The 499,195-nt window shown below is 36.2% G+C and overlaps 1 protein-coding gene across 1 annotated transcript; it reads left to right on the forward strand.

Annotated features, from left to right (window-relative positions):
- Positions 1-200,992: 200,992 nt before the first annotated feature.
- Positions 200,993-486,868, forward strand: LOC145682081 (gamma-aminobutyric acid receptor subunit alpha-6-like). Its single transcript, XM_081753678.1, has 10 exons — positions 200,993-201,063; positions 218,105-218,343; positions 232,507-232,574; positions 234,724-234,944; positions 358,422-358,504; positions 376,036-376,170; positions 378,672-378,824; positions 442,268-442,428; positions 445,673-445,807; positions 486,265-486,868. Exons 1-10 carry the CDS (start codon positions 200,993-200,995, stop codon positions 486,586-486,588), a joined length of 1,590 nt encoding a protein of 529 aa, XP_081609804.1. The 3' UTR covers positions 486,589-486,868.
- Positions 486,869-499,195: the final 12,327 nt, after the last annotated feature.

A 499,195-nucleotide genomic window follows, 5' to 3' on the forward strand; every position in this document is an offset into this window, starting at 1 on the left:
CTTGCATTCGGTATATTCCTGGTTTAAAACCGGATACGAACTCTGGATATATCGAGAAAGTCTTCGTGTGTGTGTCGGGAACGGTGTCGGAAAGTGTGTTTTGTATAAATAGTAAATTTATAAATACCTTTAATGAAAAATAAACATGTCAGAACGGAAGCAAATCCAGTATCCGCATTGCCGTATTCAAAGGACATGCGTTCTCACAAGGAACATAAATGAACGTGTCGTCCAGACATCTGAATCAAACCTAGTCCATTCGATAAATATAACAAAAATATGCTCATGCACTAAAAGTTAGGTGCCATGGACAATGGAATAAGTCTCTGGAGTCCATTAATCCTGTTAGCATAAAAAAATTGTAGACTCGCAGTGAAAAAGATATTGCATCAACACTGTCCATAGGAAAGTCCTGCTTTATAGTTCATTCTCTTCAGCATGAAATAGTTCTCTAGAGGTGCTATGTATTGGCGCCCATAACGTATTTAGAACGGGAAATTGGGGAAAGTTCCCTCCAAAAATACCTCCAATCGAACTTGCCCCTTCTGGAGTGGTCCCAGATAAAAGCACACAATCCAAATGTATCTTGAAAAATACTACAAGGGTTAGAAATGACTGTATCAAGTTTCGTTTTTATAGACAGAATACATATGAAGGGAAAGGTTGTATACCAATACGCTATGTATATACAAAACAGATACGATGACTTGACCTATAAAGAGAACACAATATAAAAAGTATAAACACAATACTATTTATTGAGATATCAAGAATTGTACTGTACAACGTTGGCTTTTGGAAGGTTGTGCACTGCGAGCCATGCATATGCTGTTTTGTCATAGGTGTCCAAACTCACGAGCTCGGGCTCGCGAGCCCACTCGTGCTCAGCTGGGCTCGGGCTCAATAATTGAGCGCGAGCCTCAATTATATAAGTGATCCGGAATCCGAGTGAGAGTGAGGCCAGTCAAGAGAAGTAAGTGCGAGCGCGAGCCCAGTTTGATGAATTCATTGCGAGCCCGAGTGAGGGCGAGTCCAGTTGAGAGAACTAATCACTAGCGCGACTTCAGTCGAGAGAAGTGAAAGCGAGTTCGAGTGAACACGAGCCCATTTAGGATTAGTAAGCGGAAGCGCGACTGAGCGCGAGCCCACTCGAGAGAATTGTGTGCGAGCCCGTATGAGAGCGAGTTCAGTTTGGGGAAGTGATCGCAATCCCAGTTGAGAGAAGTGACCGCGAGCTCGGGCCCGGTTGAGGAAAGTGTGTGCAAGCTCCAGTGAGTGCGAGCACAGTTGAAAGAAGTGTGCTCGAGCGCAAGCGTCCCTAGCGCAAAATGTTCATCTATAATTTTTGTCCACGCTGTATTTGCATGCGCTATTTTTGTCCTTGCGCGGTTTTTGTTGATGCGCTCCTTTTGTTTCTATATCTATTTAACTAGGAATAGTACCTGTCAATTATGCAACCTGAAACACAGTAAAGACATTTGGGTGTTCAAACATAAGCTGACTTCTGCTTAACTTTTTTGACTTTTGCTGTAATTGTTCCTGATTCATCTTTCCTAAGGATGTCTATAAAAATTGTAAACAGTCTGTGGAAGTTGACTTTTAAGACAGAGTAAGAGTAATTCAGAGTAAGACTTGTACAAATCGTATTTTTTTAAAGCACCTAAGTCCACTGAATGTCACATCAGCTGTGCTGCAAACAAGTATAACTGACAACTTTCTCAATAGTATGAATGTTTTCATTACAATGCAAAAGAGGGTAAAATGTCATATGAAACAACAATTATAGATTATACTTTATTAAATGAAAAATTGAAAAAATGTAAATGGAATCAGATAATACAGAGTAATTTTGTTAATAATGCAACTTCGAATTTCATCCAAATGATGAAAAATTGTATAAGTAATTCACGTATTAATAAAAATAAAAAAGTAGTAAATATCTGAAAATAAAACCATGAACAACAGGAGGATTAGTCAACTCTATAAGAGAAAGAGATAGATTAAGTCGTTCAGTTATAAAGAAAACGATTTAGAATTTAAGGAATATTACAGAAGGTATAGAAATAAACTTACACAATTAATAAAAGAAGTTAAAAACGACTACTTTAGAAAACAAATTATACAATATAATAATAATGATAGTAAATTATGGAAGTTAATAACAGATATTACAGATAAAAACGACACAAAGTACGTAGTAACAAATGAACTAAACACTAAAAATGGTCTAGTAACGTATGAACGTGATCCAATGTTAATAGTTGAAAATTTTAATGAGCATTTTCCCAGTGTTGGCAAACAATAGTTAACAAAGAGATTGATGATAAAATAAATTTTAATTTGAATTACCAAACTAAAGTAGTAAACTATATTTTTCACTCCAATCGCTTAACAGGAAATTGAACGCTTCATAAATGAATTATCACCAAAAACAACATCTCGTGTAGATGGATTATCAGCAAGTGTATTGAAACATACGAAATTAAATATATTAAAACCTTTGCAGTATATCTTTAAGCTGAGTTTAGAAACAGGTGTATTTCCTGATGATTTTAAGGCTGCTGTAATGAAACCTCTACATATAAAAGGCTCAAAGCCTGATCCTTGTAACTATAGACTTATATCAATCCTCAGTAATGGTGCTAAAATGTTAGAACAATGTATAAAGAGAAAATTACTTAATTTTCTTGAACAAAATAAATTCTTTTCTTCAAATCAATATGGATTTCAAAAAGGTAAAAGTAGATCAGATGAGGTGTACAATTTAACGGAGATTCTTTGTAAAAATGTTGATAAAGCTAATATAGCAATTGCAATTTTCCTAGACGTAGCTAAAGCATTCAATACAATATCATACACAATTCTCTTAAATAAACCAGAAAGATGTGGAATAAGAGGTATTCCGTTTTCTTCGTTTAGCAGTTATTTGAAATACAGAAAACAGGCCGTCCAAATAGGTGATTTTCAAAGCAATGATTCATATGTAAAACAAGGAGTCCCACAAGGAACTGTGTTAGATCCAATATTATTTTTAATTTCTATAAATGATTTGTGTGATTTAAAAATGGACGGGCATATACAATCATTTGCTGATGATACCTCTCTTATATTTACTGGTAAAACATGGACAGATGTATTCAAGAAAACTGAAGCAGAAATGAAGAAACTGAAACAATGGCTTGATAATCATCAGTTAGTATTACCTAGGTAAGTGCTGAAAAAAACAGGTATATAACTGGTTTTCGCCAACTGTAACAGAACGGCCGGAAAACATGCCACTAAAATTGCATTATTGTGAAAATACTAAAAAAATGTAACTGTAGTCCTCTTATTAGTGAAACTAAAGTAAAACACTAAGGTATTTTTATTGATAAGCATCTAAAATGGTGTTCTCACATTACACATATTGCCACAACATTAAGAACATTATTATATAAATTTGTTCAATTATGAAACATTGTAAGCATAAAAATATTACGTACTGTATATTAAGCTCTTGTAAGTAGTATACTAACATATGGTATATTAATTTGGGGTGCTGCTTACCCTACTCATTTAAAACCTTTGATTATTCAGCAAAATAATATTGTAAGAATTTATTTAAAAAGAGACTTGAAAGTAGACTAGATAGAATATATGACCAATTTTAAGTGTTAACACTTTCAAAATTATATTTGCGGAAGGTATTAATATATGTTAGAAAGGATAGTAACAAATGAGACGTAATAGAACATATGTATATAACCAGAAATGTGACAAACAAAAATTTAGAAATTAAAGCAACGAGTAAATCTATAACTCAATATCAAACATATTACAGAGCTCCGAAAACTTATAACGAACTCCCACTCCGAATCAAAGATGAAAGTAATTTCAAAGCATTTAAAAAAATTAATTTTACAGTGGTTAAAAGAATCAAAAAGTATTTAAAAAAACTATTGTTAGCTAAAAATAAGAATTATAAACCTCATATATTACAGTAAGGAAGTAAATAAATAAAACATCAGAATCATTCTCACACACACTCACTTGCTTATGTGAGCCATTTTATATCTTTTCTTTATTTTTTGCATAAGAAATAAAAAAATTCGCAATATAGAAATAAGTTCATTGAATTAAACTGCCCGACACCGTAAGATAGACATGACTTTTGAAAGTCCAAAGTTCTGTCATCTATAAATATCGGGTACCTTAAACTCTGTTAATAAAGATAATATAGGAATTCCGATTTCCTTTGGAGAAGTATTAGCGCTTACAAGTAGGAAATTTGACTTGCTAATTTCAGTAGCAGTTAATTTTTCCTTATACTCTTATTTTATTCCATTAATATTTCGTATATTGTTATTTTTTATAAATTAGTATTTTATGTATTTTTATGTATATTCTTTAATATATTGGATGCATCCAATACAAACATTTTTTCTTTAAATAAAAAATAAAAGTGTTCTCAACCTAATTCCTATCTTGACCCACTCCTGTGAGTGTAAGCCCGAGTGACTACGAGCCCAGTTGAGAGAGGTGAGTGCGAGCCCAAGTGACCGCGAGCGCGAGTGATTGCGAAAACAGTCGAGGGAAGTGGTCGGAAGCGCGAGCCCAATTGATGCAAGTGAGCGCGAGCCTCGTTGAATGTGGGCTCGAGCGCGAGCGACCCTAGTGCAAAATGTTCACCTAGGTTTTTGTCCAAGGGCTGTTTTCGCTCACAGGGTATTTGAATGCGCTGTTTTTATCTTGCGCGGTTTTTATTCATGCGTTGTTTTTGTACAAGCGGTATTTGCATGCGCTGTATTTGTCCACGCGGTATTTGAATGCGCTGATTTTATCTTGCGTGGTTTTTATTCATGTGTTGTTTTTGTACAAGCGGTATTTGCATGCGCTGTATTTGTCCACGCGGTATTTGAATGCGCTGATTTTGTCCTTGCGCGGTTTTTGTCCATGCGCTGTTTTTGTCCCTATATCTATTTAACTGGGAAGAGTGCCTGTCAATTATTGCAACCTGAAACATAGCAAAGACATTTGAGTTGTCAAATTTAAGGGACTTCTGTTGTAATTTTTTCTGACTCATGTTCTGTAAGGATGTCTATAAAAATCATAAACAGTCTGCGGTAGTGGTTCTCAACCTAATTCATATCTTGACCCGTTCGTGTGACTGCAAACCCAAGTGACCGCGAGCGCGAGTGATTGCGAGAACAGTTGAAGGAAGTGGTCGGAAGCGCGAGCCTAATTGTGGTAAGTGATCGCAAGCGCGATTGAGCGTGAGCCCAGTTGGAAGAAGTGAGCTCGAGTGCGAGCAAGCCTAGTGCAAAATGTTCATCTATGGTTTTTATCCATCAGTTGTTTTGCTCACGCGGTATTTGCATGCACTGTTTTTGTCCTTGCGCTTTTTTTCATGGGCTGTTTTTGTCCACGTGGTACTTGCATTCGCTGTTTTTGTCCTTGCGCGGTTTTGTCCATGCGCTGTTTTTGTCCAAGCACTGTTTTAACTGGATACCAAACAAATATCTTACCTTAAGACTTCGCGTTTTTGTAACCCTCTCTCTTTGCACTGAAGTGCTTGTTGCCGATTGCAGTCTTCGGATCGAAGTCCTTAAGTAAAGGGCCATTGATGGAAATTGTCAGCAAATCATGCAGTGTGTCAGTCTTTAGTGAATTACTGTAGGCAGTCTATGTTGAGACTGTTGAAGCCTCTCTCACATGAAGCTGTACTACAGGTAAAACTGAAGAAAATGTGATAATTGGAAACAAATTCAAGAATCTCGTAATAACATTTTCACTCTAAATCTTTTTCTGTCTGATTCTACGTCACTGAAGAAAACAAAAGTTTATATTTTCCCCACTCTGCTAAGAAAAAAACACTTTTTCACTGTATAAATTTGGTTGTACATTTTCGCATTCTTGATTAACTTTCGTCTTATACTCTCGATCTCGTGCCAATGAGTTAATGCTGAAACGATTTCTACTAAACACTGGTCGCCACCTCTAAAATTTCTAGTCAGCAATGGCGATCTCGTGACCGGAAATTTTGCGCCTTCTAACCCATGATTAAATGGGCGTTTATTCATGTATCTCTGTTGCTAACGAATAAACTACAGAGGCACGAAGTATATATTTATGTTTGTGTATCTTGGTATAGTGAGATCCTGCGATCACTACAGGCTTCAATCATGTATTACCCATTATGCCAAACGTTGAATAGAAGTGATCAATACCAATTGCAAATTGTGGAGCTGAGAGAGGATTCTGCAAACTAGCCCTTATCAAAAACGAATTACTTGCTACAATGCAAGGACTACATATATATATATATATATATATATATATATATATATATATATATATATATATATATATATATATATATATATATTGTTACCCCGGGCATCCAGATGGGTTAATCCGGCTCTGGTTCTCCTTCACATTTACAGTAATTGCAGCATCATTATGTTGCAATTAAAGCGCGTTTGCGCCATTTTCAATTCAAAATCATGACCCTCACTCCCAAAAGTCTTACGGGCTCAACCTGCGCCCTAAAACCTTTCTATATGAATCCAGTGATTTTAGAATTTTAGGTCCCTGAACTTTGGAGACTTGAAACTGGCTTCGTCAATGAAATCCTCCAAAACTTACAATGAGTTACAAACTTTTGCAATGATGCGATCATTATTGTCAGACTGAGTAATAACCCAATGTACGGGTAATTGTCATATCTGGCCATTCTTTTGCACATGTACATTATGGTGTACTACTAATGACCGCCCTCTCTAGAACAAAAAGAAGTTAAATCCTGTTTTCGTCATATGGAGGTGTTCTATAGAATGTATTCACTCATCTGAATGTGATATAACATAAATAAGAGTTGATACTTAGATGTTATGAACAAAAATGCCAACTCTCCTGCTAGCTCTATCGCACAGTTCAAGTGTTGCATTCTGGTTGATTCTGTGTGTGCGTTCTTTAGGCGGCAACTGTAGAATATGCGACGCTCAGCAAGAACTCTTGTTCACTAGACTAACACTAGAGTGTGTATTCCGTAGATCGTTATTTAGCGATATGTTAACCCATTGGTGTGTGAAATTTCCTAGAGGTAATTTTCGTGTACAGTTAATTATTTTAGGTTAAGTTTACAACACTTTAAACATCTCTAACGGATTCTCCCTGAAATTTTTATTGCAATGACTGAGAGATGCCATCCGAAAAATCGGATCACGTGTATCCGATCCTCACTTTTCTAAGATCAGAAAGCCCACTTAAGTTGCTTTCGTTGTACCAGAAAGCAAAAATAGTAGCCATCAAATCAGTGCATATTTTAAGATTTTTCACTAGGCGACATTAGAACTTAAGAACAGCTTCCATCATGATTAGAACTATCAAATCACGGTCTTCGTCAGGCCCCGTTACATGCTAACATTTTGTGTCATACATTCAAATCGCATCGCCTAGAAAGAACATCTGAACAGTAAATGTCACATTTAGTTCCACACTTTCTGTAATATATTTTATAAAGTATCAGTGACATTTTCCCTAATGTATCGTTTAATCTTTATTTGGTAATGGCTTAATCATTTAATGGTTACTGACGTATTAAAACCTTAGAACCTCTAAGTTCCATATTTTTATCTACGAACTTGACTAGTTTTGTATGAAATCCAACGAGAATGAAATTCAGAATATTCAAAAGGAAATAATGAAACACTAGTATAGTAGAAACAAAACTACAGTAACTTAAAAATAATCAACTAGGTAATGAAATATTAGCATTAGAATGCGTTAACACATATTTGACCGAGAGTGAGAAAAATATTAGAAGATCCAAGGATGGATCTTCAACTTAGTGGAAGACAAAACAACCATCTAAATCAGGGCTGTTCAATAGGCGGTCCGCCTCTCGTAGAAGAAATTCTGTGTGGCTCACAAACGCCCCAATGATTTATCATTTAATATAATATTACAACCACTGACGCAAAACGGCTAACAAACAATGGGTTACAGAGCAGATGTTGCAGAAAATCAAGGAAAGGAAGACATGGAAACAGGTTGATAGAGAAGAGAGCAGAAAGATATACAGAAAGTTAAATAGTGAATTACGGAGACAAACAGACAGAGCGAGGGAAGAGTTTTACAGAAGAAAATGCGAGGACATAGAAGAATTAGAAAGAGTAAATGTAAAAATAGGAAATATGAGGAAATGTACAAAGAGATGAAATCTATGGAATTTCGGAGGAAACAAAGGGGTCTTACGATGGCAATAGAAAATAAGAATGGGAAGGTAGTCACCGAGAGAAATGAGGCCAAAGGAAGATGGAAAGAATACGTTGAAGACTTTAGTAGTAGGGAGTAGATGAGAGTAGGGATAGACCGTGTAGCCTAAGTGTTAAAGTAGAAAATGAAGTAGGCGAGAATGATGAAAGATTTAGTATTCTTCGGGGTGAGTGGAAAAGGTTATATTCGAGATTAGGAATGGAAAGGCAACCGGGATAGATAATATACCAATCAAATTCGTTAGAAATATAGGAGAAATGGAAAGAAAGAATTGTTCCGACTATGCAATGAAATACACGAAACAGGAGGGTGGCCGAAATACTTCCTGAAGACTATCACGATACTGATGGCTAAGAAATCGAACCCAAACAGATGTGAGGATTATAGGACTATTAGTGTCATATCTCATGCAGCTAAAATTTTGCTTCGAATACTGAACAGAATGTTATTTGGAAAAACAAATGAAGAAGTTGAGGAGGAGCAGTTTGGGTTTAGAAGGGGTCAGGGCTCAAGCGATGGTATTGGATTATTAACGGCGATCGGTGAAAGACTTTTAGAAAAAGGAAAGAGTTCAGGAGGAAGGAGATCAATGTTGTATTTATTGATCTAGAAAGGGCTTTTGACCGTGTAAATTGCGAATTGTTGTTGGGAGTTCTAAAGAAGATAGGATTGGAATGGAAAGATCGAAGACTCATAAGAAACTTATACATGAACCAACAAGTAAGTGTTAGGATAGGGGAAGAATTGATGGATGAGAGCGCAATGTGAAAGAGAGTTCGATAAGGATGCTGCCTCTCGCCAACACTATTTAATGTCTATCTAAAAGAGATAGTGAAAAAGAGTTTACATTATGATGACGGCATTTCGGAAGGAGGTAGAATGATATTAGATGCATAAGATTTGCAGACGATATGGTGTTTGTCGCAGAATCTGAAAAGGAAATCAATAAAATGTTTGAAAAGCTGAGGATGGACTTTGAAGAATATGGGATGAAAATAAATGTTAGAAAGACAAAGGCCATGGTGATTGGAACTAAGAGGTCTGTGTCAAATAAAAAAGTGGGAGAGGAGAATATAGAACAAGTGAATAGTTTTCGTTATCTGGGTAGTATGCTTAGTAATGACATGAAGTGCGAACGTTAAATAAAAGCAAGGATAGGAATGGCGAAATAAGCGTATAGGAGAGAAAAGTCTGTTTTTTGGGACCTAGATTAAAGAGTTGAGAAAAATACTCACAAAATGCTTCGTGTGGAATGTTGTACTGTATGGGCGGAAACGTGGTCATTACGTAAAAATGGTGAAAAACGACTGGAAGACTTCGAAATGTGGGTGTGGACAAGAATGGAAAGAATTAGTTGGATCGAGCGGAAAACGAATGAGAGGGTGTTGGAAATGGTGGGGAGAAAAGAAGACTTTAGATATTGTTAAGAAGAGGAAGAGAAGCTGATTGGGACATTGTCTAAGAAGAAATTGTATAATGATTGACGTCCTAGATGGTATAGTGGTAGGAAAGATAAGGGGGGTCGAAGGAGACTAGAATTGATGGATGATATGAAAACACAAAGATCATACGTAAAGACGAAGAGGTTAGGAGTATCGTGGAGCATGGAAGTTTCTCAGCTGCTGCAAGTGACCTGCCATTAAGGGCAGAATACCCTGATGATGATGATGATAATGATGATGATGATAATAATATTACATTTTATTGAGACTTACTTATTACTTTTGTTGAAGAGTTCAACGACTTGCCTCCCTCCATATTTCCGGTAAACATGGTTATTGCTCTCGGGATTATTGTAATCGGACAGTTACAAAATTTTGAATTCACTCTTTGATATATCAGATACACATAGTTTTGCATTTTCCATAGGAAAATATACAAAACCTTTTGCGTGTAACACAGATGTGACACGTATGAAGCAGAATTAAAGCAAGCAAATTCAGAAATAGATGCAGAGACTTAAGTAAAATAAACATTATATTTGAATTTAACACATGTACTGATGCATATTATAAACTAATGAATATATCTAATTTCTTTTATTCATAGTAAATAGTGAACAAATACGTGTAACTTTGAGAACTTCTGTGCAGATATCAGAACAACTTCACTTACTAGGGATGATTCCATACCGGGACCAAGTACCTCGGAAAAATCTATATATCGTCTGAAAGCTCTTGCCACGAGAAGTATGAAACCGTTTTCAAATCACGGGCAAACCTACAATCTGACCCAAAGGATCTCTTTGTTAGTGTTTGTGACCCTATGTATGGCATATTCGACAAAAGTAAAAATGAATGTTACGATATATTGCGTGGAATCGTCTGAGCCCATCGTGTTCCTTTTTGGCTCATTGCTAGAACGTGATTCAGGGAAGAGTTTGATATCACTTTACACCCCGAGGTACCCATTTGGTCAGTGTTGCCAACAATACAATGTGGCAGAAGGTTTCTGTACCACTAGATATATATCCGTGGAACGTTTCATAAAGATCATTCGTCACTTGAGAAAATATATTATGGACGTATTCCTCTCCCAAGGACCCCGCTTTGTCAGTGTTGCCAACCAAGTGTAAAAATGAGTAGTTGTAAAACAGGTTCCGTACGATGAAACGTTTGTTCACCATGCTTGGCAGAAACATCACACTACACTATAGCAAAAAGCTGTTGAGCGTGACCGTCTCCCAACCATTATAGATTTTCAGTTTGCCAATTAGCGTAAACGTCACAATGTTTAAAACGACGTGCCTGCCATTGAACGAATATATAACAAATGTGACAGATACAGCATTGGACAATGGAAAACAGTGTGAGTGTCCCCGTCTTCCAATCACCCCAATGTGGCAGTATTGCCAACCAATGCGAATATTCAATATTTTCGCATGAAGTCTACAGCATTAGCGGATATAATTAAACAGTGGCCCATACTAGGTTTGTAGTATATTAGTGTGAACCCACAAGCACATGTTGTCAGTTATGTCCACCAATGAGGTGGACTTCATGCGAAAATCTTGAATGTTCCATTTGGTTGGCAACAGTCACACATTGGGTTGCTTGGGAGACTGGGACATGCACACTGTTTTCCATTGTCCAATGCTGCTCTGTAACATTTGTTATGCATTCGTCCAATGGCACGCACGCCCTTTTCAACATTGTGATGTTGACACTTATTGGCCCGTCCATAATATATTTTTTCTCAAGTGACGAATGATCTTTATGAAACGTCCCACGGATATACATCTAGTGGTACAGAAACATTCTGCCACATCGTATTGTTGGCAACACTGACCAAATGGGTACGTCAGGGTGCAAAGTGATATTATCAAATTCTTTCCCGAATCACGTTCTAGCAATAAGCCAAAATGGAACACAATGGGCTCAGACGATTTCGCGTAATGTATTGTAACATTCATTTTTACTTTTGTCGAATATGCCATACATAGTCACAAACACTAACAAACTAACCCCTTATAGGGTCAGATTGTGGGTTTGCTCGTAAATTGAAAATGGTTTCGTACTTCTTGTGGCAAGACTTTCAGACGATGTATAGTTTTTTTTTTTAGGTACTTGGTCTCGGTATGGAACCATCCCTAGTTATTAATTGCAAAATGAGTTTATGTTGACTAAAATCGGATTTTGACGATATATTTAATTTTCTGTATGCAAATTGATGCTTTTTGTTATTCTACACCATGTTATTAATCGTTTCTGCACTAAAAGTGAGTTAGTGATCACGCACTTGATCGGCAAAGTATATTATACGTCACCACTCCGCGCTCCGTTGTGATTCAACAGAGCAGAGTTTATTTTCATATTACAGCGACAGATTCTAGAAGTGCAAAAGTTATCACTATAAATTTAGCGATATTGAATCTAGTCAGCGAATTGCAGTGAGGTCATTGGATGTGGTCATTTACTACTATACATGAAGACATTTAAAGAACACATTTAATAAAATATAGGGTACCCTAAAGCATTAATATGACATACAGAATCATAGCAACATATCAATCTAACAGTTACGCAACAGACAGCAAATATTAATCCAATGTTCTCGGGATTGCTGCCAGAGTAGGTGTTGCTGTGCTGAGCTTTCGTTACCATACAGCGGCAACATCTTCAGAGCTATGTGAAGATGTTGCCGCTGTATGGTAACGAAAGCTCAGCACAGCAACACCTACTCTGGCAGCAATCCCGAGAACATTGGATTAATAGTAGACGCCAGCAAAGTTTCAAGATCATATAGACAGCAAATATATTTGGAACATCAGAATTCACGATAATGTTCCACAAATCATTAAATGCAAAAGTATTGAACTCTTTGACTTTGAAAAATCACAATCAAAATCTTAATAATTAGCTTTAGAACCAAGATAGCAATCAGTTAAAGTAGGATAGACACTACCACACGAAAGATAATGGTAACTTTCGCACTAGATGCTCCTATTTTTTAAAAGATTTTGATAAATTTATGGGTTTTGTATAACTCCAGACCTGGAAGTTTTTGCCTTCTGTCTTTAGTTTGTAAACATTTTGCCACAGCAGGCCTAGGATAAAAAAAAATATAAAAAATGCTGTTCCGGCACCATATGAGCAATACGCATTCTTGAATTTAGAGCTTCCCTTAAATAACTGGAATGCTTACTTGTATTCAATATTGTACGAACTGATACTACTCTCTCGGGCTCAGCGCTATGAAGAGGCCAAAAAAATATGAGTGTGCACCAATTTCGAAAATACAGAGTGGAGTCTGGACACATTTAAATAGTGATATAATTTTGCCATGGAGTTACTCAATTTCAAAGGAACAATAGCAAATAAACTTACAATATCGCCTGTCAAAGAGGAAACTGCACTTTTTCCAAATAATTTTTTAACTTGGACGGGTGCTGCTTGAACTACTTCATTAACGCTTCTTGCCTCGATAAATGCATTTATTGAATTCGGGATGCCTTGTTGCCCGTCATGAAGTCTTTCGGAAATAAATTCTTTGCAACTCAATACCATTGTTCTCCTTATTGTGGATTAGCATCTCTTATGGTGACAAGGGAATAGCACGTCTTTGAGGAAGAGCTTCCAAGCCAAAGTGGGGATTGGTCATCTTCTTCATCACTTAAAGCATTATCGTTATTGAGAATCATTCCTCTAGTACACCAATGTAAGGTCCTTGTTCCGTTAAACTAAGACGTTGTATGATAGTTTTTTTTTTTTTAAAAAAAGCTCTATGTTTAGCATGGTTATAACTGATTTTTGACATTCTTTTTGAAGCGTTTCAAGATATCTCAATAAGTGCATCAAGAGACAAGTGAGGTTCTTATTGATCACCATCTTTTCAAAGACGCAGGAATCCTCTGGCAGTAGTTTTTTCTACTCTTGTTGCTTCTGCATTTTCAGTGATAGATGTTCAGTGCTTTTGCACACATGGTACATTATTCCAAATAGCTTGATTCAACTTAATTAAGTGTTCGACAAAACGCACCTCGAAATAAGCAGGAAAACGCACAATTGAAACATTTGTTTCCTTCCCGATTTTCTCAAGCTCTTCAAAACGAAGAGCAGATCCTCGATAGTAAATAGATACTGACTCAATATTACTTTACCAGATTTTCATTTCTGATATTGTTGATTCCAAATCAATTAGAACCAAATCCGTCCGGTGGGTAATGCACCATACACAAAGAATATTCTAATAGAGATATTCTTTCATTCGAACCCATTAGTCTACTTTTTTTCGCCTTTATTAACCTTCACAATATCAGTAGTCAAGCCTATGTTTTTCTTTGGCTATATTCTCAATGTTTAAGTACTGCAAACACAACTGAATCTAGAAGTCCTTCTGCATCTCGTGTGTTGGTTTTGCTTTCTCCTAGGAACACTGCGGTTACTTCTAGATTCTCGGATAAAAATCGAGCCTTGATAAACTTATCACTCTTATGTGTAATTGTACATACTTTTTTTTTGCCAAAAAAAGAAGTAACTGAAAATTTTCTCAAAGATGCAGTCGATTTGGCCCCACTATGGTTGTTCACTGGGCGACATTAGGCGACATGGCTCTTCACTAGGCGACACTTTAATCGCCTAGTTATACCTTATTTTATGCACTGCATCAAATGTTATGGAAAACTACAAAAATAATAAATTCATTCTAAATAGTGTTTTTTCTAAGTTGGAAATGAGTTCAATCGTTTTGTAGAATTTCAAAAGAGTAGAACAAACAAAAACCTTCTCGGATATTAAAATGTGTATGCATTTTTGATTCCTGTTCTCAAAAAGAGCGACTAACTAGATCAACAAACTCATCTCGTTGCATGAGAATTGTTAGGCAAAACCCTGAAGAAAATTTTAGAACTAGTCTAATGCTCGAACTTTTAGTGGAGTTATCAATGTAGAAAAGTTGGTTCAGCTATTCAACAAATAATATCCCTACAACAGTGGTTCCTAACCTTGGGACATACCCCTTGGGAGATCGTAAGCTACTGACAGAAACAAATTGTGAAATTACGAACAAATACCATTAGTAGTAATAGTGTATAGTTTAGCTTTAGTATACTTTACAATCTCACTATTAACATTTTACTTTTCCTATTTCTATTCAAGATACCTGTGTATTTAAATATTTAATAAATACAATTCATGAATTGGTGATAAAACGGTTCTTCTTCTTCTTCTTCTTATAATAATAATAATAATAATAATAATAATAATAATAATAATAATAATAATAATAATAATAATAATAATAATAGTAATAGTAAAGATTTAAAAATTCAATGTTTCATCTGAAATTTCAGATAGGAACAGACAAAAAGCATATATAACCAACGAACGGAAGGTAGAAGGGGCGTGAAGTATGGAGAGTGTATGTAGGGAGCACCAGAATGAGAACACTGAAACAGAAAATTGGAGACATACGAGTAACTTTCTTTTACGGTAAAGTGAATTAATTGAAACAAGAAGTAGTGAACGTTGAGTTCATCATGTCATTCTTTCATAAACATTGGAATGACACTTGTTACCCAAGAATGAACTATTTTTGCTTTTGCTTTCTTTCTTTCTTTTCGTTCCTTTTCTATTTTTTCTCTTTTCTTTCTTTTTTTCTTTTTTTAAAGAAAGTGTCTTTTGATTTAACTTAACTACACGGTTTACTCCGTGCCTTGATATTGGTTTAAAAATTAGAAAACAGTTACGTTAGCATTTATACGAACTTCTTAAAGGCTGAGGCTCACTTGTACAGCACTTGAAAGAAAGCAAAGCTTCCAAAGCAGAAAAAGTGTCCCGAAGAGGTATTCGCTCTCCAGTAGACCCTCTCCACGTTTATGAGTTCTTCCTAAGCGTTCGTCGATTGTTCAAAGTTAGCCTGAAGAGGACTGATATTCGAGTGCTGTTCGGAACGATCAAATATACGAGATAGATGTAATAGAAAAGGAGGCCAAGGCAAGACTGACTTAATGAACAAATTTAACCATTTACTGAGAAAGTAACTTGATATATGCGATAGTGTTGATCACTGGAAATGCTCAGTCTAACATCACTTAACATTTCAAAAGAACACGAAAGGATTTTTCAAATGAGTATTTCTGGAATTCTATTTATTGCAAATAAGTAATTCAAACACTTACTTTTCGTTAAAAACGTATAGTTTGTATGTGTTAATATAATGCATCTCACTAGTATTAACATGTTAAGTTTTATTGGAATTATTACATCTTCTTCTCCTTCAATTAATTATTCATATTCCACCAAATTGGTTTCAGTTTTGTCTCACTTGCGTTTACCATCCACTTCTTTAGCTTACAACAGTGTGTTCATTCCAAAAAGTTTATTGATCATCACTTTCTATACCAATGACCAAACACTATAGTTAATGAGTAATTTGGAATCAGTTACCAAATATTTATACTAAATAATGAAGTTGTCAATGATTTAATACATTGAGTGAACAATCTTAATCAATTTTTAACTTTCTTGAGTCATAACTTAAATGGTATGATTATTTTGCATAAAATCTATTATTGCATATTGTTATTATTATTATTATTGAATATTGCATAAAATCTAATTTAGATAATCAACTGTAACTTACATAAAATCAGTTCGAAAGTTAAAATAATTTTATGGTTAAGTTTGCATGGGATACAGACACGTTTTCAATTAAAATAATTTTGTTTGAAATATTATATTATAACATTTGAAGTGTTTCCATAAATCTTAATGTCTTTAATTATCTGACTTTTATTGCTATATGTGGACTTTTCAGCTAATATAGTTTTATAGTGAGATTCTAAAGTCTAATTCTTTAATATATTGTTCTACAATAATTTACTAATCTTTAGGTGTCATAAATAAAATCGTCTATTACATTAGTTTCAGGAGAATGGATTTCTCAGTTACTATCCTCAAATGGCTCCGATTTACTTATATTTCCTTTTACGAGTGTACAGGTGGAGCAGTACACTACTACTAGGACTATTATCCTTACGTTGTATAAGGATTCTTCAACGGAAACACAACATAAATCACAAACAACTAAATCTGCAGAACAGAACGGAAGAGATTTACTCAGATCAAAATCCATTTTTCTAATGGATAATTGCAGTTATTGATCTAAATTTGTAATGTATGCTGTATTCAACCTAGAACTGAATAAAATAGTATCATGTGTGGAACACTAAACGTTTACCACTTCAAAAATATAGGGAAAATATTTTCTCAAATATCACGAATTATGATATTGGTTACCGTACTACATAAACATAATATTTTCCCTAAACATAGTATTTAATGGTTATTTCTTTACAATATTTTATCTTATGTATAGAACTTAAATTTTTCATATAGTTTGACTCCTATACAAAGACAAAGGTTACGTATCAAATAAAGTTAGTTTGTTATTTTCATGCGTTCATTCCTTATTGCGTAAATGTGGTCTATTGTTGGTCTCAGATTGTATGTAATTGAATGAATCAGAATTTGTTCAAATTCCTTATCCATTAAATAGAGCCCAAGTTAAATAGAATAATGAATTCTTAAACCAGAGGAAGAAAACAGAAAGGATATTTAACTAAATCACTTAAGTTTCCCTTATAATATCAAGCTCAAGGGAGGAAGGTACAACACTCTAGGACAAAATGAAACATGACTATTTGCTTATGTATACATGCTGTAGCGAAAGTATGTTGCCATATGCCAACTTTGTTATGAGTACAGATACAAAAAAAAGTAAAGAGAGCTAAATTGCTAGAAATTATAGATTTTTAATCTGAACTGTTCGAAATTTTAAAATAGAACAAACAGTTTTGAGTTTACACTGGTAGTTGTCCTAATGCTAAATGATTGAACGGAAACCACGGAAATTTATGCCATAGGGAAGAATCAAGAATATTATAAAAGGTCTATGTAATCGTTAGCATCGTAGGGAGTAGGACGACGATAGTTGGAATGAATTCATAAGTTGAAAATTCGTTCGAAACAAGTATTGATGATTCCGTGGAAAACAATGCAGTTATTGCTACATACAACTGTAATTACTACTTCTTCGTATGCACTACTACTAATAATATAATTTTAACATTAAAATCTCGTACCCTTACTAGGGTATAACAGAGCTTCTTCGTGGCTAAGGTGTTAGTGTACGCGCCTTTTGCGTAAAAGAGCCAGGTTCGATTCCTGACGGAAATTCACGTGGTTCGGATTCCACATCAGTCAGTAGGTCCACACCTCATATAAACTCGCTGCTGAAAGGGACGTTAAACTCAAAATCAACTCAATCATTACTAGTGTATTTACTATCTCGTATTGGAATGCCGCCAAGCTAGAAATAGTGTACTTAAGTACAAAGTACGCATTCTCCAATTATCATGTTTGAAACTTAAAAGACTCCTACTTTATGATTTTATGTCCTTTTTATTGGTTGTCCCTACAGGATCTAGTGTTATTACCCTACTTGTTTGTAAGTATGCCATACTTTCCCTGTCTGTCACAACTTCGGAATTTTGAGAACGGTTATAGATAGAAGCATGTGGTTTCCGACGCTTCGCTTCCCATCGAAAAGTATGCTTATCAGGTAAATTTTAGACCACTGATTTCAAGATGTCAATTTCAGTCATAGCTCAATAATATTATTTGTTAACAATTTCTGAAGAGACCGCTTGAATTTGAATGAATACAAACTCAAATTATTAGCTTGTCATATCTTGGGCATTGGAACACGCTCGAGAATTAAAATGTCAGCACTGACTTTTGTAACCAAGGCAGTAGAGCATCTGACTGCAACGCTGGGGACCTTGTTTCGATATCCGGGGCATTTAGAGACGAGTAAGGTTTCCATCGTGTCCACGCGTAGAGACACTGGGACCTATTCACCCTTGAGATAATGTGTATATCTAGTAGTGTGAAAACTGATATTAAAATGTTATAACAAACACGCATAAGCTTTTTTTTCTAGCATAGCAAAACATTAAACGTAACTCATTAAATGTTGGGGATTACAAATTATCACCTTTTGTGTCGTCGTATTCCTATTCGTTTTCACGTTCGAGCGACGAAAGAAGAAATTGTAGTGATAGCGATAAAAATCGAATTCGAGATTTCAATGAATTCGAGATGAGTTTCACGCCCCCACATATCGAAAAAATGATTTTGATGTCTGTCCATCTGTTCGTTTGTCGGTTAGTCACACTTTTACATGCATTCAAAAGAGACCATACTGTTCGATGTATCTAGACCGAATTCTAAACATGAAGTTTTTATAACACTTTATCGTTTCGAATTTTATATCCCCCGACACCTACAAATAAGGGTAGTTCACTGAAGGTTGAAAATTGAAAATAATTAAATTGTCTCAAAAACAGCTGTAAAGATTTTGCTTATTTTTTACAAATATATATTTTATTAATAACCCTTCACTGTAGTATGAATCATTGCTCTGAGAAAATAAATAAGGTATAATTTACTGTATGGGATGAGTTTTTTCGAACATTTTTCTCAACCACATTTCATAAATAAATGTATCATTAATAACCTAACAATATGACACAACTCGTTCGTCCTGCAAATATATTCAGAAGGGGTAGTTTACTCTTAGTTTACTCTTCTCCGACGATTTTCCCATTAACGCCTGACGCAATTTTGTTCATATTTCGTAAATAAATGTTACATAAATAACCTAACGATATGGTATAATTCCGTCATCTTAAAAAGCTTGAAGTGGTATATTACTTTTCGGAGTAAGTTTTACTCTACGATTTTGTCGAGAACGGCTTAGGCAATTTTGTTCGTATTTCATAAATAGCATAACTTGCTTGTCCTGAAAAGATATACAAGGAATATTTTATTCTTGGGGATGACTTTTGTGACCATTTTCTCATAAAGTACCCAGACGCTCTTGCTCATAGTTCACATACAATTATTTCCTTAATAATTCTTATATATGGCATAAGTTATTTCTAACAGAAATATGACCAATGGTTACTTTACTTTTGGATGTAAGTTGCCTCGAACAGTTTTCCAAAACACATTATTTTATTCGCATTTCTCAAATAAATGTCTCAGTAATAGCTGCAGCTTAACACGAGTCAGTTTAAGAAATTCGAGCGAGAAAATTCAGTGCGTTTCATCCATATCCATTCTTAAATATATTTTTAAATATTACACCTAATCACAATTTTCCTAATAAAATCGAAACTTCTTTTTAAATGTGCCTTGTTGTGGCCAAATGGTTCAAGTGCAATGGTTCTGGATTTCATTCCCGGTGAGAGCTAGTGTGTTTTTATCCAACGTTTAAGTATAGGTAATAAGTAGGTGCAAAGAGAAAAGTGTTTAAACAAGCCTAACCAAACTAATGAATAATAGAAAGAAATAATACAATATTAAGAAATTATAGAAGAAACGTTGTTAATATTAGATATTTGCGTGTGAAATGTCCAACCGATGACTGTCAACTCCAAAGGTAAGAAAGTAAAACATCCAATACCAGGTTAATCAGTGGTCTCTAAGTAAAGCTATCCTACTAGGAAATGATAGAGATACCAAAAAATGTTGTAATCGCTGGGAGACATGTTAGAAGAATACAGTGGGCGGGAGAGTTTAATACTGCAACGCACGAATAGTCTGCACCTTCGTTGAGTATTGAAGTGCGTAGGCATATATAGATTTGCATTGAGATGAACATTAATACATAATATCTGTTGAACATTACGGGGGGCTTGCGGACAGGTTTGCAGTGCATTTCACGGGGTTCGATATTGTAACGATTCTAGCGAACTCCTGAGCCTTCCAAACTGTATACTATAAGTTAAATTCGTGCTTAATTAAGCTATTTGTTTAAATTTAACACTGTTAACCGTTATCATCTGCGCACAACGTGCAACAATCCGCCGGTAATTCTTTATTTTTGTCCTTTGTTTTAGCACCATAAATGTGTTTGTTCATAACTTTCTTTGTCTATGGTTTTGCATATATGTAGCGTGGACATTAAATTTTCACTTTTATGCAATATGAATCCAATTACTAACATTCTTATAGAACGAACACAAGAAACTTGGAATATAGAGTTTCTGTATGGCAAAACATACGCGAGGCGCTGCACGGGAGAGCTGTGTGCACACATATGACAGTCAAATTCCTAAGAAATTTATAATAATAATAATAATAATAATAATAATAATAATAATAATAATAATAATAATAATAATAATAATAATAATAATAAACAGAAAATGAAACAGTTATTTACATAATTTATTTATTTAAGCATGTAAGTGCAATGGACTTAAGTTATTTCTCTCTCTCTCTCTTTGAAAGCAACAACCATTAGGGTGCCAAGACATAGAAAAGGACTTGTGGCACTCACGGCTATAGGGTGGTGTGTGGTTGGCACATCGGGTTCCTTCGTTGTTAGCTTTTTGGGGATTTTATGGTACAATTTGTACCATACTGGTGTTTCATGGTACATTGCGTTATAACTCTTCTATTTGAGCTTTTTCGTACGTTTTTTTTCTTTTTTTGTTTTTCAAGTCCAGAGGCATTGTAGAAGACCTTACGTATGGTTTCACACCTTCCTGTGTCCAGACATAAAAGATGATGACGTCATAATTTTAAAATATATATTTACTCTTATGAAGCCTATGTTCATTATTTTCTGGCGGGCTTATTTTTGCACGGAGAAGATTGAAATTTTGCACAAACATTCAGTACACCGAGTAGTATTTACCAGATTTTTTCAGATTTCTGCGTTAAAACAGGGGGGATCCAAGGGGCAAAGAGTTGAAAAAAGGGATATTTTACCCCAAAAATCCCGTTTTTCGGGATTTTCCCGCCTCAGATACATGATGTAGACATGTAAATGGTACCGCCTGAAAGGCAGTTCTATTCTGAAGAAAATGATGTGCAAACCATGATCCTAGGATAATTAGAGATGTTTCAGGGAAGTTTTACAAAATATCCTTCTGTGTACGAGAATATGGTACATTGTCGGTATATATATATATATATTTGGCGGGCTTACTTTTGCACCTAGATGATTGAAATTGTCCATAAACATTCAACCCATCTAGTAGTATTTATCAGATTTTCTGATCTCTTCGTTAAAACGGGGGGTCCAGAGGGCTAAAAGTTGAAAAAAGGGATAATAGACAAAAAAAAAAAACGTTTTTCGGGATTTTCCCGCCTTACATACATGATGGAGACACGAGAGTCATACTGTCTGAAAGGCAGTTGTATTCTGAAGAGAATGATGGGCAAAACATAATCCTAGGGTAATTAGAGATGCCTCAGGGAATTTTTATCAAAATATACTTCTGTATAGGGGAATATCGGACATTTTCTTTACTTTTTGGCGGCCTAATTTTTGCACCTATAAGATTGAAATTGTGCACAAACATTCAGTCCACCGAATAGTATTTACCAGATTGTTTTAGATTTCTGCGTTGAAACAGGGGGTCCAGAGGGGCTAAAAGTTGAAAAAAGGGATATTTAGACCAAAAAATCCTTTTTTCGGGATTTTCCCGCGTTAGGTATACAATGATCACACTTGAGTCGTACCGTCTGAAAGGCAGTTCTATTCTGAAGAGAATGATGGGCGAAACATGACCCTAGGGTAATTAGGGATGTCTCAGAAATTTTTTTAACTGAGACCATGGTCTTTTGCAGTAATTTGGGGCATTGTGGGGATTCTTGATAAAATTTCTCCCGCCCTTAGTATTCAAGAGAGAAACTTGAAATTTGTCACACACATTCAGTCTACCAAGTACTATTTATCAGATTTTTTGAGATCTCTACGTTCACACAGGGCCGCTCCAGTAGGGCCCAAAGTGTGAAACGAAATTTTCCCTCCGAAATTTTTCTTTGACATCAATTTTCCCTCTTCTAGTATGTGATATGGGCATGGAAGTGATACAATTTGAAAGCCAGCTTCATTTTGAAGAGAATGAGGTATGAACCATGATCCTAGGATAAATAGTGACGATGCAGTAGCTGCTTGACTGAAAATCTAAAAAATACCCCAAAAGCCTCCAGTCCCAGCTTTCTAGACCAGATGCATTTATACCCGGTAGAGGATACAAGAAAATGTACTTTTCTATTACTATTAAAGTAAATAATTACACTCATTCTCTCAATGTGATACTTGATTGTTTAACTGTATACAGACAGCTGATTTGTGGAAGAATCGTTGATAATAATAAATAAAATAACACGACAAATCCGAAAGGGTAAATAATAGGTAAAAGTTTGCGCCACACTGTTCATTTTGCTGGCCACGCCAGCGTGCCGTGTTATCCGGTTGTAACACACTGGAATATAGTGTATGGCTTTCTAATTTTTCCCAACTATGTTAACTGCTTCAATTGAAATGAATGTATAATAAATAATAAGAGAGTAAATTTAGTCTTCTTACCCGTCGATTTAGAAATAAGGTTCGCTAGAATTGTATATATAAATAATAATAATACTCAGAATTTTATAGAGTAGTTTGTTTTATTCGAAATGCCATACTTCCTGCAACTGTTTGGGTTGGAATTATTTGAAATCAAATCTTTAAGTTTTACGGCCCACGGTTATACCGGCTAGGTTAAAGGAGACGGTGAGGATGAAAAATGAATGAAATGTTGGAGTGAAAAATGTGGGAGAAAACGGGAGAGCCCCGAGAAAACCCATGCACATGGTGTTTGTCCACCACAAAATTCACTTGGTGCGAGCTGGGGTCGAATCAAGGATCCCATGAACCGAAGGTGAACGCTTTATCACTGAGCCACCGCGGGCCCTCTGAAATTATTTATAGGAGAGAGTGACTACTTTATGAAAACTTGATAACGAACACATTTGTTTAAAAATACCAGTTTTTTGTGAAATATTGCTTAATATTCAGGAAAACCTAAGTCAATAAAATACTACTACTACTACTACTACTACTACTACTACTACTACTACTACTAATAATAATAATAATAATAATAATAATAATAATAATAATAATAATAATAATAATCTTAAATTAAAAACTAGTTTAGTGGTATTGGCACAATTCCACTAGTGCGTTGGCACAATTCCACTAATTAAAAAGAATTTGTTTACTTCTCATGTAAGTGTAGAAGGACTTAATCCCTGTTGCTTTCAATATACGAAGAAAGTGTCCACTGTCAAATGGTATGCTACATAAAATGCCCTATGCAACATAATGTAGTATAGAGTCATCATTTCTAGGTTGTCTAAAAAACACTTGTTTTAGCAAGAAAGGAAGAAAATAGAAAATGCTCAGTTTTAGCCTAGTAGAAAGTTTACAGATTTAAGGGAAAATGCACAGAGTTGTTGGATATTAAATGTAGTTCCGATTAATGGAGTAAGACACCGTAAATAGTTTATTGTTTGAAATATACTCGGAATGACAAAGCCATTACCTATGGAAATATCAAAAGAGATATGTTAATGGTGTTAGTTGCAAACTGTTGTAGAAATGAAAAATTTAAGGAAATCTCTAAAACTCTGAAATCACAGATCCAAATTGACTGACTGTTAAGTAAAACTGCTAAATCTGACTAAAGCAAAGAAGAAAAGGTACTAACGACCTGTGTTAGAGTTTCAGACATATCATTCTCATATCAAAACTATGATAAACATAAATTATGAAAAAAGGTAAATTTACAGTTCTGGAATACCAACAAATGATTTTGCTAGATGTAAATTTTGGGGAACCTTTTTTATAAGGCTTTAGATTTATTTATTGGTTTGTTTTTTTATTAGCTTCCCCATGCCGCAAACGTCGTCAACACCTAGTGGCCCACTTGCCGGTAAATGGCGATCGTCGATATAGCGACGCGTTGAAGGAATTCCGCTAGTGTGCCACTAGTGGCAGTAATTGGTCAAGTCGAAGCAGATATCTAGAATCGCAGGTACTGGAGTTACCACCGCGTAACAGCGAGGACTTCATTTTGATCCGCGCTCCTTTGATTTGTCACGGATTATCGCAAAGGGACCAAGACGAACTATCTCCAGTCATGTGCATGCGGTTATTATTATATATTATTTTTCCCTGACGAGTTGTTATTATAAGCACAATACTTGAGCTCCGGGGGTCAAGAGTAACTCCTTCCTTTACATCATGAAGTGAAAAATCTTGAGATGGGTGCGTATAATTGTATAAATTTAGATGACAACTGTCGCCCATCACTAGCAAGTGAATATGGGAGAACTATGAAAAAAGTAAATAGACGCTTGCCATTTTACTATAAAATTACAAGGCGAGTGCATTTCATCTGATTCCAAACAGTTATCGTCAAACATACACGGTTAAAGGAGCACTCTGATTAGAAGTATTAAAAAGACTTCAACAATTAATCACTCTACAAGCTGTGTCTTTATAATCACCTCGGTGGCGAATTCGCAAGAACACGCAACTAGTAAACCTAAGGTTCATGGTTCGCGCCCAGCTCAGAGCACTTTTTCAAAAATTTTTAAAAACGTTTTTAGACACCTTAATGCAAACAAATTACGCATATAGCGACTTAACGTATTTTAGGGGAATAATTTTGTGGTTCGTTGGCGTTCCGTCACTTCTCTGCCGCTGGTGATATAATTTTCAAAACGGAAGTGGGACCATCGCCGATCGTCGCTGCGGGACCGCTAATTTTTGGGGATGTCGCTAGTTGCCTATCGGTGGTGCACCGACACTTGCGGCATGGAGTTGTCCCCTCACAAGTGAGGCAGATTGCAATCGACCAAGAGTGTTTTGGAAAATGAGGAACATCTTCCGACTTCGACTTCTGAATAATCCGTTTAGGATCAAGTCGAATCAAGGCTGCCCCCACGGGAAGGTAGAACAAGTGGGGCAATCGTTCCAAGCACTACGCTCGAGAGTCTCCGTCTCATTCAAAACTTAGACTCTTCAGGAAAAGTAACAAGTTTATTACTTGTAATTTATTCTTTGAGTCAAAGTATTTTGCAATAAACCATCGTTTTGTAAGATATTTTTACGGTCGTATACTATTAATTTCGAAAATTGTACTCATAATGTAATTTCCCATCATGGATTTGAAAAAAAAAATCAAAGTTCGAACAAAGAAAGATCTTTGTTCCACATGTCTCTTCATGTTTGATATGGAAGTCTCATCTTCATTGTTGACCCTTAATTTATTTTAGTCCTAGGCACAGCGGCGTAGCGAGCATTACAAGATTGGGGGGGGGGGATGAAACTTGAATTGCCAAGTCTTGATTTTAAAAATGCCAAGTTTTGATATATATATATATATATATCAAGTGTTTCGAAAATCTTAGTCTCACTTTTACCAACCCCGCGGAAAACTCCACAGCAACCTTATTTTCATATTCGCCCCATTCCGTGCCCCATCTGAGATACGAATACGAACAGCCCCCTGTTCCGAGTGAAATTTCACACCTCAACTCAGAATCACTATCATCTCCCACGATGCACAACTGTTAATTTGACAACTTATGGCTAGTTTTGATAGTCTGCACCAGTCAGTCCTCACCAGAAATGCGGAGAGTTCTTTTCTCTTCTGTCCTCCAGTCTCCTCCCACTTCGATTTCATAATTTCGCACTCTGATGAAAATTATTAAATACCGGCAAGAAAAATACTAATATATAACCTCCCTTTTAGGCGCCCCTCCAACCACAAGCCCGGGGCACGTGCCTCGCTTGCTCCCCCATGAGCTACGTAACTAACATACAATGATTACGTAATGCTTTGACTTATAAATACTATAAAGAAAGGAAGAATTGCAATTTTTGTTTTACTTTCCGAAAGAACCAACTACGTGATTAAAAATAAAGTAGGAAAGGCAACACATTTATATGAAAATGAAGTGAAACACACACCGGTCTATGCTTTCACCCAGCAGACGTATTGTTTGGCCCCCCAAAATGTGACTTTTGGAATCATGCACTTAGGTTCATAGCGGAAGAGACAGAACAACTTGACTCATCCATTGTAGCTTTCGTCCATCGAACATTTCCAGAAACCTATTGTGCCTTCCTGTGCCGTGGGATGGAAAATCAGCAGCCGGGGCGAAAGTATACGACGGCGTCCTCGTACATATGAGTTAGGGCGACAGATCATCCGCGAAGCGCCACCATGGTTGGCGCGAAGCGTAAGAAAATTTTCAAAAATAAACCCTGCTTTTCCTTGATTTTGAAGACCTTTTATTACTTTTTTCCTTCCATTTTATATATGTGCACATATATTTTCCTAACATGAGTAACATTATAGGACCATTTCCTACAGCAGAAAGAGGATTTAAGTACATACTAGTTGTATTCCACATAATTTTTCCTGTCTCTCTTTTTCTTTCATTCTCTTTTTTCATTTTACTCCCCAATTTTGCGCCCCCTTTCTTCGGAGCCCGGAGCTATCGCCCCCCGTTATGCAAGGCACTGATGATAGCATTTCCAAAACACACTTTTGTTCAGTTCTCAATACTCGAAAAGCCCTGTAAATAGAAAGTCTTACTGCAAAACAGAACTGAAATAAGCTATTCTTGTCCTCTATATTAATATGATCACCTTTTGTTTCAAAGCGAAAGGTTTATTCACACACAAAGCATACACGGTTACACAATACAAAATATATTCACTCTCGTATCAAAATATACTTCCCTTTGACACTTTACAATTAGAAAGAAACTCTTAAATTTGTCAAATTCACATACTATACATAGTAAAAGGTTTATACTAATAAACCTGCCATGTTTTCTTCATGGGAATACGGGACATCTTAGATCCCCTTCCCCCAAAAAACTTTCCAACAAAATCCAATAAACTGTACCTCTAGTTATGAATAACAGTATAATAGGCCGCGGTGGCTCAGTGGTATAGCGTTCATTTCTGGTGCATGGTGTCCTTGGTTCGATCCCAGCTCACTTCCAGTGAGCTTTGTAGTGGAAAAACACCGTGTGCGTCTCGGGGTCCTCCCGTTTCCTCCCACTGTCTTCATTTCATTAATTTCTCATCATCACCATCTCCTTTAGCCTAGCCGACATTTATTTTTTCAACAATATAATAGGCGGAAGTTCCCTAAGCTGCAGCCACTTTTCTCTCGTCGTTCCCTGCAATTAACTTTACGGACTGAAGATGTTTACAATCCAACTACTATAAAAAAATGCCTTAAAAACTTAAGATAATGTCTTATAAAAATGCTTTACAGAAAAACAATATGCAAACGATTCAAATCAGTGATACAATCTACATTCAATATTCTTCGCGCGTTTAGCAATATTTATTTACATGGTAGTATTTGCCAAAATTATGTTTGTCAGTTTAATCTGATGAAAAGTTGATTTTTCTCCTTGTGGCGTGTATAATTGTCAGGACCAGATTTACATATTTCTAAGCCCTGGAACAAGCACAATTCTGTGCCCATAGCATCTCAAAGATATTATAATTCTTGTTACTTTATTTAATGTCTCTCTGAAGAAACAGTCACTCGTCTTTCCTGTGCTTGTACCTGTAGAAACACTCAAAGCCATCTTACCTTTTTTTTATGTTGGAGAGTGTCCGAGTTTCCACCAGGTACAATGGAAAAAGCATTGTTGCGAATTTCTCTCGCTATCAAGTCGGACAGGGTATTGTGATAACTTGATCAAAACTGTTACATGCTACACTTTATCGTTCATTCACATTATCCCAGCCACTTCATTACTTTTCGAATAAGCTTATAGGAGAAATGGGATTGAATTAAAATATGGGACATTTGTCTGTCCCGAATAAATTTATTGGGAAGCGGTATTCTCGGGCCCAAATTCGGGACTGTCCCGTTTTATACGGAACAAATGGTAGGCTTAGTACTAACCAGTCACTGACTAGTTCTTGTTTTATTAATATCAATTCTTCCAGTCACTACCTGTTGCCTTGTATACGCTCTTTTATCAAATGCTTTTGCGCCCAATGCTCTACTTGCCACCGAAACGGCTCTTCTGTCTGTCTTTGCATGCCAACTCTATTCCGCTTTTGTCAGTGGTACAATTTCCGATTTTCATTAAAGATTCTTCAAAATGTTTACGAATACCAAATGAACAAAGGTGAAGTGTAATCATTTGCAACAAGTAAAGAAGCTATAAACGAATAAATCAATTTATTTCAAGATAGGTAACTACACAAAATTTATGCCAAGTCTATAAAAGAACTGATAATGTTTTACAGCAACTGGCTACCTAAGAAAATGTTAAACCGAATAAGTCAATTGAACAAAACGGCATTCTTCAAATTGCCAACTATGTATTTTAATTTGCCAACTTGTCAAGCGATTGGTAACTTTGGGGGGGGGAGGCTCCCCCCCTTTACCCCCCCTTAACGACGCCCCTGCCTAGGCAACGCGAATCGACGGGATGGTTCTAAGTTAAGACATTCATTTAAGTGGTTAAGTAATCAGAAAATTCCTGCTGTTATTACACTAAACACAATAGATCTTGAAGAAAAAAAAGCATTTTGCTTACCAGGGAGAGAGAGTAAATCATCTGCTTAAGGTGATCTGGTACCCCTAGCAACCTTGAAAGTTAGTCCATTTAAAAAGCATTGCAAAGTTTTTCACTATTTTCTTCTTTATTATTAAAGTTACAAACGTCAAAATTTGAACAAACCTAGAGGAGACACATATCTATGCCCTGTGTGTTTTAGATTTTGAAAAAAACACAGTAAGGAAACTTTTATCTTCAACTTTGAAAACATGGCAACAGTAAGACCTGAACTCCCTGCGACGGTATAGTTTTTCCTTTCCGCCCGAGTCGAGCGGCAAGTTCAGTTCTCTGCCTCGCTCAAGTTGTTCCAATCAGGTGACTCATAAACAGCGGTACAACCGAAACCTTCTTTTCTCATCTCTCTCCCACTCTCTTTTTTTCTTTCTTTTTATTCTGCGAATTCCTGGAAGGGTAGTTGTCATTGTCAGCTTACCATTTCCGCAAAATAACATAGTATAGATGTCAGTTTGTGATCTTTGGGAAAGATTATAGAAAAAATATTGTTGGAATCAATCTAGGACAAAATTACCCTTTGAAAGCGAGGTCAAAACCCTCTCTTCAGAAATAATTGAAAGATATTTACATGAATAATTTTTGAGGGAAATATGATCAAGTGAAATGGCATGTGGGCAAAATTCCTGGGGCCTGCTTTTTTAAAAATCACTTTCGTTCTTTGCTGCCTGTCCACATGGCCACTTCTATACTATCCCCTAGAACTTTTTTTTTAATTTTTCATGCACCTGTCCGGTGACAATACAATATTGTATAAATTACCATATACTCATGTGTAATGTCTATATCTCCCTTTTCCTGGGAGCGGAGAAGGAAAAAAATATAGATCCATGTAATGTTCACACTAGCATTTCCTAATTTTAGATTTTTTTTCTAATAAATGAAGTTCGCAAGGCGCCTGAAGGCTGTGAGATTCTACCTGGGTATCATGTGCATAGATACACCCTTCAAATTCGTATGAAATATCTTGTGCAAACTTTCATTGTGAGTTCGAACAGAAGAGAACCAAGTTTGATAAAGCTGGGTAACGGCTCACGAAACATTTTATGTTCTTGTAAGTAAATGATGTTGGCTTATTTTAAAATTGAGCATGATTAGGGATGCGCACGAGACAAGATTTGTGGTTGTATCGTCTCGAAAATTTGCTGTAAAAGTGATGTCTTGACTCGAAAAATGTATATTTCTCTATTGGAAAAGCCGTGTCTCGACTTGTCTCGTGCGCATACCTAAGCATGATTTAGTAGTAAATTTATTTTGCATTATACAAATTTGTTTAAATTATGTAATATCTGTGAAAACCTTGTTGACCAGGCTCGCAACCAGCCACTGAAGTTTGGGGAGCATAAATATGCTAGGGGGGCAATCGTAACAATTCTGGGTCTCCGTATCAATGTCATAGGATGCATTGTGGTTTGAGGGGCTAAAAGTTTAGGAAGGGAGCAGGCCCCTAACCCCCGTCGTAGTTGCACAACTATGTAAGTAGATTCCTCAGTACCGGTACTTTATTTCACAAAATAAACACCACTACTTTATTTCGCAAAAAAAATTCTTCACTACGTTATATAAAAATTGGATAACTCGACGGGTCAGTGTGCGAATTGAATATTTTTCCCAGGGCGGATGAATTTCACTCATATACGCACCCAGCCATCACACACGTAAGAGTGGGGAAAAGTTATTCCTGTCTGGAATGAAAATTTTCTCTTGCAGGGGGATAAAAATCTCTCAGAGGAGAAATACCTGGCATCCCCTCGTCAATTAGCACACTAGGACGGGCCTCTCACAATTTATAAGGAAATCGACGCAAAAGGCTGTAAAATGACATTTTTCATACCTTTTCTTTTCACATGACATATTTTCGACTCCAGACGACACAGGGACGGATCCAGGATGGATTCCTGAGGGATGGGATAGCGGTGAGTTGTAACACTGCTACTTAGGGTTACTTTAGTTTTTATTATGTACAGACTTGAACTTTTGCATCATTGGTGCTTGTGCCATTGGAGGTGGCGAACGACCCTTCCCTCAGGATCCGCCATAAGATACACAAGAATGTTTTCCACTTATGTTTGAAGGCATACGCGTAGCCAGAAATATTCGTTAGTCGGGTTTAAATATAGAGCCCCTAATAATAATAATAATAATAATAATAATAATAATAATAATAATAATAATAATAATAATAATAATAATAATAATAATAATAATAATAATAATAATAATATCCGCTTAGTATTGTGTTTCGTAGAACAGATTTAGACTTCTTCCTCTGACACTGTCCGTCTCCATATAAACATTTCCCACCCCCGCCCCCACATCTTTAGATTCCAATCAGTCTCGGTGGTCCGTCTCTCTGTTTATTGTTAATTTCACTGGAATGCATTTCTTTATAGTCTTCAATCTTTGCATAAAATTAACAGTTCTCACCTAAAAGATGTGTGGTGTAGTGTGCGACGCAATACTTCCCTGTGGGAAACCCTGGAAATGTACGTATTGCAATCGGGCATCTCACCTGAGTCTCCCGTTTAATCAGTAAGTACGCTGGGAATTGTATTTTGTTAGGTGTTCAAAACCCAAGAGGGAGAGCATTTAGAATAGTGATACATATTTTTACAGAAACGCAAAGGAAGCAATATATTTTGTTACGTTCAGGAATGTGTGTAAAGAAAGTTTGGTTGGTGTTACGGGGTGTTTATGGGGTTGGGAAAGATTTTAAACAAAGAAACTTCATTTCCTAGCCTTCTCTGGATTACAGGGGTGCCCACAGTCAGGTTTTGGGGCACAGGTTGCACCTATGATATTTATTTATTTATTTATTTATTTTTATTTATTTATTTTTTTTTTTTTTTGAGGAGGAAATAATTTGTCATTGAAAGTGGAACAATCGAATTTTAATTATACCACAATGATGCTTTTATGAATACGAGTGGCGTATTTAAAAATTTGTTTCGGGAAGGGGTATGCACAATACGAGAATAAGCACTTATATTTTTCCTTTTAGGTGCCGACAAATTTTTAATGAAGTTGTGAATATAACAAATTTATTTCGGGGGGGGGGGGGGGAGGTTGAGCTCGATAGCCACCGACTGATGAACACTAAGTATGAAGGAGAACTTAGCATGAATAACATTTTTAAATAAGGAATTGGCATAATAAAGAATGGTAAATTTGGGGGGAGGACAGTAAATGGGAAGAATGGTAACCTTCAGGGGAAAATAGGGACCTCTGCCTGTGTGTGTATATTCTCTACTCATTTACATTTTCTAAACATTGTGATGTGTCGTCGTACGTATATGTAAGCCCCTTCTCCATACAGGAAGATTGTTGTTGATCCAAGATAAAAGCTAAAATCTTATAATTTCAATAGATATGAAAGGAGGGATTACAACCTGTACCAACACATCTTAAAGTACGCCACTGTTTGAAAGTATTTCTTTACTAATGTACATACTTTCCAAGAGCTCAGTTTGATGTGTTAGGTCCTATATATCGTTTCTAGCTATTTATCATTTTTAGAAAATATTTTTTCTGCATTTAGATGCTTATCTCTCTCTCTCTCTCTCTCTCTCTCTCTCTCTCTCTCTCTCTCTATATATATATATATATATATATATATATATATATATATATATATATATATATATATATATATATATATATATATATATATATATATATACATACAGTGTGCGAATTAGATAACCTATATTGGGGGGGATAAAATTAGGCCAAAGGACATAGTCTGAAGGTTCAAATTTCAAAATGAGACAATAAATGCCTTACCCCCCATATATATATATATATATATATATATATATATATATATATATGTTTGTGTGTGTGTGTGTGTGTGTGTGTGTGTGACATCTGTAATAAATAAGAGATTTATTAATTTAATAAATCTACCGACAATAACTATGCACATATATATTGTCTGACATACACACACCCCACTAAACCTTTCTGAACGTGTTTTAATGTTGTACTCACTCTTGTCCCCGTAGCTCTCTCAGGTTTATTTAGTTAATAATTCGGCTGGAGCGATAGCCATGATCACAAGCATATGTTAATTTTTCCACTCATATTGAAAGCTTCCACTTTGCATTAATACATACAGGTTGCGAAAAGAAACCTACTTCAGTCTTGTGAAAACCACTAAAATTATCAGTTAAACCGGACATTTTTTTTTTTTTAAGAAAATCTAGATATTAGCCTATCAAATAAGAAATTGATTGTTGCTGGTCCCGATTTCTCACATCAAGGTCAAACCGAAGGTCAAATATTTAAAATCTCTCAATTCAAATTTCGAGCTTGTGCTTCTACTTCCCGCTAAAGCTGTGCTCATCACGACTTTTTTTTCTCGAAATATCGATTCCGTGATGGGCACAGAAAGTCAAGACTTAAAAATTACTTTACTGTTAGGTTGAAGATGAGTTGATTCACTATGGGCTACGTTATTCAAATAAAGTAAAACATTACACTGAAGTTTTTCAGACAACACTAGTTGCGTGGACAGCAAACTGTACAGCGAAAAGATGGAAAAATGAAGGGATAACTTTAAAAAAAAAACCGCTCCAGTTGAAATGCTTATACAGACACGGACAATGACACGGAGAACCAGTCGTATTAACAAATGCTGAAACAAATCTTGAATTATTCGCTTATCCACCTAAAAATCACCTTCATTAACATGTCTGCTCACTAGGAGCGTATCCCCCAGCGTGTACGTTAACATATACTTACGAGAGAGTACCTATATCTCAGATTTTGAGTACAGTTTCAAAAGTTCATTTCCGTAAACTGTAAAAGCAGTGATTACTGTGCTAATTATCACAAATTAAATGCAATTTTTGAGTTGCATACACAAAACCTACTAGGGAATGAAGACCATGTGCTAACAAAGAGTACACTGGAAAATGAAATAACATGTTATAGGCCTAACAAAAATTAAAATAAGATGATAATCGATACAAATATAGAGGATGAATATGACATGTCCGAACTTCGCCAAGTATGGTAGAAGAAGCTATTTGTTTACTTCTTCTTGGGCAACCGCCAAGAACATTTATAAATCTATATGTGGCTTTGTTATACGCAATTAGTACATTCAAATTCACAAACGATGACGAACTGAAGGGTACGAAGGTACAGTTGCAAGTAACAACCGTAGTCATAATAATATAGTTCTAGTAAACAACGTTGAAAATAGTGGGTAATTAGGTGGTAAGTAGAAATGACCAAAACTGAACAGTTTACATCGATCATTTCGAAATACAGCTAGAAGATTAAATTTACAAGAAATAACAAAAATCAGTGAAATTTGGAGTTGAGGGGGAAAGCGAGCATCCCCGGTGGGGATACTTCATCTGACTTCTTTGGGGGGGGGAACAAAATGTGATTGAGGGGGAAAATCCCCCTCATCCCCCCCGGTAATTCGCACCCAGTATATATATATATATATATATATATATATATATATATATATATATATATATATATATATATATATATATATATATATTACTTCTATCTGTTTACCTGTTTATCAACCGTTCGATTTATCTTTCATTCAACATTCAAATACTGCATTGAAATAAAGCTACATAGAAACGGAAGAAATAACCACAGAAATATGAAACACAATAGCACTTCTTTCTTCTCTTTTCTTATGTTTCTGAAGCCGAAAGTCGTGCGATATGTTTCCTCGGTCGGCAGGAATATCTCGCTTTCCGTAGTCTTTTCACGGCACAGACATTTGTACTGCTATCCCTCCTGCTGATGCTGTCACTCATAAAGTTATTATCCTTCGATATTCACATTTCAAGCAACCACGACTCGAAGGACAGGCAGAAAGACGACCGTTAAACGCGGACAGGGAGGTTCACACAGGAGTCAATAGACATTTCAACAAAAGGAGACACCAACTCAAAATTTGAGTGGGAGGGTTACATCTGCGTTGCCAAGTTTTTAAAATCAAACATGGAAGCTTTTTTACTGTGTTTTTTTCAAAATCTAAAACACACAAGACATAGATATGTGTCTCCTCTAGGTTTGTTCAAATTTTGACATTTGTAACTTTAATAACAAAGAAGAAAATAGTGAAAAACTTTGCAATGCTTTTTAAATGGACTAACTTTCAAGGTTGCTAGGGGTACCAGATCACCTTAAGTTTGGTTAAGTAGGAAGAAAGCAAGGGCGACGATCCTGGGGGCGGGTGGGCCTGTCCCCCCCCAAAGCTCCTGTGGGCCACCTTTGTATTTATGAATATACTATAATTTGCATAATTTGAGTGCAATTTGTCTTAAAATCCTCATATATATATCTTCTGCATTTGAATGCCCCCTCCAAATTTATAGAGAAATCGGCGCCCTTGGAAGAAGGTCTAGTGAAATGAATAAAAATGTGATAACGTAATACTTGAACAATTCTATCTAGTGGAGGAAAGTAGATTAGTATTCAACACTTCTTTCAATTTTAAGCATTTCAAAGATTCTCGTAATTTAGTAGCGTCCCGGATTTGCATTTTTGAAATATGGAAACTCTATCTATATCTTAACTTAAGAATCGGTTTCGGACCATGCACTTAAGCCGCTTTCCCACAAGAGGCACATGGGAGTTTTTCTTTCGATTTCCTTAGGGATATTGCGAATGGTATGACTTTTAAAACTGTTTAGAAAAGAATACACATCGACACAATAAGATGATAATCTGATACCTAGGAAATATATTGAATTGTTTTTAATTTGTTCTCACGCTGCCAAAACAGTACTTATGCTTTTTTTAATTCCAGCCTTTTAATATAAGCATTTCACTCTATTTTCTGTTCTAGGACAATACAATTCTAGTTCATGTATATGCTAGCTTTGGAAATACAGTAGAGTTTCGCTTATCCGACATAAACAGGCAGGCAGAACGCCGGATAATATGGATGTGTTAAGAAAAGACCCATTAAAAGTAAAACATATTATATAATTTTACATATTACGTATCTAATAATCATGTTTTATAACAAATAAATGCATTGCACTGAATCAGGGACGTATCGAGCGTGAGGGCCTGATGGCTGTCTCTCTCCGAAAATCAAGCACTTTTTAATAAACTTGCTTTTACCCTTTTGAGGTTCGTTTATATTAGTTTACTTGGAGTCAGTGTCCAAACTTTGGGCAATGTGCTGTTGTCTTGTTATAATTCTAAGAACATATCATAATGCCATTATACCAGGTGGAATTAAAGAACAGTTTTAAATAGGATTAACATTTCGTTTCCGTTCTGTTTAGAACGATAGACTCAATGTCTTCTTGCTATTTTTGTTATGTGATATACGTAGCAGACAGTTTTCTTTAGCTACATTTCTCTCGAAGATATGTTTCATTTTGTTTGTGCTATAATGCAGTTTCCAAAGTAAACCGGTTTATAAATGAAAAGTAGGAAAAAGTTTAAGAGAAATACAGAACTGTTACATTATTATTATTATTACTATTATTACTACTACTACTACTATTATTATTATTATTATTATTATTATTATTATTATTATTATTATTATTATTATTATTATTATTATTTATATTTTTAAAACATTAGAATTACGTGCTTACGTGGATTCGTGTTGGGCCCCGTCCGAATAGAAAACCTGGATACGTGTCTGCGCTGAATGATAGACATATGAGTCAAGGTGTAGACCAGCGCGCTAGGCGATATACTCCAAAGCATGAAAAATAGATAAAGACCACAACTTGCAGTTCTTCTTGTCGATTGGTGCTACCTGCAATGATATGTCGGATCATAAGGTAAGTGGAACAAAGGAAGGTCGGATAAGCGAGACCATGGTGTATTGGTGCTTCACGCACCTAAACCTGTAAAATGTTTGTATAAACAATTATCTTTCACTCCCTAGCTAAATTTGTGGGCATGATCACACACCTTGCCTTATAAAGTATAGTCTTATAAAGAAAAAAAATTTTTTTAGCTAAAAGCTAAAGAGAGGCAAACTTCAATAATTTACTTTAGTTTTTTTTTAAATAATAGCAAACTAGTCCATTTCATCACGATAAATCACGTTTGGTACTAAGATGTTTTTTTTTTGTCCGTATGTATCCTTCACACTTTGTTGGAGACAAAATTGTTCTTTTACCAAGAAAACAGGATGGGAGAAGTTATACAACAGCATGAACTGAAAACAATAGCTATTACCAATAGCACTTTAATTCTGGATAAATACTGTACGTCATTACAGCAAACTATTGATAAGTTATGTCCTTATTATATTGCTTCGGTTCTTATAAACATGAAAATTATAATGTTTTTTTAAAAAGAAAATAAGATGAAATGTGATGGGATGGGATTCGATCTAGTGTCAAAATAGTTTAAGAACTACTAATCCACCACGTACCCACCTAACCACGGAAAGTACCTTTTGCTTGTTATCTTTTTCTTAACAAATAAATGCTAATAGCGCATTCACTTCCAAAACAAAGACAGAAGATTTCCTCTTTGTTTCTATATTTCCGTACGACATCTTGATTACAGAAACTAATTTATGTTTGGCAGACAATCTACACACTAGGTTTTATTTTAGCCAATAAATGCAACATTTTACTCCACTATCCAGTTCCTTGATCCAACTCTTCGACTCCCCTACTAAATTTCCTCCGCAATCGTGTTCTGCTACTGAAAAGATCCCTAGAAATCATGATTGCCAGTATACACAAAACCGAGCATAATTTTTATTTTTTGCTTATATTTTTATTATTTTATTATATTTTTTGGAAATATCTCCTTAGATGGATTGCTTTCTATTATCTCCACATACTAATAACTGAATTTTACCCATAAACGTAAGGAAAATGGAATAAATGCGAAAAATCGTTAATAATAGTATACGCACAATTTTTATTGCGCATGGGAGTACATAGAAGTTCCTTAGTTGCGGCAAGTGAACTCCTGTGGTACGGATTCCATGTTAAGCGGTAGAGTCACGTCTTATGTAGTCTCGCTGCTGCAAGGAAAGCTAAACTCTAATCCAACCAAAGGAGGCACGGTGGCTCAGTGGTAGAGCACTTACCTCTGACACATGGGGTCTCCAGTTGAATCCCTGACAAAGTAAGTTTGTGGTGGACAACATCGTGCTCGTGAGTTTTCTACTCTCGTTTCCTCCAATTTCTCATTCCAACAATTCTTCCATCATCAGTCACTTGCGTTAATCATCGTCTCTCTTAGCGTAACAGGCATCAAGGGACGTTAAAGATTTCATTTTTTAATTCAACAAACTAAAGTGCCTTAATCTTTGCCGTTCATATTTTATCATTTAAGAAACGCACAGAAACTGAAAAAAGTGCACTGTTTCTCAATAATAATACATTCATTATCTCTTTGTTTATAAATATGAAAAATGAAATCTTTGATTTTTACGTCCCATGATTATGCCAGCTAGGCTAAAGGAGACGCTGAGAATGAGAAATGAATGAAACTGATGGAATGAAGAAAGTGGGAGGAAACAGGAGAACCCCGAGGAAACCCACGTACACGGTGTTTGTCTACCAGAAAGTTAGCTTGGCACGAGCTGAGAACGAACCAGCGACCCAATGCACCGAAGGTGAACTGTTTGTTTATAGAGTAACGTTACTTTTCAGCACTAAGACTATGCGAGATACGAATCAGTTTCACATGAGATAGGAAGTACATGCAGTATCGAACCCAAACTTATAGAATGAAAAGGCAGTACAACTAGGTGATGAAAAACCTTGAATATATTCCATACAGTTTCATAAATTCGGATACTTTAAAATAGCTTTCATTAGATTTCAGATTCTTTTAGTTAGAAACATAATGCAGTCTGCCAAAATGTATGAAGAGATATAGTGAAACATTTCAATTGTTTTGTCGATCAAATTATAAATTATATGATTATCCGCTTATTTAAGTTAAGTTTGGAAGATATAGGCATTGTGTAGAAAAAATATACATTGAATAAAATAAACGGAACATAATGAAGTAAAGAATACCAAGTAAAAGTATCAGCATTGCAATGTATTCGTTCGTTGTTCTTTTTCCTAAGGAATAGAACTACACTTATATATATATATATATATATATATATATATATATATATATATATATATATATATATATATATATATATATATATATATATATATATATATATATGATATAAAATGTATCCAACATTACATAGGAATGTGAATACATTAGAAAACACATAAACTATCTGTTACTTTTTTTAAATTGCAATTCCGTAACACAAAAGCCCAACTACAAGTCTAATTTTCAGCAGTCAACACCTTTATAGTTCTGTGAGTTCCTCATATTTCTTCCTAAATGAAGATGGGAATGTTTCATTTTCTGCACCATAACTCATTTAAAGGGCATATAATTTTAGCTACATAACTGTAGTGGGGCAGTATCCGTCATTAACACGTTATGACGGACAAGCATTATATGGTCACTGAATCCCATAAACTTCTATGTGTGATTCTATTACAAATCTACACTTCATTTACTTTCTGTCTCATCCCTCTCATTTATACAAGCAATGTAACTGATCCGCTTTTGCCTGATTTACAAATTTAACAAATAATGTCCTCTCACTAACCATAACCAATCTCTATTCCTATTGATGAGCTATTTTTGTAACAAGAAATATTTTTATGAAACAGAAAGAGGTCACAAGCATATGGATATTCACAACTATTGCACAATAGGACATTCAAAGTGTCATGTCTGAATGGAAAAACTGTTCTTTTTATAAAGGTAACCAAGAAAGTTCTGTCGCTTTTTTAACCAGCACCTTCGAACATCGATATGTCACCTAAGACGTGCCTGGAAGATCAAAAATATCCCTCGTCAGCATGGACGACCTTCTTCCAACGTTCTGGAAGGCCATGGATTCCATCGCGGAAGAATTTGGTTGGCCGTGAAGCGAAGAAGGTATCAAATGCATTTTGCATCTCTACTAGGGATTTGAACTGGCCTTCTCTAAGGTGATTGTCGCAGGAATGGAACAGGTGATAGTCGGACGGTGCAATGTCCGGAGAGTATGCCGGATGCAATATTATTTCCCATCCAAGATGTAGAATGGTGTAACGGGTCATCCTAGCCAAGTGGCGCTTAGTGTTGTCCTTTGCGATTGAAAAGTACTGGCTCTAGAGGTTTGAGCTTCTCTTGAACACGGCTCAACTGCTGACAATACACATTTGATCTGACCAGCTAGTAGCACCTCCCGATGCACGATGCCGTGAACAGTCCACCAAACACACAGTAGGACGTTCTTCTGGTGCAGTGCTGGTTTCGGCTGTTATGGAACCGGTTCATGGGATGTTAACCAATGATGACGGAGCCGTGTAGCTTCGTACAGAACCCACTTCCCATCACATGTGAACACCCTGTCCACAAATGGCTCCTTCCTCAGGCGAGACAGCAAAGAAACACAGGTGTCTGCTCGCGTTGCCTTCTGGCCCAGAGTAAAATCATGTGATACCCACCGACCAAACTTGTAGTGCTTCCCAAGTTGATGGAGGTGCTGCTAAATGGTTTCTTCACCCACACTGAATTGTAGTCTCAGTTCCTCCCATGTCTGCCCACCGTTCACCTCAATTGCTGCCTGAACATCTTCATTTTTTACATTATTAGTCATCCGGTACGTGGTGCGTCTTCGAGTGTTTCGTCACCATCCTTAAACTTGTTAAGCTACCGATACACTGTCCGCTTAGTCACGACACCCTCAGCAAAGGCCTGGCATATATTTCGCTCCGCTGCAGCGGTGTTTGACTTCAGTTTGAACTCGTACAGCATACACGCCGTTATGGCGCTCTGTGGAGATCTCATGTTCACTCTGTCCTTACTCACGTTAAGGTGTAACTGAACTGTTGGATATACCCACACTAAGAACGGACCTTCACCTTATCTTCATTTGCATTCAACTCGCGGTGTGAGAGCCAATTGCACACAGATCTCCACAAAAAGCGACAGAACTTTCTTGGTTACCTTTATAGTAACATTGAAAGCCAAATCTATAATATACTAAATTTAGAAGACAAGGTTTACAGAATAGCGCGTTCCTTCGATCTCGAGGTACGAATGTTATTATTTTTCTTCCAATAAAAGCTTTCTTTAACTAATATATTTACATTTTAATGCATAGATTGTCATACTCGTAACCTAATATCATAATAATCTTTCCTAACCTTTTTATATAGAATAATTTTGGGTAATATGGGCAGAAAAATAAAATCTAAAATTTCTTTAAAATATTAAATTATAATTTGACAACAAATATTACAGAAACGTATTTTGATACCTTGTCTATAGTATCATGAAGGTTGCTCTCAAAAATATTTGAATGGTTGTCGAGAAAACTAAAAATACTAACCTTAGTGCAGTTGTCCATATTTAACAAAATGTATGTGTAATATTGGCAAATTTTATGGATAAAATGAGCAGGTGCTTCTCATTACTAATTAATTCTTCATCAGAAACTAAGACGAAAACATAATAATAATTGAAATATTACTAAATACTTAACACATAACACATACGAGCTTTGAAATAACACTAGTGAATATGTAACAGCATTAAAAAGGAAATACACTATTACATTGCACCATTAGTTACTTAAAACTACAATGTTTGACATGGAAATAGAATATGATAATTTTTTATATAAATGGCATTATAAAAGTAAGATATATTTTTTGCCCATGTTCCAGCTCATTCTCTACTAGAGACCTGCACGGGCCGAATTTTTCGGCCCGAGCCCAATCCAGCCTGAACGTAGCTAAGCCCCGCCCAGCCCGATAAATTTTGGCGATTTTCGGCCCGAGCCCGGCCCGGCCCGATAAGTTTTTTAAAATTCTTGGCCCAAGCCCGGCCCGATAAATTTTCTAAAAAATTAGTTCGAGCCCCAATCTTTCTCAAAATTTAGTACTAAATTTGGCCTAACCCTCAGAAACATTTTCTAAACTCTTGTTCACAACCTGACGCTTGCCTTCCGAATGGTGTCATTGCCTCCTAGAACTTTGCCTGTCAACGAGAGAACAAAAACACCATTCCCTGTAACAAAAATCTAACTTAATTGATTTTTAGCATAAAGTGAAGATGGCAATATTGTTTGGCGATAGGCAAAACATTCCCACCCCTTCTTGTTATATTTTGAGTTCAGTGAAGGTCAAGGTCAGAGCTCCATTTACCGCATAATGCCTGCAATCCTCTATAGTGAAAGTGGAGCCGCTAAGCAACACAAACTGTAAATAGCTAGTGCATTCTTTGTAACATTTTTCACGGACACACTTCTTCAACGTTTGGCTTTATTCCAATTATCGTTTAACGAAAGTCAATAATTATTAAAGAATTGCAATTGATCGGCACCAGCCCGGCCCGACCTGAAGAGAAATCAGTGTCGGACAGCCCAAGCCCGGCCCGACCCAAAGAAATAACAGTGTCGGCCCGCCCAAGCCCGGCCCGGCCCAAAGAAATAGCAGAGTCGGCCCGCCCAAGCCCGGCCCGTGCAGGTCTCTATTCCCTACGTGAGCATTATCTATTTGGATTACAAAGGCTAAATTCCTATTGTCGGGAACCTGTTGATTGCTTTTTCTTTGTCATTTTTGCCACGCTTGTGACAATATGTCATAAAACTCAAGTTAAGTGATAGGCTAACCATTATGATCACGGATTTAAATATTTGGCGCAATTTGTAATAGTATTTCTTCGGTGTCCTTAAGAGAAATTTGACAGTTGGATGAGCCAATTATTTGAAGTCAGATTGAGACGCACTTTAATGCAGAAAGTAATTTCTGTACTCACATTTTTTACATTCCATTTTATGATTTTTTTTTTGTATAACATCGAGTGTCTGAAAAAGAAGGTACCCTTTTCAAAAATACATTCATGGACCCTGATGAAATATTGGAATCCTTTATATACCATAAGCAACATAATATATCAAAGTTCTTTTACCTACCTTACAAAGATTCAATACGAACGCCTTTCGTGACAAGGAAAATATCTATTCAATAATCCATTTCTTCCCATGTTCCTACCAAAATATCTATTATAACAGCAGCAAAGCCTTCTGAGATCTGTTCTCGCAATCTATAACCAATAAAACGTTCAATGCAAATAACTACAATCAGTTACCTTTGTCCTCCAAAATAACACGATATAATAGCATAATCGTTGTGCTCATTTGCATCCAGCTATTAACTAGTCCACACAATGTTATCAGCTAACAAATTCAGTTATAGAATTATCCTAGTATGAGTAATGCTATGAAAACCTTAGACCTGCCCATATTACTCAACTCACCCAAAATATTTCGGACCGTATTCAGAGTGTTATTGCTGGTGATTAGCGTCATACTAAGGTTTTGACTAACGATTCAATCATGCAGTAGTCAAACCCTTAGTATGACAGTAATTGCAAGAATGAACGACTCTGAATAAGGCTGTTCATATTTTATTTTTCATAGTCAAACAAAGCATGTATGCTTTCAGAAATATATATATATATATATATATATATATATATATATATATATATATATATATATATATATATATATATATATATATATATATATATATATTCGAAACTTTATATTCAAAGAAGAAGAAATCTTTCTGCACGCCATTTAATACTAATCAACACCTTACTAAATTTGAGAAATTGTCATATACAGAATAAGGCAATCTAAAAGACATCCCACTTCGTTAGAAACAGAAGTGGCGGCTACAAGATTTTCAAAGCCTGTTCCAAAATGGCACCTGTTCTTGATCTTCCTTTTGTTGTAACTCTGAGGAGTGTAATTTGTGATTGTATTATTGTATATCAAGAAAATATATGAAATCATTTTTCAAATTTACAAGAACGTAGTACCATTAAAGATGTGTGGATTGTTACTGGAATAGCAACGTTTTAAAGATGATTTCAAATATGAAGTAGTTTCAATCAGGGTTGTTTTGTTTAAAACAAAATGTTTAAAGCAAATAATTAAAATTTGTTTTAAACAATTGATTTTGTTTAAAACAAATTTTATATACATTTTAAACAGCCCCCTCTAAATTATTTTTTGCTCCCTCTAAAAAAACACGCTGAAAGATAATTTTCAAACTGAGACAAAACCAGTGAAATTCTTGCCATTATAATTACCAAATTACATTCAACTTTGCGAATTCTACTCATTTATGTGTAAAATTATGTTTCCTAGCTACATGCATCAAACATCGTCAACTGCCTTTACCCATTTCAAGAATTTGAAACCATGTCATGTTATTGCAACCACGAGAAGCATACAAGAATACCAGGTGCACTTCCAAATAACAGTATCATAGTCCACAACGTTGGCTGTGAATATAAATTAACTTTAATGTCCATCTTATTTTGGAAGGTAGAAAATTGAGTACAAACGTTCAATAAAACATATACTTCTATTTTGTACTGATATAATCTAAAGTTGCTGTAATATAATTTTGTTCTAATGTTTAAAAGATAAATACTTTAATTTTAATTAATGTGAAACAAAGCACCTCGCAAAGAACTCGTATTAAACACACAAAAAAACAAAAACTTACGTTCGAATATACATATTTTAAGTTTCTCTATTAATAAATGCAAGTGCTTTGGTCTCAGTATTTTTATCCCACCATTCTTAGGAGTTAATACAAACAAAAAGCTGATGTAAAGGCTTACGAGAAATTAATAATTTGTAAAACAATATTACAAGATAACCCTTATCGTTGGTCTAGTGAATAGCGCGCGTGTGTTTGAATGTGATCTCGGGGTTTGATACCCACGGAATTCTTGAAATCGAGATCAATGTGGTGGTTCGTATTTCACTTTAAAGTGCAATATAGCGTTTTTTATAGCCTCGGTTCTGAAAAATAGATGCTAAATTTTAACAAACAAAGAAGTTGGCCTTTCACAAAATGAAAATGTGAAGGAAAATAGTATTCTTTTATTTAGATAGAAACATAAATAAATTTTAATGAACATCTAATGATGTCATTATACAATAAAAGTTAATTGGAGCGTTTTGTTGTGACGAAAATGTCTATGTCAAAATATTTTGTTTTCTGCAAATGGAACAATCCTGATTAATGGGACGTGTGCTCACTTTAACATTCAGTTAATTAGCTTTTGTTTAGTGTAAATGCGACGTACAATGACGTTCCTCATCTACGTTTACCATAGCACTATTTTTTCCCAAGCACCTCAATTGTATTGCATCGCAGTTTTTTTTTAAATCTTTGTATGTTAATGATCAGTGTTCTTAATCTTGTATTTGTGTACTGTAATATTGTCAATACAGGATATTATGTATAAAAGAAACTATAGCTGTTACAGATTCTGTAAATAATAAATAAGTATGCAATTTTATGGTATTGTGTCCTGTCTTAATCATTGCTCCCTCAGTATTCACTTCTGCCCCTGGCTACGGGCCGGAGTGCTTCTCATTCAAAAGGCTATTTTCTTCCCATGTGAATGTTTTGATTTCTTGTGGCTACAGCAGATCAATGTGGTGATCTACAATTTATTTTGCCTCTTTTTTTCCTTGTTTTTAATATTTCTTGTATTGTTTAAATGCTTATCAGTTAACTTGCGAGAAAGTATCGTAGTCGAAGGTTAGACTACTTATAGAACTGATATTAAAAAATAAATAAAATAATTATCATGGCAACAAGTTTTTGTGTTGTATTCAGAAAACAAAGGGTTCTTTGCTAAGTGGTGCTTGTGAAATATCGCAGGCATTAGTTGACACAGTAGGCCTACATGTTGGTTCTCAGTTTCCATACATACTTTAGAGAAAGAAAGAATCCGAAATGAAAGACAGAAAAACTACGTGACAAGGTGCAATCTAGAGTTTCATATGATTGCCGCTGGAGAGGGGCGTCCGTTTAGAGGTCATCCGCCCCCTTCCCTGAATTTCAGACGTTGGTAGCGTAATGCAGATTTCCTGAGCAAAGTCCACAGAAAAAAAATGAAGCCCTTATACCGAACAAATACGGACTTTGATCACCATATTTATTAACCGTAAGGAACTATAGGTATATTTTGCTAAATTGCTCTCTTGTATATTTTTTGGCCTAAGATTCCAAAGGTTTTACTACATTCGAGTTTCGGGCCTACTTAAAATTCTGAAAATTGGGCCTAAGCAACTTTCCAGTTTTGATCATCTATATTTCATCCGTATTTATTCGGTGTAAGGACCCCAAACTTGTTCTGTTAGACTTTGCTTATCAAAAGGTTTCTAAAACTGCCTTACTGTCCCCAAAAATCTGAGATTCATGGTAGGCTGCCCTCTTGCCCCCACTGACGCCCCTGTCTAGTGGCAGTCATATGAAACTATCCCACGCCCTTTCATGTGAATTTGGTTTCATTTATTTCGGACTCTTGAATCCGAAGATATTAAGGTTTGAAATAGAATTCATTTGCTGAGCAAAACTAAGCCTTATTGAAAATGGACTTGGATCCATTGTGCTCTGGACGCCCCAAATATTATTTTTCTTCAATAAATTATTGGCTTGAAAAAAATCCAACCAATTACATGGGTTTGCAGAAAATATTCTAAAGTTAACACAGCGTGAAGTGTGCTTCAAATACTACATTTCGAAAATGTATTATTTTAAAATAATTTTATTAGCATTAGTTTCTAAAATAGTAATCAAATTTTGCAACTGAAATCTCACCTGCCTCCCTGAAACGTGAGTTTAGCCTCTAAGGGCATAACTAGGAAACGTTCAGAAACAGTAACCCCCAAAAAGACTTGTCTCAGGGCTAAATAACCGCACAAGCGTATTTCTGGTAAAATGCTAGCCTTAAAACATGTAAAATGACTCCATTTGATTCTGAAAATTCGAATTGCAATCAAAGATGGCCACAATGATACTTGCCATCGCACCATCTGATGTATCAGACCACTTTCAAGTTTCATTATTCTCCCTCAACCCGTTCTCAACACACAAGGGTGCTTAGGACTTTTATTTCATTTTGTGTATCGATAGACTGTGTGAAATCTCCATAGTAAATAGATTTTAAAATCTATCAAAAAAGCTTATTACAACCAAGTAAGTAATGAGAGTTACTGGCAAGAGGGTGTAATAAAAAGGGGTCGTGATACAAAATAAGCTGAGTAGTTGTGGGAAAACTAGTAAACACTCATGAATATTCATGAGTGTTTACTTTTCTGACATTTTAGCACTTCGTAATACACACTCGGTTGACAGTGTGAAAAATGGATACACCTTTTTTCCGCATACTAATGACACATAATGTATGCAGGTGCAGCCGGAGGTAACATGACATATAATAAATGGTTTCCGGTCAAAAGAAATGTTAATTGGACAAGCAGAATACAGAAAAAACCTTTTCGGAAATAAAATATGCAGATCACACACGTAGAACAAGGTAATTCATTAATATGCAGCACATGTAACGTGACAGCTGCTGGAGAATTTTCTAGAAATTTGGATCGTTGGTATGAGTGAAAGAAAGCACTAGAAGCTTCCAGATCTTTTTTCTAAGCTTATTATTGTTGGAATAGGGGAAAGAACACACTCGAACCTTCTGGAAAGATTTAAGGGCATATAAATACTGATGCATTTGCATGATGTGTACATTTAGAAAGAAGAGGGCACCAAGAACATCAAGTGTTAACTTTGCGAAGAAGATATTTTACTACTAGGAGAGACTGAAGATTGGTAAGTACTAACGTTGTAGTTTTCTTGTATTATACTTGTTCATTTTTATATGGGAAAGGGACATATTGTAATTGTTTGGAGTATAAGGGGACGGAACTGTTTGGTTTTATCGGGAATTGATTGCGGATTTTCCGGTATTGAAAAAATGATATGACTCGGTGTACTTTTATGGAATTATAACTTGACTAAGATATAGTATAATGTAATATGTAGGGAAGCAACATTAATGATTGCACCGGGAATCGAATGAGTATTCTCCCATTTGGAGAACCGTACGCTAAATTGTATGCTTGCAGTGTGAACTTATTACTTATACATAGCTATGAATTGTGTAAGATATAACACGAAGTCAACAGAATGCGCTCCCGGGAATCGAACCAGGGCTTGTCCACGTGAAAAGCCGTACGATAAACATTTTGCTTAGCAGATATTGTTACTTATATGTAGCTATGAATTGTGTAAGATATAACTGGTATTTAGAAAGTATATGGGAAGTTTTATTGAGTAGGGAGCCATGATACTGCCGGAACTCGAACCAGGGCTATCCCACGTGGAGAACCGTACGCTTGCTTGCACTGTAGACCTTTTTCAGTTATAAATGGTATATTTTACAATCTTATATTGGATAGGTAGTTAACAGAATGCGCCCCGGGAATCGAACCATTGCTCTCTTACATGCAAAGCCAATATGGTTGAGAACGTTAGTGTTACGTTGAATATTATATTTTGTAATTAGAAAAGTCGTAATACGGTAACTAAATGCATTTTTTTCTTTTCTGTTTTAGGTGCTGAAGCAAATAAGTGATAGAATCGAGAAAAAAGCAGAGAGCACGAAAGACGTGGATTTCAATTGGATTATCACTTAAACTGAGATACACTATTATTCGGTAAGTATTATTATTATTATTATTATTATTATTATTATTATTATTATTATTATTATTATTATTATTATTATTATTATTATTATTTTCAAAATTTTGTTTGTTTTCAGGTTTTTTAGTCATTGTATACATATATTGATTGCACTTTTTTTGTCTTGTATTTTACAGAAAAAATGGAGTTTTACTTTGAGGAATTTAACGTGATTGATGAAACCATTTTCCAGGGAAGACTGAGAGGCTTGGATAGTGCTGAACGTGTTTTACAGACTTGGCAACAAGTAGTGGACCTGCAAGCAGCAGGGTATGTTGGATCGTCTGAAATTGTAAGTGATCTACTATCGCTTTTGTACCTATATTATAAAAATAATCAATATATCATTCTGAATAATGTTCGCTCAGCAGCGGATATTATAGAGCTTTTTGACCACGGATTTTTCCGTGAAGATCGACTGTATGATGCGGCATTTATGTCATATTTAAATTATATGGCCTCTGAGAAGGGGCAGTTAGAGCGAGTGAGTGATAAAAGTGTATCCGCGTTCTTTTCATTTACGGGAAATCGAGAAAATGTTCAATCAGAACATAATGATGATGATGACTTATTACATATTGATTGGGCACTATTAAATGAAATTAATTTGGATGAACCAGTAGAAATTCAAAATTCCGAAACTGACTTTACAGAGATGTTGTGGCAAAAATTACAAGAAATTGAGGAAGAAAATGCGCGTGTTGATCGTCTGAATAATGCACATTATTCAGAAGATATGCGACCCACAACTTCTCAGCACCCTCCATTGCGAGGGTATGGAGGAAATGAAAGAGAGTGTAATATGTTTGAAATTGTGGGGAGAAATGTGAGAGAGTACCCGCGTTTCAATATGAAAGGGGTGGAAATTATTGTAAAACCAACGGTGCAACATATAATTACAAATCCCATGGATTATATTACATCCATGATGGATTATGCGCTTTCTACCGTTCTGAGGGATACACGTCCCCACGATTTTGTCGGTTTAAGAATAAATTCCGACCGAGATCTTCTGAATAAAGAAGTGTTTGTTCCATGGCGAAAACGACAAAATTTGAATACCGATGTGGTTCTTAGAACGGTGGAGAACGTATTAAATAGCAATGAATCATTTCTTTTAGGAAATCAATTAGAATTCCGGTTTGATATCGTTGATGGATTACACGGACAGGGTATATCTAAACGCGCAGCGGTAAGAAAGTATGCAGAAATGAGTATTTTTCTCAAGGATCATGTGGTGGCCACAAAGGCTAGTGATTTTCTTTGTCTGCCAAAATCCATAGTATATTGGATTACGAAACATGAAGAGAGTAAGCAGACTTTATACACTATGACCCTGCCTACACGCAAAACCTGGGAAAATAAAGCACAACAATTGTGTAACGATGCGAAAATGTACGTTGAACGGAAACAGGGATTTGATTTAGAAGATGTAGTTGCTTTTCAAAATTATTTAGTGAAAAAGAATTATCAAATTGTAGTATATGAATTACCGGAAAATTCCAGAACACCTGTGGTACGCTACCCAGGAATAAATGCAGAGAAAAAGATATTTATTCTGTATCAGAGAGGGGATACTGTGGGCCATTTCCAGCCCATTAAGAATATTACTTCCTTTATGGGTAAGAAGAAGTTTTGCTTTTCGTGCTTGGAAGGATTTAGATCAGATCGTAGTGCTCACCAATGTCAGATGAGATGTTCGTACTGTGAACATTTTCATGGTAAAGAAACTACCGCGAAATTGGTACATTGTACACAATGTAATAGAAACTTTGCTGAAGGCATTTGCTTTAATAACCATTTAACACTAAATAAAGTAAAGAAATCCACATGTGATTACGTGAAATTGTGTAACACATGTGGTGTAATTTATGATGTGAGAAAAAGAAAATCAGCTCATGTATGCGGCGATTACTATTGTAGTCTTTGTAAAGTGCACGTAACTGTTGGCCATCGATGTTTCGTTCAAAAGTGTAAACTAAAACGCACTGAACGGTTTTTGTACATTATATTTGATGTGGAAACCATGCTATTAGCACCAAATGAGAAAGGTGAACGGGAGCATGCTGTAAATTTATGTTGTTGTTTGAATGTATGTTTCCACTGCATAAATACAGGAGTAGATAGCTTGTGTTTCAAGTGCGGAGATAAAATATCCGGGAACCGTATGTTTTCGTTCACAACCATGGAGGCGTTTACTGAACATGTGCTTATGGAAAGACCAGAGTATCAGATCATTGTGGCACTTGCTCACAATAATTCGCGATATGATGGTCTATTTTGTGTTCGCACACTTATTGAGAAACAAAAAATAACTCCACATGTTCTTATGCACGGTCAAAAGATATTTCAAATTAGTATTAGTAATCGTTTTTATTTCCGGGACACTTTTCTTTATCTTGGTGTAAAATTATCCAAATTACCGAAAACCTTAGGATTGAATGTTGAATTGAGAAAAGGAGATTTTCCATATCTCTTTAATACAGAGGAACATCAAAATTATGTTGGAGAATGGCCGGCATTGCATTATTATGACCCAGACTCACGTAGTACGGCAGACCGGGCAGAACTTATGCTGTGGCATGAAGAGCGAGTACGGAATGGTGATATTTTTGATTTTCAGAAAGAATTGATGGAGTACTGCCGGAACGATGTGCGTATATTGGCGGAGGCAGTAATTAAATTTACCTCCATGATTGAAGAGAAAACAAATGGTATTCAATGTTTTATTTCCAGCACAACAATCGCTAGTCTAGCAATGTTGACGTACCGGTGTCATCACCTGATTGAAAACACAATTCCAGTTATTCCTCCAAACGGGTTCCAACTTACTCAACAACAGAGTATTAAAGCATTAAAATGGTTGAAGTATATGGAACACGTAACAAAGAGATCTATTGTTACTTCGAATAATGCGTTGGAGGAACGGTTTGGCAGATATAAAGTCGATGGTTTTGACGCTAAAACAAACACTATATATCAGTTTATGGGATGTTACTGGCATTCCTGTAGAAGCTGCTACAAAGATAATAGAAATAGCATTTTATGCAAAGAAAATGGTGCGTACAATACTTTTGAAAAGAGATACGAACAAACAGTGCACTGCCGCAACTATTTGAAAAAATTAGGTTATAATTTAATAGAAATTTGGGAATGTGAATGGGATGCAATGGTAAAACGTGATAAACATATACAGAAGATCCTCGAACAACGGTGCAAACATATTCGTGATCCTCTCATTCCGAAATCTGCCTATCAAGGAGGTAGAACAGAAAATTTTAAGTTATATGTAGATTGTGCAGAGGACGAATACGTAGTTTACGTAGATGTCACCTCGCTTTATCCCGCAACAATGTGTAAACGAGGCATGCCTGTGAATGTACCTAAAGTACACAATGGCCCCAATTTCCCCAATGTGCGAAACATTCATGGACTTGTAAAATGCAGTGTTCTTCCACCCTCCGATTTATATTTTCCAATCCTCCCTTATGTTACGGGAGGAAGATTAATCTTTGGATTGTGTAAATCGTGCATGGATGAACAAAATGATGATGAATGTACGCACATAGATCTTGAACGTATCATTACAGGTACGTTTTGTACCCCCGAACTGCACAAAGCATTAGACAATGGGTATGAGCTAATTGAAATTCATGAAATATGGGAGTTTGATTTATTAGTCCCGGAAAAAGATGTTTGTGAAGGATTATTTGGGTCATATGTGAAATCCTTTTTACAAATGAAACAAGAAGCTTCAGGCTTTCCTGCAGAATGCAGTACAAAAGAAGAGCAGGAAAAGTACATTCAAGAATATTTCAGGCATGAGGGGATACAGTTAAATTATGAGAACATAGAATATAATCCAGGCCTGCGCAGTACAGCGAAACTGTTTTTGAATTCGCTGTACGGGAAATGGGGACAAAGAACAGACCTTTCACAGTGCACAATGGTTGATACAGCAGAGGATTTTTTAAAAATTTTAACAGATCCTAAATATGAAATTCAAGCTGTAACACCAGTTGGTGAAACTCATTTAATTGTTCAATATAAAGACTGTGAGAGTGAAAATATCCCATTAGCATTTTCAAATGTTGTGCTGGCAGCATTTATAACCTCATGGGCACGACTGTGGCTGTATGATCTACTAACAAGTGTTGGAGAACAGAATGTAATCTATTGCGATACGGACAGTATCATGTTTATACAAAGAAAAGATGAGCAACTCCCATTAAAATTAAGTTCGTATTTGGGTGGGTTAACAAATAAAGTTCCCGAAGGTTGGGAAATACGTAAAGTAATAGCATTAGGTGCAAAGAATTACGCCTACGCTTTACGCAATGCTAGTGGGGAAATGAAATATGTCTATAAAATACGTGGAATAACATTAAATCACAGAACAAGTGATAAAATTAATTTTGATAGTTTTTATGATTTAGTGACGGGGAATCGGGAGGCAACTGTAATCGAAATGCCATCCAAAATTGTTCGGAAACCAGATTTGCGCATCTTTTCTCGAAGAGAACTAAAGACACACCAAATGGTGACCAGTAAACGCAGACGAATAGACACTGACATTGTGACTGACGTACCAAAAAGTGTTACTGTTCCGTATGGCTATAGATCTCATAAATGATTGGCCAGAGACTCGTTTTTTGGGGAATAAAAAGCAGAGTTTCTATCACATTGTGTCATTTGCAACAAAGATGTTACGTTTTAAACATCCGTGCACTATTCTCATAGCCGGCCCTTCCCGTGCTGGTAAAACTCACTTTGTGAATCGATTAATCAAAGAAAGAAATGATATGTTTAATGTTTCCTTTAAAGAAATTTATGGTGTTATGGAGCAGTTATACCAAACTTGGACGTTGATGCAAAAATACGTTTTCTGGAAGGAATCCCCGATATAAATACTTTTGATATAAGTGAAAATTCATTACTCATATTAGATGATTTAATGTCAGAAACAAATGACGATGTGGCCAAATTATTTACCAAGTACGCTCACCACAAGAAATTAACCGTAATATTTATTGTTCAAAATTTATTTCCAAAAAACCGGCATGCTCGAGATATTAGTTTAAATGCACATTATATAGTGGTATTTAAGAATCCACGTGATAAGTTACAAATTGAATATTTAGCAAGACAAATTATGCCTCGTGAAAGCAAACAACTCGTGAATGTCTTTGAGGAAATTACACAAAAACCACACACGTATTTATTGTTTGACCTTACACAACAAACACATGATGCCCTACGACTGAGAACAAATATATTTCCCGGAGAAATAATGCATGTGTACAGTAGTGTTAAAAACGCGGCCACACCGTTTTATGTTTAGTTGGCATCAAGATGTTGAAGGTAAAACATCATTACAATACGCTCTGCACGCTTGCGAAATGCAAGCCATCCGATCGGAAAGTTATTCTTCAAAACGCACCGGGTGATTTGATTCGTACCATATCACAAGTAGCAAAAAATACTATAAAAGGAAATATCCCCATATCATTAATTCAGAAGCAAAGGCTCCGTAGACATAAGAAGATCTTACGTGCTCTCTCCTCAAAACTTTCTCTTAAAAAGAAAAAGAAATTATTACTACAGAAAGGTGGTGCATTACTTCCATTAATTCTCGGGCCACTCATTGGTGCCTTAGCCTCAACAATTTTTGGAAGATAACATGTCGGAATTACGTAAAATGCTATTAGTTCCAGAAAATGCACTTCATAGAATACAATCTAATTTAAAGACGCATGAAGCACATCAATCAAGACTAGATAAAGATATGAGCGAAATCTTACATCGTACAGATTTGAGTAGAGAACAAAAATGGAAATTGTATCAGCAAGTATTACATCAATATTTACATTATAAATCGAGTCCCACACCGGAAAATCCTATTGCCCTACCCATTGTTGACTCAGAAAATGCAAGTAGTCGTACAGATAGTGGTATTTTAACTCTTGTACCCGATATATTACAATCAGTACCAAAAACACTTCGAAGGAAAACGGATTTATTACTTAAACAACTCATTAATTCACAGAAAATCTCGTGGGATCAAACAGGTACAGTAACTATCGATGGAAATATCATTCCCGGTTCCAATATTATCGATTTAGTAAATGATGTCGTTCGTACACGAAAATATTCAACACAACCAGTAGGATTACAGCCATTTAAAACGTTATTGGATGATATTAATGTTCCTCGGGAATTTATTAGTTCACGTACACCAGAACCGCCTTCACCTGCTTTTACAACCCCGAAAGTGACTGGCAGTAAAATTCGAAAACGGCATTCTTCTTCGACTGCAGTATCACCCGCAATTGCAGCTAACGTATTTCGGTATTGGAAAGAATATAAAATGTAAATAAGAAATGACAAAATTATCAAAAATCTATTACAAGTATTCAGATCCTGCATCTTTATCCAGTGTTAGTACATTAGAACGTAAAACAAAATTATCCCGAGAGAAAATTAAAAAATGGTTAGCATCACAAGATGCATATACAATGCACGCTCCAATACGAAAAACATTTCCACGGAAACAATATTATGTTAGTGGTCCTAATGAAACATTACAATGCGATTTGGCGGACATGCAAAATATTGCAAAGTATAATGACGGATATCGCTATATTTTATGTGCAATTGACATTTTTTCGCGGTACTTGTATTGCATTCCTGTAAAAACAAAGAAAGGGCCTGAAATGGCTAATGCAATAACTTCAATTTTAAATCAAGTGCCATTACTGGTTCACGTACAAACTGACTTAGGGTCAGAATTTTATAATCGCCATGTAAAGAAAGTGTTTAAAGATTTTGGGATTAATCATTATAGTATACATTCGGAAATGAAATGTGTGTTAGTAGAAAGAGTAATTCGTACCATTAAAAGTAAAATATATCGTTATTTTACTGCAGAAAATACGTATCGGTACATTGATGTGTTGGATCAAATTGTACACAATTATAATCATAGTTATCATTCAACTATTAAAATGGCACCCGCAGAAGTAAATGATTCAAATATCAATCAAGTGTGGAATACGCTGTACGGAAAGACTGTACATAAGAAGAAATTAACTTGTAAATTTCAAGCAGGAGATTATGTTCGTATTACTAAATATAAACATAAGCTTGAAAAAGGATATTTGCCAAATTGGTCTCGAGAAATATTTCTTGTTGATAAATGTATAAAATCAAATCCTGTAACTTATAAATTAAAAGACTGGAATGGTGATGAAATTAAAGGAATATTTTATGCTGAAGAATTACAAAAAATATTTCTAAGCTCAAACAAGACCTATTTAATTGAAAAAGTTCTTCAACGTAAGAAGGGGTGGGTTTTCGTAAAATGGTTAGGTTACCCAGAAAGTATGAATTCGTGGATTCGAGTATCTAGTATTCAGTCTGCATAATGAATTCGTCATTGAAACACGGTTTTTACGTGACGTTACCTTCCAATGCAAGTAGTACACTTTTTGATAATACAACATCCTCATTTCGAGTAAAACTTGCAAGGGCCATAGATTTAACGGACGGAGAGTGGGTTGTGGGCTTAACACAAATTAATATACCGTGGAGTTTTTATAATGTTGGTCCAGGTGAACAAATTACAATCGATACATTTATTGATGGTGAATATATTCGATATCCTGTTAAAGTAACAGAGGGATATTATGCATCCATTAAAGCCATCTTAAATCTAATTCCCGAAAAAGTACGTATAATAAAATATAATTATTTTAAGAATCAAGTGTATATTCAACATTCCTTCCGGTCACGTGATCGGTGTATTCTAGACATAACAAAAGGTTTACAACATATACTCGGTTTTATGAATGAAAATTCAAATTTTTATAATTCAGTGGTGTATATAAAAGATCAACATAGGGAACAATTTCTGGCTCCTCAGGGAAAATATCCCTGTAACCTTGATTATAATATTCCAACAGAAGTTAACGTATGTGTGGATATTGTAAAACAACAAGAAGAAATTGGACCTTTACTTCGTAAAATTAGTATATTTTACGAGCGGTATGGACGAATCAAAAATATTTTATTTCATAACCCGCAGTACGTGAAAGTTGAAAAGAAATATTTTGATACGATAGAAGTAAACTTAAAAGATGAACTCGGTATAAACTTACCATTTCGTTTTGGAACTTCGAACTTGACACTTCACTTTAAACGAAAATGATTTCTGAAAGCATTGAAGACAGCTTCTACATTACACTGGTTTCAAATGCAAGTACAGACGTTTATCCTAAAAATAGTCCAACCCATTTCATTAATAATTTGAAAAATACTGTACGTTTAACAGATACGGATTGGTGTGTCGGATTAAGTGAAATACATATTCCTTTAACGTGTCATAATGTCACCGAAGATGAAAATATCGTTTGGTACAAATTAGAAGGTCATGAAATTATGAAAAGTAAAATTACTCCTGGATATTATGCAAACATTGAACACATACTGGAAGAATTAAATAAAGTTTCAGAATTTATACGATTTAACGCTTCCAATATTATTCATGTTACTTCTGAACCAAACGTTGAATTTATAACACTTTCACCTACTTTGGCTATACAACTAGGTTTTCATGAAAAAAATGATCTCATTATTCAAAAACAGGGATTTAAACAACCATACTTAGATATTGGATATCCTTTTCAAATTTTTGTGTATACTGATCTTATTGAATATCAATTGGTGGGAGATACGCAAGCTCCCTTACTACGTATTGCAACTGTTGGCAATATGACTTATGGAAAAGTTCAAACGTTACGATATCAAGATATTCACTATATACCACTCTCTAAATTTTGCTTTAACAGTGTTGAAATACTACTAAAGGACCATTGAAATACTACTAAAGGAAATTTACCATTTCGTTCCGGGACATTGACAGTGACACTTCATTTTAAACGTTCTCCTGGAAAATGAAAAAGCAACATACGTATTATCAGCGGGGACGTGGCCTTCCCTTCTTTTCAGGTCCAGTTTATCAACGGGGTCATGGGATTGGTAGTTTCTTTAAAGGTTTATTTCGTTTTGCATTGCCTTTATTAAAACAAGGTGCCAAAGCTGTAGGCCGGCAAGCGTTACAAACAGGAATACAAGTTGCAGGTGATGTACTAGAAGACCGTCCATTTAAAGAATCCGTTCGTGCTCGCGTAGAAGAAGCTGGAGAAACATTAAAAACTAAAGCTGCAAATAAACTTAGTCAGTTGTTAACCGGTAGTGGTAAGAGACGTCCACGAAAACGTAAGGCTCCTGCTATTGTACAATTCGGTCCTCCGGTCAAACGTAATCGAAAATATTCCGGTGATATATTTAGTTAATCATGGCTTTACTCAGTGGAAGTAGTCCTGAATGTTGTACAAGTGAACTTGATTTGTTTACTATTCCAATGACTCAAACTGCTATTGAATCATCTTCCACTGTTGAATATCGTCCGGTTTCTACTTTATCGTCAGAAGGACCAATTGAATTTGTTGTACCTGGTGAAACTGGTGATTTTATTCACACTGCATATTTGTATCTCTATGTAAAATGTAAAATTACAAAAAACGATAATACAAATTTAGTTGCGGCGGATATTGTTGCACCTGTAAATAATTTTCTTCATTCGTTATTTAGTCAAGTTGATGTTTTATTAAACGATAAATTAATTAGTTCATCATCTGGTTCATATCCGTACCGTGCTTATATCGAAACATTATTAAATTATGGTAGTGATGCCGCTCGAACCCATTTAACTGGGGGATTATGGTATAAAGATACTGCAAACCAATTTAATGTATTAGGTAATGCAAATACTGGATTTACAAATCGTGCCCAGTATGTTAGAAATAGTGCATCATTCGATATGTATAGCCGTATCCATGCTGATATTGCCGGTGTGGGATGTATGCTTCCTAATAAAGTAAGCTTACGTGTAAAATTACATCGTACAAAAGATACGTTTTGTTTAATGTCTGCTGAAAATACAGCATATAAAGTCAAACTTGAAGACGTAACACTTCACGTGCGGCGTCTAGATATTGCTGCCGACTTAGCTATGCAAATCAATGCTGGCATGGAACACATTCCGGCCAGCATACCTCTTACTCGTGTTGAAACTCGTACCTATACCATTCCCGCAGAAGTAAGTTCATATAATCTCGATAATTCATTTTTGGGTAAAGTACCAAAAGGTGTTGTTATAGGTTTTGTATCAAACGCTGCATTTAATGGTCAACCACATGTAAATCCTTTTGAATTTCAACATTTTAACGTTAACAAACTGCAATTACAAGTTGGTTCAAAATCATTTCCACCGACACCCCTCACTCCTAATTTTGAAAATGGATTATATGTTCAAACATATTCCACTCTGTTTTCCGGTACCGGTATATATTATCAAGATCATTCACATACAATTTCCCGTGAAGAATTTCGACATGGATACACTTTGTACCCGTTCATTCTATCTCCAACAGGGACATTAGATGATTCTACGTGGGATGTCATACGTGATTCCCCTGTCAATTTAAAATTATCATTTTCTCAACCTCTACAAAATTCCATTACATGTATTGTGTACGCTCAATTTGACTCTCTCATTCAAATCGATAAAGACAGGAATGTATATACTGATCATACAATGTAAAATTTCGTCATTTGAGTGCCATGAGGGTTATTGTTCACTTCTCCGCGTTCAACGATAATGATGATCATATTATTATTAAGGAACTTGCAATTGTAAATCCTGATATCCCCTTTGTACAAAGCTGGATTTTTAAACCACCATATCCATTACATGAATTACGTGTGCCGCTCATACTTTCGAATAAACATCTAGTACAACATGATTATGGTATTGACTGGTACAATGGCGATGTAGATTACTCATTGTTACCTACTATATTGAAACAATATTGTGCTAATACCTGTACCTTGTATACTTATGGTAAAACACGTCAGGACTATTTGCAGCAATTATTGGAACGGACTGTTGTGAATTTAGAAGATTTACAGTGCCCAAAAGCGTCTTCCTTGGGATTTCATGTTTACTCTTGTGCTTATTTAAAACATAGATTTGGACAATTTAAGTGTTGTGTGCGTGAAGCTTTATTATATGCCGAATACTTAAAAGTCTATGGTTATGTTTTATACGTAAATCCAAATAGTGCAACGTATGTTCCATCCAAAATAAAACAAGAGGAGGAAAGTAAGGATGAAATAGACTAATAAACATGCATAGTGATCAATTATTACAAGTGTTACTAAAGGACTGCATTACCGGTGCAAATGTGACTGGAATTTATCCCATTGATCGTTTACCTATACTTGTTCAACACCCTGTAGGACTGATTATTAATTCGGACAAGTCTGATTTACCTGGTAGCCATTGGGTAGCGATCTATATCAATAACAATAAACATGGATACTATTTTGATTCTCTGGCACAGGGTGTGCCTAAACTAATTCAACAGTTCCTACAAAGGAATTGTAAACTCTATTTTGTAAATACTGTACAAGTTCAAGATAATCATTCTATCATGTGTGGATATTTTGTATTATATTTTCTGTATTATATGATACGTGGTGTTTCATTTGACAAATGTATTGCAATGTTTAATCATAAAAAATTAAAAAATAATGATAAGCTTGTCAAAAAACATGTAGAAAACATAATGAAAAAGAAAAAAAGTAGATGTTTGTAGATTTTTAGAAATAAATAAATACCAATTTTTTAAACTTTTATATTTTTATTTCTCCATAAAATATATCTTCCTTACAATAATTTTAAGATTACAATGAAAACATTAAACTTGCTATGCCCTTAGTAAGGGTTGTGGATCGCTCATTTTTCCACCAATAATTCAATTGTTGTGCATTTCGATATGCACATGCCGATTTTGATTCTACTTGCTTATGAAATGAACAAATTTCATTACAAACGGTACCTTGTAATTCTGCTAATGGTGGACAACCTTTTCTTTCCAGATCCACAACGTTTGCTAACGCAAAGATTTTCTTTATCCAAATGGATTTTTCCCCACCTTTACAAAGGAAAGTTGCATCTGATGCACAAAAATCATACATAATATTCCGAATATGTGATACGAGATAGCCAGTCTTACTAGACCATGACAAGCCATGCAAGTGGTTTGTAAGCCAATCGATTTGTTTTTGGCAACCTATTGGTAAATCGTTAAATTCACATGGTACTTTTACTAAACAATGAAAATTTAAAGTATCATCACACGCAGTAAGACAAAATTCACGTATCACAAATTCATTCGGGGAAATCTTAAATCCCTGTATGTCTACAATATACATTTTATGGCAAACTGAAATTTCACACGAACGTTCCATGACAACTGGAATAAGTTGTCCAATAAATTCAGTATTTTTAAACATTCACCAGTTTTTAACATAAAGTTTGTGATTGAAATTTCACGATGCCGTTCATGAAAAATTTCAAAGAGTTCTACTAAAGTCTTATCATTCAACAAGTGCTTTTCAAGAAAAGTTCCAGGATTATGCTGCATACCACTTATTCCATTTGAGCGTAAGTATACACTTATCGTTTCTAACACACAATTTTCACTAATGTTTTGTCCACAATTCTCACTATCACAATACATGATTACTAATAAAAGGAAATCAAACAATACACAATTTACCATATGTCCACGTATTTCCCATAATCTTTTTCTAGTAAAATTTTTAATAGAATGGGTCTATATTCAAAGTCCCACACAAGATCTCGGAAACGTTCAATGAAATTCCATATCATCGCAAAAGGCTGTCCATGCTTTTTTCTGTAAATTGATAATAATTCTTCACGAACTTCAAATTTCGTTACAGCATCTATAGCTTTCCGTTCAAGAGATTCCGTATCCAACACCAAACAATCATGTGTCCATTGACTGCCGTCTCCGAACCCGCAAGCAAAACAAATACATATATCGTCTGGTTTCCAGTATATTATACAGTCTTTTATACAATCCAATGATGTACGTTCCACAGTACACTCACATGGCAAATTCAAAAATTCTTCCAACTCCCAATTCTCCACCGGGGAATTACTCACTGTTGGTGAAGGTGTAGGGGGATATTCTTCTATTTCGTTTTCAACATCAAGTAACGGGAAAACTTCTGTTTCCAGTGGCGGAGGTTGCGGGCTCACCACCGGTTGGGATAAAAATTCTGTTCCCGGTAATACATCCAAGTTGGCCGGGGTAACTTCTGTTTCCAGTGGCGGAAGTTGCGGGTTCACCACCGGTTGGGATAAAACTTCTGTTCCCGGTAATACATCCACTTTAGACGGCGTAACTTCTGTTTCCAATGGCGGAAAGTGCGGGCTCACCACCGGTTGGGATAAAACCTCTGTCCCCGGCAAAGATGATGATTCTGCGAGATCACTTTCACCTCCTGTACTAAAATTCAAAGGTTTCATTGAATCCATGCTTTAAAACCAATCTATAACTCCTTTTCACTAAAAACACCGGCTATTTAATATGCTTCGTCCATCACGTGATATCCCATACCAACCATCACAATTTCTAGAAAATTCTCCTGCAGCTGTCGCGTTACATGTGTTGAATATTAATGAATTACCTTGTTCTACGTGTGTGATCTGCATATTTTATTTCCGAAAAGGTTTTTTCTGTATTCTGCTTGTCCAATTAACATTTCTTTTGACCGGAAACCATTTATTATATGTCATGTTACCTCCGGCTGCACCTGCATACATTATGTGTCATTAGTATGCGGAAAAAAAGGGTGTATCCATTTTTCACACTGTCAACCGAGTGTGTATTACGAAGTGCTAAAATGTCAGAAAAGTAAACACTCATGAATATTCATGAGTGTTTACTAGTTTTCCCACAACTACTAAGCTGAGAATTACTAATCTATACTGAAATATTCTGTACCCAACACAGTGTAGTCTTAACCAGGATAAAATAAATGAAAAAGTTGGTTGCAACCAGTGGTGCCATTCAGCCGGTTTCGACCGGTTCGCTAGAATCGGTTATTAAATATTTCGAGTTTGCAGAATCGTTTGTGATAAGACATAATAGTAAATTTTACCCAGTTATACCCAGGAACAGTAAATTTTAACAAAAGGGACACTTTAGTTTAACTATCTTTGTTTTAAAAAAATCTCACAGCTAAAGGGTTAAACAAATGATTCCGTAGAACAAAGTATAAGCAGTTTATTTCTTAATCTCAAATGCTCAAATATCAAGTGCGATCACATGAGTGCAGTGACGAGGGTGATTTATGTATATTTGAAACCATACATATTATCAACACTTGCTGATCCATTGCTATATTAAGGTCTCTCCAATACTTTTTGACAACCATATATGTTGGGTAATTTCTTTCCTAGATATTTGCACTGGTACCTAATTTCGACACACCATCTTGTTTAGAATGTTGTGTAGGTCACTTCTTGTCAATGCAGTCTCCAGTAAAAAAAATACTTTTGTTTACCTTGCACGGTTTGTTTCCTTTGAGAGTTATATCTATTTATCTACCTATCCAACTACTCTCTCTCTCTCTCTCTCTCTCTCTATATATATATATATATATATATATATATATATATATATATATATATATATATATATATACAGGGTGGTAGGAAACTCCACCGACAAAATTCAGGAGGTGATTCCCGACACCGAAACAAGAAAAAAAGGCCTTTTGCACTTTTCTCTAGGACACGCCGTGAAATCAGTGCACAAAGGATTCCCCAAAGAAGCGTAGGGACTCCCGGATAAACTGTCAGGTAAAGATACGTCAAAATAGGCGTGAATGGATAGGTTTCCCACCTAGTAACCATGTCGAGATCTCAAACAGTGACGAATTGACGGACGCGTCATATTAGGTATGAGTGGTTGCATAACCACCAGGTACTGATGGTGACCAACAATGAAGTTGTGGATATGAAGTGTGGGTGAACACACTTCGGGAGGTAACTACACAACTGGAAACAAGGAAACAAGTCATGAACAGAAGTCGAAAGAGGCGGCGTGTTCCAGCAGGAACCGAACAAAAGATTGCCCACACACCGTGGGTAAAGTAGAATATCTCCCGAACGAATTGAGATAGTGACGTCGGTCCACAAAATGAGAAAGAAAATCATACTCAAGGGAACTGTTGGTGCAAACTGAATAAAGTAGATGGAACTGCGCAATGGGAGTTGATACAGGAAGAAGGAGATTCCGCAAAGCAGACATGGTAGGGGCAGTGAAAAATGAAACAGATGTATGTACTATGACGTGATACGTATGGCTTACGTACGAACTGTGGGGTGAGAGCTGTAGAAATGGGGATTCCCCATTGCAGCGTCGGGGACCAATTTAACCCTCGAGTAGTCGCGCCGCGGTCAAAAGCACCGCAGGGAAATTATTTTCGATCATGTGTCCATTCTGTTTGTCCAACAAACTTCTCCATCTAGCTAATCTTCCCCCTCACCTTCCCGAACATTCCTGCTCAATCACTCCGTTATCCGTTGTTTAGTTTAACTACTAGTGATTGTTTAGTGATTATGCAGTGCTTTCCACCGCGCGCGACTAACCGTGTAATGTTTTTTCTCAGTGTTTCGCTCTGCACGTGACCTTTGCTTTGAGATATTTTAAGCTTTATAAACATAAATATTATTTTAGTTTACGGAAAAGAGGTCGACAGAGTTAACAAACTGATACCAAGTATGAAAAAAGAAAAAATTAAGAATGAACAGCTTAAAATAACGGAGGACAATGTTAGGAATGGACTAATTAGATAAATCAGCCGAGATGATCTCGTGGAAACTTTGTCTGAGGAATGAAGATCTTAAACCCAGAAATAACCAGTGATTCCCCAAATTTCGTCAGAGCAGGAGACGACGAAATAAGCGACGACGAAGTGTAGAACAGTGTAAATTTGAAAATAACCTAAAATAATTCAATGTAGTGCTGTATAGGTGAAATTCCAAAATAACAGGACCGTAAAATAATTGAATGTAAATTTGATTTGATTTCAATTTAGCGCCCTTTTCAGCATCAAGACTATGTAAAACGTGGACCTACTGCTTAACGAAGGATCCGAACCACATGAGGTCCCACCGTGAATCGAAGCCGGAAGTCCCACGGCAAAGGCGTGTATGCTAAGCACTTAGTTACGAGTGAGCTCTAATTCAATGTAAAATGCGCTGTGAAGCATTGTTTTAATGTTGTTTATATAGTATATTTTTAACTAATTTACTATTGGGTTTCTAATTTTGGAGGAACCAGAGTTGACAAAAGCAAAATCTCACCATCAGATTTAGAATTTTCAATAAAACCAATGCGTAGCTATCTATCTAAAGAAATATGTAACGAAAAAAAATCATTTTATTCCAAATGAGAAATAAAAAAAAGATATTAACAAATTGTAGGTTTCTCTAATAGTTATTACTGTAAAACTTATTATAATAATAAAAATGTTATTCCCTCTTAATCAGAAAATATACAAAATTACGTTTGTAATACAGAAAAACGTTTCAAACGATATTTGCAACGCATTATGTTTGTGCGGTCCTTTAGACCGCGCGCGACTACTCGCGTTACTTTTTCAGCGCGACTTCTCGAGGGTTAAGGAAACATCGCTGGACATGGGTGTTGGTGCAGCGGTTCCGCAAAAATCAGGGTACGCAAACATTGCAGGGCCGAGAATCGCTATAGGCTCTACCGAGTAGGCAACTGAGGCATAGAAGACATGGACAAAAGTAAGCATGCGTACAGGCAAATATGGACTGTATTTTCAAGGATGATACACTACAGCTTGTACTGATGTCCGTGATGAATAAGTATCACAAAGAATGACACTAAAGGGTTTACAGAAGTCTTACCTGTGGCAACACTAAAGAAGATGCTCAAAATGACGTCCACCACTCTGAACATAGGCATTCAGACGTCGTCGCACAGATCGGCGCACACGTCGAAACGTGTCTGGTTCTTCCCGCAAAGCGTCACAAGCGGCTCGGGCGCGTTGTTCCAACGTTTGGATATCAGGTACCGGAGTAGCATAAACAACAGTTTTGAGATGCCCCCCCATAAATAGAAATCCAGAGGGTTAGAATCCTGCGACCGGGCTGGCCATGACATAGGACCACCACGGCGATCCACTTGCCCGGGAAAACAGTGTTCAAATGATCACGCCGGGGCGACAGAAATGAGCCGGGGCACCATCGTGCATAAACCACATACGTTGTCATAAGACCAACGGCACATCCTCCAGAAGTGTAGGAAGTATCTCGCGCAAGAAGTTCAAATAGATAGGCCCAGTGAGTCGTTGTGGAAGAACAACTGGCCCAATGAGATGGTCACCCAGAATCCCTACCCAAACGTTGATACGAAACTGGTGCTGGTGGCGGGCCTGTACTATTCCATGTGGATTATCCACAGACCACAGATGACTATTATGAAAATTCTGGATACCATCCCTTCCAAATTAGGCTTCATCTGTGAACAAAATGGAGGAGAGAAAACCGACAGTTGTTGCCACCAAATGGAGAACCTGATTACAAAAGTCCAGCCTGGGAGGAAAATCCCCTGACGATAGACCCTGTTACCGTTGCAGATGATAGGGGTAAAAATTGTTGGCATGAAGGATCGACGACACCCTCTTATGACTGACATTATGCTGACGGACTAGGTCCCTGGAACTTACACTCGGGTCATCGAGTACATGTCGTAAAATACTTTCTTTGGCATGCACAGTGCATTCCTCACGTGGTCTTTCCGTGTCATACATGGCAGGGTGAAACGTTCCGGTCTCACACAAACAACGAAACAGCGTTGCAAATGTTGTATGATGCGGTTGGCGTCTATTGGGATATCGATCGCTGTATAATCGGGCTGCCTGAATACTGTTTCCATGTGCTTCTCCATACACAAAAATCATCTCGGCCTGTTCCTGATTGGTGTAATGGGCCATTGTCACAACACACTACACTATGAACGTGATTCACAACACACAACGTAATAGTTGCTCACTTCAACTTCACGGATGACTTTGACAGACAAGGTAGGTCTGCTCAATGGTGATATCTTGTTTGTTGGTTGTGCACTCAGTGTTTCTTCAGTGCTTAACTCCTTGTGCATCGGAATGACCTGGACTCGCAACTTGGGGTTCTCTCGAGGCAAATCCACGAAGTACCTATGTAGTGTGGTTTAGCCGTATGGTAGCTATGGCCCTCTGTTTGTCACCGTGCAATGTTCCCGAAAATAGTCAATGTTTTGCTGTCAGCAGTGTTCGAATAAACGAGGGGGTGCAGGGGAAATCACCCTCACGCAAAAGCTTATCCCCGGTTTATATCATGAAAATAACATAGTATCCCTGGCAGGAATCACTAATACCATTGCATTGTTAGTTACCATCAGTACCTGGTGGTTATGGATCTTCACCACAGCGAAATGAAACTACCGCTAATTTTAAAGTTTTCTTATAACATCTTGAAAACAAATAACATTATTGGAAAAACAAAAGCATAGTGCACTAGATAATATTCTGCATGTGATACCGTTATCACAAGTCACCTATCTTCTTTGGGTGTGCCGCTATTTACAATACCCGCAAAAATGCTAAATCTTTCGGCAGTTGCAAATGGAAAGCAAATAAGTGAGTTATGATGACGGTATCACATGCAGAATCATAATATCTAGCGCACTATGTTTTTGTTTTCCCAGTATTTGTATTTATTTTGAACATATTACGGAAAAACTATAGAATTAGCGGTAGTTTAATTTTCGCTGTGTGAAGACCCTTATACAACCACGCATAGCGAATATGACGTGTCTACCATTTCGTCTCTGTTTGAGATCTCGGCATAATACAACTAATTATGGTTACCAGGTGGGAAATCTATCCATTCACACCTATTTTGACGTATCTTTACCTGACAGTTTATCCGGGAGTCCCTACGCTTTTTTTGAGAATTCCTTGTGAACTGATTTCACGATTGCGACATACCCATCTTTGAATAGAGCAGGTTTCGTTCCTTTGAGGTGAACATGCCGCCTTGCCTCTATATTTCGAAATAGAGGAGATATAGCGCTCTAAAGTGAACTTGTCCCGTTTTCGGCATCATGTAGCTCCGAAACTGTGTGTCCTAGAGAAAAGTGCAAAAGGAATTTTTTTCTTATTTCAGTGTCGGGAATCACCTCCCGAATTTTGTCGGTGGAGTTTCCTACCACCCTGTATACATATATATATATATATATGTACATATAATATATATATATATATATATATATATATATATATATATATATATATATATATATATATATATACAGGGTGCGGCACGTAAAACCGGCCCGTCGTAATATTCTGGTATATTGTGTTTTTGGCAACAATTAAATAATCTACCTTCCTACCAAGAGATGGCGTGTCGAGGTCGGGTCGACTTACGTGACCTGCAGCAGTCACGTGCAGCCGCAGCCAGTGAAACTTGTCGAAACCAGTTGAGAAAAAGACCTCGTTGTGTTAAGCCGGGTGAATGTCAGTGTGTGATAATGCCGTATTCGATACCCGAGCGTGTTGGCATTGTTGAAGGGTTCATTCTCACTGGATCTTTTGTGAAAACAAAGAATTTGTTTGGGGAGAAATTTCCAGGACGTTCTGTGCCAGCAAAAAGCACCATTCAGGAATTGATTGAAAAATGGCGGCGTACAGGATCGGTTCAAAATTTCCCAGGAACAGACGACCATCTGTCTGCACACCTGAATTAAAGATGCAGGTGGAGGAGATAATGACAAGAAGTCCTCGAAAGTCAACCAGGAGATTGAGTCAACAGGTTCATGCGAGTGAGAGAACTTGCAGACGTGTTTTAAGGGGACTGAAGTTAAAACCGTACCGGATAAGTGTTGTGCAAGAACTGAAGGAGCCTGACCTGCAGAAGAGGGTGCATTTCTGTTAATGGCTGTTGAGCAATGTTGCCAGTGGTTTCTTGGATCCACTAATGCTCATCATGAGTGACGAGGCGTGGTTCCACCTGTCTAGGCACGTAAATTCCCAAAACAACCGGTATTGGTCGACAGAAAATCCACACGCAATCCACCAGGTACCCTTGCATGATGAGAAGATTGGTGTTTGGTGTGCCATTTCCGCCACACGCGTTATTGGGCCCATATTCTTTGAGACGACAGTGAACAGTGACGTGTATATGGGAATCCTGGAGGAGTTTTATACATACTTGACCGAAGAGGAGCGTCAGTTATGTTACTTTCAGCAGGACGGTGCAACATGCCACACATCAGCTGCATCATTGTCCCTTGTGCATGAGATGTTTACACCAGAGAGGACAATCAGCAAAGGCTTGTGGCCTCCTCGGTCACCAGACTTGTCCACGTGTGACTTTTACTTATGGGGACTGTTAAAGGGAAGAGTATACGAAGCAAATCCACACACAATTGAAGAACTCAAGACTAGGATCCAGGATGTCACCAATAGCATTACAACACAAGAACTGACAAGGGTATATATGAATCTCCTCAATCGTGCTCACATGTGTGTTGAAGTGGGCGGAGGACACTTTCAGCACCTGCTGTGAAGGTGAGTAGTCATATTCAATACATTACATTTCATTCTATGTGTTCACTTTACGTGCCGCACCCTGTATATACATACATAAATATATATATATATATATATATATATATATATATATATATATATATATATATATATATATATATATATAATGGTATGTATGTATATATAAAGAACCGGTTGTTGTTTAAAAATTAGAATAACATCACTGGTTGCTAGTAAAGGGCAAGAAATTTTAACAAATAAGTTACTACACGATTTTGAAATATATGTTGAAAATCATGTTTCAAATTGTTCAAAGTGTTTTAAACATTGTTTTTTCGTGTGTGTTTTAAAACATGTTTAAAACATTTTAAACATCTTTTTCATGTTTTAAACACGTGTTTTGTTCTTTTTTAAATGTTTTTCAACCCTGGTTTCAATTGAGGTTCAGTAAATATTTTTAGTATTAAATAACAGTTCCCTATTATACCTTACATACTTGTATTTTTATCAATTAATGATATTGCTTGGCTGATTTCCACTGAAATGCTAATATTTAGCATTATATTTATTTACTATACTCTCTTACCTTGAATTCTCCTAATTTGTTTGGATAAACCTGCAGAAAAGTCGTGACTGGCCCTTTTCGATCTAAACTGTAGATAACATAGCCAATAAATAGGGAAGTTGGCATCACGCGTTAGTCAAACTCATAATACCATGTTTATCACATGTGTAAATGTTTCTAAAGACAATCGCTACTTTTATTTTTCTAGCTCAATTCTCAGAGCAACTAGCTGGTAGTGCGAAAGTATTGTGTTGATTTCCAAAGACAACAGATCGTGTGAATGAGTGGCTGCATGGCCTCTGAGTCTTCTGGGAGGGTATCTATGACATTTCCGATATTGGTTATAGTTATATCGAGATAATTAAGCAGTGCAAGACGAAAACCTTTCATGTGTCAAAGAAGAGCAGCGACGCAGAGTTGAATCGGCGAAAACGTGCAGCGTATCTGTTGCTGGAACCAGTCAAAGTGGACAGAGAACAGATCGAAAGTTTAAGTGTCCCTCTGCTGTTGTGCGGAAAATGAGCTCTCTGGTGCGACGTGAAAGCACGGTAACACAAACAGCGATTGCACAGACAGTGCGATGTTTCCCTACAACTATAAGTCGCATCATAGGCCAAGATTTACAACTCGTGCAGAAGCACAAGGCTCAAGTTCATAAGTTGCACGCTTTTCATCTCCAGGAGAGGAAGACCAACAGCCAGAAGCTCTACGAACGCCATCTGGTTGGTGACCGTCTAAAGTATGTAATGCCACTGGATGAAACATGGATGTATCTGTTGGAATGCTTGGAAGTATGGATGCATCTACTACCGTCCACGTGATTCCAGAGATCGATCTGGCTGGGTACGTGAATGTACTGAAAGTTTTCCAGTCGGGTTCATGGTTGCTGATGGTTACTGGTATAACGGCAAACTTCCATTGCGCAGAGTGGGCAAAAAAGGTTAAAATCAATGCTGCCTATTACCAGAAGAACATTTTGAAGCAACTTTTTACAGAAATGATATTCCTTCTCTCCATGGCAGCAACATATCTCGTGTTGTCATCCACCAAGACAAGGCATCCAGTCATACGTCAAAGTCAACGCAGGCATACTTTTATCGGATGACACGTGAAACGGCCATTCATGCAATCCCTGTACCCTTAAGGAATCCGATGGTACAATTTGTACCATACGGGTGTTTCATGGTACATTGCGTTATAACTCTTTTATTTGAGCTTTTTCATCCGGTTTTTTTTTTCGTTTTTCAATTCCAGAGGCATTGTAGAAGACCTTACGTATGGTTTCACACCTTCCTGCGTCCAGACATAGGAGGTGATGACGTCATAATTTTAGAATATTTCTCTTATTAAGCTTGTGTTCATTATTTTTTGGCGAGCTTATTTTTGCACGTAGAAGATTGAAATTTTACACAAACATTCAGTCCACCGAGTAGTATTTACCAGATTTTTTCAGATTTCTGCGTTAAAACAGGGGGAATCCAGAGGGGCAAAGAGTTGAGAAAAGGGATATTTTTACCAAAAAATCCCTTTCTTCGGGATTTTCCTGCCTTAGATACATGATGGAAACACGTGAGTCGTACCGTCTGAAAGGCAGTTCTATTCTGAAGAGAATGATGGGCGAAACAAGACCCTAGGGTAATTAGGGATGTCTCAGGGAATTTTTATCAAAATATACTTCGTATAGGGGAATATGGGACATTGCCGGTATATTTTTTTCTTTGGCGGGCTTACTTTTGCACCTAGAAGATTGAAATTATGCATAAACATTCAGCCCACCTAGCAGTATTTCAGATTTTTTCAGATCTCTGCGTTAAAACAGGGGCAAAATTTGGGGCAAAATTTGAAAAAAGGGATATTTAGACCAAAAATCCCTTTCTTCGGGATTTTCCCTCCTTAAATATATGATGGAGACACGTGAGTCGTACCGTCTGAAAGGCAGTTCTATTCTGAAGAGAATGATGATCGAAACATGACCCTAGGGTAATTAGGGATGTCTCAGAAATTTTTTACCTGAGATCATGGTCTTTTGCGGTAATTTGGGGCATTGCGGGGATTCTTGATAAAATTTCTCCCGCCCTTAGTATTCAAGATAGAAACTTGAAATTTGGCACACACATTGAGTCACTATTTATCAGATTTTTTTTAGATCTCTTCGTTCTCACGGGGCCGCTCCAGAGGGGCCGAAATATGAAAAAAAATTCCCTCCGAAATTTTCCCTTTGACATCAATTTTCCCTCTTCTGGTATATGATATGGGCATGCAAATGATACCATTTGAAAACTAGCTTCATTCTGAAGAGAATGAGGTATGAACCATGATCCTAGGATAAATAGTGACGATGCAGTAGCTACTTGACTGAAAGTCTTTAAAAAAATACCCCAAAAACCCCGGATCCCTTAAGGGTTAAATCCTCCGATGGCTCTCCTATGGATTTTTGTGGGTTTCCGTTGTCGAAATGGACCTTGAAAATAAGACGCCCCTGCATAAATGAGAGTCTTTCAAAAGCTTGTCACGCGGAATGTGATCGTTGAAACCAAAGTGTTTTGTAACTCCGTCTTCTGCAATGGAAACTCTGCTGTAGGGCCATTGTTGCAAGACAGGGGTATCACTGGTATACTATCTCTTTTAGCGTTACGGTTTTTCTTAAGGTGAGATGAGTTCAAACATGGTTACCATGGTCCTGAAACGACCTTCTGTAGACGCCCTATGTCAGTTTGCACGACATCCTGTTTTGTATTGTATTTCTTGTAATACTACACTTCTTCCATGCCATAGTTTATTTTATCTAATTGTAACATGTATACGTTCCTCATTCCTCTCGTTACCTCTACTACTATTCTTGGTATCAGACTTCATTTTGTCCAGATCACCATTTTTGATTATAATCGGCCAGATATTGTTCAACAAGTAAGACAAAACATTTTCATGATTGTTTTCAATACCTACATCTTTTGCATAAAATTCAGTTCAATAACGTGTATATAGAGAAAAGGCTGTGATATTCAGCTAGACTTTATCCTCTTCCTGAACTTTATGTTAAAAATATGAGTCCTTATTTTTATAGATTACCTCTCAGCACACCTTTTTATGTTTGAAACGTACAGACTTGTCAGTAGTAGCGGGATCAGATATAGGGCAACAATTTTGTTAAGCCTTTAACTCGTCATATGTAGACTGAATGTTATAAAATATCCAACATTTATTTCCCACCAATGATCACCTTTATACAGTAAGCCAAATACCTGACCCACATTGTACAACCTATGGCCATATTGACACTATAGAACATCAATACTCTTCGTGTTCGGTGATTCGACCAGCCTGGGATTAGTTGCTACAGTTCTTGGGATGTATGTGTCATAAACCAACTACTTTTTTTTTTCGTCCAGATTATAATCTTCCTTGATTTTCATTGGTATCCATCCACAAAATATAACACAGTATAGCCTTTGATCGCAGGTACAATGACGTACATGTACAGTTATTTCACTGTGCTAGACACTAGTTCTTATATGTACTTCGATATTCTCCAACGTTCCTGATGGAAATTGTATACATCGTCAGTAGAACAGCGTCTATTTAGCAATTATTTTTTCTGTTCCTATATTTTCTCTGCCTGGGAATATGATACATCAGGTATTCTGAGTCATCATTCGTCACTGTCCTGGGAGGTTGTTATAACTGTACTCTACATTCTCAATATAAGGTAGTACAAATTATTGTTCTAGTTGTTGTAATTTAGTTTTCGTCGTGCAATGGAAACTAGAGATGCAAAAAAGCCTGCTTTTCTGAATCGATGGTTTTTTGCACATAAAAAGCCGGCGTTTTTGGGAAAAAAACATGAATTTTGGAAATTTTGGCTTTTTTCATTTTCATGATTTTTCTACCTAAATATCTTTCTTATAGTATATTCTATAGTTAGATAAGAATTCAATGACCTAAATGCCATATTTCGCTCTAAAATTCACCAGCAAGATGGATGGAGCACATGTTTTACGAATTAAAGCTAACGTGAAGAATGTAGTATTTGAGGGCAATTTTAGAGGCTATTTAACTTTATTTTAACTTTTGAGTTATCGACATTTATTTCTTCTCGGGATCATTTCAGTTTGTCATCCGTGTTTCATTTCTAAGAGCTTAGTACTCTAGTTTCTAGCGCAAAAGTTAAACTTACGTTTTTCTATATATCCGTCAAAGCATACGTTTTTCAATATATCCGTCAAACCGTACTTCCACATTTCTGTTATACTGTAGCTGTGCAATGCTTTAGCAATAATTTTCCGGATACAACCTTGAATACTAATTTATACAAATAATATGTAGCGGATTTAGAAAAGTACTTTGGGAGGGATTTCTCTGATTGTTTCGTTTTCTAAAATGTCCTAATTTTATTTGGGAGGAGCTTGAAGTTTATGAGTACAGGCATAACTAATATTTCGTTCCGTTTATATATTTAGCGATAATCTTCCGGATACAACCTCATTGAAGATCATTTTATACTGAGAATCAGTGGCGGATTTAGAAAAGTATTTTGGGAGGGGGTTTTCTTACTAATGTTTAGTTTTTCTAAACATTCGTAATTTTTATTTGACGGGAGTTTAAAGTTTATGAGTAAAGGTATGACTAATAGATATTTCGTTTGTTTTATACATTCCGTAATTTTGAGAAACAGACTTCAGTCCGAAAGACCGCCCCCCTAACCTTCGCAAAACCGTCACTGCTGGTAATTAGTAATAATAACGATTTAAAAACAACAAGAAAGGAAGTCGGCCAACTCACAGGACACGCACTATTTCTACTTCACAGATGGAATGAAGAAAAGCTTTGTCAGAATGGTCGAATGCTGAGTTGAATCCCGGACTTGCCGATAGAAGCGCAAAAGCTCCACTCAGTCATGTTTGTTGTGCAGTTGTATTTATCTTAAGTTAAATATATTCCGTAGTCCTTTTTTGGGTGGTAATGGGGTGAGGAGAGTTCCATAATGATATGAAGGGTGTGAGCCAAGAACATGATAACTAACAAACTTTCAATTGCTGAGTTATGCAGCACCAGATAGACAGCAACGCATACCGCTTCGTTTAATCCTTCATGTATAGTCTTATGTGAAAAATTAGCTTTCTGACTTTCAAAATGGATTGTGCAGCAGAAAATCTCTAATTTCTTAAAATAGTAAAATTGTAGGTTACCATGTTCTTGCCTCATACCCTTCATATGTTGAATCCCTCTTGTTAAAAATTCAGAAAACTTAAGGACTGAGTAAACCGTGATGGTGGTTATATAAAACTGTAGAATTTCAAGAATATACAAAAGCATAAGCTCTAGACGTGCAGCCTTTAAGTGTATCATATAAATCTAAGTATTTTTCTTATGTTTTATTTTAATTTTATTTTGTTCCAAAAAGAGGGTATGGAATATTTTGAAAAATACTGCGTAGAATTTTGCGAGTTATTTGTGTATTTTTTTAAAAAATAAGTATTTACTTTTAGGGTTGGCTGGTTTACACCAGCTGTTTTTTCTCTTTTTTTAAATAAGCATCTGGTTTAAAAAAATAAAATAAAAAGAACGAAAAATCCGAATCGTGTAAACTTCATGGTGACGTTTCCACATATCAAACCATCTGCATTAGTTTTATTTCCTTTTCACCTTTTAATCAAGGTGTCTTATGTTCAATTCTCGGTCAAACCACAATTCTTCTTTCATGCGTAAGTAGCGCTTCGGATGTCACTTTAAGCGAAAGTCTTCTTCTTGATAACCTCGGTATTACATAAGGATGTTAAGCCTGAACATACGAAACGAAACCAAATTGTATATTTCTGCATGCCTGAATGCCTGTTGTTTTATAAAGAAGCCAAGGTTACTTAAATATATTGATAGAAATCGGGAAAATTTATCGATTGCCTACGTAGCTTCCAACATTAGCTTAGATTGGACTTTCAATGATATGTACGTACTAAATTTGTAATTTAATACCTACGTTTTAGCGTACTGATTATGATATGTTGACCTTTAAATTTTACATGCAAAGCAATAACAGAATTTTTCCGTTATTGTTTTACATTTAGAGTAATGACGGGATTTTCCCGATGGTTAGGGCGGGAGTTTCCCAATTTAAAAAATTTACTGACCGGAGTTCTTTAAGCTTATGTGACCTCTTCCAGCATAACCCCATTGTTTTATAATAACACCAAGGCGAAACAAACTTATTTCTGTCAATATGTAATATAAATACATAAAGCAAAATATCTAAACCCAAAAAAGCCTGGTTTAAACCAATAAAAAACCTAGTTTAAACTCCCCTCAAAAAACGGTTTTTTGGCATTTTCAAAAACAACCACAGTTCTTACTAACCCTGCTTACTTTTGTATGTAGGAGGTTAAAAAAATCTTATTATATACATTCGTTAATCCTTTGGAATTCATAATGTAAATATTTTGAGAAGTAAAACTGTTTGAAATATCTTTTCGAAATTCATGGTTTATTTTCGAGGTTTTATATTATTATCGACATCAACCACTAATTAAATGACTTTTTGTGTTATAGGGAAGCGAAACAAAATCTGGTTTATCAATTTAAAGCAGAATTTTGAAAAAAGCCCAAAATTTCCCAAGCAAAAAAAGAGAAGCAGAAAAAACCGAGTTTTTTTCCCAAAAAAGCCGGTTTTTTTCCGAGCCCTTGCATCTCTAATGGAAACTAATTAAAAGTAGACAGCTCACTTCTGGTGCATGGAATCCTGGTTCGGTTCCAGCTCTCGTAATTGAGATACGTGTTGTACAAACACCGCACACGTTTCCACAGTACATTTCAGAATTTCGTTCAATATAATTATTAAGATCTCTTAGCCTTCGTGCATAATCTTGGAACGTTAAACAAAAACGAAACCAGCGTTATAAACGGATAGAATATAAAGTTTTCCGAATGCGATTGTCACTGTTTAGAATGCATATAACATAATTTTAATTATATTGTGTTAGTATCAATCCTGTTGTTTTTATATTGTACCAGTACTGTAGTTACATAATCCTTTATCTACCGTTGTTCCTTTTTAGGAACGTTAATATTTGTTTTATATTTTAATGATTAATGACAATGAATGTATGCATCATTATTGTGTTGGTAGATTGTTTAGGTTTAGAATTAGTTTATTACCACATGTATCTATTACTTGTTACCATTTGAAGTGAAGAATTTCAACTTGCAACTGGGTTTTATTAGTTCTAACTATGTGAGGGAAGTGCAATATAGGCCTACCTTCAAATCAAAAGAAATTGCACTATAAATTATGAGTATTTTTTTACCTTCGGTAAACCTAAGTGTTAAATGTGCTTTTCCCCAATGCCCTATTTGTGGGACATTGGCATATTATGACTGCAACTGACATAACATGCATAAAGTGTTTTAGCTAATAGGAAGTGCTAAAGTTAACAAAATAGGACGAACGTAAGCCCTGAAAAATAAAAATTGCTGTTTCGACGTTGCATAATCGCACTTGTCTTCAAAGGGTCAATTAACCGAAAATATTTTGTGCATAATTTTGACTGGTAGTGGTTTAACATCACTGTCTTCCGCCCTCACTTTCTTTAGGTGTATATAAGGAGAATGCAATATAACTTGCTTCAAATCAACCATTGCATATCAAATTTTACCCACTCGGAGATTATGGGAGGAATTTAAGGGAAAACAGGTATTCAGAATACTATTTCGTGTAAGATTGCTTTCAGAAACGTTATTTGGTAGCCACAAAGTTCAACTATATTTCATATTGCTATACAGCTTTAAACTCTTGAGATAAATTATCTAAGTTAGTACCTACTATCGAAACAACATTGTATCTGTACAATTATACCTCGATACAAATACACGATATGCTATTACATTTAGTAGATAAAAATAATACATTTTAGGTTATGCTACCAGAGAAAAACAGAATATCCTTCAACATATGATGTAAATATTGTATACACAAACTTGACTTCTGAATAATTCCGATTTCAGCACTTGAAATGAATATATTATGCATGAGGTTCGTTTCGTAAGACACAATACGTCAAAATACGTACATGATCAAGGTGACCAGAATTTTCACTTGCGAAAACGGGACGCATACGAATCGGCTATGGGGGGGGGGGATATTTGACTTCCAGATTGCATTTTGGGACTCAGCAGTGTTCTCAATTTACAAAATACACAAGTAAGAGTGATAACACACCGTTTCTAACTTTACGTGTACCACACAACAAATAATGGTTCCCGATTGGAAGTTCTACCCAACAATCCTTCACTCAGAATTCCCACTCAATTCCTACTTGAACCACGAACACTCAATTCCCATTTGAAAATCCAGAAGTTCTAGACACGGCTGAACCTTCCCAATGAGTGTTGGTACGGAAGAGAGTAGAATTTGCATTGATGATTTATATTTTGAATAATAATTACGGGACACCTAGGTCATTTATACTTAAAAACGGGACATTTAGGCGTTCCGTTCGAGAATCAGAAAAAAAAGGGACATCTTGTGACATAATTTTTAGGCAATTCACAGCCGTTAGAAAATAGAACTTATATGGTCGGTTATTATTTTCAATATTCTAAATAAGCAAGCGAAAGTAACCGTATATACTTGTACATAATAAAGAGTGTACATTCATAACCATGGCTCTTTTATTGTTCCGTGTTTTTCTTAAACTTCTAGATCAGCTTCACGCTAGCTCTTGTGAGCCGCTCATATGAATCTGTAGTGTGAAGGCATTGAATACTTCTGAGCTGCTCAAAAGATCGTGATACCAAAATAGCAGCCATGTTAGAGTCAGAAGAAGCTGCAGCTTAACTTAGCGATAAAGTGCAAGTAAAAAATAAAAGAAGATACAGAACAATGTAAATTCATCCCATAAATCGATCAAGACTGGAAGAATGTTTATTTTACAGTAAAACAAACGTTTCGTTTTGCCTAAGTACGGTTTTATTTTGTAGTACAACTCATATACAGGGTGTTTCAAAACAACACCGACAACGTTTGGGAGGTGATTCCTGACACCAAAGTAAGACGAAAAGTATAGACCAACCTGGCTGCACAAATTCTCCCTTTCGGAGTTATAGGCTGCCGAAAACATGAAAAAATGAACTTTAAAGGTCCATAGCTCCAAAACTATGGGACCTACCGTAGTTGGGTTAAGACTTTACTTAGGAACTAATATGTACTCTATCCAAAAATACATCAAGTAAAAAGGAAAAGAACATATAGAACAATGTAGATTCATCCCATAAATCGATCAAGACTGGAAGAATGTTCATTTTACAGTAAAACAAACGTTTCATTTTGCGTGAGTACGGTTTTATTTTGTAGTACAACTCATATACAAGGTGATTCAAAACAACACCGACAACGTTTGGGAGGTGATTCCTGATACCAAAATAAGACGAAAAGGATAGACCAACCTGGGTGCACATATGCTTCCTTTCAGAGTTATTGGCTGCCGAAAACATTAAAAATGAACTTTAAAGGTCCATAGCTCCAAAACTACGGGACCTACCATAGTTTGGTCAAGACTTTACTTAGGAACTAATATGTGCTCTATCCAAAATACATGTTTCAGAATCCTAGTTCAACATCAGAATCCTACATGTTCAGAATCGGGTACTCACGCAACAATTTTTGTACAGGTACTTTTGTTACGGATATAGAAACTTAACTCACTAACTACCTCTATAAAAAATGTTGCGGAATTACTGCAGGATTCTGAATCAGCATGTATTTTTGGATAAAACACATATTAGTTCCTTAGTAAAGTCTTGACCCGACTACGTTAGGCCCCATAGTTTTGGAGCTATGGACCTTTAAAGTTCATTTTGTCACGTTTTCGGCAGCCCATAACTCCGAAAGGAAGCATTTGTGCACCCAGATTGATTTATACTTTTTGTCTTATCTTGGTGTCAGGAATCACCTCTTAAACGTTGTCAGAGTTGTTTGAAACACCCTGTATAAATATATGACTGCTACTCACTACTATAAGTATACGTTGTTTTTCACTATTTGTAATCATTTAAATGCACATATTTCAGAATACTTGTTATTTGTTTCACAGCCATTCACTAGGCCTATAATAACATGGCGTCCTCTTGCATTATATTTGTAACAAGCATTGATAAACAAGTCTGGCAACGGAACTGTTATCATAGCAACCGTACTATTGTCCTTAACAACTTTAGCTGTAGAGTGTGAGCGGAAATCGCTCACTCTCATTGGAATCTGAAATAACTAGTTTTCTCATCCCTAAATCATACCAAAGAGACGAGGAAGTGAAACAACGAGTCAACAAACATTGATATCTGACTGAAAATAAAACATATACAAAATAAGATTATTCATGACATTATATCAATTTCTTCTTTTTCAATTGTGTAGCAAGTGTATACGTTAAAGCATTTTTGCACTACATATTAAATAAAATAAACAACGTAAATGCAGTTCATTGCAACAGTCTGTTTCCTAAACTGAGAACAGATGAAAGAAAAATTTTCAATTACTTAAGGATATCTATATCTTCGTTTAACGAACTGCATAATAGTATAAAATGGGTACATTTCATGGGAGTAACACCAAAAGGGAGAAAATTTCCAATACCAAATACATGTACACTTTTCTTTATTGCAACTGACATAACACGTGGGAAGGGCTCTCGTAAGACTGCGTGTTATTTTCTTCCTCGCCAGCAGCCCGCTCGAGCCGGCTACGGAGGGGTGATCGTAGCAGTTCAGAGTCGCTGCTCACTTGTCCCGAAGCACCTGTGTGAAGGCGTACATTTAAGACAATGTAAAGCTAGCAGCTGTAGCTCACGTAAGCGGCACGCAGGATCTAGTGTGAAGGCATACTTACAGTGTTTCAACTTTGTCCACAGTTCTTCCGACCTTGATTTAAATAATTTCCTGACTCATTCAATGAAATTTTGCAAGTAAACGGAAGTCGGGTGATAATATGATATTCCATTGTTACTTTTATATATTTCTAAATATTTGCTTAGTTTAAACACCAATTTAATAGAATTATTCCCTAGTAAATATACATCTTATTCCGTTATGCAACCAAAATGCTCCAGTGATGTATGTCTAGTATAATATCCATGAGATCTTCCTAAATTACATTTCAGATTGTAAAAGTACGATAGACTTTAAGAAATTTTAAATGTGGAAACATCTTTTGCAGGAAGCAAAACATATTTGACGTTATGGAAAGTCGGTCTGAATCGTAATTAGTGCTATACTAAAGAGTTCAATTGACATATGTTTCTTGCAGTAGTCAGACTTTTAGCATGACGCTAATCATACGTCAAAACGACTCTGCATACGGCCCGATATGATTAAACAATTGAAACTAATGCTTTTATAAATGCATGTGAAAGAAGGTCCTTTTAAAGGTAAAATAATGAAATAGTTTTGATTATAAAGCATTAGGCGCGATTGATTATAACGAATTATAGCGAACTACTCAGAGCGCGTAATGTAGTTTTACCCTATTTCTTCGTTTTATTCCAGAAAAGAAAATGAAAAATGTAGAAAAAAGAAAACAAAGAATTTCTTGTTATTTGTAAATCTTTTCTCAAGTAGACCACAGTGTTGAAAGTTACGGTCTCTCGACAAGTATATAGGAAAGAAAACAAACAAAATTCCACAACGGTGTATTTAATTAGGATTAAAAAGTAGAAAAGAAAATAAAACAAAATATGGTTTAATATATGATTTCTTTAAAAGCAAACTAACGAACAAAATGAAACAAATTGTATTAAATAGTCATTCTATTTTCAAGAAAATTAGCTCTCAAACTTCTGTTGTCTCGTAAGTTCTTAAGTTGGCAGATATGCAATATTTTTAAATCGCTCTGCATTATGTTAACAGTATATCTGCAATGTGCAATACAACAAATTATTATTATTAACGTTTCAGAATTACCTCCAATTACAGGCACTCTGTTCATGTGCTCTTGCATTTCTATGTCGAGACACTTCATAATTGTTTATTTTCTATTCAAGTCCTCCGGCAGTAGTTATAGAAGAGATTTGGAGTTTAAAAGCGGGACTTGAACTACTGCAATATGTTCGATCCTCTTTACCGAGAATCGAATCCAGGACTTCATCCTACAGAAAACATGCACAAGTCATTGGACCAGCGATGAAGCAAAAGCATCTCATGAGGTCAACTAAATCACGGCCCACACAGCAAGGAATATTTTCTCAACCAAAAGAAAATATTTTCTCAACTAAAAGAAAATATTTTCCTTGGTTTCCAAAAGGTTTTCCTTCTCTGGAGATTTCCATGCTGGTTTCCCTAATGTATTCCGAATATTTCCGGAAAATATTTTCTCAATAATGTTTAGAAAACACTTTAGAAATTACCGAAAGTACATTTTGAGAATGTTAACCGGAAAGTATATCCAGGAAAATATTCACAAAATGTATTAGAAATATTTTATTGGATGTAATCTAATATGTTTTCACTGTTGAGAAGGAAAATATTTTCGAAATGATAATAAAAATGTTTTTAATATATGATATGGGAAACAATGAAAGGAAATATATTCCATATATTTGAAAAATGTTTTCTAATAGGTTATTTGCAATATTTTCTATTTTTACAAGAAAACATATTGAACATGTATTTTTAAAACGTTTAGAATGTTTTAAAAATAAATTCTTTCGTAATATAAGAAATATTTTTCAGAAATGTTTTAAAAAGGTTTACTTAATTTTAACAAACGTATTTTGGTAACTTCTGTTATAACTTAAACGGAATATTTTCGTACAATATTTTAGTCTTATTTCCAGAATATTTTATCGAATTTTGAATATAAAACTTTAAAACAGGGAAAAGAAAACATATTAAAAATGAATAGAAAATGTTTTCCGTTGCTTTAGAAAATATTTTGTTTTTTTAGTGAACAACATTTTCTGATATATTTTAGAAATATTTTTACATTGTTTTCAGAAAATACTCTTCCGTTACTGGAGAAAATATATTCTTTGTTATATCTGAGAAATATTCCAAATATTTACCGGAAATATTTTTTAAAAATGTTTGGAAAACATTTTATGAAGTACAATAAGTATATTTTTAGAACGTTAGAAGGAAAATAATCTAAGGAAAATTTTCACAAATTCTACTATTGTGTTGAATGTAATGTAATATGTTTTCAATGTTGAGAGAGAAAATGTTTTCAAAGTAATACTGAAAATGTTTTACATACATGATATTAAAAAAATAGGAAATATATTCCATAGATTTTACAAATGTTGTCCAACGTGTTACTTGCAATCTTTTCTATTGTTACGAGAAAACGTATGTAATATAATTTTAAAAATGTTTCGAATATTTTAAAAATAAATTCGTTCGTAATATGAGAAATATTTTCCAGAAATATTTTTAAAACACCTATTAATTTTGTATGGAAATGTTTTTGTTACCTTCTCCTGTAACTTAACCCTAGGAAGTCCAAGAATGTTTTTTGTCTCAAGTAGGTCCAAGGAGAGGCTCCTCGAACCCACAGTATAACATACTATAATTCACATAATGCCATCTAACAACAAATAAATATAGAATAAGCATTCAGAACTTACTCGTGGCTGATATGTTGTTTTCCAACATAAGAACACAATCCTTGTTAAATACAAACGAAAAAATCTAAGTTCAGGAAATATACTTGTAGAAAATATGTCACATGGAAGTCCAAGGAGGGGGTTCGATGAGCCCACTACTTAGAAATAATTTTTAATTTACAAGTTACTAAATAATAACGCACATTAATGATGTGGATTTATCAAAGAAGTAATAATAGACAACAAATAAAATTCTCAATATTTTAATAAAGACTTACGACGGAGTTTTTTCAAGAAATACAAACGAGTGGGTTCGAGAAGCCCCCTCCCTTGGACTTCCTAGGGTTAAATAAATTATTTTCATACAGTATTTTAGAATTATTTTCAGAATGTTTTATCTAATGTTTAATTAAAAAAGTCAAAACAGATATTAAAAATGAATAGAAACTGTTTACTATCATGTTTATGAAATATAGTTTGTGCTTTTAGCTGATAGTATTTTATTATATATCAAAGAAATACTTTTACATTATTCTCATAATATATGATTCAGTTACAATATAAGTACATATTCCTTGTTATACCTAAAATGAATTTTACCGGAAATGTTTCTGAAACATTTTTCTAATTTAAATATGTTGTAAATTATACATGCATACGTACATACACACACACACACACACACACACACATATATATATATATATATATATATATATATATATATATATATATATATATATATATAAAGAGAGAGAGAGAAAGAGAGAGAGAGGAAAAGTTACCAATATCAGCCACCTATCCCTAATCCGGCGCCCCAGTCTCTAGCGTCTCTGTGAAAAGTAAACAGCCAAGTGTTGTGCTGGGCACATTACTTACTCCGATTAAGAAAGGGCGCTGATATTAGAAAGTAATCCTACATAGTTTGGAGGCTGAGAATCAGTAGGCATTGTGATTTGAGTGACTTGCAAGTTTTGGTAGTGTCAGAGAAATCTGAAGTTTCACGATAAATGAGTATGAGTAGGCAAAATTTTCATTATAGTAGTTAATTAAGGAACTACAAAGTAAGTAAATACGTGTGTAGTAATGCATTATAAGCTTTAATTGCGAAACTATTACGTTTGTTTCCGCTATGTGCTGAAAACCTAATCCGGCATCCCTTTTGGAGTCCTAAACCGGCACCCTCTTTAATGGCATATATGTCATTAGCTTCTAATGACATATATGTGTCATATGACATATATGACATATATAAAGATTAGAAGATATATGCCTATAGCTTCTAATCTTTATAGGCTATAGTCCTATATAAAATGAAATAGAGTTGCTCGAGTTCTGAGGAAGTTTTTCATTGTTGCAGCGCCGAAAAGAAGCTGCCTTAGTTAGGGAAACGGAAAGAAAACCACGCACTATAATCACAATTGGCCAAAAGAAAATATGACTGAGGCCATAACTGCTGTGAAATCGAAGGAAATGTGATGAAAGAACGCTCAGTATCTCAGAATTCAGCTATCTTTTCAACACTTGAAATTCTCATTGAATACACTGCTTCACCAGAAAATGATGTTTCATGTATGTTCTGTTCAGACAATGATGAAATGTGAGTTATGCGTCTTATGTGTTCAGACTGGGCACATGTTGAATGTATTGGAGCTGACAAAGACGATTACATATGTGACGTTTACCGATGATTGTGATTGGTGCTTTTTGTTTATTTGTTTATTGAACAGTTTTCATAATTATATTGAACGTTTACGCAAGAAGCGCATACATACAATGAAAATAAAAATGTTTATATTTCTTCAACATTTTTATGTTTTATCAGTCAAATTATTTATATTTTCTGAAATAAAGTCATGGTATGTCATTATCTGGTCATATTTAATTTTCTTCAGTTTATTTGGTAATTTTTAGGTAACTTACTGCTAGTAATATACGAGGATGCTGATTTAGGCTATCTTTTTTCAGACTCATGAATTTGATAGGTTTCAGAAAAACCTTTATAGCTTCAACCACGTTAGGCTGATCAACTTTCTATTGCCAACTGAACATAAGAAACTTGTTTAACTTTTTATATTGAATACTTAAAAATGACAAATTCTAATTCTATCAATTATAGGACTGAAAAACAAACTGGGGTGCCGGATTTGGCTACTTTCCTCTATATATATTAGTGCACTGCACGGTTCGGGCTCAGGCGGTCCAGCTCTGCTGTTTCCTTAGCCCGGGATGGACTAGGGTGGGCCGGCGCTTCAAGTAGGGCTGGGTTCGGGCGATTATTTGTAGTTCTTTAATAATTATTGACTCTAGTTAAATGATAATTGCAATAAAACTAACGAGGAGTGAAAGGTATTACAAAAAATGCAACGTTTACAGTTTGTATTGCTTAGCGGCTCAACTTTTTCTATATAGAGAATTAATTGTTCACTCTAGTGACCGGCCGGGCTTGGGCGAGTTGGCTCCACTATTAATTTGGGCCGGGCCGGGCTTGGGACAAAAATTTCCAAAATTTTCCGAGCCTGCATGGGGCTGGGTTGGGCCTAGCTACATTCGAGCCGGATTAGGCTCGGGCCGAAAAATTCGGCTCTTGCAGATCTCTAATGTATATATGGGTGCACTGTTCACAGCGTTTGGGAGGTGAATCTACTCATCGAAACATGAAAAACTGTTTATGAACATGTGGTCAAAAGCAGGGATGCCACATTTAGTAATTTCGTACTAGATTTAGTGATTTGCCATTGAACTAGTGATCTAGTACGTACTTCGGGTAAATCTGCACATTCTAGTGATTTTTGGCGTTTCCTTTCTGATGCAGACAAATGGCAAGGAAATGGTTCTTAAAATAATAGGAAGAAGTATATCGCAGTTCGAACGAATATAGAAACTTCCAATTATTCTTTTTTTCCCCCTCTGACTGAATGAAACCCCTGCTGTTAACGACCTTTAATAAACAGTATCTATCTTTGGTCCGCTACCTCCTTTTGTTAGCAGATATGCGATAGACTAAAATTGTAGTTTTTATTTTAAGAAAGTAAAAAAATCCCTTAATTATACGGTACATTTACGTTTTATCACGCACACAGGCACAGTCTTTACTTGCTTCCCAATGAATTTGAGGAACAAAAATAAATAAAAGGAAAGTACCAAAAAATAGAGTCAATACAGACATTTTCATCTGTAACACATTTGTTGAGAACTATAGTTGGATGTCACGTGCAAGTCCTCTAAACATGTTCCATCCTTTAATTTTATCCGTATAACAATTCCTGATTTCAGGAAAAATTCCGTTAACGATGTCATATGAAGTTCTAGACTCTTGTACTTTATGTATGTGAGACCAGACCACATGAGAAACCAAGAGACAATACTAACAGGTTTTCTTCCAGGATCAAAGTCTAAGTGTGAATGTGCTGAACTGGGACTTTAATTGCGTCCCTTGTACAAAAATAACAAGTAATCCCAATGTTTATTTATTTTAGTCCTTGGGGGGAGGAGGAGATGGAATCTAACCCTCGGAAGGATTTCTGAAAATAAAAACAAAAAACAAAAAAAAAAAAACTGGATTCTAACTGCCACTGTTTGTTATATTACACAAAATATGGTTGTGGTGATATGTGCGTTTTCGTCAGGGCTTTCATTTTGCAGGAAAGGAGGATAATAATACCTGGAGAATATATTCTATTATCAGAGTATTGAAGGTGATTGCATTTCCTCCATTCTAACTTGGCCAAGCTAGGTACATTATATATAAGGATTAACATAGCCTAAAAAGCTTTTTCCATGGCAGTTTTATGCTGTACCCATTAGGGTGAAGTGAAAAATTGAAGTTTGCACATCGGTATTCTAATAGTGCGGGATTGTTGCTCCTTAGTAAGTATTTTAAAAATCAATATTTATTTTTGTTGAAATCTATTATCTTTGGGTGCCACCAGCATGGTTAACCCTTTCCTTCCGCAAAATTTTTCGAATTTTAAGTTGGCGAGCAAGGAGGCTAGAGGAATGGTTGGTAACCTGCCAAATAATTGTCTTATAAACTTGAACTAAAAAGAAATGAAATGGAGAGTATGAGTTTTTATTCTGCCAAAGAATTTTACAATACGTAGAGTGAAAATATTTCAAATTTTCGTGCTACAAATACAAGGACTGCTACAAATACTGGCAGAAAGGGTGGAATAATACGACGTTTACAAGAGACTTTCAGAGACTTTTGCAATGGTTGGTTTGTCTGCTGCACGTAAATGAGCTCCCTTTAAGACATTTGCTAGAATCAATTGATGATAAGACAACAGGCCTCATGCATTTTCTGGACAGATTGGAAGATCATTATTAAATTGTGAAAACCAACAAGTTGTGGAATAAGGTGTAATTGAGAACCATCTTTCAGCTTTCGAGAATTATAATGATCTCAGTGCGGATCAGAAATATTTGTATGAGATTTGCAGGGCTGTTTCAAATGGACATTTTCCTGATTCTTTTGCAAAACGCTATCCAGGAAACATTTTGCACGTCAGGTGGGTTCCTACAGCAAACAGAATTATTCGATTGTATGTAGCTAAACCAAACCCTTCAGAAGAATTAAAAGTGTTCTTTCAGTATGTTGTAAAAATGTATGCGCCAGTTTGGTTCAGCATAAAACAGAAACGTTTTCGCACAGATGGATCAAGACATTTCTTCAAAATAATTCAGTTATCGCGCTTCCTTCCTGAGCAGTACATGGCTGTCGTTGATCCTTTACTTCAAAGAAATGGATATTTTGCACAACCTGAAAACATTCTCTTCTCTATGACGACAGATGAGAAGAAACATATCAGAGAACTGGACTTAAGACGAGTCCTTAAGGCAAAAACCTCGCAAATGCCTGGAATAAGAAATTACGACATTCCATTACTCAATTTTGAAGCTGAAGACTACACAGAAGTCATGAACTGGACAGATTTGGCTATAACTTGCCCCCTCCCCTCCACACTTATTATGGATCTCACTGCTGCGAATATTCATAGTCATTCAAGGTGATACCACAAATATTGAAATTCCGAATATTCCATGCCTTAGCCAAGCTGTAGAACGACGTGTAAAATTGGTGACGGAAGCATCGTCTTGTGTTTGTGGTGTAAGTGCACGAGATGTATACATAAGAGCAAGACTCGAGTCCCGAAGACGTATGCCTGTCTTCAACACAAAGTCAGAGTTTTCTACAGTGTAATGTATGTTGACATGTATCTCCACATATTATTTTGATATTAAGTTTTCCTAGCTCATTTTCAAGAATAGAAAGTAATGTATTTTGTCATGTTTTCACATATTATTTGTATATTAAGATTTCCTAGATTATTTTCAAACTAAGATCAGAAATGTTCATGTCATTACATTATTTTTCTTATATTTGCAATTAATCTAAAAATTGTGTGAAGATCTATTGTAACATACACTACACACTAAAACCTAAATCTTATATTTGTACTGAGTGGTGTATTTTTGTCATCTTTTTTTCACATATCATATTATAAAGCTTTCTTAGCTTATATTCAAACAGACAAGAATGAAAAATCGCCTCACTAATTTCTCTAATATTATTAATATATTTATCAATGATGCCCGTAGTCGAATATATACGTAGGGTAATACAGACAACACATAAATCTGTCCAATTTTACGTACAAGGTAGTGTTCTTTTTTATGTTTGTTCACATATGTTTATAAAGATTTTCCAACTGATTTTCAAACTAAGATAAGAAACAAAAAAAGTTGATGTTATGAAACTTGTGTAATATTTGTAATAATTATAAAGATGTTGTATTCGAATATAGCATATATGTAAGATACTTAGTTTCATTTTTCCATTCAAGTATAATGTAAAAAATGTAAGTACGTTACAACTAACTTTTCGAGCCCTCTATATCTATAACACTAAAAAAAAAAAACTGACTCAGAGGAGTGAGGTTTGTGTGATACAATATTGTTGTATAACAACTTTTCCGAATAGAAAAAAATGCCTCATTACACAATACTGTTAAAAATACATATTTCAGCCAAATTTCAAGTCCGTATAGTACCCAAAGGAAATGACTCAGGAGACTAATATTTCTGTGGCACAGTACTCTAATGGTAAGGCAACTTTTTCTCCTTATTAGAAAAAATAATACAGAAAAAAAAATGTCTCTTTTACCAATATGGATAAAAATATTGGATTACAGCCAAATCTCAAGTCCCATGTGGCACCCAAAGGAATTAATTAACGAGACTAATATTTTTGTGATACAGTACTCTAATGGTAAGGCAACTTTTCCGCCCTATTAGAAAAATTAATTAAAAAAAAATTTTTTTTTTTGACCACTATTTCACTCCACCAATGCTTCTTACTTCTCGGTCTACGGGACTCTGTATTCCGAAATTTTCGACGGCTCCCAAGTAAGAACATAAGTGTACCAAAGGCATAGCCTGAAAAGCCTTTATATGTGTGCGCATTTGAGACATGGGTCTACAGTTTAAAGTGGTATAACAACTACATGAGCTCCCAGCGGAAATCGAACCATGGTCTCCCGTGCTCAAGGCGTATATGCTAACCATACAAACGCGAACAAATTCACAAACACACACACATATATATATATATTGTTGAGTTGATATTGAGTTTATCGTCCTTTTTAGCAGCGAGGCGTGGACCTACTGATTAACGTGGAATCCGAACTAAATGAGCTCCCGCTGGGAATCGAACCCGGCCCAAATAGCACACTTATGTCATAACAACGTCAAATGTTGGTCCTTAAATTCCAAAAGACGTCCAGCGAAGAAATATGGCGTCATTTGTTACGTTAAATAATGGTAACAAATATAACGGAGATACGACATGTGGACGTCTTTTAGGCCGCGCCTCTATTACTTCCGAATGCGATTGCGAATGCGAATTTCCCAGCACGTGTAAATAAATTAGACAGGCCTCGACTAGTTCCGACCAGCAAATTGCGAAAAGCGATGAAAAGATGCGAATGATCCCAACCTTGAAATTTGTCTTGGAAATACCTTGTGTCGGATGCTGGGACTTATTTGTCGACAGCCACCATCTACATTCTCTCCCTCCATCTTACGATTTCCAGAGTATCGCTGGTACCCGCAGACCAAACTAAATGCGATTAATTGGTTGAATGGACATTATATATACTATATGTTACAATATCCTACTAAGTTGCCATATTTGGATTTTATTTGGTACTTACAAACCCGGAGATTGCATTTGTTTAATGAAACTACTCAAATAGAGACAAAAAAGTTTGCAAATTTCTTACGCATCTTGCTTGTCCAACAATAATGTAGTATTTTTATTTTTCTCTCTGAAGTGATTTACTTCTCCTGATTTGCTGTGTTGTACACTTTACTATTAACATTCGTGTGAAATAAAAAAAAATGGTAGAGCGTTCACCTCCGGTGCTTGGGGTCCTTGGTTCGATCCCAGCTCGCGCCGTGTAGACTTTGTGGTGGACAAACACCGTGCTCGTGGGTTTTCTAAGGGTTCTCCCGTTTCCTCCCACTTTCTTCATTCCACCATTTCACTCATTTCTCATAATCACCGTCTCCTTTAGCCTAGCCCTGGGACGTAAAACTCCAATATTTAATTTCATTTTTTTTCTTTGTTTCCACATGGTTCTTCAATAGGGTACAGGTTTCCAGAAGAGAATAAGAGAACTGAATATAGTGTTTTGTGACTATCGATAACGTGCTACGAGTTGTGAGTGCACCAACACCTATTGGAGCATCTGAAATGGTTGCATGCTATTAGCGAAGAAGACACTAAGCAAGCAAATAATTACTTCAGTGTGGAAAAAATCAGTGAAACTTTGTTTCCGAAAACCATTTTAAGTAAGTTTAAAATTTGTTTCGTAATCGCAATTTTCATCTCAGGTTACACCGGTTTAAGAAAACGGAGGAGGAGTAGGGGGAGGCTCATCATATTGTTTCAGAGAGCCTTTTTGATCACAATAATAAAAAGTAGCCAGGAAAAACTTTTATCCTTTATTTAATGAATGTGAACCACAAACATCATCAAATTGTTGCACTTTCATTGTTTTCAGTGTTGCCAACGGTGATATTAAAGTTAATGAAACTTAGCTAACTTCAAGAGGCTGTAGTTCATTCATGAAACATTGGTCGAGAATGCTATTTGGTGTGTTTATTATTCATGTAAAGTTGAACAATTTGACAACATTCCAGGATTTTAAATTATGGTGATATCGAAAAAGGTGATTTTTGAAAATTTGACGGTTTCTCGAATTTTTTGCGACAAAACGGTTGCTCACAGAAGCAATACAATTTTTTTTTGAGAAGCGGGTAACTAGGTCTTACCAACCGTAAAATAGAATTTTAAAATTCGAACCGCAAGTGCTCGAAAAAATCGCAAACTTTGACTTTTCAGATAAACTGACGTTCATTTGTTAATTAGTGTACCAACAGATATGCATGCGCAAACCAAACTATAATAAAATATATTTTATTTATATCCCTATGTACACTCATGTCCAAAATGATTGTCGCATATCTATAACTGTCTCCTTGTAAGAATATAATTTGATAATGATTTTGCAGGGTACTGTTGATACTGATACTATATGTATAATTGGGAAATGTATATTCGTAGTAAATTTCAGAGGAAAAGAATTACAAACACGAAAATTAGAATGTGTAAAACAAAATGTTGCTAAATGGACAAGAAAGCTTTATTGTTCTTATTTACTGCTCTTTTGACATGAAATTTGCCACATACATGTCTTTCCCGAATATACACATACTAACATTATAAGAAATACCGGACGAATTCGTTATCAAATTATATTCCTAAAACAACATATTTATAGACATGCGACAATAATTTTGGTCACGAGTGTACACAGCACAACAAGAATTATAACTATCTGTCTCCATAGCTGAATGGTGAGGCTACGAAGTTTATGATTTTCCATGTCCTCTAAAATTCGTAAATTGTACTTCCCGTTTTGATGGCCCATTACTTGGCGGGAAAATCTTTTCCGACAACACAAAAATACGGGTCATTGAAAAAACATGTCTAGTTGCTATAAAAAAAAGTTTCAAAAATATCTGAGATGGTGATGGTACTTTTTTTTTGGCTGATTTGAAATGGAAGGCATCAAACACTTATGTTATTTATATGTTGATTCAGTTTGCAATAGCAATCTACGTGTAACTATATATCGGAACCTTACATCTATTATAATATTTATCATAGGTAGAAATACGTAATACGTAATGCACAGTACTCCGTAACGAAGCTATTATAAACTCAAGGCATTATGTAAAGTGATGATGCAGAATCACCGGAGTGAAGTAAAGCTATATTAGATGTAAGGCATAGTTGTATGCGATATAAAATTTTTGCAATACCCTCGGTTACGTGCATATCCACCGTCGCTGACATGCCCGCTCCATACGGAATGACAGTGTGAATATAAGTAATTACTGTCAGTGCACACTGCACAGCATATTGAAATGAATCTTGAGTAGCAGTGAAAGCATTGTATGTGTTAGTGGGGTTAAGTTCCAAAGTTGGTCGTCCGTATCTAGTAAAATTTTGAAAATTTACCGGCAAGAAATAAATTTGCTTGTTCGTGTGCTTCATAATGTATAAGGAAAGCGAAAGTTGTGTTTATTTTCTTATATAAACGGTTTTAAACATGGAACTATTTGGCAAGCGGAGGGAACTACTTGGCGCAAGGTTACTTCATGGTAGGATTATGGGAATGTAATGAGCATTTGTTTTTGAAAACATTGCTGGTGCTAATCAGGAAAAGCCATTAAAAGTAAGTAAAAGTCATCTCTTAATAAACCTAAAAATAAATTGTAGGGAATGTGGTAAGCAAATAACTATAAAGAAACGTGGAGAAAGTTATATTGTTTACTGTAACGGTAAGTGACATAACGAATATTCTTTGGAAAACTTTTCTAACGGCGTATAAAATATTTCTACAACGTTTTAAAGTATATTGCGAAAATATTTTCAGTATTATTTGGAAAATGTTTTCAACAACATATGGAATATATTTCCTTAAGGGAAGTAGGATACATTTTCTGAAGGAAAATGATGGTACGTTTTAGAAACGTTTTGAAAATATTTCATTGCTGTGTGGGGGGAAAGCACCAGGAATACCTGATTCTTCGTACTTAGAAAAATAATTGTTCAAACCCACCCAAAATTTGATGCAATCTATCAAAAGTGAGCTAATATGACTGCTTTTTTAAGGGCTTTTTATGAGCCTTAGAGAAATCTAATAACCACGATAGTGTTGTAATAGAATATTTCGTGTACTCAGATTAGTTAAATTCAATGTTTGTATTCAATTAAATTTAGTGTTTATGTATTTGTTACAGTTCTTATGCTTCCCTACTTTCTCATGTTAGTGTAATGTGACAGTATTACTATTACTTTGAAAAAGTCTCCTGTCCCCTCCACATACCATATCAACAATTCCCCTATCACACATTCTGCTAGTCATAACGATCTTGGTATCATCTTTGATTCAAAACTCACCTTCTCTGACCACATCTCCTCAATACTAAAGAATTCAATGCGCATGTTGGGACTTCTTTATCGATTCACCGAACTACGCACTGTTTCTTCATTAGCAACTTTTTATAAGACTTTAATAGCGCCCAAGATCTAATACTGCACTCCCATATGGGCCATGGCAGCACCTACACATCTCTCCAAACTTGATTCTGTTCTCAATTTCTTCATCGCTATAGTCCGTTTTCGTGTTCCTGCACTTCGAATATTATCTAAGAAGGAGCTCTTGCGACATCTTAATATTCAGACTCCTGAAGTACGCAGAATTATCTCTGACCTGAAATATCTACATAAAATAGTTAATGGAAGCTTAAGATCGGAAATATTACTTCAGGAACTATCCTTACGTGTCCCTTCCCGCATCACCCGGAATACCCACCTATTCCATCTTGCCCGTCCTAGGTTGCTGTTATACAGAAGTCTCTTTTTTATAGAATACCAAACTGTTATAATCAAGTAACAACTGATGTGGACATTTTTTCGAGCTACCCAGTGTTTGAAAGAGCAATTAAACGAGCTTTGACGGAATAGTTTAACTTTTACACTCTTTTTTCTATGTTGTTGTTATTGTTGTCTTGTTTTTTTTCTTTCTTTTGTTAGCATGTCCCTGTGTAAAATGGCAAAGTTATGCTGTATCTGGGAATTTATTCAATAAATAAATAAATAAATAAGTCTATTGAGGTCTACTGCGAATCCTTTCTAAATAATACTCAAGGAAACAATATTTTTTATTTCATAATTCGTCAGCTATTTATTTATTTATTTTGTTTTTGTAAAATCAGCTTTAACATTTCGATGGTAGTACGTATTTTAGTTTTAATTACTGATAATAGTTAACTTTGGCTGACTTCTTTCTTCGCTATCTTTTACATTCCTTCAAATGTAAATGTAATACAGTAGTTTTCAACCGCTCAACAAAATACGTGATTACAACTTCTCTAACACTCACTTGTAGGAAAAGCTACATTGCAAACTTAATTAAAAATGTAAATAAATATTAACGAATACATATTTTAAATTAATCAACATATCACCACACAACATGCTTTCATTTTGAGATACGTTGAGAGAGTCATGTCTTAGTGTATCATGTCAAATACTATCTTCGAGTTGAAGTAATTTACTTAAAAACTAAAAAGAAAGGAGTACATTAATGTGCTTTCTTCAAAAGCGTTATACCGAACGCACGTTACTGCAAGTAACAATACGCGTTTTCTGATTTTTCATGATCTGAAGTAGAACCTTGAAATTGAAAATTTAGTTCCGAGATTTCCATCAGGATTACACAACACAGAAGGTAAGACTTAACCTTTCTGGCAACAGCACTATTTTCATTAGATATTCACTTTTATTACAAATAATTACTTAGCTTGAGCAGAACAGCGTACCCAAAAGAAAAATCGGTTTATATATTTTTTTAAAATAGACTTGAAACTAAACCGAAATGTATTGTTATCTGGGTGGATTTGTTTGATTTTTTCATCCTTATATTGGAAAGCTAACTTTCATTTTCTTATTAGTGTACCTTTATTATAAGAAGTTGAGATAAAAAGACGCAGATAACGAAATGAGAGAGTGAATTATATTCCGTTATATTCTACTTTTTGTTGCTAAAGAAACTCAATTATTCATTCTGTTTAAAGCTGGCATTACGGGAAATTAATCAGCAACAATTGTCCACACTGCACGTTCAAATTCTCTTTCGAACGTCTGGAGACCGCAGTTTCCCAGTTCCTCTTTTCTTCTGTACTTCACAAAGAACTGTCTCATTACTTTCGAAGTCCTCTTGTAAACGTTACGAGGTGATGGAAAACATATAAACAATGACGAAAGCAAACTGAGAGTGTATGTAAGTGTTATTTAAAGAAAACTTCTGGTGTCTTTAGTATTTATAGGGAAGGAAAAAAGGATTTTAGGATTTAGATTTCTGGTTTTCGGCATCTATGGCCATTTAGCGCGTCACGTATGACGTCCCTCGGCGAGCACACTATCCGGGGAAAGGGAAGGAAGAAAGGATTGGAGAATTCAGGAAGCGGCATGGAACCTGTAAGTTAGGTACTACCCCGGCATTTGCCTGGTGTGAGTAAGGAAAACCCAGAAAAACCTCATTCAGAATGGCTGGCCTTAAAAAGCTTTTTTATACTTTTTCGACCGAGTGCCCCCACCGGGAAAGGAACCCGGGACCTCTCGCAGTGAAGGCGACAGCGTTAGCGACTGCGCTATGCGGGGACACGGAAGAAAAAAGGAATCACAACTTTATAATACTGTAAATATATTTGACCCTATATATCTCAACTAATAATAATAATGCTCAATGTTTGGAGGCTCACGTCATCTTGTGACTTGCAAATAGTGACGCCACTGACGTAAAGGCTCATTTTATCACACAAAGTATCTACGATGATAGACAATTACATATATATAGTTATATCTATGTATCTATTTATCTATCTATCTATCTATCTATCTATCTATCTATCTATATATATATATATATATATATATATATATATATATATATATATATATATATCTTAGCAAGACCGAGATATTTTTCTTCTCTGAAGATTGAAATTTCCAGTGTACTAAATCAGTTCGAATAGAGAAAGGAGATAACATCGTTAACTTACCATAATGTACCAGATTCTGTATAATGTCAATCAAATGTAGATTAACGCAGTAGTATTAAAACAAAAGTCACTCTTAAAAGGGGAGTAACGATATGGTGTATTAACATTATAACTGTGTTTCATTGTATTCTTTTAAGTGTGGCTTAATCGCCTATAGCTTGTCATTTGTACTATTGAATGCGAAGCATTACATTTTTATCGTTGATATTTATGTAACCCTGTTAAATTCGGTTTAATACTTATTCATTTCTTCACATATAAATGTTTCTTTCCTTTATTCTATTACTTAATGACAACGTCAATATTTTTTCAATTTGTTCGTTATGAGTATTTCCTTTCTTTTTCTTTCAAGTAATTTCAGCTGAGGCATTCAATGCAGTCCAACTGAAGCTGTGTGTGTAAAGAAAGCAAAGCACTCTTAACTAACTTCGAAGTATCATCAAGCTATACTAGCGAAAAACTTCTCCATGTATTACGAGCAGGAAGTTCATCATATTCTTGAAGATGAGCCTCAGCGAATCAGTGCTTAAAATCTCGTCAACAGTTTTATCTACCTGAACATCACATCAATCTCATGTGTTGTGACATCAACTTCGAAATACAACCTATGTTCTGTGGCGTAAAAGAGGAATATTCTGTTAGAAAGCACATTTGAAGCGGATTTTTATGCAGAAAAAGAGAAAATTATGATGCTATATCTCAGACTTCATATCACGTTAGATTATGTTCTTAAGAGAAAACTAAAAATAAATACTCTGAGAAAATATTACAGTATTAATGTATATTTTCTCCCCTTCTCAAATGATATAAAATAATTTCTAAATTATGTAGGTCAATCAAAGAAAACTAGACCTATTTTATATTAAACTAGCTGAAATACTCATTCTTTGCATAGGGGTTGTATTTGGTAGTCAACGCCTGTGGGGTATCACCATTCATCTCAGTGACAGCGAAAACTATGGATTTGAGACTAATATCAGTCATTTTGGATTATTTTTACATGTCTCGGAACCCCTCCCCCCGGCAGGTGATACCCGGTCCCCATACAATGGTAGCTGAATTTGAAATTCAGCGCTAATGGAAGTGTCAGCATTGATCTCAGAGACTGCGAAAACTATGAATTCGACACAAATATTGGTCATTTTCTACCACTTTTACATGTTCCGGTAAACGCCCCCACCCTGCGATCCTCCTTGAAGTTAAAAAAAAAAGACTTGCGCCTGGACGTTTGGTCTGGGACCTGGATCAAGGTACCCGTGACCCAAATCTGGTAAGTCTCGGTGAACTCGTCTGGTCCGCAGGCAGCACACAGACAGACAAACAAACTCTTTATTTTATTTATATTAAATAACTCGAAAAGGTTAAAAAAAACTGTAAAACACTTTAATCTGTGTAAAAAAAAACTATTATAAATTATAGCCTATACAGTGAAGATTTGATAATAATGAGGCATGTATAGGTAGTTTCTGAAACGAGTTGAGAACAGATTTATACACAACGAGAAGAGATTGTACTTTACGAGGACGAGCCTGGACAGTATGAAAAAAAGAATATAAACAATTGAAAAGCTTCCAAATATGGGCATCTTATAAATAGCTAACCAAAACGATCATAAATCATGAGGAATCATTAGGCTTGAATAGGATATGTTGTACATAATTGAACGAAAAGAAAAGTGACTAGTATAGTAACTGAGTTAATGGGAGCGAATAACGTGAAGAATTTCAACGTAAGGCCAAGGAAGTTTGTTTCAAATGCAGAACATGATGATTGTAAGTGGTAACAAATTGCATTCGAGAGGGAATGTGTATATAATACGCCCTAGAGAAGAAGAGAACTCGAAGAAAGCGTGGTTCAGAAAGAAAATAAGGAGAAATAATATATGTTCGTTGCCATGTTGGCAAATGCTTTTATTATTTGTTTGTTCAGAATTTTAAATTCAACACTATGATTAGCTTATTAAAAACGTCCGAAGATGTAACATATACTAGTGGATAGATATCTTTAACTGGGTAAAATAGTATGTTTGAATGTAAAATCTCATGTGTAGTTTTCTAGAATATCAAGGAATACGAAATCATCCCTCATGGATGAGAGTCGTCACATGGCCTGATCACGTTGTATGACGTCCTGGGAGTCAATTATCTTTTGATTTTGGTAGAGGACCTTCGCCCAACTTCCTAAATCTCGACAGGGGTCTACCACCTTAAATCATGGATACGAGCGGGGTATGTAACTCGGTAAGTTTAGAAGGGGGCGCGGTGGCTCAGTGGTAGAGCGTTCACCTCCGGTGCTTGGGGTCCCTGGTTCGATCCTAGCTCGCGCCGTGTAGACTTTGTGGTGGACAAACACCGTGCTCGTGGGCTTTCTCGGGGTTCTCCCGTTTCCTCCCACTTTCTTCATTTCACCATTTCTCTCATTATCACCGTCTCTTTTAGCCTAACCGGCATAACCGTGGGACTTACAGATTTCATTTCATTTCATTTTCGGTAAGTTTAGGTGGTCCATCTCGTTCCTTCCATGGATAAAAATTGCCAAATATTCAAATTTCGGAGAGCTTTGACCTAATTCTTTATCCTGTTTCATGAGGCTTTATTACCTTATATGGTTACACGCATAAGTACACAGGTCCATTTACTTTCGTAAGAAATCGGCACATTGATACACCACTTTCAAAATTCGAAAGTGGTACATTTGAATTTAACAATTGTCAAAAAATAAAATTTGGTAAATATTCTCCGACTCGAGTGTAATTGTAAATTTCGGTGATTCTATTTATCACCTTCTGTGTGTCAAAAATTGCCAAATTATTTTGATTCCATGTGTTCACCATGTGGTTGGTTGTTGACTTAATTTTTCTTCTTTCATGATGCTTTATTATGTTATATGGATATATGATTGAGTATGGTAGTCTACTCTTTTCTATACGGCAAGGTTATATTGATGCTGTCTTCTAAAAATTTGGGAAGGTATGTTGGATTATGCCTGAAACTTGGAAATTTGGTAAATATTTAGTAGGACACTAATATATATGACAATTTCTCTCTTTTGACAATTTCTAAATTTAAAAGGTGGTCCAATATATTGTTCCCAATTCATAACAGGAAAGCACCAATGCAAGAGAATTAAATTCTGTATTCATCTATATAAGCATGTAATACTACAAATCCTGATTAAAGGGAATACAATACGTCAAAAACTTCAATTTTTTGAATTTTTGACAATTTGTTACCCATGACAGGGAACAAGCAAGATCACCCAAATTTACAATATATTGCTTGTTCCCTGTCATGGGTAACAAATTGTCAAAAATTCAAAAAATTGAAGTTTTTGACGTATTGTATTCCCTTTAATCAGGATTTGTAGTATTACATGCTTATATAGATGAATACAGAATTTAATTCTCTTGCATTGGTGCTTTCCTGTTAAGAATTGGGAACAATATATTGGACCACCTTTTAAATTTAGAAATTGTCAAAAGATATATGTTGGTAAATGTTCTCTATGACCCGAATATATATATTTCTATTATTTTAGTCGGTTCTGCTTATCTATTTTCATGGAAATAAAATTATCAGAAATTTATCGTCGAAACTAATACTGTATATATAAAGGTAATTTTAAATTTTGATGGGAAAATTGAACTAGTATGAAGTTTGAGTTGATTTTGAGTTTAACCTCCCTTTTCAACTGCGAGGCTATATGAGACGTGGACCTACTGATTAACGTGGAATCCGAACCACATGAGCTCCCGCCGGGAATTGAACCCGATTCTCCCGCGCCAAAGGCGCGTACGCTAGCCGCTTAGCCACGGAGGAGCTCTAGTATGAAGTTTGAATGAGGGCTTTGTAATACATGACCGCATGAACAATTACAATCTCATTTTCTTTCATTGGACGTTAGTACCTTGAGAACTCTCCTTAAATTTCAGGAGCAATACATTTTCCCCACCCTTAAATTACATTTTCAAACTCTCTTCAATGAATGTAAATTTTCAATTTGAAAAATTTGAACCAAGATGTTCAAACCAAAATTTAAAACTGTGTTCAACTTTTTTGCAAACAAAAGAATTCGAATTAAAATATCCAAACTAAAGATTTTCTAACTATGAATTTTCGTTCTTAAAATGTTCTTTTAAAAGTGCTCAAATTGAGAATTCTGAACCCAAAATTTCCAAAATTGAAATACAAAAATCAAATAGTGACAGATAAAATTAATAAAAAATGTTGAAACCTTCTTAAAAACTTTAAACAAAGATTAGAAAGTGATCCGTCAACAAAATCACATCAAATAATAACTGATCAGCCAATCAAATTGCAACAAGAATAATTTCAATCATGACTTTAGACTGTGAGTTATGAATAAAGTTCAAACTGTGAAATGGCTATTGTTGCATAACAATAGGATCTAGTAATTAAATTTTTATTGTGCATTAATTGCTTTCCAGCAATAACTTTAGACTATGAGCCGTAACTGCAATTCTACACTGTAAAAAATGAGGTGTTGAAACAACACAAAATGACTACCACTTTAGCGTGTTACTTGTGTGTTAATTCAACACCTAGCACATCGACTTCCGAGCATATGAAAAATAACCCAGTACTACCTAAGAGAATTTGCACTGGTATTTATCGTTTAATATAAGCAAATCATTTTAAAATATATTTGGCACTTATGCGAAGTGACGAATAATGTTCTATGTTTCCTGTAATCGGTCACAATAATATTGTTGTAAGCCTACACAGGCAACAGTTCTGCCCTCTTCTGTTCGCACGTGCTAAGACACAAGAATAACAGATAAAGAAAACAGATAGAAGCACTGCTATCTGTGTAAGTGTTGTCAATGATGCACAGGTCTACAACAATATTATTCTGACCGATTACAGAAAACATAGAATGTTATTAGTTACTTGCTGTAAATGCGAAATATATTTCGCAACCCTTTGCTCATACCAAGCAATAAGAAACAAGGCAAATATTCACAGCCAGTAACGAGGTATTTCTGATATTCTCTAAAGGCGATGTGGTTGGTGTTGAATTGAATACACAAGTAACACGCTAAAGTGGTAATCATTTTGTGTTGTTTCAACACATCATTTTTTGTTGTGTAAGGTTCAAACATCTTAAAACAGTGATCTAAAGATTTTAAGCAAATTTCTGAATACTTTTAAAACTTTTAAGCAAAAATTTTGCAAACATTTAAAAATAAATGAGGATTTGAAGGTGACTAGCCAATCAGGTTGTATCCTCATCGCCAAAAGTGCCTTTATATCGCCGTGACGGGTATGTGACCGCGCAGTATTCTAAGGAAGGAATGGTTGCAAAAGAATTTGCGATTAATTTTGAAGAGTTTTTATTTTGACTAGGGAAAAAAAACTTAGGTATAGGGAGTAAATGTACAGATTTGAAGCATCAGTGCAGTGTCATATCTGAAAAGATTCGTATTCTTCGTTTTTCAATTTATTGCCTTATATGTTAAGTTAAATACAACAACATCTGTCACTGATAGCGTAAATATCTTACTTTTAAAATTGCCTCTGTAGCCTATTTGTCCAAACATTAAATTAGAGAGAGAGAAAGAAAGAGATACGACATCTGTAAGATTTATGTAATTCAGTAAGGGACTATAGAGACCGACTGAGCTAATTACTGCTACCAGCGTTTATAAATCTCCAGGAATTTACTACAACATGTTCGCAGGACACTTTTCTAAGTCCTAAATCTTTGCGTGAATTATTTCATTCCCCTCACTGTAATTATTTGAGAATGGAAACTGATTACATTGACGTGAGTATGTTTTGCTATCGTAAAGCAAGGGCCGTAATAAATGTAAATAAGGTTTTTATTAATATATAAAACACAGAAGTATTTATTCCGTGTATAGAAGAATGTAATACAGTAAAAAAGCAACATCATAATCATTAACATCCGCAGGATTTTTTCCAACGGGGAAGGACGAAAGACCGATATAGGGTTTTTCGTTTTCTTACCTATATATATTAAGTTAAAAGTCATAACATTTATAATGATAGCTTATATCGTCTTTCGCTGGTGTAGCCTATTAGTAGAACATTCATCTCCAGACATGATGTCGAGAGAATAGCAAGAAAGAGATATGAACAGTGGTGTAAGTAATTTTACTGCGCCCTGGATCGATCGATCATCAATTTATTCATACTTCCCAAGGCCCCCTGCCCCAGACATTCCACCTGCTGCCTTATATATATGGTTCCATGTCAGAAGGGCCAGACAAAGGGCAAAGACAGAAAGGAACGAGTCAAAAGGGCCCTGCGTCAAACAGGAAAGGGTAGGAAGTGTCCCGCTAGAAAAGGGCCCGAATCAAAACGGCCCCACGTCAAAAGGCCACCGATCAAATATCTCCGCAACAAAAAAGCCCGAGTCAAAAGGACTCGAATCAAAACGGCCATCAAAAAAGGGCCCGAGTGAAAAGGGTCGTCGCTAGAAAAGGGGCCAAGTCAAGCGGCCCCGCTCCAAAAAAAAGCACGGGTCAAAATGCCTCAGCAACCAAAAGAGCCCGAGTCAAAAGGCGCGAATCAAAACGCCTCTCATCAAAAGGGCCTGATTCAAAAGATCTCCGCAACGAAAGGGCCCGAGAATCGTTTATTAACACAATACAAAAATTTGCGACTTAGACAGCGATAATGAACGTAACAATTACTATGACTGTGCATTTTTACGTTACGTTACTATACTCAGAATTTTTGCGAAAACTGGTACGGAATGACAACCAACGTCAGTAACAGAGGCAACTCTTGAGGGAAGTGACATTGGTAAAAATTAACATTTTACGAATGCAATCAATGAGAAAGTAACTGCGCAAATGTATTATGGAATTTCATTTACGGTGGAAAACATTAATGTTCTCAAAAGTTCAAACCAAACACATCAACCACTTTTTGTTCATTGTTATACATATTTTGATTATTATTATTATTATTATTATTATTATTATTATTATTATTATTATTATTATTATTATTATTATTAATAATAATAATAATAATAATAATAATAATAATAATAATAATAATAATAATAATAATAATAATATGCAAGGTCAGTAGTAGCCTAAGCCTTCAAACCAGTATACGCCACTGCTCGAAAGTATGAACTCTACATTAACATCGGTCGTCTTTCGATCATTTTATGTTACTCCCTCCAACTCTCCCAAGGTCTGCAGGGGTGTCTTACCCCTTACCCCAAAGCATGAAAAGCAAACAATATTTTCGCATACACAGCCAGGGGCAGAGAGGGAGTGGCACAGAACGGACACAGCTGGCTGTATAGTTGCAGGAGTCCCATGGGCAAGGGCGCCCACCAGGGGGGCAAGGTGGGACGCTCGACCCTCCTAGAGGAAATTGTACTTCAGAATATCGAAAATCCAATATAATTTTTACACTAGTTACGGTAAAATTTGAAACTATTTTTGAAACGTCGCTTATACTTGCCCCTCCTTATAAAGCACAACATGGGCGCTCTTGCCCATGGGTAATTATAGTTGCCCTCTTGTTTCAAGGTGTTCAATAAAGGCGTACCTATCAAGGTCAGTTCTAGCAGTTGAACACGGAGTTGACTGTTAGAAAACAACATCAGCATACAACTAATCCCTTGTGTTTACTTTTCACGAATATTTTTCACTTTCATGTGTACAGGTTACGTATTGTGTAGATTTAAATGACACGATGTGTCAAGTGTATATTCCCTAAAAGATATGAATACTCAAAAGGTAAAAACATGTAGCTATTTTTGATTACCTTTTATTATTAGCCAGTGGAAGTGTGTATGTTTGTTTCAACATCCTTCTTGTAGTTTGCTTAGGATTCACTTTCCCTTTTTAGTTGAGCTTTGACTGTGAATACCACTGCGACAAGTCGTGGTTCTTACGATAGTGGCGTGTTTTTGCCCGGAGAAATTACGGAAATAATAAATAATGTAGACTTCGATGCTTTTGAAACGGACCATGAATGTAGTTTGTAGGAATACTCTAGCATCAATCTATGTGACCCATATACCCATTTTCAAAGCCTTGCTGCTGAACGGGACATTGAACTCAAAATATAAACTCAACACATACCTCTTTCTATTTTAAAATATTGTGTGGTATACAATATGCAGAAATCAAGATGGCTGTCATGGTGTATACTTAATCATTTAACGCAGTTTATACACTAATGCCAAATTGTAACATTTGCTTTTCTTCCGTCTATGTGTCTCTTTGTTACTGCCGTATTTTTCTATTAGATACATATGTCAAACATAGAGCAATCTGTCTCAAACAAATGATGTGTCAAAAATGAGTTTACATTCTCATTTGTGGGAATATTCAAGCCTAAGTTGAAGTGTAAAATCATAATCTTTTACATTAAGTCAATATTGTGCGATATGCAATATGGCGGGATTCAATATGCCTTCCACGGTGACCATACTTCAAATCAATGCAGTTTTTTGAATAATATCATTTGCAACATTTATTTTACCTCCGTTCACGAATGTCAATATTATTGTTCTGTTCCAGTACTTTTCATTAACCCTGTATACAGATTCACATATGTCTTCTCACAGCAAAATTAAACTAATCTTTTGTACAGAATATCTTTCATAACATACTTTGATCCAAGGGTAGAAATGTAATTTTAGGAGAGGGGAAAGTCAACAATAGATAAAGTTTGATTGGGCTTTGTCACGAGAATACAAACTCAGGAAGACGGGAGTCAGGTGCGGACTAGCCAGGGCCGTTAGGCCACAATTGCGGCCTAGGCCCTGTTAGAAAAAATAATGAAACAATAAAGAAAGAAAGAGAAAGAGAGGAAAGCTAAAACATAAGAATGTTAAATAATTCGATAGATCACTGGTATTATGCTGCCAACACACACTCCTCTTCCATCCTTCCATCAATCAGTAAGTTATCTTTTTTAATTGGGTCGTTTTGTTACTGCATTTGTGGCTAGGTCTATCTTTCCCTATGGTCTTTTATTATCAGAAACTGTCATTTAGTTAGTACCTGGGGCCTTGGGCCCTTCTTTCAATATATTGGACAGTTGGAGCCTTCTTACATTACATTGAGCAGTTGGGACCTGGGCCCTTTATTCATTATATTGGGCTGTTGGGGCTCTTATTTCATTTCATTGTGCGCTTGGGGTCCTAGGCTCTTTATTCATCATATTGAGCTGTTGGAACCTGGGACCTTTTTCATTATGTTGGGCAGTTGGGGCTCTTTCATCGTTGAAGACTGGGTCCCTGTTTGTAGCTGAGTCCATATTTAACCACAGGCTGATTTGTCCTTTATGGATGTTAATACATCTTGTAGTTCTATATTTGATAACTCAAAAATTAAAAAACAGCTTATTTTTAAAAAATATTTTCTATAAAAAAAGTTTACAAAATTACAGGAGAAAACAGTGGAAGACGCCAAGAAAGCATTTTCAGCATAATGGTTGATTCTATCCAAGATGTTTCAGTGCTTAGTCTGCTGGCAATAGTAATTCTCTACGTTATAAACGGTCAAGTATTTGAGCGGCTGTTAGTAGTTGTCGCAAACAGTGTCACTACAAGACAAGTAAGTTATAATAAAATCAAAAGAGTACTTTGTGCCAACAATGTTTTGATGTCCGATATTGTAAGCTGCTCTTTTGATGGAGGTGCTAACTTGAGTGGATGTTAAAAAGAAGTTAAAGCATTACTGGAGAAGGATAATCCTGAAATCGTTTACACCCAATGTATGTCTCATGCTCTTAATTTGGTTATGACAAATTCGACTGAGTAGATCCATGAAGCTGCAAACTTATTTGGTGTGGTTGAAACAAGTGCCGTGTTCTGTCGGAATACAACAAAAGAAAGGATAATTGGAAGAAAATGATTGATGCAAGCCACGATGGACATGACAAACTACGAATAGTTCAAGAAGTTGGTGCAACACGATGGTGGAGCATAAACAAGGCACTGAATGCAGTAGTCGACACTAACAAGTTTCTCTACGAAACATGAAGCTAAAACGAAGACTACTCTATCATCATCAAGATTTCTTTCATTTTTATTGTTCCTCAATCATGTACAGGACAGGAGTTTAATGCGAAATCAAAATTTGAAGCTAAACTTTCCTGAATAAATGGACAGAATTTAACACTGTAATGATGTGCTTTGTGTTTCAGGACTTGTTTACAGAAATTGAGCCTGTTTCCAAATACCTGCAGTCTAACGGATTGGACTACCTTACGGCCTGTAGACTTTTAGACAATTTAAAGCAACAGCTTCAGAAGAAAATAGAGACAAAAGATATCAGTTTAATACTTTACGAAAATACAAAAATATTTTGTGTGAAAATAAATCAACAGCTTGCGCAATCTGATGTAGAGAGAGCAATGGAAAAAGACTTTCTGCCCAGAAGAATCTTAAAGAAGAAAATGTCAGGAGCGCTTGCGGCAGATGAACTGGAAAATAACTTAAATATGAGAAGATTATATATTGAGAATAAAAAACTTCAACAAAAATTCTGAATACTGCTGTTACATGTGTCAGTGATAGATTTCAGCAGCCAAAATAACTCTAAATGCTGGATTTCATGCACTTTTGGGAAATGTAGAGTAATGGCGTGTCTGCAGTAGCTTTTAGTGTTCTTGTGAAGAAACTAAATATAAAGCAGGAGGAAATATACAAAGAGCTACAGCAGTTCTCTGTCGTGTATTACACTCTGTCACAAAACATTCTGGTTTTTGATAATTTTAAATCCGTAGAAGAAGAAGATGATGATTAGGCATCTGAGTATGCTATGGGAGATGGAACAGCTTTGAATGGGATTCACGGCAAGAGTGATAATGATGCTGCAAACACCTTGTAAAAAATTGTTTGTCATGTGCAGTGAAAATTTATGCTGGTTAAGCTGAAAGAGACGGTGGTAATGAGAAATTAATGAAATGGTAGAATGAATAAAGTGGAATGTAACGGGAGAACGCCGAGAAAACCCACGAGCACAGTGTGTTAAATTTAGTGTCTGTGGACGAAGTTATTCAGAAACTCTGCAATGCATAATCTGAACTGAAAAGAACCTTAACTTTTTAAACTTATTAGTTGTTTAGTATTTCAGCAGTGTTTTTCATTTTCAGTAAACCTTTCGTGTTCATTACACAGTCAAAAGTTATTATTAGTTGTTTTGTGTTACAATTTTCAGTAAGCTGTCCTGTTCATTCCGTAGTAAAAAGTTATTGGCTATTGAAACAGTTATTTGTTTAGTGTTTCAGCTACTATACAGTGTCTCATAAGGCCCATGACATACGGTAGCTCTCTTATTATCAGAGTTACAACAAAATGTAGGAGGTGAAACTGTCTCCAAATATGATGTTTTCAATCTAAAGTGAAAGAATTTTTCAAATCGGACAAGCCGTTTGGCCTGTACACTCTATATGCACCCAATTTTACATGAAAATGCAACTTGAACCCAAGACATAAATGAATGAAGTTACTGTCTATTAAAAGTATTACAATTGAAGACGATTTCTTCTCTTACATTTTGTTGTAACTGTGATGTATCAGGTGACTTTTTAGAAACCCCGTTTGGCAATACAATAATAATTATAAAATAGTCTCTTGATAGTTTATGTTTCTGGAAATCCTGTGCTTGCTGTGACATCAAATTTCCAATGACCAATGATAAATCATAGATTGCAAAAACTATCAAGTAACAACGGATTTACAACAGCATAACGCTATGGCTCATAGCAGATGTTTATTATGCGCAGTGGCGCAACCAGGATTTTATTCTGGAGGAGCCAAGAATATCCAGTAGAGCACTCTGCAAACGACGTGCTGCACCATTTGCTATGGACAAAATTGAAAGTTTGATTTCTCCTTATGACAAGCAATTTTGTTATCCTTATTATTAACATGCTAAAAAGATTCAAATGGAGATTCCAATTCACAAATTCCCTATTATTAACGGTTACAAGTTTTAAAATTTGCGCTATAATTATTATTTTGTACATCTTTATTTTTGCATAAAATGACGCGCTCTTTACTAACATTTTTTGCTTTAAGAAATTAATGTGTGGGTTTTCACTGGGTATTTTTCCTTTCAAACAGTGCTTTGACTTAAATCAATATTCATTTATGCAATGATCTATTTTGAAATTTCATCAAAATTTGTCTGCAGCGCTTCTGTATAAGTTAAACCAGGCTTGTTTCAGGAGGGCCTCGGCCCCCGAGCTCACAGCTGATTGCGCCACTGATTTACGCTATTTTAGAAATTGGTGTTATAGTCTGAGGGCCCTCCGTGGTAACCGCGGCCTAGTCCCTAATACACCCATTCCGCCTATGACGAGAGTGCAAGCAAACTTTCATGGAGAACGACTTAACCGATAGCAATTGTTGCAAAACAATCAACAAGCAAACAAAACTAATAACATCATTCAAATTTTCTATCTGTTACTCATAACCACAGACACATTTCCTTCTTTTGCACAAACACTTCAACTTACTAAGGAGACACAATCCCCTTGTGCATGCCTGATCTCCACTCTTGTTCTGATCTCAAGCTTCTTACCCGTAGAATCATATTTACCTGGCCTTTTTGTAGCGGGGCATTTCTGACTTGTGCCTTATTGAGGAGGTGCCCTTTTGACTCGGGTCTAGTTGACGCCTCGCCGTTTGGACCCATGCTCTTTTCTAGCGGTGCCTCTTTCAACCAGGGCCCGTTTGACGCAGTTCCCTGTTGACTCGGACCCTGTTGTCGCAGAACCCTTTTGACCCGGCCCCCTTGACGCAGCGCCCTTATGACTCAGGTCCTTTTGTCGCGGAAATCTTTGACCCGGGTTCTTTTACCGCAGGGCCCTTATGACTCGGGCCCTTTTGTCGCGGAGACCTTTTATTTCTGCCCTTTCGACGCGGAGCTGTTTTGACTCGGGTATTTTGTAACGGGCCCATTTTGGACCAGGGACCATTTGACGCATTGCCTTTTGACTCGGGTGCTTTTGTCGTGGTACCCGTTTGAGATGAGCCGTTTTTAGGGTCGTTTTGATTCGGACCATTTTTACTCAGGCCCTTTTGTTGCGAAGATCTTTTGACAAGGGCCCTTTTGATGCAGGTCTCTTTTGACCCGGAGTCGTTTGAAGCAGGTCTCCTTTGACTCGGGCTCTTTTGTCTTGGGACTCTTTTGACCTGGCTCTTTTGAAGAAGGTCGTTTTGATTCGGGAATTTGATTCAGATCCTTTTGTTGTGGAGACCATTCACCCCGGGCTCTTTTGACGCAGGGCCGTTTGACTCCGTTCCCTTTGTAGTGAGGCCCCTTTTTGACCCAGGCCCATTTTGACTCAGGCCTTTTTGTTGTGGAGATCTTTTGACCCGGGCTCTTTTGACGAAGGGTTCTTTTGACCTGGGGACATTTGAAGCAGATCTCTTTTGACTCGGGCTGTTTTGTCGTTGGACGCTTTTGACCTGAGCCTTTTGAAGAGGGTCGTTTTGATTCAGAAATTTGACTCAGAACTTTTTGTTGTGGAGACCTTTTCACCTGGGACCTTTTGACCCAGGGCTGTTTGACTCAGGCCTTTTTGTAGCGGGCCCTCTTATTGACTCGGGAACGTTTGACGCAGGGCCCTTTGACTCGGGTCCTTTTGGCATGGTACCCTTTTGACACGAGCCCTTTTTATGAGGGTCGTTTGATTCGGCCCCTATTGACTCAGTCCCTTTTTCGCTGAGAACTTTTGACCCGGGGTCGTTTGAAGCATTTTCCTTTTGACTCGGGCTCTTTTGTCGTGGGACCCTTTTGACCTGGCTCTTTTGAAGAGGGAAGTTTTGATTCTAGCCCTTTTGTTGCGGAGTGGTTTGACCCGAGCTTTTTGCCGCGGGTCCGTTTTGACACGGACCCTTTGTAGTGGGGTCACTTTGACTTATCCTTTCTGTTGCGGAGACCTTTCGAACCGGGCCCTTTGAACGTGGTGCTATTCTGACTCGGGCCCTTTTGTAGCGAGAACAATATGACTTGGGCCCGATTGAAGCAGAGCTCCTTGCCTCGGACCCTTTTGTCGCGGGACTCTTTTGACTGAGGCCGTTTTGATTAGGGGCGTTTTTATTTATCCTTTTTTGACTTGTGTCATTTTGTAGCGAGCCCCTTTTGACCCGGGACCGTTTGACGCAGGTCTCTTGCTACTCGAGCTATTTTGTCCTGGCACCCTTTTAACACGAGTCCTTTTGATAAGAAGCGTTTTGACTCGTGCCATTTTTTGCGGAGACCATTTGAACCGGGCCCTTTGACGCGGGCCGTTTCACTCCTGGCCTTTTGTAGCGCGTTCCCTTTTTTACACGAGCCCGTTTAACGTAGGGTCTTTTGATTCGGCTCCTTTTGTCGTGTGATCCTTTTCACCCGGTCTCTTTTTATGAAGGTAGTTTTGATTCGGCTTCTTTTGACTCGAGTCCTTTAACTGCGGAGACCTTCTAACACGGTCCCTTTTAACGCAGGGCTGTTTAACTTGGACCATTTTGTAGCGGGGCCCCTTTATGACCTGTGCCCGTTTGACACTGGGTTTTATGACTCGGGTCCTTTCTTCATGGGACCCTTTTGACCCAGGACCTTTGGATTAGAGGTGTTTTGATTCGACCCCTTTTGATTCAGGTCCTTTTGTTGCGTTGACTTTTTGACCCGGTTGCTTTTGACGCAGAGACGTTTAACTTGGGTCCTTTTGTAGAAGGGCACCTTTTTGATCTCGGGTTCGTTTGACGCAGGGCGTTTTGACTCGGCTCCTTTTGTCGTTTTGCCCTTTTGATCCGTACCCTTTTTGAGGGGTGTTTTGATCCGGGCCCTTTTATTGCGGAGACCTTTCGGTCCGGGCCTTTTGACACGATGCCGTTTTGACTGGAGCCTTTTTTAAGCGGCCCCCATTTTGACCCGGTCTAGTTTGAGGCAGGTCACTTTTTACTTGGGCCCTTTTGTCATGGGACTCTTTTGACCCGGCGCTTTTGATGAGGGTCATTTTAATTCGGGTCCTTTTGACTTCTGCCCTTTTGTTCCGGAGATCTTTTCACTCAAGCCCTTTAGTTGCTGAACCGTTTTGGTGTGGCCCTTTTGTAGCGGGGTCCCTTTTGATTCGGTCCATTTTGAGGCGGGGTCCCTTTCAACACAAGCCCGTTTGACGCAGTTCCGTTTTGTCGCGGGCCGTTTTGACTCGGGCCTTTCTGTCTTTGCCCTTTTGTTTGGCTTTTCTGACATGGAATCATATCCCAGACAGCATGTTTGCTTGCCGCAAGCTTGCCTATCGCTTTTATTTGATTTTATTTCGCTTTGGCTTATACACAAAAGCTTATTTCTGCTTAGCGCAAGCCGTAGTGCGGGCAACCCACGCTTCGCTTGCGAGACGCTTTTCTTTAGATTGAAGTAAAAAGCCAGCGCGCGTTCGATTTTCAGTTGTTCTCAAAATCCACGTGACGCTGACCTCCTTACTTTCTGCGATAAGGTAGTGTTCGCGTTGTTAGTGTCTTGTTAGCATTCAGCTTGAATATAGGACAAACTTAATTATTTTTTTAATTGTTCCGTCTAGTACTCTAGTACTCTAGTCCCACGTACCTATAATATCGCTCTTTATTTCCTCATATTTCGGTAACTATGAGGCATAACGAATTGTAGTATTTATGTATAAAGCATAAATGTGAACATAGATGGCAGCAGATTTGAGCCTACTTATTTCGCGAAAGAATACAGAACTGTTGCATATATTTTAATATAAACTTCAAGTTTAACTTAAAGTTTACTATAAACTTTATCTGAACGCTGTGTTTAAAGTATAAACATTTTTCTGCGTTTTTATATAAAAAGGTAGAAATTTCAAGTACTCGCGGCTAATATAGCAACATGTTAGATATTTGCAAGAAGCAACGGCGCGTTGCGTGACCATATTCTAACTCAAATCATGCACGCAGCCAAACTGTTATTTAATCTACAACTACATGCAACGTATTCCGGACCAACAGTGCATTTCCAAATCCAACCACTTGAAGTTTATGTTTGATATGGACAACTCTACCTACGGACTTATATTCACTTTCATTATGAGTTACAATTTACTTTTCCTTAACATACGATCACTGTTGACGCACCAACTGCTCTTTACACAGCTCCTCAAGGAGGAACAAATTGCCGCATTCGCTCTTAATGAAACTTACCTTGCACCATATTTAACATGCTATATACCGAAGTATAATTTACTTCGACACGACGCTCCAACTGGACCACGTCTCTACGGAGGCACAGCTATTGGCATTCGGCAAATTCTTCCTTATCGTGCAGTTACTGTTCCACCTGCTCTTCACCTTCCTGAACATAACATCACGACAATTTATTTTAGAGGCAAAACAGTTACCTTTATTACTATTTACTATCGTCCAGGCAGAGTTATCAGCTATGATTTCTTCCGCTATATTGATACCAACTTCCGGCATTACATTATCATGGCCGACCTCAATTTTCATAGCCGTTCCCAACGTGACAAAGACAACTTTCTCGATTTTGTTCGGAATGAAACACGAGCTGAATTTCATACTTTACCGAAACCTACACGTCCTATCAGTCGCACTACTCCTGACGTAGTCATAACTTCATCTTCACTATCTCAGTATATTCACATATCTGTACTTGACTCCATAGGTAGCGACCATGTCCCCATCAAAGTCGAACTTCATTGTTCTCCCAACACTCAGCCGAAGCCTCCTCCTCAGAAGGTCTACTGCTATCAAAAGGCAAATTGGGAACAATATCGCACCGAATTAGACACTGCCGTAACTACGCTCACAATGCCTAGTACGCAATACGAACTCGATCGAACAATCACTGGACTTACTACAGCCCTTCAAGACGCAGCACAACGTTCCATTCCAACAATCGAAGTTCAGCTACACAAACCTAAGTTACCTCCGCAATATTTACCATTTATTTCAGCATCCCGGAGAGCTTTCCGTGAATATCTCGCTACGGGTAACCTTGAAGCGCTTCGGCTTCATCGCCAGTACCTAAGGATCACGCATAATTATATCGTTGCGTTCAAGAGACGCCACTGGATTCAAACTTGCAACACACTAGCTAATGAAACACATCCTACCAAATATTGGCGCAAATTCCATCAATTAACAGGTAGAGTTTCTCGTACGCCTTACCCCATTGTTCATAATCATCAAGCAGTCCTCACGGATGCAGAAAAGGCTAATATTTTTGCTTCCTATTTTCAAGATATCTTTACACCTCTACCCGGTTGGCATACACCAGATCGCTTGCAATCAACTATAAACCGCCATACCGATGCAACTTCTCCTTTCTTTCGTCCGTCTGCTGATCATGATTTAGAACCAAACAATCCTCTAACCAGGCCGATTCAACCCGAAACTATTAGCAATACACTTAAAGGTAAACGGAATACTGCACCAGGATTTGACTCTGTTACATATGTACTCATCAGACAAGCGCCTCATTCTTTTCTACTCTTTCTTAGCACCATTTATACATTTATTCTGCGCACTGGATATATTCCACTCGACTGGAAATACTCAAAAGTGCTTCTCTTTCCTAAACCAAAGAAACCTCCATCAGAAGTCACATCCTATCGCCCTATTCACCTCACTAGTTGTCTATGCAAAATCTTGGAAAGAATCCTTGTCCGTCGCATGCACGACCATCTTCACTCACATAATCTTCTTCCAATACACCAAGCTGGATTTCGACCAAATTTTAGTACTCAAGATCAATTATTCCGTCTCACCACAGCTATTTACAATCAATACAATACAGGTTTTCCTTCTTGCCTTGTAACATTTGATTTGGAAAAGGCTTTTGACAAAGTTTGGCACCCTGGCTTACTATATAAACTTCGTAACTATCTCCTGCCAACTTCATACATCCGCTTCATACACTCCTTCTTAATAGGACGACTAGCTTACATCTCAATCAATGGAACGCTATCTCATCCTATCTTGCTGCAATCAGGTGTACCACAAGGCTCATCATTGTCTCCTTTATTATACTTACTGTACGTCGCTGATCTTGTTATTCCTAATAACACCACAATATTTCAGTTTGCTGACGACACTGCTTTTTTCACATCTGGCCGCACCGTACAATCACTTAATAAAACCATGCAAGTAGCCATTGATTCATTTGTGCGATGGTGTCATGTTTGGAGGTTAAATGTTAACTCTTCCAAAACACAAACCATAGTTTTCTTACCACGTCGACGCCGTTCACGAGTGCATCGAAACCCGAATCTACTTCGCCTTCAGGTTGATCTTACGCCTATTCCAGTTTCAAGTACTATTACGTATCTCGGTGTCATTTTTGACACTCATCTTACCTGGACTCCACACCTCACCAAACTCATAGGTCAAGCGCAAAATCGACTTAATCTTCTCAAAAGATTAGTGGGCACAACCTGGGGATTAAGGGCACGTACCGTTCTCAATACCTATAAAACCTTCATGCGGAGTACATTAACCTACGGACATACAGCCTGGGCATCTGCGCCATTAAAATTCTATCAAAAACTTGCTATACTAGAACGCCATGCTATACGCCTAGCATACCGCATAAGCCTACCGCATCCAACACGTTTACTTTATGAGATGATCGATTTTCCGCCATTATTAACGCATCTTGAACAACTTCGTATACGTTACATCAGCAAACGTATGGCACAGCCCCATCCTATGATACTTGATATACTCCGCTACGACCGTGACAACGATGCACCACCAACTTTCATTGACACCCCTCTCCAACACTTCATGACATTATATCATTTACAGTTAGATGATGACATCTTGGACCCCGAAATCTATACAATCTACCGACCGCACGAACTTTCATCTCACATCTATCCATCATATGCACAGTAATACCTATTAACAAGGGCCTCCTTCGTCTTCATCAGTTCCTGAATCGCCCCAGGAACAGAAGATAACCTCATTCGTCTGAACTAACATAACCTTGTGATGTGACGTCCAAAGCACTGCATTTCATCCATTCATTACAGTTGTTCATTATATTACTGCAGCCCTCAACTTTCTTTCCTCTTAATTAGTGTTTATGTAATAAATGCCAATATTGCCTTCTTGCCATTAACCTATTAATATTTGTGTTATATATATGTTTTTTCTCTCCTGGAATCATTTCAATCCATGTATGTTTAATATTAATGTGATGAATAAAGAAATAATAAACCTGGCAACCCTTAGACCACCTACATTTACATAGAGACAATTGATCTACATTACAGCACTTACCCGAAGAAAGGGCACAACCCTTTAAACGGGACGACGAACAAAAAAAACGCGTTGCGTGCACCTAGAGAATCTCGTCGAGAGGTGGCACGATCTCAAAAACGCACCAAACCAGCTAGCACCTCCCAATCTTCTGATGGCTCTCCACCTAGGGATCGCGAGCGCTCTCGCTCCCCCTCCAAACCTTCCTATACTGAGGCCCTCAAGAGTCCTCCTAAGTCAAAACCTACTGCATCTGATTCTTCATCTGTTGCCAGCACTTCCATCGACCAACCTATGGATGCTACTAATGCCACGCCTGCACAAACTACCATACTTTTTACCCAGATACATCCAGCTCTCCATAATATTAAATCCTTTTATATGAAACTGCTTCGCTACTGTACTCGCCTGGATTTACAGCAACTCATTAAAACCCAGAATGGTATTATCCTTAAAACTGCAAACCCCAATCTCTATCAACATCTGATCTACAAAGTTGGACCAGCCATATTCGGCACCAATACCAAAATTCAGCTTTTACAGTCGCCTGGCTTAAAAACACCACCACCACCCAAACGTGTTCCTTTACTATCTGTAGTCATTCGCGGGGTTGATCCTAGTATTACTGAACAGGAATTGCTGGAAGAACTCAAAGCCGATAACATCCATCCGAGTCGTGCAATTCGCATTAAGAACGCCGAAGGTCCTACATACATGGTGAGACTGCTTACAGATAACCAAGCGCTTATCGATGATCCTCTTCAAAATGGTGTCTTTATCTATCGTTGTCACCATCGCGTCGAGGCCTCTCGCACGCCACCTCCTCTCTCACGGCGTTGCGAAAATTGCTTAACCTATAACACCCATATGACCACTCAATGCACTCTTCCACCTAAATGTGCACACTGCAAGGGCCCACACAAGATTAAAAACTGCACACTTCTCCAACAACCTCCGGTATGCAATACCTGTGATGGTGACCATCCCACCTACTCTTACAAATGCCAAACCAAACCGAAACCCCTGCCAGATAAACCTGAGACAGTCGTGCCGCTCCGACTCCACGCTTCTTCCACTCCTGTCAATACTTCAACTGGCACCCAAACATCCTTACTTCCTCCTCCTACAGTTGAGAATATCTTACAATTTATCACGTTAGTCTTGCAAAATGCCTTCCCGTTCCAAAGAGAAGCCATCTTAACACATGCAACAAAAGCTGTCTACGACATCTTTAATATCCATATGGCAGCCACTTATTCTGGCCTCTACTCTCACTTTCATTTCCATTCTGAATCTACTCCTTCTGTTCCAGATGGCGGGGAACAAACATAAGAAGGTAGTCAAACTCCTATTTTCCAATATCCGCTCGCTCAAGACAAACAGAGTTTTACTTGAAACCATGGCATCCTCACTCAGTGTCGACTGTGTTGCGCTAAATGAATCTTTCTTGAAAACTACTGATCGGTACTACTTTCCACAATATCACCTCTTACGATGTGATCTCCCTAACAACATTGCTCGTGGTGGAGCCGCTATTGCCATTAGGCACTCCCTACCCCGTCGTCTTGTCATCCCGCCATTTTCTGAGCAATATTCTGAACACGTTATCAGTACCGTCTATTTTCCAGCTCTTACTCTGACCTTAGCAACCATCTATGTACGATCTACTCAACCGTTGCCATACCGGTTTCTCACTTACTTGGACGTCAACTTTAAATCATACGTTGTTCTTGCGGACCTCAATTATCACTCACGCACTGCGGCGCAAAAGCAGCGTTTCCAGGACTTCCTTCAAACTACCCATAGTTCTTGTATTCCTCTGCCACACCACACTCGGCCTGCGAGTCATACCACCCCTGACGTGGTTATAGTTAGTAACAACCTACTGCCCAAATCTTCTGTGGAGGTACTTAGCTCTGTCGGCAGTGATCATCTCCCGGTACTACTTACAATAACTCCATCTAACATCCAATCCAGGGAACCACCAGCCTCCCCTGCGACCTACAATTTCGCCAAGGCTGACTGGGAGAAATATCGAACGTACATCACGGAGAACTTGGCTTCTATTCCTACCGACGTCTCGTCTCTAGCTGACATTGACCATGTCTCCACATCTCTTAGTACCCTCATTGCCGGCGCTACTGAACACGCAGTTCCTAAACGCACCTTACACTCGCATCGCCCGAGCCTCCCACATCATGCAGTTACTCTACTTCACCGGTCTCATACCTTTCTGACTGAATACAGGCGAACTCACGATCGACACTTTCTGCTACTCCATCGGCAGTTGCAACGCATGGTCCAACACTACATCATAGCCCGGAAACGCCTCGACTGGCGAAATTCTTGCAATGAGTTGCGCAATGAAACCAATGCCACTAAATTCTGGCACTTGTTTAAACGGCTCCCATACCAACGCCGAGGTTCCCACTATCCTATTCTGGTCGATGGCAACGTTCCTACCACGGATTCTGAAAAAGCGGCCGCCTTTGCTACTTACTTTGAGGATGTCTTCACACCACATAATGCTCCATTATTTTACCATCCATCTCACCGCCGTATTACCACTTTGGGCAATCCTGAGCGAGTGTTATTTACACCAGCAATAGACCATAAACTTGATCACACTAATCCTTTGACAGCACCAATAACCAGGCTGAGATAGTCAATGTGCTTCATCGACGCCGCAGTACAGCTCCTGGTGCCGACACTATTACATACAACAAAATTCGGCAAGCCGGAGAGGCCTTCCATCATGTTCTCGCCCAGTTGTACACAACTATTCTAACAACTGGCTACTTTCCTCCTCTCTGGAAGCACGCCAAAATTGTGGTTTTTCTGAAACCGCAAAAAGATCCTACAAATATCGGCTGCTATCGCCCAATCAGTCTCACCAACGTCTTCAGTAAGACCATGGAGCGTATAGTGGTCACACGCCTTCATCCCTATTTAGAAACCGAACATCATCTGCCCACAACGCAAGCCGGCTTCCGACCATCCTTCAGCACCACGGATCAACTGCTAAAGCTCTCGAGCCTCCTGACTAATCACTTCAATAAAAGACTACCTTCTGTCCTCATCTCATTTGACATTGAGCGAGCATTCGATACGGTATGGCATCAAGGTCTTCTTTTTAAACTCCTACATCTTCTTCCTCTACCGTACGTCCGCCTCATAGCAAATTTCCTCCATCAACGCCCAGCTTTTATACAAATCAACCAGGCTCAGTCTCACCAATTTGTTCTTCGTGCTGGGGTGCCACAAGGTTCCGTGCTCTCCCCCTTACTCTATATCTTATATGTTGCAGATATGCCACAACCTCGGCCGCCCATCCATGCATTCCAATTTGCTGACGACACAGCGTATCTCGCCTTGTGCTCTTCTGTGGATCGTATTAACACTACTCTCCAACCAGCAATCGATCAGTTGGTCACCTGGTGTCTCAAGTGGAAACTCAAACTGAACCCCGCCAAAACCCAAATGGCCTTATTCGCCCGTAACCGCAACAAATTTTGTCCGACACGAAATCCTGAGCGTCTCCATCTTACGCTTCTCGATTCACCGTTGACCTTGTCCAACAGTGTGAAATATCTCGGCGTCATTTTTGATAAACATCTTACCTGGAGAGCCCAACTTTCTCAGTTACAAACTAAAATTCGACGCCGAATAAATTTGTTGCGAAGCCTCTGCGGCACCAACTGGGGTCTCAACACCAGGCTCCTTCTCCATACGTATAAGGTCTTTGTCCGCCCAGCTGTTACCCATGGTCATATTGCTTGGTTGTCTGCTCCACAGCACTTCTACAGCAAATTGCAAGTCCTGGAACGTCATGCTCTGCGCACCGCTTATTTCTTACCGGCAAATACTCCTACTCGGGAGGTCTATCGGCACACCACCATACCCACGCTTTTACACCATCTTTATCGTCTTCGCACTCGCTATATACAGAGCCGTATAGCTGAGGCACATCCAATTCTCGGTGCTTTGCTCGATCAGACTCCTACACGACCACGGCATGCCTATCCACCAGTCGACCATCTACTTGCACTGCATGAACTTGACCAGGCCACGGCAACTTATAACCCACGTCGTCGCATCTATGAAAGCCATCTGCATATCTATCGTCCATAATCTCTCTTACTCTACACTTCATCTACAACATCTAACAATATAACGATGATCGTACATCACCACAATCAATAGCTTCCTGTATCCCATCTATAATCAGGCGCTTCTAACAATTCTGTTTTTTCTCCTGGCCCCGGAGAAGGCGTTACCTTCTGTGGCCCGCCCAGTTTCGACTGGGAATGAAATTGCAGTTAAAAAAGAAAAAAGCGTTGCGTGTCACAACTAAACCGTAACAATTATGCTTATTTTGATGTTTTGCAGAAGCGGATGGGAGACTTGGGTGTTTTCATGGTTGTGCATGTGCTTCAATAATTGGGGAGGTGAGGGGACAATATATTGTAGCATAGATTTAGTCAGACGGTTAAATTATACTGATTTCATACTGTTTTATGTAAATTCGCTTAGTGCAAGATTCCATATAACTTCTTTGGCGTGTGTTTCGCTTGCAATAAGCTTAATAAAACTTGCCATTGATGAGAATACGCTTATACTTGGCTTGCGTTTGAGATAATTTGACTTGTGTTTAACTTGTGAAGACAAGCTTGCCCCAAGCCTTGCCCAGATGTAACTAACTAGCTTGCCACAAGCTTAAAGCAAGCTAATTGGCTTGCATAGTATAGCTTGCGGCAAGCTAATTTACCTTGCAATAGCAAGTTTGTGGCAACTTGCAGCAAGTTTAAATTGCTGTCTGGGATATATAATGCAGCAGGTGAAATGTCTGGGGCAGGGGCGGGTATTAGTAAATCGGTAGTCGATCGATCCAGAGCGCAGGAAAATTAGTTACGCCATTGTTCATATCTCTTTCTTTCTATTCTCTCGACATCATGTTTGGAGATGAATGTTCTGGCTAATAGGCTACAGCGGCGAAAGACGATATACACTATCAATTATAAATGTTATGACTTTTATCTTAATATATATAGGTCTCTCTCGGTCTTTAGTCCCCCCCCCCCTCGCCGTTGGAAAAATCCTGCGGGCGTTAATGATTATGCTTAATTAATATATTATATTGCTCTATACACGGAATAGATACTTCTTTGTTTTATAAAGGAATAAGAACTTTATCTATATTTTTACTGTCCTTGTTTTACGACAGCGAAACATATTCACGTTCAGCGTAATCAGTTTCCATTCTCAAATAATTAAAGTAAGGGGAATGAAATAATTCACTCACAGATTTAAGACTTAGAAAAGTGTCCTGCGAACATGTCATAGTAAATTCCTGAAGAGTTAAAAGAGCTAGTAGCAGTTGTTAGCAGTTATTAACTTATTTCATAGCAGTCATTAACTTATCAACTTATTTCATATCGCGACTCCCTTTTATTATACCTTCTTGCCAGTGACTTTCATAAGTACTTTCTTGGTTGTAATAAGCTTTTAGGTAAAATCTACCAACTATAGAAATTTCACATCCTGCACTTATTTAACGTAATATGCATCACTGAATATGTTATTCGGAGCTTGACTTGTTAATATTCCCACACTGCATGATGCACAATATAATGTTAAGATCTTAAATTTATGAGCAGGGATCGGGAAATTAACTCTCCTGCTCCCTCGTTCTATCAACGCCCTTGTCTAGCGGTTGTTCTATGTAACTCTTCCCAACACTCTTTCATGTTACTCTTGTTTCATTGATTTCGGACTCTTGGCTACAAAGATACTATGTTTGCTGAGCAAAATGACACCTCTTGAAAATGGACTTGGATCCCTTGTGCTCTGAATGCCCCATATCTAAAAATATTTTAAAAAAAGAAACACTAAGTTGGAGTCAAATTTATCCTGCAAACCAAGTTTGTTTGGAAAACGAAAATTTTGTTTGTTTAGTTTGATTGATTACAGTTTTGCATTAGAAGCAAGGTTATATGAGACAGAACTTATTGTTTAAAGTGGGATCACAACCACCTATTTTGAAATTTTACGTCGGATCGCAGTCAAAATCTTTACAACAAATCCGGACGACTCGTGCCTCTACCATCAAACTTTAATGTTAAAAGACGTAAATTGCGCCCTGTAGCAACATACATATAGATAGAGACGAATAAATGTAGATCAAGTCGTCCCAGGAGCCTCGCTAACGTTAGGCAATAAAGTGACAATAAGTATCACCCTTTAAGGAGTAGTTGCACCGGTGACTGGTATACATTGCGCTTTCTCGCCTGGTCCCTTCAATACAAACTATGATAGGGTGTAAAGTTTTTAAGAATATTTAGAAGGGAAGTGGGGAGGGGATCAAAATAAAATATTTTATAATATAATGAGAAAGGAATCGGTGGTACAAAATTAATTCTTATCTGAAGTTCCTGGTTGCATTTCAATCATATCACTGACGGTATAATCATCAGAAGAGTTTTCGGATCAACACTTCTACCATCTGTTTGGGTTTCTAGTGTTTCCACAGCACTGTACTTTTCATATTCTTTAAACTGAAACAACTCTTTCTTTCCTACACGTTTCGCAACGAGCTCCTATGATCGTTTTCTCATTTGATAGAGTTTGAGTTACTTTAATAAATTTGCTCCAAATGATATCCTTTTTTCTTTCCGTAAAACTCATGTTAAACGATTCCAACTTGTACGGAGACTAAGAACCAAGATATATTGTATCAACTAATGCCTGTGATGTTTAAAATTAGCAAAGAACTCTCTCTCTGTTTTTGAACACAACACTTGTTTCCATGATAATTCTTTTATGTATTTTTAATGTCATTTCGTTAAGTAGTCCAACCTGCGACTACGACACTTTCCCATAAGTTGATTAATAAGCACGTAAAGAATATAATAAACGCTAAAAACAAGTGAAAAAAGAGATAATATGAATTGTAGATCATCACATTCACCTATTGTAGCAACGAGAAATCAAAATATTCACGCGGGGAGAAAATAGCCTTCTGAATGGGGAGCACGTTTTGACAATTTTCCTTCTCGCAGATATTTTTACAAAAACAAAATAAAATAAAAATTGAAGTTTTAATAAATTGTTTTAAGCAACTCTGGAATGAAATTCAAAGTGCGAAATTCTTGTTGTTGCACATCAATGGATTTTAATAATTAAAATATCATTACTCTCCTATCGGTTTGTTAATTGGTTATAAGTTTTAATACCTTAAATTTAGATTTTCTAGCTAGAAGTTAATTAAAGGCAGTAGTCAATCAAGTTGAGCAATAGATAAATTCCCATGAATGACTTTGGACTACAATCCTTAAAGTACAAAGTGGCATCGTGAATTATATGTAGGGATCAACCAATCGGATTGCACCAATAACGTTAGACCATGAGTTGTCCTGAAATTTCAAAGTGTTAACGTGACATGTTACGTTAACATCCTTAAATTAAAATTGGGAGTTTTTACCCATGAATAAACACAGGTTAGATTATCCGGATTAAAAATTTATTAAGAAACTATATATATATATATATATATATATATATATATAGGGGATGGACGAAAAACTAAAAACACTTGATACAGTACATGTAAGTTTTTCCCTCCACTGTGTAACACGTATTGCGGTTGCCTATCTTTTTCTGTTTTCAAAGTGTCATGTGGACCTTTTTCATCTGTCTTCCGTCAGCACCAACCAGTTCACCTGAGAGTGTCGTGGTGTGAAAGTGGTGCGGTAAAATGGGCGACCTGACAAACTTCCAAAGAGGCATGATCGTTGGTGCCCGTCTGATTGGAGCTTCAGTGACAACAATGGCGAACATTGTGGGGGTCTCGAAAGGCACTGTGTCCAATGTCACGAGGGCATATACCATTCATGGGTAAACGACGTCTGCAAAGCACAACAGTAGTCGAAAGACAATCCTGTCAGATAGGAACCGGAGGGCATTAAAACGGATTGTAGCACCTAAAAAGAAGACCATTGCAATGAAAATTACGTCTGAACTCAGTTCTGGCCTACAGAACCAGGTTTCATCGAAAACAGTGCGACGGGAACTTCATAAAATGAAAATTCCTGACAGGGCCGCTATCGCTAAACCCCTGGTCACAGCAGTAAATGCGAAGAGGCGTATCCAGTGGTGCAAGGACAATAAGGTGCGGGCTCATGAGCAGTGGAATCACGTAATGTGGTCCGATGAATCGACTTGCACCTTGTTTCCAACAACCGGTAGTGTTTACGTATGGAGAACACCGTCGCAGGCCTATGATACAGGCTGTCTGCTCCTAACTGTAAAGCATGTGGGTGGTTCTGTTACAGTATGGGCAGTGATATCGTGGATTTCTGCAGGTGCCAACATAGTCCTGTATGGAATGATGAATGCTAAAGCATATGAGGCCATTTTAGGGGACCAGGTTCTACCCATGGCCCAAATACTGCTCCCTGATGGTGAAGGCATCTACCAAGATGATTTGGCATCCTGTCACGCTGCAAAAACGGTGAAATAATGGTTTGAGGTGCATGACCAGGAGCTATCACACCTCCCCTGGGTCCCACAATCACCAGATCTGAACATCATTGAGCCATTGTGGTCTGAGTTAGAAAGGCATGTTCGGTCTCAATACCCTCCACCAGCATCTCTTAAGGAACTGGAGCATGTTTTGGAGGAACAATGGCACAAAATTCCACACACCACGATTCAGGAGCTGTATACGTCAATTCCACGTTGGATCCAAGCTGTTTTGGGCGCAAAAGGAGCCCCACACCATACTAAGTATGATTTTCATACTTTTGTAAACGTTTTAGATTTTTTGTCTAACCCCTGTATATATACGAGGCTGAGTCAAAAATTGTCTACACTTTTGTCATAACGTTTCTTACATTGCGCACTTTGTCTTCTGTCCTCGCATATTTTGTTGTTATACTGTTGTGGTAATGCTGTGAAAGTGTAATCTTCATTTCTCCGTTTTTCTTCCTTCTGTTGCTGATATATCATGGCTGCTCCATTAGAAATATACGCCAAAGAGGAACAACGAGCAGTGATCCTATTCCTCTGGAGGCCCGTCCCCTGAAGAAATCAAGACAAATAGAAAAGTGAAGCCTTTTGTAACGTTCAAGGAACATAAAAGCAACATCATGCTGATAAGAAGAAACTCCCATGAGGGGGGTTTTAACCGGGTTACGTGGGGTAACTACAAAATTTCAAATAGCAACTTCTATTGTGTGGTACCTCGTTTGAAAGATAATAACGTTCAGAGACCAGTTCTGGAAACTGCATGTCGCTAGGGTATCCCAAGCCAACATTGTAGCCATCCAAATTGGACGGTCGAAGTACGTTCCACGAATAACACTAAGGCCCGTCTCCTGAAGAAACCAAGTCAAATAGAAACACGAAATCTTTGGTCCGAATTGTACGGTCGAAGTACGTTCCAGTATAACACTTAGGCCCGTCTCCTGAACAAACCAAGGCAAATAGAAACACGAAATATTTGATAACCTTCAAGGGACATAAAAGACAACATCATGCTGATAAGGAGAATCCCCCATGAGCGGGTTCAAGGGAGTTACCGGGGGTAACTATAGAAGTTTAAACAGCAACCTCCATCGCGTGGTACCTCGTTTAAAAGGTAATCACATGTAGAGAACATACGTGTCGACAACCAACTCATAAGTCTAACGTAGGCCTAGTTCGTAACGAACGTTCAAAACACGTACCACACGTTTAGCAATGTAACAGTATTACAAATAAAAAAATGCAAAGTGAGCTGAAACCGATAGAAAAGAGAGTTCATAATATTAACGAAAGAATAACCCTCCGAGGCTCAAACCCCGGACCGCACGTGTACTGAACGCACGCGCTTCCACTGCACTAGTTTCCCGTGGTGGCACTTTTGCGTTGGAAACACGTACTTGAGTAAAGTCACTCTGTTTACTTGTGCATCACTATCAGTTATAGTTTTCCGTCCATTATAACCCGGAGCAGTAGGTTCGAAGGCCATACACTTGTGTTTGAGCTGGTGCGTTTGATCCTTTACTTTTCAGACATAATGTGGCCTTTGAACAGAGGATTGAAATTGTGTTACTCTTTGGTGCTACGAATCGTTCATACTGTGCAACAGCACGGTTGTTCAATGAACAAAACATGCACAACCCGATTAGTTTTTCTTCTGAACGCCATTTATTAATCAACTTCTTTACGATAGGCAGTTTGGCCAGTGCCCTAAACCCTCAAAATCCTAGTGTTGCCACGGAGGAGACACAGATACAAGTGTTGCCGGAGCTGACAGTGCATCCTCAACAGTCCATAACAACGTTGGCTCAAACGTGTGGTATGTCAAGCACAACGACACACCGAATCTTAAAAAGAAACATATCTGCCATTCATACAAACTAGGTATGGTCCAGTAGTGAAGTGAATATGATCCCGATATGGGCATCGAGTTTTCTCAGCAGATGTGTGAGGCTTTGGTTCTTGGGATCATTGTGCTGACAAACGTGTGTTTCAGCGAGGAGAATACGTTTTACTTCAATTGCAAGATACACAAGCATAACGGCCGATAGAGTTGTGACACAAATCCTCATGTACTTCGTTAAGTCAACACGCAACCCCACAGCTGCTGAATGTCTGGGCAGGTATCTTCAGTAATCACATAATCGGGCTCCTGCTCATGGATGGAAATTTAACAGGTAAGAAGTAACTGGCGATGCTACAAGACTTGATTGTACCGTTGATTTGTGTAGAAAGTGGGAGAGAATCTGCAAGAATTTGAAGAGATTCCGCCTGTTTTTCAGCATGAATGCTGTCCTACCCAGTTTCACTGCCTTGTATGTGACTATTTAGACGATGTCTTTCGGAGTAGATGGATTGGTGGTCGCTGCACCATTGAATCGCCAGCGTATTCCACCCGACATTTTTCTCTGCGGTTATTTGAAGACTGTGGAGTTCCGCACAGAGTCCAACAACATTGCGGAGTTGCGCCAAAGTATAGTTGATGCTTGTCATTCCATACCGGTAATGACTTATCCGCGTTCCGTGTTCGACCGGAGTTGCTCCAACGTTTACATTACTGCCAGGATATGGGCGGTGCACACTTCGAGTATCTCCTGCATTAATATGGTATTTCTCAAACGATATAATGTTTCTTTCTGCTTACAGCTTTGCAATGTTTCTTCTACTGTACTTTACGGATGGCCGCCATGTTGGATAACGGATAGGCTAGTGACACGCAGTTTCCAGAACTGCTCTCTATACGTGATTACCTTTCAAACGAGGTTGAAATGTTGTAGTTATCCTCTTAACCCTCTTAGGCCCCTCGTGGGGAATTCTCCTTATCAGCATAATGTCTTTTATGTCCCTTGAAGGTTACGAAAGATGTCGTGATTCTATTTGCCTTGGTTTTGTCAGGATGTTTCAGTTTTATGTATAAATAGGATGTTAATGAACTATACCGACAAACTGTAAGAGGTGATTTCTCACATCAAAATAAGAGAAAAGGTTCATATGGACCTATGCCGAAAAGTGCATAGTTTCAGAGCTAGGGCTGTCCAAAATGGCGAAAAAGCTGAATTTCAATAGGCCCTATTTCGAATTCCACAAACTATGGATGGTGGTTTTTATCAGTGTGAAGGAGGTCACGCATTCACAATCCAAACGTACATATTTCATCAATTGTCAATTGATGTCATGGACAATATTGTCCGTAGATGTGAATAACAACACCACGATTAGTGTTCAAAATGTGCAGCAGATCTCCTTATAACCAAAGTTAAGTCATGCCTGGATCTTCATTACCGTGTATGTCCTTAGTATCGAGAAAAATACCACTTAGATGCGAAGCTGGAAAATGAAGAGTTTCATAACGAGCAACACCAAGATACCAAAGAACGGAAGCCACATGCGAAGAACATCCGAGAACACGAGCTCCACTGGGCATTTGTAGTACCATCCAAAAATAGCGTCAACTCCTGATTTTTCTGGATCATATTCAATGAAAAGTGTGTACTGCAAACTCTGTACATGTCGAGATTGACTTTTAAACCTCAGGATGTGTGATATGCAAATGGAACAGTGAAAAACTACCATCAGATGTCATGTGCTCCTCTGCATATGCGTGAGCATTTTGGATTTGATAAATTCCAAGCGTGATTTTGAATAAGTCTTCTGTCAATCGAAGGAAGTCAGTAATTGACGATCCGCCACACGGTTCCCAAATCTTTGCTGAGCCTTTGTCAATATCACCGGATGTCTAGTTTCTTTTGTAGTTCGTTTGTTTATCGAGAACGTAATAAGATTTCAATACTTTCGTCAGACATTTCTAGTGCATCGTTGGTCAATGGAAGCGCAAACTTATTCTCTAAGGCACCTGCAACGAGTAAACACTCGCGTAAGTAGGGAAGAGCCGCAATTGGAACCCTATCCCTAAACATCTTGTACTTCATTTTGAGATGGCCATTTTTCGCTTCTACACACCACCTGCCCTTTGTGACAATACAGGATTGGTTTGCAGCCAGGCAGTCATGCTGTTTCTTTCCCTTTTCTAAAAGACAAGGCATTTTCGCAATGATCCCCGCCTCCTCGAACACCGTCATGAAATCTCGGAATCCCCTATCAACGAAAATGCAGCCCCCTGGTTGTAAGAGCTGGTTTAAACCGTTTGCTGTGTCGGCGAATATAGAGTTTGTAATACTAGCATCATTATTTACACCAACAAATGGACCAACAATGTCGACAAAGTACCAGCTGGGTGTAATGATCATCATGGGTTTCACTAACGGACGTCCTTTTTGCACACTGTACAGACGCCTTTGCAGAGTGTAGTTCGTCGATGTTTTGGTGTAAATGTATGTTCCGTCAAAGACTAGAACCAGCTTCTCATCCCCTACCCCATAAAGTTTACGGGCCCAAGCTGGAACCTTGCTCAAAAGAAACGAACGAGATAAATGCTTTGAACCCAATACGGACGGTACAAACTGGCTCACCAAAGCCTCTCTGACTGATTTCAATGCATTTGATACACTTCCATGGCGTGGATATTCAAATATTGCTCCCAGAAAGTCATTACAAAGATCATGCCTAAGTTTCATTAACAACATGCCCAGTCTGGTTTCAACGCTTGTAACACTGCTGTTATGTAAGGTGTCACAGAATCTGCATAGCACAGTCAACTGTTCATTGTTCAATCCCGTGAACACTACTAACTGTTCTTCAGGAAATTCTGCGAGGTTTACCTTCATGTGCACAGGCACAGTTGAAGTATCTTCAACGTTGAGATCCGATCCCTGTCTACCCATTTTTGGTTGTTTCTGCACAATTCTCATATAAGAACTTTATCTAGCATGTTGTACATACTGCTCCCAGCATGTAACTAACCGCTTGTAAGAACTCACTTCTACACACCGGGCGGTTTCTTTGCCTTCTAACCATAGTTTGTACACGGAACATTGCCGATGTTTATTCGTGCTTCCACCGGAAGCCATTTGTCACACACACGTCACCAAATTGTTTTGAAATGAATAATATGGCTTTTGCATTACACGTTTCCACACTGACGAAACCTACCAGAAAATAACAAAAATAGTACACAACAACAAAGTTCGCATAAATGTCACGAGAAACAGAACACCAAAAGTCACTGGACAAAAGAATGCAGGAATTGCAACTTCTTGCAGGCACAATGAAGTAGGCACAACACACGAATCGATCACTTCCTACTTGCAGTCACTAAAGACGATTAAGCTACTACAGAAATCAATACCAAAATGACGCTTCTACTGTACTTCCCTCGATAGAGGCAGCCTCGCTACAGACAGATAGCGAATATGAAGCAAATGTTTGCATATACACAACCTCAAACATCCGGATCGGTCAAACAGAACATAATGCCACCGACGTTTTCAATTATTATTTGCGCCTTACCCTGCTGTACATCATAATATGACAATGGTCTTATTTGTCAGAATATGTCCCCGGTGGATGAATAGATAAGCTGTTCGCCTTGTAATCAAGGGATCACAGGTTCGATTCCCGTTGGGGACAGAGGATGTCCGGATCCCTTGTTCACCTGTAGGTTCCATCCTTCGAACGTCGTCATCTCATGGCAGGCAATGGCAAATCATCGTGGGTTCACCTTGCCCAGGGATCTTCGGGTCACAGCCCTGCCTTCGGGAGGAATACCACATCATCTTGATCTGCATTTCGGAGGCGCTGATGTTACGTAATCCAATTCCCAGCCACCAAATACTCTCCTGTACAATCTATTAAACTAGCAGATGGTGCCCAATTTTAACATCCTGCATCAGCCAAAGGAAACATAACACCACTTTCGTTTCTACCTATTATTTGTCCCGTACTCTGATGCACATCATATGTGCAAATCATTGATCTCAGAATTGTGGATGGTACCTACAAAAAATACGAATATAACATGTACTCTCCCATATACTCCATTATAAACATTTGCGGTATTTTGGCCCTACCTTCTTGAAATCGTTATCAGTCTCGTCAAAATATTTCTTCCTGAGGAGTTACCTTTATATCTATAGGCATACAGCAAAAAAGCGAGGCACATAGAACTTTTATTTTTGACGAGAACTTACACAGGGTCTTTTCATAATAATTGATCAGTAACACTACAGGCGTTTCTATTATCAAGATGCAAATCTATAATGTGTGGCTTGGTGTTTGGCGCCCGTATGGAGCCACTTCATTGGTCCCACAGATAATTTGTATACAGCTTTGTTTTTGTACCATATGTCACTTTAGACATGACCTTACTTAGGTGTGGTTATCCGGTTTGGTTGGTTACCTGTTCCAAAAGTAGCAATATTGTGGTACTTACGTACTCTAAAGGGAATAAAAGCTTAAAAAGTTTGAAATATTTCGCTACTTTTGGAATGGAAGGGTGGCCGCGGCGGCTCAATGGTAGGGCATTCACCTTTAGTGCATAGGATCCTTGGTTCCATCCCAGTTCGCACGCAAACTGAGTTTTGTCGTGGGCAAACACCGTGTGTCGTGGTTCTCCACTTTACTCTCAGTTTCTTCAATGCAACATTTCATTCATTTCTCACCACCTCAGTGTCCTTTTGCTTAGCCTGCATAACCATGAGAACTTAAATATTTCAATGTATTTAATTTCTGACCGGAGTTTCCAGTAACGTCATAGGATTACTAACTTTAAGTACAATAGCAAAATATGATTATTTGTTGTAAATAACGTTAGTATTAGATACCATTTAAAGCTATTAAGGGGCTAATAACGTTATTTAGTGTGTTTTTTAGATACTACGGTGACCACGAAAAGAGATAGGGTGCCTTCCATTTCAATTCAGGCAGAGTATGTACCATCACCATCTCAGATGTTGTTGAAACTTTTTTATAGCAACTAGACATATTTCAAACAGACAAATATTTTTTTTTTTTTTGTCGAAAAAATTTTTTCCGCCAAGTAATGGGCCATCAAAGACGGGGAGTACAATTTATGAATTGTAGAAGACATGGAAAATGGTCAACTTCGGAGCCTCACCATTCGGCTATGAAGACAGATAGAGTTATAATTCTTGTTGTGATATATACATAGGGATATAAATAAACTATATTTTATTATAGTTTGGTTTGCGCATGCGTATCTTTTTGTACATAAATTAACAAATGAACGTCAATTTATCTGAAAAGTCGAAGTTTGCGAATTTTTTTCGAGCACTTTCAGTTTGAATTTTGAAATTCTGTTTTCACGGTTGGCAAGACGTAGCTACCCGCTTTCCGAAAAAAATTTGTATCGCTTCTGTGTGTAACCGTTTTGTCTCAAAAAATTCGAGAAATTGTAAAATTTTCTAAAATCGCCATTTTTGGGCGCCATTTTCTCGAAAACACCATCTTTTAAAATTCTGAAATTTTGTCAGATGGTTTAGCTTTACATGAACAATAAGCACACCAAATACCATTCTCGACCAATGCTTCATGATTTAACTGCAGCCTTTTAAAGTTAGCGAAGTTTCGTTAACTTTGATGTCACAGTTAGCAACACTGGGAACAATAAAAGTGCAATGATTTGATGATGTTTGTGGTTCACATTCATTAAATGAAGAATAAAAGGTTTTCTTGACTGTTTTTTTTTTATTATTTTGATCAAGAAGGCTCTCTGAAATAGGAAAATGAGCCTCCCCCTACTCCTCCGGTTTCTTAAACCGAAATAATCTGAGGTGGAAATTACGATTACGAAACATACAAATTTTAAGTTTACTTGAAATGGCCATCCAATAAATTCTGATGATCTACTAAAAGCCTGAACTATTACCTCAGTGATGATTTGGAATGCTCTAGACCAGCGTTTCCCAACCGGTGTGCCGCGGTACACTGGTGTGCCGTGAATTTGGCGCTGGTGTGCCGCGAGGAATCGAAACAGAATTATTAATTTTATAGCAATCAAATTGCAAATGTAGGGGAAAATTTATATTTGTATTTCACATTACTATGAACCTCTACTATGAATCTACAATTTTAAGTTTCATACCGGGTTACTGTTCTGTACATTTCTCATGTTGAAAAAAAGTATTTGTTATCATTGTTATAACCATTATTGCTTCTTTACTGCTGCAGACTATTTCGTAACTTGAAAATTTAAAATATCATCCAGTCCTTTCGAAAAATTACCTACATTTGTGTTTTAAAAGTAGAAGAGATGTGTTTGTTCGATCATTATTTAGTGATCTTACTTCTTAGTGAAAGGTTGGATACAGTTTTTAAAGAGAAAGAGTATTTTTTAAAAGGGGTCCAATATTTCATTGCAATTGTTTCTATTTTTAAATTAGAATGAAAAATAAGCATAATGATTTACCACGGGGAAAAAAACAGTGATAGAGCTTTCTTCTCTGTGAGAAGGAGATCAATAATCACAGAAAAAATACCACTGTGTTTTATATTTACAGTGTGCCGCGAGAATCCAAGTAACACCCGTAGTGTGCCGCAAGTTGTAAAAAAGGTTGGGAAACGCTGCTCTAGACAAAGTCTCAATTAAGTGCGATGTCATTACAGTGATCGAAAAAGGACAAAAAGTTTAAAAAATCTAAACGTTTTCTTACGCGTTCCAAAGAAATTTACTGACTTTTTAAACAGAACAATCCCAACATAAGAATGGGTCACTCGGAATTTTACAGTATTCGACTAAAGTGGGTCAGTCCGCGACCTACGAGGTAAGTGTGTATATATATGTGTGTGTGTATTGTACAAATTTTAAGTTAGCTGCTACTGCGTTGCTACAAATCAAAGGTGCAGCATGTATTGAAGCTGTCATGAGTGACCTATTTCCTTTAGTACTATGATCCGTAGAAAATGACACCTGTCTTCTTCAAAAATGTGGTGAATGTCCTGGAGAGGAAGGAATAAGCGTGGAGTCTTTAATTATTGATCCTGATGAAAATGAAAATGTTACGTATGTCACATGGGGAAACAATAATTTCGTTAAAAAACTGTGCCACTTCCTGTTTTCGTATCGTACATTGCTGGTTTAACTGTAAGAATTGTAATTCATGACTACATCAAGAAAATCTCAAAGAGAATTAATTGCTACCGAAACGCAACGTATAAAATTGCAAGATACAAATTCTATTTTACTTCATGTGGACTTCGCTGAAAACTGGACTGTTATTCTGCAAAGTGAAATTCAGAGTTATCACCGGAATATGAAACAACTGACAGTTTTGTTGTAATAAAAGACGATAAAACACATGATTCGGCTCATGTACTCATAGCCATAGACAAGATTCTAAAAATACTCGAAGAAAAGCGAAAATATATTTTATAGAAAAAGGTTTGAATACGAGAAAATCAGTGTCTATAATTTCCCAAACCATGTCAGTGATTTCTGATGGTGCTGCATCCCACTTTAAAAATCGCTTTCAGATGTTCGAGATGCAGACAGGTTCGATAAAGCAGTGGTTTTGCAGTGAAACCGGCCAATCTAGGGTTTCTACGACGGTATGAAGGGGGGGAGGTGTAAAGAATGTGGCAACGCGGCATAACCTTAGGCAAATACAGATACACAGCATTAAAACCGCAGAAGAAAAAAACGAAATGAAATCTTTAAGGTTTACGTCCCACGATTATGCCGGTTAGGGCAAATGAGACGGTGATTTTGAGAAATGAATGAAATGGTGGAATGCAGAAAGTGGGAGGAAACGAGATAACCCCGAGAAAACCCACGAGCACAGTGTTTGTCCACCACAAAGCCCACACGGCACGATCTGGGATCGAACCAGGGACTCCAAGCACCGGAGGTGAACGCTCTACCACTTTTTTTTTATTGCAACTTAATGTCAGTACAAGTCAATAAACAAACTAAGGAAGGTAATACAAATGGGCAGATACAAGAAAAGGTACATTATGCAGATAGAACACTAAAAAAAATTGCAAACAACCTATTGCGCATAGCAAAAGGAATTTGGTTTAGCTGAGCATATAAAAACATAATATAGGTAGTATGAACAAGTTTCTGAGATTCTACGAACAAGTATAAAACAGTGTTGCCAATCAACCAATTAACAGCTTGATATTTTGTTCTCGGAAAAAAATTAAAGTCGGGAAAAAGTATAAAGTCTGTTGAAATAGCCGTGGGGGTAGTGCGGCACATGTGGGCCATTTAGCGACAGAACTGAGGCCACACCACTGTTGCTTCACCACATTCGGTAAGACGATGTGCAATAGTGTCCTTGACATTGCAAGAAGCACAAAGGTCAGAGTCACTAAATCCAAGTGAATGTCGTCGGGATACAGTATAAACAATTTGATGCACCACAATAAACCATACGGATTTTGCACGATAAGTTAAATAAGGAGCATGTAGAACACGCCAGATACGTTGCCAATTATGATGGGGATGCTGAGTAACAATGGTAGGAACAAGAGTACAAGGTTGTCGAAGTACCGAATACAGTCTTTTAACAGTGGGCACTTCGTCTAAATCATGATTTAACAATCGATAACAAATCTCATACAAAACCGGTTTCAGATATGTATATTGAGGCGGGAGGTGTCCAAGATAGAAAGGTGCTTTTAATGGAACACGGTGTAATAAGTTCATGAGAAGCTGAGTGGTAGGATGATCAGGATGCTCGTGGAGTAAACGTAAACATCGTTGGAGAAATAGGGCTTGGTCTGTAATTCGACATCTTTCAATTTTAATCCACCTAGTTGGAAATCGTTGCACAAGATTTGGTAGGAAACACGAAAAATCATAGGTTTCCACAAAAAATTACCCACAATTTTCTTAATTTTTGCAAGATGACAGTTAGAAAAAGGCAGGACTTGGGAAATGTAATATAATTGAGATAATCCATACAAACGCACAAATTCTAAGCGAGATAAAAGGCTAAGGTTCCAAAATCGATGTTGGTCAAGAACATAAGTTAGCCGATTCACTGTAAGGCCAACATTATTAGTAATAATGTCCACCACACTGGAACTGAAAGTCACTCCCAAGATTTTAACTGACTGTTGTAACTGACCAATGGAAGTAGTAGTAATAGTGGTTGACTTACCCAGAGGCATAACGTACGTTTTATTAGGGTTAAGCGTGGCTCCGGATACTGATTCGTAGAGCCGTATGTGCTGTAGTAAAACGGCGAAGTCAGAGTGACCAGTCGTGAAACATGTTACATCGTCCATAAATGAGTAAACTCGCACAGAAGTGTTACATATAGTGACACCATGAAGGGCATGTTGGACATTATATAGAAATGGCCCTAAACTAAGAATAAAAAGTTGACTGCTCAAGGGACCGCCCTGTTGGATGCCATTAGTAATGCGGAAGGCAGAACTGAGATATCCATTAATTTTGAGTTTGATTGTCCAATTACAATATAACAGCTTAATCCAATTACAGAAATCATCGCCAAATCCATAGGCTTGAAGACAAGAAAATAAGTATGTATGGTTCACTCGATCAAAAGCATTGGAATAGTCCAAGGCAACTAAGGCCGCAGCACATTGGTCAATATCTTGATGGTAGGTGATGACGTCACGTATAGCAGCAAGAATATCTTGAGCACGTTTATGTGGTAGACCACCATGTTGAAGAGGCCCAACAAGTTGGGCAAGAACGGTTTATAATCGGGCACTAATACATCGAGTAATTATTTTATAATCGCAGGTGAGTAAAGATATAGGTCTATAGTCCGCCACTGTACGAGGATGAGTCTTCTTCGGAATTCACACAATGACAGCAGTCCGAGAAGATTCTCCCAAAATGCCTACTTGCAGTACATAATTCACCCATTCAGTAAGCATGGGTCCCATTAAATGAAAAAATATCTTGTATAACTCTATATCTAGTCCATCTATGCCAGGCGTTTTAGAATTCTGGGCTGTGAGGACGGCTTGCTTCACTTCCTCCTGAGAAAATGGTTGAGTGAGCGCTTGTCGTTGTTCCACTGTTAATCTATGCGGCAGATGGGCAAAGTAGTCAATGGGAGGTGCTGTGACGACATCCTGCATATTGAATAATAGTTGGTAGTGTCGAAGGATGATAGTTAGTATATCAGAAAACTTAGTGGCGGATTCTCCATGTTCATGAGTAATATTTTCAATAAGTTGAGACCTAGAGCGCTGACGCTCGCGCAATACTTGATATACAGACACACACTCATCGGAATCCATGGATAGAGTTTTACTCCGAATATGAATTCCCACTCGTTGACGACGATGGATTTGTAATAGTTTTGCCTTCATCTCTTTAATGGATGCTATTCGTTTGTCCCCTTGAAGAGCCAGAGTATATAAATTGTGGAGGACACCATAATAAAAATTGTACATTTGATCAAAACCCTGCACCTTATCTTTGCAATAGGAAATAGACATATAACGAATCGTGCGTTTAACATTGTATTCCCAATAGTCAACAATAGTTTTACGAGGAGAACGCCGCTGAACGAGGCGATGCCAGGTATCGGTAAACTCTTGCACATATAGTTGATCCACTAGAATAGATGTATTGAGATACCAGAGACCTCTCCCTCTCGGTATTTTTTAACATTTAACATAATACTTAAATGTGGGACAAAATGATCAGAAGCACAAGTGGGAGAAATTTGCATATCAAGTAGCCCGCGAAGCAAAGGTTGAGAAACAAAAACCAATCTATTCTGGACGAGCTTGTATGCGTAAAAAAAGTAAAACCTGGGGAATCCGGATGTAACGTAAGCCAACAGTCTTTTAACCCAAGGCCTGTTACCAACCTATGTAGAGTAGCACAATAATTGTAGCCCGGAATTTGCTGTGATTGATGTATGACACAGTTAAAATCACCCCCAATGATAAGATCAGCATAATTTCCGGCACATTCCGGAGCAACCACTGTGTCGAAAAATTCGTTGCGGGCAGCCCTTTGATTATTCCCCGAAGGGGAATACAAGTTCAAAATTTTGACACCTCCTATCATACCACTAATTAAGCGACCAGATGGATGGTAAAAAATATTGTCAAACTAGTAATAACAGGGAATAATGCTTGTGAATCCGATGTTCGTAAAGAGGGGAAAAGTTGCACATCTTGTATGTTAGGAACACCTGGTTCAAGTTCGGTCATCTCCACAGCTTCTGATGCGGCAGGGGAGGGACGAGACGCAGTAGAGCTTGAATACTGAGGAGTTTGGGGTAGAGGTCCTACGAACAACTCAGTCATCTGTAAAGTACCAGACGAATGTCGGGCAGGTAGATTACGGGGTTGGCGTTTATTACAATTACTATATACGTGGGAACTGTTGCCACAGTAGAAGCAAGTAGGGGGCTGACCAGGATACATGACTGTAGCACGATAACCTTGAAATGTCACTTTAGACGGAATATGCTTTTTTAGAGTCATATACACAACACGAACTCGATTAGACACTGGAAATTGTAATTTATCAGACCATTGTTCATTTATTACTTTAGAAATAGTTCCATAAGGACTTAATGTTGCTTGAATCACTTCGAGACTAAGTTCAATGGGCAACTCTAAAACCCGCACTCGTGTGACATCTTCACTTGCACTGGAAATATGGACGAAACTTTCTGCTCCAGTGGAGTGAGTAAAAATCAACTTCTCAGGTGTTGTACGCAAAAAATTATCATAAGTACTAGGGGCACTGAACTTAACATAAAGACAATAATGTTCGTTGTGCAATTGAATGGCTTCAACTTGGTCCAAGCTGAGCTTTACTTTCTCGGCAAGCCAAGTATGAACCTCAAGTGGCGTCGGTCGTAAATGGCGTAAACTCTTATCAAACTCAAATTTGACGGTATTTTTACGTATTGTATTCATATTGCACTAATAAACCAAAACACCAACAGAAACTAAACGTTTAGCAAATAGCTCGCTAAACAAACAAAACACTATAGTAATATACTCGCAGAGCACTTCCACACGTCCGCGCAGTAAGACGGCTAGCACTCGAATCTCCACCACTGAGCCACCGCGCCCCCACTAAAACAGCAGAAAAATTCGAGAGTATAGTGCAAGTACAAACTCCGGGTATTGCTCTCGTTTTGTCGCCTGGAACTGAATTCGACGACTTCCGGAAGAAAAAAGGGAAAGTATGGGACCGGTAACTGGTATTCAACGAAGTCATCTTCGGCTTTCGGAAAATGGCGAAGTTTTTATGTCAGTAACGGGTCATCATGAACTTACTTCATGCTTCCCCCAAAATCGAACTTCTGCAATTCAAAGTGTAGATTTAAGAAATCTGCAAAAAAGGAAATTTTGTTACATACATATATGTATAGTAACCGGTGGTGCGTAGCAGAAATATGAATAAATCATGAATTACGTGAAGTTGAAGTGCTGGTTATGCTTCCACATGGACCTTCAGCAATTGCGACTATCGACAATGTGCTACGCAGGGGCGGATCCAGGACGGACTTCTGGAACGGGGGGGAGGTTCTAATACTGTTACTTAGAGCTACTTTTAAGAGCTCCAAACTCTGAGATCGGTTTTATTTATATATAAAATAAAAAAAGTTTCTTCCCCCTAGATACACTCCTGAACGAGTTGTGAGTGAGCCAACACCTATTGGAGCACCTGCACGGTTACATGCTATTAGCGAGGAAGACACCAACCAAGCAAATGATTGGTCCATGTAAAAAACGAAAAATAAAAAAATAAAAAAAATCAGTGAAATTTTGTTTCCGAAGACCATTTTAAGTAAGTGAACTTGAAATTTGTGCGTTTCGAATCGTAATATCCATCTCAGATTATTTCGGTCTAAGAAAACGGAGGAGTATGGGGAGGCTCATTTTACTATTTCAGAGAGCCTTCTTGATCAAAATAATAAAAAAACAGTCAAGAAAACCTTTTATTCTTCATTTAATGAATGTGAACCACAAACATCATCAAATCATTGCACTTTTATTGTTCCCAGTGTTGCTAACTGTGACATCAAAGTTAACGAAACTTCGCTAACTTTAAAAGGCTGCAGTTAAATCATGAAGCATTGGTCGAGAATGGTATTTGGTGTGTTTATTATTCATGTAAAGTTGAACCATTTAACAAAATTTCAGAATTTTAAAAGATGGTGTTTTCGAGAAAATGGCGCCCAAAAATGGCGATTTTTGAAACTTTTACAATTTCTCGAATTTTTTGAGACAAAACGGTTACACACAGAAGAGATACATTTTCTTTTCGGAAAGTGGGTAGCTACGTCTTACCAACCGTGAAAGCAGAATTTTAAATTTCGAACCGGAAGTGCTCGAAAAAAATTCGCAAACTTCGACTTTTCAGATAAATTGAGGTTTATTTGTTAATTTATGTACAAAAAGATACGCATGCGGAAACCAAACCATAATAAAATATAGTTTATTTATATCCCTATGTACATACCACAACAAGAATTATAACTCTACCTGTCTTCATAGCCGAATGGTGAGGCTCCGAAGTTGACCATTTTCCATGTCCTATACAATTCATAAATTGTACTCCCTGTCTTTGATGGCCCATTACTTGGCGGGAAACTTTTTTTCGAAAAAACAAAAAAATATGTGTCTCTTAAAAACATGTCTAGTTGCTATTAAAAATTCAACAATATCTGAGATGGTGATGGTACAATTTTATATTTTTTTGCCTGAGTTGAAATGGAAGGCACCATAGTCATTTTAAATTAATTATATTTAGTTACTATCCATACTTGCTTACAACCCAACACTGAATCCGAACCGCATGAGATTCAATTAAGTATTAAATAGATCTCTATATCACCAAACACCACATATCGTAGATAAATGAAGGAAGACTAAAATCTTCAAGATAGATTTGAAAAATGTTTATAATAAACATTTAAGCTACTATTACTTAATTTAAGCTATTATTACTTAATATACTGTTCAGATTGAGATAAAGGTCACCCATGAGCCCTTCAGTACGTGAGGTCGAATATAATCGCCAGAAGTTCCAAGCCTATGGGATGATGCTCTCAACAGCCTTACTTAGATTGTTCCCTTCTTTCGTCTCAGCTTACGATTGACCAAAGGATACACTCGTAAGAAAACCTCTAGAAACTCCACTGTCTTTAATTGTCAGGTTTCTGTTTGGAACTGTGGCTGTTGAGGGTCGCAAAGGAGAATGAGTTTCTTTAATCAGATGGCGGTGTATCTTATATTATATAACTGGGTGGTGCAGCAAAATCGTTACAGTAAATACCTTTCGTGACCTCACACCTATAATTAGACAGCGCTACTTTGCAGACTCGAATGTCAACTGCGAGGATGTAATAGAAGAAGGAAGGTCATATCTCCACCTTTGGCCACTGAAGACGATATTTAATACCATTAGTTTTATTTAAATTTATACATGTGATCATAAACAGGTAATTCGTACATTGATGTACAGTAAAAACTAAAGTAGTTGAACTCCTGGTTTCTGTAATTCCATTAGTTCGGGTCCAGCACTTTTGCTGCAATCACAAATACCTAGAGAAATAAAACACAATTTACATGCAACTTTTCAAGCAATTGGTAAACCTATAGAATACTGAATCAGGCCCTTACGGTGCAATTGATGAACCATAAAATTTGTCCTCTTTAAGACTGATCTTCTTGTTTCGAGTGTGTTGTACAATGAGTACTATATATCACAAACATTATAATCTGTCGTATATAAAATTTACTATTTCACTACATACTGCTTCCGAAAAGAAAGAAAACTACACTGATCATACATGAGTTAGAAAAGTGTTGAAATAAACTAAAAATATAAAACATGGAACAATTTAAGGAAATAAGTTGAAGGAATTAAGTGTTTTGCTTTATGGTCCTACACTAAATTTCTATCATTCTTATTCTTCCAATATATATATCCATGCTTCAAGGTTAATTTCAATCCATACTCAGTGTGATATTGTGATAACCAAGAGCATCTCCTGTCTTGTAATTGATATATATATCCTTCTCTACAGGAGATGCTCTTGGTTATCACAATATCACACTGAGTATGGATTGAAATTGACCTTGAAGCATGTTAAAAGAAATTTTTCCTACCAGGACTCGAACCCGGGTATTCAGCTTGGTAACAACATTTTGAACTCTTTTTATTTATTTATTTATTTATTTATTTATTATTATTGTGATTACGTTACATATTATTTCAAAATATAACATTAAGTTACATATTTTATTAAAATTTGTAGTAACAGTAAATGTAGAGTAGAGAAAATTAACTGAAACTTTATACTTAGGTATATCAATTATAAGGCGTGTTCATACAAGACGTAGTTGTGGATGGCCAGTGTGAAAGGACACTGATATTCCCAAGTTATGTAAATCAGATAGTATAATTATTACTAATTAATATTCAAAATTTTAAATTAATGTCGGTAGAGCAAAGAATAGGAACTGTAACTTCCAAATACATATTCATATTTAATAATTTGACATTTAAACTGATAGAATTCTGATGGAGTTTAATTTTGACTAATCTCGTTAAGCTGAAAAAATCTAATTTTAGTCTCAGAGTCTTTTCATGTGCTTTACTTCTTGCAAAGGAATGCCGAACATACTATACACAAGCTATCAGAAAAGATAAGGACAAAATTATAAACTGCTAATACCTCTGCACGTCCTGCTGCCTGAAAAGCAAGGAACATATTCAAATTATGTATCTCATACCTTATTATCTCCTCAGTGTAGACAGATGTGCATCCAAACTCGTTTTGATAAAATTTTAATGAAGCATCAAGCAAAACTTTACAGATTCACAAGCACTGAATTTTATAGAAGAGACACACGGAATAAACAGGCGCAAAATAATTTTATAAATGGTATAAATTTTGCTTTTTGTTTCCGGAAACTAATAAATAATTAGTTTTTGCACAAAATTATAATACTGAAATTCATCTTACTCCCTCGAAGGTCTTGGTCTTTCCAAAGAAGGCTACCACGTTCGTGTCCACTGTAAAACTTGCCTCCTCCAATTGTCAATCCAACTCTTAAACTCTTCTTTAATAAACTCCAATTGGATTTACGCACTAACTAATAAATAAGAAGGTTGATAACGGTTCTGTTAACTTAACGGATTGGCTTCGATAGTCATTAGTAATCGTCTTTGTGAATGAAACACCACATACTCTAACTTTACTGAACTAAATGTGAAGTAAATTGATATTTTGCCGAATCAACAAGTTGATTTTTTATCTGCCAGACATTACATCTTAATATCAAGGTACCATATTCCGAAAGCATAGTTTTGGAATTACTGCTAAAGTTTCAACTTAATTAAAATACTGTAAAATTCTGTCAGGTTGCCACTCATTCTAGCTTTGGAACTTCTTGTATAAAATAAGAGACAAATTCTGACCAAAGCATATATTAACTAATAAATAATAGCGTTACAGTTTCGGCAAATTAACTTTGCCTTCATCAGACACATTACGAAATACAATTTCTAAGATTACAGCTTGTATACTTCTTAAAGTGAGAGGAGGTATTCCATGAACCAATCATATTCTTCCTTTCCTTTAACAATTTTAAATTAATACAAATGTAACTTTTAATGATCAACTTTCACTTAAGAGCTAAACTTTTAATTGGCACACCTGTGTATGAGTAACTTTCACTTTTGAAAAACATAAACTTTTAATTGTCTATCCGTTGTTCATCCGTTGTTTCTTAAGGCGTAGTGTGGCTGGAAAAGGAGAAAAGAAGCATTATAAGAAAATGGAAAGAGGCAGAATGGATAAGAAAGGAAGGAAGCGAGAAACTTATGAATTGGAATAGCGGACTAAATATACATGATGTATGGAGAAAGATATTGGATAAAACAGAGAAGAAAGAAGAGGTTAAAACAGGTGTGTTGAACAACGGATAGACATTAAAAGTTTATGTTTTTCAAAAGTGAAAGTTACTAGTAAAGTTGACTAGGATTCCTTTGATTATGAATGTCATTTAAAGTAAATGTTGATGGGCGTTAGATTGGACGGTTAAAGAATGAATTCCCTGTGACAACTCCACATAGTTCCTCTTCTGTGTGAGGTCCTGAGCCTTTTCCAATTCGTAGAGTCGATTCTGCAACTGCTGGACCGTTTGAAAAGATCCCAATGGTATCTTCTGCAAAAAATTTCTTTGTAAGCCCAATGAAAGAAAATGGATGTTCTGTGTATTTACAAACCATCCCTGCTGTATATTTACAAACATCCAAAAATTATGAAAAGGATGAGCTCGCATCGAGTTACCTATCATTTTTATGACGGGCTGAAGAGACAAAAGGGGTTATCACCACTGGCGACAGGATGTCTAAAACACAACTATAAACCTATTTTTACTTATACTGGCTACTGGCTCTAATTTACGTTGTTCTATTAATCAAGATTGACAGCACACAAGAGCAAACTTCAGGCTTGTTGCTGATATCTGATACATTATATATACATTTTGCTTACATTTACAGGTTATTAATTTTGTTGTTAATATGGCTTGTAACTCAGAAAACAACTGTTAGAAGAACGACTGCTCTTAACATATGTCCCTGTCAGTCATTGAGCTCTGACGCCCCAAATTCAAAACTAAACTACCTGATACATTCTCTTGCATAGAGCCTGTAAATGAACGTTTAGATGTATAATACTTCTAATTCATAGAAATATAATTGATTATTATATGAATACAAACGATATACAAAGATCATGCAAAAATAATAAACACAATCTGACATACACATTAAATAATAAGTAACACAATTTTTTGCACTCTGTGCTACGAAAGAGACTACACGCGGATGATGATTATTTCAGTTGCAACTAATAGTTTCTACCCCTACTCAGTGCAAGAAGAAGCAAACAGATATTGATCGAAATAAACTTTGTGGTTTCGTAATAAAAATGAAACATAATTTGCATAGATGAAACTGAACGTTAGTAGAATTTCAATATATTTTCAGGTAAACATGATAATGATAGGAGATGACTGAAGCTTTCACTGGCTATGGGAGTGAAAGAAGCTCAAAGGAATAGTGCTTATTGAATCGTTCGAACCGAACAAAAGAGGGAAAACCAAAATTCTAGGTTAGAAGGCGGCCGGCGGAGATGTTAGACGCGTATCTCGTAGATAGTGCTAAAAACGGGCAAGTAAATTTTATTTCACACCATTTGTTTCCTGTGTTTTCACAGCAAGCTACGAAAAATTCGAGACCTACGAATACAAAAAGTCTCGATGTCACTGAGAACATGTAAACTATCGTTTCAAACGATTGCTGGATTTTGAATTTCACAATACCCCTCTCTATCATAGGACAAGTAAACTGAAACATCATCATTCTTTTTCATTTCTAGATAGATACGCTGCTATCCGCAACTTGTGTGGTTGTCTTCGGCGTGTTCTGAAATATATTTTTATATACGGAAATGCATCTTCTGTTTATAGGAAAATTTCGCTGTATCAAAAGTCGAAGAAAAGAACATTTATGACTTTTAATAGCTATTAACTAGATTTGAAATGAATTCACAATGATAATAATAAAATTAATAAAATTTAACATATATAAATGTATCACCAAATTCAAGCTTCCCCTTTCATTATGCAAACAAATATACGAAATATATTTGCAAAAAAATAATATGCAAGATAAGAAATAATATGTAACTATTTTTTTTAACTAAGTTTGACACGCTTTTTGTGCGCTCCGTGAATTCCGTTTAATTTGGGAATATATTTGGTGTTGGTGGGGAGTGACTTAGGTTTTTGCAACATGTAGTATGATGTGCTCGAGTTTCAAGAGTGAGTCTTCTCACGGACGTTGGTGAGCGCAGCGGAGGTGTTTGGTGATTGAGCTGTCATCCTATAATCTATTCAAATGGTATTACCTTAGGTGAGGGATTGGGTGACATTGAAGTGAACCAAAGAAAAATGAAGTGAAATCTTCCTTGGATGAGTGAGATTCCTTTCAGTTTTTATTTAATATCAGATATATTGAAATGAGAAGTTCGTTATTTCAGTTAATTTCGTTAAAATTGGATATTTGATTTGTTAATAATAACAATACTATTTAGATTGAGCTTTATAACGAGTGCAAGAAAGCAATTTTAATAATGAAAACTACGAAATAATGAAAATGGAGAAAAATATTTCAACGAAAATCCTTCCACAATCTCAGAAAGGCCTGGACCCAAATGATTACGAATATTTTGATTTCTCTCACTGTAACAAAACATTTCCTACAAGAAAGGGTTTAAATATACACAAATCGAGGAAGCATTCTACAGAGGAGCTAATAATAATTAGAACGATTTCTCTGAAGAATTAACACTATCACAATCTAATACATGGATAATAAAGAGAATACCTAGAGGAGCTAGAAGCGCTGTAGCAAACAAACTTGCTTCAACCATCGTTGATTGTGTAGACCAAAACGATCTCAGCACTTGGAAGAAACTCTTCATTTTCGCTTTCTATCACCTTAAAATTCCAAAAAAGCGTGCTACAACTTCAATCACAAACATTATCAAAAATAACCTCAATGATTCACATGCGCCCGAAACACCTCCTGTTACAGCCAAAAGGCTGAAACCTAAGTTTGATTTGGCTAAAAGGATAATATCTAAAATATCAGACTTTGATACAAGAGGTGCTGTAAGATTATTAACTTCAGATGATACGTTGGCACCTTCCAATGAAGCAACATTTCACTGCCTGGTGAACAAGCACCCGGCTCCATCTAGAGCCCTTGAAATGCCGAACCCCGCATCTAATCAAGATACATCTGTATACGTAAATGAAGAAGTGGTTCAGAAAGCCATCAATAACTTTGCGTCCGGCTCAGCGTCTGGGATAGATGGGATTTCCCCTCAACATCTAAAAGACTTAATTTCGAGATCTTCCTGTGAAGCAGGATCTTTTCTTTTGAGTCAGATCACGAAATTGATGAATCTCATCCTTAACGGAAGAATAAATCAAGAGGTGTGTCCATACCTGTTTGGAGCTAACCTCTGCGCCCTAAAGAAGAAGGACGGGGGAATGAGACCAATTGCAATCGGCAGTGTTTTCAGACGTTTGACATCAAAGTTAGTAGTGTCCTCAGTCTACAATCAATGTTCTCATTATCTACAGCCTCATCAACTGGGATTTGCAACACCAAAAGGCAGTGAAGCTATCGTTCACGCCACTCGAACATTTATACATGCTAAAAAATTCGAACAAGGTCATTCTAAAAATAGATTATAAAAATGTCTTTAACTCAGTTGAACGTGACATTATTTTAAAGGATGTTAAACAAATTATTCCTCAATATTATCCATATTTTTAGCAAAGCTATGCAAATCCATCAACTTTATTTTACAAACAAAGGAAAATATCCTCATGTGTAGGAGTTCAGCAAGGCGATCCAGCTGGCCCGATGCTATTTAGTCTAGCAATACATCCAATTGCCCTTTCTCTTTCTTCAGAGCTAAATGTCTTCTACCTTGATGACGGAACTCTTGGAGGATTACCACAAACCGTGTTGGAAGATATAAAGAAGTTGATTACAAATTCAGAGAAAATAGGTCTACAAATAAACCCACAAAAATGTGAACTTTTCTTCAATTCAAAAAAAAGACCCTAAAATTGTATCTGAATTTTCAAACATATTACTCGGAATACGAATAGTGAAAAATAATGAGATCTTATTGCTGGGTTCACCACTACACGAAGAAGGAATCGAATACCATTTCTAGAAACACCTGAATGATCTCAAAAGAATATCTTTCCGATTAGAAAGTTTAGCAGCCCACATTGCTTTCTTTTTGTTCAAAAATTGCTTTTGCATTCCTAAACAAACCTACTTTCTCCGAACAGTTCCAACATGGGTCAATCCCTCCAGACTTCTTCAAATGGATCACAAACTGAAGAAAGCGTTACAATCAACAATAAATTTTAATATCAACGAAACGCAATAGACTCAAGCTAGCCATCCCGTCCGAGTCGGTGGTTTAGGCATAAGAAAGGCTTCAGATCTATGCCTTCCTGCCTTCATTTCCTCTTGCCACGGAGCGTTGCCACTCGTTTCCAAAATTATAAAGTATCCAGTTGACGAAGTGGGAATAAGCCACTTGGCAGAGGCTTTGGAAATTTGGAAAGGCATTTACGATGGAAAAACCCCGGTTTTAAAAGAGTCACAGAAACAATGGGATCAAATTATTCTAAATGAGGTAATCGAACACGAAATAGTCGCTGAAAACAACATTGAAAGTGCACGCATCAAAGCTTTAAGAGAGAAGGAGTCAGGAGCATGGCTACAGTCAACCCCATCTATAAACATAGGAACATTCTTGGATGACAACTTTTTCCAAATCTGCATAGGTTTTCGCTTAGGCCTGAATATCTGCCATGAATTTATTTGCACCTGCAACAACAAGATGGACAAGAAAGGTCTTCGTGCTTTGAGCTGCAACAAAAGTGGAGGAAGATTTGCACGTCATAGCGAATTAAACAACATAATCAAAAGAACTCTTGCAAGCATCGACTTTTCGAGTATATTAGAACCTCCAGGAATGTTCAGGAACGATGGTAAGCGACAAGACGGAATAACATTAATTCCGTGGAAAAAGGGTCTAAGATTAGTCTGGGATGTCACATGTGTGGATACGTTTGCTCCATCTTATCTACAATCCACAAGTATAAAAGCAGGGAGTGCAGCGGAAGCGGCTTGTTCACGCAAACACTCAAAATACTCAAGACCTAAAGAAGACCATCATTTTATAGCCTTTGCTACCGAAACAACAGGTGTCTTCAGCAAAGAAGCAATTTATTTTTTGAAGGAACTAGGAGCAAGTCTGACAGCAAAAACAGGAGACCCGAGAAGCAATCAATTTTTACTGCAACGTATAAGCATAGCCAGTGGCGTATTTACGATTTTGTTTCGGGAGGGGCTTTGCTAACTTTCGGGGGGGGGGGGGCTTTGCCTGGAAATGTGACAATTCTGCAAGATATTTCATTTACTTTACTATGCTTAGTAAGATTTCGGTGGGGGCTTAAGCCCGGAAGCCACCCCCCTAAATACGCCACTGAGCATAGCCATACAAAAAGGCAATGCTGTCAGTATTTTGAGTTCCTTCCCTTCTTCCCATAAACATGAAGAAATTTTTTACCTAACATAGAACACTTTAACCAGGCATAAGGAGAACCCGCGTCAAATTAGGTTAATAATTATTGTAAAAACTGGAATCGACTTGAAAATGTTACATGTCTTCTGATTATAATATGTAATATTATAATATGCAAATCTAGCAAACAATCTTATAATAAATATTGAGAGATATGCCTGATGCATAGTTCAGATAATTTGCAGAGATTTTTTTCTTCGTCGTAGAAATTTATAACATCGTACACATCGTACCCAGAGGAAATTCATGTAATGTGATTTGTTTGAGGAGAACTAGCGACATAATAAATTCAATTTTATTAGCAGTTCCTTAGAAAACAGAATTTTTCTTCTTTTTAGGATAAAAAAACTCGAAATCACAGAACAAGATCCTTTGAACAGTAACAAAAGAATTCGAATGTCTGAGTAATTTTGATATTTAAAAATTTCTTGAAAGTGAAAATACAATATGTAAGGAAGTATCCTACTGAAAAATCTTCCTTACATTAGTTATTTATATAGGACATCATCTCACCCCAAAATTATTGGGCACTTTCTGTAGGACTACAATAATTAAAATTGGCTTCATTTTATCCTTCCGGGAGTAACCTGCAGGAAAATTAAAAAAAAAACTGAATATTTTTTAGTTATAAGAGAGTCTAAAGGGGAAATGAAAAATCTTCATGTTATTTAAATGGACGTTTTCTTGGATACAAAATCTTATCTTATAGGTAGCTGTAATACGAAAAGAAACTTGAAATTTGGTAGAATTGTGTGTTGAATACACCATAGGTCGGGCAAACGCAGGGGGTCTATGGTCAAAAACCCCGGATGGCAAAATTCAGGAAAAGTTAGCAAATGAACGAAATTCACTCTTGATGGAAAGGCTGATACGTAAGACATGTGAGGCCGTAGGCCGAACAAATGCTGGAGGCTGTGAGCGTAGCCCCAGCTAGCCAATGGCTAGTATTGTTATAAAATTAAAGATAAACTTCTGATCAAATTAAAAATATTCTGACCAAAAAGCCATAATCATAAAGGTAATCATTTTCTTTTTAGGTAATATATGGAATATAATTGTTGGCCCCTATTAGTTGTGCTATTCTATAAACGGCTTATAAGTTTACTATAGAGAAGTTTGCTTCAAGATAACAAGTAATGATCCGCACATACTTTCTCGTAAGTGGGTGACAACGGATGGATCCTTGCGTACGCTTTCAGACTGCATTTGTCTGAGATGGCATTTCTTATCTCGTACAAGCAACTTTCAGCTGATATGCTACGAGAACATTTTGTGATCCGGGTGTTCATTTCATAACGAGAAGATGAATAACTCTAACAGATGGCATTAGTTAGCAAGAATACTTGCGCTGAATGCTACGGGGTGGTTAGATTACCTGCTTAGGTTTGCTAGATAGTCCTTGCTACGCTTCTTAAAAAATAATTCTCATAAATGGAGCCTAAGAGAACATCCAACATCAAAATAACTTTAAACTTAAAAATGTACGGTATAGTGTGAAAGTCTAATATAGAATAAAATAATGATCAAGGAACTGAATTTATTAGAATATTCAGAATAATTCATGAATAATACAGGACGCAGCAAAACAAACATTTCTGAAATCAATCATTATTTATTTATTTGTTCTACAACATGATGAAACATAAGAAATGTACTCAAGTAGATATCAGCCAAATGTTACTGAGCACTTGTAAATTGAAGAGGAATCGCGCCGGTACATCATGTGTTCAAAATGTTGGCCATTATATAGCACACATTCCTCGTAGCGGTCCTGTTGATCAACGAATATGTTAGCGAATATGGGTTTGTGGAATGACAAAACAATTGATTGAATCTTTTCTCCTGACTCCTGTATAGTGGTAGGGGGTTATCTGTTAAAAAAAGTACTTCCTTCAGCACTCCCCATATATAGCCGTCTGCTAGTGTGAACTCAACCTAATGGGATGTGTAAAATCCGTTTGACGTAAAATCTAATGATGTCTAAGCTTTTATGAGCAGAATGACCAGTGACTGCCTTGCAGTATCGGCAGTAGCTCCGACTTGCTGTAACTATTGTTACTGTAACGACAGATTTTTATTGAGGCAAAAACCGCGAAAACCATGCGAGAATGTGTCAATAATCAACTGTTGATTGATGTAGCAATCAAGGTACACATGACTTTCATCACTGAAACATATATTACTGTTGAAATCTTCATCTTCATGTGCCATAAGTCTAGAGCAATACAGTAGACGTGGATGCTTATCCCTTTCCGTGAGATGCTTCCCCGTACCATATGATTGCGCATCAACTGCACACTACGCTAACATCCACACATCCACACACATCCACACACAACTAAGCAGGTATGAGGCGCTTACAGCTCATACTACATTGCACCCGCAAATTCTGTACTACATTCCGTACACAAATTCCATTACTGTTTGTTTTGCCGCATACTGTATTACAGGCGTTTCCATGGTCAATATCCAAATCTGTTAGGTATAGTTCGGGGTTTGTCGCCAATATGAAACCACTTCAAGAGTCCGTATATATTTCGTATACTGATTTAGTCTTTGCAGCATATGCTACTTTAAACATGACTGTTTGTGTTTGGTTACCTGCTTGTGTTTCTCTACTTGCTTAGGTTTGGTTTCCTGGCCCAAAAGTGTGGTAGTGTTTGGTTACCTGGCCGACATATCTTACGTATTGTAATCAAAGTGGAATGACTTAAACCAAGTTGACCCAAATACTAAGTATGTTCAAGAATTTATTTTAATTTGTTGAAACATATCATCGCTTCGTACATACAAAATTGGAAATATTTTTTTAGAAATTACTCTTTTTAGCCCTGCAGTCAGAAGTTTGGAAAGCGAATAAAAGCGTGGCCACATTCTTTAATGACTAAATTATATGCCGAATTTCTTTTATGCAGCGCGAGAGGCTCGTGTGTTATTTCATTTTTAGCGTACACTTTTAATCCTCGTTTTCCCCATTAAGATGTTCAGTTTGATTAAAGTAGCATGATAAAAGCCCACACGAGCCAAGTGTTCAAAGATTAAGTTCATACTTGTGAATCGTTGTGATAAGACAGACAACGTCGCTGTACCTCTTGTACGTGTATTGAGATTTTTTTTAAAAAAAAACTTGCCGTCTATTCCTCTGAAAATCAGAATTTTGTAAAACGAAGGAGCATGTGCTCATTTATCGTTTTGATTTTTGTGTGAGGAACTCGTGAGATACTCTCCTTTTTGGCATAAATTAGAAACTCAATCCCGTGCCTTTTATTTAACGTAACATAATAAAACCGATGCGTAAAAAGTGCTATTCATTTCAAATAGTTCATTTCAAATAGTTTTCTTATGGTGATAAGACAGGAAATCTCGATACAATTAAAAAATATAGGAATTGCCACTCTTTCCCTTTTTAAAGTGAAATTAAAAAAGAAAAACTTTGAGGCATGTGCCCACTTATTTCTAGTTTTGAGTTTGATCTCCCTTTTGAGGGATTCCTGAATAGAAATGCAAGGACTCCAAAATTTTTCCGGGTATATGTGCTTTCCTCAGAATGTATTAGTTAAGACTTACATGTTAGTGGAACAAAATTATCATTTAGATTTTATGCAGAAACTAAAATTTCCTTTAAAATTTCAACTTGTTTCCACCTAACAATATGTTGTACAGTATGTAGAAGGTTACGCAGAAGAAATGTATCTATACTGAAGTTATTAGAATTAAAGCGAGATAAGGCTAGAAACGCTATATCGAAATTTCCTGCTTGAATGATATTGACACATTCTAGAGAAAGTAAAAATAAATTCTTTAAATAATAAATTTCTACTAGTGCCAAATAAACATCATACCCAAAATGGTAATTTATGACTAATTTTGCAAACAGAACTTACATTAGGCTTTATTAGGATAGCTAGGTCTCGCTAGAAAATGTGGAAACATAACAACAACAACAAAATGTAACCAGAATTCTATCCCACAATAATTATAGGTTTTTATCTGTTTCTTCGTTTATATTTTTTTTCTTGTCTGACTTGATTATGAAAAAATATATAAGGAACTTGAAATTATGAAAACTATATAATGAATTTTATGATATAACTTTAAGTATGTTTCGTAATATGACAACCGTGATGTAAATTTTATATAATTTTCACAAACCAGTCGTAGAAATTGTGTCTTCTTCTCCCACTTAAAAGCAGAATTTTCGGAACCAATACAACATGTATCCACTTGTTTTTAGTAAGTTCATATACCAAGTTTCATCTCCCTTATATGCGGAGTAGGGATATTTTGAGTTTGGCATACATTGTATCCATTCTCAAATTCCCTTTAGAATACGCCCTTTAATGAAACCATTGGTCAAGTATAATATCATTGGTCAAGAAAAGTGCTAACTATATTCAAAATTCATTTCAAATAGTTGAGCCTCATCTTGTGATGATGTAATAGATAATATCGATTTGAATGTAACATTAGAAATTCTCCCCTTTCAAACGGAATTTTCGACAATGCATTGATCATTTTCCACTTACTTTTAATGAGGTGCTTGTATACTTAGTTTCACCTCCTAACGACCAGCTCTTAAAATACTATAGTACTTTAACATATTTTTTTAAATCTCTCTCTTTTTTAGAATATAAATTTTAATAAAGATGGAATCATAAATACCTAGTTTAAGGTATGGACAAGTGTTCAATAAGATTTGCTTCCCACCCTGAATATTTTATTAATCGATGTACGTATATAATTTTACCCTCAAACAAAGGCTAGAACCTTTTGCTTTCCAAGAAGTCCTGAGTTACCAACATAGTCCGCACCGTCGTCGATGTTCTTGGGCCAACGGAGTACTCATTCAGGGAGTGAGCGCAACAGCGGTCTAACCCATATTTCTAAAAATGGAGAAACAAGTTAAACACATGTGGTATATATATATACAACAATATATACAATGTATGACACATTCAACCACTTGTGGTTGCTTTTGGTATTTTGTACAAGAAAAAAACACATGTGTTTAAGTTTAACCTGATTTTTCTCCATCCTGAAAAAAAATGTGGGTTAGACCACTGTTGCGCTCATCCCCTCAATTGTTAAATGCCTTCGGAGAAGAAATAGGTCTGTAACAAACGACACCAAGAACGCAATGTCTTGATGATTGTTGTGCCGCATGCGAAACGCTCTGTTGTGATCCTTCGGCTTTGGAAACAGGCAGAATTCACAAGAGACCAGGCCAAAGCTGTAAGGTTGTACAGCAAAACATCCTTGATATAGGCCTACTTCTGTCTGTCCTTCCCTCAAATTACAGAATAATGAGTTCAAATTTTAGTGATAATTCCTTCACGTTGTAGTTTTAGTTTTAAGAGTATAAGAAATTATTTATCACCCCACACAGAAACAGACGTTATATATATGGGTGTCTGGTGTAATAGAGAAACCACCCTAAAACTTGCCCACCCTAATTTTCATTCAGTCCCCCTAAATTTCGAGGCTGGCTACTTGTCTGAGGACGATCAGAGGATCGGCATGTAATAACATTGCCATGATGCTAAACATTTATTACAAAACATTGTTAAACCTTCACTTATGAGTGCAATACGATCCGTCTCAAAATTATTTACTCAATCAATGCATTATCTCTGAGTTTCTAATGGACTGTGACGAACAATAGCTATCTTCTGAAACGGTTGATCACGAGCGATGAAAAGTTGATAATCTGCGACAACCATGTGCGGAAAGGATCATGGTCGAAGGGTGTCTTCCTGTTTCGCCTATTCTGTTCCGCCTACTAGCCTCCCAGCAATATTTATCAAGATTTCTATGTTATCAAGATTGTAGGCGAAACAGGAAGTCCTGGTTTGCCTATTCCCGTTTCTCCTACTGGTAGGATGAATGGATATTTTGAGTTTAGGATTCTTCTTGGGAACTTTATTTTTAATTTGAACTCAGTCAGGGCTATTTCGTAAAAATAACTTAATATTTTTAAAAATGCATCAATAGTCGCGATTTAAACAACTACAGGACGAACAAAAAAGGGGAGAAGTAAATGTACGTACTTTCACGTTTACCAAAAATCATCCTAGCTAGTTAAAGAAATACTCCACACTGATTGGCGTTTCATTGGGTAAAGAACAAATCAGAATATCAGAATATGTCTACCTTTGAGTCGAAACTTTTAATGACCCACCGGGAATATAACGTGTGTGCTAGTCTTGTGTTGAATTTCGTGTGTGTCATATAATTAGAAGAATAGAATATTTTTCATTGTCATTAAACAACGAATGTTGTAATAGACAGGTCAATAATATACAAAATCAGATTGTCATAACTGACATTTTTATTCGAATTCACTAAATATTATAAATAACATTATTTACAAGAAATGTTTTATCTTGGTTTTCAAAATCGGCATTACACATCCTTCGAATGTACACTCATGTCCAAAATCATTGTCGCATATCTATAACTGTCTTCTTGTAAAAATATAATTTGATAATTTATTTTTCCTTATTTGACTTATCAGCCAAAATCATTTGCCATAGAATTAGAGAATCTCTAACACATTTTCTATCCCCACACCAACTGGGAGTTTGCGTCTCACATGGAGCAGAAGCAGCAGTCCACGCTCCTCGTATGTACTACTCTTTTCCACACCAGCAGGAGAAAGTTTTTTTGAAAATAGACTTCAGAAACGCATTTAACGAGTTGAATCGTGACTCTATGCTCATACAGGTAAAAAACAGTTTTCTATCAATTTATCGATACGTACATCAGTGCTACTCGCAACCGAGCAACTTATACTTAGGAAATGAAATAATCCTCTCTTAACGTGGCGTACAACAAGGCGACCCTCTTGGCCCTGGTTTGTTCGCACGAACTTTACAATCCATCGTTAGTAGTATAAATACAGAACTGAACATATGGTATTTGGATGACAGGACTATAGCTGGAGACAAGGATACAGTACTAGAGACAATAGAAATGATCCGTAGACGGGCTAAGGAGATCGGATTGCAAATGAATTTCTCCAAATGTGAGGTCAGCTTTCTCGGAGTTTCCAATGAGCAGTCTAATAACCTCTTCAAGCTGTTTGACGAAGCCGCGACTGGGATTCAAAGAATTTCGACAGATGACGCCAGCTTATTAGGAGCAGCATTATCTAATGAGGCAAGACGAACAATATTAAAAGTCAAAATTTCTAAATTAGAATTCTTCTTTACACGTCTTTCCTTGATTTCAGCTCACTCTGCCTTTTACCTACTACGTGCCTCATTGTCCATGCCAAGGCTGCTATACTTTCTTCGCTGTGCTCCTTCTTGGCGGGATGTTGATCTACTGGAATGCTATGACAACACCTTGAAAACCGGTCTAGAATCTATCCTGAATTGTTCACTCAACAATACCTCTTGGTTGCAGGCGTCCCTTCCTGTTAACCACGGAGGTCTCGGCATTCGTCGCGCCATGGATCTGGCTATTTCATCCTTTCTGTCTTCATTCTATGGCGCTAAGCCATTGATCGAGACCATTCTCCAACAAGATCTTAGCCTAGTATCGGATTCGGATGTCAACGATAGCATTGCTAAGTGGTCATCTATAGTGGGATCAAATCCCCCTGACTTTGATAAGAGAGAACTACAATCCTCTTGTGACGATCCTCTTATAAATCATCACTTTTCAGCTCTACTTTAGTCATCCGATAACCCAGAAGATAAGGCCAGACTTCTAGCTACATCATCTCCAGAAGCAGGAGCTTGGCTCAATGCTATCCCGTCACCTTCTTTAGGATTACATCTTCTCAATGACAGTTTTCGAATTGCCAGTGCACTGCGTTTGGGAGCAGATGTTTGCGAGCAACACAGATGTCCTGCCTGTAGAAGTGTCGTAGACAAGAAGGCCTTCATGGACTCTCCTGTGCCAATAGTGCGGGCAGACATTCACGCCACTCAAGCGTCAACGACATTATCATGAGGGCACTAATTTCAGCAGGCGTTCCTTTTATATGTGAACCGTTGGGATGCAGTCGTGCAGACGGCAAGAGGCCAGATAGTATGACCCTAATACCGTGGAAGAAAGGAAAAGCACTTCTATGGGATTTTACTTGTTCCGACACATTCGCCCCTTCAAATCTGCATTCTTCCTAAGCACAAGCTGGCAACGTAGCTGCTCGCCGGGAAACAGAAAAGTGCAGGAAGTATAGCAATTTACTCGACAAATATCATTTTGTCGCTATAGCTGTCGAATCGGGTGGTTCATGGGGTCCCGAAGGACTTAACTTTATAAAAGAAGTTGGTCACCGCATTTATTTTCGTCAGGAGACACTAGAGCAACCTCTTTTCTACTGCAACGCATCAGTATGGCAGTATAAAGAGGAAACGTTGCATCAGTTTTGGGAACGCTATCCTCTGGTAAGGAACTGGAGGAGATCTTTTGTCTGTGATCTCGGCGAAGGTTTGAGGATGCTGTTGCGAGGCTTATCACAATAACGTGTATTAGTGGATAATTATATTTTGATATTCTGTAAAATATAAATTGTGCACTGTTCAAGGGATGTAATCTTTTATAGTTTTGCCACCGGACTTAATGCACAGTGGGTTCTGTGCGTAAAATTGTTCATGTCTGGTTCCTTATTTTTTGCTGTTTTTTCTTACTGTTTTACCGTAAACTATAATATTTTTCAAAATTTAATAAATTTGATAATGCTTTTGCAGGGTAATTTTAATATTGATACTATGTATAATCGAGAAATGTGTATTTGTGGTAAATTTCATAGGAAAAAAATATAAATACGAAAATTAGAATGAATAAAACAAAATGTTGCTAAAATCGACAAGAAAGTTTTATTTCCCTTTTATTGTTCTTATTTACTGCTCTTTTGACATGATATTTGCCACATACATGTTTTTGCCGATTACATGCATACAAACATTATAAGAAATACCTGGCGAATTCGTTATCAAATTATATTCCTACAACAACATATTTAGACATGCAACAATAATTTTGGACATCAGTGTACAGTATATTAGTAAAATATTATACACTTTCAACCGGTATATTTATTGCTTCTTTGGATTGTATTACCCTAACATCTGGGGTATTTAAATCATATTTACATCTTGTATTCTCTGAGTGAACAATAATCAATACCATCCTGATTATCTCTAATGTGCATAAGACATCTAAAAATGTACAAAGAAGGAACTGTCATGATCTGAATTTCCTTAAAGAATGCTCTACATGATATAGCTTTCTTCTGCCATTGGAACACAATTTCAGCACTCTATAAATTACCCAATGATAATAAACCATAATGTAAATATCAATGAAAGAAAACATAATACGCTGTAAAATGCACAGTTTCAGTAACTGTTGTCCTTAGTTTGCGAACTAGAAACAATGTTCTAGATAGTCTTTTACATAATTTTTCAATATGTACACTCATGTCCAAAATTATTGTCGCATGTCTATAAATATGATGTAGGAATATACATTGATAACGAATTTGCCCGGTATTTCTGAGAATGATAGTATATAATAATTGACAAAGACATGTACGTGGAAAATTTCATGTCAAAAGAGCAGTAAATAAGAACAATAAAATGAAAATAAAGCTTTTTGTCCATTTCGCAACATTTTGTTTTACTCACTCTAATTTTCGTATTTATATTTTTTAGCTATGATATTTACCACAGATATAAATAGTATACGGTTATACACATAGTGTCAGTATTAAAAGTACCCTGCAAAATCATTACCAAATTATATTCCTACAAGAAGACAGTTATAGAGATGGGACAATCATTTTGGACATGAGTGTACATTCCATTTTAACTTTGGATCTAGATAGATTCCCAGAAATTTTACAGAATGATATGCATCTACATCCGTCACGTGAATACCAAGATAAAAATGAATGGTTTCTGTCTTAGATTCATTGATATAAAGTTTGTTATACTTTAACCATATTGATGGCATTTCTAACGTTTCGTTATTTTAAACTCCCATTAAGGTCTTATCTGTAATTCGAAGTCTTGTGTCGTCAGCATATAAAAGAGATTTACAAAGTAGAAAACCTGGGAAGTCATTTACATTGATAAGGAAAGTTAATAGGTCCTAACACACTCCCCTGAGGCACCCCTGATGCTACATTCAAAAAACTTGACCTTCATTTGCAATACGGACAGCCTGTCGTCTATTACTAAGATAGGGGTTCATTAATGACAACTCGATTCCCCTAATCCCATGATAATATAACTTTGCAAGCCATAAATCGTGTATCGAAAGCTTTGCACAGATCTGGCAGTGTTTCACACAGATATAAATTCCTTTCAAAATTGTCTAATATGTGCTACTATATTTTCCAGAGCCTTAGTCGTGGAAAACCCCGGTCTGAATCCAAATTGCGAAGTTTAGTCGTTTCTAGATAGTTTAATAATTAATTTTTAATATATTACTCATAAACTTTGGAAATAACACTGTTCTGCACGGATTTCCTCCCTGTGATAGAAATAGTAGTTTCTAACGTTTTCAAGGATACTGAATACAAATATGACAGACAAGTTGCCCCATTACCCACCAATTTGCAAGAAAAGTACGTTTCAGGATATCTCTATTTCAACCAGTTTTTAGGGGGACTCAAATATTGTCAATAGATGGCGCTGCACATTAAAGTTGAAATTGTTTCGTTTTATTCCATCTCATATCTTGAGGAATGAAAGTTTGCATTTCGTTTAAAATAATGCATTTCGCAGTGAAACTTACGCACTGCAGTTTTGTAAAACTACTGAAAAGATAAGATAAATAAGAGTAATTTTAGTATCCCTTGCTGATTCCTTATATAAGGGATTTATATAAGGGATATTGCAAATTTTATTATTGTTAATGTGAACGATCAGAATTGGTGGAGTGAGTGAGTGTTCTGTTTCTTAATTTCAATCATGTCTCGTGCGTGTTGTAACAAACAAAACAGTTTTTGTTATATCTGTGGCAAATGTACTCTTAAAACTCAACGAAAGCCATTGTAACCAGTCGTGAAGAAGGCATATTAGCTTTACTTTAGCTGTAAAGTGAGTGATCAGGACAAAGTTTGGTCACCTAAAATTAGCTGTCGTTCCCATTCAAGGACCTTGTTAGGCTGGTTAAAGGGTACGCATAAAGCAATGCCTTTTGCTGTTCCTATGGTATGAAGGGAAACCCGCAATCATCTGGACTACTGTTAATTTTGTTTAGTGAACGCAAGTGGTTTTTCTGGTATATCAAAGAAGAAAATTGAAGTACCGAAACAGACCTTTAGAGCTAAGACCTGTCCCTGACGACGACACGATGCTTGTGACAGTGTCTCCAGAACAGCACACAGTGGACTCAGAGGTAGAAGTAAAAGATGTTGGCGAAGAGGAGGAAGACGATGATGATGATGACTTTCCTTTACCCGACACTTCAACACCACACCTGATAACACAAGCTGAGTTGAACAACCTAGTTCGGGACTTGGATCTTCCTAAAACGAAGGCGCAACTGCTCGGTTGAAGACTTCAACAATGGAACCTTCTGGAAAATGGGGTAAAAGTGTCACAGTACAGAAAGAGGGAACCGGCCATTGCAAAGTGCTATGAAATGGAATACCAATTGCCTACGAATTTCACATGAAGCAGACACATGACATTCAGAGAATGATGCAAAAATGTTATGATAAACATCAGTGGAGCATATGTGCGAATCTAAAAGTTGTGGCGTTATTGACAGGATTACAAACGGGCTACACAAAATTTTGTTGTTTCATTTGCGAATGCAAGAGTAGTAGTACGCATATTTATGTTCTAGCGAACTTTTCCCCTCCCAGTACTTTAGCCAATGCTATTTGGCACAGAAAGTTAGCACAAAGCATTTACAGATGGAATTTTATTATCTGACCCTTTACACACACAAAAGGAGTAGTGCTCTGTCCATAGGCTTTTATGACATATACAACCATAAAATATTTAGATCTAAAAACTTATAACTAAAACTACATTTTCAATGAAAAAAGGAGCGAAACCTGTGCACAGGTGGACCTGAGAGGACTTACGTCTCTCTCTTATTTGTGTGTTTGGTTTTGCTTTTTGGCTGCCTCTTAGGCTCCTTTTTTCGTTTGTTTCTGTTTCTGTTGCTTCTGCTTGCATTGTCGCTCTGTTGGGCCTCCGTTTTGCTCTCCCGACTAGCGTTAGTCTCCATTCACATCAACTCCCTCTGATTTGTTGGCTTGTAGATGAGAGAGTGAAAATCCTTCTTCCTTGAAGGCAATTCGAACCTGCGACGTTGACCACTCCGATAACTACTCACAGCTGGCCAGACTATGAGCGAGCACGCTCGGCTAATACGCACTTAAAGAAATCGAGTGAAAATCAGTCCTTATATATGAACAAATACGTCTATAAACAACGACATCTATTAGCAAAGTGATAAACTAAATATATGTAACGACATCAATTAGCAAAGTGATAAACTAAATTATATGTAACGCCATCTATAGAGTAAGTGAGTAACTGCTTGAATATGTTCATCTAGCCGGCAAATTCAAAACGAAATATATGAAAATTACGGATATCTTAACTCCTATAAAAGATAAAGGGCTTATATCTAATTTTTGGCAATTAGTCGTTGGTTGGCCCGTAAATGTTGCCAACCTTTAAAATTAAAATCACTAAGTCTAGTAATAAATTCAATTCTGAGTTTGCAACACTGTAAAATCATAAAAACAAGATATTTAAAAATAAAAAATACTAGCATAATCAACATAAAATTTTAAGACTTTTGAAAGAATAACAGTTTCCCGAAAACTCAAAGATAAACCCGTAAAAAAATCCCGAAAGTTTGATTGTTATCATCATCATCATCATAGGTATTCTGCCTTTATTGGCAGGTCACTTGCCGCAGCTGAGAAGCTTCCATGCTCCACGATCCTCCGCTAACCTTTTCGTCTTCGCGTATGATCTTTCTGTTTTAATATCATCCATTAATTGTAGTCTCTTTCGCCTCCTCCCTCTCTTTCCCGCCACCATACCCTCTAGGACGTCCCTCATGATACAATCTCTTCTTAGGCAATGTCCCAACCAGTTTCTCTTCCTCTTTCTAATAATATCTAAAAGTGTTCTTTTCTCACCCACCATTTCTAACACTCTCTCATTCGTTTTCCGCTCTACCCAACTAATTCTTCCCATTCTTCTCCACACCCACATTTCGAAGGCTTCCAGTCGACTTTCGTCACCCTTACGCAATGTCCACGTTTCCGCCCCATACAGCACAACACTCCACACGAAGCATTTTATGAGTCTTTTTCTCAACTCTTTGTTCAAGGTCCCACAAAACAGACTTTTCTTTCTTTTAAAGGCTTCTTTCGCCATTCCTATCCTTGCTTTTATTTCACGTTCGCATTTCATGTCATTACTAAGAACACTACCCAGGTATCGAAAACTATTCACTTGTTCTATTTTCTCCCCTCCTACTTTTATATTTGACGCAGACCCCTTCGTTCCAATCACCATGGCTTTTGTCTTTCTAACATTTATTTTCATCCCATATTCTTCAAAGCCCCTTCTCATTTTTTCTAACATTTTATTGATTTTCTTTTCAGATTCTGCAACAAGGGCCATATCGTCTGCAAATCTTATGCATCTAATCATTCTACCTCCTACCGAAATGCCATCATCATCATGTAGGCTCTTTTTCACTATCTCTTCTAGATACACATAAAACAGTGTTGGCGAGAGGCAGCATCCTTGTTATAACCGCCAAATATTCATCAATTTGGAAATTAAAACGAAAATCAATAGAGAAACAACTTTACTATCTTTGGAAGGTGTTGTAGGCTGCATAACTTTAAGGAGATTATTACAAAAACTCAAATAATTCTCTTATTTATATATTGATCTTTAAAATTCCAATGACATTTAAAAGTATTGCTTTTCCTTATGCGTTGTATTTGTCTAAAGATCTCAGTTTTTATAGCTTTATATACATAAAATCACTTAAAACATGCTTAAAATTACAAGTTTGGATACTGGTAATGAAATCTTCTGCTAACTTCGTTTTCTATGGGAAACAATGATTTCTTGAACTCAGTCCATTGATCATAGTTCGAGCTGAATAAACAATCATTGACTTCGAATAGTTGTTCTGTTTCATTTTGTACATTTTTCACAATTACATTCAAATTATTAGTATGAATAAATTTCTTTTGAAGTTCCATACTAACTACTCAATTTATTATTTAAAAAATATTTTTTATTTCATTTTTTACTTTTTAGATTCATTTTTGAAGAGAGCTTCCTTGTGGCTAAGCAGTTAGCGTACGCGCCTTTGGCGTGGGAGACCCGGGTTCGATTCCGGGCGGGAGCTCATGTGGTTTGGATTCCACGTTAATCCGTAGGTCCACGTCTCATATAACCTCGCTGCTGAAAGGGACGCTAAACTAAAATCAACTCATTTTTGAAGAACAGTTGGTATATTTTATAACCATTAGAAAGATATTTCATTCCATAATACCTCACAGTTTCTTAGTTTTCATCTTTTCTAAAACTTAATCAGTATCTTCATTATATCTCTGTTTTTAATAAGATTTTGTATTTTTCATCTAAATGTACTAATACTCTTTCACCAGTGTATTTTGTTGGTACCAATTCTCATAAAGTCATTTCGTATGATTTTCCTTTTTCCAGATCTTGCACTTTAACAAGTCTTAAGACGTTAATATTGTTTTTCTTGTTTAATTGTAATGCCATTCCCAATTTATTGTACAAAAAAAAATTAAAAGTGTATTCATTTTTTAATGATCTTAGTTCATTCAATATACGGGTAATTCCATTAACAATATCTTTTGGATGTTTGTCTGTTAATTCTCCACTCATAACTTTAATAACATTAAGCTCATCTTTAAACAATTTGATTCACCATAATTTTTTAATATTTTTTCTTCGAAGCTATATTAAATCGTGTTGATCGACAAGCGATTACTGCAGAAGCTGATGCGAATGCTGTTGTAATAGTCGAATATACTGTAACAGGAATAAATATATTAATAAACCATGTAGAGCCTGATAGTAGAATTGAGAACGTAATAAAAGTGATATATGCATATTTTATTATTTTTAACTTCCTTTTTGTTTTTTGTTAATAATTTCTCAAGATTCAATATAGTATTCTCAATTAACGCAATTAGATTCTCTCGTGGAATGTTATCTGGAATATTCATTTTTATTAAATAAGTTTTTATATCATAAAAACACTTACAAAATAAACAAATCTAATAAACGTATAATTGATTTATATCTTCTCAATTTTTTTCTATCTGCGCATCATATTCAAAGTTCTTCTTACCAATCATAACAACATAACAAATCGTTTCATCTGGTACATCACTTTCAAAATTAACTGTCAATTTCAAATTAGTTCTATCACTTACAGTTACTGATTTATGCTTGCTTGTGGTAATTACAAACATTGGCCTATTTTCTAAAAACTCTTTAGGATAATAATACATCTCAGTGTTTCCAATTGTAGCTCTCTTATATATCGTATACATTTCGTAAGCTTTGAGATATTTATGTTTTTAGAAACCTGAGTTCAAAGACTCTAAAGGAAAATATGCATTTCTATAATTACGAAAATGGATATTGTGGACTTTACAATAATCAAAATAGCCTGAATCTCTTTCTTAATTATCATTCCTATCACTTTGGAAAAATGCAATCACGAAATTAGGCAGATCAAGTTCACTTGAGTTAAATTGTGTGGTTAGATCGAATTTTAAATATTTGCCTCTGTCTTCAACAAACATTGATATATGTTGTAGGATATATGAATCTTACCTTCTTTTAAAATGTTGGATCTTAGCAAGGTAGCATAATTAGGTTCATAATTAACAATAGGCATTATCAACTCCATATTTGTAATCTTAACTTTTCCTGGATGTGGTTGATCATTCTCATATGTTTTATTCTGCTGTTTCGTTTTCCAAATAGCAAATGCAATATCATAAGAACTACTTCTTTTAAATGTATATTTCAATCCACCTTTCCATATAATATCTTTAAAATCTGAACAAAATCCTGGCAAAAGTCTTAGAAAAAAACACTATTTCTTTATCTGTTCTTCGCCATGTATTTTTTTCCCATCCACATTCATCATAATTATTTGCTTCTGGTTTTGAAATCGTACATGTGTTTACAGCTGTTGAAGTTAAATCTGGATAATCTATAATAACCAATATTTGTCCATGCTTACTAACATGTATTTCAGAAAACAGATGTGGGAAGAAGTTATTAATAAGTCTAATATTTTGACCAGTAGTATATTCGCCATCAGCATTTCTACCTCTAATTTCAAAAGTTACATAAATATCAGCACGATAAGGATGAGGAAACCATTCTCCAACATCTATATCAATCTCAATAGATCTGTTTGGTTTATTTAAATTTTCGATTGCTTTTGATTAGGTTTAAAGGATTGTAATCCATATGACTATTTTATCCATATTTATTATAAAGATAAAATATTTTTATCGTTTTATGAATTACACTCATAAAAGAATTTAAATATAACTTCTCCAAATATCCTTATTTCTATTCACCTGACTAGTGATTTCTGAAAAATTATATCCATCTGTAAACATTTTTAATACTATTTGGTCTAGGAATTAATTCGTGCGGGTGGACAAGAGATGGCGCAACGAACGGAGCGTCCCACAGTTCCGTGTATCCACACATGTGTTGCAAACCCCTGTCATCGCGTATCGTTCGTAGTATAGGGCAGTGGATTAAAGCGTCAACAACACCAGTTTGTAGTTAAGTGAACATGGCGCAATTTGTGCCTGATAAAGTGTTTTTGCGGGGTGTCCTGCTGCATTACTTTAACATGCAGAAAAGTGCGACTGAAAGTCATTGTATTTTGGTGGAAGTGTATGGTGACCATGCTCTAGCTGAGCGAACGTGTCAGAAGTGGTTTGCACGGTTTAGAAGTGGTGATTTCGGCTTGGCAGACCAAGAGCGAGCTGGACAGCCAAAAAAATTTCAAGACGAAGAATTGACAGCATTGCTCGAGCAGGATTCGTGTCAAACGCAGGAACAACTTGCAGCAGCATTAGGCGTTGATCAAACAACAGTCTCCAAACGCTTGAAAGCCATGGGAATGATTCAAAAGATGTCACATTGGGTTCCACATGAATTGAAAGACAGAGACGTTGAAAGACGAAAAACCATTTGCGAATTGCTGCTTCAACGACAGAGCAGAAAGGGGTTTCTGCATCGAATTATTACGGGTGATGAGAAGTGGATCCATTACGAGAACCCTAAACGAAAAAAGGCCTGGGTGAAACCAGGTGAACCAGGTCCATCACAACCAAAACGAGATATTCACTGTGCAAAGGTTATGCTGTGCATATGGTGGGATATGAAAGGTGTGGTGTACTATGAGCTGCTGCAACCGGGTGAAACTATGAATGGAGAACGTTATCGACGACAATTAATGCGTTTGAAGCAAGCTCTGGCCAGAACACGACCAGAATGGGAGAACAGACGTGATAAACTTATTGTTCAACATGATAACGCTCGCCCACATGTCGCAAAACCGGTGAAAACCTATTTAGAAAATGTCGGATGGGAAGTTTTACCCCACCCGCCGTATTCACCAGACGTTGCTCCTTCGGACTACTACTTGTTCGATTGCATGAACAACGATTTGATTGGACAGCGGTTTACTTCTTCAGAAGATATCGCAACATTGGTCTCTGACTGGATCGCTTCCAAGGATGAGGACTTCTTTCGCCACGGAATCCGTACATTGCCTGACAGATGGGCGAAAGTGGTGGCTAGCGATGGACAATATTTTTCTTAAGGTATTTATGTATTTTGTGTTTGTACTACAGCTTCAATGTGTGCGTACCAACCGCACGAATTAATTCCTAGACCAAATACAATACATAAATACCCACAGATTACCTTGCTAAAATGTTGTATACGATTGCTATTGTACTCTATATTATAACCAAGATGTTTTACTAGTGTTTTTGATGGATTATCTTGGAATGATTCAAACACATACTTTCTATTTCCTTCTTTGCAATAACAAATCAAATGGGTTCATATATTTTCAGACGAATCAAAATTGACCATATCACACTTATTGTTTTTTGGCTCTTTAGATAATTCATCACTCATAAATACACCTCTAAAGTTTCTTATCTTAAGTTGTTTAACAAGATGAATTAGATCCATGTTAGTTAAACGTTTTAATTTCTTGTTTTTTTATTCTTTAGGGCTTTACGTTTTTTGGAAGTTCACCACCTTGTTTTTCTTCCATTGCTAAGTTATGTCCCTTTTGTTTTTCCAATTCATTTTTATTCTTTTTTGTATCTTAATATAAAATAGCAGCTGCACCTTTTGCAGCAGAACCAAGAGCACCTATTAAAGCTAAAATGATTGGAATTGTAAATACAAAACCTCCATAATGAACTTTATTATTATTTGTCTTTATTTCTTTGTTTATTTTCTTAACTTGTATAGAATGAGTTAAAGACAGAAGTTGCCTTTACTTAATTTAGCTTCTTTTTGTTTGATTTTTTTCTTGGTTAAAATGTGATCAATATTTAATTGTTTAAGTTCCTCGTGGGAAATTGTAAAGGTAAAACTAGTTAAGTTCATACTTATATGTTTATTATGAAACTTAAGAAACTTCTTTTATGCAAAATCCATAAAAAATAAACAATACTTATAAAACTTAAGCAAACCTTACTTTTGTATTCACAGCCAAAGCAGTTCCAAAAGCTGGTAATCGTTCTGTTATCAAGTTTGCATTTTTAACAAAAGCTCTTTCCCATGCTTTATTTTCTATTTCTTTGTCTGCAATATGTGTAGAAGCAAAGATTTCTTTGTCTTTATTATCTCTGTAGTAAATATCATGTTCTCTACAAGCTTCATCTAGGGAGGTAATACCTTTATCCTCTCTATCTAACCTTGTAGCTTCGCGTAAGTGTCGCAAAATTCATAACCTGGTTATACAACTCTGTCATTCCCTTCATGTTTAAAATCTTATTCATTAATCCTTTTCCATACTTCTCAATATTCCAAAATTTTGGTGGCAACATATTCAATATCTTTACCAAGTAACCTATGGCTTTTGGATCATTAGGAATAAATTTAGAGAGTTTAGAATTGATCATATCCATTATGCCTACTTTCTCATTATAAGTTATCATTTCCAGCTTTTTCCTCTCCGTCAATAACTATTAATAAATTAATTAACTTTCTCACATCATCCATCCATATCTATTCTTTTGGTAATTCTTTATATATTTTGATTCCCCCTCCTGTTTTCTTTCTTGTTTGTGTTGGAGCCAAAGTTGATTTTATATATCTATCCCAAATAGGTTTGATAATTTGTTTATATTTTTCGCTTCTATTGGATCGTTGCTTTCTTGTATTTGGATCATTGTTATGGAATGCTACATTAGAATCAATGACTGTGTATATTTTTTAGATCATCTTCATTATAGTTTTTGGGATTATGTTTTGTTAGTAAGTCCCATAAACCTCCCGTTCCTGCGTATTGTAGATTGTTAAAAATAAATCATCATGAATTTTAACTTCTGTATCCCCTATCATATGTATGATTTTTCGAGCTTCATCATATGGTTGTATTCCAAAACTTTTATTATCTCTAGTTGCATAATATCTTGAATCAATCTTACCAAAATGGGTAGTTGCTAAAGATTCTATTCCTTCTACTTTATACTTAATTTGCTGTTTCATAGGTGTATCGCTTTCACTTATTGAACTCTCATACATAGGGGGTGTCACTAATAAGCTTGAATCTACTTTTATGTACAACTGGAACTAATTTTTGAATTATATTTTTATTTTCTTCTGCTACTTTTGATATATCTTGTCCTAAATCTTTAATTGTGTCAATAACAGATTGATTTTGTTCTTTATATTTCTCATATTTACTTCGATTAGCCTGTTAATTTCCTTAAATCTTTTAGCAAGTTCTTCTTTTAATTTTATATATTTCTTAGCTTTATTAACACGCATTTATTATGTAAAGAAAAATAAAAACACAACACAACACAACATAACGTAACATAACGTAATGTAATGAAACACAACGTAACACAACATAACGTACCATAACGTAATACAAGCTGAATCACGTTTAGGTACGTTCAATTACGTTCAAGTACGTTCACTTGCGTTTGTTTACGTTTAAGCTTTACTACTTCTAATTTTTTCGATTTCATAATTATATAATATAGATGAGATTCATTGATGAATATTGAGCTCCTTCGTGGCTAAGCGGTTAGCATACGCGCCTCTGGCGCGGGAGACCTGAGTTCGATTCCAGGCGGGAGCTCATGTGGTTCGGATTCCACGTTAATCAGTAGGCCCACGTCTCATACAGCCTTGCTGCTGAACGGGACGTTAAACTCAACTCATCTACATCATTGATGAATATTGTATGTAGATGTAAGCTATACAACCCGCTATAGCATAGCGGGCCTAAGGGAAGCTGAAACACAGCCCCCTATTTCTTTAAATGTTTTACGATACTTTTACCTGATATTATATCTTACAGTTCGATTCGTGTTCATCCCCTTTAATTCTCTGTATTTTAAAAAAGTCTTTAATTTTATTTCTATATTTACCATTATTCGTTTTCCTAGTCATATCTATTGTTAAGAGACCATGCTCTTCTTCCCAACATTTATTGCATAAAGATTGTAGTTTTTCGAACGACATACCAGATCCAACAAATTCATTATACATGTGCTTTAGATTCACATTGTCCTGTCTAAAGATATAAGGAGAGTTTAAGTTATCTCTAATTAATTGTTTTGGTACTTTAGAATAGGTTTGTCCGAGATAGAAACAGTTTAAACTCTTATGACGACCTCGAGTAAAATATTCTCTAACGTGGTTTTGTTGTTCTAAAATGAAATCATCAAACACTACCACAGAATCGTTCTCACAGTCATCTAACGGAATAATCTCTTCGTTTTTTTCCTTTTACTATTGCAATTGTGTTATTAATATCTCGTTCTATGTCTTGGAAAGTTTTATTAGCTGTTGGTATTTAGGTTGATGTAGGCTTTTAGAATAGATATAAACATTTGCATATTTTAACCATTCAGGTGCCAACAAGAAATTATCAATCATTAATGTTGTGCCACAACCACTTGGCCCTACAATTAATCATCTTATATCATCAACTAACAACACACCGTTCCTCTTTTTCTGTGTGGCTTTTTCTGTTAACCTTACTTTAATATCCCAATTATCCATTTTATTGTTATATAATAAATGAAAGTATGTAATTTAAATGGTTACTCATCTATATTAAATATGCCTTTGCACTATCCATTTGAAAACAACTTAGAAATAACTCTTGCAGGATTTTACACAACATAATTAACTCCAAACATTAGAGAAAGAAATAATAAATTAACATTTTGTTGTAACTTATCTGAACTTTTAAAACAACTCATAGTTCAACCTGGTCAATATAATTTAAAAGAATTAGAAGAATATATTGAATCAAATCTTCCATACGCTTTTAAAAATATTAAATTTACCGAGGACAGAAAGAAAAATAGAGTTAAAAATATTTAATGAGAATTGTGACATAATCTTAGATACCATTAATACTGTATTAGGTTTTAGTGAGAAGAATTTAACTAAAAACATAAAACATATCGGAGATAAGCAACCAAGGTTTCCTTCCGTTTGATACTATTAATATCCATTGTGATTTAGCACAAGGTATGATTTTAAAAGATAACGATACCACTCACAACGAAACAGATTTAATAGCAACGTTTAGAACAAATACAGAATTTAGAGAACCAATTCCATATGAGCCCAGAGAAAAGATATTTTCCCCAATACATCACAGCAAATTTAATAATATCAAAATTTTAATTCGAGATGCGAATGGTGATTTAATTGATTTTGGTGGAGCTCGTATAACTGTTCTTCTCGCTGTTAAATAATCTGATTTTTATATATAATATCTTTGGTAATGTTAAATAATCTGATTTTTATATATAATATCTTTGGTAATGTTAAATAATCTGATTTTCATATATAATATCTTTGGTAATGTTAAAAGTAGAGAAAGCAGTAAGATGATATTACAAACGTTTCTTAGGAAGGAAGACCTTAGAGAAGTTTTTACATGAAATTACACCGCCTGGGTTGATTTTAAGAATAAAAGATTGGTTAATGTATCTAATGCTATCGATAAACAAGATGCTGTAACATTAGAGCAGCTTGAATCAGCAAAAGAAGAGTTTAATTTACTTACACGAAAAGAAACTGTAGAAATACCATGTCGATTGGTAGAAAATGATGTTGGGAAACCAGTCTTTTTTGTATATAATTTAGCTGTCGACTACAAATTTCTTTATAGATGTAGAATAATACATTTAAAATCAAGTCACAATTTATATCTTATAGACATATTTTTAAATAATATTCTAGTTGAGAGTTTTCCATTACATTTTAATATAAATGATCAGTTAGCAATTAGACCATCCAAAGATTCTGATTTAAAACAATTCAAATTATTATTGCTTATTATGTATACAGAAACAGAAGATGAAGATGAAGATGAAAATGAATCAAGTGATGATGATAATGTTAGGTTTGTAATATTAGGCAATGATGATTTAAATTTCTATATAACAAATGTGATGTATTGTGTTAAGTGTAAGAAATCAACAAATACAAAGAAAGATACCATTAGGATAGAACAAACAAAGAATGGAAAATAGATTAAGAAAGGTGTTTGTTCTGTATGTGGTGGTACTAAATCTCAATTTGTTAAAAAGAAAGATTGACTAGAAGAAGGTAAAGGTGTTAGAGAAGACATTATAGAAGAAATTCACAAACCTTTCAGAAAGAACTATCCCCGGTTAAGTGTTATTGTTAAAAGTATAGATGATTTATGGCAAGGAGATCTTGGGAAATGGATAGTGGTGTGCTAAAAGGTATTTCTAAATTAAATAAAGGATGCAAGTATTTGCTAAGGATTGTAAATGTGTTTTCGAAATATGCGTTTGCTGTTCCTCTTAAAGATAAGAGCGGTAAGAATGTTACAGAAGCATTTCAATCAATATTCAAGGTGAGAAAACCTAACCACCTACAAACAGATCAAGGCAAAGAATTTTACAATAAATAATTTAAGAAGTTAATGGAGGAAAATAAGATTAATCATTACTCAACCTATAGTGATAAGAAAGCGTCTGTTGTTGAGAGATTAAATAGACATTATCATCATCTTTGAGTTTTTCGTCCCACGGTTATGCCGGTTAGGCTAAAGGAATCGGTGATGATGAAAGATGAATGAAATGGTGGAATGAAGAAAGTGAGAGAAGACGGTAGAACCCCGAGAAAACCCACGAACACAGTGTTTTTCCACCGAGAGATTAAATAGAACTTTTAAACAAAACATGTTGAAGACATTTACAACACAAGGAAATTATAAATGGATAGAGATATTACGAACACTAGTTAGGGAGTATAATAATCGTATGCATAGAACAATTGGTTTAAAGCCTATAGAAGTTAATAAAAAGAATGAGCAAACAATATTAGATAAAGTATATAAGAAAGAATATAGGCATGTTAAGCCGAAGCATAACATTGGTGATTATGTTCGTATAAGTAAATCGAAAGGATTATTTGAGAAAGGATATACACCTAATTGGTCAACAGAAGTATTTGAGTATTTGTTATTAGCGAAGTTATTCCATCTAATCCACCTACGTATAGAATTAAAGATTTTGAAGAAAAAGATGTGCAAAGTAGATTTTACGAACCAGAATTATTAAAGACGAAACATAAAGATGAATACTTGATGGAAAAGGAGTTGAGAAAGAAAGGCGGCAAAGTATACGTTAAATGGTTAGGGTTTGATGATTCGCATAATAGCTGGATAGATGACAGTAATGTTGTAGTATAAATGTAAATGTTATCTTTTATGGAATATTAACCATAGAAGGTTAGGAAAAAGATTAAATTTAAATTCCTTTAATTAATAAATATGGCTAGCATGGATAAAAGTTTGAATGAGATATGTTACGAACAGATTAAAGATGACTATTGGTATGGAAAGTTTGGCAATTTCAAATTGATTATAGATAAGGGTACAGGATATTTCAATGCTTGTAAGTTGTTTCAAGATGGAGGAAAAGAATATAAACATTGGATGGAAAATAAACATCCAAAGAACTCTGGTAAAGAAGAAATATGGAATGAAGTTAGAGGAGCATATGTAACAAAAGAATTAATTCTTGATATATCACTATGGATTTCTCTTGAGTTTTATCTCAAGTGTAACGAAATTAGCATTAGCTGCTTTGTCCAAGACTTTCAACAATATCTCAACAACAACTAATTACTTCAAACACGAATGCGAGATATAGAAAAATAAATGAAAGAATTACGTCTTAAGAACAAGGGCTTAAAAGAAATAGCAGCACCATATACAGACGATGAGTCAAAAGATAATTTTCTAATCATATACAAGAAGAACAAACTTAATGGTCCTTTCCCTTATTATGCTATCAGATGCCAAAAGAGAAGTTTATATAAACCTCTTAATGAAGCAGAAGAAAAATATCCAGATCATCAGTCAATTTACGAAAAGTTTAGAGATCCTAACAGTATAAAGTTATTCAACTTAATGCAGCAGGAACTAGATATTCGTAAAGGTAAGGGTAATGAGTTTTTGACATTCTTATCAGAAGAAGATTTGGTTGAAGAAGTAAATTGTTTGTATGATCAGTTAATATCTAATCCCATGAAGAAACATTTAATATAATTTTTATGATTACTATTTGATAAAAGTATTTTAAGAAATTTAAAACTAAAACAAGTTACTCAATATCAATCTTTACTGGTGCTAGTTCCAATGTAATATCCTAACTCTATTCTTCTTCTTCTTCTTCAGTGTCATAAATAATTGTATTATCAAAATCAAGATATTCTTCAGGATATTCATTGTTGTTGTTATTGTTGTTAAGTCTAATAACTGTTCTTCACAAAGGACAAGTGTTATTATCTCTTAACCAGGTAAGCATACACTCAACACAGAACACATGCTTACACGGCGTTTTACACAATTGAGGTTTTGTTCTTTACATATTGGGCATTCTTCTGAGTTTTCTATTAAGCGTAAACCTGTTGAGAGTAGCATTAGTTTGTTTTCGAGGGAATCTTGAACATGCTTATTTACTCTTAAGAACTCAACCATATTTATCTTGTTTCTAATTTTTATTAGAAAGTCTTCAGAGAACTTCCTATTACAAGAAGTGTGTGTGTTATCCTGTTAATTTTCTAGATCTTTGCTTTCGAACTCGAGAATGAATTTTTCGCTTTTATCGTGTAAACTAACATTTGGCCAATAAACTTTATTTTGATATTTTCTCACGTGTGGTTCGTCTAGCAGTGGTGTAATAGCTTGCCAATCGATAAGAGAATCAAATTCTCTCAAGAAGGCGGTTAGTTCGTTTCGTGTGATGGGACAACTTTTAGAAACTATATCGCAACAGAGTTTGTCTTTAAAGGTTTTAGGAACGTAAATTTGGGTAAATTTGGGTTCTGTTTTACATTGTAGAGTGTGTCCCAATGTAAATATTCTTTGAAATGTGTACAAACTCAATAGCTCGTTTCTCTGAATACTTTCTCGAGTTATTTTCTTCACTGAACACGAGCCAATCAACTTCTTCTTTAAACTCATTAAGAAAATCAACAGTCGTTTGTTGAGCGTATTCACACGTGTAGTCTTCCCAATGAATATGGTGTCTTGCATGTTCTTTATGGTTTAGCACGAATTCTGGTTTTAAATGACGATAACACCGTAAGTCATACCTTCGTTCACACAATTTGTCCCAGAAAAGTTTATCACCATACTTATTAATAACGTTTCGTGTTTAAGTAAGTCTTTTCTGTTTGATAATGTGACCCAATCGATGTGTTCCTCTTAACGTTCAATAAAAGCAAGTGATAGTTTATGGTTTGATGTAACTGAACATCAATGTATCTTTTTTTTGAAGTTAAGTAGAAAGTCATCGGGTAAGTTCTTTATTTCTGAAATTTGTTTCCCCTCTGAATTTTTGACTATTAAGTGCGTCTATAGCTTTTTCTACAAAGCAGATTTTGAAGTAGTTTACAGTATGTTCAGGATTTAATTTTTGAATCATGTCTTTCAGAAGTTCATCTTTATTCATCATTGTTTTCTCTTGTATACTTGGGTGTTGTGAATTTGTGGCAGTTGTTGTTAAAGACTTATTTTTGTGCTCGTTGCTTAAGGTTATTATTTCTGCTTTCCTGAGGTTTGAATAACCATGTATTCCGTTTTCTCTACAGTATTGTTTAAGTTGAAGAATAGTTTTCTTTTCCATAGCCTCGTTTATTATAATAATAAAAAAATATTCATTTTTGTTAAATTTTGTATATAATAAATATGGAGAAGCAATTTGATTTGATAGATAATAAATTTAAACGTACTCATGAAGATCTTAAACTCATAACAGCACTATTAGAAAAACAAATATTATTAAAAGAAAAAGAAATGTTATTAAAAGAAAAAGAGAATGCAGCAATAGAAAGATATACACCAGAATCAAATTAGGATAGCGACAGAGAGCTTGAGTCTACAAATGATAGTGATGATTATAACGAGCTAGATTTGTGAAAAGAATAGTAAAAATGAATTAGTTGTTATTATGTTATTAGTGACTTTGATGAAGTGTTCCCTTGAAAGCCCTGTCCTAATATAATATAATTATCAACATAAAGATTTCAAAGGTCACATGAGTATTAGCTGTTGTATCAGATAACGAAAATGATTTAATTTATTTTTATATAATAAAAACGAGAGAATAATAATGAATAATTTAATTAAACATACAATAGTTGAACTGAAAAACTTATGTAAAAAAAGGTATAATAGGTTATTCCCGATTAAGAAAAGAACTTATTTACATATTAGACAACATAAAGATGACCAAAACAAATTAAACATTTCCGTTTCAAGAAGACATCTTTGGAACACCAAAACCTAAAAGATTAGATAGGAAGAGAGCTTTAAAACTGTTTCCACTTAAAGAAGAGGTATTTGAAGAACCTAAACCAGCAAGCTTACCTATCAAAGTAGAAACAAAAGAAACAACATTTAAAAAACGATTACAAACAATTAAAGTTGGAAACATAGGTTGATATAAAGATCCAATAAAATTTGAAAATTCAAGTGGAAGAGTTGTTATTAACAAAATTAAGAAGAATTAAAATTCCACCCTGTTAAAATTAATCTTGTTTTCATTTGTGTTTATATTAAAGATAAAGAAATACAAGAATTTAATTTTAAAACTTCAAATGAGAGAATATTAGAATGAACTGACTTAGATGAATATATATACACCATGCCAAAAAGAAACTTCATAGGAAAATGGAAGAATTTCAATGTAGGGGATCAGGATGGACATTACATCAAATTAAACACCTAGAAATCAGATTAAACAAATACGTACCATTAGGAGCTTCTTTCTATATTGAGATTCCTAAACCGATTAAAGATTAGAAAGCTGTGATTAATGTTAAAAATAAAGACAATCAATGTTTCTTATACGCTATTGCAACTTCTTAAAACCAGCAAGAAAAGATCCTCGAAGAACGTCTAAACATAAACAAACAGTTATCGATTTATAAAAGAAATATTGTGATGGTATTGAATTTCCTGTACAATTAAAAGAGATAGTTAAATTTGAAAAAAGAAGTAATATTTTCATTAATGTTTACAGCTATGATATGAAATATAATATATATCCACTTTAAATTAGAAAAGGTAAACAGGAATTACATGTTAATTTATTATATATAAAAGATGAGAAAATAATCTTTATTGTTGGATAAAAGACCTATGACGATTATTAAGAAGTCAAATGACAGAACATACCGAGAAGTTATACTTCTCTGATAGATGTTTAACAAGACACTTTAGAAATGAGAAACAGTTGCAAAAACATGAGCTATATTGTAAAGAGCATGAGGCTGTTAGAATAGAACTTCCTCAATCATATGACACTCAAATAGAGTTTCAAAACTATAATCGATCATTAAGAGTTTCATTTGCGATATATGCCGACTTTGAATGTATCTTATGTAATTTAAAAATAGAGCATAATTGTTCTAAAACAGTAAAATATCACAAGCATGTACCAATGAGTTTCTGTTCCTATGTTAAGTATTCAAATAAGTATTATAAATGCCCTGTTAGTTATATTGGTATAGATGCTGCAAAAATATTTGTTGCAATGTTAAAAAAGAAGCAATAGAAATAAAGAGGATATATAATCATCAAGTTGATATGAATATTCTAACTGAAGAGGAAAAAGAAATATATAACAGCTCAGATACTTGCCACATATGTCAAAGGAACTTGAATGAGTTACCACCAGCAGTTGAGAAAAACATAAATGTATTTAAAAAGTAAACAAAATTCTGCAAAGATAAAAAGTATATGAATAAAAAAGTGGAAGAATGGAAATATGAGTTAAGAAAATGTTTGTATAAGGTAAGTAAAAATAAAGCAAAAGTAAGAGATCATGATCATTTAACTGGAAAGTTTAGAGGTGCAGCTGACAGTTATTGTAATTTAAACTATAGAAATCCCAATTTTATTCCTGTATTTATCCACAACTTAACTGGTTATGATACGCATTTGTTCATTAAAGAGTTGGCTTATGATTCGCACAAAATTAAACTAATCGCAAATAATGAATAAAGGTACATAACATATGAAAAATATATAAAAGTAGGAAAAAAGATGGAATAAATTTAAGATTTCTTGATTCATCTAGATTTATATAAAAGAGTTTAGCAGAATTAACTAATAATTTAAAACGGGAACAATTTCGAGAAACATTAGAGTTTTTCCAATTGATAAACTTGAGCTAGTTATCACTAAAGGTGATACCTATTTACCTTATACAGAACATAATCCATATGATTATGTTGATTCATTTGAAAAATTAAAAGAGCTTGATCCATTATCTAGAGACAAATATAAAAACAGATTAACCGGAGATGAAATGAGTGTTGAACGCCATAACCATTATGTAAGAGTTTGTAAAGAATTTAATTTAAAACTGCTAGGAGATTATACTGAACATTATAACAAAACAGGTTTTCTTCAATTAACAGATATATTTGATAACTTTAGAGATGTGTGTTTAAAGGCATATGGATTAAATCCTGAATGGTATTATACAGCACCTGGCTTGTCGTGGGATGCAATGTTAAAGATGACTAAAATTAAGTTAGAAATGTTAACTGATTATGATAAAATACTAATGTTAGAAAAGGGTATAAGAGGAGAAATCTCACAGTGCAGTAAAAGATATGTAAAAGCTAACAACAAATACATGAAAGATTATAATAAAGATGAGTGTTCAACATATTTAGCATATCTAGACGCAAAAAACTTATATGGATGGTCGATGATCCAATACATGCCTTATAAAGACTTTAAGTGGGTTAAACATTTTATAGAGATAATGAACATTCAAAACGACTCAGAAACTTGTTACATGTTAGAAGTAGATTTAGAATATCCGAAGTATTTACATAACAAGCATTCTTATTTACCATTAGCTCCAGAAAACACGTGTCGGTCAGAATCACAACAATCAAAACTATTAACAACACTTTACAATAAGGAAAGGTATGTAATTCACTATAGGAACTTAAAACTATATATGTCACTTGGAATGAGACTAAAGAAAGTGCATAGAGTATTAGAATTCAAACAATCAGACTGGCTAAAGAAATACATTGATTTAAATACAGATATCAGAACACAAGCTAGAAACGAGATTGAAAAAAAAGATATGCTCATGAATAACTCAATATTCGGAAAAACAATGGGAAATATTCGAAAGAGTCGGCCCATACAATTAGAATGTGATCCTGAAAGAGTAGAAAAATTAATTGCGAAATCTAATTTTGATTGCAGAACAATGTTTACTGAGAACTTGTTTGCTACACATATGAAAAAAGAATTACTAACATTTAATAAGCCAATATATGTGGGTATGAGTGTATTAGAACTATGAAAACTATTAATGTATAATTTTCACCATAAAACTATGAAGCCGAAATATGGAAATAATGTAGATTTATGTTACATGGATACTGATATCTTTATATATGAGATTAAGACTGATGAGTTTTATGAAGATTTGAAAGAAATGATTGGTCAATTTGATACGAGTCAATATACGGAAAATAATATATATGGAATACCACCGATAAATAAGAACGTAATATGTAAGATGGAAGATGAGAATAAGGGTAAAATAATGACAGAGTTTGTTGGGTTACGAGCAAAGATGTATGCTTATAGAGTAGAAAATAAAGAATAGAAGAAAGCCAAAGGAGTAACCAAATGTGTAATATCAAAAGAATTGCAGTTTAATGATTACAAAGAAAGCTTATTTAAAAATGTTAAAACTTATAGAGATTTAAACCTAATTGGAAACCATGAGCATGAGCTATACACCATAACAATTAATAAACTAGCTTCAGGTTCTTCAGATGATAAAAGGTATATATTACGGGATGGGGTAAAGACATTAGCTTGGGGACATTATGGGATAGAGTAAAAATGTAATTATACGTAGTGTAGTATAGTTTTAGTTATAAGTTCTTTATGGTTATTATGCCATCAAGTTTTAATAATGTGTGATCTTGTACAAGGGCAGTGGATGGGGTGAATTTGTCTGCAAAACATACATATGCACAGGAAAACATTAGGTAAATATATTGAAAAGTTAAACCCCGTACAAACGACGGTATTGAAAAGTTAAACCCCGTACAAAAGACGGTATTGAAAAGTTAAACCCCGTACGAATGACAGTATTGAAAAGTTAGTACCGGTTTCGCTGCTTTCTACTTCAAAAATTTAGTTTAATTTTAAGTTTTTAGATGTAAGTATTTTATGGTTGTACATGTCATAAAAGCCTATGCGCAGAGCACTACTTCTCTTGTATGTGTAAAGTTTTGTTAAAGCAATCGATAAAGAAGGACAAGGTTTTGCCTACTTGAAAGAAAAGTTTCCAAGCAGTACTGACGCGAAAATAAAGGAAGGTATCTTTGTTGGCCGTCACACAAGGCAGCTACTTAAAGACCCTAATTTCAAGGAGATATTAAATGGTGTGGAACGAAAAGCATGGAATGCGTTAAAAAATGTATGCAAGAATTTTCTGGAAAACAAGAAATCGGAAAACTATGTAGAAACAGTGGAAGAACTTATTTCCTTTTACAGGATTTTGGGGTGCAGCATGTCGTTAAGCTTCATTTCCTTGCATTCCCATTTGGATTTTTATTTCAGAAAATATGGGGGCTGTATCGGACGAACATGGTGAGAGATTCCATCAAAATGTAGCCGAAATGGAGAAGTGAGATAGTGGTAAATGTACTCAGAATATGTTAGCTGACTACTGTTGGACTATCCTGCGTGTTACACCTTCCAGCAATTCAAGAGACAGAAGACAACAAAATAAGAACTCAGTATTACTTTCCAAGCGTTTTGGGCATGCTTATTTGTAAAACCAAAGACACTGAACCACTGCTTTCCAATTGATCCATAAGATGGTATTAAGATTTGTCGTATGCTGTAGAATATTTTATTTTTGTGTATAAGTTTCATATTAAAGTGTATCATATTTCCTTCTAGATATGTAGGTTTATTAAAATTTACCTTTCAGAAAAAAATTGAGTTCTAAATTTCCTTGATTTTTCATAGTTCTGATACAGATACATCTATTGAGCGTATTTAAATACTATGGAAAATTGGCAAAAATTAAACGATTCTCTGTCAAAATTGGTGGGTGATGGAGCAAAACTGTTTTCAGATTCTGCATGAGGAGCTCGAAATCTATAGGAATCAGCAAAAAATTTGCAGGGAGGAACAAAAAGTTCAAATTTGCAGAGCAGTGTAATTGGCACTAAGGAAATAAGACGATTCTTATTAGATTTACGTTTATCGCTTTTCTTATGTATGGGTACTGTGGTTGTCAATTTAAGGCAGTCAGAGAGGATTCCCCCTAAAAGCATCCAGTTAAATTGGTAAACGAAAGGTTCAATTATAACATGAACACTTTTTCCCAACAAGTTGTTAGAAAATCCGTAGAAATTCTCTCAGGTTTGAAGGTTTTATTTTACTAACGATTGATAAAATTGTTCTATTATTGATTGCAGTCCAGGAAAAACACGACTCAATGTTATTTACATCTTGCTGTGCTAATAAACTTTTTAAGTCAAAATTTTGATTTTGAGGGGAACAGTTTTCATCTTTTGATTTAGCATTTAATTCTGTTATACTATTCACAAAATATTCATGAACTCGTTTACGGATATGGGTATGGGGTCTCGAAAAGCGTGTTTTCCAATTTCCTTATTAATTATAGACCAAGCTGCTGCACTTTTATTCTTTGAATTATTTATCAAGTTTTCATTTGCAGTAATTTTTCCTGCTTATCTCTTTTCTGCCTACCTTTCTAGCCCAATTCTGGTGGCAATATTATTCAAAATGATTAGACTATCCCGTTGTGATTCAAGATGTGACGTAAAAACTGTTTCATTATGGTGGTTCTCTTAATCTTTACCGGACGGCATTCATTTAGATATGTAGCCAAGGTACGCATGAAAGCTCAGAATTGTGGAATCTCAGAAATTTCCTAGGTTTTGTCCTGGGCCCGTACCGCACATCTTTTGAATTATGGATAGAATTGTCTTCTGAGTGTTTAGGGAGAATATTTTTGTAACAAGTGACCTTATCCTCAAAGATATGTCGAACTTTATTAACACTAAACATGGTGGCAAACTGTTTGAATATAAAGATTAGTTATTTATATCGGATTAACAAGCGTAATGGTGAGAAGACTGACATAAAATGTACACTCGGATGCAAAGCCACTGTTGTTCTTCTTGGAGACGAACATATAAATCGTCACATATCATTCGCACGAACCGCAAAAACCGTCAATTGAAGGCAGGCGTTTTGTGGATAAAATGACGAACAGAGTAATCAAGGATCCAATTCAACACTTCCAAAGATTTATCTTTACGTTCATTTCTTTCTTGTAAGACACAAAACACGGCATTTAGTTTGTTTTTTTTTCGTGAAGGGTTATTACTATTCTAGTGCAAGCCACAGACTTTCGTCGTATAATAAGCACAGAGTTGATTTGTCAGATTTCACCAATGAACAGTGGAATAGCCATGGGGAAGAGTGAAGAAAATTTCATAGGCACCCTACTCACCCATTTGTTTTTATTGTATTGTATGAAATATTAACAAATGTGATGAAAGGCAAGAACGACTAACAGTGTTGGGGAATGGCATTCAAAACTAAATAAAAATTGTCTCTTGATCATCTCAATATATTTACATTGCTGGAGTTATTTAAGCAACGACAACAGGAAAATGAAAGTCTAATATTGTTGTTGGAGGTAGGGAGTGGGCCAAAAGTGCAGAAATTGAAGTAGAAACGCTTAGATAATATAATTAATACTTTCAAGGAGAGATTAACATCTAGAGCTATAGGTTTAATGAATTACGTTGAGACTGTATCCTATTGCATACATTGAGAAAGCTGAGAATGAGTGTACGACAAAAAAAAGTACAGTGGAGTAACGATTATCCGAGTTTCGATTGACCGAGGTTCCGTGTTACCTGAGCTTAACAGAAATAAACGAACAAAAACATCTTTTAAAACCTAATCTGGTTAAAACGATTAGCAGTTTGCAAGCCTTTGTTTCAGAAACAAAGCAAAGGTGAAGCTGGCGTAAAGATAACGACTACGACTGACGTAGCCACATTTTGTTTCTTCCGTGTGACTTTTGAAACACTTATTGGAAGATCTAGAAAATAACAACACAGCTGTCGAAAGGCTAAACGAGGTTAATCTAAAAGATGTTATTTACTGGGTGACAAGTCTTGGGACAATGTGAAAGAATCTATCGTCCTGGAAAGCTGGAAACATATTTCGCCAAATACCGATACCACAAGGATGACTGACGTTATGGTGTTACTACGTCTGAACAATTTAGCGGCTAAGAAACGAGGCAGCTTAATGAAACAGAAGACTATAAAAGACTTTTCTTTAAAAAAAATATGTGTATGCTGAACAGTGTCTTATTTGTATTGGGTTTCTCTTATGTATGTACTGTACTGTATGTTCAATAAAAATAATAGATACACTAATAATAAATAACTTAATAAAGAGAAATGACCAGTAAACAACAATAACAAATACTTTACAGAATTTTCTGTGTGTCCAACCGTGTTAACCGGCTTTTGTTGTCCGAGTAAGATCCTCTCCACATCAGCTCCGATAATCGTGGCTCTACTGTACAAATAAATGAACATGCATGATAACTCTTCTCTAGTTTTCATTTCTCTTCATCCTGATCACTTACGAGTAGTTTTATTTCATGCTAAAACGTGGTTATCTTCCTTTTGGTGACTTACATTAAATCAATATCCTGGATTCATATAAAGCTAAAATCCCCAAGAAAAATCCCAGCTCTAAAATTTCTCTTTTTCTTAACAGTAGGCGAAACAGGAATAGGCAAAACAGGTATTCCTGTTTCGCCTACACTCTTGATAACGTAAAAATATTGATAATTTTTGCAGAGAGGCTAATAACCGAAACAGGAATAGGCAAAACAGGAAGGAACCGGTCGAAGTAATAAGACATAGCCTCTATAGCCTGTGGCAAATCCCATATTGAAGGTTACTGCGTGCGTTTGGTGGGATTACTGGCATCTTGCATCACGAGCTGTTGCCGCCGGGCAGAACGACTGACTGATCTGAACTGTCGATACTTAGAGCAAGTACACATGGCAATCCAAAAGAAACTTCAAGAAGCTGAACGGGAAGGCTTTCACATACATGCTGAAAACACCAGACCGCATAGATGGTGCATAAGGTGCACCATGGTGTATATGTGGTTTAATAATGCCCTTCTTAGATCACAATAAATGAATTGTCAGTGTTGACTTCCTAGGGCTCAATACTTTTTGTGCAAACTGATAGTTACTCGAAATGGTTACTGATTAATACGATCTATGATCTTATAGGCTGACTAACGAAATGATCTCTCACAGCCACTTCCATTCTGAACACAATGACTTAGTGATAGAGCGCTCACTTCTGATACCACCGTCCTTTGGTACAATCACCAACCCGTGATTGACAACATCGTGTCCATGATTTTTCTCGAGACCGTACCGTTTCTTCTCACATTCTCGTTAAAGCAATTATTTCGTAGTCATTCACTTTCATGAATATTCGTCCCCTTGAGCCTAAGAGAACAACCGTAGGACGTTAAATTTGAAATTTCATTTCGTTATAAATCCTAGGTAAGAATCATTTTTGAGGTGGAGTTTACAAAGAAATATGGTACTAAATTACGTATATTTCAGATTTTTAATCCTGTAGATGATATCTTTCATGAGCACACTTACATATATTTTTAGTCAGAATCTAGGTGGTTTGCCAAAAAACAAAACTTTATTAAAAGTTATTTCTGTTGAATATATACTATAACATGAGACCATATACAACATAATACCCCATGATTAGTAAATATATATAACTCTCTCTCCATCACAACGAAAAAAAAAACACCTCAACCGATGAATTTTAGAACATAATTAATGCGAGAACTGTTTTTGTGTTTAAGACTCGAACTTTTTATTTATTGTAGTATATGCATAATTTTACATCAAAGAAATGTTTGAAGTTTCTGGTTCACAAACGTGTTTTATTTCTTCAAGTCACTCCACTCACTGACAACGACGGATTCGCAAAATTAGTGATGGACTACATGAATATCTGGTTAAAACAGTGTGCGGCCATCGAATTCCTGACTGTGGAAGGTGTGACACCAACCAACCATCATCGCATTAGTGCTGCACATGGGAAAGCATGTATGAACATTAGTACACTGGGCAGATGGGATGAGTCTGTCCGTACAGAAAATTGAGCTCTATGGTATCTGCATGACGAGGATCTGAAGTACGGCCAACGACTACATCCACTCCAGAGAAAGTGAGACAGGTTGAAGTACTAGTTCATGGTAAAAGGCGTATTAAGCAGAAGGTGCTTTCAGACGTTACTGGCATATCGCTCAGAACAGTGAATCACATAATACACGAAAAGCTTGGGTTCAAGGAAATGTGTTCAAGGAGAGCTTCGCATCAGCATACAGAAACCTAAGAACGCGGCAAAAACGAATGTAAAGGAAACTTTGGTCCGATTCAACATCGAGCAAGATGCGTCTAATAAATAGGAAAGAGTCATTCACTCATCACTTCGAACTCGAGACTAAATACCAGACCGTAGGGTACAGATATTTATCCTTTCCTCGTCCTAAAATATTCGAAACGCAGCCATCAATAAGGAAGTCATGGTCACATCTTCCAGGACAGTAAAGGTGTAGTACCGATTAATTTTTGGAACTTTAAGCCCCGGTCAACTCCGAGGGCTACGTGCAGAAACAAAAACAAAGTTGCTTGCAAGTCTTCGTAGAGTTCGGCTTCGCAAAAGTGCTGTTTTTCAACACGACAATGCGAGGCAGCACACAAGCCGGGAGACCACCACCGCGTTGCAGAAACTTCGATTCGAGGTTGTTTTGCTGTACAACCCTACAGCTATGGCCTGGCATCTGTGACTTTTGGCTGTTTCCAAAGCTGAAGGAACATATGAAAGGCAGCATTTCGCAGGCGGCACAGCGGTCAGTCATCAAGGCATTGCGTTCTTGGTGTCGTTGGTAACAGACCTAATTCTTTACCGAAGGTATTTAACAATTCGTCCTCCGTTGGCACAAGTACATAGACTAGAATGTGGACTATGTTGGTAACTGAAGGACTTCTTGGAAAGCAGAAGGTTCAAACCTTTGAGGGTAAAATTATATACTTACATCGATTAATAAAATATTCAGGGTGGGAGGCAAAACTTATTGAACACTTGTCCATACCTTGAACTAGGTATTTATCATAACATCTTTATATATTCTAAAAAAGAGAGAGATTTCAAAATATATGTAAAAATACTATAGTAATTTAAGAGCTGGTCGCTAGGAGGTGAAACTCAGTATACAAGCTTCTCATTAAAAGTAAGTGGAAAATGATCAATGCATTGTCGAAAATTCCGTTTGAAAGGGGAGTATTTCTAAGGTTTCATTCAAATCGATATTATCCATTACATAATAACAGGATGAGGGCTCAACTATTTGAAATGAATTTTAAATATAGTTAGCATTGTTCTTCACCAACGATATTATACTTGACCAATGGTTTCATTAAAGGGCGTATTCTAAAGAGAATTGGAGAATGGATACAATATATGCTAAACCCAGAGTATCAGAACTCCGCATGTTAGGGAGATGAAACTTGGTATATGAACTTACTAAAAACAAGCGGATACATGTTGTATCGGTTTCGAAAATTCTGCTTTTAAGTGGGAGAAGAAGAGACAATTTCTGTGACTGGTTTCTGAAAATTATATAAAAATTATATCACGATTGCCATATTACGAATTTCCTTAAAGTTATACTATATAAAAATTCCTTATATATATAAAATATATAAGTTCCTTATATATTTTTTCACAATATCAAGTTCCTTATATATTTTTTCATAATCAAGTCAGACAAAGCATTATAAACGAAGAAACAGATACAAACCTATATTTGCTGAGGGATAGAATTTTGGTTACGTTCTGTTGTTCTGTTTTCACATTTTTCTAGCGAGACCTAGCTATCCTAATAAAGTCTAATTTAAGTTCAGTTTGCAAAATTAGTCATAAATTGCCATTTTGGGTATGATATATATTTGGCAGTAGTGGAAATTTATTATGTACAGATTTTAATTTTACTTTCTTTGTAATGTGACAATATCGTTCAAGCAGGAAATTTCGATATAGCATTTCTAACCTTATCTCGATTTAATTTTAATAACTTCAGTAAACGCTATGTATAGATACATTATTGTTTTGCGTAACCTTCTACATACTGTACAAGATATTGTTAGGTGGAAACAAGTTGAAGTTTTAAAGAAAATTTTAGTTTATGCATAAAATCTAAACGATAATTTTGTTCCACTAACATGTAAGTCTTAACTAATACATTCTGAGGATAGATATTGCTAACACAATCAAATTTTCAATAAAGCGTTTCGTCGTAGAACATTAGTCTAATAGCTCTACAAACTATTGGTTCGAAGTAGAAAACTTAATGCGTCCAGTGATTTGACCTTTTCCTTTACTATCGAGAGATCGATTACCGTTTATTATTGAATTTCAGATTTTTATTTCCTTAAGAGTACAGGAATTTAGTGTTTCTCGTGTATTAGTACAAAAAGAAAGGTGGAACATACTGCTAGTTCTTTAGTAACACTGAAATATTCAAAACGTCGAAAATGTTATAAGCACATATACCCGGAAAAATTTTGAAGTCCTTGCATTTCTATACAGGAATCCCTCAAATTAGGGAGATCAAACTCAAAACTAGAAATAAGTGGGCACATGCCTCAAAGTTTCTTTTTTAATTTCGCTTTTAAGAGGGAAAGAGTGGCAATTCTAAAACTTTTTAATTGTATCGAGATTTCCTGTCTTATCATCATAAGAAAACTATTTGAAATGAACTATTTGAACTGAATAAATGAACTATTTGAAATGAATAGCACTTCTTTGGGATCAGTTTTACTATATTACGTTAAATAAAATGCACGGGATTAAGTTTCTAATTTATGCCAAAAAGGAGAGTATCTCACGAGTTTCTCATACACAAAAATCAAAATGATAAATGAGCACATGCTCCTTCGTTTTACAAAATTCTGATTTTCAGAGAAATAGACGGCAAGTTTTTTTAAAAAATCTCAATACACGTACAAGAGGTACAGCGACGTTGTCTGTCTTATCACAACGATTCACAAGTATGAATTTAATCTTTGAACACTTGGCTCGTGTGGGCTTTTATCATGCTACTTTAATCAAATTGAACATCCTAATGGGTAAAAGGATGATTAAAAGTGTACGCTAAAACTGAAATAACTCACGGGCCCCTAGTGCTGCGTGGAAGAAATTCGGCATATAATTTAGTCATTAAAGAATGTGACCACGCTTTCATTTGCTTTCCAAACTTCTGACTGTAGGGCTAAAAAGAGTAATTTCAAAAAAAAAAAACTATTTCCCATTTTGTATGTACGAAGCGATGACATGTTTCAACAAAAAATAAATTCTTGAACATATTTAGTACTTGGGTCAACTTGGTTTAAGTCATTTCACTTTGATTAAAATACGTAAGGAATGTGGGCTAGGTAACCACACTACGACACTTTTGGACCAGATAACCAAACCTAAGCAAGTAAAGAAACACAAGCAGGTAACCGAACACAAACAGTCATGTTTAAAGTAGGATATGCTGCACAGACCAAAGGAGTATACGAAATATATACGGACTCTTGAAGTGGTTTCATATTGGCGACCAACTTCGCCCTATACCTAACGGATTTGGATATTGACCATGGAAACGCCTGTAATACACTATGCGGCAAAACAAGCAGTACTGGAATTCGAGTACGGAATGTAGTACGAAATTTGCGGGTGCAATGTAGTATGAGCTGTAAGTGCCACATACCTGCTTAGTTGTGCGAGGATTAGCGTAGTGTGCAGTTGACACGAAAATAAAATTACAACAGAGCAGAAAGTGTTTATTGTCGAGCAGTATTTCCAATTATACGGTATGAGGCAGCATCCCCACGGAAGGGGATAAGCATCCACGTCTACTGTATTGCTCTGGAGCTATGGCATATGAAGATGAAGATTTTATCAGCAATATATGGTTCAGTGATGAAAGCCATGTGTACCTTGATCGCTACATCAATCAACAGTTGATTATTGACACATTCTCGCATGAATTTCGGTTTTTGCCGCAATAAAAATATGTTGTTACAGGAATAATAGTTACAGCAAGTCGGAGCTACTGCCCATACTGCAAGTGAGTCACTTGTCATTCTGCTCATGAAAGTTTAGACATCATTAGATTTTACGTCAAACGGATTTTACACATCCCACTAGCTTGAGCTCACAGTAGCAGACGACTATATATGGGGTGTGCTGATGGAAGTAATTTTCTTAACAGATAACCCCCTACCACTATACCGGAGTCAGGAGAGAATATTCAATCATTTGTTTTGTCATTCCACCAACTCATGGTCACTAACATGTTCGTCAATCGACAGGACAGGTATCAGAAATGTGTGCTATGTAATGGTCAACACTTTGAATACATGATGTACCGGCACGATTCCTCTTCAATTTACAACATGTGTTCAGTAACATTTGGCTGATATCCACTTGAGAACATTTCATATGTTTCATTATGTTGTACAACAAAGAAATAAAAAAATAAATAATGATTGATTTCAGCACTGTTTGTTTTGCTGCGTACTGTATTATTCATGAATTATTCTGAATTTTCTAATAAATTCAGTCCATTGATCATTATTTAATTCTAGATTAGACTTTCACACTATTTTGTAAATTTTGAACTTTAAAGTTATTTTGATTTTGCATATTCTCTTAGGCTGCATTTATGAGAATTATTTTTTAAGAAGCGTAGCAAAGACCGTCTAGCAAACCTGAGCAGGTAATCTAATCGCCCTGTAGCATTCAGCGCAAGGATTTTTGCTAACTAATGCCATCTGTTAGAGTTATCCATCTTCTCTTTATGAAATGAACATCCAGATCACAAAATGTTCTCGTGGGATGTCAGCTCAAAGATGCTTGCACGAAAAAATAAATGCCATCTCAGACGCATGCTCTCTGATAACATACGCAAGGATCCATCCGTTGACACCCACTTACGAGAAAGTGTGTGCGGATCATTACTTGTTATCTTCAAGCAAGCTGCTCTATAGTAAACTTACAAGCCTATTATATTCCAGCACAACTAGTAGGAGACAACAATTATATTGTTTTTTTTTTTATGAATGATTATGGCTTTTTGATCAGAATATTTTTAAAAGTTTTATAACAATACTAACCGTTGGCTAAGGGGATCCACACACAGATCCCAGCATTTGCTCGGCCTACGGCCTCGCATGTCTTATGTATCAGCCTTTCCATCAAGAGTGAATTTCGTTCATTTGCTAACATTTCCTGAATTTTGCCATCCGGGCGCTCTGTCCCTAGACCCCGTGCGTTTGTACGGCCTATGGTGTATTCAACCCACAATTTTTCCAAATTTCAAGTTTCTTTTCATATTACAGCTACCTATAAGATAAGATTTTGTATCTCAAGGAAACGTCCACTTAAATAACATGAAGATTTTTCATTTCCCATTTAGACTCTCTTAAAACTAAAAATATTCATTTTTCTTTTAAATTTTCCTGTAGGTTACTTCCGGAAGGATACAATGATGCCAAGTTTAATTATTGTAGTCTTACAGGAAGTGCCCAATAATTTTGGGGTGAGGTGATGTCCTATATAAATAACTAATGTAAGAAAGATTTTTCAGTAGGCATACAACCACTATAAAGCTGGAAATTTTTACTTTTAGTGATATTTTTAAAAAAATGTTCTTTTAGAAAACGTACACGCATACAGAATTTCAAGTTTTTGTTACATTAAAAGTGCCTAAAAATGTTATTATAGGTAAAAAAAATAAGAGACCCTTTTAAATAACATAGGATGATAATCTCTTCATCCCCCCTTTAGACCTCCCAAATATTAAAAATATTAACTTTTGGAAATTTTCCTGTGGGTTAGTCTCGGAAAGCTACAATCAGGCCAAGTTTCAGTTTTCCACGACAAGCGGAAGTACCCGTTATTTTATGACAGTTCTTGTTATTTTAAATATAGGATTTTTAACATGTTCATCATCCACATTTCCATTAAGATTTAGCAGAATTTCTAATTCGTATTTAATATTTTAAAGAAATGAATTAAATCCTTATAATCTTGTTTTTTCTCATTCAAATTACATTTAGTGCTTAATCCAGTAATCACCACTGTAATTGTAAAACTAGTACTGATAATTTTGTGCATATTTACTGGCATAGAAATGTTTATAAATCCTGTTGCAGCCGATATGGCTGTGGATAGAGTGATTGAAGAATTATACAAACTTCTTAGGGCTCTAAATTTATTTTTTTCCTCAAGATCCTTTCACGTTCTTTAATTGCTAATTCTTATAATTGATTCAATGCTTTTGTTGAAATGTTTCAGGTTCTTCAATTTATTTAGCACAAGAAGGATAAAATGTTACTGGAGCTATCTAAATTTACAACTCCACATTCATTTATATTTGGTTCATATGATAATTCATCAATCATAATACTTCCCTACATATTGTATTTTCACTTTCAAGAAATTTTTAAGTATCAAAATTACTCAGACCTACGAATTCTTTTATTACTGTTCAAAGGATCTTGTTCTTTGATTATGAGTTTTTTTTTTATCCTAAAGAGAAGCAAAATTCTGTTTTCTAAGGAACTGCTAATACAATTGAATGTATTATGCCGCTAGTTCTCCTCAAACAGATCACACGTACAAGAATGTCCTCTGGGTACATTGTTATAAATTTCTACGACGAAGAAAAAAAACTCTGCAAATTATTTGAGCTATATATCAGGCATATTTCTGAATGTTTATTATAAGATTATTTGCTAGATTTGCATAACAATATTAAATTTTTTTGAATAATTTAATATACATATTACTTTTTATCTTAAAATTATTTTTTATCTTACATAAGATTTTTTTGGCAAATATATTTTGTATATTTTTTTGTATAATGAAAGGGATGATTGAATTTGGTGACAAATTCATATATGTTAAATTTTTATTAATTTCATTATTGTCATTGTGAATCCATTTCAAATATCGTTGAAGCTATTGATTGTCCTAAGTTTTCTATTGTCGCCTTTTAATACAGCGAAATTTTCCTATACACAGAAGACGCATTTCCGTATATAAAAGAAGTTTCAGAACACGCCGAAGACAACAACACAAGTTGTTGATAGCAGTGTATCTATCCACAAATGAAGAATCATGAAATTTCAGTTTACTTGTCCTATGATAGAGAGGGGTATAAAGAAAATCAAAGTCGAGCAATGATATGAAACGATAGTTTACATGTCGTTTTCGGCGAGATCGAGACGACGAGAATTTTTGTATTCGTAGGTCTCGAATTTTTCGTAGCTTGCTGTGAAAAAACAAGAAATAAAAGGTGTGAAATAATATTTACTTGGTCGTTTTTAGCACTATCTACGAGATACGCGTCTAAGATCTCCGCCAGCCGCCTTCTAACCTAGAATTTTGGTTTTCCCTCTTTCGTTCGGTTCGAACGATTTAATAAGGACTATTCCTTTGAGCTTCTTTCACTTCCGTAGCTAGTGAAAGATTCAGTGATAGTCATTATTATGTTTACCTGAAAATTGAAATTTTCATAATGTTCAGTCTCACCTATGCAAGTTATGTTTCATTTTTATTACAAAACTACAAAGTTTATTTCGATCAATATCTGTTTGCTTCTTCTTGCACTGAGTAGTAGACACTATTAGTTGTAACTAAAATAATGATCATCCTCGTGTACTCTCTTTCGTAGCAGACAGTACAAAAGATTGTGTTACTTATTATTTAATGTGTATGTCAGATTGTGTGTATTTTTTTTACATGATGTTTGTATAATATATCATTTGTATTCATACAATAATCAATTATATTTCTATGAATTAGAAGTATTATACATCTAAACGTTCATTTACAGGCTCTATGCAAGAGAATGTATCAGGTAGTTTAGTTTTGAATTTGGGGCGTCAGAGCTCAATGACTGACAGGGACATATGGTAGGAGCAGTCGTTCTGCTAACAGTTGTTTTTTGAGTTACAAGCCAAATTAACAACAAAATTAATAACCTGTAAATGTAAGGAAAATGCATATATAATATATCAGATGTAAGCAAAAAGCCTGAAGTTTGCTCTTCTGTGTTGTCAATCTTGATTAATAGGACAATGTAAATTAGAGCCAGTATAAGTGAAAATAGGTTTATAGTTGTGTTTTTAGACATCCTGTCGCCAGTGATGATAACCCCTTTCGTCTCTTCAGTCTGTCATAAAAATGATAAGTAGCTCGATGCAAGCTCATCCTTTTCATAATTTGTGGATGTTTGTAAATATACAGCAGGGGGCAAAGGTAAGTTGGTGGACAGTGAATTCGAGGAGATACAACCTCGTTTCGTGTGGTAGTCTACAGTTAATTTAAAGGAGTAGATCTAAAAAAATGAAGCCTTCGTTTAGTTTCAAGTGTGTTTGTTAATTCTTGTAGTGCTATTTGATTTCATGTTGCAAGAAGAAATATCTCAACAATTGTCGTTATGTGAATTGATTTTAATACTGGGGAGAAACTCTATGTTTTAAAAATATTCGAGCAGTTAAAAATTTTAACACACAATAGGATATATGGACAGTTTAGTTCGCTTATGACGTATAGAATACAACTGGTTCAGTATTAGATAGTAAACCGAAGAAACGTAAATGTAACATTACTGGGCTTCCAATATTATACGAATATAGTGACAAGAGAATTTAAAAGTTCTCAGCACATAATTAAAAAAAATATTAAAGATAATCTTTAGAAGAAGATAATATCAGTTCTCAGTTGTGAATATTTCTACGAAGAATGTTATGAAGTATGTTTTAATAACTTATAATTAAGTTGAAACTTTAGCAGTAATTCCAAAACTATGCTTTCGGAATATAGTAGCTTGATATTAAGATTTAATGTTTGGCAGATAATAAATGAACTTGTTGATTCGCCAAAATATCAATTTACTTTATATTTAGTTCAGTACAGTTAGAGTATGTGGTGTTTCATTCACAAAGACGATTACTAATAATTATCGAAGCCAATCCGTTAACTATAGTTAACAGAACCGCTATCAACCCTCCTATTTATTAGTTAGAGTATAAATCCAATTGGAGTTTATTAAAGAATATTTTAAGAGTTAGATTGACAATTGGAAGATGCAAGTTCTGCAATGGATAGGATCGTGGTAGCCTCCTTTGGAAAGACCAAGACCTTCGAGGGAGTAAGATGAAATTCAGGATTATAATTTTGTGGACAAACTAATTATTTATTAAAGATTCCGGTAACGAAAATCAAAATTTAAACCATATTTTAAAATTATTTTGAGACTGTATATTCAGCGTGTCTGTTCTATAAAGTGAATCTGTAAAGTTTTGCTTGATGCTTCAATAAAATTTTATCAAAACGGATTTGAATTGCACATTTGTTTACACTGAGAAAATAACAAGGTATGTGATACATAAGTTGAACATGTTCCTTGCTTTTCAGGCAGCAGGTCGCGCAGAGGTATTTGCAGTTTATAATTTTGTCCTTATCTTTTCTGATAGCTTGTGTATGGCTTATGTTCGGCATTCCTTTGCAAGAAGTGAAACCACATGAAAAGACCCTGAGACTAAAATTAAGTTCATTTAATTTTGTTCAGCTTAACGAGATTAGTCAAAATTAAACTCTATCAGAGTTCTATCAGTATAATTGTTAAATTATTAAATATGAATATGTATTTGGAAATTACAATTCCTACTATTTGCTCTACCGTCATTAATTTAAAATTTTGAATATTAATTAGTACTGATTTACATAACTTGGGAATATCAGTGTCCTTTCACACTAGCCATCCACAACTACCTCTTGTATGAACACACCTTATAATTGACATACCTAAGTATAAAGTTACAGTTACTTTTCTCTACGCTACATTTACTCTGTTACTACAAATTAAAAAAAAAATATGTAACTTAATGTTATATTTTGAAATATGTAACGTAATCACTTAATAATAATAAGAATAAATAAATAAATAAAAAAGTTCAAAATGTGATTTGCAAGCTTAATTTCCGGGTTCGAGTTCTGGCAGGTACAATTTCTTTTAACATGCTTCGAGGTCAATTTCAATCCATACTCAGTGTGATATTGTGATAACCAAGAGCATCTCCTGTAGAGAAGTATATATATATATATGTATATTGGAATAATAAGAATGATAGAAATTTAGTGTAGGACCATAAAACGAAACAAAGAATTAGTTAATTCAACTTATTTCTTTCAGTGTATTTTTCTTTCTTTTCGTATGCAGTGTGTAGTGAAATAATAAATTTTATACAAAACACATTATAATGTTTGTGATATATGGTACTCATTGTACAACACGCTTGAAACAAAGAGATCATTCTTAAGTAGAACAAATTTTATGGTTCATCTACTGCACAGCAAAGGCCTGATTCAGTATTCTACAGGCTTACCAACTGCTTGAAAAGTTGCATGTAAATTGTGTTTCATTTGTGCTGGACCCGAACTAATGGAATTACAGCAGCCAGGAGTTCAACTACTTTTAATCCAGGCTCTGTCCATAAGAGCTGTAGAAAAGTCGGGGATGACAGCAGATCTCTTCAGAACCTGTTAGAGGGTGATCAATTAATGAAAAAAAATCGAAGGTAACACTTCCGCAACCGGGGCCTTCATTGTGAAATTCAATATTCAAAATGGCGCCCGCGCGCAACTACCAAATTATATTTGAACTAAAATATCTTTTCTCACAGAAACAAGTTAGAAACTTCGTTTTTGTACCAAATTAAAGATAATTGTTAGTAGAAGTAAGAAAATTGGGTATATTGTTTACAGATTGCCGCCATATTTAAAAATAACGGTTATTTGGGCCAAAAATTAGTTTTTCTCGTTTATCTTTTTCCATTTCATGACAAAAACTATAAAGTTATTCAAAATATGAAAACGCAGCCCAAACTAATTAAAGGAGCATAATCTTAGCTTTCTATCGTTACCAATATCTTTAGTACATCTTTAAAAATGACGGAGCTATTTAAATTTAAGTGGCGCAGGGTGTAGCGTTTTATGGACTATTTAATAAATTACCGGAAAAAACTCACGACGCGTAAAACTTTCAAAGCTATTACTTTTCACCAAATTAAAGTAGTCCATTCATTTTATCGATAAATTAAAGGTAATAGGTTGCTGTATCGTAGGGAGTGAAATAATAAAGTTATTGCATTTGTCAATTATTATTATTAACCTGTTAGTTCATATAATATGTAGCTAATGTAATTATTATATTGTTTTATTTTGCAGACTTTGATGTCATGAGAATTTACTTTGATTTGATGGTAATATCATGTGTACTTGTGAGAGCTAGTAATATTTAATTAAGGTTTTCTACAGTTTCAAAATTTTTACAAATATATGACTTTAGCTGTGCTTTTAAGAATATTTACATATTTCTTTTCAGAGCATAATGTAAAATTACTGATACCTAACATGAAACACTCATGTAAGTTTTGAACAATTGACGAGGCAGTGACAGATATAGCAGGAGTTGCACCATTTTCAAGCAGTAATTCACTCAGATACATTTCAAAGACGGGGATAAACGTTGCATTTGTGCTGAGGTATTCCTTTAAGACATCTTGAATTTCAATTTTGTTTTCCGAGAAAGCCCAAAATCTCTCCACTTGCACCGGTAGGAATGTGTACATGACAGATTAGCTAGTAGTATAGGAAAGGTGATTACCCTTTGCTGTCTTTCCACATTTTTGACCGAAGCGATTAGATAGTCACATAAAAATCCCTGCGGGTGCGTGTTTAAACATTGCTGCAGCTCCTGAAGAATACATCAAACAGATCAGCAAATGTTTGTAAACCTTTCACTTGAGTTTTACGAAGTTGGTTGTAACGTTCCTCTTTGAGCGTTACATTTTCTCAAAGAGAATATTTGCGAAAATGTTCAATCAGCTCTTAGCTAATATTATTTCTTATTATATTTTCTCAATTCTCGACTTTCATGAAGGATTCAAGATGGTTGACAATTGGACTAGTGCGTGTAGATGTAGTATGCTACTTTCCTTTGTATGTCTATGGTTTGCGTTGAGCGGCTTTTGAGAGTAGCTCGGATCGTTTGAAATAATTTAAAATTTTGTGTTTTATGTAAAACGGAAGGATTATTATGAATCTGCATATATAAATGCTCGTTTATATAATTTTTATTCTCCTTTAGTTATATTTGTTTTTGTTATAAAATCTGTTATTTCCATTCTACGCTTTGATGCGTAGTATGGAATGACCAATCCGGAAGTGAGAGGGCTGCGGAGAGCCCCCTCTGGTTCACCTTTTTCTTTGTACTACGAACTGCGAACATGGCCGTGGTGTGGTGAGAAGCACGATTGTCCATTTTGTGGATATTAATTTACAGTGAGCTATGCAGTGAGTGGCTGTTATTTAATATAAATATTTAAAGAAGCTGTTTTAGTCGAACGGTATGCTAGGCTAGCGGGTATAAACAAGAATCACAAGAGAACTTACTCAAATATTCGACCTGTGCGTTTTGAAGCATGGCTGAGATTGGTTGGATATTTCCTAACTGTTAATGTGATGAAAGCTGAAGTTCAGGAATCCCTTTTGTGCTGTCTCCGGGACTGAACTCGATTGATGTATGGCCTCCTTCTCTTGACGTGGTGAATTTCCGTCCACCCTTACTACATTTTCTTGGCAAGGGACTTCGTCCTATATTACTTGTTGTCAGCTCAGCCTGCCTCTCTGGAATTTAATGTGTCTAACTGTGGGTGCTGTTGTGAGGATGAACATTGCAGCAGCTTTGCAGTGATTGTTTGTCTACCTGGTGGAGATAGTAGCGGAACGTATGCTTTTGCTATTAACCCAGGAGGGGTCGTCGTGTGATCAATCCACGCCGAGGTTATGGCTGTACACATGGTGAGATGTTGGAGGAGTCATCAGGACCGGTCGCCACCCTGGAGTGCTGTTTCACAGTGTTTCCACAGTGTCCCTATTCGTAAAGTGAAACCACGGTCGGGTGAGCTTTGGTAACTGTCTACTAGGTAAATATGTCTATTTCTTTTTATTCCGTCTTGTGAAGAAACTGGTATCATCCGGGAAGTTGCGGAAGAAATTGTCCACCATTTATAGTTGTCCAAATTGTTTTAAATATATCTAACGTCATATCAATGTCTTCGTGTGTTCATTATCTTACTACAGATTACTTATGAACAAACAGTAATATACGTTCAATTATTCTCAGTTTTCTTGGTGTATACATATATATATATTATCCGAGTCAGTTTACAATGTCCATAATATTGTCCGAAATGAGTTTTGTCCGTAATATGTCCGAGTAAACGAGAGTGAGTCTCTATCCAGTAAGTTGAATCATACGCCAGCGGGGTAGTCTGATATCAAAGCCGTTTCTCTCTTGCTCTGAATAAGATCATCTCTTAGAGTTGTCTAGATGTATAATATATTACTAGCTGCCATCTAGCACATGTATGTTAGCAACAGGTATTCCGTATTGTCTATTCTCTCAGGCATTCTATTTGATAAATTAAAGATTGATTAGCGATGGCTAGTTTATGTCTGTCTAGCAGCGGGCATTCCGTATTGTTTATTAATAACTATATACATATGTATATCTATATAATCTACAATCTAAGCATTAAGTCGCCGCACCCCAAGTTTGCATTCTCGAGTTGTTCTGTTACGTTTGATTGTGATGTTGCTCACTAGATCAGTGAGGCACGTTAAGACGGTGGGTGTACGATACCACTCGTACTTCAATGCGGGAGTGTCAGAAGTCGAGTCTAATTTCACTGGCTGGTTTTGTGTTCCCCATAATGTGCTACAGAGCTTAATGTTATTACCGCCGCTGCTAATAGTAAATGTCGAGGGAAATGCCCTCTTAGCGGTTGGATGCGGGTGAAGTGGAGAAGTTATGTGCTAAAAGGGGGAAGGTTAATCGACGCAACCGTAGGTCTCTCTCTCTCTTTGCAATGAGATGTTCACGAGTGATAATGTAAATAATAGATTTCCTTTGGTGAAGTAGCCTACCAAGGATTTTGTGCTATTGTCTAGAAATGTAAACAACTCTCTTACTGTTAGTACAGTGTGGCTTAATTCATATTGTTATTTACCTTTGAGTGGTGTTGGCGTTAAAAGGTTTGAGGCACTTAACGGAATATAAAGATTTTTTTTTCCTGAATCTAGCTATCCACGATCATAAATGTCAATGAGAGTCTTTTGTTATGCGTTTATTACAAGGAAAGTTAAATAAACAGAGTTGCAAGATATATGGCGTTATCCTAAATGATTTTTTTTTCTTTCTTTTCCTCGTCTTTTCCTTAGCATTGACAACGCAAGTAGTGTACAAGAATCTGGAGTAAGTAGCGTTGTGTTTACTGGTCTATAAATTATAGTGTAAGAAGGAATAACGGCGACCCAATGTTTTTTTTTCTTTCTTTTCCTTCGTTCCTTAATGTCAGCTACGGATACAAATTCAAGATAATATAAGACGCAAGGTAGCGCTTTTCAAGATGGCGTACGCAGCCAGAATTCTAATTATCGAAAGTGTTACTTTACATGGTTCAGAATATCAGCAATAATTGCTGTATTCATTGATGAATGTCCTTCGAAAACATACTCAGACGGTCCCAACAAATTTTGAAAAGTAGACTAAGTAGACTACTGTATTTGCTAACAGTGGAAGTTTTCGTCTGTGAATGGTCTTCGACAACGGAGTTGTATTGTACAAAAATTGCTCGTTTCGGAATGCCACATAAGCTTCATGGCTACGTGTCAGGTAATTCAGGGTTTCTTCTGCATTAGAATCTGGTACAACTTCATGCGACATCAAATGGTACAACTTTACAGGACTGTGAACTTTGTACGGGATTTCCCTGCGCTCCATAAAATTTTACCGTTCTGTTAACAAAGTTACGAACTTCATTAAGTACATTACCAAGGAACTCATGGTCTGTTTGTGATACACCAAGAATCTGACTGAAGATTTGGTATGTCGATAGAACTTCGTGGTACGACAGTTCCCACTCCGTAATATAATTCTTTCTGAGCGTCTGACCCATAATTCCTTCCGATGATTTCTTAGATCTATTTATAATCTGTTCAAGTATCATATGAGCACCAATTGCGCTAAATACATTGTTTGTTCTTCTGACTACGAAGTTACCATTAATGAACTGAGCATTTATTTCCGGGTGTTAAATCTCCAAATTTCTAATTTGTTCAAGATAGAGGGACGCGCACCACAGGAAATTGATTCGATTGAATGCCATGAATACCGCTAGCAACTGCTGTACAATATACAGATGCAGGGGCAGTATCCTTTCCGATCAGCTCTTATAAGGCTTTTCAGCAGAAGTAAAACATGTAAAAACTGTTCAAGGCAGTGGCACTCCTCTGAGATTGAGCTGAGTTTCTCTGAAAAGTTCTGCAAAGCTTCAATATTTTATCTGAATTAATGACCAACTCCAAGAACTGATAAGAGCACGTTAAGCTTGTCTTTCTTTCATAATTGTCATAGTGTCAACGAACTGCTGGATGACAGACGTATAATATTCAAATTCTTCTTCCAGGAAAGCCTTCCCTTTAGCATAAACACATCTACAATCATAAACATACCTCTCACTGCCCTAACGTAGATAGTTCCCTTTAGAATACTCTCCGTTACTTTGGACCCAAAAATTTTCTATGAAAAGAAACTCCTAACCACTATCAGAAATGTACTTTCCTGTACAGACAAGAAGGTCATTTGGAATGATCCTAGCATGAGGACAATGATTGAAAATTCATTGCTCCTAAGTTGAATTTCGGCAGCAATGTGATACACCCCTTTGTCATATACTACAGGCATTGAAGATTGGTTTGAGTGAATACACTATTGTTCCAGCTCTGGAAATTTTTTTCATTGCTGTGTATATACTATTACATTCCGTTACTGGATACGGCAGAACTGGAAGAAAGCAAACTTGTTTCTTGGAAACATCTGAATCCGTTATTATCGCATTCATAGTACCCTGTATTAGAGTGGATTCTTTAGTTTCGAGAGCTCCCTCGTGGCTAAGCGGTTAGCGTACACGCCTTTGGCGTGGGAGGCCCGGGTTCGATTCCCGGCGGGAGCTCATGTGGTTTGGATTCCACGTTAATCAGTAGGTCCACGTCTCATATAGCCTCGCTGCTGAACGGGACGCTAAACTAAAATCACCTCACCTCACCTCTTTAGTTTCGAGCTCGTATGCAGCATGCATTATGTCTTGAGTAAATTCCTTCTGACGCAAATTATCGATGTCCAAATCATACAGTTCGGGAAAAATTGTCAGCGTGTTTTGAATCGATATAGGTTGTACCTTCCTTTCTTATTTCTTCAATTGCTGAGATGGAAGCAAAGATCGAAGATGACTGGAGGTCTTGCTGATACCGACTTCGACAAATTCGGTTTCGATGGAACTTTTGTTGGCACTTCCCGGTAAAGCACCATGATTGTATCGTGGCTATCAAGGATTCCTGACAGAGTAGTCTCTTTACGGTCGAAATTGTCGATAGCTCCTACCGTGAAACTATCACCCTGAAAGTGGCTTGAAAAAGACAAGGTGGAGGAACAGGTCTTTAGTGTATATTGTGCAAGGTTGCTTCGTGCTTGCATAATATTTTTATAGCCAACTGACACACCTAATCTATTTATAGTTGAGATCAGTCGTCTGGTTTTGCATTTCTCATGAATTGAATGTGCCACCATAAAATGCATGGGGGTTGCTTTCCTACTACGATATATATTATAGAATAAAGTCTGGAAGATTGATTTCAATAGATTCTGAAAATTTAGATTTTGTTGGTCGGAAAATTCTTCAAGATCATTTTCACTGTCTTCGTCAGTGAAATGTAGATCTTCACATGCGTCCCAGATGTTCAGCTTGACCACTTATAGCACTTCTGCTAGGAAATCCAAAAGAGGTTGAGGAATTTTAGTTGGTGGCCAGGACTTACGAAGTTGCTGACTGTCCCCAAATTCTCCTTCAATACCGAAATGTGTGTTCATACTTCTTTCGCTGCACTCGTAAGTATGTTAATCGATCTCTGTTTGTCAGCTACTTCTTCAGCACTAAATAACGAGTTGAAACCTAGAATTGGTTTATTTCTTCTCGAAGGCTTCGAAAACCTTACTTTTTCTCCAAAGTTTAACTTCGTTGTTATTAAAAGTCAGTTCACTGTTTCCATTAATGAAGTCTCGAATTTCCGACAATGTTAATAATACACACCCTCATTTAATAGTTTCTCGATAATTGGCGCCACTTTATTAAACACTGCACTTTTATTAGTTTTCTTAGACTCGGTAGTTGTGCTATCTGATTTCTGAGAATATTTATTGAACTTCAGAAGATAGTGCTCAAGACAGGCCTTATGATACTAGAGATCTGCACCGAAAACTGGTAATTTATCCTCCAAATCACAAGTTCTCGTAAATTCGTCATGTTTAACGAACATGGTTGCGGATAAATATGTAGTTGCACGATTTGATTCATATATTCTGTACTTTTGTTTAATTCCGTTGTGTTTCTCTTTCCCACATACTACATATAAAACATTTCTTGCTTTCTTGTTTGAAGATGATGATTATCGAGCTGGAATATCTACTCCCATTTTCTTTGCCATTGGCTCAGATTGAGATTTTATTGAATGTTGATCCAGCTCCTCAGTTTCACTACGTTCTCTTTTTTTTTTCTTCCGTAACAACACATTCTTGTTTGAGTTCTGTTGATTTTAGTTTAGCGTCCCTTTCAGCAGCGAGGCTATATGAGACGTGGACCTACTGATTAACGTGGAATCCGAACCACATGAGCTCCCGCCGGGAATCAAACCCGGGTCTCTCACGCCAAAGGTGCGTACGCTAACCGCTTAGCCACGGAGGAGCTCACATTCTTGTTTGAATATAACATAGAATGCGTTATTACAATGATACACAAATAGCTTTGAAAGTTTTGCGCGTAGTTTTTTCCGGTAATTTATTAAACAGTCCAAAAAACGCTACACCCTGTGCTACTTAAATTTAAATAGCTCCGTCATTTTTTAAGATCTACTAAAGATATTGGTAACGATAGAAAGCTAAGATTATGCTCCTTTAATTAGTTTGGGCTGCGTTTTCATATTTTTAATAACTTTATAGTTTTGTCATGAAATGAAAAAAGATGAACGAGAAAAACTAATTTTTGGCCCAAATAACCGTTATTTTTAAATATGGCGGCAATCTGTAAACAATATACCCAATTTTCTTACTTCTACTATCAATTATCTTTAATTTGGTACAAAAACGAAGTTTCTAACTTGTTTCTGTGAGAAGATATTTTAGTTCAAATATAATTTGGTAGTTGCGCGCGGGCGCCATTTTGAATATTGAATTTCACAATGAAGGCCCCGGTTGCGGAAGTGTTACCTTCGATTTTTTCATTAATTGATCACCCTCTAACAGGTTCTGAAGAGATCTGCTGTCATCCCCGACTTTTCTACAGCTCTTATGGACAGAGCCTAGACTATTTAGTTTTTGACTGAACATCAATGTACGAATTACCTGTCTGTAATCACACGTATAAATTTAAATAAAACTAATGTTATTAAATATCGTCTTCAGTGACCAAGGGTGGAAGTATGACCTTCCTTCTTCTATTATATCGTCCCAGCTGAGGTTTGAGTCTGGAAAGTAGCGCTGTCTAATTATAGGTGTAAGGTCACGAAAGGTATTTACTGTAACGATTTTGCTGCAATAACAGCTTATATACATATGAGGCACACCGCCATCCGATTAAAGAAACTCATTCTCCTTTGCGACCTTCAATAACCACAGTTCCAACCAGGAACCTGACAATCAAAGACAGTAGAGTTTCTAGAGGTTTTCTTACGAGTGTATCCTTTGATCAATCGTAAGCTGAGACGAAAGAAGGGAACAATCTAAGTGAGGCTGTTGAGAGGATCATCCCATAGGCTTGCAACTTCTGGCGATTATATTCGACCTCACGTACTGAAGGGCTCATAGGGGACCTTTCTCTCAATCTGAACAGTTTGTAACAAATATTTCCAAACGAAAAGCTCAACATTCCCTATCTATTCAACAAGCGACTCTGCACTTGTAAGGAAAAGTAGAGATGGTTGACAATAAAACGTACGACCCACAGAGAGTCGTTGACATTATTTTCAAAGTCTATCATATTGTTTCATGATACACGTATAGATTTTGTTATAACAGCTTCTTGTCCTCATATGGCGATAGCATTTAAAAGTGTCGTTATTATAATTTCAGTAGTCACATTCAAACCTACACTTCGTCGTACCATCTACAATAATTTTCAGCTAGATTCCCGTTACATGCTGTAAGATGAAGACAGAGGAGGAAATATGGTCAATAAAGTTTGTTAGTTCGAAACCCTGTTTGAGGTGTTTAGCTCTTTCCCACCTCCAAAACCATCAAAACTTTAATATGAACAATAAATAGATAATTAATAGCTCACATAATACTTCTCGAGTTATTATACACAATATAGATTAATTACTTGGGAGTATTGATCATAACGACATAGTGAATTATTAATGATTACGTTCTCCTTTTAGTGAGGATACCACTGGGTTTTATAACAATCACTTATGTGAAAAACTTACCACTGTGAGTATGAGATGAATGTGATATTATTTAAACAGTTTATTTTGTTACACCTTTCTTGAAACAATCATTTATTGCAAACATTAAGTAATAGTAGCTTAAATGTTTAATTATAAAAAAATTTCAAATCTATCTTGAAGATTTTAGTCTTGCTTCATTTATCTACGATATATGGTTTTTGGTGATATAGAGATCTATTTAATACTTAATTGAATCTCATGCGGTTCGGATTCAGTGTTGGGTTGTAAGCAAGTATGGATAGTAACTAAATATAATTAATTTAAAATGACTCTCTCTTTTCGTATTCACCGTAGTATTTGAAAGAAAAACACACTAAATAACATTATTAGCGTCTTAATAGCTTTAAATGGTATCTAATAGTAACGTTATTTACAACAATTAATCATATTTTGCTGTTGTACTTAAAGTTAGCAATCCAACGACGTTACTGGAAACTCCGATCAGAAATTAAATCCAATGAAATATTTAAGTTTTAGTTCTCATATTTGTGCAGACTAAGCTAAAGAAGGCTGTCATGATGTGAAATGAATGAAATGGTGCAATGAAGAAATTGAGTGTAAATTGGAGGACCACGACGTACAGTATTTGCTCAGCAGAAAGCTCAGTTTGCGCGCGAACTGGGATGGAACAAAGGATCCTGTGCGTTAGAGGTGAACTCTATACCATTAAGCCACCGCGGCCACCCTTCCGGTCAGACACATATACGTATTTCAAACTTTTTTTTAGCCCTTTGCTTTCTTTAGTGTACGTAAGTACCGCAATATTGCCACTTTTGGACCAGGTAACCAAACCAAAGCAGATAACCATACCTAAGTATGGTCATGTCTAAAGTGACATATCGTACAAAAACAAAGCTGTATACAAAATATCTGTGGGACTCATGAAGTGGCTCCATACTGGCGCCAAACCTCAAGTCTCACCTTATAGATTTGGATCTTTATAATATAAACGCCTTTATTACTACTGATCAGTTGTTATAAAGTTTCTAGTAAATTCAGTCCATTGATCATTATTTAATTTTAGAGATCGATTATTGATTTCAAATTAAACTTTCACATTATGCTTTGTTTTTATAACTTTGTTAGAATTATTCGTAATGTTTACTATTCTCTAAGGCTCCATTTCTAAGAATCATTTAGCGGGGAAAGCCTATCAAACCTAAGCAAGTAATCTAAACTGCGTCGTAGTTTCAGCGTGATGATTCTTCGTAAGCTAACTAATACCATCTGTTATAGATATCGACGTTCTTTTAATAAACTGAACACCTGAACAATGGAAGGCTTTCATACCATATAAGCCCCTCAATATTCTCTTACATTCTTTTATTGTCGATTCAAATAATTGAGTCAAGCTTTCTCTTGGAATATTATGCATTTTGTTATTTCTAGTACTACGGTCAATTCCACTTATAAGATACATTTATGCGAAGCGTTTTGAGATAATTTATCCTTTTTTATGAGACTTTATTACCTTATATGGTTAGGGGTCTATATTCATTATTACACATGTCCATTCCTTTCCATAAGACATGGATGCATTGACAAATTATATTCAAAATTCGGTAAGGGTACGTAGGCCACCCCTTCAATTTAAGAATTGTCAAAAACTAGAAGTTGGTAAATATTCTCTAGGATTTGAATATGTATTTCTGAAAATTTGGTGATACTACTAATCTCCTTTTATAAGTAAATATTTGTCAAAATATTCAAATTACCGTGTGTTCACCACGTGCTCAGTTACTGACCTAATTTATATTCTTTGATGAGCTTTTAACACGTTATGTGCTTATATGATTGCGTAGAACGGTCTATTTCATACGACATAGTTACATTGTTCTTTCTTTCTCAGAATTTGGGAGAGGTGAGTTGGCCCATCGCTTCAATTTAGGAAAAGTCAAAAATATAATATCTGGTTAATGTTCTTGAAGACTAAAATATAAACTGAAAATTTTGGGTGACCTGGTTTATTTTCTATTGAGGATTGAAACTTGCTAATTTTTTCAAATTACCATGTGTTCACAACGTAGTTAGTTATTGACCTAATATATATTCTATGATTTTATATGGGACGGTTACATTAAATGCTCGCTTCTTAAAATTTGGGTGGGGTATGTTGACCTGTCCCTAATTTTTGAGTATTGACAAAAAACAAAATTTAGTAAATGTTCCTTCAAATTTGGATGGACCTCCTTGTTCTCTTTAATGGGTAAGAAACTGTCAAAAATTCAAACTTTGGAGTTTTAACATATTATATCCTCTTTGAAAGCTTTTATAATAATATATAGATGAATAGAGGGATCAATGCTCTTTCTTAGGACGTGGGTACATTGATGCTCTTCTATTAAAATTTGGAAGGAGGAATACTGGAACATGTTTTGAATTTGAGAATTGCCAAAATGTATATAGTACAAGTTCAGTATGATTTGAGTATATAGTTCTTTAAATTAGGTTGGTCCTGCTTGTCCACTTTTATAGGAAGAAAATTGTCATCAATGTATGGTAGAAAGCAATATTTTATATTTGGCTGTAGTTTGAATATTGGTGGGAAAATTGAGTTACCATAAAGCGGGGATTTTTAATGTGCTTTGTGTTCACTAAGATGGATTGTAAGATATGATCATATGAATAAATACATGATTCTATTGCCTTTCATGGGACATGAGCAACTAGAAACACGCAAATGTGGAAACCCAGTTTGTATTTAATTTATAAAAAATCAGTGAATCGTTAATTTAACCTGGAAAATTGCCTCAAAATGCCTTATAATGTTAGAAATATGGGACCATAATTCGCAAGTTCAAAAACATCTACGTAAAAAATCAAAAAAATATTTAGCACATGTACTAGCATATTTCGATTTTTTTTAAAAAAAAAACTGAGAGTAATGTGGAAACACCCTATAATTACACTAAATCAATGTGTAAACACATAAAGTAGTTGGATAATAGTATGATTTTAATCTGTAGATGAAACAAAGACAACAAAATATTTTAAATTACTACAAAGTTGAGAAGCTAAAAGTTACAAAGTAAACAAATTTCGATTCAAAGTTTTGTTGTCAGCAGACAAAAATGTTATATAGGTAAGACTTATTTGCAGAAATCACAAATATAAATGCCTGTTTCCGCACCGGCACATTCAGAGTGACTCCATCAATACTCAGATAGGGATTTTTCGAGCTGTTGTTTGTACGGAGACGATGTGAAAACAGCGCGAGAACTTGTCTTACGACCTCTATTCGAAGTCTTCCTCTTCAAAGGGGGTATTTTCATGATTCTTATGGTGACACACAAACTTTTGAAGACGTGCTTGGAACGTTGGGATCCTCTGAAGAAGTGCGCGGTACGCTGGGATCCTCTGAAGATTTACTCGGTACGCTGGGACCCTGTAATAAAAATCTTGGAAACAATTATTTGCCTTTTTTCTGCCTCTTTGTCAGTTTCCACTTTGCTTTATCCCTAAGCCTTACCCCTCTGCCGTACCTCTCAGTGAGGTCATGAATAAAACGTCTCTAACATATACTTTTATGATACATGTGTGTGTTACCTTCAATAAATTATTTACTAATAATAAAACAATGCAATGTTTTTTAGGGTGAGGGAAATGTGGAAACGTTTCCACATTTCCCTCATCCACATGTTTCCAAGTTACCAGCACTGTAGTCAAATTGGATTGTACGAGTTAAGTTAAAAACACGTTTGCTTGTGATTGATTCAAAGCCACCAATACCTTCCCAATAACCCCCTTTCACAATACTCTGACACGTATTACACTACATCTATGATACTTTAGACTTAATAATACTACACACTTACCTCCAAAACTTCACGAAAATGTGTAAACAACAATCGATGCACCACGATTAACTACACTAGCCGACAGCTTCATAGCGTTGTGCCGTGACGAATGGGGACGAGGGTGATTGTTTATGGCAATAGCCGCTAGGGTAAAGCTCTCTGCAGTCAACATACGTTACGTTTCCACATTTGCACCCTCTCCTCTCTCTCTCTTCAGATATATATATATATATATATATATATATATATATATAGGGTGCTAATGAACTTTACCGACAGACTGTAAGAGGTGATTCCTCTGATTCCTCACATCAAAATAACAGACAATGTTCATATGGACCTATGGTGAAGAGTGCATAGTTTCAGAGCTAGGGCTGTCCAAAATCGCGAATAAGCCAAGTTTCAAAGAGGCTCTATTTCGAATTCGAGAGACTGTGGATGGTGGTCCTTATCAGCGTAAAGGAAGTCACGCATACGCAACTCAAAATGCATATTTCATTAATGTTCAGTGGGTGAACAGAGTATTCTCTGCAGGATGAAATTCCCAGACATGCCATCAACCGAATTTTGAGATATGCTCTGACTTTATGTTTTGTCCAAAGTAGGCAAACGTTCAGCATTGATAGCTGTGAATACGGAAATGTTAAGGGTCGCGATGTCTGAAATGTTAAGGTTCGTCAGCAGGACGGTCTCTCGTACTCGAGAAAATGCATGCTGCGATGTTTTCTTTCACGCTTATATGTGAAGAAAACGTGAAGTATACCGTGACGAAATACATATCATCACACGTTATTCCGAACATAAAGAAACACGGAGCTGCCGGTTCCTAACATTTATGACGTCTCTCTGAAGCATTGGGTGTCCATTTTTGTCGAGGTTTACTTCTTGCCAGCTATGGACTCTTCATGAAATGAGGGTATATCTAAAAACTTATTGAGGGCATATCTGAGAAATACACTCTGTAGGGAATATCCTCTACATCTATTGACAATTGATGAAATATGCGCTTTTGGATAATGAATGCATGGCTTCCTATACATTGATAAGAACCACCGTCCACAGTTTCTGGAATTCGGAATAGGGCCTATTGAAATTTAGATTTTTCGCCATTTTGGACAGCCCTAGCTCTGAAACTATGCACTTTTAGCCATAGGTCCATATAGGTCCATATTTTCTGTTATTTTGATGTGAGAAATCACCTCTTACAGTTTGTCGGTATAGTTCATTAAATCCTATTTATATATAACACTGAAGAATCCTGAAAAAAGGCAAATACAAACCTTCAAGGGACATAAAAGACAACATTATGCTGATAAAAATTCCCCATGAGGGGCCTAAGAGGGTTAAGAGGATAACTACAACATTTCAACCTCGTTTGAAAGGAAATCACGTATATAGAGCAGTTCTGGAAACTGTTATGTCGCTAGCCTGTCCGTATCCAACATGGCGGCCAACCATAAAGTACGGTAGAAGAAACATTGCAAAGCAGTAAGCAGAGAGAAACATTATACCGTTTGAGACATACCACATTAATGCAGGAGATACTCGAAGTGTGGACCGCCCATATTCTGGCAGTAATGCAAAAGTTGGATGAACTGTCGAACACGGAACACAGATAAGTCATTACCGGTATGGAATGACAAGCATTAACTATACTTTGGCGCAACTCTGCAATGCTGTTGTTCTATGTTCGGGACTCCACAGTCTTCAAATAACCGCAGAGAAAAATGCCGGGTGGAACACGCTGGAGAACATGTTGGCCATTCAATGGTGCAGCGACCACCAATCCATCTACTCTGAAAGACATCGTCTAAATAGACACATATAAGGCAGTAAAACTGGGTAGGACAGCCGTCATGCTGAAAAACAGGCGGAATCTCTTCAAATTCTTGCGGATTCTCTCCCACTTTCTCCACAATCAACGGTACAATCAAGTCTTGTAGCCAGTTACTTCTTACCTGTTAAATTTCCATCGATGAGCTGGAGCCCGATTATGTGATTACCGAAGATACCTGCCCAGACATTCAATAGCTGTGGGGTTGCGTGTTGACTTCACGAAATACATGAGGATTTGTGTTACATCACTATCGGCAGTTATACCTGGTGATTTTGCAATTCAAGTAAAACATACTCTCATCGCTGAAACGCACGTTTGTCAGCACGATGATCCAAAGATAGAAATATTTATACCGATAACACCTTCTAATTTATTCAGTTGACTATAATTATGCATGTTGTACACTTCTTAGCTTTTCATAAGAAGAGCGATGAGTTTATTGTAAAGGGGCTAGCCATTGTAAATCCTGACGTTCCCTTTCTTCAAAACTGGCTTTTTAAACCGCCATTTCCTTTAAATAAGTTAGCTGAGCGGATCATAACTACAAACAAGTACCTAGGTGAGAATATATATGGCATTTCCTTGCAAGGAGGTGATGTAGAATATTCACATCTTAAGGAAATACTTCAAACATATTGTTCAAATACTACTAGCATATACACATACAGAATAACTAAAAAGTATTTTTTCAAGAAATTCTTCAAAGAAATTTTACAAATTTAGAAGAAATGAACTGTCTAAAGTATACTTCATTAAGTTTTCACGTTCATAGGTGTGCACATAATAAGCATTGTTTCGGAGAATATAGGTGCAGTGTTCATGAAGCATTACTGTGTAGTGATTATGTGAAAGTGTATGATTATGTGTTACATGTAAAAAACAGTGGTAGTTACTATAGTAACTACTTCATGTATAGTGACGAGCTGTTAAAAGTGTTACTAGCTGAAAAATTGACTCGTGCGTTACTGGGATTTACCCCTTTGACCGACTTCCTGTAACGGTAGAACCTCATGCTGCACTTGTGATTAATCTCAATACATCTGATGGATATTACTTTGATACTCTTGCTATGGATATTCCCAAGGAAATAAAAAGCTTTTTATCAAAAATACTAAAATATATTTTCCAAATACCCATCAATATCAACACGTTAATTCTGTGTTGTGCCGATATTTTGTTTTATTCTTTTTGCATCATATTATTCGTACTCATTCATTCCAAAAGTGTTTAAAAATGTTTAACATGAAAACTTGAAAAAGAATGATATCGTTTATAAACATGGAAACTTTTTTAAAAAAGAAAAAGCAATATTTTTTTTAATTTTTTATTTTTTTGTTATACATACATTTTTTATATTTTTATCATTTACAACTTTTTATCATATATACACTTTTTAAAATATTTTCAATATTTTTTAAACTTACATTCCTGCATTTTATTTAGAATTCCAAAGAAAACCATTACAATCTTGATAATACATTAGTTAATGCTGTTGATCTTTCACATTCCACCAAAAATACTATTGTGCATTATTATACTGTCTGAAAAGAACAATATTCATTAAATGTATTTCCACATAATTCATTTAATGAAAGACAATGTTTTGCTTCTAAATTAATGACATTATCTAATGCAAATATTTTTTTAATCCAAAGACATTTCTCTAAACCTTTACAATAAAAGATTGAATACTTTGCAAATAATTGATATAGAAGGTTTCGTATGAATGATACAGTATATCCAGTTTTCTATTCCATTTCAAACCGTGTAAATTTAATGTTAACCAATCAATTTGTTTTTGACAACCTAGTGACAATAAATTATAATCTATTGGTGATTTTACCAAGCAGTATAAATTTACTATATCATCGCATGCAGTTAAACAAAACTCACGAATGATCAATTCGGTATGAGACATTTTTAAACCTTGAATATCGATAATATAGTGATATACGAATGGTGGAATTTCATTTGTGTAGTGAATGAAAAACGGTATAATTTGTCCAACATATTCTGTATTTTTTAAAGGATCACAAGTGTTACGCATAAATCATATAAATGAGATTTCACTGTTTTTGTTCAAACACTTCACTAAGAGTTTTATCAAGAGATAAGTACTTCGCTGCAAATGTTCCCGTATTATGAAGATGAGTACAATCATGAAGAAGTTTTAACTTGCACTCCATACATTCAATTGGGTTATTAGTACGTAAGTATGCTTTTATAGTTTTTAATACACAATTCACATTAATGTTTTCACCAGTACATAACACACATGAAACACTAGCACTATTCGAATACATTTTTTCAATGTGGAATGTCCGATTTCCGTCTGTCTTTTCTTATGAAAATGTACGGTAATTTCAGAAGATAGTCTGTATCACTTAATAGTTCCGCATGTGTTTCATAGAATTTTTCCTTTGTTAATATTCCAATAATATGCATGTTTGCATACAAGAAAAACACATCTTCAACACTAGGACTTGCTATAATTCTCCATGCACGGGTTTCCAATGACTTTGGGGCACATTCATACAATCATGAGCAAAATCGTGATAGGATCCTTCTCTACAACCGTCGCATATTAATGTATCGTTGAAATCCAATTTTTCAATAGCCTTCTTTATAAATCCACGGTGCATTTTTGACTATTACAACAACAATCTAAACCCCAAAATCCCGATGTTCTTGATAATACAACTGGAGATGGTGGTGGTTTTGGTGAAAATGTTAGCACTGATGATCTATTGCATCAATATCATATTATTCATTTGACGATGATTCGTATATTTCTGTTTCAGCATCAGATAATACTCCAGTGTTAACATTGCAGAGTTCCTCTTTCTCAAAGGAATGCATGGTGTCTCTATACATATTTCCCGCTATAACCCTATTTAAAGTATTTACATACTCGCAAGGTAATCACGTGTTCACCATTCATGGCGCCAAATTTCTATTCTATTGCCAATCAGCATAGAAGCATGTTTCAACATGTTCACCTACCGTAACCCCATTTTTTTTTATTCTCCGCCTACAATGTCTTATGTTCACCTACGGCGGCACCAAAATTGTTTTTATTACTCCCCCGGCATTCTGTGATGTCTACCCGGCGCTGCGTCGCTCTTCTTTTGTATTCCTGTTCATGTTTTAACACGTACCTATAAGGTAATTACCCGACAACGCCATCTTTCACTCCTACCGAAACGGTTTCCAAAAAGTCTGCGAAAAGCTCAGTTCGTCTCTTGAGTTCGACAGCAAAAGACGTACGAAGACAATGCCCTATATATGTACCAGTATAAATAGAAGAGCTTTCACAACTTCTTAAGAGCGAGTATGCATACGTTCCCTCAAAATACAACTTGCTAAGCAAACGATCGAATAAAAAATGTTCCGCATGAATAAAGTGTATTCCCTCCCCATCCTTAATTTTAATTGGTCACAATCACAGACTGTTCAACGAGTAATTACGAGAAAATAAATAATTGCATTTTCTTTTTATTAACAATGAATAATTAAGAAAGATCCCTAAAATAATATGATCACAGAATATCTGTTCTACATTATGTAAATGAATGATTGAATTAAAAAATACGAAAGAATTAAAACTTCTTCTTGGGATCAATCTCTGTTCTACAGGGGCTACAGGAATCATATTTTTAATATACATATTATTATTGAATTAAATAAAAAATTCCACTTACCGTCATATCTATCAGCTCACCACAAACCAGTTAAGAGCAAAATGAAATGTGGGCGAATTTGAACGCAGAATACTTGCAAATGTCTCTTCATTGGACGGTATTATAGATTGCATATCCTTCTTGATTTGACTGAAATTCGCATGCTTCCTTCGGTATTCTTCATGAACGTTTTTCCAGGTTGGCTATCAGTGCAGCTACACATAATTCGCTCGCTTTCTGAATTCCTTGGCATTCCTTCTGAGATAAATAAAATAAAAATCATCAATTACAATTCAGTATTCAACTACTTAGCCATTTGAAAACAATAACCACAGAGTTATAATTACACTTACAAGAAACATAAAGGGCCCACTTTTGTGCAGATAATGAATAATGTATGGGGTGTCTCAAAAGTCCCCTAACATATGGTAACACTCTTCTTATCAGAGTTATAACAAAATGTAAGAGGAAAAATCGACTCCAAATATGTTTTCAATCTAAAATGAAGGATTTTTGTTTTTAAATCTGACGAGCCGTTTGGTCTATACTCTCTTTATACGCCCAATATTAAATCAAAAGGCAACATTGATACTTACCGGGACCCGCAACATCAGTGAATGAAGTTACTCTCTTTTATGCTAAAGTGTCGATGGCCAGTCCTCATTTCAAACATACTCAATTCATCATAGTCTTACAAAATTTATCCACCTTCCGATAAATTGTAACATTGGATTTTCATTTAACCTTGGGCGTATGAAGAGTGTACAGCACAAAGGGCTCGTCCGATTAAAAAAATCCTTCAATTTAGATTGAAAACTTCATATTTGGAGACGGTTTACCCTTTTACATTTTGTTGTAACTCTGATAATAACAGGGACTTTTGAGACACCCTGTATATTAGAGGTATGTTCAATGCCTCATTCGAAAGGACATATAATGGTGAACAACATTTATCTGGGTGTCGAGCCTGTAATTTTGTTTCAAAGTCACATAATTACTTCGTTTGTTATTATGTCTGCCGTAAATGACCACCAACGGCGGCCATATTGGATTTAATGACCTTCCAGGTTGAATATTCTTAAGGACTTTGTCAGGTTTGCGTAAAATGTGCTCAGCATCATTTTGGCGCATGTTTCATTTCTATTGCAATTTGTTCAAGATCAATCATTATCTTGACTGGACTAATAAGCATAATAAAGCATAATGTACAGAAATAAAGCGTAAGGCATAATGCTTAATACTTTTTACTCCAGAACCCTGTGAATGAGTACAACAAAGAAAAATATGTTAATATATTTTGTGCCAAAGAGAAAAAAGGTCAACAAAGACTGTTATCAATCCCGCAAAACAATAGAAATGAATCGCCAATTGCCTTTACGCCTAACAACGGAAAATTTTTTCCTCTCTTTGCACCTTCCGCTCAGAAGGACTTTCCCCTCACTTTGTGTTAAAGTGTAGGCAAAACTGGTTGAACTTATTCCAGTGTACCGAAATCAAAAGTATATGCGATCTCGGAGTAACAGAATTCCCAACTGACCATTTGAAGGTAGAATGGGGTTATCTATTTTGTTCTCTTTGTTCTGGAGTCATTAAATATGCGAAGTCTACTGTGCAGCTACATGCTTTTTCTACGAAACACCACTTAAGGAAAATGCAGAAAATGAGATAGTATGATGTACTGATGTAACTTTTAGTAGGAAACATTAATAGTTTCACATACACTTTTAATGTTTAAGAAGTAAAAGGGAGTAAAATAAAACAAATACGTAATAGAAATGGGTAAAAGTGAAGTATAATTCAATGAACAGCATATTAAGGTATAATTTAGGAAAATACATAATAAAGCATAAGGAAAAATAAAGCATAATATACAAGTGTATAAAGCATTAAGTTGGTTGTCCCAATTGTCAGTATAAGTTGTTAAGGTAAGAAGGAAATACTGTATAAGGAAAGATTCGATGCATGTTAACCGACCAAAAATTGGTCCAGATTGAAAATTCTCAGAACGCATATGGATACAAGTTTCGTGTTCTTTTTTGGGGGCCAGGGAGGTTGAACGTTTGTTTCTTTATTTTGTAGCTATTGTACGTATATGCACTCATATTTTAAATGGTAGGCGTAAAATATCTAAATGCACCAGTATTATTACATTATTTGTAAAGTAGATAAATTATTTTTCCTTGTAGACAAATCGTATATTTATTATATTTTCATCGTGCCGAGAGGTCATCAGTCTGTACCTTAAGAGATTTCACACTGCGTATAGTTGCTTTTGTTCATTGTGCATTACGTGGTAATGGCGCTGGCATTACTTATGCAATTTCTATCTTATAAGATTGCTTAGAGATGTGGCCACTGTAGAAAAAGGTTCCTTATATGTTACTTCGTCAATTACTAGATTTCACTCTTAATAGTGGATCCATATTCTTAATCTGTATCTTTTTCTGCCAACTTTATTTTGTCTTCCAAATATTCTAAAATTATTATTAACTATGTGTTCCTATTAATAGTATACTTCATAGTGTTCCTATCGCTTCATGTGTTTGTTTAGAAAAAAGGAAAAACATAGCGATCACCATGGTAACGAAGAGGAAATGACGACATTACTATTTCAGTCTATTGACCGAAAGCCAATGACTCACAGCGGAAGGATGTTTTCATTTGCAATTAAAAGGACAGGAAGTAGTAAAATCTTCGTCCGCAGATTAAGTTAAAAGTCTGTTGTTTCTGAACACAAATGCATCTTTGCCGACAGAATAACCATAAATTATTTTTCTCCTGCAGCGAGGGTCATTTGCACATGAAGCATTTTTAAAAAAAAAAATTAGTTGAATCTTATAGCTGTCATAAAAAAAAAACCTTCCAACCCAATCTTTCTATTTACTGTTTACATACTACAACTTCTTGAAAGCAAGAAAGGTATCTCCACTCATGCAGCACTGCACTCTAGTGGACAAATAGTGAACCTACTCACTAGAAACGTGTATTTTACCTCATTTCCTTTCCCTGTCCAAAATAATCCATGGTTTCGGAAGCGGTGAAAATTGTTTTTCCTTTATGTCAGCGGGAGGGCGATAGCAGGTAGCAAGAAAGTCGATCCAGAAAGTTTCACATGGTTCAACTCCTTGCTAAATGGAAAAAAAAAATGTTTTATGACCCTTTCAAGACTGTGTTTGCATGGGGAAATATGGTAGGGTTTCAATTTTTTTTTATCACAGCTACAAGATTCATGTAGCGTGTTAACATGCCTTCACGCTCAAAAAAATGTTAGCAATTCAAAGAAGGGTACCGCATAAATAGGCCAATACTTTAAATGAGGATAATAAAAGTAAAATTAAATTTAGCACTCCAAAGTAGATTTAGAAATATAATTTCTTGCAACATTTTAGTCAGTGTTCGAGAGGGAGATGCTTATGTATTGTCGCTATAAATATAGAAGGCGAAAATTTATCCCAGACAGGGATGTTATGTTACTTCTGTGATACAAGCCGGACATAAACTTTCACGAAAGGAGAATTTCCGCGGCATCCCCGTTAGTTCGAACTATGATTTTAGTTAGGGGGCCGCAGAAAATTTAGGGCGGGCTGAGCCAATCCTAGCCCCCTCCTGACTACGGGCCTGATCGTCCTCTGCGACAACCATTTCGGGCATCAAAATTTCCAGAATGAAAGAAATTGAACCATATTTTAGCTGTTCCTTTTAATAATGTATGTTGCCCAAGCAGAGCTCAAATTTCTTGACGGTCCTGCGTAGCGGTTGCGCTCTTATCGAAATAAAATTTTAAAATGTAGTACAATTTTCAGAACATTCACTTATTTTCACGACGATATACGTCACTTCTAATTACAAGAATTCCAACGTTTTTTTTTTTTTTTTTTTTTTTTTTTTTTTTTACAACTACTAGCTTTTACTGTCAACTGTCAAATGACGCTGAGCCAGACCCTCCGCGATTCATACACCCTGCAGTTTGAGACACTAACACCATTTTATTGCTCAATGGACTTAATACTTTTTAAACTGCCTGATAAAACTAGAAAGCTAATTGATGTACTTGTACTGACAGTGGATAAAGTGCATAGAAAGGAAATTCTATATCTAGATTATTTTAATATGATACAAATTTGTTTCAAAAATATTGTGCTGCTGTTCATCTATCTTATTACGTCTATTCATTCTGAAGATGTATTGGCGTATTCATATCGACAATAGTTATCTCACTTCAACTTTCTAAATGAATATTTTTCTTTTGTTTATAAATTTGTTCAAGTTATTAACAAGGAACTACTGTTTTTAAGAATCATTTACATTATGAATTGACATATATTTTTGTAAATATCTTCTTGATATTTAGTAAAAATATAACAAGAACATTTGAGTAATTCAGAATGGACATATTTCACATGCTGAAACTATCAAGAATAATTTATTAAATTTGAAAATAATATTATTGTTAAGCTATTGCTTATTTGAATGTTTAAAACTTTCTGTTTGTAATCACAAAACTTGTGACAATATTTTCATTTTCAGACTTCTAATCTCATCTACTAAGTCATTCACCATTCTGACAACTAGTGTGCAAGGTGGATTCATAAGAAATGCATCGGAAGATCAACAAGGAAATAATACAAGACAAAGCAGATCATCTAACATCGGCGAATTATCAAAAATTCATCTACCAAATGATGTAGTCAGTCGAAATATATCTATGGTGTTGGAAAATCTGCTTAAAGATTACGATAGCAGTCATAATCCGACTCATGGAAAAGGTAATATTCTTGCATATGAAGTTTTAGTTCAAACAAGATTTTTAACCCTTTGGGGACTTTTGGTTCAGATCTGTACCATGACGTCGACCTTCGGAATTTGCTTTATAAATCTCTAGTAAAGCTCTTCACATTGGGTCTTTTCATTCATTCAAGCTGGGAAGCATCAAAGAATATGTTTCATGGGCATTTTGCAGTCATGTGGGCGATTCCTTTTTCTTAAGAAAAAAATAAATAAATAAAATAAATCCTGACACATCGCTATTAATCCCAGAATCATGGTCCGCACCTCGTTGTGTTTGTAATAAAAGAATGTTTCCAACTGTACCACTCAAATTTCTCTATTCTCATATGTACCAGAAGCGGGAATATCCCGCTCAAAGTGGAAAAAGGGGATTTTCAGGATAGGTTTTCCTTTCTCAGGAATTCCTCCCCTCAAGTACTTGATAGGGACATGTGAGTGGTACCGTTTAAAACCTAGCATCATTCTGAACAAAACGAAGTACGAACCAAGATCGTAGGGTAAATAGAGATTTTTTACAAAAATTCTGAATGTTCCTCTATTACATATTTTTAGTCAATGTGTTTAGTAAAGTAGGCAGAGTGTCATCCTTATTTGTCGTAGGATCATGTCTCGTACCTCATTTTGTTTGTAATGATGAAACATTTGCAGCGGTACTACTACCGCTATCATGTACCTGAGGAAACAAATTTCCGAAAAATTGAATTTTTGAAACTTTGAATTTCCCGCTACTTCTTTATACATTTTGGGCGGGAATTCCTCCCCCCAGGTACAAGATAGGAACATGCAAATGGTACGATTGGAAACACTGCTTCATTGCAAACAAAATTAGGTACAAGCTATAATCCAGGAATAAAGTCTTGGTACTAGAGCTGATTTACTAAATTTCCCTCCCTGTTTTTGGGTAATAATTACTATCTATTGTTATTCAATAAGCTCTTGCGGCAAGAGTGTCCAGTGTAGGATCATGGTTCGTACCTCATTTTGTTTGTAATGAAGCAACGTTTCAAACTGTACCTCTGACGTGGTGCTAGCGTGTACCTGGGGGAACAAATTACTGAAAAAGTGATTTTTATCCTGACAAAAATCTCCTTTTTCCAAATTAAGCGGGATTTTTCCGCTTCTGGTACATAATAGTGAAATTTGAGTGGTACAATTGGAAACATTGCTTTATTCCAAACAAAACGAGGTATGAAAGATGATCCTACAGTAACTAGTCTCGACGCAATAGTTGCTTGACTGAAAGTCTAAAATTTACCTTAAAAAAACTCAAAGTCTCAAAATGATAATCATGGTGTATAAATGAATTTTTGGATCCAGTATTTGTAATTATTGTTCAAAATACATTTTTAAGTTCAAATTTTGATCTGAAAAGTATATTTCTCTTTCATACTTAAGCTTTAGTCACTATCTAGGTACTTATAAGTAATATGTGAAAATTAAGTTAGTAATTTTAAAACTATCAAAGATTACTACTTCTTGTAAAAAACATTAATCTTTATCGAAAACGATCACTAATACTTTGACAATTTTGTAATATGTATACTCCCTTGCACATTTCAGTTATGCATTTGTATTTATTTATTTAAGAAAACCTGGACCGGACAAGTGGATTACCACTTAAATCTAACATAGCTCCTAATGATCACATGATTAAAATTATCGTAAGAATAAAATTATCTATATCTCCACTTCTTATTTGATGATTATTTATTTTCAGATGGATATAATGATAGAGAAGCATAGTTCGATTACCTGAAGAAATCATATTGTTGCAATGCCAAGTGACGTTATAGTTTTCTATCTCATATATATTTTTTTACTAATATTAATGGGTATTAAACTTCAAAGAAACTCACCAATAAAATAATCACAACATTTACGACAAATATATGAATATTAAAACTTATGCTTATTTCAAGGATGGGATTTCATGCCTTTCTCTACTACAAAAGTCTGCATAATATAATTGCAATTTAATAACAAATTGGTGTATTCTACTCGAAAAAATGTAGTATTTATTTATATTGATATTGACAATTGATAACTTGGGGACATTAAATTAAATAAATAATCAATAATACCATCACACTTCGCTTCCTATATTCAGCATCCTTAAACATAGGATTCAGCATCCAAAAGTACTCTTCATTACTGTAACACGACTATATAGGAAAATCTAAGATGTAAATTTAGTATCTTATGTATCTTCGTAACACTGTTTATTTATTTATTTATTTATTTATTTATTTAGAGGTATTCCACTTTCTAAACTAAATGCAAAAAAAAAAAAAAAAAAAAGAAAAGAAAAGAAAAGAAAAAAGAAAGAAAAACAAAAAGAAAGAAAAGAAACAGAAAAAAGGGAATGAAATTCCACGCGGTATCGGAATACTTTGCGAGTTTATACAATTTTTTGTTCTATTCACTTATCCACGGGGATTCCGTTGAATAAGCTTCCTCATTTATTCTATATATTGAGCCTTCCTAGCCATAGCGCGTCGTTTCGAGCCTAAAGAGTTTTCTTTATTTTTTTTATACTTACGTTCAGAAGATAATAAGTGTTTAACAGACAATCGAGACAGTAAGTTTAAACATATAGATTCAGCATTTTACTCCCTTTCCTCTCTTCTTTGCGTCTCTTACCCAGCTGCTTTGCTGGACATTTGTAAATTTCCCTTTATTACGTACTATAAAACTCCCTCTAAAGAACGATTGTCAGGATATATTTAATCAAGCTTACATTTTTGCTTATAATTTTATTATTTTAAAATTTTTTGAATATTTTAATACAGGGAATGTTTTCATCATTTTCATTTTACTCAACTTTTGCTAAGGGCAGAATGAAAAATGTAATAAAAGCAAAAAATCGTAAACATCACATTATGCCATTCAACGTATCCACTCCAAATTTTATATCTCATGACTTTGCTGCTTAAGATTCTTTAGCAGCTTTTCTTAAATTTTCATTCTGCTTAAAAAAAAATTAGGGTCGACAATGGGAGGGTGAGAATAAATAAAACTACACTTTATCTGGCTACACGAATAATGCCCTATCCATTTCGTTTGTAATTCATAAATCAATATTTTATTAAGAAACTTATACTATGATATAAATCACTTCTAATAAAAAATGTAAAAATAGTTTATTCTTGGAAGTGAGATTTCTACGGAATGTTTTCCGAAAGTATTGAACATTTCTTTCTATTTCATAAATAAATGTTTAAGTAATAACTACAGTATAATAACTTATCAATAACTTACGAGATTGGTGCGAAAAGCACGGTGCGGTAGCCCATACATTTTAGTTTTCTTATTCTGTGTTTATCCGCCTTCCAGAAAATATTGGATTGATTTTTCTTGTGTAGCGAAAGGAAGTGCTGATGTGATCTCTACCACTGAGGCAGACTCCCTTTTCCCATCAATATTGTGAAAAGATTTAAATTTTGTATGACTTTTGGAGTTTCCTTGGTTCTAGAAGTTGTCCCTTATCTTCGATGTAATTAAAATTAATACAGTTGTGTTAGTGCATCAATGTCTTTTTCTCTCTGCTTCTCATAATCTATGGAAGAAAATATGCTTTTATCTAACTATGAAATTTCGTTCTACTAGTAAAACGAAATATTAAAATACAATGCTCTGTTAAATTTCCTGATATTCTTTCTAAGAATAGCTTTCTCAACACGTTGATGCTAGTGGTTTACTAGTCCACGCTTAATTGCATGCATGGAGAGCATGTCCGCGACCGTTCGGTCTATTTGATGGACGGGTTCCACGAAAATGTGCCGCACCTCTCCCGTAGTTGCTCGTGCCTAGAATTGAGTGCACCGTCAAGATTTGTCCCCTAACCTTGACGCAATAGCGTGTAACTCCCATTCGCTGAGGGAGTAGGATACGCCCACTGCGCGGCCAGACCGAAGTCCTGAGTGCCTACCAGTTAACCTACTGGTGGAGGGAGTCCTGCCAGCGAGTGAGGCCTATTATAATCTGCAGGCATAGTGCCCGAGCGTTATAATGCAAGCTCACCTCCCGCACATGTTCACCGTTACCCAGGTTTCTGGGATTAGTAAATGTAATGCTCAGATCCGCCTCTTCAGTTTCGGCATCTGAAGATTTTAACCGACACGGGCTATCATAATCGCATTTTATTTTTCTTTAGCCTTTTTTCCTCATCCTTTATTTGCAATAATTGGAAAGAAGAAAGGGAACAAGGAAAAGGGTGGGAAGGACGAGACCACAACACTCAACATCCAACAACAATGAAGAAAGAACAAACTAAACAAAATTTCAAAACAAAAAGAAAAACAAAAGGACTTGAGCTATCTAATCAATATTAACTAACTAAACAAGAATTAAATTACTACCTAATTCCTACCTAATTTTATTATCGTATTATTTAACAAAATTTGATTGCTATCTAGCTGCTACCTAATTGTCATAGTAAGTTGACAATTGTTTAATATTTCCAAAACCTACATTTTCTATTTTCGTCTTATTGATTTCAGGAGTTTATTAAATAACACGAAAAATTTCCTGTTATCCTATTATGTTTATTTCGGTGTCTGCTTACTGCTTATTCTCTTCCTAATCTTGGTTTCTCACCTAATGATTTTCACCTGTATGTGTGTTCCTCTCCTGTGTCACGATTTCCCCTGTGTGGTTAATAATCACTATATACACATCACTTCACTAACACACTACTTTTCTATAATGCACTTAAGTGTCATATCGATGAAGTTCGTTCACTGATTTTTTTTTAATTATGATTATGGCTGTATTTGTTAATGTAGCTGTATTATTCATTGATCTCGGTCGTCCTACACATCAGAAACGGACCGTGAGTACCGACATGAGGCCCAGGACCCACTCGGAGCACTTAGTGCGAGCCCTGGTCAGTTGTGTCCCGCCGCCGCGTACACACGGACCGAAAGTCGCACGCTATCGTAACCGAATCGCGAAGCGGCTTCGAGATGATGCTCTATTTCCGAGTCTTCATGTCGCAATTTGGGATTTTATATGATTGTTTCTATTACATATTAGTGTATATTTATTCACACGGCTTTAGATTTAACACTCATTCCATCACCATCACATCACACACACGCTCCCAGAGCATCCGGAGTTCCTTCCAGTCAAAGACCGAGAATGCTCTAGGCACTCACACACCATCACTCAACCTCATTCCTGGGGGCGCGGAGATCCAGCGCTTCCAGAAGTTTCCTTCGGTCCAGGAGGGAGGAATCCTCATTCATTCTATTTTCCATATTTTATGTCCATTTAGTTTGTGTTTTCTCTGTTAAATGCTTTTCTGCATAGTTCTGAGTATTCCTCTGCTACATGTGCCAGAATTCTATAATCCTCTTCATCTTCCAAGATAGCTTTATTATCTTTCTGTCTAATTTGGTCACGAATTCGCAAGTACTCCTCCAGGAACGGGCACCACAGAACACTGTTCAGGTGTCCCTTGTTCTCCACATTCACAGCTATCATGTTCTTTTTTGTTGATTCTATAAAGATGGGTTGGAAATTAGTTCCCATATGCTACCGAATCCCACGGTATGGCCACAGCCCGGCAGAGTCCAACCCAATCAGGGAACCCCAGGCAATACCCGAGGGGGCTGCGTCTCGGCCCTGCCTACCTCATCGTTCAACTGGCAACCGCCGTGTATAGAGGTACCACTCACACGTCGAGGTGCTTCGCAGCTCATCCCGGGTCCAATGGTACGTGTTAAGTCACCATTTGAGTTTGGAGCCGGCCCACGTCCTACAGGGTTTCCTCCCTTCCGCGGAATTAGAGCCGTTACCCAGGTGTCTGGGATTGAACCTCTCCCGCTTCCGTTTCGTCCTCCTAGCAGGCAGGAATCCGACTTTCCCCTCCCGGTAGGATCACTACCTCTCTTTAACGTGTTGAGGTACCACGTACACTCTGAGATACTCAGTATCTCTTCCCAGACCCAAAAGCACGTGTAAGTCGTCATTTGGGAGAAGGGCCGTGGCCACTTCTCTCCCCCTGTAGGGCCGTCGGAAGACTACCTCACTTTTTACCGTGTTGAGGTACCACGTACGCTGCCAGACCCAACGCGGCGCGTTAGTTTCCCATTTGGGAGTCAGCGGGAGACCCACAGGAATCTCTCGTCCCCTGGTAGGGTTGGGGGAGGAAGAAGACTCGGGGAGTCTTTCCTCAGCGGAATGCATTCCTTGTCAATTGTCTGCCTGTGCATAGGAGCTGGCCATCCGGATCCGTCCGAGTTGGAGTTCGTTCGTATACGATATTTACACTATTTACAAGGTTTTACTCCTACTGCAAATGTTCGTCAATTCCGGTAGGTTCCTGTGGGAGAACTCCACGCCTCTGTCTGAGACGCTCACAGTATCTTTCCTTGTAGAAGGAAGATACTGCGGTGGTAAGCGTTCCCAGATCGCCGCATGGTGCTTCAGTTCGCAGAACGTCCCTCAGAGGTATATACAGCAACCTTGCTCGCTGAGTAGGATGGACATGCTGAACAAGCGCGCACTCGAAGACAGTATGTTCTGGGGTGTCTACGGCATTCCCATAATCACACTGTGGCCAAGCCCAGTAAATGGAGCTTAGCATTGTACGGACCGTGTCCTGTTACGAAGTGTACAAGACCTATCCCTGGTGGTAGGTATCCCATTTGGAGCCTTTCAGCCACGTCCGGGAGCACGTCATGGGTGCTCCTTCCATTTTCAGATTCATCCCATTCCTCCTGCTACCTGCTCAATACTCGGGCTTTTGTCTCTGCTTTTGTTAGGCACAGACGGCCGAGTAGATCCACTATCTTCTCAGGAAGTCTTTTCCTAATCCAGTAGTTAGCAGCTCGTTCAAGAATCCTCAGATGCACAGGGACTATTCCCAGAATTGCACATAGTGCGTTTCCAGGGATTGTCTTGTACGCTCTACTCAACCGCATGAGGATAGAGCGTTGCACTCTGCTCACCTTTCGGATATTGTCATCGCGTACGACAACTCTTTGTGCCCACGTGCTAGCACAATATGCCAACACCGAGATCCACAAGCTGTCATTGTACACTTTGACGTCGCCAGGTTGGAGTTGGATCTTCCTTCCTCCTAGAGAGAGGATTCTCTGTGCTATACTACTTACTCGGTTGCAGGAATACTCGATATACTTGTGCATATTGAGTGATTCATCCAGAATCACTCCGAGGTATTTAGTATGTCTGACCCTCTTTATGGTCTGCCTGCCGAATTTAAGGATTGGGTCCCGAAGGAGCCTTTCCTTGAACAAGATATAAACCGTTTTGTTGACTGAAACAGTCATCTTATTCTTGCTGCACCAGGCATCGAGGCGCGCCAAAATAGCATTCCTCTTTGCCTCTATTTCTCTGCGAGAGTCTCCCCCCGTGAGTACGAGCAAGTCGTCAGCGAATGCTACAAGATCAATTGTCTCCGGCATTCCCAATAACTCCGTTAGGAGTAATTTAGTCGCTATATCCCAGAATATTGGTCCACACACAGATCCCAGGGGACAGACTTTGGTGCAGGTTTTGGAAATGCGAACACCTCCGATCTGGAACCAAGTGTTCCTGTTCCTGCAGTAATCAAGGAACTTCTCGTACAAGTTCCTAAGGCATCTCGTACAAGTTCCGAAAAGGGTTGGCCACCAGAGACTATCGAAAGCCCCAGAAATATCAACGAATATGCCAACGACATATTTGGTTGGAGCTCCCTTAATCAACCTGAGCGCATGGTTGACAGCATCTTCAGTTGACTTCCGCGGACGGAAGCCGTACTGGTTGCCAACCATCCCAATTCTCTGGCAGTGCAGAGTCAACCTGCGGATAAGAAACTTTTCCTGAACCTTGCCCAACACATTCAGTAGGGAAATTGGTCTGTACGATTTCAGATCTTGGGGATCCTTATCCTCGCCTTTGCTGAAGACGACCATTTCTGCTTCCTTCCAGATAACAGGCACTCTTCTCTGTTCCAAACACGTATTGTACAGAGCTGTCAGCGTTTCAGCAAGTTCGTTAGAACATTGATTAACGACTTTGGGTCCTATCCCATCCGGACCGCAGTCCTGAGGTCGCCTCCCTTACTTCCGCTTCCGAGAACACAGGGATGTCCTCTTCTGCATCATAGTCGTTGATTTCATCACGCATTCGTCCTTGGTCTGCATCATCCTCCTTCGGATTGTCATCCGGAACGAGGACCTTGAGCAGGAGCTCCGCTGTCTCTTGCTCTCCCTCCGTGAGCGCGTTAGCACACTTTTGGAGGGTTTTCATGACCTCCGGCGCTCTAATATTTTTGCTGACAATTTTGTAAGCACACCCCAGGGAACTGGTCTGGATGTAACTCTCCCATGAGGCAGCCCTAGCGACGTTGAGAGCCTTTTCAAAAGTTCTCTTCGCTGCCCTCTACCTTGGTAGTCGGTCCCATGGGACGTCCGGGATTGGTGTAGACAGGTACAGTCTCCTTTCCCTTTGCTGTTCGCTTGTAGCCTTGAAAGGCGTCACGTCCAGTAGGACATAGATGCTACACCCAGCGGGTGAGGCGGCTGCTGGCTGCGTTCGATAGCATTCACAATGGCGTCTTGTAGTCTGCGAGCTTACTTGTCTACCGTTTGTGTCATGACGTGAGTCAGATCCACTACGTCCCTAAGCAGCAGAGTTGTATTTTGCTCTCCTAGAACTTCTGCCCCTTGGACTCCATTCTTGTCAATTGTCAGTGCGAAAGTAACCACATTGTGGTCGCCGGTGGCTGGTTCATTGACTAGAGTAACGTCAATATTCCCAGTCGCACCCAATCTATTAGAGTAGGTGGGAACATGACTGGGCCGGTATGCCACAGTCAGCCGGAACTCGTGAATGAGCTCTTCTACCAACTCTCCCCTGTCTTCCAGTACTCGAGAGTACCAGAATGGGGACTTGGCATTGGCATCAGACATGATGACTATCTGCCTTTCAGGAAATAAAGCAAGTATCTCCCGCACCCTATCTAGGAACGACTCGATGGGATGGCTGAACTGGAAGTACAAGCACACTAGAATTATCGTCCCTTGCGGGCTCTGCACTTCTGCGCAGATAGTGTTCTCATCCGACAATTGTGAGACTACCGTCATCCGAAGATTCCGGTTCAGCAGTACGAGTGCAGCTTTTGGCTGCTGTCCTTTTATCGCTACCTGTGACATGAGAGGCAATGCCGATAATTACCCATACTCTGTGTAGGGTTCTTGCCGAGCGACGATGTCTTCCGCAAGTTTATTGACATCATACATAACTGATCTGGATCGCATTGCGTTCTATTGTAAAACCTTATAGGTATTACGACCACTCGATTTACCAGTTGTGTTGACGTGTTAGCCAAATTACAGCCCATAGTCGGTGTGGTCTACTATTCTTTGCAACAGGGTTTTGTACGTGACGTAGTCTTGTCGTTTTCGGAGCAAGTTCGCTTACGCTTCTTACAAGGAATGCAATTAGCTTCGCGGTCCTTGCGGGAATATGCTTCTTTCTTGTGGTCCTTAACACCACAATGGGAGCATACCTGCTCCGACCTGCAGTGTTTCGTGACGTGACCTGGGTCCCGACACTTGTAACACTGAGGCACGACAAGGAAGTCCTTGACTGCCATGGACTGGAAGCCCATAAATATACGTTTTCGGACCAGTAGGTGGTTGCTTATTTTGGCCGAGACCTCGACCACGTATTAGACTGTTGGCTTTCTGTTCGGTCCAGCTTTGAACCTCGGCCTGAAGTTCTTTTTAAACTCAGAGAGGGGCAGGGCAAGTCATCACCGAAGTTTTGACTGTGCACCTCTTCAATGAGTTCCTCAGAACTTTTGGCCTCCGATACATCGTAAATGATGACCAGTGGATCCCGTTTGCGCGGAAGCTCAACCCTAACCTTTGCCAAGAGTTCCAAATTTTCTTGGATTTTCCTCAGGTCTGACGCCGATTCAGTCTCTATCACCACGCTGTTTCCTGCGTTCATCACCGCTCTGATCTTAATTGCGTCCTTGCAGGAATAAGAACCTGTGCCAAGGTCTTCCTTATGTCCTTGGGAATTTCATCAGCTTTTGGCTTAATGAGGACCTTGTGTCGAGGCTGCGCCACTGGTTTTGCACTCGCGGTCTGTCTCTGCACGGTCGGGACAGCCCTAGCGATTGACACAGGTTGTGGCGATTGACACAGGAAGAGCCCTAGCGATTGGCTCTCCTTTGGTTGGGTAACCAATTTGAGCGTCAGCTCCTGGTTCATATTTTGCAGTTGCTTAAACTTCCTCAGGAGCTTGCCCCGTTCAATGGCCCATTGTGTCAGCCTGTCCTTTAGGAGGCGCATGGCCTTTTCAGTTTCCCGCTCTCCTACTTTGAGCGTGGAATCAAGTAATACCGCACTCTCCATTAGCAGACGGTGGGTATTTGGCACCCTTTCCACTTCCTCTGGTTCAAAACCCGACGAGAAAGTGCTTACCTCCGAACCACTCTCGCTGACATTGCTGTCGCTGAGGGGAGGTTCAGGTTGGCTGCTCGCTGGCTGCCTTGTAGCCATGGGCTTGCTCTCCAGGTTTTCTTTGCCTGGAGCACTGGTGCTGTCACTTTCGTTAGCAGCCTGGTTAGCCTTCTGATTAGGTTTTGGGGATTCCTTGCCTGTGGTTCGGGCCCTCCTTCTCTTACCTTCCGGTTTTCCCTTTGAGGGTGCCATGCTTAATCTTCCCTTCTCTCCCTCTTGTGGATAGATTCCCGCACCTATCTACGTAAAATATCCCAACTGGGACGCTAATCGCTCTGCTAGTTGTGGCCTTACAATTGTTGCCCGGAGAAACCGATGTGGACGTGGATTAGCGTGCTGTAGTCTCGCTCCCTTCCAAGGATTCACCAGATTGGGCGTCGCGGAACCCGCACCCAATCAAGCACTATTCCTTCTGAAGATTTGTTTAAGCTAATCGCTTTGTACACCCACACACAAGAACCTTGAGTAGGGCAGTGCGTAACCTACACCCCACCTGCTTTCGATACCTGCTCTTCACTTAGGAGACGCTGGGCTTTCAGCATCCATGATCATTTACCGCGTCTTCGCACGCAGCCACCGAGTGACGTGACTTAGTTGTGTCACTGCTTGTGAAAAGAAATACGAACCAGGGAACCGGCAGCGGATAACGAGGCTTTTTATTCTTTTCTGTTTTCTTCCTTCCCCCTTTTTTTATTGCCCAAATTATGTATGGTTTTTGCAGGATGCATAGAAATATGTGGAACACGCAGAAACACTCATATAGAAATTCATCGATCGAAATTTCACCATCCATTTATTAATAATAAAAAAATAATTATGGTAAAGACAATAAAGAGGAGCACGCCAATATTTTTTTGAAATTAATATGGAAGCCAAAAATTGTAGTACATGTATACCACGTATTGTTTTAGAAAAGAGATTAGAGTCGAGATTTAATATTATTCTTGTAACACAATTCATTGCAGAAAACCGCTTCTTCCTATCTATTACCGTTTCTACCTTATAGTGATCAACGTTTAAACCTGAAGTAGTTTATTAATGCTACTTCTAATTTGAATAGAGGGTTAAAAGAGGAGATAGTACACATTTTTGGAATGCGAAATCGATTACAAAAACACTTTTCGCTATCTATTACCGTTTTTACCCTATGGCTATCAACACTGGAACCGGAAATGGTTCATTTCTGCCACTACTGGTTTGAATAAAGTGTTAAGAGAGAAGATGCGAATTATTCTTAGAAAGTAAGTCGATTCCAAGGAAATCAAAGTCTCTCTCTTATCGATTTTCATCTATGTAGATTAATATAGAAACCGGAAGTTGTACTATATTTCTACCACTTCCGGCTTTAGTACAGTATTAAGTATGAACATGGAAGTTATTCTTGTAACGCTTAATCGATTTGAGAAAACCCTTTCACGCTATACATTACAGGTTTCGCTCCATAATGAAAACGTTAAAATCAGAAATGGTTGATTTTTACCACGTCCGGTTGATCAATCGGCTCCATTAACGAACTCGGACGCGATGCCATAATTTATCCACATATCTATTGCAAAAACAAAAAAAGAGTATAAAAATTTGGCATTTGTTCAAGAGTACAATATTATAAGTCCCGCTACGTGATAATAATAATAATAATAATAATAATAATAATAATAATAATAATAATAATAATAATAATAATAATAATAATAATAATAATAATAATAATAATAAACGTAGATCTAGAAATGATTCATTTGACATTATGGGTGGCTGAAAATCTAATGATTAACATAAATGATATCCAAAGAACAAAACATAATAGAAGGACTAGGCAGAGTTGGATTGCCTACAAGGCCCGAGTCTAGGGGCGCAACGTTTTGAGGGGAGCACTTTGAACAAAAATTTGATTAGCAAGACAAAGAAACGTGCAAAAATATAATAATAATAACAATAATAATAATAATAATAATAATAATAATAATAATAGAAGTCAAATTAAATAGTCTTCTAATAATAATTGATTTATTAAGTCTGGTACGTTAAGATTATTGATTATCTTTTCGAGTGTCTGTGTTAGGCAGAAACTAGCTATAGTGTTGCGGATGTAGAGTCAATCTGGAGGATGAAGGAAAGACTAATGTGAACGCGTTACTATTAGTTATCGTACAGCCACATTACGAACACTCTGTGAAGAATTTAGGAGGGTTTCACAACCACTATACGGTTTATAGTCTTGAGAATTGGTGGGTCATGTTTTACCATGTCAATAGTTACAGTTTTCTATCCATACATTATTTTTCTGCTATTGGAGTATAGCTGGGAACATCGTCCAAGGTTGGCTGAATGAAACGACTTTCTCTTCTTAGAAGACACCCACTTTCTATAATCTGTTACGGTGTCTAGCTGTGCCTGGTGGGATCAGTTCGGCATCACTTTACCAGTATCATACTGATCAATATTGTATTAAGTGCCATTGGGTTCTGTTTCTGCCTTGAGTACAATATGAGCTACGCGATATTGACAGGCTGATGTTCAGCCACTGAGATGTACTAGCCTGTTAAGATCACACTTCTGCAGTATCTAAATGGAACTATTTTTGATGCATAATTGGATGTAACATGCAACTTCCAAAATCTTTTATCGGACGTCGTTATCTCTTCATTTTTCTAGGTCACAATTTGAATGGGCGACATTACATTTTCAATTCTTTTTTAAACAGCAATTCCATTTACCGTATTTAGTATTTACATTCTTCTTTTACATATTTGGATGTTTCAGGAAAGTTTGACATGAAACTTTTATGAGCACATAGTCTAAGGAAAGCATGCCAACCAAACATATATCTTTTCCTGATCTAATATAATTGTGAAACATAAATTTATCGATATTTCAAAATGATTTTTCATAATGATTTTTCAGAAACTATTGGTTCTTATTTACTTATTTATTTACTTATGACGTGAAGCACTTTTAACCCTTTATCTGTTTATGACGTAGTATTACGTCAAGGTATGTGTACAGTGGAAATAGCATCGACGTAGTACTACGTCTTGACTAAAATGTCACTAATGTTCAGTGGCAATGACGAAGGTCTTTCTTGAAAACTTCTTACATTTAAATCGGAAACAAATCAATAGATGGCTCTGAATGCCCATAATGGCACATTATTGCTCTTAGGAAGAACATTGCTGCTGCTGCAATAAAAGAAACAGAAACTGCATTTCAAAACAGCAGCAAACGTCTTGGTGAGGCGGGAACGTCTTTCTAACCTATTTTTGCTATTTTTGTTTGTGTGAAACATACTTCTTTGATTCATAGTTCTACGGTTCTTGTGGTTACGACGTAGTACTACCCTGCCACCTGAAAGTACACATTTCCAGAAAACGGGTCAGTTAAAAGTTTAAAGCAATGCTAGACAATATTTCTAGAAAAAAACTCAGTTCACTTTTCCAATATTTTAGGTATTTGTATTATTTCTGTTCTATTCAGTAACATTTAATAGAATAAGGAAACGTTAAGAGTGTTTCAATTTATCTCGCCCATTAGTACATGATGTTGAAAATAAAATATTATATTTGATTATCATTCTCTTTTGAATGAAACAATTTTAATACGTTAACTTACAGAAAATATTTGACCTTAATAATTTATTTATCTTATTTATTTTAATAGCTTTTCCAACTGTGGTGAAAACCAATATGCTAATAAGAAGTATGGGGCCGATTTCTGAGCTAGACATGGTAAGATTGATGTATTAGATAGTTTCTTTTAAAATATCAATACAGTACAGGCAGTTCAAAAATGAATTGCCTTTAATAAAAATTTTATCTTTAACTGTTTCATTGATGTGTACTTTTCAATTTTCTATAAATTAAAACAAATATATATTAATGGTTATTTTAAAATAGTGATATTTTCTATGATTACTTCAGACTTTATTAACTAACTATATAAATACGCTATTGAGCACAATCGTGCACAAAAATGGTAAAATGTACATGATTAAACAATAAACATACGAGGAGCGATTGCAAATTCCATACCTTTTTGTGAGATTGCACTTCGGTCACAAGTATCGTTTTATATTTCAAGTTGACCATCTTAAATAAATGCTGATAAGCGAATTTTACGTCTTTCGGGGAGGTAAATTTCACGAATAAGCCTGGCAATTGATCAATTCGAATCATGGTTGACAAAACAAACAACTTTGCTAGTGTTTCCAAATACTTTGTTGTAAAGCAGTTAAATACTTCCTGTGAGTTTGCCTCGCTGTTTCTTCTTTCTAGATTGGTACAACCAGCCTATTCGTTCGGAATAATAAGCACTATTCATGGTTTGTCTTTTGGGCAGATAGTCGTTCATGATCAACCAATCCCTCTCCCAGAAATAGGATACCATCATCTTACCTGCGGCTTCTGGTATTGGGGGCATGTTGGTGTCTTCTCTCCCGATTTCTTCCAAGTATTGTTCTCCACCTTTGACAATGAGTCATAGTGATAAATTCACGATTCAATTAGCCATTACTATTGAATTGAGAAAATTCATCGCAACGCTTTGAAAACTGTAAGAACTTCTGAAGACATTCTACTTGGTCAGCGTGCTGACTTGGAATTAAAGTTTCCAAGGTTCAATGAGTACAAACCTTTGTCTTTTACATATCAAAAGTTCATGAAAGAATGTTGACATTTATAGTCTTTGGAACGTCCAATACTGCTGCCAAACTGAAATTATTCGATCAACGGTAACAACGCACTCAACAACAACTATGTTTTTTTCGGTGGTACAGGTAACGGGTGAACGTGACCAGGGTTAACTTAAATCAACGTTTCCTACTTTGAAAATACTAATCAACGTGTCCACTGTGATAAGAAGAAAAGTCTTTATGCATCACAACAGCAAATTCCCTTTTGACCAACATGTCATTGTACACTTTTCCCATTGTTTGTAAAACGTACAAAGTTACTACATTAGTTTTAACCAGATAACAAAGACCAGTAGAAAAAATGGATTTTAACAGAGATCTGTTCATTAAGCTGGTGAAATCATGACAATTATTCATTTTGTATTCCTGTGGATCGTTTTCATCGACTACATGAAGTAAGGTAAAAGAACTACAGATCAATATCATGCCTCTGTATTAGATCATTTTCAGAAAGATCTGATGTAAACCTAATCGCATTTAACGAAGAAAATTTCTTCTTTGCCTGGACAATGCTCAGGCCAGTACCTTTGCAATTGCCATGGTCAAAACTGCCGAACTTCAAATTTTTCGTCTGTATAGTACGGAAGGTATAACGTTGGCTTTCCGAGAAAAGTTGAGTGACGTTTATAGGGAGTGGCCAGCTTGGTTCACTGAGCGAAGTAGACGGTTGGTGGTAATTGGCTACCCTCTTACCACATCCCTAGCGGCAAACAGGTCCAAGCGCGGGAAGCCAACGACGTTATACCTTCTGGATTATATATATATATATATATATATATATATATATATATTTGAAAATCTGTCTACCGAAGATTTGCATTTGGTGAGAAGACCATAGTTGGAAAAAATACCGATTTTGCAGCATTTGACAAATTTTGTTGTAGGAAGATATAAAAATGTTGATAAAACGTAGAATAAAATTGTATCTAGCTAGGAGTATGTGTAGAAAAAAATACATTGCTTTTCAGCACGAAACACAATTATTTCATTTCAAAGTTACTGACTTCCTATTTGTCTAGAATAATTAAAAAATTTGCATTTAAAATAATGAGTCGTAGGATTATTTAATTGTGATAAGTTACAAACTCAACTAACTTATGCATGGAATACTTTCATCACTACACTCATGAAAGATAGATTGAATGAAGTTATATTGTAATATCTTTAAACGTTTTATTTTTTTAAAGGATTATTCAATGGATTGCTATTTTCGTCAGTATTGGAGAGATCCTAGATTAAGCTTTCTTGGGCCCATCCAAAGTCTAAGTCTCAATATCAAAATGTTGGAAAGAATTTGGAGGCCAGACACATACTTTTACAATGGAAAAAATTCTTATGTTCACACTATTACGGTGCCAAATAAGCTTCTAAGAATAGGGCAGGACGGTGATATTTTGTATTCCATGAGGTAAGTTTCACCACAGATTTACTGTTTAAATATTAGCAGCTAAAATAGAGTCGCTATACGTTTATGCATACATTATTTAGATAAAATATGTTGAGTTGATTGTGAGTTTAACGCCCCGTTCAGCAGCGAGGCTATATAAGACGTGGACCTACTGATTAACGTGGAATCCGAACCACATGAGCTCCCGCCGGGAATCGAACCCGGGTCTCCCACGCCAAAGGCGCGTACGCTAACCGCTTAGGCACGGAGGTAAATAAAATATGTAAGCAGATATAACTTCATTCTAGTTTCTGTACAATCACATTCAAAAGTGACAATAGCTGGAATTACGATTGCTACTAGCCAGAATGGCTGAATTTTCATTATGTTCCAAGGAGTGATTTCTTTTTTCAAATACAAGTTTGTCGCAAGTACGATTAACGCAATTAATCCATTGAAGCTAATGCAATGTGTGTAAAAAATAATTTGGTACCCCTTTTAAATGTTTGGCATAGGTGACCCGAATCGATTCCCGGAAGAGTTCGAATCCCGTTAAGCTGTAGTTCCATGTCTCAAATATCCTGGCTGCTAAACAGAAGGCGAAACTCAATCTAATCTATTAAAATGTTACCTCTTTTAATTATTCCCCATATCAAATGAGAACATAAGCACTGGTGAAATACAAATTAGGATATTTAGGGCGATGACTGCAGAATATCCACTATTAAAAAATAGATAACCTGTTTATATGCATAAAAAAAACGTCCTAATTCTTTCTCATAGTATGGGTTTCGATTTGGATAGGGCAGGACAGTGATTCAGGGCTCAAATATAATACGAAAAGGAAAGTCAACAACTAAGCAAACCATTAATTCGGTGATTCCCAAACGCTATTGTGTGTATGTATTTGAATGTCAAGCACTGTTCACAGTATTAACTTTGCTACAAAGTGCGGTTCTGAGTGTTCACTAAAATTTAGAAGGCTTAGATTATAAATCAAAATCATCATACTTTGTTAACATACTTTATAAAATACATTGCTACTCTTACATGAAGAGTGAAAATGATTTTTAATTATCGAATACTTCTAGATACAAACTAAACAAAAAGAATATTTAGTCTTTATTTAACCCGGGAACACTAATATGTTTTGTAGTACACTATTAATAAACATTCGTAAATTTTATGACTTGAAGTAAAGCTCATTGTTTCCTTGCTATAAACTTTTTCTAATATATCAATATTTTCTATTATAATAATTAATGTTTATTTATTTACTTTATAGGATACATTGAAAGTGACTAATTTCTAGAGTTTTAACTAAAAGTTGTTGGTTCAATATATGCATAGATTGCTATTATAATTTTATCATAAGTCTACTTCAAAAAATGTACGTTACTTTCAACGAATCTGCTTTTACTATGCTAAACCGAAAGGTTGTTCAGATGTCAATTTTAGGAAAGACAGCATTGCACAAAAATAACACACTTGTGAAAATACTTTGCAGAATGTTTTTCTGTCTTAACATGTTTACCTCTTATTTCTGTCCTTTCCTGTAATTTAGTTTTCTTCGTTGCATTGGACACAATATATTGCACGGTGCTCTCAACAAAGGGGCGTCTGCAAGCTGAGCAGTAGTTTGCTGTCATTCTTCTTTTGGACGAAGAGCAGAAGACGCAGGTTTTTCTAACGCCAGGCAGAGGGATCGGTATTTTATCCTCTCATATTCCAACACTTTCCACAATCATTGTGTTCAGAGACCTCCTCAGATTTGGAATGTCAAAACATTTTCTCATTTGATCTCATTGATTCTCAACCAGTGTAGAGCTTAGAATTTTCATGAACTCTTTCCGTGATAAAGGTTGTTCATTCCGAGATATCTTGTTCAGACAGTATATCACATATCCATTGGCGGAGGCAATGTTTAGCATTCCATAAAATATACAGAGTGGCCACCGTTTTGTTTTCCTACAACAAGACACATTCTTGCAAAGCTCATCAAGAGAATCGACTGCTTCTTTGGTGTCAATTATTTTAGGCTTCTTTGTCTCATCATTGAATTCCAAACCCTGATGAATAGTGGATAGCAATAACACCACCTTCTCCTTTTTGGGTTTATAGGAAACCAATACTTTTTCTTTATCGAAAACAAAGATACAAGTTCCCACTTCTCTTGAACAAGAATTTTGTAATTCAACTGGGACCTCTTTTTTGTTGTTGCGAAGGGTGCCTACGATAGTCAGTCCAAAGTTTGGAGTCAACATTTCATCTGCTAAATGGACACTGGTAAACAAATTATCCATAGTCACAGTTCTATGAGATTTATGGATAAGTTTAGTTATTTTTTCACAAAAAGTTTCTGCTAATAGTAAACCGTTTTTGCTTATGGCTTTGTCCAAATACGGAATTGCATTGATCAAGTAATGGGTACTTACGTCACAAAGCATCAAGAGTTTGATTCCATACTTCCCCGGCTTATTGGGGTTATACATTCTAAATGGGCATTTACCTCTAAATGCCAAAAGTCGTTCATCAACTGTAACGAAAGAGCCTGGTTAGTAGCTGTCAACACAATTGGTAACAAATTTGTCCTACACATCCCGAATAGCAGCAAAATTATCGCTCTTCTTTCGTTCCTCACGACTGGATTTGTCATCAATCTCATGGTATAGATCAAAAAACTAAAACGTTCAGCGCTCATTATTGATTTGAACCTTATCCCACATAGTGTTGCGTTAAACATATCACGAATTGAAAGATATCTGTTTTCTAACACTACAGCTAAAGCTAAAAGCCCAAGCACGGAAAGAATTTCGTTTTTATCAGTATTTGAATTGGTATTGTTTTGGGTTTTATAATTCTTCTGTGCCCTATCAATTTGTTGATTGGTATATAAGACCACCTTGTCAACATTTGAGTCTTTGATAAACAGTCGGAAGCATTCTTCTGGGGTTTCTGCATTTTTAGCTTCTCCTACTGGGCCTTGTCTAACATAAACAATGTTTCTCGCAGGCGTACGGCATGTTTCTACTTTAGGCTTTGTTGTCCATGGATGGCCTCCTCTCCCACAAACAATTTCCTTGTCAATCGTAATTACATTTGAGTCCACCTTCGACGATACGTCTGTTTTCTTGTTTGAATGGACACTTGATGACGGTTGATTTCTGCTTGGTATAAAGCAAGGAACAGAAAATATATATATTGACTTGAGATATTATGATAATATTGTAGGGGCATATGTTGTTCCTTTCGTGATGATTGGCCGATTTGTGAATCGATTTCCCGGCTTGTTGTAGGATTGAGCTGTCCTTATTCGTCTAAAGCTCCTGATACAGTTGGAAGGACAGATGGAGTACTAAGCGGTGGATTGTTGCTCCTGAAACTTGTAACCAGAGGGTGTCGGTTCCAGACTGTCATCATTTAGGCTTCTTTCTGAACTTTTCTTTTCTTCCTTGGTTCACAGAAATGATGGTCATCAGAAGTTCCCTCTCCCTCGTCAGACTGGTAATCAGGAACTGTCGTCCGAATCTGCATCACTCTCGGCCAACTCCAAGGGAGGGTGAAGCCACTTGAAAGTATCCCTGGAAGAAAAATCACCTAACGGATAAATCCATAAAGTATACTGTCCCAGCGCATTTCTTTGTATCGTTATGCAACGTGTACAACATCTCGTGTTTTGTCCATTCTTTTTGCATCTATACACAGAAGTGTCATTTCCACGGAATTATATATTACGAGAAGGAAGCCCTTTAATGCAGCTAAGCTTACTTTTGCCCAATATGTATTCACACAATATTTGGGAATCCTTGTTGTCATGTGGAGAATCCCTTACACTTGTTCATCACATATGAACTTCCAAATTTGAATACTACAGTTCTATGCGCAATCGTTTTAAACCAAATCAGAATCAAAGTTCTTTTTTCAATTTTCACACACTAGTAACTTGGACAGGAAGCCATTCATTTATCGTCCTTCACCGTTATCCTAGAAGATATAACTGTGATAGGTTAAAGACTTCGTTTCATTTAAATTCTTCTTTCGAGAGTTTATTCTGTACTGAACCAAATAGATCAATCGCACATGTGTATCTCTCTTGCATTCGAAATCTAAGTGTTCTTCTAACTTGGGCGATGTATTATTATTTTTGATTGTTGAAATCTTGTACTTGATTGTTGTTTGTTTCCCTCATTCAACATTTAATAAATAAGTGAAGGAGTACTCCAGTTTCATTGGGAGTTACCGTTGCGCCGCCATTGCACTATATCCTATTGTGCACTAATGGAATCTACAACTAAAAATAATGGACATTTTCTTTTACCCGACTTCGACCCGAAGTTTTGTTTTTGAGTTATGGCTGCTTTTACATTTTTCACACAAATTTTCGGGTAATCAAGGCACCGAAAGAAGGAATTTTTACACCCAGGTGGGTGTATACTTTTCTTTTTATTTTGGTGTTAGGAATCACATTCCGATGTTTTTTACATTAATTAAGTTAAACCGTTATACATATGGGCGCCATTTTATGTATGAAAAACCACCAAACTTGTTTAGTAACGTAAATAGCTGAACTGTGAAAACGTTTTCACCATTTAAATACTTTCTAGTTCTTGTAATAACTTTTTGTCAAACACAATGTACTTTAATATAACACATAAATCAACATAGCTATATTTTAGAAGTACAATAGGCTGATTATTCGAACACTGCTCTAAAACAATCAAATTTGTAAATAAAGAACTTTTAAAAAATCTTGAATTGTTTAAACTGCGCTACATCGATTGGGCTTAGCTACTGAAAGTTTTTTCTTTTTTAATAAATGAGTAGCAGCACGAAAAGCCTCTATATTATCTTACCAAACGCACTTGCATGTTAATTGCTTTACTGGCTTTACAGTATACGTTTTTTTAAAAGTGATTGTACCCTTTACCTGTTCTCTGCCAATAGCAACTGTATGAATGTATAATGCAAAGCTGGTATACAGAAGAATTTTAAAAATATTTATAATGTGATATTTTGCAGGCCGCTTCTTATAAGGGCTCACTGTACCCTTTGCAAGTTCTGTACCAACAGTCACTATGTGAATTTACTATAGAGAATTGGTATACAGAAGAACAACTAAAATCACTTATCTATAATGTAATGTTTCGCAGGTTGCACTGCACCCTTCACGGGTTCTTTGTCAACAGTAACAGTATGAATTTATTCTACAGAGCTGTGCTATACAGAAGAAGAAATAAAACCGCTTATTTTTGATATGGTTTCGCAAGGGCGCCTTACGTAAAGGGCGCAATGTACCCTTCAAGGATTCTTTATTAACAGTAACAGTATGCATTCATTGTACAGAACTGTGCCATGCAGAGAAATAATCCATGCTAAAGGAATGTGCTATGCTAAAGGGGATGGTGATGATGGGAAATGAATGAAATGGTGGAATGAAGAAAGTGAGAGGAAACGATAGAACCGCGAGAAATCCTATGCACGCAGTGTTTGTTATGCACGCAGTCCTATGCACGAAATCCTATGCATGCAGTTAAAATACTGAACTTAACTCTTTCAGGAAATTGTTGAGTTACTGTTTCACTGGTTTTTTGATTGACTAAAATTTAAGATCAAGGCTACATGAGAAGGGCGCTCTTGTGTAAAGTGGAATTTGAGTTATTACTGTGATTTATAACCGAGGAAAGTACGTCCATTGAAAAATTTGCAGAAATTGGAAGAGGTGGTCTTAATTCCAAGCAAATGAGAAGTGGCTTGTTTTAAGATAGCACTGGATAAAGTATACCCTTTAACTGCCCTACAAATCGTTACAAAGGATGTAATACATATCTAAGTAGCTCTATTAAGGATTAGGATTGTTGCATTTTAGATATAACTAAAATTTATGTAGTATACTTGATATTTATGCTACGTAAATATATCGTGTTATTTATATGATGTTTCATAAAACAAATTTTAAGTTTGTGATTTCTGTGATAAAATGTGCATTAGGAAGTGTGCTGCAATCTATTTTGTATTTATATAATTATTACTGTAATTATATTTGCTATACTTCAAACAAAATAAACGAGACGTAGGCCTAATAAATGACTGCTTATTCTTTTTTTTAACAAAACGTATAGCATTCAAATTGTTTTGTTTGAAATATAATTGTGTTCTTATATTTGATATTGAGAAATTTCCGGCTGTACTATGATCATAAGTCTTCTAAGAAGGAAGTGAAGAATAGCAAGCGAAACGAAAATGGCATCAACTTTGTGTAATTCAGCAATTTACAACTTTTAATGCAAGTTGGTTACTAGTATGTAACTGACAGATGTTAGAGTCTTGCAGATGCTCGCTTACTGCTAACTTAGAGATCAGAAAATTTTTTTAAAGTTCCGCAAGTCTAGTGCAAGTGAAGCGCAGACTTATGCTATTTAGGATGTGATATACTCTGCAATGAAGCAGAAACGGAACTGCTGGGTCACATACCTAAAACAAATAGAAGATGGACGAGAAATAACATATTGTTCCGCCACCACTTAACTGTCGGGATAGAAACGAGAGGCACCTAAGAGGTGCGGGATAACAATACCAAATTTATAGCAGTAAAGCACATGCTAAATGGGGGTGACTCCACCACTAGCCTTAGGCGACTAGAACCACGAGCAAAATTAGACAAGGTAATGAATGTGAATTTAGTGTTAAAATAATTTGAAAATAACCAACGCATTTTCATTGAAAATTGGTAGCAATAAGGGCGTTAAGGAATAGATGGTAGAGCAAGGGAATAGCAACTAATTTAGAAAGTCTCACCCTAATTCGAAGTAGTTCCAATCTTCTCCCTCTTACTCATAGGTGATGTTTAGGCGCTGTCCTCGAAGTTCCAGTGACTTGCAGGTTGGGTTGCCCTGATGAAGTCCATGAAAACTTGTCCAACAATCAACCATGGCATTGAATGCCGGACCCCAAAGCAGGGAGATTCCGATGTGTCTCGCGTCGTGGTTGAGATCCAAAGACCCAGATCGTGCTCTCTCAATTGCTTTTGACCTGACTGTCCCTCTGACGTCAGAATGAGATGATGGTGACACCACAGAGTTTCCTGAGCGTGGTCGATTACCCAAAACTGACATTGACCAAGTCCATGTTTCTACATGTCGTCGACTCAACACAAAGTTCTCAAACTTGCTCCTGAGATTACTAACGTTGTCAGGTAAACGAACCAGAAAGAGACTCACCCGAGTCAAAGTACTTACTTCTGTATTTATTACTTCCTTGTTGTAACATCGTGTCGTGGGTAAACGAACGAAACGGACAATGTCTTGCAGTAGCCTGACTATGGGGGGCCAATGAGGTCGAACCAATTGAGAGAAGCAATTGATCTAACAAAACAAATTAAAACCGTCGCGTGTGAGACTGTTTGGTAGGCAAAAGGTAATAGGAGGTTGCTACCAGTGTTTATTACAAATTACAAGTACAAAGACTTCCTCAATAACAGCAAAGCAATAGTTAATTAATCTTTGAATGTAAAGTCAGCTGGTGACGTACAACAGAATATTGGTGTTAATAACATCAGGCAGTGAACTCTTGGAGGCTGCTTGGCTTCCATTGATGGCTGGTTGAATTTCCACATGAAATAAAGATGTCCTAGCTTGTCCTGACTTCATATCCCGTAACAATATATTGAATTTTTTAGAGATAAGAAGCGATGTACATAGAAGACAATCGAATACAAAATGTATAGATATAACCAGTCGTTTAGCAGAAACTGTACAAACGGAAAAGATCAGCTGATGGAAACATGTAAAAGAAAATGATGGAGACCTTCGTTCAGCAGATGATTGATATCCTTTGAATACATATGAAAGTTACACATTTTATATTTAAGCTGAACGTTACAATTTCTCTACAGCGATAGGAAAATGATCTATCAGTTGGCAACACTGAAACACGTTAAAAGCACAGACGGTGGATGATTTAAATTATTTATTTTTTACGTCCTAATAGCTATTTAGTCTCACATACATCCATTGTATTTACGTTTCTTTATTATAAACATGAACATGCAAAGCATTTAGTTTATAAGATTAGATTTAATTATTTGATAACATTTGATACTATACTGATTGATATATTATTTTAATTACTAGAAAATATTTGAAAAGTTTTGTGTAGCTAGACGATTATGGAAACCTTAGAGTATTGTGACATGAGCATGTTTTAAGTTACAGGAGAAGGGTGAAACAGAATCATAATGAAAATTCGGAGAAGGAGAATGTGTAAGGAAATAAGATATTCGTGAATTTAGACATACAATTGAAATCATATTTAGTTATTAAACTAAATTATTTGATAAAGATTTTTAAAATTGTCTATAATTTTATCTGACATATCCAGTTAAAAATGAGCACGTTATTCACAAGTAATGCAGTTAGACCCGTATTTGAATACTTTTAGTGGTACTTTGATACATTTTTTAATAATATGCCTGAATATTATTTTAATGATATATAATTGTTTTGACTATATAACTGAAAAGCAATCATACTGATATGTATTTTGGCTATATGTCTTGTTTGCAAGGCCCTAATACGTGATATAAGCTATTCAGTATTTCATGAACTTATTTCGTTCATCCACTACTAAATTACATACATCAGTTGCCCATTTAAATCAATAAATTTTTAACTTATGAAACAGCTAGTTAACTTATGAAACATTTGATCATCATCTTACATGGCGTCCACACCTCGCTACCGTTGTAAGAAAAGCCAAAAATAGATTAAATTTACTTAAATGTCTCATAGGTACAACGTGGGGTCTCCATTCTTCTACGCTCATCAACACCTACAAGGTCTTCCTCCGTCCCGTACTTACATATGGTTTTACCTCCTGGATATCAGCAAGCGCAAAACATTACGAAAAGCTGTTAATAATGGAACGACATGCTCTCCGCCTAGCCTACCGCATTAAATTACCAAGTCCAACCCGTGAATTGTACGACCGCATCACATTTCCTCACCTACTTTATCATATTGAAGATCTTCGTATTAAATATATAACTCAACGGTATGACAGTGAAAACGCTTTATTTTTTGAAACCGTTTACAGCGACGCTCCCTACACTCACAGCCATCACCACACGTCTACACCTCTCTCACTGCTTTTCGCATTATATAAATATACCGTACCTCCAAATCATCCGGACTATAACATCATCAGTATCATCAGCACATCACACGTACCGGCCCATATCTCACCTTCATATCATGCACAGTAACAGGACCTCCTCACGTATAATAAAATAAATAAATAAATAAAACTTATGGCGGTTTAATACAGTTCATAAATGTCTCTTTGCCCAACAGAAAATATTTTTTCCGCCACAAATATGTTAAATCTCTTTCCCAAATAGAGGGTGTAGCCCTCGCAATGGGTGCTAGCTACACCATAGCTAGCTAACTTTAAAAAAAGTTAAACCGATGAGGTTTGACCTTGGAAGCTAATGGTCTTCAAAAAAAGAAAGAATGCTTCCTGCTGTCCTGGAAGGTGAGTATGAAGGGTGAGTAAATGTCCTTCGGCCGTATGTTAACATTAATGGCAAAAGGCTAGTAATTAGCATACTACCACAAGTTTGATTCAAATAAAAGGTACATTATGAGTACTTATGAACTTCAATTACACTTCGGCAATGAAACTACATACGTGAAAAGGTAACTTGCATACGACTAATGAATGTGTAAGTACTTTGGAGCTTACATATGTTCAAAGGGCAATATAGTAAGTACACATAATAATACTACTTACAGGTAATGAGTATAAGTAAGTACTTTCAATGTTACATACGCAAAAAGGCAACAATGGAGTAATGAGTCTACAGTCCAGTAAAACGTCATCATAAGCATGTGTAATTACATGTCAGTAATTGTTCCTAAAGTACTGGTAGAAAAGCCGTAATAATTCAAGTTCAATCACGATTAAACACTTGTATTTCAATTAAAACATGTATTATTTCAACGAGAGTACTTAGAGTAATCAAAATATTCATGACTTCAAAGACAGTACTTAGAGTATGTACATAGAGTGCCTAGAGTGTAACTACTTTCCAGGTCAAAAATGGACTATGAATGCAGATATACACTACTTGCATGGTATAGCGGATATTTTAAAGGGTTCAAAAGGTTACTAAAGGAAGTAAATTATAAATGTTTCTTATATCCGGCCGGTAATGTGCATATTATTATTATTATTATCATTATTATTCTTTTGGAGAAAAAAGAAAGTCCAAGAATAAAAATATTGTATACCTTTCAGATAAATTTTATAATGATGTACAACTTAATTGTAGGAAATATAAAATGAATACATACATTTTACTGTTTACTGAGAAACAACTACATAAATTTGTGAAAATTTAAACCTAAGTGGAAAAGAGCCAAAACTTAGCTTTTAGTTCGAAAAAAGTCCTTGATAGACTGTTTCTCCTTGTCAAAGTCACGTTCTTATTAAAAGTCGAGTATATCGTTAAAAATATTATGTCACACTATTACGAAGGTTGGTTGTTTTAGGGCAAGTCAAAACGATGGACCCAATTTCAGAAATTTATTTTGTGAAATCTAATATACATATGTTATTGTGAGATATGCGCTTCGAAAGGTTAATATTCACAGTTTAGTTTCCATGCATGTTTCCACTTTCTATCCCTAAGAGTCAGCAACAAGCGTGATATAAATTACTGGCCTCAAAGTACCGTGAAAGGTTTGGCAGGAGATAGACTATGGCCTTGATATATGCCGTGTTACGCGAAGTGTTCATATAGAACATTTGTGATGTGTTTGAATAAAAATTTTATGGGGTATTGTACGATATATACTATATATTGGGGTACTGTACGATTGAGCAAATCTAATATCTTTTGAAGTAAAAGAAACACTGACCATAGCTTGAACACACACTGTTTTTAAACTATAATGTGTTTCTATCAGTGGCGGCCGGTAGATTGTGGTTTCGGGTATTGCAGTACGAATAGTAAGAGACAGAATATATAAAGTTGACACATTGACTAATCAGCATAACTTAAGATGCAAATGTTATGTGACATGTTAAATTAAACAAAATTCTGTTTTTTTTAAACAAAAAATGTAGAACATTTTATCCGATTAATCACCTTAATTAATTCATCATCATCATCATAGGTATTCTGCCTTTATTGGCAGGTCACTTGCCGCAGCTGAGAAGCTTCCATGCTTCACTGTCTTCCGCTAACTTCTTCGTCTTCGCGTATGATCTTTCTGTTTTTATATCATCCATTAATTGTAGTCTCCTTCGCCCCCTCCCTCTCCTTCCCGCCACCATACCCTCTAGGACGTCCCTCATGATACAATTTCTTCTTAGACAATGTCCCAACCAGTTTCTCTTCCTCTTCCTAATAATATCTTAAAGTGTTCTTTTCTCACCCACCATTTCTAACACTCTCTCATTCGTTTTCCGCTCGACCCAACTAATTTTTTCCATTCTTCTCCACACCCACATTTCGAAAACTTCTAGTCGATTTTCATCACCTTTACGTAATATCCACGTTTCCGCCCCATACAGTACAACACTCCACACGAAGCATTTTATGAGTCTTCTTCTCAACTCTTTATTCAAGGTCCCACAAAACAGACTTTTCTTCCTTCTAAAGGCTTCTTTCGCCATTCCTATCGTTGCTTTTATTTCACGTTCGCACTTCATGTTATTACTGAGAATACTACCCAGATATTGAAAACTATTCACTTGTTCTATTTTCTCCCCTCCTACTTTTATATTTGACACAGACTCCTTCGTTCCAATCACCATGGCTTTTGTCTTTCTAACATTTATTTTCATCTCATATTCTTCAAAGCTCTTTCTCTTTTTCTCTAACATTTTATTGCTTTTCTTTTCAGATTCTGCAACAAGCGCCATATCGTCTGCAAATCTTATGCATCTAATCATTCTACCTCTTACCGAAATGACATCATCATCATGTAAACTCTTTTTCACTATCTCTTCTAGATAGACATTAAATAGTGTTGGCCAGAAGCAGCATCTTTGTCGAACTCCCCTCCCAATTGCACTCTCTTCCGTCAGTTCTTCCCCTATCCTAAAACTTACTTGTTGGTTCATGTATAAGTTTCTTATGAGTCTTCTATCTTTCCATTCCAAGCCTATCTTCGTTAGAGCTCCCAACAACAACAACAACTTAATTAGTTAGTAAGTTCATTATCCTTTCTTTGATTGGAGCAAATCTATCTAGTACATGCTGATTGAACTCTGGTATTCTTATTGTCAGGTCTTTTTCGATAGAAAGCATAACCAATGGTGATAATCTTTCTTGGGACATTCAATTCCTCGAAAATATCAATTCTTTCTCATGTGGAAAAAAAATTTCGTCTTTTGCTGACGCCATAGGTACAGTTAATATTAATTTCAGAAGCTTTGTAGATTCACTAAATATTTTTTCTAGATTATTGCGAACGATTCATTCTAGCCCTGACAGCGATCCGAATTCCTCTTCAGCGTTGACTGAAGAGAGTTCGTAGCAGAGATTAGTGCTATAAAAAAAATGTACGTTGAACACACTTTATTCACAATTTACTCAGGAAAATTTAAAATAAATTGAGGAAGTGTATCTGGTGCAAACAACACTACTGCCATTAAGATATCCTGTAAACTTAAAGCGGATTTTTTTCGAACACTCTCTGAATTGCCCTTTGTTTGTTTTGTCTAAGCCTTAATTGCAAATTTTTCCTGAGTTGAAAGCTGGTCAATGTTGTTTGCAAGTTATTTACAGAAGTCATGGTATACAATTCATTCAGAATTTGTAGGTTATTTACAGAACTAAAACACACACAACAAAATTAAACCTAATAACTGAAAACCAAATCCGCTGATACAAAAGAGGTACTGGTATATGAATTCCGAATGTCACATATTCATACATCAACACACACACATGTGCGTAAAAGAAAAAAAAATACATTCCAAATCATCCGTCTTGGTTGTTACGCAATGCAGGATGAACACAATATACTTCCACATGAGGCGAAACAACGCTTACCAATGTGATATGTTCTGGAAAAGAAATCTCGAAACCCGCCAGATAATGGATCAGCATGTAACAGAAGCCAAAAATCAACGAACATAAAAACAAACAGCACTGCCAATTCTACACCCAGAAATGTTAACTAGGAGGGGTCAAAAGTATTTGAGGGAGGTCCAGTACGTCTGCACAATACCTGTCTTATACTGCACCCGAAAAGATGATAAGTAATTCCTATTTATTGTCACTTATATTTTTAGAAAAAATCATAGAACGATTATTTTTATAAGACAAGAAGAGTACATATAAAATAAAATATTTAGCCTACATCAATCACTTCTTTGTTAAACAAGTATAGTTCGTTAAGAAAGTCTACAACGGTTAGTGAAGTTTCGAAATTTTTGGGAGTTCCGGACCCGGTGGACCCCTCGTGGCAATGCCTCTGAGCGTTGCTGACTAGTCCCAAATTCAATGTGGCGTTCCCCGTCATACAGTTTTATGTGTAAATTATCAAAAGTATACAATATACTTATTTTATAAAAGAAATATATTTATACTAAAATATTATCCACAGGGTGGGGGAGCGATTCTACATACTAACTTATTAATATTTGATTCACAAATTACTGTAGAAGAAGCCTTTAATATCAATGTAAGCTAAGAATTAACTTGTAAATGCGGATCTACTTTCAATTGTTTTCTGCTCTACTAGATATTTTCTTTCTTATTTTGTAATTCTGCAATTACTTTTTTTAATTGTCATTATATTGATTTTCTTCAGTATGGTCCCGTAATTTAAAAATATGAAGGCATAAAAACAAATTCCATTTGTTAATTGCTAGTGAAAATAAATTCAGAAATCTTATTTAGCGTGAAAAACCTTCTCGTTCACTGGAAACCGTGCTGTGTTGCAGAAGCACTGCAACGACCAGTCCGTTTAACTTCTGAGATAGGGGAAAGGAGACTTAACATTTGCTCCAATTGCCGCGCTGAAGGAATCTGGTCGTTGTATGCTTGCTGCAACACAATAAAAATTAGAGACTCTGTGACGGATTCTTTTCGCTTTTTAAAACGGATTAACGGAACGGACAGTTACAGAAGTAAAAAATATGTTATTTAAAGTGTATATATGCGAGTATTAAAAAGTATTTTTTCTGTTCTTTACTACTATTGATAATAATATTTTTTTTCTTGAAATACTTTGGTCGTTGCGCAACGCTGCAACACTGACATTAGCCGCCACTGGTTTCAATATGTATTTCGAGAAATTGAACCTCTTCGAAACTCCAGCGAAGGGCAATTCTACCTTTTGACCCACCCAGGGCCGTGCTGGGGCGATGGACAAGTCTACCTAAAGGGCGCCCGTGAATACGTATTTTATATATATATATATATATATATATATATATATATATATATATATATATATATATATATATATATATATATATATATGTGTGTGTGTGTGTGTGTGTGTGTGTGTGTGTCTGTCTGTCTGTCTGTGATCTGTGGTATAACTTAATTAATGTAGTAAACGTCGGGAGTTGATTCTTGTCCCAGACCAACCTGGTTGTGAAAATGCCTCGGAGCTATGACCACCCGAAAATTTTCGGAAAATGGAAAAATAGCCATACTTGAGAACAAAATGTCGGATCGACATCGGGTAAAAGGGAATATCCATTATTTTTAGTCGTAGATTCCATTAGTGTACAATCCGATGTAGTGCAGTGACGGTGCAACGGCGACTTTCAAAGGAACTGGAGTATTTCTTCGAGTATTTTATCAAACGTTCAATGAGGAAAATGATAAACAATCAAGTACAAGATTTCAACAATCGAAAACAATAGTACATCGTTCAAATTAGATCGAAAAAAAGAGAAAGACACATGTGTGAATAATGTTTTTCTATCAGCACAGAATAAATGTTCGGAATTAGAATTTAAATAAAATCTAAAACGTATCACAGTTATATCTTCTATGCTAATGGTAATGGATAATAAATGAACGGCTTGGTGTCCGAGTTAAGAGCGTGTAAAAAATGGGAAAAATAACTTTGATCCATATTATGTTTATAGTGATTGTGCATAAGACAGTCAGACGACAAAGGTCTTGTATGATGAACGAGAGTACAAGGGATTCTTCACACGACAACAGTAATTCCCACAAATTATGTGAACACAATTTGGGCGAAAGTAAGGATTACCTTTTCCCAATAAGGATTTCCGTGAATAATTCCATGCACGAAAGAAATGAAACGCGACTAAACATAAGCTGTTGCGCATGTTGCACAACGATACAAAGAAATATAGTTTTAAACTATAGATTTATTCTGTCTCGTACAAAGTAGGATAACTGAAATACTCAGACCTTGTACAGTATTTGTGCAATGCAGTATGTGTACACGAGACAGCTGTAGAGAATAACAATTCACAGTCTGATATTGTCCACCGTTAACCACATTGAAAAGATAACATCGGCGAAGCAAATTTTTCCACGTGCAGCCAAACACCTGAAATTTAAGAGATGACTGCCACTGCAATATTAATTCGAGCAACAATTTCTTCGGCTGTCGTGGCTGGTGTTGCATACGAAAGGCGTTTCATATCCTCCCAAAAAAGAAATCAAGGGGCACGAGGTAGGGTGAACGAGGTGGTCATAACACAGGTCCTTCTCTCCAGAGATCTGGGAATGTTTTATTTAGGTAGGTCTCCATATTCCTGTCAAAATATGCTGGTGCACTGTCATGCTGAGATCACATCTGCTCTTTTGTTTTTCAAGTTCACATGTTTTAACAATTTTGGGAGAACATAGTGTAAAAATAATACTCCCACTCAGGCGAGCTGGAAATAAATATGGTCCTATGGTGCTATTGCGTAGGCACGTACAGATTAACACAATCAATTTTACTTAAACACCAACGTCTACACTTTTACGCTACCGTAAATGCCTGGCCACAATCCTCTACCGCTGAAAGCAATACTACCTATCCTGTTATACAGCAATTCCACATGAAAACAGCAAAGCATCTGACTATGTATATCACTCATAAGTTGCATAGATGCCTACTACAACACAGCCACACTAATTGACGCCACTCCACTGCAAAACTGCAAGACAGCCTTCTGCGAGCCACTCGCAATTGGCACATAAGGGACAATAGTTCCGTAGTGTGCGACCAAAGCATCGTGTCCTTAATGAAAGCAGTATGAGCTACATACGTACTGTTACGTTTACAAAAAAGTGCCACATTCTCTTTCCTCCGTGTAGGTATTCCATCCAACTCCAAGGTACATTAGAACGTCGAAAAAAGATTTTCCTCTTTATTTTGGATGCAATTCCACCGAGCTTTCTTCTAGAGAATTTCTCTAGTAGTGTCAAAATCAAAATGTAAGTGGGCTACACCAGGACGCTATTTTGGTATAATTACAACAGCAACGTAGTTTTTCTTAGCTCAAATGGAACGAAGGGGTCTATGTCAAATATAAAAATAGGAGGGGAGAAAATAGAACAAGTGAATAGTTTTCAATATCTGGGTAGTATTCTCAGTAATAACATGAAGTGCGAAAGTGAAATAAAAGCAACGATAGAAATGGCGAAAGAAGCCTTTAGAAGGAAGAAAAGTCTGTTTTGTGGGACCTTGAATAAAGAGTTGAGAAGAAGACTCATAAAAAGCTTCGTGTGGAGTGTTGTACTGTATGGGGCGGAAACGTGGATATTATGTAAAGGTGATGAAAATCGACTAGAAGTTTTCGAAATGTGGGTGTGGAGAAGAATGGAAAAAATTAGTTGGGTCGAGCGGAAAACATATGAGAGAGTGTTAGAAATGGTGGGTGAGAAAAGAACACTTTTAGATATTATTAGGAAGAGGAAGAGAAACTGGTTGGGACATTGTCTAAGAAGAAATTGTATCATGAGGGACGTCCTAGAGGGTATGGTGGCGGGAAGGAGAGGGAGGGGGCGAAGGAGACTACAATTAATGGATGATATAAAAACAGAAAGATCATACGCGAAGACGAAGAAGTTAGCGGAAGACAGTGAAGCATGGAAGCTTCTCAGCTGCGGCAAGTGACCTGCCAATAAAGACAGAATACCTATGATGATAATGAATTAATTAAGGTGATTAATCGGATAAAATGTTCTACATTTTTTATTTAAAAAAACAGAATTTTGTTTAATTTAACATGTCACATAACATTTGCATCTTAAGTTATGCTGATTAGTCAATGTGTCAACTTTATATATTCTGTCTCTTACTATTCGTACTGCAATACCCGAAACCACAATCTACCGGCCGCCACTGATAGAAACACATTATAGTTTAAAAACAGTGTGTGTTCAAGCTATGGTCAGTGTTTCTTTTACTTCAAAAGATATTAGATTTGCTCAATCGTACAGTACCCCAATATATAGTATATATCGTACAATACCCCATAAAATTTTTATTCAAACACATCACAAATGTTCTATATGAACACTTCGCGTAACACGGCATATATCAAGGCCATAGTCTATCTCCTGCCAAACCTTTCACGGTACTTTGAGGCCAGTAATTTATATCACGCTTCTTGCTGACTCTTAGGGATAGAAAGTGGAAACATGCATGGAAACTAAACTTGAATATTAACCTTTCGAAGCGCATATCTCACAATAACATATGTATATTAGATTTCACAAAATAAATTTCTGAAATTGGGTCCATCGTTTTGACTTGCCCTAAAACAACCAACCTTCGTAATAGTGTGACATAATATTTTTAACGATATACTCGACTTTTAATAAGAACGTGACTTTGACAAGGAGAAACAGTCTATCAAGGACTTTTTTCCAACTAAAAGCTAAGTTTTGGCTCTTTTCCACTTAGGTTTAAATTTTCACAAATTTATGTAGTTGTTTCTCAGTAAACAGTAAAATGTATGTATTCATTTTATATTTCCTACAATTAAGTTGTACATCATTATAAAATTTATCTGAAAGGTATACAATATCTTTATTCTTGGACTTTCTTTTTTCTCCAAAAGAATAATAATGATAATAATAATAATAATAATATGCACATTACCGGCCGGATATAAGAAACATTTATAATTTACTTCCTTTAGTAACCTTTTGAACCCTTTAAAATATCCGCTATACCATGCAAGTAGTGTATATCAGCATTCATAGTCCATTTTTGACCTGGAAAGTAGTTACACTCTAGGCACTCTATGTACATACTCTAAGTACTGTCTTTGAAGTCATGAATATTTTGATTACTCTAAGTACTCTCCTTGAAATAATACATGTTTTAATTGAAATACAAGTGTTTAATCGTGATTGAACTTGAATTATTACGGCTTTTCTACCGGTACTTTAGGAACAATTACTGACATGTAATTACACATGCTTATGATGACGTTTTACTGGACTGTAGACTCATTACTCCATTGTTGCCTTTTTGCGTATGTAACATTGAAAGTACTTACTTATACTCATTACCTGTAAGTAGTATTATTATGTGTACTTACTATATTGCCCTTTGAACATATGTAAGCTCCAAAGTACTTACACATTCATTAGTCGTATGGAAGTTACCTTTTCACGTATGTAGTTTCATTGCCGAAGTGTAATTGAAGTTCATAAGTACTCATAATGTACCTTTTATTTGAATCAAACTTGTGGTAGTATGCTAATTACTAGCCTTTTGCCATTAATGTTAACATACGGCCGAAGGACATTTACTCACCCTTCATACTCACCTTCCAGGACAGCAGGAAGCATTCTTTCCTTTTTTGAAGACCATTAGCTTCCAAGGTCAAACCTCATCGGATTAACTTTTTTTTTAGAGGGTAGTGTTTGGAACTAACATTTTATTTCTCTATACGGAAGTATGAGGGCATCTTATTATGAGTGGAACAATCTTTATTTTTATTGGTAACTGGAATAGACATTTGTTCTATATATTCTGCCACTAGAGGGTTTAGCCCTCTCTCTTGGCCTGGGGTTTGAGATCATCAATTACACTAGTTAACAAAGGTTTTGTTACATAAAAGGAAATACCTGTTCTTAAAGGAACTTTTTGCGCTGAATTCGAATATGCACTCGGTTTTTCTCCATCACGTACGATTTTCCCGTAACAGAGGGATTTTCGGGAAAATCCCTAAAAAATTTCCCTTTTCGTTTATTTTACACCCCAAGATCTTGTCCCCTTGCATATACTAACATAGAAATTATACCTAAGTATACTTTGATTCATATTTAACAAACCCTCCAAGTTTCGTAATAATCGCTTTATTGTTTCTAGAGAAATAAATATGTTTGTATGTATGTATACTGTGTGTACTGTTTATTGCACCTTATAGTAGTGCTTTCAGATCTCTTAAGTTGAGGTAAAACGTTTTGCTTTATTACCACAAACACATATATAAAATATAATACAATATAATTTACAAGTGTGACAATTTACAATAAACAATAATACAAATGTACCAAAAGGTCATGAAAAGACAATCAAAACTATCACAATATATGAAACTTCCATTGAGTTACAAAAACGTACACTACTTCCTTCTTTTGTAAGAAATGTTGCATTCTCTAAGAAGACCCCAACAATAGTCCCCCATCATTAAAGGATCCCATCGTCCCTGATACCTTTTCTCCATTGCCATTATATCTTGGTGGAATCTTTCCCCCTGTTCGTCGCTGAGAGCACCTAGGTTAGCAGGAAAGAAGCTGAGGTGGGAGTGCAAAAAGTGGATTTTTAAAGACATCCTACAACCCAACTCTTTGTATTTCTGTATCATGTCCTGTACGATTTCTGTGTAACTCTCAGATTTGTTATTGCCCAGAAAATTGCGCACAACACACTTAAATGCTGTCCAGGCAGCTATCTCAGCACTGTTTAACTTGCTGTCAAAGCTATCATCAAGCATTAATTTCCTAATTTGGGACCAATAAACACTCCCGCTGAAATCTTAGCATCACTCAGGTTAGGGAACTTATCTCGCAAATACTTGGAACCTTCACCAGATGTGTCCATGGCTTTGACAAAGTTTTTCATAAGTACTAACTTGATATGAAGTGGCGGTAGTAATATCTTATTATGATCTACCAAAGGAGCGTATTTGACGTTGCATTCTCCAGGTACGTAATTCACTCTAGGTTCCCATTCCTTCACTTCATAATGTGTGTCATCAGCTCGGCTATCCCATAAACATAAAAAACATTGGTACTTCGTGTAACCGCACTGCAGTCCTAATGAAATACCAACTATCTTGAGATCACAACGTATTTGCCAACAATGGTCCTTGTAATTTATAAGATTTAGCAAAGTTGACATGGTGTCATAGCATTCCTTAATCTTCACTGAGTGCGCAAGTGGTATAGAAGGTTTTTTATTTCCATTATCTAAAAGGACAGCTTTAAGGCTGACCTTTGACGCGTCGATGAATAACCTCCATTCTTCTGGAACGTAAGGAATTCCTAGCTCCGCCATCAACCCATTTATATCCGTACATACGCACACATTATCTTGCATTGAGAAATAGCTTGAAAATTGAACATGCCTTTTCCTGTACACTGATATGTTCGTTTCTGCATCCAATAAGTTCCACTGCTGTAGCCTTGATCCCAGAAGTTCCGCCCCTTGTTTTGTCAGGTGCAAATCACGGACTAGGTCATTAAGTTCACATTGCCGGATGAAATGTGGCTCGCGAACACAGTCAGGGATGAACGTTCGATCCTTGGATGTACATGTTGATGTCGATGGTTCATCAAGGTCATGATCATCATCATATCTCTTCCCAGTTGGTAGGGGGCTCGGGAAGTGGAAGTTCTTTTGCATGCTGTTACATTTGATAACAAATATTGATAACCATTTCATGAACAAAACGAAAAAACTTGGAGAATTGTATATATATGTATTACTGTACGTTTAAAAAAAATATACGTTGGAAGTACATTGTATTTTTATACACGTTTCTAATTTACAGAGAGCAATACAAGTGTGTTGTTGACTATTGTAAATATTCATTTTTGTGTCTGTGTTTGTAGTAATAAAGCAAATCGTTTTTACCCCAACTCAGGAGATCTGAAAGCATTACTATCAGCTGCAATAAACAGAGCACACAGTATACATACAAATATATTTATTTCTCTAGAAAGAACAAAGCGATTTTTACGAAACTTTTAGGGTTTATTAAATATAAATCAAGGTATACTTAGGTATAATTTCTATGTTACTATATGTAAGGGGACAGGAGCTAGGGGAATAAAATATCTGAAAAAGGGAAATTTTTGAGGGAATTTCCCGAAAATCCCTCTGTTACGGGAAAACTGTACGTGATGGAGAGAAACCGAGTGCATATTCGAATTCAGCGCAAAAAGTTCCTTTAAGATCAGGTGATTTTTCTCATGTAATAAACAAAGAGTTTAAATTTGTTAACTAGTTATTCTTTATTCATATTATGGTCGGTCAAGGAGCTGTGAAAGAAATATTTATTTTAGCCATTAACAAAATCAAAATACAAAGATTATAGCAAAATAAAAGATTAATTTTTTATATCAACATCATAAACAAAACGAAATATGAAAACAAAAAGTTATTAAACAAAACAGTATTAAACAAAGTATTAAACTAGTAAACGAAGGTGCGAGTGCCGAAAAAATAATATATGTGCAAGAAAGTGATAATAGAAGTAGAGCAAATAAAATTTTGTGTTATATATACAAGGTACTGTTGAAGGAAATTATAGTACACATTTATGACAAATGAATAGTGATGAGTGCGGTGCTCTGGACGTCACAACACAGTAGATGGATGTTAGAACAGAGAAATGCATATTAATCTTCTGTCCTGGGGCGGCTCAGGACTGATGAAAAACATATGGATAGCCCTTATTAGTGGTGTGGAGAAACAGTGCTATGATGGAAAAGGATGAGGAATATGTTGCTGGATAAGTTGGTGATGAAAGAATGCTGTGTGATGATGATCTGCTGGAATATTGCGGAGATATATTGTAACCAGGACGCTGAGTGGTCTATAACAGTATTTATATGCGGATTCTTGCTGTAAGTCTGTAAATATTGTATCAAGAAATATATCCTTACGATTCTGGAGATTCTTGGCTATAAATTTCTCCCGCAAGTTGGCAATATGGTGAACGAGCGTAGGAAAGTCAATTTTATCATATAGGTCAGTATTGTGATAAGGAAGTTAGATCCAATATGCTAAACGAATGGCGTGTCGCTCTAGAATCTCAAGTCGGTTGTAGAATTTTTGGAGGGCTGAACACCAAGCTACGTGACCAAAAGTAAGGATACTCCTCATGAATGCTTTGTAGGTGTTAAGTAGTAATTTAGAATTCAGTCCCCAGTTCTGACCAACAAGGCGACGAAGAAACTGTAATCTGTTTTTAGCCTTCGTAACAATTTTTTGTAACTGAGGTGTCCATCGCAACTTATCATCGAAGATGACACCTAAGTATGTAACAGTTTTAGAGGGGTGAAGAAGGTGATCGCCTACTCGTATCTGCAACAAATTTGGATTACGCCTAACTTTACTACGACACTTTGTTGGTAGAATAACTAGTGTCTGAGTTTTGTCTTCGTTTACTGATAGTCGCCATTTACGACACCATTGCAGAAAAGCTGTAATCGTAGTCTGCAAGTGTATGTTAATATGTTGTATTGTTTTACCTAGTGTTGGAAAGGCTGTATCGTCAGCATATTGGAACAGATAAGTATTCGGTGCTGGAGATGGCAAATCTGAAGCATACAAGTTGTACAAAAGAGGCGATAAGCTAGAACTTTGCGGTACCCCCGTGTGTGGAAATATTGGATGTGATAGAGAGTTATTGACGCTGACAAAGGCAATACGGTTAAGTGTGAACGAATAAATAACTCTGAGATATGAGAGAGGAAGACTCAATTTAAGCAGTTTATAAAATAATCCGTAGTGCCAAATCCGATCGAATGCCTTTTCAAGGTCCATCAGTATGAGACAAGAGGGAAGAGATTGATTGCAGTGGTTTGTTATGATGGTGGTTAGGCGAAGTAACTGATCATTTGTACTGTAATAGGGTCTAAATCCAGCCTGATGAAGCGGTAAAAGTTGATGATCAGTGATATAGGGGTGTAAACGTAAGACCAGTATTTTTTCAAAGACTTTCCCAAGTGTGGACGTTAGTTGAATTGGACGATAAGATTGCACAAAATGTGCTGTTTTTTTCGGTTTCAAAAACATACAGACTTTGGATACCTTCCAATCGGAAGGATAGTAACCTGTTCGAAGTATAAATGTATATATTGTAGCCAGAAAAATGAAAAAGTTGGCCGAACATTGTTTCAGAAGTCTGTACGATATTTGGTCAAATCCAGGGGCAGTGCTACGTTTCCGTTTAATGACGGATAGAATATCTCCAGAAGTAATTTCCTGAGTTAAAGGATTATTGTTGTCTAACCTGTGAAAGATGGAAGGCTGTAATAGCTGGTTTATTGTTTCTTCGGAAACTTTGGAACTGCTGCGGTGAATACAGGTAGTAGGTGTAAAGACAGATTGGAGATGGCCGGCGAAAGCATCTGCTTTCTCATTGTTGGTATGTAAAGGTTGATCATTCTGTATAAGAGGATAAGATGAATTTACTTTTTGTCCCGTTAGAAGGTAAAATTTTTTCCAATATTTCGTTGGATGTGACTCGGTGTTCAGTTGATTACAGGTTTTGCTCCAGCTAATCCGCTTGTGAGCAACAATATAATTATGCACCGTCCTTTGCCACCTACGGGCTTGCGTTAGGTACTCTGGGTTTCGTGTTTTTTCGTATTTTCGAAAGTAATAGCGAGATTTGCGTACAAGAGCCAAATATTGAGGAGGTAATATTGGCTGATATGTTTTACCTCGATACTGAGGTATATGTTTGTCAGCGCTATTTCTTATAGCCTCTACAATGCTATGTACGGTACTTTCAAGCTCGGATTCAGTAGTAGGTGGTGCTAAAGGAACAACAGCGACATCTATATCAGAGCAATATTGATCCCAGTTCGCTTTGTCGTACAGCTTGATAGTTCTTTAAACTGGTTCAGATTGTTGTCTTTTATGGTTAACGATCACTTTTATTGGAAGGTGGTCGCTGCCAATACAATCCAGAATCTGTATAGTGCATTTATCGGCAATTGAAACAGTACTAATAACAACATCAGGTGTCGTCTGACTGCTTGGTCGCGTATGTTTAGGTAGCTGATAAACATGTCTATGCAAATTGATATATGATCGTGAAACTGTTCTTTATCTTGTACAGAGCGACTATGAATATTAATGTCTGCTAATATTATGAGATGTCGGAATTGATGAAACAAATAAGTGAAAAATGCAAGAGGAATGACCTTACCGGGACGAACGTAGATTGTAGCCAGTGTTAGTGCAAGGTTTGGAAGGTAAACTGTTGTCACTAGGTGCTCTGGTAATTGATAATGCAGTGCAATAGAGTGGTTTCTATGAGTGATTTTGTTAAGTATTCCGATTGCAGCGCCGCCTTGAGCTCTTGCATTGTGGTCTGGGTAATCACAGCGAAGAAAGTTATATCGAGGAAAACGAATATATGTAGTTGGTTTGAGCGCTGTTTCATTTAGAAGAAAGATGTCTATATTCTCCTCAAATAGTAATTGCTCAAACAGTATGCGATGTGACGGTAGGGAGTGAATGTTCATGAAAAGAAGTGCAAGAGCCATAATCGCATAAAACATTATGAACTTAGACTGCAGTGTCTCTTGGTACAATGTGGAAATGAACATAGGGCCCAGAATATGTAGCATACAGATTAACTTGAAAGATAGCTGAGGCTGCTGCAATAACGTTATCCAGAATAAGTTGGCGTTGGAAAGGAAATACATTTTGAAGGATAAGCGTAATGTAACGGAGAAAGTTTTCAACAATTAATGGAGTTGTAATGGATTGTGACCCTGGTACTGTTGAGTCTGTAGTCCGCAGTGGGACAGTCATCTCAGGATGTTCTGGATTTGCTGGTGGTTTAGCTTTACATTTATAGCTATAGGTCGGATGTGTGTCACTGGAACAAGTAGAACAGTGCGGGGCCTTTCCCGTATTTGGACAATCTTTGGTTTCGTGAGTGCCAGTACAATATCCGCATTTCGCAACATTTGGACATTTTGCAGTTATATGTTGATTATAAACTTGGCACCGCTCACATCGAATTGGCAGAGGGTGATTGGTACGAGATGGTTCTACCCTGTGACGCTTTTTGTATATAAATGCGCCTTCTTGCAACAGCATATCAATGGCTGATTGAGAAGTTGTCAAAACTCGTTCCATATATGTTGCACCGTTATTATTCTTAATGCGGATGCATTTTGAAACGTCAATTCCCTCAGCCTTTAATTCTTCAAGCACTTCCTCGTCAGTTATTTCCGGTAAGACACCTCGAATAACTACTGACATCATAGGAGTTCTAGGAGGTGGAGGATTTTGTTTGATTCTATCCGGCAGTTTAGATAATTGAGCAGCTTTACCAAAAATTTCATAACTCGCCTTATTACGAAGAGTTGTACCGTAATTTTCATCTTCAGACTTGATAATAACACCACCCCTGGTGAAAACAATCTGGTGAATACTGGCTCTTGGTAGGTATTTAATGATTTGGTTAAATATATGACGAGTATTACTGTATTTAGGATCGAAATTGGTTAGAAGAAATGAGTAAAGTTTCGGTCGAGCAAGTGTGGCTGCATATGTCTGTTGCATAGCAACAGTAGACGTATTAGAATTGGATGCAGTAGTCTGCATCGGTTCTGGATCTTCTCGACGTTTGATAAAGGTAGGAGAACGAGAGCGAGATCTCTTCTCAACAGACTCTAAACTACCCTCCGAGAGCTGTCGACTACGCCGATTACTTCGGGGATCTCCTGGCATCCGCCACTGGTTTAGGTGTAGGTCCTTGAACTACTCCCGGTAGGTTATGCATGGTGCGATAAAGAATATGCACCGCATAAAGTAGAGTTTATACGGGTAAAGAGCAGCAAGTTCGAAGGAGTGGTACGATCCACAGAGAGCAACAAAATAGATGGTCAGGATATGAACACCACAATGACCTTCAGAAATTTAAGTGTAACCCTCCAGAAGATGAGGATCTTCTGTCAGACTCCTAAGTAGAGTATCTGTACTGACCTCCTAGGTACGTCTGCAATACTTGATCACTGCTTAGTACAGTAACTAACTACGAGAGGAGTTAGGTTCAAAGTATGCGGTTTAACATTTTTTTCCTTCATGCTAGCCAGAAAGGCTAGCCACCTTTAAGAGGGTTATGCCCTCTGTTAGGAATGAGGTGCAGTGATAGGATATGCTAAGTTAACTGTTGTTGGGCTAAGTGTTTCATGAAATATTATTTACTTCAAATTGTCAAAATGAATGTAACATGGTGACTTAAGGAACTTTGATCCTTAACATTTGGTGAGGTGGATAAAACAAAGTTAAATATACAAAAACATAATGATTAGAAATACGTGAAAACGTGCATTGAAAAATCTGCGTGAAATATAAGAATAGAAATAATAATACAAGACATTTCAAAATATCAATAAGCATGAAATATGAGGCGAAGTGCAATACACAATACAACACTTTAGGTTATGTTAGTGAGACAGATTAGCTTATTCTTCAGCCTAGGGGCTGCTCTAGACACTGATGAGAACATGGGGAGCCTAAGTTAATAAACAAAGGTTATCACTGTGCGGGAAATGATGGATGGATGAGAGGGAGGTGATCGTGAACAACATATTCTGATATGAATTGCAAAGTTGGGTCTGGTGGTTGAAGCGTATAGTGATATAATGTAAACAGTAGAGAGAGGGTGGATAATAGTAGGTTGAAGGTGTGGGATGAACTGCTAAATAATGCATTGTATCTTGGAGTAATGGGTGGCGAGTTTGAAAGCGTTTAGAGATGTATGTTAGCCGCAGTTTTTCGAGGTGAAATTTCAGAATTGGAAAAGTAATATGGCGGTAAAGTTCCTGTGTAGGGCTAGGGAGCTTAATTCGATAAGCTGTACGGAAAGCGTGGCGTTCTAAGATGAAAAGTTTATGATAGTATTGAGGTCGGGCGGCTATCCAGGCAGTGAAACCATATGTCAAAACTGGTCGGAGAAAAACTTTGTAGGTGTGGAGGATTGTGTATGGCTTCAGACCCCATGTAGTATCAGTTCAAAAGATTGATGCGATTATAGGCCTTAGTAGTGACTGTTTTCAGATGTTGCGACCATGTAAGATGGCGATCAAAGGTAATTCCCAGATACGTTACTGTATTCTTGGCCTGAAGCGACACTTCATCAACATGGAGAGATAAGCGACGTGGGTTTCTGCGAACTCGGGAAGAGCGTCGTGGAGGTAAGAAGACCATGGCCTGAGTTTTTGTTGCGTTAATAGTAAGTCTCCAATGATTACACCAGTTACTGAAACGATCGATAGCAAGCTGGAGAACGGTATTGATCTGTTGGATAGAGTTTCCGAGTCCAAGGAAAGCCGTGTCATCGGCATATTGTAAAAGATGAACGTTATCAGGTAGTCTGGGCATGTCAGCGACGTACAAGAAGTAGAGTAAAGGAGATAATGCAGACCCTTGTGGCACTCCAGTAAGTAGAAAGATCGGATACGATAAACAGTCATGAATGGATATGTAGGCGAGACGGTTGGTAATGAAATTGTATATTAGGCGGATGTAGCACATGGGGAGTCGAAACTGAAGAAGTTTGTATATTAGCCCGTGGTGCCAGACTTTATCAAACGCCTTCTCTAAGTCAAATAGGACTAGAGAGGATGGTTTTGCAGAATTGTAATGTTGAGTAATAAGTGATGTGATCTTAAAAGCTGATCGTCAATAGAAAAGGAGGGTCTGAAGCCGGCTTGTGTGATAGGAATTAAGCTGCGGTCGTTTAGGTAGATATGTAGGCGCTTGACCAGGATGCGTTCCAGAATCTTACTGAAAGTCGATGTTAGCTGAATAGGACGATATGATGAAACGTTCTGGGGTGGTTTATTTGGTTTTAGAAACATGAGTGTCTTAGAGATTTTCCATGTAAAGGGAAAGAAGCCTGTTCGCAAGATAAACGTATAGATATTAGCGAGGAGGAGTAATATCAAAGCAGGACACTCTTTGATATGGCGGTAGGTTATATTATCTAGACCAGGTGCAGTATTTCGTTTATGGTGGAGAACCTGTGAGATCTCGTGAACACTAATGGGTTGAGATATGGCTGTGTCTAGCTGTAAGAGATGGGTAGTGTTTGGTTGAAGGTGCGGTGTGGACGTGTTCAGCCTATCTGCAGCGACTGGAGCATTACCGGATGATGGCGTGAAAATCTCCTGTAAGTGATCAGCAAAAGCATTTGCCTTATCACTATCGGTGGAAACAATTGCAAATGTTTTGGAAACATTTGCCTTATCACTATCGGTGGATATCCACCTTGCAGAATCGGATAAGGTGTGCTAGTATATTTGCCACATAATGCATTGAAACGGTTCCAAAATTTGGTTGGATGAGAAGTCTCGGATAGATTATTGCATGTGTTTACCCATTTACGAAGTTTATACGCTTTAATGTAATTGTGAATTGTGCGTTGTAGTTGGTGGTGATGGCGGAGTGCTTCAGGGTTGCGGGTGCGAAGATAATCTCTATAGAATTGACGTGAGCGTTGGATCAGTGTGAGATATTGCGGCGGAAGTTTAGGCTGATATGGACGAAATTTGGTAGTTGGAATATATAAATGACTGGCCTCCTGAATAGCTGAAGTGATATTATCAACGACAGCAGTTAAATCTTCACCTGTATTTGGTTCAGTAAGATGATCAGTGAGTTGAGAGATAAGTGTGCGATATTTATCCCAGTTAGCGTTATCGTAAGGGACGCTTAAGCGGAGTGGTGGAGATGAAATATGCCTGGTGGTGGTATTTGGCTGATAGGTGAGTTTAATTGGAGCATGGTCGCTACCCAGAAGATCAAGAATATCTAGCGTGCAATGTGATACGAGGTTTGCTGAGGTTATAACTATATCTGGCTTTGTGTTGGATATAGGACGGGTTGCTTGTGGAAGATCAAGTATGATTCCAGTGGTATTGGTCGTAATGAAATTAACAAAATTTGTCCTCTCGCCATCGGTGCGGCTATGCATATTAAAGTCAGTCATGATAATGTACGTCTTATAAGTATTTGAAATGTATTGCACAAACTGCTCTGGTAGAGGATGGTTGGGTCTGATGTATATTGTTGCCAGTGTGAAGATGGCGTTTTTGAAATAGACAGTGGCGAGGAGATAATCCGGAAGAGGTGTCGTTGTATAATGATGTTGAAGAAACGGTAGATGAGGAGAAAATCCAATGGCCACTCCCCCATTGGCTCGGAGTGCAGCGCGCAACATAGTGTATCGTGGTAAACGACATGTTCGTGATTTTGTGAGGAAAGTTTCATTTAGTAAGAACACTGTGACACGTTCCTCAAGAAGAAGCTGTTCGAATAAAATTTTGTTTTTGAGTAAAGACCGGATATTAAGAAACAGAAAAGTAACAGCCATGGTATAGAGTAAACTAGTCAAGATTAGTTGTATGGGATTTATGAAAATGAACTGTATTTCCTGAATAAGTGGCTGTGAAATTAACATGAAAAGTGGTTTTTGCCGCAAAAATGATTTGCTGGAGTATGTGGGGTCTTAGAGAGGGATGGATGTTCTGTAATGCTAAAGTCAGAAAAGTCAAGAGTTGATCTAACGAGACAGATGCATCTATCTGATGTGGAGCGGTTTAACTCCTTCGTACTCTCTTATATTCATATACGGAATTGATTGTATGTAAGAAATATTAATTTGTGATCTTTTGTAATTGTTTGGTTGGAATTATCATATTTGTACTTTTACATAAATTAAGAATAATTTTACTACATCTTTTCTAACTTCTGATAAACTAAAATGTAGGAACGTGTTAGTTACAATATGCATTAACTTTTGCACTAACATTTTTATTAACAATTTTTTGTTACTAATATTTTCTGTTAAACTGAATTTCAGAAACATTTCTCTCGCAGGGGAATACACTACATATGGTTTCTTCGGATAAACTAAAATGCAGAAAATTTTCCTTTCATTGAAAATGTATTATAGATACTTTTAAATAGTATGAGTACAAACATTTACTTATATAGGTAATAAACGAACTTTAAAGTAATACTTAAATATCAAACTAAAATATCAAAAGCAATCATAACAATTGCACTTACAATTGGAATCCAATTTTGAACAATTGAGATAGTTAACATCTGAACCTTCACTGCTAAGGACTTAGAAATAATTGATTTGCTCAATTATGATTTATTATGATGTAATGTATTCTTTACACTAATAGCTAGCTGTTTCATAAGTTAAAAATTTATTGATTTAAATGTGCAACTGATGTATGTAATTTAGTAGTGGATGAACGAAATAAGTTCATGAAATGCTGAATAGCTTATATCACGTATTAGGGCCTTGCAAACAAGACATGTAGCCAAAATACATATCAGTATGATTGCTTTTCAGTTATATAGTCACAACAATTATATATCGTTAAAATAATATTCAGGCATATTATTAAAAAATGTATCAAAGTACCACTAAATGTGTTCAGATACGGGTCTAACTGCATTACTTGTGGATAACGTGCGCATTTTTAACTGGATATGTCAGATAAAATTATAGACAATTTTAAAAATCTTTATCAAATATTTTAGTTTATTAACTAAATATGATTTCAATTGTATGTCTAAATTCACGAATATCTTATTTCCTTACACATTCTCCTTCTCCGAATTTTCATTATGATTCTGTTTCACCCTTCTCCTGTAACTTAAAACATGCTCATATCACAACCCAGACAACAGGTACGTGTACGACACATGTGCACTATCCATACATAAGCCGTACATTTGCACATGTGCATTTGTGTGGATGATGAACACATACATAAAGCGTGCATAACCCGTACACGTGAATTTGCGTGGATGAAGCACATATACATAACCCGTGTATGTGCACATGTGCATTTACGTGGGTTATGCACACGTACATAACCAGTGAATAAGACGTGCATGTGCACATGTGCATTTGCATGGATAAAGTACACATTTACATAACCTGTGCCTAAGCCGTTACATACACATGTGCATTTGCGTGGATGAAGCACAAGTACAGAACCCGTGCTTAAAGCCGCTATGTGCACATGTGCATTTGCATGGATGAAGTACACATTTATGTAACCCGTGCTGTAGCCGTTATGTACGCATGTGCATTTGCACGGATACAGCGCACGTACGTAACCCGTGCTTAAGCCGTTATGTGCACATGTGCATTTGCATGGATGAAGCACACATTTATATAACCCGTGCTGTAGCCGTTATGTACACATGTGCTTTTGCGTGGATGCAGCGCATGTACATAACCCATGCTTGAGCCGTGCATGTGTACATGTGCATTTGCGTGGATGAAGCACATTTAAATTACCGTTGCTTAAGCCCTTGTCTTCACATGGGTATTTGCACGGCTATTGCACGTGTATATGAGATGTCCATATTACCGTGCAAGTGTATAATTTTACTTTCATTCTTTTACTCTCATTCTCATCAACAGAAAGTAACCTCCATTTTTGGTAGGTGTCGTTTTTTCTCCAGGCAGTGTTATAGAGATTTTTCGACGAATAACAGCTGAATGATTGTAAAAACTCCATAACGTCCACTGAGCTAGGATACAATTTCAACAGGTGGCAGCATTGTACTGATGTAACTACAGTCAGACAGTTCATAGGTTTACAAAATCATTTTCGTGACCTATTACAGCAAAATATGTTGCGTTATTTCTTACTTGGCAAACATGTCAAAGATACTACCTAAAGCTTTGCTTGTTGCAAATAATAAACTCCAAAACTAAAATTCTCACTGACAATTATAGTTACTTGCTATATACTTTGAAGGTGATGTCTTTGCAGTTATAGATGGTGTTACTGCGTAAGACACTAAATATATAAACTCCTTTTTTTTCGTTGCATCTCGAATTTGCTTTTACATCACCTCTGTACTACGAGGAAATCACCTGTGCACTACATGTAAGTCATCTCGGTACTGCTTCAAATCACCTCTATCGTACATGTAAATCATCTGGGTACGGCTTGTAAATCACCTCTGTCCTACATGTAAATCATCTGGGTACAACATGTAAATCAAATACGTGCTACTTGTAAATCACCTGCGCGGTAGATGTACGCGTACATTGCACATGTTCTGTGCACGTGAAGATGTTGAATAGGACCTGGCATGTATATGTGCATCACATGTACAGGCGTGCATTTATACAGATGATGCACATGTTGCATCCGTGCAATTGTACACCTTGTCTCAAAAAGGTTGAGCGCATTCTTTATTGGTGTTTTGAGGCAAAAATTTTCTAAGTCCAGCTTCGGGTATCTTCGGGAAAAAGTGAGCCAGGTTCGAACCTCCAAGCCAGCCTTTGCAATCGGGAAAAAGTTTGCAGATGTGTTTTTCTTCTTTTAAATATAATGAGACTTGTTACCAAGTGTTTAAAAAAGCAACATTGATTGAAATACTTAATGATACAATATTTCGAAACCTTTTTTTTTTAATGTCAGCACATGCTTGTTTGTCATTTAGCTCTTCATACGTAATGGAACATTTAAATATGTTAAAGAATCTTTCCATATGTAAAAGAATGCTCAAAGTTAAGAAATATAACATAATTATCGCCTGAGTACTAAAATAAAAGTCAAAGTAGAACAGAAACAGCGTTTGTAATGGATATGAATGTCATAATTATCTTGAGATCCGTTATACATCGCTAGAAGCATAGTTCTAGAAGTCCTTGTGCTAGCTCATTGGTAAGCTGTCGGATTTCAAATCATAAGGTTTTGAGTTCGAATCCCGTTTAGGTTGATCCTTTTTTTAAATTATATTTTCCGCAATGCATGAAAAATTATATAAAATAATTACATTAGAATACATAAGTTGTGTATATATAACATAATCATTGCAGAACATAGTAATTATTATGTTTAAAATATAACATCTGAGATAATTTTCACAGTAGGTCGGTATTATATATGAGGATGTAAATACAACTTAAGAAACTCCTTCAATAGCAATAAATAAATCATGTAGTGTATTTATTTGCAGCTATTTGTCATATAGAGGGTAATTCTCAACATTCATAATACAGAATGTCATTTATGTTCTTGAAAAGTTATTCGATGCATAAACAGAAGGTATAAACAGAGAATCCAAAGTCAGGAACGCTCACAAAAAAATTCACGAACCCCAAAGATCACGTGAGCAGACTGGAATTGTCCTTATGAAGCATGCCACAGCAGAAAGTCTTTACATAGATTTTCAATTCAATTCCTGATATATGCTTTTGCAATGTGGAAGTGGTGATGCCTTCAGTTGCCCTCTCTCGTTCGCTCGCTCGCTCACTCTCTATTTATACTAGGGATGGCCACAAAGTTCCGGTTCCGGCGGAACCGGTTCCGCGAGGAACCGGTTCTCGGAGATCCGGTTTTCAGAACCGGTTCTGGAACCGGTTCCGGACCTGGATCCGAAAACCCGGTTCCAGAACCGGATCTTAGGAACCGGTTCCAGACCTGGATCCGAAAACCCGGTTCCAGAACCGGATCTTAAGAATCGGTTCCAGATCTGGATCTGAAAACCCGGTTCCAGAACCGGATCTTAGGAACCGGTTCCAGATCTGGATCTGAAAACCCGGTTCCAGAACCGGATCTTAGGGACCGGTTCCAGACCTGGATCCGAAAGCCTCCAAAAGACCCGTAAAGGAGGCACAAAGTTCACCTTCAAAAATAATGCAAAGAGGACCATGCGCTTGTGCCTTCCCCGCCAAGACCCGCTTGTGCCCCCAGAAAAAAATTTGGTCCATCAGTGGGTGTTTAGCCAAATGAGTTGGCCAGTTTGTCTGTTTAGCCAATGAGTTTGCCAGTTACCCAGTTTATTTAGCCAAATGAGACAAGCTGCTGCCGTCTGGGAGCCTGCCTGTCGCTTCCACCATTTCATTTAGCATACTGTTTACAGCTTGCCAGCAGCTCGCGTTTAGGTAGGGATGGTAACAAAGTTTCGGTTCCAGCGGAACCGGTTCCGCGAGGAACCGGTTCTGTTTTCAGAACCGGTTCCAGACCTGGATCCGAAGAACCGGTTCCAGACCTAAATCTGAAGAACCGGTTCTAGACCTGGATCCGAAGAACCGGTTCCAGACCTGGATCCGAAGAACCGGTTCCAGACCTGGATCCGAAAAACCGGTTCCGGAACCGGATCTTCTAGCACCGGATCCGTTCAGACCCGAAAACCGGTTCCGCCAAGAACCGGTTCTGGCCATCCCTAATTTATACAGAATATAAAAGTGGATTTATGTGTGTATTTCAACATAATTCTGATATATCTAGAGCAATTTTAACTATATTTCTTACAGTCTGGAAAAAGAGTACTGTCGGGATACATATCAAAAATGCTAGAAACGGGTCGATATTAGTATCGAATCCATAGTTTCGTGGTCGCTTAGGTGAATGGTTCTACTTTCAATTCAAGTCCAACTAAGCTCCCATTAGCACCCAGGGTGGTTACGTAGCGACATAAAGTTATCGAAATCATTCGATATTAGAATCGAATCGTAAGTTTTCAGCGCCGCTAACAGTGCAGCATTTCCCATTAGTCCACAATAGTCCACATTTCACATTAGTCCCATTGCCTAGAGGGCAACATATTTGCAGAGTGCAAAGTTTAAAACTTGAATAATATTTTATTTTTTTTCGTATGAAAAAGTTATAAATCAAGAGCAAATATACTATTTCACGAACAATCCTCTTTTACTATTCTAATATGTTTAATAATAGCGTAAGAAATCTAATAGTAATTCAGAACATGTTTCACAGTTGTTATTTTTTGTTACATAGTTGTAGCTGTAGCATGTAGTGAGTGGAATTTAACTGTAATAAATTCACTAATTAACCATATTCGAATTAAGTTTTATTTTTAAGTTCGGGATGAAGGGGCGGAGAAATATGTAGTTATTGGGGGCACCGAGCTTTTCTACATTTTACTTTCAAGATCTCCATTTTTCTTTTGTCATTTGTTCCTAATAAAAACAGTTCAGTCACTTTTGGATTGTCATAGGATAGTAGGAGTTGGATTTTGGGATGCAGCCTGTGAGATTCTAGAGGAGCTAACTGCTTGAAAAAGTATTTTTGAATCATCTGTAACATATGAAATAAGGATATGTATCATAAAAAATTGGAAGTAACTATGTCTGCGGAATCATCACGGTCAAATTGCAAAGTCAAATAAATTGACGTTTGGTATATAATCAGGCTCCAATTCCAACTGGGAAGTTATCATACGCGTGTCACTTTCATTATAATACATATCCTTAGGGGGAGTAGAAGTCCGAATTTTTGCGAAAAATTGAGTTGAGTTGAGTTTAGTTTAGCGTCCCTTTCAGCAGCGAGGCTATATGAGACGTGGACCTACTGATTAACGTGGAATCCGAACCACATGAGCAAAAAATTGAGTATCTCACAAGCCGTTCAACTGAGAGCAGAAATTCAGCATATAACTCTTTATTAAAAATAAAGAGAATATGTCCTGGCATTTTTTAAAATTATCTTTTATGAGCGGGGGGACGGGGTGCATTTTCTATATATTGGAAATTGGTAGTGGGTTGATTTGTAAAAATAATCGAAAACGATTGATATTAGTTGAGAAACAAATTGAGTAATGCAAGTTAAAGTTCTTTTGGAATTTTATACCCACTGCTTTCTATTTATAATTGCTGAAGCTGGTGTTTAATATATGGAGCGTTCCGAGCATAAGACAATCAAGCCATAAAGTTAGAGAAAAATGGCCATAAAATTTGTATTCTAAACTTAATTACATGGGCATTTTCAATTAGTACGGCATGCTTAATTATATAGAAAATTAGTTTCTCTCTCTCTCTCTCTCTGTTTTTTTTACGTTGGTCTACTTTTCCTTGATTTGAAACTTTCAAATTTCACCCTATTTTCTACTGAAATGTGTCTGTAAGGCAACAAAGAAATAATTATATATGATAAATTTAAATTCATTTTAATTTGGAAGATGAGAAACACTTTGCCATTATATATCGTAAAGGTCAGACCCACCAGTATTGTAACAGAGAGGTGCTTGAGCCATTAACGGTAGAAATTCAAACTCCGATAAGTGATAATTTCACAGTCTTGTTTTATTACAAGTGTAACCTCTTTAGCCAATGGAGAGGAGGACGTGGGCCATCGGTCAGAGTTGATGTCGATGGGTTTTGGTGGGTCGGAGTTGGTCACAATGGTTCAGAGTGGTTCATAGTTGGTGGTGGGTCAGAGTGGATCACGATGGTTGATGGATCAGAGTGGGCCAATGGGGCATTTGGGTGGTGGGTGATAGTGGGTCATGGTGGGTCGTGGATCAAATTTTCATTGACCCACACCATCTCTGGTTAAAATTGTACTAAAGATAAAAGGCACCGAAGATGCATGTCGGCTATTATGCTCAAATTTTGCTCATGGATAGTACTCCACCAGGAAGCAATAAATCTGAAACGGTTCACGGTATCACCTTCTAGAACTCGAGATGTAGGGGTTTGTCTGATTGGCTAAATTAAGACGTCAATGATTTATCCTTCAACAACCAAGCTTTTTATGATCGTTTCCGTGGGGAAGTCAGAAGAACACGTGCCTAGTAATCGTAATATTAATAGTTTGCGTCCACCCCGGGTATTTGTTTTGTGTTTTTTGATTCACCTAAATATAAACAAATCACACATATAGGCATTTTGACATATTTTGGGAGAGTAATTTTGTGGTTCTTTGGCGTTTCATCGCGTCTCTGCTGCTGGTAGTAAAGTTTTCAAAATGGAACTTGGGCCACCACGGATCGTCGCTGCGGGGCCACCAATTTCTGGCGAGAGGTCAATAGTTGACCATCTGTAGTCCACCGACGCTTACAGCTTAGAGTAATGAACGATGTCTTTGCCTTGTAGAGTTCATGACTACCGACGTCGGCAGTCAACTAGCTTTTAGTATTCCTTTACTAGCCATCTATTGTTCATGTTTGTACACGGTGTTGTCATAATAATAATAATAATAATAATAATAATAATAATAATAATAATAATTATTATTATTATTATTATTATTATTATTATTATTATTATTATTATTATTATTATTATTATTATTATTATTTGTAGTAATAGTAGTATAATTGATGATAGAATAATTATTGTCTATGTATTGTCCAGGTAGGACTACACACAGGATTTTGCTCGTTTTGGTTCGACTTGACTCTAATCCGAGTCGAGTTGGAAGATATTTTTCGCGCCGAGTCCAAGAGTAGACCTCAAAGATGTCTGTTTCGAGTCGAGTCGAGTTTCAAAGAAAAGTCGTTCGTGCCCATCCCTACTAATGACAGCTTAATCGGAGTTAAGCGAAATTGAAAGTCTCACTATTTATCTAAGCGACCCCGAAAACTATGAATCTAATATCGATCATTTTCTACCAATCTTTTATATGTATCCCCCTCCCATTCACCATAGGTAACCCGACAGCACTCTTTTCGAAACTATAAGAAATGTGGTTAAAATTACTCTAGGCCAGTGGTTCTCAATCTAATTCCTATCACGATCCCCTTTTATCACACGCTCTTGCCAGCGACCCTTTTATAATTTGTTTTATAATAAGCTTGTGTGGGATTTTTAACATACCTATTTCTATAATAGTAGAATCCATTTTTTTGTTTATAGTGAACAGTGCCATGGAAAATCAGCGCCCGGGGCGAGAGTATAGTACGATGTCACCGTATATATGAGTGACGTCGACAGACTAGCTACGAAGCGCCACCATGGTTGGCACGAGGCTCAATAACATTTTCAAAATAAACCCTACCTTTCCTTAATTTTGAGCACATTTTATTACGTTTTTCCTTCTATTTTACACATGTGCACATGCACTTTCCTAACATGAGTAACACACTTCCTCCGAAATGTGTGGCCCCTTTTTTCGGCGCCCGGCACTGACAGTGGATACAGTAACTGTAATATCTATATTCCCAACGACGAAGGTGCTGGTTCAAGATGGATGTTAAACTCCTTCATTGAAGAGGCCATTAACGTATCCGATCTAAGCCCACAACTTCTTGACCAAATAATAGAATGATCATGCGACAAGTCTTTGCAACTGGTTTTTTGTAACGAAGACTTGGACAAGTTCTGCCTGATGAGGAGAGAAGAATATCCTGGTCTGGGGATTGCTGCTTTAAAAGTAATAATTTCATTTGCTATATCGTACTTGTGCGAAAGTGTGTTTTTTATGGTAAACATTAAAACAAAGATAAGAAATCGCTTATCAGTTGAAAATGGCTTGATAATGTTCGTCATGAAGATTGAACCGGACATTGCTGAACTAGTGAAATTACACCATGCTTAGGTGTCTCATTAGGTTTTAATTTTAATTGTATTTCAATGTGCAGGTTTTGTTGCATGTGTATTTTTCTAGTATTTCTATATACAGTTCTCATTAGTTTTATATCATACCTCTTTGATTTAAATTCATTTTTAAACAACTCTACTAACTAACTCTATGGCCTATGGAACCCGGAGGTTCAATGCCGCGTTCACAAAAGCTCTACACTGACTTCTATCCTTAGCCAATTGGATCCAGTTTCTACTTTGTATTCGTATCTCAGCGAAATCCATCTTAATATTGTCCTCCCATCTGCGCCTAGGTCTTCCTAATGGTCGTTTTCCGATTGGTCTTCCAGTCAAGATTTTGAAAGCGTTTCTACTTTCTTCCATTCTAGCTACATGACCTGCCCACCTAAGCCTTCTAGACTTGACGACCCTAACAATGTTGGGTAAACCGTATAAATTATGTAGTTCCTCGTTATGAAGTTTCCGCCATTCCCCATTCCCGTTCCTCTTGGGTCCGAATATTCGTCTAAGGATCTTGTTCTCAAATACTTTCAGTCTATGTTCTTCCCTCAAAGTAAGCGACCATGTTTCGCAACCATACAGAACAACAGGCATGATTATCGTTTTGTATATTTTAAGCTTCAAATTTCTCGACAGAATTCGCGACGACAAGACTTTGAACCGAATAGTAACACGAATTCTACACCCTTTGAAAATGTTCAGTAGACTTATTTTTTATTGTTCTTTACAGTGTGTATAAAAAACAAAAGTATGCCTATCAGAATAAAATTAAAAATAATATTTAAAAATAATTTCTGGTATTAGATTCTAACTATATTTATCTCTTCCGCCTATCTTCGCGATCCCCTAGGGGCCGCGACTCCCATGTTGAGAAACCCTGCCCTAGGCATACATGAGTTATGTTGGAACATACATACATACACTTTTATGTGTATAAATGCAGATAAGAGACAGTTGAGAGAGAGCGATTAAGGAATTACCGCTCTCAATCTCTTCACTTTACTTTTGCGATTCGCGAATTTCTTACGTGACAGTTTGGGGCTAGCTAGTTTTTTGTCTTGGACCACGATCCGATTTTCGATATGCTCTACCTAAATGCTGTAATGCGAATATTGAGAAGTTATCTGCGATGAAAGTAGCTGCAAATAAATACATTACATAACTTATTTATTGCTATTACACGATTTTTTAAATTTGTATTCAATATTCACACATAACACACCGACGTTCTGTCGATACCTCAGATGTTATATTTTAAAGATAAGAATTACTTATGTCGTGAAATGATATGAATATATATATTCAACTGATATATACAACTGATGATATGAATATATATATTCAACTGATATATACAACTGATGAATTGTAATGTAACTATTTTACATAATTTTCATGCATTGAGGAAAGTAGAATATCATAAAAGAATTTCACCTGAACGGGTATCGAACTCACGATTTAAACGCTCGGTGGTGTACCACTGAGCTAACATGACCGCTTTTCGGAAGCTGCTTCTGAAATATAACTGAGCTCATACGTAAATGCTCTTTTCCGTATGGAAATCACAATGACGAAACGAGAGTGTGAATACATAGTCTCGAAATATTGTATCATTAAGTATTTCAATGTTACTTTTTTCTACACTTAATACCATTTCAACATGTCTTATTATATTTAACAGAAGGAAAAACATATCTGTACATCGTTTCCCGATTACTAAGGTTGGCTTTGGAGGTTCGAACCAGCAGCTTTAGTTTACTGTTTTCCGAAGATACCCGAAGTTGGACTTCGAAAGAGTTTGTCTCAAAACAGCTATCATCATATCGCTCAATCTGTTTGGTATATGGTATATGTTTTTATACGTGTAAAGTCAGTATAACAATTCATTCTTTAAACAGCTTTTCGTATGTATTAATATTCCTTTATAAAAACTGTTTTTGATATTATTATTACGGCACACCATTTTCAGATTTCTTTCGCGAGTCGTTGACCAAGTCGTTCCCCACCAGCGTTGCCAGACTCACAGCTCGGAATTATTCCAAAACCTGATCGAACTTATGCTAGATTCGGTCAAATTATGCTAGATCCTCATAATTACTAATTCAGGAGTTTAAAAAAACGAAGTTGAGATACGATAACGTAACTTAAAATACACAGAGAGCAAGAATGCAATACTTCACGCACCAAAATTTTAACTCAGCTAAATTAATGCAGTCGTTGCCAGACTCAATGGCGTATATATCGTATAAATGAATGCAAAGTTTTTGTTTACATATTTTGAAAGAAAATTACTTCGCAGCATAAGGGGAGTTGGGAATCGTCTGCTAGGGGGGGGGGCGGCAGATTTTTGGTCGGTCTCGGAGCTGTCATTTCAGGAATAAATATGATCATGAAGTCAGAAATAAAGATGGTGAAGTTGTCAAAAAGTTGGGGGGAGAATGGCCCCCATAGCTCCGCCCATGCCTCGGAGTTAAAGGATTAGAAAACCCTGGGTGGAGCCACAAAAAATCCCAAAGACGTTTCGCACTTATTTCGGAAAATAAGACTGCCTGTATGGTTTACCGACTGTATGAATCAATGGAAGAGGATACATTTCTGCCGTTCTTTTTCTTCCCACGACCAACTTCTTTCTCATCTCCAGGTTTTACGGCTTTCTGATAAACTTGCTGAAATTGTGCTAGATTTGGGCAGGATGCTAAAAGCAAGATGCTAGATGCTAGAGACATGCAAATTATGCTAGATCTAGCATCATTATGCTAGATCTGGCAACGCTGTTCCCCACAATAGGCGTGTCGTGCAAGTAACCAATCACACGTCAGGTACTATCTTTTACCTATTGCTTCCTTCTCACAGCTCAGAACATTGGTAACTATGGATAGACGTACAGCAGTAATTACTTTATGGGAGTTGGAAGGTTATTCTGCAACTGCAGCTAGTAGGCGAGTAGGTGTCCCGGCCTCTACAAGAAGGCGATGGATTCGGAAATATGGTGCTACAGGTCAGACTGATAATTTACGATCTCCTGGTCGTCCGCATGTGTCAACCGAAGCCCAAGATGCGAGATTAGTAAACGAAGCCCGGTTAGACCCACTAAGGACGTCTAGACAGCTAAGGGAAGTTTCTCTCTTTCCTGGTAAAAAGCATACAGCTCTGCGAAGGCTTCGTCATGCTGGGTTACGTGGCCGTGTTGCTGCCGTGAAGGAAAAACTCTCAGACGACCACAAAATTTACCGTCTCGCGTTTGCACAGGCGAATGTGGGTCTCAATTGGGAAAACGTAGTTTTCTCAGATGAATCCATATTCACAACATCAAAGGAGGGACGCCGTTTTGTGTATCGTCCGAGAGGCACCCGATATGACCATGGATATGTGGCTGCTTGCAATCGCAGTGGCCATGTATCTATTTTATGTTGGGGTTGGATTTCCAGTCGCGGAGCAGGACAGCTTCATAGAATTGAAAGACATCTGGACAATGCTCAGTACTTAGACATTATCAGTAATATCATGGTGCTATCTGTACGAGTATTTCAGCCTGATGGTGTAATTCAGTTCCAGCAATACCAGTCGCCAATACATATTTCCCGTGTGATTCAGGAATGGTTCGCAGGGCATCCTGAGATTGATTTAATCGACTGGCCGCTCGTGGAGCAGACCTCAATCTCATGGAAAATATGTGGGCAGAAGTGAAGCGTACTCTAAGGGAAAGTTGGCCTGAGGCAGATCCACCAAGAACTCAGGATGACCTGTGGCATCTTGTTTCCGAAGCATGGCTGGAGGTAGGGGAAGGAGATAGATTTGTCACCCATGTAATAGATTCCATGCCCAGAAGAATGGAACGTGTAATAAATTCAGAAGGTTCTTGGACACAATATTAATGTCCCCGCCTTAACTCCCGAAAACAGCCCTTTTCAGGGCTACCTAAACGCTTCTGAAAATATTTCTAGAAGTAAACCACTCTTTGTATCCGATTTCTGTGCAATCCTACTAACAAAAGAATGATTATTAGCTGTAGGCTTTGAACTCAAGACCTCTTTATTGGCAAGTCCGTACTCTACTAGTGAGCTAACATGAACACGCAAACCCAACCTGAAGAAACACGACTTTCAATTTCTGGTATTCGATGACAATGATGCTCATATACTTGGCAAATGTTGTATTCAACTTGGGATATTCCGCAACACACACACACACACACACATAAACAAAGCGAAAGAGAGAGAGAGAGAGAGAGAGAGAGAGAGAGAGAGATGAATATACAAAAGCATATTCAACGTATTCGAATGAGACTCTAAGTAACGACATTCCGTTCTAAAGAGAGTTTGTGTTTCTTCCCGTGACGTTAAGGGGATCGGGAAAAGTTATGTGTCTTGAAGCAGGATACGACTTTGGATACTCTGTTTATACACTTTCTATATCCGTAGGAATATATTGTATTTCACGAATGTAAATGACATGCTGTAATGAGAATATTGAGAAGTTACATCTGTATGACAAATAGATGCAAATAAATACACTACATAACTTATTTATTGCTATTGAAGGAGTTTCTTAAGTTGTATTTACATCCTCATATATAATACCGACCTACTGTGAAAATTATCTCAGATGTTATATTTTAAACATAATAATTACTATGTTCTGCAATGATTATGTTATATATACACAACTTATGTATTCTAATGTAATTATTTTATATAATTTTTCATACATTGCGGAAAATATAATTTTAAAAAAAGGACTAACCTAGACGGGATTCGAACTCTCAACCTTAAGATTTGAAATCCGACAGCTTATCAATGAGCTAACGCAAGGACTTCTAGAACTATGCTTCTAGCGATGTATAACGGATCTCAAGATAATTATGACATTCATATCCATTACAAACGCTGTTTCTGTTCTACTTTGACTTTTATTTTAGTACTCAGGCGATAATTATGTTATATTTCTTAACTTTGAGCATTCTTTTACATATGGAAAGATTCTTTAACGTATTTAAATGTTCCATTACGTATGGAGAGCTAAATGACAAACAAGCATGTGCTGACATTAAAAAAAAAAGGTTTCGAAATATTGTATCATTAAGTATTTCAATCAATGTTGCTTTTTTAAACACTTGGTAACAAGTCTTATTATATTTAAAAGAAGAAAAACAAATCTGCAAACTTTTTCCCGATTGCAAAGGCTGGCTTGGAGGTTCGAACCTGGCTTACTTTTTCCCGAAGATACCCGAAGCTGGACTTAGAAAATTTTTGCCTCAAAACACCAATAAAGAATGCGCTCAACCTTTTTGAGACAAGGTGTACATGTACTATACGGATACTGTACGTGCATTGTGCTGTCTGGGAATACTCTAAGGTTTCCATAATCAATCTAGCTACACAAAACTTTTCAAATATTTTCTAGTAATTAAAATAATATATCAATCAGTATAGTATCAAATATTATCAAATAATTAAATCTAATCTTATAAACTAAATGCTTTGCATGTTCATGTTTATAATAAAGAAACGTAAATACAATGGATGTATGTGAGACTAAATAGCTATTAGGACGTAAAAAATAAATAATTTAAACCATCCACCGTCTGTGCTTTTAACGTGTTTCAGTGTTGCCAACTGATAGATCATTTTCCTATCGCTGTAGAGAAATTGTAACGTTCAGCTTAAATATAAAATGTGTAACTTTCACATGTATTCAAATGATATCAATCATCTGCTGAACGAAGGTCTCCATCATTTTCTTTTACATGTTTCCATCAGCTGATCTTTTCCGTTTGTACAGTTTCTGCTAAACGACTGGTTATATCTATACATTTTGTATTCGATTGTCTTCTATGTACATCGCTTCTTATCTCTAAAAAATTCAATATATTGTTACGGGATATGAAGTCAGGACAAGCTAGGACATCTTTATTTCATGTGGAAATTCAACCAGCCATCAATGGAAGCCAAGCAGCCTCCAAGAGTTCACTGCCTGATGTTATTAACACCAATATTCTGTTGTACGTCACCAGCTGACTTTACATTCAAAGATTAATTAATTATTGCTTTGCTGTTATTGAGGAAGTCTTTGTACTTGTAATTTGTAATAAACACTGGTAGCAACCTCCTATTACCTTTTGCCTACCAAACAGTCTCACACGCGACGGTTTTAATTTGCTTTGTTAGATCAATTGCTTCTCTCAATTGGTTCGACCTCATTGGCCCCCCATAGTCAGGCTACTGCAAGACATTGTCCGTTTCGTTCGTTTACCCACGACACGATGTTACAACAAGGAAGTAATAAATACAGAAGTAAGTACTTTGACTCGGGTGAGTCTCTTTCTGGTTCGTTTACCTGACAACGTTAGCAATCTCAGGAGCAAGTTTGAGAACTTTGTGTTGAGTCGACGACATGTAGAAACATGGACTTGATCAATGTCAGTTTTGGGTAATCGACCACGCTCAGGAAACACTGTGGTGCCACCATCATCTCATTCTGACTTCAGAGGTACAGTCAGGTCAAAAGTAATTGAAAGAGTACGATCTGGGTCTTTGGATCTCAACCACGACGCGAGACACACCGGAGTCTCCCTGCTTTGGGGTCCTTCATTCAATGCCATGGCTGATTGTCGGAAAAGTTTTCATCATGCACTTCATCAGGACAACCCAACCTGCAAGTCACTGGAACTTCGAGGACAGCGCCTAAACATCACCTATGAGTAAGAGGGAGAAGATTGGAACTACTTCGAATTAGGGTGAGACTTTCTAAATTAGTTGCTATTCCCTTGCTCTACCATCTATTCCTTAACGCCCTTATTGCTACCAATTTTCAATGAAAATGCGTTGGTTACTTTCAAATTATTTTAACACTAAATTCATATTCATTACCTTGTCTAATTTTGCCCGTGGTTCTAGTCGCCTAAGGCTAGTGGTGGAGCCGCCCCCATTTAGCATGTGCTTTACTGCTATAAATTTGGTATTGTTATCCCGCACCTCTTAGGTGTCTCTCGTTTCTATCCCGACAGTTATTGGTGGCGGAACAATATGTTATTTCTCGTCCATCTTCTATTTGTTTTAGGTATGTGACCCAGCAGTTCCGTTTCTGCTTCATTGTAGAGTATATCACATCCTAAATAGCATAAGTTTGCGCTTCACTTGCACTAGACTTGCGGAACTTTAAAAAAGTTTTCTGATCTCTAAGTTAGCAGCAAGCGAGCAACTGCAAGACTCTAACAATCTGTCAGTTCATACTACTAACCAACTTGCATTAAAAGTTCTGAATTGCTGAATTACACACAGTTGGTGCCATTTTCGTTTCGCTTGCTATTCTTCACTTCCTTCTTAGAAGACTTATGATCATAATACAGCCGGAAATTTCTCAATAACAAATATAAGAACACAATTATATTTCAAACAAAACAATTTGAATGCAATACGTTTTGTTAAAAAATAATAAGCAGTCATTTATTAGGCCTACGTCTCGTTTATTTTGTTTGAAGTATAGCAAATATAATTACAGTAATAATTATATAAATACAAAATAGATTGCAGCACACTTCCTAATGCACATTTTATCACAGAAATCACAAACTTAAAATTTGTTTTATGAAACATTATAAAAATAACACGATATTTTTACGTAGCATAAATATCAAGTATACTACATAAATTTTCGTTATATCTAAAATGCAACAATCCTAATTCTTAATAGAGCTATTTAGATATGTATTACATCCTTTGTAACGATTTGTAGGACAGTTAAAGGGTATACTTTATCCAGTGCTATCTTAAAACAAGCCACTTCTCATTTGCTTGGAATTAAGACCACCTCTTCCAATTTCTGCAAATTTTTCAATGGACGTACTTTCCTCGGTTATAAATCACAGTAATAACTCAAATTCCACTTTAAACAAGAGCGCCCTTCTCATGTAGCCTTGATCTTAAATTTTAGTCAATCAAAAAACCAGTGAAACAGTAACTCAACAATTTCCTGAAATAGTTAAGTTCAGTATTTTAATCCAACAGCATAGTAATGGGTGAGAATATGTTCTAGTTTATCTAACATTATTATATACACGAAAGATCTCGGTCTCTCATTAACACCAAATCCCATAGTTTAGTTATGCTAATAGTTGTCGCCAATTGTGCTGCTGTTTGCCTTCTACCTGACGCTGTACAACAATTTCACTAAATTATAGTGTTCCAAGTAGTATCCCTTATTATAAATCAAATGTTTCAATTTGTATATAAAGCTAATCCTAATAAAAACAAACACACTATTAATGTCACTACCTACACTGTTTACATGATACCGAAGTTGTCCTAACGTGCATCACATATCTCCTTTACGAATCTATTTTTATACATATATTTGCTATTGAACTCTCAGTGGAAACTAATTGTGGGTTTTCAGTGTTAAAAGCAATATCCTTCAGTCAAGCAATCAACTTCAATAATATAAAACAAATTATTATTTTCAATCCATTTCCTTCAGCGTAATGTATTATGTATCAAATAGATAAAAATCTAATTTCATATTCAGAATTTCATCAGTTAACTGTACCATATAAGGCTTGCAACATTATTTACCTGCAATACTTTTTTCCTTATAAATTGTTTGCTACCAAAACTTCGTAAACAGTAAATAGTACTGTAAATAAAACTAAGTCACTTCTGAAACGAAATGGTTTCGCTTACTCAAAGTGTATTTATATTTCAAAACATTGTGCCCGGAGTTCTCGCATTTCCTCCTACATTCTCGTTCTACCAAATTATAAATGCGTACTTTATTCATTCCTCTCATTTATCCGAAAATATAATCGTAAGAAAGTAAACTCAAATACAAACAAGAGCTGCTATACTCAGTGGTAGAGTTGATCTCTGCTGCTGGGATACTTGGTTCGATACCAGCGCACCAAGTAAGCTTTGTGGTAAACAAACACTGCGTGCATAGGATTTCTCGTGGTTCTATCGTTTCCTCTCACTTTCTTCATTCCACCATCTCATTCATTTCCCATCATCACCGTCTCCTTTAGGCTAGCCGGTATATTCGTTGGACGTAAAACTTCAAAAATTTAATTTCACTTTCAAATAAAAACACGTACGTATCTTTACGTCAAACAATAATACTTAGTGTTTACACAATCAGTAAGAAATAAGTGTGTTTTGATTCTTCATATTATTTCTTATTATCTATTTGTGCGTTTATGTACAGTTAAATAATGAAATATATTTTAATCAAAATATTCCAATTACTCCAGCTCATATGTAAGATATATTTCCTAACGGGTAAAGAAAAATATAAAGATCTGTTTCTTCCGCTGTAGTTTGAAGGTCAAACACACACACAGAAACAGAAATGAGACCTTTGCCACCTGTTACAAAAAACACAATCAGCTGTCCGTGCTATTATACCTGTATAATCGTTTTTTCTTAATATATATAACTAAGCAACTATGGTAATACAATGACATGAATCCATATAAATTACATTCTGCAGACATTTCAAAGATGTAAGTTTCCTCTCAATATGAAACAAAAAAGGAAATTAACATAAAACCCTCGGCGACCTTATTCAGTTGCGCCAAAGAAATAAAGTGATTTTTCATCCCCTTTTTTCCGCTTGCTTGTTCATCGCTTATGAAATTCATTCACGTTTTCTCCTCTCTTCTACAGTAAAGAGAATTACTGTGCTGTATCACATCCATGCAATACAATTAAATATTAAATTAATTTATTACTAATTCTTTATATATACCCTATGTACTTAAATTTTGTCATTACACGCAACAAAATTATTCTGAATTTATGTAAAGTACAAATATGATAATTCCTACCAAACAATTACAAAAGATCACTAATTAATATTTCTTACATACAAATCAATTCCGTATATGAATATAAGAGAGTACGAAACAGTTAAACCGATCTTCTACTCCCACTGCAGTCTCGTCTCTAGCTGACATTGACCATGTCTCCACATCTCTTAGTACTCTCATTGCAGGCGCTACTGAACACGCAGTTCCTAAACGTACCTTACACTCGCATCGCCCGAGCCTACCACATCATGCCGTCACTCTACTTCACCGGTCTCATGCCTTTCTGACCGAATACAGGCGAACTCACGATCGACACTTTCTTTTACTCCATCGACAGTTTCAACGCATGGTCCAACACTACATCATAGCCCGGAAACGCCTAGACTGGCGAAATTCTTGCAATGAGTTGCGCAATGAAACCAATGCCACTAAATTCTGGCACCTGTTTAAACGGCTCACTTATCAACGCCGGGGTTCCCAATATCCTATTCTGAGCGATGGCAATGTTCCTACTACCGATTCCGAAAAAGCGGCCGCCTTTGCTACTTACCTTGAGGATGTCTTCACACCACATAATGCTCCATTATTTTACCATCCATCTCACCGCCGTATTACCACTTTGGGCAATCCTGAGCGAGTGTTATTTACACCAGCAATAGACCATAAACTTGATCACACTAATCCTTTGACAGCTGCAATTACTAGTGCTGAAATCGTCACTGTGCTTCATCGACGCCGCAATACAGCTCCTGGTGCCGACACTATTATATACAACCAAATTCGGCAAGCCGAAGAGGCATTTCGCCATGTTCTCGCCCAGTTGTATACAACAATTCTAACAACTGGCTATTTTCCTCCTCTCTGGAAGCTCGCCAAAATTGTGGTTTTTCTGAAACCGCATAAAGATCCTACCGATATCGGCTCCTATCGCCCAATTAGTCTCACCAACGTCTTCAGTAAGACCATGGAGCGCATTTTGGTCACCCGCCTTCATCCTTTATTAGAAACACATCATCATCTGCCTACAACGCAAGCCGGCTTCCGACCATCTTTCAGCACCACGGATCAACTGCTTAAGCTCTCGAGCCTCTTGACTAACCACTTCAACAAACGACTACCTTCTGTCCTAATCTCATTTGACATTGAGCGAGCATTTGATACGGTATGGCATCAAGGCCTTCTTTTTAAACTGCTACATCTTCTTCCTATACCGTACGTCCGCCTCATAGCCAATTTCCTTCATCAACGCCCAGCTTTTGTACAAATCAATCAGGCTCAGTCTCACCATTTTGTTCTTCGTGCTGGGATGCCACAAGGTTCCGTGCTCTCTCCCTTACTCTATATCTTATATGTTGCAGATATGCCACAACCTCGGCCACCCATCCATGCACTACAATTTGCTGACGACACAGCCTATCTCGCCTTGTGCTCTTCTGTGGATCGTATTAACACTACTCTCCAACCAGCAATCGATCAGTTGGTCACCTGGTGTCTGAAGTGGAAACTCAAACTAAACCCCGCCAAAACCCAAATGGCCTTATTTTCCCGCAACCGCAACAAATTTTGTCTAACACGAAATCCTGAGCGTCTCCATCTTACGCTTCTCGGTTCACCGTTGACCTTATCGAACAGTGTGAAATATCTAGGCGTCATTTTCGATAAACATCTCACCTGGAGAGCCCACCTTTCTCAGTTACAAACTAAAATTCGACGCCGCATAAATTTGTTGCGAAGCCTCTGCGGTACCAACTGGGGTCTCAACACCAGGCTTCTTCTCCATACGTATAAAGTATTTGTCCGCCCAGCTCTTACCATGGTCATATTGCTTGGTTGTCTTCTCCTCAGCACTTCTACACCAAATTACAAGTCCTGGAACGTCATGCTCTGCGCACCGCTTATTTCTTACCGGCAAATACTCCTACTAGGGAGGTCTATCGGCACACCACCATACCCACGCTTTTAAAACATCTCTATCGTCTCCGCACTCGCTATATACAGAGCCGTATAGCTGAGGCCCATTCAATTTTTGGTGCACTGCTCGATCAGACTCCTGCACGACCACTACATGCCTATCCACCAGTTGACCATCTACTTGCACTGCATGAGCTTGACCAGGCCACGCCAACCTATAAACCACGTCGTCGCATCTATCAAACCCATCAGCATATCTATCATCCATAATCTCTTCTACCCTGCACTTCTTGTACTGCATCTAAAGATATAATAATGATCATACTTCACCACTGTCAATAACTTCCTGTATCCCATCTATAAACAGACACCTCTAAAACTTCAGTTTTTCCCTGACCCCAGAGAAGGCGTTACCTTCTGTGGCCCGCCTAGTTTCGACTGGGAATGAAATTGCAGTTAAAAAAAAGTTAAACCGATGAGGTTTGACCTTGGAAGCTAAGGTCTTCAAAAAAAGAAAGAATGCTTTCTGCTGCCTTGGAAGGGTGAGTATGAAGGGTGAGTAAATGTAAAAGAGGCAACAATGGAGTAATGAGACTACAGTCCAGTAAAACGTCATCATAGGCATGTGTAATTACATGTCAGTAATTGTTCCTAAGGTACCGGTAAAAAAGCCGTAATAATTCAAGTTCAATTACGTTTAAACACTTGTATTTCAATTAAAGCATGCCTTATTTCAACGAGAGTACTTACAGTAATCAAAATATTCAAGACTTCAAAGGCAGTACTTAGAGTATGTACATAGAGTACCTAGAGTGTAAGTACTTTCAAGGTCAAAAATGGACTATGAATGCAGATATACACTACTCATGCAATTATTCAGGAATAGATGCAATATTGCTTTATATTTATTTTACTGTTTTTGACAAATAACTACAAAAAATTATAAAAATTTAGGCCTAAATAAGAGCTAAATTTTAACTTTTATTTTGATAAGAGTCCTTGATAGATGGCTGCTTCTCCTTGTGAAAGTCACGTGTTTATGAAGGTGTTAAAAGTCGATATATGATTGCTTCAAAGTGGTTTTGCTCTCATGCCTAAAAGATATAAAGCTATAACGAAATGCATAAAGATATACGATAGTTAGATTAGCCTTGAAACAAAGCCACGCTTCTTGCTGGAGTATTCTAATATTTCTGTTCAACTATTAGGTTTAAGCATTAAATAAGACAGTAACACATCAATGTTGCCAACATAAATTTAATTTTCCAACTAGAGTCTGAGTAAAAACAACTAAAAACAGCATTGAAATAACCAGATTTTATTTTAGCATTCGATATCGTAAATAATAATAATAATAATAATAATAATAATAATAATAATAATAATAATAATAATAATAATAATAATAATAATAGCCTTTGTGACAAAATAATTTCAAAATGCTAATGCTTAGGCTAGGAGAGATTTTATTAGGTTAGGTTTCACATTTCAAGACCTAATCTGAGGCACTTAACCTATAATACAATTAATCATGCAGATCTACAGTAGGTCGTCAAATTAAAAATATATATTTTACATCACTTACATTGTTTTAAACTATTATCTAAAACATTTTGCACTGTTATCTTTCCGGCGAATGCTCAAATAATTGCGTACAAATTGATAATATGTGGAAACTGTGAACTAATGCAACTGATGTGCCATATTCACGCAAAAAAGTCACATGACGTCGTCTAGAGTAAAGCAAAGTAGAGTAGGGTTACTTAGGTTAGTAAAGTAGGTTAATAGAGTAGATGGGATAAAGTTAGGATGGTACGAGACTACGAGTACAATGTATTTGTAATATATAGCAAATTCCCCGAATAACTATTTGTATGAACCATAAAATTCATTTAAAAAAAAAGAAAGCATATACTGAAAATCAACTTGATACTAAATATTAAAAAAAAAATTAACAAAATAATCTTTTAAAATAATTAGATTTCCTGCTAGAAACTAAAGCATTAATTTACCAAGTAGACAATCTTTTGAAAAGACTAGATTTAGTTCGAAAATAACTAAATTAGCCATGTGGTCAGTAATACTGTAAGAGCGAGAATTCAGCCAAAGTGTAGTCTAGTATAGTCAGATCTGGAGATTAAAAAGTACTAAAGCAATAATTAAACCAGTACAGAACATGTTAGTTTTAGTAACGCTGTTATTCATTGTGAATAAAATACTGAACGAAGAAAAATTTATTATATTATATAAAACTAATAATTAGTGATTTCATACATAAAAATAAGAAAGTACCGTATTCTTAAGAGTTATAACCTGCGGATAAGTTATGGTAGTGTGGACACTTTAAAAGTCTGCACATTCGCTACTTGTAGGCTACTCTGGCCACGATGCTTAAATATTAATTAAAAATTGTGATTTCTGCAATATGTCATGTTTCAAGGCAGTATACCTGAATAAATAATCAGGACATTTCTGAGTGATATTTAAATCACAGAGCATATGCATATAGAAAGAATGAAACTATATCTACTAGATCCATTAAGTCATGACATAGACGCAGGCATCAAAAGATTTAATAAATGCTTGTAACATGAAGGGCCCGCCATTTTGTGAACAAAGTTGCATAAACCAAGTACGAATTATATTTAACGTCAAGTAAATTGAGAAAAGTTACAAAGTATTGTCTACATATTTCGATTGAAAATAACCTGCGCGCCATGCTATAAATCACTTTTGGTTGCAGATTATCTTTAGTGAAATAAAAATCAAACTTATTTTAAAGACAATCAAGATAAATTCAAAGGCTAGATAGATTCACTGTTCAAAGTTTCTACACCAATTTCACAATCCGGTACGGATCATAGGACAAATCCCGCGCAATCACATCTCACTGAACACTGCCAGGGTTCATGGTGAGCATCATCATAAGATGTTGCCGCATGTTCCTGCTATGAGGATTCCGAGTTATAATTAATACTATTTGAGAAAAACAATTTGAAAATTAAACGAAAAGCCCTTATATATCACTAGGGAGTTTTTGTCTACGCGAGGTATTTTCCTTTCATGGGTTTTTGTTATTGTGTTATTACACGTAGTTTGGAATATTTCAGGTAATCAACACCCTGAAGTTTTCTCAATGTAAAACTTTTCTGGAGCGCCAGTACGTATTTAAATTTTGGAAGGAAGAAAAGATAGTCAGAAAGTGATAAAACTTGACTCGTTTCCAGAATCATTACGAGGTACTGAAGTGGACCTCTAACATTTGTAAAAGTGATTAATTACATATCGCATCAAAAATATAAAATCCATTTTTTTTTTATTAAAAACCGCCACTAAAAACTAAAACAATTTTCTTAGTACTGGTCACGTCTCTTCTATGATTCTTAATAGTTTAACCGAGAACTTCGGTAAAATGTCTGTGATCGTTGTGTATTCCAATCTAGAGTCTGCTTTTCTTTGTACACTTAAGAATTTTAACTGACTATGAGATTTATTAGTGTGTAAGATATGAATAGCTATTCAATCATTCATTATAATTACACCATTTTGAAATTCTGATTAATAGCTAAACGTATTATAAGGACCGTTTCTATTCCTTTCTATAGCGTATGCAGTTTTCTTATAATTTTGAACCACTTGTGGCTATGCATAGTCTAATTTCCTTATTTTGCAGACAATAACAATTGTTTGAAAGTTAATTCTCTCGAATATCCAACACAAACTAGAAGTTAATAATGGCATTATTTAATATTTTTTGAAATTGATTTTATGAAGATTACAAGTGATATACTCAAAAATGAAACCTTATTCTCATAATGACTAATAGCACTACACTTCATAAATAATTCGATTGGAATTGAAGATTAAATTTTGAATCTGTAAAATATAAATATAAGTCATTTGCATCACCATAAAAACGCTTTTATGTTAGACTTTACATTATTCACTAACAGAACTCTATCCTTGTATTTTTCATGTAATAAATATTTTCAGTTTTGGAGAATGACCCTGATTAGTGAGAAAGTTCCTCATTAGCCTTCTCCTTTTATGTCAATGTCCGTGAGCAAGGCAACGAAGGACATGTTACTGAACACAAATTTCTCTTTCAAAATATTAATGAGAACAGAGATAAGAAACGTAGCTCTTGGCTAAAAACCTATGACATTGTATTCGCAGACAAAAAAAAAAAAAAGACGTATGTTTATTCGCATAAGACAACGAATAATAATATAAAAATGAAATCGAATGAGACCATTAAATCTAATTTAAAAAGTTACAAATTTATTTTAAACTAAACTCTTCTTCTGGATGAGTAGTTTTGACGTTTAATGAAGCTAATAATAAAAAAGTAACGACCATGCTACGCTCCGCTTTTGTATACTCCGCTTTTCAGAAGACAGAAAGTATAGAATTTCATAATTTATATATATAACAGTCATTAGTTTAACATTATTCAATATAAACTGAATTTATAAATTAGTACGAAGCTCATTAACTAACAAAAATGCAATATCTAAAACTTTCTTTACGTTAATGAAGGAAAATGTATAGAAAATGGAACATTTTTTATGATTTGAATTAAATAATTTATGATACGATTTGAAGAGCACTATGTACGACAAGTAACAAATTTTGTTTTGACTTCAAAGCACACAATTTGTTTCCAAAGTACATGCGACGGTACAAAATAAAAAAAAAGAAACACTGGTTATGCACAATATAAAAATAACAAAGACATCTGAATTTCACAAACAATATTTCTGTAATGCATCTACATACTAATTAAGACAAACAAATAAAAATAGAAGTCAACACGAAATCCGGAAGTAGATTATTTTCGAAAACATGATAAAGAATAATCAGTAACGATTTCAGGCTTCTATAAGAGGGAAATCAAATTTATTCAATCCAGTATTTTCCCACCATAAACCTATTCTACATGACTTGGAAATAAATTTAAATTCATGATTATTTTGACCTTCAGGCTTGTAAAAGAAATAAAAATACATGCTTATACTTTCTTGTGCATTTTGAAATTTCATTTCTCGAAATTTGGCTATTCCCCACTTATTGCTGTTTTATAACTATTTATTGCTAGTAATACGTACATACGTATTTGTCTGTGACTTCATATGCATATTTTCGGTATAAAACTTCAGAGGTAACTCAGTTTAAAATATAGTTCAAGAATACGTTCCCTACCCTCTAAATGCTGCCAAGAAAAAGATACCTAAACATTCATAAAGTGTTGTTAAATTCCAAAATTGTAAGGAGCATTTGCTTTATTATTAAGTAACTAATCAAGTAACTCCATGATGTATGCAACACGAAGGTTCAATTCCGCGTTCACAAAAGCTCTCCACTGACTTCTGTCGTTAGTCAACTGCATCCAGTTTCTATTTCTGCGAGATCTATCAGAATATTGTCCTCTCATCTACGCCTAGGTCTTCCTAATGGTCGTTTTCCGATTGGATTTCCAGTTAAACTTTTGAAAGAGTTCCTATTTTGTACCATTCTAGCTACATTATCTATCCATCTGAACATCCTAGACTTGACGACTCTAATAATGTTTGGTAAACGACATAAATTATGCAGCTCCTTATTATGAAGTTTCCTTCATTCCTCTTTCCTGTTCTTCTTAGGTCCGAATTTTCGTTTCAGGATTGTACTCTCAAATACATACAGTCTGCGTTCTTCCACCAGGATAAGCGACCATGTTTCGCAACCACACATACACAACAGGCATTTTTATCGTTTTATATATTTTAAGCTTCATTTCCTCTACAGAATTCCCGACGTCAAAATATTTCGACGTGAATAATTACATGAATTCCTTGCTGTCAGTCGACATTTAATTTCTTTGTGAGTATGCTTTTGGTATGTTGATCCTATATATTTGAAAGCACCCACATTGTCGAAAGTATTATTTGATATTTTGACATGTCCATAATTTGCAATATTACGATCCAAACGAACATTTAGTTTTCTCTGCATTTACTTCTAAGCCAATATCCTTACAAGCGCTTAATAAGACCTCCACATTTCTTTCTTTTTTTCTCTTATCATTCTCTATTTTATTTATACCATAGACATACACCATAACCTGGCGATTACAATTCAGCTGTAGTCCCTGGTTGCCGTCTTTGACTTTTATTGTAGCGTACTCCTGAACAAAATTGAATAATAATGGTTACGACGAATCTCCTTGTAACAGGCCAGCTTCAATGTGAAAACTCTTAAACAAGAATTTTGCCTCTCGGGCTGTGCTCTCAGATTCACCTTAAAACTTCTTAATTAATATAACTAGCTCTTTCGGTATTCCAAATTCTGTAAGAATGTTGTACAACCTTTCCCTCCTAACCGAGTCGTAGGCCTTTCTGAAATCGATAAATAATTGATGAACGGGTATATTCTATTACCATTTCTTTAAGAATAGTTGTCTAATGGTAAATATCTGGTCAATAGGTGATCCATTTTGCCTAAATCTGCACTAATAATTTCCAATAATTTCAACTGCGTATGAGGTTAATCTTCTTAATAGAATGTTTGAGAGGATTTATAGGATGTTGGCAGAAGAGAAATGCCTCGATAATTATTAGAATCAGTTTTGTCGTGTTCTGAATTGGAACAATGATTGATTCTTTCCACTCGTGTGGCAGTTCCTCCTTGTTCCGAATATTAAGAATGTGTTTGTGTATATTATTCTACAATTTTTCTCATTCAACTAAAATTAATTTAGCCTGAATTTCGTCTGTAGCCGGAGATTTGTGTTTCTTTAACTTCTTTATTTCTTTATTTCTTCTATGTGCATTTCCCTTCTTCCACGAACATTAGCTTTCAGCTGCGTGTTAAACAAATCATCAAAGAGATCTTTCCATCTGTTCAAGATGCTATCTGTATCAGTAAGAATTGTTCTGTAGTCTTGCTTTAATATAAAGTGTGACATCGATAACCTTCCATAAATTCGTTGATGGCTTTATACATGTCTCGAATGTTTTGATTTTCACCATAGTCTTTAAGTTCATTAATTTTTACTTTCAAAACAACCGCGTTCCTCTTTCCTAAAAGTTTTGTAAGTTTCCCACCTGATGTCAACGATATTTTGTGTAGTTATATCGTTCGGATTTTGTAGTCATCGCAGTTTTGTCTGTTTTCTATTCTCTGCTAATTTAGTGCACTCCTGGTCAAACCATAGTTTGTTCCTATGTATTTCTCCATGTCACAACTTTTCTTTTGCTGAAAGTTTAACTGTATTCCTATCCACTGTGTTCAACCCAAGTATCCTGAACATTAGTGCGCTCGAAACTTTTTAAAACCGAGAATCTATTCGACACTTCAATCTAATATTTCCCTCTTGTCTGGTTCTTCGATAATTTCTTTAGTTAAATCCTCTACGTTTCCAGATGTTGAACATTTCCTTTATTCAACGATTATCTCTCTCCTATTGTCGCTGCTACCAGGTAGTGGTAAGTGTCACAGTCAGCTCCTCTAAAAGACCGAACATCAATAATGCTAAGCTGCCTTCTTCTATCTATTAAACCGTGGTCAATTTGATTATATATTTTTCCATCTGGTGAGGTCTAAATATGCGAAGTTCGTTCGGAATTTCCGTTTGGTAATAAAAAAGAAATCGAGTACAGATAAAGAAGGCAATGTATTGCACAAAAATCAATAACACTCACGCTACTTTTCAACATAGCTCCCATAATTTTCCAGGCATTTTTCATAGCGTGGTATAAGTTTATGTATTCCTGCGTCATAGAATGTTGCCGCCTGTGTTGTCAACCATGTGGTAACACGTTCTTTTAACTCTTCACCGTTGTTGACGCACTTACCACCCAGGAAAGACTTCAAGTGCATAATGAGATGGAGGTCGGGACTGAACGGAGGATGACCAAAAACGTTCCAGCCAAGCTTTTAAGGAATTGTTTGGTCACATTTGCAGCGTGTGGTCGGGCGTTGTGAACGAAAACTACACCTTTTGAGAGCATTCTTCTGCATTTCTTTTGTATTCACGGCGCAGTTTGTTAAGCGTCTCGTAATGAACATCTTTATTGATTGTTGCACTTCGTGATAAAAATTTAATACTAAAATGTCTATCCCAAAACACTGTGCACATGACTTTTCAGGGTGTCAAGAATTGCTTTGGTTTAACCTTTGTTGGGGAAGAAGTGTGCCTCCATTCCATGGATTGGCGTTTCGTTCCAGGGGTGTCATAAGCAACCCAAGTTTCATCCTCCGTGGCTATTTGCTATAAAAGGTTCTCGCCACGATCATGATAACGTGTCAGAAAATCACGATGCCATCATCATGATAACGCGTCATACAAGCCCATCCGTTGTTTCGTGTGCTCTTCAGTAACAATGTTTGGCACCCAACGTGTGCAAAGTTTATGAAAACCCAGTTTTACAGTAACAATCTCATAAAGTACTGTTCGTGAAATTTGTGGAAATTCAAGACTAAGAGCATTAATCGTAAACCTGCGGTTGTTCTTAATCCTTTTTTCGACTGCACTCATCACTTCATCAGAAACCACAGATGGACGCCCACATCCTTCTTCGTCATGCACTTGATCACGCCCTTCCTTAAATTGTCGGACCCATCTTCTCACCATTGAATCACTCATTGTATTTTCTCCGTACACCTCGCAAATTTATCGATGAATGTCACTTGGTTTTTCGTTCTTCTCATTCAGAAAATGAATCACAGATCTAATTTCACAGGCGGTGAGATTTTTTTTTTAAAATGAATGCTACCATTATAAGCAATCACTACGAACGACATACAACACAGAATGATCTCAAAATGGTGTCATTTCGTTCTGCTTAGATCAAAGTAACTAGTGCTCATGAGCAGAGCTGCGATCGTTGCACTGCCGCGGAGAAAAATCGAAACGGAACTTATTTAACGAACTTCCTATCGTATTTATGAACGTCGCTATGTGCGAATTTTGTACTCTACACTATAATGGTTTTGGATATTGTAAAATTCATGAGTCTAACGAGTGTCATTACTTTTCTTTGCAGACTTTAATTCCCTATAATCGATTTCAAAATATCCTCTCGCCCTACCTTCGCATTGAAATCCCTTAATAGATTTTCATATAGTATTGCGGGGTTGGTCAAATATTAGTTTCACTTTTGTAAAAACTCTGGCTTTTGTATCGTCATCCTTATCTTCTGTTGGAGCATGTCCACACAGACTAAAGTGAGTGGAGATTGAAGTTGTAAGAAATAGTAGCTCTTTTCTTCTGGAGAATTGTTCCTTTGTACGCCTAATAAACAACCAACATGAGAGTAAAGACATGCGCCAAAACATTACATGCCGAGTATCCCTACACTTGAAACAAGAAAGAATAAGTAGTTGAACAGCACGTAGAGAATCATGAGATACAAAGAAAAGGAAAATAACAATATGAATATCTTGCCGCGATCGTCATGGTGCAATGCAAGAAACGAAAAAAAAAAAACAGAGAAAGAAAGCAGGAAAGAAAACGAAGAAAGAGCGAAAAGGAGAACATAACGAAAAAAATAACGTAAACATGGGAATAAATGAAATTGTAAAGCTTAACGATATACAGTCTACGTCTCTCCCTACCTTCGCTTTCTCTCTGTCTTGTGTTTTCCCGCCTTTATGGGGTAAATGTCTTTCACTAGCAATCGCGAACATCATTTAGAGCGCTTAATTCCTAGAAGAAAATAATTGAAAATCCGGGTGGGAAATTGAACCAAGAACCTTGAGAGTCACACATGCTGTCCACTTGGCTTCACAGACCACCATAAATGTGTTTCTAAATGAGCCATGAAACACGCTACTGTGAGCAAGTTACCCCTGTTCCATTTGAAATTTGTATTTTATTTACACCCTTTAGGCATGTATGGCTCAGGCTCCTTTTTCCATTAAAAAAACATTTCATTTGTAAATCAACATCAAGCACAAAATAATCTACAATCCTGAGAATTTACTGCTAAACCAATATATATATATATATATATATATATATATATATATATATATATATATATATATATATATATATATATATATATATATATATATATATATATATATGTGTGTGTGTGTGTGTGTGTGTGTGGATTAATCCAAGATAAAAAAGCGACTTTGTAAATCTTCGAAAGAAGATGGTCGCACCAGCAATCCACGCGCGATTGACATCTTGTAGCACGTTTACGTACACTGAGAAAAATTCGTTCTCCGGACAGCGGCATATTGTACAAATATACGGAATTTTCTTGCTTACTACAGAAATCAGTATGGAGCATACGTTATTCGTATGCTACATAGGCACTGTTGCAGGATGTATGATATCTAACAGTCTTCCCTATATTATATACATATATGTATGTTACCTTCGTTAGCTATATGTTATATACAGTAGGTCCATTTATGTGAGATCCTGACCACTTATATTGTTTCATACGGAAAGTACGTACAGCTGGCAGAGCTATACAGAAAGTATTATAAAACTTGCATTCAGTAATACCGGTACGTTTGCTGTGCGTCAAGTCCGAAAACTACAGGATTTTAAAATGTAACATACGATTTCACGTACGCCACATACAATTTTTTTCTCAGTGTAACACATGCTTAATATAATTACTACTTCGGAGTCTTCGTTGGTAAGTTTGGACCGTGAGTGAGTGCTTAAGGCGTCCGGCACTCCGACCTGCAGCTGTCTCTGTCTCCGAAATGATGCAACCTTTATGCTTATATTCATAAGATCTTTGTTCTTGTTGTGGTATCACGAATCACCTCCTAAAGTATTTCAACATATTTATGTTCTGTTTCAATTCTCAGAAGTTGAGTTTGCATTCCAAGTTGGGAGCTCTTTTCTATACAGTAGTATACGATAAGCACTTTTTTTTTTTTTTACTTGTTTTCATCTTAGGAATCATCTCCCGAAGTTTGTTCACACCTTTCGGATTGACCGCGTATAGTATGTGTGTACTAAAAATAACATAATGTCAAGAAATATGGAAACCAATAATATTCTATTCTCAACCTCAAAGCCTCTATTTTTTGTATTCAAATTTGATATTACTTTTAACACTATAGTATATGCTAAAACTATTTTAGAAAGGGGCAAACTTGCAAAACAATCCATACAATATTTAGCGCTGAGTTTCCAGGGGAAAGGCTCAAAAGAACTTCGATTTTTTATTTATTTATTATTATTATTCATCCGTTGCGTATATGTAATTGTGTACGAAACTTTGCTACAGTAGTTGAAGAGAAGAAAGAATATTGTATCATGCAAGAAAGATAGGCTTATTGTTTGCATTCAACTCGAGTCCCGTGAAAAATTAATAAGAAATGAAGAATTTACGCTTAATACTGAACGATTGTAGTTCTCTATGTCTGTCTGTATGTATGTATGTATGTATGTGTGTGTGTGTCCGTTATTTGCGATTTTTTAAATTTTGAGCCCTCCATTCGACAGAGCATCAAAAGCTATCTAAAGAATAGCTATCTAAAGAATTGATGGAATTTTTCGCGTCGCTCTTACCGTTTACGAGATATTGGGCAAAACAGTTCCGATTTCGAGAGATTTAAGGAGCCATATATCGGGAGCCGTAAGTCATAGAGAGACCATATTAGTATTGATCAATACCTAAGAAGATTGTGAATATTTTGGCACAAAACTAGCAACCGGTAAACAATGCCCAATTAGCCACCGTTCCCCAGATATTGGCCAAAAATGTTCGGATTTCGGGAGATTTAAGAAGCCATACGTCGGGAAACATGTCATAGAGAGATGATATTTTGCGAGATTTTGAATTTTGAACATGTCTTCGTAAAACAACATATTGTAGAACGTTTTAACAGGACTTGTAAACAAAACATGTGGAAAAAATTTAGTACTCAAGGAAATTATAAACGAATAGATGAATTAAAGGAATTGTTCAATGAGTATAATAATAAAGTACATAAAACAATTGGTATAAAGCCTGTAGAAGTTAATAAGAAAAGTTAATTGTTTTTATGTTCTTTCTGCCAATGCTCTTGGAGCATTCCTAACTGGTTTCGTTGTTTTTACTAGTCACTTTGCGATCTTGATCCACTCAATTAAACGAAACAAGGGTGCTCACAACCAAAAAGCGGCATATTCACGCACTGCTACTGAAGTTTGGGCAAGGCTAGGTTAAACTTGGAGTTGTGGCTATTTGTACTGGTCAGTTTAACATATACGATAGCCTACTAAACCGAAAACGCCAAATTAATAGGATAGCCTACTAAACTTTGGAGGCCAAATTCACACTTGATAACCGTATCTTGCTTATTATCATTTGACTGACCGAAAACTTTGCGGTGACTAGCCCAACCAGCGGAAAAGGAGTACTACCCAGCATAAGTGCAAGCTACACCTCGCCCAAACATTAGAAAGGACCAGCTTGAGACTGGCGCACAAATGTTAGACACCAATATATCCCTTATTTGGCTAGCCCAACCATCCCAAAAAAAAAAGTAATATTCAGCCCGAGACAAATCTCGTCTGGCGCAAACATTTGGGAGGCTAGAGTGAAGTTGGCTCCCAAACTTTGGACCCACCCCTATAACCATTATTTGATCTGCTCGAAAGCTAAATGTGGCTATCCAAACCAGTTCAAAAGTAGTACCATCCCGTCAAAGTATAAGCTTGGATGGCTCGAACCTGAGGTGAATGAACATGTAGATTGCCTCACAGTTGACACATTGGAAAGTCCTATCTTGTTTATTTGACTGGCCCAAAAGCTCCAGTGGCTAGACCAACAAGTCCAAGTTGACTACTAACTAGCCCATGTAGACTATCGTCTGCGTCAAACATTTTGGGCCAACTTCACATCCGCCGGCGAATACCAGTATGGTACAACTTATTCCAAAAAGGATGACCGCATTGAATATGGCTGGTTTGAGCTAAAAAGTCTTTCAAATTCATCTTCGGGTAGCTTTGGACACAGCAAAGAAGGATGCTAGGTTCAAACCCTCAAGCTAACCATCACAATAAAAAAATGTACAGATGTGTTTTTCTTCGTTTAAGTGTAATAATACATATCGAAATGTTACTAAGTTTAGAAAAACGTAACATTCATTGAAATCCGCAATGATACAGTATTTCGAAACTATGGATATATTTATGCGCTTACTGTTTTTGTCAACTACGTTTCGTACTATTACATTTTCATTAAAGAAAAACAAAATCCCTTCTACCTACTTCATTGGAGATGATCCTATTGCTAAGGTTTCATCTCAGAAGGATGTCGGGGTTATATTCGACGAAAGAGTTTTGTTTACTTATCACATTGTTGCCATGACCAAGAGTGCTATGCGATTATTAGGTCTCCTGTACAGGTTTACAGAGATTAGGGATATTACAGCCTTAAGTATATTCTATAAAACGTTTATTTCAACCAAAATAGAGTACTGTTCCACCGTTTGGAGTATGGCTAGGGTATCAAATCTCTCTCGCATTGACTCAGTTCAAATTTCTTTCTTGCCATTGTCAGGAAAAGAATACCTTCTGTACGCTGTTTAAGTAAACCTGAATTGTTGACTGTTCTTGGCATCCGTACACCTTCATCTTGTTGCATGCTACTTGATATGATGTTTCTTCATAGAATTCTAAATGGGAAACTTAGAACTGAAGAACTAATCTCTAAATTTAATATTCGGGTACCTGCAAGAAGAACTAGAAATAGTGAACTACTTCATTGCAACACGCCTCGAATATCAATTATTCAGCGTTCTTTGTTCCATAGACTGGCCTCTGAATTTAACTACATTGCTTCTGACGTGGGTATTTTTAAATCTGAGAATGTATTCCGACGGGAAATTATTGCTACACTTATAGAACCTCAGTTTTATTTCAATTTGTTATTGCTACACTTATGGACCTTTATATAGCTTTCTGTTTACACTTGTTATTGTTAATTTTATATTCTATGTTATATAGTTTCAGTGTAAAATGGCTGCCTTGCTGTATCTGGAACTTTGGCAAATAAATAAATAAATAAATAAAAAGAATATTTCCAATGAAAGAAAAGACAATGAACATAATTCTCACATCCAAATAGAATGAAAAAGACAAAGGAGAAAAACAACATTTGGAACGGATATGAATGTTATTATGTTGGAAATTCACCTATATTTATTCTTAAGTAGGGGGGCGCGGTGGCTCAGTGGAAGAGAGTTCACCTCCGGTACTTGGGGTCCCTGGTTCGATCCCAGCTCGCGCCGTGTGGACTTTCTGGTGGACAAACACCGTGCTCGTGGATTTTCTCGGGAATCTCCTGTTTCCTCCCACTTTTTTCATTCCACCATTTTCATTCATTACTCATCATCACCGTCTCCTTTAGCGTAACTGACATAAACGTGGAACTCTTATGGTACTATCCAGGAGTGTTCATGTTATCTCAGTGGAAAAGCACGACATTTGTAATCGTTTAGTATTGAAATTAATTCCCGTTTGGGTCACAGTGCTTGGTATGTAATGATATATTCCTCCATGCATTAGTGATAATATAAAATAATTGCATTCAAATAAGTCAGTCATACAATCATATCGAGACATAAATAGCTAATTATTATGTTAAAATATAACATTTGAGTTGTGATGAGTGTTGACAGGATGTCAGTATATTATATGATAATGTTAAGTAAAAATTGAGAAAGTCGTGTAATAACAATAAATAAGTGTGTGTAGTGTTTGTCTATAGCTATTTATCATACGGAGATTAGTTGTTAATATTCTTATTACAGCATGAGATTTAAAATCTTGAAATATAGTCAGAAGGGCAAAGAGGACATGCGGGTATAAACAGAGAATATCCAAAATCGGATCGTAGTTTCTGGTAGCAAATTTGCTATTCCCTAAAGCTTTTCCATAATGAATTCACAATACCCACAAACTAGTTTAAGAGACTAGTAAGAAAGGCAGAATTTCTTTCCTAGCTTTGCAGTTCAGTGCTCTGAAATGATCTTTTATAACGCAGAACTAAATATGAGTGAGTTCCGTCGAAGGTAATAGCTTTTCTCTTTGGTGATGTTTATTGAAACTCGAAATTGTAGTTGGGGTTAACCTCTTCCGTTATTAATTGGAAGAATAGAGTTCGGATTAAACGTATTGTTACGCCGGTAATACGTTCAATTCAATTTGACCCGTTAGAGATTAACACTGAAGCTTAAAGTTGTAGATAATTTCTGTGATTTCTGGTTACAACAGAGAGATTAAAGCGAAATGAAACCTACTCATTGGATACGAGATTAATACATTTAAAAAATGTCTCGCTATTTGTTACCGTTCTGACTTAATGGAGAAGAATACTGAAACCGTAAGTTTCAGTGAATTTAAACTACTTCTGCTTTTAGAACATTGATTAGAGCATAGGTGGAATCAATCTATTTTTGTACTGCCAAATCTATACCGGTATCAAAACTTTTCCTTTCTGCCTACGTAAGTATAACCATCTTTTTCTTTTTCTTTTTCTTTCTCTCACTCTCACTCTCTCTCTTTTGGGGTGAACATTGGAACCAGAAATTGTAGCAAATTCCTACGACTTGAAGTTTCAGTTGATGGATACGTGCGGAACACTAAATCTATATCACAAAACCATATGTAGTAATCCTTTACAGATTCTGCTGTATAGTCACCAATATTAAAAATGGTATATTTCTGTTACAACCGATTCTGATAGAACTATAACGACGGATATGGTATCTATTTGTGGAACACTGAACCCATATTAAAAGACTATTTCTCGATATCTCTTATTGTTTTCAATTTGTGTTGTCTGTTAATAGACATACGAACTGACAGATATAGTGTTTCTATAAGATTTTCCATACTTATTCATAACACAGTATGGATAAGCTAACCGTCCTGGAGCACGGAAAACTTCTAACTTTAATTCACCTGCCAAATGCCTCCTTTCAGTGGTGACTGGTGCCTATTCCCCCAAATGTATTAACGGATCTTTTTTTCAAATCTGCTTCATCCTCCCGCTAAACTAATAGAGCAGACCGAAGTTATTTGTAGCAAAACTAAGTTGATTTGCTGTCTAGATTAAGTTTTAATCAATTGAGCATTCTTGAAAACATCATTATAGTATATTAATAATTCAATTTTTCATTTTTAATGAAGAATTATGTTTCCAGCAAAAATTAAATAAATACAACAATAAATCTCAGGGGCGTAAGCACCTCAGCCCTCTGTCCTGTTCAAAAGTTTCAAGAAAGATGCATGACGCCCTTAGAAAAAGGAAAACAAGGAAAAGGACTTCTACATGCACCAATACTCAATATTCTTTTCAATTCCCAGAACAGCTAAAAATATAAAATGATCTTTGGCTCTTTTCACTCACTCTGTGCGTATAGAGACATAAATGTACATAAAGAAACAAGATAGAGTGAAAAGAGTAGATAGGGACAAGCAAATTAAGTATAATTTAGTTTACTTATTTCACACATTAGAGAGACAATCGAAAAACCCCAATTATGGTTTCATTCTTCTGGGACACGCGGATCGGAAGCAAATTGGTAAACACTACCACAAATAATCCTCTCTCCTCTCTGGAGACTAAAAATAAAGTTTACATGACTGTAACCAGATAAACCAATACCAATCCTATTTAGCACATCAGTTTTGCATCAATAAAGCAGAAAATGTATTTTGGTTTTGAAAAAACGAACTTCCTATGAGATAAAAAATGTCATATTTTTCAGTTATAAATGTATAACATATTTAAATACGGTTTGAAATTGAGGAAAATAAAAACTAGCTATATACTCACAGATAGTATTAACCATTTGCCCATGAGGGAGATTTCGATAAATGGACTGCAATACATGTTTATTTCGTGGACCTCATATGCTACTTTTTGTATTAGCTTACAACACAACTGTATTGGTCATTATTAAAAGAGGATATGTGTAATATCTTTCAAATAGAATACATCTCCGTTTAATAATGCTCTATTCAATCTCCAATTGCACTGCTTTTAATATTGAGATCAGTCCTGCCGTCTTTTTTTTTCCTAGAGAATTCAGTCATAGATGTGAACCATGCATCAAATATGTATTTTTCAGCTGCTTTAACAATGTAGATTAATTGAATATTGTGTAAGAGATTTAACGGTAAGTATGCCTTAGGTAGGTAGGTATACAGTATGTAATGATGAAACGATGGAGATAATCACAGATTACAGATTAACATTAAGAAGTCCAACATTAAACTCTACATACACAATCATATTTGATCCCTTAAGTGTTCGCAATGTCTTCCACCAATCTCATAACATCCATCCAGCCTGTGCGAAACACTGTGACTCACAACTTAACAGAAATGTGGTCTTCATCAATGTCCCTAAGTGTTTTCGGTTATACTCCTTCATTTCGTACGCTGTTCGGATTCCTTTATTTTCTTACTATCTGTGATGACAAAACTTCTGTGATCGATACAACCACATTTTCTGTACAATATGTTTCCCGTAGGAAACCACAACCATCTCAATTTAGGATGACAAAACCCTTGTGGTTTGTCTTACATGGAACATCCGTAAAGTGTTGCACGCCGATTTCAACGAAAGTTTGCAGGTAGATACTAGACACAAAATAAAGTGACCCGCATTTTTTCGTTTCTGCGCAAAACCGGTTTGAAAGGGCCTAAGCCCTTCCCGAAGTATTTTCAAAAAAGCTTGAAATCTCGAAAAGAACATGAGCAATTTGCAGAAAAAGTCGTATACACATACTAGATAGAAAATTAGGAATACGTTTTTTTTTTCTTTTCTGTGAAAAAACGGTTGCAGAGGGAACATAGGCCCCCATTTAAATATCTCCAAAAATAATGACAAAGGCCAAATTCGACAAAAGGGTACAAGCGATTCCGAGGAAACTATGCATGCAGATACTAGACTTAAAAGTAAGAAATTCGTATTTTTTTCGTTTCTGCGGAAAAACGGTATGAAGAGGCCTAAGCCCCTCCCGAAATATTTTCAAAAAACCATGAAATCTCCAAAACAACATGAGAAATTTGCAGAAAAGGCGTATATACATACTAGAAAGAAAATTAAGGAATACGGGATTTTTCTTTTGTGTGAGGAAATGGTTGTAGGAGGAGGAACGGCCTCTATTCAAATATCTCCAAAAATAATGAGAAAGGCCAAAATCAAAAAACGGCACAAGCCATTCCAAGGAAACTACGCTTCCAGGTACTAAGCCCCTCCCGAAATATTTTCAAAAAACCATGAAATCTCGAAAAGAACATGAGCAATTTGCAGAAAAAGGCGCATAGACATACTAGATAGAAAATTAAGGAATCCGGTTTTTTCCTTTTGTGTGAAAAAACGGTTGCAGGGGGAACAACGGCCCCCATTTAAATATCTCCAAAAGTAATGACAAAGGCCAAATTCGACAAAGGGAACAAGCGATTCCGAGGAAGCTATGCATGCAGATAGTAGACTTAAAAGTAAGAAATACGTATTTTTCTTTTGTGCGGGAAAAAAAAAACTCTTTGAAGGGGAGTAAGCCCCTTCCGAAATATTTTCCAAAAAGCTCTAAATCTCCAAAACCTCACAAACAATTTGCAGAAATTTCCAACATATATTTCACATACCCAACATATATTTCTGGGGCCCGTATATCTTTCTATTACGAACCAATGTATATGTCCCACTCACGGAGAAACTACACGTAAAAGAAAGAACTTCTGAAACGACATACAAATATCTTACATGTTAGTCTCACAGACAGGAAGTGGTTAAAGTGTAATTTACTGAACAAACAATGCGAGAGATATGTATTCTGAAGAACGGTTTCAAAGGTTGAGTGCATATTATTTGGCAGCAGAAGATATCAAACTGTTTTATGATATATGTATAATGTTATCTTGCAGTAGCAAGCCTACGAGGTGGTCATACTCATCGCTGCATATAATAAGTTCGAGCGATAGTAATTTTATTTGTGTGTGCAAAACATATGACCGATAATTGACAAGGCGGTTTGCAATTATACTTATCTGGCCCTTGGCTTGTGCAATAACTTGTTTACTTGTGATAATGATACATGAATGCCACAAAAGAACACTTCAAGATAATGAGCCACACATGCAAAATGAGATATCAATATCTACCTTGTGTACATAATAAGTAATCAAAAAGTTAAGTACATTGCGTCAGATACTCATATGTGTATGTTATAAATTCGTTGTTCCATTCGCGTGTTAAAGAAGAGAAGTCCAGCATGAATCCTGCTAACATTCTGCATTACTGTTTGTTGCTTTTGAATTGATACATCGACCAGAGTCGCCAATAACAGCACAGGAAAGGGATACAGCACGCATATTGCAATGTTTGCTGGAATACTGGATGGACGATATGCCTACATTGGACACAGAAGAAATATTAACATTAGCAATTGAGAAGGACGAGAGGGAAGAGAATACCTCCTGTGGATGACGACATAAAAGAGTGCGATGGCGGCACAACAATACATGGTTAAGCAGACATCACCTTTGCATACAAGACCGCTATCCCTTCGATCCGTACAAGCAAAATTTAGAAAGGTAACCTCAAGGCAGCAGCTAGAACGCTGGGAAAAGCAAGTCATTGGTGGAGGAACACGGAAGGATAAGATATCGCAGGTATCTCAATACGTTCTTCGGCAATTCCAAGACGCTCGTGAGGCACACTTTCCTGTACACGATGTTGATCTACGACGATGGGCTCTGCAGGCCAGCAAAAGATTTCACCTTCCATCATTTAAGGCATCAAATACCTGGTTGTGGGAGTTTAAAACAACACACAAAATCGTATCGCGAAAGGTGACGAAATTTATATCTACGACACATACGTCTGAAGCTAAAGAGGATATATTAAGAACCGTAAATGCCTTTATTGACAATGTAAAACACCATATTATCCAATTCGGCCCAGGTAATGTGTACAACTCCGATCAAAGTGGTTTCCAATTAGAAATGTATGGCGGTCGAACCTTGGCTGCTCAGGGAATAAAGAAAGTGGAAACGGTTGTCCAATCCGTGAGTGCGATAACATACAGTTATACAATACAACCGACCATCTGTGCCGATGGTGCATGGCTAGCACCATTACTCATTGTTCTGAAGGAGCCAACTGGTGAGTTCGGCCCACGCGTGCAAAACACTGTGTTTCGCCCCCGTAACGTATATCTTGCCGCCTCAAAATCAGGAAAACTCACAAAGGATCTTTATCGTCGTTGGCTAGAGCACGTGTATTTTCCTACAACACAGCGTCAAACAGTTCTTCTATTGGACGCTTGGAGTGGACATTGTGAAAATACCCTACACTCCATTGAACCGGAAGAGAAAAATATTGTGCTACTTACAATACCTCAAGGTTTAACTTGGAAGCTGCAACCACTAGATGTGTACTTTTTTCGTATTAGACGCCATTTTAAAATCCTTATTGTTGCTATTTATTAACTTTGGATCTAAATTTATAATTGATGGAAAATATTCTGATACGGATTTAGTTACCGGACTACTCGGGAAATTGAAAACTGGTTCCCTACTTAAAATAATTTTGGGACTCGCGACTTTCTCCTGACTACAAGAAGTATTTCGTCGTTCCGCTGTTTAGACAATGTTATATAAATAATAATAAAACCATGTGTAATAGTTTATTATTTATTAGTGTTTATATTTTTTTAATTTTTTTAAAATTGAAATTTGATTTTATTTTTATATAATTTTAAATAGATTATTTTTAGATAATTGTAAATAATTGATGATAATAATAATTGATAAGTGAGTGTATTTACATGCCCCCTCTCAAAACTGAGGTAACACCGTTACCGACTAGATCTCCGTGGAGATCGTTTTTTTTATTTATTTTTTTTAAAAAAATAATAAATTATTGTATATATTTTTTAATATAAAATGTTATTAATCATTTAAAAATATATAAATTGTAATTTTTTATTTATTTTGTTTATTTTATAAGATTTTTTATTTATTTATATTTTTATTATTTTTATTTATTAAATTAATTTATTTTGTATATTTGTTTATTTTTTTAAATGTTTATAATATTTATATAGTTTTTAAAATGTATTTTTTTGTTATTTATTAGTTAAAATATGAATTATGTGGTATTGATTATTTTAATTAAGATATATACAGGGTTTGTATGATAAGTAATGAGACCAGGTCTGGAAACATTGTTTTATTGATCTGATCTGTACAGGGACTTAAAAGCTTTCGAAGTACTCTCCTCTTGCGTCGATGCACTTCTGCAATCGATGTTTCCACGCTGCAAACGCCCCCTGGAAGTCAGCAGCCGGCATGTCCTTTAGAAATGTGGTCACGGCTGCTTGGATGGCTGTGACGTCTGCAAAACGGGTTCCTTTCAAGCGTGGCTTCAGCTTCGGGAAGAGGAAGAAGTCGGCCGGGCTCACATCTGGGCTGTAGGGTGGTTGTGGAAGGACTTCCACCCCAATCCGGGTCAAAAAGGAGGTCACTAAGAAGGCGGTGTGGGCAGGGGCATTGTCGTGATGCAACTTCCACCGGCTAGCGATCGCCGGTCTTTTCCGCTTGACGCTCCTGTGCAGTCTCTCAAGGACTTGTTTGTAGAAGGCGGCGTTGACGGCTTGTCCTTGGGGTACAAACTCCTTGTGGACCACCCCCACATTGTCAAAAAAACAATCAACATTGTTTTCACCTTTGACTTCGACATTCTGGCCTTCTTGGGGCGCGGGGACGCAGGAGTGTGCCACTCCGCGCTTTGACGTTTCGTTTCAGGGTCGTACTGGAACACCCACGACTCGTCACCTGTTATGACGTCATCTTCAAAGTTAGGGTCACTGTTCATGAGGTTCAACAGTTCCTGACAACAATCAACACGTCGTTGCTTTTGTTCGTCAGTCAACACTCGCGGCACCAGTTTCGCACAGATTTTTCTCATTCCCAATTGTTCCGTCACAATCTTGTGCACTGTTGTGTGGTTCATATCGAGTTCATCAGCAATCAATCTCAACGATAATCGACGGTCTGAGTTCAGGAGATCCCTCACTTTTGCCACAGTTTCGTCCGTAGTCACTGTTGTCGGGCGTCCAGCCCTCTCCAGATCCTCAACGCTTTCCCGGCCGTTCCGGAACGCACTGTGCCAACGAAACACCTGGGCTTTGGATAGGGCTTCCTCTTTGTAGGCCTCCGTGATGAGAGAAAGCGTCTGAGTAGCCGTTTTCCCCAGGCGAACGCAAAATTTGATCGCATAACGCTGTTCGATGGAACCCTCCATGTTTGTTGATTTTCCGCCGTGACAAGAATGTTCACAAGGGCTTTGTCCAAGGCTTGTCCGCGCTCCACTAAGGCTCGGAGCCAACTGACGCGCGGTGCGTTGCTTTGCTCGGACCCCCCCCTACATCCTCCATCACCTACAAACCCGCTCCAGCGACACGCGCGCCGCGGCGCGGCGAGTCTCATTACTTATCATACAGACCTTGTATATATATATTTATTTTAGTTATTATTTTGTTTTTATATATTTGAATGATGGAATTTTTTTGGATGTTTATATATAATTTATTATTATAATTTTTAATTTTAATAGTTTTATTTTAGTTGTTAGGAAATTATTTTTATTTGGTTTTTATTTTTTTATTAATGTTATTGTAATTTAATATATGAAAAATATTAATAGATTAGTTTTATATTATTTTATTATTTTAGTATTTTATTTTTATAATTTATGTTGTTAAAAAAATTTATTATGTTATTATTGTATTAATTTTTATAATTTATTTTTGTGTATTTGGTAATATTTAATTATATTCTTGATTGTATTGTTGTGTTAGTGTTTTTTGAAGTTAATTCTGATAATGATTTTTGTTGATGTGTTTTATTTTTAGTTTATAATTAGTAAGCCGGTCTTCACCAAGTTTTTTTATTTTATAAATTATGAATTACATTTGGAATTTTTATTAGTATTTTTTAATTTTGGTGAATTTGGTTTGTTATTTATATTTGTGTTAATTTGTTAAAATTTATATACATTAAATATTGTAATTTGAGAATGAAATGTTTTTTATTTATTTGTGTTATGTTTTGTGTAGTGTAGGTTTGTTATATTTAATTAATTATGTTTTTATGAATTATGTATAGAATGGATATTATTATTGTTTGGGTAAGTATATATATTTATTTATTATATTTATAGTTAAATTATTAATATTATTATTAATATTATTTGTGTTTTTTTATTTAAATTATTATATTTATTTATTGTATTTGATTATATATATTTATTTAATCAACCTACCTAATGATAATTAAAACCAAAACCTGTTTATAGATTTGTGGTTTTAATTGATGGAAATTTACATTTTTTTGGATTTTGATGAGCTTTGGATGTTTAACGGCTGCTTGATTAGCCGTGTATTTATAAATTTGTTTTGTCTTTAGTTATTTTTTTGTTTTAAAATTTATTTATTAATATTAAATTTCTTTAAATATATTATTATATTTAAAATTTTATTTATTTATTATTTTTTTAAAATGTTATTTTTTATATTTATAAATATATTTTTTTTTGTTAAATATTGGTATTATATTTTTGTATAATAATAATAGTTAAGATGTTTTTTAATTATTTTTTTATTATTTGTTATAAAATTTAAATTACCTCGTACGCAGATAATTAAATATTAATAAATTATTAAATTTCGTATGATTTTTTTAGATTTGTATATTGGCTCGATTTCTTGTGTTGGTGTTTAACCAGCAACAAAATAATTTTTGTTATTGTTTATATTAGTGTATTTTTTATTGTATAATTTTATAAGTATAATTTAAATTATGAAATATACGTAATATTTAGCGTATTTATATTATTTTTATAAATTTATTATATTAAATGCTATTGGCTTAAATTTTGAAATGATTATTGTAAATTTAGTATATTAATGTAGATATATGTTTATTGTTTTAGAATTGTTTTTATTTTTATTTAGGGTAATTTTAGATTGGTAATATTTGCATTTTTTTAAACTTATTTATTTTTTTATTTTTTTATTATATTTTTTATAATATATTTTTTTATATTTTTTATAATTTTTTTATAAAAATATTATAAATATGACATAATATTTTTAGATTTTAGTATTTGAAAATTTTAAAGAATTTAGTCATAGGTAATAATATAGTTGATGACATACCTGGAACTGATTGTAGTTTGGAATAATGATATGACCTCCTTCTGGAATTAAATTGGCGTTGGCTTGTTGACTATTATTTAACTATAAGCTAACTATTAGAAACCGTTTGGTTTTAATTTTAAGACTGAGGTTTTACATACTTTGTTGACCTCTTCTCTCTCAATTAATTTTGTTTAAGTACCTCCACTCAACTTCCCTTATAATTTAACAAAGAATTGGTTTTTATTGTTTTGTTTTAGACAATGGAATTTGTTAGTTTATTTTTGGGTTGACGTTAGTTGCTACAGTTATTGGAAAATTTTTGTTTTTTTATTGTTATGCCATGTTTAAAATTTTTAGATAGTTTATTTTTGCTGATTTGCATATTATGTTATATTTTAAATTGTGTATTTTGTTAACAAGCTGAATTTACAAAATATTTTGCTTTATTATAAAGTTTACATGCTTTTTTTAATTTTTTTACAACATATTGTAGACATTGTGTTTAAACAATGTCACATAAATAATAACAAAACTATGTGTAACAGTTTACTACTTATTAGTGTTTACATTTTCCTTATTCTTTTTGAAATTAAAACTTAATTTTATTTTCATACAATTTTAAACAAATTATTTTTAAATAATTGCAAATAATTGATGATAATAATAATTAATAAGTAAGTACATTCACAATATATATATATATATATATATATATATATATATATATATATATATATATATATATTTCGGCCCATGTAGTAAATTCATTTGTTCTTTACTTAATTCAAAATCAATGTGGAAGTTTTGAATAATCTAGTAGGAATTATATTTCGGGGAATAATATTTGTAGTTATACGTTGCTTTGATGTGAACTCTGTATATGGGCATTTCAAATGGATGAGTATTGAAATTACACACTTTAATGCTATACGAAAACATAGGCCCGCAATTGGACAGAAATTCTTGAAATTGTCCACTATCTGATATTTGGCAGAATAATTTAGACCACCTTCGTCCCTCTGAGATGCCCATATTCTCCTAAAATCCGGTTTCATCCACTTTTTACTATTTTTCTCTCGTTTTATATTTTCCGCCGTCAAAATTATTTGCTTTGATTGGGCTCTTTTCTGACGCCTTAGTATTATGGCGTGTCTTCCTCTAATTCTACTTGGGACTAGCTTCGAACAAGACCACGTCTGTTTCCGTTCTAGAAAATTTTGGATTTTGGGATAGAAAAACAGTAAAATCCAGGTAAAATTAGTTTCAGTTAAGAAATAAACTATCCAGGAAGTAGTTGAGAGTCTGAAAGTGTTGAAATTTCATTCTAATCCAGTCAGAAAATTGGTGAAATATGGAATTCAACTCATCAGGTTGACAGACGCCATGTTTTATATTAACAAGTAGTTATGGACAGGAGCAGCATCAAAGTGAATTGGTCTTGCACTTGTGTGACATTTCAAACTAAGTTTTTGGCGATTAGTGTTTCCCCTAAGAATTCCTTTCACCCTCCAAAAGTTTAGTTTAGGGTTACAATAGCCTGTCCATATATATATATATTGTACGTAGTATATGTGATTTTTTAATAACATGGCGGTATGTGTAGGTTCCTTTGTAGTTAAATTAATTTTTATGATGTCAGTGTAAGTTAGCACAAGGACTCTCATTTGTCTCTAAATTGACCAAAGCTCCAATGGAAATGGGTTTAACGATTTTTGGTAAGGGTTCTTTTCCCATCAGTAGAGGGACCTATCTTTCTTTTTCATTAATAATAATTGGAAAACATGATTTAATTAGCAGGAGGGCCATTGGGCTCTGTTTATTCTGTTTCTTTTCATAGTGCGTACAGCCGGTTTAGGATTGTAAAGTTCAGTAATTTGTTTGATTTATGTATAGTTGAACTGTGTGATAAGATGATTTAACATGCGTAGTGATATGTTTTAATATTTGTTTCCTTAGTTTACATGGGATGTAGCATGTATGTGTGGGTTATCTAGTATTTTGACCGTAGTGATGTGTGAGTGAAAGTGTAATTTATTTCTTTATGGACAGTGTTTTGTTTAATTAGTCATCTCTTATAGTCAGTTTAAATGGATAAACCAATTCGCAACAAAAATTCATAGTAACACTGTACTGTAATTACTTATTAGATCACTCATAGTTATCGATGACAAAGTACAAATTTTATTTACTAGTGCAAAGTTAGTTTTTGTACTATTAATGCCATCTCGAGAACTATTCGCCGCTAGGTTTTTGTTACTCTGAAATAGAGATGCAAGGGCTCGGAAGAAAACCGGCTTTTTTGGAAAAAAAACTCGGTTTTTTCTGCTTCGCTTTTTTGCTTGGGAAATTTTGGGCTTTTCTGAAAATTTTGCTTTAAATGAATAAAGCAAACTTTGTATCGCTTTTCTACAACAAAAAACTCATTTAAATAGTGGTTGATGCAGATAATAATATGAAACTTCGAAAATAAACCATGAATTTCAAAAAGATTTTTTAAACTTCTTAACATATTTACACTATGAATTCGAAAAAGTTAACATATATGTAATAATATTTTAACCTCTTATATACAATAAGTACTTTAAAAATGATACACAATTAACTAGCAAAATTATATGTAGTATTTTTACTTCAAAATATCACACACCCTCTTTTTGAAACAAAATAAAGAAAAACATGAGAGAAATATGCACATCAAGAGCTTCGTTTCGGGTGGTTCTGTACATCCTTGAAATTTTTCAGTGAAGTTTTAACTTTCATATACATTGTGTGAATATTTCGAACAAATTTTTCACTGATTGATCACATACGTAATAATATATTACTACCTATCAGTTGCTTCGGATCTGCAAAATCGGTAAAGCTCCAAATTCTGTAATGCACTGACTGCTCCTTAAGCTTGTTCAGAATCTGGAAAGTATCGAATTTTCTGTTCATGGATTATATACGTAATAGACGGCTCATCTGAGCGTATGGTTTCCTAGGCTGTAGAGTATATAACCACCATCACGGTTTACCCAATGCTGAAGGTTTCTGAATTTTTAACAAGAAAATTCAACATATAGTTACGAAACTTATATATATATATATATATATATATATATATATATATATATATATATATATATATATATATATATGTATGTATGTATGTATGTATGTATGTATAAAAGAAAAACTATGGAATACATTTAAAAAGAGTGGAAGATACAATCACTGTTCCAATTCGCAAGAAAGATGACAAAATTGATTGTAATAATTATCGAGGCATTTCTCTTAACATTCTATTAATAAGATTGACCCCATACGCAGATGAAATTATTGGATATTATCAGTGTGAATTTAGCCGAAATCGACCAGATATTTACCATTCGACAAATACTCGAAAAGAAATAGGCATATATTACCCAGTACATCAACTGTTTATTGATTTTAGAAAGGCTTACAACTCGGTAAGGACGGAAACATTGTACAACATTCTTACAGAATTTGGAATACCGAAAAAGCTAGATTTATTAAGTGTTTAAATGAATTCCAGAGTAAAGTCCGAGTAGAAAAATGCGAGCTTCCACGTCGAGATTGGCCTGAAACAAGGATATGCGTTATCGCCGTTATTATTCAGCTTTGTTCCGGAGTACGCTATAAGAAAAATCAAAGATAGGAACCAGGGCCTAGAGTTGAATGGTATTCACCAGTTTATGGTGTATGCTGGTGATGTAAATCTAATAGAACGATCGAAAGAAATGCAGAGGTCTTATTAAACGCTTACAGGGACATGAGTAAATGCAGAGAAATCTAAATACAAGGAAGTTTCGGCAAATATTGAATGCGTTAAAATATCAATTACTAATAATACTTTCGACACAGTGGATACTTTCAAGTATCTTGGATTAGTATTACTAGACCAAAATCATACCCACAAAGAAATTAAATGTCGACTAAAATCAGGAAATTGTTATTATTCAGTTCAAAATATTTTGTCCCCGCGAATTCTGTCAAGGAATTTAAAGCTTAAAATATATAAAATGATAATCATGCCTGCTTTATGGTTGTGAAACATGGTCGCTTACGCTGAGGGAAGAACGCAGACTGAAATTATTTAAGAATAACATTCTGAGACGCATATTTGGACCCAAGAGAAACGGGAATGGGGAATGGCGGAAACTTCATAAGGATGAACTACATAATTTATACGATTTACGAAACATCGTTAGACTCAAGTCTAGGAGGTTCAGGTGAGCAGGTCATGTAGCCAGAATGGAAAAAAGTAGGAACGCTTTCAAAGTTTTAACTGGAAATCCAATCGGGAAACGTCGATTAGGAAAACCTAGGCCCAGATGGGAGGACAATATTAAGATGGATCTAGCAGAAATAGGAATAGAGAGTACAAACTGGATTGAACTGGATAAGGACAGAAGTCAATGGAGAGCTTTTGTGGCCACAGAGAAAGAAGGAGAGAATACATTTAAGTTAAGCACAACTGCACAACAAACATGAGTGAGTGGTTAGCTTTCGCGCGTCTATCGTGAAGTCCGGATTCAACCCCGCATTAGACCATTTTGACAAAAGTTTTTCTTAATTCCATTTGTGAATGTAGAGATAGTGCGTGTACTGTGAGTCCTGGCCGACTTACTTTCTAATCGTTTTTAAATCTTTGTTATTATTAATTACCAGCAGTGATGGGTTTGCAAAGAGGGTTAGGGTGGTCATGTCTTTCGGATTAAAGCCTCTACCCCGAAATTACGGAATTTCTAAAACAAACTAAATATTAGTTTAGCCTTTACTCATAAACTTCAAGCTGTCCTCAAATAAAATAAGAGGAATTTTTAGAAAAACTAAGCATTAATAAGAAAAGCCCCTCCCAAAATACTTTTCTAAATCCGCCACTGATTATCAGTATAAAATGGTCTTCAAGGTTGTATCTGGAAGATTATAGCTGAATATACAAACGAAACGAAATATTTGTTATGCCTGAACTCATAAACTTAAGCTCCTCTTAAATAAAAGTTAGAAATTTTTAGAAAAAACAAACATTATTAAGACAAAAAACCCTCCCAAATATTTTTCTAAATCCGATACTTAATATTTCTATCAAATGGTATTCAAGGTTGTGTCCGGAAGATTATTGTTAAATCATTGCACAGCTATAGTATAACGGAAATGTGGAAGTACGCTCTGACAGACATATTCATACGCTCTGATGGATATATTGAAAAACATAAGTTTAATTATGTGCTAGAAGCTAGAGTACTAAGTTCTAAGAAGTGAAACACGGATGACTAAAAAGAAATAATCTAGAGAAGAAAAATGTCGATAATTCAGAAGTTAAAATAAAGTTAAATAGGTTCTAAAATTGCCCTCAAATACTACGTACTTTATGTTTACTTTAATTCATAAACCATGTGCTCCATCCATCATGATGGTGAATTCCAGAGAGAAATATGGCATTCAGGTCATGGAATCTTATTTAACTGTAGAGTATACTATAAGAAAGCTATTTAAACCGAAAAATAATGAAAATGAAAAAAGCCAAAATTCTCGTTTTTTCCCAAAAAAAGCCGGCTTTTTATGTGCAAAAACCATCGATTCAAAAAAGCTGGCTTTTTTGCATGTCTACTCTGATACCTAACGAACTGGTCAACATGAAAATAACACTTCTTTTGCAATAAATGATGAGTAAATATTAGTTCTGGTCCATATGAATAGGCATTTAGATGATTTACATTGTAACTTAACTTTCGTGAAAAGTATAGTAATTTATATAGTCCAGTCACCAAATTATTAGCATTGGTAAACTTTGCTTTACCCCTTAATTTGAAGTTTGTCTATATGGCATTATTTTTGTTGTCAGGCTGCAGTTTCAAATTCTTTCTTTCCGTTGCTTTCTGTGAACGATCGCATTGTTGATACTTGCCGAAATATACTTGCATGTAGTTAATGATATTAAATTTTCGTTGCATACAAAATAATTAGAAGACGTGGAGTGAAATAACCTGTATTTGTTTTGAAAGAATCTAATGCCAGTTCACACTAGCTCACTCGTATTAATTAGTATACTATAATAATCTGTTGATTTTAATATATAATGAAACTGCTTTGTACAGTTTTGGGCGTAAATGGTAGAGTGTAGGGTGTCTGAAAATAAATCGACGTTATAGAAAAATGGGTAAATATATAAGTGAGTAATGATAATGTTAATGATATATGTACTGTATATATATATATATATATATATATATATATATATATATATATATATATATCCATATAGTAGTGTGTATGAATAAATAATAGAACACCCGTGCGTATATGTGCCCGGTCGTGACTTTTGCTACAAGGTATTGATTGTACTTATATATAAAATTCATGAGTACATTAATCATTAGGTCATAATATTGTATGAGGAGAGTGTGCTGTAGAAAATTTTCAATTTGTGGCTTGACGTTTGGTGGTAGACATACATACTAACTGATCGTCCGGCCTGACAATACGAATAGTGGTCATATAGCAAATTATTCCGAATATTTTTCAGTTAATCACAGAACAAAATAACCATCTGCAGATTTGATACAATTTAAAAATACGCGTTCAGTTTATATTTGCGATACTACTCTCTAACTTTAATTTTTTCACCTGATTAAGCTAAATTCATTGCTGTTCGCAGTGCTGACGAATGAATAGAATAGAATAATATAGCAAATTTATTACAGTAGAATCTCGTTAGTCCGTACCAAGGTGTCGATCCTCCCCTCTAAATATTTTCGTTTTCCTTAGTTTTATACTAGGTAGCTATTGAAATTAAATAACATCTCAAGGTTGGCGCCCTTGTGGATGTGGGAGCTACTAGTACGATTTGGCAGATAAGTTACTAGTTCAAAATTTATTTTATATATTTTTTAATTTGGCAAATCCCTGTTAGAATTTTATCTATTTTATCGGCTTTATTCTAGTTTCTATACTTTACTAGGAACTCTTTTCAGTTTCTTAGGGTTCGGATATTTTTTATATATAGAAATTCTAATTTAGAGACCACACTGATTTCCCGGTAGTGCCGGAGTCTCCAAGGTTTCGGCCGGACACAGCGTGAAGTGAGATTTCCGTAAAGCAACTGTCTTTGTGGAAATCTCGCTCAGGACACGGACTACCTCGTAGGCTTGGAGATATTTATTTTAGGCTATATATTTAGTAGGGCACCTTTTTCGGCATATGAAAGTATATTTGGCTGTGGATTGTGATATGTCGAAACTCGACCACTTATCTTTGTAGTTCTAGTGTCCCAGATTATTTCTTTGGTGCCGCTTTTGCTTTTTCTTTCTCTTCTTTACCTATCCCTCTATTCTCTTCTTCAAGATTTTTTATTATTAACCTTCCCCCCAGTTTTGAACTTGACAAATATCAACCATTCAACATATATCATTTTAACTTGATTTACCAACTGAGATGTCGCGAGGCACGATTTGTGGAGGTATTCGTTGATGTGAAACATTTAGGAAACGTTTCTCCATCATATTTCGACCCACTGCAATAGGGAGCGATGGGTCAGTACACGATAAAATGTTACCTTTTTTCATTACTCGTTCGGAATTCTCCTTCGAATTATCAGTCATTTCTACTTTTGTTTCTATTGGTAGCCATAAACGTAAATAATGTAGTTGTTTTGGGCCCAAAAGTAGTGTTAACATTTTAGAACCATATATTTATAGGTATTCTGTGTTTATGTGCCTGCCCTGGGAATTAAATGTCTCTCAGTTTAAATAAAATGCTTGAGAATATTAATTTTATGATTATGTGCGCTCAGTTAATTAATTTTGCGATATATTCGGACTCTCTCATGTGAAGTGTTGCAACGTAAAAATGTAATTTGTCAAGGTTATTGATTTGAAAGTTTAAATGTTTATTGAGTATAGGTATATTAAAATATAAATATATATTGAATATAAATATGATATTGAAATAAAATGTATGATGGTGAATTGAATAAACAAATTGTGTAAAGGGTCTTGGTACCTACCGCGAACGGTCCTTAGTTCCTATAGTTGCTAAATATCCAATGTGAATATTAGAATATGCCGCCGCATGTTAGATATTCTCTTCAATCTTTATGATATTATTAAGTAACATGTAATAATTAATATCATCTGTATTACACTAACTGCATGTAGCATTGGATTTAGGCAGGTCATCGTAACCCTAATATACCATTAAATCTACCGTCAAGTTAGTAAACTGAAATCTTTCTGTAAAACTATATTTCGATTCCATCTCTCCCATACAAATCTTCAAACTTGACCAGTGATTTTCACCTCAGTAGTCGTGTTCTTAATACAAACAAAAGTCCTTTTGAACTTGGAAAATTCTCGTTCCTATATATATATATATAACGTGAATCCAACGACAAATATGTGTACCTGGTAGTACAAGGTGATATTAACTGAAAGATTGTCAGTGAATGGGATAGTAAGTGAATGACAGAATAAGTAACATTAGTGACTGGGATAATAGTGACAAAACTTAGCTCTTTTAACCCCAGAAATGGTTGAAATATATTGACAAATACTTTTACGAACAGAATATGTGTCAGTTACGATTAGTAAACGTAATCTTATGTGTGTGTGTATATATATAAGAAATAGAATGATGTGAAATGTATGTCCACGAGAAAGGGTGCTCTGATAATACGTATGATGTTATAGCTCGTCTAGAGCTACGAGAGAAGACTCGTATAATTAATTTTAAAATTTTCATATATGAAATAAAGACTCATTTCTACCCATCACCTGAAGTTTTTTTTTTTTTTTTTTGATTCATCATATTGTAGAATGTAACTATATTCACTATACATAGAATGTAACTATATATATCATTACATTGCTATTGATTAATTTCGTATGTGGAGTGATATATTAATATGTATGTTTATTGCATGTTTATAAAATTCTGTGTTTATTCTCCTAATAGATGTAATAAATGTTCGCCAATTGTAATTAGATGGTTTCTTTAAACTATTTTCACCGATGTCGATACGCTGTCCTGTATGTATGTGAGTGTGCGTGAGTAAATAACAAATTTAGTTTTAAGTGGTAGCATTTAATATTGGTTTACTATAATAGTGTTTATAATAAATGTGTAATAGCATGTTATACATATTAATGTATGATGGAAATCATGAAAGTTAACTAATTCTAAAGTAGTATAAATCGGCTCTGGGAGAAAAGCCAAAATAACAGAATGAGCCTGAATAACGACAGTCTTTTCGGGAATCTCAAAACTTTTGGAAATGTCAGGCAAACGATTAAATTAAAACTTCTCGTCACCTGGGCTGGGTTAGGGCAACTCCCACTTGTGCAATTGCCAGGATCCAGGTCGGGGTAGTATGAGGAAACATGTGTGTCTCCAGGATAATTTCAGAATTGATCTTCAAGTAATAACCTTCGAATATGAATTACTTTTTTAAAAACTGTTCAATTCCCTTTACCATATTTTCATAATTATCCAGTAATCCTTTATCTCTAGTTCCTTCTTCCTTTCTTCTTTTCCCCTTCCTCTTTTCCTTCTTTCTCCTACCTTCTTCGATTCTTTCTCACTCTTTCCTTTCCTCTTTCTAATAAAACTGAAGAGGGGTCGTGACTGGGAGTTGTCGCAATAGACACGGTAATTAAATTTTTTATGTTTCTCTTTGGAAGTTCTATATTGATTAATTAATTCTAAAGCATACATATGCTGTATTTTTTGCTCTATTTTTTGCTGCCAGCAAACTAGGGAAAATAGAGTGGTGGTTTCCCGTTGCCTTTCACTCCGCAGTATCCCAACCGTTAAAGGCACTCTGACCACGCCTGGGACTAATGTCCAAGTTGCCGTACTAATCACTATGATTTCCGCCAACTTGGCTACTGGAGAACTGCTGCCTTTTCCCAGAACACTCTTGGTCTGGCTACTCCATTTAGACCAATTCGGTAGGGGTGGCCCTTCTGGTAGTGAATTACCACCGACACAGCTCTAAATTTCACTGTAGCACACAATCCTCCCCACCCGACACATAAGTGACTTCGTAAAGGTGATGTTTATCGGGGAGGTATGGTAGCAGGAAAGAGAGAGAGGAGGCAAAGGAGACTATAATTAATGGATGATTTAAAAACAGAAAGATCATACGCGAAGGCGAAAAATTTAGCGGAAGACCGTGGAGCATGGAAGCTTCTCAGCTGCGGCAAGTGACCTGCCAATAAAGGCAGAATACCTATGATGATGATGAAAGCATACATATAAAGTAAGAATTCCAAAATTTATCTTTTTTTCATTTCATATTTAGCTAAATTATCATAATTGAAAGATTTCAGTTTAAAAATAGTCGACGACTTCCCATTTTGCCCATCCACGATCTCTTTTTTCCTTCAGGAATGTCTAAGGCTTCTTTCACATTATCCGGCGATTTGCCAGGTCCGTTTCCGGCAGTTTGCCGGATGATAAGTGTACCCTTTCATATTATCCGGCGCTTTGCCGTGGATGAAAAATATGCGAGCAGGATTGCTGTGCAACTGAATAAACAAAACCTTGTGACTCTTGTCGTGTTGTGTTAGTTGTAATGGACAGATGCAAAAAGTGTCTTCTACTCGCCTTGTTAAGACAGACAGAAAAAAAAGTCAGACACATATGGGTTGATCTTTTTTTTTTTTTTTTTTTTTTTTAGAGAAGTGGTATCTTGAAGGAGATTTTTATACTGTTTCGACAATTGATAAACTTGAGAAAAATAGCGGCCAAGTTCTGAATATTTAAAGTACGATCCCGATATTCACCTGTTGCGACTGGGAAAACCAGGATAAAGTCCTTTGAGGATAGCCGGTGGTTGAGATCTATCCCAGAATCCAGTGGCGGATCTAGAAGGTAAAAACTGGGGGGGTCTGCTCATCCCAGACTATGAGAAATATATCATGAGTTTACTGTAAAGTTTCAAAAATATATACATAATAGCTTAAATTATTTTCATTACCCTGAAAACTGAGGGGTTCCTACGCCCCCGACCCCGGGTTAGATCCGCCACTGTCAGAATCCCAAGTCAACACAACCACTGAGCTCAAGGCTGATCTATAGCCATTATTATTATTATTATTATTATTATTATTATTATTATTATTATTATTATTATTATTATTATTATTATTATTATGGTATTTCGGGTTTATTCTTTTGTTTTAAGCGTTCCGACTATTGACTCAAGTCTCTTTAAAGTACTGCTCTAGTCCCTGTATTCAAAGGACTATTCAAGAAATTACAATCATAGAAGTGTTAAAGATAATTATAAAATATATAAAGTACGGTATATTTATCAAATATCACATCATGAATTCTCTCTTGCTTTGCGAAAGTACATAAAGGTATTATTACTAAGTATATAATATTGCTGAAATATTTCATAGTGTATACTTCAATTTAGGGACACCACAAACTAATAGAATTACAAGCTCATTTGCCCAGTGATACCCGGACATTTATTTCATAATCTTCTATTACATAGAAAAATACCTTCGAATCAACGACCTATGGATTCGAAACGTCGGCAGTATCGGTCGTTTTCGATTATTTTTACATGTGATCTTTTCCCATATATTGTATGTAAAAAGTTTGGTTAAAATTACTCCAGGTGTACTGGGCTACACACACACACACACACACACACACACACATATATATATATATATATATATATATATATATATATATATATACGTAAAACACGCATCCATATTATCGCAGCCACTCTCTACTCTTTCCTGGCAACATTTGCTTCCTCCCCCAACACCCACCCGGCAGTTTGCCGCGTATATCTGAAGAGCTTCATAGCTTGTAATGTCCCGCTTGGCTATACACGGCAATCTGCCGCACCGGATTCTAGCAGGGAGATCCGGCTGTTTTTGCTCTCCGGATAAATGTCCGGCGACCGCCGCACATATGTGAAAAGCTCATTTGCTTGCAATGTTTTTCTACCTTGTCCGGCAATTGGCCGTAAACGGATCCGGCAAATCGCCGGATAATGTGAAAGGGCGGTAAAAGTGGCAAAGTTCTGAGGATTCACCTATTGAAAACGTTACGTAATACTTTCCAGCAACACGCTTACTTTATTCATTTTCGCACAACCACACGAAAAACACAGGGGAAGAGTAGCACAAAAGACACTAAGAAAATGCACGTCTAAAGTGAGAGGTTTACACGCGGTTGATTTTGGATCCCTTTAGCAGAAGTAAGACAAGAAAGCAAGGTCAAGGGGCAAAACAAGTGAAAGTGTGGAATCAAGAATTTCTACAGACAATGCGAATTTTGGCAGAAGCAAGCTTCAAACTTTTTTGTTCGGAAGGGGTCGGGTGAAAGCCTACAATTCTTGGCTCATGCCACCTATATTCAAGCTGGGTTTTCACGTTGTTCGCCACATGAGTCAATGAGAGATGATCCTATGTCTGCACTGAAACAGCCCAGGCCCTTTCTGCCTTTATTTTGTACTGACCGCGTGACTAGCGTGCCCATCAGCGTAAGTAGTGCATGGAAAAACTGATTTGAAGGAGTCAGAACTACTGTTTCTGCTTTAAAGGAAATTATAGCAACAATACTAGGAGGATAACTTAAGATACAGTACATACCTTTTCTTCTATGTTAATTCAAAAACGATGGGAGGGCCGGGTCCATCGGGCCCCTTATGACAGGCCGTCCCTGTGCTGTAGTATATCACAATAGTATTGTTTGGACAATAGTCGTTAAGTGTGTTTACATTCTAGATTACTTGGCACAGAGTACTCGATTTTATACATATAGCTATCATCATAAATATTTAATCCTATCAGAACACTTAGTAGATTATTACAGATCAGTAAATTTTTATTATAATACATTGAGGAGAAAATTTTTCTTTTCTTTTTTTAATAGCTCCAATAACTCGTGGATACGCGGATTCGTACGTAAAACGTCGAGAGTTGGATATTTCGCATCTGGTAGTCTGTGGAGCAGAGAGAAAGGAAAGATTAATACACAATCATAATCAATCCAAAGCTGTTTTGTTTCATTCCATTACGACAGCATGGTAACTTTTCCTCTTTGCTTTTGTCAAAATGGTTATCTCTTTGGAAGCTGAACACCCACCAGTTACTTCTAGTCTCTTTCGTCTTCTTCTTGGGGAGACGGCTCATATCAGAGACAACCGGAATTTGTCATCTCAGTATGAGACGGAAGTAGGTTCGTTCAACATTAGTGCAGCGGGTGTAACAAGGCAATGAGATAGTACATTGTGCAATCAAAATAGAGATGCAAGGGCTCGGAAAAAAAACGGCTTTTTTGGAAAAAATACTCGGTTTTTTCTGCTTCGCTTTTTTGCTTGGGAAATTTTGGGCTTTTTTTCAAAATTCTGCTTTAAATTGATAAAGCAGACTTTGTTTCGCTTCTCTATAACACAAAAAGTCATTTAATTAGCGGTTGATGCCGATAATAATATAAAACCTCGAAAATAAACCATGAATTTCGAAAAGATATTTTAAACAATTTTACTTCCACATTTTTACATTATGAATTCCAAAGGATTAACCAATGTATATAATAAAAAAAAAAAATTAACCTCCTATATACAAAAGTAAGCAGAGTTGGCAAGAACCATGGTTGTTTCTGAAAATGCCAAAAACCTGTTTTTGGGGGGCAGTTTAAACCAGGCTTTTTTGGGGTTTAAACCAGTATTTTTTTATTTAGATATTTTGCTTTATGTATTTATATTACATATTCACAGAAATAAGTTTGTTTCGCCTTGGTGTTATTATGCAATAACGGGGTTATGCTGGAAGAGGTCCCATAAGCTTAAAGAAGTCCGGTCAGTAAATTTCATAAATTGAGAAACTCCCGCCCTAGCCATCGGGAAAATCCCGTCATTATTTTAAATGTAAAACAATAACGGGAAAATCCTGTTATTGCTTTGCATGTAAAACTTATAGGTCAACGTATCATAATCAGTACGCTAAAACTGAAGTATTAAATTACAAATTTAGTATGTAGATATCATTGAAAGTCCAATCCAAGCTAATGTTGGAAGCTACGTAGGCAATCGATAAATTTTACCAATTTCAATCAATATATTTAAGAAACCTTGGCTTCTTTATAAAACAACAGGCATGCAGAAATATATAATTTGGTTTCGTTTCGTATGTTTAGGCTTAACATCCTTACGTAATACCGAGGTTATCAAAGAGAAGACTTTCGCTTAAAGTGACATCCGAATCGCCACTTGGTTTACACATGAAAGAAGGGTTGTGGTTCGACCGAGAATTGAACATGGGACACCTTGATTAAAAGGTGAAAAGGAAATAAGACTAATGCAGATGGTTTGACATGTGGAAACGTCATCATGAAGTTCACACGGTTAGAATTTTTGTTCTTTTTATTTTTTTTTTTTTTGGTTTAAACCAATTAAAAAAACAGCTGGTGTAAACGAGCCAACCCTAAAAGTAAAAACTTCTTTTAAAAAAATATACAAATAACTAGCAAAATTGTATGTAGTATTTTTACTTCAAAATATTCCATATCCTGTTTTTGAAACAAAATAAAATTAAAATAAAACATAAGAGAAATACTTAGATTTATATGATACAATTAAAGGCTGCACATCTGGAAATTTTGGTTCTGTATATTCTTGAAATTCTACAGTTAAGTTTTTTTATAACCATCATCAAGGGTGCCCATCAGGGAGGCAAGGGGGTGCTCGCCCCCCCTAGAGGACAATGTACTTCAGAATATCGAAAATCCAATAGAATTTTTACATTGGTTACAGCAAAAATTGAAACTATTTTTGAAACGTCTCTTATACTTTCCCCGCCTTGGAAACCACAACATAGGCGCCCTTGACCACCATCACGGTTTACCCAGTCCTCAAGTTTTCTGAATTTTTAACAAAAGGGATTCAACATATCATTACGGAACTCCCCCCCCCCCATCAAAAAAAGGACTACGGAATATATTTAAGTTAAGCTAAATACAACTGCACAAGAAACATGACTGAGTGGTTGGCTTTTGCGCTTCTATCGGGAGGTCCGGGATTCAACCCAGCATTCGACCATTATGACAAAGCTTACCTTCATTCCACCTGTGAATGTAGAAATAGTGCGTGTACTGGCCGACTAGGAGTGTAGGAGTTGGCGGACTTCCTTTCTTATTGTTTTTAAATCGTTATTATTACTAATGTTCACGGAGGAAAATCATATTCACGGAGAAATTAAATGTCGACTAAAAGCAGGGAATTCGTGTTACTATTCGGTTCAAAATCTCTTGTCGTCGAGAATTCTGTCGAGGAATTTGAAACTTAAAATATACAAAACGATAATCATGCCTGTAGTTCTGTATGGCTGCGAAACATGGTCACTTACTCTGAGGGAAGAACACAGACTGAAAGTATTTGAGAACAAGATCCTGAGACGAATATTCGGACCCAAGAGGAACGGGAATGGGGAATGGCGGAAACTTCATAACTAGGAACTACATAATTTATATGGTTTACCCAACATTGTTAGGGTCGTCAAGTCTAGGAAGCTTAGATGGCCGGGTCATGTAGCTAGAATGGAAGAAAGTAGAGACGCTTTCAAAGTCTTGACTGGAAGACCAATCGGAAAACGACCATTAGGAAGAACTAGGCGCAGATGGGAGGACAACATTAAGATGGATCTCGCAGAGATTGGAATACAGAGTAGAAACTGGATGCAGTTAGCTAAGGATAGAAGTCAGTGGAGAGCTTTTGTGAACGCGGCATTGAACCTCCAGGTTCCATAGGCCATAGAGTTAGTTAGTTATTATTACTAATTACCAGCAGTGACGATATTGCGAAGGTTAGGGGGTTGGTCTTTCGGACTGAAGCCTGTTCCCCAAAGTTGCGGAATGTCTAAAACGAACGAAATATCTATTAGTTATGCCTTTACTCATAAACTTTGAGCTCCCGAAAAAAAATAACGAATGTTTAGAAAAACTAAACATTAGTAGTAAGAAAACCCCTCCCAAAATATTTTTCTAAATTCGCCACTGATACTCAGTATAAAATGATCTTCAAGGTTGTATCCGGAAGATTATTGCTAAAAATATAAACGAAACGAAATATTAGTTATGCATGTACTCATAAACTTCAAGCACCTCCCAAATAAAATTAAGACTTTTTAGAAAACGAAACAATCAGAGAAACCACTCCCAAAGTACTTTTCTAAATCCGCTACTGATTATTTGTATAAATTGGTATTCAAGGTTGTATCCGGAAAATTATTGCTAAATCATTGCACAACTACAGTATAACAGAAATGTGTAAGTACGGTCTGACGGACATATTGTAAAACGTATGCTTTGACGGATATATAGAAAAATGTAAGTTTAACTTTTGTGCTAGAAGCTAGAGTTCTAAGCTCTTAGAAATGAAACACGGATGACAAACTAAAATGATCTAGGGAAGAAAATAATATCTATAACTCAAAAGTTAAAATAAAGTTAAATAGCCTCTAAAATTGCCCTCAAATACTACATTCTTCATGTTAGCTTTAATTCGTAAAACATGTGCTCCATCCATCTTGATGGTGAATTTACAGAGCTAAATATGGCATTTAGGTCATGGAATTCTTATCTAACTATAGAATATACTATAAGAAAGCTATTTGGATAGAAAAATCATGAAAATGAAAAAAGCCAAAATTTCCAAAATTCTCGTTTTTTTTTAAGCCGGCTTTTTATGTGAAAAAAACCATTGATTCAAAAAAGCCGGCTTTTTTGCATCTCTAAATTAAAATATTTATAGTGACATTAATTATTACAAAGATTAAAACTTTACGCCTTGTTTCTTGTGCCGCTTTATTTGATTCCACAGAGCAGTTGCTGAGTATTCGCGAAACGATCGTAGTATCCGTGTGCGTGTGTTTTGTAACGTGGTGACTGCTCCAGTTTGGAGCAAGGGGAATAACGCAAGTCCATGCTGAGTGTCATAGGTTTATTATTGTTGTTATTATTACGAATTACTAAAAAAATTAATTTTCAACTTTCAATAAAAATTAAAACACTTTTTTTTTTAAAAAAAATAGAATAGGCCTACTTATAATATCTGTTATATTAAATGCAATTCTCATTGAATCTTATTTACAAGTAACTAAAATATTGAAAGAAGTCCATTGTCAATTTTCAATTTAATTTTAAAAAAAAACGTTTTTGTTCAATTAGAATTAAAACAGAATACATATATTCAGTACAAAACTCATTTAGTCTTATTTACAAGCCATATACCTATGACACTACGATAAATAAATGGTTATTAATATTATAGATGGAGGAGGATTTATCGAAGCGCAAATGTCAGATGTCTCGATACGCCCTTCCTTGAAACGGATATATAAGAACATGTGCATATCCGAAGTGAATAAATGGAGCGTCTTAAGAATAATCGATCAAGAATGCTCCTTTCAATACCATACCTTATTGTTGTAATTGCGTGTGTGCATTTCTTGCTCTGATTTCCCATGGATTAAACCTCGATAGAGAACGAGAAGTTCTATCATATCTCACCTATATTGCTCTCATCTTAATTGTTTCCTGGCTTTGGAAAACAGTTATTGATTAGACATCATAATATAGAAATGGCACCATATCAGAAATAGCATCGATCGGCATAGCTTAACTCAGTGAACCCAATCACTCATTTGGTGGATAGGGGTTTAATATATTTCCTACGTTGCTGGTGTTAAATTAACATTGCTTACTTATATGCTGTTTTTTTACTGTAATTCATAGTTCTCCTTTAGTTGCTGTTTTTTTTTACGTATAATGGTGTAGAATGTAGAATATGTGAGCTTCAGCCGGGACTCGATCCCGGATGTACCCCGTAATATTTAGTAGCCTTTATTCTGACTGCATGATAGCCTTGTACTACCTGAATGATTGTTTCGTGCGTGCTGCTATCAATACAGATACATGTCTCTTGTGATTGCATGACGGTTGAGTAGATTTGGAGTTTAACATCCCTTTTAGTAGTGAGGCTATATGAGACGGGACCTACTGATTAGCGCGGTATCTGAACAACGAACTCCTTCCTAATAACCGAACTCGGTTCTCCCATTAAAAGGCACGTACGCTAACCATTTAGCAACGCAAGGTGTTCTTGCATTACACTTGGTCTCACATTGAATTAATATTAGGATCACGCTTACGGTTAACTCACTGTACACCCCGCAACAAAAAAAAAAAAAAAAAAAAAAAAAATGCGCCGGCTAACGCCGTGCAGTTAGGCCACCCAATATACACCTTCTTATCCCATAATCGTGTCAGGTAAAGAGGCCCTTATCTCTCCTCCTTTCTTCTCTCCTATACTAAAAATAGCGAACAACATAAACGCAATTCTTATTTCAAACTACACATGTATTAACTTCGATAAAATGAAACAACAAAACCGAGGCGAAACAAGATTCATAGGTTGACGTATAGAGAAACTGAAACACACACAATGAAAAATTGAAACCAATGTATGTCTATTACACAAAGATTCAGAAATGAGGCAGAGAGAGAGAGAGAGAGAGAGAGAGAGAGAGAGAGAGAGAGAGAAGAGGAGAGGAGAGAAGAAGAGAAAGGAAAGAGAGAACCGATACAACTGTGGAATTTAAACGTAGTAACAAAAGAACCTAATTTAATAAAGTTCCGTTTCCAGAAATTCAATAGTAATATAGAAATAACGTTTGTTTTTGCATACTTTTTCAAAATTATTCGAATATATAACAGATGCTTTAAACATCCATTTTGTCCCTTTCATAATGGATAGCATACTCAATTTCAAGTGGAACTGTACATCTCCGAGACACATCTCGGATAATGTCAAAAGTTTAACATACATGCCTTGTTTCCACGTGGTTCGATTGCAAATTCGGTAGTGTTCATTGGTCGTACTGTTCCAAAATACATTCTAATAAACGCAATAGATAACGTTGGTCATATCCTCCATTTCAGACTACTAATGCAAACTGAACAAAAAACCAAGAAAGAAAAAGAAAAGAAAAGAGAAAGAAAGAGAAAATAGAAGAGTTTTATTTTACTGCTAAATTTCTATCGGAAATACCATATATTGAGTCCAAAGTGTATCGTAATGAAAAGTTACAAATGTTGGAAATGAAAAGTGTATGTTCTTCATAGATGTAGCATGCTTCAAATTTCAACGTGAAAAATACATATTGAATTAAAGGATGGACACAAAGTTTGTGTTAAACTAGTATAAATAAAATGTTGTTTACAAACAACCAAAGAGGTTACCATTTTCTAGTCTTTTCCGAAGATTTATCACTTCCGAACATCCAGCATTGATTTCATCTCCTCTGGCTATAACGTAATTTGTACAGATAGAATGAATACGTTAATCGCTCAAACGGATCATCGTGTCAGTTGCATGATGTTGGATAGGTTATAAACCACCACTGGGTCGAGGATTCAAATCCGTAGTGACCCGGTAATTCTACTGAGACTCGGTAAGCCAGAAGATAAAAAAACGAGATTTTACTTATTCCCTTGCGTTTAAACAGTATTTCTGTCAGAGATGACCAGGACTGGAGATGTTATCCCCAGAGCACAGAAAACACGGCGCCGAAGTTAACAGTTAATTAGATTCTCCAGACCAGGTATACCGGGCTCTTGCTACGTTTTAACTTTGGAACATGAAGTGTGTGTGTGTGAGAGAGAGAGAGGGAGAGAAGGGGAGAAATAAAAGATGCAAAGACAGGATAGGGAATCGTCAAGAGAGAGATACAGGAGGACGAATATAAATATGAAACATATTTATCATTAGAGTGCATGATATAGAACGCACACACGGTTTATTCGAATTATCGCCAGTGATACCTTGTAAATTCTCCATCAGAAGATAAATCTCTGCATCCATTATTTTATGCGAAAAAATTATATTATCTGATGGGGGATCGAACTAAGGTTTTCCATTTGGAAGTCTGGCACGTTACCTCTACATCACCGATTGCTTTAGCCAAACTCTGTTTAACAAATGGTGTAGTGTTTCTATCTGAGAAAGATAACACGAAAAGTGTATACTGAAGATCAATGATGTCTTTGGAATACTGGTAATTCCCTTGCCTTTTACCAACCAGCATTCGTAAATCGTCTCTATCACGATACAGGTGTTTGCTTCCACATTCTTAGGTATTGCTTGTCCAGTCTGATAAGTCGATTATTCACAATCACTTTGTAAAAAAAAATAACTTGCGTGAACAGAAATTGAACCTACGTTCGATAGCTGTATTATTCATAAGGCCATTACATTACCCCTACACTATCATGCCATCTGAAATTAAAAGCCAAATGTTACTTACTTTAGCCCTGATCTTTGGAACGAACCGGCTTCTTACTGTAACGTTATTTGCACTAAAGTGCACAACGAAATTGATTTATTCGACGGCCTAGAGAGTAATTAGTGTTCACTGATAGAGAAGTAAAACAGATAGAGAAAAAAATAGAGAAGTAAAACATATTTTGCAGTAATTTCGGCATGCAAGTTCAAAATACGCAAGTAATAATAATAATAATAATAATAATAATAATAATAATAATAATAATAATAACCTATATTATAATATGGAAAGTAACTATGCTTGTGACTCCTAATCTCTTGAACCACCCTACCGATCTCGATCAATTTTTCAACATTGATAAGGTTCCGACCTTAGAAGCTTTTATATCATTTCATTTTAACGGTAAAATTTAGTGTTAGGAGCAGGAAAGGAGGGTTGAATTATAAAAATGAATAAAACGTAGTAACTCTTGAACCACCATACCGACCTCTATCAAACTTTCAACATGATAAGATTCGGATGTGGGCCGACTTTTATCATTTCAGTTTGACGGTGCAACGTAGGGGCCGGAGAGAAGGAGATATATATGTAAAAAAAATGAAAATGAAAGTCACTGTTTCTGTGACTTCATCATTCTTGAACAACCCAACCTATCACGATTAAATTTTCGACATAGATGAAGTTCGGGCCTAAGATGGTATTTATCTATTTACTGTGACGATATAACTTAGGGAGGAGAGGAGGGAAGAGTTAAAAAGAATAAATATAACATGATAGCTCGTGAAACAAAGGATCAAATCACGATCAAATTTTTAACAAAGCTGAGGTTGGGCCTGGGATGATTTTTATCATTTCACTTTCACGGGAGAACCTGGGGAGAGGAAGGGAGAGGGAGGGAGTTTTAAAACTAAATAAAACGTAAAGACTATTGGACCACCAAACAAATCTCGATCAAGTTTTCAACCTAGATGAAGTTCGAACATGAGATGATGGTTTTTCTCATTTCACTTTGACGGTGTAACTTTACCGATTGGGAGGGGAAGCGACATTTAAAAAAGAACGAAAAATTACGGGTGTAAGTGGCGAATCTATAATTTTTGGAGTTGCTGAGATTAACAGTGATACATCTGATGCTGTTTAAATCCAAATTGAGCCCTTCAACTTAGAGGAGGGGAGACACATAAAAATGATCTAAATAGCCAATATCAGTGTCGAATTCATAGTTTTCTGGCTCGCTGAGATCAACAATGACAATGAAGATGCCGTGCCCCACAATATAGGGAGAAGGGGATAATAAAACACATCTAAAATGACCGATTTCAAATAGCACTTTAGTAACCCTAAACAGTGACTGATTAACGGAACATATTACTATTTTTTCTCAATTTAACCCAACGAAGCGGGTAATTGATGTTAATAATAAAAATAGTAATAATAGACTATTGTACTGTGAATATAACCATTTATTATTAGTATTATTATTATTATTATTATTATTAGGCTATTATTATTATTATTATTATTATTATTGTTCACGCGCTTTTCAACTTGCACGACGAAATTACTGTAAAATATATTTTATTTCTGTAATTTTTCCTGTATTTTATGTTTTTCCTTTATTAGTGGGCACTAATTTCTCTCTAGGCCGTCGAATAAGTCAATTTCCTTGTGTACAGGGTTTTCATAAAGTCTGGACGGATTTAATTCGCTTATAATTTACATAAAAATGCTCATATTGAAATCAAATAAAGTGCAAACATTAGCGGAAAGATTAAATTTTTACCTGTAATCTGCACCAGCTCAGTTCATTCACCGCCACACCTCCAACTGGGCGCCATTTACTTCCCACATTCGCGTAGGCGGCGCTGGAATCCACTCACAACGTTCCGCCGTGTTTGATCCGAAATGCCAGCCACAGACGCCCTGATTTTGTCCTTTAAGTTCTCCAAACCACTTGGCTTCTTTGCATAAACTTCCGTTTTCACATGACCCCAAAGCCAGAAGTCGCAGGGGGTAAGATCGGGTGATCTTGGCGGCCAAGCGGTCGGGCCACCGCGGCCAATCCATCGGTTAGGGAATTTCTCGTCAAGGAACTGTCTCACCTTGATTGCATAGTGAGGGGGTGCCCCGTACTGTTGGAACACGATGTCGTTCTGGATTTCACGTGCCTACAGTTCCGGAATGAGGTACTTCTGCAACATATCCAGGTACGAATCTCCATTCACGGTCTCCTCTTCAAAAAACTCAACAAACTGACCCTTGCCCTCCCTCTCCCTCTTTCAACGTGTTCAGAGTTGCCGCTTATCTAACAGTGTTGCCAACTAAAAATTTAATCCTTCCGCTACCGTTTGCACTTTATTTGATTTCATTATGAGCATTTTTTATGAAAATTATAAGCAAATTAAATCCGTCCAGACTTTATGAAAACCCTGTACTTAGATTCGTTCCAAAGATCACGGCTAAAGTAAGTAATATTTGGCTTTTAATTTCAGATGGCATAAGAGTGTTGGGGTAACGTAATGTCCTTATGAATAATACAGCTATCGAACGTAGGTTCAATTCTTGTTCACGCAAAAGTTTTTTTTACAAAGTTATAGTGAAGAATCGACTTCTCATACTGGACAAGCAATACATAAGAATGTGGAAGCAAACACCTGTATCGTGATAGAGACGATTTACGAATGCTGGTTGGGAAAGGGCAAGGGAATTACCAAGACATTCCAAAGACATCATTGATCTTCAGTATACACTTTTCGTCTTATCGTTCTCAGAAAGAAACATTACACCATTTGTTAAACAGAGTTTGGCTAAAGGAATCGGTGATGTAGTGGTAACGTGTATAATTTTTTCCCATAAAATAATGGCTGCAGAGATTTATCTTCTGATGGAGAATTTACAAGGCATCACTGGCGATAGTTCGAGTAAAGAATGTACGCGGTCAACATCATACACTGCAATGTTAAGTATGTTTCATATTTATATTCGTCCCCCTGTCTCTCTTTCTTGACGATTCCCTATCCTGTCTTTGCATCTTTTATTTCTCCCCTTCTCTCCCTCTCTCTCTCACACACACACACTTCATGTTCCAAAGTTAAAACGTAGCAAGAGCCCGGTATACCTGGTCTGGAGAATCTAATTAACTGTTAATTTCGGCGTCGTGTTTTTCGTGCTGTGAATCCTTGACCCAGTGGTGGTTTATAACCTAACCAACATCATGCAACTGACACGATGATCCGTTTGAGCGATTAACGTGTTCATTCTATCTGTGCAAATTACGTTATAGCCAGAGGATATGAAATCAATGCTGGGTGTTAGGAAGTGATAAATCTTCGGAAAAGACTAGAAAATGATAATCTCTTTGGTTATTTGAAAACAACATTGTATTTATAGTAGTTCGACAAAAAAATTGTTTCCATCTTATATTTCAATGTGTTTTTTTCACGTTGAATTTGAAACATGCTACATCTATGAAGAACATAAACTTTTCATTTCCAACATTTGTAACTTTTCATTACGAAATACTTTGGACTTTTAATATAGGGTATTTGTGATAGAAATTTAGCAGTATAATGGAACTCTTCTATTTTATCTTTCTTTTTCTTCTTTTCGTTTCATTTTTTTTGTTCAGTTTGCATTAGTAGTCTGAAATGGAGGATATGACCAACGTTATCTACTGGGTTTATTAGAATGTATTTTGGAACAGTACGTCCAATGAACACTACCGAATTTGCAATCGAACCACGGGGAAACAGAACATGTATGTTAAACTTTTGACATTATCCTATATGTGTCTCGGAGATCTGCAGTTATATTTGAAACTGAGTACGCTATATATTATGAAAGGGACATAGTGAATGTTTAAAGCATCGTCTATATATTCAAATATTTCGGAAACAATGTGTCACGTTATTTCTGAATTACCGTTGGATTTCTGGAAACTGAACTTCATAATGTTAGGTTTTTTTCTTACTACGTTTGAATTCCACAGTTGTATCTGTTCTCACTTTTCTTTCTCTTCTTTTCTCCTCTTCTCTCTCTCTCTGCTTCATTTCTGAATCTCTGTGTAATAGACATCCATTGGTTTCAATTTTTCATTGTGTGTGTTTCAGTTTCTCCCTACATTCACCTATGAATGTTGTTTTGTCTCGAAGTGTGGTGGACAAACACCGTGTGCGGTTTTTTTCGCGGTTCTCCCGTTTCCTCCCACTTTGTCGTTCAACCATTTCATTCGTCTCTCATTATCACCGTCTCATTTAGCCTAACCGGCATAAACGTGGGACGTAAAACTCAAAAAATTTATTTCATTTTTTTGTTTCCTCTCGGTTTTATTATTTCATTTTATCGATATTAATACATTTGTAGTTTGAAATAAGAATTGCGTTCATGTTGTTAGCTATTTTTACTATAGGAGAGAAGAAAGGAGGAGAGAGAGGGGGTCTCTTTACCTGACACGATTATGGGATTAGAAGGTGTATATTGGGTGTCCTAACTGCACAGCGTTAACTGTCGCAAGTTTTTTGATATGAAGTGTACAATGACAGCATTTTTTAAGTGGGTAATATTATGTTTGTAGGGATATTGATTAGAATACTAAACTGCATACCTGTTTGATAAAAATTAATATGCAGTGAAGTGAATATAGATTATAAATATGCATGGTAGAAAGAATAGCGTTATTGATGCAAGGTCTGAGCTAAGGAACCTCCTTCAGCATCAGCACTTTTGGTAGTCAGTGGACTTCTGGCCCTGGCACTCTTTTTACAGGGGTCCTTGTGTGAGTGTATTTGAAACCTCACATTTGGCTTCTTGCGATTATAGTAGTCTGTGACATGCAGCATTGATTTTGTGAATGCAGTTTCAATCATGCCCGCATAGGACACACACGAACGGTATTAGCGTTTCCAAATATCTTTAGTGGTGTTATGTACTTTATTATTATTAATTTTGTGTTAATTTTTGATTTATTTAAGCTATTTCTAATGTTCTATATTTTTAAGGAGTATAACTAAGGAAAACTGAGCATATTGTGAGAGCATTTTTTAAAAATACAATTTTCTATCAATGTATTGATACAAGTAAAACAACACAAAATTATAAAAAGAAAAGAAAATTTAATCAATACACACAATAATATATTAGGACTATAATGGAACTAAGATATAAATTAAAAACAAAAATTCAATAGTAATTAGTGGACAAAATATTGAAAACAAACACACTGTTTAAATTAGTTTTTTTTTTTAACTTCCTTATGATGGGATTGTATCCTCATCGCAGTGCCTTGACATCGCCGTGACGAGTATGTGACCTTGCAGTACTTCAAGGAAGGAATGGTTGCATAAGAAATTGTGATAAATAACGTAGGTATAGGTAGGAGTAAAGCCACAGATTTGAAGTATTAGTGCACTTAGGCAGCTGAAAATACGGTTTAACCCTCAAAAAATTCCTACAAAAGGTTTCTCAACGATTTTCTGTAGTATCAAATGTGCTGAATAGCATATTAAAAGTTTACCAAAATTTGACCACCGGAAAGACCCAATTTTCAAGATGGCGTTCAAAATGGTTGTTAACTCTTTTACAATCTTAGACTTTCATTCAAGTAGCTACTGGGTCATCACTATTTATCCTAGGATTATGGTTCGTGCATCATTCTCTTCGGAATAAAACAAGCTTTCGGGTGGTGCCATCCAAATGTGTGCATGACCTACGTGGAAAGGGAAATTGAGAATAATTTGAGAAATTTCCCTCTTAAAAATCCCTTTTCTAAAGTTTTGCGCCCTCTGAAGCGGCCCCGCGTAAGAATACGCGACCCAAACCTTCCTAGAGAAGTACTACGAGATGTAGACTATGTACGTGCCAAATTACATTGTGAAATCTTTAGTAGTTACGACATGTACGACGCAGTCTCACATTAGTTTCATTAATAAAGTTTTTATATTAGTATATTTAAATGTTATCATTAATTTGCATGTCAAAATGGAAATGGTTTTCTATATTTTCAAATATTATTTATATTATTAATTAACTTAGAATCATATTTATTTTATAAGTATTGGTAAGATTCAAGTTTATATCGAGAATGTAACTATAGATATTGGATTTCGTATATAGAAAGATAGACTCTAGTGAGTTAGATTTTTTTTTAAGCAAACTTGTAGAAGACAACTAAGCTCCAAAAGGTCAGTCACCTACGCTTGGTCAGCCTAGCCAACTATATTGTGAGTTGAAACTAAAAATTACTGTTTTATTTCTGTTAAGCAGCTATAAGAATACTGTATAGAGCTAAAAAAAAACATAAAACACCCTGAGTTGTAACACTACTGAAAAGGCGACAGAAAGACGGATATTTGTCTATTGTCAAAATTTAACACATAGATATAAAAACAGAAGGACAATGATGTGTTAAAATCTTGGGTTGACCGCCGATTTCACAAGAATTCGAGCTGGCGTAGTGAATCTATCAAAACAGGCTGTGAATTCGGTCCAGGCTTACCAGATGAAGCAGTTTGTAATATCAAATAATAATAATAATTAAAATATGTAAGAATTAGTATGTTTAAGAGTCAATTATGTATTGGAAAGCTACGCGTACCCTTATTGTTTGTTTTACCTTTTCCGTCCTTCCGTATATCATATCATAAAACTTTCTTTTAGCCGTGAGAAAAAAAAAACAAGTGCTATCTGGTATTCGAGGGTGGAGTTTTGGCTTTCTGCTGGGGACAGACGGAACTGGGAATCCTTACCCTAAGAAATTGTTTCAAATAAAGTTAATAGAGGATGACAACTCCATACCACATATGTATATGGTAGCAAAGATATGTATATACTTGTAAGTAAAGTAGATGTATGTTTAATTTCATTCTATAATCAATAATTTGTAAAATTGTCACGCGGAAGCAGAAAACTCCGAACTATTATGGTTGTCCGCGACATTATGAATTCTTTCCGCTAGAGGGCTCCAGTGACTAGACATACATAAGAAAAGAACATGTCAGGTGGTGGAAAACATATTAACCGGCCTATTTTAAATGCAAAATTTTAAGGTTATATCAGAAGGGGACTATAACATATTTGGTATCTAATGAAAGGCCAAAGAATGCAGATTTTAGTGCTTGATTCGAAATTAGGTGACAATCTATAAGAAGTGAATTATTTGCGTATAAAGTCAATGTAAATAAAAATAAGCATACTTCCTTGCAAAGTTCCGTTAGCAGGTAGATAGACAATAGAAAAGGTTATTTATATTGAAAAGCCAGTAGCTTTGAGGCGAAGCACGACTCTTGTGCGTCAAACCCCTTTTACAAAACCGAAAATCTGGAGAAGAACAAGGCAGTTGGCGTTTAGATCGAGTCTGTGAAGTTGCTGCTCGTGTGAAAATAGTTATTTTCCTGAACACTATATATTCAACGGTGTTAGTTGCAATGGAAGATAGGTGCATATATTTATTTTAAAAGTGAACTTAATTAAGTGCGATAAGTTGCACCATTGGTGTTCAAAATAAGTTAAATAAACTGTGTCAGTTTTCTAGACTATATGCATTTTTAGATCCAATCGGACAACACTGGAAACGAATACATATATCTTACGTATGCAGCAACAAACCATTAAAATATATAGATAGAGAGAGATAGAAGTGCAACTATAACCAAGTTTGAAGTGGTTACACAGTGGTGGACTCAGTTATAATCAGGTACCAAGGACTTAATCTACCTTAGGATGCTACGGAAACCGTTTTAAAAGAATACTATCAACATGAAAGAATAGACACTAAAATTGTGATTAATGCTTTGAAGTAACGGACACACCTACCTGGACATTAAAGAACATGAACTGTGCAATAGATACAAATACATATTATTAACTATGAACTAGTGATAAAAAAAATCATAAGAGTTTTTTTTTAATTATTTTAGTTCAACTGTGAGCATATCTTATATCGATATCAATTTAGTGTTGTGATTTAAGTGATTAAGTGCTGTGTTTATAATAAAAGTGTTTATTAAACTACATGGAGTTATCAACTTCCCTAACGGAATTTCGGCTGGTATGGTAAGTACCAGAATAATTTGTTTGTTTCTTGCAGGTTTGCTGGATTCCATGCTCTTTAATATCAGATGTTCGAAACTAGTAAGGTAATCACACACCTATTCTTTGATAAACCAAGGTGGCAGATAACTCATGCGTAAGTCCACATATCAAAGAAAGTCCGAAAGGGGCTACAGGACTTTAAATAATGAACTCACACTTACAGGAATGGCATTATAGAAATTATATATATATTATTTTTTTTAATCTTAGCTCTACCGACTTTTATCTAAATTTCAGTAATTTCTATTATTTTATTTGGCATATCTTTTGATTTTCTTTAAATTTGGATGATACAACATTCCTGTAAGTAAAGGGGTAGTAAGAGAGAGATTTACATATAAGTTTCATACAGAGATTTCTCTTTTCCTTCCCTGCACTCCACATTATTTTGGCTTCCCAGCGTAAGGGCAATTACTACGCTTGTGTGCATAGTTATTTTACACATTAGTTTGGCACCTAGCGTAGTAGCAATATTATATGCTAGGATTACAGGCAAAGGCGCAGTACAATCACATAATTTTGGCGTCCATGTGTGAGAGCTTAACCACGTTGATCATTTCTTTACTTAAATGTTTAGCACCCTACGTGTTTGGCAAGAAGTGTGCAGGTTACGCACTGTTGTTCACATCCTAGCATATAACCGAGTGTGTGATTACTTAAAGATTAGTAAAATTCTCGTGTAATGTATTTATTTTTTCCCAAATGCTTTCCAAAACATAATTGATATAAAAGTAAAATGTGTGTAGAAATGTGTTTATATATAATACTTGAGAAGTTGTAAACTTGAAGGGGGGAGATAATTTTATAGAGATAACATTTAGATAAAATAGAGATTCTTTCCTTTTTATTAGTGAATTCATTAGATTAATTAGAATTGATGGTGTTGACTAGGCTGAAAAGCAGAAAGATGAATGAAGAACTTAGAGATTTAAAACAAGCGCAAAGTATGTCATCTACAGAAGTAGATCAGGGAGATGAAATTTAAGTGAGAGACGAAAACATAGAGGTAGGCAATGAGACAGATGGGATAGGAAACACAACTAGTTCATCAGACCCAGTGTTGCAATTCTTGATGCAAATGCAGCAAGAATTAAATAACAAAATTGATAAATCTCAGCAAGAATTAAATAGTAGGATAGATAGATCCCAACAAGAGTTACAGCGTGAACTGAAAACCGAAATTAGGAAAGAGGTGCAAGAGTTAGGCTCTAAACTCGCACAAACTCACCAGGAGTTAGATAGTAAAATTAGTGCATTGTCTAGTAAGCTAGAAGATACAAATGAAGAGCTGAGAAATACAAGAAGGGATTTAGAACATTCACAGAAAGAGCTTGAATCTAGGCTGAGTAGGTCACTACAAAATACAGAGCAACAACTACATAACGATATAGAGAACACCGTACAACAATTAAATGTAACAGTAAATCAAGTTTCTGAAAATTTAGACCAGACAGCTAGAAATTTAGAAGAAGTTAGAAATGATCTAGGAAATAAGATAGGATCTTTAGAAGAGCAAGGTGATAATATTATTGGTTATGTTGAAAGAAATCGGGCAGAAGTAGAGACAAAATTAAGTGACATAATTTCTGTACACGCGAATGTAACGGATGAATTAAGAAACACTATTGAGAGTGTAGATTTGAGAATAACTGGAAAAGTAGAGGCCATAGAAGAAATGATTTCTGCCAGATTAAATATCATTGAGTCAAATCGCGTAGAAGTCTCCTCACACACTAGCATTCCACCAGAACAGGCTATGCCCTCATGTTCACGTACTATTCCTAATGAATCAATTTTGCCGAGTATAGCACTACCTGCATCCTCTGTTTCACCACTCGATAATCAGACAGCACAGTTGTCGACAGTCATCAACCCTTTTATTCATCGTGAGCTAAGTCTACCAAATTATCAAGGTACAGAGGACGAACCCCAAACATATAACTTTTTGCTAGACTTAGACAATTACTTCGCATTAACAGGTGTACCGAATGAAGCACGTTTGTCATTCATTAGTAGAACGTTAAAAGGGCCAGCACTTTCGTGGTTCAAAGTCATGCGTCAGAAAATTGTTACGTATGAAGAGTTTGTGATTAAATTTAGAGAAACGTACTTAAGTCAGGAACGATTGGCTACACTAAGAGCTAATTTGTTAACAGTTCAATTCGACAATAAGGTTCATAAAAATCCTTCTGATTTTTTGTTGAACATCCTACATCAAAATTCAATATTGGATCCTCCTGTAGACGAATCTTGCTTATTGAAACTCTTACCGAGAAAACTTCCAGTATATATATTTAGGACCTTAGTGGCTTCGAAACCACAATCTCTTACAGATTTACTCGCGATTGTGAACGAAGTACAGGCAACTCATTACGACCGAGATAGATTTCCTCCTCGGAGAAATATGAATATGTTGCAAGTGTCCTCTGAGAGGGTAGACACACATCCTCGTAGGAATAATAGAAGGAATGTCCCTTACACACGAGGACAGCAACGGAGAGACAATAGAGGCAATAGTAATGAGAGCCCAAATTCAGGTCATAACGGGAGAAGGGAAGGAGGTCAATCACCCCGTAATGAGCGCTACCCTTCACCTGAAAATAGACAAAACAACAGGGGACAGCGAGGTTCGAGAAGGGGAAATAACAGTACACGGAATGGAAGTAGAAATCAAAACAACTACATTCCGGAGCAACAAATACAACTGCTAGAAACCTATCATAATAGCGAAGGACAAGGTTACCAAACTAACCAAAATGCACCCAGTGTGACAGGGGTCCTCATTAGAACAACTGATGCTTTCCAGCACATACAGCGGGAAAGTTGGATGTAGTACTTGTGAATAGAACATCTGATATCCAACAGACGAATAAAGCCCTGTGTGTGCTCGCAAACAATAGTTCTGACTTGGCAAACGATAATGAAACATATGTTAAAAGTATTGAGGAGAATGAAAATAAATGTGTAAAATGCGAAGAAATAAATAGTACTCAAAATTTTGAAAGTAATACTAAAGACACTATTTCATTGTTATTGAAAGATGGTAGAAAGGTAGAATTTGAGAGGGAAACATTTAATGAAGCAAATGGAATTTTTGATAATCTGTTAGATACAAAAGACGACCCAGTTGTGAGAAACAATGTAGTAGTTTTACCAGAGATAAATGTAAATATTTATGCTCAATCTGTAAATGCATTGTTAGATTCTGGAGCAAGTATATCCGCAATAAATAACAATTTATTTGAAACGATACTAGGTAGCCAAACACAACCACCATTTTTAAAAGCAAATAACATAAAAGTTACATCAGCGTTTGGTAAGAAGATAGCCACGGTCAAAGGTCAAACTCTTCTTGAGGTTATTGTACAGGGGAAAACTTATTATACAGTTGGCATCATTGTAGAAGGATTAAATAAAGATGTGATATTAGGATCCCAATTTTTCGTAGAATCTGCTGCTTTTCTAGATTATTCAAGAGCGCTGTTGATATTACAAAGACCCCACTGTATTGAAGTTAACTTTAGAGATCAAGAAATATCGAGTGATGATTTAGTTCTTAGACAATTAGAGGAATCATTGCAAAGTGGCATTATTAGTGAGTTAAGTGAGAAAAGTGGGATAGGAGAGAATGTAGAAAGTATACAGTTTCATAAGGTAGGATTGGGGAATTCAAAGGCGAGGCTATTTGATAGTGACCCCACACTGCAGTTGGGTAAAAGAGTATTCCCAACTCCCACAGAACTGAAAGAAAGAGTGTTGTCTCCAGAAGAATGGGAGAAAATCAACACAAAAGCCACTGAGAAAGATATTTATGAACATGTAAATAACTATAAAGATCTCACTGATGAACAAAGGGGTAAATTAGCGTCCGTGTTAATAAAGCACATAGATATTTTTGACGAAAAGCCAGGAACAATTAAAAATTATGAACATAAGATAGTACTTACAGATTCTACACCAATAAAATCAAAAATGAATCCTCTTCCTCTTAAGTACAAAAATTAGATACAAAATGAAATTCACCGTTGGCTAGCTTTTAATATTATCAAGAAAGCACCTAGTGAGTATAATCATCCGTTGGTGGTCGTTGAGTAACCAAATAGGAAGATTCAGTTGAGCATAGATGGAATTAATTATAGAAAAAAGTCAAAGAAACAAGCCTCTACCACACTGGAAGTCTTACAGTTTCTAAGTGATAAACCTTTCTTTTCTAAATCTGATATAATTGAGTTTCATGAATGATACAAGAGTGTAAAGAGAATTTTAAAAAAATGCGAGCACACATAACGTAACAAAGTTGAGATAAACGATTACACATACAGGGTTATAAAGATGTTTGCATCACACACATTCAAAGGGTACTACATCCAGAAATACATTTCTCTTAAAGAAATACCATCTGAAAGAAGACAAAGAAAAGGAAGATAACACATCCGAGCAACAGACATGAGATAGTCTTGCCTCGTATATAAAAAAAAGAAAAAAAGAAAAAAGAGAAAAATGACAATGTCTATGTACATATCTTGAAACTATCATATGTATCAGAATTCTGTATCGTCAGTATGCTATATATCTATGTATTGTCAATGTTATTATTGAAAATAAGTTAGGAATATTCATTTGTCAAGTAGTCATTACATAGTTATTATAGTTCTTAACTATTGTATCTGTGAGTAATATATTAATTGTCCTGTCCATTAATATATAACTCAAAGGGGGGAAATGTACGACGCAGTCTCACATTAGTTTCATTAATAAAGTTTATATATTAGTATATTTAAATGTTATCATTAATTTGCATGTCAAAATGGAAATGGTTTTCTATATTTTCAAATATTATTTATATTATTAATTAACTTAGAATCATATTTATTTTATAAGTATTGGTAAGATACAAGTTTATATCGAGAATGTAACTATAGACATTGGATTTCGTATATAGAAAGATAGACTCTAGTGAGTTAGATTTTTTTTTAAGCAAACTTGTAGAAGACAACTAAGCTCCAAAAGGTCAGTCACCTATGCTTGGTCAGCCTAGCCAACTATATTGTGAGTTGAAACTAAAAATTACTGTTTTATTTCTGTTAAGCAGCTATAAGAATACTGTATAGAGCTAAGAAAAAAACATAAAACACCCTGAGTTGTAACACTACCGAAAAGGCGACAGAAAGACGGATATTTGTCTATTGTCAAAATTTAACACATAGATATAAAAACAGAAGGACAAAGATGTGTTAAAATCTTGGGTTGACCGCCGATTTCACAAGAATTCGAGCTGGCGTAGTGAATCTATCAAAACAGGCTGTGAATTCGGTCCAGGCTTACCAGATGAAGCAGTTTGTAATATCAAATAATAATAATAATTAAAATATGTAAGAATTAGTATGTTTAAGAGTCAATTATGTATTGGAAAGCTACGCGTACCCTTATTGTTTGTTTTACCTTTTCCGTCCTTCCGTATATCATATCATAAAACTTTCTTTTAGCCGTGAGAAAAAAAAAACAAGTGCTATCTGGTATTCGAGGGTGGAGTTTTGGCTTTCTGCTGGGGACAGACGGAACTGGGAATCCTTACCCTAAGAAATTGTTTCAAATAAAGTTAATAGAGGATGACAACTCCATACCACATATGTATATGGTAGCAAAGATATGTATATACTTGTAAGTAAAGTAGATGTATGTTTAATTTCATTCTATAATCAATAATTTGTAAAATTGTCACGCGGAAGCAGAAAACTCCGAACTATTATGGTTGTCCGCGACATTATGAATTCTTTCCGCTAGAGGGCTCCAGTGACTAGACACACATAAGAAAAGAACATGTCAGGTGGTGGAAAACATATTAACCGACCTATTTTAAATGCAAAATTTTAAGGTTATATCAGAAGGGGACTATAACATATTTGGTATCTAATGAAAGGCCAAAGAATGCAGATTTTAGTGCTTGATTCGAAATTAGGTGACAATCTATAAGAAGTGAATTATTTGCGTATAAAGTCAATGTAAATAAAAATAAGCATACTTCCTTGCAAAGTTCCGTTAGCAGGTAGATAGACAATAGAAAAGGTTATCTATATTGAAAAGCCAGTAGCTTTGAGGCGAAGCACGACTCTTGTGCGTCAAACCCCTTTTACAAAACCGAAAATCTGGAGAAGAACAAGGCAGTTGGCGTTTAGATCGAGTCTGTGAAGTTGCTGCTCGTGTGAAAATAGTTATTTTCCTGAACACTATATATTCAACGGTGTTAGTTGCAATGGAAGATAGGTGCATATATTTATTTTAAAAGTGAACTTAATTAAGTGCGATAAGTTGCACCATTGGTGTTCAAAATAAGTTAAATAAACTGTGTCAGTTTTCTAGACTATATGCATTTTTAGATCCAATCGGACAACACTGGAAACGAATACATATATCTTACGTATGCAGCAACAAACCATTAAAATATATAGATAGAGAGAGATAGAAGTGCAACTATAACCAAGTTTGAAGTGGTTACACAGTGGTGGACTCAGTTATAATCAGGTACCAAGGACTTAATCTACCTTAGGATGCTACGGAAACCGTTTTAAAAGAATACTATCAACATGAAAGAATAGACACTAAAATTGTGATTAATGCTTTGAAGTAACGGACACACCTACCTGGACATTAAAGAACATGAACTGTGCAATAGATACAAATACATATTATTAACTATGAACTAGTGATAAAAAAAATCATAAGAGTTTTTTTTTTAATATTTTAGTTCAACTGTGAGCATATCTTATATCGATATCAATTTAGTGTTGTGATTTAAGTGATTAAGTGCTGTGTTTATAATAAAAGTGTTTAATAAACTACATGGAGTTATCAACTTCCCTAACGGAATTTCGGCTGGTATGGTAAGTACCAGAATAATTTGTTTGTTTCTTGCAGGTTTGCTGGATTCCATGCTCTTTAATATCAGATGTTCGAAACTAGTAAGGTAATCACACACCTATTCTTTGATAAACCAAGGTGGCAGATAACTCATGCGTAAGTCCACATATCAAAGAAAGTCCGAAAGGGGCTACAGGACTTTAAATAAGGAACTCACACTTACAGGAATGGCATTATAGAAATTATATATATATTAATTTTTTTAATCTTAGCTCTACCGACTTTTATCTAAATTTCAGTAATTTCTATTATTTTATTTGGCATATCTTTTGATTTTCTTTAAATTTGGATGATACAACATTCCTGTAAGTAAAGGGGTAGTAAGAGAGAGATTTACATATAAGTTTCATACAGAGATTTCTCTTTTCCTTCCCTGCACTCCAGAGACAGAATAAAAAATTTACCAATATCCTACTTTTTGAATGTATCTAACCAAATATATAAGTAGACAATAAATAGGACAAAACATAAAAGTTTGTAACACAGTACTATTAATCCGGGTATTATCATTCGTAACTCATTATTTTTAGAATGAAGCAAGCTTTCCTATGGTATCATCTCCATGTGTCCATGATACACGTGAAAAGGGAAATTGTGGATAATTCGAAAAAAGATCCCCTAAAAATTCCCTTTTCAGAAGTTTTGCGTGTTCTGTTGCGGCCCCAGATAAAAGTACACTACCTTAATGTTTCTAGAAAATTACTATGATGAATAGACTATATGTGTGAGAAATTAAATTCTGAAGTCTTCAATAGTTACGAGAAAACAAAGCATTTACCAATATCCTACTCTGTTAATATTCCTAACCGAACCTATAAGTAGGCAATAAATAGCACATCCTACAGTTTTCATCGTACAAAAGTTATTCTAGTGTCTACTCATAATTTTATGGACTTAACACACATCTGCTACACCGAAATTCTAAACAATACTTTCTTTATTCTTATTTTAGCAAAAATTAACAGAATTTTTCTTTAACATATTTACAAACAATCATTGTAAAAATTTTTCTTCCCATACTATTTCATTCAAAATATTTTGTTTCCTCAGTTTTCATTCTAATGTTTTTGAAGTGTATTTTTTATAGTCTTAAAATACATTTGTTACATCTAAATGGTAAAGAATAGTTTCTTTGTCCTTAGTTTACACAAAATTAATATACGTTTTATTAAACATTAACGTATTTACGAATAGTCCTTGTTACATTCTTCATCCCAAACAGATTCATTGAAAATATTTTCACAGTTTTCTGTTTGGCAAGGTCTGCAAACAGATGTGCATAGTAGTCCATACCTCTTGCAACTGCACCGTTTTGTTAGGCAGGCAGTTGAACAATTACAGTGAAGCATATGAAGAAGACTTTCTGGTGCAACAGATGTATCTGTCATAACAGGTATATACTGACTGTGCCATAGTTTCCTCCTCCAACCAACTGCAATTCATATCACTGTCATTTCTGATCCAAACCTTGATTTGGTAATAAACTTTAAAGCTGTGGTATTTTGTAAGAGGACTCAGTAGGAGGAAGGCACTCTGGAGTGATGAGTGACATGGAAGAAACAGTTTTTCTTTTACTGAAGAGTTGGTAGCGCAAAGAGGTCAATACTTCTGCGTATAAACAATATAGCAATTACCTTTACCCCTAACGATGCTACAACAGATTTTGTTTGATGTGGGAGCAGGAACACATTTCCACAGTTCTGATTTTTTTTTCACTGCTTATGAATCTTTGGAATACTGACTTCTTGCCTACACTAAATATGTGCGAAGTTGAATCACATCCTGTTTAAGCATAATGAACAACAGTTGCGAATATACATTACCACCCAGAACACGTTTAATTTCATTGATGTCATAATATCTTATGAAGTGTAGACTTGTCCGAACGAAAATGTAGGCCTTTATTATCAAACTGAGCACAATAAAGAAGGAGGATTAGTAAATCTGTATCCTCCCCAATCAATGTTGTTGAATGTTGCTCTCAGTAGCGGATCGTAGTCAGTACAAGCACCGGTTGCAATATTGCAATATCAAAGGTATGTAGGTACGCGCAAGTGTTCCCCTCCCCCAGCATTCTTGAGTCTTATCCAAAAAATATTCAGGAAATATGAAGTGGAAAGTCTTTTAAGCTCTATTTGTATATTATTGATTAAATTATTTCTCTAATATTGATTTAATATATAATCTATTTCCTTTTTTTCAAACAACCACTATCAGTGTACGTTTATACACTATTTATATACAAAACCTCTACACTCATGCTATTGAACACGAGATAAATCGAATATCTAGTATGTGCTGTGAGCCATGAATGATGGCGTTAATCCGAAAAGAAGAAAAAAAGGCAAGAAAATTGTAAGCACGCAGTTAAACAAAATTATTTAATTATATAAACTATGCATTATTTTAGAATGAAAGGTCTTTCTTCGATCTTTTGGGCTTCAATTTTTTCTATGACTTTATTGAGATCTGAAATGCTGCTCGCCAAGTTTCTCTGCATAGAAAGCATCGCTACCGCAAATATTTTCCGCTTTATTTTCTTTAGGGTCCAGAAACACCTCTCCCCTCCGACAATATGCATTTTGTTAGCATTTCTTTGTATAAACATACGGTACAAAAAGTCAATTTTCAGAAACCACGTATTTTTGTCTGTAAAGAAGCATGAAATTTAAGATGTTTTCCTTATAAAATAAAGAAAAAATAGTTTAACATTCCAGCAAATTAGGCTAAAGAAGATAGATGAGTATTGGAATAGAATGATTTGATATTAATTTATGCTCTCCGCCGGAAATCGAACACGGAATCATGTGCACGAAAGACACATATCTAGGAATTAGACCAAGAGTAAGAAATTTTCTTCTTCGAGACTCGATCTACCCCCCCCCCCCCCAGAATAGGATTTTTAAAAAAGTAAAACTTATCACAAGAATTTTCACCTTTGTATTATAAATGTTAAATAAAATCTATTGACTTCGAACTACCGCCCCCCAAACTTTCAGCCTGGATCCGTCCCTGCTACCATTAGATTTATATTTGTTCTTTGCGAGTTTATGTTTTGTGAATAACTTCCCAAGCGTCTTTATCTCCCTCACCCTATCAATTGAGTCAAGCGCTGCTAAGCAGAGGAATTCGTAACTATTACAGAAGCTGACCAGATGCGCAAGAAAGTGCAACCGCAAAAGAGCAATACGAGAAGATAGGAGCGATGCAAGAATAAATCCACTTCCCCATGTTAAGAGATAGGAGCTCGCTGCCATATGCTCAATGTTACTGCTTCCAGTGGCAACGTTCGCTGCCACTGGAAATGTAAATCTCTCTCTTTCTTTCCGTTTTTTAATTGTCTTTTTTTCAGAAATGCATCAATACTGTTTTGCGTTCAAGAGCAAAGGTTTATTTTTTTACTGATACACTACTTTAATACTTAAAAATATTTTTAGTATTAAAAAATATCCGGTTGCGCAACCATGCATAGTACCAGCCACCGCTGGTTGCTCTGATGACTTGACAGATGCTTTGACAATGTCTACGTCTGCATCTCCTGATGCATTGATAACACTGCAGCCACTTTTCTGCAGTTCTTCTGCCACCATGTGAAAAGTTCCTGTTTGTTACTAGTTGTAGCAGGAAAATAATCTTTTTCCCCCTAGAAACTCTGTTGCTTCATTGAAGCTGATAGTGAAATGGGTGATTTGGCCTCCTCGATGATGTGTATTATCCTTGATGGAAGGACCAGCTTCGTAAAAGTGAAAAATAACATTTGCTTTACCATTATGTTTTATGGTAAATTCTATGTATGAACGTGCAATGCCACCATAACTCTTGCTCTTTATCCAAGGCAGCAGATGAAAAAGTGAACTACCATCTAACACATAATGTTCAGTTGCTGAAACCGAATCCATAATAGGTTGTTTAGTATGAGCCAGTTGAGCTTTGTCACTTTTACGAAATTTATTTGGCGTCAAACATGGCTACTGCAAATGGACTGAGCTCATAGCTCAATACACGTTCTAAAGAAAGTTCTCAAGTTTTTGACAACCAAAAATCGTTGATAGAGAAGAGCAGGATCAATGGTTCTTTGTCAATTTTAATGCTGGACTCGTTTGCAAGGGTTTTTGCTTGGTCTTTTGTTTTAAATGATACATTAAAATTGGTTTTCCAATTATATTTTGTACAATATTTTTCCTGATCTGTGAATTATGCACATTGACATCCTCTTTGGCAATTACACCCGTAACAATATTTCTCAAAGAGTCTGGTGAGAATGGCATAAAGGTTACAAGTTTTTCTTTAATCTTCTCCAAGTCTCAGTGATCTCTTTTCATCCTTGACAATGTTGTTTCTCGATGCTGATGACTGGTTGTGTATGTAAGACCATTGAATTCCTGCATGACATCGTGATATTGAGATGAGATAGGTGTGGACATTGTCCACAAAGCACGCATTTCTTCAGTCATGCCACTTCCGTAGATCAACCTGCCACTGCTCTTTAAGGATCCCATTAATGTCTGCTCGATTACTAGATCTGGACTAAGGCCTGCCCAGAACTGGTTACTGCGGCGAATCACATGGAATCCCTTGGCAAATGCGGTATATACATCAGGATGCGGCTCTGCAGTTGACGCATTTCTTGCACATAGATATATGCATATTTTAGGTAGTTATAGTGTCCAGCAGCAGCAAATATTGGCAGACAGTCTAACACCGCTTGCAGGTGCATCATCCAGGATCCTGTGCGATCTGCTTTGACGAGTGATCGGGCAACCTGCAACATTTTCTGATAGTTTGCCCAAAGTAAACCTGTTTCTGACCTGTGGCCAAATTCTGTCTTTCTTGTGTCCATAATTTTATTTATTTCGATCAGCGTATCCGACTTTATGTCACTTTCGATTGTAATCTGTTTCAATATCATTGATGAATATAGCGTTTCTGCTTCATTCACTAGTGACAAATGGTGCGCTGTTTTTTCTAGATCTGAGACAATTAGAAAGTTGAGACTTCTGTTTAACAAGAGATGTCCACGTAAAGCCCTCTGTACTGGTTTCTCGGTCATCATACTTTATATTTTACCTACAAAATACCATTTAACAATCTTTACAGGAAATCAGGTATGAAAGAAAGGGTTCATCGTCATTATTTTCTAGATAAGATCGAACTTTGAAGAATGCTTGCTCTTAATCTTTGTTTTTGGGTCGGCCAGATCTACTGCGTTTCGCCTCTTAGTATTTATGGAACTGTAGCAGTATGCAAAGCTTAGAACGAAAATTACTGCTACAAGAGTGATGGTAAACACAGCCAGCGGCGTGCAGGTAATGTCCATAATATTCTATTCTTCTTTTCACGATACTCACCCAGTCATCTGAACGACTATTGCAACACTCAATAATACTGTTCACAATTGCTTCTGTTTTCACATAACTAATACCAGCACTTCCTGGTGTGACTGTAATACCGCAGAAGAGACAATTTATTTGGCTGTTAGAAGGACCTTAAGAGACCCTAGCACTTCTGTTTGGTGGTTTGTCTTTTTTGTTGTTTACTTTTAATATCTTTTGTGTTGCTGTAGCAGTGTAATCTTATCCAGGGACGCTTCAAATTGCGTAAAACTTTAGAAAAAGGGAATTTTAGGGGGAATTTTTCCGAATTATCCACAATTTCCCTTTCCACGTGCATCATGGACGCATGGGAATGATACCAATAGGAAAGCTTGATTCATTCTAAAAACAATAAGTCACAAATGATAATACCCAGATTAATAGTACTGTGTTACAAACTTTTATGTTCTGTCCTATTTATTGTCTACTTATATATTTGGTTAAATATATTCACAGAGTAGGATATTGGTAAATATTTTATTCTGTCGTAACTACTAAAGATTTCACAATGTAATTTGGCACGTACATAGTCTATATCTCATAGTACTTCTCTAGGAAGGTTTGGGCCATGTATTCTTACCTGGAGCCGCTTCAGAGGGCGCAAAGCTTTTGAAAAGGGATTTTTAAGAGGGAAATTTCTCAAATTATTCTCAATTTCCCTTTCCACGTAGGCCATGCACACATTTGGATGGCACCACTTGAAAGCTTGTTTTATTCTGAAGAGAATGATGTACGAACCATAATCCTAAGATAAATAGTGATGATTCAGTAGCTACTTGAATGAAAGCCTAAAATTGTAAAAGAGTTAACAACCATTTTGAACGCCATCTTGAAAATTGGGCCTTTCCCGTGGTCAAATTTTGGTAAACTTTTAATATGTTATTCAGCAGATTTGATACTACAGAAAATCGTTGAGAAACCTTTTGTAGGAATTTTTTGAGGGTTAGGTAGGTTTTTTTTCATATCTGCAGCCGCCTGACTGTCATCTCTGAAAAGATTCGTATTCTCAGTTTTTCAATTTATTGTCTTATATGTTAAGTTAATAACTGCTACTAGCGCTTTCCACTCTTCAGGAATTTACTACGACATGTTCGCAGGACACTTTTTTTTAAGTTCTAAAAGTGTGCGTGAATTATTTCATTCGCCTCACTGTCCTTATTTGAGAATGGAAACTGATTACGCTGAACGTGGATATATTTCGCTTTCGTGGATATAAAGCAAGGCCGTAATAAACGTAAATAAGATTCTTATTATTAAATAAAACACAGAAGTATTTATTCCGTGTAGAGCACAATAAAATACAGTAACTAAGCAACATGATAGTCACTAACAGCTGCAGGATCTTTTTGAACTGGGGGAAGAGTGTAAGGACGAGTCTTCGCCCTTATTGTGTATATTAATATTAAATTAATAGTGAATTAAAATTATACAGTTTAGATTTTAAAAAAGGCAAGTCTGGCCAGACGTATATATTCTATAGTATAATTAATAATAATAATTATATATATATATATATATATATATATAATTATTAATTATACTATAGAATATATAGGCCTACGTCTGGCCAGACTTACCTTTTTTAAAATCTAAACTGCATAATTTTAATAAACTGCATAAACAATCTAAACTGCATAATTTTAATATAATGCATAAACTGCATATATATATATATATATATATATATATATATATATATATATATATATATATATATATATATATATATATATACATGCTTGTAAGTATGTGTGTGTGTGTGTGTGAGTGTGTGTGTGTGTGTGTGTGTTCATAGGATAAAATGTTATTTTAAATCTTATTCTTGTAATTTTATATATGCGTGGTTGTGTTTTCTTCTTGTGTTTTCTATTTGCTTAACGTTATACGTTCAAGTTTTTTATATAGCTTTTCTAGTATGCGATGGAAAATTTCAGAGGGCAAGGACTTTTACAAAAATTTTCAAACGAGTTTTTGCGGATTCTTTTTAGCGAAAATAAGAAACAGCATAAAGAAAAGGATATGGTTTCTCGAGGATATATAAGTGAAGGGGGCCATTGCATTGTGCGGGAGTTGGGAAGGAATCTTGGCTGTTAGAAGCCTCCCGTCGTTGGTCTAGGTCATTGCCTCGCCTGGAAATCGTTTTTTTAAACTTTCCTATTTGGTCTAGGAATTAATTCGTGCGGTTGGTACGCACACATTGAAGCTGTAGTACAAACACAAAATACATAAATACCTTAAGAAAAATATTGTCCATCGCTAGCCACCACTTTCGCCCATCTTTCAGGCAATGTACGGATTCCGTGGCGAAAGAAGTCCTCATCCTTGGAAGCGATCCAGTCAGAGACCCATGTTTCGATATCTTCTGAAGAAGTAAACCGCTGTCCAATCAAATCGTTGTTCATGCAATCGAACAAGTAGTAGTCCGAAGGAGCAACGTCTGGTGAATACGGCGGGTGGGGTAAAACTTCCCATTCGACATTTTCTAAATAGATTTTGACCGGTTTTGCGACATGTGGGCGAGCGTTATCATGTTGAACAATAAGTTTATCATGTCTGTTCTCCCATTCTGGTCGTGTTCTGGCCAGAGCTTGCTTCAAACGCATTAATTGTCGTCGATAACGTTCTCCATTCATAGTTTCACCCGGTTGCAGCAGCTCATAGTACACCACACCTTTCATATCCCACCATATGCGCAGCATAACCTTTGCACAGTGAATATCTCGTTTTGGTTGTGATGGACCTGGTTCACCTGGTTTCACCCAGGCCTTTTTTCGTTTAGGGTTCTCGTAATGGATCCACTTCTCATCACCCGTAATAATTCGATGCAGAAACCCCTTTCTGCTCTGTCGTTGAAGCAGCAATTCGCAAATGGTTTTTCGTCTTTCAACGTCTCTGTCTTTCAATTCATGTGGAACCCAATGTGACATCTTTTGAATCATTCCCATGGCTTTCAAGCGTTTGGAGACTGTTGTTTGATCAACGCCTAATGCTGCTGCAAGTTGTTCCTGCGTTTGACACGAATCCTGCTCGAGCAATGCTGTCAATTCTTCGTCTTGAAATTTTTTTGGCTGTCCAGCTCGCTCTTGGTCTGCCAAGCCGAAATCACCACTTCTAAACCGTGCAAACCACTTCTGACACGTTCGCTCAGCTAGAGCATGGTCACCATACACTTCCACCAAAATACGATGACTTTCAGTCGCACTTTTCTGCATGTTAAAGTAATGCAGCAGGACACCCCGCAAAAACACTTTATCAGGCACAAATTGCGCCATGTTCACTTAACTACAAACTGGTGTTGTTGACGCTTTAATCCACTGCCCTATACTACGAACGATACGCGATGACAGGGGTTTGCAACACATGTGTGGATACACGGAACTGTGGGACGCTCCGTTCGATGCGCCATCTCTTGTCCACCCGCACGAATTAATTCCTAGACCAAATATCTTTTAGGGATCGGTTTGAGTGCTAACCGAATGACGGAGAATTAAGTTCTCTGGGGCCTGAATGATGGCTGTAGGTTTTCACCAAAAAACAAGCAAAACAAAAGATTGCTTCCGAGTGCTTCTTGATATAGGATTTAGAAATGTGTAAATCCAGCCCTGATAACCACACACGACGCAAAGAAAAAAATCAGCTAAGTTTTCATCAGATTCAGCTGACAAACATGATTTTGGCAAACACTGCTATGTAAATAAATATTCTAAACGCGCGAAGAATATTGAAGGTAGATTATATTACTGATTTAAATAAAGCGAGATTATTTGCATATTGTTTTCCCGGGTCTAGGTCAAAACCCCCACAGCCAAAACCCCCACACTCAAGAAATGTCAAAACGCCCACACGATCGGTCATAACCCCCACACAAATAGACAAATCCCCCAAACGCACGAACGGTCAAAACCCCCACAGCCAAAACCCCCACACTCAAGAAATGTCAAAACGCCCACACGATCGGTCATAACCCCCACACAAATGGACAAATCCCCCAAACGCACGAACGGTCAAAACCCCCACAGCCAAAACCCCCACACTCAAGAAATGTCAAAACGCCCACACGATCGGTCAAAACCCCCACACAAATGGACAAAACTCCCACACATAGCAACGGTCACAATCTCCACATAAATGGACAAAACCCCCACACAAATGGACAAAACCCCCACACAATCGGACAAATCCCCCACACTCTGAAAATACCGTGATTGCACGTCTTTGTTGCGGCTCTTTACGACGCCCACCTTAGTGTTTCTGTCATTACAAAACAGTGCAAGAAGAATAGTTGCAACATCGGTTTAAGTGGAATAAAAAATGTTATTAAAAAGTACAAGGGCAAGACATACAACCAGGATCATTTCAGAGTGTGGGAGATTTGACCGATTGTGTGGGAGTTTTGTCCATTTGTGTGGGGGTTTTGTCCATTTATGTGGGGATTGTGACCGTTGCTATGTGTGGCTGTTTTGTCCATTTGTGTGGGGGTTTTGACCGATCGTGTGGGCGTTTTGACATTTCTTGTGTGTGGGGGTTTTGGCTGTGGGGGTTTTGACCGTTCGTGCGTTTGGGGGATTTGTCCATTTGTGTGGGGGTTATGACCGATCGTGTGGGCGTTTTGACATTTCTTGAGTGTGGGGGTTTTGGCTGTGGGGGTTTTGACCGTTCGTGCGTTTGGGGGATTTGTCCATTTGTGTGGGGGTTATGACCGATCGTGTGGGCGTTTTGACATTTCTTGAATGTGGGGGTTTTGGCTGTGGGGGTTTTGACCGGTTCCCGTTTTCCCGTAAAACATTTTTATAAGACTCCATCTTGAATTTCTAAAGCGATTCTTTTGTAGTTGAATTGTAAATATCTTAATTTCGTACAATTAATTGCAGGGAACGAAGAGAGACAAATAGCTGCAGCTGAGGGAACTTTCGTTTTATCATACTGTTTTTCATAACAGTACAGTTCATTGGATTGTGTTGGAACGTTTTTTGAAGAGGGTCATCAAAGGTGTCCCGTATTCTCATGAAAAAGTATGGCAGGCTTAGTGTAATAGAGAAAGCTCTCTTTTGATCCTTCAGAGAAATTTAGTATTTTAATAAGGGTTATTTTCCAAAAAGTCATTCAATTGATATTAAAAATTGATATTTTAAACAGAATATAGACAGGCTTAATAATCAGGATTATATACTTGCAAACAGACAAGATTATATATATATTAATCGTCATCAGCTGCTATGCTAATATCTACTGTTTGTGAGAAGGTAAATCTTCGGAAGCGCCGTGATCTGTTTCGCACACGACAGAATAAATTCAATTATGACTCAGGCACTATTGTTTCTACACTAATATAAGTATACATTTTTCGAAAGAGCATCAAAAGACGAAGCAATTTTAGAGGAAACGTTTGCCGAATTCGAACTTGTAAAGAATCTGTATCTAAAAAACTGACGTCATGCGCAACAAATACTGAATAAAAATGAAAATAAGAAGAACACCATTATATTTGGCTCAAAAATGCACTAAAGTTAAATTGTAGAAGACAATTAAACAAACAAAATTAAAACAACTTTGGACCCTCTAGCTCCAATGGTTACGGAGATATAATGAATAATAGAAACGGCTAAAATTTTGGGTTTTCCCTCCTCCCCTCCCCTCCTGTAAAGTGTCTTTTCTGGCATAAAGCATTTTTGTGATCAGTGATGGGTATATATTTAAAAATATCGCATGCCATATTGTTACATTATTTGCCCTTAGAGCTCAATTTGTAATTCTCGATGCCTAGACTGTGCTCATGAATGATTTAAAATTTTTAAATTAAGTATTAATCAAGTGCTGAATATCGAAATCATTATTATTCGCAAATTCTTATTATTCAATCGGATTAGTCAAGAGTTATGTGAACTTATTCTTGCCGGTACCAACGGTATAGTGAATTATAGTAACAACGATGGCGACAATGTGTTTCCCATTCACTGGGCTGACAACTCTGTTGATTTTATAAAAGCATTATTATGTCTAATAGAATATAACGACACCCGGTTAATTCGTCTGCTCTTCCAGTATAAAGATATTAAGAATATTGCTGTTGAACGGTACTTTATTGATCATATAAATCTTATCCGCATGGGTCGGAAACTAATCAAAATTACTGTTAAACCCAATAGCCCTTCTTTTGTTACTGTTTGTGTGGGATACATCTTTCTGTTAATTATTGGTCAAATCAATACCTCTGCCCTCTGCAACTCAGGTTGATTTTGTACAGGACTGCCCCGAGAAGAAAGTTTACTTTTGCCAAGGGCTACTTCTATGTATAACTTTGTGTCATCATGTGTGCAACCCTACAACGGGAACATGAGTTCCGGAACCGCCTCTTATAATCAATTTCCTGCTCTGCAGAAGTACATTCACATACGCTAATCGTCCCTGACTCAGACAATAGAAAATGATATGTCTGATATTTACGACATACGTCCCGTCCTCGCTACATTGATGAAAGCACACATGGTATAGGAGTAACACCTACTTCCGATACTGAAACGAAAAGTATCCCATCTCCGATACCTGTGAAGGACAGTCTTTAAATTCTGAAGTAGGCGATGCGAATATAATCGAGGGGTATAGTGTTATCCCTTGAAGCCACTCGAAATACTTACTTGTCAAATGGTAATAGTATCAGAACAACACAACCTAAAATAAGCTAAAACCAGTTGTTCAATCAGACTGCGTACAGGGTTTGATATCAAATATTTGTATACTTTATACATCTATTTCTTGTTCGTACCTTGCATATTTCTTGTCTCTGCATTACGTTACGTTCATATCCACCTTATTTACATACTGTAAATTATATAGTGTTTTCTTTTTGTTTCGCTACAGTTAATTAAATCGTATTACTTCTGCCAAATTTTATGCAGTACTGGATTTTATATAGCACAAAGAAGTTATTCTATTGCCAAAATATTGTTGTTATTCTATTGTCAAAATGTTATTCTATTGCCAAGTTGTTGTTACTGTCAAAACACGGCAGTAGCTAATTTTTTGACATTAATTATATATATATATATATATATATATATATATATATATATATATATATATATATATATATATATATATATATATATATATATATATATATATATATACAAAGTGTGACCAACAAGTAATATGAATCATTTTATTCGAAAGAAAGTAATAAGCCTACATGGAATTTGCTTTAATCTTCTTCCAAATACTGTTCTTGGCTACCAATGCACTTATCCCACCGTCGGATCCATGATTAGAAACATTTCTGGAAGGCTTCTTTTGGAAGGGTGTTCAGCTGCTCTACCGTGATCCTCTCAATATAAAGGATGGTGCGAAAACGTTTTCCTTTAAGGATGGTTTTAATTTTGGGGAAGAACCAGAAGTTGCAGGGTACTAAATCTGATAAGTAAGGTGGAAGGGGACAGAAAGGAACACTTTTTCCGGCCAAAAACTCGCGGATTAAAAGTAAGGTGTGGCACGACGTGTTTTCGTGGTGAAGAAGGAAGCTGTACTTTTCTAGGACCTATATGAGATGTTTAGTTGTTCGTAAAGCTATCGAATATTTATTTGCTTGTTTGAACAAATCACTTGTGCAACATTTTGCACGTTTTCATGTTTCTGACGTCGAAGGACGTCTCGATCATTGCTCGTTTTCAATCGTCTCCTTGCCGCTTATGAATCGCTTCTACCACTTGTAACAGTTTCAATGCATCCACTTCATCACCATGCACTGATTTTGACATTTCGTGAGCTTCTTTGGTACTTTTTTCAGCTTAGAACAAAACTTAATGTTGACACGCGACGGACACTCTTAGCGCGTCCTCCTCACTTTTCTGCCTCTGGAAGCCAACTAACATGTCACAACTCGTTCAAACTCGACACTGGCTGTAACAAAGGTGTATGATACCGAGATAACTAGTTGAAACGGATAGAACATCGATAGATGGCACTGCACAACTGTATAGCTACATTCACTGTACTTTTTGATCATACCTTCTTATAAAGAGTTGTAGAATAGACCTTATACTGAATTCTAAGTTATATTTAACACGAACAAGAGGGAAAACTATCAGGTATGTTTGAGGTCCACCTTTTAACTTTTGTACCCTGTCAGCTCTTGAACTTATGAAGAAATTAAATACGATTGCGGCCAGAAAAGAGCACAGATATGGTACAAGGATTAAGGGAAACGTATTGCTAACTTATTTTTGTTTTCTACTTAACATAGATTCAATATTTTGTAATGAGATCAGTAAACTTTGACACGGAATAATTTATTTCATAGTAAACTTTATAAAAAATACAGCAAATGTTTATATTTCGATATCGTCATTCTCATGTTTATTAATATTTCTTACTATTTTGACAGGCTTACTATCAAGGCAAAATGTCCCATGGAGCTCAAAAACTTTCCTATGGATTATCAATCATGTCCTCTTATATTTGGAAGCTGTAAGTTAGTAAGGAATTTAGTAATATTGTATTTGTATATTACATTCTTTTCTATATCTCAACATTCAATTTGATGTGTGTAAAAGAACTCCACAACCAAATTTCTCCTTGTGTTATTTATGAGTTCTTTGCTAGAGCTTGAAGCCAATATGAAAACTTGGAAGAGAAAAATAAAAATAGCTGAAGTTCCTGTTTAGGCTAGTGATGTAGTTCCGGAAACTAAGCTGGGGCTTGCATTTGAAAGGCTATTGAGACCCTTTATTTCCAGTCACAATGAAAGGTCAAAGAAAATATTAAATCTACGATCAATCTCTTTGGTATCAAATCTACGGTAAGCTCCTATAATTAGCGTTTTATTTCCAGATCCACTAAAATGTCAAAGGGCACATTGCCACTACATAATTTCATTCTACGGTTAGTTTTCAGTAATATCATGTCCCCATTGACAATTTGCCGCCATCGATGGCGGACCGCCTCCTACTTGGGCGGCCAAGCCTCCAACACAGGCGATGTCAAGGCGGGATATGGGCGTTGCCCGTTTATGCCGTTTTGTAGCTCTTTCCTAGTAGCGGCCCACCGGTGACGATAGCAGCTGTTCCGCTAAAGTGCCTGCAGCAGTTTTGCAGCTATTTCGGGTGGCGGCCCAGGCGCTAAAGACCTGGTGGGAGAAATCGTCGTCTGTTCGCGCTGCCTGTATATTCAGTTCGCGTTCTTCATTTGTTAACTTACATGATGGTGCAGTGTGGGTGGACTCCTTCAAACGTTTACAAAGAGAGTTTACACGTTTACAAATGAGAGAAGACGTTTTGTGAGTGATAAAAATGTGCATACATTAGTATATATGGTAGTGCTTTTATAAGTGAACAATAGTCTGGCAACTGTACCAAGTTGCTGGTTAAGCGAAAATGACAAGAACATGATGTGTAATCGGTCCCTGGTGCGGAAGACAACAAATAAAGTAAATGGTAAGCGGCTAATACTATTCCATGTAATACCTGAGAGATCGGTAACTTCCGCTGAACTAAGATAAAAGACAAACAGGTGGCAGCACTGTACTCATGTAACTATTGTCAGACAGTTTGCAGGCTTACAAAGCTGTTTTGGTTACCAATTACAGCAGACCATGTTAAGCTATTTGCTACTCGGCAAAAGTGTCAAATATACTGTTTAAAGCTTTGCTTATTGCAAACAATAAACTCCAAAAGTAAAATTCTCACTGACAATTACGAGTTACTTCTGATATGCGTGGAAGGCGATGTCGTTTCCACACACAACTCAACTCAGAATTCAGAATCGACCATCGATTTATCGATCTGAGAACGCTTACTAACGCTCTCCGAGCAATTGCTATTTTTGTTCATTCAGGGAGGATTGTTCTGGTACAGACAATCGACATCCCCTTGCAGTCCGTTTTGTTGACTCAAGTGGGAGCCCGTGGCCATCATCACTTATTCTTTTCATCATCTTTTTTGTGGAGATCATTCTTTTCATCATCACATCTCCGCGAGGACGTATTGCTGCCTCAAGTGAGAGCCACAGTGGGCTTCCCCTAGCACCTACTCCATACGATTGCTTCGCACATTCAAGTTATATATTCAGCTAGATTAAACCATCATCATGCCCCCCTCCCCGACGGGAGCGAAGGGTACAGCCACCAAACCAGGTCACTCTGCTGGTACGAAGACTACTAAAGCAGATACCTCGAAACAGGCAGAGTCTAGATCTCGATCACGATCTCCAATCGGACACTCCAAGCAATCAGAGTCTAAGAAACCAAGGCATTATAGCTCTGATGGAGAAGGTTCTGCTGCCTCAATGAATGGGAGAAACACCGAGATGGACTGGGCTAATGCTCGACCATCTCCCACTTTGCCAGCTAATCAGGTTACATTGTATAATTTCATATTAAAGAACTTCGACGCTAATTACCGAACAGCACGAGCAATCTTCATGCAAATCAATAAATATGTACCGCGCGCAGATGTGCATCAAATTATACCTACGAGGGACGGAATCATCTTAAAATCTCCTAATCCTAACTTTCATACACATGTTCGAAACAAAGCTACCTTTGAAATCTTTGGACCACAGGCAGTGTTGACGCCTCTTACCCCGAGCCAACGTAAATCACCTCCACCTCCTCGTCGTCCACCATTGCAATCAGTTGTTATCAGGGGCATTGAACCTGAACTCACCGACGATGAGATATTTGATGAGCTTCGCTACGAGGGTCTCGAAATCAAGAAATGTATCAGGATACGTAATAACACTGGTCCTACCTACCTCGTTCGTGTCTTGACCGACCAACAACAAATCATTGATCATCTCTTAGCTAATGGGGCCTATGTATATCGCCGCCGTTACAAGGTAGAACCGTCACGAACGCCTCCTCCGCTTCCAATCCGCTGCGAGAAATGCCAGACGTATAATGATCATTACACTCATAACTGCACCAACACTGTTAAATGCGGATATTGTAACGGGAGTCATCTGACCCGAAATTGCCCAAATTCAAGTGCACCTCCCCAATGCACCACGTGTCCTGAAAACCATCCAACTTACAGTTATCGCTGTCGTGGCAAGCCTGCTCCTACCCCAGATAAGCCAGAATTAGTAGCAATCATCAAAACTTCCGATGACCCCACTCCACCAGCCAACTCACTGACACATCCTGTTACAGTAGAGGATCTCTTACGATTCTTAACTCTCACCTTACAAAACATTCTGCCATTTCAACGCCCGCACGTTCTCAATCAAATCATACACTCTGCTAAACTTCTCTATAATCTCCAACTACACGCCACATACAGCGGATCTAATGTCCATTTCCAAATACAACCTACTGAAACAACTGTTTGAACATGGCTTGTCATCTCTATAGTACTACCATTCTTCTTGTTGTATACATTATGGCATACAACCTGTTATTTCTTAACATACGGTCTCTCCTCACGCATCAAGTGCTGTTTCAGCAACTTCTTTTGGAGGAGAATATAGCCGCTTTTGCATTGAATGAAACATTTCTAGCTCCTTACATAACCTGCTTTGTTCCGAAATATACCCTCCACAGACATGATGGACCCAGCGGCGCACGTCTGCACGGTGGAACAGCCATTGGTTTACAATATCGCATACCACATCGCACTATTACCCTACCACACACCTTGCAGCTGCCAGAATATAATGTTGTATTATTATATCTCAAGGGTCATACAATAGCCTTCGCAACCATCTATGTCAGGCCGAGACACGATATACCTTACCAATTCTTTCAATACCTCTCCGATACCTACCGTAAATTCATTATCATGGCAGACATCAATTTTCATAGTAGGCCTCAACATGAGAAACAGCGATTTTTGGATTTTATCAGTCTTCATACCACCGGCACCTTTCATGTTCTACCACAGCCAACTCGCCCCTCTAGCAACACCACACCAGATATCGTAATTTATTCCACAGCGATCAACTCTCACATCACCATTGACGTTTTAGATTCTTTGGGGAGCGATCATGTTCCCATCAAGCTATCATTAACTACCAATACTTCTCCACACAATTCCATACCCAAGAAGAAAGTGTATCTATATCATCAGGCTAACTGGCCAGCTTATCATGAGACCATTACACACTCACTTACAGCTAATATTGTCTTAACGTCACAAGAAGACCTTGATAATGCCGTTACCCGACTCACTCAGACTTTACAAACAGCAGCCCAACAGCATATTCCAACTACCTATGTTACTCCGCATAAACCTAAACTTCCTCCACGATACCTACCTCTCATTACTGCAGCTCGGCGTGATTACAGAGAATACACTCGCAGTCGTAACTTAGAAGCACTTCGCCTCCATAGACAGTATCTGCGCATCACTCACAATTATATCGTTGCATACAAACGCCTTCTCTGGACCAGAACGTGTAACAAACTCAACGAAAACACACATCCTACCAAATATTGGCGACAGTTCAATCAGCTCATCGGAAAATTTCAACGAACGCCCTACCCATTAGTTGTTAATGAGGAAGCACTCTCTTCTGATCAAGACAAAGCCAACACATTTGCCCAACACTTTCAAAATATCTTCACTCCTCTACCTGGCTGGCATACCCCATTACATCTAAACGCAGCTGTCGATAGTCGATCTGACCCCAATTTACCACATTTACAACCTAATCCCAATCACGCCCTGGAATTAGATCATCCACTTGCAGTACCGATTCAACCTACTGATATCCAGGCCACACTCCTGAATAAACGAAATTCCGCTCCAGGCTTTGACGCTATTACCTATACTCTAATTAAGAACGCCCCTCCTGTTGTCTTTACCATACTAAGTATCATTTATACATTCGTACTTCGAACTGGTTTTTTCCCCATAACTTGGAAGTACTCAAAAGTCTTACTTTTTCCAAAGCCTAATAAGCCTCCTTCTGACCTCACATCTTATCGGCCGATACAACTAACATCTACATTAAGCAAAATTTTGGAACGCATATTAGTTCGCCGCCTTCATAACAATTTACAGAATCACGAGTTACTTCCGTTGCACCAAGCTGGGTTTCGACCTAACTTTAGCATTCTAGATCCCCTGTTACGCCTCAGTACCTCTATATACAACCAATTCAATCGAGGCCATCCATCTAGTCTGGTCACATTCGATCTAGAAAAGGCGTTCGATAAAGTTTGGCACCAGGGTCTTATATACAAGTTATACTCTTTTCAACTTCCCCGCTCATACATCAGACTTGTACATTCCTTTCTTACAGCCCGACTTGCCTACATCTCCATCAATGATGCTCTGTCCTTTCCAGTCTTTTTGCATTCTGGCGTTCCACAGGGATCTTCTCTTTCACCCCTATTATATTTGCTGTACGTATCTGACTTGCCCATTACTCCTAACGTGCAACTTTTCCAATTTGCTGACGATACAGCATTTCTGGCTATCGGTCGGACAATTACTACTATTCAATATCGCCTTCAACTGGCCATTGATGCTTTTGTCGACTGGTGCGACATCTGGCGATTGGCAATCAATGCTACGAAAACGCAAGCGATAGTTTTCTTACCATCTGGACGACGATCACGGGTCCATCGAAATCCCCACTTGCTACGTCTCCAAGTTGACAACAGTCCGGTTACAATCCATAGTACTCTTAAATATCTTGGCGTTGTATTTGACTCCAAGCTCACTTGGATGACTCATCTTCTCACTGTCATCGAGAAAGCCAAAAACAGACTCAATTTACTAAAACGCCTAACAGGTACCACGTGGGGTCTAAATTCTTCTCTCCTTCTCAATACATACAAAGTTTTCATGCGCCCAATACTAACTTATGGCCACACAGCCTGGATATCAGCTCCCCATAAATATTATCTTAAGTTAGCCATTCTCGAACGCCATGCGTTTCGTTTAGCCTTTCGCATCCGTCTTCCGCATCCGACATGCCTTCTTTATGAGCGCATCAATTTTCCTCCCCTATTATCACATCTTGAGGCTCTCCGCTCAAAGTACATTCAGAAACGCATTGAAGCTGCTCATCCCATATTCCTGAGCATTCTCCGCCATGACCGAGACTATGACACTCATGCTATATATTATCCCACACCTCTTCAGCATCTGATGACCCTTTACCATCTCAACATCGGCCAAAACAGCATTGATCCAGAAGTTTTTGACATTTATCATCCTGGCACAATTTCACCACTCATCTATCCATCTCATGCACAGTAAAACCATCCGCTAACAGGGCTGCCTTTGTCTCCATCAGTTCCTGCGTCGCCCCAGGAACAGAAGATAACAGCATTTGTCTAACTAACATCACCCATGTGTTGTGGCGTCGTAGCACTTCACCTTCATACCATCCATCATTACAGATTTAATGACTGTCGTACATTTAGCTGTTCAATATGTTGCTTTCATAGCTCTGCATGTATTCACCTAACCACCATATGTTTGCTGTATTTATTCATTTCAGGCACCGCAGTTCCAGCAAGACCATAATTTATTAAGCCAGCCAGTCAGGACCAGCATCCAATGCAACTGAGGCTTGTCCTCACCCAATTGATGACCCCCCATGAAAATGAATAAAGTTTCAAATAAATTGATAATTAAATAGCACCTAGACCTTCTAACGATAACTTGGACCTCTTATGTTATTCTACCTAACTCTTACCGAAGAAAGGGCGCAACCCTTTGAACGGGTAAACGAAAAAAAATCGTTTCCACACGACATACTGAATCAATGAGTCTAACCTCTCCTGTGTTAGTTAATGTGTTAGCGAGGACCAAGTGTTGAAATACGCATTTGTGAGCACAGCACACATACGGCACTCAGAGGGTTGACGGAAGTTTCCACTTTTGAATGGCACCTTGTCTTTTGAACCTCATTTCATCATCTCTTTCATTTTCACCTTCATTTGGGCTACGGCCCTAGGCTGTATCATCACGATGGCAGACTCTGGCAATATCAATGGACAAACGAATCTTGGCAGACACTCGGGCTTACCAGCTATATCTCCTATTCCCAGTACTTCATTATCACAACCTACACACATCGGTCAATCCAGTCGCACTCGTACCCGACACTTTTCTTGGGGGCATGAACCAATTACTGTATCGCGAGATACGCATCCATCTAACGAATCTACGCAATCCGCGAAACGCATCAGGTCTCGATCACCAGTAGCATCAATGGATATCGAAGTAGATCAACGACAACATAAAGGTGCATCGCCTGCTGTATCTCCTACTATTTCATATCACGCCACTTTCTTTCATTACATTGTTACTGATTTTGACGCTAAATACACAACCCCTAAAATGATTTTTCTGCAAATCGTAAAGTATGTTCCTCGGGTACGTGACACCCTAGTTCAAATCGTCAAAACCAAAAATGGTTATATCTTGAAGTCTAAAGATCCGAATTTTGGTATTACAGTCCGAAATAAAGCTTCTTACGAAATTTTTGGCAAGAACGCTAAGCTTACCAAACTCACCGATAAGCGACCAAAACAGCAGCCAACTCCTAGAAAGCCACCTTACCTGTTGGTTGTCATTAGGGGTGTCTCCCCCGATTTCACTGATGAAGAAATTCAAGAGGAATTAGCACAAGAGGGGATTTCAGTTGATAAATATATTCGTATTCGCAATAATAATGGACCAACATATATGGTACGGATTCTATCGCAACGGCAAGATTCTATCGACTATCTTCTGAGATTTGGTGCACCCATATATAAGAAAATTCATCGCGTCGAACCATCTAGAACGCAGGGTCCACAACCAATTCGTTGCGAAAAGTGTCAGTTATATAATGACCACACTACGACCAATTGTCGTAATCAACCTAAATGTGGTTACTGCTCTGAGCTTCATGACGCTAAAACCTGCCCCAACTTAAAAGGACCACCAAAATGCAATACATGTGGCAGCGGGCTTCACCCTACATATAGTTATTGGTGTAAGGGTAAACCAGCACCCACACCTGAGCATCCGGAACTAACTGTCCCATTAAAAACAGCCGACAAAACCACACCACCTACACAATCAATATTACCTCCGCTAACTTTCGAAGACCTCATACGCTACGTTAGCCTGGTGCTACAAAACATCTTTCCTTTCCAGCGAGCTCTTATTATTCAACACATCATTTCTGCTGCTAAATCAATTTTTAACATTAATCTTCATGCAACTTACCCTAATAATTATGTGCATTTTCACACTGGAACCCTGGAAACCGCTGTTCAAAACCATCTGCACAGTCTTCTTCATAATGGGGATTACCTTTCTTTTTGTCAATATTCGATCTTTTTGTCAACATAAACTATTACTAGAAACTTTATTACTAGAAGATCAAATTAATGTTTTTGCTTTAAACGGAACCGCCTTAAAAGCGAGTATGTTTGCTCGTATTCCTGGATATGAACTAAAGCGCTGCGACTTCCAAGATGAAGCTCAACGGGCCCAAGGAGGAGTAGCAATAGGATATCTTTCTAAGTATCCAGTTCGAGCATATACTCCACATGCTTTAGCTAATCTCTCAGAGTATCTAATTATCAGCATATGCTTTCCATCAATCATTATCAATTTTAGTACAATCTATGTCAGACCACGTCAACCTATACCATTAATATATTTCCGATACATAGCCAACAATTTTCGAAATATTATAATCATGGCGGACGTTAATATCCATAGTCGAACTAATCGCGAAAAATCCGACTTTCAGGAGTACATAAGTAACGATCTTCAGCTCCATCTTCATATTTTGCCTGCACATACCAGACCTATTAGTCAAACTACACCGGATGTCGTCATTACCTCTATGCATCTCCTTGACGATTGCCAGCTTGCAGTACTCGATTCTATTGGCAGTGATCACCATCCAGTTAAATTAACATTCACTCGGGGACAACCCCCACGCCCTGTACATGCACCTCGTCTAGTTCCGAGGTATGATAAAGCGAATTGGCCTCATTTCCGGGAAGACCTAGAGCACTCTATTTCTAGCATAAAGTCTCCAACTACTGAAACTGAACTTGCTTCCTCTCTTTCTACTATTACAACAGCAATTCAAACCAGCGCCCATCAGCACATTCCGACGCAGCAAGTACACCCTCATAAACAGGCCCTACCACCATCATATCTTACGCTCATCCAGAAAGACCGACATCATCTTTGGGAATATTATCGAACCGGGAATGAGGCATGTCTTCGGCAGCACCGCCAATGGCAACGAGCTGTTCATAGCTACCTTGTTGCATATAAACGCCGCAATTGGATCAAAACATGTAACAACTTATCCGAGGAAGCGCATCCATCTCGATACTGGAAGCGATTTCATCAACTGACTGGGAAGAACACCACAATAAACTACCCGTTAGTTGCAGATGGCATTCCTCTGTTCTCTAACGAAGAAAAAGCAAACGCCTTTGCTTCACAGCTCCAGACTGTTTTCACACCAACAGCGGCCTCTAAATGCTCTGAACGGAAAGACCTCTCTTGCATTCCCGCTTTACAACCTTCAACAAATCATGTCATTGATCCGGACCATCCACTCACTGCACCCATTACTACAGATGTACTCCATACTGCATTAAAGAGGAAGAAGAACACAGCACCTGGGATTGACAATATCTCTTATCGACACATAAAAGAAACTCCATACTCATTTCTGCTCATCCAGGCAAGAATATATACTTTCATACTTCAAACTGGTTTCTATCCGCCTGACTGGAAGGTGTCAAAAGTTTGCATTTTTCATAAACCAAATAAGCCTGCACATTCTGTTTCTTCATACAGACCAATCCAACTCACCTCTGTATTCAGCAAGCTCTTGGAAAAAATTCTTGTCTGCCGACTTCATAAATACCTTGAAACTACTAGGCTCCTACCTATTCATCAAGCAGGATTTCGGCCTAGATTCTCCATCCATGATCAACTCCTACGTCTCAGCACCTTAATTACAAATCAGTTTAACAAAGGTTTTCCTTCCTGCCTCATTCGAATGGACTTGGAGAAGGCTTTCGATAAAGTTTGGCACTATGGTCTAATTCAAAAACTGCAGTCATTTAAACTTCCCATCTGCTATTTAAGGTTAATCTACTCTTTCATTACAAATCGGATTGTGTATGTTGCAGTTGATAATACACTGTCTTGGCCTATATTTCCACCTACTGGAGTTCCACAGGGATCTGCCCTCAGCCCATTATTATATATTCTTTACGCTTCCGACATTCCTTCAGTACCACGTAATGTTTTCACTTTCCAATATGCAGACGATACATCTTTTCTTGCACTTGGCAGCACTGTCCAGCATATTAGCCGTGCTCTACAAACAACTCTCGATAACTTCATCAAGTGGTGCCAGAAATGGCATTTAAGTATCAACAATGACAAAACGCAAGCACTGGTCTTCCTACCACCTAACAGACGTTCCAGGGTCTACCGAAATCCGACACTCATGCGGGTAACTGTCGATGGGTATCTTGTACGCCCCACCAACACTGCTACGTACTTGGGCGTCGGCTTTGATTCAAAACTGACTTGGAATGCACACTTTCAAAAACTGAGAGCTAAGGCTACTATTCGATTAAATCTTTTACGTCGTCTTACAGGCACATCTTGGGGCCTCAAACCCGATGTCTTACTCCATACTTATAAGATGTTTCTCCGACCTATTCTCACTTTCGGACATACGGCCTGGTGCAATGCTTCTACTTCCTTCTACGAAAAACTTTGCATATTGGAGCGTCATGCTATTCGACTAGCTCATCGGATTAAACTTCCGTATCCTACGTGGCTCACCTATATCGACTTTCCGAAGATCACAGACCATATTGCACAACTTCGAAATCGGTACATTACATCTTGCATTGAAACGGGCCATGCACTATTCTTGGATATTCTTCGAACTGATGCTGTCACTGATGCCGCATATCGTTACAAGCATACCCCATTGAATATACTCATTTCCTTATATGTCCGCCACGCAGATCTCACAGTAGCAGAACGCGACATTTATGCCATTTATATCATTCATGCTCATATTCCTCATGTTTTTCCATCTTAACACAGAGATCCTCACAACTAGCAAGGCCTTCCCCCTGTGATCATTAGTCCCGAGTCGCCCCGGGACAGAAGATTTAACCTGCATCTGTCTGACTAATTTCTATCTATTTGTGATGTGACGGCACTTCATCTCATCTTTCATTTTCATTAACGCACATTTTCGCACCAGAACTATCTCACATTATGTTGGTATTCTTGCACATTTGCACCTATTTTCTCCTCAATTATATTTCGCTATTCACGTGATAACCTGTATTTATCATTTTTTGCCTTATTTAATTTATTTATCCTTCGTTGTATATTCACATGTTGTATTTTCATTGTACTAACTTCTTTTGTGTACCTTATCATCATAAAAATACAAATGTAAATAAATAAAGTGCAAAAATAAAAAAAATGAAAATGATGCTATAACCCTTCTCAAAACTAATGCACAAATACCGATGTAACTAATCAAACTTCACTTAGCCCATCCCATTCTTTGAGAAACTACATTTGTATAGAAAATCACATGCCACAGAGAGGGCGTAATCCTCTAAGAGGCAGGAGAAGTCTATAAATTTTCCAGAAATATATTGAATTGATAAGAGTCAATTTTCCTATTCTCCTTTCAAAAAAAATCGTTTCCACTGAACTGGCCACCTGGAGATTTAATCAGGTTAAAAAAATGGGATATCCGTAGCTGGCGGAGAAAAATAAGCGAGTCACTTAGGATTTCCATCCCCGTTGGTAGAATTATTTGGCGATCTTCGTATATACAGTTGGATTACTTGCCCCTTTGAGGTTGAGAAAACAACCGTCGAATTATTTTTAAACCTCCACGGAGGTTGACAGACAAAATTGATCTTATCTGTTGACGACCTTGGCTTAACGATTTATTTTAATACTCTCCTCTTCGGAGGCAGAGATAACTAAAACTAGTTGACGTCTTTGGCACCTCTACCGGCTAACGATTAGTAGTGCTTCCTCTTCGGAGGAGTAGGCACGCTAATAAACTCAGAACTTAGAGCACCGCTCTAAGAACACACTATATACAAGGACCGTCACTACCCTCCTTTGTGGTAAGCTGGCGCCATCTCCTACTTTAACTATCAAGATGGCCTCTCAGAAGACACCAGTCAAATCTGAGGAAAAGGCACAATCAAACAAGAATCCTAGTGTCAGGAGCAAAATAATACGAGCAACTTATAAACCTGAAGACTTTCTTCTGCCATTAGGTAAAACCAAGCAAATAAGCGTTCCACCGAAGTCAAAATTGAAAACTCCTACACATAAACAGACAAGTGCTTCGCAACCATCAAAGTCGAATAACGCCAAAGATATGGATTTCACAGTAGTGGAGACAGTAAAGCGACGTATGTCTTCTTTGGTCAATTTCAACAAAGCAGAAAAACAAATCAACAGCACTCAAGAATATCATCAACTTCCCACCAGTAATAAGTTCGATGCTTTGTCACCCGAACAAACAGATAATGCTAGAGCCATCAATAACAATGCACTGACAAATAAGGCCTCCATTTTCAAGCCACCTCCAATTTTCATATACCTTTATAAAGACTCTGTCGCGGGCATTGAAGGAGCCTCCCTTAGCACAGCCCAACAAAGAGCGCATTCGACTTCAAGCAGCTCTATTAAGGCTTATTGTGAACAGACGAAGACTGAATATGCCACAGGAGTATCAAGAACTGAAAGACCCATGAAGATAGTTGTCCGAAAACTGCCTATTGACACAGAATTAGATGACCTGAAAGAAGATCTTATAAGTTTTTGCTACAAACCGACAAGCGTCCATCAAATATCTCGCAAAAGTAAGACGGATGACAAGAAAATACTAATGCCATTATACTTGGCTGCTTTGGAGAGAACTGCAGCTGTTAAAGAGATCTATGCAATTAATAACTTGCTACATTACAAGATCCAAATCGAACCCTATAAGCCTCCCTCTAGGCTACAATGTTATAGGTGCCAACGTTTGGGGCATTCGCAAGATACCTGTCAAGCCCACCCGCGGTGTCTCAAATGCGGGCAACTGCATTTCACACAGTCTTGCAGTAAACCAGATACATCCACACCCGCCACTTGTGCAAACTGTCAAGGAGATCACCAGGCAAATTACCTCGGTTGCCCGGTATTTAAATCTTACTCCGAGGCTCTAAAATTGCCGGCACAGCAGCCGAAGAAACACCCAGATAAAATCAAGAAAAGTTCCCAAAACCCATCAGATGAGGCAATTTCCATTCCCACTATTGTCAATGTCCAACCTGTGGCTACGGATGGTGACGACGCTGAATCTTCCACTTCATCCCACACCAATTCAGCTTTTACTCAACAACAGGAGAACCCTAAAGAAGACCTGGACATAAAGTCCGTTCTTTCATTCCTCAAGGGCTTAAATTTCCGCAAAATAATAACACATATCAAACGTGGTATTACACGTTTCCGACAAGCTGCAGACTCAGCTTCCAAGGCTGCAGCAGTCATAGAAATGGCGGCAAATGGTTGACGATGGCTGTTTCTAACTCCAGCGTCCTACATCACACACTTGTCCTCGCTACGTGGAATGCAGATGGTCTCGAGGATCAGAAACAAATGCTGATTAGATTTCTCACACATCATAGAGTTGATGTCATGTTTATACAAGAAACACACTTTACTGCTCGTATCAGTACTTGGCGACTACCCAATTACATTGTGTACCGACAGGATAGAGTGGGCAGACAGAAAGGAGGATTATTACTTATCATCAAAAAGGCATTCCGAGTCAAGTTGATTACAATACCACCCCTACTTACTTTGGAGGCACTTGCTATTCAATTAATAACTCCAGGCGTTCCATTAATATTGGTTACCGGGTACAGGTCCCCGGCCACATTGCTAACTTAGAGCCAAAAGTCATCTTAGCTGGAGATCTTAATTCTAAACATGGAGAATGGAACTCCATTACTCTAAACACTGCTGGAAGTGATTTATATCAATATCTACTTACCTCCAACTTCATCATCAGTGCTCCACCTGACCCAAATCATCATCCAAAATTCGGCGGACAACCCGATGTTCTTGACGTCGCTCTTTGCAAAGACGTATCCTTTACTGTCGATCCTTATGTCATTTCGGATTTAGATTCTGACCACGATCCAGTCATTTTTCACGTCTCGCACCGCAGCATCGCTCATTCTGCCCCTATCTTCAAGCAAATAGAAACTGATTGGGATATATTTAAACAGCAACTAAACACTATGATCGATCTACGAGAGCGGCCCGCCACCATTGAGGACATCGACCAAGCGGTATCTCACATCACGTTAGCACTTCGCACAGCAGAGGCAGCGAGCTCCACCTCCATAATCTCTCCAACGCAAACCAGTCAATGTGACAGTTTCCACCAACAACTCTATATTCATCTAAAACGTTGGGCTAGACGTCGATGGCAGCACACACTACATCCAGCATATAAAACACTGTGCAACAAACTGCGTACAAAGCTCAAGTTGCTGGCAACGCGACAAAATCAACAATACTGAGAAGACACTTTTCAAAATGTCACAGTAAATGACCGTAAAATTTGGACATACTCCAAATCATTCCAATGTGCTACAAATGCTTCCAAACCTAGAGTCATACAAGGACCTCAAGGACTGACACAAGATCCTCAGTCGCAAGCGAACATTTTCGCTGACTGTCTGGAAGAACAGTTCCAGCCTAACAGAGCACGCCTCGATCCCTACCTCAAACAGCACATCCGTACCACACTATATACCATAAGGACACAAAATCCCACACATGACATCACCTTAGTAACACATCGGGAAATAGAAAGACAACTAAAATGTCTGCCAGGAAAGACAACATCTGGGCCCGATGGGATTCGATCTGAGACCCTAAAACATCCAACTAGAAAACTACTGGTCTTTTTAACCTATTTACTTAATGCCATATTTCAATATGCTACTACTCCAAGACCTGGAAGGAAGCTCGTGTCATCACCATCCCCAAATCTGGAAAGAATCCACTGCTCCCGGAAAACTATAGAACCGATAAGTATTCTGTCGCACTTGAGTAAACTCTTTGAACGTGTGTTCCTCTGGAGGCTGAAACAACATGTAGTAAATAGAGACCTCCTACCTTTCCATCAGTTTGGGTTTCGTGCCCAGCATAGCACAACTACACAACTCGTACGAGTAGTGGATCACTTAACAGCGGCTTTTAACACGAAACAACACACCCTTGGAGTCTACCCAGATGTCTCAAAAGCCTTTGATAAAGTCTGGTTAGCAGGACTATTATATAATCTTTACACCCAAGGTTTTCCGGATCGTCTACATTTACTTCGTTGATACGTCATTGACAGAAAATTTCATGTGTCTGTTGACGGTGTCAAATCCACGTCTAGATCTATCAAAGCAGGTATTCCAAGGGGCGCTGTACTTTCACCGTTCTTATATAATCTGTACACGGCAGATCTCCCGACCTTACCGGACTGCTTTTTCGCAACATATGTTGACGATACTGTCTTTTTCACGACCAGTAGCTCACTTGCACAGTGTTACATCTACATGCAACGACAACTAAACGGTTTTCAGGAATGGGCAAGACGTTGGAGGATTAAAATCAACGCAGACAAAAGCTGTGTTGTCATTTACAGTAACAGACGTATCCGTGCTCCACGAAATTTAACCTATAAGAACGCTTGTATTCCTCACGCTATCTACGCCAAATATTTGGGTGTGACCTTAGACCGTGGTCTAACGTTCGCCGCTCACATTAGGGACATAAAACAAAGAGCCTTACGAAAAATCTCAGCGTTGTACCTCATCTTTCGCTGCAGTTCACTTTAACATGAGGTTCGAGTTCACATCTTCAAGATGATAGTCCTGTCTATAATCTCTTATGCATGTCCTGCCTGGCAACATGCTTCACCCAGTCATATACAAACACTCGAAAGTGTACAAACTCGAGCTGGTCGTATAATCACTGGTCACGACAGATACACACGAAACAGTCAGATTCTGGACGATTTAGAGCTACCCACTGTTAGAGAAGTTCTACGGTATTTGCACAATAGGTTCTGGCGTACTTTACCCAGACATATTAATCCAGCCAAAGCTAACATCGGCACTGAACGCACTCTACGGAACGTCTATCGCACGCCACGTCTTTAATATCTTTGCAGAAGTCGTAATGAAATCATAATCAGCTACTCTGCAACAGTTGCAGATGTAGACTTCTATCCATAACAAAACAATAGTAATTTCCAACTAACTACCAACACATCTTTATATATTTTTTATACAATCCTACTCATGGAGTCAGGGGCTCCGGCCCGATACTCTATACAAAACTACAACATTACCGTGACCGTTTTTCACTAAGTTAACATACCAGTACCATGCTGAGTGATTGTTAATTTGTATTTTAACCATGCATTGGTATGGATGTTTCAGTGCTTAAGTACCAATACGTTGTTGCGAAAATTGAGAGTAGAGGTTTAAAAGTGACAATGAAGGGCCTGTGTAGCGGTACAGCCTGTTACGAAGCGGCCATGTTGCAGTTTAATGGCGGTACTAGGGGTTCAGAGGAGTAGAAACGGCGGCAGGAGACCAACACGTGTGCGACATTTTGACGGCAGCAGACACGTTACGCTGAACGGGCCGCCGACGGAAAAAGTCTGAAGTCGTTAGCGGGCCGCTGTCGATACTGGCTAGTGGTCTGCTCATAGCCGCTGGCAGGCTGAGAGCGGGCCACCAGCGATTGCCAATGGGGGTGTTAACGATAGTTTACCATAAAGAAAAGATAATAATATAATGGTTTGGTAATAATAAAATCTGCTTTAGTAGTAAATCATTACCATAGATACATTACATTTTTTAAAAATCCAATTATCTGTTTGTATCGCACTACGCCATACTGCGATGGGATACCGTTCAAATAAGATCATTAAATCGAATCATAACTTTACTTTCCTGAGCAGAGAGAGAAGGGGGGTATAGGCAAGGGCGCCCATGTCGTGGTTTCCAAGGGGGGCAAGGATAAGCGACATTTCAAATATAGTTTTAAATTTTATTGTAACTATTCTAAAAATGCAATTGAGTTTTCGATATTCCGAAGTACAATTTCTTCTAGGGACATCATGCCGGTTAGGCTAAAGGAGGCGGTGATTATGAGAAATGAATGAAATGGTGGAATGAAGAAAGTGGGAGGAAACGAAAGAACCCCGAGAAAACCCACGCCACGCACGGTGTTTGTCGACCACAAAATTCACTTGGCGGGAGCAGTGTTTGAACCCGGGATTCCATGCACCGGAGGTGAACGATCTACCACTGAGCCTCCGCGGCCCCGAAATTAAGAGTTAATGATAAATTTAAGCTATATATATCATTAACTAAACCATGCTATGTATTGTCGTCATACTAGAGTTCTAATGAAAAGCTTAATGAGTTTATATTTCAATATCAGTTTCACCTCAATAAGTGACATGCTTCTCGTACAGCATCACTCAAAATAATTCGTTTTTGAATCAAAAGATCAAATATATTTCAATCAAAAATTTACTTGCATACCTTATATCTGCATATCTATATACAATGTAGCCGAACCCAAACTATTACTTAACTCAGTACGATATGCTTATTCCGTAGAAAATATAAAAACTCGATATAGGGGCCTTTCAAAAATTTTGTGGACCCTGATCCAAAAACTAATTGTTGGCCAAGATCGTAATTTTTTGATCCCTTTTTGCTTTTTCCGAAATTCTTGTTCTCCATTTCCTCAAAAGATATCCATGAGCTTCTATACTCATGCATATCATTTTGTTCAGATCAATATGAGTTTTCAATTGGTTTTCCTATTTATGTCCCATGTTGGGACAAATTGTGTCCCTTTAAACGCTAATAATATTGTAGAATTTTCCTTTCTACTTTGGTTGGTAGCAATATAAAATTGTACTCTGTATTTTAGATGCTTATACATCGAAAGAGCTTATCTATCAATGGCAGAGCGGGAAAAGTGTAAGCTTTGAACCAGGAATGGCTTTATCTCAATTTGATTTAATAAGCAGCCCCCAAAGAAATCTTACAATAATTAGAAGAGAAGGTGAGTTTCCATAATTTATTATTTATCCAAACACATTGAAGGAATTAAGTTAAGTCACGTATTATTATTATTATTATTATTATTATTACACTATGCAACACTTAAAAAAATTGTCCTTCGGTTGCTATTGTTGATTTCTTAGTCATATTCATTCAACATTTACGAAAATGTGCATAATTTTCATGAAACTTCTTTTGTAAGTTTAACATCGATATGTTTTTAAAAAAAATAGCGCTATGAAATATATTAGACACTGTATTTAGATTGATTAAAGGAGTTTGGTACTAAGTTCCTCAACACCCCTATTATAACATCAAAAGCGTAGGCCAGTTAAATACTTAACTTGGGTACATAGATATCAGGGACGCCCGAAGATTTTTTTAAGGGGCCATCTCGATGCCTCTTATATTACATTTGATATTTCTGGTATTTAATATATATAGTTTGCTATATTACGTATACATTGTCGTGAGTCAGGGTGGACTCTCTCTGCCTCCTTCGTGCGACCATGATAGATATCCATGTGTACCTGTGTATATCTTAGAAATGTGTCCTTTTCCTACCTTTTCGTTTATGCGTATCATCATTTTCATGAATTAGCCCCCTGATATAGTTCCTCATCATGTTCTCGTTATATTGTCCTTTGTAACCGCGTTCGAAAGTCATAATGTCTTGGTGAAATCGCTCCCCGTGTTCCTCTGTACCCATATTTTCCTTAAAACTGTCCAGGTGCGAGGCAAGAACATGTAACTTAAGTGACATCCTCCAACCCGTTTCGCCATGGTTTGTCACCATGTTCATAAGTTCCACATAATTTTCAGCTCTGTAATTTCCTAAGAAACACTCAACAACTGCCACACAGCTGCTCCAGGCTTCTTTTTCAATCTCAGTTAGCAACGTTGAGACCTCAGTGAACTGGATTATTATCATCACTTGCGTTCTACAAACACTCCAGCCTTCATCTTAGCACGAGATAGCTGCAGAAACATGTCTTGTAAAACCTTGAATGTGTCATAATCTCTATCCAAATCTTTCACAAATTGCTTGATAATGCCACGTTTAATGTGTAGAGGTGGTAACAATACCATTTTATGGACCACAAGTGACTCCTATCTTACGTTATGTGTCCTCACAGTTTTTTATTCCCATTGTGGCCAGTGCTTCCTCCGGTAGTGGTCCTCGGCGTCACTACTCTCTCACAAACAAAGGTAACACGAGAATTTAGTGAAACCGCCCTGTAAATCCGTGAGTAAGGCAATAATTTTAAAGTCCCCTATTACTTGCAACCCATATTTTGTATACTCTAAATTGTCCAATAAGGTCTTCAAACTGTTAGTCTTCCTTCATAGAGACGGAATGAATCACAGGTATAGATAGGTGCTTATTCCCATTGTACAAATGCACAGCCCTAACATCTAGACGAGCTGTCTATAAACAAACGCCACTCTTTCAGAACGCAGGGTATATTTAAAGCATAAACACTTATAAGCCCAATCCAGCTTTCATACAAAAAATTTGGAAAACTGTTCGTTCCGTCTCCTTTGAGCTGTTGCGTTTACTGATTTATCAACTATGTTCTACTATTTTACCTAACATCTTTACTCAGACTTAGATCTCGAATAAGATCATTTAAATCTGGTTAGGATAGTAGGGTTGTCTATTAGTAGTTCATAGCTGCAATTTTTAATAAAAAAAGGCATGCTGTGACACAGTTGCAGTATAATAGGATATTCTTTTGTTATAAATATACAAAGTGGCTCAAAAGTAGGTATATAGTACCGCAGTGATCATCTCATTGCATTTTATATAATTTCTTATTGTTATCCATCAGATAGACTTAGCTTCTTTATTATTTGTTCTTAATGTGTTTTTACTTACATCTTAAGCTCGGAAGAGCAGAAACAAATACACCCATAAACTAGAATGTTATACTTGATCAATGCAATACCTACTTTTAGCTGCCCTGTATATACACATACCTTTAAACCCTTACAAATAGCCTTAAAACACTCTGCCCAATGCATGTTGACTCTATCGCGAATCTCTCAATGTTGGCAAGTTCATCAATCGAATTTAAATGCAACTTAACGCAACAAACATTTTAAGATGCGCATATAAATTAATTAATATAGGACAAATTCCATATTTTCGATCTACTACTTACATAAGCGAAGTTTCATGGAAAAAATACACCATTTCTGGTTATTTTCAAGGTAACAATACAGGAAATCACTATTATAAGACAAGGACAAAATGAGTGTTGCATAGTGTTATTATAGCACACATGTATTAAATTTGGAATGAACAAAATAATTTACTACATATACTAATGTTTGAGACATTAATAACCGCTCATTTTCTCTCGTACTTACAGCATGACACGAGGTCCTTCTTTTCGAAAGATATTCATATCACAATCTGAAATTTTTCTAAGAGTAATATCCCTGAGACTGGGCTTTGCCTCAAAGAATACATTATATTTTTATATATATATATTTTAGGAGAATTTTCTGCTCTTCAAGTGAATTTCAATCTTCAGAGGCACACAGGATATTTTCTGATTCAAGTCTACGTACCTTGTATTCTGATTGTCGTCATGTCTTGGGTTTCATTCTGGATACATAGAGAAGCTACCAGTGACAGGGTTGGTTTGGGTAAGTGACAAGCGAAAATAATTAAAAACGATTTGAAAATAAATATTTTATATCTATATAATTTCCTAAGAAAATCTTTCTTTTATTTCTATAACACTAAAAGAAACAGCTTTATTTTATCGTAGTGGATGAGTTTAAAACCACCTAGGCAACATGAGACGTAAAAACATGTGGCCTATAACGAATAGCCATGCTACAAAACATGCAGTTCCACTTAAATCAAATCGAGGTTATTCAAACAGAAAACATATGTGTTTACCACCCCGAAACTTTGATCTCCTATCAGTTCAAGTATTCGAACTTAGAATTGTAATATTAGAGACATTCCATAATAATTATTTAGTTTCAGTATGAATAAATCATTGTTGAGTTGGACGGAATATTTTAGACACAGAACATGTTCAAACGTATGACTCAAAATTATACTTTAGTAAAGTAATATGATCAAATAGATATAGAATCGGAGCGAGATTCTATACAGTATCTGTCTCATCTTTGTAGGCTTCGAGATGCAGATCTTGATCTCGTTTCAATAATCTCGAACTACATTGTAGCACATAAAAATAGGTAGGTAGCATTATTTTAAATCATGTCATTTCAATTATTTTTATGTTTTATTCCTTGACTAGTATTACTATAATTTATGTAGCATATTATGATCTAGTGGCTAATACGGCAATTCTAAGGCCGATCCGTATTTGATGTCAGTAAACTCAAGTAAATTGCATATTTCAATAAATTCCTACACTTCAATTCTAGGTTTATCGTCAATTCTGTTCTTTAACTATTCCTTATACAGAAACATTTGATCATTATTTTATAAATATTGTTATATTTCTGTATACTATTATATTATACACTTAGTTGAAGCTTTATTGTTGTTTTGCTCTTACTTAGTATGTCAGGTAGTGGGTTAGTTCTGAACTCTACATAAAGTTATACGAAAAGAAATTGTTATAGTTTCTGTATGTTTCACTGAAAACAGAAGCGGATATAGAGCGCGTTAATGAGGCAAGAATTTTCATTTCACTTCTAGCTTCTTTATATCTTTATTTATTATTATAACTCAAGTAACTTGCTTGTATATATTGAAAATGTTTTAAACTATGGATTTCGTCATATATACATTTATCGAAGTGCTAATTAAAAATTTGCAATCATTAATCTACCTCAGCATCAGAAAGTCAGTTTATCACCCCAAAGGGGTAAGGTGGAGCTGTTAGAGTTACTTTACCCAATGTGTTCTTCATTATTTGGATTGTTTTTTATTATAATTTCAAAGCAATTTAGCACCAAAAATGTCATTACATGTTTGCTCTTTGCCTGATGTGAGATTACTCCTCAAACTTTGAAGAAACTCACATTTTCTCATTCTAGACGGAACCATTCCTTTTTTATTACACAACTCACCTTCCATGATATTTTTCTCTTGTACTTGCATAATTCTGTTCAGATGTTTCTTTGCATCTTAAGGTAGATGATAGCTTGCGATTGATCATTTCGTATCAAAATTATTTCTTCTAATTGGGTGTTTCTTTACTTGGCTCTTGAGATTAGTTTGGATATGAAACTCTGAAGAAAAATACAAAGTAAAGCAATCTCAGAATATCTCCCTAAAGCCTAGACTAAGTTATATTTATCTTCTCCTTTCGTTTTATTGTTTACTGTGAGACGAAATAAATGTATACGTTGCCTCTGTTTGATGTCGTAATATGTAATTTCTTCTGAAAAAAATATCTTCGCGTAGAGCCTTCTGGAAGTCTTAAATGTTGTTGGGAAACGCTGAAACTGCTAATATTAATGTGATCTACTTGTAATAACTACTTGTGATGTAATAACTACTTGTTGAATAATATCTTGAAATGCTCTCGTGATTAGATGCACTTCTTTGTTCTAAGTCTTGTTTCTTCTTCAGTTCACAAAATCATTTCTTGCAATTGCGGATGCGATATTTGAGTGTGGTAGAAGTTGTATTATTGCTTCTTAATTTTTTAACGATCCTATTCTACATTGCCCATGCACATTGTTTGATTTTGACTGCACAAAGGGTCGGAACTGGCCTTTAGTTTTCGTGTAATCTCAGATTCCGTTATTATTTATGGTGTCCTTTGTATACTACTTTTGTATGGTCGTTAAGGATAGGCACTGGCTCATTTCCGTGGCCTCCTACTTTACATATCGCACAGAAATTCATCTTAAGTAGTTGGTGGCAGGGGTGTCTGAATATCACCACACCTGTAATACATAAATTTGATTCTGCACTGGAAAATAGTATGACCATATTTACACGTTCAACAGTGTATAGAAGCACTTTTAAATTTGAATTTGCTTTGGAAACTTAATGTTAAGCCTTATGAGGTAAGTTACTTTGCTTGGATTGAGTTGTTGGAAAATAAATGTACTAGTTCATCTGGTCCTGAAAATGTCCCAATTCTGATTATATTTCTGAAGTTTACTATTTGGAGGGGAAGATGGGCCCAAAGAAGATCAATTTGACTGTGGTCTCGTTTAAGGGTAATCATATATGAATTTTCCTTTCTTGTTCTTTTGACTACACTGTTCAATAGGTTTCTTGGTATCTTCAACATAATAGGCAGGTTGGTCACATTTTTGGGATTGAAATGTCCTGAGGAACCAAGTTATTTTCCTTTATTTCGAAACACTAATATGACTGATAATTCGCAATGGCTTAATATTGCCCGTTTATGTTCAGAAACTATTTTTCTAGGTATAGAGTTAGAAATGTAGATTAAAAGTGAGTGAATTGACTTAATTCATGTCGTGGATGTGTACAATATATGTGGTTCTTGTGGTATCTTCCTGTCCTTCTAGGTTAATAGGTCATGCAAAAAGAATTTTCTGTTATTCTTTACTTGAGTGTTCTTAGCGTATATCACGTTACTGTGCCATTCTCAATCCATGTTCTTCTTGATAGGTGTAGTTATTAGCGTTCTTTGAAAAAGTTGTTTTGTTGTTTTTATCAACTTTCTCCTTCTGGTTTCCATCTGCTTCTCCTTCTGAAGAAACATGTTGATATTTCGACCCAGTTACTACTAATTTATAGATGAGATATAGCTTCCACACTCATTAGGACTTCTCTACGAAGAGTGTGTTACGATATTTAATCTCTTACATTGTTGACGAAGAATAACTTAGGAAGTAACATTTTTTTCGGGGGGGGGGACTTGAAAAATAGATAAGAAGTCATCACTCCACTAATCGACTTACCTTAAAACAGAGTGATTCTCGTGAATAAAATTCTATAACATCACAATGCATTTTAATATGGTATTTCTTGGATAAAAGAAATTAACACATAAAAAATTTGATAAATAATAATTCTATACGAAAGAACTATTGAACAATAATAATTGATTTCTGATTTTAAAATTGAAATTACGATACCAAGATGGAAACATTAAATTGATGACACATTCACAGAAAGTGTAGAGGATGAAAGAATAGCAAAATGTTTAGCAGTGCGGCTGCGTGATGTATCACATGCGCTTGAAATGCTCTCTGGACAAAGCAACGGATACAGGGCTCAGAGACGCAGTAATGGTCGACGATTGAACAATGCCTTTTAGTACAATGCTGTAAGCACTACAGGAGACTTCCTCTTTGGATCACGAAAGTCGGTTTGCATATTGCAATCAGTGTTGGGCAAAATCAATTAAAATAAATTGCAATTGAACAATCAATTGAAAGTAATTGCTCTGAAAATTAATTGCAATTCATTTGAAATGCAATTGATTTCGATTTGTAATTGACAATTAATTTCAATTGCAATTGGATTCAATTTGTAATTGACAATTAATTTCAATTGCAATTGAATTCAATCATAAAATTATCAATTAAATTTTCGTCAATTGTTAATTGTTAATTGTTAATTGGCAGTTGAACATTTAATTGTTAATTGCCAATCGCAAATGGTGCAATTGAAACATTTAATTGTTAATTGCAATTGACAATTTAAACTTTTAATTGTTAATTGTGATTGTTAATTGCAATTGAAATCAGCAATTAAAACTGAAGATAAGAAGATGTGTGTATGTTGTGTTGGCCACTTGTTACTATTTTACATATTTCAAATAAGGTACTTATAAGAAATGCTGGATAACTACCATCCCTTCGCCCCCTGGGAAGAAAGCGGTGAAATTAAGTATTTTTTAAATATATTATGTTTATGGTTCTATTCCCCTCGAAAGAACTCTATATGCCCGTCATGCATACAATAGGGATGGGCACGAGCGAATCCGAGAGAGTTTTTCTTTAAAACTCGACTCGACTCAAAGCAGACATCTTTGAACTCGACTCGAGAACTCGGCTCGAAAAGTTTCTCCCAACTCGACTCGAATTTGGATCGAATTTCGAGACGAATCGAGCCATAACGAGTCAATTCGAGCTAAATCTTTGTGTAGTTTCAAGTACTACTCTCTTCAAGTATCCTACATAGACAATACATTTATCAATGATACCACTACAACTACTATAACTAATTATTATTATAACACCGTATATAAACATGGAATATAGGCGGTTTGTGTCTGAATACTAAAAATTAGTTGACTGACTATCTCGATCGTCAAGAAATCTTCAGGAAGCAAGGACATCGGTGAAGAGGTTCGAGGTCTGAGTTCAGGAGGAGTAAGTATTCGGGCTAGAACCAAAAAATGTTAAAAGTTATAGCTCTCCAGCCAAACATGTTCAAAATTGCTCGGCCCGGGTTTAGGGTTGTCAACGACTCAAGCGGCACGTTCACAGATCATTCATTTATCGAGCCGAACCGAGAAGTAAGCCGAGCCAACAGCTCACCCAACCAAGCCAGCTCGAGCCGAACCGAACCGAGCTGATTGCTTACCCCAACCGAGCCGGTTCGAGCCATCGGATCAGTTGAGCTGACTCGAACCCAGCCCTTGGACTCGTTTCAACGGAGCTGGATCGAGCCATTGGCTCCATTCGAGCCGAGTCGACGACTCTTCCCTATCGAGCCGGCTCAAGCCATCGGCTCAATTGAGCCCACTCGATGGGTCATCCCAACCAAGCCAGCTCAAACTGTTCCCTTAGTTGAACAGAGCCGAACCGGTTGACATCACTATCCCGGTTGGGCTTCTATTTGGCTAAAAAAATGGACCGTGCAGTTCTCAGCCTTGATGGTAAGAACTACAGTATATACTTAGCTATATTGGTGCTCACGGCGTCATTAACTTGTTCTGCCACCAACGAATTTCGAGGTACTTTATTTTGCATATTTCGTGCGTGTTTTGTGTCGCTTGGTGCGACTATTCCCACATTTTGTGCATCAACGGGAGTGGGTCAGAAAGTTCCTACAAATATGGCGGAACAACTTATTGCTGTTCCGCCACCAATGAATTTCGAGATCGTTTCCTTCACATCATTTTGTGCCGTTTTGTGCATCAACTGCCACGTTTTGTGCGTCATGGGAAGTGGGTTACAATGAATCCCCAAGGTGGAACGAAAATGACCCACTGTTCCGCCACCAACAAATTTCGAGGCCGCTTCTTTCGCACCCTTTAATGCCAGTTTCTTACCGTTTTCAAGCGCGTATTTTCACGTTTTGTGTGCCACTGAAAGTGGTTCAAAATGGGCTTCCAAGATGAGACGAAAATGACCAAGAGTTCCGCCACTATCGAATTTCGAGGTCGTTAATTTCACATCGAGTACCCTTTTGTGCACCTATTTCGACGTTTTGTGCGTCACTGGAAGAGGGTCAAAATGGGTCTCGAAGGTGGGATTAACATGCCCCACTGCTCCGCCACTACCGAATTTTGAGGCCCTTTCTTTCGCATCGTTTAGTGCCTTTTTTAAAAGAAGTTTTCTGCATGTGTTTCACGTCCTGTACATCACCCGAGTCGAGTTAAGCGGGCCTTTAAAGTGGGAGTTAAATGGCTCAATGTTCCGCCACTATCGAATTTCTAGGTCGTTTCTTTCGCATCGTTTAGTGCCTGTTTCGTACGTTTTGTGCGTCACCGGAAGTGGGTCAATATGGACCTACGAATATAACGAAACAAGTTATTGCTGTTCCGCCACCAACGAATTTGGAGGACGTTTCCTTCACATCGTTTAGTGTATATTTTGTACCGTTCTGTTCGCCTACTTCCACGTTTTGAGCATCACCAGAAATGCGTCAAAATGGTCCATCAAGGTCCATTAAGAAAAATGAGCCATTGTTCCGCTACTATCGAATTTGGAGGTCATTTCTTTCGAATCGTATAGTGCCTGTTTTGTACCGTTTTCTGCGCCTATTTCCACTGTAGTGCGACAACGAAAATGAGTCAAAATGGCGTACAAGTATAGCGGAATAACTCAATGTTGTTCCTTCACCATCGAATGTCGCCATTTCCTTCACATTTTTTGTGCGTAATTTGTGTCGCTTTGTGCATCAGTGGAAGTGCGTCAAATGGGCCTTGAAAGTGGAATCAATATGTATTTTTCTGACATATTTGTAGTCCTCTTTGACCCACTTTCGGTGGCGCACAAAACGTGAAATTATGCGAAGAAACGGTAGAAAACATGCACTAAACAATGCTAAAGGAGCGACCTTAAAATTCGATACTGGTGGGACAATGGGTCATTTTTTCCCACATTGAATGCCCATTTTGACCCACTACCATTGATTCACAAAACGTAGGCTTACAAAACGGTAGAAAACACGCACAAGACGATGTGAAGAAAACGACCTCGAAATCGTTCATGACGGAACAGCATTAACTTCTTCCGCCATGTTTGTAGGATAACATTGACCCATTTGCGATGACGCAGTAAACGTGGAAATAGGCGCCAAACGCCACAAAACAAGCGTGAAAGGATGTGAAATTAACGACCTCGAAATTCGAAAGTGGGGGAACTCTTGATTATTTTCGTCCCATCTTGAAAGCCCATTTTGACCCACTTCTGGTGACGCACAAAACGTGGAAATAGGCGCACAAAACCGCACAAAACAGACACTAAAAGATTTGAAGGAAACAACCTCGAAATGCGCAAGAGCATTAACTTGTTCCGAAATATTTGTAAACCCATTTTGACTAATTTCCGGTGACGCACAAAACGTGCGAATAGGCGCACAAAACGACAGAAAGCATTCGCAAAACGATGCGAAAGAATGCACCTCGAAATTCTTTGTTGGCGGAACAATGGGTCATTATTGTTCCACCATGGTGGCCCTTTTGATCCACTTTCGATTACAGACAAAACGTGAAAATAGGCGCACAAAACATCACGAAACACGCATAAAACGATGTGAAGGAAACGACCTCCAAATTTGTTGATGGCGAACAGTATTAAGTTGTTTCGTTACATTCGTAAGCTCATTTTAACTCATTTCTGGTGACGCACAAAACGTACAAAACAGGCACTAAACGATGCGAAAGAAACGACCTCGAAATTCGATAGTGGCGGACCAGTAAGTCATTTAACTCCCAATTTGAAGGCCAGGTTAACTCACTTGCGGTGACGCACAAGACGAGGAAAGAGGCGCAGAAAACTTAAAAAAATAGGCATTAACGATGCGAAAGAAACAACCTAGAAATTCGATAGTGGCGGAACAATGGGTAATTTTCCTCACACTTTCGAGGCTCATTTTGACATACGGTAAAGCACAAAACGTCGAAATAGGGGCACGAAACGGCACAAAACAGGCACTAGTCGATGTGAAAGGAACGATTTCGAAATTCGGTAGTGGCGGAGCAGTGGGTCATTTTCATCCGACCTTCGAGGCTTATTTTGACCTACTCCCAGTAATGCACAAACAATGGAAATACGCGCTGGAAACGGCAACAAACTGGCACTAAACAATACAAAAGAAGCGACCTCAAAATTCGATGGTGGTGGAACAGTGGGTCATTTTCGTCTCGCCTTGGAGACCCATTTTAACCCAGTTTTCATGACGCACAAAAAGTGAGAATAGGCGTACAAAATAGCACAAAAGGATGCAAAAGGAACATGCTCGAAATTCGTTGGTGGCGGAACAACTTAATGACGTCGGTGCTCACGGCATTTGACGCTGTCTCTTTATAAAAATCTATAGTACGAGATTCACTAGAAGTACCCCTCGAGATGCACTAAAAGTACGAGACAAAATGCTACCCTGTCGTGAGTACCGTTAAAAGTATTCCACATTACTGCTTACATTTCTCATAGCTTTCGCGGGAAACTGAGCAACGGGACAACAATTAAGAAACATTTCTAAAATTTGATGTATTTTGTGCAGAACGAGAGAGCTATTTGTCAAACTCGGCTCGGCACGAAACTCGACATAAATTTGTGAAAGTAAAAATAAACAGAACGTGTTCTTGCATTTTTTTTTTAAATCTCTTTTATGGAAGGGGAATTCCTACGTATGGGAAACTGGTATTGGGTTGATTTGTAAAAAAATAACCGAAAACGATCGATATTAGTTGAGAAACAAATTGAGAAACAAAACATACAGTGCTTCGCATTATATATACACTGCTTTCTATTATAATAATTACTGAAGCGTGTGTTTAGCGTTCAGAGCTCAAGGAAATCAAGTTGTGAGAAAAAGAGACATAAAATTTGTACTGTAAGCTTAGCTACATGGAAATTTTAAGTTTGCACGGTACGCTTAATTATATGGAAAATTTTATACATTTTTCTTACGTTGGTCTACTTTTAACTAGTTTTGGGACTTTCAAATTTTATTATTTTTTCCACTGAAAAGTATCTATAATTCAACAAGGAAATAATTATCAATGATAATTATAATAATTATCTATATAATTGAATTTATTTTAATTTGGTCCATGACAAACACTGTACCATTTTGTACTAGCTATTATGCCCGTTCCTCGCACGGATCAGATAAAATATCAATGTAAACAAACTGAGCAACGGAACAACAATTAAGAAACATTTCTAAAATTGGACATATTTTGTGTGAATATATATCTAACAAGGTACTTGTGTTTTCATTGGGGAGACTGATGGGGGCTGAATTTGAACGTAAACACTAACAGGAGTGTCGCTATACATCTGAGCAACCCCGATATGGATTCGACACAAATATTGTTCATTTTCAACTACTTTTACATGTTCCGGTAAATGTCCGCTGAGAACCCTTTGGTTCGAATTGTGCAAAAAATCTCCTCTGGCCCGCAGCCGATACCGCGAAAACTATGAATGTGACACTAACAACTGTCATTTTCTACTACTTTTTCAATATCCCGGAAAAAGCCCCTATGATCCCGTGGTTCCAATTTTAAAAAAACAAGGCCTCTGGCCCGCTGCCGATGGAGGCTATATTTTGAAGTCAACGCCTGTGGAAGTATCACCATTCATCTCAGTAACAGCCAAAACTGTGGATTCGACAGTAATATCAGTCATTTTCCATTATTTTTACATTGCTGTGGAAATCAATTGCAATTGAATGGATTGCAAGTTAATTTCAATTGCAATTGAATTCAGTCAATCAATTGCAATTACTTTCAATCGATTGATTAATTATAATTGATTCTCCATTATTAATGGCTAACTGCAATTAACAATTACTTACTTCAATTGTTAATTGCAAATTTACATTATTAATTCAATTGAAATTTGCCCAAAACTGATTGCAATTATGGGTCATCGTTTCAGAACATTGGTGCACTTGTCAAGATTAATTCAGACAGAGAGATAGAAAGTTGATGACTACTGAAATTATATATATGTATGTACAGCGAGCCACAAAAGTATCTAACACCTAAGTGCTCTTATTCCATTACTTGTCCATTATTCTCCATTAGTCTCCATTGCTTGTCCATTACTCTAATTCCATTACTCCATGGCATTTGTAGTTGTGTGGACGCCTAGACAGATGCAACTCAACTTACACATAACTTTTCTCTACACTGACAGCACTTGGTAACCCTGATTCAGGTGTTTTTGCAGGTAAAACTGTAAAATAGGTGACTAACGAAGAAGTTCTCCGTTCTAAGATTAATCTCTATGGTTTGGATCGTCTTTTCCAAAGAACACCATATACTAATTTCAATATAGCTGTGTACGTAGTGTATTATTTCTTTATATACTATACGTTTAGAGAAATAAAAATACTGATCACGCATTAATCAGGAAATGCTTGAAAGTAGCTGAAAATATCACATGTAGAACAATTGTTGAAAATAAATTTGTAAATGATTGCCTCCATTGAGAGACCTTCTGCAATTCTCGTCATTCTAACACTGAAAGATCTTGCTTGTCACACTCAGCATATATTGAAATTAAAATTGAAACATTTGAAATAGTTTCAACATGGCCGGGATATGAACCTGGGTCAGCCGAATAGAAGTTCAATACGCTACCCACTTATCTACCGGGTCACTTCACCTTTCATCTAAAACATTAGCTAGTTAAAATCGTTGCCTGTAAGACTATACAAAACACTAATGCTCGTATAGGGAGACGTGCCTTATGAGTGTCACAACGACTTACTCGAGATTTCCTTCTTTAACTCAAAAACAACTTATATAGACCTTCGTTGATGAGGAAAATATCACGAAACGTTCTTCAAGTTAAGGCTACCTCGTCGTTTTTAAGGCTACCTCGACTACTATTTTTCCTCATCGTAACTTCTAATTTCCAAAGAAGAAAAGCCGGCAGCATTTACGCCGATCCAAAGAGTTTCAGTATTCGCGTGCTACCCTGTATTATTTTTCGCGCGCTACTCTAGCCAGCTGTTTGAAGTTGGTCATGTAAAATGAACAGAAAAATTGGGGCAAGAGAACAGACTACTTCTACTACTACTACTATTACTACTACTACTGCTATTATTATTATTATTATTACTAGTATTACTACTACTACTACTACTACTTTTACCATTGATCCGTATATTAAAACTTCAAGATTATTTTAAAGAAAGAAGTGTTTAAAGAGAAAAAAATTAAAAAATTATCGGTATTAAATAACACATTTTAAGTATTATTTTCAATCTTAATTTAATGAAATGTGTTATGAAAATTTAAAAAATAAAATTCTCTGGACAGGGTTTAAACCCACGCTAAAAACTATTTTCAGTACTAACATGTTGCGTTAGCACGCTCGGCTAAGAGGGCCTACAGCAGTTGGCCTTTACTTTCCGCTATATGTTGGTCATGGCTTTTGATGTCCTATCTCTATCGGCCAATAAGATCAGAGGATATCTGAAACTTTTGGGATCCGCGAAAATGCAATCCGGCAGACATTATTTTCGCATTCTTTGAATTACGTCAACATGTGTAGAAAAAGAAAGTAATCTGTTTGTCTTCCGTAACTACTGTACTTTTAATCTTTGTATGAGGAATTTGTGGTAGATTTGCAAAATCATGAAACTCGTATGGCAGAGACACGGGTTCGAATCCCGTCGTGACAATTATTTTTTTTAACTGGAAGGTATTGTTTACGTAATTGCTATTCTAATTCTGTTATTACTTTCTTTATTGTTATTATTATTATTATTATTATTATTATTATTATTATTATTATTATTATTATTATTATTATTATTATTATTATTATTAGAAAGTTGAGACTTGGCTACATATTTTATATTATATGAACTTTTTGATTATTCAATTTGAAGTCTTTTTGTTGATATGGAACATATCTGAAATGGTGAATTGCTTAAAAAATTAATATTCTAGTAGTAGTAGAGAAGAAGAAGTAGTAGTAGAAACATAGCCAATTTCTGTGAAATAATTACCTTTGTTTTCCATCAGTCCTATTTTGGACCTATACTAACGATATTCGCGAAACACATTACATTCTCAGACAGTATGAATCTAAGTTATTACGGCTGACGTCATCTTGTAGGCCACTGTTCTATTGCGAATGCACTGAAGAAAGTTGTATCAACACTAAGATTGAGAGAAATTGAATGTTTTCTACATTATCTTACATTGGAAGTATGAACATTACCAAAAAAATCTTCAATTACCAGTCTGGAATCGAGCTGAGAACCACCGGAATGTGAAACTAACTTTTATCCCCCTACTCTAAGACATCGCTGTCAATTAAGAAGGGGAAATCTTGGTGTAAGGTGTCTTAAACAAATCGCAAACTTTTACCATTTCATTGTTGTAAAACTCTTCTTTCGGTAATAATAAAATAGAGAGTGTTATGTAGGAACAATAGTCAAGAGAATGCAAATCTAAATTCTCAAAGTAAATTGTTGAAAATGAGCGATTGATATAGAATTAGTGGATGTTGTTGCAGTATTTTGACATGAGGAAGTTTAACGTCTGCTTGAGCATCGAGGCTAATGTTATGCGAAACTACAGTGTATATATATATATATATGTATATGTATATGTATATGTATATATATATATATATATATATATATATATATATATTCGAGTATGTCTTTATAATTATATTTTTTCACGACCCAGTAGTGTACATTGCAGATTGTCGAGTTCAACGTTTTATTAAGGTTATTGATATTGAAGAAACAGAATTCTCTAACCGTTGGACCTCGAAGGCGTAATATGTGTCCCGAACACTGAAACGTACTTTTTATATATTTTGTCTTTTTATTATGTTATTTTGTATGCAAGGTTTTTTTTTTTTTTTGTGTGTGTGTCAGGTAGGAAAAGAAAACTGGTAATGTAAACAACCTGAAACTCCAGTTATCCCATGCTGAAAGAGTCGGTGCAGCTGCGATGGACAACTAGAAACCTCTCGGCAAAATTAGATGCCGCACAGCGATGATCCGCTGTGGCTCCACTTCAGTTTTGAAAATTGTACCACCGGCGTTCCACCAGCGGCACAGACGCGACGAAACGGCACTGAACCACAAAATTACTCTCCCAAAATATGATAAATCATTTATATGCGTGATTTCTTTACATTGCAGTGAGTCTAAAAATACTAAAAAGTACCCCAACGCGAGCGCGAATCAACAACCTCACGATCCGAAGGCCCGTGTTCATCCGACTTCGCCACGAAGACGATGAATGAGACGTCGCATGTGAAGGGATAAATCATTGAATTTTTCTTATTTCGCCAGAGTGCTCCTGGAACAGTATATATTGCACGATAACCGTTTGGGATCAGAGGAAATGCGTTCACCATATAATTTTATAATAAAATTACGCGCATCTGTTTACTTTATTTCATACTTCTCTCATATTCACTTTCTAATGATCGGCAACAGTTGTCATCGAAATAAATACAATTATACTCATCTCAATATTTTCATTTCATGGTGTAGAGACAGGGGGTTACTCTTTTCCCCGGAGCTCACTTTAGAAACAAATCGTCTGGGAAAAGTAATATATAATAACCGCATGCACATGACTGACGATAGTTCATATTGGTCCCTTCGGGATTCTTAACGACGAATAAAAGGAGTGCGGCCAAAATGATCCTTGCTTCCTGAGGCAGACTGGCCCGGCGGGAAAGCGGGAATTTCCGCCCGAGTCTCGTGAATCAATAATAATAATAATAATAATAATAATAATAATAATAATAATAATAATAATAATAATAATAATAATAATAATAATAATAATAATATATTATTATTATTATTATTATTATTATTATTATTATTATTATTATTATTATTATTATTATTATTATTATTATTATGCGTTTAATTGTATGAATTTCGATGGCAACTGTCTCCGAATATTAGAAAGTCAATATAGGAAAACTATGAAATAAGATAAATAGATGCGCGTAATATTATTATACAATTATATGGTGAACGCTTTCTTCTTATCCCGAACAGTTATCGTCAAATATACTAGGTTAAAGGAGCATTCTGTCGGTCAAATTAAAAAGACTCAACAATTTATTCCTCTATAAGGAAACGTTGCTTAGTATCACAATGACTTACTCGAGATTTCCTTCTTTAACCCCAATACAAGTTATATAGACGTTCGTCAATGAGGACCATATCCCGAAACGTTCTTCAAGTTAAGGCTACGTCATCGTTTTCAGCGATGGTCCCGATTTACAGTACAATTCATCTTTACATTCTAGTTTCCAATTCTTTACATTCTAGTTTCCAATTCTTTACATTCTAGTTTCCAAAGAAGAAAAGACGGTAGATATTAATTTCACATTCTTTCAACTATATCAACAAGTGTAGAAATGTTTATCAAACATAATTACTAGTTTATTTTCTTACCTTTGTATGAGGAACAGAGGGCTGTGTGTGAAAACAGAGAACTGCCATTACAGAGACAAGGGTCCGAATCCCGTCGTGAAATTATTTTTTTCTTTATTAGAAGGTATTCTTTACGTAATTGATATTGTAGTTCTGTTATTCCTTTATTATTATTATTATTATTATTATTATTATTATTATTATTATTATTATTATTATTAATAATAATAATAATAATAATATTACAAAGTCGAGGCTTGGCTTCATATTTTATATTTTATGAATTTTCTCATTGAATTTGGTATCTTTTTGTTGAATCATCAACACATTCCATTGTAGGGGTTTGGGGGAGAGAAATATCTTCCTGTTCCTTTTAATTTGTTTACTTACAAGCTACACCAAGCTTGGATACTACATTTTACCTTTCTATATCTACGGGAAGTACCCTAAAGTTTTGATGATCATAAGCGAGTAAGTAAATAAGTGATGAGAATCAATGAACTTTACGTATTAACAATATTTAAAGTATCAGGTTGTCGGAAAAGTAATGATGGATTTCTTTAAAATATGACAAATGATTATCTGTGGATATACTGGAGTTATTCGAATCATACAATAGTTATGTCATGAATAGCTCAGATGTTTTGTTGTTATGTGTATTAATATTGCTCTTTGTTTGGTTTGGTTTTACACTTTTCACAACACATAGAAGATGGAAGACCAAATATTGCATGTTTACCACATTTTATTGTTTTACTTCAGGCAAGGGAAGAACACGCGAATAGTCTTTGTGATTTTTACTGTCCTCAATGTTTCTCTGTTTTTGTCCCTGTTCTTAAAGAGTTACTGGAAAAACTGTAAAAGTGAGTAAAACGCGTAGGCATAGGAAACGTCAGGTACTGAGGAAGGTTCGTTAAATTAGTTAACTTTTTAAAAATAATCCAGTGCCCTGAAACACCAGATTGCAATCAATATGAGTATCTGTCCAGTACCGTACTGGGAAAAATCACGACCCTACGTGAAAGCAAACGGCAGCGCCTCCGCACATAAGAGTGAGATCGGTAGAAAAGCCGCGAAGCGCTACTTTGAGTGGCGTAACAAAAGTTTCAAAAATAAAACCTGGTTTTCCTTGATTTTGAGAACTTTTAATACATTTTCTTTCCTCTCTTTTTTTCTCCAGAATGTTGGGCTCCCTTACTTGGGCGCCGGGGGCCGTAGTCCCGCTCGCTCCCCTGACTTCAGGGCCCTGTGCCTATCAAGGGTACGAAGCACTGTAAAGACCAATTTCTCCTTCATGTCCTTGCGTGTTTGTATGTCTTTTTAGTTGTCAATTTAAAGTTGAATTATCTGGACTATTCTTTCTGTGTGTTAATTTACTATTTTATCATAACTGAAATTAGAAAGGTTCACCATTAATACATTTGAACCTTAAAAGTGTGCAATAACTGAATTCTCTGCACATCCAGTTTTTTCCTTATCCGAGAACAGTGAAGTCTTAGAGTAGTGGCTTAAGCGTTAGTTTCATAATGTTGGGGTCACGGGTTCGATTCCGACTGAGATAATAAAGGAAATTTTTATAATTTGCAATATTGATAGTTCTGATGTATACTAGCATGAAAAATATTTTATTTCTCTGGATCTCAGATTTAAGACGACTTCCTTCATAGGTGAAATGTCAACAACACAAAATTACGTCATCTGTATCAACCTTGATTCATACTATCTAGGAATATAACGTGTTTGGACAAACATTCATGAATACATAAGGGCTAAACACGCTTACTGCTGTAGAATGGGCCAGAAATGAGTTCCTAGGAATTGTTCATAGCTGTGCACAAATTGCAAATACTGATCGAACTTACAACTCCAGTTACGAGAATGAGGCTATTTAAGATGTCACCTCATCTACCTAGAGAAAGGGCAAAACAAAATACATTACAGTTATCAACTGACAAATATTTATATTTCATATCTTGTGGTCATAAAATGATAATTCTATCTGTAAATCCGTAAACGTCATAATATTATTGCGTTCATGTCTAAACCTAAGAAACATATGACATATTGTATACCTTTTCTGTTCCTATGAATACCTTCGACAATGTTACTTTTTCTTTTTTTCTGTGATAATAATAATAATAATAATAATAATAATAATAATAATAATAATAATAATAATAATAATAATAATAATAATAATAATAATAATAAAGGAATAACAGAACTACAATAACAGTTACATAAACATTATCTTCACGCACAGAAAAATTAATAATTGCCACGACGGGATTTGAACCTAGGTAGATGCAATAGGAGATTCCTGCTTTCACAATTTTTAATACAAATTCCCCCAACCGGGATATTGTTCGTCACTGGTACCTCATCTCCTTTCGACGTATTCCAAACACTACAGGGGCACGAACAGAGAAATACCAAGGACAGTTAAAATTCCGACCATGCTCTTCAGAGGAATTCAAACCCCAGTGGATTGCGCCTCACGAACAGAAGCCGAACGCCCGAGATCACTCTGCTTGTAAGACCGGCGCAATTTGCCACAAATTCCTCATATGAATATAAGAAAATAAAGTAGTAGTTATGGAACATAAACATAGAACTGTATATTTCTACACGTGTTGCTACAATTCAAAGAATATGAAAATAATTTCTGTCGTCTTTTCATCTTCGGAAATTAGAGGTTATTGTAAAGACGAAATGTAATGTAAATCTGGATCATCCCTGAAACCCACGACGTAGCCTCAACTTGAACAACGTTTCGTGATATTTTGCTCATTAACCCTTAAAGTCATAGACCCTCTAAAAGTGGGATGAAAATTTATTCACTGATATACTACGCTAATTAGAGTCTACTGAGCTGGAAAGAATGAAAATTTTGCTCATTGTTGTCGATGTTCTATTTTTAGAAATTGTGTCCATATGGCAACATTGTCACTTAAAGGTAATATGTATGAATACATTCAGATATATGGAATCTTAGGTAAGGTTGTTTATTTTATGGTGTTTATTGGCACTATTAGTTGTGATTGATAAAAACAATTGAGAAAATATATTTCTATATGCATTGTTGCAGAAACCAAATATACAATACTAATATTATATCAGCCAATATATTGTCTAAAGGCAAACTTGCATTATATTTTTAGATTACAGGAAATTAGTTTACATTCATTCAATCATTCGCACATTAGCCTTACATGGAGACGGATAAAATAATCTTTTTCTTCTGTCATTTTGTGAAACACAACACAAGATCACACTTTGTACATTTCATTCTACTCATTCCTTTCGAGCATAACCTGCAACGTCCTTTTGATCAGTATGATAGCCAATGTCCTATCTGATCATCGCTTGGTCTTGGAACCACTAGAACTCTTATCTTTCGAGTAGGCTGTGTTTCATTATCTTGTGATGGTCTACCACATTTTGATCTTCCTGCATTACATAAAACTTATGATCTATTTTCGGAATTATTTCAGAGTCATTTCTTTGGTGTCCAAATCCGCGTTATTGTCCTTTCTATACAACAGCCATGCATTGGATACGGACAAGTCAAGGAGGTATGAAAATATGGGGAAGTATCACCGTTTAGAGTTTGACGGGTCTTGTGTTGTTCTACAATCATATCTGATACACCTACACCACCTCTATGGTTATTGTATTCTTTGACGATAGCTCGTTAAGGCACATCCACTTTTTTTCTTTTTTTTTTACTGTCACACCTTTTGGTGCTTGTCACAGGTTCCACATCGCAGGATGTTTCTGCTATTGTTACTCACTTATTATGAACCCATTTCACAAGAATACGTATTATCCTTATAAACCTATTTAGTGGTATAACATCAGCTACTTGCGGAACCCAAGTGTCATTAGAACGGTAATCTTTGTAAGATCAAGTACTCATAATTCCCATATATAGCACCCCAATAGCAGAACATGCCGCGATCTGCGATGTGATCGCAGAAAACCTCCCGCATCTGTGCAGAATAATTGCCATGTAACGCTGTAATAAAAATAAGACAGTATCATCTTCATTCGTTTGGAATTCTTGCAGAAAATTTTGACTTACAAAACATCATCGCAGAAAGTCAAAGAAAGTTCTGCTATCGGATATAGCATAATAGCTATAAAATCTTTCATCTCGTTTAAAGTGCAGTTGATCGAAGAGTCTGCTGAACAGAATATAGATGTGACTGGTGCACTATGTTATGTACAAGATCATCCGAAGAAAAGAATTGAAAATGTGGAATTGGAAATTTTACTTACTTCTATATATATATATATATATATATATATATATATATATATATATATATATATATATATATATATTTGTATGTATCTAGTAACAATAACAGTATACTCTTTCCTACATCACATCAATCGGTATCTCCTATTTCACAATGTGTCCATACGGAAACACTCATATTCAAATCGCTATCAAGAATATATTAATCATTACTGATATGTTATAAGCGTTGCTTCTTGATTCTTGTTGTCATTGTGACCACTCTACTCAAAAAGTTAATTAGTTCATAGTAAATAATAATATTAATTAATAAACTATATTACCTCTTTTGTCCTCTTCCCTCAGAACTGCTAAAAGCTACAGTTCAGCCACTGTGGAAGCTACAAATTTCTGACGTACGGTAGCAGCGCTTGACAGTTGGGTTAAAAGGGTGTAGACAAGTGTCTACAACGCGCCATAACAGGCATGAAACATCAGAACTATATATTTAGTTTCTGAGAAACCAATGTTGCCATATGGTAACAAAAATACTTTAAGGGTTAAAAAATATAACTTGTTTTTGAGTTAAACAAGGAAATCTCAAGTAAGTCATTGTAACAGTCATATAAGCATTAATATCTTGTGTCTATTCTTCCATGAATCGATTTTAACTAGATATTAGTTTAGGTAGAAAATAAAGTGGTGCGGTACTTGAGTGGTTAGCGCACTAAACTTCTATTTGGTAGACCCGGAATCAAATCCAGACCAGGATGAAACTTTTTCAAATGTTTCGATTTCAATTTCAATTTCAATACATACTCAGAGTGATAAGCAAAATCTTCTCTTCCGTAGAAAAAAAAAATGTTGATATAAGGAGAATTGGAGGTATGTCATTGGAGACAGTGATTTACAAACTTGTTTGCAGCAGTTCTTCTAGATTTGATATTTTCGTCTACTTTCAAACATTTTCTGATTCATGCGTGATTAGTGTTTTTATTTCTTTTCATATACAGTATATAATGTAATAATACATTACATATACAGCAATATTTAGATTAATATATGGTATTGATTGGACAACACGCTCTGAACCAGAGAGATTCATCTCGGAGTGGAGAAATATTTTGTGCGTCATCTACTCCCAATTTTACTTGCATAAAAACCTGACTCAGTGCTATCAAATGATTTAGTCTTATAGGTAGAGACGCTACGCTATTAAAGGCATCCAAAGTTTCGAGGCTTGTATACCCCGCATCTAAAAATTGCGACAGCTACCTCCGTGCAGCTTCGCCATCCAATATCATATAATTGTGTCTGGTAAAGTGACCGCCTCTCTCTCCTTCTTTCTTCTCTCTCATACTAAAATCAGCTAATAACATGAGCGCAATTCTAATTTCAAACTACAAATGTATGAATACCGATAAAATGAAATAATAAAACCGAGACGAAACAACATTCATAAGTTGATGTAGGGAAACTGAAACACCCACAATGAAAAATTAAAACCAATGATTATATACAGTATTACACACAGGTTCAGAAATGAGGTGGATAGAGAGAGAGGGAGAGAAGGGAAGAGAAGAAAAAGAAAAGGGAGAATAGATAGACACGGAATTTGAACGTAGTAAGAAAAGAACCTAACATTATAAAGATCTGTTTCCAGAAATCCAACAGTAATATAGAAATAACGTTTGTTTTTACTTAATTTTCAGGACTATTCGAATATATAGAAGACGATTGAAACAATAAATAAGTCACTTTCAAAAATGGTAGTATACTCAATTTCTAGTAGAACTGTAGGTCTCCGAGATACATCTAGGATAATGTCAAAAGTTAAACACACATGTATTGTTTCCGCGTGGTTCGGTTGCCAATTCGGTAGTGCTCTTTGGACGTACTGATCCAGAATACATTCTAATAAACCCAGTAGGTAGCGTAGGTCATATCTTCCATTCCAGACTACTAATGTAAACTGAACAAAAAAAGAAAACAAACGAAAAGAAAAAGAAAGAAAGAAAAAAAACAATTGAATGAGTGGTATTTTACTGCTAAATTTCTACCAGAAATACCCTATATGAAGAGTCCAAACTGTATCATAATATAAAGTAGCAAATGTTCAAAAGGGAAATTGGATGCCGCTTATAGATGTAGCAGACCTTGCATGTTTCAAATTTCAACGTGAATAAAACACATTGAGTTATAGGATGGAAACAATTTTTTTTGTGGAACTAGTATAAATATTTTTTTTTTCAAATCACCAGGGGGGGTCATTTTCCACATGTCACTTACCCTACTTACAAGCCAGATATTACCTACACGCCAGCCCTGATCTTTGGAACGAACCGGCTTCTTCATGTAAGGTTGTTTACACTAAAGTGTATAACGAAATTCATTTATTCGACAATCTAGAATGAAATTAGTACACACTAATAAAGGAAATAACATACAATCCAGGAAAAAATACAGAAATAAAAATATATTATGCAGTAATTTCACTATACAAGTTCAAAAGTATGCGAATAATAATAATAATAATAGTTGAAACTACTGAGAATGTGAACATTTATTATTATTATTATTATTATTATTATTATTATTATTATTATTGTTATTATTATTGACATACTTTCGAACTTGCGCTGCCAAATTACTTCATAATATGTTTTTATTTATGTAATTCTTTCTGGTTTGTGTGTTGTTTCCTTTATTCGTGGGCACTAATTTCTCTCTAGGTAGTCCAATAAGTGAATTTCGGTATGCACATTGGGGCAAATAACCTTACAGGAAGAATCCGATTAGTTCCAAAGATCAGGCCTAAAGTAAGTAGTTTGATGTATCCATGATACTGTAGAGGTAACGAAATGTACTTACGAATAGTATAGCTTACCAACATAGGTTCAAATCTTGTTCACGCCACATTTGTCTTTTCATAAAGTAATTGTGAAGTATCAACTTCTCATACTAGAAGAGCAATACTTAGGAATGTGGAAGCAAACACTTGTATCATGATACCGACGATTTACAATGTTGGTTTGGAAAGGGCAAGGGAATTACCAGGACATTTGAAACACTTCATTGATCTGCAATATACAGTTTTCGAGTTATTGTTCTCAGAAAGAAGCACTATATCATTTGTTAGACAAAGTCTGGGTACAGCGATCGGTTGTCGAGTGGTAAACTGCTAGACTTGCAAATGGGTAATCTCAGTTCTATTCCCCGTCATGTCATTACTTTTTCGAATAAAATAATGGATGCAAGTAGAGATTCATCATTTTTTGGAGAACTTACAAGGCAATACTGGCGAGAATTCGAGTAAACGGTGTGTATGTTCTTCATCATACACTGTAATGATAAGTATGTTTCTTATTTATATTCGTCATTCTCTCTCCCTTTCTTGACGCTTCTCTATCCTGTTTTTGTATCTTTCACTTCCGCCCTCTTTCTCACGCACGCTCGCACGTCATGTACATGCGGGTGTTCCGAAGTTAAAACGGAGCAAGAGCACGATCGACCTGGTCTGGGAAATCTAATTAACTGGGAACTTCGGCGTCGTGCTTTTCGTGCTCTGAGGATAGCATCTCCAGTCCTGGCCATCTCTGAAAGAAATTATGTTTAAACGCAAAGGAATAAGTAAAATGTCCTTTTTATCCTCTGGGATTCTCTGAGTCTCAGTAGAATTACCGTGTCACTAGGAATTTGAATCCTCGACGCAGTGGTGGTCTATAAGTTAACCAACATCGTGGTTTTATTCACGTTGAAATTGGAAACATGCAAGGTCTGCTACATCTATAAGGAACATCCAATTTCCCTTTTGAACATATGTGACTTTTCATTATGATGCAGTTTGGACTCTTAATATAGGGTATTTCTTGTAGAAATTTAGCAGTAAAACAACACTCATTCAATTGTTTCTTTCTCCCTTTCTTTCTTTTCTTTTCTTTTTTCTTTCTTTCTTTCTTTCTTTTTTTTTTGTTCAGTTTGCATTAGTAGTCTCGAATGGAAGATATCACCTACCCACTGGGTGATTAGAATGTATTTCTTATCAGTTCGTCCAATGAGACTACCGAATTTGCAACTGATCCACGCGGAAACAAAAGATGTGTGTTAAACTTTTGACATTATTCTAGATGTATCTCGGAGACCTACAGTTCTACTGGAAAGTGAGTATGCTATCATTTTCGAAATTGATGTTTCAATCATCTTCTATATATTCGAATAGTCCTGAAAATTATATAAAACCAAACGTTATTTCTATATTACTGTTGGATTTCTGGAAACGGATCTTTATAATGTTAGGTTCTTACTACGTTTAAATTCCACGTTTCTATCTATTCTCCCTTTTCTTTTTCTTCTTCTCTTCCCTTCTCTCTCTCTCTCTGTATCTGCTTCATTTCTGAACCTGAGTTAATACTGTATATAATCATTGGTTTTAATATTACATTGTATGTGTGTGTGTCAGTTTCTCCCTACATCAAATTATGAATCTTGTTTCGTCTCGGTATTATTATTTCATTTTATCGATATGAATACATTTGTAGTTTGAAATTAGAATTGCGCTCATGTTATTAACTGATTTTAGTTGAGAGAGAAGAAAGGAAGAGAAAGAGGTGGTCTCTTTACCAGACACGATTATGGGATGAGGCGGTGTATATTTATTGAGTGCCTAGCTGCATGGCGGTAGCTGTCGCAATTTTTTGGATGCTGTGTGTACAACAGTAATAATACAAATGAGTCGAACAGGGTGTGTATATACAAAGTACTATCTCCTAAGAAACTAAAGGTTTGTGAGTCTTGCATCGCTGACCGACTTATGTAGAGATTATGAGAATTAAAGAATTTCAAATTCGCAGTTTCGTGGGAAGATGCAATAAAAGTCAGAGGCACACCATTAAGAGAGATAGAAATTCTAAATATAAATTATGCAAAACATCATTATGATAAGTGTGAATAACATAAAGAAATGCAAAAGAGTTGAGTTGAATTCATTTCGAGTTTAATATAGCAGCGATTCTATATGAGACGGACCTATTGATTAACATGGAATCACATGAGCTCCCGCCGGGAGTCGGAATTCGGTCTCCCACGCCCAAAGGCCGTGTGCTAACCACTTAACCACGAAGGAGCTCAAGAAATATAAACGAGTCCATGAAACTGTAACTGCTTTCCGGACCTGCCCGCCTGCTCTCCCACCAACGAGTACTTTTAGGAGAGGGGACTTACCTGGTTAAGACATTGAAGATCATTTTTAAAAAATGATTATAGATTTAAAAAAAACAGTTTGCCGGTTTTAATAATGAGATTAGCATTAGGCACCGAGATGTTTGGAGGTTTTGTTTCGAAATCCTCACGGACGATCAGGCGGTTATTTAGACCATGACACACACAGAGATTATTTATACACATAACAAAAACACATTAAATAAAATGCCACTATGCTCATTTATTAAAACACTATTAAAAATAAAGTAGGAGAGAAAAACAATCACAACACTAAACACTGAATATATAACTATTTCTTAACTATATATAAAACTACGTGAGCTGACATAAATTATTGAGCACTTCTTGTGGGGCTACAATGATTAAATTAGGCATGATTGTCGCTTTTCGGGACAAACCTACAGGAAAATTGCCAAAAGTGAATATTTTTAATTTTTAGGGGGTCTAAAGAGGGAATGAAGAATTTCCCCATGTTGTTTAAATGGGCCTTTTTTGGACTTATAATCTCATGCTTTAGGTACTTAGAATTGGAATAAAAACTTGCAATTTGGTATGCTTGTACGTTGTTGTTAGCATTTCCTCAGTGAATCATCAGAAATAAAAATTTCCAATCGTAGAGTGGTTTTATGGGGGACTGAAAAATCTTTCCCAGGTTTTTTATATGGGACGCCTTCTACACCCCAAAATTTTAGGCACTTCAGGCGGGATTAAAATGAAATTTGGCACGATTGTAGCCTTCCAGGACTAACCCACAGAAAAATTGCCAAAAGTGAATATTTTTAATTTTGGGGGGGTCTAAATAGGGGATGGAGAAGTTCCCATGCTATTTAAACAGGAGTTTTCTTGGAATACAAAATTTTATCTTTTAGGTAGTTCAAACAGGAAAAGAAAATTTAGAATTGTGGGTTCAAGAGGTGCGAGCCCGTAGGACGAGCAAAGGCAGTGTATGGGAGCGAAGCAGGCAGTGTATGGTCAAATTCAGGAAATATGAAGAGTAAGTTCACGAAATTCATTGTAAATGCAAAGGCGGGAAGATAAGAAATAAGAGGTCGTAGGCCGAGTAAACTCGGGGGTCTGGGGCGAGTAAACCAACCAAAGGCTACTTTACTAATATATAATTTCACTTTACTTTTATTATATTATAGCCCTTTGTATTACGTAGATTAACGGATAAAAGATTATGATTAAGATTTTATTATAAATGCTTTTCTCACACCACGAATCCACAAGGAGGATTAGCACTGTGCGGGTAACACTGGGATAATTCCACGAAGTGGTTTGTAGCTGCAGAACTAATCCATAGAAGTTGACGTTAATCTCCAACGAAGGTATGTAGACAGTCACCAAAATGGAATGAGAATGTTGGAGAGCGCGTTTACAATTGATACGTACCAGGTTTGAGAACCTGGGACTTTTTCAATTGGAGCTAGCCGTTAACTACGTCGTTCACTGGCTAATAGCATGTAGTCTTCACGGCGTAAGACTTCCCAAACTCAGAGGTTTGAGATACGAACTGCATTGGCTGACTGCTCAAGGTTGGTAGTTTATTTCAAAGTGCCTTCAGGTTAAATCACCTGTATGTACATGCAAATTAAATGTCAAAAGAATTGATGTTAATTTTTAGTTTACTAGTCACGACGCACAAATCACCGTGAGGACTTGATTGTTGGAACGTTTTGATAACGAACTGGAAGAGCAATGTGCTTGGTGACGATCTGGAGTTTGGACATTTGGTTTGCAATATTTTCTTAAATGATCGAAAAATGTACTTAATTTCGTTTTAAATAACTATAGAGTATATTTTTGCATTAATAAGTAAGGAAGAAACACTGAGAACCTTCGTTGCTCACTAAACCATTCTCACCAGAAAGCAACCTTTCAAATATATATATATTAGTGAACGACGAAAGAGTCCTTTGTCCTGGTGCGAAGGAAGAAAAATTGTTTCCATTGAAGAAAGAAGTTATTGCGTCGCAGAATAAAGTATAAATCGAGAATAGCTGTCTATACGAAATATAAAAAGCATCCACGAAACTTTTTATAACCTAGTGACGGTCATAAAACAAAGAAAAGCGGCTTACGCGATTAGAAGTATTGACACAGATTGGAATTGCCTATAAGGATATCGATAACAATGACCTCAGGATGAGGTGTGTGGCCTACACGGTTATAAAACAAAAAATGGCTTAGAAGATTAGAAGTATTGACACAGATTGGAATTGCCTATAAGGACATCGATAACAATGACCTCAAGATGAGGTGTGTGGCCTATAAGGCAACATACTATTAATACAAAGGGCAGCAGTTCTAATTCATAGCAGAAACATTTTCCTTTGATTTATAATTTCTCCGGTAATGGATAGGCAAACATTTAAAGTTTTAATATTTTACAACTAAGATAAACATGCCTTTGTTGTTGAAAACTCCAAAATTCATCCATTTTAATTGTATTTACTAAATTATCAAACTGAAGATTCAGTTTAAGTCAGCGACTCAACTTTACCAGTTACGATTTATGCTATTTTTCTCTTCACGCGATTCATCATATTCGTGACGGCTAAACGGCATTACAAGGGAACATTCCGATTTGGTGAATTCAATTTCTGAAAATGATTGCTAGCACTGAATTCACCACCAAAAGAAACATAGAAAAAGAGGGTGTTTAGTGTCAGGCAGTATACAGGGTGGGAGATAAGTCAGGGCAAAGTGCGAAGATAAAATGTAGAAAATGTCTAGAAATCCCATGTCAATGTAGAAAATGTCTGGAAATCCCATGTTGACTTTGAAACAAGTAGAAGGATTAAGGTCAAATGTTGGATATGAAGAATGCATGTTGAACTTCACTGTATAGTAGGGTGTATCGAAAAAAAAACCTTTTTTCGAAATCCGGTTACGGCTAGTGCGGATTTTTGGCCAAATGGCATCAATAAAACGTATAAAAAATCTCAACTCGATGAGACAACTCCTTCTGCTGCCGAGTAGAGCCCAAATATTAGAAAAATCAACAAAAGATTCACTTTTCAACTGATTTTCCAAAAAATATTTTTTAAATATTTCCTATATTTTTCGGTCTTTTAAATTATTGAAATAGCATTGGAAAGGAGAAATAAATACATAAAACAAATTTATTATGGTTATTTCTGTACACCACAAGTATAAAAACCTAGTTAATTATTTGTAAAAATGCACTGATTTTCTGGCGTATCGTACAATTAAATTTTAATATAAAATTATTGAAGTCTCTTGAATAACGAAGGAAACACTTTAGTGCTAAATTCTAAGAGCAGTAATAGTATAAATAATTTACTCCCAATGCCGTATGCATCTGCTTATCACACTAGATCACCTGCCGCCCACCTCTCCCCGAACGCCTCTTCTCTTGTACTTGCCCAGCTGAAAGGATCTGTCTTATCAATCGCCAGTAGTCAACCAGCTGTGTCGAACGTGATTGTCGCTGCTTGAGTTATTTATTAGTGCTGTAGGAAATTTTAACTAAATAATTTGTTTTCGTGTGAAGTGCAGTATGTAGAAGTGAGAACAGTGTTTCAGTTGTGTTAAGTACTTTTTATTAAGAAGAGTGTGACAGATACGCTGACGTTATGGCATCGAGAAGTTTGTTACGGTCTGACGTTAGGAATAGCATTATTGGAACACCCAAGGAATTGGGTAGAATACAGCTACCAACCGCTGAAATGTATTGAGACAATACCTATGGGAGCGAGAAGAAAAAATGAGAATTTCAGGATCCCGGAAAGAGCCTTCAACAAAGGATTTATCTTCTATCGTCGCCAGAAAGATTGTAGAAAATTGAAATTACGCCTCAATCTTGTGGTTCTTTGATCTAGAAGAAAAGGCGCCTCTAGCACTGGCACATTTCTTCCTTTTTCGCAGTTGCAGGCAAGAGGATCGGAACACTTACAAAAGGCTATATCAAATGAAATATTTTTGGCAGACTGCTGAAAATCAGCAATTCGTTTCGCAGAAGATTTGCAAGTCACGGACAATATTATGGTACTTCAATATCATTGCAACAATCCCTCTGACACTGAAAATAGTTTCCCCGCTGATTGAGGCGTAACCTCAATTTTCTACAATCTTTCTGGCGACGATAGAAGATAAATCCTTTGTTGAAGGCTCTTTCCGGTATCCCGAAATTCTCATTTTTTCTTCTCGCTCCCATAGATATTGTCTCAATACATTTCAGCGGTTGGTAGCTGTGTTCTACCCAATTCCTTGGGTGTCCCAATAATGCTATTCCTAACGTCAGACCGTAACAAACTTCTCGATGTCATAACGTCAGCGTATCTGTTACTCTCTTCTTAATAAAAAGTACTTAACACAACTGAAACACTGTTCTCACTTCTACATATTGCACTTCACACGAAAACAAATTGTTTAGTTAAAATTTCCTACAGCATTAATAAATAACTCAAGCAGCGACAATCACGTTCGACACAGCTGGTTGACTACTGGCGATTGATAAGACAGATCCTTTCAGCTGGGCAAGTACAAGAGAAGAGGCGTTCGGGGAGAGGTGGGCGGCAGGTGACCTAGTGTGATAAGCAGATGCATACGGCATTGGGAGTAAATTATTTATACTATTACTGCTCTTAGAATTTAGCACTAAAGTGTTTCCTTCGTTATTTAAGAGACTTCAATAATTTTATATTAAAATTTAATTGTACGATACGCCAGAAAATCAGTGCATTTTTACAAATAATTAACTAGGTTTTTATACTTGTGGTGTACAGAAATAACCGTAATAAATTTGTTATATGTATTTATTTCTCCTTTCCAATGCTATTTCAATAATTTAAAAGACCGAAAAATATAGGAAATATTTAAAAAATATTTTTTGGAAAATCAGTTGAAAAGTGAATCTTTTGTTGATTTTTCTAATATTTGGGCTCTACTCGGCAGCAGAAGGAGTTGTCTCATCGAGTTGAGATTTTTTATACGTTTTATTGATGCCATTTGGCCAAAAATCCGCACTAGCCGTAACCGGATTTCGAAAAAAAGTTTTTTTCGATACACCCTACTGTATAGACTTGATGTGAATCGTGAGGAACATCTGAAAAGCCGCCATGTTGGAATTAGCACAAAACGAATATACGGGAAAGGGGTCATGTGACATATGGCTCTTGACGCATACTGTCTATTGAAATAAACAGATGACAGCTCAGAAATCTAATTCCTAATCCTAATCATTCATTCATTTATTTTCAAGTATGCCTTTAGTGACGTAAAAAAATACACAGGTGTTATGTTTTATTCAGTCATATTAACACACAGAGCAAGTACAGCCTATTATTTTAACCTTAAATTAAAAAACGTTTCGAAAGTCAATTCGTGTAAGGCCAAAATGACAAAGAAACTATGGTATTTATAATTATTATGAAGCATTCAAGATGTCATTTTCTTATGTTTTCCACAATATAAGAATTGTTGGTAGCTTTTGATAAATTTTTAAAACACGTCTTAAAGTATAATCATTGTTGTATGCATGGCTGCTCACAGGGTGAGGCGAAAGGCCCAGTTACATCATCTATATTTTCGAAAAGTGTTCAATTCTTCGAAATACGTGTCAAACCTTGTTAGATAGACTTGCTGATACAGAGTTGTATTTAATAGATTAGTAGGAAATTCTATCGTGCTATAGATATTTACTATATCTAATATATACACAGTAGCGTAGAAAGGAATTCATTTCGGAATGGGTGTGGGGGTTCTTCCCAGGAAGGTTTTGGCAATGGAAAAATTAAAACCCAATTTTTAGGGTTTCTTTCAACAGCTTGAAAATTTTCAGGGGCCTTGACCCTCAGTGTTTGGTAATGTTTGGTTATGTGGGGACTGAAAACCTAATTTTAGATTTTATTTTAACAAATTTTCAAAATTTCGAGGTCACTAAAACAAGTAGTATTATGACTATGTCCTTTTCAGATATGATATAATAGGCTAATACTGTTAGTTGTGGATTTACATACATATAATTCTATATTGTAATATACCTTATATGTTCTTAGTCTATAAACTTTCACGCATTATTTAAGCGCACATTTTGATTGCACATTTTATTCATTCATACTGCAAAATCACTACTAAACGTTTGAAATGAAACGATTTCTTTTTATTATTATTATTTGACGTCCCAGGACTTGTTCTTAGGAGATGAACGATTAACGAAAGCATCCACAAAACATTTTATAACCTGGTGACGGTTATAAAACAAAGAAAAATGGCTTAGAAGATTAGAAGTATTGACACAGATTGGAATTGCCTATAAGAACATCGATAACAATGACCTCAGGATGAGGTGTGTGGCCTATAAGGCAACATACTATTAATACAAAGGGCAGCAGTTCTAATTCATAGCAGAAACATTTTCCTTTGATTTATAATTTCTCCGGTAATGGATAGGCAAACATTTAAAGTTTTAATATTTTACAACTAAGTAAGATAAACTTGCTCTTGTTGTTGACGTTGAAAATTAAGTTTGTATAATTACGAATGCGATAATATTTAATCTAGTTTTCTGTAGTTCGAATTCTCAAAACATTTCTGATCGATGGCTCTTAACTTGGGCTTCATTTAAGTTTTAATTTTTACCTCCTTTTTCCGATTCGAAACTAATTATGGATGAGACCCACGCGAGTTGCGAGCCACTTGACCCAACCTAAATCGAAGTCGGGATCTGTACTCCAATTTTTTTTATAGAAATAACCTTAATAGGAGAAAATTTAGTTGAAAATTTTAGTTAGAAGTGAGTGGTCGAGTGCAAGTAGTGTAAATTTTCAATTATTGAGGAAAACAAGAAAGAAGGAATTAACAAGGAATATGATGATTTCGGTTAAGTGCTCTTTATAGTCATTTACTAGAAAGCAAGCCTGAAGTTTCACAAACACTTAAGACAGGAACATATACCCCTAAATGGCATACATGTTATAATCAAGGCTGGCCTTAGGTGATGCTGGGCCCAATTGGGAACATTTTGCTGGGCCTCCAGGTTTACACATAACTTGCACCAAGTTCTATAGAATCAATATTTTATCAATATTCTATAGAACTAGATTTTCTCGTATTAAAGTTTTTTCTATAAAAATTGGCATATCGATCCCGACTTCGATTTAGATTGGGCCGAATGGCTCGCAACTCGCGTGGGTCTCATCCATAATTAGTTTCGAATCGGAAAAAGGAGGTAAAAATTAAAACTTAAATGAAGCCCAAGTTAAGAGCCATCGATCAGAAATGTTTTGAGAGTTCGAACTACAGAAAACTAAATTAAATATTATCGCATTCGTAATTATACAAACTTAATTTTCAACGTCAACAACAAGAGCAAGTTTATCTTACTTAGTTGTAAAATATTAAAACTTTAAATGTTTGCCTATCCATTATCGGAGAAATTATAAATCAAAGGAAAATATTTCTGCTATGAATTAGAACTGCTGCCCTTTGTATTAATAGTATGTTGCCTTATAGGCCACACACCTCATCCTGAGGTCATTGTCATCGATGTTCTTATAGGCAATTCCAATCTGTGTCAATACTTCTAATCTTCTAAGCCATTTTTCTTTGTTTTATAACCGTCGCCAGGTTATAAAATGTTTTTTGGATGCTTTCGTTAATCGTTCATCTCCTAAGAACAAGTCCTGGGACGTCAAATAATAATAATAAAAAGAAATCATTTCATTTCAAACGTTTAGTAGTGATTTTCCAGTATGAATGAATAAAATGTGCAATCAAAATGTGCGCTTAAATAATGTGTGAAAGTTTATAGACTAAGAACATATAAGGTATATTACGATATAGAATTATATGTAAGTAGGGTGGGGTCACTTGGGGCTGTTTTTTTTCCTACTGCGCATGCGCAAACCCTGGACGCTGATTGGCTGGCGCAGGTCACGTGACTCCGCCCCCTTGGCCCCGCCCCCTGACGCTGATTGGTTGGCCACGCCTCCGGCCACGCCCCTTGACGCTGATTGGCTGGCCACGCCCCTTGACGCTGATTGGTCGGTGCAGGCCACGCCCCCGGTCACGCTCTTTTACGACCTCCTATCTACTGCGCTGACTGGCTGGCGCGGGACCCCCGCCGATTGGCTGGCAGCGGACCCCGCCCCTTAACGGCGATTGGTCACGCTTAGGAGTACCGCGCTGATTGGTCGGCGCCGGACCTCCACCCACGGGACTCACGTACCGCGCACATGCCACATTGTGGTAGAGAATACGAACACATAGCATAGCAGATAATACATAAGATTCGTTCCCTTTTATGAGCACTTTACGAACACATAACGCAGCAGATATTACACAGAGACTCGTTCCCTTTTATGAGTACTCTTTTAAACAGCAAAGACTCGTTCCCTTTTATGAACACTTTACAACCACATAGCAGAGTATGGCTTATTTTCTTTTACGGGGGTAGCAACACCCCCAACCCTCCTCCTTTCTCATCCAGGGCTTGGGACCGGCAATGGCGGAGTTTAAAAAAATAATACCATCATACTCTCATAAATGAATAAAGCATAACATCATTAGCATCAATATTGGTGAGTGAGAATTTGTTTAAGAAATCGTGCAGCGAATAACCAGATGCACGACATGCTAGATATAATGTTAGAAAACAGTAATGTCCACAAAATCGAGATAAATCACCTTGAATACGTCTATTATTCCATGTATAATACAGACAGTTTCGTTTTAAAAACCTTATATGATGTTGTATATAGGGAGGTATACCATAGCTATCGAAATACTCTCCCACACGCATATTAGATATATAAACAGCAACCCAATGTTCACCAGACTTATCACTAGAATCAGTATTTATAATTATGGCGGCTGGAAATGTATGGATAAACAGAGGTAACTCATCGGCGGCATACACTCCAATAAAATGATCTTTAGGCAAATTTTGTTGTAATGCTTCATAAAGCTCAATTGTATTTAACATCTTTAATTAATATATACTTTTCTCTGGAAATCAATTTCTAATTCTGAAGAGAATTCAGCATAAATAATTGCTGTTACAGGAGATGGCAGTGCTTCTTTAAAATGAACCTCTAGGCGTACACTTCCTTGCCGTTGTGGGCTAGTATGAAATCCAGCACTAGCACTAGAATCGGGAGTTAAATCAAACACCAGTAGAGTATAACCATTAGGATATTCGGCTAGTGAAATATTATTACCTTGATTAGAATAATAAATACCTGAACCTGTAAATAACGTGGAATATGCTTGTATATATAGCTTATTATCAAAATCAGGTTGTAGTGGTTTGGAAGGCACAGGCGTTCCATCAACATACAGTGTAAAAAATGACATATTAAAATGCTGAAAATTGAACGGATTTGTCTGATAAGTACCATTAAAAGCAGTATTAGTAACAAAACCAATAATAATACGTTTAGGCACTAGACCTGAAAATAGATCTGGAAGTGTACTATCCATAATTCCTTGTGGCAGCGTTTCAGTCTTCACTTGCACTTTCGTTATAGGATATTTTACTCTAAATTTAGGATTTTGTAATACTTTATTTTGCGCTATTTTAACGGCCGGTGATACATCAACCTTTTTCACAAGCAATGTTGCATCTGTAATTACAACTTTTCCATCAGCATCTGCGTCACCCATTAGACAGAATGTAGGTTTAGCTGGAATTAGTTTAATGCGCAGTTGTACACCATTCAGTAAAAATTTCTCCTGATTAAATATATCAGCATGAATATAACCCAATAATTCAAATGACTGACTTAAAGTAGTGAGAAGAAAACGTTGTTTAAATCCTACATTAGCATCGGCCACACTGTCCATATGCCCTGCAGTATCTTTAAACCACATTGATGTTTGAAGATGCGTTGATTTAGCTTCAGCATTATAATTTAGTAGTTTTTCAATATACGATCGATATGGATATGTGTGTGAAGAGTAGGAAATAAGTTGATTATTTAAATATAATTGCAATTCACTGAACATTGCATTGAGAAAATCATTTACAGGGCCGATTTTCTTATCGGCAGAAGTTAAATTAGAACCATCTGATTTAGTAATTTTACCTTTAATATAAAACATTGTGTGCGATAAGTCAATATAGTCATCCCCATGACCGGGGACGACAAATTCTATTGGTGCATTATCAGCTATCGAAGCCACAGGCTTATATGGAACTATTTTATTACCTATAATACTGGTTTGAGTGGGTAAACCAGCAAATAAATCTAATTCTGATTTCATACACTCACACTTCATTTTTTTTCTCTCTATTATATTCACACATGGTAAAATTTATAATACCGTATTACGTTTGCGAAAATGTAATTTTACACATACACTGCCATGTTGGAAAGGAAGTGGATTACCTGTACTATCTCTTAAATCAATAATAATTTGATCAAATTGTTTACGTTGCACGGAGACATAGTGAGGATTGTCAAAAATATGTACATTATTAATACCATACTCTGTAATATTTGTATTTATAATACGTAACAATGGAGCTACTGTGTCACCCACCATTTGCGGTTCTACAATATCACTGTAAATATACATAAGTGTAGGTAGCGATTTTTGTAAATCAGGTGGATAACGAGCATGATGCACAACGGCGATATCTTCTTGTTGTATGTGATCAAAACCTAGTATTCTGGCTAGTTCAGGAGATAGACGTACTTCTATACGCCTCTCTTGATCTTTTATTACTCTACTGACTTCAATTCGTTTTACTGATGCTTTAACTTTTAATTGTAAATTTAATATATCACTTTTATGATTAATTTGAGATAGAATATCATCGACATTATAATAGTGTCCTGGTAAGATTTTAGTTATGTTCCAGCTTTCTGTATTCATGAGACGGTAATAAATATTATTAGTATATTTGGAGACATTCTGAAATGAATTTGTATAATGTACTTCAACAACTGCCGTCTCCCACTCACCTTTCTCTAGCACCAATGGATGATATAATTTGGTAGTATAACATGACAAAGTATTTTGTGCAAAATACTCCATAGAACTGTTACTCGGTAGTGTAAGATAAAAGCTAGTCTGTTCCATATTAATCAAAAATATCACTCTTCCTTTTCTTTTTACCACCAGTCGTCTTTGCAAAATGAACTTTTCTCCGTTTTCTTCCAGATCCTTCCAACACTTGATTTATTTTATTTTGAGCTTTAGTTTTTAAATTATTTTTAGCTTCTTGCCAACGTGATGTTAAAGCTTCGTCAATAGGTCTATTATCACCTAATACATCTCCAGCTACATTAATTCCTGTACGTAACAATTCTTTACCAACAGTTTTTGCTCCTTGTTTAATTAACGGAAATACACTTCGAAATAAACCACCTAAAAAACTTCCAATACCATAACCTTCTTGATATGGTGCACCTCTATACACGTTATAACCACCTCCTGCTTGGTGAGTATAGTATTTAAAGTATGGATCATTCATTTTCCTATATACACAGATAGAACAGTCGTTTATAATATTGTATTGTAGCCAAATGTTTTTTAAATGTGACACAGGAATCCATGAATTAAACGAAGGGGGATATCCCCGCCAACGAACAAGTACACGTTTACCTTTAACTTCTAAAATATCGTCTATTTCATAAACTTTAGGCAGAGGCACTCCTTGTAATTCCTCCTCGTAAAATGTACCATCAATTACTTCACCATTTAAGTCCTCCAACACATAAACCACTTTCTTTTCCTTATGTATCACCTGTTTTATTTTAAATATTTCTACAGTCCACTTTTCCTTGTACCCTTTTTCAAAATGCCGTTTTGCTTTAGTAATGCGCACAGTATCACCTTTTTTATATTTTGCTATGTTAGTATGTGGCGTTGGTTTTATTAATTTATTCCAAACTTGTTGAAAAGTGTCCTGGTTCACACTGGCGGGTGGTAATTGATGAGCTCTATGTGGTCTAGAATTATATGCCTGAACAAGTTTCGATAGCACATCTACGTATCGGTAAGTCTTCTTGGCTGTAAAATATTTCCACATTCGTTCTTTAAGAGTTCGATTAAAACGTTCCACCACACTTGCTTTAATATCGGCGTTTTGTGTTGTGAAGAATTTAATATTTTGCTTTTTTAAGTATAACTGAAATGGTCTATTAACAAACTCTGTACCTTTATCTGTTTGTAGACGTAAGGGTCTACGATGTGTAGATGCAAATATTTGCTTAAATGCTTTTATAATGTTTTCACCAGTTTTTGTACGTACAGGCACAGCCCAGGCATAACGACTAAACAAATCAATCACTGTTAAAATATACCTATTACCATCATTATACTTCTGCAGACTGTGCATATCGTTTAAATCAGCTTGCCACTGATCGTCAATATTGAACACTAAATAGGGATTACGTGGAAACTTTTTACGTACTGGCTTATGCAGAGTATAAGTCGATTGTTCTTTTACCCACTGTTGCACTTTGTGTAAAGGAATAGAATTCTTCACAGCTCTCCATAATGACGTTGCGGTTGAAAACGAAGCAGGGTGTGAAGGGTTATAATAAATATCGGCCAGCTTCTTCATATTTTATAATCACACCATCTGTTGACAACTTTACGTTTACGTGGTGGCTCCTCCTCCTCCTCTTCTTCTTCTTCTTCTTCCTGTTTTGGATCAGCGGCAGCAACAGCAGATGATGTCAGCTTACGAATATATTCTATACGCTGTGGGTTGCCTATATACTCTAAAGGTATATCGGATTTTGCTAACAGTTCAGCGAAGGGTTCCCAACCTGTAGGGGGAATATTTTTCTTGCGATACCTGACAAAATCTGCTATTAGATCTACTATATTAGCTCCAGGAATTAATTTATTATAAATATTAACATTACCACTGTCATCCCAATGAATGTTGGAATTTTGTTTTAATCTACGTAATAAAGGTCTTGCTTTACGCAGACAATTTTCGGGGAGAGTATATAGTATTTCATCGTCCTCCTCCTCCTCCTCCTCCTTCTTAGTACCAACACTAGTTGATGTTGTTGCAGTAGGTTTTTGCACAATGTGTAAATATTTTTGTAACACCTCTTTATAGCGTATCCATTTTTCTTCAACACTCATATTTTTATTATTTAAAATATTTTTCATCTCATCGTCTAAATTAAATATAGTTTGATATTGGTGCAATTTTTCTGGTGCAATTAAAACAAGCTTTTGTGCATGCTGCATAATTATTTAATTAAAGTAGATAGTATACCTCCAATAATAGGTGCAAGCAAAGCAGTAAGAAACCCACCTTTTTGTACAATTATTCGTTTTTTCTTTTGTTTTAACGATGGCCCCTTTTTCGCTAAATACCTCAATTCCTTTCTATACCTTTTTAATCTATTTTTCCTTTTTTTTATTTAACGGAACATTTCCTTGTAATACGTTATAGGAACATTCACAAATAGAACGAATTAATTCGGGATCAGCATTTTGTAAAATTGCTTTGCGTACTTTGGGTTTTGCCTTTGCTAAAAGTTTTAGTAAATGTGCACTCTCTTTGCTAATCATTTTTTTCTTTTTGTAGCTATTATATTAAAATTGAGTATTAAGATATATCAGTTATTGAGATTATTTTTTTACCGGTACATAAACATAATTGTAAGAATCTGAGGGGAAAATTTTTGTTCGAACACGATGTTCGTCGGGAGTGCTCTGTTTTAAATCAAAAACCAAATAACTATGAGGATCTTGTGTTGCGTCCTGATAGGCTTCCTGTACAAATTTTGTGTTACCAGGATATAATTGGCGTGCTAGATAATTAATTTGAGCCTGGTCTCTGGGGTTTTTAAAACATATTATATAATGGCAATTTAATGATATGTCTCGCATACCTTTAGCTTGATGAAACATATTTTGTGTTATAAAAATAACACTTAAATCTCGGTGGTGGCTACCTTTAGTAAAAAAGTCAACAATTCGTGTATCACATTCTCGCATTAAATCGTCAATAATTACCAGATGGGGGCCAGCTTGTGCTGGAAAATCATCTATTTTGGGGAGCCCTTCTTTAAATGTACAACCTGAGGATAGAGTTTCATACAGAGGTTGCCACTCACCATAACACCATACTATATTTTTCCATTTTCCGGCATAATGTTTTAAAAACTCTTTTACAAAATATGATTTACCACACCCAGTGGGACCAGCTATAATACAAGTAAATGGATGTTGAAACTCCATATTCTGTTACACCACAAAATAATTATGAATATAATAACATATTATTATTATTATTACTTTTCAGGCATGTTTACAACTTTACATAATTGAGAACAAGTAATTATGGTTCGCTGAATGCACGGCAAATGAAGCTGGAGTTTTCGCCATGTACAAACACTGAAATTTACCTGACCATTACTGTCGTCATCTGACGATTGAATAAAACACTGACGAATACCGTTAAGAGTGTCTGACAATGATATTTTATAATTTTCACTAATGAAAAATTGTGTAGGCAATGAAGAATTTGTATCAGCATTAAAGTAGTTTTCAATATATGAATAATATGATAGAAAAGTATACCACTCATCAGGTGAAAGACGAATACGATCATAGTAATTATGTAAAATGATAATAACAGAAAATTCTCCCTCACCATCGTATGCTAGACCAACACATACCTCGATTTCATCGAAATAATAATAATAACGATTTAAAATTTGATTATCCATTTTTTTTACTCTCTACTTAATTAAAAACTATCGTTTCTACTAATACTGTATTTACCCTATTCGATTTCTTTTATAACCGTAGGGAAGTGTATCAAAATTTTCTATTCGTTTCCTTTTACTAGCAGTAACCTGATAGATTTTATGCGCCTCCGGCTTAGTAATCAATTTATAATCTTTAGTACGTACAATTTGTCGGCCGAGAGGAACGCTAATAGAAGGTGAATTATTTAAAATCATATCTTTCATCTGTTCAAAGTTAACATATTTTAATGTTTTATTATTCAGTGTGATTCCCTTGATTTTACATACTGTCTTTGTTTTACCATTAAGAGTGTTAACAACAGAATAGCCGTAACATTTGGGACCACCAGCACAAAATTCTTCGATAAATGCATCCGGACCATATTCTGCCAACTCATTCTTCCATTCCCCTAAATGCACTCCTATTTTTAACTGTGGCTCGCCAGGCAATTGAGTGTAAATAATACTATCGGTATCATAATATAACACACGCTCGCCAAGTAAATCCAAATAACGAAATAACTCGAGGCGAGCATGTGTCGTGGTGTATGCTGCGATTATCACGTTAATGTTTTTAGCAGGAGCAATAACGCTCTCATTAACACTCCAGTTGAGCACACGGAATTTGTCGCCGATTGGAATACACGAATTAACCTCAATATTTGGATTTGTTAATTTATCGAAATACTCCTCGGGAGTTTTAATGATAGCGATTTGCTCCATGTTTTCTCTTTGTGCGAACTTACCCCACAGGCTGTTTACTCCTAGCTTTGAAATTCGTTTCTTAGGTTTGTTGCGCATAATCTTTTCCCGGTCTAATCGGATACCCTCTTTCTCATAATACTCCTGTATGAACTGGTCTTTTTGTTGTTCGGTGACGCATCCTGCAGGCCAACCGTTACACTCAGTCTTGATCTTCATAAACAGGTTAATGTATTCCGTGAAAAGACCGCCCTCTTTCTTTTCAGCGTCATACATTACAACCTCATAGCTCCATACCTCATGTTTTTCTAGCACTCTATATCCTTTCTCTACAGCTACCCGCACTTCGTCTACAACCCACACTCCAGTCAAAGCTCTTTCCCATTCCGAATGGGTGCATTCTTCTTCTCCATTCAGAGTGTCCGCGCACGTTCGGCATAAGGGGAACAATAATTTTCCACCACTCCGATAGGGCAGCACCGGGTGGTAGAGATTGGCCGGGGGTAAAACCGAACACTTTATTATTCCCTCAAACGCTGAAATATCGGGACACTCGTCATCACCTACATACACTTTCGGATGACCCACAGGATATTTCTTCACCTTACAACAGTAAGGATAGAGGGAGATTATATCTGTATACATGATACGTTCTCCCTCTTTCGCCTTTCTGTAGAGTTTCACGTTGTCGACTCTACCGCCATACAGGGCATCCCGCGGGTGAATTGGGGCCTTTTTAGTCATGATGTGGTTTTTTACAAATATACTCACCGGTGGGTGTTCTTTTAAAAACTCGCTCCACCGGCATTCCCATATTTCATGGACTATATACCCCAGCTCTTTTAAACGATTAATTTTGTTTACACTACTTTCATAACGCATATTGAAAGTAGTGTACGCGTCATTATATATGGGGTTGTCACGGCCTGTGGGGTAACACTCCCTGCACCCGTGAAATAGACACCCTTGGTACTCCCAAACGTGTTCTTCTCCGTTATAGTGTGCATATCCATCCACTTTATAACCTCCTCTCACCACAACCTCTCGCCCGTTACCAGAATGCTGGATTCGTGTTTTCAATCTGTCGGCCTCGTACACGAGCCATTGAACGGCGCCGACAGATTGATTATCACGCCACCGGTAGCCACTATGTGGGATAATACCAATGGTGTCTGGGTGCAGGAACTTTTTTCGATACATTAAGTTGCACGCGCTGGCAATGCTTATAGTCTCGAGGAACGGGTTGACGCCAGAAATAGCCTCAAACTCGTTCATGAATTTTACGCAAGCATTGCGCAGCACGTCCACATCGTTCGTACAGTATTTTATAAGTTGTTCTTTTAAAACGAAACCCGTCTCTCCGAGTGTTTCCTTTTCCTCATTGTACCAACGCAAAAACTTCTCTTTCTGTTTCTTTTTCAAACCCTCCACATCGTAATACTCGATAGCCGGTAAAGCACCCCTATACTCCTGATTAGCTTTTGCATTGAACAAATGAGGGAAATAACCCTTCGAGACGAGCAGATCGAACGCGTCGCCTAATTTGGCCAAAGGCATCGGCAAGAAATTTAGACTATCGATAAATTTTAAGTATAAATACTCCATCGATAAAATTTTGCACCCCCGCATAATAATTCGCGGCGTCCACTCTTTATGAAGCATCATTGCACGTAAAATAAAATGGGCGTCGTAGCCCTTTGCGTTATGGGCCACGACGACTATTTTATTTATTTCAGAACGCCTTTGTGCTAAATAGTCTAAAAATTCACCGATGCATCTGTCCCCGTAAAATACATGTGTTCTATCGCCGCATACACCACACCGTTCAGTCTCACTGTTTTTACAACGGTAGCACACCTGTTGGCTGACTAACAAGTTGGGCTCATGCTCAAAAATACCTCCGGCTATCTCTTTGTCTTGGCGGCACTCAATATCGTAAAACACTAATAGCCATTTCTGTGGGGTACGCATTCGGCATGGTTGTATATAACATAAATGGCCTGACGGCATCATATTATTACACCCCGTGCAGAATACCTCCCCACAGACATGTGGATTCCGCCCTTTTTTCACGACATAGGCTTTACGACATTGAGGACACACCTTCAGAATAGCGCACAATGAAGCCTTATGGTTTTTGAGGCACTGAGGCCCATAAAAACATCTATTGCATTCCCGGCAGTATAATACACGCTCCGTAATTGTGCATGGTGGTCTGTTCCGGCATTTATTGCATAAAGCTTTACACTTCCCTACGTGCCTGTCTTTGGTTTGAAATTTTTTGTGACATTCTTCGCAGTAGTAAACACATGAAAAGGCTGCTGTTAGGCTAGTGATCACGTTATAATGGTTGTTAATAAATAACAAATTAATCTGTTTGCCATGACCGTGACCCTCAAAAAATATTTTTTCTCCCGATAACCCATCATACACGGTGATTTTATAGTCCGCTAAATATGCCTGAAATTTTTTTAATTCCGTTATCCCCCCGCCATTCTCTAGGCTAACACCAGCCTTTTCACTTAGTTCGGATACCTTTTGAAACATATGTTTTGCGTATTGATGGCGATATCTATCTCTTTCTTTTGTATCATTTTTATGTTCAATAAGTCCTATAGCCACCACCAGAGCTTGACCCAAACAATAGTATTCAGGGTTTTTAATAACTATAATACCTCTGTTATGTTTTATGTACTCGTTTATGTCAGAAAAATTCTGTTTCACTCGTCCCATACCAATAGGTAATTCGACGTGGTGAAAATAGAGAATAAAGCGATCTTGATATAAGAATGAAGTATTTGATTGAATTACTTTTTCTAACGCACTCCACACATTTTCAGCAGTCATATTTTCAGCAGTTCGAAACGACAAATAGAATGGTTTATCTGGGTGATTTTGGTTTATAAAAGTCAACCCTACACGATGATGAGGGAGCACACCTCTCATTACATACCGTACCAAATCATTAATACCATTTTCTACCCATTCAAGGGGGTTTTCTCCCTCTGGGGGAGGAGTTAATTCAATTGTCAGTAAATTCCCATTATCTTTAAACTGTCTATAATATTGCTGAGATTCGGAAATTATATTAAATCGCTCCATTTTTTGCTGTTTATCTAACTTTTAGAATATTGTAAAATCTTAATTGCTGTCTTCCAACTATAGAACACCAATTAGTGTTTTTTCTAATAACCTATTATTCTTAACGTTCAACAATTATTCACTGTAAAGCAATATTTTTTTTTGCAAAATTCTTCTCGGAAAAATCAGGTATTTGCAAGAAAAAAGTAATTGGGACTGTTCCAACTATAGAACACCAATTAGTGTTTTTCCCAATAACCTATTATTCTTAACGTTCAACAATTATTCACTGTAACGCTATATTTTTTTTTTGCAAAATTCTTCTCGGAAAAATCAGGTATTTGCAAGAAAAAAGTAATTGGGACTGTTCCAACTATAGAACACCAATTAGTGTTTTTCCCAATAACGTATTCTTTCTAAACCTGTAAATAGAAAAAAAACGGAATTTTACTTTGCAAAACCACCACCGAAAATTTTGACAAAGTTGAAAAATAAAATGCTTATTCTTAAAAAATCTATATTCGGCCTATTTTTGGCCGCAGTGACGCGCGGTTTTCACGATCGTATTCAGCATAACGTATTCTTCAAAAAATAATCTATCATGGGTGGGGTTATGAGGAACACTTAAAATCCACCAGCGAAAATTTTGACAAAGTTAAAAAATGCTTATTTTTAAAAAAATCTATATTCGGCTTATTTTCGGTCGCTGTGACACCGGGTTTTCACGATCGTATTCAACACAACGTATATTTCAAAAAATAATCGGTCCGGGGTGAGGTTATGAGGAACACTTAAAATCCACCAGCGAAAATTTTGACAAAGTTAAAAAATGCTTATTTTAAAAAAATCTATATTCTGCTTATTTTCGGTCGCTGTGACGCGTGGTTTTCACGATCGTATTCAACTCAACGTATATTTCAAAAAATAATCTATCTTGGGTGAGGTTATGAGGAACACTTAAAATCCACCAGCGAAAATTTTGACAAAGTTCAAAACTAGCTTATTTTAAAAAAATCTATATTCGGCTTATTTTTGGCCGCTGTGACACCGGGTTTTCACGAACGTACTCAACACAACGTATATTTCAAAAAATAATCTATCATGGGTGGGGTTATGAGGAACACTTAAAATCTGCACCGAAAATTTTGACAGTTAAAAAATGCTTATTTTAAAAAAATCTATATTCGGCTTATTTTTGGACGCTGTGACGCGTGGTTTTCACGAACGTACTCAACACAACGTATATTTCAAAAAATAATCTATCATGGGTGGGGTTATGAGGAACACTTAAAATCTGCACCGAAAATTTTGACGAATTTCAAAACTAGCTTATTTTTAAAAAAATCTATAATCGGCTTATTTTTGGCCGCTGTGACACCGGGTTTTCACGACCGTATTCAACACAACGTATATTTCAAAAAATAATCTATCATGGGTGGGGTTATGAGGAACACTTAAAATCTGCACCGAAAATTTTGACAAAGTTCAAAACTAGCTTATTTTTAAAAAAATCTATAATCGGCTTATTTTTGGCCGCTGTGACACCGGGTTTTCACGACCGTATTCAACACAACGTATATTTCAAAAAATAATCTATCATGGGTGGGGTTATGAGGAACACTTAAAATCTGCACCGAAAATTTTGACAAAGTTCAAAACTAGCTTATTTTAAAAAAATCTATAATCGGCTTATTTTTGACCGCTGTGACACCGGGTTTTCACGATCGTATTCAACACAACATATATTTCAAAAAATAATCGGTCCGGGGTGAGGTTATGAGGAACACTTAAAAATCCGCACCGAAAATTTTAAGTTCAAAAAATGCTTATTTTAAAAAAATCTATATTCGGCTTATTTTCGGTCGCTGTGACACCGGGTTTTCACGATCGTATTCAACACAACATATATTTCAAAAAATAATCGGTCCGGGGTGAGGTTATGAGGAACACTTAAAAATCCGCACCGAAAATTTTGACAAAGTTCAGAAAATACTTACCCTTAATTCACACTTAAAATTCACTTCACTGTTCTCACACACTGCACACGATGTTATCTTCTTGCACGCCGACGAATAACTGACTGAGAACTGCTTCGAACCTCATCCCTTATATAGTGTTCTGCTTTCCTCTGATTGGTTAAAATAAAACTTTTTTTCATTGGAGCAAAATCTACAAGTCAAGTATCTCATTGGCTAAAATAAAACTATTTACTATTGGCTCCAAACAAAAACGACTAAGATATGTGCTAAATATTTTCTAAGTCCATTTTGGATGTCCAAAAATCATAAAATGGCCCATATCTCGAAAACGGTCAAAAATTTCGAAAAAATAATCGAAAAAATCCCCCCGTACCTCACCCCTTGTCGTTTTTAGACATGAAGAACCCATGGAACCATGTTTCAATCTTGTACGCCAAGAGTGGGGGGCCACGGCGGGTCCAAAAAAAACATAACACATCGAAGTGCAGTTTCTCGTCTTCCATGGCGTCATTGCTAGAAATACTCCAGACAAATCGTATAAGTCCATTTTTTTCTTGGGGTGTCCAAAAATCATAAAATGGCCCATATCTCGAAAACGGTCAAAAATATCAAAAAAATAATCGAAAAAATCTCCCCTTTATAAATCTCCTTGCCGATTTTACACATGAAGAACCCATGGAACCATGTTTCAAACCTGTACGACAAGGGTGGGCCAAGTTGCCAAAAAAAAACTTCAGATCGTCATATCTCGAAAACGGTGAGAGATAGAAATAAAATTTTAACGGCATTCGATTTAGGATCATCATATGTATAATCTACCAAAGTTTGGTAAACATTGCAAGAATTTCAACGTTTTTTTCGAATATCCAAATTTTTTGCCTGTAAACCGTCATATCTCGAAAGCAGTAAGAGATAGAGCCACATTTTTTTGACCGGTCTTTCCAGTGGAGTACACATATACAGAGTTTCAAAAGCTCAGAAACCAAATGGGTCGAAATTTTGAAAAAATTCGAATCGTTATATCTGGAAAACAGTGAGAGATAAAAATAAAATTTTAACGGTATTCGATTTAGGATCATCAAATGTATCATCCGCCTACGTTTGGTAAACATCAGCCAACTTTCAACTTTTTTTTTCGAAAACCGCAATTTTCGATACAGCTTAAAGAACAAGTTTTCAAGTGTTCCCCACCTTCTGTTCTCATGTTGAATGAATGGGCTTGAAAATAAGCCATACTCTTTTATTAATTCTGCTATGTTTAAATTAAAGTTGGAAAATATGCCATACTCTTTATTAGCTCTGCTATGTGGTTGTAAAGTGTTCATAAAAGGGAACGAGTCTTTGCTGTTTAAAATAGTGCTCATAAAAGGGAACGAGTCTCTGTGTAATATCTGCTGCGTTATGTGTTCGTAAAGTGCTCATAAAAGGGAACGAATCTTATGCGGCATGTGGCAGGTGCGGTGATCCGGCGTCGACCGATCTGCGCAGACAGTGCGCGTAGCCGGCCAATCAGCGTCAAGGGGGCGAGGTCCCGCGCCAGCCAATCGGAGTGAACGGGGCGGGGTCCGCTGCCAGCCAATCAGCGGGGGTCCGCTGCCAGCCAATCGGCGGGGGTCCCGCGCCAGCCAGTCAGCGCAGTAGATAGGAGGTCGTAAAAGAGCGTGACCGGGGGCGTGGCCTGCACCGACCAATCAGCGTCAAGGGGCGTGGCCAGCCAATCAGCGTCAAGGGGCGTGGCCGGGGGCGTGGCCAACCAATCAGCGTCAGGGGGCGGGGCCAAGGGGGCGGAGTCACGTGACCTGCGCCAGCCAATCAGCGTCCAGGGTTTGCGCATGCGCAGTAGGAAAAAAAACAGCCCCAAGTGACCCCACCCTACTTATGTATGTAAATCCACAACTAACAGTATTATTATATCATATCTGAAAAGGACAGTCATAATACTACTTGTTTTAGTGACCTCGAAATTTTGAAAATTTGTTAAAATAAAATCTAAAATTAGGTTTTCAGTCCCCACATAACCAAACATTACCAAACACTGAGGGTCAAGGCCCCTGAAAATTTTCAAGCTGTTGAAAGAAACCCTAAAAATTGGGTTTTAATTTTCCCATTGCCAAAACCTTCCTGGGAAGAACCCCCACACCCATTCCGAAATGAATTCCTTTCTACGCTACTGTGTATATATTAGATATAGTAAATATCTATAGCACGATAGAATTTCCTACTAATCTATTAAATACAACTCTGTATCAGCAAGTCTATCTAACAAGGTTTGACACGTATTTCGAAGAATTGAACACTTTTCGAAAATATAGATGATGTAACTGAGCCTTTCGCCTCACCCTGTGAGTAGCCATGCATACAACAATGATTATACTTTAAGACGTGTTTTAAAAATTTATCAAAAGCTACCAACAATTCTTATATTGTGGAAAACATAAGAAAATGACATCTTGAATGCTTCATAATAATTATAAATACCATAGTTTCTTTGTCATTTTGGCCTTACACGAATTGACTTTCGAAACGTTTTTTAATTTAAGGTTAAAATAATAGGCTGTACTTGCTCTGCGTGTTAATATGACTGAATAAAACTTAACTCCTGCGTATATTTTTTTACGTTACTAAAGGCATACTTGAAAATAAATGAATGAATGATTAGGATTAGGAATTAGATTTCTGAGCTGTCATCTGTTTATTTCAATAGACAGTATGCGTCAAGAGCCATATGTCACATGACCCCTTTCCCGTATATTCGTTTTGTGCTAATTCCAACATGGCGGCTTTTCAGATGTTCCTCACGATTCACATCAAGTCTATACAGTGAATTTCAACATGCATTCTTCATATCCAACATTTGACCTCAATCCTTCTACTTGTTTCAAAGTCAACATGGGATTTCCAGTCATTTTCTACATTAACATGGGATTTCTAGACATTTTCTACATTTTATCTTCGCACTTTGCCCTTACTTATCTCCCACCCTGTATACTGCCTGACACTAAACACCCACTTTTTCTATGTTTCTTTTGGTGGTGAATTCAGTGCTAGCAATCATTTTCAGAAATTGAATTCTCCAAATCGGAATGTTCCCTTGTAATGCCGTTTAGCCGTCACGAATATGATGAATCGCGTGAAGAGAAAAATAGCATAAATCGTAACTGGTAAAGGGGTGTCGCTGACTTAAACTGAATCTTCAGTTTAATAATTTAGTAAATATAAATTAAAATGGATGAATTTTGGAGTTTTCCTTTGTATGTATATATTCTGTTATTCGTTAATTAATATCGGACTTCCTAAGAGAAACATCACAAGAAAATTTAATGACCGTGTTTATTGCGACAACTCCCAGTCACGACCCCTCTTCACTTTTATTAGAAAGAGTGAGGAGGAAGAAGAAGGTAGGGGAAAAGAAGGAAAAGAGGAAGAGGAAAAGGAGAAAGGAAGAAGGAATTAGACATGAAGAATTATTGGATAATGATGGGAATATGGTAAAGGAACTCGAATGTTATTGGAAAGGTGATTCATACTCGAATGTTATTACTTCAAGATAATTTCTGAAATAATCCTGAAGAGACACATGTTCCCTCATACTACCCCGACCTGGATCCAGGAAACTGCACACATGGGAGTTGCCCTGACTCAGCCCAGGTGACGAGTAGTTTTGATTTAATGGTTTGTCTGTTATTTCCGAATGTTAAATAACCTTTATATAGTATCTGAATATCCATGGTGAAGATCGAACACACATTTGAGTTATTTATTTATTTATTTATTTATTTATTTATTGAACAAATTGCCAGATACAGCATAACTTTGCCATTTTACACAGGGACATGCTAACAAAAGGAAAAAAAACAAGATAACAATAACAACAACATAGAAAAAAGAGTGTAAGAGTAAAACTATTCCGTCAAAGCTCGCTTAATTGCTCTTTCAAACACTGGGTAGCTCGAAAAAATGTCCACATCAGTTGTTAGTTGATTATAACAGTTTGGTATTCTATAAAAAAGAGACCTCTGTATAACAGCCAACCTATAATGGGCAAGATGGAATAAGTGGGTATTCCGAGTGATGCGGGAAGGGACACGTAAGGATAGTTCCTGAAGTAATATTTCCGATCTTAAGTTTCCATTAACTATTTTATGTAGATATTTCAGGTCAGAGATAGTTCTGCGTACTTCAGGAGTCTGAATATTAAGATGTCGCAAGACTTCCTTCTTAGATAATATTCGAAGTGCAGGAACACGAAAACGGACTATAGCGATGAAGAAATTGAGAACAGAATCAAGTCTGGAGAGATGTGCAGGTGCTGCCATGGCCCATATGGGAGAGCAGTATTCGATCTTGGGCGCTATTAATGTCTTATAAAAGGTTGCTAATGAAGAAACAGTGCGTAGTTCGGTGAATCGATAAAGAAGTCCCAACATGCGCATTGAATTCTTTAGTATTGAGGAGATGTGGTCAGAGAATGTGAGTTTTGAATCAAAGATGACACCAAGATCATTATGACTAGCAGAATGTGTGATAGGGGAATCGTTGATATGGTATGTGGAGGGGACAGGAGACTTTTTCAAAGTAATAGTAATACTGTCACATTTCTTAGTGTTGAGTTTCAAGTGCCACATTTCACACCAGCCTGTAAGGTAATTTATGTCTTCCTGTAGAGCAGTTGTGTCATGGAGACACGATATTTCTCTGTATAACTTACAATCGTCAGCAAATAGCAGAAGGCCACTAGGTTGAGCTGATAAGTGCGTGTAGAGATCATCCATATACAGGACAAACAGCAGAGGCCCAAGTACACTCCCCTGAGGCACCCCTGAGATCACAAGTTGGGGGTTAGAAGTCGCCCCTGAAAGAACAACTCTCTGTTTACGGTCCTTCAAGTAGCTTGTGATTAGAGAGAGAAATTTTGCCATGTACATTAAATCTATTGGAGAGTTTATGAAGAAGATGAATGTGGCTGACAGAATCAAAGGCCTTCGAGAGATCAAAATAGATAACATCTAATTGAGTATTGTTATTCATACATTTGACTGCACAGGAAAGAAGAGTACTTAAGTTTGAGAGACTTGAGCTTTTCGGTAGAAAGCCGTGCTGAGAACTATGGATGTAAGGTGAGGTGAATTTAAGTAGCCTGTCTTTGATTATTTTTTCGCAGATAATTGATATTACAGAAAGAAGAGATATTGGCCTATAGGAGGATACATGATCTTTAAGTCCTGATTTATATATTGAGGGCACGTGAGCTAGTTTCCAACTGGTGGGATAATACCCTTCCTTGAAGCATCTATTGAATAAGATAGATAGAGGAACCGTAATAACTGAAGCAGTTTTGTTGAGAAAGAGAGGACTAATTTTATCAGGTCCAAGTGATCTGTGTGGAGATAACGATAGCAAGAGAGCCAGAACTTCGCCCGGGGAGGTAGAGAAATTGGATAAGGTGTCCGAACAGATGGAGCGGAGAGGGGGAAGATGGGTTGTAGAGGGAAGGGAAGTAAATGTTTTGCAGAAGTAGTTATTGAAGAGGTCGGGTCTTTGATCATCACTCGCTTCAGTATTTTCATCTTGAACTGTTGCCGGTACGCCCGGAGATTTTGTTCTAGATTTAATTACAGACCAAAAGACTTTAGGGTTACTAACAGTAAAATTACCAATTGAGTCCATGTATTCAAAGTATTTACGCCGCTGTACCTTCTTGGCAAGACTTCTAATTCTAGCAAAGTTTTTGTATGTGTAGTCACTCGGATGTGATTTCCATAGAGTCCAGGCAAGCTTTTTGTTTTTAAAAAGTTCACGAAGTTCATTGTCGTACCAGACCGGAAACCTGTTCGATTTTGATGCTTTCACCGGCACAAAATCCTTTATGGCTGAGTGGACAACAGATGTAAATAAGTCCACAGCGTCGTCAACAGTTCCTACCTCTAACAAACACCAAGGAAACAGTTCAATAGCCCGGCAGATGTCACCCCAGGGGGCTTTCTTCCAAAAAAGTTGTGACCTACTTTTGAGGGGCTGGTTTGTAGTAGTGGAGGGGAGGAAATCGAAAGAAACATCCAAGGAATCGTGATCCGATGGAAAAAGATTTCTGCATGGGGCAACACAACGAGGTTCTAAGTTAGAGAGAATATAGTCAAGATTGCTATTATTGCGGGTATTATGCATATTATGTTGACCTAGACCAAATCCATGAATAAAATTGTCCATGAAATAACTGTCGTTTCCATCTTTAGTGACGCCATGCTTGCTGTCCTGCCACGTTATGGAAAGGTTGGAAAGTGATGTATATATTTCCCACAAATAGAAGTTTTGAGATTCCTGAAAATGCTGTCGTTATTTGAGCTTATCCTGTTATTTTGGCTTTCCTCCCAGAGCTGATTTAGAGTAATTTAGAGGTAGTTATCCTTCATGACTTCGGTCATGCACCAATACAGATAATATACTATTACACACATATTATAAATGCTATCGTAGTAAATCAATATTAAATGCTACCAATTAAACTAATTTTGTCATTCATTGACGCACACACACATACATACAGGACAACGTATTGACATTAGTAAACCAGTTTAAAAGAAAGTATCATCTAGCTACAGACATCTATTAAGAAATTAAACACAAAATGTTAAGAACACGCAAATAAGTATACACATAAATGTATCATCCCACTTACAATATCGGCCTATATCAATGTAAATATGCATATATATATTTGATATTAGTAGACAAACAAAAAGAGAATATTAATTTTAATTTTTTGATAAAATACAATGTACATTTTAAAAAATCTAGTTATCTTTTATCAAATCTCATGCGAAAAAAAAACAACTTAAAATTAATGGTTAGAAATTGAATCTCTATCTCACAAGAAATTTCAAAAGAAAGAATAGTTTAACGAGTCCTTCCTCGCACTTTCCGACGATTTGTCATGTCACGCGTATTAGCAAAGCACCGTTTTGGTGTCCATGTACTTACCTTCACTTTATTTAAATGTACACTTATGAGATAATATTTATAAATTGTAAACAACACATGTTCAGTCTATACACGTATTTACCTATTTTTTCCATTTCCTAGATTAAGATAACAAAGTTTTTTCACTAATATCACGGTGATTACGTCACTTATCGGGTCATTTCAGTTATTACCTCGTTCATTGATTAGCTTTAAATCACTATCTCCTTGCATCACAAGGTACACACATTTATAGTTATATTCGTACAACGTATTAAAAAAAAGAGAATTTTCTAGGTCCGTTGGGATTTCTTTTTGTATCAATAGCACGATTACTGAGGTGGAACACTGTTCAGGTTTGCGGATTCGTATATACCGGATAAAATTGAAATGTAATAGTACAGAAGGATTTTAGGTTTATGAACTTGAGGGTAGATTTACTGATAAATTAGGGTTACGAAGACCTGCCTAAGTTTCATGTCTCATGCAGTTGGTATAATTAAGACGATATTAGTAGTTGCATAAGTTACTTAATAACATTACAAAAATTAAAGAGAATATCTACCATGCGACGGTATTTTAAAATTCACAATTTATATTCGTCGAATCTTTTAAAACTATGGCAACCAACGATCGTTGAGATCAAGGTACCAAGACCCTTTACACATATTTATCTACTCAACTAAACATTATACATTTCACATTAATCATATTTATATTCGACCCATATTTATATCTCAACGTACATATACTCAATAATTATTTAATCTTTCAAATTAATGACCCAGACAAATAAATTTTTCAGGTTGCAATACTTCACATAAGAAAAATCCAACTATATCACAAATTCAACTAATTAACAGCGCATAATGATAGAATGTAGGTTCTCAAACATTCTTTTTCAAAGAGTGGACATTAAATGTGCAAGACAGTCACACAAAAACACAGAAAATATAGATGTAAATGAATCAAAAATGTTAGCAATATACATTTGGGCACAAACATCTATGACAATATTCACCTCTATGGTAACCAATAGAACTAAAAGTAGAAAAATGACGGATAATACAACGGAAAATTTCAGATGGGTAATCATGAAAGAAACGAAACCAAAAATTTAATTGTACACTGAACTATCACTCGCTATCGCGGCGGATCAAGTTTTGATGGAAAACGATTCCTTGATATTCAACATCAATAAATACCTCCACGAATCGTGTCTCGCGACATCTCAGTCAGAAACTCAAATTCAAATGGTATATGTAAAGTAGTTGATATTTGTCAAGTCCAAAATTTTGGGGGGAGGTTGAAAAATTTTCAAAAATTCTTGAAGAAAAGTATAGAGAGATAGACAAAGATGAAAGCAAAGCGGCGCGTCAAAGGAATAAGCTAGGACACTAAAACTACAAAGATAAGTGGTCGAATTTAGACGTTGACAATCCACAGCCAAATATACTTTTATATGCCAAATACAGTTGGGCTACTAAATATGTGGCCTAAATATATATCCCAAAGTGCAAGACAAATCTGTGCCCAGAGTAAAATTTTCATAAAGACAAGAGCTTTAGGGAAATCTTATTACGCGGTCAATACCATTGGAAATTCAGGCCCTACCGGAATTTCAGTGTGGCCTCTAATTTAGAATTTCTAAACAAAAAACTATTCGACCCCTCAGAAACTGAGAAGAGTTCCGAATAAAGAATGGAAAACTAGAATAAAGTCAATAAATAAAAATAAATCCAAGAGGGATTTGCCAAAATTAAAAATATAAATAAAATAAATTTTATACTAATAAGTTGTCTGCCAAATCTTACTAGTCGCTACTAGTCCGCAAGGACGCTAATCTTGAGGCGCCAACTAATTTCAAACACTATATACTAGAAATAAAAGAAATGAAAAGTCATGGACATTGGGGTTTTGGACAGTCTGGTACGAAAAAAGCGTTTCTGCTGTAATATATTTAGTATATTATTCAATCCTAACCACTTCGTCACCTCAGGGAACAGTAATGAACTTGGCTTAATCATGTGACGCCGAAAAAAATCAGAGTTGCAGAATAGTATCGCAAATATAAGATGAACACATATTTAAACTGTATCAATTCTGCAAACAGCTATTCTGTTATGTGATTACTTGAAACTATCTGCAATCATTTGCTACATGACCAGCATTCACATCGTTAGACCAGATGAGGGGTTAGTATGTACGGTTTCTATTATAGGTTGATCCGCGAAGTGAAAATATAATATATCATTTTCACACAACACACTATCCTCACACAACATTCTGATGTAATGGTCAGTGTACTAAATAATTATATATATATATATATATATATATATATATATATATATATATATATATAATCCATACTTTGTGGCAAAAATTACAATTGGGCATACACACGGGTGTCCTAATATTTATTCACATTCACTATAATATATATTATCACTATCTTTATTCATATATATTTATTCCAATTTATTACATAAACTTCTTTATAGACACCCTATTCCATCATTCTGCCCTAGACTCTTTAAAGCAGTCTCTCTCTCTATATATATATATATTAGAATCAACAAGTCACTACAGTACACTGATCAATAAACGAGAGTTTGTATGAATGATACTAAATTCTTCCAGTGCAAACCACAGTATATTAAACTTCACGGCTCCATATTATTTTTGTACGCAATGAGGATTCAATAAATATCATTAGCTATCCTTTTAACTAAATGCAATTATATTTTGAAAACGACAACAATGCAATCGTTTACAGGAAGACAGAGAATTTGAAACTGCAGCCTGGCAACAGAACAATGCCATATAAACAAACTTCAGTTTAGGGACAATAGCAAAGTTTAATTTTATTAATAATTCGATTACCAGACTATATAAGGTATTGTGCTTTTCAGAGAAGCTAAATTATAATGTAATTCATTTACATAACTGTTCATATGGACCAGAACTAATATTTATGCATCAATAATTACAAAAGAAGGGTAATTTTCGGGTTGACTAGATCCTTAAGTCTCGGAGTAACAAGACACTAGTGGCGAGTAGTTCGTTGCCCGACACAAGATGGCATTGGTAGTATGAAAACAAACTTTGTACTACTAAACACGCTTTGTACTCTGTTATCAGTTAACTATAGTATGTAATGAAGTTACAGAATTACTATTAATTAGCTTTGCTGACTAAAAGAGATGATTAATTACACAACAATACACTGTCCGTAAATAAATAAATCATACTTTCACTCACACATTACTCCTACTATCTACATACTAAGTTACACACATGCATGCTACATCCCACATAAACCAAGAAAGAAACCAATACATATCACTACATATATTAAATCACATTATTACATAACTCAACTATACGTAGATCAAACAAATCACTAAATTTCACCATATCAACAATCGGCTCTGTAAACTGGAAAAAGGAACGGAATAATCACAGCCAAATGGCCCTTCTATTAACTAAATCATATTTTCAGTTTGAAAATTATTGCCAATACCCCAGGAGGGACATATTGAAACTATTAATGGAAAAAAGGACCCTTTCGGGAAGGGAAAAGGGCTCTTTTTTGATTGTTTATTTAGCCCATGATGCATTTGAAGCTGTGGTCAACTGAGGAAATAAGTGAGAGTCCCGGTGCTAACTTACACTGACATTATGAAATTTAACTTTAGCTATAAAGAAGCCTATGAATACCGTCATGTAAAAAAAAATCACATATACTATGTATGCAGAAAAAAACTAGGTTAGGACAGGCCTATCGTAACCTAACGGAAAATTTGGGAGATGGAGAGGATATCTTAAACGTCAAGAATAAGTTCAAAAGATTACTTAACCCAAAAATGTGATGCACTTCACTGCGAATTCTGTCCATAGCTATCTGTAGATGCAATCATGGCGTCCTTGACTTGAGATTCCTTGTTTTAGATTTTTTGATTGTTTTAGAGTGAAATTTCGCTCAGTTGAGACTCTCAAAAGGTTTCCGCACTATTATTTCATAACCAAAACATTTTAACTGGATTTTACTGCTTCCTCGTAAAAAAAAATCTATAATATTTCGGGAGCGAACTGACGTGGTGTTACTAAAAGCCTTTCCCAAGTAGAACAACAGGAAGACGCACCATAATACTAAGGCGTCATAAATATTTCCAATCAGAGCAAAGCATTTTGGCGGCGGAAAATATAAAACGAATAGAAAATAGTAAAAACTGAATAAAACTGGATTTTGGGAAGATATGGGCATCTCAGAGGGACGAAGGGGATCTAAATTATTCTGCCAAATATCAGATTGGTGGACAATCTCAAATATTTCTGTCCAATTGTTGGCCTATGTTTTTGTGTCGCATTAAGATGATAATTTCAATAATCATCCATTTGAAATGCCCATATACAGAGTTTATGATGAAATAATATAAATAAAGAAAATATTTCCGAAATATAATTCTTCCTAGATTATTCCGAAGCTCCAACATTAATTTTGGTTTGAGTAAACAACAAATGAATTTAATATAGGTCGAAAATTACGTAATGAGAAATTTACAGCACATGGTACGTTCGGAAAGTATATGGTTCCTACAAACAAAAATTTCATTACCTTTTCTGTAATTATTACAGGCACATTACAGGCGTCTCTCAGCGAGCACACACTATCGAATGAAAGGGAAGGAAGGAAGAGTTCTGGGGCCATTATGTTAGGTAACATCCCGGCATTTGCCTGGTGTGAATGAGGGAAACCCAGGAAAAACCTCATTCAAGAGGTTACACTTTTTCGACCGAGTTTCCCCAGTGGGAATTGAACCCGGGACTACGCCACGCCGGGCCACGAATGAATGAATGAGAAAATGAATTCATCATGGGTGTGTTAGGGGAGAATTAGAGGTATTGGCGTGTGCAGAATACTCCCTGGATATAAAATTTATTTTTACAACACAAGTTATACACTTTATTATTATTATTATTATTATTATTATTATTATTATTATTATTATTATTATTATTATTATTATTATTATTATTATTATTAATCATAATAAAATAAATTACTACAGCATTAAATTCAGAAAATATTTGTTTATGCAATGGAAACTCAATACAAACTATTTATTTACTTGTTATGGAGAGGCCATACCCTTCCTTATGAAGTCCATGGATATACCTGTATTGCAATATGTTACTTGTACTTGACGACCGAGAGTAGCAGAGTCATCTTAACGGCACCATAGGTACTTGGCCGGGGGCCCCACGAGCAGAATGGCATGTATTAATTACATGTATTAGGAGCAAAATTTAGTCATAGGGACCACAATACATTGTTTGCTCTGGGTCTAATATGCTGTTAAAAAGGCAGTAGAGAGTAGAGTAGACTGGGAAGTTGAGTGAGTAGACTGCACTAGCGCGGGTCCCCTTAAGCGCGGGGCCCGATTGGGAGCTTAAGGCCGGCCTTGGCTATAATTTTACTATGTCAGAAGCTGGGCCAGCTTCCATAGTTTCTTTACTTGATTGATGAGTTTTCTTTGTTAATGAAACACAAACTCTTTTTGTTTTTTCGTAGTATAAACCCGAAACCCTGATAAAATAAACGTATGCATGTAAGTCCATCGGCGCAAATCTGTCTTCAACATTGGGGGGGGGGAGGGTAAGACAGTTACCAGAAAGCGATGTCCAAAATATTTATGAAGTTGAAAAACAATGCTGTAAAGGATCAGGGGAGCAGAATTGTCTTCAGTGGCGTATTTAGGACGCTATCGGGCTCAAGCTTCCCCCGAAATAAATTTGTTAGTTTTTCGCATTCCACGCACAACAATAATTCTTCTTACCATTTCTAAGAATGTCATTGACTTTCCATTTTTCCATTTCCTCTTTGTTCAGAAATAATACTGTATTTGTCAAATTTCATTCCATGTAAGAACTGTGTCCTTGTTTTTTCTTTAGTCTTTTCTACTTTTCTGTTTCTTTTTCTTGACGTTACTTTCTTTCGTTTCGAGTATCATACTTTATTGACCGTTGTCAGTTGTGATTCAATTCGGACGTCATCAGTAACACCGAAACTAAGAGGAGTTGATAAGCGAAACTGGTGTTCCACACCAACTTGCGCGGATATCAACATGACAGGACTTTAGTTATTATAACAAAGGAAAAAAATATATCGTTTAGTTATTTTTAAAAGAAGGAAATATTTGAATTAAAGAAAATCAAAACGGGGGAATAATTAGCCCGGAAAATTAGGAAGACCAAGAGGATGCCTCCTTTTTTTTTTTTTTTTTTTTTTTGTATGAATAGAATAAAGGGTTAGACTCACTCCTAAATTTTTGTATCATATTATATAGGAGTTATCGGTCTGCAATTCTTGCTATTATAACTTCAATTTATGCATAAATAAAAATATATTTAATTCTGAAACTCAGGTGGACAACTGCCCACTTACTTCCTTGTATTGGCCATAACCCCTCGAAACAAAATCCTAAATACGCCATTGGTTGTCTTCAACATTGGGAGGTGGGCAGATTTGAGGCTTATTCTCGAGAAGGGAGATGAAACTCATATTACGGTAGATGAATCTAATCAGCTGTTGTAGAGTATATTATATATTAGGCGATGTAGATGAAGTAGTACTACGTATCAGTATTACAAATCACTGCTGTGAACACATTCTGAAATCTGAATACATGCATATTTATAATTCGTATGTTTCTAATTAGGCATCCACAAAGATCCACGTTAAAATTGTTTTATAATAATATAATAATATAAATAATGACTTCCCCAAAACTATGAAGAGAGAATATCAATTATGTATGAGGCAACAATACTCTTTGAGCAAAATGATAACAATCTCAATAACATTACAGGAATCGTACAGAAACCTGACACATTCATACACTCTTTAGTTAACAGATGTAACCTTAACTAAAGGAGAAACGAATTCCAGCAATTGAATTCTTTTGTTTGCTTACGAAGCATCCCCTCTCAAAAGATAAATTGGGACACGGGAAAATACGTAGGAACAAACCATGGTTCGAACTAGCAGAGAAGAGGAAACAGGCAAATTTACGTTGGCTACAAAATCCGATTAAAAAACTACACAAAATTTCGAAGACACCAGGCGGGAAACTTCCAAAACTTTTAGAACAAAGATACGCGATTTTCTGAAAGCTAAAATTTAGGAACTTGATGATAATAGTAAAAATTAAAACATTCGGGACATGTATAAAGGGATCAGCGAATTTAAGAAAGGTTATCAAAATCGTGCTTATATTAAAGAAAGCTGATGGAACAGTTCTCACTGATACAGATAGCATTTTAAATAGATGGAAAGATTTCTTTGACGATTTGCTTAACCTTTAGATACACTTGGTGGGTCAAATTGACCCGGTACCTGTTTCTTTGGATTTTCTAAACGGGTCAATGATGGTTTTATAAAACCAGTCTTTGTGACATCTCATATTCATCTTTTGTCTACTATACCTCATATTTAGTTTTTTAGTATCACCAAATATGGGGTGGAGGAAAACTGATTTCTCTGTTTGCTCCGTAATTACATTTGGTGGGTCAAATTGACCCGTAATTTAGTTTGCTTTATTTTCAGTAATATATTTCACTTTCGAACACTTGTATTCTATAAGGCAACATAAGGTCAAAAATGCGGAAATGAAGAGACAAAGAAGAAGAAGAAAAAGAAGAAAATATTTTTCTGTTTATTTGATTTATTGAAAATTGTTGTCAGCTTGTGTATTAGTGCGTCTATTTGTCAGGTGAAATTTAGAATGCAAAAATGAGCGGACTTTCAGATGAGGCTATAAGAGATGAACTTGTGTTAGATGCAAGTGAGGATTACGATAGTGACACGGATGATACTGGACAGCTACAGGCAGAAAGAGTAACTGTTATTCCCGATAGTAATGAAGAGGATTCCTATAATGAAAGTGAATCTACGGACGACAGTGAAAGTGAAACTACTAACGATGTGCCCATTCCCTCTTGTAGTCATGATATAAACGGTCGATATATTTCTAAAGACGGTACTATTTGGAACACGAATCCCCGTACTTCAAGTCAAACCCTTGTACATAATGTTGTAAGACATAATCCTGGACCTGTCAAAAACATTCATCTCACTTCACCTAAAGCTGCGTTTGATATGTTCTTTTCACCAGACTTGTTGGAAGAAATTAGACTGTGTACAAATCTAGAAGGCAAACGCGTTGCTCGAGAAAAATGAACTACGTGGAAAGAAGTTGATATGGTGGAACTTACTGCTTTTCTTGGATTACTTCTTCTTGCTGGGCTAGAAAGAAATTAGGATGTACCGGTAAAAGAATTGTTTCTTGACATGTATGCAAATCCACTTTATCGAGCTACCATGTCGGTAAACAGATTATTGAATATACTGCGAGTAATGAGATTTGATGACAAGCGTACACATGATACTAGGCTAAAAACTGACCGCCTTGCTGCCATAAGTTTCGTATGGGATATGTTCATGAAGAATTGCTCCGAAGCTATGATTCCAGACATTTATCTAACCATTGACGAACAGTTGCTGCCATATAGAGGTCGATGTAGTTTTATTCAGTATATGCCCCAAAAGACAGGAAAATACGGAATCAAAATATTCTGGATGTGTTCTGCTAAATCTGGTTATGCATACATTGGAATGGTGTACACAGGTCTCAAATCTGGGCAGCAAGTACAAACTAACCTATCACAATATGTTCTTCTAAAGCTATCTGAATCTTTGAAGAACTTTCCAGGAAGAAATATTACAACAGACAATTATTTCACAAGTTTATCTCTTGCTAAAGAGTTGTTACGTAATAAGATTACTTTAGTTGGAACAATTAGGAAACACAGAGGGGAAGTGCCTACAATTATGCTACCAGCTAAAAATCGACAAATTTATTCGTCTGAATTTGTTTTCATTCCACAAGCGACAATGGTCAGTTTTGTAACGAAGAAAAATAAAGCTGTTATTTTATTATCTTCTATGTATGGAGATGCTTCAATAGCTTCTGAAAGTGCCAGAAAAAAGCCAGAAACAATAACATTTTATAACAAAACCAAGGATGGTGTCGATACTATGGAGAAATTGGTACGCACATACACAGCAAAGAGGCAAACCAGGCGGCAAATTTCTAATAGCATTAAAATTCACCTTTGTACAACATGTTACGATATGAATAATGAAATATTATTCTGAATTGCAATCAATAGTGTATTTTTAATACAATAGCATGCCTATGAACAAGTAGACATTTCCTTGTACACATAATCCCTTGTACAACCTTCAAGCACATTACGACCGCGTGAGAAAATAGCGATGAAGCAAACATAAATTCTCAATAAAAATTCCAACTTCTTTGATTACAATACTAAACCTGTGAACAAGTACACATATGCCATTGTACAAATAAGTTTTTGTACACATAAGCCCTTGTACAAACTTGAAGCACATTAGAACCATGTGAGAAACTAGGGATACAGCAAACATCATTTCCGAAGCAACATCTGCAATTTCCTAAAGATTAAACATCAAAAAGAGCACCGGGTCATTTTGACCCACCAAGTGTAATTACGTAGGAAAAATGCCAAGTGAATCTAAGGGTTAACACGCTGCCAAAACTAATGTGCTTGAAGAAAGGGAGATACACACCGCAGAACCGTATATTCCAGAACCCAACCGAATAGGAGTAGAAATCGATATGAAGAAATCAAAGAAACACAAATCTCCTGGTGTAGATGAAATTCCGGCAGAGTTAATTTTAGCTGGTGGCGAAAAATTGTGGAACAAGATACACAAAATCATTCTCCTTATCTGGAACAAGGAAGAATTGCCACAAGAGTGGAAAGAATCAATAATTGTTCCAATTCATAAGAAAGGCGACAAATCTGACTGTAATAATTATCGAGGCATTTCTCTTCTGTCAACATAAGTCCTGGTTGAGAAACTTATTGTTTACAGTAAATCACCAATAAACAGTTTTATTAAGATTGCAAACTCACCTTTGAATAGAAATGCATAGACATATATATAACAATTCTGTCTGTCTTTGATATATCAAAAACACCTGAAAATAAGTCTGAAGCAAACAGACACAATAAAAAGATTAGTATGAAGTTCCATTCCTCCACTAACGTTGTTAATAACTGCTAGCTGGTCAGGTACATTTGAAAATGCTGCAAGACAACTTACCATAATATCTCACACGTAATCGATAGGGTTCAAACCGGAGGAACGACAGGCCTCTTCATTAGCTGAATGCCACCTGCACTTTACGATGCGGTCGAGCATTATCACTCATAAATTTGAAGTCAGGGCCGATTGCATCTCTGAAAAGATGTAGGAATGGGGAAGAAGTACAATGTCTCAATAGCATTGATCGGTGAATGTGCTATGTTCAACAATTTGGAGGTCGATATACCTATGTAATATTGTGCTTCCCGCTCAAGAACAACCGGACTATCAAAATGATGAAGTTCAACAGTTTTCCTGGGTCCATTGTGTTCTTACCTTTCATTCTAGACGAGTGTACCTTTTGAATCACTACTAAGACAGAATCTTCTTCCATATAAGAAGAGAACAAGGCCACTCCTCCTTTGTCAAGTCCTGGTGATTTTGGTACCATTGCAAATAGTGCCACCGATAGCGATGTGGAAATGAGAACAGAATACAACATAATGGCTATCGGGCAAAGAGACCCCTCTGTACAGTCGACTTGCTACTGTAAAACGTGACATGGAGGCTTTGTAGTCCTGTTAAATGTGCTCAGATTGACCCTCTGTTTGGCATCTATCTCTTCTTGCCAAAACATGTAGTGCTGTAATTTAGAGTGGCCGACCACCATCTCTGTTTCGCGTAGCATTGCCTGTGCATAAACGTGTAGGAAACCTCTTGCAACATTCTGCCGGAGTTTCATTCATTCCCAGCGACTATGGAAAATTTTATGCTACACAATATAAGGGTCCAATAACTTTTGATGCTGTATATGGATTCATCATCAAAAGTGTTGACAAACACCATGTGCTTGGGTTCTCTCAAGGTTCTTCCCTCCCCCCAACTTCATTCATTCCATAATTTCGTTCATTCTCATCGCCCTACCTTATTTAGCCTACGTAGCATAATTCTGAGACGCAAAACTAGATTTCATTTCAACCTTGAAAAATGAGTTCAATTTCCACCCTTGTTTTTAAATTTCCAGTTTGAAACCTGTTGTAGTTACTTAATGTGGAAAGAGTCTATTTTTTATTTGTTTATTTATTTTTCGCATGAATTCCCAGTCTTCCTGTTGATCGTTTAAAACTCCAAGCAAAAGTAATTTTTGTTAAGATTCACAGAAAGTTTATGTAAAACTTAGTTAAAATTGAAGATTTTTTACTAAAGTTATAATTGAATAGGCAGACAAACAGATCCAACCAGAACACAAAAATATGTCGTGCCGGTAAGCAAAGTTCCTTTTTCTCGCTAATATGTTAATTTTACACCACAATTTTCCTTTTTTCAATTTTTTTAAATATTATTTATTTATTTATTTATTTATTTATTAAGGATTGATTAAATGTTTTGTGTTCTTGTTTCAACTTCAAAATTACACAAAATACTTCGTCTGAAATCGACTAAAGACAACAGATTATGTTCTGTAGTACGGAAAGCGGCATGAAGGGTGTGATATTTTTGTGTTCAGAATTCGTGCCAGATTGAGATATAGTTGATTAAAAGTCGATAATTGAAGGCACTTTATAAGTGAAGGAGAGAAAAAAGTGTTATAATTTGGAGAGGACAGATGGGATAGTAAACAAAAACTGCCTTACATCCTTAATTTCCTTTACTAGCAATATTGTATCAACATAGATAGAAAATTCCTTAGATCGAACTTTCTATACAACTTTAAAAAAAATTTAAGCATGTAAGAGAATGTAAGGAAAATTTTATTCCATTAAGTTACTGTTCTAGAAAATAGTCTCGGATAGTCGACTAAGACGTGTTTTCTACAATGCAAATGATGCTAAAGAAATTGTACTACACTTAAAAAATGCATGTATGTTTATATCTGATCTTGTTTGCACATGCAATATAGCTAAAAGATCACTTTATTGAATTCGAAAGCATGTTAAGTTAGTTATAAAATTCGTGAAACTTAAGTTTTATCGCATGTAATTTAAGTTTCCTTGAAATTCGACTGTATATGTGAATAAAATGAGGGTTAGAATCTAAACTTAGATAAACAAAATAGAGAACCTCTAAAGATGTCATAGAGAACCTCTGTTATTAGTCAGAGTAAATACAATTATTTGTTAAGAAGTGGGGAGATATTTCTATTGCCATATAATAACATAAATACCTTAACAATGTCTTCTTGTTGTATGTTTCGTTTATTGCATGGGAAATTTCAACTTGCCATTGAAAATGTGAATATTTCTCTTTCTAGGAATTACAACCGTATTGACAATATCAACTATTAGTATTGATAGTCGAACAGATTTACCAAAAGTGAGATATGCCACTTCTCTCGATTGGTTTCTTCTTATGAGTTTCTTTTACTGCATTGCAACGCTTTTGGAATTTGCTGGGGTTCATTATTTCACTAAGGTAGTATATCTGATTAAGTATATTAATATTTGCTTCGTTTTACACTTGTGTAACAAATTTAATTAGTTTTCTCTCCCACTTTATTTCATTCTCTTATTGCATACCACAAAACAAGGCTTTTGAGAAATTTAAGAAAATGATCTTAATGAGAAAGAAAATAACTATTACGTATTTAAACAACTGACCTGCTTGGTTACGAAGTGACTTAAGTCCAAGCCTTATTACTGAAGATTCTTGTAAACAGTAAATTATAAGACCAGAAACTTCATAGTTATTGTTTTGGTTGTCTAAATAACAGACATACGAATTTTTACGAAGTGTTAAACTTCAAATTTTCTCCTGCAAAATTTCAATTTTGGACTTGTGCTGTTTGGCATCCAAGTGGCCTAATTTATTATGAAACCTGTTGAAAGAGCGGTAGACAAATGTAAAGTGGGAATAAGGAAACTTTTGAAGTATTCTAAAGTTTTGAAGCCTAAAAGTGTCATTTTTACTCGCAATCAAAAATCTATATAATGTCGTTTTGTATTGTGTTAAAAAAAAATGCTTATGTCGCCGACAATATTTTCTTCCAGTACACTATGAATAAAAAAAACTGACTAACTCTATGGCCTATGGAACCCGGAGGTTCAATACCGCGTTCACAAAAGTTCTCCAATCACTTCTATTCTTAGCCAACTGGATCCAGTTTCTACTTTTTATTCCTATTTCTGTGAGATCCATCCTAATATTGTTCTCCCATCTGCGCTTACGTCTTCCTAATGGTCGTCTCTTGGTTGGTCTTCCAGTTAAGACTTTGAAAGCGTTTCTACTTTCTTCCATTCTGGCTACATGACCTGCCTGCCTGAGCCTCCTAGACTTGATTACCCTAACAATGCTTGGTAAACGGTATAAATTATGCAGTTCCTCGTTATGAAGTTTCCGCCATTCGCCATTCCCGTTTCTCTTGGGTCCGAATATTCGTCTCAGGATCTTGTCCTCAAATACTTTGAGTCTATGTTCTTTCTTCCAAGTAAGGGACCATGTTACGCAACCATACAGAAAACAGGCATGATTATCGTTTTATATATTTTAAGCTTCTAATTTCGTCGACAGAATTCGCGACAAAAGGAGATTTTGAACTGAATAATAACACGAATGCTCTGCTTTTAGTCATCATTTAATTTCTTCCTGAATATGGTTTTATTCTGTTAATATTGATCCTAGATATTTGAAAGTATTCACTTTATCAAATGTATTATTCGATATTTTAACGTACCGTATCCATAATTGGATGTATTACGATCCCGACGAACTTCCATATATTTAGTTTTCTCTGCATTTAATTCTAAACCCATGTCCTTGCAAGCGTTTAATAAGACCTCTGCATTTCTTTCTATTGTTCTCCTATCATCCTCTATTAAATTTACATAATCAGCATATGCCATAACCTGGTGAACATCATTCAACTCTAGGCCCTGGTTGCTATCTTTGATTTTCCTTACAGCGTATGCGTATTCCAGGACAAAGTTGAATAATAATGGCTCCAACGAATCTCCTTGTTTCAGTCATTCTCGACATGAAAGCTCGTCGACAAGCACACAATGAATACAATAGAATAGTAAGAAATTTTCTGTATGGTTGAGAGAGAGCTAGAGTGAGTGGTACATCTCTTATAGCAAGTTGATAACATCTTCACGTTATTAGCATACACTGACAAATGTTCACTAAATAGTTAACAAAGAGTACTTTCCATCTGTTCCTTCGAAATAATTAATATGATATAATGCATCGAGTTTAACGTGTAAATTATTGATTGGTATGTGCAAGAAATTGTCATCTTCGTGAAATACTGTTTGGGAACAAAGGTGACACTAACTAAATTATTGGTGTGACTACTTTTCGCGACAATATTAATAATTGGAATCCAGTTTTATTCCAATTTCCTATTTTTAAGCTCTGATTCTTTGTTATTTTTTTATTTTTGTCCTGTCAATATTACTGTTGCATTTACAGGAAACAATGTTTTTATATCATGAACTGTATTTCATTCTAAACGCTGCAAGGGTGCCTCAGTTGTCAACCCCAATCAATGAAATGTTGCTAGTTTCGTTTCTCGCGTTTTATGAAGAACATCTCCTGAAGATATAGTGTTGTCGGAATGACGCTAAGCTTCCTTTTGTTTACTTTTGATATTATTGTTGTTTTATAATTTTACCATTATGATTTTACAGTTTAATTCGAATAATTGTTCATGTTCTTGTTATAGTTCTTTAAGTGTATTGCCGTTGAAAATATAGCTGTCTCTAATTATGCTTTTTCTCTAATTATTAGTTTTATGAATTTGACCAACAGTTCCCGACACTTATATTTAACCCTTTCTTATTACTGGACCATTATTATTATATTTTCAAACCTTTTATGTAGCTAAAGTGCATAATGCAGCACAAATAGTACTAACGATGTATTATCATTGCAGTTGTAAATGGATAAAAGAGTTCTTCTTGATCATCAAAAGACTATTGGGAAAAAAAATAGCATACTACTATGCTTGCACATTCATGATTGCACTAAAGTACTGAAACATGCAAATAATTGTATTTGTAATTTTCAAATTCCAAATATTTCCCAATAAATTTATACATCTAAACAAGAGACTTTTAGATCTCGGATATACATTTCATTTTCTTATGAAATTCAAATAGACATACGAAATAAAATTTAATAGTCTGCTTTTGAACACTTTCGTATAGTCTTATTGAAATATTCCTCACTACCCAACCAGTAAGTGAAAGTAAACCAAGCAAATATGAATTTTATTTGGATATTAAAGTTTTTTCGCGAAATCAAGTGTTAAGTTATTCTAGATATATTCTAAGTCCAGAATAAACCATGATAATTATAGTATTTTTGAGCTTAATACCTACATCATTAGCAACGTGTTCCTCATTGATACTTTACCGAGTGTCGCCCGAAGAGTACTCATTAAACATCTTACTGGATTCCTTAATATAATCCGAGTGTGTGTCCTTTAATCTTTGTATTCTGTACACAAGATGATCTTGAAGCTTTAACCGACAAGATAAATACACATGAAAGTGAACTGTCACCTAAATTTTATTTCCCTCTATAACACTTAAACTTGGTACACTCATGACAGTCGTGTCGTTTAATGTTAAAATAGAAATTCTTAACGTCTTGTTTCACTGACTTTTAATATTTTGTGTGCAACAAATAATGTTTGCTGGTATTTTTAATTTTAAAGGTCGGCAGTGGAGAGATTCGAGTCAATGACGATGATTTAGATGAATCTGATTCAGAAGACAAAGGAATAGATTCCCCTTCCTCCATATCTGTTAGACGTCGCAGAAAAAGTGCTCTCATTTGCCCTATTTACAACGTAAGTTTACTTCTTCACTTTAAGAAAAATATAGCGAAAGGAACGTCACAACTTTGAAATCAAGTTTTTGCAACACTGATGGAATTGGCGAGATTAAAATGTGGCAAATTTGTACAGTAGTTTATAGCAAATTAGCGTGGCTATATGCACAATTCAACTACCTATAGATATTCTAATTTATAATCAAAATGAGTGTTCAGTTGGACAGATGTTTCATACATTATGAAGAATGTATGTTCAACATAATCGATCTACAAACGCCTCGATTTAGCAATTTGGTTGAAAATCTGAATATGGGAAATTTTTCTTCATCCTGAAAACGTCACTGTGTGGTGTAGATTTTGAGCTAATGGTGTGATCGGCTTATATACAATAAATTTGGTAATCATATTACAGTCATTGGCGAGCAATACAGAAATATGATAATGCATTATTTGTGACCTCAACTAATAGATTGTGACATAAGTAATGTTTTCTTAACATGCTGCTGTAACTTGCCACACAGCATGTCAGACTCTTGATTATTGTAAATAATAAAAGTTCCCCGGACGTGTTCTAAAGAGAAATGGCGATGGGAATTGGCCGCCTAGATCATAAGATTTCTCACCCTGAATTACCTTCTGTAGAGTATTTCAAGTCCCGAGTGCATCAAAATACTCCAAGAATAATAACGGGCGAAGTGAATGGGAACTTTAAACATACCATTGCGAATTTATCCCACAATATATTTGCAAAAATGATGCAGAATTGGACCTTAAGAACGCAGTCCACTCACTCAAGCAGAAAAAGACTTTATCTTTAAAATATAATATCATTTATTACATTTAACAATAATAAAAATATTTTATTGTCACTTGCAGTTTTCATTAAATATAATTTTAAAATTCTGACGTTCCTTTTGGTAAACTTTACATTTCTAATGTGTAGAAACTCTTGTAATGCTGTTACAGCTTGTATAAATTAATGTAAAGAAGATTTAAAAGTAAGTTGATCTTTAAAATACCTAAATATTTGCAATATTTTAGAAATGAAGATTTAAAAATGTTGCAGTACTATTGTAGAGAAGGTAAGGGCATCGACTTTATTGATTTCAAGGGTGTAACTGGTAGGCACTTTATTTATTGCATTAAAACTGAAATTTTCAAATATTACACTTGTAGAAGTTACTTTACAGGTTTTTACTCAAATATTTATAAATAAAAATTTAACATGGAGTGTTACAATCAAAAGTTTCTAGTGAAATAACTACACTTGGCACAGGCTTACATTTAAAGAATTAGATAATATAACTGCCTATCAATTTTCCACTTTGCTAAAAGCAATTTTCAGTTTTCTTTGAACATATTAATATTTTCCTCTCCAAATTTATCAACAGAAGATAGCTGCAACTTCACCTATTGACTCTATCTTTTCTCTATGGAAACTTAGCATACATAAACTACGTAAGCATTTTCCACACATGTTTGAGCTAAACCATGTCTTAACTCTCCTAAGCATACTCAAGGATATAACTGTGCATATTGTAAGAGGATATTAATTTTGCCTGTTCGGATAGTAGGAAACAAGTCTGTGTTTATGAGAAATATAACTATATTATTATCATGTTCACATGTTTTGACCATCCAATGTTTCTACCACAATTTGCTTTCTGCTTTGAAATTTTTCAATGTTGTACCAACGTACCATATCGTGACGATGTTCTTTAGTTTGTGTTTGTTTTAAAGTTGCTGGATACAAAGAAACTGCTTAAAATGGAACATTATTTTCAGAAATCCGTAATTTAATAGAACTTACACTATAAGAGTCTAAAACTTATACAAACAATGAAATGCGATAATATTCTTCACATAAGAATGGTCTAAAAGTCTGGTTCGAAACTAGGCCAGGAGGTTTCATTTCGATGTCAAGAATGTGAAATCCTTTTCTACTTCTTTACATAGGTGTGAAAACCTTTACATTTGTTTATTTGTTTCTTATTTGTACCCTCAACAGGGTATGAAACTTTAGTTGCGGAAAGTTAACATTCAGTGTTTAAGTCCAGTTAACCAGTAAGAATAATTGTGATAAATAAGTTTAATTACATGTGTAAATAAATACTTAATAACAGGACAAGACAAATAAAATACAATAAGTGTACAAATAAGCCATGAATCATAAGACTTCCAAAACTTGGTTCCTGAAGCGCCGTTCTTTGTTACTAAATATATCCAAAAACACATTCTCCTTACTTATTGCATTGTAAGCAGCACTAATTCTCCAAGTAGCTGACATATACGGTATATTTTTCCTTGCTTTCCGCCAAAAGAATGTGTTATTATTTTTTGCACGCGTTTTGAGGGACGGGGCTTGAATAAATAGATTTTGTAACACCGCTGGACAGTCAATTTTATTATGCAGAAGTCGAAAGAGAAACATTAAGTCAGTTAGTGTTCTTCTTTGTTCTAATGTCCTGAATTTAAAATTATCAATAAGATTGGTGTAGTGTTCAAATTTTGGATACAGACCGGTCTTTTTGTAAGTAAAATATCTCAAGAATTTATTTTGTAATTGCTCAACTTTCTGGCATTCAGATTTTAAGTATGTATTCCAGGTAACTGACGCATTTAGCCCTAACATACAAAAAGTAAAGAGTCTTCAATGTCATATAATTTCCAAGTTCATTACTCATTTGAATTACGAATCCGAGGTTCCTGTAGGCTTCATTAGTTATTTTATCTACATGTTGGTTGAATGTTAACCTATGATCAAATATTACTCCCAAATCTTTCACCAAGTTTTTTTTTTTTTTTTTTTTTTTAAATTTGCCTCACCAATGGAATACGAATATTCGTAAGAATACTGTTTCGTACTGAACGTCACAGACACACATTTATCTACATTCATCTGAAGTTTCCTCCAATATAAAAATTATATCATTTTGGATATACTGATGAATGTTGTAGACATTCATCACCACTGATTGTAATTTATTTGCGACTTTCACAAGAAAGAATGAATACTGTTCATAATATGTAAACATAAAATAAATACAGGTGCTGTAATGGAAGCTGTCAATTTACTAGTATAGTTCATATGACTTATATAGCTTATAAGTCATATGAATGCGTTGCTTAACTTACTTGTAAAGAAACATATAGTTCACTAAGCGCATCCTAAATTTTTATGAAATTCTCTGTGAATACACCTACGGATTTATATATTGTTTCAAATAATAGGAGAAAGTTTTAATTTAATTTTCTGCTAACCTGTTTTCGCGAAGGAATTTAATTACATCTTTAATAGTTTCAAAGTCGCATCAATCTGTTGCAGTTAAATCTTACAAGATCTTCAATTTCACACAATGGGTTTCGGTTTTCAACGTATTCCACACCTAAAGAACGTTGTTATTTTTCTGCAGTATTAACAGTTTCATCTTCTAGTAGTGAACATATATTACATTCGTTACTTTCTTAACTAGTTCACTAGTTATTACCAATCTGTAATTTATTCTATTAATTTATTTTGAATATGAACTTATGTGCATTTAGCTTTAGCCCTTCATAACTCAAGATGTTTTTGGTGGATGATGTCCGCAGCATAACGTGGATGGTTTTGTAGCCATGTAATAGATTCCATGTCCACAAGAATAAAACGTACAATAGATGGAGAAGGGTCTGAGACACAATATTAGTGTCCGCAACACAACTCCTAAAACAGCCCATTTTAGGATAGGGTAGGTGGGGGCAAATCGGATCATGAGGGAAATCGAATCAGTCAAAAACAACCCTTGTGATTGAACGTTAAAAGAATACTCTCTGCGTCGACGTGGGGCGCATTGTAGTTTCACCTTTCAGAAGGAATGGGTAATAATGGAAGACGCTGTTGATTTGGCGCCAGAAGAGTTCCAGACAGCATTGTTTAAGGATATGTGTTTCTTGAGTGGTAAAAAATAGCAAATGTAACTTTTATTGTTGTAAAATAAGCTTTTTCTAACTGTGTAAGAATTATATTTGGTTTTCAATGATATTATTTTATTGACTGATACATGCATTATTAGGCTGTACAACAAGTTGTGCGATAATTACTAAACGTGCTGTGTAAAAAAGGAAAAAGAAGAAAAGTGCAGTTTTTGCTAAATCGGATCACTGAATTTGTAATTTACATTAGATGTTTGTAGGAAGATTGGGGAAGTATTGAAACTACCAGTCTCTCTATATATATCGTTTTATTTAAAAAAAACTCTTATATGATGTTACTACGATCATAGGGGACATTGTGGTTCAGTGGTAGAGCATTCACCTCTGGTTCCAGGAGTCTCTGGTTCGATCCCAGGGCAAGGGATGACAAATGTGGAAAATGGAGAGAATGTGACGGTACTAAACTTGTGTGTCAGCAACACCGTTTGTTACTTTCAAGGCCAAGAGACTGAAAGTCGAATATCGCGATGATATGCCACCAGAATCCGACATGTGTATGACGGAATCACGAAGGGTGAATGAGCAGGCTTTCATTAAATAGGTGGATCATCTCCACAAACATCGAAGTTCTTGTAAAGTTATTTTTATTATGGATGAACATTGTTCGCACACATCTCTGCCTGTAGTAGACGTGTTAAAAGTATGATATAGAAGTGTTGTTTTTGCCACCTCACACAACACATGTTCTGCAGCCGCTTGATGTTCGTGTTTTTAAGCCATTAAGGGCATATTTCAATCAGCAGGCAACAAAAAAGTTTATTAACGGCATTGTGATCCGATTTCCCCGAACACTGATCCGATTTACCCCACAACGTTGGGGTAAATCGGATCGATCTATCATCTGTTACAAAGTAAAATTTTTGGGGTAAGAACTATAAAATTTAAAAAATTTTCATGATAGTCTATTAGATAAAGGTTCAATTATTATTATGAATGTACTTTTCATGTAATAGAAGCATATTAAACTTCTAATTTGACGTTTTCTGCAAAGGAGATCCGATTTTCCCCTACCTACTCTACATAAACTTTAATGAAAATGTTTTTCCTAGCAATTTCTCCCGTATCATATTTTTGTGCAATTCTACTAATAAATAAAAGTCTCTGTTGGATTTCAACTCAAGACCTAACGATAGGGAATCCCGCTACTACCAGTGAACTAACAAGAACACGCCTAACATCCCATTATGAAGAAACATAATTTTTAGTCTCCGGTGTTCAATGACAATGATACTCATATCCGTTAACAATGTTGTGTTAAACGTGGGATATTTCGAATTCTCAGAGTCTCGATGTACCAAATTTTTAAACACACTTGAACATCAAATGGTAAAGAAAATATTCAAATTTTCTTCCATTACCATACATAGGGAAGGTAGCGAAAGTAGAATATGTTGATGCTAGAGTTATGATGTTAAGATTTAAAGGAAAAAAGAAAGATGTAGTAATGATACAGATGTATGCACCGACGACTCTGCATAAAATTTAAGAAGTAGAGAAAACTTATGAGAAAGTAGAAGAAATTATAAACAGGGAGAAGAAGGGGTACATGTATAATTGTAATGGGGAATTTCAATGCAGTTGTGAAAGAGAAATAGAAAGGTATTGTTGTAACCAAATATGGTTTAGGCGAAAGAAATGAAAAGGCAGAGGGATTGGTCAATTTCTGTAGACAGAATTCACTAGTAATTGGGACACGTGATTTAATCAGCACAAGAGAAGAAGATGTACATGGAAATCTCCAATAGACGGCTGAAAATATCAGATAGACTACGTTATAATTCAGGAGAGGTATCTTAATAGCTTGAAGAACGCGAAAACCCTTCCCGGGGCTGACATTTTCTCTGATCATAACCTTGTGCTGGTCGAAGTAGATATTCAGCTGAATATTTAGGCAAAAGAAAAGTAGACAACAAGCAGTTGAATAGTTGAAAATGGGGAACTAACAAATCTTTTCGTTGAGAAATTCGAAGGAAAATACTCAAAGAAGGAAAAGATGGGTGCAGGTATTAATAGACGGTGGGAACATATTAAACGTTGCGTACAGTAGGCTGCAGAAGAAGTAGTAGGCTACACAAAACACTAACACACTAACTAAAACACACTAACACACTAACACTAACACAAAACACGAACACAAAACGGCTAAGAAACCATGGGTTACAGAACAGATGTGGCAGAAAATGAGGGAAAGGTGGAAGTGGAAACGGAAAGAGGGAAGAAAGATATACAGGAAGTTAAACGAAGTTGCGAAGGGAAACATACAGAGCAAGGAAAGTTTTAGAAAAGAAAATGCGAGGACATAGAAGAATAGGAAAGAATTGGGAAAATGAGGAAATGTACAAGATGAAGTATGTGAAACGGAAGGAGACAAAGGCGTATTACGATGGTAGAAGAAAATAAGAATGGGAAGGTAGTCAGCGAGAGAAGGGAAGTCTTAGAAAGATGGAAAAATAATGTTGAGGTGTTACATGAGAGTAGGGAAAGACCGTGCGGCCTAGATGTTGAATTAGAAAATGAATTACTACAAGATGATAAAGGGTTTAGTATTCTTGGGGATGAGTTTTAAAAAGCTATATCCGAGATTATGAATGGAAAGGCAAAAGGGATAGATAATGCTAGCCAACAAATTTTCAACTTTTTTTTATTTTGCTTTCGATTAAAATTAGCCAATTTCTATAGATTTGGACCTGCTGAACACAAATATGAAAGTTAAAAATTTAACATTGGCTCTGGTTTAAGAGAGATCGGCCTTTAATGCTTACATTGTGTTTTAATAAGGCTTCATATGTCGAGGCCGGGCACCTGTGATAAGATTCAGGCCGTAACTCCCCATATATAATTCTTAGCCACGTTACCCTGAAAAAGAATACATATTGGTATATAAATTAAAATTTGTAGTGTTTTCATGCAAAATGGTTTGTTGGGCAGGATGAGGTAGAGTTCAGGGGTATGATTTTTTTTCGGCGGAGATCCAGCTCATGGTTCCTGTAGTTCACTTACATTTCTATTTCCTGCATTGCTTTGCCTCTCGCTTGTGAGATTAATCAGGGTTATCTCTAGCAAACATTCAACAATAGCCGGCCAACATTGAAGTTGACCACTTCTCCTGGTATCTCCTCTCTATTGTTGACATTGAATGATGGAAGCGTTCTCCATGCTCATCACTAACACTTCCACAATTGGCTGAAATAAAGTCTAAGTGAAAATGAAAAATGTGAACCTTTAAGGACATGTTATAATTAAGTTTTTGGAACAGGGAGAACATGTTCTCAACTAGGTCTTTGTAATTGTCTGACCTTATGTTGCCTACAAATTGTGTTGCCACTTTATGAAACGAATTCAAAGCTTTTTTCTCATCACCTTGAAGTATCGTGTCAGAAGTGTAATCAAAGAACATTGTTCTAATCTGGTGATCTATAAAAACACCTTCTTTAATTTTTGCTTCGCTAAGTCTACGAAACATTTCTAATAAATACCTGAAATTTGGTCCAGATTGGTCTATTCGTTTCACGAAGCTCTTCATCACATCTAATTTTATATGTAATGAAGGTAGTAGATTCTTCTTCGATTCAACCGGTGGTGCGTACAGCACATTCTTCTCTCCGACATTCAAAGATCTTCTTGGCCAGTCACGTTCCACATAATGCTGTGTTTCGCTTGACTGTCCCATTCGCACAAGATCTGCTTCAGTATTTTGTATATCCCTGCTCAAGGCCCATTAGCACAGCTACTACCTTATAGTCACAACAAAGATACCAGCCATACTTGTTATACTGGAGACAATCTAATATTTTTTTAAGATTGCTGTAAGTTTCTTTCATGTACAGCGGTGGACACTTCTAAATGGTACACCTTAGCCGTAAATCTCCATATGGCGGTGGACACTTCTAAATGGTACAGCCATATGGAGATTTACGGCTAAGGTGTACCATTTAGAAGTGTCCACCGCTGTACATAGTGTGTCCTGCTTTAATGGATGGAAGCTTATTTCCATTGTGTAGCAATACTGCCTTTATACTTAATTTAGACGAGTCAATGAATAAACGCCATTCAATTGGGTTGTGTGTGATATTTAAGGCATTCATCGAACCATCACCATTGGTATAGAACACAAGGTTTTCTTCCTTTCTTAAAAAAGGCATAAACTCCTCATGACTAAAGGACTTACTCGGACATTTCCATCAACAAATCTCCACTCTTGCAATCTTGACGCGAGTAACTCAGATATTTCTTTAGGCAATTCAAGATCGCAAACAAGATCATTCATCTCTTGAACGGTAATTTTGTGAGGGAGAGATGACGTTTCTTCGATAACGTAAGAAGTGTCATTACTTTCCAAATTCATTGTCTCATCTCCTTCTTCTGATTCGCTAGAAATGTCAGTTCGTGGTACAGAAACGGGCAATCCTTTACTATGAGAAACTAGCCTAATAGCAGATGGTATATTTGAGTACTGAAGTTTCTGTTTCTTCTTTTTTTATAATTCCTCCAGAAATAGGTGAAGCCATACAAAAATAACAGTCATTAACACGGTTACTTGGCTCTCTCCATACTATTGCAAATGGCATAGAAATTTTACCTCCTTTCATCCACTTAGGAAGATTTCTAGCACACGTACTGCAGCAAATGTGGGACCCAGGTCTTGTCCTGGTCTCCAACCTTGCACCCGAAATAAAGTTGGTACATCTTTTTTTACTGTCGGGCCGATAGGTCTTTTCTGTGTGGAAAAGGTGACCTCTCCCCAAACGTAACAAAAAAGATATGGACTGTTAACACAGTTACGTGTCATCACTAAATGTCTGCTAATTGCAGAGGTCAAAAACATAAAACTTTATCCACGTATCACACACACATACACAGACACAATATTAATTCAATATCTGGTATACGGCAGAGGAAATCATACCTAGAGACATGGAAATTCTATCAAGAACTGAAAAGATTACTGACAGTAGCAGTATATATTGCGACTTACTGTTGAATGTTATTGTTAGATATCTCCCGATTGTGTAATATGATACTATGGCTTCATATCAAATAACAATGATAAATTTGAAAAAAATGATCAAAGGAAAATATTGTTATTATTCTTATCAGTACCGTCAGTGTTTCCTCATTCATAAAATACAATAGTGTGGCAACCTTGTGATGACTGCATTCGCATTACGAGCTGAGCACAAACCACAAATACATTACGCGTATCTCCTAAAGTAGAACCAATGAACAATTATAATTGTCATTTTCGTGTTTCTCACATCCGAACTAGTAAGAACTAGCTATTTTGAATTCAAAGGCAAATTGTGTGTTTGCCAGTGTAATATACCAATCGAATTCATTAAGAATATGGGAGACAAGGGCAAGAAAGAATTGTACCGACTCTGCAATGATATATATGAGACAGGAGAGTGGCCAAAAGACTTCCTGAAGACGATCATGATCCTATGGCTAACAAATCGAACCCAAAGAGATGTGAAGATTATAGAACTATTAGTCTCATATCTCATGCAGCAAACATTTTGTTTGAATTCTGAAAAGAAGGTTATATGGAATAACAAATGAAAAAGTTGAAGAGGAACAGTTTGAGTTCAAGAGAGGTAACGATACAAGAGATGCAATCGGATTATTAAGAGTTATCGATGAAGGGTTTATAGAAAAAGGGAAAGAGGTGTATCTGGTATTTATTGGTCTAGGAAAGGCTTTTGACAGTGTGCATTGAGAATTGCTGTTTTAACTTTTAAAGAAAGTTGGGTTAGAAAGGATAGATCGAAAATTCATAAGAAACATATATGAACCAACAAGTAAGTGTTAGAATAGGGGGGAAATACGGTAGCATAATTGACGTTCGGTCGTTTAGAGGGGCTGATTGTGACACTGATCACTACCTGGTAGTAGCGATAATACGGGAGAGATTATCGTTGAATAAAGGTAATATTCAATGTCCGAAAACGGAGAGATTTAATTTAAAGAAATTAGAAGAGAGCCAGGTAAGAGAGGAATACCAGATTGAAGTTTCGAATAGATTCGCGGTTTTAGAAGACTCGGAGTGCACTAGTGTTAAGGATACTTGCATTCAAATTAGAGATAGCATTAAAAGTTCAGCAATAGAAAAATTGGGACACGCGGAAATACGTAGGAACAAACCATGGTTCGACCAAGAATGCATTAAACTAGCAGAGAAGAGAAAACAGGCAACATTACGGTGGCTACAAAATCCGAATGAAACAACTACACAAAACTTCGCAGATATCAGGCGGGAAACTCCCAAAACTTTTAGAACAAAGAAACGGGATTTTTTGAAAGCTAAAATTAAGGAACTTGAAGATAATAGTAAACATAAAAATATTCGGGACATGTGTAAGGGGATCAGCGAATTTAAGAAAGGTTATCAACCTCGTGCTTATATATTAAAGAAATATGATGGAACAGTTCTCACCGATACGGATAGCCTCTTAAATAGATGGAAAGATTTCTTTGACGATTTGCTGAACACGCAGCCAAAATGTAATGTGCGTGGAGAAAAGGAGATACACACCGCAGAACCGTATATTCCAGAACCCAATCGAATAGAAGTGGAAGCCGCTATAAAGAAATTGAAGAAACACAAATCTCCGGGTGTAGATGAAATTCCGGCTGAGTTAATTTTAGCTGGAGGCGAAAAATTGTGGAACAAGATACACAAACTCATTCTCCTTATCTGGAACAAGGAAGAATTGCCACAAGAGTGGAAAGAATCAATCATTGTTAGAATTCACAAGAAAGGCGACAAAACTGACTGTAATAATTATTGAGGCATTTCTCTTCTGTCAACATCCTATAAAATCCTTTCAAATATTCTGTTAGCAAGATTGACCCCATACGCAGATGAAATTATTGGAGATTATCAGTGCGGATTTAGACGAAATCGATCAACTATCGACCAAATATTTATCATTCGCCAAATACTCGAAAAGAAGTGGGAATACATCAACTATTTATTGATTTTAGAAAGGCTTACGACTCGGTTAGGAAAGAAACATTATACAACGTTCTTACAGAACTTCGAATACCGAGAAAGCTAATTAGATTAATTAAGATATGTTTAAGTGAATCCCAAAGTAAAGTCCGGGTAGGAAAATTTTTGTCCACGAGCTTCCACGTCGAAAATGGCCTGAAACAAGGAGATGCGTTGTCGCCATTATTATTTAACTTTGTGCTGGAATACGCCATAAGGAAAATCAAAGATAGCAACCAGGGCCTAGAGTTGAACGGCATTCACCAGGTTATGGCATATGCTGATGATGTAAATTTAATAGGGGATGATAGGAGAACAGTAGAAATAAATGCAGAGATCTTATTAAACGCTTGCAGGGACATGGGTTTAGAAGTAAATGCCGAGAAAACTAAATACATGGAAGTGCGTCGGGACCGTAAAACGGCAAATTGTGGAGGAGTTAAAATATTAAATAATGCTTTTGATAAAGTGGATACTTTCAAATATTTAGGATCAATATTAACAGACGAAAATCATATTCACGAAGAAATTAAATGTCGACTAAAAGCAGGGAATTCGTGTTACTATTCGGTTGAAAATCTCTTGTCGTCGCGAATTCTGTCGAGGAATTTGAAGCTTAAAATATATAAAACGATAATCATGCCTGTTGTTCTGTATGGTTGTGAAACATGGTCGCTTACTCTGAGGGAAGTACATAGACTGAAAGTATTTGAGAACAGGATCCTGAGAAGAATATTCGGACCCAAGAGGAACGAGAATGGGGAATGGCGGAAGCTTCATAACGAGGAACTACATAGTTTATACGGTTTACCCAACATTGTTAGGGTCGTCAAGTCTAGGAGGCTTAGGTGGGCAGGTCATGTAGCTAGAATGGAAGAAAGTAGAAACGCTTTCAAAGTCTTGACTGCTAGACCCATAGGAAAACGACCATTAGGAAGACCTAGGCGCAGATGGGAGGACAATATTAAGATGGATCTCGCAGAGATAGGAATACAAAGTAGAAACTGGATGCAATTAGCTAAGGATAGAAGTCAGTGGAGAGCTTTTGTGAACGCGGCACTGAACCTCCGGGTTCCATAGGCCATAGAGTTAGTTTAGTTAGTTATAGGGGGAAATACAGAGGGCAGCGCAATTGCAAGGAGAGTTCGATTGGGATGCTGTCTTTCGCCTACATTATTAAATATCTATCTAGAAGAGATATTGAAAAACAGCCTACAAAATGAAGGCGGTTTTCAGTAAGAGGTAGAATAATTAAGTGTATACGATTTGCAGATGATATGGGCCTTATTGCAGAATCTAAAGAGAAAATCAATAAGATGTTAGAAAACTTGAGGAAGTGCTATGAAGAATATGGGATGAAAATAAATGTTAGTAAGCCAAAAGACATGATGATTGGAACGAATGGATCAGTGTAAATATAGAAGTAGGAGGGGAGAAACTAGAACAGTAGACTAGTTTCGAATAACTGGGTAGTATTATTAGTAATGATGTGAAATGTGAGCGTGAAATAAAAGCAAGGATAGGTATGGCGAAAGAAGCCTTTAGGAGGAAGAAACTATTTTGTGGGGTTTGAATAAAGAGTTGAGAAAAAGACTAATAAAATGCTTTTTGTGGAGTATTGTATTGTATGAATCAGAAACATGAACATTACGAAAAATGATGAGAAAGGACTGGAATATTTCGAAACGTGGATGTGGAGAAGAATGGAGGGAATTAGCTGAGTTGATCAGGAAACGAATAAAATGTTGTTACAAATGGTAGAGGAGGAAAGAACAATCATAGGTATTATTAAGAAGAAAAAAACAAACTGGTTAGGACATTGGATAAGAAGGAACGGTATATCATGAAGGATGTTATAGAGGGTGGGGTCGGAGGAAAGAGAGGGAGACTACAATTAATGGACGATATCCAAACAGAAAATGCGTACGCGAACACGAAAAGGTTAGCAAAAGACCGTGGAGCATGGAAGCTTCTCTGTTGTATGTAACCACTCCTACAATCTATGACCTAGTCCAAGGGAAGGCTCGGCTATTTCGCCAATACGTAACGACCGCCTCCCTTGAACTCACCTTCTTGATCCCTGATTCAACGTCCTGGCAACCTCGAAAGGAACCAAGAAGGGAATTCTTTGCGCAACGGAAAAAGAAAATATGAAGAACCAGAAACTTACCTCCGGCGGATGCAGCTTAGAGAAAGGAGCAATAGCTCCAGTGACTTAACCCCTTTTATAAAGCTTTACTTTATATTTATATATATATATATATATATATATATATATATATATATATATATATATATATATATATATATATATATATATATATTCTTAATTTGAATCATCTTAAGTACTTCGAAACGAAAGAATCATTTTCTAGATATAATTTATTAACAATACTTCAATTTCTTTACTACTCCATCGCTGTAGTTATATCCAAATACTACAACCAAGGTAAGGTGCCTTGACATATAAGATAACATATGGAAAGTAGGAAAGAAAAAAAATCAAAAGAACACAACTAAGATTATGTCTATTAGTTTCACATCAATTCCGTTTTACAATACAAACCATTATCAGATTTCAGTCGTCCATTTTTCATAACACGACTGTCCTCAAATCAATAGTTTGGAATAAATTATACCTTAAATGTTTAAAACAGTACTTGAAACTTCGTCGCGTCACTTAAGAGGAACATTTGTAATTTAGTCGCGGACTAGTTGAGTAAACATTAAGAACTTCACATTATAATATCATATGTACAGCGCAATAAACAGAATAGAGTAGTACTCGCTTGAACGAGCGCCAGCTGAAATAAGTGCTACCGCTTCCTGGCTCAGTTTAGGTGTCGAAATCAACCACAAACGAGGGAACGGTGGAAATATTTACTGAACGTCTCCGCTTAGCAGCTCCAACCATGGGCGCACTTTATTACTATTAACTTTAATGTCATAATGATAACGAAGTCAAATATTATACACCTGAAATCTCAATCACCACTTCAGCATGATCGAACTCCTGTTCACACACTTCACACAGTTCGCTACGCCGTAGAAGTTTTGATGATAACATGTACAGCTGAATATTCAAACGGGCTGACACAGCAACTAGTGACTTGAATATTTGATAATAATGTTCCCTTCCGGGCGGAAAAGTTGGACGGACCAGAGATGGAGTGGGTCAGTGGGTCGGTGGGTCAAGTTTTCTGGGTGGGTCAGTGGGTCGTGGGTCAACAGCATGTGACCCACTGTGATCCACCACCCACCGTGACCCACTGCGACCCACCGACTCAGTATGATCTACCGACCCTCTCTGCTCACTGCATTGTAGAGAGTATCTTCTGAGGACTGGTAAATTTGTCTCCGTTTTACTTTCAAGACCTTCATTTCCCTTTCTTTTTCACTTGTTTCTGTCTACTTATCTGAGGTGAGTATATCTAACCAAGTGAAAAAAGAACTTCAGGCACTTTTAGATATTGATATTTTTAATAGTAATAATAGCAATAGGACTTACACTACTACTTGGCTTTCGAGACCTGTGAGTTTTTAGAGCTAACTACTGGAAAAAAATACATTTTTGAATCACTGTAATATATAAATTATTATATAAAAAATAGTAATAATAGCAATAGGACTTACACTACTACTTGGCTTTCGAGACCTGTGAGTTTTTAGAGCTAACTACTGGAAAAAATACATTTTTGAATCACTGTAATATATAAATTATTATATAAAAAATTCAATGTAACTATGTGTGCCTGATCATCAAAGTCAAATTGCAAAGTCAAATGAAATTACACCGTGCTCGTGGGTTTTCTCGGGGTTCTCCCGTTTCCTCCCACTTTCTTCATTTCACCGTTTCATTCATTTCTCATAATCACCGTCTCCTTTAGCCTAACCGGCATAACCGTGGGACGTAAAACTACAGATTTCATTTCATTTCATTCAAATGAAATTACTTTTGGTATATAGTTAGACCTTAATCCAAATTGGGATGTTATATTGCTTTCATTATAATGCATAATATCCTAAGGAGGTAGTGAGGATCCGAATTTTTGCGAGAAAAAAAAAGTATCTCGCAAGCCGTTAAACTTACGGAGATGAAATTCAGTGTATTAACTCTTTATTGAAAATAAACAGTGTGTGTCCTAGCATTTTTTTAAATTCTCCTTTATGTGTTTGTGTGGGGGGGGGGCACTTTCTACATATGGAAAATTGGTAGTGAGCTGGTTTGTAAAAATGATCGAAAACGATCGGTTATTTAAGAAAAAAATTAGAAACAAAAAATACAGTGCTTGGCTTCATATATCCATTGCTTTCTGCTATAATAATTGCTGAAGCTTATGTTTATTATTTGGAGTGCTTACAGCACAGGGCAATCAACCCATAAATATTGGGAGCGCCAATATCCTTTATCGAAAAGTCAGCAACAAGAGTTATCGAACTTAATTGAACAATTATTAGAAAATGGTGTGATAGAACCTTCTAAGTCTGAATATAGATCTCCGTGCTTCCTAGTGCGTAATAAGGATGGGTCACCTCGATTAGTAGTCAACTACTCTAAACTGAATCGGCTCATTTGTGGGGACGGCTTGCCATGTCCTAATATAGCGGAATGTATTAGTTCGCTCGCTAAAGCTAAATAAGTAAGTAAGATCGATGGAAAAAAAGCTTTTTTCCAGTTACAGTTGACTCCCGATAGCCGTAAGCTCACAGCATTCGCCGTACAGGATAAATTATATGAATATTTGCGAATCCCCATGGGTATCTGTGTCGGAGTACAAGCACTTATGAGGGCCTTGGATGAGATCCTGGGAGACTTACGTGGGCGCGGGGTAGAATACTATGCAGATGACATTGTGATCTTTGGTTCTACAATCCAAGAACATAATCAGTTGTTAGAAGAAGTCTTATCGCGTTTTGCGAAAAGGGGCTTAACCATCTCACCAGATAAATGTTTACTTTTGAGAAGTAGTATTGAATTTTTGGGGTTTCTTATTAAAGATGGTGAGATATCTATGTTGCCAGATAGGTTGCAAGCCATACAGGATCTCCGTCCGCCTGTGAATCGCCGGGGGTTGTGTAAAATGTTAGGATTTTTAAATTTCTACGCTAAATTCTGCGATAATTATGCAGGTATCGTAGAACCGATGAATCGATTAAGATCTCCGAAGGTGAAGTTTGAGTGGGGTCCGTTACAGGATGCTAGTCTTGCACAAATAAAAGAGGCTTTTTCTGAAAAAATTATTTTACGAATTCCAGACATGAGTAAGCGCTTTTACTTGCATACCGATGCAACTTTACGTTGCCAAGCGGCTATTTTGTCACAAAAGGATGAGCAAGGTTTATTGCGTCCTGTATGGTTCTACAGTAAAACTTTGAAACCAGCCGATTTTAATCGCACTATTTTTCAACTTGAACTTCTTGCTATATATAATGCGGTAATGAGATTTCGCCCGTTTTTGTGTTCGGGGTTTACTATTTTCACGGATAATAGTGCCTTGGTTAATATGCTGCGAAACCCTAAGAACTTAGGAAGATATGCCAACATTGTGCAGAACTTATTTGAGTTCAGATTTAAAATAGTGCATGTCTCGTCTTATAAGAACTATCAGGTAGATTTTCTTTCAAGGATTTATGAGATAAATCTGAATGATATTGATGTTGATCCTTGTCCTTTTAATGACTCAGAGGGATATATGTATAGTCTGTGGAATTTACCGCTAGCACATGAGGACATTAAACAGTATCAGCAATCAGAGGCAGATACTAAGGATATTTATGAGATGGTAAAGAGCCATGGCGGAGAGCATGAACAATATAAGTTAATGAGAGATACTTTATACATAAAAACCAAGGCCAAGGTGTCGCCTTATAAAATACTCGTCCCACGTATTTTGAGACCTCTACTACTAAGCTATTATCATACTTTATTGCCTAATGGCGGGCACTTAGGTTTGTTGAAGGTATACAAAAAGATTTGTAGATATTTTTCTTGGCCAAATATATTCAACGAAGTGCGGGATTTCGTTCGCTCGTGCCATGAGTGTCAATTAGTAAAGGCACGAAATACTCTTCCGCAAGGACAACTAATTTCGGAATATTGTAAGGAAGTTAACGCCCACTATTACGCAGATTTAGCGGGGCCGTTGCCTTCTAGTTTCGGGTATCAGTATGTCCTTCTGTGCTTAGATAATGCGAGTCGTTATCTACATTTAGTTCCCTTACGCAATGCTACTAGTAAGTTAGTAGTTAAGGCGTTATATGATATTTTCTGTAAATATGGATTTATTAGAGCTATTTCCACGGACCGGGGGCCTTGTTTCTCATCGGCCTACTTCAGACAATTTTTGTTTGGTAATGGGATAAAGCACATACGCTGTTCTCCCTATTTTCCAGGAGGGAACGCAGTCGAAAAATATGTGAGACTGGTTAAAACGAGTCTTCGGGCATATCTGGATGGTAAGCAGGAGAAATGGGTGCGTTTCCTGAATGAACTCCAATTTTGTCTTAATGCTGCGGAACATGCGGAGCTTAAGTTTAGTCCATTTCGTCTGTTTTTTGGGAGAGAACCGGTGGATACGTTGATGGTAAAGTGGAGTATTACACCTGAGGATTTGGAGGGTCCTAACAATGCCCAAATATGGGAGCAAGCTTTCGTTAATATGGATAACGCATGGGAAGCAAGGCGTCGGTTGTATAATAAGCGGATGCTTCCAGTCACGTTTGCTGTCGGAGACAGGGTGTTGGTTAAGTCTCAGTTAAAATCTTCCTTGAAAGATAACATAACAAAGTCATTGATGCCACAGTGGTGGGGGCCCATGACAGTCGTATCTAAACCTACTGCCAATACACTTCAATGTAAGACTGAAGATGGTAAAATGGTTGTTACCCATACAAGTTTAGCAAAATTATATAGAGAACATAGAAATGTTAATAACATCAGTGATAATTGAAAAGCATAATGAGAATTGGGGGTACCAGTTTTGTGTGTATATTTTGTTGTTATTGTTCATCTTCATAATCAATTAATCATCTACTAACACTTTTTTCCATCATCATTTCATTTCATCTTCATTGAAAAATGTGTAAGGTACTCCTCAAATCTGGTTAAGATGATTTAATTTGTTCATTTTATTGAAAATTGGTCAGTAATGAAAAATTTCTTTGGGTAAAATTTTTCATCTACGGAGGGGGATGTGTGACGACGTGGATCGTCACGAATATGTGGGTCACTTGTTATTATGGATTGTTTAGGAAATAGATGGCGCCATCTTTTATTTTTATGGAGACATACGACCTTATTCTCCCTTGGCCCTTTTCCATCCTACCTTTTTGGTCTCAAAATCAGGTTTGTATTGTAGTAAGAAAATATATTCGAAGATCTGGTACCAGCTGGTAAGGTAAAATGACGAGGTCCTCGTGATGTAAAATCCGGATTGTGATTGGTTGGTTTTGAAACCGGAATGGAAGCCATGGATCAACTGACGTAGATCGTCAGTTGGTCACTGTACGAGGTACGTAGTGTATCTTTTTTCAATTCTGTTAAATTAAATTATTGTTTTTTTGTGAAAATTGGTGTGAAATTTATCATCAGAAATTTCGTGAGTATACTCATAAATGTATTTGAAAAATGATAAATACTTCTGAATTGTCATATTTAGTCACGAGCAAGTGTAAAATATTGCTGATTGAAAAGTTAGATTACTGAAAAGACGAAACATAGTGGTTGGTGTAAGCCATGTTGGAATGGCGACTTTTTTTTTATGTGTGCTAGGCTGTTTTTCCATCAGAAACAGTAAGATTGTTTATTCTTCTTATTACTATTAATATCCAACTGTTAATATTTTGTGTACTATTTGTTCTTTTTTTATTTTTTTATTATTATTACTTTTTTTCTCTTTGTTATAATAAATTGTTTATCCTTGTTAAAATTGAAATAGTAGGTTTTGTCATTGCTAATTAACTTCCTTAAAACAACTGAGAATTTTTGCTTGCATTTTTCGTAAATTAAAGGTGAGAGTTATACCTATACATATTCTGGGTGCGCTACGCGGCCTTTTAATACAGTACCGGCGAAAGCTCTCCTCGCTTTTTTTTCAGGATTATTTCCCCGGCGGGCGGGTCTGTATTTGAATGTTTAGATGTGTGCTATTCTTTTTCATTCTATTCAAGTATGGATTTTGGCCCGGGGTGGTCATTCTGAAAAGGAAGGGGGATTAAGGGTGTTTATCGTTACAAGTGCTCAAACACTGTCTAACTTGTTGCTCATCCATGTTAATGGCCCACCGCTAGACAAGCTCAAAGTAGACGAGCTACTTATTTCTTGGCTGAAGGACGGACATCATTCCACTGCGGATGTTTTACCGCCAAAAAGATACCAACAGGAAATAAATCCGATTTCAGATTTGTTTTAAGGTGGAAAATTACGTGTTACGAAAAATGCATACTTGTATTACTAATGGCTTATTTGTGTTATTCAACTTTGTACCTAATTTTTAGCAAGTCTCTTCTTTGCTTTAGGTAAACTACTTTGAATAAATATTCATAATAATTGCAATTATGCATATTTGTAACTTAAATTTAACATGGTGTTTTAGTGATTACACAAATTACAATTATGAGCATACTTTATGGAGATGCTCTCACAGAGAGTAAGCGAGCACCTTTATACCCTATGAACAACTGATTTTTCTGGTCTTTTCTGAGAAAAATACTGTGAACTGAGAAACCATAACCTTTTCCATATTGTACAGGGGTATTTTCCTGCGAATAGAAGTTTCTTGTGGAATGCGTTCAGAAATTAACAATTGAAAGAATACTCTCTTAGTACAAGTATATTTTAGGCACACACTAATTTCCCCCCACCTCGAACTGTTTCAATTTCCTCACTGACAAACACAGTACCATTTTATATCGTAAAGGTCAGATCCACTGTTATTGTAACAGAGTGATGCTTGAGAGATTGACTAGAAATTCAAACTCCGATTAATGACAATTTCACAGTCTTGTTTTATTACATGTGTAAACTCTTTAGTCAGTTTAAAAGAGGAAGTGGATAGTGTTCAGAGTTGATGACGATGGATTTTGGTGAGTCAGAGTAGGTCAAAGTGGATGAGAGTGGGTCACCTTAGGTGGTGGGTCAGAGTGGGTCACCGTGGGTGGTGGGTCATGGTGGGTCACCGTGGGTGGTGGGTCCGCGTGGGTCACCGTGGGTGGTGGGTCGTGGGTCAGAGTGGGTCATGGTGGATGGTGGGTCAGTGGGTCGTGGGTCAAGGTGGGTGGTGGGTCAGTGGGTCGTGGATCAAGTTTTCATTGACCCACGCCAACTCTGGGACGGACAGTATAGACAGTAGATAGTAGGTGGACAATCTGAACTTGGTAGACAATAGACAAGATTATATATATAGTATATATATATATATATATATATATATGTATGTATGTATTAACTGGATAGACTTTGGACGGATGGACGAGGATATATATATATATATATATATATATATATATATATATATATATATATATATATATATATATATAGACAGTTAACTGACAGAGAATGAGTTGACTTAATGTAGTTTGTAATGTCCTTAAACTCAATGAGAGAAACCACGTTGACCCTATTTACTCTTAACGCAAACTAACCCAAAGGCGGACAAAACTTTCGGGTAACGTGCATACTCTATTCAAAACATCTATAACCTGGCAATCTTACTAATCTAACCATATGAATATATTGCAAACAGCGATGAGCATTGGTAAATACCATCAATCTATAAAATACGAAAATTTACTTAACCTGGAGCTTTGAACAGCACGTAATTAAACTAATAAACTGATAACTTGGTTCAACACAAGACTTAATATGCATTGCAGCAGGGAGAGGGAGAGAGAGAGATTAACACAACGTGTGACTTACATAATGAGAGGACAAACTAGAACTGTTCGGGGCCGTGCACAGGCCAGGCACCCTGGAAGAAGGTTCCTCCCATAGGAACTCTTTACTCAGACATCGTACCGTGTATGGAATACGTTTGTATACTATACATTTTGGAACTCAAAAATATTATTATATGCATATGGAAATCAACAATATTATATTTCTATTTATCTCAACTCTGATAAACCACTATACTTATCACGACGGAATAAATGGTTTCATTCAGCACAATCTTGTTCCTCAATAATTTGGCTGAACTAACTACGTCGGTTAAATTCCCACGAGTTCTGGCTTGAAGATTCTATATTTCCAATAAGAAATTTAAATTCACTTCACTTCGATGTTTTCCGATGAAGATCAATCACTGTAGATAAACTTAAAGTTAATCACATTACCTGGGATGCAGCTACAAGAGAAAATATTACCATTATCGCTGCATGAATCCGAAGTACAAAGAGATTACTATGAAGTTAGCTGGTCCCACTTAATTAATGTTAGTACAGTGAAACCTGTCTTTAGCGGAATCGAGTGGGACTTGCAAAAATTTCCGTTAAAGTCAGGTTTCCGTTTAGTGGAGGTAGATCTTTCCTTTCTTTCTTTTTTTTAAATACATGCTTATAAAGGGGCATACTGAGAAAATATATTGCTGTACGTACCGGTACATTGTTCGATTACAGTACTTCTTTCTTCTACGAATAAGTACACAAAAAAGTTAAAATGAATACAAAATATGCCATGCAGACGTTTTCTTTATTTTTCTAATAGCCAAGCAGGGTTTTCTGTGTACATTGCTGCTTGGCTGCTTGACTTTCCGCATACACTTTAGCCTGAGAAATTATACAAAGTGAATCAGAATCATTTTTTCGTAAGGCAAATTTTTGCAGTTCCTTTAAACTTCTGCGAGAATCTTGATATGTATTTATTCTACACTCTTCTTGGAACTCGGTATCGTATTCCTTTTCTTCCTCTATCTCGTTTTCTTCTCTCCGAATTTCCGTATGATTCTTGATCAAGTTGCGGGGATTAAGGACAATTTGTGGGGGTGAATATGAGTAGTGGTTGGGGAAGGTCAACACTGTCCAGAAATATTTAACAAAAGAACGAATATATATTATCGCAGACAGTGTAATGTTTATGTCTCACAGAATGTCTAAACATCTTCTAAACGCTGTAGTCCGGAACCCAGAATTTTCCGTTAAATGTTTATTTTTCTTTCCGTTGTCCGCGTAACACAGTTTCCGCTTAATGAAGGGAGTTTTACACGTTTTGCTCTCCAAAATTCATGGGACCGTGAAATATTTCCGTTTAAGACAGTTTTCCGTTTAATAAAGGGTCCGTTGAAGACAGGTTTTACTGTATTATCCACTTATCACCAGTAACAATGGGCTAATCACATGAATTTCAAGAACATGATTCTTTCAAGAATCAACTTCAATATAACAGAATGGCAGAATATGGTAGATTGGGGTGAATAGGGCCACTTTCAAGAAAATTACCTTGTACTGCTACAATTGGTGCTTTATTAAAGAACTTTTTACAGATTTATAATATACCATATCTCTACTATAAAGTTCACAAAAAATCATTTTCTTCAAAAATTGTATAATACTATAAAAATGTATATATATACTCGCCTCGAATGACCCTATTCATCCTAACATATCTGGGTGAATAGGGCCGTTCGTAAGGTGAATAGGGCCACATATATTAAGTGGATTAAAACCACACACAATTGTAAAGTCGTACTAAAACATAGAATAGAATTCGTATACATAATATTTTAGAATAATAGAAGGTGTAAACGGTAGATTTACGTGCTTATAAAGTCATTTATTTATATTTGACGTTTCTTACTCTGCAGACCTTGAGTTGTTAGCGTTAATTTCTGCTTCCTTATTAGATATTTCAATTGTGCAACAGGACAAAAAACTTATACTGTTTCTTGTACGTCATCTGTGTTTAACGCTCATAATTTCCCATCTGAAATAAGAAAGAGAGACAAAAAATATCGAATTCTTATATCACCACTATGTATAAGACGATAGATAGGATGAATGGGTGGGGTGTGGTTGATGCATGCATTCGTACAAAATTTAAGTGGGAAAAAATCTTCGAGTTTTACTTCCCAAGGTAGGCTAAAGGAGACGGGGATGATGCGAATGAATTAAATGTTGGAATGAAAAAAGTAGGAGTAAACAGGAAAACTCCGATAAAACCCATCTACACGGTGTTTGTCCACCACTTGGCGCGAGCTGGGATTCAACCAGGGACCCCACACACTGGAGGTGAACGTTCTGCCACTGAGCCAATGCAGCTCCCTAATCAAAAAGTATGGCCCTGTTCACCGTAACTAGATATGGTCCTATTCACCCTAATTGGTAATATATAGAAAAATGGGTTGGCAACCCTGTTTAGGTTCTTCCACGATTATCATGCTAGTCATAATATCTTGAGTGAACCTTGTTGAAGATAAGAAAATCAAACTTCTGCACTTCCAACAAAACTACATAGCGTAACAAGAAATAATACAGGACAGAAGTATTAAAAATACGCTATTTTTCTTAACACTTGCATTCAATTGATGATGAAAGTTGCTCTGTAATACAATCAACGTCCAGCATTCACTCAATCTAACTGCACGATGAACTTGTAGAGACTCACAGTGAAGACACGGCGTGGCATCCGCTTCGCTGCTTCTGTTCTATAAACAAGTAAGGTGAATAACGTAACGAGTGGCCCTATTCATCCGGTGGCCCTATTCCACCGAAGCTACCCTAAGTCTTAATACTTCAAAATAACTAATTTCCTTTCACTGGGAAAAGAAAAGCACAAGCAACAAGTTCAATCCGGCGTAGGTGAAGTACACAGTATATATAAAAACAGTCATCTCACCGCGTCGCTTCTCTCTCATTCTCTCTGGCGGAAATTTCGGTGCAATCTTTACTAGCGCTTGGTTGAATAAAATGAAGATATCTGACAAGGAATACAGGACATTAATGAATAAAATATAGAAAAGAAATAATACTAAAACATTGATTTGAAATCTAACTCAACGTTAGAGACCGGCCTCATTCCGTTCTTCCCTTATTCCTGTATATTCTCCTACTCTGTGCAACTCCAAGAGAAGAAGAAATAAGAAGAAGAAGAAGAAATTTGAGAGGCAAAGACAGTCCAAAACGTAGCATCCACAAGAAAAACTTACAAAAGACAATTCTTATCGATTTATTTATTTTTTTATTTTTTATTTTTTATTTTATTTTATTTTATTTTATTTTTTTTTGTTCCAAGTGTAATGAATTATGATATGAATCCTCGAAACGGACAAGAACGACATATTATGTTTATCTCTTGATGACATAATTAAAATCAACAGGAACGCAAACGCAATGGTTGCGAAAGAGTAGTAGCCATATAGGAAAACTTTGAATTGAACTGTCGGAATACAATAATAATAATAAACAATATGAAGAATATAAATCAAAATTTATATTGAGCCTATTATAACTTGTCTGTAAGAAACAAGGTATGTTACATGCAGCACGAAATCTGCCAATAATGACAGAATATCTATGATGATGATGCCTCTGTTGGGAATAGGAGCTGGCAACATTGTGCCTTGTTTATAGTTCAGCTGCTAGAAGAAGAAGAAGGACTAGAAAGTTGTGACCGCATGGTGCTTGTAGAAGCTATTTTCTTGTGTTACGTTCTTTTGTGGAAATAAAAGTGAATAGCTGGAAATAAAAAGGTTTCATTCCTCTAAAGGGTAGATCTTTTGATTTCTAACATCTGGCGACTGTAACAGGACACAATAGACCATGGAGGAAATGAAAAAACAGCGTAAAATCTTGAGAGCAGCATTCACTAGGTTGCATACGAACTGTTCGGAACTGTGTAGCGCAGAACTTAAAAACGAAAGTGATATTAGTGGTACATTTCAAGTGTTAGAAGAGAAATACATGAAAATGAAGGAGATAGATGAGAAGATAATGACATCAGCAATAGAAGATAATTGGAGCGAGAAAGAACTACTAGAAGAAACGGAGCAAGCAGATAAGTATTCTTTAAAATTCTACCAAATTAAAAACAAGGTTGAGGCTGCGTTGCATGCGTGTAAAACGAACGAGAGTAGTGGTAGCACGAGTAGTGAAAGAAACTTTAAACTTCCAGAAGTATAAATTAAGAAGTTTGATGGTAATTTGAAAAACTGGCTTCTGTTTTGGTCACAGTTTGTGCGCATAGACGAAGATAAACGGATTCCTAATGTAGACAAATTTCAATATCTCATTCAAGCTATTGTACCGAACACACGTGCACGTCAGTTCGTAGAAAGTTTTCCCCTGTGTGAAGATAACTACCCGAAGGTTATTCAGGGTTTGAAAGCGCGTTTTGGACGTGACGATATGTTAGTAGAGGTATATGTTCGTGAACTTTTAAAGCTAGTGTTTCATAATCTAAGTAACAATGGTAATCTAGAATTGATAGACCTGTATGACAAGTTGGAATCTCAACTTCGCGCTTTAAGTACTTTAGGTGTCACAACAGATAAATGTGCTGCCATGCTGTATCCCCTTGTGGAGTCATGCTTACCTGCTGAACTATTGCGTACGTGGCAGAGGGACAGTACAAACAGTGCAGACGCAACTTTAGAAAAACGTTTGGAAGACTTTATGTCATTTTTGCGGAAAGAAGTAGAAAATGAAGAAAGAATAGCTCTTGCTGTGTCCGGGTTTGATATACAAGACACCAGTAATGTGGGAAAGAAAAAGAAAGAACGCAGTAATCGTTCCGATTTTGTACCAACTGCCGCTGAATTAGTTAATTGTAAAAATAGTGCAAAGTGCATTTTTTGTGATCAATCGCACGCAAGTGAAAACTGTGTAAAAGCCTGTAATTGGACATACGAGGAAAAAATAAACATTTTGAAGGGAAAGGGATGCTGTTTTCGGTGCCTTAAGAATTCGCACAAGAGTTCAAAATGTTATGCTAAGTTGACTTGTAGTGCATGCAAGGGGCGTCACGTTAGTGTTATGTGTAGTGGCAGAAATAAATCTAAGAATGCGTCAAGTAACGGTGATAAACAGACTCATGTGAAGCATGTTATCGAAAACACACTGACAAACAATGAACATTCCGAAACATTTTACAAACATTGGTAGTAAAAGTGAGAGGGCGGAATTCAAAAAAGAACGTCAGGGCGATTATAGACACTGGTTCACAGCGATCTTATATCTGTACTAGCTTAGCGCAGGAAATGAACTATGAAGTATTACGAAAAGAAACTGTAGCGCACGCTCTTTTTGGAGGTGTATTTTCAGAACCATGTGAACATGACTGTTTTCGAGTTAGGCTAACCAACCTCAATGGTGATTATGCATGTAATTTTGAAGCACTGAATCAGGATGTTATTTGTAATAGTGTTACATCAATCATAGATGGTCCTTGGTTATCAGAGTTACGGGAAATGGGTATAGAAATATCCGATAATCAACCTGGCCCAATCGCAATTTTAATAGGAGCGGACATTGCCGGTAAACTTTTCACAGGTAAGAGAATTGCTTTGAAAGTTGGCCTGATTGCTATGGAGACATTGCTCGGCTGGATTTTAATGGGAAAAATAAACAGGAAGGATTCTGTTAGGTTTTCTACAATGCAAGTCACAACGATGTTTTGCAAATCAACACCTGTTTCAGACTTGTGGAAATTGGATGTTTTAGGCATAACCGATCCAGCGGAAAAGAAAACGAAAATGGAGGCGCAACAGAAAGTAATGGAATATTTTAACCAGACAACGACCATTAACGCTGACGGGAGGTATGAAGTAAAAATGCCTTGGCTAATGGAACATCCACCTCTCCCCAACAACATAGATACCTGTAAAAGAAGACTGAAGAATGTAGTTGCTAGATTGAAGGCTGAAAACTACTACGAAATGTACGAGAAGGTTCTGAAAGAGTGGGGAGATGAAAACATCGTAGAGGAAGTTCCTGCGGAAGAGATAGAGAAGAAAGGCTACTACTTACCTCATCGTCATGTTGTTAAGATGACTAGTAGTACGACGAAGATCCGTCCAGTATTCGATGCCTCAGCGAGAGAGAAAAATCATCCATCTTTAAATCAGTGTTTAGAGAAAGGAATCAATTTGATAGAAATTATTCCAGCGATTCTGACACGTTTTAGATTGAACAAGTTTGGAGTTGTGTCTGACATTAAGAAGGCGTTTCTACAAATTTCCCTGTGTAAGAGTGACCGAGACTATTTACGATTTCTTTGGATAAATGGAGAAGGTGGTATAAAAATATATCGTCACAAAAGAGTAGTGTTTGGCGTGAGTTGCAGTCCTTTCCTGTTGGGAGCCGTAATAGAGCATCATCTTAGGCGAGCACTACAAAAGTGTAATGAGGGTCAGAATAGTTATGCTAAGGAAGTCATTTTGAAGTTATTGAATAGTTTTTATGTAGATAATTGTGTCACTAGTGTCAAAAATGAAGATGAGCTTCGTCAGTTTAGAGAAGAAGCCACGAACTTAATGGCGGAAGGAAAATTCGAACTTCGAGGGTGGGAGCATACCTCTTTAGAAAACACACTAGAAGAGAATAGAGTTCCTGTACTTGGCCTACAATGGGAAACTGTTTCAGATGTGTTGGAATTACGACCAGAATGTTTTGAGGATACAAAACCTGCGGTTGTCACGAAGAGAATAATTTTGTCATTTGCTAACAGAATATTTGATCCTATTGGTGTCACGTGTCCAGTAACGCTAAGCCCGAAAATTCTTTTACAACAAGTATGGTCACCGAAGGTAAATTGGGACGAAGCGGTACCAAAGGAAGTTGAGAAGAAATTCCTACAATGGATCAAAGAGTTGCCTCATTTAAAGAGACTTGTCCTTCCAAGATGGGCTGCTGGAGATTGTAAGAATTGGAGCCTACATGCATTCTGCGATGCTAGTGAGAGATCGTATGCTACGGCTGTCTTTCTCAGAACTGAAGAAAAAGGACAAGTGAAGGTGCAATTGATACAGGCGAAATGCAGGGTTGCTCCGATGAAGAAGTTAACCATTCCTCGACTGGAATTACTGGCAGCTACAATTGGCGCAAGGTTAGCTACTACAGTGAGAGAAACATTGGATGTTGAAGATGTACCAATTTATTTCTGGACAGATTCTACCACCGTTTTAGCATGGATTAAGCGGGATATGCCATGGAATATCTTTGTGTGGAATCGAATACAAGAAATAAGAAGATTAAGCAATTCAGGCAACGAGTGTTGGAGATTTGTTCCAGGAACCATGAATCCAGCTGATCTGCCCTCACGAGGATGTTCACCTGAACAGTTAGTTGCGTCAAAATGGTGGGAGGGTCCAGACTGGTTAAGACGACCAATAGAAGAGTGGCCGGAGCAGAAGTACACTTATCAAGAAGAAATAATCTCAGAAGAAAGAAGAAAAAACATTGTATCTGTAATGATTAATGCCAAAGAAGAAAACCGTGATTGGTACTACCGCCGTTTTTCAAAATATGAACAGATAATCCGCATGGTTGGTTGGATCAAGAGATTCATATTCAATTGTTGTAATGGAAAGAAGAGGAGACAAGGAGAATTATCGGTAGAAGAAGTGACAGCTGCTGAGAAAACAGTCCTTAAACTCGTTCAGAAAGAGTCATTCGACGGTGTAGAAGACCAAAAGTTGAAGTCACTATGCCCATTTGAAGACAAAGATCAGATCATTAGGCTGAAGACGAAAATTGTAGAGCTTTCAGATTCAGAAGTGTTTCGGTATCCTGTTGTATTACCAAACACACATCCTGTGGTCAAGCGGTTGATTCATGACAAACATGTAGAATCTTGTCACGTTGGAGTGCAGGGTCTGATGAGTCTTCTCAGAGAAAGGTACTGGATTATAAGAGGAAGGCAAGGCGTTCGATCCGTTGTTAGAAGGTGTGTCGTCTGTAGAAGATACAACGCCAAGAAGATGGAGACCTGTCCCGCGGCCTTACCAGAAGATAGAGTTAAGGAATCAGCAATCTTTGAAGTCACAGGATTGGATATGGCGGGTCCAGTAATACTAAGAGATGGCAAGAAAGCATGGATTTGTATCTTCACATGTGCAGTGTATAGAGCGGTACATCTAGAATTAGTATCTGGATTGTCAACGGCCGATTTCCTTCAAGCGTTGCGGAGATTCGTCGCTAGAAGAGGACGTCCATCAGTAATCTACTGTGATAATGGTACCAATTTTGTCGGTGCAGAGAGCTTGTTAGACAAACTCGAGTGGGAGAAGATAGAAGCGTACACCACTACGAAGCGTATCAAATGGAAATTTATTCCTCCCACATCACCTTGGTGGGGTGGCTGGTGGGAACGTCTGATTAGACTAATGAAACAGTTGTTGAGAAGAGTACTTGGAAGAGCTTCCCTGACTTATGAAGAATTTAACACAATTCTTTGTGACTGTGAAGCAGTTATAAATTCCCGTCCTTTGACATACGTTTCGGAAGAAAGTTCTGATTTTGTGCCTTTAACTCCTCTAATGTTCCTACAACAGAATGCTGAAATTGGAGTACCTGACATTGATGTCATACAAGCGGGGAGTCTACGAAGAAGACTGAAATACATTCAGGATATACGGAAGATTTTACGCAGTAGGTTTCGAAAGGAATATTTGGGACAGTTGGTTCAACATTGGAGAACCAGAGTAAATTGTAAGAAGATAGCAGTAGGAGAGGTTGTTCTAGTGGGAAACGACAACTCAAAGCGGTTGGAATGGCCCCTAGCACGTGTTGTGGAACTTATACCTGGCCGTGATGGAAAAGTTCGTCTGGTGAGACTAAAGACCGGCGCGGGGATGATGGTGAGACCTCTTCAACGTATCTTCCCTTTGGAAATCAGGTCAGAAGAAACTGTTGAACAGAATGTACTTAAGAGAAGACTGGTGGTACGAGAACCGAGAAGTGAAACTGATCAATGTGAAGGTGAAAAGGAATCTCAAATTATCACTACTAGAACTGGAAGAGCTGTGAAACCTCCCAAAAGATTGTCTCTTTTTACGTATTGTAATCCACAGTTTTAATGATGGGAGGATGTTGGGAATAGGAGCTGGCAACATTGTGCCTTGTTTATAGTTCAGCTGCTAGAAGAAGAAGAAGGACTAGAAAGTTGTGACCGCATGGTGCTTGTAGAAGCTATTTTCTTGTGTTACGTTCTTTTGTGGAAATAAAAGTGAATAGCTGGAAATAAAAAGGTTTCATTCCTCTAAAGGGTAGATCTTTTGATTTCTAACAGCCTCAATTAGTAAAAGAATGGATTTACACGACATCTTTCTTACAACCCTGTCAAGTTTCTATATCAAATTGCATATTTTTAATTATAAGATTTTCACTTTCTACCTTGCGAAATTCTCAAACTCGAAATTTCCACTTTCTAAAATTCAGAAATTGAAATAATGACTTTCTAATGCTTCCTATTTGACCACCACTGAACCTTAAAGAAAATATATCACGAAGCCCCAGGTTGTAAATGTTTAACGAAATAAGATTTTGTATGTTTCTTCCTCTTGCACAAAGCATGAGGAGAAAATGCTAATAATTTGAAAAGAGTAGAACAAAATGTTTCACTCTAATTACATAATAAATAGTGGATTTTAATCTGCAAAACTGTGATCGAGCACTAGACGAATAAAGTGCATATCTAATAATACACGACTTTAGCAGTGAATTAAATAAATTCTACATGTAAATGTCTCATATTTAGCAACTGTAATCTTGAAGAACGTAAATTCCACGCTGTAATGAGAATATTGAGAAGTAACTTCCGTATGACAAATAGCTGCAGACCAATACACTACACACACACACTTATGTATATTGTCATTAAACTTTCTGCTTAATTTATATTTAACATTCACATGTAATATGCCGATGTTCTGTCAACACCCACCACAGCTCACAGTCAGTAAATATTTACCTTTTTTAAGATACACAAGAATTTATTGAGCTCTTTAATTGTTTTGAGTGTGAACTTTTTTTAGCGTTTAACGAAAAAACATTTTATTAATATTTATACACTTGAGTTTAAAGATCTTTTTAAAAGTTAAATTACACACAGTAGGACACTTTACTCATTATCGACACCCTTTGAACACTTCCAGATTACAAATATTCACCTTTTGTACAAGTATGTCCCAGAAGTGTGTTCAAAATGTGCAAAACAGCAAATTCTGAACAGTTAGTTATAAAAGGAAAACTTCTTCTAATAATTTTCCAGGAGGTAATGTACCTAAAATAGAAGCCACATTTTCTCGCTGAACTGCTATGTTGATACGTTGTATTAGAAAAGTAGTAGCCCGCTTGTCACCAGTAACGTGTGCAATACATTGGCCTACTTCTTCCATGAAATTGAGCCCTTCGACGCCCCAAGTGCCGCCCGATTGAATGGCTACTGTCACGAATATGTATCTATCGAGTAGATCTTTATATTTTCTTCTTTTCTTGCGCATTCTCTGCGGGTTGCAATAGCTCCTTCTCGAGATGAAGAAAGAGTGAGATTAGATGGCGCAAAAGTGTCAGAGCAGGTGAAATCCCAGAGAAGAATCCTTCCCCTCTTCCATTGTACCAGCGTCATGCCGTCTGGTCTTTTGCCATCAGATCTGTTACACCCCGCAGCTTCACGAACAGATGGAACGTTTGCCGATGTGAGTGCTCTCCAGATGATGTCATTCACGTTCGAATGCCTCATGTCTTCCGGAGCTACTTATACAAGACAGACCGTGTAGACCATTCTGCTTGACTGAGGCACCACATTTAGAGCAGTTGTGTGGTTCACAGATGTCTACTCCTAGGCGAAGTGCAACTGCAATACGAAAACTTTCGTTTGAAAGGTGAAGTTCTAGGGCGTGTGAAGGTAAAGCCTGTATCCAAGCCCCTGAAATTGGTGATGTGGAGGCGAGAAGCCTCGCCTTATCCTCTTGATTGCCTGCTTCTTGTAATAACACTGATTGATATAATTTGATGATTGGCTTGTCCCAAACTGATTGCGAACTTCTGTCCGTTATTTCAGGACGACTTAAACCAAGTAGGTTAGACCAGTCAGATATGCAGTGTTGGACATCAGATTCTATGTGAGGCTCATTAAGTTGGTTGAGGAGTATCTCAATGGTATGCCGGGATCCATAGAATGACGCTAAAAATGAAGGATACGCCAAATCGATAGACCGATGAATACCTCGACCTCCAAAATCAAATGTAAGGGAGGCCTTTATCAATGCGTTGCTATTTAGGTTACAGTTGAGTAACGATTCCAGTCCACATTTCAGAACGGTGTCAAACTTCTCTAGTAAATCGACTTCACGCCAAGAAGTAGAACAGCGTAAAAAAATAGATTATTCTTAATATGGAGAACGACGCACGAAGGAGATAAAAAGCTGAATGTGCTGATATTAGGGCCGGACGTGACAAGAAAAATCTAATTTTTTAGTTTTTTTTCGATTAACATATTACGTGTTGCCTCAGGTGAAAGGGCTGCACCAAGTAGAAAGGCTGAAGAGGTTGTCATAAGTTGCATTTCCGGTGCTGAATTTTTAAATTATGAATATAACACTTCCATTTGATCTTGCGAAATTCCTAAAAATCCTACTTCACACTTCATAAAACTTAAATGTAGTCCGATGTCTGCTGCCATAGTTCAAATATTGTGTAGCTCACTTAAAACTGTGTCAGGATCTCCTGCTATAGTACAATCGTCTAAGTACCAGATGTTTAATTCAATGCTAATCCTAGACTCTATGGACTGAATCGTAATGGCGAACAAAGCGGGACCTAAAGGATTGCCTTGTACTCCACGTTGCGAGAGTATGATCTTATCACCTAGAAATAGGTTACTTGTCGCGTATAGCATTTATAGATATAGTGATAAATCGATGGAAAATTAGTTTTAATTGTGAGTAGGATTGCGTCTCGGTTCAGTTCATTAAAAGCATTATAAAAGTCTAATTTCAGCAAAGCCTTTTGTTGTGAATGGGGAATAGAAAAGTAAATGCGAGCTGCATGTGCTGCGGATTCAGCTCCATTGAGGACGCATACTTCCAATTATTGAGGGTAAAGGAAACTCACGACGGATTCTTTAATTCTGGAACATATAACTTTTGCTGATATCCTTCTCCAAATGTTCCCCACTGCAATTGGTCGAATTCCACCGCTCCTCTTATTAAGTGCAATAAGTGATGCTCCAAAAAAGATTGGTATTATTTCCTGAGGTACATTACCTGAAAGGATTAAATGAAGTAATTCTAGAATCATCGTAGTTAATCTTTCTTTTGAATCTGACTCATGATGTAGCAGTAGATTCTTAAGAATAGAAGGACGGAGACAATCAATATGTCCAGCTGATCCAGATGGGACGGATTTTACAGCGTATCGTAATTCAGAAACTGAAAATCTTGTTATATTAGGATAATCTTTAGGAGGGTCTGGTAATGAAAAGGTGTCTGAATGTGAAGGGTGCTTCTCTTTAAGTGCTTCTAAAACAGATGCATTAGGTGCGGCGATGATATCTTCAGAAATTAGTAATCTGACTGCACCTCTTATATCTCCATCGTTGAATTTGTTTTCGAGTCTTTTGGTGTTAAAGGATGTTGGGTCAGAAGAATGTTGAGGTTTTCGTTTGAATTTCCTTTTTTTGAATAATAATGGGGTAACGCATCTCTGTGAGAATTATCCAATTCGCAAACTCGTTGCTTGACCCAGGTTGTTAAGTTTTTGATATGATTGTGACGGAACACTGAGTACTGCATACGGGAATAATAACAGATCCATCCATGCGTCTAGTTCGTTTCTATTTAAATACGACGGATAACATCATAGAGAGAGGTAGCTACAGATGACCGAGCACTTCTTGGGACTCTTCTTAGTAAAGGAACAGAGGATTTTAGTTCGGCTATTAGATTGCAAAAGTCGGAAATTAGATGTTTTTCGTTGTAATTATCACATTCAATTCCATTTGATGAAGAAGGATTATGATTTAGAGATGACTTTTGGTTTGGTATGGAAGGCTTATTTTTCTTATTGAGAGTCTGATGAATTTTGCTAATGTGGATGGCAAGTCCTCTTTGATTGGCCAGATGTTTTTCACAATGAGGGCATGATACACATTTTTCATCGTATGAAAAATCAACTAATTCATCATTATTTGTAACTGACACGCTTCCAATGTCAGAAACTTCCTCTATATTGTGACTCTCCTGGCAGGAAGTATCATTGGAGATTAAATGATTTCCGTCATCATAACTTTGATCAAGCCTTTGCTGGTCAGCCGCCATGCTGCACAAATACAATTCAGAATTATGTTCCTGAACCGACTCCATCCACCATCGTTGATCAACAAAAATAATTATAAGAACTCAAATAATGGAAAATTTTAAATCTGTTCAAAATAACAATTTAACGGATTTTATAACGAATTGGAAAGAAAATATATCATAGTATCAAAGTTTAAATCATAAAAATACCTCAATAGTGAGAGATATCTTTGTGAAAAAACACTCCTCCGGAAGCACCTCTCTTTCTGCCCACACATATACACAGATACAATTCACAAACGTGATATATAGCACTTAACCCATTACTGCCCCTTGGCAACTTAAGTTGCCACGGCAATTTTTCGTTATATCGCAGAAATTCATGGATTGACGTTGCAGGTTTTAACCATGAAGTTACTTTGGAGTCTGTTTCGTCATAGCATCGTTGCATTTTCTTTGTATGATATATTGACGTAAGGTTAGCATTGTTTTTGGCTACAATGTGTTTTGAGGAGAAAGACTCAACTGAATTGATTTCAAAGACTCCAGAAGGAAGGATTGAAGGTCTGTAAAGGAAGGATTAACTCTATTTTAATAGTTATGTTTTCGCAGTGTATTTTCTCCCTCAAAATTGTAACTTTCCAAAATGTTCCCTTTTTTGAACATGTATGTGCCATTTGGCAACTTAAGTTGCCGGGCTAAAAAACAAGAAAAAAATAAATATTTTTCAAAAATATTCTAATGTCTATTTTAGAGTACTATTAAAACCAAATAGGCGAAAAGAAACATTTCAAAATACCACTGGGGAATTCTGGGCACTAATGGGTTAATCAAACGAAAATTGTGGAGCACACATTATATGCTTACTCACTCTTTTCAACAATCACAACAATCCATATTTACTTATATCTTGAAATGGTTGTGTGTATATATAAAACTGATATATTTATTTTATATTATTATTCATGCATTGGGTAATATATCATTTCTAACAAAATATTTATCCCGCGAATCGAACTGACGACTATACAATTAGAAGCACACTGAGCTAGCATGAACACCCATGTCCAACTCCTTTTAAAATACAACAACCAAATTTCCAAAACAATGACATTCATGTCCATTGAGTTTTTCTCCCTTATCTTATTCGTTTTACTATGGATGCAAGAACTACGTTCGCTGTCTTTCCTTTCATTGGAAACTTTACTTATGGAAAGTGGGTGACAAAACCAGCATGTGTTCACATGTATACAGAGTTAACAAATTATGTATCATTACGTATTTCAATGAATGTTTCTTTCTTGTACACTTAACAACCTTTCAACAAAGAAGTAACACCCATCTGCATAATTTTTAATTACGGAGGTTGGTTTGGGGGCTCGAACCTGGCATCTTTGGTTTACTGTTTCCGAAGATACCCGAAGTTGGACTTAGAAGGTTTTTTTAGCTGATCATAGCCATAATCAATGCACTCATTCTTTTTAGAATATATGATTGGCATGAAGAATAACAGTAATGCGAAAGAATATAGGAGTTAATTTTGGTTACAGTATTGTACTTTTAAATAAAATATTACAACAGAAAATATCTTATAATTTCTTTTAAGTAACATTATAATTAAAGTTAACTTTTAAATCTTTTAGGTTAGATATTTTTATCATACTACGGTTACCATGCGTCGGCATTTATGCACACATATAATCATTTTAAGGTAAAAATGTCCGTCTGCATTCTTTTTACGAATATCTAGTCACATTATATAGTGAGCTTAATACTATATTTAAATGTTTAAATGGATGAATCTACACTATTTCTTATTATAGTGATTATTGTATGCTGTTAACCTATTTACTGGGTAACTAGGACAATACGGTATATTCTAAATAAAGTTATCTAGGTGTAAGTGTGACAGTATCTTGGCATTTTAGAATATCGTAAATCTACATTTTAAATTTACGCATGTCTGTTTTATTTTCATGCCAGTGGTCTGCAACAGCAACTTATCGAATGCGTGATGTATCGTTTGTAGTTGAAATCCACCCTATGAACATTGACATTTGTTTCCCATCCTTATAGGACGTTTCATCATTACTGTTTCCTTATTTCGTTTCAGAGTTATTCACTTTTATTTAAATACTAGCTGAAATGCCCGTTCTTCGCACGAGGAAAATATGTTTATAGGGGATAGGTGACTCGCTATAAATTGATTTGTGACTATTTAATAAGTTTCGTACTTTTATGTATGAAGTGGACGGTTATGCAAGAATGGAAAATTTGGAGAACGGAAATTCATTTAAAAAGAAAAGCAACAATAATGCTATTAAATTTGAATGAAGAAAATTGTAGTGAAAGGAAAGTCTGGTTTGTATTTAATGTTATTTTAATTTTATTCCGTACTTAACTAAGTTGTTTCATTACAATACTTGCTTATAAACTACATTTGTTATCTAGTGCTTAGGTTACCTCCTCTTTTACGTTTCGGCATTCTGTTTTTACACTACAGTAGTCACGCTTTTCAGATTTTGTGTTTGGTCGCGCGGATCACTATTGTGATCCACAGCTTCTTTTTTTCCACATGGTTATATTTATAGTACTGTTATTATATGGTGCTTGGGAAGTATAAAGCAAAGTATAACGCACATTGTATATTTTTATTATTTAAAGAAAAACACACATATTTATGAGACTTTTTGTAAATTTAACATAACTTATTCATCTTAGTGTCAATCAGGCACGCAAAGCCTCAGCAGTTGTACGAGCATTTTATCATCACCCGGAGGGTTAGGTGCCTGAAAAGGAGGTATTATATTGATACATGGAGTTCTAGAAGTACGTGGCAATTGAGGCTTCAATTACCTCTTGGGTCTCTTTTTTAACTTTTTCCCTGGCTATGTAAAAGTCACGTAAATCAAAATTAAGTAATTAAGGTTCTCCTGTAGGTCTTGCTTCTACTGGAATATCTTCCTCTGCTACTTTCTGAGATAGTGGGGGTTCTGCTGCAACCTCTGCGTCTTCGTTTCGTTGATCTCCATTACTGTCGAATTCATAACAAACTTTATTATCAATGAAGAGGTCTTCCTCTACTTCTTCTGAGTCTTCTATACAAACAATGCTTTCACAGTCACTCTCTGTATCATTTAACCACTTACGTATATGTTTGTAGTCTCTTTCCTACATTTTATACACAAAATATTCGCTACATATCGAAAACAAACAAACCAAAATAGGTCAAGTTTTAAAAATGTACTCCGTGTTTGGTCGCGTGGATCCAACTACAAAAGTGAGCACCCGGTAAACGCACTTTTGACAGCAGGAATGCTGTAACATCACTGGTCTGTTCCACATGATGTGGGGGAAAGGTAAATGGCTGTTCAAAGTCAAGCATTCTACCAACTCCTAGCAGCAACAAAAGATATACCCCTGGATCACAATAGCGATAAGCGCGACCACTGCAGTGTTAACGTTATTATTACTTAAGGATATATTATACGTAAGACCGTCTGAGTTCCAGAAGAAGCTGGACGCTCATACTTTTAGGGATTATTCATTGAGTATCTACGAACTTAGAAAGGGGGTAACAAACCCACTTTCATTTACTTATCCACTGATACGAAAATAAAAAAGAACGTACCTATTTGCCCTTGTACTTTATATGCTATAGCGCATTACATTATATGCAACAAGGATTTTGGTCTGCATCATGATATAAATTTAAAAATATTTAACATTTTTCGAATCGAAATCAACGAAATTTATTCTAGAAAGTAAAAATAGAATGTTAAGCACATATAATGAAGACAACGCAGTGATTTAATTTGGTAACGTATAAATATATAATATGAAGTATCCTCGCGCACGGAAGACAGGGGGTTCTCATGTATACTATTACCTTACTCAACACTCTTAAATTCCATTTAATACACTGTTCACTAAGTTTTAGCTGTAGCAATTCACTTTCATTTGTTACGTTTTAAACATATCACGGGCATACAATTAACTGTCTGGTAATTTCACTTTTCCTTGATCAGATCTTATATTTTAGAAGTTTCTCCGGCAAATATTTAATTTCTAGTTTATTGAGAGTAATTCATTTCGTATAAACGTATTTTCCTTGTGCGAAGAACGGGCATTTTAGGTACTTTGCGATAATTCTGAAACCATCATTGTATTTTCAACGATGTCTGTAGACGTTATATCTTCTTCTTTTAAATATACTTGTAAATGAATGTAATGGCTCGGACTCCGGTCCATCGTTGCCTGTTAATTTTCTTTGGTGCTATTTGAGCGCACTGGTGCCAAAGAGCATTAAGTAATTTGAAGATGAAACTGACATTATTTAATTTTCTCTCAATGTACCTCCCAGAAAAGTTCTTTCTCAGTAATCTATAATTTTAGTTAATTATGCTTCTGAATAAGTAATTCTTACCGTTATTCTAAACACGTTTCTTTGTTGAAATAGTATCGCTACTTTATATAGACTCTTCTTGTGTTGGTACATGGCCATACTCAACCTGGAGCAGGTAAGCTTCAGGGGCGCCACAGAGATATGGAAGGCAGCCTTTAGTAGAAGTAGTAGTAGTAGTAGTACAAACAGTAATAGTAGTAGTTGGTAGTAGTAGTTGGTAGTAGTAGTAAGTAGTGCTAGTAGTAGTACAAATAGTAATAGTAGCTCGGATTCGATTAGGTTAGGTTAAGGTAGGTTCTGTTGTCTGACTCCAATCATCTAGACATAACCCCAACATTTTCCTTTCAAAACATTAAATAGGTTGAGTAAAACCTGAGCATAATGATAATGATACCTGTAAACTTCAATAAAAATGACCCCGTATTCTTAATATGAACCTTCCTAGTGATACACATTCTAGAACATTTTCGAACCTATCGGATAATAATATAACATGCTGGCACATTCTACAACAATTTCGAATTCTGGAATATTGTAGAACTTCCTGGATCATTCTAGAAGGTTCTAGAGCATCCTGAAGATTCTAAAAACATTCTCGAATCTTTGGGAAACTTCTATAATAGCCTGTAACACTTTCCAAGATTATTGATAATTTTAGAACATTATGGATTATTCGATCAATAATCATTTGTGTAGAGCATCCTGAAAATTCTAGAACATTCTCGAACCTTTGGGAAACTTCTATAACAATCTGTACATTTTTTAAGATTGTTGATAATTCTAGAACATTCTGGAATATTCCATCAATAATGATTTGTGTAGAAAGGAAAGCAACATTGAAATTGAAAATAAAGAAATGCACGCATTTTCGTTAAAATTTAATCATTTTTTTTAAGCACAGTAACACCGTTGCTAGGGCGTTTTCTCCCTCTATTACCTCTGCTAGTCCAAACCGAAACCTTCTAAATGGATGGAAGATACAGGGCTACAATACCATATAACTCCTATGGGGCTCCGTGTCTTGGTCTCGGAGCCTTTGTGGCACGCATGGACAAACCACACTTACTTTTATTATATATATCGATTCAACCATACAATCAGAAATAAATTAACATATTCTTAATTTTAAGTAAACGTTGTTATTTCTCCAATTATTTTATTTATTTATATTCTACTAGCAGCGTTCACCCCGCTTCGCTGCGGTCACCCCGGAACGCAATAAACTTTGTTGCTTAGATAATTTTTACTTTTTCGCTTTCAAGTGATATGATAAAAACCATAGAAGATTGCAGTAAATGTTAACATTATATCGCCTGTCATTTATGTTAACCCGCCGAGTGACACGGTCATGCGGGTTGCATATCAATACGTTTATTTTTACCTATGATGAACTAACAAAGGATTTGTACGTTATGGACACTTGAATGGTCAATTATCTCAAGACACTGGTAATTAAAAATTAAAGTGATATGATAAAAACCATCTAGGGTCCAAATCCTAATAACCCCCCAAAAATGAAAGAAATTGGTTCAGCCGTATTAGCGTGATGAGGGAACAAAGGATTTGTGCGTTCTCTTTTATATATAAGATTTTTATTTTTGTTTCTGTTTGTGTGTGATCTTTTCCTTAATATCCCACATAAACTATCATATATTATGTATAAGAGAACTTTTTTGAGATTCTTTGAATTTTATTTAGTGTGTTTGGTATCTGTCATTGTTTCACTTTTATCTGACCTAAAATCATGGTTATAAAATCTGTCAGTACATTCCATTGTTTCTATCTAAGATTGGCAATAATATTTCATGGCTAAGTGCACATTTTTGATTCATTATAAAATTTCAGTAATTTATATATTTTTTTCTTTCCTTCAGCCACCTTCGAATTATGGAGTTTCCTCCATAGAGTGTTCCTCTGCATCAGAGCAACAACAAATTGCAAGGACAGTTGAGCGACAAACTCAAACGGAATATCACGTTCCATGCTGGAGACAACTTCTTTACTGTGTAGTCGGAGATGAAAAGTATAAGAAACAAAGAGAAAGAGAAGCTAGTAAAATAAAAGGATATGTAAATAGCGTATCGAAAATTGACAGAGTTGCTAGAGTAATATTTCCAATGTCGTTTGCACTATTGAACCTATTCTATTGGATAGGGTATGTTAACTACCAAGAGTCCTTTGCTTGGAAAGATATTTAGTAATGTAATTATTTTTAAAAATATATTTTGCAAGTGTGAGTTTTTTCGTAATTAGAGGCAAATGTTAATACCATAATACTGTCATAGCCAGGTGGTGGGAAAGGTACTATGTTTTCCAATTCACTAATATTGATCACTTTGACAACGTTATGTAAGTACACAAATAAACATTTACTTATGACTGGGTGGAGTTAATGTCACTCCCCCTCCCCAATTTTTCTAAAAAGAACTGCTTGTGGTGACTATTACAAATGAAACAGCCACTACTAGTAATAATGTTCTAGGGAAATAGTAAATCAATAGTTAGTTCTAATTACTATGAACGTGTCTTATTCTGGAGTAATATTCTTGTAGTAGTTGATTATTTATTTATTGCATTAGTTCCATTAAAAATAAAGCATGCACCAAACACTGACAGTAAGAGGAAAACACCTATATAAATTAATTTATTTTTAAGTAATCTAGGAAAGTCAATGTTACGACGACGCAATACATTTGCATAATTTCCTATATATGGCTTCAAGCTCTTATCTCAGTTGAAAGTGATCGTTACTTTCAAAGGCAAAACTGTTGACTTTCGCACGACTGAATAAGCAAACATGTAGAGTTACTATCTATCCTATGTGCTAAAATTTGAAATGAGTACACAGTTTTAACAGTTTTGGTTCAAACGTCAAGGTCAAATTTTAGACAGTGACGTCTTAGCCTTGTAGTCATTACCCAGGACTAACTCATCTAAATTTTAACATGTGTACGTTGGGCCATCTATCGTTCTCTTGGATGAATATGAAATTACTTGAAAATCCAAACTTTACGAGTTATTTTTTTTAAATTTCTAAGATAAGGATTGCCTTATGGATAAGTTTCGGAAGGTGCATGAATTTTACAGTTCTTAAAGGTTCAAAAGTCTAGTCCATTAAAGTGTCTTCTTAAAATAGTTTCGTAATTTTACCAGAACAAATTTATAACTTTAGATTATTATTTTCACACGGATTGTATGCTTTGTTAAGAGGTACGTTAAGTTTTACATATGTCTCAATATACCCTTGGAACCAGATTTTGCAAGATACAATTTACTTTGCCAGGTATTCTATCCTGACGTTTCCCGCCTTTCTTAGCCTAAAATGTATAATTGTAAGATTGCATTTCATTTCATTTTCTCCTGAAGTTTGGCCGTTATGACGTTAATAGATTGTTTGATATAACGTCCCATTTTCTGTTGTTTCATCTTTGCTGAATTTTGAATATTTAATTTGTCCACTATACCGAATTCGTATTGGTGGGAGTTATTCCTTGCTAATATCTGATTGGTTGAGTGTAATAATCCTTAAATGACTTTCTAAACTCTATTAGTTAATCACTCTCATTGAATGAAACAACACTGAGTTATTACAACGAACTGAGAAAGACTGAATATTTTGAGGAATTTTTCATTAAGCCTTTATTTAATCAAATAAACACTTAGTTTAATCAAATAAACTCTTAGTTGATGAAAATGTTAAGTGTTTAATTATAGTGTTGCCAAATTTATTTTACGTAAACTGTTCTCTATCTCTAAAAACGATTGTTTTTGTTAACCTAGTAAGATTTTAACTAAACCAATTTTTCAATGAGCGACAAACTTTTCTCTAAGTTAAAAATTCAGTGAAACTCTTCCAAAGAAAATTTTTCAAATTAAGATATTTTCAGTGCGAAAATATCGGTGTGTGAAAATACTTAAACAAACATTTTCAAACTAAACAATTAGTGATAGAAACACTTCTAGCGAACAAAACGTATTTTTAATAAATTTAAAAAGACATTTTTTCAGCGAATAACAAACTTTAGAGTTAATACAAAAAACCTAATGTTTCTGCAAAGTTAAACATTTTTGAGGAAAAAGATTTCTCTCTAGAAAAAACAAAAAAATTTCAAACTAAAAACTAAAAAGTTCTGACTAATATTTTTTTAAAATTTAAACACTTTCTCGAGACTAAATTTAAATAATGTCATACTGGTACTAAAAATATTTATAGTGATGAAAAGATTTTGTTCATGGCAAAAGTATCATAAAAGTTTCTAAACAACATTTTTTTTTAAATGATGAAATAACTTTTTCAGTGAACGAAATTTTTGGTAAACATTTGTACGAATCATAATAAATCAAACCAAAATATTCCAAAGATCAAAATTCTTTACGAAATAAGAAATAATTCATTGACTAAAAATTAGCATAGAAAATTAAAACAAAATTCTTTAAAAAATATTTTACGAAACATATTTACAGACTAATAAAATCTCTTTTGCTAATTGTTATTGATTCATGACTGCAATGTATTTAGAATATAATAATGGTGGTTAGGGAAATAAAACACAAGGATTGATATGTTTCAGTGTTATTTCTTAAAAATCTTAACATGTATAAATCTTTTTGTTTAAAAATTGTCTATGATATACTAAATACATATTAAACAGGATATTAGAAGAATGGAGTGTTGTATCAGCTCGAAGACTAAAACTAAAAGATAAAGAAGTTTCATTAGTTAACCTTGCAGAATGGTATAGGAATCAGTTAGAATTTATTTACGCAAACGTTTTATTAAAATATATTAACCTGTGAATGATATTGATGCTGCTTTCGACCTATGACACTGTGCAAGCTTTAGTTATTGACGTAGTATCTCCTTGAAGGCTTGAATACAACATCCTCATTTCACCTTCTTACTGGAATTTCGTTCAGAGTTTCAACAATTCTTTCCCTTTGATTTTTGACTAGTTGTCAGCATAGGGATAGGGGATGTTTGGTAATGGACCTATCGGTTACTTTTCTATTCGCTCTAATCTTCATTTTAATAATAACCATATATGCCATTTGTTATACCAAAATCAAAATTTTGCAGGAGAGGATACATTTAGTTCAATACAGCATAAATGATCATATTTCCGTTCTGCTGGGAAATAAAACAATAATTCTGTAGTTTATAGTCTTAGAGTTTACTGTTTACAAACATATTTTTAAAAGATACCTATATAGAATTGTGTGAACGTAATTAAACCACGTTTCAATTCTTCGGACTTAGGTCACTTTGCATCCAAGCATTCCATATGGAACTGGTTTAGTATGTATCACCATCAAAGCGTTGCTTGGTGTAATTGATGTTATACTTTCCTTTCTTGTTATGGTGCTCGTCATTCATGGTCATTCGTGTGGCATGTTTTGTGTTAAATTGTGATTTGGACTTGGTCTTAGCATTGATCTAAAATAATTTGCTTCATTGTGTAAAAATTCCCGCCTGATATTTTAGGGCGAATAATATTATCTGGCATGTTTTTGAGGATAATTTTTGGTTTCTGACTAAATTAACTTTTGATATAAGTGTGTTTTATGTAAGCTTCCGTTTCGTCAGATATGGATTCCAAGTCTGTCGACGATTCAATTGTTGGTTAAGGTTCTATGGATAAATTTCACAGAGTCTATGTTGTAGTATAACACTCGTTTTTGCAGATTTTCAAGGTATTTGTATAATTCCAGCAGTGTATGGAATGTTTTAGACATTCGGAAAAAGATATTTGTATTATGATTCTGGATTTCAGGCGTATATTCATTGCAACTCACAGTATGTATAAACCATCGAGGCATTTACTGGAATGACCCTGATGACTTCAATATCTGATAATATTAGTTTCTGTACAACTCTTGAGGCTTGAACGTTGAATTCTTCTTTACCATACGCTAGATTCGTCTCTAAGACTTATTCAAACTTACACTACCTTATTTCATACACGTGATAGAATAATTCTTGTAGTATTCTAATTTTTCGTTGCGTGTGTTCATACTGAATTCTGTTTTTTCTGCATTCGAAAAGATAAGTTGCTTAAGTCCTGTTTTGTAACGCACGAGACAACCAAGAAATAAAGCACCATTCGAACTCGTAGATGTGTTCTTCTGTTGTATCCGTCGACTGGGAATTCAACCAATAAACATTTTTTCAGACACGCAGCATTTGCTTCCCTTCCCTTTCCTTGAGGTACACCAACCATCGTATTGCAGCTATGTGTTATCTATTCTGCTATCCATAGCCATTTGTCGTTAAAATTCCGGTTTCATTGGGCTTCAGAAAATTTCTTCTGATCGCAAAATTACAAGCTCTGGCGATTGTGATATTTTCAAGGAATGGATTTTTTGTCTTCGAACCTAATCATAAAAAATATATACCTAGAGAACTACATTTACATATTGGAAACAGTATTTCATAATTACCTTCTGGAGATGAAATATTTCGTCTTGACGTTCGTTGTGCCACAGCTCCTACCTTCGAACGATATTTCGCTTGCGCTATGAAACTTCATTTCAGAAATTGTCCAATTTACGTTTGCATTTGTATGATATTGAAGATGTGCTAGAGATGTGCTTGGTTGCTGGCAAAATTATTTTTTTGGGTAATTTGCTCAAAATAAAAGAAAGAAAATTCGAGGAGTTGACAAAAGATAGGTTTTCATCAAACTTTAATTTTGGATCCATTCATAATGACAGAATGTTACCATTCATAGCTTTCACTACAAAATTTCAATCATAGCCTTGGCGTTGTGTAAATCATTTGGTTCTGTTTATATTTGGACGTCGTTCTCGCAAGTAGGCGAGAAAATAATTAATTGTATCATGACTATCGATGATATCTTCGGAGCTAACCACATGTATTACAAGAAGGTAAACTATCACTAGTTTTCAGGCAGCTGTAATAGCTTTCTTGTAAAACATCTAAAATGCACACTGTCTTAATATATTCTCAACAATTTTCCTGCCCTGCGTCGCTTCGATTTCGTAGAAAACAAACATAAGTTTCCTTGCACGTAACACAGAGGTAACACCAGACTTCAAACATTGCTGATCAGCAAACGTAAAACATTAATGTCCAACTAGAGCAATCTTCTTATTTGCATTACAGAATGTCTCTGTACAATCGTGGATACGATATTCTCTATATACAAAAGAGTATATTCGGTATATTTGGCATTGCTTCACTATTTTGCAAACTGGTGGATTAGTGTGGTTATTGAAACATTCCTGTCCATAAAATTGACAATTGTAATCAGTACATTAGTGTGTTCTTTCAACAAGAGAGCCGTTTGGCAAATTTCTTTCAAGTTTCCATACTGGTTTTCACAACAGCATCCCTTGCTCCCTCCATACTTGTTTTGACCGCATTTGGTGTGTTGCAACGTCTTAGTACTTACTGTGTCTGTTCTTTCTTCCGAATAATATGGAAATGAAATGAAATGAAATTTTTCAGTTGTACGTCCCACGGTTATGTCGGTTAGGCTAAAGGAGACGGTGATTATGAGAAATGAATGAAATGGTGGAAAGAAGAAAGTGGGAGGAAACGGGAGAAGCCCGAGAAAACCCACGAACACGGTGTTTGTCCACCATAAAGTCCACACAGTGCGAGCTGGGATCGAACCTGGGAGCCCAAGCACCGGAGGTGAACGCTCTAGTACTGAGCCATCGCGCCCTCCTCCGAATAATATGCCTAATATGGAACAAACGTTAGGCACTCAAAGAACAAGGAGGCTGGTCTCGGGAACAAGAATTTCTTATAAAAAGGAAAAAATGCAAATCTATAATTTTTGTTTAAATTTGTAGTTAGCACAACTTGTGAATAACAGATCTCTGTGCTTATGTGGGTATCAGCAGTAGTTACTTCCTAATTTTTGCCCTTGTTTATATAGGAGTCTCGTTTTACCACTTCTTTCATCATTCACTTTCATAATCACCTGTCTTCGTCAGCCTTCGTTTGAATTAAGTGGAACGTTAAACTGAAGATTTCGTTTCAATTGATAGCACAAGAACATGATAGGAAAAGGTAGATTCTCTTGAAAACCACGAGTACGATTTCGTCCACAATAAACTGATATACTCTGGTATTGAAGCAGAGATCTCCGGAACCCGAAGTAAACACTGTACTATTAAAGAAGAAGAATGAGATAGAAGTGTGAAAATGTATTGTTCACACAGGGACTTTCATAATAATGGTGATTATTATTATTATTATTATTGTTATTATTATTATTATTATTATTACTATTATTATTATTATTATTATTATTATTATTATTATTATTATTATTATTATTATTATTATTATTATTATATTAACTTCGGATATTGGACACTTCTAAATGTGAAGTCTAATGTGTCCTCTTCTTAAGTTTTCATGTCATTGTTGGAGAGTATATGAATAATAAGTGTATAGTCGTCGGATTGTAGTCATGCGTAAGGTAGCTATTTTCGATTTTCTTTACGTGGACAATACATTTCTTCCACACATTTGTACCTATCAATTCACTATACTCTCTTAACACCTTGCAAACACTTGCATTAATGAAGATGTTTCATTTTTCTTCCTAATGTCTCATTTGAGCTTCGACCAAATCATTTCGATCAGGTTAAGACACCAATGAGAAGGCGGAAGTCTCAAAACGTAATGACCATAGTCGCACGAGATACCGCCAATTACATAGGCTTCACTTATGTTTGCATTTTTAAATTCATCCAGTTGGATAGCCTTCATCAAACACTGGGATGTTTTTAACATGCATGTAATGAACAATGTCTTTTACATTTATTGACGCGATCGGCATCTTCGACTTGAGGCGTGAGTGATGGGCGATGTCGTATAAAACAATCACGCACTTTTCATTTGTTGGTAAATTAGCCAAAAGAGGCTCTGAGAACCATTTCTGGAATACCGCAGAATTCATATCTCGTGACTGTCAACCACTGCATCGCCAATATTTTTCGCTGACAAAAATAGTCTCTTACCTCCCCGTCATCAATACCGTTATTCTTTTGCCCTTAGATACGGGAGCGTTTAGTGTGCAAGAGCAAGAACTATCACCCAACACTCCTTAAAACATCGTAGGTAGTGTACCATGTTTCATCTAAATCTATTAGTTTCCCATTGTCACTGTAGAATTGTCTTAACTTGCTCAGATACATGTATCCCCAATCAACGATCCTACTTAATTCCATCATCACCCTCCTCTTATTAAGCGCTTGCTATTTGAAACCTATTTTCTTTAAAGTCCGTACATGTGACATGCCTATAATGAAAGTCTCATATCTTACGGAGATGATTCACAACTTCGTTTAAAGTAGGTGATGTGCTCTCACTGCAGAATTTATAAATATCTTACGGACTAAATCGCACGTAACATTATCAATTTTCAAAAAATGTATCATCTTATTTTCACATTTCTTTGCAGTCTTTCTGGTTCCCCTATGTGCTACTTTCTTCAGGGTATTCCTCTGAAATCCTAAAATCTTCACAATTTCACTACACAGCCCACTCCCAAGTTTATTATTTAGTATATGGCCATACGCAGTTAAAACCATTTTCTGTCTTTGTTTACTAAGTATGCCAGTAAATTCCTTTTCGTCTTCTTATATAGACGACTATTCACCCTACTCAGTCAAGCAACGCATTCCGTTTCCTGTTTACTATTATTTGTGTTATGATTTACATTAATATTATTATTGGGTGTTAATATCAAATTTCTGCAGGTTATTTACAAGTTCATTCGCTAAACTATTCAAAATAACACCGAGGTGATTCTTGACATCAAGATAAAACAAAAATTATTGACCAATCTGGCTGCATAAATGCTTCCTTTGGCGTTCGCATATAACACAATAACTCGTTACTATATCAGTACCTTTATGTGCTTGATCTATATTTATATACACAAAATAGTGGGGTAAAAAGCCAAATTGTGAAAGTGCTACTTCTTATGAGAAAATAAATCATTCGTGAATTGGTTTAAATAGTTCGCAGTAGATTGCGATTCCTATTACTTACAAGCTCATTAAGATATATTGAAGCACACGGTCCAGCATTCGACTTATGAACTTCTTGCAGAGATACGGGTGAAACACACATGATGATGAAAAGCAAGATAAGGAAAAGAGTAACAACAATTCTATTTTTAAAAAGTTTTACTTTTGGCATTCTACAGATTGTTTAAGCTGGTATCTGTTTTCGAATGTGTCCATATAGAGTTTTATTATTATTATTATTATTATTATTATTATTATTATTATTATTATTAAATTTTGAATCCGTAATGGATTGAAGAAACGAATAATTGGAATTAAGCACGATGAAGTCAACTTCATTTTTTTTTTTTTTTGATAAAACAAAATAACTTATTTCACAAAGTCAAGTTTCTAGTTGTAGGCAAACGCTACTCGGATCCAATTCGTTTTCCATATTTTAAATATTTTAAACGGAGCACTAGTCACTTCAATGTAAAATAAGCGAGTATAGCAAAACATGTATATTTCTAAGCCAATGCTGTGAAAATAATATGAAAAAAAAATAGAAGGGCAGAAAAAAGTACTGCTAAGGTCCCGTATTTTAACAAGTAATCTAGTTTTTGTAAAGTAAGCTCGAGTTTGGATCTTGGAAAATAGTTTGAGCTACTCTCTTTACAGATAGAGTAGAGTGTCAAATAGGATGTGGTCTCTGTCACCAGTTCTGCGGCCCGTTTCCAATAATTTGGTTTGTAATCAGTACTAGATTGTGTTCTTGAGAGCCAACAGACAGCTAAAGATAAACGTCGGCTTTTCAAGAACAGTAATCACTGCGACTTAACTGTATGTAAGATCGAAACAGAACCATTCTGCCATAAATGAAAGGTAATGGTAATCTGTTTATGTTGCAAAAATAGCATACTTCTCTAATAAATTATGATCATAGATGTACGTGTTGGTATATAGGATGTTAATACATTGCACCGACAGTATATAGTAAAAGGTGATTTTTCACATTAAAAAAAGAGAGAAAGTTCATATGAATCTGTGAGAGAAAATGCATAGTTTAGGCTGTCCAAAATTGCAGAATATTTTCAGTTGGGAATTGTTTCAATACGCACTATTTCGAATTCGAGAAACCATGAGGTGGCGGTCCATTTCAGTGCAAAAGAAGTCACACATACATAATCCAGAACTGCATATTTCATCAATGTAAATGGATATGCAAGGGATTCTCAACAGGGTATAATTCTCAGACACACTCTCAACAGAATTGTCTGATTCAAGATGGGTTCAAATTAGGCAAAATTTAATTCTTGACAACAGTGGACACGGAATACTTCGGCGGATGTTTTAGAAACCACCAACACCACATCCCTTTGCGTTCAAAATAACGTATATTCCGATGTTTTGTTTGACGCTTATACGTGGGAAATAACGTGAAATATACCGTAAATATACGTATACTCACTATCACCTCTTCCAGTATCTGAAGCACTTATTGAGAGGAAAGATGTATTGTGATGATTTTACAGTGAAATGTGTGATTTAGAACTTTTTCCGTATCGCCGACTTCAAATGAACGGAATGATGAAAAGAAATAGTTGCAGGCGACAACTATTTTGGTTAACCTGGTGTTGTATTTGTCATTTTTCTTTTCTTTTCTCTTTTTTCTACCTTTGGAAATGGCTCATGATAGGCTGGAGATTTCATCCACATCAACCTAATAGTAAATAGTTAAAAGAAATGACTGTTAATTAGTAGTCCTGAAAAATCTTGGTCGCCTCATTGACTTCGTATTCGTCTCAGTTTAAGACGAAATAAACATCTTAAGCAGCAAAAATAAAGTTAATTAAATCTCTTACTCTTAGTTGTATCTAAAAAGTAGCTGGGGTGAGCTTGAACAAGACTGTACTACCAGTCTTCTAATTGCAGCATGATAAGAGAAATGAGCTAGAGAAATAGTAAACGAAAGAAACTGGGTTAAACTATCGTTGTATACTTTGCAAAATCATATTAGCGTGGGTGTCAATAACATGGATTTATTGCTCATAAGTCATTGAAATTTTAGATGGGCTAGAAAAGTTAAGATTTAACAGACTGACCGGCAGCCTAGGAAAAAGTTCTTTACTGAGTGCCGCAGTCTTGTATTATGAAAATAGATTTAAAACTTTGAGAACCAAACTACCTTTCTCTTTCAATGAAAAATAAAATGTTACTTTTTATTGTTGTACGTCCGTCAGTTTCTTCTCTGTAAGGCGTTGCCCAAGTGGTTATCAATCAAATTGCAAAGGGAGTAACTGTGGAAAAACAAAGTGTTCCAAGCATGTAAGGATAAACGGGACCAGTGGTTGTGTGCTCAATGAAGAAAAATGGTCCGATAATTCTGTCGCGTCACAAAGCACATCACACATTCACTTTCTCGCTACTTCTGACATATTCACGAATAAGGTATGGGGGCTCAGAACCTCAAATGCGCACATTGTGACGATTCACCTCGCCCGATGTATGGAAGGTTGCCTCATCACTGAAAATCATCCTCCCTAAGTAATTGGGATCATCCTTGATCCGTTCCAGAATCTCCATTGCAAACCTGGTTTGTTTTGGTATGACATCGGGCGGTAGCGCCTAAACGATTTGCACCTTACGTGCATACAAACGCAGTCTTTTATGGAGCACCTTATGGGCCGTTGACGTGGGATGTTCAGCTCACGTGACGCTCTGTGAACTGAATTTGTTGAGTTTCTAGTGAAGGCCTCCCTGACCTCATGCAAAGTTTCTTCAGACGTTCCTGCTTTGCCTGAGCCAGGCTGTCGGTTGACATGCCCCATGGCTAAAAACTTTTCAAATTATGTTTTAATGGTCTTGACGTCAGGTGGGTATCGTTGGTACTTTCGTCTGAAGTTGCTTTGTACGGTAATTGGTGACTTAGTCTCAGCCAACCACACCACATACTGTGCTCTCTCTTGTGCTGTTGTCATTTTTGTTCATGAACCCCTGCAACAAATAACAAAAATTCATATAATCCTTGTTACTGAACACCTGGAACAAATAACAATTAACAATCAACAACAAAAAACTGTTTGAGTTGCTCTACAAGATGCCGCAAACCGTTATTCTCTGGCACTAACAGTCTCCATGCAATTAATATTTGTAATCAAGGAGGTTTCATGTGGACACCCTACGCTCTCCCTGCTGGGTCTAGTGGTTATACCCATTTCCCTTTATAATGTTTTTCCATCTGCAAAATGTTCTAGTGAAAACGCTCACCCTGTTCATTGCTAATTTTTCAGAGAAATAACTCAAATACGGAAATTCAGACAGGAATGAATTTTAAAATACATTTTTCACCTTTGTGCTTCGCAATTTTTCAAGAAGGCGCTGTACCAGTATTTTATAGTTTTCTTGTCTTACAAGTAAACCTATCGATGTTGAAATCTAGTTTCTTGCCCAAACTTCGCAGAAAAGTGTAGAATATCAAGAAACAAACGTGAGCAAATTTAAAGTGCTTCCCTCCATAAAGACGACCGCAGTGGCCAAAGACCTGATTGATCAGAATAAGCCATAACAATATGTTTCAAGTTTGAAAATTTATTTTTATTTGTAAAACGGGTAAAAGGATGAAAAACACAAACACATTAACCGACACCAGGAGGAAGTGGACATCTATTTCAGGATATGTTTATCATGGCCGCCATGTTGAAATCGGCCATATCTTGCTCGACTTTTTTGAATAGGAAAGGGGTCATGTAAAATATCAAATTGGGCTAGAATTTCATGAGAAATGCAATGGTGAAGTCCATATTTTCATAAGTTTATATTTGTAAGACATAATGAAATGCAGATTGATACGAATTCGTTGGTGTAAAGATTTCTTAACAGCTGCATCTTTTTGAAAGGAATTCAGATCAGAAAAAACTATGTACGCTAGTGGAAACGTCGTAGGTAGCTACTTACGAAAGGTATAATCAGCTTGAAATCATTATCGACAGCAGACAAAATGAAATGATGATCAGACGATCACAAATCTTAAGGAACTGATGATATAGATGAAATATTTTCCATTGGATTATTCGAGTTAGAAAACAAACCTTCATTAGCAGCCACCTATTCAGTACATTCGGTTTTCGTGATTTGAATTTAAAAAATACATCCACGGGATTTATCACAGGAGAGGGCAAAGTTTGTCCTCTGGTTTTGTATTTTTAATATGGCTATAATAAGAGAAAGGATATGCAAAAAAGTCGCACTTAGATTGATTAATTTGATACCATCTCGGTATTCACGGTAGTATCACATGACATAATCAGTAAAACGCCTGGAACATTTACATAGTTGGGTGTTCAAAATAAAAGAGGATGTGCAACCAGAATAATGATATTCATTTTTACATAAACTCAAAGAAAACACTATTTTTATGCCCAGGGGTATATGTAAGAAAATTTGGAAAGGGTTAGGGGTATTGGGCGTTTGCAGAATACTCCCTGGACATAATATCTATTTTTACAACAGAAGTTGTAAACGTACAAAAATAAAGAAACTACTGCAGCATTAAATTAAAAAATATTTGCTTATGCCCGGAAACTTAATAAAAACTATTCATTTACTTGTTAGGAAGAGGCATACCCTCTCTTGTGAAATACATGGATGTATCTGTATTGCAATATGTTGTTGTTTGTACTTGACAAGCGAGAGCAACAGAGCCATCTTAACGGTACCATAGCCATTTGGCCAGGGGTCCCACAATCATTGCGGGGACCGCGAGCAGAATGGCTTGTATTAATTAAATGTATTACAAGCAAAATTTAGTCACAGGGA

This window comes from Thermobia domestica, chromosome 3, assembly GCF_964235325.1.
Source record: "Thermobia domestica chromosome 3, izTheDome1.hap1.1, whole genome shotgun sequence".
Classification (NCBI taxonomy): domain Eukaryota; kingdom Metazoa; phylum Arthropoda; class Insecta; order Zygentoma; family Lepismatidae; genus Thermobia; species Thermobia domestica.

Coding starts and splice junctions, on each gene's coding strand:
- LOC145682081 (XM_081753678.1), top strand. CDS start 200,993: ATGACTGGAGGTCTTGCTGATACCGACTTCGACAAATTCGGTTTCGAT. Junction 378,825..442,267: donor CAGTGACAGGGTTGGTTTGG/GTAAGTGACAAG, acceptor TTCTCTTTCTAG/GAATTACAACCGTATTGACA. Junction 445,808..486,264: donor TCATTTGCCCTATTTACAAC/GTAAGTTTACTT, acceptor TCTTTCCTTCAG/CCACCTTCGAATTATGGAGT.